Genomic DNA, 468,422 nt, shown 5'->3' on the forward strand with positions numbered 1-468,422 from the left:
TGATGTAGTCATTCATTCATCCACTTTTGTTTAGTAAGTTTATTTTCAGTTGTCATATTTACTTTTCACCCCTTTTAGTAAAAAGTGTGTAGATTTTTTTTTTAGTAGCAAATTTTGTTTTTTTGAATTTTTGGTAGTGTTTAGCTTTTTTTACTTTATTTATATCTATTTTTCTTAAAGGAGTTGTTTTACAATTGTTAGTGATTATTTAATATATTTCAGAGCTTTTTATATGAGTGTGTGAATTAAAGATTGTATTGATTGAGCTTTCAAAACTTTATCAGTATAAGCAGATGTAGCATAATTAAAATTTAGTAACTGTTTGAAGAAAAAAAAAAGCTGTGTATTTAATCTTTAGGTTTGCAGAAAATTTAAATTAATTTTAGTTTTGTTTTATACTTAATTTTTTTTTAATTTTTATTATTTTTGTGCTTAACAAAATTTATCTAGCACTTGTATTTTATTTGTATTTCTTTTGGAAAATATTGAGTATTAATGTGTAAAAATTAACTAGTTTGTAACAAAATATATATTTAGCTTAATGTAAAATCCAAATAAACTATCTTGTTGTCTTAAAATTTAATAGTTAAAATAGTTTAATTCATGAAAAAGGTGCAAGTTAGATATTCCTGTGATACAAATAAATTTCTAGGGAGGTATACTCTAATTATAGTATTAATGAATTATTGAAGGAGATATTCAGAGTTTACAAAAACATACACACACAAAAAAAAATATGTTAGAATATATTTAAATTTGAGGGAATTTCTTTCCTAATAATGAAGTTAAATTTTCTTGCATTTGTATGTAAAAAAAAAATTTAAGCAGTTTTGTTTTTACTAATAAAAAAACAAAAGAGAGATTGTAATATATAATATTACTGATGATAAAAGCATTGAGGGTTTTGTGAAGTTCGTAAATATAAAAGTGTAGAGAATGTGCTTCAAAAAATGAAGAAAATTATGCCTATCTAATGAAGCTGACTAAAAGATATTCTATTGGAACAAAAAAATACCTATTGTGTAAATTTTAAAATATATTCAACGTTTTTATTCTTTTTGCCATGAGAACCAGTATTTTAATTATTTAACAATGTAAAATTTTGTTTCCTAATTCTTTTTAAATCAATGATCGACAATCTTTCTCTGTTTTTTTAATATTGTATAAATAACATAAGTTTCTTAAACCCTTTAAACATTAAGCATCTTTGTAAGTTTAATTGAAATTTTCTCCTCTGTACATCATTTCCCATTGAAAAACATGGGATTTGCGATGCAATACTGAGAAACAACAGAAGTTAGGAAGTAGCTGATCCTCTCAGAGGATTAAATAACATAATTTTGTTCTGCAATGTAAAACAGCTAATTGCTAATTTACATTTTAAGAAGAAGCATAGAATTTTTTTAAAACTTATCTTGTGTTAGGTGGTAAATAAATAACTATATCTGATTCTTGCACTTAGAGCTTTCGATTAACTGGCTAACCTTAGGTGATTATTCTGTGCAAAGTTAATTAAATTTTTGGGACAAGTTTTGGTTAATATTTAGCCAGTCCCGCTTAAGTAGATTATTTTTATGAGTTAATTCAATGTTAAATTTAGTTCTATTTATTTAATTATTGTAACTAAAATTAATATTTTATTTATTGTTATGTTTATTAATTCAATAGAATTTTTTTTTGACTGAATTTCATTTTTTTCTTATTGGTCTTTTATTTTTATAATTTATTTTGTTTTATTACTTTATTATGCGTTTTATCTTAAAAGGTTTAAATGACTATGATCCGCCCAAAGCTAGTATGTACATCAAGTAGAGACCTATGTGAAGTTAGGTAATTATGAAACCAGACGTCTATTCGAAGCGAAGCACACAGTTGAGTTCATACTATTTTGGACATATTGAATTATATGTTTCGTATTTTTTAAGTGAAAGGTTATTTTTTTACACAATTCTGTGATTCTCTCTAAATGAGTGAATCATTGTTTATTTAAATTTTCTAACTGTATTTTTATAATTTTTGTAATCAACATAAAAGTTATGGACATTCCATCTCTGTTTCGATATGTTTTGTTTTATTAATGGAGTGACTTTTTTTCATTGTTACGTTTTACAAATATTTATGTGCTGTGCGGAAGTTGGATCCATTTGATGTTTAGTGATTCTTTAGAAGATCATTGAATTATTTATAAGTGTGATTTCGAGAGATATTATTGTAGTATACGTAGATAAATGTTAATTTATTACTGTCCTGTGTATGTTATTAATTTATCGGTGATATTTAATTAAAATATATTTGTAAATATGCTTTTTTTTAAAAAAAAATTAACCTGCTTACTAGCATGTTATTTGGATTTAACTAAATTTAGTCTAGTCATTTTAAAGTAAAATTACTATTTTATTTTAAATTGATACATCTAGTTAAAATGAATTACCAAAGAAGTTTTAGTGGTGCATTCTCACTTTTTACCTTCATTCTGTTAGTATTTATTTTGAGTTTTACACTTAAGATAAATTAGTTTTTAAATGAAAGAAGAAAACATGTTAAGCCACATTTTTAAGATTGTCTAATATCAGACTGCAATTCTTGAATTAGGCAGTTTTAAAAGATTTTGTAAACGGGTTCAAAAAAAAAAAATAATATCTGGACTTCATTTAAAAAAGAAAAAGCTTAAGCTCTGTTGGTTTCTTCTAGTTTTGAGTTTAAAATTAACTTTTTTACTAAAAACAAATTTATCTAAGAAGTTTTATTTATAAATTAAAATGTGGGATTTCTTTCAATCGAAACAGAAAAACTTATCATACCCCATGCCTCATTATACTAATACAAAAATATACAATCATAGTTTAACGTGTAAATCTACAATCTTTGTTTTTGGTGATTTAGGAGGGTACTAAAAAAGTGGCACATTATTTGTGAATTAACTTTAACACAAGTTCTAGTTTTAAAAAAAAATTAAGTTATCCAAATCAGAATAAGGAATAATCAAATGAACAATAAATAAAGGAAATGTAAAATTGTACTGAATTTTGATGGGTTTAATCAATTAAGTTTATCAGTCATTAAATCTCATCATTCTAAACTATAGTTAGCATGAAAATACTATATATTATATCAGTATTATAGAAAGTTCGGACACTTAGATTTTATAATTATTCATTTGTATAATCATTTTTAATTCATTTGCATTATTTAGCATAATCAAACTTTTTTTAATTTTTCTACATTTATAGGTTTTTGATAAATTTTCGATTTGCCCAATGAATTTGTCGAAACAGGTAGCCATTTAAAATCTCTTGTTTTTTTTTTTGTTTTTTTTGGAGGGATGTGTTAGCTTGGATATTTTGGTTACCAGATAGTGAACCCTATTTTGTTATAAGCTCCTAGGTATTTCTATACTCTCTAGCACTAATTTATTCAAATACATTTTATGTGACTTAACATGTTGATTCACTTAAGTACTCAACGATTTGCTATATATTTCTGTTGGTTACACAGATTGTTTTTAAATTAAGTATTTAAAAAAAAATATTATGTATGTTAAAAAATCTCTATTAGTTTAATTTTTATTTTATATCATAATTGAAAATTTCTTTTGTCTACTTATCAGTTGTGAATACTTTGTGTCTATAATAATATTATTCAGTCTAGATGTAGAATTCAGCTTCTAGATCTAGTGACATTAAAATAGGAAATCTTTATTTGTATTTCAAATTATCATATAATACATAACAAAAAAAAGTGGATTTCTGTTTTCACTGTAAATAGCATTACTTTCTATTTATTTTATTTATTAAGATTAAATGAAATATAGACACCCTTAAAATATTAACAAGTATTGCTGCTAATTTGTTTTTAAATACTTAATGCAGCTAGTAATTAATATTTTTATTACTAGTACGGGTATTTATTAAGGATAATGCTGATCTTAGTGATAATTATGGGAGTGTAAACAATTATATTTCTAATTTTTGAATTAATGCTCGTTTATATATTTAAAAAAATATTAATTATAAGTGTAACATTATGTCTGTTCTGTATCAAAAAAAAAAGTCTAGCTTTCAGCAGAGAATTTGTTTGATTTAAAAAAAAAAAAAAAAGGATGATATAAGTTATCTAGATTTAAAAAGTGTTTAGTGATGTGTTTGTTATTAATGTGATTTATTTATTTTAATTTATATATTTTTACAGCTTGTTTTTTTTTTAATTTTTCTATTTCTATGGTGGAAATTGTTCCTTTGTATGTAAAGAATTAAGTCCTGATATATTTTATTATATATTTATCTTTTTTTCAAATGAAAAATTAAATTAGGAATAAGATTATGGGAAATTCAACTATTTCAGTTTCAGGAAAAATCTTTTAGATAAAATGCTTTTATGGTTATATTTTGCTTGTTGTTTAAGCCTTTTTTTCTCTTTTTGTATGTATAAGTTATATTACAGATTTGATTACAAAAGTCAAAAGAAGCAAAATGTTCTTTTGTTTAAAAATAAATTTGTTGAAAAATGAAATTATGTATGAATACTTTTTTTTTTTTTTGCATACGAATATTACAAAAGTAAAATGCTTGCATTTGGTTGGTGTATATATAAAAATTGTTACTGTGTAATTATCTTAGTTGTTATGTGAATAACTAAATTCTTTTAAAATTTGTTAAAATATTTATTCCAGTAATTTTATCTACTTATTAAATGTATATCGCATGCGAACAATATCTTAGCATGCTAACAGAAATTTCAATTTATAACTGGGATTATTAATCTTTCTGATTAATACTCCTTTGTAAAATGTTCGACATCTTTAGACCTTTCAACAAATTTGTTTTGGGACACTACATTTAAGATCTTAATATTGTAAATTTATTGTAAACTGTTATTATTGTAAACTGTTATTATTGTAATTAATATTGTAAACTGTTAAACAGTAGTTTCCTTATTTCCAACATTTGCAACTTAATTTTCATGCTAACAATTCCGGTATCAATTACAAAACCCTCTCATAAAATTAATTATTAATCTTATGCTATTATTACTTTCCAAACAATTTTTTAACGAAAAACTTTGATAGAATTTTATTTATTTTCAACAAAAAAAAAAAAATAATTATTAACAATAATTTATATTGAAACTAAATTTTTTACTCATGATATTACCTCTTATTAAAGTTGAATTTATTCAAGTATTCCATTTTTAAGTAGTAAAAAATTTTTAAAGTTTGAGCTAAATGTTTTAAATTATTCCTTGCAGCATTTTTTATTGTATGTAAAGTAAAAACTTCTCTTAACAAGAGTTTACTGTTATTTTATTATTTATCATCTATTGCAAAGTAATTTGAAACTTATATTACTAATTTTTAAGTAACAAATGCAGCTGGTATTCTTTGTAAATCATTCAAACTGTGTTTATTTAACACTTAATCACTTATTAAATTTAATTAAATAACTAATATTGTTATGCAAGGTCGTGCAGATCACCCGTAAAGTTGTAATAATGTGGTTTTTGTAATTTATTATTTTGTTATTCTATATCTCTATAGTGAGAAGATCTTATACTGTGATTCGTTTTCTGCATGTGTATGTTTAGTAGTTCCATTTTATTTGAAAGAATTCTCCTTTTATAATAAAGTGATAAATTATTCGAGTGATCTGCGTTTTTTGTTTTAGTAAATGTATGTGTGTAAATTTTATTATAAAGATGATAGTCTTTCTAAGAAAATATTTAATTGTTGAGAGTTATAAATTAGTAGATTGTGAGTAAAACTGCTATCAGTGACTTAATACACAATCGTAAATAGTGCAAATAAAAATATCTTTATATACTTGCGGTGTGCTAACCGAACGCATTTGAACGAAATATATTTATAAAAATTTTAGAATATGATATTTATCATTCATTTAAAGGTTTAAATATTATTTATTGATCAAATTTTTAAGTAATTAATTTTAAATAAAAATTTTATTGATTAATTATCTAAATATTTGATATTTTGTATATTTTAGGTATTTACTGTAAAATAAAATTTTTAATTGAATCCTATTTGCTTATTATTATTATTATTTATTTCAATAAAAAATTTCCTTTTAATCTAAAGTTTATAAATGATATGAAGATATTTTTTTACTTTAAAAAAACGTTTAGCTTTTTTTTAAATATGTTATAATCCCCAAAATACCTAATTTAGCTATATTTTCTAAAATAGCTCCATGTTTGACCTCTTTCTAATAAAAGGCAGCAAAACATCTCTCAAGATGTGTTAGACGAATGTTCCAATGTAAATCTTTTTTTTTAATGTCATGCCTAGACTTGTAAAATAATGCCTCAGTTTAAAATATTAACATTTGTTTAGTTTTCATCAAGGAATATCATTTCACGCTCGTGGTAAGAAGCACTTTACACTAAATATTTACTACATTAACAGTGTTTATTGAAGCTACTGTATACAAAAAAAATATGTGTTGTAGTTGGAGTTGTAGCCTATTTTAAACCGAACTGTTTAATCTAACCGTACTGCCATATTCATTATTTAAATAAATAAAAAGCATGCTTTAACTACTTTTTAACACATTCACTGTATTAAGCTACATGTGTGAAGGAGCAGATTTATAATCAAGTAAGTTCGACAAGCAATTGGTGAAAAGTTTTTACTAAAAATGTGTAAACTATGCCATATCAGACCATCCTAATTTTTTAAAGAAAAGAGTATTTTAGTTCCACTTAACACGAAAAAAGAAATAACATGTGGATTCAATACATGGGTACTATTCACTTTTTGATTAAAAAACTAACATTTTTGAAAATTGAATAGAATAAAAGCATAAATATTTATTAGTTAATAAAAAAAAATTATGTTTAGTAAGTTGTGTAGGTTAATGAAGAGGAAGTGGACCACAGAAAAAAAAATTTGCTTCACCTGGGTTACTTGAAATATTTATTTATATTTTTAGCTTTGCAGTGAATTTGTTAAATTGTGTAAAACATATTTATTTTTCTACTATTAGTTCTTATTTTACGTGAAAATGTAATATTTTAACTCCATGCATTCCTATTTTTCATATTGTGCTCTAATTATCAGTCTTTAAACCTTTTAAAATGGTCTTTTTAGTTTTTTCTTGACTATGTGAATGTGTCAGAAACAAAAAAATATATATTATATTATAAAAATAGAAAATTTAACTTATTATAAAATGAAATTATTTTTCAAAATTGTTAGACAATTATAAGTAAATAAAATGTGTTTTAAGTTGACTCTGTTTTGTTTCTCCCAATTAAATTTTCATACAAAAAATATTATTTTTTAATTGTGTATCACTATGTTGTTTCTATTTTAACTACATACTACCCCAGTAGAAGTCCCAAAAATTTCCGCCAATTTTCAAAAGGTAGAAGAGAAAGAGATAGAAATTTCAGATTTTCTGTGTTTTTTCGCAAGAGACAATTTTTATTAGACAATTTGAACTTGACAATTAACTAAATTTATTCTTGGCAAGTTTCAAAATTCGTTACAAAGCTCTTCAAATGATTCCATGTAAATATTTTCCTTTAATTGTATGATGTTGTTGCAGCAAATAATGGTTGTTTTTAATTTAATGGTTATTTTTATGAATGGAAGACCTCGTTTTATAGTTTTTCTCAATGTCTGTCGACGAATTTTGTAGCAAATATTAAAATTTGGTGAGAATAAATCTTGGTTTCTAAAATAGAACGCAGCACACCGTGCATTTATCTTTTCTTTTTTTTTCTTCTTCTTTTTTTTTTTTTTTTTTTGGTTTAATTAGTTTTTCAAATCGTCACTTATTTTTGGCTCATTCAGTAACTTGGAAATATTTTTTATGGATTTGTTTAAGTCAGAACATTAATAGACTTATTCAAAATGAGAAACTCAAAAAGTTTATTTATTGCAAATGCGGGATTATTTTAAGTTATTAAAACGTAGCTTACGTTACAGATTACCGAAGTCCAAACTCTATCATTAGATGAGATTTTAAATTTTTACGATAGTTTAATTTTTTAGGACTTTTAATGTTTTTTTTTAAATTTTTTTATATTTATCACTAAATAAACCATTAAATATTTAAAGCTAAATGAAATGAATTATCTACGGATTTTTTAACTTTTTTCCGCAAATCAAAAATTTAAATAATTTTAATCGAACTAATATAAATAATTGTATTAATTGATATAATAATATTAATTGAATATAAATTAATAGTACTAAATAAAGTACTATTTTATAAGTAGTTCTAGGAGAATATAAATTAAATTTATAATATTTAAGTGATTTCCTTTCGTTGGTGGTCATCTATGCGTCTGGAACTATTGAGATATTGACTTCTGCCGTCAAATCTTCGATAGTCAGCACGAAATAAAATTTTTGGTTAGAAATGTATTTCATACTTAAAAATGAAAATAATTAGTTCGAGGGGGAAAATACGATAACTTTGAATATTTCTGCGGGGGAAAGAAACGTCGCCATTAATATTATGTGTTCATTTTTATCCAAATGAATTCTGTAAACCGGCGTGAAATTGTTTTTCACCATTCTTCAAGCGATGGTTTTTGGAGCTAATTATTTCACTGCTAGTTTTTCCGAAATGCTAAAAGTACTTACACTTCGAATATTAGAAGATGAGATTGATGATTATGAGCGGAAAAATAATCTCTACCACGAGAATTCCTCTCGATTGAAAGTCTAAAGTAATCTGTTGCTAAGGAAACTAGAGTAAATACGTAACTAATGGGGATGAATCAATTAAAAAATTTATTTATTGGTACAACACTACAGGCTTGTGTGCTTAGTTACATAAAGTACGGCTTATAAGCCCTTGCCAAGTAAGAAGACAGGTCAATTCAGAAAAGGGCAGTACTCCTGGGATTCAAATACGCTACCACCACTCTACGGAGCATTCGGAGGGCGTTTCCGTTCTGTCGGGGAAGGCTAAATTTAAAGAAGGCTTCAACCTAAAGCACTGCGAAATTGTTAACCCCATAGCCCGATTCAAAAGTGATATACTTTGTAAAATTGGTAACCGTCTGAACCAGTCTTGAGTTTTTTTAATGCGGTGAAATAAAATTATATTTTAATTTACTGTCACATATTTTTTAAAAATTAAGCTTTTAAGATATTTAAAGTGAAATGGAAGTTTCGTACCACAGGGTTGTATAAACCTTGTAGTCTCTCTAACGAGTTATTCTTTATCATTTCTGTCTCGAAACAATGGCTCTGATGAAAATAAAAATAATGCTTTCTGCTGCATGATGACAGATCATTCCAAAACTTCTTTTTGTAGTTTTCCTAAGTGAGCAACGTCATCTGTTGCTGAACAATTAATTTTTAAACTTGGCTAAAAGAAATAATATTATTTCTTAAGCAGAACGCAAAAAGCAGTACACTTCTACCTCCTTCCATATTTCTTTTGCACTCCGATGTCGCCTTTGAGGCTCCATTGACTCTCGCCACTCTAAAATAAAAAAAATTTTTATGCCTTAATAATTAGCAACCACATTATTCTAAAAAATGTATAAAAATACTGCTTTATGTATTTTAAAATATTTATATTAGTTCAAACAGAATTTTCAAGTACTCGGAGTGCAAAGGGTTAATTGATTTTTTTTATCGACACGTCATTTTTGGAACTCCTGTTGAAAAGAAGTAGGGGATAATTACTTTTTTTTTAAATCATTTGTTCTCTTTTTGGTCTTAATTTCGAAAAATTACACTATTCGCGATCGCAACGCTCGAATACACCTTCTAGGGAGTAGACCGGTTACAATTGACCCTTCCCTCTCCTCATCAGTTGCATAGAAACGTACTGTTTTCCCCTTTCTTAATATTTTTCGTATTTACTGTTCAAAAATATTCTTTTTTAATTTCCTCGAAGATTTCTTGTGGAACAATGTTCAATGCAGCTTTCAGTTCCATATAGTTTATAGTTCTCCTATGACTATCCACACGCTAATGGTGAAAGCATGCGAAATGTTGCCCATTTCAATCACCAATACGCACACACAACACCCAGTTACGGTATACAATTTTTGATTTTGTGGAGATGGAGTAGTATTGTTGATTTAAGTAAAAATTAAAGTAGTGGTATTTAGTATTTATTATTTTTATAAAATGAAAATTTTAGAAATATCTCTTAATATTTTAAATAATCTTTTATTGTTATACAGTTTTAGATTAATACTTACCGCCTTTGGTGACCCGATTGTTTACCTTTCAAAATTATTTTGTACAACGTACAAACTTAAATAGTAACCAAACCGAATGGACAACCACAACTCCAATTAAATATTCTAATTCTTTAACCCCTCCTCCAATCATGACATATTAATTAATTATAAACAATAAATTAGCCAAATTTTTTTCATAGCCTAAAAAACTGCATTCGCTTTTAACTATTTTCAAAAGATGTCCGCGATATTGTCAAAGTTCTTAATGTATTAAATTTTAGTTATATTTTAAAATCTTACGTGCTATGCTACTTCTTCCAGCACCTCCCAAGCCATAACTTTCTCTATAAAAGCTATTTGCCCGAAAAAGGCAAAATTCGTCACCAATAATTGGTATGACAGTATTCGGCACCATAGCACCGTTTTTGTTTAAAATTTCTACAGCCATTTCAGAAAGAATCAAAATTAGATCTGAATAATTACTTCATAACTATGTTTTTGCTTCGATAAAAATACAAAATTATCTTTAAAAAAATACTTAACGTGTAACTTATTTTTTGACACTACTTAAATTATTACTTAAGACAGCCTAACAAAACGAATAATAATTATATGGTGTTGCTAATAGATGGAAAAATAACCGAGTTTATGGAGCAACATAAGAGAAATATATATATAATTACACTCAAGAAATATGAAATCGTGTTTTTGAATCGTATGAAATTTTATTTTTCAAATTTATAAACATAACTTACTTTTTTTAATCCACAGAAATAGTATGTTTATTTTTCCGATTTCTGAATTAAATTTCTTGAATTATCTCCATTCATATATTATATGTGTATATATACTATATGTATATATACTATATGTGTGTGTATATATATATATGAGCAATTCTACAAATAAACGCCAGTTAGGCAGCCAAAAAAAAATAAAAAAAATTTTGGGGGGCACACTATTTCTACATGAATTTTCTTCTTCTTTACACCCTAGAAAGGCAAGAAAAAATCGTGAACATGAAATTTTTTCTTTGTGACATACTTTAAATGCGACATACTCTTTCTGACATACTCAGATAAATCTGAGCCATTTATTCAGATAAAACGATTTTTACATAAATATAATATTATTATAATGTTTTTCTAAAATGTATTTATAGAAATTTCATACTATAAGATTATATTTTAGTATAAAAATTGGCGTTTATTTGTAGAATTGCTCATATCGTCGCCTTGAAACTAAACCGTGGTAACTCAAAAAAGCAAATTTTTCAGGAGAGCAATTTCTAACTTTCTGCGTTAATGCTGATCGCGCCAATGCTTTAACGATTTATCTGCTCTCTAAATTAATTTTATTGAACTATGAAGATAATACTTTGTTTCTCTAAAAGGGTGATTTTTTTTTTTACACAAAGTGACCCAAATATCTCATTTTTCGATTTTTTTTTTGAGTTTTACGGTTTTGTTTCAAAGCGACGATATGAGCAATTCTACAAATCAACGCGAATTAGGCGGCCAAACAAAAATAAATTTTTTTTTTTTGGGGGGGGGGGGTGGGCACGCTATTTCTACATGAATTTTCTTCTTTTTTATACCCTAAAAAAGCAAGAAAAAATATTAAACATGAAATTTTTTCTTTGTGACATACTTTAAATGACAAAATACCAATTTTGAATTTTTCCCGATTTTTTCAATTTACGAACTTTGATTAAATTTTTTTATTTTTGTTTTTTATACTAAAATATAATCTTATAGTATGAAATCTCTATAAATACATATTAGAGAGACATCATAATAATATTATATTTATGTAAAAATCGTTTTATCTGAATAAACGGCTCAGATTTATCTGAGTATGTCAGAAAGAGTATGTCGCATTTAAAGTATGTCACAAAGAAAAAATTTAATGTTCACGATTTTTTCTCGCCTTTTTAGGATGTAAAGAAGAAGAAAATTCATGTAGAAATAGTGTGCCTCCCCAAATTTTTTTTATTTTTTTTTGGCCGCCTAACTGGCGTTTATTTGTAGAATTGCTCATATATATATATATATATATATATATATATATATATATATATATATATATATATATATATATAAATAAATGTTATTGCTTGAAAAATACAAGCTGCATCGCCTACAATTGGCATGACAGTATGCGGCACCATAGCACAGTTTATGTTTAAAATTTCTACAGCCATTTTACAAAAAAAAAAATGAATTTAAATAATTATTTCGAACTAAGATTTTATTTCTATAGAAATAAAAAATTATTCTATAATTTAATACTTAACATATAACTAACTATTCGACACTACTTAAATTAAAGGCAACTCAACAAAATGAATCTTATTAAACATTGATGTATAATTATTCTTTTGACACTACGTAAATTATTACTAACAACAACCTAACAAAATGAATAATAACCTTAGTGTTGCCAATGGATAGCGAAATATCCGAGTTTATGGTGCCACATAAGAGAAATATCAATTAAATTGAATATTAAAGTAACGATACTTTTAAATAAGCTTAAAATAGAGATTATTTCTGTGTTCATGCAAAAAATTGAATCGCATTTTCCACTCCTAACGATTTTTTTCGAAGCGGAAGTAAAGTTCTGAAAATGTGCTAAAAACGTGAATAGACCACACAAACGGCAACTAAGTATTAAAGAAAAGCACTTACAACACGTTTCTATTTTCCCGTGTTTTATTTATTTACATTTATACGGGAAATACATTTAACCTGTCATCTTTTCATAATAATTAAGAAACCTAACAGTTTATTACGGAAGTGATTTTCACTTTCAGTGGCTTAGCTATTTTTGGTTTTACTTCACTTATTGAAATTATGTCAGGGCCCTGTTTGCAACGGTAGGATGCCTCCGCGGGGGAGGAAGAAAACTGAAATCTGCAACTGTCACTCATTTGAAACATCTTTCATACCAATCTCCCACTGATTTAATGAAGGATTACAAACACCATCTTGCAACAACCATTTGATTTTAAGCACTTTTGGTGGTACTATCGCCATATTTGTCCACAAACCACTCGATATTTAATGGAGGGAGGATATATAGCTAGTGAAATACAATGAGAAAAATATTTAGTATTTTGTGATATAATTAGAAAACAAAATGTTGAATAAAAACAACTTAAAAGTTACAAGTATTTTATGAAAAAACTGGACATGTTCCAATATAGCAAGTTGGTTTTTCATCAAGAGGCTATACTTACCTAATGTTAAAGATGCACCAAAACGTATCGAGGGTGTTTTTCTTTTTTTTTCCCTACGTGGTTTTAGAGTTATTTTTAATCAAAATTTTAATTTATAGCTGTGCGAAATCGAGGATATTAAAACCTTACTATTTTAAAAAAAAAAATCTTTGCGTTTAAGTCGAAAATTTGTTGTTAGTTTTTGGTGTTTATTTAATATTTATTGAGAAAGTTTCAACTTGAAACGTATAAAAATTTTTAAATCCTCAACTACCTAATTTTTTATTGATGAATTCAGAAATGTGAGAAATATCATCTAAATAGTTTCCCAAGATACAAAAATTAAAAATAAAAGTCATATTTTTCAATTCTCAAGAACTATTCAAAAATTGACTTTGTTTACAGAATGTGAAAATTAGTGAAATCACAATAAATAAAAACAGCAGTCAAGAATTCGAAAATTTACTGCAATTTTGTATTTTTAGCTTAAGACATGGTGATAAAATTTTTCCATATGACAGAAAACAAAGAAAAGCTATAACATACTATTTTTACGATCTGTATATTTAAAAGCTAAATATTTTACCGAAAACTTTTGATGTTCAACTCCTATGAGGAAAATATGTTGTTTTTGTGATGATAAAAAATAAAAATTAAGTTATAAAAGAGAACCATATAAGTTAGCGCAATAATCTTTGGGGGCTGGGGAATATGTTAACGATTTATTAAAAAAGTATTGTTTTTTCTTAGAAATTTTGCATTGTCAAATATCATATTATTCGTATTTACCTCTTCCCCAAGATTAATTTTGACTAGCCTGATACGATTGTACAAATTCAAATAGATCGCAAAGAATCGTGATCTAGCTCTCTGGACTAGAATTAGCTTTTGCCCATTCTCGTCATAGTATTAAAGCAAATAATGCAGTAGTTTAGTATTATATTGCAGTATTTAGTATCTAAAACACTAATGCGTATAATATCTCAAAACTGATAAAATTTCATTCAATGCGTTGGCAATGAAAAGCTGAAACAAACTGGGTCAATCAGTATAGGTAGGTAGGTATTTTATTTACGTCGAATTAAAGCTGCAGAATGGGCTATTGGCGACTGTCTGGGAAATATCCCCGAGGATTATCCGAAGACATACCATTGCAATTTCGATCCTCTGCAGAGGGGATTTTTCCCCTGCTTTGGTAGCCGGACAACCTGCTCGCGAAGTTGAGCACTTTACGGTAGAACAGTTTAACGAGGACCAATACCGCACACCCTTGGTCCCTGCTCAGGCTGATCAAACTGCTCACCCACCAGCTTACTGACAGCAGCCAGTGATGCTTGACTTCGGTGCTCCACTGGGAATCCAATCAGTATAACAGAAATAACTATAGTCAAGCTGTTCTATATCTAAATTATGCTTATTGATATGCGTAAATAACATAGTTTGGAACTGTATTTTAGCTTAATAATTATTTTTAGTTTCGTAATAAATACCGGAAAGTGTTTTTCATTTGTTTTGCGAGTTTATGTTAGAATAAAGAATTTAAAACTGTTCTTAGAACTAAAAAACTGAATTTAGAACTAAGACTGGAATATTCTAATTGTGCAAATAGGGAAATTCTATGAATTATTTATTTTAAAAGTAAATGAATCAAATTGTAACATATGTTACTGTAAAAACTCGAAGCTTGGTAAATCTTAGGTTTTACAGATAAACTTAGGATTTACCAAAGTGACTGGGCAAAAGTTCGAAGTATGCTTTAATGTGATTTCATGATGTCATAAATATTGCATTTTTTAAAAATAACTTGTAACTCTTAGAAAAATTATTGTAAGAAAGTTCCATTGACATAATTTGAAATCATACTATATTTTGATCACTTTTATTATTTCAATTACAAAACTAGAGTGTACTTTAAACTTTTTCAGATACACAGTATACTTTATATAGTAATGGTACTCTTTGATAAAAGGAGCCGTTAGTAATGGTTACATTTTTTCCCGCCAAATCAAAAGCCAAGTAATCTTATAATCAATTAATAATCGCTCTTAGTTATTGTTACATATCTGTTTAATCGAGGTATATGAGTGCCATTGTCCGGTTAACCCTACGATTTTTTGAGGTTGACTGACACGGCCCGGTATACTCTAAACTAAAGTTTTTTAAAGATTAATGCCACTACCTGGTATACCCTACACTGATACTTTTGAGGTTAGTTGCTATTGTGCTCCCGATATTCCCAATACTGATCGTTTCCGTGAAGGGCTGCCTTTGTGGTCTCGAATTTGCTCACTACCATTTGGCGATTTTTTTCCGGTTCCCGTTAACACAACAGTACCCAATCTATCCGTGAATGGAAAACTTTATGATAAGTGAACCCTCGTTTCGGGTTTCTACCAAAGCTAGATTAAAATATGCAAGTATACTATGAGTGAGAGAAGAAATCCGTAAAGAACTGCGAAAGCAGGTTAGCAAGTGCTGTGAGCTTGGTGTGAGTAATTTAATATGATAGAATCTACTTAATTTCAAAAGTAATTTTCAAAATAAGAAAGAAAGAGTAATTTTCAAAATAAATAATTCAAGAGTTATTGTCAAAATAATTTCAAACAAAAAATGCGAGAACTTCTGAAAAAACACAGAACCTACGCTTCAAAAAATAATTATAAATTTACTACAAACACGATAGGAAACGAATAAATCTCTTTTCAACTCTATAATTAAATATTTGTGGTCAAACATGGCGAAGTTTGTTTGATAACAAACAAAACAGCAATCTGAGTATTTATAAGTGGGTCAGCAGCAGCATATTTCCCTTCTTCCGAATCTTGCTGACTTTTTATTATTTTCTATCTTCCAGATCTTCATTCATCCAAAAGCCGGTTGCTTGTAGAATATTTCACTCTCCCTTTCTAATAGGTGTCCTTAGTCGGTTGTTTCTCACAATAGATATCAATAGAGCGACTAATCTCATTCCTGCCTGTAATTAATATTCTCAAAGTAGCGAAATATTCGAGGAGATATTTTAGAAGTTTCGTGAGTTTCAGAGCTCATTAGTTTCACTTAGTATCGATTGTTTTGCTCATAGTTTGCTGTTTAATATATTTTCATAGACTGACTGAAGATGTGTATGTTATTTCTATATATCAATCCGAATCCAGGGCCTGATGGTTTTTATATTATCTTAGCAAACACAAGAGATGAGTTTTTTTACAGACCGGCCCGCATATGTCATTTTTGGGATCAAAATCCTGGTATTATAGGAGGTAAGTTAAAGATGTACTTGTCATAAATTCGAATTTTTGTTAACACAATTTTGTTATAGCAATATTAAATTTTACAGTTGTATTGATTATAAATTCTATATCAAAACTCTTCATTCTATATATATATATATATATATATATATATATATATATATATATATATATATATATATATATATATATATATATATATATATATATATATATATATATATATATATATATATATATATATATATATATATATATGCAAAAAGAATAAACCAAAGGAAGAATAGTTTAACTTAAAAAAATAGAAATTTAAAAAAACATGTTTTTCAGCTCTTTTCAAAATGTGTCGGGTAGCCCCGCCCAGTTACAAAAATTATGTTTTTTGACTGTTTTTTTTTCAGATGTAAATGAAAATGACCAATGTATTGACAATAGGTAAACCTCGTTTATCATTTTTATCACAAAATTATTTTATTTTTTACTTATTTATATACTTTTAGTGAATTCTATCATTTAATAACAATAATTTAATAACAACAATATTTGTTGTTAAAAATGCATATAGCATTCAAATTTGAAGCTTTAAAATAATAATCTTTGCAACCGTACATTTATCGACAAAATAAAATTGGTCGTTGATACCCAACATTCATATGAGCGAGGCTACCCGAAATCCAATTTTTTTTGTAAATTTGTAATTACTCGAACAATTTTTCACATATAGACTTCTTTTTTGTGCAAATTAAACTTAAGACTACGTACTTTAATGCTGTATGTATAGAAAAAATTATTTTTTTAGTATTAAAATGAAGTTTAATCGAAACATTCAACCAATTTTTCTTAATTTCATGACTACCGTATTCAACATATTTTCAAAACTATTGTTTACCATGTTAACAGCTGCATAAATACTTGAATGAAGAATAAAACAAAGAAAAATAATAGACAAATGAAGAAAAAAAGGGGGGGGGGATAATAAGTAAAAAAAATAACAAACAACAGTTTTTTAAAAAAAAGGATTAAATTTTATTTAAAAAACCGGGGGAAAAAAAGATATAGTCTTTTCTTCAGCCCACACGACTATATCCGACTATATATATATATATATATATATATATAAACTATTCTTGGGGTTTTTATCGTTAAATATCTATAACAAGATAAGTTTTCCTTTAAAAGGATATTAAAATGATTAGCTAAACTTAATTAAAAAGTTCTAAATTGAAAAGTACTTAATGAAAAAATAATCTTCCTCCCTCAAAAAAACTTAAAGAAAAAGTAATATATTATAACCAAAGCATGTTATGAGCAGTAATTCGAAATTATCAGAGCCAACAACAAAAAATTTAATAGGTTGTTTTATAAGGCTATTATTTTAAGACAATTATATTAATTATTATATTACGCATCTGTATTATGATAGGTTTTCACTTAAAAGATATTAAAATGATTAGCTAAACTTGATTAAAAAGTTCTAAGTTAAAAAGTACTTAATGAAAAAGTAACCTCACTCCTATAAACTTAAAGAAAATGTGAAATGTTATCATAACCAAAACATATTCTACTCATGAACAGTACTCCGAAGATATCAGAGCCATTTTTAAAAAAATATTGAGTAGGTTGTTTTATAAAGTTATTTTAAAAATATCTGTGTTGACACTTTTATTGAATTAACTATATTACATTTTAAATATTGTTTCAAAAATCATATCACATTAGATAAATCAATGAGCTTTGTAGAAAAAACAAAAGCCGTCGAAACTTTTCTGAAACAGAAAACTGGGTACTCATAAAGGACAAAGAACATTTTTCAATTTTTTTTATAAAGAAAGAAAAAACAGAACAATTTTATGTTTTTATTCCGGAGATTATTTTTTAATTATATTGGATTATAAAGGGTGCATACTGAAGTTCGTATCTATCCCCTTAAACTTGGAATGGTTACCGCTATAATTATAAAAGTGGTATCTAGGTATAGTAAAATGGCAATGCACCACAAAATGAGAACGCTTATACCGTCTTACTCGCAAAAAATTGCGCTATTTGCGTTGGGAAATAGGAAAAAAGTAAATTTCAAAATTACTGAGCATCATCAATCGAGTACGAATTGGAATGTGTAAGTATTAATTATAAGGGGGGGGGGGGGGGGTAAAGCTTAAGATGCGCATTATTTACCTTGCGCGTGATTTCATATACGCTGACGAGACAAAACGATCAATAATGAAAAATGAATGCTATAACAAGATAAAATATCTCTGTTTCGAAATAAAGAATTTCAAAGCCAAAAAAACAAATTTTTTTTTTCCCCAAGACAAATTGGTCTTGTTTAAATGTAGGAAATCTCGTATATCTAAGAGCAATGTAGGAAACGAATGCTCGTTTTAAGCATTTTTTCTCTTAGTATTAATATCTACAAAGTGTCTAGTTGTACCATGTCGATATACCTCTATAACTATCACTTTGTCATTTTCTTTCCTATAATTCAAATCATAAATCAAATCACCATTTTCCACCAGGTAATTCTTCATTTTTCCATGCATTACGAATTAACTATACTTACTCACCACTTTTATAATTATATCTGCAGTTCTTCGAAAATTAAGATAATGCATATTTTTTGTTGGCTATTGGATTCAAGTCTGGTGAGTAAGGTGGCCACTCTTGTGGTGTAAGAAAGTACAATAAAATCTGTCTCTTATCATTGAGTTTTTTTAGTTTTAGGTGTTGGAGCGACATTTTGTTGGTATGTTAATTTTTTGCTTCCAGAGCGATTTTGTTATCGAAAATTAATAACAGCTTACAAAATTAAACTGCGATAAAATAATTAGGTTTTAAGGTCTGTCCAAGACATCTATTGTTTGCTTGAGCTAAATTCAGGACACAAAAAATGAAACATAACGTAATTGAGTAAGTACATTTTAATTGCGTTACGTAAACTTCTACATTTTTGTACAAATATAGAAAAGAGTATGCCGAATAAATCTACTTAAAAATATTTTTCCTAAATTTTGGAATTCTTTTTTTCTTCTTTTTTTTAAAAAAAAAAATAATAATATAGCGTTAGGCTGTTTCATTTTTTTTAATAAAACCTTTTTACCATGGTTGCACTTGTTAGAGGATTGGGAGAGTATTTTTAACTTTCCATTTCTCCTTGTTATTTCAATAGAAGAAAGTCGATGTTGAAATTTTAAAGCCGAAAATTTTAAAGTATGGTGGTTTATTGTGCTGCATTTGATAAGACATTAAAAATTGTCAAAGGAAGACCTTATGCACTTCACAAAAAATTTTATTTATCCCTTTTTAAAATTACAATTGTTTTATTAGAATATTTAGAATTGCAATTGGTATAACATACATTTGTTCACACAAAAAATGCGTTATGAAAGATCAATATAATACGATTCAATAAATAGATCATATATATATATATATATATAATACTAAATTATAAGCTCTTTAATAATATCATCAGGTCATTTTCAATTGAAATCGTCAGATCTTTTTAAATACTATGACGCGTGGAAGAAAAATCGAGTATGTTATCAGAGGAATTAAAATGGTTTAACCCTATTAGGTGTATAGTAAAAATAAAATTATAAAATTGAAAAGAACATAGAGGATTCTTTAAGGTGATACTTAATTTTTTTCCTAATTTCTATTTTATTTTTCGACTTCTTAATACGCCTGAAATCCTTTCTTGTAAATATTTTGAAAAAATCTCCATGATTGAAAAGATATCTATGATTTTACAAGATATGTTATACTGTTGTGTTCTATATTAGATTAATATTTAAAAGCGTTTTTTTTTTAAATAATTAAAAAACACCTTTAGATGAATTCTGAAATGTGATATATACTTTGTAATTATGAACTACAGGAATATGTTATTAAAATAAACAAACTTTAACAAAATTGAAGGAAGAAAAAAAAGGAATAATTGTAGTTTCTTTTTTTGACACATAACATTATTAAGTGTGAATTTTTTTTCGATAAGTAAGTTTAATAAAAGGCTGATATTGGACCGGGATGAGGATAATCAGGTTGGTAGGGAGCTTGACGGACGTTTGAGAGAGCGGAAGTTCGCCTCACTGTGTAGTAAATGCTGACTGGTGCACGTTAAATCCATCGGGACACAAAAGCCTCCATGTTCCCATAACGCAGTATACCTGGAGGCATTGGATTGGATATTTATCGTTCTCTGGTTCAGGTCAAAATTAGAATCTTTAGATCAATGAATGGATCTGAAAGGGTTCACCATTTAAACGGGTGGGACATATAGGTGTGTCAGCCCTGGATGGCGCTACTAGAAAACTAGAACAATCCCACTACCAGTGCTGTAATGGCCAATAACAAAAGTTTGAAACTAATAATAAGCTTCTTTTAAAATTATTAATTAATTGAAAAGTAGATATTTCATTTTAAAATTTTGAAGTTCAAAAAGAAAAAATAATAATTTTAAACTTCAATTATAAATATGGACATTTGTTTTGCTAGTGTAAATTATGCGAAATATTTTAAAATTTCGAACCATTTTTAAGACTTGAAAAGCATGGATAAGTTTTTATCACAAGGTTTTAACCGTTTTTAATGGAATTCAAAAAATTTAAATTATCGAAATTTTGTTAAAATGTAAACAATTTGGTAAAGCTTATATATATATATCGTATTTGGTAAAGTTTATATCTATAGTTTATATGTATAAAAATTGGAATTCTAAAATAATTTAATAAAAAAATAAATAAATAAAAAATCCTCTTAACTCTTAACAGTCGCCTTTCCTTCTCCGCTAAAATCACCGAATTAGACAAGTACGTGACTGTTGGAACTCAGATGTTTTATTTCATATTTTATAACTAGCGTTGAACAGCCAAACCAATTCTGAGTTTATGACTATCAATGTTCAGCTCCATAGCCTTGCAATTTTGAATCCAACCCAGAAGACAAGAAAACTACGCCTGAATCAAGCTTTCATGGAAGACTTTTTGATGGAACTAAACTTCATTTGCGTTGCACGGAGAGGAAAACCTCCCATGGTTAGCCCGACTGCAAGGGTATTCTCATCCATGATCCATGGATATTTTACGTCAGCACTGCCGTCGGGATGAGCTGGGAATAGAATTCGTATGAGCCAGCCACAACTGGGATTCGAACCCGGTTCTCCTCATTGGGAAGCGAAAGCTCTATCCCCTGTGTCACCACGGCTTTGGACTCTGGTGTTTATTTATTTTTTAACCGTCTTTATACAGCCCAATTTTGGGTTTAAGACTACTATTTTCTACTCCGTAGCCTTGTAATTGTAGCCTTGCCTGAAGACAAGGGAACTTCTGGATCAAGTATTGGGAGACATTTTGCCGTCGTTGAGAACTTTTTGATGCAACAAACCTGCGTTTGCTTTACATGGAGAGGAAACTACGCAAACCTCTCACGGTAAGCCTGGCGGTAAGGGAACTCTAACCCATGATCCATCTACACTGAGCATAAAGCGTCAGCATAACAAAATTGAACACATTTTTTTTTATAATTTTGTAATAAATCGTATTTGTCAACTAATAAAAAAAGTCCGATTTGAATATCGCAAAAATTTAAAAAGTTTTAAGCAAATTTTAAGTAGCTTCTGTACTTTTTAAAAGGAACTCAAAATGATAAGGGGTTTTCTATAAATATTTTGTCTCAAAGACAAAATTTAATACCAAATTAATACCTTACAATAAACGTTCATACACCGAAATATTATTGTGTAAGGAAAGACAACATGAGAAAGTTAAGATACTTTTAGAGGAGATAATCCTCAACAATGCCCATATCATTTTTAATAAATCTTGTTTGTTAGTAAAAAATTAAAACCCCTTATCATGTTAGCTTTTCTTTAAAAAAGTACAAAAACTATTTAAAAAATTGCTTGAAACTTTTAAAATTTTCGAGATATTCATATAGAACTTTTTAATTAGTTGCCAAACACGATTCACTATAAAATAAATTAAAATATTTTTTCCCGTGTATGCGTAAAATAAAATAACTACTTTAATTACTCACATCTTGTGCTGTTTTAAGCAAATTTCTCTCAAATTTTAAAGCAACAATTTTTTAATTAATTTTAAATTGCTCTAAAAGTTTTGTTTAATTTTATCGAATATTTTTAAAGTTATCGCAAAAAAAAGTAAGACCAAAAAAATTTGTTTTTTATAAATATATCCATATCTTCATAAACGTTCAATCTAGGTTTACGAAATTTTGCGTAGTTATTGAATATAACAACCAAAATAATTATTAAAAATTACAAATTTATTGCTACATTTTTGGCATGGATCAAAAACAATATTTTCAGCTTGTAATATATTGTTGGTCCCTCAAAGCTTTAAGCTTTATGGATAAGTATGAGAAATCGCCTAACCTAAACGTTTCGATATTTGTAAAATGATTCTCTTAGTATTTTTGGGAAAGATCAAAAAATGTGTTAGTATAAAAGTGTTTCAATTCTATTGGCAATACTATTATTCAATTTTTTGGTTGTCTTAAGTAATAATGTAAATAGTATTGAATAGTTAATTATATGTTAAGTAAATGTTTAGATTAATTTCGTATTTTTATAGAAATAAAACTTTAGTTACGAAGTAATTATTCAGATTTATTTTTGATCCTTTGTAAAATAGGTGAAAAAATTTAAACATCAACATACTGCGGCATACTGTCATATACGATACTCTACTTATGGCACGAGGGGTGTGTGAGGAAATAGTACATACAGCACGTAATGAAACATTAGGAGAATTTTTTACCTCTGCTTACTATGCTGAAGTTTCCCGAGCTTATATTTACTGTGATTTGTGTGATCTAATGGCGGATTTTAAATTATTGTTAAAATTCAATGCATAAAGAACTTTATAAATGTCTTTGAACAGACCCAATTTTGAGTTTACGACTACCAATGATTACCTCCGTAGTCTGGTAACTTTGAACAAAATCCAGAAGACAAGGGAACTCTTGGATCAAGTATTGGGAGAAATTAGCCTTCGTGTAGGACTTTCATAAAGAACTTCGGCGATATCGTGAACATATCTTGAAAGTTGTTACAATTGAAAAATAAAATAAAAGAACTTCCAAAGCTGCAGGCAACAGCTGGATGCTGCAAATATTTATTTAATACATTATTTAAAACTAATTAAGGTGCTTGGATTGAAAGAAGGGTTGAAGAATTTGAATATTTAAATACAGTTCTGCAAAATTCGGCTTCGTTACCACTGAAATTTATATGTTGTACAACATAAGTTCGAAACGTGACCAAGCTGGTTACCAAAGGAGGTTAGTGTTAGATATATTATTCCATAATAATTCTCTACATAATATTAATATTCCATACATAAAATTAGGTATTAATATTAGAGAACACATTGGTTATATTAAAGACAACATTACTAGATACACATTGATTATATTAAAGCCTACATTACTACTCATACATTGGTTATATTAGAGACAACAATACTAGAAATTCGAAAACGTAATATTTAGTTTACTTATAATTTCAGCTAGGAAGAAATAACGCAAATAAAATAGTTTAATTAAAGTCTTGCAAGTTAATTTTAATTTGACGGATGATATAAATTACTCTCCTACAAATTAAAATTATTAGTTACAATAAGATAACCTAATACTACCCTTGAACTTCAAATTAATTAATTAATTAAAATTAATCAAATTAATTCATTAACTAACTCTGCAAAGCAAATGTATCTCGAAATCTAGACAAGATACTGGATTAGATTTCGTGGAACAGATAACGTTTCGGAGTCTTTTTAATGATATCGCAGTGTTGAAAGAAAGATAACCATCTTATGTCAAATAACAATAGCAACTGAACTACAAAACCCCTAATTTCTTTGTGTGTCTTCAGAGCTATTTTGTAGATCCTAAAGTTATTTATGCATTAAAAAATATTACTTTAGTTCAATAATGTTAATAATTAGGCAAGAAATGGAATATGCAAAGTTGTATTGATTTGCGTTACAAGGTCATATGAAATTATTGACGTTGGATTTAAAAATTATAGAGATTGAAAGGAAGTAAGGACAAAGAAGATCCGACTGAATTATATAACCACGAGCTATTTCTGTAATCTAATCTGTGCTCATTCATTTAGATTTTTTACTCTATTTTTCTAGTTTGCGCATCGAATAAGACTTATTGTATCTCGAGGATTCTGTCTCTCTCATTAACTTATTACGTCTTATTTTTTTATCAAAAAAATTTTACAGAAATTTATTCAACTTTATCTAATTCTTAATTTTATTTTATAATCACTCGATCCTAAACAGGACATTTTAATATCCACTTTTTTACTGTTAAATAATTTTGAAATATTTAAGTTTATTCATTAGGAATTTTACTGAATTTATAAAAGTAGATATTGCCAACTGATATAGTTTTAAAAATTTTTTTTTTGTAATCAAAGTGTATTGAAGGAAAAAAAAACTGTCAACTAGATACAAGATTTATATCTACAGGCAATTGGACAGTATTCGCCAAAAATTTGAGTTAATGGATGTTGCATGTTTTAAAAGACTTTAAGATACCCAACCACGGGAGAAACTTCTAATGGAAAATTTTATTTTACCTTCATTGGTATTTTAAAATTTAATGGAAAATGTGCTCAGGTAAATCTAGATCACGAGGTTTCAAATGTTGAAAAAGAAACTTCAAAATATCAAAATGCAAAATTTTTTTTACAGGATAACTAAGCCACTATGTAATCCTAAATATCCCTGCTATAATTTGTTTGCATTTTGATGTTTTGAAAAAAATATTTCAGTTTTTGAAACTTCATTCTTTATTCTAGGTATACCTGAACTCTCTTATTCTATACTTTAAATTTTGAATTTCATCGGTTGGAAGAAGAAAATTTGATTTTAATAATTTCTCCTTCGGTATAACATCCTCTGCTCTTCGCCGAAAAAAATGTCGACATTTTAGAAAAAAACAGCTGAACCGCGTAACTCTGTTTTTGGACATAACTACATTATTAGTCTCAGTTATTTTGGATATTATTTGAATCAAGAGAATGAGTTCTCCAGGTCTTTGCTGGTACATCGGTAACAGCCAATTTAAGTCATTTGTTCTTCATTTGATCACGCAAATCCACTAAGTTACGGGGTGCTAACTTCGCCTTTTTACCCGTTGTTGATTTTCTATGGAGTTGAAGTTAGGTGATTTTGCAGGCCAATCGAGTTGTAATAAGGTGTATGAGTGTTCATAAAAAAAAGTTGCATACAGTCTGTCTATATAAAAAAAGCTCCTCTCGCCACTAAGTCTAAAGCCGTCTGCTGCTACAGAAACAAAAAATAGCCTATTTAAAAGATGAAAGCTTCGAAATGGATCGATGAAAAATGATTTCTTTTCTCTAACCGACTCGAGCCCAAACCCGTCTTAAATATTAACCCAACAGCTTTACTTGAAATAGTTAAATCTCGTAACCATACAAACAAAATAGGGGCGATTCGACCCCTATTTTGTTTATTTAACTTTACAGTAGCTATAATTTGAGCAAATCATATGAGCAAAAATATATGAGTAAAAACTAATTGTAATTTTTCTTATTGTAACGTTTTTATAGAACAGTGGTTATTTCTTCCAAAATATATGTTGCTGATTTTATTGTTTAAATTGTTTAAATGACTTAAATTTTTATACAAATTAGCCTCTTTTAGCTGATTTATTTATTTGCATCATAATAAGGTATGTTTAAGTTGGTAATAAATGTAGAGTGATAATTTTTGTTTTCAATTTTGCGCAGCATTGCAATTTACACAATAATTTTTTGACCTGTTCGCCTTTGATTTTAATTGCCGACAACTTTATGTTTCATTTTAAGATAGAGTGAAAATGTTTGCTATTATAGTAACACTTCCATACTAATACATTTTTTCATATTTCTCCCGAAATACTTAACGAACTTCAAAAGTGTTTAGATCATGCGATTTCTCTTACATATCATTGAAGTTTAAAGCTTCTAGAGATTTGAGCACCGACAATAAATTACAAACAGAAAAAAATGTTATTGAACACCCCATGCCAAAAAATTTTGCATTAGATTTGTAAATTGTGAAATTTATTTTGGTGATTAGTAATTAGCTGAGTTAGTCATTGGTAATAAGTTGAAGCAATATTTACACTAAATTTCGTAAACCTAGCTTAAATATTTATGAAGATACAGACATTTTTATAAAAAATAAGATTTTTAGAGCAATTTAAAATTAATTATAAAATTTTTGCTTTAGAGCTTGATAAAAATAATTAAAGTATTCTTTTGTTCTGCACATGCGCGGACATTTTCTGTGTATATATATATATATATATATATATATATATATCTGCCGGATCTGCCGGAACCATCCGGAGTTTTATCCACCCCCCCCCCTGTGGAGTGGGGATGTGAACTGTTATAACCACCAGCCTACTTTTAAAACATATATATATATATATATATATATATATATATATATATATATACATATATATATATATATATATATATATATATATATATATATATATATATATATATATATATATATATATATATATATATATATATATATATATATATATATATATATATATATATGGTAACGGAGCTATACACAAGACGAAAAAAAAAAAGATAACGATTATTTACTATAAAATCATAAACTAAAATTTAACGGGTACAGGTGGGCCTGGGGCCCTCCTATTCTTTGGCGACTTCTAAGTACTACATGCGAAGTTTACAATCTGAATTGGGGTCATCACTGGCTAATAATTATTAATTTTGGATAGCTGAGAATGTAATTCTGACCGACAGACACCCGAGAGAAGGAACTGAAGCAGTTGCTGAATTAAATTTGATATTTTCCCTTTGTAATTCTAATATTATATCTGTCATTAAATTTTCTGGCTTCGCTATTCTAGGCATCTTTATAAAATGTGGCATTTAGTTTTGTTTTGTGTTGTCGTTTACGCCGTCGATATTTAATCCTTTGATCTTTTTATTTTTGACAGCTCCAGGCGTTCCAAGCGTTAAGATAATTTTGCTTAAGTTGTAATATGTTGAAATATTGTAGCGTGTAGAACCAGAATATCATTCAACATCTAAGAAACCAGCGTAAAAATAATGGCCAGAAAATTTTTTGTTTGTTGCCCTTGAAAGTAATTGCTCTTCCATGAAGATAATAGGCTATAAATAATAATGGGCCTGACCTTCTACTGATTTTGTGTTCGTATTTACATATAACTGTTCTTCCAGTACGAGTAAATTATTAATTTCAATATAGTCCACTTTTTACACATTAAGGATAAAAATAAGTACGGACTCACTTTTAGATGACTTAAAGAGACACACAGAACATTTCTTGTTCAGTCCCAGCACAATTTTACTTAATGTACAGTGCGCAAAAAAGAAAAGAAAAAAACTTTTGCATGAACTAGCTTCGGATAAAAGAATTTTAAAATCGTGTGCAAAATTTTTTCAATTCGCATAAAAAATTTCTCACGATATAGCCAAATATGCAAATAGGTAAAAGGTAAAATTAGCATTAAGGAGTCCAAACTTTGGAGCTCTCTCCTAGCCAAGCTATTGGGGCAATATTTCCCAGATTGCCTTCTATATTTCGGGGGTCAGAAATCTGAATTAGTCAAAAAAGATATGTATTTATTCAAAGAAAGTACGTTTTCGTAGCTGATTTCGTACCTTAAAATATCGTCTGCACTAATTGATTCGCTTGAGGTCTACCCCTCGAACCATTAAGATTGAGTCCTAGAACGCGGAGATTCGATCATTAGATCAAAAGTTATTAAGTTTGCTCCGTTTTTTTTAAATTTATTTATTTATTTATTTTTGGATTACTTTACAGTTGCATTATCTAAGTACAGTACGAGTTAGCTTAAGGGGGGAATAGATCATGATGAAATAAAGTTTTTTTTGCAAATGCGAAGAATGTGGTGCTTCTTTTTTCTGTAAATCAAATAAAAGAAAATGCTACCATTAGTGTGCTATTGTCAATGTAGTGTACTCTTAGTAAATCAAACTCAAATGATAAAGTAAAAAAGTTCGAATTATGAAAAGTTCGTAAAGGAATTATGAAACATTGAAAACAGGAGAAAAAGTATGAGTTTGAATTGTATTTTACAAAGATTTAATACGAAAATAAACTTTTCCATTTTTATTGCGATCTACGTGTTGGACAACAATTTAATGTTAGGAAAATTCATCAGAAATAGATTAAAAGCGTTTAGGGCAGCATAATAATAAGCCGCATTTTCAAATAGTTCAGGAAAACATTTTCGTTTCTTTCTTTTCTTTTTTTTGCGTACAACATGATTTTTATGCTGGCAATACGAAGTTTCAGTTATAAAAGAAGAAATTGCAGGAAAAAAAATGTACCGAACGGAAAACAAGATTAGGGAAAAATACAAATGTCACCTTTGGAAAAGTGTGGCTTATCACTATATATATCACCCAAAGCCATTTGTATATTTTTATTTGCAAAAGAAGAACCACCACGCAAAAGAAGAACCACCACCACTAATTCTGTGATATCAATTTCTGAAATTGGCTTCAGTTCACGTTGTTTATAAATATTTTGATTTTGAAATTAGTTTATTGTCAGAAAAAAAGAGAAAAAAAGTGATAAACAAATATAGAAAATAGTGAAATTTTCTGATGACTTTGAATTGTACGTATTTGAGTAGAAAAGAGTTCATTGTAATGAAATTTTTAAAAATTTTTATAGATGAGACTTTTTGTCTTAAAACTTAAATTTCTGAAAGCAACTAAACAACTTAAGTAACTCTTTTTTTTAAATTTCTATATTCATTTGACAATAATCTTTCTTGTGATTAAAGCCAGTTGTGGTTTCCAAGTTTGTGTGTGATCAAGCTTTCTTGTGGTTCCAGTTTAAAAATCAGTTGTTTAAATCTAAACACATGAAACGCTTGTATGTAATAACGTAAATTGATTAAGTTAAAGATATTTAAAAATGGATCAAATGACGGTATAAAATACCGAAAGTTTGGGTGCATTATCCGTAAAATCCATTTTTACCGTGAAATATACTGCAATTTTTACCGTAATATTTATTTAATTAGAGTGATTCACAGTAATTTTACAATTATTATTACTGTAAAAATTACGGTTTATCAAATTTCTTTTCCGTAACATATTCAGGTAAAAAGGAACTTTCCGGTAAAAGGTACCGGTGTCCTGAGTGCAAGTACTTTTTGAGAAACACTCTTTATGTGCATCAAGTTCTTTTTCGTCCATCTTTGTTTCATACCCTCAGTTCTAATTACCTTTTACAACGAAGAAACCCATAAATCACAGATCATTATTTTTTCCTAATTAGTTTTTCCGCTTATTTGAAAGCAGGTTGTCCACATTTTTATTCACCTCCATATTTTTCCTTAAGCCACTTTCACCTTCGTTTTAACAACAAAGTAAGAGGAGGTTTGAACTTGAATACAAACTTTAATCGGTCACTTGGATCATGACCTTAACTTTTCCAATGGACCTTGTTGAGAAGTTTATTGTGACTGTTTGTGAGACATTGTTTTGACTGCCTCGTCTGAATGAACTACAAAAACTTTTCACGAATTCGGTTTTTTTTTTCTTCCTTTGAATGAAATCTTAAAATTTCTCCCCAAACCTTTATTAAAAACACAGCAATATTTTACTTGGGTGGAAGGCAAATAAAAAATATTTCAAATTTAAAACGCAATTGTGCCACTTTTTAAATTTTCAAATGATATCTCTAATAGGAGATAACTTTTTCAACTTTCTGGGGAATTTTATACTTTTACATTGTATGGACATGTTATGACTAATATAGACGCCTAACTTTTTTACAATAAAAGTCTAATTTAATTTCGAAAGATTTTTGTTGAACATAACCTATTTGCGGAAAACATTAAAAGATTCGATTCCCAACGGCAGAAGACCACGGCAGTGTAATAAATGGCGACTGGTCACATAAATCCGTAAAACAAAGTCCTCCATGTTCTTATAACAAACCGTACCTTTGCGGCTACTGAATTAGAGATTGATCGTTCTCTGATTCAAGTCAAAGTTACGATCTGAGGAAAAAGGAATTAATGTATGAATGGGCCCGCTCTATAAGTGGACTGTAAGGTGTGTGTGGCTGAAGTCGTATTTTTGGTCATAGATGGCGCCACTGAAAAAACAAGAAACGCACCCTCTACCTTAAAATTGCATGGTTCCACCAAGCAGGATTGCTAGTATTGGCAAGTAGCATTAAAAATAACAACAACTCTAAAAGAATTGAATTTTTATTCTATTTATTATGCATACCTGCTAGTAATTATGTCCATTCTATTTTATTGTTGCTTAAGCTAAAATTTATTTACTTTAGGTATGGACTTTGAAGAGGGAAAGCAAGGTGGAACATGGCTAGCAATGAACACAAGTGGGCAAATGGCATCCCTTCTAAATCTTATGCAGCCCTTGTCACACTTGGATGGTACGAAGAGAGACAGGGGTATGACATCAGAGCTCATTCATTTTGTTAAAAAAGGAAAAGAAATATACTGTCTAACTTGTTATCGAATTACCTGATTTTCACGTTATGAAATGTAATACCAGTGGCTAGTAGAGACACCCTTTGAGCATCCTAGTTAATTAATAGTATTCATGAAATGATACTCAAAAATATACTTTCTCTGAAAAAGCGTAACTTTTTATATGAATGAATTATATATGAGGTTATTAGCAAATGGTCCAGTTAGTTTGAGTCGGCAAGAAACATATTTCGTGCAGCAGGAGTATTTTACGATGACCACAATGTTTGCTGAATTCAATTGTAAAACTCGCTAATTCGAAAAAAAATTCAGTCGTAATTTTTAATTAATTTTTTTTATTAAGGACTAAAACGTTTTTCAAATACAAGGTATACAAACTATTGTTCTATAAGACAAAATTATTTAAATGACAAAATTCAAAATTTCGAAAAAAAATTGGTTGAATATTTCCCGTGAAATAAACATTTCAATAAATAACATTTGCCGTTATGTAATTTCAAATTTACTACGTATTTCATTTCCGATTATTAGATTAAATTATTCAAGCAGGATAATAACTTTTACTACACATCGTAATTTTACATAATGAAAAAGTTTCATGACCTGATAAAAATGGATAACTGACAAATTATTTTAATTGCTTGAAACTTTTCACGAATCAATAAGTGCTTCAAAAACTTTTTTTTTCTAATAGTCTTGATTTTTAAATAATTAACCGATTTCCTCACTGGTTTTTTATTTCAACTACTGCTTTGCAGAAAATAAAAAGTAAAATAGCTTCTATCAAATCGTTTGAAAATCAAATTCAGTAGTTCGAGATTTGTTTATGATATTAATATTGTCAAAATCATATTATCAAACCAATGTTATCGTATTTATTTCCGCCTAAAGGTGCTTGCAGTTCTTTTAGTATACAACTCATATACCGCAATTACTTCCTATCTGAGCTCTGCGTGACTAACATGAAGTATTAAGCTGGAATTTATTTTTAGTTATTCTTCATTGTCTGTCATTTGTACATTTTCCTTATTTTTATTTCAATGGATTTTCTCGAAAGTTCCGGAGAAGACTTTATTCGAATAGAGCTTGTAAATCAGTTACAATATAGACTTTATCTAAGTCAGTACGCTTCCATCACTATTCATGGTGATGTTGTGAAAGAAAGAATTATGTATAAAAAGATAGAATAATTTTAGCTTCGATATTTTAGGATAAAAACCCATGCACATACCACACAGAGCTGAAGTTTTTGGTTTGTGATATGTAAATCAAACCTTTTAAATTATTATTTGGTGGTAAGCAATGTTTTCTATTTGAAATGTAGATTCAAACACATAGAATCATCGTTAAAAAAATAAGCAAGTTTTGGAAATTAAGCAAAAACTACTTCTTTTTTTTGCAATCAGTTTAAATGTACAAAAATTTGTTTTCTTTTAATAAATTTTTTTACGATCCACTTAATACAAGGCGCGGCTAAAAAAACAGGGACAAACTATTTTTAATATAACTTTATTAAAAATAAATAAATTAACAAAATATATAGCGAATAATAATAAGATGACTTTTTAATAATAAGACGACTTTTATTAAAAAATAAATTTTTTTGGTTTCATGGTTTTATTGCAGCGATGCTTACTGAATTTTTCAGCAATAAGCCACAAGTCTTATTATACCTTTAATCTATTCCATTCCAGCCGGAGCGATTGCATAGGGAGTTCAAACTTTTACGTGGTTTAGTGCAGACCCTAGACTCTAAAATGGACCATATGCTGTAATTCTTGGGATTGAGATCTGGTGAGTAATTTGGCGGTTTCTCAGATGACATCATGTTTGGAAAATGCTCCCTGCACCACTCTTGTATCGTTTTGGCCTTCTTGTGATCTGGCGTGAAGTTTTGTTGAAACGTTCAGTTTATATTGCGCTTTTTGGCCCCCAGGAAGTATAACACCTTCCAGAGTTTTCTGGTAAACTTTTTGATTTATTTTAACGCCCTCATCCATAAAAAACCAGAGGTGCTTTGCAGGTTGCGCAAATTCTATCCTAGAACATGACTGACTTATTTTTTGGCGATGATCAACAAATGCCGAGGTGCTTGGGGCGTCTACAGACCTATCCTAGAATCTCTACGAGCGTAGCTGAAAATTTCAATAAGCATTTGCTCCTCTGCAAAAGGCGGCCACTATGAAACCAATTAAAAAAATTTAGTAAAAAGTCTACTCTTATTATTAGTTATATTTTGTTAACTAATTTTTCAAATAATTAAAAATTGTTCGTCCGGTTTTCGGCACACTCTGTAGATTGTGATTATTTATTAAATACCGTTTTCTTTTATTTTTATGCTTTATTTTTTTAGAAGTGTAGGAAGTTTCCGGTTTACAAGAGATTCCGCAATCACTGGTCCTAATAAAATACCGGCGAATTCTTTTTGTAATTAGTTTAAGGATAAAGTTTTCTCTTTAAATTAAATGGTAAGATCCAGCAATAAATGGTCATTATCTATTAACAATTAGAATATTTTTCTTACGTATCCTTTACTTTCTATGCACATACAGTTTTTGATGTTCAAGGAATTCCTCAATCACTGCTCTTAATAATACATTGTTTATTATTATTTTCTTCTTTAATTAACGATTATCTATTACCCATTATAAATTTTTTCTCATGTTAAGCATTCTTTTGCATTCATAAGCAGTCTCTTGTATAGTATACAAGGTTTTCCACAATTATTACTCTTAAAATACATTTTGAGAATCCTTGACAAAAATAAAGTAAAAACCTGCACATATTAGGGGTAGCTACTAAGTATTTAAGCGTGACCAAAACGAAACTATTATTGTATTCTAATAAATATTTCTTGAAGTATCCAGGGCAGAAAACATCAAAACCTATTTTATTACCTGAAAATATTTAGAGGAGTTGAAAGAACAATTGTTAGAAGCGTTTTTAAGTTTCATCCGATATTCAAATAGGTCTTATTTTAAAATCTGTCTCCTTTGATGGTGGATACATTTTATTCCAAAAACGTCTTTATTCCTCTCTTAAAATTTAACTTATACTCCCTAATATGTATATTCTTTCGACTAAAGTTTCGTTAATGATATTGTGTCATAAGAAAATGTAATTAAGGGTAATAAATTATTTATAAAAATTATTAATTGATTAGTAGAATTGTAGATATTTCACAATTTAATAGAAAAGGCTTACTTCGTGAAATTATATTATTACAGTGACATTTTAGTCAAATGAAAAGTGTTGAATATATATTCATTAGGCCGAAAAAAAAATTTATGTGTTGGAAGTACAATTGAAAATGTTGTTCTCGCATAAACCTTCAGCAAGTGTTGTCCAAATTTTGTATTTCGCCATGTAAAATTATATTCTTTGAAACGAGGCATTTTTTTTTAAATTTTGAATTGTATGCCTTACAATTCAAAATTTGGCTATTATTTTATAAAATAATAAAAAATTATAAATATTTAGTAAAGCTTATCGTTTGCTTGGGATTATCTTTGGCTAAACAAATTTTATAATTGTGTGCAAATTTTTTTAATTTGCTTAAAAAGTTCTGAAGATGTAATGAAATACGCAAAAACATTAAATTAACATTAAGGGGTCCAAACTTTGGACTCCTAATCAAATTATTGGGACCATATTTTCGAGTATGCGGCTACCCCCGATATTTTGAGGGTCAGAAATCTGAATCCGTCAATAAAAGGAATGTTTATTCATGTAAAGTACGTTTATGTGCCTGATTTAGTATCTTAAAATATCGTCTGCCCTTATATATTTACATATTTGAGGTCACCACCTCGAGCCATTAAGATTGAGTCTTAGAACGTGAAGATCCGATGATTAAATCAAAAGGTATATAAGTAATTCCCTTTTTTTCTTCTTTTTTGTACACTGTACGAAAAAGCACAATTAATGGAGAAATAGTTACGAATTCTCTTAGGTCCTAAGCCTTAGGAGAAACGTGAAAAGTCGTCATTGACGTCATTGTTGAAAGAATTGAAAACCTTTGCATGATTGATGAAATGCATTCTTAGATATGTCAATCATCTCTTTTGTATTTGCTAGTCTCAATGCCGTTTCATTATGTTTCACCAAGTAACAATTTAAGTTATCTGCCTTTATCATCGTTAAGAGAATTACCATTAATTAATTGAATTATAATTGGATTAATGATTGATGAACCGTAAATGAATAATTAATTCCAACTCGCTATATTTGCATTGTTTATGAGTTGAATGGTATAAAATAAATGCAGTGTTTAGAAAAAAACAAGAAAAAACAAAACGTGTAATAGTTTTTGATATGCTTTTGATTGTCGCTAACGATGCTATCTTTATAGTTCGAGGATCTTTTCGTAAATATGCCAAATAATTAGATCCGAACGGTATTTCAAGTTAAGAATCAGACACAAAATCGAACTATCTTGAAATAAAAAAAAAATTTCCCTGGTGGATTCGGATTTTTGAAGTTTAAAATAAAAAAGAATGACACAATTGGTTGATTAATTAGACTTTAAAAAATGGTAAAATAACCTGAAAAATTTCAACTTTATTAATTTTTTTTCTCTTTTTGCGTATTTCGCTATATCTCTAAAACTAATTTAGCAATTAAATTTTTTTTATTTTGCACGAGGATTCTTTTTAAGAAATAAATCCATTTATTAAATGCTTATAACTAATATGAAATTAATGAAAAATACAAATAATCCCAATAAATTATATTTAGCATGGAATAATTCTTGTACAAAGGGGCTTTACAATTTTGTTTCTAAAATTGTTTTAGTTCGTTTAAATAGTTTCAAAGAGAAATACTTAAAAACTGAAATTAATATGAAAGATCTTAATGTTTCAACCACTTTACATTGTAAAAAATTCGGATAAAATTATGGTAAAAAGTACAAGCATTGAGGGTGCTGGCACTTTTTACTGTAAAATCCATTTTTTTCGGAACATGTAAGGAGCAAAAAATCTGATACACCGTAATTTTTACAGTAAGAATTGCCGTAAAATCAATGAATCGTTCTAATTCTATTAAAGGAATATTTCTGTAAAAGTTAAGACATAATATTTTACTGTAAAAATGGAATTTACGATTAAAAAGGATTTTACGGAAAAGTGCCCGTACTTTATAACTTAATTTGATACGGATTTTTTTTAATGCACAGACTAAACGATTGAACCTTATATTCAAGGTTACGTCTTCCAACCTTCCATATTATTAGAATCAAGAACCCAATCGGAGATTTTGAGAATGGGCTTATGTATGAATTTGTTACATAAAATACAGTCCGCATAAATTGAATAGCTTATGTCAACTTAGACACTGTAACTATTAAGATTGTATTTTAGTGCATAAAAATCCAATCACTGGACTATAAGTTATTACGGTGTTCCGTTTTTTCATTTTGAGTATTGAGTAATAATGATAAGCTCGAAAAATAAAATCATTAAAATTTTTATTTTTTGAACTGAGAATCTGATCACTTTTTATTAGTGTCTAAAAGTTATATAATAACAAAAATAATTCATAAATGAAAAAAAAAATTATGTGGATGTTTTGCTCTATCTCTTGAGCTATTGCTATTTTTTTAATACTTCGTATGTCATATTAAAATTAGCTACTCTATATTTTTTGCTTCAAAAAGAATTCATAGAATATTTTTATTTGGAAAATTTGTAGTGCAGCTAAAAATTTAAGGAAAATTAAGTTACAATCTCATTTAATAAAACATTTCTTGAATGTACACAGATGTATATACAAACTAACGAGAAACAACTGCATTGAGAAAAAAACACTCTTTAACGAGAAACAACAAAACAATTCTTTAAAATCGCGAATACATGTTTATAAAAATTTATTTACGTAAAATTTACAATTTAAAAATAATATTAATGTGTTTATAATGCATTTTGGAACCATGCCTAAGCATTAATAAGATGATAATTCATAGCAAAAAGCTATCTTGCTGTGTCGTTAATTAATTTTAAATGTTCATTCATTTAAAATGTTTCATTAAATAAATGTTTCATGGGTTATCTACGAATTTTTTTTATGTTAGTATGAAAATATATCTATATTTTGTCAAGAAAATTTCAAGATTAGAAATTACAACAATTTTCGCATGAATTTTAATGTCCGACGTTGTTTGAAATGCCATTGGGTCTCAATTATCTCATTGAATTTTTGAAATTGCTTTGTACAACCCCTTTTCCGAGTTCAGAATTGTCGGAACAATAATGTCTGCACAATCTCTTATAAGAAGAAAAAAATGGCTTGTTTTACCTACATTTAATTAGTTTAACTACATCAGATTTACACTAATTTCAATTAGTTATTATTATTATTGATGTGGATTTCATATTTGTAAAAACTTTATTTTGTATGAATAATTTCTGTAGCAATTCTTTTAACCCCTTCCTTCTCGCTCCCGTGAAAATGCAAGAGTGAGGTTTCACCCTCTATTTCTGGCTCCCGTGATATTTCTGGACTGGAGTGCTCAGTAGTAACGCACCAATAAGAATAAAACTAATTCATTTCGCTTTCCTGGAAAAAATTTTATTTCTCATTTTACACACCAGATGGCAGTACCAGGATATTTTTAAGGTAGTTGCAGGTAGTTCGTTTATTTTAAACTAGATGTCAGCACTAGGACTGGGCGATGTTAAGATTTCAGCATCGTGATGCATCGCCACTCAAACATCGTGATGTTTCGATACATCGCGATGTCACATTACTATTTCACATTTGGTTTTGCCAAATTTTGCATTCTTGCACACCTTTACTTTTTATTTATTTGATGCTACTGTAAAGTAAGACTAAAACTAAAATTTTAAATATATATATTAGATTTTTAGAATTTAAACTTCGTGTGTTTGGGGATTTCAAGAGGGATAATCAGAAAAATTTATAAAAGTGAAAATCTGCCAAAATGCATCAAATTTACATTATACGAACTATATTCATTTTATAGGTATTTAATTTCAATAAAGTTATATAATCAATAAGAGAAAAAAGTAAAGATAGGAGTAAATTAAATGTATGACTTTATATCCTGGTATATCAATGTTTTGTAAACTGATTATTTTCTTCTTTTGGATTAAAATAATTCGATAGACTGTCTTTTTCAATTTAAATAAAACACATCTTTTCAAACTTTTCTGAAAACAATCGGAAGTTTTTAAATTAAAGAAAGAGGATATTGAATAAATAGTTAACTGGTGAAACGAATAATTCATTAAAATTTTACACGCAGCTTAAAAAAATGAGAAATTATCTTTAAGGATGAATTTAAAAAAAAGAATAGTATTTTAACCTTAGCCAACAAAAATTATCGTTAATTTTCAACATTCTTAAAGATGGTTAGGTATCATAGACAAAAACACATTAAAAATTATTACATTAAGAAATAATTTTTCTAGAAAATAAAATTAGAAGAAATTGGTGCATTTTTTCATTTCTCATATTGTAATAAATTTATCTTAACATGGATATTTCAGCAATTAATATTTGATATTTGTGGATAGAGTGCAGTGCATGAAAAAAAAATTAACTGTTGACTTCATAATTGGATTCCAAAAAGTCTGATTTTTTTAAATTTATTTTTCAGAAACTATTCAACTAATTTCTTTTAACTTTTTTATTTTAAAATAAAAAGTTATATTTTTTAAAAAAATTGTATACCTTACAATTCAAACTTTTTTCGACTATTACTAATAAAAAAATTAATTAAAATCATTTTTACATAAAATTATCTTTGGATAAACGAATTATGTCAGCCAATTGTAAAAATAAAATAGATACAATTATAAAATTTTAAATGTGCTTTGAGCCAACAATTTAAAAATCTTTATAAACAGAAAAATAAAAAACGTAATAGAAAAAGATTATAAAAAAAAATAAAAAAAATATGGATTGAGAAAGCTAGAAAACTTAGAACAGCCGATGCGCATAACCTCTTGACCTTTCATTCTCCAGAATTTCTTGAAGAATATCTTTCAATAATTTATTGAAGGCAGTAGATATATTGAAGGTAGTAACCTTTGAACTAATTGAGGAAATTGAGAAAAACCAGTATAAAAACAAAATTTCCTGAAAAAGGATATGATGGAAATTATTATGGCTTCAATGTTGTAAAAATCAATTATTTGAAAATTTCTTTTCAAAATTATTGCTGACCTAATGTATTATTATGTTGCTAAACTATATTTCGTGGAAATAAAATTTAACTGCACACTCTTATTAAAATTGTTATAAATAAGAAAGATCGAAAAGCAGTCAAGTCGAAAAAGAAAATGCTAAAGAGATAAAAACGAAACGACTGTCTTAAAAAGAAAATTTGCGTTTGAGAAGTTGTCGGTTCAAAACCTCGTTTGCAAAAGTTTTTTGCAAAAATAATAGATTTTTTTTTAATATTTTCTAACAATAATAATAATCATTTTTTAATAATTGAAAACGTGGTCATTACGCAAAATTGCAGCTATATAAAATTATTAATGAAAACATTTTATCCATATTTAAGGAATGCAATTCTTCAGATTTAACAAAGAAAAATAAATAGGTAAAAAAGTGAATAAATAAAAAGTCTTATCGAAACAGACGATCGTTTCTTCAACAAGACAAAAATGATCTCAAAGTATTGTCAAATAACAAAACATAAATAATCCTCCGAGAATCACTTTCCTTTCTTGGACTTGCACGAAATGAAGAAAGCACCTTTTCATCTTTCATTGGCGATGAGTTATAGTCACATCGGAAATCATCGTGTGAGAACATCGTTACTTGATAATTCGCGAAGAAAGAAACACTGGGAAAAGATCGTCTAGTCACATCGGAAATCATCGTGTGAGCACATCGTTACTTGATACTTCGCGAAGGAAGAAACATAGGGGAAAAGATTGTCACGACAATCGATGTCGCCGCATGATCGGGGGAAAATGCTCATCGCGCGTGCTTGCGAACATCGATGTTGGAGAGGGAGAATCATGCTTCGCGACATCGGGAAACATCGATGTCTACCTGGCATCGGAAAACATCGTGCTCACATCGGAATTCACAATTCTTCGAAAAAGAAGCCAGTCTAAGCATCGGATCGGCGATGATTGCACAACATCGATGTTTTCCGATGCATCGATGTATCGCCCAGTCCTAGTCAGCACTAATCAAATACTTGTATTTGTGATATGTGAAAAAACTAGGCACTTTTAAGACCGTTTTCTTAAAAATTAACCGATCGTTAAGGGGTTAACTTGAAATTATTTCGAAAATTTCGTGAAATGAGTGCATGCTAATCAAAGAAAAAGAAACCGAGATATTTAAGCTTAACTTTTTTATGCAATGATGCATTATCAATGTGAAATTCAGAATAATTCTTATAATAGGCTTTCTTGTGGTCAATTACCTGGACAGTGGAATGGACAACATTAATTACATGCAAAGATTAAGGAGAGAAGCATTCATGTATCATGGCTTTTTACTTGTTACCATTGAAGTTAAGTAAGTGATATTAGAATTTGTTTTTATTTTGTCACTATGATTGACGCTATATAAATTATCGGGACCAACAGGTATTTTTTTTGTTGATGTTGGTTGGTTTGGGTTATATTGCACACGACGAACACGCAGTTTCGCCCTTTCAAACCAAAACCTCCTAGATAAGAGAAGGCCTTCGCACTAATCAATTTAGTAGTCCGATTTAGTGAACATAAAGTGCGCAGTAGGGAGTAAATCAGAACGATGTCACAACGTCTGGACTACTAACTGCGCAGTGGAGGCAACCAAGAAAGATGTTACAACATTCGGACTACTATAAGATCGGATTTCTCGTTTATGGTAACCCGTGAGAAGGTTTTCTCCCTTCTAGGACGTTTGACAAACTCAGCATTAAAAACGAACGATACTATCTATCCGAGATAGCAAAATTAAAGTGATTTATAAACTGTATATGATACGAAAACAAAAGAAGAAAGGAAAAAGATCAGTAAGGATGAAAGCAAGATATCTCAAAATCGAAGATCCCGCTTTTACAAAATGTGATAAAAGAAAGATACCGTAAATGTATTTTTACAGTAGCAACTACTGATACTGAATCCACTTAAAATGCTAATTCCGATACCCTGATCCGCTGAAATAGTCCCACTTAAATAAACTGTGATGTGTCGATAGGCTTCGAAACTTTATCTTGCCGTATCTGCCGCTCATCAAGATTTCGAACAACGTGTTATACGACACAAAAGCAAAAGAAGAGCTAGAAAAAATAATTTGTAAGATCAGTAAGATATTTCAGGGTAAATGATCCCGCATTTACAAGGTGCGATAAAAGAAAAGTAACATAAATGTATTTTTACAGCTGTAATTGTTGACACTACATCCCTTAAAAAGATAATTCAGATAGTCTGATCCGTTTAAGTAATCACGTTTCATAATCATGCTGCGATTTGCCAATCTGATTCCAGAGACGGAGCAGTGTTTAATATCGTATCTGCTGTGCATCAAGACTTTAGACAACGTCTCACCAATTTATTTTAGTTATTAATTTATTTATTTGTCACAAAAAGTAACAAGAAAGTTTGCACACTGTTAAACTCAATGTATGACAACAATGTACTGACTCTGTAATCACTTTAGAAGCCGTTTAAGGGACTCAAAACCGGAAATGAGTCAGTTGCAACTGTTGCACGCTTGGAACAATATCTTTCCTTTTTGCCGATTCTCTTTTGTCGTTTACTATGTCGTTTGTCTACTCGTCTCTTTTTGTGCCTTACTCTCCTTATTTAGCTTCATGCGCCTTCTGCCTTAAACTTTTGACGCCATTTTCGATGTTGAAAAGGTCACGACGTAACTGACGAAAAACTCCTTCCGAAAATGCCACAACAATCGAATCTTATTCATTGGTCCGTAATAAACATATTCGCCGTACTTTTTTAAACGCGCCCTCTATTTGACTTTTTCTTTGAAAGTAAATAATGGGTCAGTACCATTCATGGACATAAATTTCTGCCACTAATGCTAACCCTATAAGAAATATAAATTTTTGACGCAAATGCCTAAGATAATTAATAATTTATTTAAATGCATCTGTGAATATTATTTTAACGCTTCCCGATCTGATGAATTATGAATATCTTGTAGTAAACCATCAAAGTATTAAACAATTATTTTACTCTATTTAAATCAATTTTAGTATATCATAGGGTGAGGTTTTGAAATTGCATCAGTAGTTAGGTAGGTATTTTACTTACATCTCACTAAAGCCTTACAATGGGCTATTGGTGGTCGGGGAAACATCTCTAATGATGATCCAAAGACTTGTCATCACAATTTTGATCCTATGCAGAGGAGATGGCTCTCCCATTTTGGTAGTCCGACGACCTGCGTGAAGGCGACTCCTTACAGGGGATCAGTTTAATGAGGGCCGATACCGCGCACGCTCGGTCCCTAAGCAGGTTGATCAAAGTGGTCATTCACCGGCTTGTTGGTCACAGCCACTGATCTGCTGGGAACTGTGTCTTTACAATTTGTACAATAATTTGTCTCAACTATTTTTTATTTTTATTTTGCTTATGCTATCTTTGAGTAAATCATGAGTAAATTTATAAGATTTTTCAGTGGAATATGAAATACACTCATAAATATAAACAGTCTTATTCTATAGGAAATTGATTCACGAACAACAGTTTTGAAACGCTGAATGATTGCAAACAATCATTAAAAATCAGTTTATTTGTTGTATGAAACTAAAAGCCGCTTTCAATATTTATTCGGCTTTAAGGAAATTATTTAGATTTTATTTAGTTTCATTCAACAGATAAACAGTTTCTATATCACTTTTGCTTAAATTGACCCCGATAACAATTCATATTTACCTTGATGAAACTTTTTTTTCTTTCATTTGAATATAATTTTCCGATTAATTGGAAATATTTAATAACCTTGTTGGTAAGATTAATTGGAAATATTTAATAATTAATAATAATTATTCTGCTTGAAAAATATTATTTGAAATACCTTTAGTTTTCTTCAACAGATTAATAAGTTTTTGTAATCTTTAAACTCATCTTTCCATTAATTAATCTCGATAATAAATCGTGTCTGCTATTTTTTCACTTGAAAGCTTTTTTTTCCACTTGAATATAAATTTTCGACTCTCAATATATTATTGTTATTGTTATTCGAATGTTTCATTTTTCAACATTAAAAATATCACAAATTTAATTGTTTTAAAGATGAGAGTTGTTGAAATCCTATGTTTTACGTTAATTTTATATCTGTGATATAAAAAATCACAAAAATATGTTGTCCGAAACTGCATTTGTTTTATTATATAACAATATTTTGTTGAATGGTTGCTGTTATCTTTGAGCGAAAGTCTGATGATTTGATGGCTGATGGTTCGAATGTGATAATAAGTGAAAAATTCATGGATGGCCAACAAATAGTTATTCATTGCTATGCAATATTTTTATACTTAAACTGATAGGCCTATACTGGGTGACGTCACAGCTCTATATTACACCAACGACAGTGAAAAAGGACCAGTCGTTATGCAGCCAGGTAATTATCTTATTTCTTAATTTTTAAAATATTTCTTATAAAACAAAAGATAGTAAAATGTTAAGCAATTATACGCGTAGTTCAGTGTCAAATAGTTAAATTTGACATTATTAAAGGCCTAGCTATATTACAACTGGATATAGCTATATTACAAGTGGAGAGTTTAGTGGATCAACATGTTTCGCTAAGTTTTTCAATATAATAAAATGGGCCATTAAGCCCATGTCCAAGAGGTCGTGAGTTTGATCCCGCTGGTCGAGGAATGTCAATATTTTCACCCCGAATAGTAAATGGTGACTGGTGTACGTTAAATCTGTTGAGTCAAAAAGTCCTCCATGCTCCCATTACAAATTATACATCTGAGGGTACTGAATTGGAGATTGATTGTTCTCTGATTCAAGTCAAAATTACGATCTGTGGATGAATGAATGGATGTATGAATGGGTCCGCTCTATAAACGAGCTGTGACGTGTTTGTGAAGTCTTATTCTTGGCCATAGATGGCGCCACCGCGAAACAAGAAACGCATCCCTTTGCCTTAAATTCGCTTGGTTTCGCCAATCAGACTTGCTGATATAGGTAAGTAGCATTAGAAACAACAACAATATAATAAAATAGAGTTTGTCAAACATGAAGTGACATTTTAAAATCACTCAATTTTACTAAACATACTCATACAGGGTGTTCCTCTACCACACTCCTTTATGTGTATTTTTAGAAAGCTTGTTAAGAATGAAGTTGGGAAAGGTAAGCACATCGAGGATCATAAATTATTATTTAAACGAAGACGAAGGAAAAAGGAGTATGTGAGGAATCTCTTTTGAAGAAGACGGAATTAAAGACGCAAAACTGTTGAACTATGCATTGAATTACAGTGCATGTATTTATTAAGCAATATTTGATTGCCAGATAAAAGAACCTTCTACTCCTCTCTTTATTTGAACAGTGAAACAAGAGAGGGGTTCCAACTCAGGCACTGTCCACGTCGTCTGTCTGGGGTCAAAATTACGTGATATTCCTGTCGTGGTTGTTAATAGTCCTAAAAATGGGACTAAGTGCTTGGCTATGGTTGGGCGATTTGTGGACAATGAAATAAGCTTTGATGTGTTTTATTCCCGCCATTTTCAATAGTACTTTTCCTGATTTCTATGGTGTTTTCTTTCTTTCCCCCTTAAATATCCAATTCCGTGACATTTGATGTGTAGAATTATTTTACTTCATTACTGACAAGGACTCTTAAAGTACACAGTAAGGTCGAACATTAGAGAGCACCGTGTGAGTGATTAAATGTATTTAAGATTTATGCCAACAAGAAATTAGATACAGAAAGATTATTTACTGTTCTAAACCTTCAAATGATTTTATTTTCAATAGTACACCTCTATATACTATGGAGTTAATTTTTTCAAAAAATTCCTTTACATCACATGTTCTACTTAAATATTCAATTGCTTTCTAGTCCCTAAATCTTACATTGCTTCAATCCTCAATTGCTTCCGAGACATTTTTAGAAATGCAACAAGAAGTTCGGACTGATGTTTGTATTATTTTCATTCATAAACTAACGTTTTACAAATGATTGGTTACTTTTCTTTCTTTGGTAGAATTATTCTTGTAAACGAGAGTTTATATTTTAATACAGGGTGATTATTAATAAATTTTGCCTACTGTATGAGTCCCTTTGAGAGCACATTATTCGAGAAAATAGAATAAAGTTTTATATTAATATATCATAAGGTATATTCAAGAGTGGTGGTAAAAGCTATACTATCCAGCTCTCACGGTTATGGAGACAGAATTTTAAAACTTTCGAATGCAGCTCGTAATTTGAGAAATGTGGTCCTTACAGTACAAAATCGATTATGAAGTTGAAACGACTATTTAACTCGATTGGTGACAACGTTATATAAAGATGAAGAAAATAGTATTTAACAAGTTTTCGCCTAGATCAGATATTCAGCACTATATTGAACCTTCTCTACAACAGCGGTAACGAAGAAAAAGGCACAGCGATTTGTATACTGAATCTTTTTTTCTTCATCTCTGCCAACCGCTGGCGGTTTTCATGCTGAAAATATTGTTCAAAGTTTCATATTGTGAGAAGAAAATGACCATTGCCTTTAGAAAACGTCGAAATTTCATCCATGTAACCATATGCGTGAAAGCTGGATAATCGTTTTTAACAATATTCATTAAGGGGTGGAGTGTTTTATAATGCATGGGGAAATTTCATTCAAAGTTTTATTCCATTACCTCACATGGTATATACAAATGATATGTTGACAAAATAATTTATTATCACCCTGGATATTGGTTGATGCATAACATTATCTTTTGTTATAGTTTTTGCCTCTGAATGGCAGTAAACAAAGACGCAAATTAATTCCCCTTTTATTTGTTGCTAACTTATTTACAGGAGTGCACGTGTTTGGAAATAGTTCTCCCTCTCATCCCTGGAAGAAAGTGAACGCTGCCAAAAGGAAGTTTGAAGATGTAACAGCTCATCATCCTCGTACATCTCATAAGGAAGAACTAATAACAGACATCTTTCAAGTTCTTCGAGATGACACTCTGTAAGCTAATTATTTTACATTATGAAATACAGCTATTTCGACACTGTTAACAAAATATATATAAATTTAGTACACCCACAATTTAAATGTGTGAACTTTTGAAGATATTTTTTTCACTTATTAACCTTGATAATGAGCCATCGGAATTTGATAGTTTTTTTCTCTTATTGAATTGTCTCTTATCTTCTAATGTGAGCATCATTTAGTTTATTTTACAAACATTCTAAATATCTGCAAAAAAGGATGATCAGCACGGAATATGTTGTATGTTTGGTTAGCATGTTTTAAGAAAATCCAATTATTATAAAACTTTCATTGATGGGGTGTTGTCAATCATAAGTCATAACTTTTACTTAAAACTTTTTTTAAAATTTTCATTTTTTCCTTTTTTTGACACTTTTGATACTGAAATATTCGAAAATTTTTGAATATCCTCAGAAATATAAAAGAACACTTATTTTTTAAAAGACATAGTAATACCTCGTTAGTGAATTACTCTCAAACTAATTTCCCAAAAGTTCTGCACGATGCATTTATCAGTTATAACTTTTAAGCTCATGTGTTTAAATGATATTTCTTTCTTGGCGTTTCCTCCACTGAGACTTCGCGTTATTCTGAATTTTAGAGAAATGCAATGTTGTACAGTGAGCAAAATAAAAAACTGACCACCCTGAATAACCTTTAATTTAATGATCGGATCTTCATGTTCTGGGAGTCAATCTTAATGGAACGTGGGGGTGACCACAAATATGCGAATCAATTAGTACAGGCGATATTTTAAGGTGAAAAATCAGACACAAAAACATACTGTCTCTGAATGAATACACCTTTTTTGAGGGATTTGGATTTCTGATCCCCAAAATATAGGGGGTAGCGCGCAATCTGGAAAATATGGTGGTCCTAGTTTGATCAGCAGAGCAGTTCGAAGTTTGAACCCTTTAATGTTTATTTTGCTTTTTGCATATTTCACCATACCTCGAGAACTTTTTGAAGCGAATATGAAAAATTTTGTCCTCAATTATGAAATTCGTTTAGTCACAGGTTATTCAATGCAAAGAATAAATTTTAGTGAGTATTTATTATTTTTTATTATTTTATTTAATGATATGTGGAAACCTTTAATTTATGAGGTATATAGCTTTTCACATCATTTTAAAGAATATATTTTTAAATGACAAAATACAAAATTTGAGCGAATAGATCGAAAAGTTTCTGAGAAATCACAATTTGAAAGAGTCATATTTTTAAAATTCGATTTCTCAGGAATTAATCGATTGATTTTGATAATAATTTGTATTATTCCATGTAAAAATTCATTCTTTAAAACAATGTAAAAAATCGTATGGCTTAAAATTAAAAATGTTTTCGACTATTATTAAATAAAATAGTAAAACAATAATAAATGTAATAAAAACTCACTAAAATTTATTTTTTGTGCGGAATTATTTGTGGCTGAACGAATTTTATAAATGTGTGCAAAAAATGTTTAATTAGCTTAAATATTTCTTGAGATATAGCGAAATGCACAAAAAAATAAAGTTTACATTAAGGGGTCCAAACCATGAACCCCTCACTTGCGGAAACTATTTTCATCCTATTACCCAGATTGCGGCCACCTCCTATATTTTGGGGGACGTAAATCCAAATCTGTCGGGAAAAAAGTTATGTTTATTCAAAGAAGGTGCGTTTTTGTGTCTAATTTCGTTACATAAAATATGATCTGAGCTAATTATTTAGCATATTTGAAGTCATCCCCTCGAACCATTAAAATTGAGTGTCAGAACGTTAAGATTCGATCATTAGATCAAAAGTTATTCAGGGTAGTTCATTTTTCTTTTTTTTGCGCTGTACAATGTGAAATATATACAACAGATACAAGTTTCTTTTTATGCATTTACAGCAAAATCTTTTCTGTTGTTTCTTTAAAACTCCTCTTATTTTCTTAATCATCAGCCATTATCCTGACGAGCAACTAGACAAAGATGCTGAAGGTAGACCTAAAGAATACGTCAAAGAGTTGAGTGCCATATTTATAAAGCCAGAACTAGGAGTATACGGTTCCAGGTAAGAAGGACGAAAATCCTGCTATAAATTTTAAAATATGTATTCACCATCTTTAAATAGTTAGAAGAGTTGAATATTTACTCTTCATTTATTTCAAAGATTATCCTTATCATTTCTTTATCATACGTTATTTTTTATTTCATTATTCCCCTTATCATATTTCATATCACATGTTTTCTTATCATTTCTATTCTCCATTTTGGAGTCATGTGTTTACCCTTATTAAATTTGGTATCACTTTTAACCCTTATTTTCCTTATCATATTTAGTATTATATTTATACCTTTATAACTTCCCTTATCATATCTGATATCACTTTTTACCTTATGAATTCTCTTATCATATTTAGTATCACATTTATACGGTTATTACTTCACTTATCATATTTGGTATAATTTTTTACCCTCATGATTTTTCTTATCACGTTTAGTAGCATATTTATACCGATATTACTTCCCTTATCATATTTGATAACACTTTTCACCTTATGAATTCTCTTATCATATTTATATTATTACTTCACTTATCATATTGGGTAAAACTTTTTACTCTCATGATCTTTCTTATCACGTTTAGTAACACATTTATACTGATATTACTTCCCTTATCATATTTGATAACACTTTTTGCCTTATGAATTCTCTTATCATATTTATATTATTACTTCACTTATCATATTTGGTGTAACTTTTTATTCTCAAGATTTCTCTTATCCCGTTTAATAACACATTTATATCGATATTACTTCCCTTATCATATTTGATAACACTTTTTACCTTATGAATTCTCTTATCATATTTTTATTATTACTTCACTCATCATATTTGGTATAACTTTTTACCCTCAAGATTTCTCTTATCACGTTTAGTAACAAATTTATACCGATATTACTTCCCTTATCATATTTTATATCACTTTCTACCTTATGAATTCTCTTATCATATTTATATTATTACTTCACTCATCATATTTGGTGTATTTTTTTCAATTCAATATTTCTCTTATCATGTTTAGTAGCACATTTATACTGATATTACTTCCCTTATCATATTTGATAGCACTTTTTACCTTATGAATTCTCTTATCATATTTCTATTATTACTTCCTTTATCATATTTGATAACACTTTTTACCTTATGAATTATCTTATTATATTTATATTATTACTTCACTCATCATATTTGGTAAAACTTTTTACCCTCAAGATTTCTCTTATCACGTTTAGTAACACATTTATACCGATAATACTTTCCTTTTCATGCTTTAACCCTTATGATTTCTCTTATTATATTTTTGCTTCTCATTTATACAGTTACCACTTCTCTTATAAGAGAAGTGGTAGCAATATGGTAAGCAAATATGATAAATCATAATTGCTGTCCCTTTTTTACTTTATGATTTCTCATATCACATTGAGTGTCACATGTATAACATTATCAATACCCTTATATTTGATATCTCAAGTTTACCTTTATTATTTTCCTTAACACATTATTTTTTGTATTACTCTTTAAGTGTTAAAAGATAAGAGTTTCATTCTCATACTTTATATTTCAAACTCTGTATGTCTTATGGATTTTAAACAAATCACTTAAAAATCAAAATTGAGAAATTTTTTTAAGCAAGTTTCTTGGGGTAATCGGGTATATTTTAAACAAAATATTAAGGGAAATTTCTCCCAAATCCATTTCCCATCAGTTCTTTATGGTGCACTATCGGTTGTATTTTTATGTTGCACAGCAGAAATAAAAACTTATTTTAAGTTAAATATATTTAAGTATTTTGAAAATTTGCAGTCACAAAATATATCATTATAATGAGAGTAAAACATAAAACTTAAAAGACGAATAATACAGTTAAATGCGAAAGACGACAGTTTCGGTACTGTAACAAGTATCTTCATCAATACTGAGATTCTCGACAGTAAAGTTATCATGTTTGAGGGAACGAACAACCTTTTCTGAAAACAAGATCCTACTTTTTAGTAAACGAAAGTTTATTTCATTCATATTTGAGTAAATGCAAACATTTCTGTATCCTCCTCATTTCATCTTATTATTTTTTTAACAAAATGTTTTGACTTGTCAACTTTTTCCGTTTAATCTTACAAGTAAAACATAAAAGTTTGATAGTGAATAAAACATTTTTTTAAAAATTTTGAAATGTTGATTTCGAATACGATATTCCTTTTGAGGCCACTTCAATAGTTTCATAGTTCCCCCCCCCTCCCAGAAAAAACAACAACATTTAAGCCGCGTAATAAAAACAAAAAAATTTTAAATGCAATTTTCCGGTGGCATAGTAAAAAAAACTCTAGTATCTTTCTATAGGGTCATAAATTCAAACCCCGTATCAGAAAGAATTTTTCTATCGCAGTCTTTTTCTAGTCAATTTTTCTATGCTTCTCCGATTTAATACTCGCAGCTATTGAGAATTTTATTAGTTCTATCTAATTAATGAGAATTGGATACTTTTACTTCAAGAAAAAGATCACGGATACAAGCACATGTGACGTTAGCTAATCGTTCATAAGCAAAATGGCGTGTTAAAGTTTAGCTAAGTTTCTCCATATAGGTTAGAATGCTAATTAACGTGAAGTTAATTAAATACAGCTCCGTATCACAGGTCGAATTTGCTGAAATATAATTCCTTCTCGTCGACATATTTTACTTTACTTAGATTTATTAATTGTTTACATATTACAGTGCTATATTTTTGCTTTGTATACCTGACATCCTCGATGCGTAATTAGTTTGTTTATGTTCTACATAGCTCCGTGCCTCTCTTTGCGTTAAGTAAAAAATACATAGTGAGGAAAGTTTTCGCTCAATTTAAGAAACAGGAAATGGTCACTGGGTACCAAGTTTGGGCTGTATGGTGGTAGCTTTAAACTTTCCACTTGAAGTTTTGCAGCAATGCTTGCGTTTTTCGATCAGGATGAGATCTATTATTAACCAGCAAGAGATTAACACCCTCACTAAGCATGACAAGGCGTTTGCTTTGGATGAAAATCCTTGTTCATAAAAACAAAATACTGCTCGCACTACGATATGAGACCACTTTTCTAGGCTTCTGTTGTTGTTGTTGTTGTGGCTTATCCTCCAATGCTGAACGAAGTCAGACAAGGTCCATCAGACCGTTGACCCTAAGAAAATCGAGGACCAGAAGGGTGTCATTTGAATGACTTCAACAAATCGTCTTTCGAACTGGGATAAGCTATCCTTATAACCACTGCTAGGCAACTATAGTATGCTGTCTCCACTTTGGAGGAATGTATTAATGTTCCACAATAATTGTTTTTTAATTGCCATTGCTTATAAACTTTTTTTAATCTATCCTCGTCTTATAATTGTTAACATACAATCATCTGTGAATTTAATATTTATTTTGAATGTTATTTATGTTCCACAGGACTCACACAGTGATATTAATTGACGGACATGGTCGTGTCGACTACTTGGAAAGGACAATGAAGGAGCCAATCGATGTCACCTCCGATATCAACTGGATAACGACCCGCATGCAATTCAACATAGAAGACTCGACGAGAATTTCATCCCATCTCTAAGGCCAATTCTTCTTAGACTTCAGAATTATTTATCGAAATAATCATTCTGTTGTTAACAATTGAGAAGTTTTTCTGAATGATTAATTTATATAACTATGCATACAGTATTCGTAATTAATCAGTGTAAATAACTGAATCATTAGTAAGATGACATTTTAGAACATAGTGACTTAAATTCCATAAAATTGACCCTCGGACTCAGAATTTTTATTTAACTTATTTTTCGTGCTTCTTTCTTTATTTCATATTAATTTAAATCAAAATAAGTGAAAATATTATGCTTAGCATTTTAATAATCTATGGTTATCAAATACATCATGAAACATTTGTATCTTTTTCTGCATTAAAGGTAAAAATGTTCCAAACATCCAAACAATGATTTTTTTTAATATTGCACTTATTTGCAGTTATTCAGTTGTAAAAGAAGCAATTATTTATCATTGAAATTTCTTTAATTTACAACATCAACCATTAATAAATTTTTGAATCTGAATGAAGAAATAATTTCATACTACTTTTTTGGGGGGATTTCATATTTTAGTACAGATATATTTCCGATAATCTAACAGATTATCTTAGTAATTATTAGACTGTTTTTTATAATTGAAAAATATCAAAATATATTTTTGCTTGTAATTAGAAAGTCAGAAAAATTATATATAAAAGAGACACCGGTGTCAAAGGGTTAACTTTGTAGTTACCTTTGCACAGTTGGTATAATGTTTTGGTGAATATTTTGTTCAATGAATTGGGTTAAATGGAAACTTTATAACCACAGTGACTTTTTCCAATCCATGCAGGATTTTCAAACTGAACCACTTTTTTCACTAATTCATTTTTTCTTTTATTTAACTGCGTAATACTGTGATTTAATTTAGCTTATAATATAGTTCAATTTTGTACCATATTAAAGTTAATTCAAATTGGCTCGATATGATGGTTTAACCTCAATCGTTTTTTCTGAGAAGGTAGTTGAATTTTTTTTATTACTCATGCATTGTCATAAGCCAATAGAAACTGTCACTGATTGTACTCTATTTGTGGCTATTTCGTAATTTTGAAGCAATTCACGTGGCTAAATTACGCCTAAGTCAAATATTGGAACATTATCACTATTAAGGAGAAATTCTTAAATGAAACAAGCCATTACATATGTTATATGGAGAAAAGAATGTAAAAACTCCCCGTGGTTAGCTCGATGACCATTAAACTTTAACCCATTATTTATTTGTCACTAGAAATAATTTATATCAGCACCAGGTCAGCGTGGAATCAACAATAATCGGTATTTGGATCTTTACATTATATTTATAATGAAATCAAATACCCGGATATGATATATGGTCGTTATTTATAATTTTTTTTCTCTTCTGAAAAATTTCTTTCAATTTTTGTAGACTTTGATACCAGTATGTATTAAATTCCGGCTCTTTTTATGTGCCTATTAGTAATATGACTACATTTAGAAGTTGTTCAAATAATAATCGATTCAAACTTGAAAAAGAAATAAATTGACAAAAAACAGATTGTTAAATTAATTAAAAATAAAAATAACTGCAGGCTAATTTCTCTTTTTTTCTTCTAATGATGAAAACATTTTTCACGATAATATAATTTCGTCAATCACGAAAATTATTTTTTTCTGTATTATTACCTATTGTCTTCTTGTATTATAACCTAGTAGAAAGTAACGTTGTATTTAAAGAAAAATGTTTCAAAAAGGCAGATAACGTTTCAGTTCTTCAACAATGACGAAACATAGAATATTCTTGTAACGATATTGTGCATAAACGATTTATCCTAACGAAACACTCTTTGTTTATGATATATTTATCCTGAATGATATACGTTATTTACCAACCAAGAAGAAATCTCAGAAAGTTCGAATGGTCTAAGAGGTGCTATCAACAAGAGGAGAGTCTAGTCTGCTATGTCTTCTAAGCAACTGATTGATTGAGGAAATTTTTTCTTCTTCCCTAAACACCTTGTAATGTTCTCTTATTTATTATAATTCTACCTAGCTCGAGTTGATTGAATAATCCACTAAATTTGTGTAATATTTGTATAACACAGAATGATTTATACCCTATTTTTTATCATTGTATTCTATGAATATTTTTATTTTATATATTATGATGTAAAAATGAATGTGTATGTATTTTTTTGCATAATTCGTGCCAATTTATGTTTTATTAATAAAAAAAAAGTTGTTTCTAGATTTAGTAAAAAACTTTACAAGACATTAAAAATAGCTTTGGGGAGATTTTAAAAATAAGTAAAATTCAAAATTTTAAATTTGTTTTGCGCCATTCCTTAAGTGTAAGTTTGAAGCTTAAATAACCCTTACCTTATATGTTTACCTTAGAAAGTCGAGTCTGAAAATTTTCTGTTTTGTGAATTTTATCCGAAACATAAGAAAATGATGTCTTAAGCATTGATTGAATTTGTTACAATTATATTTGACTTTATATACGGAAACATTGGATTTTTGCTGTTAAAATTTTGTATAGATTCGCAAATTTCTGCTGTAGTTTCATTCTTCTTTTGTAGCAGTCATTGAAATTTACTTATTCTTTCTTTGAATTCAACGGTCTAATTAATCAGTAAGTCTTTTTTTTTTCCTTTTATTTTCCTAAGCCATCAATTGATCCCTTACCTTAAGCCATCATATGACCATTACTTTACCGTCATATGACCCCTACCTTTAAGTGAAGGAAATAAAATTTCGTACCTAGGCATAGTGATCTATTCACTTCAGAAAGATGTTAAAAACTTCGGTGTAGCTTTCACAGTTATAGCTACAGTGAAAAAATTTCGAAATTTTCAAATGGCAACATGAACTTTTTTGGATCAATACGTAATCTTTACAGTAAAAAGTGGACTAAAAGGGAGTTAAAACGATAGTTAGAACATTAGGCTTTTGTCAAAAGTCGTCATTTTTAGTGACTACTTACCAGAAGAGAGTTAGATGGGGGGAAAAACTTTTAAAAAAAGAGATATGATAACAAATAAACCGTTTAAATGTTAATAATTTTTGACCTGTTCGTTCTCACATGCCCCCTAACATGTTTATAGTTCCGTTTCTAATTTTTATGACTTTTATTACACTCACTTCACATGTCAGTGGTCACGAAAAGTGGTGCCGTTTGGCAAAAGCGTAGTGTTACAATTTCCTGGCCTGAAAAAATTGCTCCAACTCCATTTTAGGTTTTTACTGCAAGGATTATGCTTCGATAAAATAAAAAAAATGGGTGTGTTTTCTTTTGCAATGCCCACCTGGGTTGACGTTCGTCAATTCAGGCGTATTTGGGCAGATTTGTTGGCCCCTCTCTCAGGAGCACCATATTAGGGGGAACAGCGCTCCTCCTACAGTTAGGACAGATAGTACAGCGAGTGAAAGAACATCCATGCCTTGTTCGAGATTCAAAATCAAAACACCTTTCTGATACAAAATCAGTTCCCTGAATCCTGCACAGTCCTCTCGGCGAAGAAAATGGGGTGTTGATTTTTGAAAATTTCGAAATTTTGTAATTGTAACCGTGAAAGCTACATAACCGTTTTGTACATCATTCTTTAGCGCTTATATCATAACACAGGGAGTCACGTGATTATACACGAACTGAAATCACTCGTGTCCATCTGCCGTTCCCGCGTATGTGCTGTGAAAGTCATTATAATCCGTTTGTCATCTTCCGTTTGAATTTTCCGAATTAAATTCTACAATTCCTGATGGTAAATAGCTATGCGAGAACAAAGATAAGCATAATAAATTGTGCCCTAATGTAGCTTAATAAAAATGTGGCTTAAAATAATGCATTTTTGTGCCATTTTCTAACAATAGTAACTTATAATACTTTATACGCTACTCACTGAAGCATTGTTAATAGTTGATGGTTCTGAATATTAAAGATTTTTTTAGTTCAGTAAAAAAGTGGTTAGAGTGAGTTATGGAAGCCTGATATTATTTAGTAAAATGATGGGTTATAAATACAAAATAGTTTTGTTCTTTCCCTTTTTTAACAATGTTAATCTTAGTTCTTTTGTTAGTTCAGTCCCAATCCTGAAGATATTAATGACACCAAGCTAAATTTTTTCTCTACACAAATTAATCCCCAAATATAAAATGAGAGACAATTTTTGCATTTTAAGATAAAACAAGAAATAATTAATTATTAACAATAAATATTAATATAACAATAAACAATAAATTATTAATATGATTAATCAATAATTTTAAAGGCAATTTTTTTTTTTTTTTTGCATTTTGTTCAGAAATGGTGTGGCAATTAACAATATGAAAATGGGGTTACAAATTGTATAATTTAGAGGTATCGTAATAAATACACATAAGATCGAAAAAAATAAAAATTATCTTGTCTTAATTAAAATGTCTCTGGTAATCTGATAAGACAAGTCTAATTACACCAAGATAGAACCCCAACCTCTGGAGAGGATTCGGGGGTCAACTTCAAAATTTTAAACGAATCTTCATTTTTTTTTTTTTTTTTTTTTTTTTTTTTTTTTTTTTTTGCAGAATTATTTTTCGTGTAATTTACGAGTTTTAGATTCAAAAAACTACCCAATTATTCTACATTTTTAGATCCAAGGGTTTTAAGATTTTAATGATCTCTTTACTATCCTCTGGGAGGGAGATTAGGGGCAGATTCTGGTATTATTTAATAGATCGTTTGACCATATTTAAATGAAATATTTTCAGATTTTTATCCGATGCAGATTTCTGAAAATTATTGATCGTTTCCATACTAACTCGGATAATTCATCGCAAACTTGAATCATAGTACCTAAAAGAATCTGAACATGATAAGATAATATTTATCGCTGAATGATAAAAAGAGCACTCATATGTTTATTTTTTTCTTAATTTCCAGTCGAGAAGAAAGTATTGAGATAAAACGTTACATTATTACATCTGTCAAGTGCGTCTAATTTTCTTGCGATAAAATTATTTGATATACTCCAATACATTTACATTTAAAGAAAATATGATTACCTTATTTTTTTAGTTTTATGTTCTTTAACTTGTTCGAAGCATATCACGCGATGCATCGCAATCTTTAATTTTATTTTCAAGAGAAGAAAACTAATTTAAAAACAACGCGCAGAAGAATGCAATCTAATAAGTTAAAATACCGTTCTTCAAACATTAATAATAAATATTAAATAAAAAATAAATAAATATTTTCAGAAAATAAGTAAATTTTATAAATAAATAAGTATTTTCATACTCAGTAAAACGTTTTTTTTTTTTTTTTTTTTTTTTTTTGGACTAGCTGCATTTTTTTTAAAAAAAAGAAATAACTTCAAATGTACGTTAGAAGTAATGGATCTATCTCAAAATTACCTACGTCATTCTAAGTCGAAAAAGGCGCACTCCAAATTAAAACTCTTTTGTTTGTTTTTTCCTCCATATAATTATTGTTCGTTATTGCTTTGCTCAAAATGGAATAGTCATTAAAGTTGATATTCAATAGGTGCTAAGTCAATTTTTCTAAGTAGCTTTGATCAATTATTTTAATGCTCATTTTTAAACAAGCACATAAATTAATATATCAGTTTTTGAAACCCACATTTCAAGTTATTTTCCTTGATAAGAAGTTTGAGTAAGGTTTATTGATTTATTTTCCAAATGCGAAAGTCAAGCATGCCCATTTTTTTAACTGCACGTTTTTTAATCTCTATGTCCATGAGAAAAGTTCACTGACAAGAAGTTCTACAAATATTAAATTTTTTTTTTAGATATACAGCTAGTCTCTCATAACAATTGGATCACATTACATACTGTGCCAGTTGTCAATACAAATATCAATTGTTTCCTGAATAACGCAATCAAAATATATCTCTATAATTTATCAAAATGTAAACCATTTTCCGACATAAACAAACTAATAGATGGGAAATAAAAAATAATGAAATAAAATAAAAAATATAGAAATGACTTAAGTAGAAAAAAAAATTTTGGTCAGATCTAAAGCGAAAAATATAAGGAGCATGACTTTTGTAATAAACTTATCTCACAACGTCTCTTCTTTTGAATTTGTAACTCTAATGTTTCAGGTCAGTCAAAAATAGAATTGTTTTCTCCTCTTTCATGTACAGTAAAACCTGTTTTTGTGCTGTCCTTTTTTATGCGATTTTGTTTTTGTGCGATTGGTTTTGTACGATTTTATTTTTGTGGGATTTTTTTTTGTGCGATTTATTTTTATGCGGTATATGAATCTTAGCGACGTTAGCACCAGTTTAATGTTTCCTATCAATGTGCATATACGTGTTGTGAACGAACTCTGATTACGTGGTCTCCTTGACCAGTCGACCGTCGTCACAAAAACTGATCACTGACTTTATGGTACCAAAAAGCAAATCAACTGAAATCAGGACCGGATTTAAGCTTGGCGGGGCTCTAAGCTACTGAAAATGAAACCAGGAGGAAAACAGAAACTATTTTTAAGAACATCATAAGTACAGAGTAAAGATTTGGCATGGCTAGAAGAACCATTATATGTTTAACAGAGTTTTTTTTTCTTCTTGAAATTCTGAATACATGTTATTTGGCATTTTAAGAATTTTAAATGATATTTTTTTTCTTTTGCGAATTTTTTTTCTAAATTGTTTTTTTTTTCTTGACGTTACATTTCGCTTTGCTGCTCTATGACTTAGAAACATGAAGTTATGAAGGTGTGTCAAAAATAAGCAAGGAGTTAGAAAGAACATAAGAAAATACAATTTGATCATTAGTTTTATTTTTTTTATAACCGCCGTTGAACAATCGACTTAATTTTGAGTTTACGACTACAAATGTTTAACTCCGTATAATATTGAATAATCACCTTATACTTTTGAACTCAATCCAGAAGACAAGAGAACTGGATCAGTACCCAGAGGTATTGATTTGTTGTGAGGACTTTGCGACCACGGCAGATTTAACATGCACCAGTCACCATTTTATACATGGGTATTCTTCGGCTGGCTGGATTTGAAATCCCATTCTCACGAACACGAATTCAACGCCCTACCAACCAGGCTATCCCGGCCAAATTATTAGTTTATTTTATAATAGTCATTGAACAGCCAACCTAATTTCGAGTTTACGACTACTAACGTTCAACTTATTAGACTTCTAATTTTAAACTCAATTCAGAACACAAGGGAACTCCAGGATCAAGTATTGGAAGAAATTTTTGTCTTGGAGGGGGATGTTTTGATGGAACTGACCAGTATTTAAGTTACATGATGAGGAAAACCACAAAAGCTTTCCACTGTCAGTCTGACAACAAGGGGACTCTAACCTATGATCCGTCTACCACTGAGGATATTTTACTTCGGCACAGTGGCTGCTGTAAGCCGGATGTAGAATTCGTATCGACCAGTCAACACTGGGATTCGAGCTTAGTGCCCTTGAGTCCATCTTCACTGGATAATAACTCTGCAGGAGGTACCAATTTTATTGATTTGCCAAATTTTAGTCATCTTCAAAATGTAAATAGAAATTCAATCGTAATTTTTGTAGAATAAAATGATGGAAATAAGCCGTTTTTCCTCTTAAGCTACAATGATTAATCAGAAGCAACCATGAGGGTTAGTGCGCAAAATGAACAGGGGGTGTAGCTTTCTAGTTTTTTAAATACTTGTTCAATTATTAGTTTTTAACATGCATACTTTAAAAAAAATAAGAAATATATTTTTCAGTATTAAGAAATAATAATTAAAAACTGTCATCATCTGGAATAGAACCCGAGATCTCACAGTTTTGTGTTAGATTTCATAATCATCAGCCCCAAATATACGCACCTGCCTTGCGGATATTTATTTATTATTATTTTTTATTTTTTTAAATTTAATAAATGAAGTCATTTGGATACTTGACATTCTTGAACTGGATACTTTAATTGCTTGACATTCGTTATTACAGAATGAAAAGCTTTGAAAGACAAATATTAGTTAATGTTTAATAATATTTAATTAAAGAAAAAACATAACCCGTATTGAAATCTAACGAATTGTCCCTGATAAATTTTGTGACAGAAAAAAAAATTGAAGCCTGATACATCTCCAGATTTTTTAAACACTTTCTAATTTTACTATTTAATCAAATTGGTTTCGATGTCTTTCATCCCGCCTGTCTCATTAGTGATTCAGAATATTTCGATATCATTTTTGATTCGTTCTTACTTAATATTAATCTGTTTGCGACATTTAATTTGTATAACTTTTTTACTACATTTTTGCGAGGAGTTTAAAAATATAATATCGAGGCATTAACTGAAGTTAAATTGGCTTTTTTTGTATGCCTCTTTTACTTACATCATCCACACACCCACACGCGACCGACTGCTTCTTAGAAACAAATATTAAATATTCTCTTGATCAAATGATGGGACAAAATTCGCCTTTTAAACAAATCAGAAAACTTTTCTACCTTTTAAAATTGTTTATTTTTAAATAATTTATTAATACTCAAATTGTTTAAAAGATATGTTCCTTTTCATTGACAACACAGTTTTATATTTTATCTAGTCATTTATTTATATTTTTTTAAATTATTGACTTGTTTTTATTTTATTAAATTAATTGCGCAGATTTAAAATAAAAACAAATCTGCCAAAATTTTATAAATAGTTTCAATTTGCAATTTTAAGAGGTTATTTCGACTTTACTTTAAAAATTTGAAATCCTTATAAATTTAAAAATTTAGATGCCTTATTAACTTTAAACACATAATAACAACAAAAATCAGTGAGTTAAAAATAGAAACATGTATGATCAATAAACAATAAAATCATAAGCTGACTAAATAAATGAATTTTATGTACGAAATATCATATTTTTCAAATTAAACATAATTCATATTTCGGGGATACATGGAAAATTTGGTCAGACAGGAGGTTTGAACAATATTTTCTACATATATATTTAAACATTTGCTTAGCTGATGATCACTTGATTTCAATGCTCTATCAAGCAATATCACATGTTGCTTCTGTCTATTAGAAGTAAGTAAAATTAAAGTAAAATCACATCTGTTATCTCAATTTCATCCAAAATAAACCAAATCAGGAATTTTGGCAGGTAGGCCTGTCAAAGAGGGAATTGAATAGTGGCCCACCATTTAAATAAATAAAGAAAGGAGTTCACGGATTCATGTACGATAAATTTGGAAAATAACAAATTAAAATTAATTACAATAATTAAGTAAATTAAACAATTAAGCTAGTTAAAACATTTAGGATAATTAAAAGGAAAAAAACCTTTTATAATAAATTGAAAAAAATATATTTTGCAAAAAAGAAAAGTTAAAATTAAACGAGAAGCTCTTTAACGACAATGAAACACTACGGAAATCTCGAAACAGAGTGACCCTAAACAAGATTCTCCCACAGCCCTACAAATTTTTTGCCCAGAAATCAGACAAATGGGTGTTTCTGTGGACAAAAGAGCTCACAGCAATTTAAAGAAGCTGAAAACATTTTCCACAGTGTAAATTGAGGCGGCTATTTGACTGCTCCATGGAGTACCGCTTTTTAGGATCCATGAACTACTCTCAACACTGGTAGCTACGAAAGCTACAGGATATTTTCATCAGTCAAAAGGCCTTTTTATTGCTCTTTTGGTTAAAAAAGTGAAGAGTAACAATTATTTTATATTTGTAAACACTTCTATTAGATTTTGAAAAGCGTTCGCCAATGTGAAAAAGAAAAAAAATGTATTTTAGGCTTCAGAGGGCTCCAGCTCCGAATAAAACTTTAAAAAAAGAGGGAAAAAGTTGGATCTGGGGGCCCTTGCCATCTCGGGGCCCCAAGCAACAGCTTATTTAGCTTATACGTAAATCCGGCCCTGACTGAAATCCTATCTTCAAGCGACGAAATTGATTTTCAACCAATTCATCACAAGAAATGCGCGTTTTGGATTACGACGAGTAGCAGCAAACTATTTAATGTATAATTTGAAAACTTCTCCATGTATATGTACAATGAAGAATTAAATATTCTTACAATTTCTTTAGGTCTAATTTAATTATTTAATTTAATTGAACGCATTGTCTATTTCATAAATCATTGATGTATTTTCTTAGTCCGATTTTTTTTATGCGGTCCCTATCCACCGCATAAAAAAATTTTTAAGTAGTATATCGTACAAAGTTGTTTATTATGTGTAAGAATTAATAAAATTTTCGAATATTTTTTTTGTACGATTTCTTTTATGCGGTCCCTATCCACCGCACAAAAACAGGTTTTACTGTACTATAAAAACGTAATTTCAAAAATTTTTGTGTCATTTTATTACTGACCTTTGCATTTCAGCTTATCAATTGAAAAGAGGCTAGAATTCGATAAAAAAAAAAAAAATCCCAGTCAGATAAATTGTAACATAACAAAATAAACACAATATCACTTCTAATATTTCTTTTTAAGATTTACATAAACACTTTTATAACCACATATCTTATTAGAAGGATTGTCGATCACTTATATCCACCATACACGCGTAGGTAGTGTATAGAGAAGTCTATCCTGACGTCACTTTACTCATCTGTCCACAGACAATCCACCAATGTGATCAATGCTTTACAGATCATAACCAATAGGAATACGTTTCTATTGAGATGTTAACATGAATCGTCCAATAGGAATGGTGCAAACGCCAGATTGATTTATTTCGCTCAGTGATATACACTGATTATAAATGAAAGAAAAATTACAAAAATAGCAGTGACTCTTTCAAAAATAAGCCAATCCCGATGAAATTTGAACCGCATAATTGAAATCATCACATTGTATGTGCTGCATCGATGCCAGAAGTGGTCATACTACATAATGAGGGTATTTTTTCGATTCAAAACTGACACATCTCATTTATTCATTTCATACATTTGTTAATTTCTGTTAAACCATAATTGTCTGGTTAATACTTTTTATGTTATTTTATACTTTATTATGTGCACTATAATATGTGCCAGCTTCATTAAATTCTATACTTAACTTTTTGAGCTATGGTCATTTTCGTGATTGTTCCTTAATGCATGACAATCAGCCGCGATGGTTTAGGCTATAGAGCGTTTACCTTCCAATGAGGTGAACCGGGTTCGAATCGCAGAGATGGCTGGCTGGTTGATACGAATTTTGCACTAGGATCACACCGACAGCAGTCTGACATAAAATTTCCTCAGTGGTATCCACAGTGGTAGACGGATCATGGGTTACAGTCCCCTTGCTGTCAGGCTAACCGTGGGAGGTTTCCGTTGCTTTCCTCTCCATGTAAAGCAAATGCGGGTTAGTTCCATCAAAAAGTCTTCCACGGAGGCAAATTTCTCCCAATCCTTGATCCAGGAATTCTGGATTGATCCAGGAATTCTTGTCTTCTGGATTAGGCTCAAAATTACAAGGTTATGGAGTTGAATATCAGTAATCGTAATTCTAAAATTGGGTAGGTTGTTCAATGACGATTATAAAATAAAATAAAAAAACAATATAGTTCAGCTTCTAGCTTGGACATTTCAATAATTGCAAGACTTTCACTAATCTTATATAGAAAGTGAAGAGACTTCCCGTGTAGTAAATGGTGACTGATACACGTTAAATCTGTCGAGTCTCAAAGTCCTCCATTTTCCCAAATCAATACCTCTGGGGGTACTGGATTGGAGATCAATCGTTCTCTGATTCAGGTCAAAATTGCGATATGTGGATGAATGAATGGATGTGTGAATGCATACCTGCCAACTTTCACTGTTTCCGAGAATGGATTTTCAGAGTGGTTGTAAAACATTAAATGAAAAACAATCTGACTCAAAAATATATTTATATTTTGATCCCGTTGAAAGTCGCTTGCGCAAGGATTGTTATGCTTACATATATTTATTATAATTATTTATATGTAGTGGTGGTCAAACTCATTTATAATTATCATTATAATTCAAAAAGTTAATTGGAATAACCTGAGTATTGCTACCACTTTAAATATGAAAATAAGATCTTCCGGAAAATCCGGAAGAGTTGGCAGGTATGTGAATGGGTTCGTCCTATAAAACGGGCTGTGACGTGTGTGTGGCTGAAGACGAATTCTTGGCCATAGGATGGCGCCACTGAAAGAAAAGAAACGCACACTCTGCCTTAAATTTGCTCGGTTTCACCAAGCAGGCTTGCCCATATGGAAAGTAGCATTAGAAACAACAACAATAAACAACAGAAAGTGAAGATATTTGTCATTCCTTGTCCATTCCTATTGTCAGCAAACTTCTTTTCAATTCAAGTGTAATTTCTATCGACGAATTGAGGGCTTAGCCATGGGTAATCCACTATCTCTCATTCTTTTTGACATTTTCATCTATCACTTCGAAGAAAAAGTTTTTAAATTGTTCAAATTCTCATGAAGGAAAAGATATGTTGACGATACGTTTGTCTTAGTAGACAGAGGGTTTGATTTTCAAGAGTTACTTTCTGCTGTCAACTCAGTTGACCCCAACATTGAGTTCACTTTAGAGATGGAAATTAATTGACTTTTACTTTTTCAGATGTTCTTGTAACTAAGTACCTTTATCATTTTCCACCTCTGTTTATCGAAAACATTTTGCTGTCTCTTTGTCTCCTCATGTTAATTCTAATCACCCTAATTGGCAGAAAATGCCTGCATTTCACACTTGCACTTGACTTTTGCTATGAATCTTCTTCTTTGAACTCCGAACTTAACTTCCTCCTCTTGTTTGCTGATAACTGCGGATTTAATTCTTCTATAGAGGATTTACCTCTTGCTATAGTCATTAAACCCAAGCGCCCCTCTTGTTGTTGTTGTCGTCGGTCATTAAGTAGACGGGGTGTGATTGCTCTTGTTTTCCAGTGGCGCCATCTATGGTCAAGAATTTGACTTTTGCCACACCCGTTTTTAAAGCGGGCCCATTCATTCATCCACAGATCGTCATTTTTAGCTGAACCAGAGAATAGTCAATCTCCAATTTAGTCTACCCAGAGTTACTGATTTGTTATGGAAACATGGAATGCTTTGTGTTCCGACAGATTCAACGTGCAGCAGTCACCATTTACTACACGGGGAGTCTCCGGCCGGCTGGATTTGAGCTCCCTTTCTCACAAACGTGAGTTCAGCTCCCTGCCATCGCCCCACTTCTTTTAATATTTTCAGAAAGCTTGTTCCTTTACCGTTTTTTTCTCCCATTAGTTACGAAATTGCTAATATCCTCTCTTATTTTGGTTTTAAAGTCCTTTTCAGGACAGTTTACAAAACCAAATTTAAGTCTCTTAGAGGTCTATTAGCTTCAATAATCGCTAAGGCATTTACCTCATTCCTTGGCTACATCGGGCAAACTAAACGAGATTTAAAATTTAGACGAAAGGAATGCGATAGATATGTCCGTTATCAAGAATTCAAAATATCATCAATTGCTGCTCATCGTTAGAATCTTGGGCAAACATTTAATTTCGACAATACCAAATTTATTGAACCGTGAAGGATCAGAAGATAGAGCTTTTGCCTTCGAATGAGGTGAGCCAGGGATCGAACCCGGCGATGGCTGGTCGATACGAATTCCGCATCCAGCATGCGCCGATCACAGTGCTGACTTGAAATATCCTCAGTGGTAGACGGATCAAGAGTCCCCTTGCCGTCAGGCTAACCGTGGGAGGTTCCCGTGGTGTTCGTCTCCATGTAACGCAAATGCGGGTTAGTTCCATCAAAAAGACCTCCACGAAGGCAACTTTCTCCCAATACTTAATCCAGAAGTTCCCTTGTCTTCTGGATTGGGTTCAAAAATACAAGGATATGGCTTTGAACATTAGTAGTCGTAAGCATGAAGGGTCGGCTGTTCTACGACGGTTATAAAATGAAAGAAATACCAAATTTATTTCCACTCCGGTCACATCAGTTCATCTTGATGCCCTGGAATCTTGTTTTATTCAAATGAATGCTGATTCCTTTGTTAGCTGTTTTCTTTGTTGTCTGTTTTTCTTCGTTTTCCTCTCTCGGCTATTGTGGTTTTTCTAGGATTGTTTTTTCACCTTTATTTTTCTATTTTTTGCTGAAAATTTTACGTTTTTTCATTAATTTCAAATCATTTTTGTTTCTTAACATTCATATCTGACAAGTCTTGAAAACGGGAGCCTATTTTTGAAGCTCTTGAAACATGTCGGCTGTTATTTCCTGATTTTATTTTTATTTTTGAGGTGAAGGAACTTTTTATCAGGTAATATCTCTATGATGGTTTAAGATATTTTTGCTTAGTAACTACTAATACTTTGTCAGTAAAGAAAAGAAATAAATAATCAACGAACTGCATAAATGTGTTATTTATTTAAAAAAACAGAGAGCAATGAAACATTTTTACAAATCATGAAATGACAGATATCACAATATTTGATACACAATGAAGAAGACAAAAATATTTCATGAAGTAAAAATATATTCAAGTTTTAATACTATCTCTGTCAATTGACCTAATATTTCTTTGTTAGTGTTTTTCAAACTGAAATGATTAATTCATTTTGCATTATAGAGATATTTAACCCTTTTCTTTTTCTTAAAAAAATAATATTTACACTTACTTTTGACAAATCAAAAATGAAACAATTTTCACTAAAATTACCCTTTTGAGCACAATGATAACAACCAAATCGTTGCCTAATTATGAACATATCAAAATCTTTCAAATGATAACAAGAAACAAAACAATTTTACATTATTATGCATCGCCTGATTAGACTTTCAAGCTTTATTTTGACACTTTAAAAAAGTAAAAACGAATTTCTTCAATAAAATTAAGTATCTAAATTCTCTTAAGCAAAAAGAAAAATTATTATGAGCATGTCAAAATGTTTTAAATGATATTGTATGATCAAGGGAAAATGTGACCATGGAGATCAAATTCATTTTGCACTTAAAAATAAGTAAGAATCAAATATTTCGATAAAATCAAGTATCCAAATTTTTCAAGGAGTTGTACCCTCATTATTTTTTTTTTGTTTGAAACGAAAATAAATGATTCGTGAATACTTCACGTGCCTACCCAAAATCAAAATTCTTGACGGTCCCATCAAAACAGTTTGATGGTTTATGCTGGTTTAATAGCGATTTGTGATGGTCCAACATTTTTGATGATCACCATCATCCAACATTTTCCATTGCGTGTTCAAGGTGTTTGATATGCCAACAAACTTCCATCATTCCGTGATGGAAAATGCTACTTAAATACTATGATAGTTAACCATCAAGAGAAGTTTGATTCTTATGGACCAACGATTCATGATGATTCGTGATGAGTCATGATGGTTCCAACTATACATTTTCACGATGGATCAATAGGAATTCTTGTTGGTTCTCAGGAATATACCATCAGAACATTTTTTTTATTTTTTTAAGTTGGACCATCATAAAGAATTAGAAGATAGAAATATTGATGATACCATCAAGATTATGTTTGCCCATCAATGGAAAACCATCAATAATTTTGAGTTGGGTATGAAATTGGTAATAAATAATTATTTTTTTTAAATAGAAACATTGTCAAATATTACAAAATTTGAAAATATTTTGTAATTTTAAATTAACACTTTTTTTATTTCTGCATATTTTTTTAAAGTTTTTTTTCTTAATTATTTACGTGATTAGTATTACCTATCTAAGAATTCATTATCTTAAATATCAATTTGAACATTTTTCATGGTCAGTTATAACCAAAAAATTAAGATTGTAAATTCTAAAAGCATCGGTCATAGTGTAAAAATTTTAATACGATATAAAAAGCTTATTAATGAAGCATATTATGTTATTAATTGAGTAGATTAATTAAGCAGATTAATTCATTAAGTAGATTAATGTATTAATTAAGTATATTATGCTGGTTGTAAAGAATAAAAAATATTTGTAAGCTTTATTCTCAATAGAAATAAATCTGAAGAGATTTAAGCCTGTAATGACTAAGTATTACAGAAAGATCAAATAAAATCATCAATGTGAAGAAAAAAAACTTTATTTCATTTTTGCTTAGAATTTTTTAGCCTTTTTGCCTAAAATCATTCAAAACTTTTTAAATAAATCTAAATATTAAAAAAATTTTCAGTGTGCTTTAAATCGTTTGAAAAATGCGAATCGAATTAGAAATAAAAATATCTTATTGATTTTTAATTTACTATGACCAAGACAAAAAGAAAACATGAAAAATCAGTGCCTTAATATAAACATGTAAAAATATTACAAAAATAAAAATGTTTAAAATTATCTTGTATATGCATGAATAATCACAATAAATTTATGTTCACAAATTGTCCAATTAAGTTTTCAAATTTTATTTTGCCCCTTAACAAAGTAAAAGTCGAATATTTAAATATATCCAATTGTCCAAACCCTTTAAGCAAAAAAAAGGGAAAAACAAAACTTCAATGATTTAATATGAACATGTTAAAATATTGCATAAATAAGTACGTTTGAATGATATTGTATTTTACAGGAGCATTGACTTTAATATTCATGCATTGATTATTTAAACTCTGTTTTGGCACTTAGAAAAAATCAAAAATTCTAGAGTTCAATAAATCAAGTGTAAAAAACTTTTAAGCAAAACATAACAGACATAAAGCAAAACCTTACTTAAAAAATCCAAAATAGTGTATGCATTGAGGATTTTAAATGACTATTTAAACAAAGATAAAACAATAACGCTGTCGAAATATGACAAATAACTATTGAGGAAGACGGATTTATAAAACACTAAAACCTGTTTGATTGCTAAAAATATATATATATAGAGAGAGAGAGCAATTGAAAGAAATTTAAGAGAAACACGTTTATGTTGACTTGCAATAACACAATTCTAATGCTTTTTGTATATCTGCCACCCTCGATAAATGATTTGTTAGATTTCAATAGCGTTTTTGTTTTTTCTTCGCTTAAACCATCAATGCCGAGCAGTTAAAAGTGGCTTCATATGAAAAATTTCTATATAAAATTGCAGTATCTCTTTTTGTTACCTACTAATTTAGCCTTAAAACAGCACCATGCTTTGACTTCAGATAAAAATATACAAATCTATATTATTAATATATATTAATATATTATGGTAAACAAAATTATTTTGATTTTGAAAAATAAATCCCAATAAACAAGCACATTTGTTACCACTTTTTTCATTTTTGGAAAAAGGAATCGTCTTTTGGAAAGGATGCTAGGCACAAATAGATAAAATATTAATTTGTGATCCTAAATTAAAAAAGATATATATACATATTGAGAATGGAACTTTTGGTACATCCTAAAGATAAGCATCAAAAGCTGACATCATAATTATTTTCATTTCATGTAATATTTTTACTTCTTAAACAAATGTCACACTTCATATGGACATCCAACCTTCCTATCAGATCTTTCAGAATTCGTACTTCAGAGTTATCGTCTCTACCAATCCGTTTTTTATTATAATAATATTCCAAAACTGCCTCAATTTTGCTTTTGACTTGGTCAAAGTTATCGGCGTATTTATAGACCATTGGTCCAAGATGTTTCTTTCTTCGAACATGAGTTGAGAACAATTGAAATTTGAATTTGTCCATAATACTGGAAGTCTTGTTGTTCGCTGCCCATAAACCAGGGGTCCATTTCTTTGAAAATCCAGTGCTTTTGAGTACCACTGGACTCTTAGTTTTATACTTAAAATTCAACTGTTTTGGAATTTTGTTTTGTTTGTAGCAATTCTTTGACTGAAATCGCTGATCTGTGGAAACACCTGAAAAGAAATGACAAAAGATATAATATATATATATTTTTTATTTTCAATGAGCTGCACAATCGGTCTTGCCGATGAGCAGACCTAGTACGTTCTCCAGAGGTGGTATCCACTCTTTCAGGACCACCACAATGGGTGAGATACCGTTGGTCATGTTAATTTGGACGTCTAGTTTCTGCCACACTAGATGGCAGCACCGAGACTCTATTTGGATGCTAAAGTGCACTAGGAATTTAATTTTGCCGGAAATGCCAAGAGCCAATACGGCACTCCAAGGATCTTTTACATGCCGCATAATCATACGACATGGCCGCTGAGGATTTTCTGCATCCCGAAAATCCGGTGTCTGGGCCGGGGATCGAACCCGCAGACTTGGGCTCAGAAGGCCGACGAAAAACCAACTGCGCCATCCAGCCACTCTCTCTCTCTCTCTCTCTCTCTCTATCTATATATATATATATATATATATATATATATATATATATATATATATATATATATATATATATATATATATATATATATATATATATATATATATATATATATATATATATATATATATATATATATATATATATATATATATATATATATATATATATATATATATATATATATATATATATATATATATATATATATATATATATATATATATATATATATATCGCAATCGCAATCGCAATCATTTCAGGGACAATCACTTCATCTACAGACCATCATCGACTAGGCCATTTGGTCGACAGGCCATTTCCTTGACAAGGTTATTTCATCGAGAGGCCATTTCGTCGAAAGAGTCATTTCATCGGCAGGGTCATTTCGTCAATAGGGTCATTTCGTCAATAGGGTCATTTCGTCAACAGGGTCACTTCATCGACAGGGTCACTTCATCGACAGGGTCTTTCGTTGACAGGGTTATTTTCGTCGACAATTTGTAGAAAAGGTTATTTCGTAGACAAAGTCATGCCCAATTTTGAAACTAATTTTATACTTCTTTAGATTTTTTTCTTGTCATATTTAACACATTTATTTCTAAGATTAATTTTTAATGTGCATTATTGTTGATTAGTATCGCAAAAGCCATTGCAATAACTATTGTGAATAATTCTTGATGCAGCGAGTGAATGAGAAATTAGCAAGGAAAAAAAGACGATATATAATGAATCTGTGAGATAATGAAACCACTTCGTCGATAGGTCATTTCATTGACAAGTTCATTTCGTTAACAGGCCATACCAGAGGCAAAAATTCTCTTTCGATAAAAAGAAAATTATACTTATATAATGTTTCCCCACAATGAGTAATTCGCATTAATACAGTTTTAAATCTTGTCAAAAAAAAAAAGGAGACAAACTTCTACAATGGTAGCAAAAAATTTAATCAGTAAAACACAAATCTTTTAGATAGTTAGCTAGTAAAATTACTTCTTGTTTTATCAAAAATTATACATTTCTTATGTTTATATATTTATTCTTTCAAGCTCAGTTGATTTTTTTTCTTTCGAAAAAGTGAACCAGACCCTATTATTTGAGCATATCCTAAGTCGGACCCCGATCTAACGAATAAATCAAGACTGAAAATTTACTTCGTTAAATAGGGTTTAAAAAACTTTCTTTACTGTTCAAATATTGCTTTTTGATATGATTGCAGAACTTCCTCCTTCTAAAAATCGCACTGTTAGAAATTTCTCGGAAAAAAATGGTTAAATAACAATTTATTTAAATGTTATTTTACCATATTTAAACAAAACAGTCAGATAATCATCAGTAAGGTTGTATTTAAACTGTTAACTGTGAGAAAAGCCATTTCTTGACTGCCTTCATCAAATACGGTTAAGCAAGTAGAATTTTATAGCATCAAACTAGGCCCAGTTAATAAAGCCGCTTTGATACTTTCAACTGGGAACATATTATAGCCTAGAGGGCCAATCGGCCAATCTCATGACCGACAGAACGGGGTGTGAGTCCTAATGTTGACACCACAAGCTTTCCTCCTTTCCCTTCAACACATAAAGAGTGCCCATTATCTAACGAAAAGCCTAGCTCCAAAGCCTAGTTAATTTTTTTTTACACTCTTGAAACCATGCTAGTTATAAATGGTTTAAAAACCGTACAGTTTTGTATTAATAGTTTTTTAACTATATTAGTTGTAAACGGTTTGAAAACAGTAAGGGTATAAAATGTTCTTTACAGTAAACTTTACAATTAATTTGATGGACAGATTACTGCTGCTTATTTCACCGTAATTTTGGAATGAAAATTCTAACAGTGCATCTTTTTAAGGTATTCAACTGGTTTCAACACATTTTTTTAAGAAAAGATTCAATGAAAATTTTAATTTTATGTTTGCCAGGGATTCTAAAATTATGAATTTACTATAAATTTTAACAACTTATGAAATATTTTTCAGCATAAGGGCAAATTTGAGCTTAAAATTTATAAGTTTCTCATGTCTCGCTAACAGCTCTACAACGAATTGTAATGCAAAAATTTCAAAATAATATTTTTCTAGATCAATAATGTGATTAGTGTTTTGAATTGATATCTTAAAAAACATTTAAAAAAAACAATGAAATACAACTTATTGTATCGTTTGATATCAGGTTTTTAAGGAAATATTTTAAATTTTCTTATTTAAAGATTGATAAAAATGGCAAATTCAAATTTAGCAAAGTGTATTAGCATAAAGAATTTACACGAAATCAACGTTCTTCAGGAAATGGAATTTAAAATGAAATAAAATTCTGAAATGTAAGAAAATTCTGTCTAAAAAAATTAATAATTCAAAAATTAATGTCTGAATATTAATTTTATTTGTCTTAAAAATGTAATTTATTTTAAATAAATAGGTTCAAAAGCACAAAAAATAACTAGTTTCGTTTACATACAGTATCGTCTGTCAGTATACGAAAAAAAGAGCTGTTACTTTTTCTAAAAATTAGAGATAAAATTTTTTAAGGGATATTGAAAGTTTAAAGATGAATAATAAAAAAAAATCGAAATTTTCTTTGAAATTGCTGGTTTTCACCTCTTCGAATATCTTAATTAAGTTTGTGAACTGTTTTATTTTCTTGGTATTTTTCCTATTTACCATTACTTCTTATTTACCAATAAGTTGAATGGTGTGTATTTTTGAGAAATTTGTAGGAAAAGGTTGGATTTCAGTTTAGCATTCTAAGTTCCGAATTAATAAATTGCATTCAAAATTAGATAAGTTTAAAAACCGTCAGTTATCACCATTATTTTAACTCACTATTTTGTCTAAAAAGGTACATAAATTGACATAAAGAAATACCACATTAGTAAATATATACTGTTTTACCTTTGATGAAAGTTTGACTAGAGGAGAATTTCTTTGGCGAATTCTTTTTAACTGTTTGAAATTTTATATCATATGCTGCACTGAACTTCGTAGCACTTGATGTTGATGGTAATTCTTCTTTCAAATATGCTGATGGTAAGCCTTTTTTTAAATATGTTGATGGTAACTCTTCTTTAGAATATGCTGATGTTGATGGTAAGTCTTCTTCTTCAACATATGTTGATGATAATGCACTATTAGAAGACGCTGATGATTTTCCTTTAAGGAAGAATGGTGACGATGCTTCTCCAACTAATATCCCTGATGATGTAGGCAAATGTTCAGTGTCGGAGTCCTTATTTATGGTTGATGGTTTATACTTTAACTTAGAAAATGGTTCTGATTTGCATGTTGCTGGTTGGGATATACTTCTTTTGTATTTGGCCGTTTTCTTTTTCAAGGGACTTGAATTCCTTCGATGTGGCAAAGTCCTGTCGCTTGTACTTTTATTAAGATTTCTTCTGTGAGAATTACTGTGAGTATTAAGCTGTTCTATTTTATGGCATTGAGATTTACGACTTAATCTATCACCAGCGTTAGAAGTGTCAGGAATTGTATTGTCGAAGCTGCTTTGTGTGGAGTGTCTTCTGACAGCAAAAACCGTTTCAGAGGATTTTCTAATTCTTTCTATTGGCTTTTTAGAAATACGATTATGAACTGAGTGCTGAGATTTTGAGACGATTGTACTCGATTTATTGGGTTTTGATTGCTTTGATGCTCTGTTAAGATTCCCAAGTCCTGGAACACTATCATCGGAAGAGTTATGGGAAGAATTATCGTTTTTGGTGCTGTTACCTATAAAGTGATCTTCAGCTTTTATTATCTTTTCTAAACCATTCAGTTTCTTCAAACAGAGTTCCAAGTTTTCAATAAATCTTCTCTGATGAGGAACTAATCTAACATTTCTTTTATTATTAATAATAGCTTTGACTGCTGCGACTTCAATGTCACTTAATTCAGGAGCCGTCTCCTTGTCGATGGCCATAACTTTACGGATTACATTTTTAATTTCCTTAACTTTATTTTTTAAACTAGGGGGCAGTAAAGCAGTTAAATTGAGCTTATTTTCCGAACTAGTTTTATCCTCTGCTTTAACTTCATCACACTTTTGTGACATCTCATTCTCAAAATTGGAATCGCTATCGGATTGGCTTTCTCTGGTATTAAGTTCACTGATATCTTCATGTTCAATACTTGCACCTAAGGAAGAAAAAAAAAGCCAATTTTGTTATGCACAAATATCTTTTCGGTAAAATATAGAAATCAGTTATTCTACAAATTATCTAGCTATTATATACCTCAATTAGTTTGATCCGTTAAAGTAAAGTACTAAAAACTTGTTTATTTCTAAAATTACCTAGGTTATTTGCAAAAGTAGTTATTCAACAAATTATCTAGCTATTATATATCTTAACTAGGTAGATCCACTAAAAAGCTAAAAATTTTAATTTCTCAAATTACCTTATCTGCAAACTACTTAGATAATCTGCACAATTCCAACTAGACACTCAAACAAATAAGATCTTTGCTGATCTGCGTTTCTGCTTGCTTAAATTGACAAAAGTTTTTTTTTTCTTTTTGCTATTTAAACAATCAAGTTTCTAGAATCAAACAGCTTATATGTTAGTTGATAGAATCAATCAACAATCCCTTTAGAAACTTATATACATAGAGTTAAATTATTTCAAATATTTTTACACTTCGGTAAATTAAGATAATGCCATTTATTTATTTTTTCAATACCTATTGTGAAGAATATTCAAAGTAAAGAGTAATCTATTAGTACTTATTGTAGTAAAAACGTCTAATACTAATCGCGGAATGAAATATCTAGCTATTTTAGGAGGTACTTTTTAAAATACCTGATAAATATCTTTTTTAATCAAGAATGCATTACTTTAATAACGTTAAAAAATAAAATGAAGTCAACATTTAGGTGAGTGTTTAAGTTACATAAGTTAAGGGGAAAAAGTTTTAAAATGAAGCCCAAAACTTTTTTTCCATGTCATTCCGTGTGTAGTCATTTTTTTAAACCAACAAGATTAACGTATTTAATTCAACAAAATTAATTATTATGTTTAATACAGCAAAACTATAAATTAAACTAAATTATATAGATACATAACAAATCAGGTGAATTTTTAACTCTATATGTTTAAGTTTTGCATATTTCAATTATGCCTCCAAAATTCTGTGAGTATAACAATGAGACTCATTGACCAAAAACTTATTTTACACATTCTTTTTTAAATTTATTAATCATAGGAAAAATTTTCATCTTACTAATTTCAAAATGAACTTAAGTTTAAAACTTTTTAAATTACTATTATTTCAGTCCTGAAAAAAAGCTTCAGTAATGGGAATATTCAGTTAAATCATTTTTAATAAAAATTCACAAATTTTAATTGTTTTTTTACTGGAAGCAATAAAAATTAAGTAATATTTGTAATATTTTGCATAATTCTGCTAATGTTAAGAATAGTTGAGCTGAAAAGAGCCATTTATTTTTTGTTAGAAACCACATTTAAGCTTCATCTTCACATAACCAGATTTCATACTATTTTAATCCCTTCGTTTTTATTGACCTAAATAATGATTGATTAGCATTTGGTACATTATGATTCATTAAGAGGATTTCACACTTTTACGTTACATTCCACGCGCTCCAGTAAGTAAGTAATTGCACATGAGCTCCAGTACGTAAGTAATTGCGCATGCGCGCTAGCAATTCTGGTGAAATATCGAGCTTGAGTGAATGAAAATAAGTGATGCAAAATCCTAAGTTAAAAACTCTAAAGTTGTGCAATATCATCTTAACTTCAACCAAAAACTCAAAACAATAATTTACAATGGAGGTTGATTTTAAGGAAGCTTAACTTCTCCTAAATAAATTGTATAATTAAAATTAAAATTTTCTGTAATTTCAAATAACGAAAAAAAATTGAGTTTTTTATGGAATTAATGCAATAAGGCAGCCATTATTTCAAACTGAAACCAATGTTTAATTTTTTATTAAATCAAGAAACTGTTGTAAAATCACTAAATTCACGTCACATTTTAGAATAACGAATCTTCCATCTTTATTTTGGATTGGCGTTCTTCTTGATCTATCTGTAACATGTCCATGTTGTTGATACGAAGGTAGGCGTAAGCGGAAAACAGCATTCAACAACTGTAAATAGCATGCTTGTAGCTGTGTAAAACCAAGCCAACAAAACATTTGAGATGGAAAAAGTTTTAAATTAAAGAAATAAATAAATAAACAAAATTTTAAAAAATACGCTATTGGGTATAATATGAAAAAAACACAACTACTTCGATTTAGTAGGAACAACATATGACGCAATGCTAAACGAATGGAATTTAGTTGTTGTTTATTTAGTTATTGTTATTAGTAGTTGTTGTTATTTGTTTTAGTTGTTGTTGTTTATTTAGTTGTATTTAGTTTCAATAACTTTTCTTTATAATGCAATAAAATCTGGCAAGCAGCTATTTAAGCGATCGAACACTTCGTTTGTTTATTTGTGGCTTGAAGTTAGGCTCGCAGAAAATGCCGTTCATGGGTTAAATTTAGTAGGAACAACACAACCTGTGACGTAGGCTATATTATACCCAATTATGCGCATCAAATCTTAAGTGCGTAATCTAACGCAAATTTGTGAAATCTCCCTATTCTTTTTAAGTAATAATTTATGAGCTCTTACTACCATATTTTTTTTATTTCATGTTCTTAGAGGATTTTTACAAATATGTATCAAGAGCAATTTTTACGAAACACCATGCAAAACGAATTATGTCATGTAACTTTGTAGGCAAATCTCATCCATATTTAAAACTTGAATCACACATTACTAAGTTTGCCACAGACTTAAAAGTCATTATAATGAAACTCTTTTAACAAAGGCACAGGGATAACAAATAACATATGGAAAGTGTTTTAGGTGATCACCCGTTAAATAAATTTCGAGAATTCTTTTTAAAAATGAATTTGATAAAGTGTACAAAAAAAGATTAGCAGATTCAAGCGAAGAAGAAACAAAAGCGCTATCGAAATTTTTTGGAATCGAGTGAGAAAAACTTTTTACCCCAACTTTTAACATGTCTGAAATTCCTTTACTTAAATTAAATGTTTATTTTGTGTCAAATTTGATTGGTAAATAGTATTAAAGATCTTGCATGATTTTATTTCCTTTAGGATTCTATTAAGATATATTAGTGTAGTACATAAATGATTTTGATTAGTAATCATTTTTTAATAACATATAAAATTAAAGGTGTGTTCATAACCGTAATTTAAAATTTTTGCATACTAAAGAAGCTGATATATCATATACAAAAATTTACCGACAACAATAAAAAACTGCTACACCAACATTAGATTTTAATATATAAATATGCATATTAAGGGTATTTATGATGGAAAACCTTATATTAATACTTACAAAGGTTATGGAAGATGTTTTGATTTGCCGTTGATGTTGCATATGTATGTGCGTTGGACAAGCTCATTTCAGTTGAAGAAGATGAACTTTCTTGCTTGGAGCTCCTACTGGATTTGAAGTTAAGACAGCTTGAACAGCAAAATACTTGCACATTATTACATTCTGATTTGGGATTAGATTCTGGTTTGATATATGTGCTTTCGATCTTGAAAGGGTTTGTGTGATGATTATTAGAATGATCTCTATTAGAATTTTGGGAATCTCTTGATTTTCTGTGAGAACTTATATTAGTTTCAGATAAAGTTATAGAAGCATTGGGTAAACTCTCAGTGCTCTGAAGAGTTGAATATTCTGGTATGCAACTTTTGGAACTATCAATAAAGCGTAATGTATTTGTTTTCGTTTGGTGATCAGATTTTTGATTGGTAAAAGCACTCTGATTTGCACTCTCATAAAATTGCACTCTGTCAGAATTTTGGAAATCGCATGATGCTCTGCGTGAACTTTTATAAGTTTCAGAGGAAGCTAAAGACACATCGGATAAACTATTAGTAAGTTGAGACGTTGAGCAGTCATGTCTGCAGCTGCTGGAACTGCCAGTTGCAAAAGATGAAGAATGGCGCTTGCGATTCCGATCGGAGTTTTGATTGGAGTGAGAGGTCAATATGATGTTGTTTGAACTTGCGTTCGATTCATGTTTATTGCTTTTCATTGAGCAATTATTGGTATAATTAGAAGTAATTGTTCTTATATTATATTCTTCCGCATCTCTAGGGGGAAAATATTCATCATGTTCATCGTAATAGTCAATTCGGTTCAATGGTTTAGTTTCAATTGCTTGTGGAGGAGAATTTATAGTCAATTCAGCATGTTGCTTTGGTACATAGTCTTTATTTTGATCAAGAGAATAAAATGACTGTTCATCATGTACTACAACTTCTCTTAAAGAAGAGTTTGAAAATGAAATATCATAATGTTCGTTGGAATGGTTATATTCAGTTTTAAATGAATGCCTAGAAAACGGCTCAATGGAGTTTCCTGAAGAATTGAAAGCAAATGATGTGTCCTCGTCTTTTCCCTCTGTAATAAAAAAAAGTATTTCTTGTGTTATTATTATCTATAATGTTAATAAAATTAGTGAAAGAAAAAAAAATTTTGTTGGTACCCAAACATTTTATTATGTGCTACTTTTCTTTTTAGAATTTCAAAGTTCTAAATATTAAAAAGGGAGCAAGAAACATTATTCTCGTAGTTTTGACTCCAGGAACGATAAAGTTTGAACAAATATCAATCATTAATAATTAACTTAAATTATCAATTAGAGTTGGTAACGTTGAAATAAAAAATAGTTCCAAAACATCTCGAGTAGCACTGGGGAACAAATTTTTTGTTGCATTTATACAGATACTTGATTTTGCTTAATTTGAGTGTGGGAATTTCAAATCTGAAATTATTAGCTTCTATAGCTACAGTGTTTTTTCAAAGGATATTTTTAGTCTTTTTTTTGTCGAAGTTTAAAAACGTTCTATAACAGGGTTACATAAACGTCATAGAACAGATTTAAAAACTTTGCACATTAATTTTTAACAGTGTCCAATAACCAGAATTAGCTATAATAGTACAAACGTTAAATTCTTTTGGTAAGAAATTAAATATATTTATAAACAAAGTTTTGGGTAAAGAAAAAATAGTTTATGTTTTCATAGTTTAGTTTCCCTCCCTAGTTTTGTAAAAGTATATTTATAAATTAAGTATTAAAATGTAAATTGTTTTTTTTTTCCTAATTTGTATGCAATTATAGACACAGCATTAGCTATATTTGGTTTAGGTATTATAGTTAAAAAGGAGAAAAATTGAAAACTACAAACTGTACCAACTAGTCCCGTTTTACCAAAGAATATAGAAAGGGGAAGTCTAGCTCTTCTTATACGTAACTAATGCGGGAAACTGCTTGGTGCGGTATGCTATAACAGAAAAACAAATTACAGGGTGAGCAACATACTCAGATTTAGCAGAGTATCATATGTACTGAGATCCAGCTCATGCGCATTTTATTTTATTTTATAACCGTCGTTAAACAACCGATCAATTTATTAGGTTTACGACAGCTAATGTTCAACTCCGTAGCCTTGTAGTTTTGAACTCAATCCAGAAGACAGCGGAAATCCTGGATCAAGTATTGGGAGAAATTGACTTTTTGATGGAACTAACCCGCATTTGTATTACATGGAGAAGAAAACCATGAAAACCTTCCACGGTTAGCCTGACCGCAAGGAGACTCTAACCCCTGATCAGTCTACCACTGAGGATAATTATGTCAGCAATGTGGTCAGTGCAAGCCGGATGCGGAATTCGTATCGACCAGCCATAGCTGGGATTCGAACCCGGTTCACCTCATTGGAAGGCTCTATCCCCTGAGCCATGATGGCTCAAAAGTAAAGGGCAGGCACCGGCGAGATTCGAGCAAACTGCTCATGCGCATTTTATATCCGTCGTTGAACAGCTGACCCAATTTTTGGGTTTACGACTACTAATGTTCAACTCCGTAGCCTTGTAATTTTGAACTCTAAATGTGTGAGCAGTTTTAATCAATGTGGATGATAATATAAATGTATTTTCAAAGAATTATCTTAATTCATAGTCCAGTATTTATCAAAAGCGTAAAAATGCAAAACAAAATAAAAATAAAGTATTTTCCTTCCCCTCCCAATCTTTCCTCAATTTCAGTTGTGGTTGAAAGAAGAGTTAGTGCTAAATCGTTTCAAAAACCTCTGCTGTTGTGTCTCTAAAAGCTGTTTTTTCCCTTTATATATAAGGGCCGCTCCAAACCTTGGGGTACTGGTTTACATTATGTCTATGGAAGCTAGCCTTCTTCACCTCTGTATATTCATTGGTTTTATCACCCACAATACACTTGCTGTATAGAATGGCTGCAATACGAGTGTTAGTTAAAATGAATTGCTAATTTTAACTATAATATTACCTTTCATGTTATGCAAAGTATCCAATTGTGTTTTTGGAATATTCGATGACAAACGTTCAACCGAAGTAGATATTGTTTGTTGAACTCCATTGTTCTCATTTCTACTGATCGTTGGAAATGATGAAACAGTGGATTCTTTTACGTCTGGTCTATCATTTTTTGCTCTAATTGACAACCAATCTTGACCACTCTGTGCTCCAGTCCAATAACAAGGATCATCTCTATAAGTAACATTGTTTTGACTACTACTGTTGATATTACACACTTCATCCCACTCCTGTTTTTGTTTCATTTTTGTATAAAGTAAGTTTGTTCCATCCACTCCAGAAGTGTGGCCTCCTGAAATATTAAATGATTGTCAGAATTGATATTCAATATTTATTAAACGCAACCGGTATTCAGGCTTATTCGATACATAAGAGACATTAACAATTACAATAAGTTAATACTTTTGACATAAATATTTCAATTAATGAAGGCATAAATTTGTGTGGTTAATTATTTTACCAATTGTTGTCCAAGAAAAAAATTATTTCAGGCATTACAAATTTAGCCGAATTAAATACAATCGAACACAGATATGGTAAGTTTAAGTTAATTAAAGACGTTTGTTTCTGAAGTAAGAAACACTTTTTAATTTAATAGAACGGCTTAATAAAAACTAATTATTTGAACAAAACAAAATATTTGAGTAGTTAAAATTGCATGCAAGTTTCAGTGCTACATTGGAGGATCATATCCAACCAAAATACAGAAAAATGGCGAAGAAGAACATTACTCGTGTACTGTAACATGATGTAACAAACAATGTTTTTTCTTAATCATTTTTGATCCAATGGAGGTCATGCTCCAATGTAGCATCGAGACTTGTATGCGATTTTAATTACTGAAACATGTTGATTTAGAAACTTTGACATTGACTTTCATCTTTAATAACAAGTAAGTTTACAAAAAGATTTTAAAAGATTCATAATTTGGAACTGATATTCACCGTTGTGGTGGAAGTTAGACAAATATTTTAATAGAAAGAGGATGAGATTTAAACAGTAAGTATGTTAACCCCGAAATTGAAGAAGTATAGAAAAGCTTAGCTTTGACTCGATATGCCTTATAAAAAAAGATCAATAACAGGGGTCTGTTTAGAAGAAATTTGAGTCCGTTAACGGACCCTTCACAAAATATGTTTTCATAAAAACAGACACTTCACAAAATATTTTAACTTAAAAACGGACCCTTCACAAATTTGTTTATCTTCATTATTGTTTTGTTAATTGAATATACCCTTCCCAGAGCAGAAAGCAAGAAAGATGGATGTAAACGAATTAAGTTTTGTCTTCGGCAGACCATTCTTCCATTATTCGTCCGAAATGAATATTCTGCGTTCAGCAGTATAGGCTAAATACCAAATATTTGTATGTTGCATCTCTAATTTAGAATTTTTGTTTATTTTTGAAAATTTAAATTTTTTTTATTATAATTTTACAGTGCTGAGCATAATCTTGTATCTATTTACAATTTAAAAACTTCTTGAAAAAGTCTTTTGCAATAACCGGACCCTATTTGCACAAGTTCATAAAAGCAGGACCCTGGTTGAAAGAATGAGAGTAATTTTTTCACAATTTCACAAAAACCGGATCTTTCACAAAATGTCTGGACAGACCCCTGGATAATATTTCTCAAACAAACTATTCATAAAGGAAAAAAAATTATATAAAAATTGTTTCAATATATGTTATTTAAACAAAAACAAAACAAAAAAAAGGAATACTATAAAATAGCTCAGAAAATTCGCCTGCGAAATAAATTTTCCGGTTTTTCAGATATTTTTCTCAATTTTCTGAGTCTAAGAAAATAAGACCTATTAAGACACTTTTATAGAATAACATTTTATTTTACTGCAAGAACTTGTGTCAGCTCATCAAGATTCGAAAGAAAGTTTTACCATAAGTCTTTTAGGAAATAGCCTTTAGGCGTAAAACATTGTTTGAATTTCCCATCAACTTAAAATATTAATCAATTTGTAAAGATAAGAAAGTGATAAATACTTTGGTAAAGAATATCTGAGGAATAACCTTGACATTTCCCGGTATTGATAAGAAAGCTAAACTAAATTTGTATCTGAACAATTGTTTAGTATGAAATGCAAAATGCAAAATAACTTGTGTAATCCAGAGACGAAAATGTTTCTGATAAGTAAAAAGTAATCAGGTATTCATAATAAACAATTTTTTAGTACAAATCACTATCACTGGCACGAACTGTTTTTAATCTGACAAACTAGCCTTATTTTTTAGATAAAATTTTTTTAATAAATTTTCTTATGCTTCTAGTTCAAAGTTAAAAGGCAGAGCAGCTTACCGTTAGAGGTATTGTTGATAGTGGCAATTATTTAGGGACACGGAGTGCCCGAAAAGTATGGAAACAGTGAAATGTTCCGCGTATTGAAAAAAAAATCAAATCAAAAATCAAAAAATACGCGTGTAAAATATTTTCAAAAGATGCATTCAAAGATATGAAACTCTAACCCCAAAATCTCCACCTGGCAATCGAGCGGGAGTAACTTCAAAATCTCAAATAGGAACCGCCATTTTCTGATTGAAGATTTGGATTCTCCAGAAGAAAAAAAAGCATCCCAATTAGACCTTCGAGATTTCTTATTACGGTTCACAGGTAATACTCTAACTGCGAATGAAAATGATAGGGGTCGAATTTGAAAACATTCGCTTCCTTCGAAAACATTTTCCGTTAATATTTTTAGATTTTTGATCTGGTGATTATTTACAGAGATATTTCCCCGTTTTTACACATTTCGCTATATGTTAATATAACTATATTTCTCTCCAGCTCCGATTTGCTGGAAATGGTAACGAAAAGTGAACAGTTGGAATTGTGGACTGAAAATGGAAAACACTGCAATTCTTACAGAGGGAACAAGAATTTCGGAGTTAACAAAGGTTTCCGTTTAACTCTGTTTTGTACATTTAAGCCAACAGTTCCCAAATGATGTTTCGCTAAACCCGTGGGTTCCATAGAACAGTTAAAAAAATGTTACTTTCATAACCAGTGGTGAGTTTCGAAACCTCGGAATATATTGCTGGTTCAAAACTAAAGCGACACATCTGTAAGCATAATTCGTTTGCAGATGCGTCGTTTTAGTTTTGAACCAGTGATATTTAGATCCAAACTTCAATTAATAATTTATTTAATCTTGAAAGAAATAAATAGAGTGACCAATTCAATGAAATAGAAATGGCATATTTCTTAAAGGAAAATATAATATTTCTTATAACAATATATTGAACAAACTATTAAAAAAAATCAAGCATTTATAAAATATTCCATTAGTATACAGAGCTTTTCAAATCAAATTAACTAAATTCTTTAATTAAAAAATAATAACCATTATCATTCCATAATAACCATTTTCAAGCAGTTCTTATAGTTTTCTTTTCGAAGTGAACCATAATTGGGCTTACTTTAATCATTTTCAGCTTATGTATATACACCAAAACAAATTAATAACTACACCGGATATAGCACAAGAACTGTAAATTTAACAGTCGAACATGAAATGTAAGTAATTTAAAATTATTAATTCTAAACCAATGAGAGATTTTCCTTCCTCTAATTAAATACTTTAAAAATAGTATTTTTCTCTATATTATAACGTTCACAATTACCTTAATAAACTTTTATTTATCAAGTTAGGGTTCTGAAAAAAAAGTTTGATTATTTAACGTACCGAAAGAAATAAAAATTAGCAACCACTGTCCTAGGCAATACTTTAACCCTTTAATGGGCAATTTATTTCTAGTAAGGGTACATTAAAATACTTTTTGAATTTAGAGGAAAAAATTAATTTAGATCAGTTGATAAAATTAATTTTAATTTTGACAACATTTTTTTGTGGTAAGCATGCTTACTACTACCCAACAGATATTATAAAAAAGTAAGAAATTTAAATACTTTAATATTTTTTTCATTTGTAAAATAAATTTTGTAATTACTCCAAACTGAAAAATGAATTATATATTATAACTTATTTTAAATTAATTAAAAACGGGTAATTAATGGGTAAAACTGGGTAAAAACTGGGTTAGGCATATTGTAACCAATTTTATTCAATATTACTTCATCAGAGGTTATAGTGGTGGTAAATATACTTACCACGGCCTTAAAAAGGGTTCTAAAATATCGTATTAACTTTAAAATATATTCTTTGAACATGGTAGCCAAAACCCAGAAAATCTAACAAGGGGTGACAAAAATTTCATGGAAATTTTAAAGGTTTTAATTTCATTTTTATATTATGATCTAAGTTGAGCAGTTTTAACATCTGGTTATATTTCCCATAATTTACAAATATATTTTGGTTGACAGGAATAAGTAAAAATAATCGTTTCTTCAAATTTCATTAACTCTTCAAATTTCATAAATTTCATTAACTGACTATGTTGTTTCATCTACTATGCAGTGTCAGACATTCTCAAAAATAAATTCTAGTAAAATTTATAAATTTAGAAAGAAAAAAAAGCTATTTTTTAAACATTGAAGTTATTTTCTAAATAGAGAACTTAATTTTTCCTCAAAATAAAAGAGAGGGGGTGAAAGATCTGCTTTGAATCTTGTGAGATTTAGACATTAACAGAATAAAATCAAGTAAAATTAGTAATTTTTTTAAAGCAAAAAAAAAGGGGGGGCTTCTTTTACTTTTTTTCACAGTTTTTTTTTTAGGCGTTCGCAACAATAAAGTCAAGTAAAATTGGTTATTTTTTTTAACAAAGAAAAAAAAACTTTGAGAATATTTTCCAAATAGAAAATTTTATTTTCCTCTTAAATTAAAGTGAGGGGGCGAAGAAAATACTTTACCGCTTCTGATATTCAGACATTCACGAAAATAAAGTAAAATTAGTATTTTATTCCTCCTTTTTTTCAACCTTAAAGCTATTTTTTTTAAGCAGAAAATTTTATTTTCCTCTGAAATTTAATTGATAAAAAAGATAACATGCGTTATCCCTTCTGAAACTTTGGCATGCACTACAATAAAGTAAAATAGAATTGGTAAAAAAAAATTAGAAAAAAAAAAAAATTTTTTTTTTTACTTTTTTTAGCTATTTTTCAAATAATAATATTAACCCCCCCCCAGAGACAAATACGTCTGCATTGTTCAAATTTTCTTCTACATATGACAACTTCGAATTTATTAAGAAAAAATTTTAAAATTAAAATGCACCCAAAAGAAGGGCTCCGCATGAAAAAATAAAACGAGTGTTTAGGAAACTAAGAATTGGAATGGTTCAAATTTGGATAGAGTAATAATAAAATGCATCCTTCACTGACAAATAAATACCTTCAGACCACCAACCCAGACAACTCATAGTTATCTGACCCCTGAAAAAATAACCATCTCCTTTTACAAAATGGGAAAATGTCCTTTTGCTTCTTTAAATTGCCTTATCATTTTTATGCCCCTGGGCTTTTTGTCCTTTTATAAAATGTCATATATTTTACAGAACCATCTATACGTCGTATAATCAGTTGTCTTAAGCAAGATGTAAGCTTTTTAGCGATTTTAAGGGAGTGACTCTTGTTGACATTTACTTTGGTCATTTTATCAAAATGTCATATATTTTACAGAACCATCTATACGTCGTATAATCAGTTGTCTTAAGCAAGATGTAAGCTTTTAAGGGGGTGACTCTTGTTGACATTTACTTTGGTCATTTTGACATTTTATCAAAATGTCATATATTTTACACAAAATGTCATATATTTTACAGAACCATCTATACGTCGTATAATCAGTTGTCTTCAGCAAGATGTAAGCTTTTAAGGGGGTGACTCTTGTTGACATTTACTTTGGTCATTTTATCAAAATGTCATATATTTTACAGAACCATCTATACGTCGTATAATCAGTTGTCTTAAGCAAGATGTAAGCTTTTAAGGGATTTAAGGGGGTGACTCTTGTTGACATTTACTTTGGTCATTTTATCAAAATGTCATATATTTTACAGAACCATCTATACGTCGTATAATCAGTTGTCTTAAGCAAGATGTAAGCTTTTAAGGGATTTTAAGGGGGTGACTCTTGTTGACATTTACTTTGGTCATTTTGACATTTTATCAAAATGTCATATATTTTACACAAAATGTCATATATTTTACAGAACCATCTATACGTCGTATAATCAGTTGTCTTCAGCAAGATGTAAGCTTTTAAGGGATTTAAGGGGGTGACTCTTGTTGACATTTACTTTGGTCATTTTATCAAAATGTCATATATTTTACAGAACCATCTATACGTCGTATAATCAGTTGTCTTAGCAAGATGTAAGCTTTTAAGGGATTTTAAGGGGGTGACTCTTGTTGACATTTACTTTGGTCATTTTGACATTTTATCAAAATGTCATATATTTTACAGAACCATCTATACGTCGTATAGTCAGTTGTCTTAAGCAAGATGTAAGCTTTTAAGGGATTTAAGGGGGTGACTCTTATTGGCATTTACTTTGGTCATTTTGACATTTTATCAAGAGACATTTTCTGAGACAAGCGTTCTAATCACTCTCTGTTAAATTACAGCTTTTAGCTCATTTAATTGCATCATTTAAATGAACTATTTTTAATTCAGATATAAATTTTGCGTTAACTGCTAATATAAATATTCTGTAATATAAATGTATTTTCTGTTAATATAAATATTCTGTATTTTGTTCAATTTTTGAAATTTAACTTTATTTGAGATTAATTAAAATTATTTGCAACTGTCTTTTTTTTAAACATAAATTGTGATATCAATAATTCCCATTCTTAATAAAAATTTTCTTTGGACAACAAGAAAACCAAAAGTCAATTTATTTCTAAGGAGGCAAGCAAATAATTGCATTAGCTCATTTAATAAATTTAAAATTGTGTATTTATGTACTGTTAGAATTGTTTTATATGAGCGGTCACATAAAAATTGCTGTTTTTATGTTCGTATATCAAATTTCATTTATATAGTACTTTAGTTCACGATTTTAATGTTTATTGTGTGCATGGATTTTGTTCTTATTTTATATCTTTTAAATTATTAAAACCTTTAAATATTTAAAATAGGAACTTCGAATTTTTTATGCTTTTTAACAACTTTGTTTTCTTTCAAAAATGAAATGCAACCTTTAATTTAATAAAAAAGCTATGAACATTGTTTCGTTGAGAATAACTGAAAAGATGTCATCATTTTAAGTAGTTTAGTTTAAATAAAAAAATCACTGTTTTTCAGTCAATAAAAAATAAAGTTATTCGAAAAAAATATTTTATTTCGTTGTTTCGATAATTCTTTCTACCTTTACGACAGACTTTCTTATATTGCTTCTTTAAGGTCAGCATTAACTTTATTTTATTGAAATTAAACTATATTCAAGTCCTCTGCTTTCATTAACAAAAAAATTTTACATATTGCAGTTTTACATATTTAAGAAGAAAAAAAAGAAAAACTGTCACTTAAAAAAACAGGGAAATAACACGATTGGATTGAGTAATTAATCTTCTTTTAAATTTACTAATTAAAATACTTAATTAAAATTTAATTTCTCAGGATTTACCGATTTCACTCAAATTTTGCATTTTGCCATGTGGAAAACTTACAATATTTTGTAATCCATTTTATATGTGAAGAAGTAACTTGTTTTCATAAATATATTAGCCAACATGATACATAAATAGCTAAAATGACGGTCAGAAATGGAGAACAGAAAGCTTTTGAAAGGGCCCCTGCCAAAAATTTTTACCCCAGGGTCCCGAGAGGCGAAATTAAGGCACTGATTGTAACTTAGTGAAGCATAATGAAGCTGCATTGAAACTAGCAAATACAAAAGAAATGATTGATATATCTAAGAATGCATTGCATCAATCATGCAAAGGTTTTCAATTCTTTCAACATCAGGGGTCTGTCCAGACATTTTGTGAAAGGTCCGGTTTTTGTGAAATTGTGAAAAAATTACTCACATTCTTTCAACCAGGGTCCAGTTTTTATGAATTTGTGCAAATAGGGTCCGGTTATTGCAAAAAACTTTTTCAAGGAGTTTTTAAATTGTAAATAGATACAAGATTATGCTCAGCACTGTAAAATTAAAATTAAAAAAACTAAATTTTCAAAAATAAACAGCAATTGCTGCTTCTAAATTAGAGATGCAATATACAAATATTTGGTATTTCGCCTATACTGCTAAACGCAGAATATTCATTTTGGACGAATAAAGGAAGAAGCGTCTGCCGTAGACAAAACTAAATTCGTTTACATCCATCTTTCTTGTTTTCTGTCCTGGGAAGGGTTTATTCAATTAACAAAACAATAATGAAGATAAACAAATTTGTGAAGGGTTCTATTAAAAGGAAAATTATTTTGTGAATGGTCCGTTTTTAGGTTAAAATATTTTGTGAAGGGTCCTTTTTCATGAAAATATATTTTGTGAAGGGTCCGTTAGCGGACCCAAATTTCTTCTAAACAGACCCTTGAACATTGACGTCAATGACGACTTTAGATTACTCTACACCCCCCCCCCCATTCATATTTAATTTCAACTCTTACTCTTCCATTACCCTAAGAAGAAGAATCCACATCTTTAACTTTGTACTTCGTGCGGGGGGCTGGATTAAATTTATTATTTATATGATACTTATCTTTCAAAATTTGAGAAAACGGAAAACTCTAATAACTCAGTTCTGGAAAGGCTGAGTGTCTCATTTATAAAGCATATGTCAAACAAATATTTGATTTGACAAAACGGGGATGAAGATTTTATTAAACGATGATTTTTAGGGTGTTTTGCTACTGTAATGATGCAGATTTAATTTTTAAAAAAATGGCTGACATAGTCCAGTGTTTTAATTAGTGAAAGTTATTGTACTGGCGTATGAGGAAAAATTGTGTTACTAATCACCCGGCGTACACGCCACGCTCCACAACAACCGAACTGAACTATGCATTTATAATAATGAAAAAGCGTCAATAAATATTACAGTCAGCTACAGTATAATGTTTTACGTAACATATAAAAGTTTATTAAAACATTTTATTTTACGCAAAATGGGGAAGATTTCCGTACCGACCGTGATCTGCGGAAGAATAATCACTGTCTTGGCACCTTCTGGGTAGTGACCCACAAGAAACTTACGAAAATAATAATAAAAAAATAAATAGAAGCCAAAAAACTCGGAGTCACCCTCAAAAAAAACCTCTAACTTGCTTGGTTCTATTTCTTTCTTTCTTTTCCTTCCTTTTTTTTCTTCTCTTTTTTGAAATGAAAGTTTAAAATCCAGTGGGCACCTTGGCGATTATAGTTGACGAGATAGATCATAAGGTTACATCCCCGCAAAATGAAAGAAGAGATTTTATACCAGGTTTTGAACTCATCAACGTGCGTCACCGGTTTTAACTATTCGGAGCGCCTTCAATTGGTTTCTGTTTACATTGGTTTCATTTATTTGCGTCACTCTAGAGCTGCACAAAAGGCTATTGGCGACGGTCTGGAAAACATCCCTAAGTTTGATCCGAAGACATCATAGATACGTCACATCCCGTCTCACAGAGAGGACACATTTATATCCATCCATCCACAGATCGAAATTTTGACCTGAACCAGAGCACTATTACTATCCGATCCAGTACCACCAGTGGTATTCTGTTTACAAAAAATACTCATAGAGTTTTTAACAGCAATTTTAATGATCAAAACAATGTGAAAAAATGCAAGTGATGTCTGTTATGTTCGATGTTATTTATTCAATTTCGCTGTTAATTTTTTTTAATTTAAAACTTAAACCATTTGGTTTGGACAAAAAAAAACAATCAATTGATATAAAACTAAATTGGCTTACCTCTACTAGAAATATCTGTTTGTGCTTCATGTTTATTTGTTGAAGTTTCTCCAAGTGTAGGAATATTGACATTTTTTTCGCATTGGTACTGTCTATGACCATTTTCCATGCATCGTCGACAATATAAAGTCACCTCGAATCTCATATTAATATCTGGGTCTCGCAAAAATTTAGGAAATTCGACATTTTCAGCATCAGAAATCAACAACACAACTCTATAGTTACCTGTAGGTTTAAGTTGATCATTAACAGGTCTCGTTTCTGGATATAAAAGCCAACTCCCAATTTCCCAAGCTTCAATCAATTTTCTCAGTTTGGATTCATTTATTAGTGAATTAATGTTGTGAATTGTTAGGGGTGTCACAAGTAAACGAATAGGGTAATCCACCCCCTTGATGGTCAGACGTCGTTTAGCCAGAACTTTCCTAACGGGATCATATTCAGAGAAAAATATTTTCAGCCCATGCCTACCAAATTCTCGATTCAAAATTTTTTGTGAGGGAATGAATTGATAAATTTCGTAAATTGCGTCTTTTTCTAGACTAATTGGAAGATCCAATATCAAAACACCGTTATCACGATCTAATAACGACATGATATTAGAAAGTAATTGAATTGCTTCTAAAAAATTTCTTACTACAGGCTCAAGCGAGAAAAATATAATATAAATAAATCATCGATTCAACAATTACACTATCACATCTTGAAAAACACATAGTCAAATGAGTCCTAAGGCAGTTCGTGATTTCTTCAAGAAAAAAGTTTATAAGTCTATAGTTTTAATTATAAATAGTGCATAATTATAAAATAAATATCCACCACATTGTTGATGTTGAATCAAAAACATGTTGATACATGTTCAAACGGGTTGTTGATACATGTTTCAAATCGTATAACTTCTTCTTATGGAATTGAATTAATGGCACACTAAATAATTTCAAAAATAACTGAATTAAGGCTTCATTTTTTTTATTTATTATTTGTTTTATATAAATCAATAGGCATCACTGTTTTATTGTAAAAAAATAATGTAGACAGCTCGTTAAGCTTCTATTCGGAATTCACAATACTTTTGTGATGAAGAAATTTATCGGAAGAAATCTTTCCTTAAGTAGCACAAAACATTTATCTTTTACATTCATTCAAAAGACCTGATTGTTTCGGTGAACTAACACATTATAGAAACACAATAAGTGTATGCATAAATCTATACTATATTTTACAATTCGATCAAAAAAAGGTTGCATATTTCAAATCGTACGATTTCGAATCTTAGAGCTGAACTAATGGCACTCTAAATGATTCCATAGATGTTTGAATTCTCCTTTCCAAAATCTAAATCTGCACTGCTTTATTGTCAAATAAAATATAGACAACTCGTTAATCGAAACTGAATATCTTTTTGTGACAAAGAAATTCAGAAGAAATCTTTTCTTGGAAGGCACAAATAAGCTTTTATTCTTCCCACTAATTCAGAAGACATTATACTTAACACATAACACAATAAGTGTAGGTAGTCTAGAATTTATCACAATACACAATGATCCATCCTTTGCTGAGTTAAGTCAATTTGGCGATGATCCAATTCGTAGTAAACACAACATCTTGTTAAAGGAATTTTAAAAATCGTACCCTTCAAATTTCTATACAATAAATCAAATATTCAACTGAATATTTAATTTTACTCATAAACACTTTCAAAACACAAACGCATGATTTCATCCACAATCCACGCCTTCATTTGAAAACAATCTAATGTTCTCCCACTCGTAACTAACAAGCTCCATCTAACGTGAGGAGACGAAAATAACTATTTTCACTTTCTCCTGGAACTTGACGCTTTTCAGTTTTAGTTCGTATTTCGTCGAGGAACGCGGTGTTACGTAATCGTAATTATTAAATAAATTATATATGGCGATTCCTTGATGTGAAACAAAATTCCATATTATTAAAACATAAAATTTACATACGAATAAGCTAAATAAGAGAACACCGCAAGCATGTAACATTCTAATTGGATGATAAGTTTTATCAAAAAAAGATAACTAAAAAACTCATTGCGCATGCTTCACACCAGAGACGATAATTTATTTTTTTATTATCAGACGCTATTTACCCTCTTCTCTTTTGTAAACCGGTTACGGAAGGAACGTAAAAGTGAGCGATTTGAGAAATGAGGCAGACATTGTATTTAAAAGATTATAGGACTTTCTGGTGAAACTAATACCTTTTGTTTTTACTTTACGATTTAATGGGCGATGACAGAAGTGCTTTAATGATTATGATTAACTCTGGTATTAAACTATGCATAATAAAAAAAAATTTTAAGTCTTTCTTATTTGTTTCAAATTTCTATCTCGCTTTTTTTAAACATTATCATGTGTCGCCCAACAAATAAATATACTAATAATAAATATATATATAAATAATATACTAATAATAATATAAATATATAAATATAATAAATATATATTTATATAATAATATAAATATATTCTGATAATAAATATATATCGACTAATCTTTCGAGGGATTTAAAAGCAAAATAACGAAAGAAACGATACATGTTTATAAAAATCTACTCCACATATTTTCGAAGGAGTTAAAAACAAAATAAAAGAAGGAACGATACATGTTTTCAAAAATCTACACCACATATTTTCGAAGAAGTTAAAAACAAAATGAAAAACGAAACGATGCATGTTTTTAAAAATCTACTACAAATATTTCAGAAGGAATTAAAAACAAAATAAAAGAAGGAACGATACATGTTTTTAAAAATCTACACCACATATTTTCGAAGAAGTTAAAAACAAAATGAAAGACGAAACGATGCATGTTTTTAAAAACCTACCACAAATATTTCAGAAGGAATTAAAAACAAAATAAAAGACGAAACGATACATGTTTATAAAAATCTACACCACATATTTTCGCGGGATTTCAAATCAAAATAAAGAACGAAACGATATTATGAGATTTTCTTGAAAATCATGTTATTTTTATTAAACGTTTTACTAGAATCAAAAATAAATTCATTAAAAAATTTAAATGCAAAATAAAGTAAAGGTAAATAGATTTTAAGTTCTAGTCATTCTTTGGATACACTCCCTTTGATTAGATGGAGTTCACCTTCTTGGGACCCCTCCCTCCAAGCCACTATGTCAACGGCACCCAAATGGTGTTCCGCGCATATCTAGGGCTCAGTTGAAGGGTCACAGGGGTTCCGAGATTTGGGAAATTCTTTAACCAATTAAGATTTTCGAAACATATCATTAGATTTATATTCGATTCAATTAATAATTGATTTGTTGTTTAATATTCTCGTTATATTTATGGAATTAAATTGAAATGCTTGTGAAGAAAGAAATCTTAAAACAACGTTTTTTTTTAACAATTTTAAATTGAAGGTATTATGAAAAGGATGTATGCAATTATATAAAATTTTAGTAGTATTTCGCATGGAATAAAAATATCCGAATTCAACAATGAAGAAGTGTGCTTCTCTGATGACCATTCTCAACATTTATTTTTATTTATTTATTTATCATTATTATTATTTATTTATTTACTTTTTTTTTTTTTTTTTTGGAAATCTAACTATCTGACATAAAACCCAATTTAAAGGTTAATATTGAAAAAAATTATATAATAAAAAAATTTCATTCTTCATTCATATTCTAAATCATATCAATTAATAGTTTCATTAATAGTCTTCCTTCAATGTTCGCAATTGCTCATAAAGTTCATTCGCTAATTCTCGGGGTTCTGCCAAAAGAAGTTCGACGGAAGAAAAATAACTGGAAACCACTGCACTATGCTGCACGTCTTACGTGTAATTTATTGATAAAACATTAATGATCAATAAATTACATAAAATAACAAGAACACTTCACTTCATACAAGAACACTTCATACAAAACAATTTTATTATAATAATAAAATAAAAACAGTCATGGGCTGATGCATTTGACTAAACGACTCACTTCAGTGACAATTTTCAGAAATATAATTTAAATGTGACAAAGAAATTTTAGGTAAGGCATTTTCAGTATTGAAAATGAAAAACTGTTAAATATGTTATATTTTTCAGTCATCTAGTAAGGTGTGAAATGTATAAAAAAGGAAAAGTAAATATGGTTGCAATAGCAAATTTTACATGAGTAACGTAAAAAAAAAAAAAAAAAGAAGCAATGAAGTAATAAATAACATCTAAAAAATTATATGTCGCAACGGAATTGTATACAGTGCTGTAAAAATGCATCATCCCTAAAATATCAGACATTTATTTTCAATTTAATTATTTAAAAAAATTGAAACGCTCATGTTTTCTTCCCAAAAGAGCGCAAGGATTTAAAAAAAAAAATAATCCTAAAATCCATAACTATCAAAAATTGAAACGAGCATACAAAACTAAATAAACGCTTTTTAATTAGTTTCGCAGAAAATATTTTTTAAGTTAAAAATTAAAATTGACTTTTACTTCATTTTACGCAGTGCTAATACGAAGATCATACTAATAATTGCCTCCTCTGATCTCATCAATAGCCAAACTTATGAGCTTGTTTAACAGCATATTATGATTGTTATGAGCATATTTGTGAGTATTGTGATTTATAATAACAAAATATTACATATTAAATATATTAAAAAAATAAAAAAAGTTTCTCAGAAAGGCATTTTTTAAAAAAACACAATAATTTTGGCAGAAAATAAAAATGATCTTGTCGTCGAAATGATTGTGTCAGCAAAATGATTGTTTTGACGAAATAAGAATTGAGTTGTCGGTCAAATAATCACGTCGGCGAAGTAATTGCGTAGGGGAAGTGATCATTTTGGTCAAATGAGGCGGTCAGTTAGCTTTAACTTCATATCCAAAGATAAATATTTATGTCAATAACATTTTGTGATAGAACTGTCTTGTTTCTGCTTTATAAATCCAAATAATGATAAACTTGTTCTACCATTTTTTTCTTCTTTGTAAAAAGGAACCGTCCCTTTAAAAGAACGCTGGACACCAGCGGGTTTTTAAAAAAATAGTTGCTGAAGAAGAATCTGTTTCAGAAATGTTTTTGGACATTCTTTGTTCTTATTACGCAAAAACATTAAAGTTTTGCACATTTTTTGAGAAATGTCTAGGAATATTCTGAGATAAAAAACGTTTATGAGTTATATGTTATTTTGTTTATAGTTTATGAGTTATTTAATATTAACATTGAAGTTATTTTTCTTCTTCATTTTGCAGCGTGTAATTCAGTTTTGCGAAAATCATAACGAGAGTGATAATTTTTTGCAAGCACGTACTGTTGCGTCTTTCCGTCTGGCTAGAGAAATTAAATCTAAACTTTAGCTCCTCGCATACTGATACTGACACTACAAGTTACAATTATTTCTTGTCGCAACTAGCATAAAGTATACCTCTATAGATTTCATCAACAACATATAAAAAAATGAATCTTAGAAACAATAAATTTCAAAAAAATCCCCAACTAAAATAACGCATTAACTAGGAATTTCTCAAGTTTTGAAAAAAAAAAAAAAAAAAAAAAAAAAAAAATTCTGAATGTGTTTGAAAGGAATATGCACAAGTCATGAAAATTTTAGTAGAAACTGAAAGGGAATATCTAATTGTGATAAATTGATGAATTAAACGGGTATAAAAAACAGTCCTCAATTATATAATTCTTCGGATGGGATAAAATAATATTTTAGTTCCTACATGATACATTTCACTAACATTGATTTATTTTTATGTAACCTTAAATGACATTATTTATGATACTAAGACAGAAAGTTTTAATTATAATCACTTACTAATCATAAAACTGAGTTTATTTAATCAAAACACTATACTATGCATTAAATACCATTAAAAAGTAAAATTCCGCAAAAATTCAGAATTTAAGATTGAATATTGCACTACCCTTTTAATCGAATAACCCGCTTAATAGCTTAAATTTGGCTGGTACCGATGGTATTCCTTTAAGCGGGGTTGACTGTATTTATAATGCCTTGTTTTCACAGTGCACTCTTCGACTTTTAACAATTAACAATGGTCAATCGTATTTTGACCACTTTTTGACTTAAACAAAGTTAGCTAAAGAAAAGAAAATTAAAAATTTCAAAAACTTGGCTTTTTAAGTGAGTAAAAAAAGAAAAAATAATTCTTCTTAATGTTGAGCTCATCACTTTTGTAATAGGCTTCTATGATTCACACCAAATTTTACCCTCAACTTAGCTATCAACTTATCTTCAACTTAGCTAAAGATAATAGCTTCCTGGCGCGTAATTGATTATCCTATGGTTACCCACCTAAGGAGAATTTTGCTTCATTTTCTCTTCTTGGAGATTCATATCTCTTCATGGAGCATTTTGTTGTACTAGTGCATTTTGTGAAAAAAACATTAAATAAAAACACACACACACGCATAAAAATTATATGGAGATACCAGATACATTCAACTCATTTTAAACTGTTCTATATGAGCGTGCAACACATTTATGGCTTTTTCGAACAACTCTATTTAATTGAGTAATATTTCTGTTTTTAAAATTTCTTAGAATTTTTCTCATGCTGTTCAATAGATTCAGTTTTATTGTCAGAGTTACTTCAGTAATTTAATTTCAAAACATTTTGTAAAGGACCCGGAAAATTTTTAGGGTCTTGAGCCTGAATTTGTCTTGATCAGTCCCTGGTTACAGTCCCCTTGCCATCTGGCCAACCGTGTGAGGTTTTCGTAGTTTTCCTCTCCATGTAAGGCACATGCGGGTTATTTCCATCAAAAAGTCCTCCACGAAGGCAAATTTGTCCAAATACTTGATCCCTTGTCTTCTGGATTGAGTTCTGATGAGTTGAACATTAGTAGTCGTAAAGCCAAAACAATTGGGTCATCTGTTCAAAGACGATTATAAAATTATATATATATATATATATATATATATATATATATATATATATATATATATATATATATATATATATATATATATATATATATATATATATATATATATATATATATATATATATATATATATATATATATATATATATATATATATATATATATATATATATATATATATATATATATATATATATATATATATATATAATTAAGTAGTAGTTTAATTACGTCGCTCTAGAGCTGCACAATGTGATGTTGGGGACGGTCTGGGAAACATCCATGAGGTTGAAACGAAGACATACCATTAAAATTTTTATCCTCTATCGGCACCCCCGATTTAAGGATGAAATCGAGAAATTCAGGATAGAACAGTTTAACGAGAACTGATACCGCTCACCCTCAGTCTTTCCGCTATCTGATAAAAGTGGTGAAACACACACCACTGCCAGTGTTGCTTGACTTTGGTGACCTACTAGGAACCGTGTCTTACTATTGAAATATAAATAGTGTTAATTAAATTTGAATGGACAAAAATATAAAGTTTATTAAATTTTAAATAAGAGCTCAGAAGTAAGGCTGTATTGATTCTCTCAACTAAAGTAACTTTATAACTAAATTTAAACAAACGTAATTCGCTAAATAAATAGTAAATACCTTAAAGATAAAGAACTTAAAGTGTAAAAATTTACCCATATTCAAGGATGGTGTTGTATTACTTGATAATGCAGGCATATTAAAGTTGAAAATAGTTGTATCCAAATAAAGCGGAGAGCTATGTATACCATACACTGTAATACATTCTATAGAATTCAACGCTGACTAAAATCCGACACACAAAAAATCCTAGAGAGTTTTGATCATTGTAAAAGAGTTGAGGATTATATAGAAGAGCGTACAGCTGGCACGAAATAGGGGAGGCTTACCTCACGCTGTTCATCACACGTAGCTTATCACACGCGGCTTCCACCACGCGGATCTTCACACGTGGTGTAGCAGCTGTCAGATCAGAGAAAATTTGCGGGAAGAATTATTGAATCGCATAAGATGTCATTTATAAAACGTGTCACATGCGTACCATAAAAAACAATTGCTTACAAATTTTAAATGTTAAGAGCGATTAAGGAGAAGTTTTATTAGTTTTTATTTGAATAATTATAAAAATTATAATTATTAAATTATAATTATTAAATTATAATTATTAAAAATAATGACAAATACAATTAAGGATAAACTTTAGTAATTTTCAATTGAATAGTGTCGCAACACGGTACACTTTTAATTATTAAGAACAATAATATAAGCAATAAAGGAGAAACTTCATTAGTTTCCATTTAAATAATATTGTATCCCAGGTATATACCTTAATTCAAGAGAATCAAGATAAAATTCCACAAGTATAAAGAGGTGTTGAGGAACCCGTCATTAACGAAGAAATCGTAATTCATATGAATGAAACAAGATTCCAAGGTATCAAGATGAGCTTCTGTGACAGGGGTAGAAAAAAGTTTGGCATTTGACAAAAATTAAATTTGAACCCAAGATTCTAACAATGGGCGGCAATAAGTGATTTATCGCATGTGTTTGTTTTGCCTAATGTTACGACTTTAGCTACATAGTACAAATTAGAAGCGCTTGAAAATTTAGATTCAAGGAACATTGGTTACTCGCCATCTAACAATAGCGCGTGAAAATGCATTTTACCCTGGTTTGCCTCGCTATTTGCAGTTTTTATGGTTGTGTTTTTTCACGTTTACAAGTTTTTCATCTTCTCTTTCACTATCGGCTGCAGCGGTTTTTTTTTTTTTTTTTTTTTTTTTTTAAATTTTTGGTGGCAACTTCACATTTTCTGTTTCAAGTCGTTTATGTTTCTGTTTGTTGCAAAGTTATTCGTTACTTGCTTGCAAAGAAATTCACGCTATCAATATTTTAATCACTTTAAGACTAATTAGAGTTCAAAATAAGCCTTCAATCAAAATTGTGTATGCAATTTCTGATAGAAACGAATTAGCTGACACAAAACTATAGAAGGATGAAAATAATAAAATAAACAAATTTTAAAAAGCTTTATTTCAAAAATCAAATCTTGCAGATAAAACTATCTTATAATACATAAAACAGAAATATATTTTTCTTAACAAATAATTCGTATTTTAGATTATTATAATAGCAGTAAGTAAAGGTCAAAATCTGACTTCAAATTTTGGAAACGATAACATTATTCTATTACTCAAAAAGTTAACAAATAAACTAGTCAGCAGTGAAAAATTTTCTTAACCTAGCCATTTTTTTCTTTTTACTAAATCTTAAAGTGATAGTGAAATTGTTGATTAAGCAACAATTTCACAATTAAAGCAATGAGTTGAAAATTTTAACACGCAATGCAGTCCATTTTTACCAAAAGTTTATGAGGGAAAATTGCTTAGAAATTAAGTTTTAAAGATAAAAAAATAACATTTACAAGATAAAAATGATATATCATTTATATGATATTTCATTTTAAAGATAAAATGTTATATACTCATACATTATTTTCGTAAAATTTTAAGACTTGCTCATAATATCTTCTAAGCAATTAGATCTTCCCAAGTACTATTTCTAATAGATATTTCGATTTTAAAAACAGGCCATGATTTACATATAATTAATTTATAATTAATTTAAATTCTAACTTAATTTATAATTAATTTGAATTCTGACTTAATTTACAATTGATTTTAATTCTAACTTCATTTATAGTTAATTTGAATTCTAATTTAATTTATAATTAAATTGAATTCTGACTTAATTTATAATTAATTTTAATTATAACTTAATTTATAATTAATTTGAATTCCACCAATTCAAGTTCACAGCAGCAGACATGTCAACAATACTTGCCCTAGTCACAATTTAAATATTTCACTGTAACGTAGCTTCGTAGTGGGTCAAAGGAACACTAGCAGCAAAATAACTTGGGCTTTCATTTTACCAATATTCCCGAATCTCGGCACAATAAAGATTTAAAGGGCAAATATTTTCCAATGTTGGCTCACTAAAAAATTGTCAAATTCACCCGATATTTTATAGTCATTATTCAGCCAATATAAGCCCTATTTTGGTTGTATATAGACTAATATTGGCCCTACATAGAACCAATATTAAAAAATCTAGACATCCTAATATTGGTCCCTCGGTGCATGTTCACATAGAATCCATATTGAGCTAATTTTGAGACCAACTGGAGCCAAAGTAAAATTGTTGCTAGGGAAAATTCAGAAATTTTTTTTTTAAAAAATTAGAATATTTTTTAAGAAATTCAGGGCATTTTATGGAATGTATCAAACATATATATATACAGATATCAAACTACTTTTGCAAATGGCAAAATTGTGGCAAAACTGAAAAAAAAATCATTTGCTCTACTTTAAAGAAAATTTTATTACAAGAATAATTAAATTTAATTAGTTTAATTTTAGAATTTATTTATATAGAACAAGAAATTTTAACAGTTTTGAGAATAATTTTAACAATACTGAACAAAATGCTCAAATCAATGCATTGAAAAATTTTATAGTACTGTTGCATTAAAAAAATAACCAGTATCAATTAGTTAATATTTCTTCATACTAATATTTAATTAAAATTTGTAGTTGAGTTCAATATTTCTTTAATCAAATCATTTTAAACCTAAGTTTCAAAAATCTCGAGATGAGAGAACTATATATATGTCTCTTAGCATTTTTGTAAAAAAAGTAATTTAGTAGATTATTCTTCAATTCATCATTTAAAAATTCTATGATATGCTTATTGCATTGTTGATTGGAATTGATCATTTTCAAATCATATGAGAGAGAAGAATCAATAATTGGGAAACAAGACATTTTTTACTGCATTTGCTTAAATAATAAATAAGCATATGACCCCTGAATTCAAAATATTATTGATTTAATTCCATACAAATTTTAAAATATAAAATTGTTAATTGATTTTTTTTCATAGAATGATTCAATTCCCTAGAAAGTTTAAACAACGAAACCTGTGTGTAAGGCTATGTCATAGTGTCACGAGATGAGAAAGAGGGTTAAATCATTTGAAGATGCAAATTACAGCTGATGCTTCGTATCTTGAGATAAGAAAAAGGGTAAAATCATCTGAAGATGCAAGTTACATCTGATGCTTAGAGACATGAGATAAGAAAAAGGGTAAAATCATCTGAAGTTACACATTATCTCTGATTCTTCATATCATGAGATGAGAAAGAGGATAAAATCACCAAACATCACATTTTCTGATGGTTTTTCAGGATATTAAAAATAAAATTTTAGAAAATGTTAAGTCTGATATTTCCTTTAACGAGTTTAGAAAGATAAAAGCCTAGCCAATTTTGCGATTTTTTTTAAAAAATTAAATAGTTTATGTATCTAATTTATTTGTGTATAATGAACTCCATACAATTCTTTCCGACAAGATAATATAAAATTATAATTTAGAAAATATTTGTTCAAAAAAATCAAGCCACTAAGTTCCTGATAAGTTTAGGATACAAAGTTTTGGGTGCACTATTTTAATAATTTTTTAAATATCTGAAAGGTATATGTATGAATGCTAAGATTTTCATACTCAATTATTTTTAATTCAATATTGGTACTAACGTAGTTGACACTTTTTACAGTATTCATGGTTTTTCAACCTTTCCCTCAGATCTTTTAGAAGTTTAGCTTCATAATTATCCTTCTTGCGTACTACTTTGCGCTCATAAAAGAGCTTCAAGACACCGTTTATTTTCTTAATGACTGCATCAAAACCTGTAGTGTATTGGTAGACCATTTCTCCAGGATGGTGCATTCCGCGCACGTGAGTTACGAACGCATCAAATGTATCAATGTCCATTATATGATCAGTCTCTTCATTTTCTTTCCACAAACCAGGCGTTCGTCTCGGCGAAATAGTGGTACTCTTTCCTGTCGTTTTACCACGCTGACTTTTCAGTTCTTTTGGATTTTTAGTACCCTTGATGAAAGTCTTCGGTTGTAATCGTTGAGCATCATTTGGCAAACCTGAGAAGAAAAATGCTTGCATTTATATTTCCACTAATAGACACTCCACTAGCAATAAAGTCATTTTTCTTAACTAATTAAGAACAATTCAGAGTCTTTCGCTAGAAAACAGAACTAATTAAATAGTAGTGGGGTAAAAACCTTAATTTTACTCCATTCTCCTCTATGTGTTATTTTTTCTGACTTTAAAAATAATTTTAACTTTTCGAAGTATCTACCCTTCATAAAAATAATGTTATAAAGCAGAACTATTTCCATTTAGCAATAATTTATCAGTTTGAAAATAATTAAATTATAAAGTGAATGTTAAATAACCTGCTGAAGTATCATTTCTAGTAGGACAATGTTGTTGTTTCTAATGCCACTTGCCGGTACCAGCCAGTCTGCTTGTGAAATCAAACGAATTTGAGGCAGAGGGTGCGTTTCTTGTTTTTCAATGGCCAAGAATACGACTTCAGACAAACACACGTCACAACCCTTTTATGGAACTGATTCATTCATACACAGATGGTGATTTTGACTTGAACCAGAGAACAATCAATCTCCAATTAAGTACCCCCCCCCACAGGTAAGACTTGTAATGGGAACATGGGGGATTTTGTAACCCGACAGATTTTAAGTGCACCATTCACCATTTACTACAAGGGTAGTCTTCAGCCGGTGGGAATCAAACTCACGACCTCTTAGTAATTGGCCGAATGCCCTATTAACTAAGCTATCCCGGCCCTGTAGGGCAATGTATTTCCATAATAAATTAGGGTTATTTTGTCCACTACTCAGTAACTTTCTTTCGCAGAGTGTCATAAGGACTATGGTATACGATACAGATGCAAGTAATGAGGAAAACGTTCACATTACTAATCATGACCCCAGTAACAGAATTCAAGGAGTTAATTTGCAACTCAATCTTCATCAATCCAAGTTTTCCTATGACCTCAACTCAATCAGAAACTATTACTTTAAAAAATCTATCTCAATCTAACATACAGGTAGCAAAATTTTCAAATGTAAGATCCTGACATATAAAACTTTATGTTGTTTTAAATTTAAATTGAGTTTATTATTTACATCGCACTAGAGCTGCACAATGGGCTGTTGGCGACGATCTGGGAAACATCCCAGAGTACATGCCATCAGAAATTTGATCCTCTGCAGAGCTCTCCTCTCCAGTTTTGCTAGTCTGGAGACCTGGGCCCAGTGTCGAGCACTTTACGGTAGAGCAGTTTCAAAGAACGCATCACCGCAGGAGAAAATTTTCGTCGCAAATTTTCTTTTCCCTACATAACTAATTTAAAGCAAAGATAATTTGAGTTTAGATAAACCTAGATTAAATCATGAAGTTTCAATGGCTTAAAAAATTTTCAAAATACCAAACGGCAAACAAATTTTTGGAATATAACTTCTCCATTGCGCAATCCTAAGTTATCTTCTCTTATTTTATTTTCATATTGATATTTTAAAATTTTATTTTCAGTACTTTGAACTTCATGGCATACTCTAGGTTTGCCCAAACTCACTTTTTCTCTTCTTTAAATTTTAAACTTGTTATAAAGGTGAAAGAGAATTGGCGACCAAAAGTTTCTCCCGATGTATGGCGTCCTCTTTATACCTCATACATTAGGTCTCTTCGAAAGCCTCACCTTCTCTCTCACAGGCCCCAGCTTGTGAGGCTGGCTTGATTTTAATAATCTACTGGGAATAATACCTCATGATCAGTCCATTGTGGGACTAATTTTATATGATAAGACAAAAAAAAAGTCGAATAAATCCCTGCACAGTTAAGATAGTAATCGAGTAGAAGAAAAAAAATTCTTTATTTTTTTGCTGTTTGTGATGACTCGCGATTCACCTTTTTAGAAAGAAGTTTAGAGATAGTTTAAAAAGAAATCTCAGCAATTTCTTCCCATTAGATTACTTTCTTTTTTAATTAAGATGAAAAATAATCTGCAGATCCTAAAATAAAATCTACAGCACCGATGCCATGCTGGAAGATTTCTGCTGACGTGCTGACAGACTCATATGACTAAATTATGTCTGACGATAAAAGAGCGGCGGAAATGAAACGAGACATTAAAAGTTTGAAAAATTCGCGAACTTGAAAGCAAAAAATTCTATAATTGCAATATTCCTCGAGTTGTAATATTTAAAGTAATGCTTCGCAAACTTTTTTTTAACATATTGTGCTCCATCAAAGAAACAAAGACAAAGAAAAGAAGAAATATATAGCGACACATAATAACATATATTATGTCTAACAATAATGAGCCCAGAACTGATTAAAGAAATTAATTACTCTAACTAATTGAGAAATAAATAAAATTTAGCTAGAAACTAAAATCTGGCAGCAGTTGACGGTACAAATTAAAAAAACTACATGAGCAAAAAGAGATATTTTACCTTGCGATGTAGATCGATTAGGAGAGCTTCCATTTGAAGAAATTGTTGTAATTTCTTGATTTCTCCCATAATATGAGATCTCGCTAGGTGCGGATGTGGATGGTAAATCTTTATCAAAATACTCAAGCGTTGCTGTTGTTGAATTTTTATTTGAAGGCGTAATCGACGATTCTTTTCTACGAAGTGATGCTGTTGCTGTGTCTTTATTAGTTAAAGATTGCCTGTTGCCAGTGTTCGAAGATTTTTTAAAATTTTTCGGATGTGATGCCTGGCCAATACCATCTTCAGTAAGATTCCTTCTTTGTATATTGCTCCCAGAACTACTTGGCTTTCTTATAAATGTTCTATTGGCGCTACTTTTTGCATTGCTACTTTTTGCAACGCAATTGGTTCCGAACGATTTATTTCTTCTCGCGGGTTTCGGCACTGTAGGTGGAGAGGGTGGAATATAAATATTTTTGATTTCCACAGTACAGTTTTTGATTTTACAATTCATTTTATGCTCTTGTGACTGTTTCGAGAGACTTTTGGAGTCTTTTTTTCCAGGAAGATTTCTGCTTGAGGAATGAGTTCTAGAAGAATTGGGTGAATCCTTATTTATCCTGAAGTTACGTATTTCTGGAAGAAAAAAAGACAATTTATAAATGTATAACCGGAAGAATCAAACGAAAATCTGGTTAACATTTAACTAAATCAGTATTGACATTTACTATATTTCGTTTTGTGTGAAGAGAAAATTTAAATCCAACAATGCTTTAAAGCTTTAAAATAAAAGCTGTTATTGCTTTAGATACGAGGGTTGCTATTTATATTTCTGGCCTAATAATGAAAAAACAAGCATGTAGGATCGAAATTGGTTTCATTGTTTTTCAAAATATTCTCCATGATGATCAATAAATTATTTGCATGCGTTTGAACCAATTTTCAAAGCACTTTTTCCAGTCCGATTGAGGTAACTCCAAAACATGCGTTTTGAATGCATCAACCGCTTCTTCGGGGGTCGAAAATCGTTGTCCACATAATTTATTTTTTATGTGTGTGAATAAGAAGAAGTCATTGGGTGCCAAATCAGGGCTGTACGGTGGATGACAAATCAGTTCGATCTTTCGCTCCGTCAGAAATGCCTTTGTTTGAGTCGATCTGTGAGAGCTCGCAATGTCATGATGAAAAATGATTCGCCTGTTCTTCTGCTTTTTTCGAATTTCTCCGATGACTTCTGGCAAACAAATGGTCGTGTACCATTCAGAATTGACCGTCCTGCGTTGCTCTAACGCCACTGTTGCCTCATGACCGTTAATGCCGAAGAAACAGGCAATCATTTGTTTCGATGTGCTTCTTCCTCGAACAACTTTTGTTGGTTTTGCCTCGTCTTGGAAGACCCATACAGTTGATTGCTGTTTTGTTTCCGGCTCATATGCATAGATCCATGATTCGTCACCTGTGTAGATGTTATACACAGCCTTTGATGTACCTTGAAAGTATTTTTCCAACATTTCCTTGCACCAATCGACACGAGCCTTTTTTTGAGCGTTTGTCAGATTATGCGGGATCCAACACGAAAAAAAAATTTTTACGCTCAAATGTTCATGCAATATTTTATTGATGCTAGTCATACTAATGTCCAAAGACGCCTCTATCTCACGGTATGTCACATGACGATCTTGCTTTATCAGTTCACGCACAGTATCGATCTTTTCTGGCACAACAACGGATTTTGGACGACCTGCACGGGATTCCTCCTGGATCGAACATCGACCACGATTAAATTCGTTATACCAATTTTTTACAGTGCTGTAGGATGGCGCTTTATCGGTGAATTAAGAATTAAGTTCATCGAAGCACTCTTGTCTTGACAATATACGTCGAAAGTTATGAAAAATAATGACACGAAAATTTTCACGATTCAATTCCATTTTTTGAAAGAGAAGAACTTTTCAATTTACTGTCAACAACACAAATGAAGCTATAATGGTAAATCGTCTGCTGAATTTATGTTTCAAAATATCAAACTTTCGATTAAAATCGTCTGCGGTCGCCTAGCAACCCTTACTGTTGCCAAGGCCAGAAATATAAATAGCAACCCTCGTATAGTTACTGAAAGTTCTAGTTAGTTCACGGAAGATGTTTGAAGTGCGTAAACAAAGGATAGAGTGTTAAAAAAGGAGACATGGCCATACTTGTGCAATGAGGGTATAGAGTTGTACTTTTGCTAAAACGCTATACAGTAAGAAAAAAGCTTCATGGCAAATTCTGTTTTACACACTTAAACAATTTAAAGAATGAGTTCAAGTAAACCATAAAGTTTAAATGCTGAAAGAAAATTTTCATAACAGCGAAATAAAAGCAAATTATGGTTATTTTAATACAAAGTAATACTGTCAGAATTTGCATTTTGATATTTTGAAAAAATAAATTTCCGCATTTTAAATTTCATGGTTTATTTGTATTATTTCCGCATTTTAAACTCTTGGTTTATTTGAACTTTTATACTTCTTTACTTTTTTCTACACTTCAAAATTTACTTATTAATCTAGATAAAACAGAATTTTACATGAAACGTTTTCCCCCCGGTATAGTGACCTCTTAAGGAACCATATGTATCAGTAGGCCTTTTTATAAAAATACAGATACGCGGTGTTGTGTGTTGTTTCGAGAAATAAAGGATGGGCCCAATAGAATTTTATCAGCTGATAAGTTTTAAACCTAGCTAACGTAATGAAATTATATGTATAAACGTGCTCCCCCAAAATAAACCCTTTCTCCACCAAAAGATTTGTACGGTACACAAAAAGAAGCCTGGATAAAAATGAAAATTTCGCATGAATTGGAAATCCTCGTTGCTACAGCAGATGCAAATTTTCTAACGATACAATACAATATTAACAGATATTTTAAGAAATATTTACAGAACTCACTTGATTCTTCAGAGGTGGTTTGATGTGGTCTTGCAGACAATTGTGTGTTTTTGGATGTTTTACTCGAACTAGTTCTCGGAGCAGTTGCTGATGCAGTGAACAAAGCTCCATTAATTTCATCAGGACGTTCAAAAATACGAAAGACGTTTGCCATTCTACAAGAACTTTTATTTTTTATGCTAAAGCTAGAACTCTTCGTAGGCCGAGAAGTTGAACTTTCTCTATAATTATCAGAACACTTTCTTTGACTGCCAATTGTTGAGGATGAAAACTGACTTTAGTGGTCTTTGTCTAATTCTCGATGGGAGCTTATAGTTGATAAAATGTCATAAGTCGATCAGCTCATTTCTCTTTATTGAATAACTCTGATTTGGGGAGTAAGAAAAGTTTATAGTGTTCTTTTCTCTTTAAAGGCGAAAGACTTACAAATGTCGATTCTTACAAATGTTGATTTTGAGTTTTTCCCAATGATTTGAATCATGGAGGTGAAATGATTGCTTTTATAATTATTCTCCAGAAATTGTCCAGCATAGTGTATTCAACTGTAATAGAAATATATGTATATAATAGAAATATACGTATGTAATAGAAATATATGTATGAAATAGAAATATATGCGTACAATAGAAATGCAGTCAAAACCCGTTATAGTGAAGCTTCAAGGGACCGAAATTTCGGTTCACTATATCCGTACTGCAAACAATTTTAACTAATTTTCCGAACTGCTTCCTTTTATTACACATTGTTTAAACAAATGACTCATAAAAAGAAATGCAAAAATGATTAAACAATTTGTAGTAACAAAAAATTTGCTAACTTTTATTTTTTATTACTCTTCGTCTTGCGGGCCGGAAATTTAGGGATGGCCTTTATTCAGGGATGGGAAACTGAGATAGAAGAATCAAACAAGAAAACATGTCAATGGTTACGTTCCACTTTATAGATGATTTTAAAAATCGGTATATGTATTTTATGTAAAAATTTCAAAATTACCCAAAAAATGAAGAAGAAAAAATCAGTCGAAGACAGAAAAAAGTTCATAATATCCAATTTTCCCTCTCTCTTTTGGTTCACTGTATCCACAAAAAATATTTTAAGTGTATAGCAAGGCACGGGAGAGAACATTTCGGTCACTATATCCGGAAGTAAACTATAGACCATGTTCACTATAGCGGGGTATATGTATGTAATAAAAACTATGTATGTATAAATAAAATTCTTTAAGCAGAAGTAAATGTGAAGTGCTTAAAACTTACTGCTACTATGTTAAATTTAATTTGTTTGAACTTCAGTTATTCTTAAATACTTATTGTTAAGCAATTGTATTGGTCATTTTTATCTTCTTCCTTTTTGTCCATTTTCTTCCACTGTCTTGGAAAAAATAGGCTTCTTTCGGAAGAAATGCCAACCCTGTTTAACCCCTTAACGATCGGTTAATTTTCAAGAAAACGATCATAAATGTGCAAAATAGGTCATAAAAGTAAAAAAATATTTTTTTTAAAATATGTATAACTGTTAGCTGCAACCGTGGCAAAATAAACTTATTTTGGCTTAAATACAGCCTTTTTTCTGAAGAAAGAAACATTTTATGCATCCAAATTCGGAATTACTACGCCCAAAATAAGGGGTAGATGAAAATTTAATTAACCAGTTTTTATAGTTAAACCATTATAACAAGTCAAATATTTGTTACTCTTGTGTCATTTAAATGTGCGAGGTTTCTTTTCATATCTTTTAACTGATTAGTAAAACTAAAGCAATTCTTATACAAAACATTATAAGACTTCGTCCCAAAGGAAAATATATAGTATAATGGGAAATATAAATGAACTAAATAATTTTTATTTATTAATTTGTTATTAATGAAAAAAAATTGCAAGGTACAAAAATGTTTATACAGGAGCTGCATTGCGTCGTAGCATTCCTTGGAAACAACTTTGCTCAGTTATTGCTGCGTAGGTAACCTTTAATAGTCAGTTCTGTGTCTTAAAAGTGTCCAAATATAACAAATTACCCCTCCGCGTATGAGATACCGTCAGTGATGAGTTTTTAGTCGGGGAAACACCCGTTTGTTGCATACATTAACCGGTAGATTTGTGAAGTTTACAAAGCTTCCTACTGGTACTGTTTATCGGTTTTTTTTTTTTTTTTCTTTTTTTTTGACAGGGAAGTTTTGGACCACCCCTCAATACAGCCCAGATCTTGCACTAAGTGATTTTCCGAAGTTTCAAATATCATTTTGGCGGCAACCAATACAACGATGATGAAGATGTGAAAACGGTCGTGATCTCTTGGTTATCTAAGCAGGTAGCAAGTTACTATGAAGAGGGTATTCTACTTATAGTTGTAAGGTACGATAAGTGTTTAAGCAAACTTGGGGGCAACTATTTGGGGGGAAAAAGAGAAACATATGTAGAATCAAAAAATGAAAATTTTCGTTCGTTTGGTTTTTATTTTTGAACTGCCCTTACTTGAATGACAGCTCTCGTATATTCAGAATTTTCACTTTTTTTCTTTGAAAAAAAAAAACCAAATGCCATCTCAAGTAACACCAAATATTAGATAACATTAGAAAATGAGTTAAACCTAAGTTTATCTTGCACAACTTCTAATATTAGAAAGACACAAAAGGTCGCTGTTTGCTCTGCATTATACAATATTAGATTCTATGCAAATTAGTATTATCTAGCGTTCGCGTTCGCCGTCAACTGATCAATAAGAACTGATAACAATATTGCATTGAACAATAAACTTATCAAAAACAATCTCCATCTTGCTTAATAATTCGTATTCTCACAAGTAAACAGGTACACTGGCAAAACAACTCGAAAAAAATCAAAGAAAAATAAACCATTAGAGAAAAGCACACACGAATCAAAATTGAGCCTTAATTCATTAAATATTATTTTAGTTTATTAAATATTGATGAGAGTTAATTAATTATTATTTTAAAATTAACTAAATGTTAATGTGTTGATTAAATATTGTGTAAAAAGTGCTTAAAATACAACTATTAAATTTGAAGTAAATGAATAGGAATTTTTCAAATTTCATATTTTTTCAATGCTTTTATTTTTTACACTTCATATATTATTATTATATTTTCATTCACATATTATATTTTCATCATTTTATAAATTGAAAAATTTTTAATACCAGTAAATGCACTGATCGTAATGAGATATGATAGTCATATAAAAATGAAACCTTTTAAACAATTCATTTTTTAAACGATTAATTTTTTTAAACAATTAATTTTTTCAAAGAGTTCATTCAAAAAAACTGCAAATTAAAATAAAATGTTTCAGAATTTTTTAAAAATATTTTTAGCTCAAAGAATAGCACCCAGAGAGAATATTACAATTGGTTGCAATATAGGAGAACTAACTATCAAAGGACATATATGAAGAGCTTAAGGGAAGAACCAGATAAGTGACATTCAAAAAAAAATTGAGGTTGCTCGGGGAAAGTACTTATTTTAATATATATATATATATATATATATATATAAGCTGCTAAGTGACTTGGTACCAAATAGTTAACGAAAACTACCCTAGAAAATCACCTTGGTGGACATTGAATGCTAAGGAGTGGAGAGAAAAAAAATTGATGAAAATGACAAACTTGAAACAACTTCAATACTTTAAAAAGAAATTTATACTTTTTTACGAATGAATAACTAAAAATGACAACAACAAATAACCCTTAAATAACTTCATACAGTTTTTTTTTTTTTTTTTGTTTGTTTCTGGTTCACATTAGTTTCTGTTTCAGACATACTACCAAAGTAATAAATTTTTTTCTAAATCTCGTTGAAAATAAATATTATTTTGGGTCAATCTTACTGGTTTCTCTACCTTTCATAACATAAAAAAGCTTGACTTTTTTAATCAATTAATCAAAATTATTAAAATTAATTAGTATAATAAGTTTACCAACAATAAAAAATTCCCATAGTTAACAGTAAGTCGGTTATTTATTTAAGTTAAAAACTTAATGTTATAAGGAATTTAAAATTAATCAGTAAAGAATAGTCAATTGCATCAGTCAATTGCGACGATCAAAATTTTATCAAATATTTTATTTTAAGTAAAGATTTAGGTAGTATAAAAGAATGATTTTATAAAATTGGTTATCTTTATTACTTATTATTATACATGACAAAACTCTTAAACATACAAACAACGATCAATCAAGTCAAAGATTATAATTGACACAAATTAAATCATTATTACATTATACTAAATTATTATTAAACAAATATATTTAAATCAAAGTGTGAAACTGGTAAATATACTAATAAAGGTATTACCTGATATGGGGTACCCTACCTAATACATTCATACACCATGATATCTTGTATCAGTCAGTATCAGGAAACTTTCTTCCTTATTTTTCCACCAGCTCCTGTATTTTATGCTTTACCTTTTTTAACTTTTTTTCTTACGCCAAATTAAAAAGGTCCTCACACAGGCCTTTCCTACCTGCTCTGTATTCATCCACCCCAATGATGTCAATCTCAAACAACCAATTAACTTCTAACTGTATGACATCACTAGCATGTCTTGGATGATATCAGTACTTTAATGTCCGTTCCATATGGTTTTTTCTTTGCCACATTAATTATTTTACTGTACATACAAATGTGATACTTACAAACTTTAAAATTTTGGGGCAACTTTTTTCAATTTATTATTATTGTTACTAGCAGAATATTTTTTTTCTTGCGAGTTGAAATTATCTAAGTTCTAAGTAATCAATAAATCGGTAATGATCAACATTTCGAAGTGATGCACAAAATTTAAAAAGATTAGCGTACACAATTGATTTACTTTTAAAAAAATGTATTGTTACTTGTTGCATTTTTAAAAATTAATAATATATATTGCTGTTAATTAGAGAATTATTTATTAAGATAATGGATTGAATGAATTGTATTGATGATTGATTGACGATATGATGGTTTCGGAACTATGTAAATATGATACATCACAATAATAATAGTTATATCTTGGAATAGGACGAAAATTGTCTTTTGTACTTGTGTTTCAATATAGTCATTGAGTTAGAAAAAATATTTACTTTATGAGTTTTAAAAGTATATATCAAGCAAACAAATTAATTAAGGCCGAAAATGAAATCGAGATAAATTAAATTAAGGGGAACGTGATCTAATTATGATCTTAAGAAAAAGTGGTGGTACAATGCTATAGTGGGATAACAATAACCCAATAGGTTCAAATGGTCACAAAGTGTGCGGTTTAAACAAATCGGATGAATTGCTATCACCAAATTTGGAATAAAATGAAATCTAAAATTAATCAAGGTCATAAAATAAAAGATAAAAACACAATGACTTGCTGTATCTATATATAAATATACCATTTAACTCAATTTAGAGGTGTTACGAAAAAGAAATAAAACAAATAACTAAAGCAATAGCAAAAAATACTCACTGTATACAAAAATATTCCAAAAGAACATGCGCAATCAAAATGACGAGACTATGATTTTCAAACATCTTTTAATTGAGCACAACTTTGTAATCACAATTTACACCAGAAAAACATATCTTCTGACACAACTTTAACAAAAGAATTAAAAATGAAATGGGTGACAAGAGAATTTAATAATATTGCGTCATGCATGAAAATAAGATATAAGAGAAAGATAAATTTAAATGGTGATAATTAGATAAATACAGAAGGAACGCTTGAATTTGTAAAGGTTTTTTAAAGTTAAAGACAATTAAAGGCATAAAAAGTAGATATTCAATTTACGGAAATTAATTACGGTTTGAGGATTTCATTAAAATTAAAAGCAAAAAAACAAACAGGATGTAAATAGAAAAAAAATAGTGCGTGGAGTCCCTCCGCGCGGAAGAAGTTAATCTTCGCAACCGGCGACGTTAATTGTAGAAGAATCGGCAGTTGTAGAAGGATCACTAGTTCTATTCAACGACTCTTTTTCCTGCTCCGCTCGCTTCCGTGCTCTGTAATCACTTTAGTATTGTGCATTTTTCCCTCGTGGACCTCTTGAACCAGTGGAAGTGCTTGTGGTTACCTCATCGTCTCGCCCTGGAAAATGTATTTGTATTAATAATGTATGTGAATGCGTCATAATGTAATTTCAGAAGAGAAAACCTGACAATCAATTGATATTCACAAGAGAGGCACCTTGACATAACCTTAAATCCGTCACGTTGTCCGTGGGATTGTTTTCCCTCATTTTTTACAATTGTTATCCACTAAATTTGAAAATAAAAAATACTACCCTATTAAATTATATGTGTATCAAAACAAACTAAAAAAATATTTATAGAAAAACAATACTTTTATGACTTTTATTATTTTTATGCTAGTGAGAACCAAAACAATATGAAAATGAATGACGGAAAACTGGATCCTACCACGTGATTTCCCGACCAATAAAAATGTAGCGTTAAACGTTTAACGCAACCTTGTTGGAAGTCGCATAAGAAGTATAACTTCAATAAATAAATAAAAATTCCCTCGCTAAGTCCGCATCCCGGAAAAAAACAGAGAACGCATCACTCGATGCAACCAGCAATAAAATCAACAAGAAAAATAATGTCTCAGTAGTTAAAAATACTTCGTTAACACGTTGAATGCCATGGGGGTTACAGGTGAACCGCACTGAGTTTGTTCGTATCAAAACGGGGGTCACCGGTGACCGGCGAAGCCAAGATTAATATGAAAACACGAAATTTGAGTAAATTTTCAATCATTTTTCTTATATTATTATCGTTACGTTACTAAAATGGTTTGATGAAATTAATGCAATATAGAACACACAAAAATAGTTTTATTTATATACACAGAATTCTTGATTTAATAAATTAAATTTAATAGATTTTTATCCACCACCATTTCTAAACAATATTTACAAATTTAGTTTGGAGTTATTTATCGTTTGGCCAGACGGGCAAGCCATGTAAAATTAGCGTGGCATTCACCGTGTTAACTGGTATAGATCCAAAAAAGCGACAGCCAAATAAATTTAGAGAGCGGAGAGTTTGAAAATCGGACGATTGCGGAGGTTAAGTAAACCCCCTTAAAAAATAAATGCAGAAAAGGAAAAAGCTGGAAGAGAGGAATATCTCTCTCGAAAGAAAAGTGAAATTTCGCCAGACAAGATATTTTAAAAATAATTATATATATTTAAATTGAGAAAGCAAAACACTAATTTAAGAAAATCACTTAGAAAATTTCGCAGAAAGCAAATTTAAACTGTTATATAAAAAAAGGAAATAAAGGTTTATGACATATAAATATTAAATAAAAGAGTACATTTTTACATTACGAAGTGTAAATGTGATAGTTGCTCTTTCTGGTGGCTTTATATTTTTAGATTAAGCAAAGTATGTTTTTAGAAGTTAGTCCTCTCAAAATGACTATTAACAATGTTCAGAATCATATGACATTATTCTATTGCTCGAGATCAACTCCTGATAGTAAAAAATTTCCATAATCTGCAATTTTCTCCGTTACTTATCCAATTCGTCCATAAATACAGTCGAACCTCTATTTAACGAAGTAGCTAAATCCTGATAGTAAGTTAGTTATATGGAAAATTCGTTAAATAGAAAATCACCTTTTGAAATACTTAAACAACACAAAACGGATTTTAAATTCATAAACACGAGGCATAATAAAATAGCAATGCATACGCCTTTATCTTGTAAACTAGTACCTACTATTAATTTTATAAGTCTTAACCACAAGAGAAATCTTCATTGAAAGCAAGAATCGGGCAAAACATTATCCAGTGTTACACTATCACGCTACATACACTTTCTATTTTTAAGAAAAACGATAAATTTATGTATAAAATTAGAGCTGCATTTATTATGAAGGTAATTTTTAGTATTCATTACCACATGCTTTCTTAAGTTTATTTGTTACTGATAAAATCAGTTAATTTTGTCTGAGTTACTCGCTTGAAATGTAAACAAAAAGAAAAAGAGTTCTCTAAAAGTTAAGTGGCTTTAAAAATCAATTCAAGGCCATTTTCCCCATAAAATGCGTCTGAAATGTACTGAAATATTTTGGGAAATCGGGAAAGTTGATCTCAAGGAAAAGTCCGTTAAGTAGAAAATTCACTTCTCAATTTGGAAGTTATTTTACGAAGGAATTTCCAAAATGCTCTTGGTTCATTTTCATAAAAATCGGCATCGGAGACAGATTAAGTGTATACAGTGAAAAAAGATATCCCCCTGAATAACTTTCGTTCTAATGATCGGATTTTCCCATACTAATTGGACTTTACACATTTGGATTTTTGGATTCTCAACCTTTAAAATATGGGAGGTAGCCGCAATCTGAGAAATATGGTCGCCATAGTTTAGTCCAGAGAGCGATCGAACCTTTAATTAATTAATTTCACTTTTTTTTTATGTTTCAGTCATATTTTTAAAGCTAACCAAGCAATTAAAAAAAATTGCGCCCACTCATAAAACCCGTTTACCCAACGATAATTTCATGCAAAAATAATATTTAATAATTATTTATTATTACTTAATTTAATTGTGAAGTAAGAAATTTTGAATTATGATGTATAATTTTTTGTACCATATTAATCTATATATTTTTCAAAGTTCGAGCTTGTGTTTTTATTTAGTGGATGACGAGAAGATTTAAAATTAATTATTTTTAAAAATTCTTTCGTAAATTTTTTTATTATTTTTGATTGTAAAACACGATGTTTTTCGTTAGTCGTCTGAAAATTTAATCGTAATTTAGTAAAGAAATTTGTATAAAACACTTTATTGAATAAAAAACACTTTATTCAACGAAAGTCGAGTTTTATGAAAGCATATTCCTGATAGAATGTAATTATACACCAGATTGTGAGTATATTTAATGTGATTATCTTTAATTTTTTAGTTTGTTTTTATGATAATTGCACAGTTTCTATAATATGCACACTTATGCATAGAGTTGGAAAAATATATTTATCAATTTCTTCAATACATATAGATTTTATAATTGTTAATACGAATACGTAATCGACATTTATTGGCATCTTAAAATTTCTCAATTTCTTATATATCATCATATTCTTAAAATAAAAGTTTTAACTACCTGTCAGCGCGTGTTTCGAAGAACTATTTTAACAACTATTTAATTGAATTCTAACATTTATAAAAACCTCATTCTTTGCGCGACCACGTTTATTATTTTTCATCAATGTACTTTTCATTTTTTAATACTTTAATTTAGGTTTTCTATTAAAGTAAAATTCTTTTTTAAATTATTGTCAAGTTTTTATAAAAAGAAAACTATTCGAATTATTGCCGACTAGCTGAGAATTAAATCTTGTTAATAAATGAAAAACATTCTACTGTTTAAAAGTTTTCGATTCAAAACAGCTGACTATCTACTAAGCATAATATGTTTTCGAAAAATGAAGATAAATTATTGATTATCTTCTTTCAATGTTTCTTGTGACTTCAATTTGGATTGTATAAAATGGCGTTGATATTTTATAAGTCACTACACACAAAGAGCTGTCGAACTCGTAGACAAAATTTTTAAGCGTCTTAAAATATCTTAATGTCGTCATAACATCTTAATTTTTAAATTAAATTTTTAATTACTTAGCCACTTAGGATTCACAGAATTATTCTACTAATTATTTCATTATATTTTTTACTCTTTCTTTATGCTACCTCATAGATTTTTTTTCGGTAGTATACTAAACTATTTTGTTTAATTTTTATCAGTGCTTAATGTTTTTCATTGAATTAACACTCGTTTTAAGTAATAGTTGCTTTTTTTTTCGAGACTCAGAACTATATAGCCAGTTAGTTGATAAAAATTGAAGAATTTCTGAAGAATTAAGAATTTCTATGTGAAAATCACTCAGTGCAAAATGAACTGATCGTAGTAAATAAGTGTACTCCTTTCTCTAAGATGAAACAAGTATATTATTTATTTACTTTTAATACTTATTTGTTTGGTTTGTGAAGAGTGAATACATATTAGTGCAACTCAAACCACAATTGTTTGCTTTGTTTTTTACTAATTAGAAACACAATTTTATTTTGACGTTTAAACTTATATATTACACCGTTAACTTTAAGAAAGCTGTTCTTTTAAAAAAAATATTGAAGAAGTTTTTTTTTTTTTTTTTTTTTTGTGAAAATTATTTTTCAACTTCAGCACAATTATCAAGATATTATTTTAGCATAATTTTTTATTAAGAAAATGTCTTATTTTGTTAAACAGCAAATATAAAAAATTGAAATTTGTAAAAAGATTCCTAAGCTCTGCCAATTTTAGAATTATCATCTCATTTGAAAATGTAATAAAAATAGTGATTTTCGAACTTATTTTGACTTAAAAAATGCGTAGCGATAAGGTTACACTTTTTACAGAAACCATGAATACCAATTTATCTTATATTTCGTCATAAGAAGATAAGAATGATATTGCTGCAGGGAACATACTCAATAATTTCGTTATTTCCAGAATTGAAATCTGCTTTGACGAAACATATTGAAAGCTGAAATGAGAAAAAATTTGAATCTCAGCTTATTCCAGTAATTTACTAATAGCGTCGTCAGGGTTAAGGATATGAGATGGAAGCCCCGTTTACTATTCGCTACTATATACTCCCTTTTGACATTCGACTTTTGAAATGTCAATTGTAAATGAATTGTTCTTATGTCATTAAAGAATATTATTAACGCTAGCAGTGAAAAAAAATTGTACTGTATTGACATTTCGTAGAAAGTAGTGACCAATTATTATTTTTTCAATCTAAGAACCCATACCTATATCTTAAGTAAAAGTTATTTAAAAATAGCGAAAAGTAATTTAATATACTGTGTTACTTAATGAATTATCCCAAGAAACAGAATAGAAAACATAAAAACTTCTTTGATTTAAAAATTAATAGATGATAATAAAAGTAGACATGTTTTGAACTTCCAATAATTAACGTCAAGTCATTCATTCACACCTGACGAGTTTTGAGAATGGGAGCCTACTTTTGAACTCTCGAAACATGTCGACTTTTATTTCCCTTTTCACATTGTTTGAATCCAATGATGTTATTATCATCAATTAATTATACTGTTTTACATTTGGTCCTTGGTCATTATTTCAATAAGGATTTTACGCTCGTAAAAATAAACATATGCGTTTTTATATTTTCACAGGATTCATATGGTCCTTAAAAAAGTAAAAGAACTGTAGCATCAATATTGTAACTGAAGTTATTCTTAATTTTGAAATTAAAATTTTGTTACCAGATATTTTGAGTAAATGAAACTGAATATTTTATCTTTTAAGTTTTTGTGCCCCCATTTCAGTATATTAAGGACCTTACGAGTTCTGTTTAAAAAGAGAATATCGTATCATATATATGCAAAGAAAACAAAGAAATCACAGTAGCGGTATCAATTGATAAACAAGCTTATCGCAATTGAAGAACATGTTGTGAGGCTTTTCTTGGTGAATTTGCGAAAAATAAGTTTTAGAATGTATCGAAGCATCAAGAATCTATTTGTAACATCAGGAATCTATCGTTTACAAATTATTTCAATTTGTTACTCTTAAACGCAGCATATTTTAATGTTTTAAAATGTCACTTAACATGTAGTAATTCCTTCGATTATAGAAAAAAGAAACATCGTAAATTATATAAAACCTTGTAAATGTGCATCAGAACTACAATAAAATCTACATTTTTTTCAGACACTTTTTTTCTTTCTTTAAAATTTCTTGCCTAAAAGACTCAATCAGAGATGAAAAAATGATCAACCCTAAAATTTTGTCTATTACCTAGAAACTTCGAGATATTTTCTATTAACTATTAATAAATAAAACTCTTCGAGCAATCATCGAACATGATTTAAATTTTTTTTTATTGTCTGAACTTGGTTGATTAGCAGTGGAGTAAAATTAGGTATTCCTTTCTTGAACTAACCTGTGAGTTATCTCTTAAAATATGGTTATCTTAAAATATTCATTTGCCGGTGGTGACTTTTCTTGGCTGTTTTGGAGGACTATCGCCAAATTCAAATATATATAACTTATTTGCCCCAACTTATGATCCAATCTTTTCGAAATTTTGTCTACTCCCTCAATTTTGAGGATCAGGAATCCACACACACACACACACACACACACACACATATATATATATATATATATATATATATATATATATATATATATATATATATATATATATATATATATATATATATATATATATATATATATATATATATATATATATATATATATATATATATATATATATATATATATATAAATACATATATATATACTAGAGGCTCCACCCCCTGCTCACTACCGCTCACCAACTCCCGATAATTGCTACGCAATTACATTTTCGTTAGCTTCGCGAACAAACTTAAAGTCGTTTTCCTGGAGATTAGCTGGCAATTTTTCTGCACCAACATCACATAGAGAGAATATAATAGGATTGTAAAATGTCAGAGGAACTTATTATCAACATTATAAACTTATATAAAGCAATTTCAATACAAACAATATTATAAACTTATATAAAACGAGGAAGCAATATTATTTAACATATTACTACAGGGCATTAGCCGGAGATTAATCTCCGTATCCGAAGCACGCGTGATAGAGCCTAACTGAAATCATTGTTGATCTTATAGGATGGCGGACACTCCCTATATGGTGCTTTATCTCCTCCCCCTCCCCGTAATTTAAATTTTTAACTAAAAACAATTAAAACCTGATGGAAAAAAAATTTGCAAAAATTACAAACAAATTAAAACATGTAATATTAATAAGTTGATTCTAAGTAATATTTCAAAAGCAAATACCATTGCAAGTAATTGCTCAATTAACTTCAATACTGTCAACTGACAAAACATTTTAGTTTCAATCAGAAGTATTCGTCAGTACACCAAGATGTTCGTTTTCATTTAGTCATGACTTTCATTCCGTCTTGACTTTTCAACGTTTCTTCGCCGCGCATTCCGCCGTCGCGTATTGATAGCACTACGATTATTTTCCAGTTAATTTTGGGCAGCTAAATCATGTTCAGCTCTATGCCGCTGTTGATATCGCCTAAGATATTCACGGCGATCCATTTTTTATAAAAGATATAAGTATTTTAACGTAAACTCTGTTCAATATATTTTGATAATTTGGAATGTAAATAGTTTTTTGAGAGAGTGTTGATTCGTACTTCCAATAACTCTACCCGATTTATCAAAGCTATTAAAATATATTGGAATCTATACCATAATAATAAACGCTGCTGTGTGTGTGTCTGTAATCACAATATATCGCCCCAGTAACCTCGCCCAGGCACGAAACTCGGCACATAATTGGGTTTTGACATAATGAAGAAGAATTTTTTTTCTTTCTCAAAAATTTCGATTAGTTTTTAAGTTATCAGTCATTTTGTAAGAAAATCTATGCTTTTTCGTCTTCAAAGAGCCATATTCAAAAAACTATTAAAAAATGCATATACTTTTCTCCACTCTTATAAATGTATGCTAATGCGAACCTTACAATTGAAATATTAATTTTCGACAACTTAAACCAATAATATACGAAGGAATTAATAATTTAATTGTAAGGTTCACATTAGTTTACATTTATCAAAGTGGCGAAAAGTTTAACTTTTATATTAAAAATGTGGCAACATATTCGATACGTAAATAGAACGCTTCGCTTTGATATATTTGTCATATACATTGAAACGCAGAGCTATAAGCGATAAGCAGAGAGCTCGCCGCACTTAACTATACTCAATATTCAGATTTCCTGCTATGTTTTAAAAAACTTTATTTGTGAAAACCTTTAGCGTGGCGGACTGCTGGCCGCCTTAGGCGGCTAGTTCTAAAATAAATAACTGCGTTCTATCAAAACAAACATTTTATTATCAGACTTCAGAACAACTATCTTTTTACATTGCCACTCAAAATTATTAATAAACACTGGATAATATTGCGTTAATGACACTTTTATCTAATGACGTCATAAACAATCGTTTGCATAAATAATCGTTCGGTCTTTTGATAGCGTAACAAGTGTGATTTCTTTTTTGGAATGGCGATGTTATAACTTTGTTGTTGAGTTAATAAATCTTCCTTTTTATAAACGTAATAGTAGTTTTCTTAATTATTTGATTCGAAGTCCTATGAGCTATGAGTTTTATTTGAGGTCAGTTTGTATTTTGTATTTTTTGACAGCATTATTAAAAATTATTACCTTTTCACATACATGCGTTCTCAATTTTGATTGGCTGCTTTGGGCGTTACTAACCAGAAGTCTTCTGTAATTGGCTATGTGTTATCATTCCACTCTCTTCTTATATATATATATATATATATATATATATATATATATATATATATATATATATATATATATATATATGTAATACAAAAATTAAATACATTTGTATTAATAAAAGCATTAAAACTTCATTCGTTTTCATAAAATATCTTTAGTAAAGGATAAGGGTAGAAATTCTATTTTGGGACTTCAAGGCTAAAAACATACCAATCAATAATAATTAGATTTATACTTCAAAAGAGAAGTTATTTTAAGATCTTTCACTTCCATATAAGGAAAGATTAAACAATTTGCTATGAGTAATAAATAAATTGATGAGGCGTAGGAATACAGAAAAAGGCAATAATGACTGACCTCTTCACAACTGGTAATCATCCTATAAAACGCAGGACCGAATGTTTTTGCGTGGCTTTTGGTTGTTTATCATGCTTAAATAAAATCCGTCAGCTTAGACGGGACATGGGTCTCCCCCCATCTCCAGCGGGAGGAGGCTAAGATGTGTATGCTTTCACCATCGCTTCTAAATAAAAAGGATTATGCACAACATGGATTCGTTAATCATGCTGCTTTGACTACTAATTAACTAAAAAATAACGGTGTGGATACACCGTTATTTCAAGACGGCAGGACTTTTGCTTTGTGCAGGAAACCCCTTAAAAGAAAATTTTTGTGCAATACTATCTCTTGGGACTTAGGCCTAACGTGACCGCTACCTCGTCGAGAAGGATGAGTTTTTCACCCCCTTGGTTTGAAGAGAAAAAACTTCATTGGACTCCTGAGATTAAAAAGTTTTCGATTGTGGGGGAAAAATGAAAGGACTTCCCATCCTAGACACCGGAAGAAATCGCCTAACGCCGTTCTGAAGGATTCCTCATCCCTTCCTAAAAAATCTGTTCCTTATCGCTTCTGGAATGCTGATGCTTGGAGTCAGACCGTTCGCTTTTGTCTGAGCTCTCATAAAGTTTTGTGCCTGTTAGTGCCCAAGAAACACAATGGAAGTGTGCGATTTATGCGGATTAGTGTTTTAGAAAAGTCCTAATCATGATGTTGTGAAAAAAAATGCTTAGTGAGTCAGCACCGAATGATAAAGAAAGTGTTATTGTGAAAGCAATTATGTGCGCGATTTATAGTAGAGGAACTTGTTGCTCCTATGGAAAATTCCTTTATAGGAAAAAGATTTTTTTTTTCTCCCTCGAAGTGTGATAAAAAGTGTTTTTTTCTTATTACAATAGAGAAATCCCTTGCATATCCTTGCATATCCGCACATAATTTTTTTTCTTTTTCTCCTTCATAATGAATAATTTTTATTGTTTATTTTAGTAATATAAAATTTTATTATTACGTATCTTTGAATAATCGTAAAATATGAAGTGCATTTTTGTGTTTATATTGTTTATGTTTTATGATAGAATAGTGCATTTATACTGCTTTTAAAATGTTTTTAAAAGAAATAGATGTGGTTCAAACGTCAATTAAAGTAGCGAAGGCAAACAAAATTAAGATATTATTTAAACTTTTGTTTCCAAATGATTTGTCTAGATTAAACCGTAACAAAATTCTAAATTTTTCAGAATTTGCTTTTGAACTTAACGATGATGAATTTTCAAACAAACTGAAAGAAATTTGTGATAATTTTAAATTTTCGGAATTAGTAAAAATTTTTGACATTCTTAATATTTCCAGTGAAGGAAATAAGGAGGAAATTGCCAAGCATATATTAAATTGTTTATGTGATTTTAATTACTTACAAAATTCTATTGTAATTGAAAATCCCTCCGAAGATGAGGAGGAAACTACTCAGTTTGAAAGCAAACACACCCAAACTGATTTTGAACCACATTTACCAACTAAAACTTATGTAAATCAATTTACACAAGTTAGTTTAAATTCTATATGTACAAAAAGTAGTGTTGATGAAGATATGGTATCCTATAGTCAAAGTTCTAGTAATAATATAAATAGGGAAAACGAAACAAAATTAATAGTTAGTTTTTCAGATATTGAAGCAGTTACCTCTATGTTTAATGGAACGCGTTTTGAAAACATTAATTCTTGGTTTGAAAGTTTTGAAACTCATGCTAATTTATTTAAATTATCTGATATGCAAAAATTTTTATTTGCAAAAAGATGTATGAAAAATAACGCATTAACTTTAATTAGAAGTGAAACTCAGTTAAATTCGTATGAAAAATTAAAAAATCTTTTGCTTGAAGAATTTGGACTTAGTTGCAATAGTGCAGAAGTACATGCAATGTTGCAAAAAAGAAAACAAAGGTATAATGAAACTCTTCAAGAATATTTCCTAAAAATGAGAGAAATAGCCACTCAAAGTGATATTGATGACTTAGCTCTAATCACTTACATAATTCAAGGAATACCAGACCAAATAATAATAAAACAGTTCTTTATGGAGCCAGTAATCTTTTTGAATTTAAACAGAAACTTAAACTTTATGAAAAAATTAAAAGTGATTTAGATAAAAATAAATTTCAAACTAATAAGGGACCATATGTTAAGAAGTTAGAAAACCCGAAATATGACATTAAGTGCTTTAAGTGTAATGCACCAAGACATAAAGCCCCGGCTTGTCCTAAAAATAAAAATGTAACCCCGAATGTGACAAAACCCAAAATACATCATACTACACAGGAGAACCCATTGAATCAATGTAAATATTGCTCAAAGAAAGGACTTTTGAATCAATTTCACATGGGCTCCTCGTGTGTAAACAACCCTAATAATGTGGTTGATGTGAACGTTCAAAATATGACAAGTAATCAATAGCAATTACTAATATCCGGATATAAAGTTGAAAATGAATACCTAAATGGAGGTAAAGTGGAAAATAAAAACCTAAAGGGACGTCCAAAACCAAAACAAAATAAAAAGGTAAACAAAGAGACATTATTGAATGTTGATACCGGGTCAACATTAAATGTAATACCAAAAGATTTGGTGTTAAAATTGAATATTCCTATTAAAAAATGTGAGGAATTAAAAGTTACCCAAACGAAAGGATACACCGTTATTTCAAGCCTGTTATTTTAAGATCTTTCACTTCCATATAAGGAAAGATTAAACGATTTGCTATGAGTAATAAATAAATTGATGAGGCGTAGGAATACAGAAAAAGGCAATAAGGACTGACCTCTTCACAACTGGTAATCATCCTATAAAACGCAGGACCGAATGTCTTTGCGTGGCTTTTGGTTGTTTATCATGCTTAAATAAAATCCGTCAGCTTAGACGGGACATGGGTCTCCCCCCATCTCCAGCGGGAGGAGGCTAATATGTGTATGCTTTCACCATCGCTTCTAAATAAAAAGGATTATGCACAACATGGACTCGTTAATCATGCTGCTTTGACTACTAATTAACTAAAAAATAACGGTGTGGATACACCGTTATTTCATATATATATATATATATATATATATATATATATATATATATATATATATATATATATATATATATATATATATATATATATATATATATATATATATATATATATATATATATATATATATATATATATATATATATATATATATATATATATTCAGAAAAAGAATACTTTTGTGTCTGATTTTGTAACTAAAGTAGTAGTTAGCACAAATTAGAGTTATTGCACCAAACGCTCCGTTATTGAAGAAAAAGTTCAAGCTTTGCGCGGAGGTAAAAATCGGAAGTTTGGGGCGGCGAGAGTTTCTTCAAACGAATGAACCAGCCTTTCTTTAACCCTGCCAACCTACGAGCACATATAATCGTATTATTACAATTTAATACATATTAAGAAAGTCACAGCAATTTGACTCCTTTTTTCACTCTGAATCATAAATTTTTTGCTTATTTATTTTTATTTTCACATCCTTGACAGTATCATGTTTTGTCTTAAGGGAAAATTCGATGAAGTTTAGGGGAAACTTTTTTCTTTTCAAATAAGTCCGTTACCATAGGAAAGAATCTGGCATCGAAAAGGAAGGCAGCGAATTTAATTGTCAATTACCTAGTAGCAAAGAAAAATTTAATAAAATTTCCCTACGAGTGAATTGTTTGACAAAAGTTCCCTGTAACGCCTCAGAGTGCTAAGCATTGTAACTGTAAAAAAACTTTTGAAACATTCCTCGAAAAATGCAAATAAATTCCTTATTTATAACGTCTTTGAAACAGAAAACATTCATTTAATAATTTTATATGGAGTAAATTGTTATTTACTCCATCTTATCTAATGTATCTTACGTACCTGGTATTAATGCATTAAAGGTGGTTTCTAAATTTAATATATTTATATGGATTATAGATGAAACTATAAAACTATAAGCGCAATTTTCTCGAATTTTTGCTTCTCTTACTTGCTGCATCTCTTACTAGTACAATTTTAAACTAATTTACTTCAAATTGTGACACAATATTCGTAATAAATACAGCTTTCGTTCCAAGCAGAGATTTTTTAATTGAGTTGACTGGTTTTGAGTAATCTACGAAAATGCAACTAATTTCATGCCATTTTTATTGTTTTTTTCAAAACAGCGTCATTTTTTGAAAAATAATTTATTTTCGAAAAACCCTACGTGCAACAAGAACTATATTCATGTATTTCAGAAGAATCAAATTCGGATGTTTTTTTCCCCTTCAACTTATGAGTACAGCAAATTATGGATTTTTTACAATAAAATAAGTTACAAACATTAGATTATGTATGTTCTAGCCTAAATTTTTGCATTTTTAATATGATAAAGATATAAAGATTTAAATATATGTAATGAGATAAAAATGTATTGTGTTAAGTTTATCACTATCATTGCAAAATCCATTTAAAAAAATTCTTTTTTTTTTACAACCTCCTACAGTGTTGCTTCCCCTTAAGCACCATCGACGTCAAGTATAATAATTTTTTTCAGCTTAAGCAAAATGAATTTATACTATTTCTTCATTAATTTAGCTTTTTAGTACATGGTTTATTTTTCTATTTCAATTATTACCCATTACCAAAATTAATTAAGCATCATTAGCGAGAACAATAGTTTGGCAAATTTTAACACCACTTCTGTCTTAATTTCTCTTTTTATTGTACAGCTGATTCCTTTTCTTCAGATTGCTAATGTTACCAAAACTAAATAAGCATCATTGGCGTCAATGCTAGTACAGGAATTTCGAAAAAACAAACTGCAGACTCTTTCCTTTTACAATCGTTTGTTTTGGAATGCTAAATTATGTATCAATAGCTTTTCGAACAAAGTAATTTACATTTTACGGATTGTATCCTTGTAAAGCTACAAACATTACGTTTCACATTTGTGTTTGTAAACACATACATCTTCATTTTTAGTTTATTGTTCATGGCAAAGTATGTCGAAAGTGTATTACATGGAATGAAAATTTTCTAGGTTCATTATTCTTCATTATTCATTATAATTCAAACTTAGGTATAGTATATTCTTGTTGTTTAATATCGATAAAAGAAGCAATCCCTTTTTTATAAGAAATGTTTTGTTTGTTTGTTTAAAAATATAAACAAGTGAATATTTGATAACTGGCAGGAATCAAGAGGTGTTTTAGATTATTTCGTTTTTTTTTTTTTTAGTTTTGGTAATACTGCAATCTTCATGGACTAACTTTTATCTCTAAAAATCAGTAGGCCAAAACGCAAACGATTTTAAAACTAAGAGAATATAAATAAAAACTTACGTAATGTAATAAGGATAAAATGAGCCGTGATAATCGGTCGCAATAATCGAGGGCAACATCGGGTTATATTCGGAGAAGAAGTAGAATGACAAGAAAAGTTTAAACTGTGAAACAGATCGCTCCTACGCTAAACAGATATTTTCTTTCTGAAGTCTATTACCAAACATTTTTTTATACAATACTGGCATTCATTTAGAAAAAAAATATGCATATCTCACAATGTGCTGCTTTTATTATTTGAGAAAAAACTGCTTCTGTAAAAAGACTTTCTCTGCACGATGAGTTAAGTTGCAGGAAAGCCATATTTACGAGTGCATTATGAAGAACAGACCTAGGGGGAAACAGCACGTGCTGTTCAAATATTACGGGATGTGAATCATTGCCAACAACTGGGGGGGGGGGGTTATTTAATATTCTCAAGCACATGCATTATTTATGTTTTGATATAAAATAAGATATAAAATAAAAACTTTTAAGATATAAAATAAAAACTAAACGCAGAAGCGTTAAGAGTAGCAAATTAGTATATAATGTCCGTAATTTCCGTCATTTATTTATTCTTTTCCCCCTTTCTCCTTTTATTTATTATTTAATTTATATTTATTGCTTATTTATTATTTATTTATGTTTTGTGAAAATGAATGTATCTATGTATGTATCCATTAATGTATCTATGAATGTATAATTAATGTAAATATGAAATGAATGTATCCATTAATGTATCTATGCGACATTAAGAGTGGAGATAAGGCTCCACAATTTCATGACCAACGGCATGACTTAGACAATATGATCAGCATCGTGCTCAGGCCGCCTTTACTTCTTAGACAAGCTGGTACTCATCGATCTGAAGCTGGGTGGGCTTTAAGCCGCCGTTGGGGACCTTTTGCAATGACAGTATAAATAAATGTACTTAAAAAAGACTCCTTTAACAAAGTGGTCAAATCTTTTAACAGAAAATATTAAAATATTAATTAATATTTGAAGCTTAAAAAAGAATTTTGCTTACTTCATATTTTTTCAACTTGATGATTAAAATTCTTAAGAAACTCTAAGAAGTTTCTAATCTTAATAAATGCACCTAAGAATTTTGCGATATAATATTTGTATACCAATAATACTTTTTTAACGACTGAATATTTCTTTACTGTATTAAATACTTAATAACTTTCGTAAATTTTCTTCTTTTACTCATCACAAGATAAACTCCATGAAAGGTTATAGACAAATGATTCATTTTTTTAGATAATACTATTAAAGATGACATACATATTCCAAAATATAAACATGAAAATTTCCTTTCTGCTAACTTAGAATAAATTCTTGTAAAACAATCGATTGTTTGCTCGTTAAGAAAAAACATCTATTTATATTAGAAAAATTCAAACACATTAAATTAGGGAGCACAGGTTCGAATTTAACCGATAACAATCTTCTTATTTTTATTAACAAGTTCTTATTTTTAGACATTTTTCCCGCGATTGTTCATATCTAGTATTTTTGGTGAATGAAGATTTTCATGGAAACTTTATACGGATCTTTTTTTTTTACGAGATTTCTTTAATTTAGATTTCAATAATTTTTTACATTTTGCAATTTGATTCAAAATGTAACTTAGCATAAGTAGAACTTAGTGGAAGAACCGGCTAAGTGACATTTTTAAAAAAAAATAAAACTGAGATTTCTAGGGGAAAGTACTTATTTTAGTCATATTTAAATATATGAAATTCATTTATATTGTTAAATCTATTTATTTCGAAAATACTCAGGGGAAGAACCAGCTAAGTGTCATTATTTGAGTATTCTTTGGATGGAAGAACCGACTAAGTCACTTGGCGTCATATAGTGAATGAAAACAACCCTAGAAAATCACTTTGCTTGGCATTGAACGCTAAGACAACGGGAGATAAAAAATTGGTGAAAATGAAAAACTTAAAACAATAACTTCGATACATTAAAAAGGAATTTATGTTCTTATTGCGAATGAATAACTAAAAAAGACAAGAAAAACAATAACTCTTAAATAACTTCACCGCACATTTTTTTTTCCTGCTTCTACTTCACATAAGTTTGTGCTTCAGACACTACCCAGGTAATCAATTAATTTATTTTTCTAAGCAAAGTCACGCTGAAAATAAATGTTATTTTGTGCTTATGCAACTTTTTTAGTTTATTATTACTGTTACTAGCTGAATGCTCTTTTTTCCTGGGGGTTGAAAGCAATCATTGTTGTTGTTGTTGTTGTAGTTCTTACGTCGCAAGAGCTGCACAATGGGTTATTGGCGACGGTCTGGGAACATCCCTGAGGATGATCCGAAGACATGCCATCACAATCTTGATCTTCTGCAGAGGGGATGGCACCCCCGCTTCGGTAGCCCGCCGACCTGAGCGTGAAGTCGAGCACTTTACTGTAGAACAGTTTAACGAGGACCTATACCGCACACTGTCGGTCCCTACGCAGACTAATCCACGTGGTCACACACCCGCACACTTACCGCAGCTAATGATGCTTGACTTCGGTGTTCGGCTGGGAACCGTGTCTTAACGATCAGTTCACTGCGGGCCTGAAAGTAATCTCAATAAATCGGTAACATTACGAATTCTTGCACAAAATTAAAAGAGAACACAATTAATTTACTTAAAAAAATTTATTGTTACTTGTTGCTCTTCCTGATAGTTTCATATTTTCAGAATAAGGAAAAATTTATTTTTTAGAAGTTAGTCATCTGAAAATAAAGATTAATTATGTTCAGTATAATATGACATTATTCTATTACTCGAGATCAACTTCTGATATAATACACTAATGGCCAATAAAATTGCTTCACCAGGAAGGAATGCAAATAATAGAATGAAATTTAATCGGCACATACATTATAGTTGGAAAAACAAGTGATTAAATTTTCAGGATATTTGGATGCATAGATCCTGAGGAATCAGTACTCAGAGTAGCCTCCCCTGGCAGCAATAGCAGCAGTTATTCTTCTGGGCATCGAGTCGGACTGAGATTGGATAGCATGAACGGATAAAGCATTCCATACAATTTCAATATCATGCCACAATTCATCGACCGTAGAGACTGACGAGTGGTGGCGTGCCAATCGTTCGGCAACCATTGACCAGACGTTTTCAATTGGTGAGAAATCAGGAAAACGTGCTAGCCAGGGCAACAGGCGAACATGTTCTGTGTCAAGGAAGGTCAGGACAGTGCGTGCATTGTCCTACTGAAACGTAGCGTAATGGAGGCCTCGAAGATTAGGCAGAGCAACTGGCTCTAACACATCAGAAATGTAAAGGCTGCTGTTCAAATTGCCGGCAATGCGAACAAGAGGTGATTGAGACGGCACTCCATACAATTACTCCAGATGATGGGCTAGTATGATGATGTCGAATGTAGGCAACACGGAGGCGGCCATCATGATGCTGTATACAGAACCTGAATTCGTCTAAAAAGACGACGTCATGCCATTCTTGCATCCAGGTTCGTTGTTGATCACACCATTGGAGGCGCTCCTACCTGTGATGCAGCATCAGGGGTAGCCGAAGCCATGGTCGCCGTGCTGACAGTCCGTGCTGATTCAAACGTCGTCAAACTGTTCGTGCAGACACTTGTTGTCCTGCAAATGACCCCATTTGTTGACTCAGTGTTCGTGACGTAGCTGCACGATCCCTTAAGGCCATGTGGATAACATGTCTGTCTTCTCGGCTGTTAGTGATGGGGGGGGGCAGCTAAGATCCTGCAAGGCGTTCCATATGACTGTCATGAACACATCGATTCCATATTCTGCTAACAGTCGTGGGATCTTGATTAACGCGAGCAGCATTACTTCGGTATGATAGACTGCAATCCCGGTAAGCCAAAATTCGACCTCGATCAAACTTAGACACTTGCTGGTGAGTATTTCTCCTACTTATACGAGGCATAGCGAAAAAAAATCTACCCAAGAACGATGCTTAAATTCAATTTCTGTATGAGAAAGTTACTGTTAAAAATCTCTTCTTTCATACACATTGTGGGTGTCGCCACCGTTACATGCTTTGTATGAATGTGCTTATAAGCTAATCATTTGCATACCACAACATGCTTTATGTGTCCTGCAAATTTCTCGTTTGTGTTGTGTCGCCTTCTTGGTGTAGCAATTTTAATAGCCAGCAGTGTAAAAAATTGCCATAATCAGCAATTTTTTCTCGTACTTATCCCATTCTGCTGTAAAAAACTTATTTCCCCAGTTTTTATAATAGGTATCGTGATATGTATATTAGCATATATACAGTGCATATTAAAATAGCACCAATTAACATAATATCAGTAATATCTTTTAGCAAAGATTTTTCTCTTTTACGGATAATAATTTTTAAATTGAAGGTAAGAAGAGGCTCATTAACAATCATTAAGATGTATCCGTACACTTAAAAATTAAATCTTCAATCAGAAATGATAAACGTACTTACATATTTGGCAAAACTAATCGGAGTTTTTTCATAAAAACCGGAAGCGGCGACAGATTAAGTGCACATGTGAACAAATCACAGAGATGGATAGCTAAGTTTTATTTTCCTCCCTGCCAGCAGAAATTGTCGTGTTGATATTAATTATACTTTGGTAAAAACATATGAGACCTCCATTGACATCATGCTGACCACGAGAGGTTTTCTTGGTTTGTGCCTCCATTTTGCACAAATGCTGATTAATTTTGCTTAAAGGAATTCTTGAAGGTGAATGAGACCTTATTCTTCAAACAGGTGTCATTTTGTATTCTAGATTTGAGGCTAAGAAACTGAAAATGAAAAAAACTGCATATTCACTGAGTGTGTTAGTGTTCAACAGAGGAAATTTGCGAAGTGTAACCTAAATTATGAAGGGAAAAAGTGGGAGCCAGGTAAGTTTACCATAATAATAAAAAAACTGTTTAATAAACATTTTTATAAATTAAAATGGGTCATTTTTGCATGAAACTGTGCAAATTTTTAATGAAAATTTATATGTTTAAACAACTCTACCTGGATATTTTTTTTGCATTAAAAGTAATAAAAATACTTTTATTTAATTTCAGAAATACCCTTAGATCTAACAAAATGACATAACATTTTGACCACAATTAGAGCTATTTAGAGAATACTTCTTTTATAAATCAAAAATTACCGAATTCTCGCCGATTAAGGCGATACATACTGGTAAAACAACGATTCCACGAAAGTTGAGCTCACTCTGCATCTCAATCGTTGTTGATCGGTTTTCAGACTGACAAGGCTAGAAAAAATTTGATACCAGTTTGTTTCTAATTAAAGTTGCTAAAATTTTATACTATGAACATAAGTCTAAATATATATATAGATTTATTTTCAAACAAAATGAAACAAAAACTTTTCAAATTATATTCTATGAGAGATATTAAAAATTTTCCGTAAGAGAAAGCAAATGCTGCTCACAAAAATCCTTCAAATCTTCTTTTAGGAATCAAATAGATAGAACCCCAAAATCTTTATGAGTTATGTCTTCACAAACATACAAAAGACATGAAGATGGAGCTAAAAAAACAGGAAGGAGGAAAGTGTAAACTTTAACGCTAATTCACAGAAATTCTCTACAATGTCACTTCATGTGATCTCATTATTAAATAGTTTCCAAACTCTATAAGTTAATTCAGTTTTTATAACGTAAAACCTGAGACTTCACGAATGAAAAACATTGAAAAATCTCCATCTTAATTTTATTTTTTCAACTTAGGATTGTTTCAATTCGACTTCAAAGCCGTCTATCTTGGCCTCCTGCCTTCATTTTCCAATTTCTTATTGGCACAATTATTGAGGTCTTTCTCAAATTCGACAGTCAATCTCTTCCTCGGTATTTCCCGTTTTCGGCAATCCCTAGATGGTAGGTCTTGTCCTAGGCCTATATTAAATACAATTACACCATGATCTCACTTTAGAAAATTGCATAGTTAAGTGTCTTATAATGAAAATCACTGTATCAAACGAGATAAAAATTATTCTAAATGTTTTCTTCAATCTAAAAATATTAAGCATTAACATCTTGGAGTGTTAGCTATTACAATAAGTAACATTTTTGATACTCCACCATTTTGAATGTCGAATAAATTTGCCGTGTTTTTTACTTGATGATTATGATTCTAAATGATTCTAATGAATCATTAGAATCATTATAATGATCATTATAATGAATCATTATAATGAATCATTATAATGAATCATTATGATGAATCATTATAATGAATCATTATAATGATCTAAATGATTCTATATGATTCTAAATATTTTGATTAATTCTCCTATATTTAAATATGATTAAATTTTTTCTCTAAATTAAACAGGAAAAAAAATTTTCACTGTTGTTCAACTTATTGACGTGTTGGAATATGACGCGCTGAATAGGCCATATTTAATTATAAACTTATTACAAGTTCTTTTTTTTTTTGTCTTTTTGAATTTACAATTTATTCGGATGTAGTTGCAATTTTAAGTGCTTTTTTCGTTATTTTTTTTTTTTATGTTACAATTTATTTTGCTGTTAAAGAACTGTAAGATTTAATAACTTGAAATACTAACAAGGTGTAGAAAACTGTACAAGGAGTACGACGGAGCAAAAAAAAATTTTAAAAAAAATTCAATAATATACCGAAAATTATTATCTCTTAAAATTTTTGTAAAAAAATATTGTGGTTCGATTTGTAGCCCGATGAAATGTAGCAACGGAGTTGAAATTTTGCATGTTGAAAGAGCCATTTTTATTTGTTAACTCACCACGAATTTTTTAAATTTTTTTTATTTTAAAATTGATTATTTATTCATAGTTCAGGAGAACTTTGTTTAATTTCTCCCTAGATCTTTATTTTATAAGCTCGCTCTTCAGTTGATGCCAATCAAAAGTTACAAACAAATAAAAAAGAAAGAATGAACGAAAGAAAGGGATTAGATGTTGCTAGATATACGCTTATCTTAGCAATTATTGTGATATTTTTAAAAATTAAGGAAATTCAATAAAAGAGAGATAAAAGTCGTTCATAATTTGAATTGCTTAAAAATCTCTCTAATAACAAGTAAAATTACTTCGTATTTATTTCTTCTTACTGAGTAGTTGAGTAGTACAATTTGTATTCCTTAGTGAAATTATGAACGAAAATTTTTTAAACTGATTTTTGTAAATATCTAATTACGTTATTTATGTATATATATGCAATTAAAAATTTTCTTCTTTGAGATTTTATAATGAAAAACTTCCACGAAATTTTTTTTCATTAAAATGACCATTTATTTTATAGTTTTATATTAGCAATCAAAATTTTTTTCTTCTGTTAAGCGTTTCTTTTTTTTTGGAATATATAAATATTTAATAAATTTTCAACTTTTTCTCTTTTTCTAAAGAACGAAGAGCTTTCAAGGAGGGTTTCAAACAGTAATGAAAGTGCTTGCTTAAAATTAAATTTAAAAGAGCTTAATGGAAAACAATCCCTATGTAAAAGATAAACTTTTGAAGAAAAAAAATTAAAAGAAAAAGTGAAACAATCAATGCTGAGAGTTTCCCTTTTATTTTATTTTTCTTTAGAAGTGACATATGCAGAGTGTTCGGTAATGACCGCCATTAATTCATATTTTTAGAATCCTTATCAAAAGTATTATAAAAATATACTCAGCAAAAATTACAAAAAAATTTCAATGTTTGTTTATTTGTGAAGTGTCAAGTTTTATGTTTGAAATATAGATAGATTTTGGAAGCTATAATATATGATGTAGGATATAATATATTTCACGTTTACCCTGTATTTAAACTGTACTATGCAAAAACATCGAAAAAGAGTGCTGCGTAATGACTACCTTTAGTATATATCTGAGAATCTTCGTTAAAAATGAAGTAAAAAAATTAAACTAGGAATCTTAAATTAATATTAAAGAGAGGATATTTCTCGTTTATTATGAATTTAAACTGTGCTGTGTAAAAACCTTTATAAAGAGTATTCCGTAATATAGTATATATTTTAGAATATTTGATAAAAATGAAGTAAAACATATAACTAGGGATCGTAAATTTATGTAGTATTTAAGATCCTTCTCGCTTATCATGCATTTAAACTATACTATGTAAAAACATTTATAAAGAATGTTCTGTAATGACTGCTATTATTTATATTTTAAAATCCTTAAAAATATGTAGCAAATTAATAGGAAATTTATCATGCATTTAAACTAAGTTAAAAACATTTATAAACAATGTCTCGTAACGACTGTCCTTAGTACATATTTTAGAATCATTGTTAAGGATGGAGTTAAATATTATAATTAGGGATCACAAATTAATATATAACGAAGATAATTATAGTTTTCGTTTACTATGCATTTAAACTGAACTGTGTAAAAATATTTATAAATAATTTTCCTTAATGATTGGTCTTAATATGTATTTTCATAGTCTAAATATGTATTTTAGAATCTTTGTTAAAGATGGGGAAAAGAAATACAACTAGGGAGCAAATAGATAAGTAATTTATCATTCATTTAAGCTGTACTATGTGAAACATTTATAAAGAATAATCCTTAATGACTGTCCTTAGAATATACTTTAAAATCTTAGTTAAAAACTAAGTATAATATGTGACTTGGAATCGAAAATTAACGTATAAACAAGGATATATGTTTCCCGTTTACCATTTAGGTTAACTGTGTGCTGTGTGCAAAATTTTAATTCGAAGAATAGCATAATGCTCACCCTTAATGCATATAAGGAATTATTTATCTCTAGAATCTTTCTAAAAATTAGGTCAAGGAAGTGTGCACATTAGTTGTCAGAAATTTGTATTAGAGTAAGCGAATTTGCATTAGAGAAATCTTCAAAACATGTTTGATTGCTGAAAGAAACACGTAAAGGAAGTTAATTTGTCATTATTAGAAAAGTCCTTAAGTTTCTTCCGTCAGTCATTCAAACTTGTTGTAGAGTTTTCATTTCCCTTTCCTTTGTTGTGACTTGAGAGATGTCGATAGCGTCTTGTTTTTTTTCTTTCTTTTTTTTCTTGCTGAAATATTAGTATGCGACTTTGTGTAAAATTTTTGAGTTCATGTTCGGCAAATCTAAAAATTTACATTGAAAGTGATCAGTGAGTGAGCATCTTGTTTACATAGTTTTGGTAATATTTTTAACTTTGACATTGGTAGATATAGTTTTAGTTCTGATATTTAATGAAGGGTGTATATAGGAAGTAAATATTATTTTTGTTTACCAGATATAACTTTGCAAAAAGAGAAATATCACGATGAAAAAAATAATGGAAGCTAATGTAGCTTTTTAATTTAATTTCTCAATGATTGTTTAAAACTATAAATTAATTCTAGTATTGACTGAAACTCAGAATTATCATGAACAGAAAATTATGTTATAGGTTATTAAAATAAACATTTTATTCCATAAAATGTTTCATCTGAGTTAAATTATTTGATTAAATAAATTTGTATTATAATCAGTCATTTTATGCTTTAGATAACGAAGTATTAAATGTTAATACAAACACTCATTTATGGGAAGGAAAAAGTTATTATTATTGTAGGACTGTAATTCCAAATGTTTATATCGTTAAAAAAAATACTAGCTAATAAGAATAACTCATCAAAATTAGTAATACATGAAATATAGAGGTGCACTTCTATATTCTTTCGATTAATACTCAAATTCTACTGTGATGTAGTTCACTATGTTATTTCGCCATAGTAACAATTGGTGACCTCTACTAGCCAAGTGTATAACCTTGGAAGAAAGGTCAAGGCCGCCCCCCATTAAAAATAGGGAGAAGGGTAAGAGTGTTACTCCTCAGCTCTCATAGAAGAGAATGGGGAGAGAATTGTATTTTGAAAGGGTCAAAGGTCGGCGTAAACTTGCTGGAATTGGACATCGGGTCCGCTTCTCCTCTGAAATCAACATCCCAGCTTTTGAAGCAGAGCAAGTCCAATAATTTGTGATTGAAAGTAAGTCGAAATAACATATAAATATTTTGTAAAATAAATTATCAAATTTGGTTATATTTCCTACTAAAAACGTTGCAAAATATAAAATTACTTTACACTGTTAAATCTATCAGGAATTCTAACAATCAAACCAGTTTTGCAGACATTCTCTACTAATTCACGAACATTTTCAGCCAACCAATATCACTTTCGTATTGTTTTCGATTACGCAATAAAAGTCTTTACAAATTTTCTTAAGATTGAAACAGGCAGAATTTCTAAGTATACAGCTCCAGAAATTCCATATATAATGAAGGATACATGCAAAATAACGTCGCGAAATGTCATGCTACGCAAGGGACATTGGTTGTTGTTGATTTGCGTCGCAATGGAGCATTGTAGCCGAGCGTTACATAATATATTGTCCTACATTATATATTATCTATAATTTGTTATTACATTATATATTGTCAATAATTTAGACTTGGATTTGTGAAACTAACCATTTGGCTAATTATTAGTTTTGGGACTTGAACCCATGATACAACATTCTAGTTGTATCAAACGATTTTTTTTATAATCTAATGTCAAAAGTTGGCTGTTTCTTGTTTATCCTTGTGGCTTCGACTTCCCCTGGCAACTGAAACATCTGCGGGATTCGTCGATGAGGAAGATACTTCTGAAATCAGCTGTTTCATAACAAAGTTCTTTATTTGTAAACATAAATAATGTAAAACGCATTATTTTTAATGCATAAATATGGAGATAGTAAAGCATTTAGTTAAGGAAAAACTGGGTGTAAAGGTGAGCATATAGCAGGCTTACTGATATTGTTTATAGGTAAACAGGTAGAATTATTCTAACAAATTTTTAAGCACATTTTGGAATTAAATTTCTTTTCAGTTTTTCACAATTATTAATAAGATATTGCATTTAATTCTTATTTTTCTTCTGAAATCATTTACTTTTTAATTGCTTTTGTTTATTCCCCTACCCGTACTTGCATATTTTTAACTTTTTTTTTCAGACTTAAAAATTAATTAGAATTATGACATGAATATGCCATTCCGTTTATTTAAAGTTTGTATTTATCATTCCTTATATTTTCTTGTTTCACTGATATTTATTGTGGGTTTTTTTTTCCCTTCCTTTTTTAGTAGTTGTTGTCAATTCGTTAAAAAATATAATTTTGATCCTTGCTGTAAAAATTCTTCGAAATTAATTCTTTTTTTGTTTTGTGCTTTTTTTTATCAAAATATCTGCCCTTTATTCTTATTAACATGTGTGGAAAATTGTAATATTTAGTTTCTGGAAGAGTTGTATGTGTTTAAACTAAACATAACAGTAGATTGCTGTAACACCAATGATATTGTTCTAATTCAGTTACTGGTAAAGTATTGAAGACAGCTGAAGTGGCATAACAGATATATAGTTACAACAATGGCATTATGCTTCAGTTTCTAAAAGTATTAAAGCTGTTGGAAGTAACACAATATAGTAGATTGTAATAATAACAATTTAATTGCTATGGGTTAGTTACTGGAAAAATATTAAAAACATTTGACATGACATAGCAATGTAGATTATTATAACAATGTTATTTGATAAATTTAAAGTAATAAATAGTAAAACAAAGTTCTCATTATGCAAGATAACAATAGGATCCTTTCTTAAACTTAATTTTCAATTGAATTATTTTTATCAATAATTTAATAATATTTTATTTATTGTTTAGTATTACCAATGACAGAAGCTGGCTAAAGAAGCATGTCTGAAGCACCCGTAATTTGCACTTTGCCAGTGTTTACTTCCCCTGCTCAGCAAATAACTTTTTATGCTGATGACCCAACTTCTTATCAACAGGTGCTCACAATACTAAATCCATGTGAGTTTCCTGTAAGGTTCCAAAGTAAGTAATTGTTTTATATATTATCTGCATATTTTTTAAAAAAAGAAGAAAAAAACATTTTTTTTAAGGAACTGTTAAGGCTATGGGGATATTTCCGTATCCTGATCTATTGCTCCGACTGTAACCAAAGTGCCAAATAGTTTTAACTTCACATTTTAAAAAAAAAATGTATATGTTTGCTTGGGGGTGGTTACGAGTTGGTCCTTTTGTGTGATGTTTTTTAGTTTCTTGCAGGCCACTGCCCAAAAGTTGCCAAGACTTGGCGATTTTTCTGCCGCAGATCACGATACGGAATCTCCCATAGGCCGCTGCTTAAATTTTCAATTTTAACGTTTTCGTTATACTGAACGAAGTTAGCAGTCCCACAGTGGACTGATCGTTAAGAAACGGTTCCAGCAGATCACCGAAGTCAAACATCACTGACTGAGGTGAGAGTGCGGGTGGGTGACCACTTGGATCAGTCTGCGTAGGGACCGTTGGTGTGCGGTATTGGTCCTCTTTAAACTGTTCTATCGTAAAGTGCTCGACTTTGCGTGCTGTTCGTCGGGCTACTGAAGCGGGGGTGCCATGCCCTCTGCAGAGGATCAAAATTGTGATGGCATGTGTTCGGATCATCCTCAGGGATGTTTTCCAGACCGTCGCCAATAGCCCATAGTGCAGCTCTAGTGCGACGTAAATGAACAACAACAACGAATGAAGTTAGCAAGAATACTCTACACTTTTTTTATAGTGGATCATCGCAAAAACAAAAAATAATCTTGCAATTGTTAAGATTTGAGATAATTAAGTTGTACAGTCAACTAAAATTTTCTGAATAAACTTTGCAGCTTTTAGATGCCCAAAGATGTTAAGATTCTCCTGCTAAAACACACAAATTAGAATTTTCTTTGGTACTCAGAACTACCACTACTCAGAAGCAGTGGTCAGAACTAACACACTATAAGTAAATAAACTACTTTTTGTTGTAGTTTGTAGTGTGATATGCTACTTTTCTTAAAGAGTAGTGAAATGAGTAGTGCCATGCAATCAACAGTAATTAGTAGCGATTTCTTGCAACTACTTTTAATTTTAGTTTAGTTAAGTAAGAAGCATCAAAGGCAACAAGTTTTTTCAATGATTTTAATGGACACAGTGAGCCTTTTAGCATAACAAATAGTTCTGGTATAAATATACACTCATAAAAAATTAAAAGGATTATGTGCATATCATTTAAATGCAAAGAAACATGTTTTGTTTTATAGGTTTTGATTTACAGTGCCAAAAAAAACACCCTGTATAACTTTTGATCTAATGATCGGATCTTTACGATTTAGCATTCAATCTTAATATTTTGGGGGGGGGTGACCTCAGATATGCTGATTAATGAGAGCAGACGATATTTCAGGTTACGAAATCAGACACAAAAACGTACTATCTCAGAATAAACATACTTTCAAAAAAAACGGATTCATATTTCTTACCACTAAAATATAAGGGGTAGCCACAATCTGGGAAACGTGGTCCCTATAGTTTGGTAAAAAGAGCAATCCTAAGTTAAGATCCCATAATGTTAATTTTATTTTTTGCGTATTTCACCATATCTTGAGAACTTTTTAAGTGAATTGAAAAAAATTTTGCATGCAATTATAAAATTTGTTTATCCAAAGATAATTCCATACAAAAAAATCATTAAATATTTATTATTTTATTTAATGATAGTCAAGAAAAAATTTTATGTAAGGTATTTAACTTTTTACATAATTTTGAAGTATAATAATTAACATTGCAAAATACAAAATTTGAGCTTAATCTGTTGAATAATTTTTGAAAATTTAGTTTTAAAATAATCATATATCTGTAACTTTTTTCAGTTTCTAACTGATTTAAACTGAAATAATTTGTTATGAAAATATCGAAAATTCAGAATTTTTATATTGCAGTTAATAATTGACATTTGATCAATCAAAAAGTGTTGATCAATGATGGGCGTGAGTAATACTGAATGAATGTGAATTAATATTTTTTAGCAAGCTCATTGTTTGTTTTACAAAACTTAAAGAATGTGAACTTGTTACTTTTTTTACATGTGTTTTTAATGTTTAATTTTAGTTCTGGTTCAGTCTTCTGACCTCACTAGATATTCCTTGAATGTCCCGCATGGTTTTATCAAAGCGCAGCATAGAGTGCTGGTGTAAGTAAAATTTCAATTTCTCGTGTTATGGTTTAAAATAATAATCTTTTAAATTAAACAGCATCTCAGAGTGGATGAAAAAAAAACAAAAGCTTGTATTACCTTCGAATAATAATTTGTTTATTTTTGGAAATTTGAAAAACTTGACTATTGTTGATTTAATTTAAATTTTATTTGTATTACTATTTTTTTTACCATTTGCTTAAAATAGCAAGTTTTGTTAAAAAGATTTTTTTAAACTTTATTTTTACTGATTAATTGATAAAGTTCCATTTTTTTATGATTATTGTTCTTTATATTCCTTTTGACCATTTACTTTCCATAGAAAACATCTGATTATATAATGCTTATTCAGACTTAAGTTATTTGTTATTCTTGAATTTAATACATTGTCAACTATGTTATTTTTATTTCATCATTTATATTTTTGTGTATTTTTATTTACAACATATATTCTCTAGTACGTTAAGTTATTTTCCTTTGTAACCTGTGCTTCCTTAATTAAATTATATTTTGAATAAGTAACACATTTTTTACAAAATGAAATAACTCTGTAATTGAAAAAAATTATTCTGTAACAGGTAGAATGCTAAGTACATTATAAGTTTTCAAATTTTTTTCTATAATTTCAAGAAGCATCGAAGATAACCAAAGAAAATTAACTACTTAAAATTTTTGTGCAATTTTTATCCTTTCAACTGCAGTTAATCATGTCTGCAGATTATTTTTCATCTCAGATTTGAAACGGAAAGAAAAAGAAACAACTAAAATATTGCCGAAGGGAGAAAAAAAGTTTTTTTTTTTTTTTTTTTTTTTTTTTTTTTTTACAATAAAATTTTTTCTTTTTAAAATTATGATGCAGAAAAAAAAAGTTTTCTTAAAAGCTTTGAATTGTGATTGATTTTCTGAACTATCCGAAAATTTTCTGATCTGTTACTAAAAAAGTAGCCTGTAGATATTGATTATTAAAAAGAATTTAATTATAAATTTTTTTTTCCCTAGACTAATTTCAAATTTTGGGAAAATGTTTTTTTTTTTAATGTGATTTCAGACTGTATTAGGATTTATTCCAATTTTTTCCTTCCCAAGTATTATTTTATAAAATTCTAATTAGCGTTGTATAAGATTTTAACCACACTATTTTTTGCTTAATTTTTATTAATCTTAAACAAGTACATTTTACTCTTTACATGGTAGATTAAACCCAATTCTAGTCTTTTAAGGACTGCATTGGAATAACAAGTAAATTTGAATTAATAAAGATAGTACTACTGATTAACTCAGTAGATTCTGCTTGCAGGAATGTAATTACTTAACTGTACTTTCATAATTAATTAAATACGTATTAGAAAAATTTTAATTTTATTTGTGCTAGTACTGTTATAAATATAATTATATCTATCATTTAAAATTAGTTAAATTAGTTTTCTTCTAAAAACCTAAATCTTTATGGGAACAAAATTTAAATTTGTATGGAAGTAAGTTTGCTGAGTAGTCTTGTAATTTATTAACATAAAAGAGGAAATCCAGTTTCCTGTGTAGTAAAGCCGTATGATCCACTACGATCTCAATTCAAGGTCAACAATTGAAATTTTAAGTTACGTGTTTTAAGTTTAGTATGACATTTTCAAAAATAAAATAAAATTTATCTATTATTGAACATTTTATAGTTCGTTAGAAATAATCCTTTCTTTCTTTTCAGAATAATCCAACACAACTCTATAACATCTTCCAGTATTGGTGTTATGGATAAGCTTAAGATATCCATGTCATGTAAAAAACCTGGGATAAGCTTCAATAAAAAGGAGCTTCCCATGATTTTGTTTGCTTCGCGGGGACAATCGACTGAGCCAATTTTATCACTAGATTCAGCTGATTATATTTCTCATCAGTCAGCAGAAACAAAAAGTTTACATAGCTCAAGGCAGCATGCAGTTGTACCAGAAAGTGAGTAAAAAAATTTTTTGTTTTCTCAAAATTGATGCAAATTTTATAAAACATATAAAATTTCATATATTGTTGTATTTTACCTAAAAATTTATACATGTCACAAATCAGAATATAAACTTAGAGTTCAAATCAAGTTGTAAGTAGTTTAATGCTATTAAACAAAAATAAGTTTGAAAAAATATTGAAAACTAGCCATAACAAAAAGAAAAATTGTATTGTGCATAAATTAAACTGCTGACTACTATTATTAACTATCGTTGAGTTGTAATTGTTCAATATACCACTTTAATAAAAGTGATTATCAGTATCTAAAATTAAAAAATTTTTGTTTTAAAATTTTTTTTTGGTTTAAAAAAAAAGATAAGTTTTAAAAAATTCTGAAGGTTTAAAAATTATTGCGGGGACGCATACACCCTGACACGCCTCTAATGCATTCCAATTATAATTTGTACACCTTTAACAGAGTCAATTTTAATAAATAAAAAAATTCTGGGCATTAGTCTTCCTCCTAATCATTTTTGGCTAAAGATGCTTATAGAGTTTTAGAAAACTTTAATGGATATAAGCTTTAAGGTTCTCAATAAATGAAAGTTTAAAAGGTTTCTAGGTGAAAGTTTAAAGATACAATCCATATTTATCCATTTATAATGCTTAAACTTATTGTAACTTTATACTTAATATGCTATTGGGATGGAATTTGAAGAAAACCAATTGGGTTGCAGCAGAGATTAAAACTTTTTTAATTCACATCCAACCATCCAAATGCCCACAGTATATTACCCTTTTATTGTCCCTAATTTGCAATACCATAATTCTAAGGTTCCATTTGTAATTATTTTACTATTCTTTCCTATATACTTTGCAGCTTTACGATTAATTTAATTTGAGTTTTTTATTTTGCAGCTAGACATGGCTCAGATACAGATATTGTCAAGAAATTTCAAGGATACCTTATTGCATTTATTTTAGGTAAATAAGTTCTCAATTTGTATCCATCAATGTTCTTACTGTTTTACATGTAGGATAAACTACTCATGGGTTCAGGGGTTTTCATCTCCTTGTAATGCAAATGTGGGTTAGTTCCATCAAAAAGTCCTCCTGTGAGGCAAATTTCTCTCAATATATGTAATCAATTTTCATTCCCTGTCATAACTCCTATCCCTAAAGCATGCAATTACCAAAATAAAATGAAAAAGCATTTTTGATGCCCTCTGTATTTAAAGTTCATTTTTCAGTTTTGTATGAATAAGATCGAAATTGGAAAATATTATTTCAATTGATGCTGAGCTGCATAGACCAGAATGAAGACATGCTAAAGCTATTATAACATAATAAAATAATATGTAACAGGAAAATTTATTCTAATAACTGTTAATTTAATTAAACCCTTGAATTGATTGATTGAAAAAATTAATAACTCATTTAAACACACAATTATACTTTTTGTATATTATCAGGGGTCTGTCCAAGCCGAATTTACTACCGTTTAGCGGTACCTTCACAAATTCAACTTTAGGAAAAACGGTAGTTTCACAAATTCAATTTTAGGATAAACGGTAGTTTCACAAAATACTTTTTCTTAAAATTTTATTTTTGTATCCCTTAAGAAACGATAAATCCATATTTTTGTGTTGATTTTTTAATATAATTTTTAATTTTTCACAAATTATGTCTAAATTTTCACAAAATAGGTACCTCTCAGAAAAACCTAGACAGACCCCTGATTATAATTATAATTAATTTTGTATATATTATGTATAATCAACATTAGTTCACTAATATTGGAAATATTCATGCACTTATAAATAGGAATGCAGAAAATTCTCAGAGCCTAATATTCCCTATGTTCAAAATTTCTTTTTGGATCAATTTTTTAAGTACAATATCATTTTGAAAATATTTCTGGAAAAAAAAAAAAAATTTCAGAATTTTTTTTTTTTTTTTTTTTGATTTTACACAATTCTTGAATAAATGAGTATATGTGTTATAAAATAATAGAAATCAAAATATAATGAAATCGTAATAATTTCATGAATTAAATTTAAGGTCCCACTTATAAACTTAAGGAATTCAAACTAATAAATACACAAATTGGCATTTTTTTAGACCAAAAATTTTACCATGGCTGTCAGAATTCTGTTCCCCTGAATATAATTAATAACAACAAATATTGAGAATCAATGAAAAAAATTATTGGTATAGATCAGACAATTATTGGCGAACACTTAAATTTTACGTAATATAAAAAGTCATGTCAAATTGTAGCATAAAAGAATTAAAATCAATATTTAAATTGATAGTACAGGGCTTAATCCAGGGCGATTTTGGTACCGTTTTTCGGTACCTTCACAAAATTTAAAAAAAAAGAACGGTACCTTCACAAAATAAAAATAAAAAAAATCGGTACCTTCACAAAAAAAAATCAGTACTTCAACAAACTTTGAAAAAAAAACGCATCTTCACGAAAATAAAAAAGAAAGTTAGAAGGAATTAAAGTGCTGAATAGTTTTCCGAGCGGTTCACGGAAAAGTGGATTCACAGTGAACGCCGTATGGTACGCCATCGGACGGCGTTCCGCGCAACCGCACTAGCTCGAAAACAGGCTTGATATGCTGACGTCACTTCTCCTAAATACGCCATTCAATCGGAGTGAGTGGTGAAGTTTTTATACTAGGCAACCGGCTAAATTGAGCCAGCGTGTAAACAACTCAACTCATTTTCCCAGACAAGTGTTTTTGTTATGATTTAGCGTAAAACGTGTTCTATTTGTATTTTTTAACAAGATTTATGAAAAGTTTTTATTATGAAGCGAGGAAGAAATTTAAGTGGAGCGGGTGGCTCACGGAATAGCGATTATTATATGAAGCGTTTACGCACGATCGATAGTATAGGAACGAAATCAATTAAAACATTTTTTCAGTCTGAAAAAACTGAGGAGAAACCGTCACAACAGTCGCCGTCTGAAAAAACCATCACAGTTGATAACGAGGCACAGTGTATTAAAAATGCTACGGAACCAATGATTGAAGAGCAAAACAATTCAAGTTTTGTTAAAAAAAAAAAAAAAAATTTTTTTTTTTTTTTTAAATCAATACTTAATTTTCACAAAAATAAAAAAAAATTTCACAAAAATAATTTTTTTTCACAAAAATAGGTACTAGGATTGAAAACCTGGATTAAGCCCTGTAGTAATTAACAACCTATAGTTATTACCTGCAGTATAAACAAAAAAGTTATAATATGGGTCTCAAAGTATTAAGAATACTATTTGAAAAACCAATTAATAGTTTCAATAATTTTGGCTAAATTTTTTATTTATCATACATAATATAAATCATAATTATAGTAGTATATAATTCAAGTATTCTGCATGATTTATGTATCTAATGAAATATCTTCAATGTCGAAAAGGAAACTTGCCCCAGGTTTTTGGCGTGTCATGTCAAAAACTAGTTTTAGCATCAAAAATCCAACCCTGATAGTCGCACTTTCAGATACCGGTTTTTCACCGAAATTGCTACAATTTTTGCTCAGTTAAGGGGTTTCATGCTCCTTTTCCCCGGTTATACAGCTGTTTTTAAAAGGCCTTGTAATAAGGAGATGAAGATGTTTGGTGGCTTTGACTTTTAGCATAGGGTGTTGGAAAAGAAAATAGAGATTTGTCTGGAGGTAAACATTCAAAGATTTAGAGAGAAAAAAAATGTTTTTTAATTAAAATTTGTAAAAAAATAATAAAAAAAAGAAGTAACAATTTCTGCGACATAAGTAAAAGTACTAAATTTAAAAAGTAGTAAAACTATTACCTTGTATGAATATTATAAAGGTATGGTTATATTATAAAGGCCTTCATTTATTTAATATTTGTTAAACCAATTTAGTAAAACATTTTGTATGATTGTCATTTCTTAAAAATTTTATTCATTTGGCGAAGTTATTTTGAGCCTATTTCTCATATTACGAGATACTCATGTTTTTGAGAACAGTAGAAAAATGTCTTTATTCTGGAAAAGTATGTTCCTGCATAAGATATGTAATTTACCTAATAGCTCACACAGGGTCTCAACTAATTAACTAAAAAATAAGTAATAAAATTTATGTCACGAAAATTCAATAAAATTAATCTTAAGAAATGGGCAGATTTTTTTTCTGTATGTCTGGGGCTACCCTGTCACAATAAATTTGCTTTACAAGAAAATTTGCCCAGTCACCATTCCTGTTAATTCCTATCTAAAATAAGCTCTTGAATTAGACTATCTTTATTACCTGTCACCTACCATTTTTAGTGATATCCCTCCCTCTATGATTTTATGGCTATAAATTTAATTTAGATGATGGTAAAATTTATTTTATCTCTTAAATATCTTCTGAAGAAATAGAAAAGTGGCTTTAAAGCATGAGCATTAGTTGTAAAGAGGGTGATTTGCCATCTTAAATGGTGATTAAAAATTATAATTTTTAGGAAGTATTCACTTTTCTACACTATCTATTTCTTCCTCCAAATTATAAAAATTTCAATTATAGCAAAGAGCCGGTGATAGAAGAGAGCATAGCTGCCAACTCTTGCATTTTGCTGAAACTTTCTGTATTAGTAACCCATTTTCTGCCTTTCTGTGCTGAGACTGAAATCTTATGTATTTTGAAAATGTGCAGTGTGGCAAAAAAAAAAAAAAAAACGAACCATCCTGAATCACTTTAGATCTAATGATCGGATCTTCACGTTTTAGGACTCAGTGTTAATGGTTCGAGGGGGTGACCTCAAATATGCTAATTAATTAGTGCAGACATTTTTTTAAGTTACAAAATCAGTCACAAAAATGTACTTTCTCTGAATAAACATAACTTTTTTTTCAATGGATTCTTATTTCTGGCCCCAAAATATATTGGGTAGCCGCAATCTGGGAAATATGGTCCCCATAGATTGATCAAGATAGCGATCCAAAGTTTACACCCCTTAATGTTAACTTTACTTTTTGCATATTTCGCTATGTCTCGAGAACTTTTTATGCGAATTTAAAAAAAATTGCAAATTTGTTTTCTAAATATAATTTCATGCAAAAATAACTGTTTGTAAATATTTATTATTTTCATTTGTTAGATATACAATTTTTGCATCATTATAAGAAATGTAATTTTATATCGCAAAATACAAAATTGGTCGAATAGATCTTAAGAAATCGAATTTTAAGACTTTTTTTAAATTCAATTTCTCAAGAACTATTCGACCAATTTTGCTAAAATTTTGTATTTTGCTATATAAAATTACATTATTTAATAAAATGATGCAAAAAATTTTATATCTAACAATTCGAAATTTTTTGCAACCATTCTTAAATAAAATTAGAAAATATATTTACTAAAAGTTATTTTTTGCATGGAATTATCTTTGGATAAACAAATTTTATAATTCTGTGTAAAAAAAATTTCGATTCCCATAAAAAGTTCTCAAGATATATTGGATTACGCAAAAAGTAAAATTAACATTAAGGGGTCCAAACTTTGAAGCGCTCTCTTGACCAAGCTATGGGGACCCCATTTCCCAGATTGCAGCTACCCTCCTATATTTTGGAGGTACGAAATACGAATCTGTGGAAAAAATATATATATATTCTGAGATAGTGCGTTTTTGTGTCTGATTTACAATATAGCAGATTACTTCTCTTATGCCATCAAACTCCACTTTTCATTCAGTTATTCCTGATCTTACTTGTTTCTTTGCATTTGATTCACTAGTTTTCTAGCTACATGATACCAAGTATACCTCTTTTTTTGGTGTATAAAATATTTGTTTTTGCCTTTATTAAGCTTAAATTGTAAAGAGCTATTTTCTTTTTATAGGTTTTCTTGTTTGCATGTGGTGGAAGTCATGACAGCTGTTTTTATTTTATTCAAAGTTAATCTTCAAAAGGAAAGATATATATAGTGTGCCTACAATTTAATTTTCTATTATTTTGCCTCTTTTAAATGTTAAATCATTTTTGAATTCCTTCATTTCTATCTTCAAGAAAAGTGAAAATATATATATAATGCTTACTTATATATATATAAATATGTGAAAATATATATAATACCTATCTGTATTTGCCTATGATGAGTATTCTCCTGGACTCTTAAAAGAAACTGTGTGTGGCTATTTTTTATCCTTGTACATAAAATCATTTAATGAAATGCTCTTACTATTTTATATATTGTGTGAATATTTTAATTTTCCTGTTTTATGTGAGTGTATATGTGTCAGTGAGTGATGTAAATAAGAGGCTTGTAAATTTGATGTATATTGCATTATGCACATCTTTAGTTATAGTGTTTTATTTAAAGAAACTTTGTGATAAATATAGGGCTTCAATTGATACAAATCAATTTTTAATTTAATAATTATTGTCTGATAATGATTGTTTTGTGATAATTAAAGCAAGTTTCATATTGTATCCCAACTTTATTGCCTCTATTCTCAACTGCGATAAATATTCCTAATACTTACGTCTTTTTCTTTTTGGTTGTGTGAAGTAATTAAAAAGATGATCTTGTTCATACTGGCCTTGTCTTTTTAAGATTGCTGTAAAATAATTACTTTTTTAGATTTCTTTTGTGTGTTGTTAATGAAAGTTGGAGCATGTGTTCAAATCCTATTTAATAGTAAAAATGCTTTTTAAAAAAAAAAAAATTCTGTTATTTTTTATTGGTGAAAGTATTTTATGTATCTCCGGGTCTTTTTAACACTAACTTTTAACTTAAAATTATGGCATCAATTTGACCTTCAGCTTAACTATTTCTTAAAAACATTTTACTTTGGGAGAAAATTTGTTAAAAAATGGTTATTTAATTATACTAAACAAAAGATATTCCTCGAATTGAATACCTGCTAGCAACATCCCATGTGGGTAAATTATGGCATTTGTTTATGCCACGATTCAGCAACCAATCAGGTTTGACAGGGACTCCTGACATCGCTTGCAGGTATCCAATTAAATCTGATCCAAAAGTTGATTTAGTGTGATAATAAACAAAGCTTTAATAGCTGTCACCAGTGCCATCATTAGGCCTGAGAGGTCAGGCCTAGGGCCCCCATTACTCTTGCGGCCCCTTGATGTTACAAATAATACCTTTTTGTGTTTTTCTATAAGAATTGTCTATTGGAGTTGTGATTTTATGAAAGTTGAAGCAAATATCAGCTCAAATTTATTAATATATCATAATTTCCTTGTAATGTAAACAAAACAAAAATTCAAAAACACTTCAAATAAACAAATGTAAATTTAGTTTAAAGTAACAACCAGGAGGCCCTGACATTTCTAGATGACGCCCTGGCTGTAACCTTAACACGCCAAGCACAACCCTGTGATTTCGGTGATATTCTTCTTAGGTTGCAAGTAACCAATTAAAATGCCATTTTAATCGAGTTCTTTTTATCAAATTTTTATTTTCTCATTTTTCTAAAAAAAAATTTATCACTGTCATCTAATCCTAGACATCTTTTAGAAGGTAAGCATTGAAATATGTATAATGCATTAATTTGGAAACCTAATTTATCTTTAAAAATGTCAACTCGATTTCTAACTATCAGAAAAACATACCTGATTTGATTTTGATGGTTCAATGTAAATATTATTTGATAAGTAATACAAAAAAAAAATTGTGTCTTTCAAATAAATAAATTATGCAACCAAAATAAAGATATAATTATGTACTTATTATTTTCTTTTTAAAAAATGAATTCTGAAAAAATTAATTTTATAAAGATTATTATTTATTTTTTTTATAATTTTATATCGTTAATGGCATGAAATTTGCTGGAACATCTGCCCAATTGACCAATCTTCTTTAATAAGCAGAACCACACTTTAAACCGATAGGAAGATGAAGCAGAATCATGCCCAGACTAGATTGGGTTAACTGCAGTAATGGGGATATCCAAGCACACCCTGACGAGGAAGAGCAGAATGAATAAAGATCGTTTAAAAGGCCTTGTCCTCCTAGGGGCTATCAAGTCATTAAAGAATTTTTGATTAAAAAAAAATCTTTTTTATAAAAGATCTTCCTTTTTTTCTTAAATTCTTTTTAAAAAAATTTTGCCCCAGAAAAATAAAACTGAAATGAAAGGAAATTTTTATAGTTTATCCATACAGCATTGACCTTAGCAATGTTAATATCAAATAATTAATTACCATGGTATATGGGTTTTATTGATAAGTAGATGTAAATGGCGAAAATAATTGTACAAACAAAGCATCTTTTTCTCTTACAGAAGTTGGATTTAGTTTATTGTGGTTTCGTGCAAGCCAAATTTTCTTTATTTAATAATAAAAGAATTTTCACAACAAACTATTTATTTAAGCAAATCGTGATAATGTATAAACTTGCCCTAAATTCATTCAGCAAGACAAAACTGTTGTCTGACTATTAATGCTTTCCCGACGATCAATGAAATTTGTAAACTACAAATCGATTGTGGTTGCAACCCCCCCCCCTTATTTTTTTTAGACGGTGGACGCTACAAGATGAGAGCTCAGACATAAGATCATCATAGAGGGAGATGAGACTGCAAAAAGCCTTATATTTCTTTTTTTTTTTTTTATTCATAAAGTCTTTCAAATTTTTTTTTTTTTTTTTTGTGTTTTATAGTTTCATAACATGAGTGAGGGTGAGCAAAAAAGTAATTAGGGTAGTACTTAGCAGCGTTACCATAATACATTTACCAGGCAATGAGAATACCCTGATTAATGAATTGCTGCTTTTATGACTGTATTTGCCATTGAAGATATTTATTGCTTTCTCACAGTTTTCCAGCATTACTACTAAGCAGTTTCATTACATCAGAGATTACATGGCCTATAAAATTAATGTCAAATTCCTTAAATTTAGCTTGAGAAAGCGTTCTTTTCTTATTTATCTGTTCTTAAAATTCTGATTGTTAGATAGCATCTTACTCAGGATGATTTGTCGTAGGTATTATGTGAATTTGTAAATGACTGCAGTGGCACAGCCTTCTGAAATCATTAAAAATTAAACCAGTTGCCAATCGATCACCAGACTTTTGATTCTTAAGAAACTATTACATGGTTATGAGAATAATATAACTATTTGCTAATTCAAAAGTTTTCCTAAAATAAAAAATAGGTTTTTCGATTCTAGTTATTCTGCAGATCATTCATAGATGTCTGTCTATGCATGAGGTATTTAATTTTTTTAAATATAGAAATCTGATTACTTAATCAGAAGTTATTGAGGTAATTTTTTTTCACTGTATTAATTTACAAATATTATTTAATTATATTTTAGATTAGCTTCTTATTTAGAAAAATTTCCCATGTAAAATGTATTAAAAATTTAGAGAAATGAAAAATATCAATTTTAAAACATCCCTCTGAAGAAGTTTCTGGCTGCGGCACTATATGACTGTAAACAAAATATAACTCAAATTAAAAATTGTGGTCTCGATTAAATTATTGAAATTGATGTGGAATAATAATTTTTATTTTAAAATAATTAATCTAAAATTTGATGCATAAAGCACAGCTTGAATCATTACATTTAACCTTACCATATTCATCTATAACCTCTAGAATTTTGGATCAGTGTATGATTTCTGAGTCCAAGAATTTTACTGTTTGTTTCCTCTGAAGATTTACTCTTTAAGTAACTAGAGAACCTTACCGGCATCACATTTACAGTTTGTCTTTAATCTGAAAAAGAATTAAAAAAAAAAAAAAAAAAACATGCTCATGATATGTGGAGAATTTATGTCAATACTAGATTTAATTTTTTATAAATTTCATTGCAATTTTAGATTTATCAAAATTCACTGCTTTAAATTTGAAAAATAGTAGCTATCTATTAAAATAATTTAATGCTACTACTTGAAGGTTTTCTTGTGTACTGCGATAGGCGGTACACAAGTGATTAGTGGTTCTAAAAACAGATCTTCAATACTCTAATTACTCAAGGCTAACTATAAGTTATGAAATCAGACCCATAAGCAGAATTTTATTGGCGGTGTGTGATACATGGGGATATGTCGTTCTCCCACTAGTTTTTCGATAAAATTCCCTTTTTTCTTCTATATAGAATTTTTTTTAATTTGTAAATTTTTATTTATTTATTGTAAAATTTGTTTATTTCTGCAATTTATCTACAGTGAAAGTTTTCTTTGCAGTAGTACTGTTGCAAGTATATTGATATGCACTTCTTTTGATCATTTGTGACTTTCAAAACACGGGGAAGGGCAACGGCGAAATCTGCAAAAAAATGGTCTAAGTAGTTAATTCAGGTGAGCTGTCAAAAGGTTGAACCACTTATTGTTTTGGTGTGTGCATTTCGCTAAGTTTCTATAATTATTTATATTCCACCAAAATACATAAAACTTGAGAGGTATTTTAGCTTTATTGTTTTTTCCTTCTACAATACATGCACTGTATGTCTTTTTTTCTTGCCGAAATCAGTTTCGGGTCTTGATAAGCAGCACGATAAGTCGTTTCGTAGCTGTTGTTCAAGTTTGGCTGGTGACCAGGAAACGCCTTTGGTAGAGAAAAGTTGAACATCTTGGCGTTGATGTCGCTATTTTCATCTGTCCAATTACTAACTCGGACTTTTGGATTATAACGATTCTTCAAGGGATTTTCTTGCCACTCACTTCTTCCTGAACTAATATAGTTCTGTTTCCAATATAAAAATTGTTCGCGGCTTGACATGTCTTTTGTTGGGGAAAAAAAAGTGAAGCTCCTTTTTTAAATTCCTCGCATATTATATTAATTCAACCGGTTTGCAATATTAGGCTTTAATTTCATTTGCGTACCTCCGACTCTATTATGATTATTAGAATTGCAATATAAGATAAATATTAATCCATTATTTCTTTAATTAGTTTTTCAAGAAAACCGTAATTAGAACAATCTCAATATTTATGTAAATGCTTTAATTAAAATAGTTTTAAAAAAATTATTTCAGTTTATTTCAACTGCTTGATTTTGCGTTATTACATTTTGCTATAATTTTAAATTTTATGCTTTTGCGATTGCATTTACAGTCTAGTTTCACCAATGGTAAGGCTGAACTAGATGAATATCGAGTTTAGCCTTGCCTGGGGAAGTTATAAGTTCCCGAGCTTTAATGCTTCGTATCAGAACCAAAATAGAAACTGATTACCTGTCCATTCGAAATCCATCAATGATTAATTAGTTACAGATGCGACCAATAGGAATAGTACAAACTGAAATTGATTGAATGATAGTTGAACACTGATCTAGTTCAGCCGCTGACATCTCTATACAAAGTAATATTATTTGGTTGATAAATGCAAACGTGTAACAGTGGAGAAAATGCTATTTAATTTAGATTTTACTAAAAAAGCTGAAGAAAACTTATATAAATGAAGCTTTGAACTTCTTTTAAACAATAAACTATTTTAATATCAGCTTACAACTTTTTCGATATTTATCCGTTTGGGGGGATTCTAAAAAAAAATTACAGCAGTATTTATAGGTACCGATTTTCCCAGAATACTAGTAGTACTAAATCATTATGGAGTCAATGACTGTGGGGGCGAATCTCTCACGGACACCAAAAAGGATAAGTACTTACTTTTCAAAAAAATATAAATTATTTTAATTGGTTTATCAAATATTATCTTCATTATCGGGATAAGAGATCAACTGGATGACTTTCGATTACCTATGAAAGAAAACGCCACACTTAATTGGTATATAAATTTTTTAAAAGAAAAATCGGTATTAGGACATTTAAGTTTAACTATGCAGTCTTCGTAAACTCAACCGATGCGAAAAGTTCTCTCTTCCAAAGTTAATATCTGTTGTTTGGTATGGTATAAACCCCCAAATTGATTAAAAATTTTGTCACTGTAACTGTTTTTAACACCATCTTGAGTGCATAAATCACAATACCCATGAACAAAATGTTATTCTGTTAGTATGCTCTCCAGGGGGTCATATGTAGGCAAAGTTATTTAATAATCACCCTGTATTTCAAGCCTTAAATTACAATTAACCACATCACAACTTTAGCAGTAATGAAGAAGCTATTTTGGTACTTCATAACAATAACAGATATGCATATTTAGGAGATATGAAATAAATCCAGAAGACAAAATCGAATTAAGTCAGAAATAATTTATTGAAAACAGCAGATGATACATATAAAATCCACCGATCTGGTATTTCATTTATTAATCCAGACAAAAATTTATACAGTGAAAATAAAATCAAGCACATGTTCATAAAAAGGCACAGAGTAAGGAAGCTTTATTTTAATTAAGCAAGAAAACATAAATCACAGAAAATTAATGAATTCTTTGGTCACATTAAAATCCACCACAAAGTAAACATGGAGAAATTTTACTTTTCCAAAACAAAGCTGCACAACAGTTTCCCATGTGTTTCACAAATTGAAATAATCTCGATTGCACACACTCTAATCAACATGTTTTATTTCAGCTTTCAGGTATGGGGAAATCAAATTTTGCAGCCAATTTAAATGATTTTCTAATAAATAAATGAAGGGCTTAAATATAAAAACGGTCAAATGTATGTCAGGATTTTTTCTTAATGACATTCCAGTTAAATTTTTAAAAAAAAAGATTATGAAGAAAAATTGCAAACACATTTTGGACTTGGCCAATTTTAAAACTTATTAATTTAAAACAATTTTAAAAATAAACAGTTAGAATATCCACCATTTTTAAATTTAGAAAGCCAAGTTTGATGAAACTAAGCAGAACAGTAATTCTAAATCGAGCCTGGTTAGTTTTGAAGCTATGAAAACATTTTAAAAAATGCACCCTAGACTGTTAAAAAAATGACAAAGGCTTTTTTCTCTTTTTCTGATTTGGTCACATTTAAATATTAACCCTTCATATGATTCTATTAATACTGATGAAAAATTAGTTCAGATGACTAATAAAATAATAAAAAAAATTTCTTTTTTTTTTTTTTAAAACTTGCAATGTTGATGTTGCTTTTTAATAAGGTGGCAATAAAAATCTCTTTTATAAAAATATTTTTTTTTTTGTCATCTAAAACTTGATAAACGCGTGAATGAATCCTTCAAAGCGCAAAGTAGTTTCACTACAAGCAATAAAAATAATGTACACTCTCGCAACTACAATAACATTTCATTTTACCTCTTTAACAGCATTTACAGCGGTGTATACAGACATAACTCATTAGCTATAAAAAAAAATTCTTAAAACTACAATGGGTCAACTGACCACTTTAACACAAATTATGAAGAAAAAAAAAATCTAAGAATGTTAAAGTGTTATCAATTGGACACTAAAGTGTGAGGGGGAAAAACATTGAATGCATCACAAAGAAATAAATAACAAAAAAGAACTTTACATAATTTTCCAACTAATGACCCGTTTCTCCCTTTCACTAAAAATACATTAAATAATTTCAATTCAAATTTTAAATAGATTATGTCTAGATTGGATACATAATGAAAAATTTAAATTAGACACAAGTTATTCGTTAACACTCTTGGCTCGACAATCTATTAAACCAAATCATATTGCACTATTAACATATATATATAAATAAAAATACAACAGTTTTTATAAACTACAAGCTGATATTAGTCAAAATTTTTATAGCTTTTAAATAACAAAAAAATTGTCAAATAACAATTTGAATGAACTAATATTAACAAATATTAATATTATAATATACTAAGTGAAAATATGTTTCTAATTGTAACTTTAACATCGTTTATTTAAATTTATCTAGTAGTTAGAAACAGATTACATAGTTGGCTTTAAATATACTCAAAAATCAAAATAAAACCTTAATTTTAACTTACTAAGGCAACCTCAAAAATTTACAATTTTTATAGAAAAAAAAATTATTTTTTCTTCCTTATAATATTTACATCATTATAAAAATTGAACATCCGACTACTTTTCTACATAGTCCGAAAATTAGATAATGTATTTTTGCAGACAGTGTGACAACCTTTGCATGTCCGAATCATACTAGCTCTCAGCCATGCCCTTGAAAATTAACCAAATTTCATTTTTTACTTCGTTGTCAAAGTCAATTTGTTTGAAGTGGGAGTAAATGCCAGCTGGAACCATAATAAATACCAATAAAACTTAAACGAGCATTTCAGAACTGAAGAAGTGGAATGTTGAACATACATGCAACATCCACATGTCAGTTATAAATTGTTTCTCTCTTGCAATAGTTTCAAAGGAACATTGCACACTATAGACTGGACTTGGCACCCAATAACTATCACTTTCACCTTAATTTAAAAAAAAAAAAAAAACATTACATCATGAGGTAATTCATAGATTTGGCAAAGGTAAATGTGAGGTTTAACTCTTTCTCAAAGACATGCAGGTAGCTAGTTCACCACAGGTATAAAAGTTAGTGTCCACAAAATTCCACCAACCGATTTCACTATTATGTAGAAAAATAGAGGTGTGTTCAGTTTTTAAAACTATCTAAATATTATAGTAAATATTATTTGAATAGTACAAGAGCACAACAATGAAGGCACACTTCACAATCATGTTCGTATGGAAAACCATACATTTCAACATGAAAGAAGTAAGCACCATAGCCAGTTTAATTTCGCATAACACATATTATTAGGTAACACATTTTACTTAAGATAAATTCAAGAATCACATAAATAAAATTTAACCAATAATCGGCGAAAATGTCACAATTATATCGCCTTATAATATACTGTTAGAATCTTTGATGAGGGATAACTAATGAGCAATGATAACAATTAATCATATTTAAAGCATTACAACCATTTTTATTAATAATAATTTATCATAAAAGCAAATGTTATATAAATAATTTACTGTACATAAACCAATAATCATATTAACGATAAGCATTAATAGGCAAATCCAACACTAAAAAAAAAGTTTAGCATTAAAAAAGAGAAATACATTAAAATAAGTAAAAATTTAAATCTTATAAACGGATACTTGATGCGACATTTTGAAAAAACAGTACTGATCAACAATGATTATATCAAATTTCCAGCCTAAATAAAGTCCTTAACATTTCACCACTTAGCTGGTAAATAATAAACAAAAATTATTTGCTGGTTTAAACAAGTTTTTTTTTAATTAAATTCTTCGATAACATGATTGAAATAAATATCCAATATTAAAATTCATCTTCGTCAGATAACCCTTTGATTAAAAAATAATAATAATAAAATAAATAACGCTTAAAAGCATGTTAATTTTTTTTTTCTTCTTTTCAACAAATGTCTGCCCTTGTCCCAATTTTTGAGCACACAGAGAAGGGGGGGGGGTTGAAAGACATCACAGCCCTGAATGTCAGGACATGACTATTTAGCAAACACAATTGCAAGTATAAATTATAAGCTTTGTTGCGAATCATCTCTGGAGAAGTCCTCAGTGTCCAAAAGATTTTAAAAAGTTCATGAAAGGAGAACTTCGGCAAAGCCCAAACTGGAGTATATACATTAACTTTCTTCTGCAAAAATAAACAAATATCAGATATTTGATGCAAATTAGAACTAAATATATGTTCAGTTTGATTCAGAATTATTGTTCAAAAATCTTCATACAGGTTAAGAACATAAGCACGATTGTCACTCAAATCTGTAAAAAAATTCCATGCGTTTTCCCTGTACATATTATACACAATATATTAAGAGGAAACACACAATCATTGAGCTCTTGTCTGAGCTATAGTGGGCTAACTATACTAGTTTTATTCGGCTTTAGATTGGGCTAATTATACTAATTGCTGGAAAAACTTAAAGAAATAAGGAACAGCTTAACCTACTTAAAACAAATAACGCTGTAATAAATTAAATAGTTTAGTTTAGCAGAAATATCGTCCTTACAGATCCTATAGAATGCGCTTTGAGAGGTCAGCACTTTTTAAAAGACGAAAATAAGAAATAACAGGGTTCCTACACTATTTTGAGAAAACAATATCCTGACTTTTGCAGGTTTTTCCTGACCTTTTACAATAAAATTCCTGACCCGCCGTTTCCCACCTACTCCAACAAAACTTTTAACATTGCAGTTTCAATTAGTAATAATATGCTACTTAGTCATTATCATATATTGAATAGGATAAACACTTATATATTAAAGTGGAATTGCATAATAGCACTTTATCCCAAATTATATTTTCAGAAAACTTGTGAAACATATTTTTAATTATCATGATTAGATTAAACTTTTAGTGCGTTTTTGTAGTTAGATACGAAAACTATTTAAATAAAAAGATCAAGAAAATCTGTTGGATTATGGAAATATTATTTTATTTAATGTTAAGTGGAACCAAATGCATGAGTGTCGTCAGGATATAAAGGGTTAATCAAATCTGCAAGATATGTATCAGTATCCTCAAATAATATTTACGCTTAAAACATACTAGAACATTTGCTACATTAAGTTATTAGTTTTTAAAAATCACCAATTCACTTCAAACTGACTTTTCTTTTAAAAGATAATATTGAAATATAAAAGCGAAAAAAGTCAAGAAAAGTTAATTATATATAAAAAAAAATTCAGATAGAAAAATTATGCACTTGTGAGAAAAATAAAATCAAAAATATCTTCTTTTTTTTCAGTATTTTTAAATTTATTTCTGTAATACTGTAAGCTTCCGGAGAAACTTAGGGGCTCCTATGTTATATAATATTTCTCAACATATTTTGTTGTTTGACAATTTCTGAATCAAGAACATCCAGTTCTGTGGCAGCAGTTTTCGTCAATTTAGATTTTCTTAATTTCAAATCATCTATCTTTTCTTTTATTTGTTTTCCAGAAGTTTCAGCTTTTTTACTCTCTTCGTTTTTCTTTCTTTCTTTTTTTTTTTTCTTTTTGGCTTCTAATGCATGTCTCTATCTTGTTCTAGATCCTTTTTGAGCATCTAGCATTTTTTTCATTAATGTCTATGTTTTTTATTCCATTTATAAATGAAACATAATCATACACACGCCTTTGTGAAATAATTTAGTCTTCATTGAGGTTTTCAACCAATAAGCTTTTATTGATTGAAAATCCCCCTTCGACTGCTGCATTACCATGAGAGAGGATAAGAACAATTTTTATAATCTCCCACAAATCTTCAAATTTTTTTTCTCCGTGCAAATATTTCGAAAACAATTTATCTAATCTCTTTTGCTGTGGATTAAACTCTACGAAACTCCTTTGTTCTTCTTTTTTTTTTTCACAAAACAGTAAAAATTCCTTTTTTGCTTTTGTTTCAGCTACTGTTGTCTGTAAACCAGTTATTCACACAAAGAGCAATAAACCTAGCAACCCTATCAAAAATTCCTTATTGGATAAACAGGAGGAAATTTGCTAACAGGACAGGTTCTACCAGGGAAAGAGGAATGTTATTATGAGGAAATTACATATTTTGAATTAAAGAATTTTTCTTTGAAACTTTATTTTTGCCTGTCAGTCTTTGAATGAACTATAGTTTTTTTTTTTTTTTTCCTAACTTTATGAATATGTAAGAAAAATCCTGACTTTTTAGCTTAATATTAGAATATCCTGACTTTTGCAGGTTTTCCTGACCATATAGGAACCCTGAATAAAATTCCCTGTTGTAAGAAAAACTCTAAATTCCCTGTTATTTCAGGTGATTTTGCAGGTTTTTCCTGTGGAGTGGCAACCCTGATTTGAAGCAAGATCATATTGGTATATACAGGGTATCCGCTACATTTTAGATTTTCTAATCCATGACTAATTCCAAGAATTTTTCATGACTTCACAAAGTACTATTTCCTCCACAAAAACACAACAATAAATTTAAAAAAGCATTATAATAACATTAATCGAAATGATAGGTATAACCAAAATTGTTATACTCTGCATCTTCATACCTAGAGATTTTAAATTTAAAAAAAACAGAGTAAAGAAATAGTGGAAGTAATTAATTGAAAAAAATACAAAAGCAAATAATTTTTTTCTTCTTTTTTTCGGCAGAATTATATTCTAAAGATACTTTCCTTGTCCATCGGAAAGGAAAGAAATACTCCAGATTTTTCTGTTCTCATTTCGGAATAAAAAAAATTTGCCAATGACTGGCTTGTTACAGTTGGAATTTTAAATTGATAAAATAAAAATAATAAATAACAAAAACTCTGAAATCAGAGAAGTTTAAAAGATAATTCGCTCCAGAAAAGAGGTTTTTTCCTTCATTTTTTTTAAAGAACACGATAAAAATATTATACATTTTAATAAAATATGACTGTGGGGGAGGATTTTGTTACAAATTCAGATATTTGGAACACCGTGTAATTGGGGGGGGGGGTTAAATTCCATTTTTAAAATTAGATTTTTAGGCGACCTAAATCCATGATTTTATTTTTAAAAATAGTTAGAATCATGACAAATTTTGTTCAGTACTGAAATTCATGACTTTCCAGCTGCCCTGGAAATCAGGCGATCATATATACCCTGTATATATGATCGCAGGCGCAATGTAGAAGCACTACAATGTCATAAAGTCAAAGATCGAAACATGTGACAAATAGTATTTATTACACAAAAACTTGTTAATAATAATGAATCATTTTCAAAATTTAAATCTTGTATGGATAAGCGAATTTTATAACTACCAACAAAAATTTCACATTTGTTTAAAAAGTCACCACATACTGGCAAGATATATAGAAAGTGAAATTAAGATTAAGTAATCCAAAACTTTGATCATTCTCCTGCCTAAACTATTAGAGCCATATTTTTCAGATTGTGGTTGCCCTCATATTTTAATGGTCAAAGCTTCGAACTTGTTGGAAAAAATTACTTTGTTAGTTAACACTAATTACTTAGTATATATGAGATACATCGAACCATTAAGATTTACACTTAGATTGTGAAAATACAGTCATTAAAAACAAAGAAAGCTAAATTCAGAGTAATCTCTCTTTTTTTTACTTATTTACAGCACAAGATGGAACGCTTATCATTTCTTAGGATAGACACCTGTGAAATTTCATGACACCGAATTAAATATGCTATTAAACATGTTGCAAAACTACAGCACTTTTTACTGTAAATGCGTGGATAAAAAGCGTTCAGTTCATATTTATTTATTGCATCAGAAAATCTTTCAGAATTTATGCAAATGTTTTGGAAAATTTATTCCTTATTTTAAGGTACCTCAAACTTAAATTCAATTCCTGCGTTTTTTGGGGGTATTTTAATCTAATTTTTCTACAGCTAATAATTTTTATAAAAAAAAAAAAATTCCGATTTTTCTGTGCTCTTGCCATGCTAATTTTATCAAGGCCTAGGCCAATGATTTCTGAGGGGCAGAAAATTAATGAAAAGTCACCAAAAGGATTACTATTATCAAATCTATAAGAGCTTTATATTTAGATTTATTATGTAAACTTTAACTGAGAAAAATATTCTTTCAAGTATTCCAAATTTCTGTGATTTTTTCTCTTAGTAAATAAAAAAATTATTAAAAACTATTTAATGGAATAAATTTAAGGGAAAGCATTCAGGTTATTATACGGGTATGTAGACATTTTTATCTTCCATGCAATCATCAGTATTGGTTAATAGCAAAATAGTAAGGGGTCTCGAAAACAAATGCTTTCGTCTTATCAGTCTATATTTATTTTTTTAGTTCTGTCTTACCTATGCACATAAATTATATTATTAGAATAAACTTAAACATATTATGTGAAAGAATTCAGGTAGGTAGTAATCAAGAGATATAATGAGCAACACACACTTTTTCTTCTTTTTCTACCATTTATGACACATTAAAGGTAACTTATTGTAAGCAAAACTGGTAGCTCACTGTGGTAAACATTCAAGATATAGAGATAATATTGAAATACTGTTTCCTATTGAGGATAAAGATTTTTGGTGGAGCATTATTTTGTACATGATAAATATTCAATATATTTTGTACATAATAAATGTAAAATCATTATTATGATTAAAAATATTATTAAAAATTGATTAAATATTTCAATAATTATAAATTTATTAAATAAAAATATGAAGGCATTAAAATTTTTAAGTGATATAAAAAACCAAAATCAAGAATAACAAAAATCTCTTTCAGAAATTGAAATAGGCCTTAATTTAGAAAACAAATCAAAGTCTCTTTGGTGGTTCTTTTATTTATTTTTTTAGTTAGAATAAAATTCCTTGCTTTTTTTTAGATTGATGAAATTCCCTACTTTCTTGGCTCTAAAGCCGCCACACATTGCTTTTCCTACCTTTATATGCAGAAAAAAAAAATTATAAAAAATTTGTAAAGAAACTAGATTTAGCAGGCATTTAATATGACTAGTAAAATTAATGCAAACCTTTTTTAGGAGACATCACTTTTCGACCGCCTTTGATAGCTGTGGAATCTAAAATAGATGGATCATAAGTATAACAAATCTTTGCAACGATACATAGGAATTACAACTGACATTCTAATAGTTTATACAATAGTCAATTAAATATGCACAATTCATAATAACAGAATGAAGATAAAATACATTTTATCTCACCAAAGTCACTCACCTCCACTATTCCTAAAAAAAGGAAGGAAAAAAAAACATATTAATCACTTTTATTAAAACTCAAACAAAATAATTCATATTATCAATAAAAAAATGTGATAAAGACATTCACTAAGTTAATGAAAATATATCCAGCGACCATATACTAAAAACGACTATATGCTAAATAAATATGCACATTTTAAATTTCTGCAGCTTCCTTGGAAATAAAGAAACTTTTGTGTCAAATCAATTTCAAGACAAAGAAGCTTAACTTATGTACTATCTCAATTAAAAGAGTTTAAAGTGGACTTGTTGATAAGTCTAAGCATCGTTGTTGTATAGTCATAAAAAACAGACCAAGTCATTAATTTGCATTCAAACAAAGCAAAAAACTAAAACGGTGAATAAAAAAGGGTTGAGGAAATAATAGCAAGATGGAAGTTGGTATGTTATTTATACAAGAAAGCTTGCAGATTGGGTAAGAGTTCCAAAAAATCCAAAAATCCAAAAGTGTTAAAATTATTTAGTGAGTTACCATTTTATATAAGTAAGAAACAAAGGATTTATTTTGTCTCTAACTACTTCAATGTCAATTAGTATCCATCCACATTGTTCAAAATCCTAAAAATTCAAATAATGCTCAGAGAGTTTAAAATTACTTTTAAATGTCAATTGTTCAGTTTTTCTAAAAAAAAAATTAAACTGTTCAGTAATAAAAAGATTCGATTTTAGCATTATTTGAGAGTTAAAGTTTAACATCATGATATTTATATATGGAAAAAAAATAATGATAATTACATGTTAGATCCTGAACCCTGGAATTGATTAGGCCTGATGCCCTGATTTGCACTGCCAGAGTGAGGCTGTCCTGCCCTGATGGGTTTAGCTAGAAATAAAATTTAGCATTTAAAATAAACAGTATAAAACTATACTCGCAAATTTATTCAAGCAAATTAATTAGCACTTACCAATATGAGCCATATTTCCACGCCTAGCAATTTGCTTTTGTCTCACAGCTTCTTTTATTCTATCAACCTCATGTTGATATCTAAATTTACAAATTAAAAAAATTCTTTAATTTCCACATTTGAAAAATAAACATTTTATTTTATCGATTGAATAATTATGAAGAACACTAAGAAGTTGTATTTGAGAAACAACTTTATTCCAGATGATTTATAAATAACAAAAACTGATTGTTTTCTTAAATAAAATCTGCTAAATAAAAATGTATAAATCTCTTTAAAGTGAAAGATAAAATTCAATTAAAAGATTTATTATACAACATAGTTACAGTTGATACTTGAACATGTAAACTTGTTTAAATTAAAAAAAAGAAAAGAAAAATACTTAATTCTACTATTGAAGTTGATTTTGCCACAGTATACTCATATTAATTACAACACCTACTTAAGTGAGAGTAACTAATGAGAGGATTTCATGGCAATACAAATCCAAGTTAATATCTTTTGTGTTAGACTTAAACTGGCAACATCAATATATTAAAACTAAATACTGCATTACTTAAAATAATATCATTAACTCAGTGTTTAAACTAACGGTTCAGATATCATTTAACAATTCAAAGAGTAGTAATGAGATCAAAAAGATGAAGATACAATAGAACTCTGATTATCAAACCTTTTATACCTAAATATTTCTGCTAACTGAATTTGATAATATTTTTTTGCCTATTTTCTTTTTTACTTTTTCATTTTCAATAATGCTGTCATATTTAAACTTAACATGAGACCTTTCAGGTCTCTATGTTGTTGCTTTCAAGTGACAGATCTGACGAATAGTTTTCAAAGCCCGTTTAATTACTCAAATTCAAAGCCACATTTAATTACTTGCTATATCATATTTTGCAATTATTTGATTTGCAACAATCATCTTAACATTAACTATTAGAAGCTAAGTTTAGTTATATCATCATGGCTTCCCTTTCGCTAGAAGGAACAGGTCATATTAGTCTGAGCAAGAAAAAAATATATTTGTATCAGCAGCATTGAGAACATGTTAAATGCTGCTAGTTAAGGAATATAAATCAATGTAATCAATTTAATAAAACAATAAATATAGCTAATGATTCAAAATTAGATGCTGCTTTTAAAAATAGGTTATAAAAATGGGGGGTGAAGAAACATGGCTATCTAAAACAATAGTGTAAGTGTATTTAAAATATCTTTATACTCATTATCATGTAGCTGGTATCATAATAAAATTAAATTTGTATACTGTTAAGCAAAAATTATTGTTGAAAATAAAAAAAACACAATGTCAACACCATAATTGAAATACTACTTTATAAATAAACCTCAAACTTTTGAAAGAAATCAGATTTCCAGAAAAGACATAATTAAAACAATTTTAAGATACATTAAAAAAAAAAGTTATGTAGAGAAAAAATCACCTTTTTCTATCACGCATAGCACTTTCTTTAGCATCTTTCAGAGCCTGCTCCAAAGCTTTTACTCTTTCCATTGTTGCACGCAGCCTTTTCTCTAGTTTAGGAAGTTCACAGCGCAAATCAGCATTATCTCTAACCAGCTACAATCATTCCGAATTCGGCCAATTAGTAAAAATGAATTTATAATAATAAATGCATAAATTTTATTTAATATTTACTTAAAATAAAGTGCATGAGAGGATTTTAATTATTATTAACACATTCACATAATTAAAATAGTAAAAAAAAATTTTAATAAATTATGATGAAACTTGAATAATAAAAAAGAAACAAATATAGATTTTTAAATTAAAACTTTCAGAAGGACATACCTGTTTATGGACTTTGGTTAGTTGATCTAGATTGTTTTCGAGGAATGAGATCTTTTGCTTCTGGGCTAAACTACCGCCATTATCATCACTGTCATCTCCAACAGACGATTTCTTTACCCTACTCTGAAGGTCTTGTACAAAAAGTTTTCTTAGATTATGTAAAGTCTGAAGTTCTTTAGCCTAAAAAAGTAGATGAAAGTAATATGAAAAATTTTTTAAGTATAATTCAATTACTACTTTAAGAATATAGTGAGAGCTCATTTAAGGAAACATATACCAATTCAAAATACTTTTATAGTACTCAAATGGGTCTTCATATAAGTATCACTATTTTCTGTTACCCTATTGATTCTTGTTTATTAAGGATGTTTTTCTTACACACACTGTATTTTGCAAGTAAACTTGAATATGACTTTACAGTAACAGTATTTCTAACATTAAAAAGTTAAGCTCACTTCACAATAGATGTGCTCACCAACAAAAATAATTTGGAATTCATGAATATTTTATTTTTAGCTTTTTTTTCATGAAAAAGGCATTGTTTTCATCCCTTTGTTCAGTATAAAGAATTTATGACCCACCTTCTATTAAGACATAATTCTGAAACAATTAAAAAATTGTTTCCAAACATTTTTAAAAAATGTAAAAAATTATAATTTTTTAATGAAATTTTTTTTCAAATAAAAAGTGTTTGATACTCATAAGTGTTTAATTGCTTACATCTAAGATATTTGTTCAAATCAATAGGATTCAATGTGGAGTTTAAAAACACAAAATCTGTAATAGTTTATGCTGCCTACTAGTTTATGGGTATTACCTATCAAAACAGCAAATCATTCAGCACTGTAAATTATGTCTGAAGCAAAAATAGATCACTGGAATACCTCAATGAATATGAAACATATTCAAATCATTGTTTCAATTGGCAATTCTGAATATAAAATTGTATGAATATTCATATAATTTTATATTCAGAATTGCTCTAATTCTGTTATGCACTGCCAATTCTGGTTTTCTATAGGCGCACTACTACCTCTATTGCAAAAAAAAAATTTTAAATTTTAAAAATAACAATTAGAAATACATAGTGCAATTAAAAGAGTAATCGAAATACAAATGATTTGAATGTAACAGTCCTAAAACACTGACTGGTCCAATATAAGTATAATACTATGGTACTAATGGGTGTGAAAAATGTTTTCTTAGTTACAGGATATAATTTGTTAATGCATTTCCAAAACCTATAACTTGGTATGGTAAGAAAATGAGTCCTTTTAAACTATACCAATTAATTCAAGATAACTCAATTATTCTTGCTACTATTAGGTCTATATGGGTACGGCTTAGAAAATCGGATATTTTAGCCATCTTAAATCCCACCAATTTTTAAGCTTCATATGCTCAACAAAATATTAGTGTCTTTACAACAAAGTCAAACACTAAGAGTCAACTGCAAAGGTATAGATTTCTGATAGTACTGAGTGATATCAATGGCAGAAATACCATCTTAGCCAATCATAGAAAATATGGTCCTCAAGATATACTTTGATAAATAATTTCATTACATTTTTGTGTAGATTATTTCTATTTTCATATCACATTAAAATAAAATTATAACATTTTGTAATAATGATAAAAAGAAAATAAGTAGTAAACAAGAAAAAAAAATTTTATTTGTGAAAGGCAACATACCACAGTCTCTTCCAAGCCTTTGAGATCCTGACGAGCTTGCTCTCTTCTCTCACTCATTAATCTGAAATAGGTGTAGAAGATTTAATTTACATAGTTGGTTGTTAATATAAGGCATGCATAAAAAGATCAGTGAAAGGATACATAAAATAAATGATGAAAACAAGATACCAATATTCTCATTTAAGTATTACCAGAAAGCTAGGCAAAATTTTTGGGTAAAATGTTTGCATTGGAAGGGAGCTATAGGAAGGAGTCAGTGAAAGAATAGTTCTTGGTTGATTGAAAAACAGATGTCACATGCCATCAAAAAATGTAGAACAAAATGAGAACAGGTTTTGAATTAACCCAAATCAATGCAAATAATTATCATAGATAATTTTTTATTTCCTATATATCTAATGGAATCCTGTAACAAAACTGGTCTAAACTGCTTGAAATTGTCAGTTATCTTAATTTGAGCATGGTTCATCGTGTTTTTTTTTCTTTCTCGAAAACATTTAAATCAGTTGTAAACACATTTTGTACTCACATCATTTGTTCTGCATGCCAAGACCAACATCAAACACATTTAGTAAATTTGTAACAAAACTTAATGCTTATCTATATGGATCACACCAGTAATAAAAATTTAGTGGTCCAATAGGAACATGTAGATAGTTATTTAGTAGTCAAAAAACTTAATGTGGAAGACAAAATTGAGAAGGAAAAAAAATCTAATTTTGCAATTACTAAGTCCATGTTATGCAACACATCAAAAATTATTCATTGCCATCTATAACACTTAAAAACCAATTAGGTTATTTATTCCATTATAATAACATTTAATGAAATTAAGTAAAAAAGGGCTAAATTAATATTCGGAAATAGACTCAACATAGATTTTAAACTGCTGAGACCAATAAATAAATGACGAAAACAGAGAAAAAAGAACTAACAAAATATTGCCTTAAAAGTAAATTATCTAAAATTATAAATTTTATGAAAAACTACATGAATGCAAAGCCTAGTGCAACATGTAAATTTGAAGTTTCAAGATATTGAATGAAACACGTTAGAATTTAATATCAATTAAATTGAATAAAAAATTAGTACAGAAATTTTTTTTAATGCACGGAATTCAACGTAAATACCTATTCTTTGGTGGTATTATCTTAAAAATTAAAAACATATTTCAAGGCGACAAATTTGTCGTCCATGCATATGATTTTAGCGAGATTTGTAGAATTGTCGCTTTACTGGCCGTAAACCCTATTTATCTGTACCGCTATCGTATCGCTTGCAAATGGACGGACATCATTTGCAAGCTTATAGAAAGCTAATCCGCATCTTTGCACCATGCCAATTCCTGATAGTATTCACCCTGGATAACTGCATTTCTGATTCACATTACTTTTGAAATAATCAGGCATTCACCAAATTTTTAGACACACCTTGCATTAAAATATTTCTACTTACATAAACTCTTGAAGTTTCTGAGTTTTATCGGATTCATCCTGCTTCAGCTTGTTATAATCAAGTTGTAGTTGTTCTTGGGCCAGAGAAAGCTTCTGATTGACACTGAAAAGGTCAAGTTGTTATTAAACATTGAATACAATAAATAGGATTTTAAAAAAATAAGTGAATAATACTATAAGTAAATTATAAAATTGACAATTTTTTTTAAAAAAAATTGACAATTTTTTTAAAGAAAATATTCAATACTAAATATGATTTCTAGCTTTACAATTCAGAATGAAACATACTCTTTTAGCTGATCAATCTGTGAATTTTTCTCTGCAATTTCATCTCTTAGTTGGGCTAGTTGTTTTTGATGAGCTTCCCTGTGTTTTTCTATCTGCTGTTCCAAAGCCTCTTTCATCTTTTCAGCACTGTCTTTTTCCTTCTGCTTTTCTTTTGATGCCATAATATGCATCTCCTCTGCAACATTTATAAAATTTTAAGCACAAATTTTTAAGAGCATTATGTTCAGTAAAGTTTTGAATAAAGTAAATATTAATATGAATAAATAATAATTCTCCCTCTTACTTGCTGATTTCAGTTTAGCACACTCTTCATTAAGGGCATCTACTTCTTCTTCTAAACTTCTTTTTTTATTTTCGTTATCACGAATGGTTTCTTGCAATGATTTCATTTTCGCTTCATACTGTCAACATAAAAATAAAATCTAAGTAAGCATTAATGAAATAACTACTTATTATTTGTAATGTAATACACATTTAGATATTTTTAAGTAGAAAATTTCATATAAGATAAATGATATCTATATGATGTTTATTCATTACAATATTTTATATGGCTTCTCCATAAATTATAATTTTTCTACCAATGCTGCTGTACATAATTATATTTTTCCCTTTCATTTGTTATTTAGCTCTGCGTAATAATACTAATAAATATTTTTAAAATCTATGCAACATTGTCCAAAAAATTTCTGAAGAAAATACATTTGCTTACAAATTTATTCAACAGATACAACATTTTTACTTTAAAAAATTTGAAACACAGTTTCGAAATAATTTATTCTTAGATTATGGAAAACTACTAACTGACTTCTAACTAAAACTGGATTTTAAATAATGATTTTATCTTTTTCCAGGCTACATATTTTAAATAATTGAAAAATAAATAGTATTTGTTTACAGATTCCTTGCCTAAAAAATGCATTGTAAATTCCCAACCTCTATTTAATTATTCATAATTTCTGACATTCTATTTGAAGTTATTATTAAAGAATTATTGGAAAAAAAAAAGATTGATAATGATTTCCTGAATATGGTTAAACACAACATTAATATGCTTTTTTGGCAAAATCTAGCCCTTACTGTTTAATAGAGAAGAAATAGACAAAGATAAGCTACTGTACAAAAATTAGTTAAGTATATATATATACAGTCACTCATATTAACACAACTTTTTGAACAATACCTTGAAACATTTTTACCTGATTTATAAGAAGTCTACATTCTGCAAGATCCTTTTCATAAGTTTCAACTTTTTTATTGCTGTCAACCTGAGAACTTTCCAATTGACTGCATCTCTAAATTAGATAAAGTAATTTATAATTAGCTGATAACATATTCAATGGTATTAAAACAGATAATACTTATATTTGTAAGAAAATTATCTAGTTCAATAATAAAACAAAAATATAAATTAAACTAAAAAATGAAATGATTTTGACAAAACCAAATCCAACTATAGTTGAGACTTGATTATTCGAAGCTTGGTTATTAAAGTTTTCTATATAAATCGGTAGAGAAAACTTCATTTAAGCATTTAAACAATAACCAGCTTGTTTGCCTAAAAACTTAGAGGAACTAAATTGGGATGGGATCGGTACAATGTTTTGACTATTGGACATCACAAGTTGAATTCAACCAATGGATCAAAGTACTAGAGAGCTTTAAAAAAAAATTGCAGATTTCTAAAAGTCATGGAAATTAAGAAAACCATTGCAGGAGCTTTGAAACATTTTCCGTGCCAGATATCTAACCTCTATCACCACAGCACCTTAGCTGACATCCAATATTTTAATATGATTCAATAAAAAATGAAAACTTACTTTTATGCTACTTCCCATTTCATAATATGCTAGTTCTTAAAAATTGGTCCTGGCTACTAAACATTTTTATGTTCATCAAAAAATTTTGAGTTTTGAAACTGATACGAAATACAAATGGAACATTTTCAATCCTTCCCATGGTGTCAAACACATAATAATAACCAACATAGCTGCCAACATGGATAGGAAAAAAAACCAGCAGACTTTACGAAATAATATAAATGTCATGATAATTATTGCTTAATGTATTAAATATTATACACATAGGGAATTTTAGGAATTTTTATAATCATCAAAATAGAAAAACGGAAATATTTTCCAATTATGATTGACATCAAATGAACCTGAAATGTTACGTATTATGCTTACTCATAATTTCAAATAGTAGGCATTTAATTCATAAAAGATAGTTAAAAGATTTTTTAATTAATTTAAGAAGAAAGTTCTGAATTTAAAAAAAGGGAACATTTTTGAACAATAAGAGTTTTAAACTGATTACTATAAATGACGCTCTTTGCATTATGAAGAAGTAATACTTATTTAAATATTCAAGCAAGCAATAATCTGTGCAAAATTTCTATTCTAATAGGTATTCTGTTAGGAAACTACTCAATTTTAGGAAATTTTCTAAAATGTATAAAAACTAGAAGAATTTTTATTAAACCAATGAAAAACTGGCAAAATCAAGTAGTTTACTGGAAAATCCAGTAGAGTTGGCAGCTATGAACCAATAAATATTGGTTAAAATTTGTAAATTTTTGGTTAAATAAGGTTCCATTTAGAATCCTCCTGTAAACAGGCACCATTCAATTTGCACTAAGAGAAACAAATAAACTCATTGTCCTTCAAACAAGAAATTAATTCACATGAATTAATTTTATACCAAAAAAAAAAATGACTACTATATTTCTACAATTAAAAATGTTACTAAGTTTGGTACTTATTTAGAAAAATATTTATGTGCAAATTTTTTCAATTGCAAAATAAAACACATTGAACCTTTGCTTAAAATTGGAATATTATAAACAAAAAATAAATAGCTTACAGATGAAAGAGCTTTCACTTCTGATTTCATTTTGCTGATATAAAGGCGAACAACCGTAAATTCTTCATCAACTTTTCCTGACAATTCTCCAGCCGCCTAGAAAATATAAATGTGTTTGAGAATAAATATGCTATTAAAGAAAAAAAATTCTTTCTGAAATCATTTTTGAAAACTACCACCACAATCTGTTCTCTAAGCTTAAAGCTTAATCATTACTTTATTTAACTTTGCAAACTTTTTTATGCACTCTTGTTTAGTTGCATGAAACATCTTGCACTTGAGTAGTGCACTAGTGCCTATTTTATTTTAGGATCTAATCTAAAGATGCTTCCAAACCATTAGTACAACATTAACAATAAAATAAAACAAAAATGATATAAAAAATAAAAATTTTAATAAATATCAGTTAAAACTAGATCTTAGGAGAGATGGAGTAAGAAATTACTTAAACCATATTTAAAAAGTATAAAATCACTTTCACAATAGAACTTACCCTTGTATCAGACACATTCCCACCTAAAACAACACCTATTTCACCCAAATCTTTCAGCAAATTCGTCAGCATCTCCGTCATTCTTTTCTTTTGATGCATAGTGTTATCCTTCAGTTGTTGCAATTCATTCATGGTATTGTTAAGATTTGACTAAAAGAGAAAATTCAATGACTTCATTAATAAATCTCAAATAATATTTAAACACTAAAAATTATACATCAGATTTACTCTTAAAGGATAATTATAGTCAAATAAAACTTTAACTTGCTTATTACAAGCATTGATCTGTCGAGAATAAATGAGGAAATTTTTAATTATAGTAGCTTGTTTATTTGGTGATAAAAATCACTTATTAAATAAGCTTTGTTATAACAAGCCAAGGATGAAAAATTTCTAAAACAGTGGGAAAAAATCACTAAGGAGAAATAGGTTTCTTTCAAGCCAAACTTTTTGAGAAGAAAAATAGAATATTAACATAATTTTTTAAACAATTTATAATTGTAATCTTGTTTGAATGATAGTAATAATTTTTAAGCTAATTAATAATTTCAAAGGCAGAAATTAAAATAAAAAGCAAAGTAGAAAAAAAAAGTGATACATTCTTATGAAATTAAACAATTGTGATTTGGTTCAATACTTTACAAAGGAGTATAGAAAAATCTCTTTTTATAATTATTTATAGAACTGTTAAAATATATAAAAAAGTTTATTACTACAATTAAATTAACAAATCCCATATTATACATACACTATTTATATTATACACACACTATATATAATCAAATGATTTTACTGAGTCTCAATGATATGTAGATTTTAAAATACTGATCTATCATAAAAATTTGATAATGTAAAATTGTTAATTTAGTTTATTTTTCATAAAATGACTGAATTCTCAAAATAGTAATATGCCATGTAGTAATATTTTCTATGATGATGAACCTCTGAATTATTGTGTCATTTTATCAATAATTTGATTTTCTCTGATAATTCTCCTAATTCCCCACCTGTGACAACCTAATATACTAAAATAAAACTATAAATTTGAGATTTGGATAACAAAACTGACTATAGAAAACTCAGTTTAATAATAAAAACTTATTATTACAAATATTACTTTGAATAATCTCTAAAAAAAGATACAATCAAAAATTTAAATTGCCAGCACATTACCTCACTCTTTATCAATCTCTGTATTTTCTGATGTTTTTAGTTTTTATGCATTTTGAAAAAAGTGTCAGATAGAAAATTTTTGGCAATGTGGTTATTTTTCAACAAAAAATTACTTTACTTGAGAAAAAAGAAAAAAACTTAGAAAAAGAGAGAAAATAGTAAGAAAAAGAAAATTTGCTCACAAGCAATTTTGATAAAACTTTAAAGAAATTTCAGAAATAAAAATTGCACCAATTTTAAAAAATAAAATGCTTAAGTGACTTACCAATTTCTGGCTATGGTCTTCGCTAAGCTGCTCAAACTCGCGACTCTTGCTGTCGACTTCTTGACACTTCTGATCATAATTGACAGCAAGTTCTTCCAATGCTTGAAGAACCTCTTTGACTTCTTCTTTAGCAGACTCATTTTCTTGCTGAAGTCTATTCATCTCGTGTTGTAAAAGCTCATAATCTTTGCGATTTGCAGTAATCAACTGTAAAAAATACAATTAAATTAAAGAGTTCATTAAATAAAAAAGACATTTATTGAGCTCTGTTGGACAAGAAAATCATTCAATCAAACATTTTCTTGATTTGCATTTTCAGTCATCATTGTTTATCTTGGCTACCGTGGTTTTTCTTGTTTTGTTTTTCACTCTAATTTTATGAGGGAACATTTACATAGGCAACTTTGTGTTTTATTTTCCTCATTTGTGTTTCACGATTCTTAAGAATGGATGTCTGTTGAGTATTCGAAGCATTCAGAATTTTCCCACCTTTATAATTTTTCAAACTAATCAAGTTTTTCCATTATGAAGTATAGTTTTCTCTATCACTTTCACAAAGTAACAAGAAATGGATAAAGAAAAGTGACTTAAGGTTGAATAAATCTAACCTCATTAACATTAAAATTGAATATAAATACTTTTACTGACAATAATTTAGATTTCTAGTTTAAAAAATAAACTACATGTAAATTTGTTTTAATGAATTCTATTGTGTATTTCGTGATCGTGTAATAATGTGAAAAACTGAGGAAACACTTTCTTTTTTTCAATGCAGAGTAGAATTTTGGTTAACGGAATCAGCTTTATAGAATGAAAACCTACAACTGATACAATCATATTAAATAGCAGGCACTATATAATCTAATTTTGTATATAAACTTGATTTCCCTCCCCCATGTGATCACAATTATAAACTAGGTTTATAAGACTTGTATATGAAAAATTAAATGAAAATATTGTTAGGATAAGTAAAGTTTAAGTCATTATATGATAGACAATTACTGCATATTTGTGGTTTTGAGAAATGATTTTATTTTCAAAGATATTTTTAATAAAATTTGGTTATAATCAAACAGCATAATTTTTTATCTGACAAAAATGACATACTCGAATATATATTTGATTATTTTAGAAGCTACAAGCTAGCAAAAATCTCAAAGAGTTAAAAAAATTCTCAGAATTAAAAATTTGTTAATAGTTTGAAATTTTTTGAAACTGAATTTGCATGAACATATTCAAAATTTAATTCTTTAAAAATATAGATATTTCAAAAATTATCTATCTGTAAGCCAATTAAAAAAAACTACTACTGGTGCAGAATAGCTTAAGAGCAAACTTATTTAAATTTGAAATGTAATTAAAGTTAGCGACATAATCTTTCAAAAATATATAAATGTCTTCTAAATTAAACTCCAGTTAATACAAGCACAGTATAGGACTTCTAAATCCAGAATGCTCAGAACTGCTAATATTTCTGATTTCTTAAATTTCTGGACTTCAGAGTCAAGACTCAAATTCATTCAATCACGTCAATAACAGAATAATTGAATGTAACTATTTTCTGGATTTTGTGTATGAACTCAACTTTATTCAATAACATCAAAAGCAGAATTATTCCTACTATTGTTTTTTAGTTCAATAACAAAATTATTATTAAATATATCTACAGCTAGCAATTAAATTTCAAGGCGTCTAAATTTGGGATTCAATATTGCAACATTTTAAAAGAAATGCTACCTCTTCTTGTTCAGCTAATTGCTCTTTTAGTTTTTCTACTTCTTGACTCTGCCTAGCTATTTCATCATCTTTTTCATCCATTTGACTGTAAAGACGTATACGTTCCTCTTCAAACTTAGCCCTTTCAGCATTGCCAACTGGCTCAGCAGACACTTGTTGAGGGATGTTAGTCACCGATGAAGTATCACTCAATGATAAGGTACTAACATCAAGATCTTTAGAAAGCAGCTGCTCATCTTGTGGCACAGATTCACCTAAAAAGAAATAAAGACATTTCAGCATTTTTTTTTACTTTTAATAAGTTTCTAAATACAATATATACACAGTAAGACTTGTAGGTTGTGAGAACTCATTTAACAAGATTCTGGGTGTAATGAGAAATTTAAAAAATTTATTAACAGAGTTTGTTGCGATAATAAGTGGTTTTATTGTGAAGAAAATGCACTTAACAGCATGTTCAGACCCGTTGGAATTGTTGTGCTTCAGATGTATCCGAACATCTGAAGAGTAAGGAAAGGCATTTCCTGGATACTCATTTTTGTCACAGATACAAAACATTGTTCCATAAAACAAAATGGATGTTTTGAGTGAAACTCTGGCAACTACAGAATAGAAACTATTCTTATGATAAACAGCCTATGGTTATTGTTTACTGGATTAATTTTTAAAAAGGTCAAGTACAGGAAGAGAGAAGGCGATGAACAGACATCACTGATGAGATTGTGACTTCTGTGACCATGGATTGACAAATCCTGGATGCCAGCCTGGTCGTCTAAGGGGCTAGAAAAATCTCCTTGGCGACTAACTTTTCTAACATTATTCTGCTACTTATGTTTGAACTATTTAAATAGAATTCATTAGGAAAAAAAAGTCTAAACTGATCATTCCTTTGCCACAAAATTATATCAATTGATAAAAATAGTATTTTAATAATAGTATTTTAACTCAAAGGCAATGTTAATGTATACATTAAAAGAAACATTAATTTATATACAGCGTTAGTGCTTTTTTTCATAATTAGCTTTATTAAATTTGTTTAATTTAATATTTAACTTTTTTACATCAAAAAGACATAGATATGACTCGTAAAACTAAAAAAGGGTCAAGTATGTCCATAAGAAGATATTTTTTTACTTTGCAGTAAAATAATAACCTTACAATAATTCGAAATGATGGCTCCTAAGAATTTTTCCGGCTCTTAAAATATTACATATTTTGTCAGTCCCTGCCAGTGACTGAACTCTTGAACTCAAATTGTTGTTAGAGTATTCATTCAATGGCATTGATATGCATTCCAAAACGTCCGAAATCATGGAAAATGGCAACTTCACCTTGGCAACACGCCATTACACCACCTGCATATTGACCACTTTATTAGCAGATTTACAAACGCCAACAGTTTTTATAGCCATCTAGCAGTTTTGGCCTGTTCTCCCCAACCTTGTTTCTGTGCTTAAAAACTCTATATACATAACATTAAACTAAGATTTTTGAGAAGAAAAAAATTATGCAATAAGCACCAGTTCTGAAATTAAAAAACTGACATTCTGGAGTTACTAATTTAAAAACCTAATAATTTTGCTAATTTTCACAATAACAGTTACTTATTGAAGATTAAATTTTATAAAAGATACTTGGTTTATAAAGTTAGTCACCTATTTTGAGCCACAATTAAAAATAGGCTTAATAAACCTAAGTATAATGCTTACTACTGATTACAATTAACTTTTTTTTTTTTAAAAAAGAAAGTGTAAATATACAACGATCAAAGATATTTTTAATTAAATATAAATTAAATAACATACCATTTCGCCACCTGTTAAGTTCTGCTTCAGCTTGGGACAACTGAGCTTTGAGTTTAGTAACTTTTTCTTTTTCTTTCTCCCACCTTCTTTTCCACTCCTCTGCAGTTAATTCTTCGTTGACTATGACAGTGTTCTTTATAGTTTTCGCTCTACAAAAAACACAATAATTCAAAAACAGATTCAGATTTTTGAAAAATTTTATTTAGACAATCAGCCTTATCAGTTAACTACCTCGTATCTAGTTTAGAGTTTGCCTTATCATAAAAATAATTTAATTCAAAAATTATTTTAATGATACTATTTCACCGATTTGGAAGAGGAAGATTTGATTGCATAGTAAAAAGTGGTAGCTGAATTTCCCAACAACCTAAGGTATAAATAAATAATAAAGTATCAAAATACAAAAGTTTCAGAGCACTGGTGAAAATTTTTTTTATAAACCTTTCCTGATTATGCATCACTAAATAATTTATTTTCCAATGAACCTCTTATAAATTAAAGACTTAATATACATATATTATTTGAAATTTTATAACACAGTAATTTGTTATTTGAAACAGTAATATATTATTTGAAATTTTAATACAGCCTTTAATCTACAAGGAAGTAAAATATAGAAAAGCTATTTCTTGTGTGGGGTTGGGGTCACTACATAAGTTTAGCTGAATGGTAGAAAAACCAGTTCAAATATTATAAGTTTATAGCATTTTATTAAGTTCTAGTTACCTTTTGTTCAAAACAGGTATATATACAAAATCATGGCATAAATATTGCAAATTATCAGTTGCAAATAGTACTGACAAGCAAATGTGCCAATTTAAAACAGTCAAAAGAATACTAATTCATGTCAAATCATGTAATAATCTAATAAGCATTCACGACAATATTGAATACGAAAAAGTGTGAATGAAGCTGAACAATATAAAAAGAGAACATATAATGCTACATTAACAGACATAGAATAGTTTCATTTCTTTAATGATGAGTGCTCCTTCAGTATTGAAACACAGAATGAAAGAAAAAATAGGAAATAAAACCCTCTGTCTTTCTACACCAAAGAAGGTTCTTTATTTGAGAACAGAAACTATAGCATGTCTATCTATGTTACCTTAGTTGTGCTGTTTTCACACTCATATATATAGCACAAAGTCACACCATTCTTTACTAAAATAAATTAGTGTTAATAATCATAAAATTAAAAAATTATAGTCAACAATCTACAACAATTACAAGAATGTTGAAAAAAATATATAATTTAAATAAAGAGTATTAAAAATGTTTTATATAGTTCATTAAATTTTTTGAAAGTTTAAAAAAAGAAAAAAAAATTTTAATATTTTTTTAACAAAGTTCAAAATAAATTCTTACCTGCGACCAAATTCCAATGTAGATTTAGTTTCAGATTCATTATAGGAGGCTGGAGAACAGCAAATGATAATGGTAGTTCTAGAGTTACCACCCAAACTCTCTTGTAATATTCGGGTAAGTTTACTATCTCGATATGGTATATGAGATTTCTACAAAGCAAAAAAGTATGTTTAGAATATGTATAGTTAAAGAAAATGTTACTTCATAGATATATTGCATTTGCCAAATCTTTATAATTTAAATATTTTACTAGTTTTTTAATGCCTATGGTAATACACAACAATCATCTTATTAATGATTTCTGTGAAGCATTTATAAAAGAAATATGTTACCTAATACTAAAACATAAAATAAACATTAAGTTTCCTTCAGATAATTTTGTTTAGATATAAATTAAATATATTTTAAAAGAAGGAAAAGAAATGAAATCTGAAGGGGGGAAAAAGGAAGGTTCACAGAGTTTGCAATTACTCAAAGTATTTTCTACATACATTTTTAAACTTGTTTCAATGTAAGAATAAAATATTTATAAGTGTAACTATTTCATTAATTGGTTGAATTGCATATATGAGGGAAGTGATTGCACTGCACTAAACACAAACATTATAGAAAAAAAATGATGTTAAAAATTTAGCCTGATGCATGTAACAGGAAGAAAGAAAATCCCTAGAATATCTCAAACATGGTACTAGGAATACAATGAATTGTATTGCTGATGGACAAATTCCAAAGGTGTAGATTTTTTGTCGCCAAATTTAGTCCCAAGGCAAAATACAATATACACTTAATACATAGTTTGTAATTAAATTGCTATATTTCCAAAAAAATTACCTTGAAATATAATTTTAAGTTTTTTAAAGTCATAAATTCCACATGAAGTAAATCTTAAGGTATGAACTATCATAATAATACTTAAGCCTTCTATTTCATTTAGTTTCTGAATACATTATAAAATTTTTATTTTAAAATGAATAAAATCTGAATAGTTGTTACATGCTATATACACCTTAACAATAAACATTACAGGTTTCACTTTCGTACACATTTAAGCATAATTTTAAGAAAAATTTAATTCAAAGGAATGCCTACAACTTCACCTTTAATTTTTAAAAAGATTTTCTTTGCTATGCTGGCTTAGGAAATGTTGTATGAAGAAAGTATTTTAAGATAAATGAAAGTAATACAAATTTTAAATAATTTTATAAGTAGAATCTTAATAACTGCATTGTTACATTATACAGATTTAATGGTAATACAGGATAAAATTTGTAAAAATGACAATTTCTCAAACACTTTAAAAACACTATAGAACTTAAATTTAAAGATCCAAATAAAAAAATATATAGACTTGATAATGAAAACACAAATAATTGCCCAATATTGATTAAGTTAAAATTGAAAAATTAAAATTTTTTGGATACATTGACTTGGGCTGAGTAGTTGTCAAAATTACATCTCTAATTTTTATTAATAAAAAACATTCAAATAAACTAACATTGCCATCTGCAAGTGCTGATATCACATTTCCCAGAGCTGACAATGATTTGTTTATGTTTTTTGCTTCATCAAGCACCATGCCTTCAGCTCCAGTTTTGCTGACCTAAAAAAAGTAATTATTTAATAAATAGAATAACAAACATTTCACTCTTTCAATAAAAAAAAATAAAAAAATACATATCGCTCATAGAATAAATACACATGTAGAGAATGAAATCTGGGACATTTATAAAGAGAAAGATGAGTCACCTTTTCACTACCAGCTAAATCTACTAAGTACAATTTGCCACTGAGTTTCTTTTGATTTTCAAGATTTTCTTGTTTTACATTAATGAGGAAGACACTGTGGCTACGAGAACTGTGCTCATTCATGTCTATAAAGAAATACATTTATAATATTAAAAGCTTATAGTTTTTTAAAAGTAAATGTTTTCATAGGACCAAGAACTTATAGTACTAACAATATTATATAAAATTATCAATTTATATAATATTGATTAACTTACTTGTTACAGCAATATGCCTGTTTGATTTTCCTTCATCAATTACTTCCATTACTTCTTCAGGGCTAGTGACGAATCTTTCTGTTGCTCCCTAAAGGAATGAAGAGTTTATAAGAACTTGAACGAATATTTTTTATGAAACAATTTGCGCTAAAATTTACCCAAATTCATTAAGCAATTAAAAATATTAAATAAATTTAAAATACAAAGTTTGAGTTTAAAAAGAGGCACAAATTGATAGGAATAAAAAAATTTCCAGTATTTCTCATTTTTGCCTATAAGTACAGAATCATTTTTCAGCACTATTTTTTAATCATTAATCCTCTCCATGCATATCAATTAAATAAAGATTTTATCCTTTCTTCCTCCCTGTAAAGCTTACATTTTATCAAAACAAGTACATTAAAACTGCCCAAAAGTTATTTTTCTTTTTCTTTACCACACCAATAATTTAAATTGAAAGACAAGTTGGCTCTTAAAATAACTATCTTTTTAGTTATTTGGATTGCCTGGTATTTGAAAGGTGAAGCAGCTCATAGTTTGAAAAATAACTCATTAGCATAAAAATTAAACTGCATAATCCCAAATTTCTTTCATCAAAAGTGAAATTCTGCAGAAATATTTCTGATTGCTAAAAATAAAATTATTTTTAATATTTTTAATGAGTTAGAATCAATGCAGAAAAGAATATATAAACAAAATATCGAAAAATTTAACTAATCACTTTTATTCTTGTGAAAAATGAAAATTATCACCAAATACGAAAGTTTGAAGACATTACAAATCTACAAAGTACTCAATGTAGAAAAAAAATTTCAGTATATTTGTAAATAAAGACCTTAAATCTTAAGATAAGCAACAAAAAATTAATTAAAAAAATCATTAAATAGTTAATGGTTAAGGCTAAGTGAGGTAAGGTTCTGATGTTTTCAATAATGAATCAATTACTTAAAAAATAATTATAATAATAATAACTAATTAGAAAGAAACTCAGATGATACTGACTATTTTATTAAAACATGTTAAAATTTGATAATTAATAAAAAAATATTACAGATAAGGGAAAAATATATCTAATACAATTAAAAATTAAAAACTCACCTTAACATAAGGTACTCTGTTTTTGTCTTCATGTACAGACAAATTAGTTTTTGAAACTAGAGAAAAAAAACAACTAATTAAAACATTGAAATAAGTATGTAAAATATGCCCACAATAATTTTATAAATATCTTACCATCTAAGAGATCTCTGATTTTGTCCAGGTAAATTTCAAAATATGATACCTGTAATAAATAATTCCAAAGGTATTAAAGCATTTAAAAATGAACAATTTAAATTTAATTATAATTGAAATACACATACAATCTAACCTCATCAACTTGTGCAATATTGGTATCACAAATTTTTAATATGTCTAACAAAAAAATTTCTTTTTCAATACTTAAGTCAGTTATTCTATTTTTATTTTTAATATTTTCCTCATTATTATAATAGAGTATTTTTTACTTAAGACTCAAGGAGGCAAAATAAAATTAAAAAAACTTTGTGAGGATGTTACATTCTTTTCCTCAGCGAGAATATAATACATCGGAACCAGTTTATCTCAAAATTTCTAAAAATTTTCTGCATTAACAAATCACATTCCATATTTATTTCAAAAAAATTTTTTCCAATAAACCGTGAAATTTTGAAAAACAGTGTATACTACAGAAATCAATGCCTTGGACAAATTTATTTGAAAGAAAAAGAATATTATCATTTTATAGATAGTAGTGCATACATAACAACTAGCAGGGTCTGAAAAATATCTAAATTGAATTCTTGCCTGCAAACATCACCTCAAAATTGCAATCAATGGATTAAAGAACATTAAGTTGATATGTAAGATATTAAATTGATAAGATAAGATATTATAAGTTAAGAGATATAAGATATTAAGTTGATAAGATAAGCTACAATAAGTTAAGAGATATTATAAGATATTAAATTGAGAGCAAATAACATAAGGCCCACCCAAGCTTGCAGATGCTGTCAATGAAAGAAAGATGACTCTCCCCAAGATAAATGTGTCATTAAAATGAGGGATTACACAGGATGAAATGTGACACAGAAGATTGTTTAAAATTGTTATAGATTTTTAATTGGATGCAAAGCGGTCCAGCTGAGAGGATGTTTTAAGATAATCAACAAAATAGGTAATAATAATAGCTATTGATTATCATTAATATTTTGAACTTAGTAGAATATAACTATGATTTTTTATATTTTTAAAAATTTCAATTTTTTTTATTTCAATTTACATTTATTATCTGATTCAACGTGCACGCGGCTGCACTTCAAGCAATTCATACACCCAGCAGCTCTAGAACTTTAACCAGTGATAATTGCTTTAATCTTCTCCACTGGTTTGCCAGCAAAAATAAGACTGCAGTTTTCCAATGGATTCCAGCCAGCTGTGGAAAAAAGGGTCTCCTGGTAAAAAAGGGATCTCTGTCCTCCAGAGATCTAAATCCAGACTTCCTTTTAATAATGTCTAATAAAGAACATCTTCAGGGACTCTTTCGAAAATCGCAATTCCAATAAGATGAACAGATTCTCTATGTCCCTCAGTGGCCTGGGATGAAATCTGTCACCATGTTTCATCTGATATCTCGACACAATTGCCTGAATAAACATCCAACTCATTTATTTAGTCCTCGGACATCAATCTGGAAAGACTACAGGACTGCTCGCTTTCATCTATAAATTTATTGTTATCTTCTCCATTTTTTATTGTCTTTTGATGTGCCATTGGAAATACATTTTTAACTTTATAGATATTTGTTATATATTTAATTGTTGAACCTAATACAAATTATGAAAAAATGTTCAACTTTTGCCACTTCTAAAACATAAATTCTTTGCAGTCATATGGTAGCTCTCAACCACAAATTTCAATTGAGTAGACAACAAAATATGATCAAGTAAGTTTAATTAAAGCCACTTATTTCTTTCTAAGACTGCACTTTGAGTGAAAAACTTAGGAGAAACTGGTCAGTTATACAAGCAGCCAAGTTAAATACAAAACTGTAGGACAAATAAATATTTTTGAAAAGGTTGATAGTAACTTTAACTAAGACATATAAATTATATACATATTTTTATTTCCTTATCAATTTTAATTAAATTATAAATATAGAATAAAATAACAAATATATAATTAATAATTATCGCATACATTGCAATCAAAAAAAATTTTTAATTGACTTACTTTTATATGGAATTCTATATTTTCATCCATAGAATATATATGATTGAAAATGTCATTAACAATCCTTGGAATAATACCTTGATTTACAGAATCGGTAAGATCCCCCTAAAAATATACACATTATTTAAAATAGTTTAAAACAATGAAAAGAGTTAATGTCTAATTGAAAAAAATTTCTAAAACTACTTACTTCCATAGTATGAGTTTTACCACTGGATGTCTGACCATAGGCAAAAATAGTACCATTGTATCCCATGAGTACATCTAAAGATAAAAACAGATAATAAAAGATATAAAACTTTTTTTGCAACCAGAAACTATAATAAAAGTAAAATAAAAAATTAAAAGAAAGGATTTTTAATGAAAACTATTTTGGGTGCAGCAAATTTCAGAAAGTAAAAATATTTTTGTTTAAATGCTAATTTGCAGAGCGAAAAGCAGCAATTTTATTATTATATAATTTAATACAACTTTCTTAAACAATAGGATTGACATATCACATTGCTGATAGACCAACAAGTCAACAAAAAAAAATTTATATCTTGGAATAATGTAATGTTCATAACCTTACTAAAACTAATCAGTGATAACCAGAGACATTTAAAGATTCAAATGACTAATACTTGACCTCAATCTTTATTAACCCAAATATTTAAAGTTTTATATGCCTACTTTTATGTAATTTTGAAAGTGAACAAGCATCTTTTTTTCAGTAACAGTCTTAGAAATATTATAAAATAATCATCTAAAAAAGGATTTGAAAAAAAAAAGAAAAAATAAAAGATAGAAGATATGAGTAAGAATATCAGGACAGTTTTATGATACAAAAATGATTTTACTATTACTTATGAGATTCAATAAATTGGCTTTGAGAAAGTTTTATAAACTGGTACCTATTTTTTTTTTTATTTTTTTTTTTTTTTTTTAGAAATCTTCTCATTTAGGCTAAGTCTAGTGCTACTGCTAGACCTTGGAAACTATGAGTCCTTAGGACCCAAGAATTCTGAAATTCTGAGACCTTTCTTAAAAGTTTCTTAGTCCTTATTTAAAATAATTCAAATCTTTACAATAAAAATATATATACAAAATAAATACTTTATGATTAGGAAAAAAATTGTGATTATTAAATGATGCAGTATTATCTACAAAGAATTAAAATCAAAATTTCTCTACATCAATTCAACACAAAATTATTTTCATTTACTTCTTTTAACTACTTTTAATAAAAATAAAAATTTACAGAGAAGTTTATGTATACAGTGAAGTTGACCAGTTATGGTGCATTGTTGTGGTCAACTTATATAGATGGATAAGTCATTTTTTTAAAATCATTCCTATATCATTGAAATGTATTCATGTGACCATTAAAAATATCGATGAATGTAATTCAATGTTTTTAAGAAGACAAAATTTAATACAGCATTAAAATTAAATTAAATACCAGAATAAAAAATTTTTATGCAAACATAATATTAAATTGATTTGTTAAAAAAATACACATACATATCTAATTTTTCAGCATGCCAGTCATTTATTATAAAGAATTTCTTAGTACACAAGAACCAAATACAAATAGGAAACTTAATTTTAAATTCATTTTGTCATACAAATCAGAGTAATTTGTTGTCCTTTTCAAAACACACACAAGTTCTTTACATTTTCCCTATGTGGTCAACTCACAAAGGAGTTTCTAAAGGTTTAGATAAATTTTTAATTATTTTACTGAATCAGAGAAACTCTAATACTTTAACCTAATAGCATATAAATATTTCTAAAAAGTTTTTTTTTTTTTTTTTTTTTTTTGTCAACTTACGATTTAGAATAGCATTCTATAACAAATAGACAAATTTGATTTGTTTTGCTAGTTAGATATATTGTCAAGTTGCAAAGGCCTTACTACCTTTCATTAAATGGAATAAATTTGATTATTGACAATAGAAGTGAACTCAGACAAGTGGTCAAGAAGAATAAGGGATATTAGTCATCAATAAGAGAAATAAATGAGGCTCACCTTTGACAATAGCTTTAGCTGCTTCATTATATACTTTTTCTTGTGTAGCATTAGGTTTGAAAATTTTATCAAACATATAAAGTTTGCCCTAAAATAAAACAAAGAGAAATAAACTATCATCATCAGTACAGTTATATCAAGTAGGTATTGTACATTTAAGAGAAAATAAATAGTTGCATTTATGACTGAAAAAAAAGTAAAAAATTGACCATGAATACTCCAATTCTGTGGTTTTAAATTTTTCCAGCTGTGCAACACTTAAATAATAAACCTTCTTTCAGCAGAACCACAACTTTATAAATAAAGTTTAAGGTAATTAATTGTGAGTGCTTTAACATTTCAAAGACTATATTTAAAATATTTAATTAAAGGAATGAAAATTTTTGATCGTTTTATCATTAATAATCTTAAATTTCTAGGTTTTATGTCGTAAAGTTAAATTTGCAGTCCTTGTGCTATATCTAGTTTAGTAATGAATTAGTTTCTGTGTATAGATATAAGTTTAAAAGGATTAAACTATGATGAATTATGGTTTACTTCAAAATTAAAAATACAGCTATAAATATTGTAAATGGTTATTCTTTATTAAAGAGTTTAGTTATTTTGATTCGAAAAGCATAATAAGAAATATAAATGGAATATTAAATGCTTTTTTTTCTTTTCTTGTTTTTTCATAATTTGTTCAATATATTATTAGCAGAAATTTTATATTTTCTTTTAAAAATACCATTTCTATTTCATTGAATAAATTATGAATTATAGGTTTGACCTAAATATAATTAGAGGTTTCAAAACTTATCGCTAATCATAAAAATTGCTAATTCGCAGAACTCTACTAACTATTCCAGGAACTATAGGTATGGTTTCACGGAACACCATTTGGGTACTGCTGCTTTACTGTAACTCAGTGGGACCCAGGGGTTTGAAAAAACCAGATTCAACCCAGTCGGGGGGGGGGGGGGGAGTTAAGATATTACCTAGTTTAATACTTTTCAAGTTTAAATTTTAATTCAAAAGAGAATAATTCTAGCTAATGAGAAAACTTTCATGGGAAAATAACTAAGTAATGAATTGAAATAGAAAATAGCTTAATTTTAATGTTGTATCATCTTTTCATGCTGTTATTAATAAAAGGCTCTCAAGTTAATTCCTTCTTTGGCTAGAAATAAAAGCATAATATTGAGAGCAAAAAAAATATGCTGTTTTCTGTTTTATTTATTTGTTTTTAAATACTTAAGCTATTAGTTAAGTATTTAAAATTAGTTTTGCTGTGAATTCAATAATTAATAACGTGAATACATAAATTGATTTATTAAATAAAAGTCGTATTAAATAAAATTTAACTTTTATTAATTAAAAATATATACTGTAAACCGGGGCGAGTCTACCCATCCAGGGGCGAGACTACCCATTTTAGTTTTATTTAATTTTAACTATTTTAAATTGCAAATAAAAAAATTTTTACCGACGGAGGACTTAGTTCAGACTCTAAGGAAGATGGCGCTGTAGTAGTTTGATCCGTTTTTATTTATTTAGTGTCTTTTTAACCGACCTGTTCAAACGTCTTAAACTTATCTAAGACTAAGATTACATTAATTTTATATGAAAAAAAAAAAACAAAAAGAATGTAAGTTTTGCTGTTGTAAACAAAAAGCCAGAATTCGCGGGGCGAGTCTACCCATTCGTATTTAGTTTTAATAAAGCATAATAATATAATTTAGAACTTTGTTTATATTAAAATTAAGTCATTTTAAATGAATTTGAGTATATTATTTTAATTCTGCATTGATAAATTTATCATTAATAAGAAAATTTATAGGTTAAATATAAATGTAAATATAAAATATGTTTATTTTACCTATTTTTTCAATTTTTATATTACAAAATTAACTTTTTTTTATTTAATGCAAGTTAAATGAATTATTATTTATTATTACAGATGGTTCGAAATTATATTCATACGAAATTTTTCATGATTCCCAATGTTTGAATTTCGATTTTGTTAATAATCTTTAATTATTATTATTTATTAATTATTTAATTGTAAATTTATATTAATTTTAATTTATTTTTATCAACAATAATCAGAAAAAAATGTTATTTTATAATGTTAATGATTATAAAAACAAAACTGTGATCAAAATGTGATAATCGATCAAATACTCAATTTGTGTTATTTCAAGAATAAAAAAATGGAATATATAATAAAGTTATGAATTTTACTTCATAAATATCCTATATAGTGACTAAAATAACAATTTAATAGTAAAATTTGATTATTTACAATGTTAACATTCATTTTAGTAGAATGGGTAGACTCGCCCCATACGAGAGATTTGTCAGCAGTTCTATAAAAATATACAGTAACAGCGTAACTGTTAATATTTTCTAAAATCGATTTAACAGCTTTAAAGAGGGATAAATAGCGATTCCGAAACACCTATTAAAAGCTTTTTTTCTTTAATATTTACAAAAGTTTGACCACTTGAAAGTTGACAAACTGAAAAAATGGGTAGACTCGCCCCGGTTTACGGTAATGCAAAATAATTTAATGTTAATTTCATATTATTCAGTATTTTATCATGGTTTGAAATGTAATGAATTTTTACATTTAAATCATTATTTTGTAGTATGTATTAAATTATAACTACTAACAAAAAATTTTAATCCATCCATTTGTATATTTTATAAAACAAAAATATTCTTTCTAAAAGAATAAAAAAAATTATATTTTTAATATTTTGTTATAATACTTAATATATGCTTATTTTATTTGTATTTGAAAACTTATTTATTAAGAAATTAAAAGAAAGACAAAGTTATTCCAGCCTGTTCTCTGCACCTGTTCTTAAACAAATAAACATTAAGGCTCAAATTATTGCTTAAAAAAGGTGATTTTTCTTCATGTTGAATCAAGTTAAATCATTATATTAATCCCAAGTTAATACATTAAGTTTTGAAAGTGGGGTTATGTATATTTGTGCATTATGTATTAATATTTATAAGTCAAATAAAAAATAATTGTTATAAGGGCAGATTTTGACTATGTTTATAAAAAAAAATCCAAAAAAACTCATTTGAGCCCAGAATATATTGGGTTTTATTTAGTGAGTTTTTTTTTTTTAAATAGACCACCAGGTTGAGTGGGTGGGTTAAAAATCTTGGGGACCATGATAAAAAGCTTTGTGAAAATCACTGGAGGGCTTTAAACCTCCCCACGATCGCTATCGCTCACCAATTTTAAGTTCATTTCATATTAAATTATATTAGAGACCATGTCCCTTGCTTGCCAACAGTAAATGAACGGTATCAGTGGATGATAATCCACCTATATCGTAAATTCAGCTCAGACCACGATGCGATCTGGCATGGATTACCGATTAAGCGGCAGAAAATAAAGATATAGAATAGAACAAAAATTCATTCATTAAAGCAAAACGCGAGTTTGCAATTTAATTGTGCTCGAAAACCAATTAGAAATTTAAACAAAGTAAGACGTATTTCATCTTCTGTTAAAATAGGCGTCTTGTTATTTGAAACGAAAGCCCAGCGGCGAAAGTTAAAGATGGGAAAATCATTTCAATATTTTAAGCACTTGATTGCAATCATATTTAAGATAAATTTAATTACAATTGATTCAATAATAATAATTTTAAATATCAAAATTTATTACTTTAATAATATCTGGTGAAGAGTTAACTTGAAACAATTACAAACCATTAAGAATTAATTGATAAATTTTCTAATTTTTTCCCCTTATTTAAATGAAGGCAGAGTGTTAAAAAACCGTAGAAGGAAAAAAGAATGTTATTTTTTAATTAAAAATTAAAAGAATTGGTTTTTTTAATACACCTGCAAGTGACGTCATCGTATATAAATCGTTGCATTCGTCGATTCAAAAGCCAATCAGATTCGACACACACGCTTGACATCGCATGCAGGTATCCAATTAAACAATTAAATCTGATTTAAATCACATAGTTAGGCATAATCATTTATTCAAATTGTAAGAACCCAATATTCCAGGATTGTACACAAATTACAAAAACAAAAACTTATGTTTAAAAAAAAAGGCCATTTATCTTTCTCCTAAGAGTACGTAGCCACAACAAATTAGAATTTCACCGAGAATGGTACTTCCTTTACATCGAAAACTCGCCAATAAACTATTTAATTACGCCAAAACATGAGAAGTTTGTTTATTTTTAAAGTAAAGAGGACGAGGCTGCAAAAAGTCACCGTCCTTCTGCCGTCTACTCATACTAGTTTTTGTTTAACAAAAAATAATCTTTATTTTTGACATATAAAAACTCAAAAAGTAATAATTAAATAACCAGGAACCCTTACTGTATTTCCACCACCCCAAATTGTCGGGTATTGCGCAAAGGGGGGGGGGGGGGAGACTACAAAAATAAAATTTTGGCCAACGTGAATTAGAATCAAACACCTTTCAAATAAAAGCTACACGTGTTGCACATCACGGTTGTTGTAATTTTTTACTTTCTCTTATTCAGCATCGAACGTTTTTTTGAAAATAACTCAGGAACCAACGAAGTGTTCTCAAAATAAACATATCGGCTAAAAAGTCAATAAAAAAGTTTTATTCAAAATCGAAATTCTACTTAGAAATATTCTTTGTGAGACTAGCCTACAACAAGTTTTATACAAGTCTATTCTAACAAGTTTTAAAGAATTAAAAATTTTGTGTCACGATGGTATCAAAAAATTATATAAATTCACAAAATGATTTATTCAACTTTACTTACAAGTCCAGGGATGCCACGGGCGATTAAAAATTTAAGCAGTGGTAGAGACAATTAATTTTTGTTTAATTCATCAATTTAATTATTGAATCAAAACATAGATCAAAGCTGCCACCATGACTTACATTTAAAATTATTCATATTTAAAGCGAAAACATTCTTCGCATTCACTTTCAATAAGATTGCAAAAATAAATGCTAATTTTAAAATATTTTAATAGATTTTTGTTATTTAGTTGTCTCCACTTTTTACATTTTGAGTCTGCCGTGGCACCCTTGCAAGTCGGAAACTAAAGTTATGACCGAAACTAAACTCTCCTATCGATCTAACGCGTTTTATAAGAAAATTAAAATGGGGAAAAAATAGTATAAAACCAAAACCGAAAAAATATTTTTTAAAGTGATTTATTCAATTGAAAAATTAGATTTTAATAGTAAAATACACTAGTTCCTCAAGAGTGAACAAACTAACCCTACGTGGCGATTAATCGGGAATGCGAGTATAGATTACTATGCTGCTTAAACGTCCAATAACTGAAGAAGGAAAAAAAAAAAAAGCAGTCTCCTTTTATGTCAAATAAATTTTAATTTCGTAAAATAAAGCCAAGTTAAATGTTACTAGTTTTTATTGTACTTGGCATTACCCAGAGAGGCAGGTGTTACGGGAACACGCCCAAAAATCTTTGACATTTTTTTTAAAGTACTTTATTACATGATAAAAAGATCAACAAAAAAAAAATCATCTTTTAAAATTAAATTTCGAACTACATAAATTATGCTATTAAAAGACATATTTCTCATTGATAAAGAAAAAAATCGCACTACTTTGTTGTAATTTGGGAGTCATTGGGCAGTTCATATAAACTAAAAAAGCCTTTTACCTCTTTTTTTTTTTTTCTTAAAATAGAAAAAGAGAAGTTGGCGACAAAGGTTATAAAAATAGTTGTCTGTATGTAAAATAAACACTAAGTCTGATAATGAAACAGGTCAGTGCTCAATGAGTAGAAAGGCTCATGTAAAAAAAAGTGACGTGTCCGCCTACATTAGTCAAAGAAGCTTAGTTTTGTTGTCAGACTAATTTTCTTATCTTATAGAATTCTATTATAAGACTGTTTGAAACTGATGCTGGTAACATTTCGAATGAAATTAAAACATGTAAAACTTCTATTTCATAATAATTTCCATAATCTTTAAGACTCAAATTTTTTATTTTTTATGTCATTCAACTAAAATTTTTTTCATTCATTTATTTATTTAAATTAGGGCTTTAAACCTAAATACAATTTAAAAGTATTTCAGACGTCTTATCGTCCAGTCTATTTCAATGGCTTGGAAAAGTTTTCAATAATTAATCTATACCCATTCTTATTTTGATTCAATTTGGGATGAATATGCTTTTCTATTGAAAAGTTTTTTTAAAAAACATAACAAAAAAAAATAAATTGTATTGTAAATTTTAAACATATTTTTTAGAAAATAATCAGGTGTTAATTATATTCGTAGAAAATAATAATTAAAAGAAATAAACTGTTTGCCTTGAAAAATGCATTTAAAAGCACAAAAAAATTATAAATTCAAATAAAATTACTTAATTTTTTTCACTTAATCTTATTTGATTCAAAACTTTAAAAAAAAAAAGAAAAAGGACATTATCTTGCCATGGCAAATTATTATTATCATCATTGAAATCTGAGATAAAAAAAAAATATATATATATAATTATATAATCTGCAGATGGTGTGACAATCTGCAGCCCCTGTTGCAGTGCTGGAGGGTTTCTGCTACCGAAGTTATCGAAATAACTTGGTTACAATTATTTGGCTAATAATAGCATGACCAAAAACATAGGATGTGAAGCTACCGCAATTTCAAAAAAGGAGATCGTTCAAATGTAAAATACATAACGCAATTCAGAAATTGAATAGAGTTAAATTGTAATATTGCATGGACCACTATTACAAGTGGTGAAAATTTGAGGTAGAGACACAGCCTCAAAAATTAAATCAATCAAAATCATAATTCGAAATTTAAAAGCGAATCTACGAAGCAGCATCAATTTCGTCAAATATAAAACGATTTCAATTTAAAATAAGTCTTAAGTTTGTTAAAAATTTAGAAATAGTTGGTTTACATCTACTACTTGAATGAAACTAAAGATTTAACTAAATGCACCTTTAAAAACAAACTTAAATTTCATACTAAAGCAATAATATTTTTTAACACAACTTGTTATATTTAACAACAGAAATAAGTTTTTAAACCACAATCTTCTTCTGAATATCGTTTATTTTTAAACTCATAAATGCGTAATCTCGTTCAACTATATTAAATGTAAATTATCAAATAAAAAAAATTCACTAAAAGTTTACACAAAGATTAACACGTTTAAAAGGATCGTATTCAATAGTGAATAACAATTCAGAATTATACAGTTTGTGAAAAGCACGAAGACTGAATTGATTTCCTTCATTCTTATTTAAGTTTTAAAAAAAAATTTTTTTAAAGGAATGTCCGCGAAGTGAATTGTGGCTGCCGATCCGTGGAAAAAGTCAAAATAGAACAAACTTAAGAAAAAGAGATTATTTGAGTAGGAAGCAAAAGACGCGTGAAAGAAGAACTGAAGCGCGTCTATTCAACAATAAACCACGTCCGCTAAGCGTTATCATCATTTTAGATTAGGACACCACCCTAAAACGCCGAAAAAGATTATACATCAAGAATGTGCTCCGGGTATAAATATCTAAGAAACTTTTGCCGTAGTTCTAAGAATATAAAACATTTAAGGATAGGTAATCGTCTGCGGGAAATATAATTTGTTCTCCAGTTTCCATTCTTTCAAGCCACAAAGAAATTCTAACGAAAATAAAAATAAAAAAAAAGGGAGAAAGAAAAAATATGTTCTAAAATTGTACACCAAGGAATAAAAAATCTTAATGTTTATAAATAAAAATATAAAAAAACTTAAAAATTTGGTCGAAAGCGTTTAAAATTAAATAGTAGGGTCATTCTCAGAAAAGTAAAACTTAAGTTCTTGAATTAAGTATATTTTTAAGAGAGTTTATATTTTATAACATAATAGGAGTTATATAAGAAGAAATCTGGGTCTATTAGCGAAACCTTCATAAATTTTTTATCGTTAAAACAGACCCAGACCCTGTGTTTTTAAAAACGTAATCAATAATAACTTAAATTTACATTAAAACACTGAAGTTTTAAATATTGAAGTTTTGGAGAGGTTTGTTAATCTTAATACAGTTGCTTGAAATTTTCAGGACAATTTTCGAATGTCATTTGACACAATACTAGCATCATTTGTATGCGTAAAACTTTAAAACAATTATTTTTTTTCTGAAATATTTTAAAATTTTTAAATTAAATTATTTTCAAATTTTTAAAAAAATAATTTTAAAAAAAACTATTAACAGTTTTTTTTTAACTGTCTTAAGTATTTAAAGTAGAGTTCGTGATTTTTTTTTTTAATAAGTACTGTAAAAAAATTTAATTTATAACTACACAAATTTTATAAATATAATTGTTAGGAAAATATTATTAAAAATAATTAATTAAAACACATTTCTCCTTATACTACTATCTTAAAAAAAAAAAAAAAATTATAGTAATAATGTACACGGAAGATGCATCATCATTAACAACTGGAAAACTGGCTAAAAAATAATAAAGCATAATTTTAGTTTTTTTTTAAATAAATAAAATAAAAACCTTGGAAATGACAAAATAAATTGTATTATCTGCTACCTTTCCAAAAATTTCATTTTAATATTGAACTACCTTAATGTTCAGAAAAATATTTGAAATCTTAAAATAAAATGTATTTTGTTTTTGAATATTGTGTTTTAAAGCTTGGAATTTGCAGAAGTTTTATTAAATTCATGTTCTTCTTCAAAATTAAATAAATAAATAATAATAATAACAAAAATTATAAATATAACTATTTTCTTTAGAAATATAAATAAATTTTATATATATATACACACACAAAATTTCTAAAAGTCATCTTAGCATGATCATTCTTCTGATCATCAAACAATTTAAAATGTTTAGTTAATGGTTGCTGAGAGACAGATTTGTTACCACTCACCAAAAACTACTATTAACTATGGCAGAGTCTTAAAGTTGTTTTGACAAAGGCCCCCCAAAATGCCAGACTATCTCTTTTTAACTCTTGGTCCAGGTTATTTCTGACAAGGATGGAAATTTTTGGTGCTTATTTTCACAAGATCTAGACGCTTAATTTCTTGTAAATTTAATCACTTACTCTTTCCATTATGTGTCAAATAAATGCCATTCTGCTCTTTGCATTATTTCTTGGTGTAGCATTTTAACGCCGTTAGCACCGTTGCCAGCTTCAATCTATGTCTCAATATTATTCCATAAAAGTTATATTACTTTTTTCAATTATTTACAGCCCAACAGCTTTTTGTTTTATATAACTGAACAGATCGCATTCGAACTGATCTACCTGACGCAACAAGTTATATTTTTAATTCTATTAATAATTTTTAAAACAAATTGTGATTGCGTTTTTAGGGTAATTTTTATATCTTTATGAAGTTACTTCTTAAGCTACATTCAAAAACTTTTCTTCTTCTTTTAATTTACATAACTTTTTTTCTTTTTGCATTAATATGGAAATATATAAAAGGAAATATTGTTAAAAAATGTTTTTTTTTTTTTTTTCCAGAGATAAGAAGAAAAAAAAATTTGCCTTGAAATTGTTCTTCAATTCCTTGCTTTGACCATAGGTAGCGCTACGTAGAAATAACTGAACCATGAATAGGGGAGCACCAGTGATGTTCTATGCTTAACATAAATAAACAAATGATTCCTTTTGTTAATGTTGGGTTTCAGTAATCCCCAAAGAAGAGATCACACATAGGAAGTCATCAAGCATCATTTACTGTACGAACTGAATAAGATCCTACTTTCTTTCACAATTTAAGAATGTCCTTAAGACCTGAGTAATGATTAACTACTTTTAGTGAGAGCTTAAATAAATTGAATATTAAAGCCATTATTTAACTAGTATGAAAAAAACTATTTTTAAAATTTCTTGATAATCAGCAGTTACAGTAAAGTTGGGTTATTCTAGAAAACTTTTTTTTAATATTTTCTTTGAACATCATATATATATTGAATAGACAATCAAACTATGCCTTAAAATTTTCAATAAGTTATCTTTTTGAAAATATATTCAGGGGAAAAGAAAAAAAAAACTGAAATAAAAGCATTAAATTTATTTATAGTTATGAGTAATTTTATTATTATTATTATTCCCATCATTATTATTAATTCTATCCAGGGCTCCTGATTTTATTGATTTTTTTTTCTTCATTTTTATTCAAATGCATTGTAAGAACTTTAATTTAAAATTAAAAAAACTTTATAAATGTTTAATCAAAATTAAATTAGTACTAAAACTATATTACAACAATATTTTAGAAGCTCTAACTTACTAAAATAATTTTTCATTACAATACATAGCTTTGAATACATAGCAACCATTTTGAAACAAATGCATGATGAAATTAAAGAATCTTTAACTATTAAAACAAAGTTTCAATTAGTAAACCATAATTTTTATTTAGAATTGTTTTTTTCTTTTTGCTCTTGATTTTGAAAATGACAAAATAAATGCAACAGATTGTGTTTATAAATGTAGTCAATGACAAAATAAATGCAACAGATTGTGTTTATAAATGTAGTCAATCAAAAAAAAATAAAAAATTTATTTAATTTATATATTTTGATATTAAAATATTCATTTTATGCTAAAAAAAGCTAATGAAAATTTTAAAAAAATCTATGTACTCATTGGAATTTTTTCTCACAAAATTTCATTATAGAAAATCTGATGATGTCAAAGATACTGTAAACAAATTATGAGGAAAAAAAATCATAAAACAAATATTTCTGTTAATGTAGTATTTAAACAAGTGCTTAAATACTACAAAAAAATTTTTTAAAAATAATAATAGTTGTTTAAGATTCAATTTAGAGAAACAATCAGCAACAGATATTGGAATAGTATTTTCCAATAAAAAGTTACTAAAAATTACTTTTGTACAATAATCACAGGAAGCGTGCTTGCAGCGAACAGAAGAAGGGATTAATTTAAAAGCAAAAATACTGCAATTTTACGAAAATTCGGATTTTTTTATAAAAATATCAGATTTTCAGTTTTGATTTAAAAATTAGGGTCAAATCCGAAAAATTCCGAACAGTTGGTACCTATGAAATACCAGTTAATAACCCTACTGCTTCAAAAAGAGTTTGAAAGAGTGAAAGGGAAGAATGACACTATATAAGAAAAAAAATATCTGAATTCATCAGCACTTTTTTCTTCTATTTTTGGCATATTAGGGTAATTTCTTTATATTATAACCTCAAGCTTAAGAAATATACATTTTCCACCAATAAAATATAACGTAGATTCTAATTCATGCTCTTTCAATCAAAAGGTAGAATTTTAATTAACATTTGCATTTTCTTTTTTTGGAAAAACATTCATGTTTATTAATCACTTTCTACAGCTATGCAAGCCTATATAAAGACAGCACTAAATGTTTATGTTAATCTGTACTTACAATCTCAAGAACCAAAAATTCTTAAATATGCAATTTCAAATGAGTTAGAATTTAACACACACCCAGAAAGAAAGTAATTTCGTTAACTAAAATTAATTAATGCAGCAATTTATTTAAAATAAATTTTAAAACTAAGAAAAGAAAATAATAAAAATATCAATAATTTAAAACACTGTCTTTTAAATTTTAAAATCAATATTTATAAATAATATAAACACAAAAAAAAATTGATTTAAATTATGATTTAAATCAACAAATCCTAATTTTATCAATAATATGAATTTTGTTATTAATAATAATAAAATTAGGAATAAACATATTGCTGTTATTTAAAACTAAACTTGAAATACAATGAATAAAATCTAAATAAATGCCAAACTAATTATTAGAAATTTTGCTTGAAAGTAGGATCATTTTTTGTTTGATTTCTTTTGTACTAGGCATTAGGTAGTTCTGTGGTGTACAATATAATGCCCTTTTTATCGTTAACAAGCGGTGTACCTAATCCTAACAGTTTGCCTGACCTGGGTTCCACGCAAAAATTTACTTGTTACCCGGCCAGTTCCAGATACCCAGAAAAATTTAGTTTTACCAACCAGCGGGTTATAAGTACCTAGCCAAGAATTATAACATTAAAGCAAAAAAAATATAAGAATTTCATAATTTTCTATGTAACAAATATTTTATAATATATAATTATTTCTCACGAAAATTATAGTGCTACTATACTATAAATTAGAGTACTTATTTTTAGACTTTTTTAAACTAAATTTAAAAAAGAAATTTTGGATGACTATTCAGATGTAGAATGATTGTGTAAAACTATGCTATGAAGTAAAGACTTTGCTAATAGTGAACTTTACAATTAATATATTTTACTTACATTTTCAATAGCATTTGTTATTGTACCTTTTGTTAAACGTGTGATACTTTAAAAATAGTTAATAAAACAACAGTATATTAAATGAAAAATCTTTTAACTATTAGGTTTTAATTTTTAAACATCCTAAAACTATAAATATAATTTAATGAGCTAATAACTACCTTAGCATAATCGCTACAACTTTACGATACTGGATGGAAATTTTTATCGTATTACCAATATAGAAGAGAAGGTTAAAACAAAAAGCGGTTTTGATGTTCTTAATGTTATGAATTTTTTAATAATGTCTATTGTTATCTCCGTATTCTATTCACTTTGAATCTCTAAAAGATTAAATAATTCCTAGATAAAGCAACAAACAAGGGGCAAATATGCTATCAAGAAACCCTTATTCTGTAAAGTTAACGTGTAAGTGCATTACATGAAGAATAAAATCAAGAAAACCGCTCATGTTTAGCACAATCCTAAGAAATCTGAACCAGATTGGTTGGAATTGAATTTTTTTAATAAAGTAAAAATTTAATTTAAAGTGAAGTTACTTTCCAGTAAAAATTAAGATTTAAGTTACCGATGGCAATAATATCTAATTATGCTTTGTTTCAATGTAAACGTAAATCAATTTATACTTGAAAAATAATGAAATGCAACTGAAGGAGATTTTTGTTGAGTTACATAAAAATAAAGTTTTTTTTTCTTACCTTTAGAAAATTTAACAATTTTTGTTAAAGCAATTAGCTTGGTTTTAATGTGAGCTTTTATTTAATATCCTTTACTGAATTATTATTACTTATTATTAGCAGCTGGTGCATGCTCTCTCCTCAGGAACAAATCATTGCTTTACACAAACGCCTCCCTTTTCTTTTGCAAAAATGAGTAGAGATGTTTGGTTAATTAGAAAAATGGGTAAAGAAAGGTTCCAATTAAAAATGCTCTTTCAATGCAAAACACAAAATCTAGTTTCTAAAATTTACTTTTAAAAAGTACCTAAGGGTATTTGGAGGGAAAAAAAATATTAAATATTTTTTTCTTCCTGGAAACTTTATTAGACACTTGCAATATTTCTGAATTCAATGTCATAAACTTTTTTAAGTTTCACAACCCATTTTTAATAGTGTTTATTTATTTTTGGAATGTTTTTTATGTTTTTTTCACCATTCATCGATTGTCTCATTCATTGTTTTTATATTTATATTGTAATAAAAGTATAAGTTTTTTCTAAAAAAAAACATGCAAAATTCTGAAGCAATACTGGCAGAAAAGCAATCAAGAAACACAGATTTACAATAGAAACTATCTAAATTAGCTAGCTCATCAATACGCAAGGACTCAAATGTGCGGTTCAAAATTTGTGCAATTTTTTTTTCTTTCTAATTATGTCCAACAGATCAACAGTCCACAAGCTCCAGGTAGTGCAGCCCTACCCTACAGTATATCACAAAAGGGATAAAAGGAAATTCAAATACAGTACAGAACCCGTTATCCGGAAATCAGAAAACCAAAAAACCGGAACGAAATTCGATTAGTTTCCCCCCCCCCCCAAAAAAAATTTTTCCTCATAAGATTTTAGGATTTTTCGTTCTTTTTTGAAAGATGTTTACCTTACCATCATTTTGGAAATAATCATTAGTGTATTACTTCTTTTAAGATTATTTTTAAATTTTTTTAGTTGGGTTTAACTATATAAAAACGGCTTTTTGTAGCGATTCAGAAAACCGGAAAAACCAGTTATCCGGAATAGCGTCCCGATCGTTCTGGATAATCGGTTCCCTACTGTATATAGCAAGAGAACAGGGTTTTTTTTTTTAAAAAAAAATTTCATACCTACTTTTTATAATTGGGTGACATAAAATATTGTAAAACTTTAAACTAGAGCATAGTATTAAAATACATTGAAGTGGATAATGAGCCACAATTTACTTTATAGAATTGTAGAAAAAAGAATATGGCGTGTACAACATAATTTTGAAATATTTCTCATTAGATAAGCTGAATGTTAGTACCGTTAATAGTTTAGTTTGATGCAAAAAAAAAAAAAAACATTTTTTTTTAAATGACAAGTATCAAATACTAGTTTCGGAAAAGATTTCAGTGTCAAACATGGAGACATGAGAAATTTTAAAAAAAAAAAAAAATCTTTATGGGGTCAAATACATTAAGTGCAATTCAAAGCAACTTTAGTGCAAACAACTATATGTAAGTATTCTGTATAGGTATCATCTCCAAAAAATCCACCAAATCATGACAACATCTAGTCAGATTTACAGGAAGGGACCGACCTGTGGCCACCTTCAGACAAACCACTACAGATTTTTTATAAAAACTTTGCATGCATAAAAATCCTTTGGTGCTCGGGCTGTGATGATTGGTGCAAACAGATAAGCCATGGACAGAGATATAACTGAGATTTTTTTTCATCAAGTAAAAGTACTCTGACATTTTTTTGATGAAGTGAAATTCATTTTGGAAGTATGAAATACAATAATACTGAAAACATAAATTACAGAAACCAATTTTATGTAAAAAAAAAAAAAAAAAAGATAATAATAAACCTTTATGGATGAAATATAAGATTGCAAAAAAGAATTTTGTACAATTGTAATTTTTCACATTTAGCATATTTGACATATTTTGTATAAAGAATAAAACTATTAAATAAAACATTTTCATTAAAATTACTATATAGCATCTTACTTTTTGTTCACTTTCCATAATTTTACAACAATATCAAATTTGAAATTTATAAACACTTACAATTTATTCTTTAAATTCAAGTCTATTCTAATATTTAAGTTAATGTTTCTAACAGTTTTTCTATCTATTTCTCTTAGTTTTTATCCTATTTAGAAAAAAATTCATATTAATTTCAAAAGTAAAAAAATGCCTGACTACTTTGCTTAGGAGCATATCTAATTTTCAAAGCTAAAGTACACTTGTAAAAGAGTTAAAAATATCCCTGGGCACAGAAATCTCCCCCAACTATATATACATATTTTAGATTTACAGTAGTCTCAATTGTTCAATCTTGGTCTCAAACAATGAGCACAGAATACGTGGATAGATTACAACGATCGGTTTTACTACAATTACTATGACTGAATTTTGAAAATCAAATTTGTATATTGAACAATGAAACATGCGAACAGTGCATTTAAACAAAAATCATTAGACAACTATTTTAAAGTACAATTAACCTGATGCAGTAATATAATGAATATTTTAACACTTGGTGTAATTCAGTAAATGCACCCTGATCTAGTAAAAGTAAATTTTCTTTAAATATAATATATTTGTCAATTAAATAAAGAAATTTAAAAATTGCCTTGTTTCCAAAGATTTAAATTTTCGGAAGTTCAAAAATTTAAAAATTGCCTTCTTTCCATTTATTTAAATTTTTGGAAGTTGGAAGTTCGAATAAGGTTTAGTCCTGTCCCCCTCAAATTATTGAGTTGTATATTAAATGTAATAACGAAGAAGCAACATTTTGGTCATTGCAGTTGGCCCAAAATTTTTCTTATATTTACTATTTTTTCAACTTCACTTGAGTTTATTAATTAATATTATTATATTAATAGTTTAAAGTTAATTACAATTCCAAATAATATAAAATAATATTTTGAAATGAAAATAAATCTTAGATTCTTCATAAACACTAGGTATAAAATAAAAGTTGGGTGAACTGAAGAGCTAACACATAAAAATGATTCATTGTTAACTTACGAATTTCAATCAAGATATTGTTTAAAAAATAAAACGATTCATAGAATGAAATAAAGCTGGTTTAAGCTAAACAAATATGTACATCTAAAAATAAGAACGGTCCAATTTTTTTTTGTATTACTAATAGTTATCACTTGTAAAGATTATTTTTTTAAAAAAAAGCAAATTTACTATATAATAATGAAAGTAGAATTTTTAACTTCTTGAAAAATATCAGAAATGTAAATGTTTAACTTTAATTATGCAAGAGAAAGAAAATTAATAACAACAGTTGATACAATTACTACTACAAAAACACTAGGAGCTATACTACTTTTAAGATGTTTACATAATTAATAAAATGTTATATCTGAGTTCTAAGGCTGTAGATACTTTACATGATGGTCTTATCAATGTTTAAAACCATCAAAAAATGCCACACGACAAAAGCCTGTGAGTTTGATCAACTGAAATGGAATGGTATTAACGGCAATGACATAACCTATGGGCGAATGAATAATTCACAACATTTTCAAAACAGTAATTAAAAGCTTATTTAAATTACTCACTGGAAGTGAAAGACATTCTTCAGTTCCTGGGGGGAATTTTGCAATAAATTTACTACCAGCTTTTTCTTCGGCATCATTTAAAGGTCGAAATCGGCAGACAACTTTGATGCTGTCTTCAGCAGGAGGTTCGTGGGGCGAGTTCATTCTTTACTTTGAAAAGTGCTACTTTTTCTGGACAATATGCACAGTAGGTAGTTGTCAAAAAGGCAAATTCATTAACACTTTAGTCGATCATATGTAAACATGAAAAACAACAAAAACGAGTTAACTTTTGTCGATTTAAAAACCTTTCTTTTATCGGCAGAGTATCCCAGTTACAAAAATTTATGAGTCATAGAGATCTATTATAGAAAATTGAAGTTTCAATCAGTATTAGTTATTTTCAAAGTTAAATTAAAAGTCACTATGTAAGATGTAGATGTTTCATAAGGTTAAAAGTAACAATTTGTACATTTAATCAACAATACTATTTAACACCTGATGTCAGCCATTTTCCTGGCCCCGAAAAGTGGACGGTCGCAGTCACGAGATCACTGAGGCTAAAAACGTTTTTTTTTTTTTTTTTTTTTTTCTTTTTTTTTTTACTTTATTTTTCATGACGTAATATCTTTTAATGAAATGGCATCACTTTTGACAAACTGTTTGTTTTCTGTTTTGTTTACAAAACATTTTAAATGGCTGTTAAGAGATTTACGACGGAATTTAAATTATCTTTAAGATTTACTTTTAAAAATTAGAAAAAATTCAACAAGTTTTGTAAAATGGTTTCGACAGTGTCTACTAGAGGCATAAAATTTAAATTTAGTGAAGGAGAGCGTGTTTTGTGTTTTGAACCTGATCCGACAAAAGCAAGAGTTTTATATGAATCAAAAGTAAATGATATTGTTTTATACCTACATTAAAATGTTTAATTTTTTTTTGAATAAAATTACTCCTAAATTTTTGTATTTAATTTTAACTTGTTATTTTGGTAACTGGTATTTTGGTTTGGTTGATGTTAATCGTAGTAATAAAGATTTTCTGACACTCTTAACATCAAGCTGTCAAATAATCAAATTTTTTAAACAACATTTTCTACTATGCATGCTAACACCTCGAAGGTGAAAAAAAATTATAAGATTAACCTTATTTTAGTTTCTAACATATTTCAAATTTTATTAGAGTAATAAAACATGACAGTACTAGTATAATGCATGTTTTATTAATCTTAATAAAATGTGCTTAATGATAGAAACTAGATCGTAAATGCAGGTTAACAAAATCAGCATTTATATTAGTGTTCTCTACCAACTTTTTTTAAAAGTAAAATTCTTAAAAATGGGCAGAATTTTTTACATATATTAATCAACCAAGATTAATTAAATTTAACTTTTATATTGAATTTCCTATTTTTTATAAATAAAATTTTTTAATTACTGCTTATTGAAAGGCAAGATATTCTTATTTTTGTGCCTCGCTGTTTGTTGACAATTTATGCTAAATTAATTAGGGGAACAAAATTAAAAATTATGATTTTATGCATGCTTCTTTTTCGTGATAAAATTATTGGGAAAATTTTGGTATCAGAGCCTGTGCCTAAGTAATTGAAAAGAAACTTTGAGTATGAAATTTTGAGTAACTGAAAGAAAAAAATATCCGGACCAGCCCCCAAAGAGATCATAGATCGGCCCCCGAAGAGATATTTTCATATTAGAGCCTGTTCACTCTAACTACTTTCGTAAAAGCCTCAAAGGATTTTTGAACTTCAGAAATTTTAAAAATAAAATAAGTTTGCCTGAGGATGTCTAGGGGCTATATTTAAGTCTCTTTCTTCAACTACTTTTTTAATCCTCTTCTGTGATATACAGTACAGAACCCGTTATCCGGAAATCGGAAAACCAAAAAACTTAAACAAAATTCGATAAATTTTCCCACCATTTTTAAAAAAAAAAAATTTTTATCCTCATGAGATTTTAGGATTTTTCTTTCTATTTTGAAAGATGTTTACCTTACCATCGTTTGGAAATAATCATTAGTGTATTCCTTCATCGTTTTTTCTTCTTTTTAAGTTTATTTCAAAAAAAAAAATTTTTTTAGTTGGATTTAACAATAATAAAAAACGGCTTTTTGTAGCGATTCAGAAAACCGGAAAAATCAGTTATTCGGAATAGCAATGGTCCTGATCGTTCCGGATATTCGGTTCCCTACTGTATTTGTTTTTCATGCACCTCTGCACGAAATTTGCAAATTATTATTTCAGCACAAGGCAAATATGGAAGTCTTCCATTCTCAACTTGAAAGGTAGCCACCACTGGACAAATTACTGCATTTTCTCTCTCTCTCTCTCTCTCTTTTTTTTAATTTTTTTTTTTTTTAGTGTCTGTCTGTGCATTTACAAAAACCCTTTGTCGTCTTGTTGATGGTAGGTATTGAAACAGAACTATTCCCAGCAAGTTATTTGTATGCATTTATATTTGATTCTAAGATATTGTTGGCAAAGATACATCTTTACAAAATATATTTTTCACAAACATATTAATTGATTTCTCTAGTGTATCTCTAGTGTAAAACAATAATATCTATTTATTCCTGATTATCTTAAACATATGTTATGTTAAATTTATGTTAAACATATGTTTTCAATATTTCAATGGGATGTTTTGACCTGAAATTTAGTAAATTGATGTCTTCAAACAACTCATGTGAGCTTTAATCTAAATTCATAAAAAAAAATAATAATAATAAAATTCTGACTAGATATTAATGAATTTTTTTTATTTTTAAAAATGATGAAAATACTAGAGCTTTTAATTTTTTTTCTTTTTTACCATAAGAGAAAAAAATTAAACCCTGTCCTAGAAAGAGAATTAAAAGAAATCATAATAAACCAAGATTTGAGTCTCTTTGAAAACTTGCATCAGCCCCCAGGTAACCGAGCCATCAGCATGCCTGATTGCATAGTCAATGGTTGCAGGTTCGAACCTCGTTCAGAGCATGGATGTTACCCTCTGTGTGTTCAATGAATAAAACTTTCGGCATCTTCCAAAGCAAAGAACGAGAAATTTAGTACCTGCCATTAAAAAAAATTTAGTAGTTTGACAAAGAAGCAAATTATGATTTTCATGATGACAATTAATTTATGTTATTTGTGTATTAACATGATTTTTATTTTGTAAATTTATCATAGTCAAAATTTTTACTCTCTTGAGAAAGATAGCCACTGTACAAAAAGCAAAAATAACAAAAAGTAATTTATGAAAATGTTATATTTAAAATTCAGTCCCAAGACTAGTCCCTTTAATAGGCCTACTTCATTTTCTTTTCACTGATCCACTTATTCTGCTTTTTATTTTTAAGGTACTTGAACTTGTTGTTAGTAGGGATGAAAGAGGAAGGAAAGTTCCAGAATATCTTATCCACTTCCTTGGTTGGAATAGCAGGTGAGAATTCTTTTTGTTAAAAGTCGAGCAGAACCTCTTTTAATGATTATATCGATTATTTTAAAAAAATTTGTAGTCAAGAGTACAGTGATTAATTAAAAATTGGAACCTTTACATCTACATAGTCACTATTTTATATTATAATAAAACTAAATTAAAGGTTAACCTTAAAATCATAATATAACTTTTCGTGTATCGAAATCTATGTAAAATTTCCAAAGTTTTGCAGGGGCCTGTGCAGGCCGAATTTACTACCGTTTAGCGGTACCTTCACAAATTCAACTTTAGGAAAAACGGCAGTTTCACAAATTCAACTTTAGGAAAAATGGTAGTTTCACAAAATACTTTTTCTTAAAATTTTATTTCTGTATCCCTTAAGAAACGATAAATTCATATTTTTGTGTTGATTTTTTAATATAATTTTTAATTTTTCTCAAATTATGTCTAAATTTTCACAAAATAGGTACCTTTTAGAAAAACCTAGACAGATCCCTGTTTTGATATGTTTACGTTTTAAATTTTAACATTAAATGTGTTTAATTTGAAAGAAAAAATTAAGAAAAATCTTCTACATTTTCTGTTATTTTAGTTTTATTTATTAATTATGTGTTTTTCTTTTAGGATAATGTGTACTTGACATTGTTTTATCTGTCAGATATGTAATAAAATAATTTTTCCCCCTTTAGTTGGGATCGATGTGTAAGAGAAGAATTTATCTTGCCATTTACAGAAGAAAACATTGAACTTCAAGCTAATTTAGCTACTGAAGCTGCTCTTACTATGTGAGTACAAAATATCAAATTAGAAATGGCTCAAAAAATTTAAAACCTTTTGTTTTTTTACATGCTGTAAAGCTTATAAGTAAGTATTAGTATTAGAGTTGAAAAAATGTACTTTTTCTTAGATAACATAATCCACTTTTTTTTTTTAATGTTTTAGCATTGTAGCTTAATTATTTTGTATGTTCAGTAAAATCTCCTATTGCTATTCTCAATACCTTTGATTTTATACTTCAGTTAAAAGAATTTTCACTCAAAACGATCTCTCACATTTCAATTATTCATTTACAAAAGTTCTCATTCCTGCATCTTTACCATTGTCTTGAATTTAAAGCAACAGAAAATGAAATGGGTTAACAAATATTGGTCAAATGTATGCTCAAATTACTTCATTCATGCATGCATAATTTCTCTGAATTGCATAACATAAAAATTAATAATAAAGATGCATCAAAAATTGACATATATTGTGAATGCTGAAACAAGATTCATGTAAATCAGGAAGACCGCCCATGAAAGATGCAGGATATCTGTAAAAAGCAGAGTTAAATTGTCAAATCATATATATTATTGACTGTATGAATACTAAAATTATATTTTACAATGACTTGAATGGGATGACTATTGAGGGAAAATATGTTTATTAAAGATCAATTTAAATTGTTCCAAGCAAGAGAAGAAGTATGTTAAAAACTGACTATTTAAAAGAAAATTCATGTTAGCAACTGGTGGCAGTTATTTGGTAATTGCTGTAACTTTTACATAAATTATGTAAAATATTTTAAAACAGCTGTTCAAATTGAAGGATTGAATGTAATTATTCATGTTCACTTTTAAAATCTTGATTTAAATACTCAATTTTTATGTTAGTTGCATTTTAATGGAACTTAAAGATGTAAATTTGATAAAAACGCAGTTTGTTTTCTGAACGAAATTTTTTTGTGATTGGATATTCTTGGAAGAGTGATTTGTGGGTGGTGCCAATAGTATGTTTCCTTATATAAAGAAGGTAATTTTGTAATAATTTAACTATTTTTTTTTCAGTAAAGGAAAACGCAAAATGAAATTACCTCCTCTTATCAAAGAAACTCTTGCCAAAAAGCAATGTGCAGAAGAAGAAAAACAAAAACCTGAAAAACATGAGAATTCTGCAGATTCAAGTTCTGAAACAAATTCTTCAGATGTATGTTGTAAAATTTTAAATAAATTATCTTTGGTTAATATTATTGTGTATGCAGTTCATGATAATAAATAAGTATTATTGATAATTATTTCTTTTTTGATGCATTAGATCTAAAAAACATAAAATTGAATTGACCATTAGGTAGTCAAGACTTAGTATGAACCAAGCAGACGTTTACTATTTTAAAAGAAACAACTATTTTAAGAAAAATTTAATGTAGCAAATGCAGCCTGAACATGTAGCTCCTTGTTTATATATATGTATTAAATAAAAATAAAAATATTGAGTTTAAAATTAAATACAATTCAATTTAAAGTTTGTGCTTTACAATTACAAAGAGTAAAAAAATCATAAAATAAGTAGTTCAATTAATGATTAAAAACTAATTGTAATTCAATTAGTAAAATTCATATTATTTCTCTTTTGATTAAAAAAAAAAATTACTTATGACAATATCGAATAAGCTTAAAGTCTATTCATACTACAAAAAAAAAATTCATATTTTTATAAAAGAAAAGCATTAAGCACTTATAATTTAATTTTAATAAATTATTATTTATTAAGTGCCAGGTTTCATTATTTCTTATGTTTAATTCCATTAAACTAGCTAAAGTACTGAGAATTAATAAATAATTTAGTAAAGTTTAAAATTTTATGTGAATACATTTTAGAGCTCTTTGCAGGTACTCTAGCTGCACATGCAATAAATAATCAGGCCTTGACTAAGGGTTAAGAACTGGACTGAGAGGAATGCAGGACAAAGTCCTTGGCTCACCCTGGGCTGTTGTGCACTGGTGTTAATATTATTTTATGATTTTAATGTTATTTTATCCTTAAACCTGAATGAAGATTGAGATTAATAGTCTTTATATTGTTCTATTAACTAAAAAATCTACTTATCATATAAAGTTGATATAAAGTCTACTTATCATATAAAGTTGAAGTTCTTTTTTTTTTTAACTGTTTATTCCTTGTATATTTTTTTTTTAATCGCTTCCTTTTCCTTTGATGTTAAAAATTTTCTTAATTCTTTGCAGGAAGAATATGAAAAAGAAGTCATAATTAACATTCCAGATGTATTGAAACGACTGCTAGATGAAGATTTTGTATATATAACTCAAAAAGATAAGGTAAAAGGCAGTTTAATTCAATACCTGATTGTATCAATTTATCCTTTGTGAATAATCTTAAACGTTTGTATAACTTTTCTTTCTTCCTTTTTAATGTTAGAATTTTTTTCCTTTTTTTATTCAAAACCAAAAAAAAAATAATAATAATAAATCTATTGCTGCATAGCTTATCATGTTTAAAAACTAAAAAATTCATTTGTAGATATGGTTTGGATAGGATGATGTGACCTGATGTTAGTAATAATTTTGCTGCATAGCTTATCATGTTTAAAAACTAAAAAATTCATTTGTAGATATGGTTTGGATGGGATGATGTGACCTGATGTTAATAATAATTTTAAATTGTTTTTCTTAAATTAGTTTAATATTGTTACACATTAATTGTATCAATTAATATTCTTTGAACAAGTTATGTATAATGCAGAACTGTTTACATCCCCCAACAATTTATGTCAAATCTTGAAGAAGAAAAAATCTATACTGTAAATAATAAATTTTTTTTTTCAAATTAAATGTTAAAAACAAAATTATTCATTATTAAAAAGAAAAGTTGTAAATTAACATGTGAGGGTTGTTTTTTTATCTTTGGCTTATATCCGCAAAACATTTGCGATTATCAAAATGATCATTACAGAAAATTAAGTAAATTTTTGATCTTTTTCATCTGTGTTTTATAAAAAATCTATTTAATATATAACAATTTTCTCAATCCTGAGATTAACTATTATATTTAAGTTTTATTACATCTTCTATTCTAATAATGTAGTGATATCTTATATTATTCATTTCTCACAAAACAACAAAAGCACTCAGAAAAAGTTTTTCAATAAGGTTTGGAAGTTCTTTCTATTAGGTTTGATGGCTTCAAGCGAAAATAGAATTTTCTTGAAACACTATTCCTTCTTCTTCTTTCCTTTTATTTTTTTTTCTAAATTTAATGATGCAATTTCTTAAAAACTAATGTGCTTAACTTATAAAAATTTTTTCACTTCTTCAGATCAAATTGATTATTTGACATTGAGTTGAAGATATTATTTTAAATTTAGCACATTTATTTATTAAAGGCATATATGGTCTAAATTTTTCCAAAAATTTTATTTTTTACCTATTAATTCTTTAATACTATCAAATTTCATTGTTCAATACTTCATCCTATGTCTAATTCTGTCTAGATGAAGCAGGAAGAATTTAAAAACTGTCAGAGCATGAGTTTTCGACTAAATTTCGAGCTAAATTTTCAAAATGTTTTTAAATACTCTTCAAAGTTGTTCTTTCTAAGGCTTAAGGTTATAACCATAAAATAATTATCTTATTAAATTGAAAACAGATTAAAGATAATGGATTAACGATGAAACAAATTAGATTAAAGATTAATTTTTACTCTTCAAAACTCATGTAACCTCTAAAGTTGCAAAAAATCTCTACATACCATAAAATCTAAACAAGGGTTCGATATTTCTTTGGAACACTCCCTTATGTGCATTGAAAGTTGACGCTAATAACATTGCTTTTTTGCAGGTGTTGAAATATAAGGATAATTACTTTTTGTCATTTTTATTTTTGAAAAATATAATGTATATTTTTGGAATTTGAAATTATTTTCATTTTTTCTAGCCTTTAAATACATAAATGAAATTTTTGTTCTCTGGAAAATATGATATTACAATTGGGTTGTATTATATAAATTACAATTCTTAAGTCTAACTAAATTTATTTATGTTTTATGTATATCGAAAAATGAAAACTCATTACTTTCTCAAATTAAAAACACATATATTTTACAAGACTTGAAGTATGTATTTCAATATTATTTCGTTTTTTTTTTTTAGTTGGTGAAATTACCCTGTAGACCAAATATTATTGCTATTTTAGAAGCATATGTCAAGCATTTAGCAGCCAAATTAATCTGTGCCTCACCACCTAAAAACTCAAAGAATGGCACAAAAGCAATGCCATTAGATGTAAATAATAAGTAAGTACCTATTATTATTATAAAGAACTTTTCTTTCTATATATCTCCTGTTAGGCACCACTTGATGTCAATTAGTAAAAATATTTAATTTTTATTAAGGGAAAAAAACATTTTATTCAAGATGATGCCTAAAACATTTGTATATAAATAACAGTTGAATTCTCTAAACATGTTTTAATAAGTTGTATTATATATAAGTGTTACTGAAAGTAAGATTTGTTTTGTAAAATACATTTCTGCCTAAACAAATTTTCATTGAAAATTTTGAAGTTCCTTAGAAAAAATTGTTTTTTTCATTGAAAAATATTCTGTTGAGAGAAATTTTTCACTGAGATTTGCAAGAAAAAAAAAACTTACCATGCTACACATATTTTTTATATTTGTATGATATTATATATATCTATATATGCACACACATAATTGCTATAGTAATATAATATATAATTATTGAAAATGTGTTCTGAAAAATCTTGTTTACATAATTCTTTTTCTTCCTAACATGTTACTGTCACTAATGTAAAAAAATTTTATCTTTTTTACTTTGAAGTGTTGGCAGTTACGGTTTCAATATTGTATGTTGTTATTTATTCATAAAAGAAGTTTTCCTCTGATATTTTGTTTGCAAAATTATAGCAACTTTAGAAGGAAGTATTTTGTTAAAGTTGCTACAATTTAATAAAATTTTGCAACTATATTATCGATTGATAATGCTATTCATGCATTCTTGAAAATATTTAATTTTGTTAAATGGTAATCTTTGAAAAATATTTATTTATTTTTTAGATTAAGTCTTTGTAAAGAAGCCATGGATGGTATCCGCATTTACTTTGACTTTACTTTGCCTCATATTCTTTTGTACAGACAAGAAAAGAAGCAACACTATACAACAGCAACAACCTGTTCCCCAATGACATCAATGTTCAAATGGTTAAGTGTTTTATATTTTTTTAATATCGTGAATGCATTTATCTACTTAATATAAAATTTTTATCAACCTTGCTAAATATATTAAACAAAAACCTATTTTTAAAAAATAGTTAGGCAAAGATTTTTTTTCTTAATATTATTGTAATTCAAACAAATTATTGTATCAAGAACATGTTATGCAAACTACAGATAAAATATAATGTGTTTTTAATTATTTCTTAAATCAGATATTGATTTCTGATTCATATTCTTGATTCATGATTTTTTTAAATTTATATGTAAAGAAAATACTTTTTTAATAGGTACATTAAATTAAGTGCATTGCTCTTCACTGACTGTAACAAAGTTATAAAGTAAAAACAAAATTTGTAAATAAAATCAAAAACAATTGTTTAAAAAAAATGGTGTTTTACAAGTATGTTGTACTTCTAAAATTATTATACTTGTTAATTTCTTTTTCTTAAATCCAAGCATGTTAAGTGTTCAGAATAATTTCTTTGTCATTTAGTTTACTTTTTCTGATATTTTAACTTCTAAAAAAATTTTCTCTTTTTTTTCTGTATGTATGCTCTTATAAATTTTTTTTATTATTATTTTACAGGGAGCCTCGTGAAAATATGGAAAATGTTGTTGTAAAAGTTGAAAAGTTAGAAAATGAAGTAAATAAAGACAATTTTAAAAATATTAGTAACACCCCTGTTATCAAAGCAGAACTTGAACATGTTTTAGCAAGCTCTAGAAGCAGAAAAAGCCTTCGAAGTCAGTCCACTAAGACTGAATCTCCGAGTAAAAAGGAGAGTTCCACAAATGGTGACATGAACAAGAAATCTGAAAGTTTAGAAAAATCTCATAAAGCTAAAAAAACACCTAAAAGAAAACAGAGTAAGTTTTTTATTTAATTAATTTGCCAATTCGATACAAATCTGTAAATATTAATAAGATGTTTTACAATTTATATTTATTTATTTAAAAAACTTTTAAATAATTGGCATTAATTTCTTTCTTTGTAAAAAAAAAAAATGCTATATAAGTAGTAAGTTGAAATATAAATTAAATAATTTTATTATAAATTTTTTATTATACAGTTATGTATTCGTCAAAAGTATTCTAAAAAGTTATTTGTTCATATTTTAGCATCTTTTAATGAACAGAAATTTTTTTTTAAGCTGACCTTAAAAATGCAAAATTTTTAAACACAATATTGTAAGTTATAAAATTAGACAAAAAAAAAAAGTAAAAACATTTTTTTTTTCAGAATTTAATTTTAATTTCCTAGTTTTTTAGGTGTGTTTAGGAGAATTTTTTTCACAAAATAGTGAAAAAAATTCTCTTGTACAAAATAAGCCTCTCAAATGAGTGGCTGTAAATTAATATTTCAGCACAAAAAAAAATTTGTATAGTTTTTGCAACATAACATAGCAATATTAAACAAATATTACATACTATTGAGATAGGCTAGACTAATAACGTCAAAACTTGTTTGTTTACTTGAGAAAACGTTGAAAAATGATTTAACAGGTAATTAAACTGGTTTTGGTGTTTTTAAAACTGACTTTCTCTTTAGCGATTCATCAATTTTTATTGCTTCCTCGCTTAATTGCTAATTCGAGACTTCTAATTTGCAGTGCATATTTTTTGACAAATATTTTATAAATATATAAAGGGCAGTTATTAAGAAACATCCTATATTTCTATTGTCCGTGAAAGCACTCATTTATGTATATTTTTATTTATGTATAGAAAAAGCAAATATTACTCCTACAAGAATCTTAAGGTCAACAGAAAAACAAAAACTTCAACCGCCCAAAGAAGAACCTCCACCAAAGAGCCCTGTCGGCACACCTCCACCCGACATCAAGCGCCTCAGATCTGCAAGCCCCAATCCTACTACTACAGTCGAAACACCAACCCAACCTCGAATAACACGGAAGTGTAGGCAACAAAGTATGTCTCCACCACCCTTGCCTAGCCCAAGTCACCATGCCCATTCATCCCATACTGTAGAAGAAAAACCAGTGCCTACAGCTTCTACTTCAAATATACAATCTAGCAAAGTGTTACAGACTTTTCCTCTTGTACCTAATTGCATCAGTTCATCCAATTCATCGAGTCATTCCACATTTTCAGACCGAAACATGTCTCATCAGTTTCATCTTAAAAAGAATGAAGCACTCTTACAAGAGACTCTCACATGGCGATTAGTACCTCAGCATTTGTATGAAAGCATTCCCGCTGCACCTTCTCTCATTTATGGTCCCCAACATCTGCTCAGACTTTTTGGTAATGACAAATTTCTTGTCTGTTATTATATGTGGATATATTAAATGTTTTTACCTACACTATTTTCCAAAAGTTACCGAAAACCATTATTACCATCTTAAGAGTAATAAGCTGCACCTTCTCTCATTTATGCTCCCCAACATCTGCTCAGACTGTTTGGTAATGACAAATTTCTTGTCTGTTATTATATGTGGATATATTAAATGTTTTTACCTACACTATTTTCCAAAAGTTACCGAAAACCATTATTACCATCTTAAGAGTAATAAGCTGCACCTTCTCTCATTTATGCTCCCCAACATCTGCTCAGACTGTTTGGTAATGACAAATTTCTTGTCTGTTATTATATGTGGATATATTAAATGTTTTTACCTACACTATTTTCCAAAAGTTACCGAAAACCATTATTACCATCTTAAGAGTAATAAGCTGCACCTTCTCTCATTTATGCTCCCCAACATCTGCTCAGACTGTTTGGTAATGACAAATTTCTTGTCTGTTATTATATGTGGATATATTAAATGTTTTTACCTACACTATTTTCCAAAAGTTACCGAAAACCATTATTACCATCTTAAGAGTAATAAGCTGCACCTTCTCTCATTTATGCTCCCCAACATCTGCTCAGACTGTTTGGTAATGACAAATTTCTTGTCTGTTATTATATGTGGATATATTAAATGTTTTTACCTACACTATTTTCCAAAAGTTACCGAAAACCATTATTACCATCTTAAGAGTAATAAGCTGCACCTTCTCTCATTTATGCTCCCCAACATCTGCTCAGACTGTTTGGTAATGACAAATTTCTTGTCTGTTATTATATGTGGATATATTAAATGTTTTTACCTACACTATTTTCCAAAAGTTACCGAAAACCATTATTACCATCTTAAGAGTAATAAGCTGCACCTTCTCTCATTTATGCTCCCCAACATCTGCTCAGACTGTTTGGTAATGACAAATTTCTTGTCTGTTATTATATGTGGATATATTAAATGTTTTTACCTACACTATTTTCCAAAAGTTACCGAAAACCATTATTACCATCTTAAGAGTAATATTTCGTATGCTAACATTTTTATTATCTATAATTAGAATTGCATGTTTGTCACAAAGAAAAAACCTTGCAAGAAATTGCAAAATTTTTACTGCATATGCAGTGTATATTTTGAAAGACATGGACATAATACATATAATAAAATTTATGTGTATTTAAAAGTTGAAAGATTTTTTTTATTTTAATTTAAACAATGTATAATTTTATTCAAATAAGCAAAAATTCAGCACAAAATATTTTGTTCAGTTAAACAATTCTCGATAATGTTTTGTTTCCTCATTCATCAAATATTTATTTTCTAGCATTTCCACATGTTTTTAGTGGCTAACTGAATTTAACTTTTGTATTTAGGGAGAAAAGCATGCTATTCTTATTAATTTATAATCATTTGGATAGAGAGACCTTCTGACTTTGGGGCTTCATTGAACTAATTTCATGTCATTTGATTGTCTTTTATATTTTATCAGATATACATTATTAATTTTGAAGTTTCTGTTGAAATGTAATTTAAAAAATTGAAAAAAATCTGACATTTTACATAATATTCGCGCATTTTGTAGTATTTTGAGAAATTTGCTGATCTTATTAAAATAAAATAATAAAAAACATCAATGATATCTGTATAAAAATTCATGCCACAACAAACTTCTAACTCTGCCTGTAATTATTAAATTTAAATTATATTTTTTAATTAATATTTCCAAACATATTTGCTTTATGAACTGAATTGTATTATTTTGAAAATAAAAAATTCTGAGTAAATTGTGCATATTTGCCCTTGTGAGAGGAAGGCTCTATAGTGAAACTGTTATTCTGCAAAATAGCCCTGTTTGTATCAGCAACATTGAACTATAGTAAAGTGGTGAACGATAGGTGGTGCTATAACAATTAAAGGAAAATAAATTGTTTATCTTTTGCAGTATAATATTACATTAATTAAATTTCTCAGTTATTGCATAAAATTTCATTTAGTATTTATGGAGGAAAAAAAATTTGCAATCAAGTAGTAATTTTTGTAATAAACTAAAAATTTCTTCACCAAATGCAAAATAATATACTTTTTTTTATTAGTCATATATGTTAAAAAATTTTAAAAATGTGTGTTAAAAGTATTAAAAGAAATTTTACAACTTAAAATACTATATATTTATACTCCATTACCCAAAATGTATAATTTTTTTTATTAGGAGTTTTTTTTTTTTTCTTTTTGTACTCATTGAAAACAAGCTATCTCCTGTTTTTTACCATTTTTTTTTTAATGTTTAAAATTATCTGAACCTAGTTTTTTTTTTAATCTTTTTTCACTGCCTGTAATTTTATTTTTTTATTTATTTTTTTTTTTTTGCAATTAAAAATATTTGTATTTGCTGATTGAAATTTTTGATGCTTGAAAAATTGTTTTAGCAAATCTATTTAAGAATTGTTTTGTTTTTTTTATTATTATTTATTTATTTATTTTCTGTCAAACACATTGCATTTTATTGAATCTCAATTTTAAAAAAAATTTATGCTAACTTTTTTTTTTTAGTTAAACTGCCTGAATTACTGTCTAAGATGAATGTGTCTAAAAAGAAGATGATTATATTATTAGACATCCTTGAAAGTTTTCTGTTGTAAGCATTCCCATTTTCATACTTTGCTTTGTGAAATATTTTAGCTATTTTCTTTCATTAAATTGTCTTGATTAAAGAATAATATCAGTATATAGATTAGTAAGTTTAAATTAATGGGTTATAATTATTTGTGTGCTAAATTTGTTTGAGTTATAAACTTTGATTTCTGAGTGAATAGTACTGTATCAAAATAGTTTAATGCATATGTTCTAAGACAATGTTTGTTTTCAACTGTTGGTTCGATTTCAAATAATAAGCCAAAAAAGCTTCACCTCTAAATAAAACCATTCATTTCTAGCAAAAAATTAAATATTAATACTTATCTATTTTATTTAATAATTTGAATATGTTTTTTTTAATCTTATTAATCCTGGTGATTTTTGGAGTTTAAATAATAGATGTATAGTGAGCTAAAAAATCTTTTATTACGTTTTTTCTAAATATGAGATTTTTCCCTTTTGATTCAATTTTAATGGTTTGAAAGGTTTTTAAAATGCTAACTAATTGACATTAAATATAGGTCACAAAAAAGGTACCATATTTGAATAAACCTATTTTTTCTAAACCTATTGGAATTTTTAATTATCAAAATGAGACATAGCAATCTGAAAAATATAGTCAGATCTGTTTAGGCATTTAAGCAATCAAAAGTTTGACCCGTTAATGTCAATTTGACTTTTTGCATATTTTGCTCTCTCTCATGAACATTTTATGTCAATCAAAAGCTTTTTGCATATAATTCTAAAGCTTATTTATCCAACGATGGAAAAAATACTTTTTATAAATATTTATTATTATTTCTGTAATATTTGTTAAAAACTTATGAATTGTACTGTATATAAATTTTTATTACGTTATTTTAAACTTTATGTTGAAATTATACTAATGATAAATTTTATCTACCGAATAAGAAAATTTGAAGAAAGTCAGTGGTGTAGTTCTGGAGAAATAAAAATTTTAATTTAATTCTAGCTTTTTTAAAATTTTGTAACTCTCAAACTACCAATTTATTCAAATTTTGGATTTTGTGATTTAAAATTGTGTAATTGAAAATGTAAAAATGACTATGTCTAAAAAGTCAATTTTTTGCTATCGTTATTAAATAAAATAATAATTTTTTAAAGTTATATTAGTTTTATTTTTGAATACTAAAATTTTCCTGTTTACTTAAAAAAATCTCTTAAAAATTAACATTTGGTGCTGTATTTTAAAAGAGGGTAAAGTGAAGTGAAATTTCATTTTTTGTGTCTGATTTTGTAACTTAATTAATAGTTAGCTTTAGTTAATAAACTCATTGATTCCCTACTAATTTTGACCCATTCCCCATTTTTAATATTGTTAAAAACTCATTCAACTTTTCCAAAACTTTGAATATATACAGTTGTGCCGCAATCCATCATTTTCCTGTTTCATTTTGTGTTAATGGTCCCATCACAAATGCTATTCCTGAAATGTTAATAATACCTTTTAGATCACTTTTTTAAGCCAGCTCATTCCTGCATCTATTATTTAGAATTTCAACTATCATTTAAAAATATCAAAATTTCATTTGAGGAGAAAAAACCACAATGGACAATTACAGCATATCATAATTTTTTTTATTTTCATACCTAACTTATTGGAAATTCTCCCCTGAAACCGAAAATCTGATTGTTTTTTTCGGAAAATGTTAATTTATTTAGTTATTAAACATTTAAATTGCCCCAAAAGGCCTCCGTAAGTGATGCAATCAAAAACGACCCCTGATTGGTTATGACGTCAAATGTGCCGAAGGGAAACGTGCCGTCTCCATCCGCTAAGGCTATTTCAATGCTCTTTTAGTTTTGATATCACGTATACCATATGAACATCCTTTGTAAATTATCAGTAGAAATTTTGTGAATTAAATTTACGGTTCTGTGAGTGTGTGCAAAATGAAAGAAATATTTTAAAACTTCAAACGTTGTTATTTATCATTAAAATATCTGAAGAAATGATTATGTAGCTCTTTACAGCGAATCAACATTTCTTTTCGGTTGAAATCAGTAGTGTTAAAGTTCATAGAAAATACTATTTCATTCCACTTACTTTTAAATTAAATTAATGCTTCATTACAACCTAATTACTTAATTAAAATAAGTCGCAGATTGGATAGAAATTTTATACATTTTGATATAAGATGGATGATTTTATAATTCGTTATTGCATTGAAACAAATCAGTATTTTCATAAATCTAGTCCATTGAAAAATATCAGTCCATCATCGTTACAATCTATGTGCTAATGATCAAAAATTCAAATAATGTAATTTAATGTTGCTTCTTTGATTTATTTATTTATTACTAGAGTTGAAGGATTTTCTTTTTAGGTAAATACTTACTAATGCAGTTTATGTCATCTTTTTTTGTCTGTTTCACTATGTATTAAATATTTAAATGCACATTAACGCTTATATTTATTATTCCTAGCTTAAATAGGAATTCCGTTACAGTTCGAAATTACTTTTATTTTTAAATTTGTAAATTTTAATTCCTTTTTCTGCAAAATAGTATTAATAAAGTATGGTTAATGTTAATTTCTCTCCTTATTTTTGAAAAGCTATTTGTCAGTGCTTGCAATGAAGAATTCTAAAATAGTAAAATTAATACATTATACATTTTTAATTAAAAATAATTTAATAAAAAATAATTTTAAAAAATCTCAGGTTATGCATACGGCATAGCCGAAAACGTATCAACACTTTCAAGAATCTAGTCCATTGAAATATATCTGACCATCATCATCACCATTATCTAGTTATACTTAAAATTTCACTTAATTTCTCATTTATCCATATCTAATTAACTTATTTATCCATAAAATTTCAGCGAATATCATTAAGCTGGAAGTTTTTGTTTCACTAAAGCTAGAGAACAAAAATAAAAAATTAACTTATACAAAATGGAAAGAAATTCTAATGCACATTCTTTATTATTTATTAAATAATTAAAAAATAAACAGTAATGTTGATATTTTTTCTCAATATTTTTATTCTTTGAGTAAATAGGAACTTTGCTATAGCGAAAAATTATTTTTATATGCATTTATAAAATTTTATTCTTATTTCTGCAATAAAGAACTAAATAAATGCATATGCTTGATTTCAAATACTCTTATAACATAGATTAAGGCAATTAAAGTAAAGTTAATAAAATCTGCAGGAATATATATATATATATATATATATATATATATATATATATATATATATATATATATATATATATATATATATATATATATATATATATATATACAATATATATGAATTTAAAGTTTTGCTGGGATCACAAGTTTTTTAAGAGGCTACTGCTATGAATACAATTACATGTGCTTTGAATTCACGCTAGAATAAATAGATAAAAATTATCAATAACTTAAGCTGTCCTACATTTTAAAATCTAAAACTATTTATACTACATAAGAAATTGATCCAACATTTCTTTCACTTAAGATGAAAATAAATCTTCCAAATGAACTTGAAGTATACATTAAAATTAAGATTATAGTTTGAAAATGAAAGAACGAAGTTATTTTGTATTTATAACGCATCATTTATAAGCAATACCATGCACTTTTTTTATTGAACTAAAAAATCTTAAATATTCCGAGCTACAAAATTTCGTCAAGTATTAACAATGTTTCAGTGGGTACCACTGAAATTTAACATTATAAAAATACGTTATATCAAATCCACATTTTTATTAAGCGATATTAAGGCGCAATTTTTTATACAGATGGCTTTAGACCATCTAAAATGGTTGGATTTATTTAGAAAATTTAAACGAAAGCAAGAACGTATTGGTTTTCACAGCACGGCTATTGTAAGTGAACGGCATATGGACACGTGTGACGTCAGTTCGTGAATAATCACGTGACTCCCCGTTTCAGGCGAAAACGAAAGTAAGCGTTTTTTGATTGAAAATAACTAAATAAATAGCCTTCTTAGAAAAGTAATAAAATGTTTTCTGGGGGTTTTGAGGGATTCTGAATGCATTAAAATGGAAAAAAAATTTGACTGTAATTGTCCATTCCCAGTGAAGAAGACAATGAGGATTTATTACAGTTTACAACAGTTTAAGGTAAATGCCTCAAACAACACGTTTGATCTTTATGTATCAGTTGATGAAAATGTTGAAACTTGTGGTGTTGTTGGCTGATTGCAAAAGCTGGAATGTAAAGTAATAATGATAACGGGGGTGAAACGCGACCACAATCAGTGCCATTTTCTAAAGGCTTTGAAACAACGAGCAATATTCGTACTTACAGAAAATAAACAACAATTTATTAGTAATGCCAAAAACTTAATGTTTGCAGTGAGAAAAAAAGTATTCACATCAAAATTTTCAAATATTTTAAATAAATTTGTGTAATCTTATTTCTTTTGCTTCGTAAATAATTTTGCATTCTGTAAATAATGTTTTCAGTTAAAATTTTTTGCACTGATTGTATACTAATAAATTTTCATGTCATTACTTAATATTTTGCATTGACCCGCATACATTGTTTTCCCTTATCTATTTTACACAATGAATGATCCCATGAGAAACAGTCAAATGAGGTTCTACTATACCCTATTTATTCAAATTATTTCTAACATGTTTTTAAAATTAGACGAAAACAACGTGGAAAATGGTGATATGCATCAGTGCGTTAATATTTTTTTATGTTATATAATGGTTATGTTTCTTATGTTATGTAAACAGTACCTTAGGTAGGAAAGAAGAGCTTCACTTGGAATTTAATAAATTTGTCCGTTTTTAGATATTTTTAATTTTACTTTCACTGTTTTTTTATCAAGCATGTTACAGGTTAAAGAAAATGTCAATTCCATTTAGAATTTAATGATAATTTTTATGTTTAATTAAATAATTCTACTTTATATTTTTGGTAGTATTTGTTCATTATTTTTTTAAAACATTTTAATTTTATTTCAGGTTTCTGGTAGAAAAAAAGAATGAACTGTTTTTGCCATCTGCATATATTGATTCCTGTGATGAAGATCTTGATAAAAGTGCTTAGTCTAAACTATGGCATCAAAAACATTTGTTTATATGTCATGTATGTAATTAATCAGTTATGTGATATATTTTGTTTCTATTCAATTTTCACTTTTAACTCATCTTAAAAACATCCACCATAAATCCATGTTTAAATTCTGTCTTAAATTTTGTAAATTAATATTAAGCTAATAAATTGTAAAAAAAAAAAAATTAAAAAAAATACTTGTTGAATAAATAGATATACAATCATATAAAAGCTTCCATGTTATTAAACCGTTAATTTTCTCATAATTTTGAAAAAACGGACGTAAATAATAACTATTTTTTTATTCAAGAAAATTGTACTAAGTGTGTGTACAATTTATGTATTCATTTTTAATTTTTGGGTTAATTTTAAACTTCTAAGTTTGATGATTGCTTAAAATAAACTAACTTTCATATCTAAATACATTACAAATAGTATTTTACTGCCATGTGGTATATAGATTAGGAAATAAACATGACTCCAGGAGTAAGAAACAGATTGTTTTAATCTTTTTTGGCTCCTCACCTTTGAACATTTCAGCTCAGAAATATCACAGGCACAAGAAATATAAGGCAAAGCTTCAACTGGTCTTTCTGATGGGAACAAGCTGCTTGATGTATACATTAACCTAACGCATTTGTGATACAATTTATTTTGTTTAATGTAAGCATTAAGTTAAACATGTTTCTGATTAATATCCATTTTTTAAAATTCATTCTAAAAAGATTCATTCTTAAAGTCTACCTCCAACCTGTAATTAATAAATTCCTATCTAAAAATCTTAAATTTTAATGAACATAATATTTGTAACTCTTTATTTATTTATTTTTTTATTAAAAATAATTCATTACATTTTGGCAAATACTTTTATGATAAACATTTTCATGCATTTTAATATAAAATTTCTATATCACATTTTATTTAATATTAACATAAATTGCTTTTACTCAAGTTTGCATACAATTTTCTCTTCTATACACCACTTTTCAACTGAATAACAAGAGAAAAATAAACTTTTCTTTTCATCAGGAAAAACATCAGCCGTTGCAAGCACTCAGTTGCGTAACTTATTAATCATTAAAACATGATTTCTTAGAAATGTAGTACATCTTCACAGACTTGTATGATTTGATCAATTATTAAAAAAATGATAAATGCAAATATGTTAGATTCTCATACATCAAAAAGTTTATCAAAGATCTTTTGTAGGCAAATCTGAAAGAGAAAAAAAAATTACATTTAAGAAAATTATAAAATATATTTAGGAAATTGTTGTTGCATCTGCAAAGTTTGCATATGTAATTGAAATTTACATTTGGGAAGTTATTGAAATGCTGCCTGTTTGCTTAAAAAAATTTATGTCACAGAAACAGATGTTACAGATTTAAAATTTAATTTTCAGTGATAGATTCATTATATGAAATAACTTGTTTTTGATTTTTTTTCAGTCAATACAATAAAAAAAAATTTATTCTTATTACTTAGTTTTTACTTAACCTAGTTGTTGAAAATATAATGTGATCTTAGTACCAGCAATGGTTTATGATCAGATGAAATATCAACAAATATATTTTACCTGAAAACTATTCAGCTTTTCTAATTCAATTTCATTTTGCGAAGTATCCTGTAAAAAATAAATAAATGAACATAATCTTCAAGTTTACGAAATGTTTTAATATTCATATATTGTTGGAAATAATTATTTCAGTACTGAATAATACTTAAATTGAATGAACAAAATTTTCAGTTGAATAAAATGTTATCATTATTTAACTGCTACTGAAATTAATGTTTCAGTGCTAAATGATATTTAAATTAAATGAATTTTAAAGTGTCCAAAAATTTTAGATAATGCTTGAAATTATTTTAGTTCTGAATGATATTATAATCAAATGACTCTTAAAGACAAATGTATTCAGTGTAATCTATCAATACATAACTGGATATTCTGAAATTAATTTAAATATTAATTTCAGAATGTTATTCTGTATATCATATTCAGTTTTGTAATTGAGAGTCAAAATAATATAATTTATTGCTGTTTAATTAAAAACTGAAAAAATAAACAAACACATTAAAAGGTAAACATAGTTTTTAAATTAAATAAATGATTAAGATCATTTCATATTTATAAAAATCATTTTATTTTTAAAGAAACTTTAGTGATATTTATTGTATTTTGAGAAAAGTACATAATTAAAAGGATATGGGTATTATGTAATACTTACATAAAGATGAGCTAAGTCTTTCTCCCAGCATAAAAACAACTGAAAGACATGAATTCTAAATTACTTCTAAATACATAAATTGAGTTTAAATTAAAATATATCTATATATTCCTTTAATTAAGGAGGAATATTGCTGTAAAGTTTTCACCAAACTTATTTTTAAATTCTACACAACTGAAAAATAGGAATAGCAGAAAAAATTATCCTAAAGGTATTTATTGTAAATTGAATAAACTATACTTTGCAAACTTAAAACAGTATATTTCCAACTAGAATATTTAATAATTCCTACAATTTGCATCTGATTTACCTAAATATTTGACAGTATGTGCAAATGTCGTTACTCAAATATAGTTTCTCTTGGACATAAAAGTTATTTAATCTTGTTTATAGTTCTTGATTAATCAAATGTTAAAACCTGACTTTTCGAAAAAATATTTGTTCAAAATAAAAAATTAAAACCAAATATTTTTATCGAAGTTTATTTTGGAAGTTATTTTGAAGTTGTCATAGTTCTTTCGAAACAAAACAAAAAATACAATATTTGAACTGGATTCGGCTCCAGAGTGGTGAAAGACACTCAACAACGTTTCAAGAGTCATTTTTCTGTCGGTTTTATAGCTACCTTATTCTCCAGACTTAAACAGATTTATTTTTCTATTTAGTCTATCTTGGAGACAAGGTTGTGCCAAACCTCTTACTGACTTCAACAGCATTAAAGAAATGCTTATACAAGAAATAGGACAAAATATCAGTAGGTTACTGGCAAGCTATATGACAGAAAATTACAAACTCAAGCTCTGCATCATTTTGAAAATTTGTAAATAGGTTAGAATTAGTAATGTTTCCACATTCATTTGAAACTCTGGTTGTGATATTTTAATAAACATTAAAGTTTCATATTATTTGTGCCCACCTAATTTTTTACTACATTTGTGCAAACTCAAATAAATCAGAAAGAAGTAATTAATTTCGTACTAATAATTCCTGCGGCATTCTGGTTTAAAATGCAATCTTAAGGCTCGAACTTCCAGAAGGGAATCTCAATTCCTCTATTGTATTTAAAGGTCAAGTCTCAGCCTTAAAATAGATAATTAAGCATCTTTTACTTCTTTTATATTATTATATATGTAATAGCATACTTCAAAACTCAAAAATAACTTTACAACAATAAAAATTTGTTGGAGCTAATAGCTTATTACTCTTACCTATGCTATATTGCTATTATCCGAGTTAAATTTTCGGAGTTACGAATTACAGCGTTATTCATAATTCCCTCCTCCTGTAAACGCCATTTTACTACTGGCTACAACTGTACAACTGGCTTCAGTGGTACACGTTACTGCCATCTACCGGCAACTGCTTAAATTAAAATTTGGAATAAAGAATACTTATGGAATAATTTCACATGTTCTTTTTTGCCATATTCGTCTTCGTTTTTTTACTATAACGCTTCGTAACCCCGGAGAGAATTATGAATAACCCTGTACTTTAAAAAATTTTAAAAGTGATACACATATTGAATTGCAATATAATTTTAAAAACATAAGTTTAGAATTTTTTATATTATCGTGATTACTGATTTTAAGCGCTTTAAAGCATTTCTATATTTCTAAGCAAATTCATATATGCGTGAATTACGACTGGGCACTTTTTTAAACAAAATAACTTTCTTTGGACTTAATTGTTTGAAAATCGGCGAATTTTTGAGATGCGATGTACTTTTAAATATACAAAAAATTATTGAGTTTATTATAATTTTTTTAACTGTAAATAGGTATAAATTTTTAATCTTAATAAATCCACTTACTGAATCTCTAATATCGTCTCTGTCACAAAACATTTCAGCTGCTCCCATCATGTTTTCTCTAAAGTTGTCTGTTGCATTTCTGCAACAGCCATAAACGATTTCTTGTCCCTGGAGGTAAAAATTTTGTGTTTTGTATTTAAAAAGAAAAAACAAAGCGTCATTGCAATTATTCATGATAATGATTATTTCTACATTCGTGTGTGTGTGAAAGAGGATGCAATTGAAATTCCGAAATTTTTGCAACTATCCATAGTACTCTAATCTCGTCTGCAGCTACTACTATGTGTCTGATGACAATATACAAGTTTCAATCGTTTTCTAACTGCTACTAGCATGATTTATCATCAATCGAAATTTTAATCATTACCCGACTAGCTAGAGTACTCAAATTTCAATCGAAGTTTTGTGTCTGGAGTCACAACAAGATTCCATCATTCCTTGACATTAACTGGCAGAATTTATGTCCAAATAGTAACTAACTAAAGGGCTGAAATTTCAACTGGAACTTTTTGCCACATGAAAGGACAAATCACAAATTTTTCCTAAATATTGGAATTAAAATTTCTTCTCAACTTCTGACTTAATCTAACTAACTGCCGTAAAATTAAAAAGAAGAAAATAATAAAATGAAATTTTAAAAACTACATTTTTCAAGCCGACTAGATAGAAGAATTAGCGTCAATAACAACTCTGAAACAACTTTTTCTTTTTTAACTAAGAGATTTAATTATTTTTAAATTGTTCAAGAGATTTTGATTTGCTTTATTGCTGATGTCTTTCACGGCCTGGAATGAACTTTAACTGCGAAGGAGTACTTTTTAGTTTTTGCTGAGAAAGAGTGTTCTAGGAAATTCTTTCCATTCGATAGGTTTTGTTTAAAAATTCGCTGATTCGCCAATTACTTAAAATAATTGTAATGGACTAGATTTGTAAACACACACACAATCGCTAAATTTTAGAACCTGGATTTCAGAGTATGGTAGCATATGTCTATAGTATTTCACAAAAATCGCCGTAATGCTGGATTTAATAAATAAATAAATAAAAAACATGAGATACAATTTTAATATTTATTTTTTCAAAAAATGTCTTCTTTTAAATTCATATTTGCTATTATTTCTAAAAAATGTAAAATCAAATCGATATTGCAATGCATTCGTTTTTGATGTAAAAATTATGTAAGGTTTAAAATGCTTTTTTAAGACATGGAACCATGTTATACTCTCATTATACTTACTGCTACCGGTAGAAGGCTTCCACACTGTGAAACATCACTTATGGTTTTCTCTGCTAAAATGATAGAATATAATTAGACAATTTTAAAAGGTTTTCCAAAATCTACAATGGTAAATCAAAATATCAAATGCAATCTTTTAAATGTGTCAGTAACTACAACCTTAGTGATAATGTTGTTGTTACTGTCAAAGTGATTTTCAGTGCATTAAAATGATCCCCCTCCTATTTTTTTCAACCATTTTCATTTATTTTTCTTTCTTTGTGCAATTTCTGTAATGCGGAGCTAGTGGAGCTTGCTTTGGTTCGTCGTTGGCGTACGCACCAAGTTGAAAAAGTTGAATTTCTTATACCCTTATTTCTTCCAAGAACTTTATAAAATGGGTTTATCTCCGACACGGGGCTTCTGGAGCCTGCTTCAAACTGTTCTATCATTATTCGAGAACAAACTGAAAAGTTGAATTGATTTTCATCTTAAGAGGAGATATTCTTTCCTTCTCTTTTTGTTATAATTAAACGATTTAGTGTAGAATTAATGATGACAATAAACTTGTGATGTTTTTAAAATAAACTCATTTTAATACAAAATACTTTCAAACGCTACATCGACAATATTTTGTCACTTTTTCATCAAAATAGAAATTCATATTAAATACATTTTAAGAATTTGACTGGTGTAATTTAAGTTGAACGATCATTCAGTTGGAGTGTTCCCTAAGTAAAATGTATTATTCTTTAAGAATTTTATTGTAGTTTCAATTTTCTGAAAGGAATATTTAAAGTATTGATAAAATAATTAATACTAACTGTTAAATGACAAACTTCTCAAAACTGCAATAAGAAATATATTACAGCAGTGTGACTTTTCTATTGCAAATAAAATTCATATGAAATATGAATCGGAAAATTGAGTCGCTCGACTGAATTGATCGAAGCATTAAAAGTGGTGATGATGCAATTAACCCTTTTGAAGGCAGTGGTAAGTATACTTACCACCACGTTTTACCACTTTTAATTAGGGCTTCCATTTTTCAATAACTTCAACATTCTTGAAGTGAGTTTGAATAAAATTGGTAACCATTTGTCACTTTTAAAAAACGTATAAAAGTTATAAAATACATAATTCCTTTTGAAGTGTGTAGCATTTAAGGAATTTATTTTATAAATAAAGAAAAATAAAAGTCAGTAAGTTCCTAATAGGTCATGTTAAATATATTTACCACCAAAAAAATGGCATTTTTATAAACTAAATGAGTTTTTTTTTATATCAATTACTGCTCTTAAAACAATTTCAATTCCAAAATTACTTAAATTTACCTATAATAGAAATAAAGGGCCCATTAAAGGGTTAAATAAAATATTCACTGCACATCATTCATAGTGTTAAAAATATTTAATCAGTGAGCACACACAATTGTACGAAACTGATGTTCTTTAAATTTGAATTCAACATTTTCATTCAATCAAAAATGCAAGAATTTCTCTACATACTTAAAAGTCAAATTATTTCAGAATTACAATTAAGCTACGATTCAATTTTTTGATTACTTTTAATTTATTTGTAGTTTGAATTACGAATTTCTAAACGATTTGTATTGAAACATTAGGATGAGAAATGAATGAAATATACATCTATACATTAAATATTTATTTATTTTTAAGGAAGTAAATGCTACATTTTATAGGATTATATTTCGGGAAATGATTCTCCAGAAAAGGATAACAAAAAAAAATGTAAGAATATTATTGTTTAAAAATAACGATAATTAATAACGATTTAATTAAATTACAATTTAACTTCTTTTTTTTTTAATTGTTAAGATATCCTTGAAAGCTAAAATTTTACGATAATAAAGCAGGATTACAGAGGATAACTATATATATATATTTTTTAAATTCATCTTAAAATGTCTACAATTTTCAAAAAAAAAAATTATTATTTTAAAATATATATATTTATATATGTATGTTTAATATTATATGGATGCTAATCTTCTCATATCAATTTTCAAATTTTATTATTTAAATATAAATTAGATCTCTTTTCTTCATAAATTTTATATTTATTCATGAATAAGGAAATCATTGAAACCATGCAGTTCCTTATTGACATTACAATCCGGCCCCATAGCAGTAATGCAGATGTAAGGCCGGAATAACGCTGTTATTTTGCAGGCGCAAGGAGTTACCTCGCCCCTTCCTGAAGTGCTACAAAATTAACGATAGCGGATCTTCTATTACTATCTATTTACCGTTACTGTACCTAAAATTCATTCTTATCCATTCAAAATCTTAAATATTCATGAGTTAGAAATTTTTTATTTGAGGTCAAAAATGAACTAATTCAGTAACATAATTTCTAACATAACTTAATATTTCTTGGTATTTTTATTTTATTTTTTACAAGCTTCAGAACTTCTAATTTACGTTAAAAAAATACTTTTTATGTTTATAAAAAGAAATTCAAAAATAGATTTATATATATATATAAAAAAAACTTTTATTTCACTTTTAAAAATTCGATTCAAAATTATATAATATAACAAACTGTAAATCGCGTTTATTGTTCTTGAAGAGAAAATGTGAAAAGCATGATTTCTTAGAAAACGCCATGATAGTTCGAAGAAAGGAAACCCCAAGAAGTTCGAAGATTCCTATGCGCTGTACATTGCTCAACTCTGACTTTGCTACATACAGCAAATGGGAAGATATTTTACATTTTTGCGAGGAAAAATTATTTGATAGATGTAAGTTTTCAAAAAAAGGAAAACATAAATTTTCTCAAAAAAAAGAAGAAAAAAAAAAAAACTTTTATTATTAAAAATTATTCTGAAACTGAATGGAAGACTTTCAATTTCTTCTCTAAATAACAATTGATGCATATAACTATTATTAATAAAATTTTAAAAATAAGAATAAAAAAATATCACCACATAAAGCTGTTATAAGCTCATCTTCTTCAACTTCATCTTCGTACCCTTTCCCCTTCATAAACCACAAACAAATTATAAGAAACATGAAGTTATTCATAACTGTAACCAGTAACAATCGCGGACACAAGATTAACGATGTGTGTTCGAAAATAGAAAAGATTTAAATGGGCTCACAAATCTATTTCGCATTTGCTCTTATAAGCACTCAACCATTGGGATGGTAATTTTATTTAGAACGACACTTTTTATTACATTTGGACTGTCGTAAAACAAATCTATGTCACCGAACCATTTCACCATAGAATTTTCAACAATGCTTTTCTATTTCATTATGTTCGGAGAACAAAAAGTTTCCGACACTGACGGTCCTTTCCAAAGTGCCGTTAATTAATATTTTGGAAAGTTTAAAAAGTAAGTCCGATGAACCTGAAAAATTTCGGTTAACCTGTGAAATGAATAAAAAAATAAAAGTATTCTACCATGATCCATAAGTCCTGTAAATTGGAATTTTCGATGCGAACTTTTTTAATTTACTGGTTCATACAGCTACTTTGCCACTCAAATTGCAAATTAGTTTTTTTTAAAAAATTCTTTAATTCTCATATCTATGATCAAAACGGAATAATCTTTTAAAATTTTATTTGGTTATTCAGCAGCAGTAGTTGAAAAAAATATTCTCATTTTTCCCAAAGTTTTAATTTAGAACAATAGCGTTATTGAACCTTTTTGTTACGATTCCTAATTTGTTAAACTAATGGGCACTTTAACCTCATTTTCTTTTTATATTTAAAGTGGTAAAGTTAAATTACACACTTTAGAAAATATTTTCTTATTTGGTTTAAAGAAGTTTTTTAAAATCATTTTACCACTACTGTGTATACATAATTTTAAAAAGAAGTCATGACATCAATTCAGAAGGGAAAAAAACCTCAATGAGTTCTTTCTGCTTTAGTTTGCTTTTATATGATTAAGTCATTGAAAATAAGATTTGTTCTTCGTATTGTAGAAGCAGTTGCACTGTACTGCGAAGTACATGCCCCGTCAGGAAGGAACTCTGATCTCACTTTTACATAGACCTAGGCAGGCCCGGACTGGGAACTAAAATCGGCCCGGGCATTTTAGAGATATCGGCCCTCTACTTCACATAAACACCGCGTGCGCGAAGCGTACGCGTTTCCTAATGTATCATTTTTAGGCATTTTTTACTTATAAATTCTCATGAACGTAAGTTAATTTATTGAGGTTAGAAAGTAGATAAAAATTGCTTAATAATCCTTTATAGAATATATTTCAGTTTGAAATACATGGCTCTTATGAGGAAACATAGGTTGATAAAATCAAAAAGAAGGTGAAAGATGTAGAGTAAGTAAAAATATTTATTATACTACACATACATGAATGATTTACATAAAAATTTTTTAAAAATAGATTTTATGCTTCTTCAAAAGTCATTAAATTAAAATTAAATCGAAAAGAAGGTGAAAGATGAAGAGTTAATAAAAATATTTATTATACTACACATACATGAATGATTTATCTAAACATTTTTTAAAAAAATAGATTTAATGCTTCTTCAAAAGAAATTAAATTAAAATTTAATTGAATGACTTTTGAAGAAGCTCACTATTTTCTGCCACTTAATCAATTGTGTCGTCGCTATCTAATTTCATTGAGAGCATTCAAATTATCTGAAGATAAAGTACACCTCATTCGATTTTTTATTGCTTTTAATGTGGAGAATGATCTTTTACAAGCCGCCTGACTTATTGACAATGTTAGTAAATATTTTAATGCTAGACCAATTAAATTGTAAGAATTGGTCAACAAATTGAATCTCTGTAACATTTTGAAGCAACAAATAACACAATTTTTGTACGCATTGCGTGTCTCACTTTTTAGACTTACTTCTTCTTCTTTTTCCTAAGTAAAGTCGTTATTATCTTCGTATGAATGATCTTCTCTGATTATTTTATAATCTTCTAAGTCTGAATTTTTCAGTTTTTCCCAATGTAAAGCTAAATTTCTTAGTTCAATCCGCAAATTTTCACCTATAGCTGTTTCGTCAAAGTTTAGCAAGAGTTTGTTAAAATTTGACGTTATTATTGAGTATTCGGGTTATTATTGATTATATTGGCATTAAAATTGAGTTTGTTAAATTTTGACTTGTTTTTATCCATTACTCGGCCACCAAACTCAAGACCAAGGGGAACTTTAACTTTGATTTAAAAGCTGCTCAGAGTTTTGATCAAATTTGACGCCTTCTTTTCTTATATAGAAATCCAAAAGGCTAAAAAATGGAATCTATTGGAAAAGGACAAATGGAATTTAAAAAACACACAAAAACAAATAATACATTATATTAAAAGTCTAGTGAAGAGACATACAGTGTAGAAAATTCTACTGGATAAAATAAAAGTTCACGTTTGTGCAATACTGGAAATAATAAAGAAAGAGAATCTTACACAGCACTAAAGACTTACAGTCGGACAGAGATTATTTGATTTAATCATGTGTCAACAACGACATCTAACAGTATCTCCAGGAACTAATTTAATATTAAGTTATAAAACACAGGGTGATTCAGACCAAACGTGCCACCCATTTTTTTCGAGAATGGAGCGAATAATCGATTTAAAATAAAAAAATCTAATAACTAAATAGACCCCAAGGAATTCAATAGGGATACTGTTAATTCCCGCAAGTAGCCGGAAGTACCGGAATTTGAACACAGCTTTGATTTTTTTAAATAGAAACCTATATCTTATTTGGCGTCATTGGAGTGAGTTTTTGAAAAGAAATAACTTTTACCTGAAATATTTTTTAACATCTCATTTTCAATAATAGATAAGAAAAAATACATATTAAATAGATTTTGACATATTCATTAAAAAAAAATTTTCGTCATAATGTCTTATACCTTCATTAAAACACATTTGTGCTTTTCTTTCCATGTTTTATAAAAATTGAAGCGATTTTGATAATTTAAGTTATTTATTTTTGGTAAAAATGATAAATTGAAGTAAATAATCAGAATTTTTTTTTCGTATCTATTATCTTGAGAGCAGTAAGAGATATAGAAAATAATTTCAAGTAAAAGTTACTGTTTTTCGATTACCCTCTACAATAATGCCAAATAAGATACAGGTTTCCATTTAAAAAATCAAAATTTGTTCAAATTCCGGTACTTCCGGCTACTTCCGGGAATTAACAATATCACTATTGAATTCCTTGGGGTCAATTTAGTTATTAGATTTTTTTATATCAAATCAATTATTTGCTCCATTCTCTAAAAAAATGAATGGCACGTATGGTCTGAATCACCCTGTATATTAAAACAATATTATTACTACACATATCATAGTACAGTAGGGAACCGATTATCCGGAACGATCTGGACCATCGCTATTCCGGATAACTGATTTTTCCGGTTTTCTGAATCGCTACAAAAAACAGTTTTTTTTTATTGTTAAACCCAACTAAAAAAAAAAAATTAGGGAATAATCTTAAAAGGAAGAAAAAACGATGAAGTAATACAGTAATGATCATTTCTAAAATGATGGTATGGTAAACATCTTTCAAAAAAAGAAAAATCCTAAAATCTTATGAGGAAAAAAATTTTTTTTAAGAAAATGGCGGGAAAATTTATCGAATTTCGTTCCGGTTTTTTGGTTTTCCGGTTTTCTGATTTCCGGATAACGGGTTCTGTACTGTATATGTTACTTAATATTATTATTATTATTTGCGCAATATTATTTGAAATTCATGCAATGTATAAAAAATTTTTTTGCCCTGCTGGATCGGCTCAACCGGTCCTCGGGCCAGACTGGCCCACCGGGCATTTGCACGGTCTGCATATTGGCCAGTCCGGGTCTGGACCTAGGAGGTAATCTTAAAAGAAAAAAACATATTAAATATTTTTAAGGCTAAAATAATTCTTGCTTACAACTGTAGATTCTAACGTTATCGCGATACCACAACAAAGATACTTAATCAGAAATCGAAAAATCGTCAGATATGCTATAGGTATACCCTTTTTTCCTTTTCTTCATAAAAATTAATACTTGTGCTTTAAAATGAGAAAAGAAAACTCAATTTTTCAAGAAACGGGTAAAAAGAATTCAATTCGAAAAGAGGAATACGTAATTAGCTCCAAGCGCCCTACCATGTGCTTTAAACCAAATTTCATTGGATACCTGTAAGCGAACATCATTGGCTTCTAAATCCACGAAAGCCATGATTTACCCACAATGATGTCACTTGCAGGCATTAAATTATTTTTATAATATTTGATTAATTAAATATTTAAAAAGCAGAGATCTATGAGGACATAATCGTAGCTATCAATTTTGTATTACTAAACCACTGATATAAGATTTTAGATTGACATGTATATCAGGGCAGCCAACTTTCTACGCTTTTTGTAAAAATTTACTCTAGTAGTAGCTGTTTATGTTTTAATGTATCATTTTTTATTAATTTAAACTTATTTCCCACACCACTGCTTATAAATGATTTAAAAGTTCATATGCAATGCCTCTTTGTTCTAGCTCCTTCATGAGTAGGTGGGGGGGGGGGCTCTACTATAGTAACTAGTCAAAAATAATTTCAGCAGCAGTGCCGGATTAAGCATACACGGGGCCCTAGGCCATTGAAATTTTTGGGGCCCTTAGATTAAATTTTTTTTCTCGTATATTTTTTATTTATTCAAATATAAAAGTATTTATGCATCTTTTCATTTAAGAAATCGTATTTAAAATAAAAATAAATAATAATAAATTAAATGTCACTTTATTTTGTTAAATTAGAACAAAAAATAAGTATAACATTCTGGAAAAATTTGAAACTTATTAACACTTAACAAAATCAACGCTACTATAAAATTGGTATTCAAAAATAATTTTTTTCTGCTCCTGCGATCAATAAACTCATCTATAATGTTATCAAAATTAATTTCACGGAGAACATCTGATCGATAAACATCAAACTTAGCATGTCTAATCGTTTCTGAAACATGACGCTTCTCTGCATGGCTTATTTTCTTAAATTTTTAAAATTTATTTTCAAAAAATCCATTTTAAGGGGGCCCCCGGTCATGTCTTAGTTTGGCTTAATGGGTAATCCAGCACTGCTCAGCAGCTCATCACTAACGAATAAAGCAGCATAACAACAGACGGATACGAACAAATTTCCATTCTCTTAATTTATGACAATAAAACCATAAAAAAAACGGGCCTATAGAATATCGCAAGACATCCACTAACAGGAAACAGGAAATAAGCTACTCTTCCCTGCCAGTTATGACTCAATAGTAATAGGAGACTTCAAGACAAAGCAAGTGTACAGTATATACTGTACAGTATATGGGGTGTAATAGGAGTACTCATAATGGTAAACATCTTAAAAATCTTATGAATAAATTTGTCCTTGGTCTTGTGAATTAATAGCACCCTCTCGAACCAATTTACTTTCCCACACATGATAACTGTATACCAGACATTCTAGACCTAACAATAACCAATCTCAAGATACCGATTGTAGCAAGCGAAATTCATGACCTATCTTTAGACCATCATCCTGTATACAATATCGTTGGAATCAACGTAGAAAGGATCTATGACGAAATCAATAAAACTAATTGGGTGCTTTATGAAAACATCTAAGCCATTAAAAAATTCAGAAGAGAATACTGAATACTACCTTCCGAATCATCAAGAAATTTTAAAGATGCAAGAAGACGTCAACAAAGCTCAGCTCATTCAGAATCCACTAGCACAAAAACTCACCTAACGAAATACCTTAAATTTCCACCAAAAATAAAGGAATTAATTAAACAGTGAAACTGGTGCAGGAAGATATATCATAGAACCTGGGATCCCGAATTTAAAACTAAGATGAAAAACCTCAATAGATGAATTAAAAAATGTTGTCGATATTACAGTCATAAATAATGGACAAAAAATATAAACTGTTATGTCTGTATATCAACAGATGGCGTTAACTCGCTGTTGAGACACTCGAAGAATAAGTTTCACTTTTGTTTTTTAAAAGCGGTTACGTTTTTATTTTTTATTGACTTTTTCCATTCATGTATTGTTGCAGCATTCCGGCACGAGAATTTTTTCTGGGATAATGTAGGTTTTTTTCATGAGAAATGATGGTATGTTAGTACATTTTGCTGACTGCACTGAACTGCAGGTAAGAAAATCTTTCTCTAACCAATTTATTATTGTCTTTAAGTACAGATTATCATTTTTTTTAAAAATTTGGGAAAAACCCGTTTCGATGATTAGTTGATACTTTCGTTTTCTAATTATAGTTGTTTTTTTAACAAGTGGCAAGCTTTCCAGGAAACTTTTATTGATAGTCTAGTGTGATATATTTATATTATAATTTTTTTGTTTTCTTGTTATATGGATATATTAAAAGCTTAGCGTACAGTTTGCCGATGCCGAACGTCATTTATGAAAATATTAAATCAGATTAAGGAGGTTTTAGATAAAGGTGTTAGTGGTGAAATTATTTAAACTGATTAGGAAAAATTAAATATAAGCTATTGCTTATATTTAATATTAGCTTAACTATAATTAAGCTTGAGAGTTTGGCCCAAGATATAAAACTAGTTGAATAGATACTAATGCTAAGGAAATAGATATTAATAAGGAAGTTGAATCCGATACCGATTAATTTATTACGATAAAGTAGAGAGTAAATGAGTGTATTAATAAACCTATTCTCAAGAATATTTCAAGTAATGAATCTGAAAGTAATAAATATGATTCGAAAAAGAAACAGTACAGCTACCTGAGATCGATATTAAACCATCTGAAGGACAGTTAATTATCAATCGTTTTGGTCACAGAAAATACGTGACAAGTTTCAATATTAAAAAGAAAAAATAAAGATTGAAAACTGCTTTCTTAAATTATCTATTCGTGCTCTGCTCAATCAACCTCATATTAAAAAGTTAGTCAAATTCGCCACACAAGCAGAAAGCAATCATACTATTGAAAATGGGTCTGTTTGAGCGCCTGCATGACAGCGGACCAACAAACATAATAACTGTTGTTTTAATTTATATACTCACTTATTTAAATAACATTTATAAAGTGGTAGATATGTTCTTTTGTCAAAGATTCAAAGATATTTATTTAAAAGTTCAATGCTTTAGGAAGCACTAAATGAGTGAGTACAGAACCTGCGTAGTAAGTATTATCCAATTGATAGATGGATTTTGTTTTGTTTTTATACATATGAAAATTTTTAGAATATATAGGCGTTACTCTATGTTTTTACCCTTCATTAACTAGGATTTAAAGGCGTTAAATATGTTTGTTCCAATATTTAGTGTTTTAAGTTAAGTTTGCATTTAACATTGATAGTTATTTAAAATGCTATAAGATATTGTTTTATTTTTTGCAAATAACCATGAATTTTCTTCCCAACTGATATATTAGGCTTTGCATAATATAAGAAGTGTGAGCAGTGCAATTGAAAATTGTCTTAAAGCAAAATTTTGGTAGGGTGAGCAAAAAATTTGAAAATAAAACTATATAATAAAATATTTATATAAACATACAGAAATTAACTTAACTGAGCTGATCCATGATACAAAACATGATACATATCTGCAAAGCTACCAAATTGCGTTGCCAAAGAGGCAAAAAAACTGTATTCTATCATAAACTATAACTATATTATTGTTGTTCTTTGAAAAGTAACGCCTACTGTGGTCTTTCCTTGAAGAGCGTTATTCGGAATGGAATAGGGCTTGCGAAGTGTATAAAATTTCCTTTTCCTGAAATTTAACAAATTCTAGGTTGCTAAAATTCTGAAAATTGGATTAATTTAAGAAAAACGTTCCTTTGTGACTTCTTTAAGAAAAGGATATTATGAAATGATATGATTTTCTAGAGGGTTCGGGTCCGACAGCCTTGACGATAAATACCGTGTTCCTGTTCGTCAATCGGTGATAGACGAATCGGTAATTCAGTGCCCCTTGACTCCTGCTGCTCGGTAAACAGATTTATGAAGTTGTGCACATTTCTCCAGTGTTTCGTTTCTAAAATTTTTAAAAACTGTATATATGGGAGTGTTACCTAAGCTCGAAGCAAATTTGTCTGTCGATAGCACTGGGCAATTAATTTTTGTTGCATTTATACAAATATTTGCATTTAACTAATTCGGGTGCATGGATTTTAAATCTAAAATTAGTTGTGTTCTTAAAACTACAGAATTTTTTAATTTAGTTTATTTTTTGTCTGAATGTGCAACTTTGTACAGAACGTTGAGGTTTTTACTTATGCTTTGATTTTGTAACGAAAGCTATCACCAAAATTTATGAAGCATAACAGCTTAACGTTAGTAGCTAAATTGCTTCTACTAAAATTACGATTATTAAATTGTATTCAAAACTCCCATTTCCCAAAACTGTATAGCGCGTTGAGTTCTTTCTGTTTCTTCATATCACCTCTTCTGTTCTTGTTTTACAGAATGAACGTATTATTCCATCATCTGCATAATGTTATAATCGATGAGACGTATGGTTGAACTAGTTTTTTCTTCTAATATTTCATCTCTCTCTCTCTCTTTTTTTTTTCTTTCTTTTTTAACAAATTAGTTAGATAAAAAAAAATTTAAATTTCTTATTGAGACTTTTGACTTTTCGGGGGCCCTTAAAAACGACTGACTGTGACAACAAGAAAACAACTAAGTAGTAAGTAGTTTAGTAAGTTTCATCAAACATACAAATCTAAAGTAAATAAGTATCCAATGAGTGAGCGCAGCGAGTAGGGAATGAGGCTCTCTAAAACAATATTGAAAATATTAAAACAAACAAATACTTGAAAAATTGATTGAAATCACCTCCTATAAAATTTATTTCCACCAAAAAGTGATAATTAGTAACAAAAGATATCCATTATTAAATGATATTAGCTGAAATAAAATTTTATTTCAATTTATTTAGATTAATTAATTTTAAAATAACATTAGTTACCAGCAAATCTTTTGATAATATTTTATCATTATTATTCAAAATCTTGGAATTGCATACTTACTTGGCGTCGGAGTAGCTCTGATCAAGGAGGGAGCTCTCCTGGTTGGAGGCCTACCATTGCACTACGGTAGGCTGACGACTGCCACTTCCGCAAATTGCGGTTGGTTGGGGCGCACAATTTTTGGTAGTCGGGGACTGCGTTCGCGCTGATCCCTGGTAAACTAAGATTAGAATAATTCTGATACTAGAATAATGGTTCTAAGTAGTCGCTATTTTAGGTTCTTTTAAATTCGATCGTAACTTTACTTTAATAAGCGAGGTATAAGAAGAAAAGGTCTGTTTTATACTTGTAAGCAATTTTAAAAAAAGTATGATTGTGAAATTACGCATAAAGTAATGATCGAATCATAAGGTAATAGATAATACAAAATTAAAATTCTTCTTGAAATGCAAATTGCATGATGAAGATGAAAGCTATCTATATGTTACTGATGTTTAGAGTATGTTGCGTGGCTGCAGAAGTATGCAGCTACTGTCCTTATTTCGTTGAAATTAATTGCTGAGATGGTGATGGCTTTTTCGTCACTGTTTTTACTATTTCAGAACAAAGAAAAATTTGTAACAGCTCTTGAATCATACTTGGAATTCAAGAATATCCTTCCTAAGTGGGGTAAAATTGCAAAAATTTTCCTCTCAATGTTCACTAGTAGATAATATAAGTAGAAAAATCTTGTTCTATTATACACGATATCTTATTACTATGTAAGTAAAATATTTAACGATAAATAGTGTAAAAAATAGCAAAGTTGCTTGATTCATTACATGGAGAAACAATTAAACTTACCCAGGTAGCAAAATGATATTATCTAACGTTAGAAAGATACAATATAGTACTGCCGTGCTAGACTCCTGAATCCTATCTTCTATTATTAGAGCTAATATTATATAACATTAAATAGTGTTCAATCTAACATTCGAACTTTTAAAATTATCACCTATTTCATTACTTTATGCCCAGCACCACTTTTTTTTATGTAAGAGTATATTATTAATAAATAAACATTTATTAAAAAAGAAAGCAATAAATTAAACATTATTCAAAATATCATTATTAGCCAATGCAATTTTATGCAAGAAAACGCAATAAAATATTTGTGGAAGTAAATTCTGTTCGTGAATGATAGAACACGAAAATCTTTTTCAACTGTTGAGTAGTAACTTCGTCACGCTTGTATACGACCCCATATTGTTCGAGCTTGGCAGCTTTCTTTTCAACTACTTAAGGTATTTATAATTTAGTAATTATTTGTAAACTTTATAAATTTCAATGATAGTTACATGAAACGTTAAAGAAGTATTGTAAGTAATGTTTTTGCTTTTGTTAAAAATCGTGTACCGAATAAAGTCAGTAAATATTAGGAATTAAGATCATATTTGACATTCTTGTTCTCACGTAGTAGTTGACTTCTCTGTTAACTTATTGTCTAGCAGCTCAGAATATGCCTGTAAAACAATGTTTGTTAAGTAATTCGACTGTGACAAAGTTTTTCTGCCACAATGAAAGGATATAAAAATAATTGTCTGTAAACAAATTAGCCAAGTTAAAACAATTAGCAAATTAATGATCTGCTACTCTTAGCTCAGTTAAAACCATTACATTCTTGAATGTTAAACGTTCAATACAAACAATATTGTTACCGTATTAAAATTGCATGTCTAAAATATTCTAAAACATTACATTAAACATTTTTATTTAAATTTCTTGGGGATATTTCAGTATCGTAATCTGTCGCGCCAACTACAATTGCCAGAGTGCCAAATAGATTTTAAACTTGCAATTTTTTAAAAAAAAAAATATGTAGATGTTTGCCCGGAGTTATACCTTTCGAGTTTGTCCCTTTCTGTGATGTTTCTTTTAGTTTAATAAATCTTTATTAAATAATTATTATAATAATAATAATTAGTCTAATAAGTAATTATTGTTTAATGAAGTTTTTAAATAAATTTCTATTAGAAATAATCTGAGACTAATAATCTAATTTAATTAAACAATAAAAAAATAAATGTGACAAAATTTAGTTATGCATACTGACTTTTAAAGAACGTTATGTAAAAATATTTTGGGGGAGGGGCAAAATATATATAATATATATATTACAACTTAGAAATATGTGAATTGTTAAAGAACTCTCCTTCTGCATGATTTTTTTCAACTATAAATTGATGATTTTGAATTCTCATAGTATTTTTTTACATTGATGTACTTATATACATTAAAGATTTTGAAAATAAGCAATTGTTTATTTAATACTTTTCGGCACTCTTTTTATTGACTTGCCTCATAGCAAGTAGTTATTTTCAGGTTAGTTATTTCAAGTAGTTATTTAAATTTGCAATTTAAATTTTTTTTTTTTTTAAATATGTGATAGCTTGCTTGGGAGAGCTTATGAGCTAAATTCTTTTAGTTAATCTCCTTCCCACTGTGTTATTTTTTGTGTGACACTAAAGAAATTTTTTTGTCGCTGGTATCGATACCAGAATTTAACCATTGAATTTCGTTGTGAAGGAATATACAATTTCTAAAAAACATTTTCAAATTAGATAATTAAAGTTTCAAATAAATGTTCATTGTTTAATAGTTCTAATTTTTTTCATTGTAAAATCTAATTTATTTTCCTTTTAAATTTCAATATAGCTTTTCATCTTCAAGGAAATCTACTATCAAGAAACTGTTGGACACTACAAATGGAAATTGCACACTCTGATGGAATTCTAAGCTCGATCCTTACTGCGAATGACTTAACGAGTGTGATATTCAGCAAGGACCACTTTAAATCTACTGTGGCGGAGAGTCTTCATGTTGAAGAAAGATGTTGTCATGCTGAAGTTTGAAGAAAGAGGGAAACTTGTGAAGTTCATCCCTGTTTTTTGTGGTGCATACATTATTATCTGTTGCTGAATTTTTCATAAAAGCATTTAATGATAACTTGGAAATATATTTTCAAGTAAATAAAGACTAACAATCGGAAAAGTGAACTCAAACTGTATCAAACAGTTTAAAGTCATGAAGAAAAATTATTTTATTTAATAATTAAGTATTTTTAACTTTTGTTTTACCAAAAGGTTATCGACGTTACTTTTAAAGAATGAAGGTAATGTATGGCATTTACAATTGGATGAAATCAGTGTGTTTTGTTTTTAAATAGAATTATTATGCTGCGAAATAGTTATGTTTATTATGAATTTTTTTCTTAATTTCTGTAGCCTGTAATTTCTTTTACAACGTTGTCAACAACAACAAACTTCAGCATTTTAAAAAATTTGATTTGTCAGGTATAATCTTTACATTGATAAAATTTTATAAAATATGACGTTAAAAAATATTTTCAGTCGATAGTGCTTAAGTATCATGAAAACAGTTGAATATATTTAAAATTTGATTATTTTTAATCTTTCGGTATGATATCGGAAGCAATTTTTTTTTAACGCTGATTTTAATGTATAACTCAAACTCGTGATGATTTTCATTATCAACATTGTGCTTATTTTAATTTTGGAAATTTTCACATGATTATTCATTTGAAATTTGAGACAAAAAGTTTATGCTTTTTTTTAATCATGTTTAAAATAACATAATTGTAAAATAAATATAATCGTAAAAAGTTCTTTTGACTGAATAACATTTATGATAAAAATACCTAATCAATTTAGAAAAGAATATTGCTTAAACTTTCATCTTAAAGGTCCTGTATATTCTTTGTGAAAACATGCACAATTGCATCAGTCCCATTCAAGACGTTTACCTATAATGTTATGTTTGTTTTTACTATATTCATAATGCATAAACTCTTATCAGCGAAATACAAACGATGATTGATTTTAAGTAAAAATTTTGTGATAATAAGGTTTTTAAAAAGTAACTGATGGTAATCAAATTTGGATCAATACAAAAGGCAACTTATAGAAAAAAACTATGCTAAGTTTTTTCGTCTTATTCTTGTATGCAATTAAATGTTTGTGCAAATTTAATTCTGATAAAATTCAATATTTACTACTTTTTTTTGGTTTTGACATTTAAATGTTATCTAAATTTTAAGTAAATAAAAGTACATAGTACCTTTAACTAATTATTGAATCGTTAAAAATTTCTTATATCCCAATGTAAAATTATTTTTACATTGCAAAAAATAATTGCAATTTTTTTTAATTAAAATTCATAAAGGCTTTTTTTGTTTCCCCTCCCTGAAAATATTTCTACAGGTGCCTTTAGGTTTTGTTTCTAGTGTTTTGTAAGTAAAATTTCAGATTCTGAAAGGATAAATGTAAGTATTTCTCAATTTAATTTCAGTGATAGAAGTGAAATAATTTATGTAAGTAAGTAATTTGAATATTTTTAATTTTCTTTATTGTCTCAGTTATTACAAAAAATAACAATTAAAAAATTCGAGATATAATTTTATTTTAATATTTTTGGAAATGAAAGACTTAGTTATATAGTAGAAAAAAAAGTTAATGTAAATTTTCAACTCAATTCAAATGTAAAATTTAACTTAGCAAATATGTAGTGTGGTTTTCTTAAATTGCAATTTCAGAATATAAATAATGAATGATAGTTATGAAATTACAAATGGCTTAAGGCTGATTGCTAATATATATGTATTACAAACTAACAAATTCAATTGAAATTTTGATAAAATATGCTCATTTAAAAAGAAAATTTTTTTTAAAAAATTAAAGACTTGAAAATTATTAATGATATAAAATTCGTCAGAAAACCCATTGTGTGAAGAAAAGAAAAAAATATCAATAAAAGTTGTGATATAGTATTATTTCTTATATAAATTTGAAATATTAAAAAAAATCAGCTGAACATAAGATATACTTTGGAGTAAGAGGGAGGAAAATGGATGGTAGCAGAAATCTCTAAATTAATTTTGTTTAGTATTTCTGTATTGCTAAGTAAATAATGCATGGAATGACATTATGAAACTATTGAATCCTCTCGTTTATTCCAAAAATAAAGAGCAACGAAAGATAATATCAGAAAATACAAAATCTAATATTATATAGCGTTAAAACTAATGCAAAGTAATATTACGGCGTACGCTCGATAATATTAGTTTGCATGGAATCGAATATTATACAATGCAGAGCAAACAGCGACCTCTTGTATCTTTCTAATATTAGAAGTTGTGCAATATAACGTTACATTTTACCGACTTTCTGATGTTAGCTAACATTAGGTGCTACTTGGGTAAGTCATTTAAAATGAACACTATGTGAAGATATGAAGTCCTTAGTTTGTTACTGTTGAAAATGTAAAGAGAATTGGGAGAAATTTACTTTCATGGATTACTTTTTGATAGAACTAACCCGCATTTCCTTTGCATGAAGAGGAAACCCTCCCATGGTTAGCCTGACGCTTAGGGGACTCTTACTTATGATCCGTCTACCAATGAGTCACGTCTACCATTTACTTCCCGGCCTCAAGATATCAATTAATTTGAATTCTGTAATCCTGGTCTTTTTCGACTTGGAAAAACTTTACTGAAACTGTTATCTCATCAGTAAAGACTAGTTATATTTTTAGCCTCTTATATTTAATTTTCTTTGTTTTAAATATTACAACACTTTTAATAAATTTAAAGTAGTTTGCCAACGTAATAGTTCCCAATATTTATAATAAATATATAAATTTGTTTATCTACCAGTCATATATTAAGTTAATTGTTATCTAGTTTTCATGAATTTCGTAACAATCATACTTACCTGGCACTGGGGATGCCTTGATCAACAAGGAGGCTCCCCCGAGCAGAGACCTCTCATTGCACTGCGAGGGGTTGACGCTCGCCACATTCACAAATTGTGATTGCTTGGGGTGCATAATTTTTGGTAGTTGGGACTGCGTTCGCGCTGTCCCTATATTGTAGAAAAAAGGAGAACTTCACATTATCCAAGGTTGAATATTTATTCAGTTCACTCACCGCTCCGTGAAAAATTTCTTAACTCTAAATCTGTTAGTTACCTCGAATATTGAATATACTAATGAAAAGTAACACCTACAAATTTTTTTTTTAATCGTGAGCAGCATAATTTCGATTCGATTAATATTGTGCTTGAAACGATCAGAATTTCTTTTTTCTACAAGAGGTACAAATTTTTGTCATTTTAATAAATAAACAAAAGAACTTAGAAAGGGCCAGATGCCTATGAAAGAGATTAAGCATTCTCGAACATGATGAAATATTTTTCTAATAAATTTCGAATACGGTCGAACTGGGGGTGTAAACTGAGAATTTAAAATCAAAAGTGATTGAATTTTTCCTAATGTGCAGTTAGGATCATAGGAGGAGATCCATAATTGGCGGTTTATCGAAAAGTGAAATAGTAAAAAATAAAGCCACCCCCGAGTAATTAATATTAAATTCGAAATAATTTGGCTATAGCTTAATTGAAAAAAAGACCGTGATAATTAATATAACACTGTAACTGAAGCATTGTTGTGGTCAGGTAGGTAAAGAAACTGGAATAAAGAGTTAAGTATTTGGAAGACTTTGGTACTGTTTGTCTACGTTAGGTACTCTGACAGACATTCGTCTGGAGGGGTGGCGGGGACTATGGTAACGAGGTATGATTATTTCAAGTAGGAGTGTGGGTCCCTCTTTAAGACTGGTTTTGGCTCGAGAAAATGAGACCTCTTTCTTCGGTCTATTGTGTTGGCTGTTGCTTGGCTGACCGCCTTTTTAATAAATAGAGGCATTTGATTGGTCGATTACATCATCGTTTTCATCGTTATCTCTTCATCGTTTTGTCAGGTTTACTAGAATGGCGTTTTTAGCATTTTTGTTTGGCGCAATTTTAATAACGCGCATGCTCAGTTTGATAATTTATTCAAACCAATCTAAGTACTTCGTAGACAAAGAATATAGACGCTTGTATCCCCTCCTTTGCTCGTGTAACTCAAACAAAGACATAAAGATGGAAAGATCAATCACTGTACCAAACAGATGTCAGGGTGAACTTTGACACTGGACACATCACTGGTCTCTATTTTTTTTTTATTTGATTTTCATAAATTGTTATGATAAATAATAACATTCTGTTACTGTGCCAGAAAAATCTGATCACATTTTTTTTAAAGATTTATAATTTGTAAATTTTAAATGAAAAAATTAATGTATTTTAAAAAAATGATTTTTATATTGTTCTGAAATTCAAATACTTGAAATAAATAAAAAAAAAAAAACAATTTAAGTGCTTATTAAAAATATATAAAAAATATAAAATAACTAAAAAAATTAATAAAATGATTAAAATAAAATAGAACAGTTTTATAAGCAATCTAAGCTGCCCAAAGCATTTAATTTCATGATGAACAATAAATTGGAAAATGTTAATAATTGCTGAGATAGAGTCTCATAATTGCCTGTTAGCGTTCAGTTAGTTAGTTATTAAAACTTATTCATGATATTCATTTGTGCGTAATCTAAATTCTAATTATTTTCATTCAAAAAATCTTTCAAAATATAATTTTATTCCTGTTTTTAAATTACAAGTAACTTTGATATCTGGGTTGCCTACAAAAATTCAAAAAAGTACAAAAAAAATTTAGAGCATTTCACAGCATTTACTATTTATCAATGTGCGTAATTATTATTGTGCGTAATCTAAATTCTAATTATTTTCATTCAAAAAGTCTTTCAAAATATAATTTTATTCCTGTATTTAAATTACAAGTAACTTTGATATCTGGGTTGCCTACAAAAATTCAAAAAAGTACAAAAAAAATTTAGAGCATTTCACAGCATTTACTATTTATCAAAGATGATAAAAAAAATTATTGATTATTAAAAAATAATTTTATTGCGATAATCAACATTAAGCTGGAAACCTATTACTATTAAGCAATTTAAAAGACTTTTTCGTGGTTTTCCTTCGCATGTAACACAAATTTGATTACTTTAACTTAATCTTCATTAAAATAAATTATTCTTATAACTTTCATGAATTTGATTGTATTCTGATACTTAAATTGTTAATTACTTTGATTTCTGAATTGGATTAAGCATAATAAGGGTGTTTCATTACATTCACAAAATAAAAAAGCTCACACTTTGATTTCTGGGTTGAGTTAATAAGAAGAGCTTTTCGTTCTGTTCAGAAAGATGGTACCCTATCTATTAAGGATAATAATAATGAAAAAATGTTTATTTATAATTTTACTCCTATACTTAAATTGCAAATTATTTTATTTTATATACCAATAGCAGCAATCTGAAAAACATTTTTGTCTGTTTTTCATAGCGTATAACGCGAAATTTGATAATTTTAATTTCAATTTAATCTTGATTATAATTAATTATTTTTACAACTTAATTGTTTATTAACTTAATTATTTATTAACTTAATTATTTTAACTTAATTATTTAAAATTAATTTATTAATTAATTTATTAATTAATTTATTAATTAATTTATCAATTAATTAAAATAATTAATTAACTTAATTATTTTAACTTAACTATAATTTATTTATAACTTAATTATTTTTATAAACATAATTATTTTTATAACGTAAATATGGTTTTATTCCGATACTAAAATAGCGAGTTACTTTGATTTTCGGTTAAAAACTACAAAAATTTGAAGAACATCTCGTTATAGTCACAAAGAAGTCTCTCAAAGATGCTGAAAAATGATTCATTATAAAAAAAATTCATTGCGATTACTGAACTTCTAAATGGAATCAAGCCATCTGAAAGATATTTTCGTGGTTTCCCTTCACGTATAATGCAAAATATGATTGTTTTCTCAAATTTTTATTCAAGCAAGGAAGAAAAATATTTATACCATTATTAACCACTCCAAAAACCAGAGTAAATGCTTTATTATAAAACTGATGCGTCCAGAATTTGGAATTATGATGAACTTGCCTGTATATTTTGATTCAATAAATTGATTTATTTTCTGCTTCCCTTCTTACCATTATTTTTTTTTTTTTTAAAGTGAAAAATGATTCTTCTACATTACTGTTAGAAAATTTGACGGTTCATCAGGTTGTCTTTTGTCAACATCTGAAAATAAAATTCGAGCAAATAGTATTGTATTTGTAATGGCGAAAATATCCAAATGATAAAATAAACATGAACTTTTTTTACATTGTTAAAATTAAAAAACTTAAGTACTCGGGTTCCTATGATTTTATTATTTTACTAATAACTTATTCTAGTATGTTATATTGAAATATCTGATATATGTATTATGATTTTATTATTTTACTAATAACTTATTCTAGTATGTTATATTGAAATATCTGATATATGTTATATTGAAATATCTGATATATGTATTTTGAAATATCTGATATATGTATATTGAAATATCTGGAGAAAAAAAAATTTCTAACCAAATGTTCTTTGAGTCAGGAAGAGACAAAAAATACCTGTTGATTTTTTTGAAATATACTTTCTATCACAAACGCCTTAAAACTTTGTTATCGATAAAAATAATTTCAGATGATTTTAATCCTTCATCTCTTATTAACCTCGTTATATCATGCTTTTGATCAAAGTTCAGCAGCGTGTCTGCGTTCTTTCTCTCCTAAATATTAATTTGATCCCTACACACGTTTTTTATTCCATTACTTATAAGGATTCGTAAAATATATATTAACGGCCCGGATTAGAGAACAACTGAATTATCTTCTTCAAAAATGGCAGTTATTTAATTTAAATTTGATACTTTTGTGTGTGATCATATCTCAGTGTCAACCATATTGGTGTCACGTATCAATGACATCCAATAAAAATCTAACTGTCAATGAACTTATTAACTGAGGTGAAGGGATTAATTGAATGCTTAATAAAATAAGAGCTTTCTTTGATGATATGTTTTTTAAATTAGTGGTGAAATCGTCTAATAATTATTTTGAAAAATCGTTGCAAAAAAGGTTTGCAAGGGTATTTTTTTTTTCAGACTCATGCGAGTTAATTCAAATCAAATAAATATACTATATGTACTCTCTTTTTCTTTCTTCCGGATTCTAACGAATTAAAGAGTATTCATACTTATCAAGGTATTTTACAACAAAGTGCTAACATAGTACAAAGGTACATATAGTATTGATTTCTGTGCATAGATTTTTTTTCCTTCTATATTTGCTTTCGGAAATTTAGCTGTATAATATTTTATACCCAGTTATGTAATTCTGTTGCGATCGTAATTTTTCTTAGAAAATTATTATTTAGATGATTAGTTGAATATTCATAAAGTACGTTAAGAAGAGGTTTGAAAAAAAAAGTAATCAATATCATGCGTAAATACTTTGGTTTTTTTTCCTTCTTTTTTTAATAATGTGTTACGTTTTCTTTTTTTAAATCATTCATTGCCACTTATTTAATTTAATTACATATAATTTCAAGATAAAAACATATCTCAGTTTTTACATAAGCATGTGAAAATCTAATATTTCATGCAGTCTTTCTGGTGGTTTGTGTTAGAGTGATAAATATTTGTTTCAAAACTATAATGTATGTTTCCGCAACTCTATCTCAGTACTATGACCCTTAGCAGTGAGTTCATTAACTAACATTATATTCAAATGTTCTGTAAATGAAATGAATATAATAATTTTAAAATCTAATATTTCATGCAGTCTTTCTGGTGGTTTGTGTCAGAGTGATAAATATTTGTTTCAAAACTATAATGTATGTTTCCGCAACTTTATCTCAGTACTATGACACTTAACAGTGAGTTCATTAACTAATATTATATTCAAATGATCTGTAAATGAAATGAATATACGTATATTGATTATCACTAAATGTCAAGTTTACTACTATGGATTGCAAATTCATTCAATTTCTTCTATTCTTTATGTAAGTCAATTTCATGAAATTTTGAGAAATTTTTTGTACTATTTAGAGATAAAAGAATTCTTTGCATGCATTCTGAGATGTATAAAGCAAGATTTTAGAAATGTTTAATTAATTTTTTTTAAGTACTTTGAAAACTCTGGTATTTGATAACTCCTTTAATATTTACGCGATTTCGTTATAAATTTGTTATATAGATAACTATTAATCTAACTAAGTAATAACTATTGTTATTTTAATTAAGTAAAGTTAATAAACTGTATACGATTGGAACAATCATTTGAGCAAAGCACAAAACGGGAATAAATTTAACTATTATAGGTTATATTCTCTAAAGAATAACTACCTCGTTTTTTTCCCACAAAAAATTTACTGAATTTAAAAAAAAAAAAATTTTTTTTTAAGAAAATAAGATCAATGCAGAAAAGATTATATAGACAATATATAATTGATTTTATTTTGAACTAATATTTATCTAACAGATAAATTTTATTTAGATATAAAAAAAAAGTTATAAGGATAGAATATCTCTTTCTAAAATTAGATATTCATGTAAATAAACTATTTCAGCTTAAAAATTGGCGTTTAACTTCTAAATTGAGTTAATATAAATGAACACATTAAGTTATATTTTTTAATCAAAGTAAAATAATATGTTTCTTAAAATTCAAGCAAATCTTTTTCGTGTATTATATGACCAAGTTTAATCATAATGCAAAACTGAAAATGTGTTTCTCTCATTATAAATATGTAAAGTCACACTTTAGGGAAAAATTAAATACTAAATAAAGAAATTAAAATCATTTTTTCTTTTTTAATTGTGTTGTTATGTCTTTCTGTTTTGTGCATATTCCATATAAATAAGAAAAGATTGGTTGCAGATAAGACATTAATGTATAATTTATTCAAAATAATTCATAAAGTAATCAAGAAGGATAAAATAAAATTATCAAGATCTCTGGAGAAGTTTAATTTTTATTACAGCATTGATTGTTATACCATGTGTTCATTTATTAGTTCAATAATGGATCAGTAAAAACTTATTGCAACATTTCACATATTTCAATAGCAGTTTTGACAACTGTAGAGATTTCTTTCCTCTACTATGTTAAATATAAGTTTAATCTGCGTAATTTAATCTACACAAATAATCAAATGAAGGCTATTAAATCAATTAACCAGTATGTTTTGGAAAGCTAATTATATTGCTTTAAATTCTGATTTTAATTATAAAATCAGAATGTGAGATATATAACTTGCAACATTTTAATATTTCAACAGATTTTTTCTGACAAAATTGTTATAAGTCGGAACAAATTAGATTTGACAATAAAATTCAGTATCATCCTCTTACATGTCATATTTTGCTGGCATTTCAGTATTTCTTTTTCTCTTTGAAAGATAGAACAAGTTTATGTTATATTGGAAGTAAGATAATTTTCAATTTTTTATAGGTTCGAAGTATATTAAAAACGAAAAATAGGTAATGGTTGTAAATAAGTTTTTGCTAATTTGGTTGGCTATAGTAATGGAGATAAACTATCCTGTTCAGTTCTTGCTAAATAGCCATCTAAGTCCTTAAGAAGTTAAACATGTGGCAGCAAAACTAAAAAGAAGTATTTTAATATGTGTATATTCACCACAACATTCAATATTTAATTTCAAAAACTTGTAAATTCGTGGTAACGAAATGTGTGATTTTTCAAATTGTAATTTTAACTTTATAATTACGACACTAATGCTACAGTTTTCTTAATTTATTAAGGACAATATAAGTCCTGTTAAAATATTAAGATACAGACTACTACAAGCATAAAAACTTAATTTTTCTAAATGAAATTTCAAATTTAAGAAAATAAATAAAAAGAGTTTCAAATCTTTGAAAAAATTAAAATTCGCCAAAAATTGACGTCTATGTCCTGAAGGTTCTAGTAAATTGCAGAGTAAATTTTACTTAGAGTTTTTCGTTGAGTTTTGCCGTTGTAGATTATTTAGAGATTTGCAAGTTTTTATTGGAGTTTTACTAATTTTAATTGAATTTAATTTTAGTAGAGAAAATAATGTTCCACTGCTCATACATTCTAAAAGAAAAAATAGTGGCACTATATAAAAATGGAAAATCCATCACAGAAATTAGTTGGGTATTGAATATGTCGTATTATACAGCTAGAACATGGCATTTGAGGCAAATAAATTGTATTTTTAAGTTGAAAATTCGTAATTTAAAGATATATATTTCGAAATAAATTCCTTATTACTTAAGTGTATTAAATTGTAATCAGCATCTGATTTTATTTTTAAATTTTTCATGTATTGTTGCAAAAAAAAAATTAGTTTCTCAAAACTATTTGCATTATTAACTCTTTAAACGAACCCTCTATTTTTTTGTAAATTTATGTTAAACTACATTTCAGATTTTTTTGTAAAATAAAAGTTCATGGAGCCTATTATTTTTTATAGTTTGCCTAAAAGTAATTTGGTTTTTAAGACCTATGATGAGTTGTAAAATTTTACCTACAGTAAAGTATTGACCATTCAGTACTTATAAAAAACCGAATTAAAATTATGAATAATTTATAAACAAACGGATAAATATCCAAATATGCAAAAAAAAAATTTTTTTATTCAGAGAAAGTACGTTTCTGTGTCCGATTTCGAAACTTAATAGTTAGCACTAAATAATTTTCATATATGAGGTCACCCTCAGGAACTATTAAGATTGACACTTAGTATGTGAAAATTAGATCATTAGAACGAAAGTTATTGAGGGTGGTTATGAGGGAAAGTTATTATTATTATAATTATTTTTTTTTTTTGGTCCACTGTACAATGCTAACATGAATTCGCAGATATTCAATTGTTAATAGTTTTAGTAGTTCCTGTACTTAAGTGAAAAAAGAAATATTTCTTAAAAATGTGTTTTCTTTCTCACAAAAGAGAGAATAAAATTGCCTAAATATAGAAAATCGTTAAGTTGTAGCAAAATACGAGGATTTTCTTTTGAGAAACAGTAGAGTATGATGGGAGTAGTGAGGTAAGAGATTTTTCTATATTCCTCTCACACATCGAATATGCTATCAATTTAAGAGTAATTGTCTCTAATACTGGAAGTAGATTAATATCGTACTTGAGAGCTATGAAGACTTCGTAGTTCATTTTGTTATTTATTTTGTTTCATGAAATTTCTTCAATATTTTTTTAGATAAATAGTAATTTTTCTCCCTATTAATTTCAACAAAATTTTAAAATCACAAAAATTTCGGGACATCTATGGAAATGTTTAATAATTAAGAATACTTTCTTTATCTTATTTTTTTAAAGGAAATTAAGGATTACTTTGAGCCCTGATTATGTACTACTATAAAGCAGTTACATGTTTTGGTGCATGAAATGTTCTGTTATAATTTAATTTTCATAGTGTATTTCAATTATGATTACTTTTATAAAACTTAATTTAATTAGTTATGAAGTTAAGCTTTTAAGTATATTTAGAAAAATTCAATTTATGTTTAAAAGTAGTATTCCTCTTCATTTTATAAATTTTTTTTTAGTAAACACAAAGAGAAAAAAAAAAGGAAGAGAGAGAGACTAAGTAAGTAGAAAAATCATTTATTTATTATAAAATGAAAACAATTTAGACATACATTTGGATCAAAAATACCACAGCTACCTACATTATAAGAAAAATCCAGTACATTTTACAAATTAAATAAATAAAATTTTTAGTCTATGAACAAAATGTAAAATCCTTCTTTTACAGGAGCTCTTTAAAAGCAGTTAAGATAAATAAAATACCAAAAGTAATACTTTTCGATGTGAGTGACAGTCATACATTTCATTCATAATTCTAAATATTTATTAGGCGCCTATTTAACTTTTGAAAGTTTTAGATTACAAGATATAAATATGATAGGCATGCTACAAAAATTTGAAAACAAAATGACAAAAATTTGACAACAGTTTAGAACAATCATGTTTGAAATTACAAAAGTGCTGGTATTTCTTTTTAATGTTAAGACACTTTATGTAATAAAATGAAACAAAACATTCTAAAATACTATTTATATTGCAATACCAGAGCCATTATAGGGGTAGAGGAAAACAGAGCCATATGACTAGATCTCAATGATTTTACACTGAGATCAGGGTAAACCCGAAAAAAAAATTGTTTTTTTTTCATTGCTTTTTATAACAAATCAACTCTAGTTATTAAGTTTATAATAGAATAATATTTATATTTCCATCACTTCTATATTCTGCGCTTTAAAATTTTTTAATTAACTTTTTTAAAAACATTTATTATTAGAAGAGAGAGATAATGTACTAAGGTGTTGAGTTAATCAATCACAATATAAAAAAAAGGATGATATAAAAAAATGCTACTATATACTTTATTAACTCAAATTTACCCAAGTACTATTAACTATATCATTAAAACAAATTAAAATGTTCAAAACATTATTTTAATCAACATTACTTTCAAGTAGTCAAAATGTATACTAGTCCAATCAGCTTTCTTCATAACATTCATTTGGGTCACCTAGAAATATCTATTTCTGTACTGAGGGACCAAAACTGGATTTTCAACAAGACTGACCTGGCAGTCGTAACAATACTCAGGTCAGAACTGTGAAAAATTCAGTCAATGCAGGAGCCTTATTTCCACATGTAACTGATGATGATGACAACCTAGAACAAAACTAAAAGCATTGCAACTGAATATACATAACACGAAGCACAATTTGTGTTACAATACAACTTGTGCTTTTCAATATTATTCTAAATTTTAAAAATATCACTTATAGTAGTAATGTTATCATAGCAGCATCAAACAAATAATAAAATATGTAAACAGAGAACTTTAACACATGTAAACTAAGTTTTAAAACCAACAATATAATAAAATGGGAATCAATATTTTTATTTGAATACCATTTAAGCATATTCATGCAAAAAAAGTTGATAATTTTATTGGGTATTTTAAAATCACGGTGCAAAATATTATTAATTTAACCTTTTCCTCATACGAAATTTAAAAGTGGTTTCCTTCCAACCTTGTATTATTAAAGTTATAACTCATTTGTCACTCCTTTTTCCTTTCAAATAACATTCAAGAAAATTCAATACACAGAAGTAATTTAACAAATTACACATAACTCCCACTTCAGACATACAGGCACACTGAGGTTGTTGAAGGAGCTTTAAAATAATGCGTTTTATGAGTTGATAAGAAAGTCAACCTATAACAAAACAACACATCATTACATTACAAGTGTTACATATTTGTGCTTCCTATCAACCATCAAAATTTTATTCTACTCCTTTCGTATTATTCCAAACAAATAATAAGAAATGTAAACTATATATAATATATTAACTCTAATTTACCTTAGTACTATTAACTACATCATTAAAACAAATTAAAATGTATACTAATCCAATCAGTTTTCTTCATAACATTCATTTGGTTCACCTAGATTTCTATTTCTGTAGGTACTGAAGGATCAAAACTGGATTTTCAACAAGACTGACCTGGTAGTCGTGACAATACTCAGGTCAGAACTGTGAGAAATTCAGTAAATGCAGGAGCCTTACTTCCATATGTAACTGATGATGATAACAACCTAGAACTAAACTAGAAGCATTGCAACTGAATATACAAATCACGAAGCACAATTTGTGTTACAATACAACTTGTGCTTTTCAATATTATTCTAAATTTTAAAAAAATCATTTATAGTAGTAATGTAATCATAGAAGCATCAAACAAATAATAAAATATGTAAACAGAGAACTTTAACACATGTAAACTAATTTTTAAAACCAACAATGAAAAAAATGTGAATCAATATTTTTATTTTAATACCACTCAAGCATATTCATACAAGAAAAGTTGATAATTTTAATGCGTACCTTAAAATCACGGTGCAAAATATTATTAATTTAACCTTTTACTCATAAGAAACAAAAAAGTGGTTTCCATCCAACCTTGTTTTATTACAGTTATAACTTATTTGTCATTCATATTTCCTTTCAAATAATATTCAATACACACACACACAAAAATAATCTTTATAATTAACAACAAAAATTCTTGCTTTAAATAAAAACACAGATCCGACAATAATGCTAAGAAAAGTGATGAAAATGATACCTGCAATATGCAATGCTAGCCAGTAAAAATGTCGACACCAAGAGCTATTTTATATTAATTCAGCAAGCGCTGCAATACTAATGTCCAGTATCTAGAAATCACTTTGCATGAATAAAAATATTGTAGTAAAAAATATGTATTTCCTAGCGTATTCGTTACATCTTTCCAGCTCAAACATTTTCGCCATTTTCAATCACGTTCAAAAAGCGGGCATCCAAGCAGTTGGCGATAGATTTCGTTTGGCAATCACCCATTTCACCAGATCGCCAAAGTTTAGGGTTATAAGAGGGCGGTCAGCCAAGACAGTGCGTATTGTGTTAGCTCTAGAGTGAAGAGAAATAAGTATTCGCACCTTAAATCCTGAAACATCGTTTAGATCGTTCGATTTTCTCTTTCTTAAAAGAGTCAAAATTTTAATAGCGGTAGCACCTAAAATTTGATATCATAATTTTTACATTTTTTGTTGTTTTTTAAAAAGCATATATTATACAAAACAATAGTCCAAAACGATTTTTTTTATTTAATTTATTTTACAAGATATTAACAATTAAATTTCAAAACTTTTTCTAATTAAAAAATAAATATCTAAGGATAGAATGAATGGATTTTAAAGAAATGTTTCTCATTTTACGCGGAAATAATTGAAGTTTTTGATAAAATAATTATAATAAAACAAATGTTTAAAAAGCTTAATTTTTATTGCAAAATTAAGTTGTAAAATGAAAAACAAATATGTTGTTAATGTCGTACAAAGTTCAAACAAAACCCATTTTAAAGTAAATTTGATTCTGAACAAAATGGCTTTAAAAAAAAAAATGGATCGCAATTCCATAAAAGGTTATAGTTTTTTTCGCTAAACGCTGCACCGCGGCGTGCTCTGCTACTCCACTCCGCTGATCGCTCAATCGCGCTGTATCAGTTGATTTGAAGAGAATTTAAAAACCTCAACTAAAGTTTCACAAAATAACAAACATTATATTAAATAATAAATTTATAATTTTAGGTGAATAATATTTGAATAATTTATAATTTATTAATAAAATGTTTTGAGTTCAAACTTGGAACTAGAAGAATATATTTTATTTACAACTATTTTATCAAAAACTTCAAGAACTTCCGCGTAAAATGAGATACAATTTTTCAAAATCCATTTATTCTACCCTTAGATATTTATTTTTCAATTAAAAAGAGCTTTAAAATTTAATTGTAAACATCTTGTAAAATAAATTAAATAAAAAAAAATCGTTTTGGGCTATTGTTTTGTGTAATATATACTTTTCAAAAAATGTAAAAATTATGATATCAAATTTTGGGTGTAACCGCGATTAAAATTTTGACTCAATGACTAATTAAAATTGTTATTTCAATGTAATGATTGATAAATAGGATATGTATGGAAACTGTATAAAATTGTTTAAAGCAAGCTCAATGTTTTATTAATAAATAACTCTATAAATTAACTTTATAAAATCTATAAAATAACTCTATAAATTTATCATACATAATAAATTGGTTATTAAGAAAAAAAATTAAAAAAATTAATTTGCTAATAAAAAACTGTTAGAATTATTTTTTTTAATAATTAGTGAGAAAAACTATACATGCTACATTAAAATACAAGTAAGAAAACGTAAATTAAGCAACAAAAAAAACTTAATAATTTCAGATGGTTTGATGGGTGCAGATAAAAATCATCGTTGATAGTTTTAGATTTCATCCTATATGCGGTAACTTGCTTTCAGTTTAAAAAAATAGGTAATAAAAAGAAAGATATTTTGTAATTTTTCGGCACAGATAACGTGAACTATTTCTATTTTCATCAAAAGTTTTATCTCCTTTTAAAATCAGAGTTAATAAGTTTAAACACTTCACTTTTTCCAGAAAACTCAAATAATAAAAGAAATTAACTGCTTTAAAAAATGTGCAAGTTTAGAAATTAAACCATCTAACAATCAATGAGCATTCATAGTAAATATCGTGAAATTAAGAAAACCTGTACTTCCCTTAATGTCAGAATTTGTACACTTTTTTTCCTTTGTATTTAAAAAATAACAACCGATTGAGTAGAGAGAATCATTTTGAAGTAAGAAAGAAATACCCATGCGAATCTTAAAAAAGTTATTGAATCAGATTAAATAAGTCTCCTACTTGTGGTGGCTTAGTCAGCCAATCTGGTATACTTCCCATACAAGCTATCATCGAAGCTACCCTCCCTAAAATGCCCTTTTCTTGTTTCCATAGGACCAGACTGTCGCAGACTTTGTGGCGGTCAGAATACCTATCGTAGACAAAATAAAGAGTTAAATAGAGTTTGATTTTCCTTTTAGTCGTGACAGTGAATTAAAGAGTTATAACATTTGTATTGAATTAAAAGTTAACCGTTATTGATTGTTAAGATTACAATACAATATTTATATTTACTTTTTACAAAATGCAATAAAAATTAAATAATTGGTTAAATTTATTTAAATTAGATTAAGAATGATTAAAAAGAATTAACTGAGATTAAAATTATTTTAAAGGATAGGTAATATGTAATACCTATTATGGCATACAATACCTTATGGATGCCTTCAAACAATAGCATTTTAACATGGTAATGTAATTTAAGGCAAATTTTTGAAGTTTTACTTCTTATGCGACTTCCAACAAGGTTGCGTTAAACGTTTAACGCTACATTTTTATTGGACGGGAAATCACGTGGTAGGATCCAGTTTTCCCTCATTCATTTCCATATTGTTTTGGTTCTCACTAACACAAAAATAATAAAAGTCATAAAAGTATTGTTTTTCTATAAATATTTTTTTAGTTTGTTTTGATACACATATAATTTAATAGGGTAGTATTTTTGAAGTTATACTTCTTATGCGACTTCCAACATGGTTGCGTTAACCGTTTAACGCTGCATCTTTATTGGCCGGGAAATCACGTGGTAGGATCCAGTTTTCCCTCATTCATTTCCATATTGTTTTGGTTCTCACTAGCATAAAAATTATAAAAGTCATAAAAGTATTGTTTTTCTATAAATATTTTTTTTAGTTTGTTTTGATACGCATGTAATTTAATAGGGTAGTATTTTTTATTTTCAAATTTAGTGGATAACAGTTGTAAAAAATGAGTGAAAACAATCCCACGGACAATGCGACGGATTTAAGGTTATGTCGAGGTACGTCTCTTGTGAATATCAATTGATTGTTAGGTTTTCTCTTCTGAAATTAGATTATGACGCATTCACATATATTATTAATACAAATACATTTTCCAGGGCGAGACGATGAGGCAACCACAAGCACTTCCACTGGTTCAAGAGGGAAAAATGCACAATATTACCGGAAATTACCGGGAACGGGGAACGAGTGGAGCAGGAAAAAGAGTCGTTGAATAGAACTAGTGATCCTTCTACGACTGCTGATTCTTCTACAATTAACGTCGCAGGTTGCGAAGTTTAACTTCTTCCACGCGGAGGGACTCCACGCACTATTTTTTTATTTTCAAATTTAGTGGATAACAATTGTCAAAAATGAGTGGAAACAATCCCACGGACAATGCGACGGATTTAAGGTTATGTCAAGGCTTGTGAATATCAATTGATTGTTTCACTTCTGAAATTACATTATGATGCATTCACATACATTATTAATATAAATACATTTTCCAGGGCGAGACGATGAGGCAACCACAAGCAGAGTCGTTGAATAGAACTAGTGATCCTTCAACGTCAACGACTGCTGATTCTTCTACAATTAACGTTGCAGGTTGCGAAGTTTAACTTCTTCCACGCACTATTTTTTTTAATTATATCGAACAGTTTTTGGAAGAATGGTACTCATGTTTAAGAGTCAAGGGGAAGGATAACGACTATATTAATTTTATAAAGCTTTGGCAGTCTTAGAGACAGATTAATTTCTTCATGTCCCTGCTTCCCCATGTTAACCTGCTCAATTAATCTTCATGAAAAGATTTCGTGATGTAGGCTATGGTATAAGCAAATATTCGAGATGTTTGGTGACTTATAGTTAGTATAAAAGAATTAATTTCAAAGGACCTCCGTTAATTATACCAATAGCAGAACTATCAATCAACACAGCTTCTGCATGTGTCTGGCAACCTAGTAGCCAACTTCATACTTCACTTGTTTATTTAATTTATAAAGGCCTGAACGGTTTTACAGGTTCAAAAGTAACGCCTACTTTCCGTAACGTATAATAATGATAAACCTTGCTAAATGTGATGTGATCTACCGAAAATTCAATTTTAAGTTTCCAAAAATTTAATAAGTTTTCAACAGCATAAAAACTGTGTCAAAGAATAATCAGAGTAAACGTTGAGTGAATTGATTATTCAATCTTCGATAATGTGATGTTCGCCTTTTTTCTACAATATAGGGACAGCGCGAACGCAGTCCCAACTACCAAAAATTATGCACCCCAAGCAATCACAATTTGTGAATGTGGCGAGCGTCAACCCCTCGCAGTGCAATGAGAGGTCTCTGCTCGGGGGAGCCTCCTTGTTGATCAAGGCATCCCCAGTGCCAGGTAAGTATGCTTGCATCGAAATTCATGAAAACTAGATAACAATTAACTTAATATATGACTGGTAGATAAACAAATTTATATATTTATTATAAATATTGGGAACTATTACGTTGGCAAACTACTTTAAATTTATATTTAATTTAATTTATATTTAATAATAATTACTTAATTTTAACTTAAATTTTTATTTAAAACAAAGAAAATTAAACATAAGAGGCTAAAAATATAACCTGTATAACTACTCTTTACTGATGAGATAACAGTTTCAGTAAAGTTTTTCCAAGGCGAAAAGGACCAGGCTAACAGAATTCATAATAATTTGGTCTCCTGATGCCTGAGGGCGGGGAGCAATTAAAAATTTATTCATCTTGAAGTTGGGCATTGGAAAAAAAAATTACGATTTATATTCTGTCTTGTATATACAGTACAAAGCAAAAAAAGAAAACACTTTCAAAGTTTCGCATTTTTGTTATTTTTATCACTTTTTTATTTTGCTTATAAAATACACTCCTCAAAAGTGAAATTGCAACACCAAGAAATAATGCACGTAGCGTCATGCAAATTTCAGGAGCGATAGTAGTGAGATGGATATGCAAATGATCAAATTTGCGCACGCATCTGATCACGTGGTACACATATTCGGGCTATAAAGGCCAGCAACTTTCCCTTCTCATCTAATAAACGTCATCTGAAGTTTTGCGTAGCATTTGCGACCTTCGAAAAAGCGTAGAAAATGCCTCTGAGACGTCGGCGAGCTCAATCTTCCTCCTTCTTTCGAGGCGGCCCTGGCTCAATACCATCAGTTAACGACCGGGGAACGTGACCGTATTATCGAACTCCATGAACTTGGTTTGTCGCTGCGCGCAATAGCAACTCGTGTTGGGCACAACGTGAGTACCATCCAACGTTGCGTCACACGATGAATTCAGGAAGGTGCACGCCGAAGAGGAAATGGTGCGCACAGGTGCACGTCAGAGCGCACAGACCGGCGTATTCGCCAGTTGACTATTTGAGACCCTTTCTCCACGGCACGTGCCATCCGAAGCCGGTTGCCTTCAGGAGCAGGTGGATCTGTGTCCACCCAAACCATACGCAACAGATTGCATGAAGTACAGTTACGTACACGGGTACCAGCAACAAGGGTACCGTTGACCGCTTTACACAGGGCTAGATGCCTGGCGTGGTGTCATCGTACCTGGACCATCCAATGGCATCGGGTATTGTTCACGGATGAATCTCGTTTCTGTCTGTGGAGAAATGACGGCCGTCGACGGGTACGGCGGCGACCCGGAGAACGCTACGAACCAGCCCATTACGCCGAGCGTCACAACGGTCCTACACCGGGCATCATGGTTTGGGGTGGCATAATGTTTGATCGCAGAACGCCTCTGGTACACATTCACGGCAGTTTGACAGCGGACCGCTACGTCACACAAGTTGTGTATCCCGTTGTTCTGCCCTTGTTGCATGGCGCACCCAACACGGTATTCCAGCAAGCGATGCCAGGCCGCATGTCGCACGGCGAAGTCTTAACAGCCTGACTGGGTTTGACTTTTTTTCTTTAAAAATGTATTTCATTTTAAAAACTAGACTTAAGTGAAGAATTATGTCCTGTGAGGAAAGAGATAGATAATCGTGGGTATTAATCATGGCGATCGAAAACTGGTGGAAATGTATGGAATGAACAGAGTTACAATTTTCGTGTGGAAAAATGTTTAAAAAGAACTTAAACCCGAATCAGAACGATGTGTCATTTTTTCAGTAAATGATAAGCATAGATTATCATGCTTAGAAAAATGGTGATAGGTGTGAAAAGTTAACAAGATTTCTTTCCCACGGTTGAAACAGTTTACCCTGACGGCTGTTTCAAGACAAATCACAAAATGGCTGGATGATCATGGAGCAAAAATTTTGAAGGAGTCTGCGCTCCATCACCTGATTTCAGTCCCATAGAAAGTTTGTCAGGAATACTAAAAAACAAAGTTAAAAAATATTTCAACTTTAGACCCTTGCAAGTCTCTTGTAGATTCTGTGCCAAGAAGTCTTCATAAACTTATTAATTCGTTGACTCTTAAAACTGAAAAAGTGGTCGTAAAATTTCTAAACGGATATTTGCAAACTCACTGTTTTACTCTTCCAATTAAGTTCTCTGAGAACAGAAATTCCTCACATAGATTATCTAACAGAATTTTTTTTTTTTTTTCAAATAATTGGAAGGGTAAAACAGTGAGTTTTCAAAAATCTGATTAGAAATTTTGCTGCCAGTTTTTTAGTTTTGGAAGGGCGTTCGTTAACTTATTTAGCTAAAGGAGAAAGATTTTGTCACTGATTTATCTGTATAATGTATAAAGTGCATTTCAATTTCTGAGTATTATTATTATTATTTTCTTCCTAAAGCATTTTTTAGTCACATTTTTTTTGTTGCACTATGTACCGTACTGTATGTACGTATGAAAATTCATCAATGGCTATCATTCAATCTCATGTAGTTAAATTTATCAACTAAATATAAAGACACTGAACTGTAACTGAATCAAATCAACCCGTAACTAGAAATTTTCGTTACAATAATGCTATTCAATAGCGTTATTGTAACGAAAATTGTTTACTGAGCTGTTGTTTCACTGAGGCAAAATGAGAATTACCAGCTATTTTACCCGAGGCGAAATGTACTTGCTGAAATTTTTTCTGTTTTTACTTTTGCTGTTTTGCAGTGTAAAATAAATTGATCAGTAATAAATAAAATGTTAGCTTTTAAAATCTTTTATCTTGAAGATTTTGCTGACTTCAGGAAAATGAAATATTATATTTCTTCGGATTATTACTTACATACACTGTAACGTGGACATGTTAACATTGGAATATTTTAACATAAGCAAATAAAAGCAAAGCATTTATTTGTTGATACTTATGATACTTACATACACTGTAAAGTAGACATGTTAACATTGGAATATTGCACTAATAATTGCAATAATAAAAACAAAGCATTTATTTGTTAATGTTATGATATTCCAAAGTTACATTAAATGAAAGTAAAAAGTAGACGTTATTTTTCTTAACAAGTGTGAAAGTAGGCGTTATTTTATTAGCATAAGTAAGAGTACGCGATATTTTTCTCAAACTAAGTTTTCAAAATTTCATCCTATCTGTCCAATATTTAAATATTGTAATCAGTCTGGTAATTTTGGAATAAGTATGAATGCATGCAGTGGTCTTTTCGTTCTATAGAAATTAAAATTGTGTTAGGAAAGTTGTTTGAAAACTTATTTGTAAGGAAAATTATCTTATTTTTCGCTTAATTGTTAGATGAAAATGACAAAATTTCATTAACAATGTTTTAAAATTAAAAAGAAATTTTAACTCTAAATGTTTAGTTTTCTTTAAAAATTTTTTTTTGCTTCTTTGTGATTTTAAAGTTAATTAGCTACATTAAAATTTTTTATAGAACACTACGACCACTGTGAATGTGATATCGGATAGTAATCCTTATTGAAAATGCCTATTTCAAGACGATACATGAAATTCTCTAGTTAAACTTATATTGTCAATCGTTTGTAATCTGGGGAACAATTTTATTTTTTGAAAAGGTAGTGGTTTCTTTTAGTTCATTAACTTTAGTAATTTAAAATTAAGGAATGAAAGTTTAATATTCTACTTAAAAAATTACAGAATATCAACTAAAAAAAAAATCGCCATTCATATATTTTTGAGGTGGAGAATTAATAAATTATGACCTTAATTCGACTTAACGGATTTTTTTTTACTGAAATTACATACATTTGCTGACTTGTGTGCTCAATATAGGCTTATAAATCATTGTCAAGTAAGAAATACGGATAGAACAATTCAGAGAAAGACATCACAAAGAATACATCCAGGGTTACGGCGGGATTCGAACCCGCTACCTCCACGCTTAACAGAGCGTTTGGACCGGTGATACCGCTCGGCCAGGGAGGCCCCACTTAACGGATTCAGTATGGTAAAAAAAGAAATAAACAAACTATTTATCAGATCAGTTAATGAGATAATTTCAGAACTTTCTAAATCAAGGATTCAAATTACTGTTCACTGCGCGAACGAAAAAAAGCATAAACTGCCGTTCATCAATTGATTAAACTATGGCATACGCCTGGAGCTCGGTGTCACGAATCGTGCAGATTGAAATTCAATGAAGCCTAACTAGAAGAATTGTGATGGTAGTAGTGGCCCCCATCCCCCCCAAGCTCTTGGGCACATTCATCCCCCCCAAAAAAAATTTGCTAACTTCCCCCTTCCATGGCTACTTTGCTTACATTGCCAGTTGCTTCTTTTATTTATGTACTTAAAAAAGAATTCTCTCGTCTAAATTCCCCCCCCAAAACTAATTGTTTTATTTAGTGTAATCCCCCTCCCCCAAGCTTTAAGTGGGCGCATCGTGCGTCCACCTTCTCACCTGATGGGGGCCTCTAGATGGTAGTTGGTGAGCGAAGGGCAGGATATATGTAGATTAAAATAGAAACCTGCATGCACAATATAACAAATTCTCGTCATTGCTTTATATGATATGATTCAAAATCAACAAAAGACATTGAAAAAGAGTGTGTCAAAAATTTTCAGAGACCTTTGTTTTGTTAGTCTACCATTATTTTATTGTCTAAATCTCAGATAGCCTCATTTCAAAATGAAAGCTTTATACATGTTGTGTGATGTATATCAAGTCGTATTCTTCTATCATTAAAAGCAAGATTGTTTCACCTACCTGCAGTAGTATTATAAATTTAATCTAAACGTTTAGCTGGAATAAAAGCAATAAAGTTTTATTGATTAATTTTCACCTTCTCTTTTATTTAAGATCTAAATTAAGATAATTATCTGATTCTTAAAGTAAAAAACTCTTCTAATTGATTAGTTGTTTCAGTATCAGTTTTGTAAACTGATCCCCAAAAATTTGGTATTTATCCATCTCTTGTCAAATTTAACCCGGTGAAGTCATTTATTTAATTATGATTATTATTGGTTAATTAAAGGTAAACCAAACTTAACTATTGAAATATGTGTTAAGCATTGTCATTCATAATAATTTTTATTATTAAAAACGAACAAAAATAATTTAAAATGACAGAAAAAAGTTAATAATATACTTTCTCACCATTAAAACCTTGTTTTTTAATGTATTAATTAACAATCAAGTGTTTTGCCATGCAACTACGTATAAAAGTGTAACACACTTTTCCAATTTGGCAAAATTTAAAAAGGAACTTTGAATGAAGATTACAGAAATATCACATTTGTCTACACTAGCACTCCTTTCCCTATACACTATTAGAAATGCTGATATCAAAATTATCTTCAGGTCGTGGAGAAGAAAAAAATAACACTTCTTTAAACACATCTTCATTAAACTTCATAAAGAACACAAGTAAATAAGACTCAAATGGTATGAAATAATTCAAAACTCTCTTAACTTCATCTTAATTTTTATGTGAATAAAACAGAAAATGCACTTTAAAAAGAAATAATTATGGCGAACTTCACTTTTAAAAATTTAATTCTATAAAAAAGCAAAATACAATAGATCAGTAATTAATGACTTTTAGTAAGTACGAAAACATTTCTGTACTATGAATTACATTAGTCTCTCTTTTTTTTTTATATATAAAATAAGTTTTAGCTATAAAACCTTTTTTTAAGTAATACATAATGAAAGCAAGCCAAAATTAATAATTAAAAGATTAGTACTTATCTTAATAAAAGTTATGAGAAATAAAATTTGTAATATAAGTGTAAAGAAATCTATGTTCCTTGACAACAAGTTTATGATCAACAAAAGTATCTAAAATATAATAGATGTATGCATTTAAATAAAACAAATAGTATAATTCTATGAGAAAACAGAAAATAAACATAATGCAAACACAAAGAGTGATCAATAACTTTTCATACAAATTTTATGTACGAGTAAAGCTTTGATTTTCATATCACATTTTATGAAAAGGTTAAGGAAAATAAAATTCTAGTTAAACCAACAAGTTTTATATTCGTGGGATAGTCTATTGGCCCTCTTTTCTTTTACATAATCACATAAGTATAGTGTTAAACCATCTACCATAAAAGCAATTTATGTTTTTATGAAATATATTATTTAACATCAATGCAAAATATTCAATTTTTGCAGAGAAATTTCAGAACAATGGACGGATTGATGCTATACATTTTACAAAATATATCTCAAAATGTAAAAAAATTATTAAGTTTACATGAAGACAGTTTTAGACGTATGTATGTGTCAATTTTGATTTGTTAAACTAAAAACAGCACAGAATTTATTTCCATGATTAAATACATTTTTTTGTCAATAATGTAAAATTGATGCTTTTAAAGTTTTAAGTAAATAAATATATAAAACAGTTCAATTATTATACATTATACAAATGTATGATAAATCCTGTAACTAAAATCTTTTTAAGTGTCACACTTTTAAGAAATTGAACTTTTCAAAATTAGATTTAGGTAAATAATATAATTTTTTAATAAATTTTTTTTTGGATATGTTGCATTCAATATGAATATACTAGATCTGCATATTGTGTGTGCACACGAAGCGAAAAAAGAATTCCACTCAAAGCTAACCTAGGTGTATAAAATACTAGAGTTAAAGATTTAGCAAGTGTGCAATACCTTGTTATATAAAAATATACCAAAATATAAAATAACAATGTTACATATACATTATGACTAGTATGTTAATGCATATAAACACACATAACATATAATATTTAAATAAAGCACTAATATGAAAAATATTTTTAAAATGAACACTCCACACTTAATAAAATTAAAAACTTGCTGTTAACACATAATCTGAATTAAAAAACATTCTGCAAGCAATTTATTGTGTTTAGTAAGTAGTTTCAACCTTTCTGTTTGCACCTAATTTTGATAAGATTTGTTTAAAAATTACTATTTTTTAAAAAGTGTTTTAATTATTATTAAATTTTACAGCGATTATTATATATATCAGCATATATTTCTTTAAATATAAGAGTTTTAAGGGTATAAAATTAGTTGTTGACATAATTTTCCGTTGTTGTATCCAAATTTTTTAAAATTGACAATGGAGTAGAAAATGGAAATTTTGTCTGTTTTTTTACATTTTTATAATGAGTAATATTAAAAAACTTTGCAGGATAAAGGGAAATTTTCTACATACAAGGTTTGTATATATCCTGCATATCTGGAACACTGAAACTTAAAACTAAGTATTGTGGCAAAGAAAATTAAATAATCTGATATGTGTTTGATAAATTCAATTCAATTATTATTTTTTGTATTAATAAAAACATGTAGTTTTAAATATAAAGACTTTATTTAAAAGAACAATATCCAATTTTGAATTGAAGAATCTTTAAACATCTAAACTCTGCATAACAGAAAACACACTGTCGTGAAATTGTGACATATTTATAGTTATTTTTAATTACCATGTCATGTTTAAGAGTAAATTGGAAAAAAATGTGTTCTTCAAAAGCAGTGCCATCTGTTTGCACCAAAAGATAAATTGGTAAAAAGTTAAAAAAGTATAACAGATTACAGTAAATAAATTATGCTTAAAAGTTGAAAAAAAATTATACACACCCTTAGCACCATTTTTTAGAGTATTTCTATTGTTTTATAAATTAAGATAATTAAAGTTTCATTATTTTATCTGAAGACATCAGAAACTCAAATTGATTTAAATAAAGTAACAGATAATTCAAGCTAAACTTAGAAACAACCACTGATCTTTTATTATTAAATACATAATGAAGAACAAATTAAAATATAGCAAATAGATATTTGAAAATTTAATGTTCTTCAATATATATAAAAAGAACACAAAATTAATTTAGTAAAAAAAACTGTGCCTTTATTTTTAAGATAAAATAAAATTCTTCATTTTATCCTATAAAGTATGAAATGTTATTTGTAGGTATTAACTTGAATATGGGAATATGAACTATAAGATAATTCAAATCATCATGGGAGTCGACAGGTCAACAATGATCCTTTTTTAGCTGCTCTCTTCAACTAAAAAACTATTCTTTGGAGTTAAATAAAAATATTATTTATCAGGATTGATTTGTAATTTTTGTGATGAATTATGATAACAAAAGAAAAATAAATGTTTCTAATCAAGATTTTTCCACAAAAGAAAAAATTAATATAAATAAAACAATTTATGCATAACTATATTACATCAACAACATAACATTTTTATTTAGTGATAAGTTTTTTAAGTAGTTAGTTAAATTTATATTTAAGTATCTCACAAACAAAAGACAATGCTTTAGATATAGTTTAAATTGTGTTTTTACAAAACAGGATTTATATAAATTGCTTTTAGTACATTAAATAAATAATATTATGTAAAATAAATATAAAATGAATATAGATAAATACAAATATAGATCACGACACTCAAATGGTAAAAATTAAAATAAATTTAAATGCTACTTAATTTTTACTAAAACATTTTACTGATTTAATATTTAATTCTACTTAAGCTTACTGACCAATTAAAAGAAAAATAATGCTCAGAAAATAGAAAAAAAAAGTAATATTTTTTACAAAGTATTTTACTATAAATCAACAATGACTAAATCTAATTACTCCGAACAGTAACTGATTACAACATGAAAATTGCACTTTCTTATGACTAGACAATCACATAAATTTGAAAATAATACTTTGGTTTTTAAGAAATAAGTATCACTGAAAATACATAACAATTATTAGCAACTCCATTTAAAATTATAATATGAATTCTAAATCATAAAATTAAGTATTTTTCATCCTCATAAAAATCAGTTTAATGCTCAAATTTATTTAGAACAAAGAATTCTAACTATAAGTTAATTAAAATGAATTGACTCATAAATATATAATTGGTTATTCTTATCAAAAAAATTTCTCAAAATCCTGAACTGGACAATCACACTAATTTTAAGATAAGATTTCAGCACTTAATAAATAAGTCACAAAAAATATATCACCATAAAGAATTCTTGTTATAAGTTCATTAATTGGTAAAATATGAAACAAAAATAATTTATTATTTTGTCAATTAAAATATATTTTAAAGCTGATGATTATTTGGCAAAAAATGTTATAAATTATTTTTTGCCTTAGACCAAGTAGCAGATAGAGTTGGGAAAAAAAATCCTACTATATTTCACAATTATAATTATTTTTAATCAAAATTATAAAATAAATTTCAAATAGTTTAGTATTCATATCATCACAAAAATAATTACAATGTCACCAAAAACTAATTTATTCAGAATACAAGGAATTTTTAAAATATTTTTTTTATTGTGATATGTATTAAATAAAGCAAAATAATTTCATTTGGTATTTAGGCACTGAGAAAGGTTTTTGTTTACGGAAATGAAACTACTATAATATGTCCATTTCTGGGCATTCATTTGTGTTTCATTCATGATGCTTTTTTTTTTTTTTTTTTTTTTTTTTACTTTATTCTACATAGCACAAAGTACAGCCTATCTCTTAAGGTGTAAAATAGTCTTAACTTTCTTAGAAAATAAGGCCATTTTATAGTTATGCAAACATAAGTACATATTTTAAGCTACAATTATAAAAAGCATGCTCTAACTATAAATGTAATCGGTTATTTTTATCTCGCAAATTCATTATAATGATTATTTTTATCACATCAAAATAAGATAAATAATCATCATTGCTGAAATAAACTATTTTAAATAGTATATTTCTTAAAATTGATGCTAAGTAGCGCTGATTGTGGGTGTTTTTAAAAAATATAGGCAAGTTGGATGGAAACATTATCATTTAGTTTTTTACAACAAAGCTGATTAACATTAGTGTGGTAAATAGTTAACATATTATAACACTGATGCAATCAGTTTTTATTTTGAACTAAGGTGCGAAGTTGATCACTAAGCCATTCCACTCCTTCTGACAATCCTTCACCAGTAAGTGCATTGCTAGCACATATGTGCCAAGGTTTATTTTTCAAGCGATCTAGTCCCAATGCTTGGCTGACTTTAACACTTGACAATGCCTCACGAAGATCCATTTTGTTTGCAAAAAATAAAATCGGCGTGGTTTTATTTTTAATATCCTTGTGTTCCAGCATCATTTCTAGTTCATCTTTGGCTACAACCATTCTAAGAGCATCACTGCTATCAATAACGAAGATTATACCTTGTGCGTCTGGATAATAGTGTTCCCAAAGGTTTCTGTATCGGCCTTGCCCAGACATATCAAAAGCTGTGAAACTTAAATTTTTCATTCGAAAACGATCAACGTTAAATCCAACAGTTGGAACGATTTCCATTGATTTCTGCTCTTCGGGTTTAAAATGATTTATAATCGTCGTTTTGCCGCTGTTGTCCAATCCAACAATAAGTACGTTGGCTTCTCGACGTTTGATGCCCAAAAAGTATGCCAACTTATCAAATAATCCCATTTCAATAATTATTCAAATGTATAATAAACGTGTCTCCCTTACTTTACTTAGTACTGATGTTAAATTATGAGAATCTTAATAACTGACACGAACCAAAACTTGTTAGCAAAGTAAATATAAACAAACCAGACAGCTTTGCAGAGTTTAGAGGCATATTTTTAAAATTTTAATTTTTCCTAATTTCGTTTGCTTTTTATAAAAGACGCGTTAAATAATAGTATTCTACTCAGATAATCTAATAATAGTATTCTAACCCAAGATATTATGTCTATTGATTTAACTATAGATAAAATTTTATTAGTTTTAAATTACATTTAGGTAGTTGGCAACAATTTTTATTTGTCGTCATCACAACTTTGGGAGTTCGGTTCTTGTCTCATGTCAAGACGACGCGTGGTTGTAAAACCCTTTTAATTTTCGAAATCATGTATTTTTCACTTATTTTAGTTGTTTGTTCAAGCTTTGTTAGTAGTGGATATGGAGAACTAGTCAATGCAAAATTAGATCGTAATATAGATATTGCATCTCAATTAGTGAAGGTACTGATGAAATTAACGATTGAAAACACCGGAAAGTCGCCGGTATCTACATTTTTATATGCTCTAGAACCAGATACAAAACCCCATTTAGCATTTTTTGGAGCATCTGTAAGTCATTAGATATCTTTAATTTATATCATATAATAGAATTTATTGTCTTGATCAGTTTTTATTCTAAATATAATACATTTATGTGAACAGTGGGAATGACTTTGTTTACGTGTAAACGCTAAGTTTATCTTTTATTATCAGTTTTATTTACTTTGTGATGTCTACGTATAGCCCTAGAATAATTAAAATAAAATAAGGTTTTGATTTATAATATATTATCAATAAGTTTCTTTAACTATAGATTATTGTCGTAAATTAATGCAAAAAAGTGAATCTGTTGCAGAAAGAAAAAAGATTCAGATATGTTTTTTTGTGTAAGATAAGAATTTCAACCATACAATCAATGCACTAGTTTATTGCTTCTTTGGTTTAAATTCAGAGGGATATTTCCGTATGCGGAATAATTAAGTTTTAACTGTTTATTCTGTAAATTAATATTAATCTTATACTACAGAGTTTGTTAGAAATATGCTTCTCATGTTAAATAATTTTGAATTGTGTTATTTATTTTTTGTTAACTATTATAATTTTCTAATAAACTTTTGAAATTTTTTTTTAAAAAAATTCCTACCTTTTTTGTTTTAGTTTATTTACTCAGAAAAAGTAAATTTTTACTTAGAACTTCTGTAATCAACTAACTTTATTGTTTATTTTTCTAAACTAAATATTTTTTTAAAAATAAATAAGGATTAAATCTTTAAGATTTTGTACTGTAGGAAATGTATGCTTTTAGTATTCTGATAATTTAAGAAGAATTAAAACTCTAAAATTAGTGATGCATTATTTAAGAAGTTTTTCAGAATGCTATGCTAAGTGTTAAATATATTTTCCTTTCAGTAAGTTTGCTCTATTAAATTTAAGTGCTGTGATAGTCTGAATTTTTAGAAAATGTATGTATATACAGTGCCTATATAACACATTTATATATACTACAATACTCCATAAATGACGTAAAATTTGCACATGTAAGCAATGAACTGAGCAAGAACCATTATCACAGGTAACATTACAGATATTTTTTTATAGTCTTGTCTCTTGCTTTCAGTTAATACAACAGACTCTTCTTAATTTTTTAATCTTTTTTTCAAAATATTTTCTTTTAATAAATTGAAAAACCCAGTTTTATGTATAATAAAAAAATTATAAAAAATTGAATCATGATATTCAAATAACATATTTAGGAAATTAGTAGCAATTATTAAGCAATTACAAGAACTTATTCATTTTTACTAGAATTTCTTATTTTTCTGTTCAATGGTCATTAATAACTAAGTACAACTTTTTACATAAAATTTCAGTTCCGCTATATAATATTTCTTGTTGCTTATTTTAGCAAATCCACGAAGAAGGTAAAGTTCTCTTGAAGACGGAAGAAGTATCTCGTCAACAGAGGTAAATTAAATTGTACAGTCCTTAAAATTCATTAAAAACTTCTTTATTTTGTAAAGAAAAATTAAGTGTCATTGCAGCTCCTCCAGGGTGCATAGCGTTTTTAAAAGGTGCTTAAAGATCCTTATTTCGGTTTTTAAAAGCCCTTAAAGATGCTTTTTTCATTGCGTGTTTTTAAAAAGTGCTTAATTTCCCCTTTTTCGAAATGAGATTTTTCCTTTACAATGTTGATTTTCGCTACGAATTATGCAAAAAGACATGGTTCACATTGTTCTATTCAACGTTTTCACAATTAATTCTATTTCGGCGTATTGTCAGTCTATAAAACGTATGAAAACGTCATTCGTTTTACATGATTCAAAATCTCATGATTTTTGACAATTGTCAAAACGAAAAAGAAAAGGCACAGTTTTGAAAATTAAGCATATTAAAGAAATCAGATGGTAAAAAAAAAAAAAAATTATAAAAAGGCTTAACTTGCAGATGACCCCCGTGGCAGAAACACGGCGACACGGCGACATTGTCGCAGAAAGCGACTGAGTTCTTGCAGAAAGATTTTTTATTTGGGAAAAAAAAAAAAATTTGTTTGGCAGAAACAAAAGTTCTTAAAAAAAATTCTGCAGAAACAGAAGCTGTTTTACAAAAAAATCATTTCTACGGAAACAGAAAATGTCTGCAGAAGCAATAATGGTTCTGCAAAATTTTTTTCTTACAGAATTGTTTTTCTAGCGTACCGCCGAAGGGGAAAGCGCTCGTGATCCCCCGTTAATCTCAACACAAACAGTTACTGGATAAAAAGGGGAGAAATTTTTTCCCCTTTATTAAGCTATTTTTGGAAATTTGCCAACTTCAGCCTCTATCGCTGGCAAGTAATTTGTTTTGTGTTTTCTTATGAGAACAGAGCTTTATATATTTTTTGCACTTGTGTGGAAAATTTCATGCTTCGATTAAAAAGATTCGTTTCTTTTTTAAAAAAATGTCTAGCGAAAAGGTTATTTGTTGCTCTTGTGAAGCAACAATAATCAAAAAAAATTTGAAAACTCATTTTTCAAGGCGGCATTCCGAAGAAGAAATAAGATGGAAGTCAACATCATCTAGCGATGTCAGAGATTTTTTTTCTGGAAAGCGACCGGAAAAGAGGAAGGAAGTTTCACAGGCTACTAATATTGAACAAAAACGCTCTAGATTTGAACCAAATATTCCTACTACTAGTAGCGATGTCGATAAAGATGAAACAGCAAATCAAGAAATTTTAGAAGCAATCAAAGGTAAAAAATAACTATATATATTTTTTTTTCAAGATAAAATGTCTATATCCTTTGAATTAAGTCGTCGATATAAAAAAAAAAAAAAGCACTCGCGATCTAACGATAAATTAAATAAAGCCTGAAAGATATCGCACTATCTACGATTTTTTGACATGCGAATAAAAACCAGATTGGTGGAAAATATTTACTGGCGAAAAACTTTCACAGGTTTCCATACGCATGCGAAAAAAATCGCATTTAGTGCGTATGGCTCTAATACCGATGTTTCAGATGTTGATTCTGGTAGAAGACTATTTCGTTTCGAGATGTTGAATTTAGCGCATTGAGTCGGAAACCGCGGCTGCGTACTTTCGTTCTGAACTTAATCTGATCACGAAAAAAGTTTTATTTACCTTCTTTTTTTAAAAAAAAAATTCTTTCATTAAGCCAGTACAATATTAATCGAATCTAATTAATTTAACCACTCAATCTATAATTGTTTTCATATAGAAAAAATTGAAACAAAGATTGTGTTAATTTTTTTGCTTTTAGAATTCAGTTTTAGTCGATCTTATTTTATTATCATATTGATTAAATAAAAAGCGATATTGTGGCGTTGTGAAAGCTTTTTCTTACATTTAATATTTAACAAGTGCAAAGGATTTTGTTTAGTTCTTGGCACTGTAAAACTATGTTGTATGTACTGTTCATCATAATTTTTTCTTTTAAAATTCGCCAGTTCATCTTTAGTTTTAAAAAAATAAGCATCGAAATTATTTTTAAATTAACGTTTTCTTTTATTTAAGGTGGATTTCAAAGTTCTGATTCTATAGTTTTGGTTCAAAAAACTTTGAACGTATATTATAAGGTGATACTTTGCTAAATCGCGATGTTTTAAGCACGATTTAAAGTTTTTCACGTCGTCTATATTTGTCGAATTAATTATTTTTTTGCCAGAGTCTCCTGATTTTTAAACAAAAATTGTTCCAGGAACTTAAATATAGGAGCTATTTAACCTTTTAGTTGCGGCTAGTCAGGTGAAAAAATTCTCCTCTCATTACGGCGCCTTTTTGCAAAAATTCTTCCCCCACTCAGTCAGTGGGTGGTAACTACTTTAACCAGCTATGAATAGGAAACGTTTTGTTGTAATTTGTGTGTTACTTTTCGAGGAGGCAAAAGTAGTAGGGTTGTTATGTATATCGTTATCGTAGACGTTTTGGCATAGTTATGCAAACTTTGGCATTTTTTTATTTGTGACGTTTAACGCATTATGAGAATAAATTGAAATATAGCTTTAAATTAATTTTACTTAATAAAGTGATGTTTTTTCTAATGCAAAGAAAGCATTCATTTAAAAATGATTTAAATATGTTGCTAATTTAATATAAAATATGAATTTTTTTTTGCACCTGAAAGATTGTTAATAATCTATTATGAACAAATCTCTTTTAATTTTTTAAAAGAGAATAAAAAAAATATTTTAATAAAATGTGCATGTGCTCTTATAAAACGTGCGTTTTATTGCATCTGAAAGATTGTTATTAATCTGTTATAAACAAATCTCTTTTAATTTTTTCGAATATATAAAGCATTATTTGAAGTTCTATTCTTATCCTAAAATCTTAAACACACTAATTAGCTTTTATAATTTTGTAAAGCAAATTATTAGAATTTTAAACGATGAACGTTGTATCTCTTATACATTTCCGAAAGTACTTTTATCTGTGAAAAAGAATAGCAAATGCAGATTTTGTTTTGTGAAACATTTTTTACTCATTTAACTTGTTAGTTTCCCCTTACAGTAGCGTCTATAACATTCAAACAAAATTAAAATATAAATATTCTTTGATTAAAAATTTTCCGAGAACGTTTCGCCTTCATTTCTGTTTTGAAAACAGAAATGTTACACGCGTATATTAAATAGAAATTCATTAAGATCTTGCAAGAATATTTTATAGAAACCTTATTAGAAATATAAAAGATAATTATAAAGACACTGAAAATAAAGAATATGTTTGAAGTAAGTTCAAAGAATAAAAAAACTCCATTGTTAAATCTTTTTACAGCAAAAATATTGAGGAATAAAAAATTTGCCACGTTTCCATTTACCTTACATTTGACCCACATATTGAAAGAGTAAAGATATTATTCAATTTTGAAATTTTGCAATTATAGATTGATTGGTTTTCTTTATACTTTCCTTATTCCCTTCTTTTTCTAATACAAAAAGGAATATTCCTCTTAATTTCTTATTTATTTTTATCTTTAGTAGGAAAGGTTTTGTTCAAAAAAAGTATCCCCTGAGTTATTTCACTTCGTCATTACTCTGAGAAGTATTTCACGATTTCCATGTCCATATGAAATTTTTAAGTCAGCAATTGTTATAAGACACATCTATACAAGTTCTATTGACACAATGATGGTAAGACATGCATTTCCTTTAGTCATGGTGTGGTCTTTCTGCAGGTGTTTGAAATAACTATTGTCAAGAATTTTAAAAATGACAGTAACCAAAATAAATAATAAGAGCCCTCCCAAAACGCATTCTGACCGATAACGCTACAATAAGCAGGAAATGCCACCTCGCCTGTGGAAGAGGCAGGAATGATTTCGTTTTCCTTTATCTTTTAGAGAAGGAGTAACAATTTATTTTGTGCCCAGCAAGTTAAATTATGACAAACTGTAAAACTCTCAATAGAAAAACTTCGTCGGAACTTGAAAGAATAATTTGTCCTTGAGAACTTCAGCAAGAGGCGAGAAAGATACCTTTTTAAAATGGTTCAGTAGTTAATCACATATAAATGTTTGAAAAGCAGAGATAGTTTCATTGTGACTAAACTTCCTGTTCAAGGTCACGTATTGAAAACCTTTCCATAGATGCTCCATCATCTTTCCACAAATATTTAATTTTTTTTCTTTTCGGTTTTTAACAGTATTTTTTCACAATAAATTAATATTATAAATGTGTTTTTTTTCTTCCTTTGTTTTAAAAAAGAAAGAAATCTGAAACATTTTCTAAGCGGTTTCAAAAGTTAGATTCCATAAAATTACCAATGAAAAAATTTACACATGCATTAATTTTTTTGTGCACGTTAAATTCAGAGTTTCAAACGGTTGATTAGACTTCCCTTTAACCCTATGAAACAGCATATTACTCATGTAAAAAATATACAATACTTTGTTTTCATACTAATCTTGTGCTATAGACTGGAATACAAAAAATAATTGAACTTCATTTACTCAATCATACTAGGCAAAATTCAATATTTCGTTTAATAATTAATTATCTTTCTTTTATCTTTTTAATAATTATTACTTTCATCTTTTTGTGCACGTTAGATTCAGAGTTCCAAACGGTTGATTAGATTTTCCCTTTAACCCTATGAAACAGCATATTACTCATGTAAAAAAATATACAGTACTTTGTTTCCATAATAATTTTGTGCTATTTTAGTACAAACATAATTTAAATGCTTAGAAGATAATTATTGAACAATTTATCACTAAAAAAAAGTTCAAAGAATTCGACTTCTCTTTTCAAATCTTTATGTTTTTCATTTAATCCAACGTTTCCAGTAAACGGCAAAACATTTACTTTATCATCAAAAGATGGTTCCTTCCAATGAAATACTCTTTCTACTGCTTTTAAATTGGAAGTTGCAGAATTTGATTGACAATTATCCATAGATTCATCCTCACTATCAATTTCATCCACTTCATTTTTTTCTTCTTCCTCCTCACACTCAGATTCTGAATCAGCGTATGTTTCATCATCAAAATCATTCATTATCTTATGGATTTCATCTTGAGTGAGTGGTCTCCCTCTACGTGGCATCTTAAAGATGCGAAAAATTCTTTTAATGTAAAAAGAATAAAAAAATGCAAAACGAAAGTAACAAATTAAAAAATAAAACGTAAATAAAAATTTTCTTAAAGATGCGAAAAATTCTTTTAATGTAAAAAGAATAAAAAAATGCAAAACGAAAGTAACAAATTAAAAAAATAAAACGTAAATAAAAATTTAATTAGAACATTAAAGCAAAAGCTTAAAAAAATTAACAAAAACGCAAACAAAAAATAAACGTAACTAACAAAGAAATTAATCGAAAAACAATAAACAAGGATTCGCTAAATGTCGCTGAAAAGATCACGAATAAAATGATACTAAACTTTCAAAGGGAATGAAAGAAATTCTCATAGCTCGAAACTCGCCAACTGATAATAACAGAGAAAAATATTTCAGCCAATTCGAATCGAAAGTGAGCACACGTGAAGTCTTTTTTCAACAATAGGAGCAAATTACAGGGGGTTCTTGAAGAAATGACAGGAGCGATGACGGTCTAGTAGAAAAGGGGGAAGAGAACCACCGGTACAACTGTTGATCCAGCGCCGCAATAAAAGAAGTTTTTTCTACCGGTACATATGCTGTACCAGCCGCAACCAAAGGGTTAAACAACTTCCCTTTAAAAACATACCGTTGCCGGAGCACGCGATATCGCGTGACAATTCTTCCTTCTGTTTGTATCAATAAAACGGATTAAGTGGTACCAATATGCATTCTATCATGCAAATATTTTTGCGAAAAATATCATGCTTCGGTTTAGCAATGACATAGAGTATGAGATAAACGTTGTAAAATTTAAAGTAGCTGCTAAAATAAGGTAATTTGAGAATAGTTAAAATAAGATTTTATCTTTGTAAATTACACCCTTCACTGTTAGATGCAGAGTAACCCCCCTGCACTTGGATAGCAATAAACATGTTAAAATATTTTTTTCATTAAAAATACTGACAAAAATTAAATTTTTCCCTTTCGGTACTTTACAGATTTGCGCAAAGTTATTGTACATTCCACAGGTTATCGTATAAAATGATTCTGCTGCTATTGTACTCTGCAAGTTATTGTATAATTTTTCTGCAGCATGAATACTTAATTGTATATTAATTCTGCAGGTTTGGCAAATCAAATTCAAGAATTGAAAAATGAGAGATACAATAAATCACACGATAAAGTGAACGAAATACAATCAACAGCAAATTTCACAGCTGAAGAAAAGGAAATACTTTTAAAATCTGCTAGATCCGTTGACACACTGATAAAATGGGGCGAAACCCTTGAACGATGTGATGAAGGTCTGAAATGCACCGCATGTCATATAATTCTTAAATTTAACTTTGAAATCGGTGACAATTATGAAGAAGATAATATGCCAATAACGTTCAGGCACCTAAAGTATGATCTATGCCGGCATTTGAATAGTATTACGCATATTGAAAACCTGAAACTAGCAAAGAAAATTAGCAAGCAAACTAAAGAATCCCTAAAAATAGGAAAATTAGCAGCAATTAACTGTGCTTCCGCAGCTTACTTGTCATTCAAACTTCAATGTTCATACAGAGATTTTGAAACAATACTAACAGAATTTTATAACAGCGGAGCTGAAGTTGGGTTGAAAAATCATTCAAAAGAATTTGCTCGAACATTTCTTCCACATATATATGACATTTTTCGTAAAGAAATTTGTAACTTTATTATAAGCAATGAACTTCCAATCGGAGTTATTGCTGATAAAATGACATCTAATAGACGTAGTCGTCACATTATTGGTATTAGGATACCTATATTCGACATAAATCACGATTCCTTCTATAAGTCAATTTATCTGGAACATAATGCTGTCACTGATTTTACCGGTGATGGTCTATCGAGCAGTATTTTAAACACGCTTGAAAAATTCGGTCTTGAAACCACATATATTCGCAAGCATTTAACTGGCCTTGCAGTTGATGGTCAATACATAAATCTTGATGTTGGAAAACATCTGCAAAATAAATTGGCAAAAAAATAGTTGTATCATGGGATCCCATGCACCGAATTGAATTAGTAAAGAAACATGCCGAAACACCCAAGATAGTTCAAGATGCTTTCGAATTAATACACGATACCATGAAAAATTTTTCCACGGGTAAAAGTTATGAATTATTATTGAAATATGCAGAAAAGGTTGGCCATTTTTATAAACCAAAATTATTTAAAACGATGAAATTTTCTTCTTATTGTGAAGACATCTTTAAAACATTTATCTGCGATTACAAAATATTGGTGTCTGCTTGTGAAGAAGATCCAGATGGTTACATTTTAAGAGATACACTTATGAGTAGGGAAAGAATTTTCAATATTTTAGCTCTGTCAGATGTTTGTGGTTGTCTTGGGTATGCGTCAAGAAAAGTCCAAAATTCTGATTTGTTTCCTTGGCAGTACACATCAGTCATCGAAAGTACATTTTCTTCCTTGACTATAATAAAAAATTATCTTGAAGAACTGTCAAAGACTGTTTCTAACGCCAAAGAGTTTGTTGATTTACTAAATAATTTGCCAAAAAGTTAATTTCCCAACTTGAGATCTGCAACAGAAATGTTTCCACTTGACCTTAAGATGACTGGCACTTTTCATGATGTGCCACTGCACTGCCAGAAAAACCAGTCAGTTCAAAAATTTTACGAGCTCGTAATTCCAATCAAGACTCAGCCTCATTATTGAAAAACAACTTAATTGATTTGTCAAAGTATGTTGGATGTCTAATTAGTCAGGCAGATTCATATTTTTCAGAAAATAAATCTAAAAATAGAGAAACTATAAGTGCTTTTGCAATCACAAAACATTTGAACTTTTTATTTAATAATGAATTTTTGCTGTATCCAAGTACCAAAGCAAGCATAGATCAGGGAGGAGAAACCAAAGGGTTGAATAAAGAGCATTTTAACTCTATATTGGATGAAATTCCTTTTGTTTCAAAAGATACAGTTATGAGGGAAACTCTTTGGTTTGAATTTTCTATATTTAATAAATGGATGTATTCCAAATTACATTGCTACTTATGTGATGACAATATTTGTTCTCAAAATTTATTATTCAAAACCGCATTCCAAGAATTAAACAGTAGGATACCTACTTTTATTTATTTTTTTGCTTCTTCACTTAACATACCAATTTCAGAAGCTATTTGTGAAACATGGGGCTCAATTATTGACCGTGTAAATAAACAGAGATTAAGATCTAAAGAAGGAAATGAAGAAGATGTTGGAACAAATGACAAGAGAACATTTATTCAAATAAATGGACCACCAGCTGGATACAAAAATAATCGAAAGTTTATAAAAGCAGGCTTAATTGATATGTATGGACCCAATTACGCTGTACATTTTACGAATTTTCACAGTAATAAGATTATGAAAAATTTTGTCACTTCCAAAGTAATTAACAAAGTGAATACAGAAGCCAATTGTTTACCATGCTTTAAATAATTAAAAAAATATTTTATATTATGTATTACTCAACTTTAATATTTTTTCACCTGATTTGTTTCTGTACCTGATATAACTACTATAATAAAACATTAAATCATATTGTTTTAAACTGATACTTCAAATTCAGTTATTTTGTTTAATAAATTTAATCTTTTTGTCCATTCTTAGCTATTTTTATTCTATCTTTTTACACGTTCTGGGTAATCTTTATTTATGCTCTAGTAAGCATTTTTGTTTGCACATCTAAATATTTATAATTTTTCTTTATTATAAGATTATACAAATTTAAACTTAAACAAATTTAAACTTATGTTATGAAATTAAGAAAAAAAAATCTACACAGTTTTATTCTATGCATGTAGGCCTTTTTATAACCACGAAGTGCATCTATTATTATAAATTCATTACACATATATTTATAACGATAAAAATATCTTGCAGAAAGATATTGGTTCTAGTTAGGTTTGTCGCAGAAAGCCAGAAAAAATTCTGCCACAGGGCAGATGACTATTGAAATAAAATCTTTCCATAATCTGCAGCTCATGCTGCGAAACTGCAGAGTTTCTGCTACCAGGAATTTCGTTAAAAGAAAATTTTATTTAATAATAAAATTTTATCTGTATTTAATGTTTCTGTAGCTTTTACAGAGCTCATTCTAGGCAGGGTAAACAGGGCGCAGCACCCTGCTGCCCTTTTAGTCAAAAGAATTCACCCTGTTGCCCCTGAAGTAAATTAGTGCCCTGATGTAATAGACTCCATACCCTTTTTGCCCTTTCTTTCCTGAACCTTCTTTACTTTTTCCTCCAACCCTTCTTTACTTTTTCCCCAAACTCTACAATGGATTTCATGAACTGTTATTTTTAACTCTTTTTATTTAGCTTGTCATTGCTGTCAATACATAGATTTATATGGGAAAGAAAAAATAGCCATCACAACCCATTGTTGCACTTGTCTTTGAAAATTTGCAGTTACTTCTATCATTAAATCATAATTATTATTAATCATTTTAATTATTTAATCATAACTACAGACACTTAAAAACATACATTTATTATTTTATTAATATATGCATGCATTTTAAATAAATTACTCAGCTAATTAGCTCATTAACTCGATATATATGTTAATTTATTAATGAAAATAAGTAATTAATGATTGCTTTGCTACTCTCAGTTAAGTTAAAAAAAAAAATTCTTTTACTGATTGACAATGCTTTTTAATAGAACGTAAAATTATTGCCTTTTTAGAATAATAATGCCCTTTTTTTAAACTTTTGCTCCCTGCCCTTTTTTCTGCCTAGAATAAGCTCTGCTTTTTGGCTTAGAGCTTTTGTAACATATTGTTTCTTTAACTTTAGTTATCTGTTATTTTGCTGTTAATGATTTTAAATAATAGTACAATTTCATTCTTAGATAATGTTTTTTTGTCGACAACTATAATTTTATTTGTATATCCTGTTAAAATGTCTTCCAAATTATTGTTTTTCAAAGTTACTTTTTTTTAAAATTAAATTTGTTATTCTTTTAGCCCTCATAAGGACAAAGATCTCATCAAGATTCATTTCAAGAACCCTCTGCAGCCAGGAAAGTCTACTGTAGTTCGCCTTGAGAAAGTTCTCACCCATTACTTAGTTCCTTACCCTTCTAGCATTTCCCAGTCTGATAAGCAGCTGATTATGTATCATGGTAGCCATTATTATTACAGTCCTTACCTCACTAAAACTCAAACAACTGTTGTGACTCTTCCATCAAGTTCTGTTGAATCTTTCACAAAATTGAAGCCTTTAGCTCACAGTGATAATCTCATCACTTTTGGTTCTTATGATAATATTGCTCCATTTAGTGTAGTAAGTGTTTGTGCCTTATACTTTTGATAATTTTTCTTATTAAAAGCGAATTTTTTTTAACGTCTTTCCTTACTAATGTCTTACATGTTGATATATTTTGTTTATGTCAAGCTTCAAACTCGTTCTTATTATTAGCGTTTCTTGTAATTGTTTATTAATTTTTAACAAATACTTTAATGCGCTGTAAAACTTAAGGATTTTTTTTAAAGTCAGGTAAGATCTATCTTGAGAATTTACCGATTAGTGAGTTTTGTATATAAGTGACTTTAATATCATTTTTAGGTATGTCATGTATTGTATCAAAATGTTCAAAATTATATTTTCTTAAAACTAAATATAAACTTTCTGTATTTTATATTTTAAGGTATGCTTGAATAATACTTCAGTAAACAAAGTTAAGTCGGGACCATTTTTTTCTGAAAGCAAAATGTAGCAAAATAGTTGAAAGTTTTAAAAAAAGACAAAATACTTAGTTATTATGATAGTAACAGCATTTTCTGTGTTGAGCTGCGGCATCATCATTGTCATCACGATTTAAAATATATCTAAGGTGTAAAGCTGCACTAATTTTTTTTATAAAATTAAGCTTGATGGAATAAAAATATGTGTTTGCAAAAAGCAAATGAATGCGAAAATATACAGAGAAAAAATTTCTTTTATTGTAATATGAATTTTATGTATTGCATAAAAAGCTACATACTAGTAGAAATCCACATGAATAAGTTATAGTTGGTTATAATGTAGAGAATTGTCAATTTAGCCTTACTCTCTTATATGTAATACTGTGACTCAAAAAAAAAAAAAAAAATTCAGCTCGGCACTATTTGCAACGCTTGCTCCCAAGCTGCTTAATTTTTGTTACTGGGAATTTTGACAAATTTTTAGGTTTCTGGGTCTTACCTTGCTTGATTCTTCTTAAATTAGTTAAATTTCTCATTCTTTCAGTTTCATATCCTTCATGTAATATTTTATTGCAAATGCCAGACCCTTCACAAAATGTTTATTCCAAAAACTAGGCATTTCACAAGACTTTTCTTTTATGAGAATAAAGTCAATGATTTTTCATTCATAATTTTACATCTTAAACTTAAGACATAGTTTTTTTTTTCCTGCGGAAGACCTTATTTTCTCATATTCACATAACAATGAGTAGATTTTTTGCAATTTCCCCAAAATGGACCTTTTACAAAAAGCCTGGATTAACTCCTGTTATAACTCTTTAGCTATGTTGAACAACAGTTAAAAGTAAAGTAATATTTTAAAAACTCAACTTATAAAATGTTATTTTGTATTAAAATTTCTAAAAATTTTTAAACCATTATTTTAGTAGATTTCTTCTTTTTTTTTTTAAATTTATTATTTCCTTATTGAAAAGTGTGTATGCAGTTATATGTCAGATAAAAATGTTGCCATTGTCAGATTTCATGTAATTCTTCTAAAAGAAATGCTTTAAATGAATGTTTGTATGATCAAATTTTACAAACTTTTTCATAATCCAATAAAAGAAGAAAAAATCAGATTTTTACTTTAAAAACATGTATATAAAAAAAGTTATTATAAACCATTCTTTTAAACAGCACTGCTAAAATATAAGTTTTTTTATTTCTATTTAAGACTGCCTTGTTAACTATATTTTTAAAAGCATATCTATTTTATTTTATTTATGAATTTATGTGCAATACATATTTTAAATGGAAATGCATAAAATAAAAAAGTGTTTGTTGTAGTGTTTTTGACGTAAAAATAATGAAATTACCTGTCTGAAGTGAATATAACATTTATCATAATGCTTATTTCATTGTATAAAGCTTTATGTAGTTTAAAGACCATTCATTATTTTTTAGAGCAAATTGACTATTCATTGTGAAAATAACAGTCCTTTCCTGTCAGTAAGTAATTTAAATAGAGCTATCGAAGTTTCACATTGGGGTGTTATATCAGTGGAAGAAACAATAGATATTACTCACACTGGAGCAACTCTAAAAGGACCCTTTTCTCGTTATGAATTTCAACGTGACCAAAGTGGAATTGCCTCTGTTAAGTCCTTCAAGGTAAACATATCAAAACTCAATTCAACTCTCATTTTCTCTTCTTGTTTGCATTTGTATTTTTATTGTTTTTAAATTATTTTTAATGGATATTTTATTGGTCTAATTGTGATTTTAAAGATCATATGTTAATCCTTTGACACAGTTAGTACATCAGTGTCCCTTACATCGCCTGCACTAAGGATTTCAAATTATTGGCCAGTAAATTAGCCAAATATCAAAAGTATTCACCATTTTTCAAAAGTCCTCGCCAAATGCAAATTTTGTTTCAGGATTATATTATTTTAATCCAATTCTAATTAGGTGTGCGGCACATCTACCGAAAATTACTGTAATCGAATAAAAAATACTGATTTGCTTAGAAAAATTCATTTTGAGAATAGTTAAATACATATTTTTCTTTCCACAGCGTAAAAAATCATTCGCCAAAGCAAAATTTTATTTGATAAATTTACGATTTTATTGCATTTGTCGAGGTGGCGAATGCTGAGCATGGGCCCTGCTTTTATCTAAAATTTTTTCTGGTGCACTAATTACAAACAGAAATATGCTATGGTATTTTTTTAATTATTTAAAAACACTCAAACAGTTATTAAAAACAATCTCTTAGGTTATCAGAATTATATGTGTACTTATCTAAAAAAAACTTATAACTGTACTTGTCATGTCATTTGTTTAATATAAATATAGCTCTAGAGAAGGCAGTTAGAGACTCTGGTATACAAACACAGAGCATAATTTTTGTTAAATCTGTACAACTGCTAGCATTTGCAGAGGATATTGATATCACGGGATGAAGTAGAGCAGCTATAGTAGAGGCTTTTTGTGTACTGGAAACTGCAGCTAACAGCATAGGATTGTCAGTCAATAATGAAAAAATTTAATTCATGGCAATAATGAACAGAATCACAAATTTGCAACCACTGAAAATTCCAAAGTATGAGTTTGAAGAAGTAGCTTAATTTAAATACTTAGGCTCAGTAGTAAATAATAATGACATAAAAATTTAAATCAGGAATAAAATCAACATGGCTAACAAATGTTATTATGGATTGAGAAACTAGTTCAAATCTAAATACATAAGTTGTGAAACGAATGTACAGTTGTACAAGACATTAGTGAGACCAATAGTTTTATACGGCAGATAATGCTGGACAATCAATAAAGCAAACGAAGAGAAACTGATGACTTTCGAGAGAAAAATATTAAGGAAACTTTTTGGTGTAGTAAGAGAAAACAGAACCTGGAGAATTCTTTACAACCCTCAATTACAATCTAAATACAAAGAACCACCTTACATAGAAAAAATGATCAAGGTTTTGCAAATAATGTGGCTAGGACATGTATTCTAATATAGCAATGAAAATCCTGCGATCTAATATAGTGATGAACTAGTTTTTATTTTATATCCGTTGTTGAACAGCCAACCCAATTTTATGGGTTTACGACTACTAATGTTCAACTTGCCCTCGTGGAGGACTTTTTGATGGAGCTAACCCCCATTTGCGTTGCATGGAGAGGAAGACCATGAGAACTTCCCACAGTTAACCTTACGGCAAGGGGACTCTAACCCATGATCTGTCTACCACTGAGGCTATTTCGCGTCAGAACTGTGGTCGGTGCAAGCCGGATGCGGAATTTATATCGACTGGGATTCGAACCCGGTTTGCCTCATTGGAAGGTGAACGCTCTATACCCTGAGCCATCGCGGCTCTGATGAACTAGTTTGTAATAATTATAAATATGCTGAAAATTATAACAATTTTAGTTAAAAATTCTAAATATTTTAGTTGTAATATTGTTTTTAAATCAACCACAATTAATAAATTTTATCAATTTGCTTGATTGGTAATTAATCAATGCTTTGATTGGTAATTAAAAAAAATATATATAAATGGTTCTGATTTAAATAAAAAAAATCTAATTAACATTTTTTTCATAAAAAAAATTCTTAATTTTTGCCTACTTTTCTTGCATTACCCCCCTCCCCCGTCTTCACTGTTTTTTTATATTTGTTTTCGTTTTAAGATTTGTATATTTTTTTGTTCTGTTTACAGACTGTTCTGCCAGCATCTGCTAGTGATGTTTATTATCGTGATGAGATTGGGAACATTTCTACTAGTCATCTTAAAGTCTTAGAAGATTCAACGGAAGTGGAATTACGTCCACGATTTCCATTGTTTGGTGGCTGGAAAACTCATTATGTTCTAGGCTACTATGTACCTACTTATGAATATTTATTTAATAGTGGTGAGTGTCTGTACTGTCGTAGAAAGTATTTCCTAAATGTCTTACCCCATATGAATTTTGGATTAAATTTTTATGTATATATATATATATATATATATATATATATATATATATATATATATATATATATATATATATATATATGTATATATATATATATATATATATATATATATATATATATATATATATATATATATATATATATATCTGTTTTCAGTTCATTTGAACATTTTTCAATTCTTCTAAATCTTTGTCCCTGTTTCGATTTATTTTTGGAAACATGAGTTTTAAAGCATTTATGTTATTTACAAAATGCGAATGTTATTTACAGAATAAAATATTTAATAGAAGCATTAATTCTAACATATTTAATATTGAAACTATATTAATGATCACACAAGTTTCTTTATAATTCTTTAACAAAAATTAATGTATTATAGTTTGGAGACGCACACACACACACAAGAAAAAACCTATATGTATATATTTATATTTTTAGTGGTAGTAAAATTTTGTTGAATATTTTGAATAAAAAGAAGGAATGAATAAATGAGTATGGTTTCAAAACCTAGACACTGAATGACAAAAATCTCTTGTCCCAACATTTCAATAAAGATAAATGTTTTTGTTACTTCTATAATGTCAAAATAGTTATAATTGTTTTATAATAACAGTCATAAAAACATGGTTCTGTAGTAAATTTGATTTTTGTTCATTTTTGTTGGAAAAAGAAAGTAAATATTTCTTGAATAAAATCTGTAGAAACAGAAAAAATCCTTTTTCCTTTTATTTTTTTTTCTTAGTTTATCGTAGTAGGGTGATTGTGCCTCAGAAAAAGTTTGTAATTATTTTTTTTCTCAATCTGCAATCAATGATCTTGGAGTTTCTGGAAATTTATGATATTTCAACAGTTAATATCCAGATAATTCATTTTTGGAATTTTATCCTTTTCTCCAAATATAAATATATAACTTAAGAGCAATAGAGCAACTTTTGTTTCCTTTTTTTTATCAGTGTCGAAAAGATGTAAATAGGGAGATGAGTGTTTTCTTTTTGTTGGGTTCTTTAGAAAAAGCCCAACTGGGCTTAAAGCAATTTTTTTTAAAATTAAGTAATTTTATAATGAAGATCTAGGTACTTTCACATGTCCGTACTTAAGTCAATGTGATTTATATTACTTATACCTTTTTATCTGAAAATTACTTTGCTGATGTAGTTATCATCTGGTTAAAGGACCTATTTGTTTTTCCAAGCTTTCTCCTAGGTATGTTTAAAAATCCAAATATTTCTTTTCAGAAAATATGTCTATGAATGCAAAGGAAACTTTGTTTCAGGTGTTCTTTTACTTTTCAATTTTTCTGTTTTAAGTTTAACTTAAAATAATTGACACTGAATTTTTAAATTATACTATACATTGTTTATGATGAAATATCAATAATTTCGAATGATAAAAAACAAAACACGGCACTACGATATTAAAATTTGACTTGAAATTTTCAAGACTTTTGAATGGGGATCATAGTTACAAGCATGTAAAATTAAATACCAATTTCCTTGTGATTTTTATTTAGTACTTGGCAATCAAATGACTTATGTGTGCTTTGTCCACCGGTTATTAGATATTTCATTGCCTAATAGACCAGTTAATTATAAGAGTATGAAGAATGCGTTAAATTACTATTGAGAATTTGCAACATACTAAGAATTGTTGCTAGAGAGACAAACACAAAAATATAAACTAGAAAATCTGCTTTTTAACTCTGAAAGGGAAGTATTGCAGTGGTGTTATGTGAATATAAACAAATCACTGTAAAAATTAGAAAATCAGGTTTTGATGGGCATACATAAGTTCAAGTTCATATCTACCATTCTTGTCCAATTAATAGCTTTTACTGCTGCTGTTGTTAAATCAACATGTAGACTGAAAATTAGACTTTAGGAGTGCTATAATTATACCCCTCTCTTCCCACTGGACTTAACAACCACCTGTACTTTTGTCAGCAATCTTCAATTTGGTTACTGTGATTGATTAATCCTCCTCCTTCCCCCCCCACTCATTGCTCATTTATGGTATAAAATTAATCCTCTACCTTAAACATCAGGATAACTATTTTTTAGAAGCAAATTCATAAACAATTTCTGATAATAAGAACTTTTAAAGTGGAAGGGAGCGTTTTTTTTGTTGTACTGATTGGCAATCAGTATTTATGTGAAACTACAGGAGGACTTTCTTTCTTTTTGAAATAAAAGCAAAATCATACATTACTAGATTTTTGTCTGTAGTATCAACTTTATGAAGTTAAAAAAAAATTTATGTCAAAATTTATTCTCAACATTCTGAGATATAGTTTAGAAATTTTAATTTTGTCATGCACAATGCGCCAAAAACTAGGACTACCCAGAATAACTTTTTATCTAATCGTCAGATCTTCACGTTCTAGGACTCAATGGCTTAAAGGGGTGATCTCAAATATGTTAATTAATAAGTGTAGATATTATTTTAAGTTGCGAAATCAGGCACAAAAACGTACTTTCTGTGAACCTTATTTTTGACAGATTTGGAATTCTGACCTCCAAAATGTAGGGTACAGCCGCGATCTGCGAAATATGGTCCCACTAGTTTGCTTTGGAGAAGCGCTCCAAAAATTAAATTTCTTAATGTTAATTTTACTTTTTGCGTGGTTCGCTATATCTTGAGAACTTTTTAAGCGAATTGAACATTTTTTACACACAATTATAAAATTTGTTTATCAAAATATAATTCCATGCAGAAATTAACTTTTAGTAAATATTTATTTAATTTAATAGTGGTCAAAAATTTTTTTTGAATTGTAAGGTATACAATTTTTTGCATCATTTTAAGGAATATAATTTTGCCTTGTAAAATTATATTCTTTTAAATGGTATAAAAATTTTTATACCTTACACTTCCACCATTATTAAATAAAATAATAAGCATTTACTGAAAGTTATTTTTTGCATGAAATTATCTTTGGCTGAACTAATTTCATAATTGTGTCCAAAAATGTTTCAATTTGCTTAAAAAGTTCTCGAGATATAGTGAAATACGCAAAAGAAAAATTAGCAGTAAGGGATCCAAATTTTGTACCCCTCTCCTGACCAAACTATTGGGATCATATTTCCCAGATTGTGGCTATCCCCTATATTTTGATAGTCAGAAATTCGAATCCGTTAAAAAAAGGTATGTTTATTCAGAGAAATTATATTTTTGTGCCTGATTTTGTAACTTAAAATATAGTCTGCACTTATTAGTTAGCATATTTGAGATAACCCCCTTGAGTCATTGAGTCCTAGAACGTAAAGATCCAACGTTTATATCAGAAGTTATTCTGGGTGGTCCATTGTTTTTTACCACACTGTACTTCGATTTAACATTGGTGGTTAAAAATCAAATGTATGAATCTTTGCATTGTTACTCATGGAATCTAACTACAGTATGGAACCGATTATCCGGAACGGTCGAGACCATCGCTATTCCGGATAACTGATTTTTCCGGTTTTCTGAATCGCTTCAAAAAGCCGTTTTTTATTGTTAAACCCAACTAAAAAAAAAAAAAATTGGAAATAATCTTACAAATAAGAAAAAACGATGAAGTAATACACTAATGATTATTTCCAAAATGATGGTAAGGTAAACATCTTTAAGAAAAGAAAGAAAAATCGTAAAATCTTATGAGGAAAAATTTTTTTTTTTTAAAAAAAAATTTTTTTTAAAATTAATTTATCGAATTTCGATCCGGTTTTTTGGTTTTCCGGTTTTCTGATTTCCGGATAACGGGTTCTGTACTGTACTTTTATTTTTCAGCAACTACAAATTAAATTGTATGAAGATATAATTGCTTTCACCTAATTTAATTTTGAAATTATTGTTAAAATTTTTATTAATTAATATAATTTATTTTGATTATATTACTTATACCTTACTTGAGATTTTCTATTTAAATTAAAACAAATGTTTAAAGTTATATAAAAATATATATACTAGAATTGTAATTTTACCAACTGTTTATTCAGTGATGTTGATTGAATATAGTTTTATGAATATGGTTTTAGCTTAGAATAATTATTGGATTATATTAAGACTATTTAAGTATATATCACTCCTATTTTGATCTTAATAATTTTTTCTTTAGGTGATCAGTATGTTTTGAAGCTGCGTTTTGTTGATCATGTGTTTGATGACAGTATAGTCGATAAATCTACTGTTCGTGTGATTTTACCTGAAGGAAGCAAGTAAGTTGGTTTAGAAATTTTAAGTCTCTTTTAATACTTTTCTTAAAATACAGTTTAAGACTAGTTGAAATTTATTTATTGAATGAGCTTTGAAATAATGCTTATAAGTCGTTTTTTTAAAATTAATAATTATAATTTTGAGGTAAGGATATAGAATTCAATTAAAAGGCACTTATTGCTTTATTTGAAAACATGATTGTTTTCAAATAAAAGTGTTATTTGGCTTTTAGAGATGCTAAAAAAGAAAAGTGTTATGACAGCAGAAACTTTCTTGGTACTTAACGTAAGAAAAAACTGGTTTTTATTTCATTGAAGCAATCAGTTTGAAGTTTAGATAAAGCTGGAACTAATGTTGGGAGGTTTCAAAAATGTTTTCCCATGAACTAATCTTACGAGATTTTTGTAGTTAGCTCTCTGATAAATTTTACCAGGCTTCATAAAATGTGCTTGTAAATTTGCTGAAAATCATTTCTGTACCAATAGTAGTTTAGAAATACCTTTTGACATTTTACTTTTATATTTGCTTTGGAACAGTGAAGGATGATATTATCTTGTAATATCCAATGCAAGATAAATTAAAGTTCCATCACATCTTGTGAAATAAAAAATAAAAAAATATTTTTTTCTCATTTTGACTCCGAATCTATCATTTTTAAAGTTGGTACCAGTAAAGTAGAATAAATATGTTTCAGAAACTATTTTTCATATTTCGAGCAATTCTGAATTAACTTGATCATTAACTCATGATCACGTTAATGTTATTAACTAATAGAATTGTTAGAATTATTATATAGTTTATAATAACTCTGACAAGTAAATAAAGCTAATAGGTCAAACTTATTTAATTTTTTAACTAGAGTAAAATTTTTTGATAAAGAACAATAGTTTTCTCAATAAGATGACATTCTTCTTTTTGATGAAAGAGCTAATTTTTATTTAATAACAATAAAAGTAATGGAAAAGTCTCCAAAAAGTTTTGAGTTAAAATATTTAAGGGCTAACTCTTGATTCTATTTAAGGTTAGTGAAAAGCTTATTAAGTATATTAAGCTGTAAGTTTTAGTTTCATTCATCCAAATGCTATTTTCAAAATCCCATGAAAAGTGATATTTATAAAGTGACTAAAGGTAATAAAACCAGTACTCATTTAGGATTATAGTTTTCTTTCCTATCTTAAGTGTCTTTAATTGAGCTTCTTTGTTTCTAAAATTTGACAATCTATGTTTCATTTTAAATTGCAGAAAATGTGCCTAATGTTTAATGCGCCTCACATTGAATTACTACACTTAACACTGAAAATGATTTAATAAATATATATTCACGTGCACAATTTAAATATCTTTTTAAAATATTTTATTAGATAAATCAAAATTTTGAGATATATTATAATTCATCAAATTAAAAGAATTTTGAAATAAATAACAACTTTCTAAATAGAAATATCATAATTGCAATTTATCATTGTTGCATTCCAATATTAACTAACTACTAAGGGTTTTAGTTTTGAGTGTGGAATTGTAAAAAGCTTAAAATAAAAAGCTCAATTTATTGTTTTTTTAGTTCACTTATTTGCTGATATATATATATTATTTTATGAATTTCCCCTTTATTTATAATATCTTTTAATCCATATTTAACCCATATTTTTTTCAAGTGCAAATGTTTTCATTTTTTTACCTGGCATATAAATTGAAATTAATCTTCCTGATATTTTTGTAAATTTTGTTTTGTAATCTTAATACAATTAAAAACTAAATTTATAATTTTGAATGAAATTGTAACTTGGGGAAGTTGTGGAGAATATCAATTGTTTCATATTACATATTAAATTACTACTGAAAGTATGAAAAATTGCTAAATAACTGCAGAAAAGTTTAACTATAACTTATTATTATCATTCCAATATTTTTTTTTAAAGTATTTTTTTTGAATCAATTTATTTGGCTCATGACCGATAATTTTAATGCAAGTTTTTGAATAAAATTTGTAGCAAAAGCGCGATGCAACAATTGTACTGTAACTAATTTTTGATTTTTTTTTATTCTTTTTTCTTAAACGCAACATCTTAAGATTATATTTTATTTTTTAAATTAGAGATAGAATTTAAGCAATTAACACTACTTAGAAAAACATTTTTCTTTATACATTAGTCATAGTTTGTATCTTAATGGAATTATCTCACAACTGTATTTTTAAAAATCAATGATTCTGATGTCCCAATCTTAGAATTTTACTTGAAATGATGTTGGTTGCTGTCTAAAAATAATTTAGTGCATTTATTTTATTTGTAGAAATATTCAGCTAAAGATGCCTTATAATGTGAAACGTCTATCAGATGAATTACATTTCACCTATTTAGACACTGTAGGGAGACCAGTAATTGTGTTGCAAAAAGATAATTTAGTTGAACATCACATTCAAGACTTTGAAGTAAGAACTGAATATATTTTTTATTTTATGATTAAATTTATTTCCTTTGTATCACTAGGGTTGATTGATTAAAGTCTTGATATATATATCAATATTCTTTACTTAAAATTCGTATTAAAATGACTAGATATCTGGTCAGATATTGATGTTTTTCTTTTATTTAAAAAAAAAAAAAAGTTTAATAATCTATTAGTAGCTTATTTTATTCTTCAATTTTAGTTTTTAATTTTCCTTTTAACATTAACTTTTCGTTATTATTTTCAGTTTCTATGTTCAATATTTAATTTGATAATTAATAAAATAATTTTTTAAATAATAATTTTTTTTCTCAAAAAATAAATTTTTTTGTTTTGTTGTGTCTATGACATAGCCGAATCAAATGTTTCCATGCGTCTTGATTACTGCTTCTGCGATTAGCAAAATATTTAATAATGATTATGATAAGGTGTAGAATATATAGTTATTCAAGAAATAATGCTGCAAGTTTTTACATCAATTATTTAAAAATTTTGATTAAAATGTTGACAAAATTCATATTTTATTTATGAAGGTTTAATTGGTTCGTAAGCATAGTCAATATACCATTTTTTCCCTTCATGCTTTATTATTTTTCTATGTTTAAAAAGAAATACATATACATAAAGAAAAATATTGTTCTTAATTTTTTTGTCTCCAAATTTCCAAGATCTTAGGTTTTAATGTAAGAGCAAATTTCATTGTTCTAAATTTTTTTGTCTCCAAATTTCCAAGATCTTAGGTTTTAATGTAAGAGCAAATTTCATTGTTCTCAATATCATTTGACAAATATTTCACTCAGAACATTGCAGACACACTTCAAATAATTTATCACTAAGTTAGCAAGAATAAATTTTTTTTATTGGCTCTTGCAGTCATGATTTTAAATTTTATTTAAAATGTTTAGTCATTTACATGTTTTATATAAGGAATATAAAAAAAAATCGGAAATTTTTTTTCACTTTTCTTGAATTATATTCCAGGTTTACTAACAAGGAAAACTAGGGAAGTGTGACTCGCTAATTTTGAAATTAACTAGTAGGATGTATGCCTTATGAAGAATAATTTTAGGCGGCAACATTCGTTTCGGCCCATAGAAGGTCCTGTGAGAGATAAAAAATAATTCGATGTATAGAAAAATCGGTATTTTATTACTTCAATGCAGACTATTAGTTATTGTAATTGTTTCATACTCCAATTAATTTGTAACTAATTGGTTAAATAATTAATTTTCTAATTAATAAAGTAATTAGCAAATTAATTAATTAATTATTAGTTAATTATTATTTATTTATTTATTAATTAATTAGTTGATTTACGATTACATACTCCAATAATTTGGAAAATTTTTTGAAAAAAAAATTTAAAAAATTTGATGTCAATTTTTTTTAAAATTTACCTAACAGGTTTTTCTGAAAAACTACAGATATATAAAATTTTCGAAATCAATTTTGTCAATAAATATGCAATAAATATGCATGTACGTGAAAGTACCACAAAATTAATTGGAGTATGAGATAATTACAATAACTAATAGTCTGCATTGTAGTAATAAAACACCGATTTCCTATTTTTTGAATTATTTTTTATCTCTCACAGGACCTTCTATGGGCCGAAACGAATGTTGCCCCATAAAATTATTCCTCATAAGGCATGCATCCCACTAGTTTATTTCAAAATTGGAGAATCACACTTCCCTAGTTTCCCTTGTAAGAGTAAGTTTTATTATTCTAAAATTTTTTATTTAAGGTCCCAAATTATTTTAAAGCATCAATTTTTAATTAAGCTCTTGTTCCTAAAATATTTTTAAAGAAACTACTATGGACTTCTGAATATTTTCCCTATTCTAAATTTTATTGAAGAGTTTCATTGGTAATATGAGATTCATTTTATGGAATACTATGATAAGACAATATTTTTAAAATCTGCCTATCTTCATTATTCCCTACTACTTTTCTGCAAATTTTACTAAATGAAGTTTGTAATTCTGTCTCTCTGTCCACTACTGACTAATTACCATTTTTCTTTTCTAAACAAATGGATTTGTTTTTAAAGATTTAACACTTTTCTATTAAAGAAGCCGTCAAAATAGACTTGAATATATTGATTATATATCTTAGTGTTAGCAACATTTTATAATTACTGACAGAAAAATAGCAATGTAAAAAAGTGTATTTTTGATTTAATATTTTTTAAAAATTATTTTGTTGAAGTTTTTAAAATTGTGTATGCATTTTTTGCTATCAGTATTATGTATCATCATGCTAACTTATTTTTATGTAGGTTCATTATGAATATCAGAAAATTTTGATGCTTCAAGAGCCATTTTTAGTCGTTAGTGCTTTGTATTTGTTGTTTATTGTTGTCATTATCTATGTCAGATTGGATTTCAGCATCACAAGGGTAAGAAGTCTTATATAATTTTATTTTATTTTGGATTTTCTATTTTACAAATGGTTCACACTTAATATTAATTATTTTCTTTCTTAAAGTTGTCAACCATTTTATTTTCTGCTTCTTTTCCTGTCTATTCTACTATTTTGTCAGCTTATTAAATTTAAGAAATATTGAAACAAATATTGTAATAAGCCCAAATAAACAATTTAGAAAGACAGGTATCTATTACAGTTCTATATGCAATTACCATTATCAGTTAAAAGATGCAGGTACTGTGTCTTGTGATATCTATTTTCTAATTTGTTGAACTGAACGCAGATCCTACTTTTGAATATTATAAATTGTTTTGCTTTTGTTTCCTCCTTTGTTTATTTAAGTACTACTTTCTTTTTAGTATATTTTATTCTGAATTATTTTGCTCTAGTATATAAAGTTTTTTTTTATTTTTTATCTTCTGCATACATTCCAATATTTTTCTTTTGAACTTATTCACTTACCTAGCATGATAACAGTTTAAATTTAATGATAAGTTTTTTTTTTTAAGTTTTTCTTTTCAAGCAGTAAAACACTTAATTTTACTGTACATTTTTATTTCTAATTTATTATTTGGTCAGTATTTATTCATTAAATCATTCTATTTTTATTTCATTAAAGTTTTATTTTCTTTTTATTCATAACAAAAGTTAAGTTTTTTTCCTTTAAGCCATAAAGTTTTTTCTTTCCTTAAGTTCCTTAATATAATAAATAGTAATGTATTATAAGCAGTGAGATATGAATAACTCTATCAATTCAAATTATAAACTATATTTAATTTGTTATATATAGTTTATAATTTGAATTGATAGAGTTAAACTGAAACTATATTTAATTTGTTATACGTAATTTATTTTGTATTTTTCTCATATTATTGCTATTTTCTTTATAAATAAAGTTTTTTTTTTAAAAAAACAATATTAAAAGTTTTGTTAAAAATTATGTATTCAAGAGCATTTAAAAAATCTAACACAATGAAAACTTTTAAAATCATACTATAAAATTACAAATTTAAAGATTCTAGAATATCATTCGTTTTGGATTCATTAACATTTGCAGCGTTGTTGTGCGGCTCGATAGGCTTTACCCCCATCAAATAAATTCAAAATTCCTTATTTAAAATATTTTACAAAAGCATTTGAATCCAGATTTTGCCACGCGTCTAGTATTATTTGATGCATAATGTATATAGAAATAATTATTAACTAACCAACAGCAGTCGGTTTATATTTCCTACTTAACAGAAATTAGTTTCTCGTAATCAAAAATAAGAGTTAAACTTATACATTGGGTTGACTTTTACACCAAGGTATACATTAAATTTCTTTCCTCTTTTAAGTACTTAAATGATTTTTAATTTTGTTTGCTTTATGTTTGTTATGGCTTTGTTTATTATCTGTAACTATTTACTTATAAAATTAAGCAATAATTTTTTAATATATTAGCATATTTTTTTTTACCAAATTTATTACTTGGCCAGTGTATTTGAAATAGTTTTTTTATTATCAGAACTTCGTTTCTTTCACATTTATTATTTTTTTAAAAAATAGGATCCATCAAAGGAAAGCAAACTGCGAGTGTCTGGCTTTATTGAAGCTGTTCATCACCACTGTGACAATAGAATGAAAATTTATAGCAAGTTTGATGAAGCACTCTCTAAATTCAAACACAGTAAAGATCTTAACAACTACCAGAATGTTGTTAAAAAGTTGAACAATGACCATAAAACAGAGACTCAGGGCATTAATGACCTTAACACAAGACTTAAGCAGGAAGGATCTGATGTCACAGATAAGGTAATTTTTTTTCTTCAAATACAGCAACTGTCAGCATTTAGTTGCATTTTAAGTTAAACATTTTTAAAATCAGTTTTTCCAAAGTGGGATCAAATTTAAATTTTTGAGACATTGCATCTAAAACAAAGGGCATGGATTCGGCAGTGATCGGAAGATTTTTTCAAAGGTGATGTGCTTGCAGGTTTTTCAATTTGTTGGATGTAACAAAAATTTTAATTCCCTTTCTCTTTTCTAGTCTGCTTAAAAAAATATAACTATTAAAACTTTTATTCTACTATTTTCTTGATTTGAATTTTTTTTGTCTGTTGGTTAATATTAAGAAGTAGTTGAGGATTCTATAAGTGATAATTCGCAATTTAGTTGTACAGGGTTCCCACTTTTTCAACAGAGCAAAAAGTAAGCACTTTTAAGGACTTTTTTTGAAGAAATGAAGGACTTTAAAAAATAGTGTGATTGTTTATCATTGAACATATTATATACATATGGCACTAGTGACAGTGCAAATTATTTACCTTCCTAAAAAAAGCAATAAAAAAAAAAAAAAAAACTAAAACAATTTTATTATAATGTAAGCTCTGATATAACTGCATTAATTAACAGGCTCGCCAAAGAATTACCAGGCAAATTTGCTTATCCTTAAGAAATAAAAATAATAGTGTAACAATCTAGAACTTAAAAAAAAAAATTTACAATGCAAGAAAACAAATTATAAATAGTTACCTAATATTTAACTTTTTTGTTAGAAGCAAATCATGCTTTCTTATTTAGTAGCCAGGAAAAAAAAAAATTTAAGTATTTTTGAAAAAAACACTTGGTTTTTACCAATAAACCCCAGGTTCTTAATGAAAAATCTAGGTGGGCTGGGATTTTTCAAACACTGTTTCTCACAAATCTGTTTAATTTTTAGTACAATCATGAATTTTAAAAAATGTTATGCTTTCTATAAATTTACATTTACTTATTACACATTGAAATATTATACAAATTTATTTAATTTGAGATTTTAGGAAATAGTTTTCGTTATGGATTCTTGTTAAAAAAAAATTTTTCTTCTGATACTTCTTTTCTTAGCGTTTTACTTAATCCAGGGGTGATTGTGAGCCCAAGTCAAAATTCCGGAAAATTTCTCAAGAAATAAAAAAAAAAAAAAAAATGTAAACAAGGTTTTCTTCTTTTTTTCAATATTTCTTAGTTTACTTAAAATATATTTAAAATTTTACATATATCTATACCATTTACACATACCAATAATGACTTGGAAAAGTAATTGAAATTTACAAATATGTCTTTCTTTGTTGACTTTATGATTATAATAACTATTTACAGATAAAAAAAATTAATATTAATCTTGAATATAAGCTTATAAAGTGTCTGGCTCTCCCTTACAAACAAATAAAATAAACTGAGTTTTTAAGTTCCACCTTTGAAAATTTGACTTTCGGACACCTTTGTGATCAATGATTTTTTTAAACGTCTTAACCTTCGATCTCCGGAAACTTCCGGATCACGGTTAGCGAAAAATCCGGAGCACAATCAGCCCTGTTAATCCCTAAAAGCAGATGCATTACCAGTAGAGCTTAATTTCTTGAATTCTGTCAACTTTGAAGGTTAGTGTGGGTTTTCTGCTTAGGTACCTTGAAAAAAAAAAAAAAAAAAGAAGAGTACTATCTCTTTTATGTGCAGTATTCCCCTTGTTCACACTATTTTCTTCTCTTTTAGAATGCTTCACTCTCCTCATAAAGTATTATTCTAGGCAAAGGACAGAATATATTAATGAAAGGGCATGTTTTCTTCTCCTTGACTGTTGCCCCCCCCCCCCTTTACACACATTAATTTTTGTCTCTCTAAAATGCTTTACCTTCCATGCTTGGTCTAATTCTAAGTGATAAGAGAACTCCATTTTATTTTAAAAAATTGTTCCTATCAACCGTAGTGATGCTAAAAAATTAAGGACTTTTAAAAACCTTGAACCAAAATTAAGTACTTTTAAGGGCCCTTATTTTCCAAAATAAAAATTAAGCAGTTTTTAAGGACCGTGGGAACCCTGTATTAAAATGAAGTAAAATTTTTCTTGTAGGAGTCAGCAAGTGATTGTGACTTATATTGTCATTTGGTACAGAACTTCAGTTTAAATCTGAACATTTTAGTCAGTTGGAAAGCAGTTAAAATTTTGGTTGCAAGATTTCCCTCCCACAAAAAAGATTTAAATATTTTATATGTAATTCGTTTAAACATTCTGATGCGTCGTTTAAAATTAACACTTCCATTTGAAATCTCGATTCATTTGACTTCAATATACTAAGAATTTTTCAACATGAAAGTTGAATGCTGTAATTTTATGCAATAGTATATTTTTATCTGTGTTCAGTATTCTAGTTTGTTTAATTGATTTGTTAACTTGAAAAGAAAAGTATCGCTCTTTTAAGAAAAAGTGAGATATGAACTAAAATGTAAATTTTTATGTAAAGAACTGTTACTAGGTTGCTATTTATATTTCTGGCCTAATAATGAAAAAACAAACATGTAGGATCGAAATTGGTTTTATTGTTTTTCAAAATATTCTCAATGACGATCAATACACTTTTGCATGCGTTTGAACCAATTTTCAAAGCACTTTTTCCAGTCCGATTGAGGTAACTCCAAAACATGCGTTTTGAATGCATCAACCGCTTCTTCGGGGGTCGAAAATCGTTGTCCACGTAATTTATTTTTGATGTGTGGGAATAAGAAGAAGTCATTGGGTGCCAAATCAGGGCTGTACGGCAGATGACCCATCAGTTCGATCTTTCGCTCCGTCAGAAATGCCCTTGTTTGAGTCGATGTGTGAGAGCTCGCATTGTCACGATGAAAAATGATTCACCTGTTCTGCTTTTTTCGAATTTCTCCGATGACTTCTGGCAAACAAATGGTCGTGTACCATTCAGAATTGTACGTCCTGCGCTGCTCTAACGCCACTGTTGCCACATGACCGTTAATGCCGAAGAAACAGGCAATCATTTGTTTAGATGTGATTCTTCCTCGAACAACTTTTGTTGGTTTTGCCTCGTCTTGGAAGACCCATACAGTTGATTGCTGTTTTGTTTCCGGCTCATATGCATAGATCCATGATTCGTCACCTGTGTAGATGTTATACACAGCCTTTGATGTACCTTGAACGTATTTTTCCAACATTTCCTTGCACCAATCGACACGAGCCTTTTTTTGAGCGTTTGTCAGATTATGCGGGATCCTATGCGAAAAATTTTTTTTACGCTCAAATGTTCATGCAATATTTTATTGATGCTAGTCATACTAATGTCCAAAGACGCCTCTATCTCACGGTATGTCACATGACGATCTTGCTTTATCAGTTCACGCAGAGCATCGATCTTTTCTGGCACAACAACGGATTTTGGACGACCTGCACAGGATTCGTCCTGGATCGAACATCGACCACGATTAAGTTCGTTATACCAATTTTTTACAGTGCTGTAAGGAAGGCGCTTTATCGCTGAATAAAGAATTAAGTTAATCGAAGCACTCTTGTCTTGACAATCCACGTCGAAAGTTATGTAAAATATTGGCACGAAAATGTTCACGATTCAATTCCATTTTTTGAAAGAGAAGAACTTTTCAATTTACTGTCAACAACACAAATGAAGCTGTAATGGTAAATCGTCTGCTGAATTCATGTTTATAAATATCACACTTTCGATTAAAATCTTCTGCGGTCGCCTAGCAACACTTACTGTTGCCAAGGCCCGAAATTTAAATAGCAACCCTCGTACTTTCAAATTTAGAAGTCTAGTGCTTGAATAATGCTTTCCAAATTTTGATTAATTTTTCAAATTTAATTTGACAGAATACCATTTAATTAAAATTTCAAGGGTGTATACGTGTATAGCTCTTTTCACGATTGTAATTTTTTGAATGACCTTTATCCCACCTCTGGGCAACAAATTTTTTATTTATACATTTGTTGCTGTAAAAAAAATATGGTTCTGAACAAATATTTTTTAAAAATTATATTGAGTTTTATGAGAATTCTAAGAATACAAAAGTACCTGTTTATGACTATGTTATAATTGAAAATAAAAAATGATAACTATATATTTTTTAGATTGGTGAGCTCCAACGCTGTGACAAAGCTTTCAAAGACCAGCTTCAGCAACAATCTGTATTGGTAGAAAAATTAGTTGCTAACAAAGTCAGCAAACAGCAGTACCTCGATTCTGATGCTGCTATCATTAAAAAGAAAGAAGAAACTATTGAGAAGATGAATGCCATCTTGTGTACATTGTAAACAAATGCCTCACATGAACATTTTCATTTGGTTGCTTCTTTATCCTTACTTAAATTCATTCCATGTTGATCAAAATGAGAAGAAATGTGTTTGAGTCATTATCTTTGTAAGGGTGCAAAAACTAAATAAATAAAGTTTTTTTGTTTCTTTGTAATTCATATTCTTATAATTCCTATTGTTCATAAATGCATACAGTTGCTAAAAATCATCTGAGAGCTTAGTGAAAGGCGATTCAAAAAAATATTTTTGAAGGTAAAAAAAATTTGTGGCAAAAGATGTTAACTATTTGTCATATTTAAATATGCCAGTGATTTATTTAGCCAAGTCACTATATTTCGAAGATCTCAGTTAATGAAGGTAATTGACAGTTTTGGAGTGCTGGAAGTTATTTGCAAGGTATCTGCTACAATTTAGATTTTCAAATTCATGACTTAACGAAGTTACTATTTTCTCAGACAAAAACACAACAATAAATTTAAAGAAACAGAATAACATTTACTAGTTGAAATGATAGGTATAACCATAACTGTTATACTCTGCATCTTCATAATTATAGATTTTAAATTTAAACAGAGCAAGGAAGAGTTAAGCAATAAAATAGCTGAAAAAAATACAAAAGCAAATATTTTTTCTGCAGAATTACATTCTGAAGATACTTTTCTTGTTCATCAGGAAATAAAGAAATACTCCATATTTGTCTGTTCTCGTTTCGGAATAAAAAAATTTGCCAATGACTGGCTTGCTTCTGCTAGAATTTTAAATTGATAATAATAATAAAAAAAAAAAACAATACAGAAATCACAGAAGTTTAAAAGGTAATTTGCTCTAGAAATTGTTTTTTCTTTCATTTTTTGAAAGAACACCATAATTTTTAAAGAACATGATAAAAACATTTTATATTTTAATCAAATATGACTGTGAGTGGGGATTTTGTTACAAATTCAGATATTTGGAACATCATGAAATAGGAAGGAGGTGATAAATTCCATTTTAAAAATTAGATTTTTCGGCAACCTAAATCCATGACTTTTCATGATTTTTTTTAAAAAAATAGTTAAAATCATGACAAATTTTATTCAATACCAAAATCCATGACTTAAAACACTCAGAGTGAGAACTCTATGTTGTTCAGAACCTTCATCCACTTAATTTATTTCTAGGCACACTTCAACTGCATGTTAATGGATTTTTAAAAAAAAATATTTCTTTACATTAAGCAGAGATGGCAAATACTTTTTGGTAAGTGTGCCAATTAGATTAGGATTTATTATTTTCAGGAGTGTGCCACTTGTTCATTTTCTTCCCAAAAAATAATCTTTAAACCATCGTACTTTGGTTTTAAACTGTAGAATTACACTGTGTAACTGTTCTGTTAAATTAACTTTCTACAAATGGAAATCTAATAAATAGAATTTTAATTTTAAAGGTAAAATACCTTAAAACAAGCACCTTTTGTACTGAGCAATAATTAATAAATTTAAGCATTTAATGCCAGATATTTTTATAGATATCCACCAATAATGGCTGCTAGCTTTGTATTTTTTTTTCAATGAATGGGTGTTAAAATAACATTTTAAAGTATTTAATTAGTTTGAAGTTAGTAAAAAAAGTATATGAAATATTTACTAAGAGTCTGAAAACTTCCATCAGAAAGTGAACCAATCTCATCACTAATCCACAATACAAAAAATAGTACTGTTAAATGGGTCCTCAATTTTTTTTTGTTTCGTTAAGTAAATGCAACATTAAAGTAAGTAAATATTTATTTTTCTCACTTCAAGAAAGAATGGTAAAACTACAATTCAAGAGCAGCTGCAAACCTGTCTTGATTTAACATAAAAATATAATACATTCAAATAAAAGAAGCTTTTAAATATTTGATAGAATTTTCCAAATTCAAAATTGAAATACATCTTATCAGTTGACACTTTTTGTTTTCCTCATTTCTTTACATTTGGGATAAAAATCTGTACATGATTATAAAAAGATCCATTTTTTCATTAATATTAAATATACATTATATATTTACAGGAGTTTCTTTTATTTTATTCTACACAGTTCAGACTAGTTTCAATCTTAAAGTGGAGTAAAATAAAATTTGTTTTCAAAAATTATAGGGCTAACTGACGGCGTTATGTCGTGACCTGAGACGTTGTGAAGACCGAGTATTCACTTTTGAGTTTTGGATGCTGGAGGAGTTTCTTGTTTTCAAGCTGCTTTTATTTTTAATAGTATTAATATGCACTTTAGGCACACGACACTTTTTAGGTACCCGCGAGTCCACACAGCAAGGGCAAACTCGTTTAACCGAAGTTTTGGGTGTATCACGAAGCCGTAATCTACTGGATGAAATTGTAGCATCATCATGTTTTGTATCACTAGAGTTGGAGTCTTCATTTTGAGTATCCTTTTGAATAATTTTATCTTCTTTTTGATAAAAATCACCAGCTGTGCAAATTGTCCCATTTAAATTTTTATCTTTAATAAGTACCTTTTCTATATTAGAATTAATATCTAGTTTAAGATCACAATTCTCATTTTGGTCATCTTCATCTACAGAGATAGTTAAATTTTCATCTGGAGTATTTTTCTTCAACAAATCTTTAGTTTTTTTGCTTTTGATAATTACATTTTCTGCTTTATTTTGTTTAGTAGATTCACTTTCTTCAATATCTATACTATCTTGTAATTTGCTGTTTGTTTTTCCATTTTGTTTAGCAGATTTGTCAATACTTTCAACATTTACATTATGTATTTCAGATGGGAACTTTTCACCTTTAACAGAAATTTTTTCTTGACTAGAGTCCTTTTCACTATCTTCAAACTTTGGCAGCAAGATACTTTTATCACAATTTTTATAAACAGCCTTAGTGTGATCTAAGGCAGCTGTAGGTAAGGACAAAGACAAATTTTCTTTGTTATCAATTTTTTTTGCACAAACATTACTTACCAGATCTGGACTAGACTCATTGTCTAAAATTCTGCTAACACTAAAGCCATTAAAACTTTGTTTAGCAGAATTTAAATTTTTTGACACATTAAATTCCCCACATTCCAAAGGGTAAATTTTTTCTTTTAATATGGGTTTATTGTTTAGACCAATGGCTTCTTTTAAACCCAATTCTTGCATTTGCTCTGTATTTATTGTCGAATTTATGATAGATGTTTCAGGTGTTGTAGTAATTAAATTTTCATATGATAATAGTTTAGATTTATTTTCTTTACCAGTGTCTATATTCCTGTTTTCATGAGTTATGCTGAAGTTTTCCTGACTTTTATCTTCTGCATTTTCATAAGGATCTAAATTGTTATCAGGAATTTGAGATACATTATCTTTTATTTCAGAAATTACTTCAGTATTATCATTTTTTTCTGCTTTGTCTTTTAAATTATCTGAATTTTGTTTGAAATTACTGGCAAAATCAGTAACATCATCTGTTGAAGTTTGTTTAAAAGTAGTGACACAATCAGCATTATCATCATTTTTGTTAACTGAATGTTTTGTGTCACCAGTTCGTCCACCTAAAAAAGGATCAGCTTGGACAACAGTTGAATGATTTTGGTCTTTCACTAAATTATTTTCAGTTTTCTCAAAGCAATGAGGATTAATAACATTTATTTCACTAGAAACAGAGTTTTGTTTTTCTGCACAACTTGACGATTCTCCTATTTCACTATTTCGCTGTCCTAAAAAAATATCTTGACCAGTTTCAGCTCGTTTGGTAACTATAGATGTACATACACTGGGACAAAAATTTGCAGCAGGATTAAAAGATGAACCTTTTTCAACATGGGAATATCCTGAATTAGAAGGATTTATTTCACAAGGGTTAATTACACTTTTATTTTGACATAAGTTTGGAGAGTTTTTATTCACTAAATTGCCATGCTCTAAAAAAGGAGTCTTACTCTGTACACCAAATAATCTTGAATTAGCTAGATCAACACTATATGAAGGAGTAATACTTTTATCAGTAATAATGCCAGATGATGTTGGAACAAAAGTATTGAAGTTAATACCTACAGACACATTTTTTGAAGGAGCATGATGACCCACATTTATACACTGAACACTATCAGAACTATCAGTTTCATTTATATTGGTAGTTTTACATACCTGCTTTACATCACTAGAAGTTCCCTTATCACAGTGCATTTGAATTAAATCTAAGCCATGGGATTGTTGGTTTTTAACACAATTTTGAGTAAAAATTGCTGCCTTTGAAGTAGGACAGTTGATTTCAACATGTTTCTGAGCCTTTTTAGGAGTGGATTTTTTCTTAACACCACGGCTTAGATTTCCTAACAAGTTTTTTGAACATGAAGCAACAACAGGTTTACGAGGTTTAGGTCTAGATATTGGTGTCTTACTTTTCCCCTGAGAACTGACAGGAGTGGGTATTGATAAGGTAAGAGAATCAGCACTAGATGGACGATTTCCAGATTGTTGAGACATGCCATGGGAAGCTGACTGATCACTACTCCAAGGCATATTTTCCATTAAAAATTGCTCCAGATCTTCTAAGCCATCATTAGCCTCAGATGATAAGCGAATTGTAGGATATGATGGAGCATTAGCACTATATTCTACAAGATTTTGGGCAGTAAAAGAGGCATGAGTGCAGCTACTTTGTTCAGGGGAAGGTTGTATTGAAGGAGTAAAAAACTGATGACCTGTAGAATCATGTGAAGCTAATGCAAAACTTGCTGCCTGGCCACGCTGAGTAACTGAAAGTTGCGCAACAGCAGCGGCTTGACGAGCTACAGCTAATTGAGATTGAAAACATTGAGCAGCAGCAGCTGCTTTCACATTAGAAGACTGAGCACCAGGAACACCAGTTCCAAGAGATAATTGAGTTGCCACACCACTTGCAGCAATCGCATTTTGTCTAATTTGCATTATCTTTTGCATTTGTTGATTAGCAAGAATTTGTTGAGTTTGTGCAAGCTGAGCATTTTGTTGAATTTGTTCAGTCTCTGTCAATTTAGATGACTGAAGAGAGGCTCCACACTTTTTATATTGTTGAACCTGTGTTTGTTTCTGAATTCCATGTGCAGTGTGCTGTAATGCTGGAATTTGAGTTGCATGATGCATTAACTGAAGTTGCCCAATTCTTTGCTGAGCAATTTGCTTTGGCTGAAAATGAGGGCATTGTGCTGCTTGTAACTGCTGTGCTTGACAAGCAACACTTGGCACAGGCTGAATTAATCCAGATGACTGGATTTGACTAAGCTGTCTTTGTTGCTGTAATGTTGATTGTTGTCCACAGACAGATATCTGAGAAACAGCAGCAGTTGAACACGAAGTCGGCAATCGTTGAAATTTTGGTGCACCAGCAGTCTTGGTTGCACTTGGCATCTTATTTGAAGTAATATGAGAACTAGATACTGTTGTAGGTGTTGGGAGCTGAAAATCAGATTGAACTGATTTTGCTGCTGCTGTTGGAGAAATATGAGATGAAGTAGACTGCCCTGTAATACGAGCAGCAGTTTGTAGTTGAAAATCAGTCTGCATGGGAGATGAATGTTGACTAGTTGCTACTACTTTAGCTGCAAATTCATGAGTCTTGGTATCACGAGTAGGCGACTGTAACATATAATCTGGACCTTTTGGACTAACACAAGAGGACTGAGATGATCCATATGGCAGCCTTGGTGGAGAAGCAATCTCAGAAGATGAGCTTTCTCCTTGCTGCATATGCTGATGAGCATGTGAATTTGGACCAAATGGAAGATCAGAGGTACCTTTAGGTAAAGCCATTTTATGAACATTTCTACAATGGCGCCTCAAGTTATAAGCAGAAAAGAAGCCCTTATGACATATTTCACACCAAAACTTATGAGCAGCTTCAGGATCACACCTGTCTTTCCTTTTCTTCTTCTTTTTAGGTTTTTCTTCCTCCTTACCTTCACAGGATGAATCAATATCAGGTGATTTCTGAAGATTAATATTTTGTGAAGTATCATTAATAGCCGAGTCCTCAAGAATCCAAGATGTGGTTCGAGATACTGCACTCTGACAATCTACAAACTTTTCTGTCTGTGAGCTATGTACAGAAGCTTCAAATCTCTGTGATACTTGGCTTACATTTAAGTCAGTTGTAGTAGATGATTGAGGGGTAGTCAAAATTACAGCAGAAGGTGAAGATGGTTGTTCATTGCCATCATTAGTAGAACTATTTTCATATCTAGGAGGGGAACTTTGTGATGTCTCATGAGTTACTTGGAAGGCCTGAAGGACCTAAAAGTAAAAAAGAAAATTCTAGAAACAATTTTCATAGTTAAAAGTTACTAACTAAACTAGAAATAATCTTTTCTAGTGCAATGTAAATTTCTACGACCATTATTGGAGACATTTAAAGCTAGTTTCCCATTTATAGATTCCTATTATTACTACTGAACAAAATTTTCAAAAAGAAAATCTATTAACTTTTAGAGGGTTGAGACATTCATGGATGACTAATAGAAACATACTAGGCATCCAAAATGGTTAATGTGTCAAAAATCTTGAGAAGTACAGATGAGATAAAAAATCTAAAAACGTGCTTAAAATATTTAAAAAAGATGCACTCAATGGTAAACTCGACCTCCCAATCTCAGCCCCTGGGATTGGGTAGGGTTAATTGATAAATTAAAAAAAAAAAAAAAATATTAATATTTTTTTTTTTTTGGATTTTCCAAAAAAAATAAAATAAAAGTATTCTGATTTGACATACAGATTGTTGCATTAGATTCATAGGTAACAAATAATATAATCATAATGAAAGAGGTTGCAAAATAAAGATAGGATGAAAATTGTTTAAAATAGAGTTTTAAGAAATGTATGTTAGATCAGAAAAATACAAATAGATTTGTTTAATATTCTGAAAAATCTTTCAACTTCTAGATTTTTACAGATGAATAGATATTTCATTTCTGGTTTTGGAAACCAAATTGTTAAATGCAGTGTAAAGTAAAAAGTGACACCATACATTAAAAATCTTGGTAATTTGAAGTTACAGTGATCAACAAGTTTGAACAGTATCAATGAAAGAAAAATTAAACATAAAAGCATAATTTCTTTTTTACAACAGAAAATTAACAGATATTAATTTTATCAAATTGTTAATTACAATGCCCAACACCCACTATACTTTTTTTTTTTGTACATGCTCATAATTTTTTCACTAATTACAAATAAACAGAGCTGAGGAGGTAATATTTAAAAGTTTGCTTCATAGACAAATATGAGATATTTTAAACAATTTAATTGTGTTTAGCGAGATTTAGTCCTCCATCTCTTTTTGGTAGTTACTGCTAAGAATTTGTACGATGATTTACAAAATACGAAAAAATAAATAATTAGTGCTTTCTCCCCCCATCAAAATGCGAGAATGTCGCCCATAATATTTAAATAAAAAATATTACAATATATATAGTTTAATATATTACTAACTATATATAAAATAAAAGTTTCTTATAGTACTATTTATAAATATAATTTAATAAAAACTGTATATATAAAAAATATATAGTTTTTTTTTTCTTTTTGTAAGCATAGCACTTTTGTTACTTTAAAATTCATTACATATATATTTGTTATTATTAAAAGTTATTTTGCAGAGAGAGTTTTGATGCAGAAAGCCTGAAAAATTCTAACACAGGGAAGAACATTGATATACACAAAAGCAAATAAAATAGATATGTTTTAAAACTAAAAAAATTTTAAGGTCTATGGAAAACATAAGATTATTCCTAAAAGGAATAGCTGTGATTGTTTCCAGTTATTAAAACAAGTACAAGAATATTATTATTTATAAGTATGTTAAATTGAATGGCTGAATTTTTTTACAATAGAAAATTTCATTTATAAAGCATTTTTGAAAGGGTGCATTTTAAACAAAATGTTTAATTGACAAAGTAAAAAATTTATATACAGTCATGGCTATAGCCATAAGGCAGTTTTTGTGATTTGAAGAAAGAATTTGAAACTATTTTATCTTTTCATGGAATAAGTTAAAGAAGTTTAGATGTAGTGATAAGAAAGCTAAATTTGAGAATCTTAACAGATTATTTGCAGAAAATTTGTTAATTTCAAAATTAAATAATAATTTTTTAAAATTATTTTCAAACAAAATTTCTAATTAATGACGCAAAACATTACTGTAATTATATTTACAGGAGAGACTCATACAGCTTCATGAAAGAACTTGAAAACTGTTCTATCTTTTCATAAAATAGTTAAAGATGACATGTTGTGAAAAAAAGAGGCCGTTTTGAGAATCTTTCATTAGTGAAAAATTTATTAACCCCAATTATTAAATTATCACATATTTTTCAATGGATTATTTTTAAATAAAATAGCTTATTTTTAATACACAACGAGAATGAGGTGGAGCCTCTTAACCGTTCGAATTTTAATGTTTGACTCATAAGTAAGATGATTTCCGAAGCAGTAAAGATATTCAACCGGAATACGTAACAAGTTCTACTTTGTGTATGAAGGGAAAGCATCTCTGAACACTTCAAAACCAGTTTTTGTATATAGAGCAAAAGATAAGATCGTTATGAGGAAAATATTTAAGCTTTGGTTTAAGCTCATTTAATACTTAACTAGGTTACAAAATGAAAATTTGACTAGCTGTCCATTGAGATATGTAAGTCATGGTTATAATCACATGACAGCACCAGTAGCTTGAAAGAAGAATTTGAAACTGCTCTACCTTTTCACAGAATAGTTATAGGTGGTGAGAAGTAGTGAGAAGAAAGCTTGATTTGAGAATCTTGACAGGTTATCAGGTAATAATTCTTAACTCCAAAAATTAAATCTTAACTTACAATTGGGAAAAGCGGCGTCTTGTAACTGCATAAGTTGCTTTTTTCTTTCCTCTTTTTGCATTAGTCTAAATTAAAAATTTATAAAATAAAAATTAAACTATTATTCAACTATAAGTTACGAATTGCTATCCAAAAGGAAAGCAAAAAGCTCATTACTTATAAAAATAACAAGTGTGGCTGGAAATATCTTTATTAAGAAAATTATTTTTTTTCAAATAAATTTTGCTTCTTATTTCAGAAGAAAGAACAATGCAGGATGAACAAAGATATACTTGAATTGGAGATAAACCCTTCATAGAAAAGGAGTTGAATCTTAAAATGACAGAAATGTTGAAATTGAGAAACTAAGATATTGTGAAACATGACCCATGCTGCCAATATTATCAATAAATCAAAAGAGCAAAAGAATGAAGAGACTAAGAGATTTGAATTTTTCACAACTGTGAAATTGCATTTATGATGCTTGAACCAAGGGAAAATATATTAAAATTCATCTGAATGCATGCAAATTTGACAGTAACCTATATCATATTTGACTCATTAATAGTTAGTTTTCGGAAGACAGAAGAAGAAAAGGTGTTAAAAAGTAAAACAATATTTTATTCTGTAAAATAATATTAGTTAGAGAATACAAACACAGAAAACTGCCGAAAGACAAAATGAAATTACAATACAAATTTTAGTAAGAATAAAATTAATAATTTGCACTAAAATCATAATAATTTTAAAATATGACTAACCTTTTTCTCCAGTAAGGAACATACCATAATCTTAAAATCTACCAAAAGTTTTGTTAAGACATAAATTACCTATATCAATTTTAACACTTTGATGCAGATTGGACTTCTCTGTCTCTTTTATAAATTTTTCTGGCGCTCTAATTACAAGTAATAATATATTTTGCTTTTTTTAATAATAAAAAGAATCTAATAGTTACTAAAAAAATCTGTTAGATTATTGGAATTATATTTGTACTAAAATATATACAGTCAAACCCCGCTATAGTGAACCTTCAAGGGACCGAAATTTTGGTTCACTATAACTGGGAGTTCACTATATCCGTTACGCAGGCAATTTAACTAATGGTTCCCAATCTCCTCCTTTTATTATACACTATTCAAATAAATTACTGAAAAATATTATGTAGTAGCAAAACATTTATTTTTCATTACTCTTCGTCTTGTGAACACTTCCCAATTCTCAAATAATTTTTCCTGAATTTCTGTTATTCCGCTTTTTAAACCTGCCTAACTTGCTATTCGAGAACATAAAAGTATTCTCATAAAATCGCTTAGCAAATTCATCGGCATTTGTCCAGATATTGGAAGGTTGCTGCTTCTTCGAATGGTGAACCACTTCAGTAATGTTTCTTCAACATTCTTGTGATCTGCTTTTCTGAACTTTTTTTCTGCCATCTAAATTTTTTCATGAGCAGAAATTATTAATAGTCTATTTTTCCACATGTTACAAACTGCAGATTTGTATAGTTTATATTCCCTGCAAATATCAGCTTGATTGCATTCATTTTTTCTGATTCTGCCCATTTTATCATCAATCGAGAACGTTTTACGTTTACTGCTAGCCATAGTTAAATTTGAGACACTTGTTTGCAGGAGATTTTTTGTCTGAACTGAAAGCAAAAAGGAGTTGAAATGAGGGCCTTAACAACACATATTAGTGTCCAACCCTTTGACCAATAATGAATAATTACTCATTCCCTCTGACAAAAAGTGCATATTAATCCCACTGACACCTTACAGGTGCATCATTTGCCTGGGTTGGAAACATCTGCTAGGTTTGTTTAGGGATAGGTGAGTGAGATAAAAGAAGCAAACAAGAAAAAATGCTTATCGCTCAATTCCCCTCTATAGATGGTTTTAAAAATCGGTATATGTATTTATTTTGAAGTAGAAATTTGAAAATTATTACAAAAAAATGAAGAAAAAAAATCAGTCGAAAACATAAAAATGTTCATTATATCCAACTTCCTCACTTTTTTGGTTCACTATATCCACAAAAAATAACATTGTACGTGTATAGCAAGGCACGGGACCGAAAATTTCGTTCACTATAAACCGTGTTCACTATAGCGGGGTTTGACTGTATATATAAATATAAAAAAGTACCTAGTTTGGAAATTTTTTTTTCATCATTCATAATCAAAAATTTATCAATTAATAGATTAATATAATCAATCAATTATATTATACATCAATAAGATCAATTAATATAATTATTGATTTTGTAAAGCAAAGAAATTTCAATGATGAGTAACAGTTTTTCTTAGATATAAATAACTGCAAATTAGAAAAATTATTGTTTGGAAGTGAGCCGTGTTTGGAAGATTTAAACTTTTATGCAGAAAAAGGCACCAGTGGTCTCACTCATGCTCTAATTCATAACCATAAACTATTAGAATGCTAAACATATTTCCCCTTTATTTTGTCCTAAATTAATACAAAATAGTGAAAAATGCATGAAAAATATGTTTAATAAAAATTCTGTGACAAAGGTTTAGCATGTTAACTAATATTCTTCGTACCTATTTCTTTCAATTACACTTAAGTTTTTTTAGAGTTGTTTGTTACAGCAAAATTTAAAAATTCATATTGATTATATATTGCAAAATGTGTACTATTATAAATTTGAGTACCAATTTAAATAAATTCGTCAGAATTGGTAATTCTAAGATATGTACCATTAACAGAGCAGCATATAACTATTTTAAAGCTTTAATTATTATTTTAACATTTTTATTTTACTTTATGTGGTTAAATATCAAAATCATAGAGTTTCTTTTTCAGTTTTGATTCTGATTGTAATTAGAAAATACACATGACTAGATATAAAAAGAGTGAAGTTTTACTGAAAGAATATAAAATCAATACAGTACCTGGTTTTCAACTGAATCTGTTGCATCGTCCATATCCATTAAACTGAATCGCACAGCATCACTGATTGATGTAAAAGATCTTGTTTGCACTTCTGAGACAACCATACCCTCAGCTTTGCACTGGGAATGAGCTTTTCCAGGTGTCTTCATGCTAGCCATGATGCTAACAGAATTGATAGGCTGCAGCTGTTTTTGTTGGTTGTTTTGATTTAGGACAGATTTTGAAGAAGAGTTACTTTCTTTAGAGTCAGGAGAATGTTCTACCAATGCTTCTTGATCTACTGTGATTGGAGAAGGTTTGGGACTTATTGGCTCAGCAACTGGAGTTGATTTGTTCTCGCTAGATTTAAAGTCTCTTACAAGAGAACATTCAGCAGTAGAATCAGATGGTTTAATTTCTGCATTATTATCTACAGCAACTGTGGCAGCTTCTGTATGTAACGGTATAGACTTGGAAACATCAATATCATCAGATTTTACGGAAAGTTCTTCAGTTTTAGTATCTGCTTTTGATGAAATCTTTACGTCTTTATCAATAAATCTTTCTTCTTTTAATGCTTCATCCGACTTATCAGTTACAGATTTTACTTGAGGAGGCACTGAATCTTTTTCAGCGTCTTCAATTGAACTTAGTTTTTGAACATCAGGTGGAAAACTATTTGTAATGGAAGGTTCCTCTGCAACTGAGAGCAAATCTAAACCAGTATTATTTTCAGTCATTTGCTTCTCTTCAGAAATTATTTGTTTAGTTTTCTCAACTGGTTCAGACACAATTGAGTTGTTAGTTTCGGCAATCAATGCAACTTCATTTGGTTTGCTTGAACTGGCTGCATCAGAGGATGCTGGAACATGAATGTCAAGTTTTAAGATTCCACAGTCTGTTTTATTACTTTCTGAGTGTGGAGGTATTTCCATTTCAGGCTTTTCTTCAATTGCTTTTGTAGAAAGTGTCGGCAAGGGTAAAGGTAAGGGCACTTTTAGAGAATTTTGCATTTCAGCCTCAGGTAAAGAAACAGAACTAATAACAGCATCAGATACCTTTGTTGTAAGAACTGGGGAGGAAGGAGCGGTCAAAGCAATTACTTTAGGGATGGGTTTAGCTACACTTGAAACTTTGGGTGCAGTGAGTGGTTTTATTGGTGCAGGATTTTTGATAAGTTGTCTTTTAGCTACCGATTGAAATGATTTTTTTGGTACTGCTGGTTTAATCATTTTTAGATTTGTTTGGCATACAGTTGGGCTGATTTTAGTTGTAGTAGTCAATGATGCATTAGCTTTTGCAATATGAGGAATAATGTTATATTGATTTTGAGGATTTGGAATGATTTGTGTTTGGTTACCATTTTTAATAACTATAAAACTAGAATGTGATGATGTTCCTGATGTTGTGGCAAATGAAGTGTCAGGTTGAATAACACTCAGATTAGATGAGACAGTTCCACTATGCAACTGACCACTAGAGGGTAGAGGTATTATGATTTTACTAGTAACAAGTTTACTGCCAGAAGGATGATTATGAGAAACTGGAATACTGAGAGCTGTTACTTGTGGGGATATTTGCGAGGTTGGACATCTGATATTAGAATTAAGCATGGATCCAATTAAATTTTGAGCATCAGAATAAGAATTTCCTGAAATATTTATAGGTATAATACTACTACTGACTGTTGTTGAAACATTAGAATTTGGAAACTTGTATGGTGTTTTATTTGTTTCAATCACAAAATGCTTAATGTTAGCAGATATTTTTTGCGGATGGTCTCGAGATTGAGAAGGTCCTGCTTTAGAATTGTTGTCAACAAAGTGAGGTGTTGGAGATTTGCTGGTATCGGAATCTGAACCTACAATACATTTTGATGACTGAGAAACAGAAAGAAGCTGAGAAGTCATTTTAGAACATACATATTTCCGTAATGCCTGATTGGTTGACATAGTACTGTTGCCAGCAGTAACTTCTGCCTGTTGCCTTGCCATTAGTATTTGCATTTTCATTAATTCTTCTGGAGAACAGTTTTCGAATTTTTGTTGAACGTACTGTTTAATACGAGGATTTGTATCACATGTGGTTATTGGAGAAGTGTCGTTAGTAGAATCATCAACTACTGACACAGATCTCTGCTGAATTTGTACAGACTCCATTTTCTTTACTCTAGAAATTTGAACGAAATGAGGATATTCTTTTACACCCTCCATATTGTTCGGTATTGGATTATCATGGATGACATTTGTCACACTAGTTTTGCAACTTTCCAGAGTTATTTTCTTTTTATGTTTGTTGGATTTTTCATGTTTATGTTTTTCTCTATACTTCTCAACCTTACCCCTCTTTTTATCAAAGCTAACTTTTCGTTTCTTCCTAACAGGCTCCGACTCTGAGGAACTAGCAGTTTCAACTATATGAGGATGTTTTGAGGTAGATGCTGGAATTTTTGAATAACTGTTGGAATGTTCTTTAACTATTCTCATAAGTTCTTCAGAGCTAAAGTCACTACAGTAATCTCCAGATATGAAACCAGAATTACCTTCTTTCTTTTTCTTCAGCTTATGCTTCTTCCTCTTATTCTTAGAATGTATTTTGTTAACCTTTCCGTGGGTAGAATGATGTTTTTTCACATGTCCCTTACCTCTCTTTGCTTTACGTTTCTTTCTTTTCTTTCGCTTTACAAGATCATGTTCAGTTCTGCTTCCATGTCGAAGTTTGTGGAGAACTTGCTTTTTGGGATTTTTGTCATGGTTCCGATGTTTCTTGTGTCTTTTTTTATGTCCTACATGAGATGAAGAATATTCAGTGTAAAAAAGTTTTTCAAGAGGTATTTGAGGAAAATGTATGTCAGATAAAGTTACATATGTTGCCATTTCCGCCATTTTGTCAGAGTTGAAGAAACGTCTGAAAACATGACTTTTATCTACAACACGATCTTCTTTGACACTGTCGCTGCTTTGATAATGTTCGAAATCAAAACCATTTGCCGTTAATTCTGAGGTAGAATCCGCTTCACTATCAACACTGCCATTGGCGTGAAAATTAAACATCATACACCTCTGCTCATTAACAGTTTCCATGTAATCTTCACATAAATGCTTAATTTGACTCCATTTGCTGGAACTCTTCAACTGCTTATTTCTCAAACTTTCGAGGACAGTAACAAAATCTGATAACAGATCAGAGGATAAGCCGGGCACATCACAATCTAGTATTACATGAGAGAAAGAACGAACAGAGCTTTGACTTTTTAATAATTCTGACCTTCTAGTTACTCTGTTTTCATTAATACAATTATTGGCAGTTTTCTGAACTAAATTATTAATAACTGCTATTTGAGAATTATAAGGAGTATTTAACCCATCAGCACAGTCTGATTTATTAGGAATTAAATTTTGATCTGGTTCTTGATTTACTGTATCATTGATTAAATTTAATTCTTTACAATTAGTTATTTTTGCATCATTGTTTATGGAAGGAGTTTCAGCCTCATTAAAACCATTTGTACAATGTGTATCATTAGAAATTTTTTCCTGGTGAGAATTAGGTTTTTCATTTTCCTGTTGAATATTAATATTTGTTTTTAGCTGCACTTTATTTTCCACAACCACAATGTCCTTCGGTGAACTATTTTTAATTTTTTCTTTATCCGGAGAAGAGCATTCAACCTCTTCTTTGCAATTTATTACATCACTTTCGTTACTCAAGCCATTAGTGAGATGTTCATTTGTTGAATGATTAACCAATGAGAGAGGTTGGACAGAGGAGATTACATCTTGATTTTCAGCCACTTTGCGACAATCACTTTCGATCTCACACTTCGCAGTTGTTTCAGAAGTCATTTCATTACAGTTTGTAGGAGCATTTGCACTACCTGAGATATTTTCATTAGAATTTGGCAACACCTCTTTATTTAATGTAGTCCCATCTTTATTAGAATTTTCTTTACTAGTTACTTCATTCTGGATATTACAAATTTTGGACTTTCTAGAAGATTTAAGGGTCTGTTTTTTGTTTTCAAAAATTTTTATTGGTGTTTTTTCTTTGGTCACAGATGAGGAATTTTCTAGTGCTGAGTTAGGCTCTGTACTATTATTTGGTAACTGTGACTGGCTTGCCAGTACCTCTTCTGAATTTTTGTTCTTTATACTAGGACTTAAAACTGTGATTTCAGTGGCTAACTTTTTTCTTTCGTGCCTAATGTTTTCAAGAACAATAGGATCATTCTGGGTTGGATTATTCGCTACTTTCAGAGCATTATCACATTCCACAAAGAAATCATCTCCAACTTGTATAGCTTGATCACACGTCTCTACAGCCTTTCGTTTTGTGGGAGGAGGAAATGCACAATTTCGACTATGGGTATGTTTGATATCAGCTGGATTCCTGGAACTTCTTATAGCTCTTTCTTTGGTAACTTGTAAGGTAGTTTTCTTAATGCAATTTAAAACCTCAGGACTTGGATTAAGAGAAAAAGAACTAAGAAGACATTCAAGTGACACCTCCTTGTTGATGGAATTGAATAGGGAGGATAGTTTAAAATACACAGTTGCCATGTGTTTCTCAAGATCCATCACATATTCCTTTTTATCAGTCTGCCGAGCTGCTTCCAGAAAATTCAAATCTGATGTCAAACCTCTCACGTACAGCTCAAGATATAATGGTAGTAGAGATATTCCAAACTGTAAGAAATGATAATACTTATAAACAATGAAATATGTAGGGAAAAAATAAGTAAGATTTAAGAATAAAAAATAAGAAATGTTTCAAAACAAACATTTTGCTTTATTTCTAAAAATGAATTATCAGCTTTTTAAAAGAGTCATATTTCTTTAAGTATTCTCTGTCAAAATCTTTGAATTTAATAGTTTATTTCTTAAAAATAATAATAAAAACCATACGAATAAAAATTCTGGATAAACAGAACTTAATATGAGCAACCAATATATCGACCGTACTGCTGAAACAAAAGGGTGATTTAATTATTTAATTTTGTATGGTGACAATGTCGAGAATGGAACTTTAATTTAATACAGTGGAATCTCGGTTTTGAGTAGTCCATTTCGTACGTTATTCCGCTTCCTACATCATTTTCCGCTGGCCTGTGAAAATCGCTTATATCGATAATATTAAATTCTCCCGGATTCATCTTGTCAGAATGAATGTAAATTTCGCGAGGGTGAATTTTTCAAATATATATATGCATGCATGCATATATATATTCACACATTTATTTTAACATCATCCCACTTTGTGCGTTATTCAACACTAGTCTGACGGAAAATGCAAATTCGGGGTTTCACCGTATATTGAAAGCTATAATTGTGAAATCATTTGATTTGGGAAAAGATTAAATTTTAATTTTCAACACGCAAAAAACTAAACTTGATTACCTAATTATAATGAGCAAGTGGCCCACACATTTTTTTACACACTTGGGCAAGTGTCCAATAAAAAATATACGTCATCTCCACTCCTCCTTTTTGCGATCAGAATTTCTTTATTTTTATCACAACTCTGTTAAGATGAAATTTAAAAATTGCCTCACAAGATAATAACATCTAAACAGAAAGGGTGAAATAGGGAAGGAAAAAGATTTTGGGAGAATAAATAGTAGAAAATAGAGTAAGAGCTTTGCTTTCGAAGAATTATTTAAGTTTATTATTAACTAGTTTAACAAGAAGGTGTGTACTTTTAAAAAAAACAAACAAAGATGACTTTTATTCCAGGTTAATTACACAAGAGACAAGGACAGGAAATAAAAGGATAGGCGAAGAAACAGTAGAAAGGACTTGTTTGCTTTTCCAGAATTATTCAAGGAGATGAGAAAAAACTGGTTTATCGTAAAGTTTCATAGTTTTACTTCCGTTTTAGGGAAAGCGAAGATAACTTCTTAAACTCCCGGCTTGTGACAAAAATGGCACAAACCAGAAAACCGACGATCTTGTTGATCAGTGTTTAAGACATTATTTTTTACATTCATTCCAATTAAATTTTGTAGTGAATTTGTAATCAATTTGGGGTGTTTGATACTAAATTTTCGTCTATTTTAATTTATTATTACTCATAGATTGTACAAGTTACGATCATGCCGGCATTTTTCTTGAAACAAATAGATAAAATATGTGGTTATTAAAAGTAGAAGTAAAATGTATTTTAGAAAACAATTGTTGTAGTTACATTTATAGATATTTAATTATTTTGTTTTATACATTGTTTACACTTTGTATTATTAAGTTTCCTAATATTTTTGACATACATCATATCATACATACATTTTAAAGAGTAGAGTCTGTACTTTACAATCGGTACCATTTAACCACTTGCTCACAAAAATGCATGTTTTTTGTCAAAATTTCAGGGGGCGATATTTAGTATTTTATGGTATCTAATTTTCTAAAAATTTTGAACAACTTTTTAAAAGGTACTAATATAAAAGTAAAAACAAGTTTTGTACAAGTCATAAATTGATTGTTTAAGTTAGGGTTTGTTGAGCAATAAGCAATAAATCAGACAAAAAAAAAAGATTAAACTAATTAAAACAAACAAGCTAAAATAAAAGAAATGTCACTTAATTAATAACACTGATATGATAAAATGTTTAAAGCAATAAGATCGGCATATCAAAAATTTCATCAAAATAAAAAATGTCAGTGATCAAAGTTTGCTTGATTCGAAAATAAACTGTCTTTTATAGTAAAGAAACATATTTCTAAGAAAGATGATAGTATAAATTTTGATTTGATAGTTATGATTAGGACTATTTAGTAAGTTGAATTTATTTTAATTAAAACAACATTTTCCACTACAATGAGAAAATAAAAATTAAAAACATTACACAGTTTTCATATAGTGTTTAAAAGCTTTACAAATACCTTATATAGTTATGATCAACATTAAGGACTATTTAGTAAGTTGAATTTGTTTTAATTAAAACAACATTTTCCACTACAATGAGAAAATAAAAATTAAAAACATTACACAGTTTTCATATAGTGTTTGAAAGCTTTACAAATACCTTTGCATTGTGCATTGCTAAAGATATAGAGTTCAGGAGATATAAAGTCATTTACAGTAGGCTTAATTTTTTTTTTTTTTTTCAGTTGCTGTTTATAGATTTTGCTTGTGAATCATTTAAAACAAAATAAATATCTGTTTAGCTGCCAAATATACACATAAATAATACCTTTGACCAAAGAATGTCGACAAATAGATAAAACTGTGCACTAGATGATGCATGACCAACCAAAAGCTTGCGTGCAGCTTCTTGAATTTCTAACAAAGGCTTTTGTTTCTTAGCTTGTAACTCACACCACAAATTCATCAATTCCTGCAAAAAAGCAATAAATTATTAACTAGTTGGTAATTAGGTACTTTATTTACGACATGCTAGTTATAAATTATTTAAATAAGCAAATATATAAACAAAATAGAATTAGCAGACAACATAGGAGCAGAATTTTATTTATGTTCTGCAACATGGCTTTAGAAAATTACAAATGTTTAGTAGGCATGGTCAAAACTAAACAATTCTCAACAGTTAAAAAAAAAAAGATAAATAATTTTGTTTTATGGAGAAATTTTTTTTTTTTCAAAAAAGGAATCATTATTAGTTAAATAAATCATTTTTATAAAAATGCTACATAATGAAACAAAAACAATCAATCATATATAAAATTTTTACAGCTACTTGGACATGAATTGTTCTGCAGGGAAGTGAATGTAAATTGTTCTGTGAAGTATGTCACAGTATTGAACACTTTTTGCTGTAGGAACTGACATTGACAATTAACTTAGGACCCAGAACTTCCACATTTCCGGGTCTTTTTTAACTAAAAGTGGGGCCCTATTTAAAAAATGAATTTTCAACTTCTTTTTCCATCTATTAATATGCATAATTATTCTATCGATTGATAAACAAAACAAAGAATTTTCAACAAGCATATTTGAACAAGATGGCTTTTAATTTAAGACAGATCTGCATCAAGGAAAAGCAATAATGTAATTTGATACACATTTTAAGATCAATAATTAATACAGTCAACAAATAGGAAAGGGAACCCTGAATTCCAAATAATTCTTTTGGAGTATGGATTAGCATTTTCAGTAAAATGAGGCTCTGAGTAATACAGTGGAACCCCGATTTTACGTTGTCCGTTTCGTATGTTATCCCGCTTCTTACGTAATTTTCTGCTGATCCGTGATAATAGCCTATACCGATAATGTTAAAAAATTCCGGATTTTGCATTACCCCTTTTATAAAAATCCCGCTTGATGCGTTTTTCTACAAACAGATCAAAATTTTTTTAAAAATTCTATTCGAAATGGTTTTACTCATTTTTCTGTGCTAGCATACCAAATGAGATTTTCAGTCGGTTTTGTTTGAGTTTGAAAGCTATAGCATTTTTTCTCATTTTCGAAACCTCAGTCATCATGTTCTTTTCTCGAAAAAAGATGTCGAAACGAAAATGCTTTTCTCTGGCCGGAAAGGCTGAAATCATCGAAAAAGCTAAAGAATTTCATGGCACTAAATTTGATCTTGCTAAATCTTTGGGTATTGCTTATTCAACTTTGCAAATGATTTTAAAGCAGAAGCTTCAGTAAAACTAAACTCTGAAAAACTCAGAAAATATGCCAAGAAGAGAAAAACCCTTAAAACATCTCCGTATGATGAGTTAGAAAACGTTTTAATGAACTGGTTCGAGGAAGCCAGAGCAGCAAAGATTCCTATAAATGGATCCATCCTGAGAGAAAAGGCACTTGAAATTGCTGAAAGGCTTAAACTCCAAGGCTTCAGTGCATCAAATGGCTGGATCGATAGATTAAAAAAAAAAGGAACAATTTATGCTTCAAATCTATCTGTTGCGAATCCGATAGTGTGTATATGACAATTGTGTAACAGTGGAAAGAAGAAACTCTGCCAAATTTATTAAAGGGCTATAATCCAAGAGATATACTTAATGCGGACGAAACGGGATTGATTTTCAAACTATTGCCAAACAAGACATTGACAATTAAAGGTGAAAATTGCCATGGAGGAAAGCTTTCAAAAATGCGCTTTACTGTTTTGCTCTGTGCAAATGTTGATGGAAGCTAAAAGTTAACGCCTCTTGTGATCGGTAGAGCAGAGAAACCACGGTGTTTGAAAAATATCAAACGTTTTCCCACCGATTACACTTCAAACAAAAAAGCATGGATGACGCAAGCATTATTTAAAAATTTTCTTCGAAAACTGGATAAGAAAATGAATTTTCAAAAGCGCAACATAATTTTATTCCTAGACCAATGCACTGCTCATTTAAACCTTAAGTTGAAAAACGTGCGCATAGAGTTTTTTCCAGCTAACTGTACGAGCAAACTTCAACCACTGGATTTAGGAATTATACGATCATTTAAAAAGAGTTGCCGGAAGCAACTGGTTAGAAAATCTCCAATGTTTCCTGATTCTGGTGACTTTCAGGATGCTTCTAAGGCAAAAATTAATGTTCTTGAGGCTCTTAATTTGATATCTTCAGCTTGGGACAGTGTCGACCGAAAGTGCATTATCACTGGATTCAATAAAGCAGGATTTTTAATATCGGAGGAGGAGAGCGCTGTTGTTTTGGAAGAAGAAGAAGGTAGTGTGTCTGAAGTTGAGGACTTTCCGGAAGTCGATGATGCATACATCGACTGTGACACAGATATCTTTACTTTGGAGTGATTCCGACGATAGTGCTGATGACTATGAAATAGCAGAAGACGTGCCAACAGCTAGCTGATCAAGCGATACAAAGCATAAAAACTCTAAAACAAATTTTACTTGCAAATGTAAATCAAGAATCAAATTTGCAAAAAATTGTTAATATTGAACTAGCTGTATATGAAATTGTAGCTAGAGATGAAAATCAAGTAAAGATTACTTATTTTTTCCATTAATTTAACTGGTAGGTGTCAATTTTTAAAAATATGCATAAATTTTTCTTAACCCCGATTTAACATTATTCCGCTTTGAGCGTTTTTTATAGCTAGTCCGACAGAAAAAGTAAAATAGGGGTTTCACTGTATTAAAGCAATTTATCGACAATAATTGTTCATCTAATTTTATTAAAATACTAATTTTGTGCTTTGTCAGAGCAAAATTTGTTTTGTGAATTTGAACTTTGCTTTCCTACTTTTTTGAAACACTAATTCTGAAAGAAGTTGGATCTTTTGTTAAATTTTATTTATTTATTACAATAATGCATAAAACATGTTTGACCCACAAAATCTATGAAATTTTTGCAAGTTAAAAAAAAAGATGAATGTTTAATTTTATGCCTTGTCTGTACCAAATTTGTTTTGTGAATTAGGATGAACTTTGCTTTCCTACATTTTTAAAACACTAATTTTGAAAGAAGTTAGATCTTTTTTTATTTTTACTTATTTATCACAATAATGTATAAAACATGTTTGACCCACAAGACCTATGAAATTATTTAATTAAGTTAAAAAAGATAATTGTTTATTTAAAACAAAGATTTAAGTAAATAATCATTGAATTTATAAGAACCTAAATATTACTATTTTATACAAAAGGGAAAAATAATTTTAAAAGAAAAAATGGGATTAATAAATCAAATGTGCCTAATTTTTTTCTCTTTTTAAATATTGAAAATATGTGGCAAAGATTTTTTGATTAGCTCTAAAAGGATTTGACAGATAATTGTTAATTTAAAAGAAAGTTATTTGAAACAAATATTTTTAAGTAATTAATCATTGGTAGGAATCCATGATATCCATGTATTTTAACCTAAGTGAAAAATAATTTTAAAGGAAAAAAATTCATAAAAAAAGCAAATGTGCTGATTTTATTAGATTAAAAGAAAGTGGTATTGAAAATGTCTTAAATTTCATTTAGTTAAAATAGATAATTGTTAATTTAAAAATAATTTATTTAAAACAAAGATGCTTTAAGCAAATGTAGAGTGCAGCAAAAAATCATACCCGCAATTTTTAATACAACTTTATTAAAAATAAATAAATTAAAAAAATATAATATCAAGAGTAGATTTTTACTAATAAATAATACTCGAAGTGGCAGTATTTTGCAGAAATGCAGATGCACAAACGTGATTTCAAATTTTCAGCAATAGGCTGAAAGTTTTACACTTTTAATCTTTCTCAATCTTGCCAAAGTGATTGTTTTAGAGAGTCCAAATTCGAGTGTACAGTGCACCAAAAAAAGAGCCACCTGGAACAACTTTTGATCTAATAATCAGATCTTCATGTTCTGGGACTCAATCTCAGTGGTTCGAGGGGGTGACCTAAAATATGCTAATTAACTAGTGCAGACGATATTTTAAGTTATGAAATCAGACACAAAAACTTACTTTCTCTGTATACCTCTTTTTTAGCGGATTTGGATTTTTGACTTCCAAATTATAGGGGAGAACCCAAATCTGGGAAATATGGTCTCCACAGTTTGGTTAGGAGAGCGATCTGAAGTTTGGACCCCTTAATGTTTCGTTAGTTTAACTTTATGTGTCCCCCATATATCGAGAGCTTTTTAAGCGAATTGAAACATTTTTGCACACAATTATAAAATTCATTTATCCAAAGATAACTCCATGCAAAAAATAAATTTTAGTAAATATTTATTATTTTAATTAATATTAGTCAAAAAATGTTGAATTATAGGGTATACAATTTTTTACATACTTCTAAAGCATATAATTTTGCATGGCAGAATATACAGAATTTTAGCAATATCAGTTGAATAATTATCGAGAAATCGAATTTGAAAGAATTCAAATATTTAAAATTCAATTTCTCAGGAACTATTTGTACAATTTCGCACAAATTTTATAATTTGCCATGTAAAACTACATATTTTAAAATGACATAAAAAATTTAATACCTTACAATTCAAAAAGTTTTTGCCTGTTATTAAATAAAATATTTAAAAATTAATAAATACTTACTAAAATTTACTTTCTGCATGGAATTAAGTTCATATAAAAAATTTTTATAATAGTACTTCAAATTTAATAAAAAATTTTATCGATTCACTTAAAAAAAATCTCGAAATATGGCAAAATATGCAAAGATATGGCGAAATGAAATTAACATTAAGGGGTTCCAACTTTGAATCGCCCCCCCCCCCCCAGAACAAACTATAGGGACCATATTTCGCAGATTGTTGCTAACCTGTATATTTTTGGGGTCAGAAATCTGAATCCGTCGAAAAAATGGCATGTTTAATCAGAGAATGTACGCTTTTGAGTCTGATTTTTCTAACTTAGAATGTTGCCTGTACGTAATTTTTAGCATATTTGAGGTCACCTCCTCAAACCATTAAGATTGAATCCTAGAACATGAAGATTCGATCATTAGATCAAAAGTTATTCAGAGTGGACCTTTTTCGGCGCATTGTACAATGACTGCGTACAGAGGAAATGAACAATTTGACACCATTGTTTTCCTGGCTTAAACAACATTAAAATAGCATATTTTTTTTGTTTGACTCGGTAAAAAACAAAAACCATATGTAGACTAAGAGATTAATATTTTATAATTAAAGTAGTAGACAAAAAAGAATGAACACACAAAAGAAATTAGTTAACTTCTATTCTATGATGTAATAACCTTATTCGAATTTTTTTTGCCGCACCTTGTAATCAATGACTTCATATGAATCTAAATCTTGGTATGTTATACAGAAAAGAAAAAAAAAAGACTTAAGGAAAAAAAATTAATAACAAATGAAATGTATTTATTTTTGATTAAAAAAAACGGAGGTATTGAAAAAGAACTCACACTAGTGCAGCAATAATTTGATTGGAAAAGAAGATCACGAACAAGGAACAAATTTATCAAACTTTCAGTCAGCGCCTCAGAATCTTCACTGTTAGAATTGAGGGTGCGATAAATAATCCTTACTCCCTCATGACAATTGCAAGATGATATCTAAAAGAAAAGAACTCATGAAAAATTGAAACAATATCAACAGCTTTCAGTACATTTAGAGTAAGATTTTATAAGCTTAAAAATTTGTGCAATGATAAGTATTTCAGGATAGATCCTGAAAAAAGCGTCTTTCCAACTAATATAATCAACGTTGGAATAAAATTACAGAAAGTGAATAATAATATTATATTTTCGTGTTGCTATAAGTAGCTTTTAGTTTCAAAAATGCAAAGATATAAAAATATTAATCTTGAATTTTTTGTAACTTACACACAGTTTTCTGTTCCATAGTCAGAATATTAGTTTTAATGTGATTTTAGAGGCCCTTTTTAGCATCATAGTCAATAGAAAATAAATAAATAAAAAATTTAAAAAGTAAATAGTTCCATACTATTTAAGACACTAAGAATGCAATGCTACTAACTGCATTTTGTTAAAAATTTATAGCCCATAAAATATATTCTTAATTGGATGTGCACAGTTATAACTTAAAAATATTAATTAATAGAATTAATAATAAAATAAAATATCTACTATAGTTTTTTATTCAAATTAAAAAACACATATTTGCAGTAATTTCATATTATATTCCATTTCCATTGACATATTTTTTTTCTTCAAAAACTTATTAGCTGATTTATATTGGCTATATCAAGGTACTGTTATATTACAAAATAGCAGAAGATAATTCAGTTTAAACAAAGAGACACATGTCCCTAATTTGAGTAATAAATTAATATAGTCTTGCAATAATATTGATATGATTACACATAGGTTTTCATATCTGTATAGCAATTCCCTTCCCTTTTCTGATAAAAAACTTTCCTTCTCAAAAATTATTGAATTAAATCAATCAAAATCAAATTCAACATCATAAACTTTATTTAAAACTTAGCATTGAAATATAAAAGCTAGAAAACAACTTTCATTCCTGGTTCTATACAGTGATGTTTTATACCATCTTAATTTTTTTTTTTTTTTCAATCTCAGTATAACTTAGTATATAAAAAATATCAATACAATTGTTTTTATATGTACTTAGAGAAAAAAATTAATTAAGAATTTTTCAGAAAATCAAAGTAACAATATAATTATTCTCTTAGCAAATTTTTCAAATAAATTTTAGTAACCACTAAAATTTTTGAAATATACATATGGTGATAAAAAAGATTATAATTGAAAAACAAAACAAAATATATATTCACACATTATAATAATAATTGTATTGAGATAATAATTGAAAAACAAAACAAAAAAACTAACAACTTTGTAGGAAATTTATGGAACCTTTAATTTTTTTTCTGAGGACAGATTATAAGGCCCTATTTGATAATAATAATAATAGATCATCATCATAATAAGTTTCAAATAAGTATCAAAAATTTATTAATTTTTAAACTTAAACAATTAGAGAATAAAAATTATGCATTTATAGAGATAACATTCTAAAAAAATCTTACTTCTTGAACTAAATCATTTAATCTTCTTTTTCTAAACAATAAACGAAGCAGCCATTCCATGAAGGATAGTTTCCAGTTTTCTCTATCACATTCTAAGTAGGTTTCATTATTTAAAGTCTCATAACAATGTAAACAACTGCGACAAAGTCTTATGGCAGCTTCTTCACAACGAGAATTGACTAGACATTCGACTCTAATAAGTAGTAGTTCATATGGCTCAGATTTTACAAAATCTTTAACTGTAAGCAAAAAGAACAGGATTTCAAAATAAAGCTATTAAAAAATATGTCATTCTCATTCTGAGTATAGTTGCACTGAATATTTTGCTTGCCAAATAATCTTTTTCTTATCTATTTAGTTACCAAATAATTTGTACAGCATGACATGAGTTAGTCAACAACTGCAGAATATTTTATACAAGACTATCAAAATTTAATATAATACAGTCAAAATTTAATATAATATAGTGAATAAAATGTTTGTGAATAAAATTCCCGTGTCATTCTACACACGTATAAAGTAATTTTTTGTGGATATAGTGAACCAAAAAAGTGAGGATGTTGGATATTTGGAACTTTTTTCTGTCTTCGGCTGATTATTTTCTTAATTTTTTTTTGTAATAATTTTGAAATTTCTACTTCAAAATAAATACATATGCCGATTTTTAAAATCATCTATATAGAGTGGAATGTAGCGATAAGCATTTTTTCCCACCATGATGGACGCCAGCCAAAACAGCAATTAAAGTACTAAACAAATTCTTGTGCACGCAAAATATAGTGCCGAAAGTGATGGAAACATTTTGGTCCTTCGACAGAAGTATGGACAAATTTTTCCTTGAATCAGCTTCTCATCAGCTAAAGATTTCTAAATTTTTTTTGTACGCAAGACAAAGTGTAATAAAAATTAAAAATAAGTCAACACACTTTTTTTTTACTACATATTATTTTTCAGTCATTTTTGTATTTCTTTCTATTGGTCATTTATTTAAATGATGTGTAATAAAAGGGAGGGGTTTGGACCCATTAGTTAAAATTGTTTACGGAACGGATATAATGAACTCCCGGTTACGTGAACCTTAATTTCGGTCCCTTGAAATTTTAACTATATTGGGGTTTGACTGTATAATGTTTTTTTTTTTATTATCATTAATAAATCTCTTTTTTCTTCTTTCTTTTTTTTAAATTTTTTCTTACAACGTGCAATGATAGTAGCAAGAAAACAGAAGAAAAAAGAATTTTCCATAAAAAATATAGCATATATTAGTTATATCTATATTAAATACATTTATTTTACTTAAATAATCTCATGTTTAGATAAATTATTAATTAAATTATGTCAAGTTCTGATTATTCATAAGCTTGATTTAATTACAATATCAGGATTAGTTCTTACTAATTTAAAAGAAAAAAATTTCTCAAACAACAAGATTACTATTATAAACTGAATTATTTTAGCTTCAGTCAATTATTATTCATTCAGTGCATTCCTAATTATGAGACAGCAGTATGTATAGAAATATTTTACCTCTGTTAAAGTCAACATCTTGCTTATTAAGTAATTGGCGCATGACAGAATCTCCCCATGGGTCGTACGTTGCCATGACTAGAGCTGAACAAAGGCCTTCTGAGCCTTTCACATAACTGCCCATAGTATGAGAATACTGTATCAAAGACCGAGAGAGACCTCTCTTGAATAGAATATCTACTTTTGGCCAATGTCGACTGAAAATCATCAAAGCACTTTCCCTAGAAATAAATAAATAGGTTAAAGGAATATTATAATGTATTAATTGTTATAGCAAGAAGGAGAATTTTTATTTTGTTTACAATAAACTACAAGCAATTTGTACAATACTCTTGCCATTCTTGAAGTTTTGAAGCTAAAACATGCTCAGGCAATGCATACTGATATATTATGGTTTGCAGTGCACCGTGCATATGTTAGTGTTAGGGCATAGTCAGAATAGCAAACTCTAAACCAAATGGCCTCAAAATACACTGGATACAGTAAACCGGAAATGTGAGCCTACAGTACTCCCTAGTGTTGAAAATGATATCGATAACACCAAATTAAAAATTAAATCATGGTGCATAGCCAAATTATTCAAAAAAAGATAAGCACCTTTTAAGCACTCAAAAATATTTTTAAGCACTTTAAAAAATTATCATAATTAGGCAGGGTTTGAAAGTTTTTGACAATTAACGGTTTTATCTTGTTTTAACATTTTGTCCAAAAAAAAAAAAAAAAAACTCTTTCGGTATTGTTTATGACAATTGTCAAATGTTGTTGAATTAATTGTGAAAACGTTAGAACAATGTGAACGGTGAATGTGATAGAACAATGTGAACGGTGTCTTTTGCATAATTCGAAGCGAAAATCAGCATAGTAAAGGAAAAATCTCATTTTGAAAAAGGGGAAATTAAGCACTTTTTAAAAACATTCAATGAAAAAAGCACCTTTAAGCACTTTTTAAAAACGTTACGCACCCTGTAAATATATTGGGAATTGAATTTAATTACACAAAAGTCAATTTTTGAAGAAATCTTAAAACAAAATAAAATAACTTACCTGTACATCATATTGAACACTTTTTCTATGCACCGAAAATAACCTATCTGTCCACCAAGACATGTCCATGCTGCTATCAATAAAGATGCTCTATGCTCAATAGAATTGTACAGGTGATTTTCTATTTGAATTAAAAGCTGCAAAAGAAAACAAAATGTGAATTTTTAGAAAAATTGAGCTCATTATCACTAAATATTAGACAAATATTTAGTTTGATAAACACATTTAAATTATTATAAACAATAGTGTTGTGGAAGCATAATTCAAATGTACAGAGCAGGGCTCGAAAAACCGCCCGTCCTCGGCGGTCAAAAATTCCCCCGGACAACAAATTTCTCGAATCCGCCGTCCGCGCAGACAGCTATTTTACCGTTAATGTTCGTGATACATTTTCAATTTTTGTTACCTTACTAGAGTCTAGCACCTCACTTCTAAAATGACCCTCTAATCTAGAAATACAGCAACATACTGCGCATGATGGAATCGATGTTTTCTCTGGTAGTACTGCACCGGTTGAAAGAGGCTTTTCAGCAATGAACTTACAAAAAAACACATTACGTACTGGTCTTAAATAAGAAGCGTTAAATGCAATTATGAACCATCTACCTAAATGGAAAACCCCTTTTAGATTTCTGCGCAGAAACCTCTGTGAATCATTGGCTTGATTGTGGAACTGGTAAACGTCGTCATATTTGATTCATTTAAAAAACGCAGTACCCTCGGATAAATTGACATTCCAGATAACTTGATCTTTGTCATTTAAATTATTTTATAAAAGAAATACTAGGTTTTACTATTAGTAACCTAGTATTTCTTTTATTACTGTATAATGCAATCCTAGCAACTACTAATTCATTGTGCAATTTATATAAATGTTAATAATAAATAAGAGAAAATTATATTTTTATTTATTTAGAAGCTAAGGGTTAGTTTCAAAGGAGGACGGGTACATTGTTGGACAAGCCGTTCTCGGGGACGGGTAAAATTTCTGAGTTTTTTCGAGCCCTGGTACAGAGTGCAAAATAACACAGAATGCTTTAATGAATTTTAATTAAAAAAAATATTTTTGCTTTTAAAAAGGTTTTGTTCAAATTTTCGATTTTGTTATTTAAAAATAAATAGTTTAAAATTAAGTAAAAATTTGTACAAGTTATACAGATTAAAATTTTTTAGAACATATTAAAATGAATAAAATAATAAATAATTTTTCACATTCATCTTAGGATGAACTCGTTCTATAATTAAGAGCAAAAATTCTTTGATTCGAAAAATGAATTTCAAAGATATGACGAATTACTCAAAATAAAACTTTGAGTGACGTAAAAGTTTCAACTATTGAATTCTTGGGATCATATTTTCCAGATTGCGACTGCCAGTCTTTGCAGTGATTCAAAATAAAAATCAGGGAAACATTTTGCAAAAAAATTAAGGCAAAATAAGGACCCTATTTTTGGTACAATATACACATACCAGATTACTTTTTAAAAAGGGAAATGAAGAAGTAAGAACTAAACAAAATTGTAACATGGTACTTTGGGGAAAGAAAAAAAAAAGTCAATGTTTTTAAATAAAAAATTAAGATAGAAATAAGTTGATCAGAAATGAATTTAAAAAACGGTGGGATTTGGAGTTTGCATGCTTACAGTGAGATATCTCGGATTCAGAAATTCCTTACCTCCAGAAATTAATTAAGAACTCCAGAATTAAGTATTATTCTTAGTTATAGATATTTTAATGCAGTAATAAATTATTTAAAAACTAATTCGTATATATTCTACATACTAAATAAATGAATAAAAATAAACAAATGATAAGAAAACGTAATGCATCGAGATCATCAATATATATATATATATATACACAGTGAATCCTTCTGTTAGGACACTCCTGCAAAATGGACGTCTCTCAATACGGTCATATTTTTAGTTCCCATGGGAATCTTTTATGAATAAACCATTATGTACATTCTCCACAAAGTGGACATTCCTGTAACCGGACACAGACAGTCATTTTGGCCCTGAAAAGGTATTTTCTATCTCTTCAAACAGGACACTTCTTTATCTAAATTTGAAAAAAGAAAAAATATTTCTGCTTTAAATTGCAAGGGGAAAAAATGCAACTTTTCGCCATTTTTAAAACTTGTAAATTTTTTGCCTTATCCATAACTAAAAATATGGTTAAGCTATTTCTCTACTGAATAATCGATCTTTCTCCTTTCACCTTGCCTTATCCTTGTAAAGAAAGGAGGAGAGAAAATTATACTGCTCTCCTGAAATAATTCGTCTCCTGAAATTAAGTGGCATCTTTTGATCTTTTCCTCTGAACTACACAGATTATGAGACCCCTCAAGTTGAAATGACATCTTGAAAGTTCTCAATGCTTCTTCCCCATTGAAAATTTCTTACATTTTCTTATCAATTTGAAGACTGTATTTAACAGAAATATAATCTTTGATGTGTTCATATAAATTAAACACTTATTCAGACACTTGATAGATGATCAATTGTGAATAATAAACTCCATAGGTCCTCATGACTTAGCTGTGAATCGTGGGAGGTTAGCTTTCAAGAAGGTATTAACCATGTTCCCTATCAAATGATAGGTAGATCTAAGGGGATGTAAACCTAATAATTGAAACCTACTGAGGATTGAAAGCTCCTATTCGGTATCATATGTCAGACTTGAGTAACTATGCTAATAGGAAAATTATATTCATTTATCTGTAGCTACATCTAGAATTATGTATTCTTTTTTATCTTTCTTAAAGTTTAAATAAATATCCTTGCAGATAGTTACTGTAAATTATTTAATTATTTCTACATCTTTGAAAATATTCTAAAAACAATTAACAGTGCTAAACTTCGTTATTAGAGTACCCTTCCCATAAGTGGACAACTCTCATAAACGGACAATTTTTCCGGTCCCAAGAATGTCCGCTTAACGGAGGTTTTACTGTATATAAAAACTAAAAAATTAAACTTTTATTTAAAGTAAATGACCATTTATAAGTATTTTTCGATTTAGCAATAAATAAAATGAGAAGATGAGAAATTGGAAAACGATGTTTTCACTATAATTTGACAGACAAGGGGAAAAAAATTTTTTTACTCAAAAATATTAATCACTTTATCATTAACGCAACTTTCTAATTAATAATCAGACAGAATGAAAAAAAAAATACGATTACAAAAATGTCGCTAAAAAAGTTTTATTTTCTTAAGATGACTAAAAGTTTGAAACAAGATTAATATTTTGAACAATTGAATTAAAGATGTTTACTAACATTATTAATTGAGATTTTAAAAAAAATTATAACAAAAGATAAAAATCAGGACAAATAATTACAGCATATTTTGTATCAGGAAAATCAGAACAACTATGAGCATTTAAAGGGTTAAAAATTCGAATCCAAGGAAAAAAAGGTTTTATTCACAGAAAGTACGTTTTTTAAGTCTGATTTCACAACTTGAATTGTCTGCACAGCACTTGCACCTAAAACTTTTAAGATTCCAGTTAAGTAACGTCAAGATCTGACGTTAGATCAAAAGTTATTCAAGTGTTCCATTTCTAAATTCAATGCTGAAGTATTAGAGGAGCATCAAATGGTTAAAAAGGAACAAGTAAAAAAGGTATTTAAAGGTTTTCTTTTGTTCAGAAAAAAAAAACATTTTAATTTTGTGATTTTCCCCCCTTTAAGTGCTAAGGCTTGTTTTAATTATAACAATTTGCACCAAAATACAATTCGAAATTACTTAAAATTTATAAATAAATGGTAATTTTATAATAATCTTATAAATAAAATAATTTATATGGAGAAGAAGAAGCTTACGTTTTTAAAAATATGATCAGAAAGTTGAATTTTTATACATTAAAAAAAATTTGCCAAATATTAATAAGGGGAAATTTTTTTTTTGAAAATTATTAATAATTTAATTATGATTTATCACATAAAAGGAGTACTATCCTTTTAGTTATTTAATGATTGTCGTATTTATTAACGTTTTTCCCTCCGTTCAATGAGTCTTTCTCCAACAGGAGAAAAATGAAGGAATTTGAGAGAATTTTGAACAAATAAGCAGAAAGGAAGTAAGAACCGGGAGAGAATGGGAGAAGCAAACTATCAGGAAATGAAAATCCCGGATAAAATTCACCCCGGAGCATCACCCCCGTACACCCACTCCCGTTATGTATTTGCTGCTTTATAATCCGATGACTAAAACTCGGCGAAATAAAACGAGGTTCGCGCTCTATTCACAAAAAAATCGATAGCACTGCTGTAAAAGGTAGAGGCATGCGGCGTAGAAGGCGGAGCTTCAAACGAACCAATAAACCAAAGCGGGGAAGACATTTTTAAGAGCTAAATAAAAGATGACAAGCTTCTTTCAGGAGAAGCCAAGGGGACTAGGCCTAATACCTAGAAAACAATGGAAATGAAGCTACAAGTTAAATGGTTTCAAACGATCTTCAAGACTCTAACTCGAAAGAAAAAGAGAAGCAAACGATTCGGTCGTTATCAAAAAATTCACTTACTCGAACTCAATGGGACGTTACGTAAATCGATCTAAATTGGGTCGATTTTATAAGTTTCATCAATCAGATAATTCAAGGTTAGTTCACAAGAAATAAATCGGTTGAACTACAAATATGATTCAAAGGAATTAATTTATTTTTAAAATAATTATAAGTAACATATAAACTCTTGTTACTTTCATAGTTTACATATAAAATATTTAACCAATTAAAAATATTTACCATTAACAATACAAGTAAAGTAAATAAATATTGAGTTAATTCATGTCAACGTAATGTTTAGGAGGAATACAAAAATGCACAATTTCGTTACAAAATCTCTTAAATTGTTTTAAGAGAGGGTTGGTATTTCATCCTGGACAGTGGGGAAAAAACTGGAAGGAACTGAATAAGAAACTAAAAATGACCAATACAATTGTTTGGCAATAATTATTTAAAATAAGCTTAAATAAAAACATATTAAATTTTATATAGTATTACAAAGTTAAAAGTTTTCATATTATTCATTTTAATTTTATACAGAGTTTTAAATTTATATATATTACTTTTACGATTATTCAGTTCAGACTTTAAAGTATTTGACTAAAAAAATTGAATTAATTGTAGATCCCTTTTGTGACTTGAGATAGCTAATATGTTTAGTATGTGATTTGTTAATTTAGCATTAATAAATTTTGATTATAATATTTTAACAGTTCTTTAGAAAAAGTAAGATTTAACTGCACTCTCTACGTAAAATATAGAAAAATTACAACTATTTTAATTTTAGAAATCCATTAAATTTATTTTTCTTTCTAATTGTTACTTTTTAGTTTACACTTAAATTAAAAATGATTTATAGCTTGGAAACTATAATATTTTTTTAGATTGCGATGGAATGTACACGATTTACATCTAAATAGTCTTATAAAGTATAATTTTTCTGTAGATTGAAATAAATATTAAAGTATGGGAAAACTCTACTGTCAGATTTACAACAAAATATTGATTTTTTTCCATTTCGTTTTTTCTTGTCTTAAGCTTAAATAATAGTTATAAAAAAAAAAGCACAGTTAAGCGAATTCTTTTTTAAATCTACTACTACTAAAAAAAAAAAAAAAAAAAAAAAAAAAAAAAAAAAAAAAAAAAAACGGTTCACAAAATCATGACAATTTTTGAAGGATGCAAACAATTTAAAATATGTTATCGGTAGCTATAGCAACCGCTGGTCTTAAAAATAGAAAACGATTTTCTTTCAAGTTTAATATTATATTGCAAACTAAAAGTTACAACTAATTATTGGAACAGATAAAATATTCTTCCAGTTAGAAATAAAAAAGAATTCTTTTATTTGGGTAATAAGTCTTCTGAGATAACAGTTCGACTATAATTCAACCCCATAAGTGGACAACTATAGTAGAGAACAGTGGTCACTTGAGTATTCACTGAGTAATGAGTGAGGATGAGATGTCAGTGTCATCTAAGCATTTGGAGTGAGTGATAAATACTTTTCTATCTTTTAACCAGTTTTGTGTTTTCTAATGTTTGAGCAGTATGCGATTGCCTTTAAAATATTAAAACGCGGGTTAGATTAGATGTTAAATTTTCTTGCAATGGGGGCAAAATGGCCAAGGAAAGCAAAGAAATATTATGGCCGGCCAGCCATAACTATTAATTTGATGACCTACTGTTGATAAAAGTAAAGAATTTCATTAACCACTTTAGACAATTTTCGGCCAAGGGGCTCACAGAGGTTAAGGTTCTACAAGTCTAAAATATGGTCTGATTTGGGCAGCGGCCGCGCTTAATTTCCCAAACAACCTTGCATCCGTCGATCTGAAGCTGGTTTGCTTCAACTGCTACCTGATATTGAACTCGATCCTTAAACTAAATGCACGCAAAAGATCATTATTAACTTATTACGCAAAGAAAATTTTAAATAGTTAATAAATTTACTTAAAATGGCAATAGCTTACTTTTAATGTGCATTGTTTTAGGTTGTGTTGATAAAATACGCATTTTTACTAAATGTTATTAGTTTATTTATTTGATGCGTTAATTAAGAAATTAAAATATTTTTTCTTCTACATAAGCTTTTTCTTACGAATAAACTAACATCGTCTTTAAACTAGCCTTCAAATCAAAGCTTTCTTTCTATCGGAGTAGATTTTTTTTTTAAAAATTTTATTCGTTTACTAGCAGTTGGGGAAAGGTCTTAAAAAAATGCAAGCATACATTTTCTATTTCCGAGTTTGAAAACTAAAGAATCCACTCTTCTAAGGATTGATCTTGTAATTGAAGGGTTAGAAGAAAAAACAGTGCGAGATTCTGGGAAATGTATTAAAAAAAAAAAAAATAGCCAGCAAAATATTGAATAAAAATATTCGATTACAAATATTTTATGCTTGCGGTGTTTGACTTATGACGATCTTAAGAGTTATTTAGAGTGCCAATTTTGATAAATAGATAAGATTGTTTTTCTAAAGCATTTTTTTTTTCTTCATATAACGTGACGGACTTTTTTTTAAAAAAAAAAAAAATTAAAGACTAATATGCCATTTTTATAACAGTTGGAATTCGTTAAGGTTATTCATAACTCTTAAGTTGGTTTCTTTTTTAGCCAGTGTCAATGCTGATTATAAGAAGGGCACAAATCATCAATAGGTAGAAAAACTAGATTCTTGAAAATGTAATTAATAATCCTAATTTGTAATTAATTGCGATCAAAGTTTTTTAATATTTGAAAGTTGCTCCATAACTGCAATGTTTGGGCTCATAGATATATTGCGATTTTTATTTTTATTATACAAGGCGAAAAATCTGGAAAACACCCATAAGCAAATGAGGTAGGAAAAAAAAAATAATGAAAAAATTAGTAAATAATGCTGCGACGTTATTGACATACTTTTTTGCTCAGTTTGTCAGCTTTTCAAGTAATAGAAATAAATGGTCTGCCATTACCAGAGTTGGCCAAAAATGTAATCGATTACATTTTTTGATTACAGTAATCAATTACTTGTAATCATGATTACAATTTTCAAAAATTTTGATTACAGCTGTAATCATGATTACAATATTGATTACAGTAATCAATTACTTGTAATCGTGATTACAAAGTTTGATTACAGCTGTAATCATGATTACATAGTCGATTACAGTAATCAATTACTTGTAATCATGATTACAATTTTCAAAAAATTTTGATTACAGCTGTAATCATGATTACAATTTTGATTACAGTAATCAATTACTTGTAATCATGATTCCAAGTAATTGCGATTACAAGTAATCACAACAAAAACGATTACAAGTAATTATGATTACAAGTAATCAAAATATATGATTACATGTAATTTGATTACATGTAATTTGATTACATGTAATCATGATTACATGTAATCTAATTACACGATTACAAGACTATTGTATTCTTATAAATGATTATATTTTACAGTAGATAGTAGAATGTATTTTATAATGATACATTTTGCACGTATTAACATGTACTGCATTTTGTACGTATTTGTATACGTACAAATGAATGTAACTGAAATGTATGTACATATGATTTTATCTAGTGCTTATGTTCAGACATTTTAGTATCACACACACGTACATACACTTATATTGTAGGTATAAAATATATGTACGTATGTATATAGATAATAATTACTTATGCATGTGCAAACAATGTAGGCATGTACATTTATACACAATGAATATATGCATTTTATGCAAATATTTGTGTATGTAAAATGTATATCTATGTTCATGTACGCATGTATATACAAGTACTTGTGTTTGTACGAACATACATACATTGTCTGTACAATGTATGTCCCATGCATGTATGTGCAATTTATTTATGAACTGTACAATATATGTATGCATGTACAATATAGGTATATCTGTTGGATGTACAATATATGTATGTATACATGTACATGACATGCATGTCCAGTGTATTTATGTACATGTACATAATATGTTCATGCTCAATGTAAGTATCCAAATATGCATAATACATTTGTGAATTATTGTACGTACATTGGGCGTATTTATATTTCACATATATTCATACATGCATTCGACATGCATAACGTACGTACATACACTCATTTGAGATGCATATATTGTACAGATGTATATACATATAGTGTACAGATGTATATTCATATAATGTACATATGATGAAATGAACATATAATGCTCATATAATGTACATATGTGTGTACATATACAGTACATAAGTGCATAAATATATTGAGCATAATTCCTTCGTACAAATTTTACATGTGTACATGCATGCTATCCCTATCTATGCATATGGTGCAATGTATAGATGTACAATGAATGTATCCACACATGTACAATACACGTATGTTCCATGTATGCATATCCATATGTACTATATATGCACGTACAATACATGAATGTATGTACATACATTGTACATGCGTACATACATTACACGTATACATATGTACATTACATTTATGTCTAAATATGTGTACAATGCAATAAATAAAATGCATGTAAGTTAACTTTTAATGACTCAAGCAAGTTAAATGACAAAATCAAACGATATTTAAATTTAGTTTTCAGCTTTAATTGTTCTAAATCATTTTGAAATTCTCTGAATAAAAAATTATTTTCAGGTATTTTCATGAAATGTTTGACAATACAGATTTATTTTTTTAATAACATAATGCATGATTCATAGAAATTTTTTAAATGGTAAGAAAAACGGTAAATTTTATGTGTGGAATTAATATTTAGAAATTCCAAATAAAATTATCGTTTGCTTTCTAAAAAATATGAGGTCGAGTTTCATATACCTTAGAATAATTTTAAAACAAATTTTAATAACTTTACTCATATAATTTTTTTTAATGTATGCACAATGTATGTGTATATTGTAATTACATAAATGTACGCACGTATTTGTACATTACTTGTAATTATGTACATATATACGTTGTATGCACATGCATACACTGTGCATATAACTATTTTTTTGTACATCCATGCATTACATGCGCATAAGTATTAACAAAGTATGTAGTTATACAAGTACATACGTAAGTTGTACATAAGTACATACTTTGCTTGCACATATATCGATGTACATATAAATATGCATGTATACATGTACGCATTTTATTTACGCAACTATGTGCATATATTATACCTTTAAATAACATTTTTACATATTGTACGCAAATACGTACAATTTTATATACAAACGTACATTGTATATACGTGCTATTATCGGAAATTTATACAATATATGCACTTAAGTACATAAAAGCATGCAAACGCATAAACATTATTTTCATATACGTTCATACATACATTGTCTATGTATACAAAGATACAAAACATTGCCTTTTTGTACAAACTAACATACATGCGTACATGTATCATAAATGCATAATTATATGTACTAAGCATATGCGCATTGCATTAAGTATATTACAATATAATTATGAATATTGTACGTACAAACAACGTTTGTGCATACATTGTATGAATAGGAATCGCAAATTGTACGTTCATGCGTGCGTACATTCTATGTACATAAAAATATGTAAACACATGAATACTTACATAAAAAATTTGACTATAGTATACAATCGTAATAACTTGTAATCGTATACTTTGATTACAAGTAATCACAATTACATGTAATCAAATTACATGTAATCATGATTACATGTAATCATATATTTTGATTACTTGTAATCATAATTACTTGTAATCGTTTTTTTTGTGATTACTTGTAATCGCAATTACTTGTAATCATGATTACAAGTAATTGATTACTGTAATCAAAATTGTAATCATGATTACAGCTGTAATCAAAATTTTTTGAAAGTTGTAATCACGATTACAAGTAATTGATTACTTGTAATCGTGATTACAAGTAATTGATTACTGTAATCAAAATTGTAATCATGATTACAGCTGTAATCAAAATTTTTTGAAAGTTGTAATCACGATTACAAGTAATTGATTACTTGTAATCGTGATTACAAGTAATTGATTACATAGCTGTAATTATCTGTAATCAATTACAGTTGTAATCGATTACTGTAATCAACGGCCAACTCTGGCCATTACGAATTCAAAAAAGCCCGTGAATATAATGTAAACAAAAGTCACGTGCTTTATTAACGCAATAGAGTCAGCAAGATTAAACATATATATGTCAGCCATGCTATAAAGGAGAGTTAAACACAAGAAAAAAGAGTTGAAAACTAAGGATGGGCTCTTTCATTGTTATCGTTTCCATCTCCAGGGAGAGAGGGAGAGAAAGCATTGACACGGCGGTGATGCCACCAATACATCCACGAAAATCCAACTAATGATTCAAGCAAGTTGCAACGACGTCTAGCCGGCTGCTCTCCACTGTCAGGGGTTGAGGTGATGGAGAGAGGGATTGTTTATAAACACAGCTGTCCGGAATAGAGAAAGGGAGAGGAGAGCTTTGAAAGTGAGCAACTGGTACCAAGATAGAACGATCAGGTAATAGGAAATTCGTGGAGGGAGGAAAAGGACAGGATGCCGCCCTTGAAAAGACAGACACGTGACCAAAAGATGCACGTGGATGCTGTCTTCCCCACCTCCATAAGGGAAGCAATGTTTAAGGTTATCTATCTCTTTTGCCTCCGACCATCCCTGTTCTCTTCTCTCCTAGCTCTCTTCATCTCCTAGACATCGAAATGGAGAAGAGGGGCGCGCCTTAGCGCTTTCTTCCCCTGCGCCTTTCGTTCTCTTTCCGCCTTGCTTTGGCGCTCTCCTAACCATTCGGAAAAAGGAGAGAAAAAAAAAATTTCTGAGATTTCTCTTCTCCATACGGAGGGTTTCCCCAGAACTTTTCCTGTCTTATTTATTTTTTTTCTTCTTTTATCTCTTTAGTCGGGATGCGATATTGTTCTTTGTAGCGGAGTATTATTTCGCCCCGCGGGAGCGCAAGTGAAAGAGTCAAATATCATGAAACAACACCAAAAGATTTTTTTAAAAAAAAATTACGTTACTTGGATTTCAAGCACGTGCTCGCTATGTTTTAAATCTTTAAGCTATTTTTTCTTTAAAATATATTTTTAATCTTAATTAACTTAATAATTTTAATAAACTAAAATAGTAAAGTAAAAAAAAAGTTCTTTTAATATCTTTTGAAAAAGAATTAATAAAAAAAAATTCAGACGATAATCGAATTTTTAAAAGAATTAAGAAATTTAAGACGATAACCTGAATTTTACTAAGTCACGTAATTTTATATTTTGTTAAAACCTTAGCTTAGAACAAAAGCTAGTTGAAATTAATGATAGTCAGCAGACGGATAAGTTAAGAAAATGGAGACTGCTTTTCATTTTTTATTTTTTTCATTATCCTCGTTCTTCATCTCCCTTCATCTTGGTACTATCATGTTTCACAGCGACTGCTGCATCTGCGCAGGGGAAAAGGCTGCAGATTTTCAAGGGAAGGAATATTGCCATGGTAACCGCACATCTACCTCAAACTACTCGAAGAACCCATTGAGTAAAAGAAAAAAGGAAAAATAAATGCCAGATGCGCAAGCTTCAGACAAAATTTCAAATTAAAAAATGGCATACACAGGAAATCATTTCGTTTCTCCGGAGTAGTTTTTAAAAAAACCTTACAAGTCTAAAAAGAGTTCGCCTATTAAGAAAACTCAAACTGATTACTTTTTTTCAGTAAAAAAGTCTACTTCAAAAAACAAATTTCTCCTAAAATTGTACCATCATAATTAAAATTTTCTAAAAAAATTAAAATCACATTAAATTTTAATTTAAAGACAATATGAACTTGTTTGTGAACATCAGCAAAAGTTTATTATGAGGGAATAATAGTTGAACTTTTGATGTATGAATACATTAACTTTCTTTAAATTTAAATGCATAGCTTCCAACATAGAGAGAAAAAAATCCAGTAGATTTTACGAAATAATATAAATTTCACGATAATTGTTGCATAATGTACTAAATATTTCAGAAGTAGGAAATTCTAGGGATTTTCTTAGTCATCAAAGTAGAAAAACTGCAATATTCTATAGTTATGATTGGCATTAAACATACTTGAAATGTTATGTATTGCGTTTACTCATAATTTTGAACATTAATAGGCATTTAATTCACCAAACATAGTTCAAAGATTTTTTAAAAGTAATTTAAAAAGATTACTGTGAGTAAAAATAAACTGAACATTTTAGAACAAAAAAAGTTTTCGACTGATTTCTATAAATGAAGTTCACTTCATTATGTATTAGTAATACTTTTTAATTATTCAAGCAATAATCTGCACAAAAAATTAATTTTAAAAGGGATTTTTTAAGGAAACTTACTCAATTTTTGGAATTTTCTAAATTGTACAAAAACCAGGAGAATTTCAAATAAACCAGTAGACCAGGAGAAACTGGCAAAATCCAGTAGTCTACTGGAAAATCCAGTAGAGTTGGCAGCTATGTAAATGGTTTGAATGTACAACATAGAACAAACGAACCCATTAAAATTTTTATAAATAATTTAATTTTAAAATTTCGCCCCAATAATGTAACATTACTGTTCCCATATTAAGCGATTTATTTAGAAAAAAATACAGCATAATGAAACCGTCTACTATGAACAAATTATACAAAATGTAATCGAAGTTCTCCAAGTAATATTAAAGTATCAAAATAAAACAAGTCATAAAACACTACAGAAACCAATGTTGCAATGCTATTAGTAGACATACATTTTTCCAATGGAATGTATTCATTTCATTGAAACTGATTTAAAATTGGTCATTTTGAGAGAAAACCAGAAAATTTAGATAAAAAAATAATAAGAAATAAATAAAAATATTAACTAGTGTATTCTTGTTCTCAAATTGATTTTTGAGGTACATTTTTTTAAAAGAATTCATTAGTTAAAAATAATCTGATTAGTTAGAAACAATCTGAACGCTGAAACAAACAGCGATAATTATATACAATTACTTCCTTTGTTTTTAATTTAAGACGTGGATGGCATTGACAGTGTTTTGTCTGTTCGTCTTCGTATTTACACACAAGTCTTACTGTTCCATAAAAGGGCATACAATGAAAGCATAACGCTGTTGAGTCATTCTTTAATATTTGTATCAAGAAACAATTTGCCTATTTCACAAAGTTGACTATTCTTACATTTTCCATACGAGTAATAAATAAAAATGAGTTTTGAAATTTTATGCCACTAACAAACTTAACGTTGCGCAATAGCTATTTACAAATAAATAAATAAAACATATTTAAAAAAACATTTTGATAGATTTTATATTTTATTTTATTTTATAACCGTCGTTGAACAACCGACCCAATTTCATGGGTTTACGACTACTTACGTTCAACTCCGTAGCCTTGTAATTTTGAACCAATCCAGAAGACAAGGAAACTCCTGGATCAGTACCCTCAGAGGTATTGATTTGTTGTGGGAACATGGAGGACTTTGAGACTCGACAGATTTAACGTGCATCAGTCACCATTTACTACACGGGGAGTCTTCGGCCGGCGAGGATCGAACCCACGACCTCTTGGATATGGCCCCAGCGCCCTACCGACCAGGCTATCCCGCCCCCCCCCCCAAAAAAAAATTTATAATATTAATAAATTTTTTGAAACGAGAAAAAGAACACATTCTTTGAACTAATTGTGGAATAATGTTCTATAAATGGAAAATTTTAGGAAATGCTAATTTAATTTTAAAATTCTAGTCAAATAATCAGTCAACTAAAATTCTGAATCAAACAATGGGTTTTCGTTTTTTCAACGAGTGCATTAACTACGGGATGATGAAGATGTATTTATTCCCCTCCCCTGGAACTTTGTGAACTTAATTTAAAAAAAAAAAAAAAAAAAAATTCATTGGAAAATTTAGAAATGAATAACCATACACTATTTTTCTTAAATTCTCAAAACTTAATATTGGAATCTCATTCCCGGGAGTAAAAACCACTAGAAAATACGAAGAGAGAAAAAAAAAATTTCTCTAAGAGGAAGCTATACCGCGTGAGAAAACCTTCAGGGCTAATTCTCTATCAATTACATTATTTTATCTTATAAACGTCGTTGAACAATCAACCCAATTTTGGGTTTACGACTACTAATGTTAAACTCCGTAGCCTTGTAATTTTGAACTCAATCCAGAAGACAAAGAAATTCCTGGATCAAGTATTGGGAGAAGTTTGTCTTCGCGGAAGACTTCTTGATGGAACTAACCCACATTTGCGTTAAATGGCGAGGAAAACCTCCTACGATTAGCCTGAGGGCAAAGGGACTTACCCCATGATCCGTCAACCACTGATGATATTTTACGTCAGCACTGTGGTCGGTGCGAGCTGTGTGAGGAATTCGTATCAACCAGCTATCGTTGGGATTCGAACCCAGTTCACCTCATTGGGAGGCGAACGCTCTATCCCCGGAGCCACCACGGCTTTAGCGATTGCATTAGCCTAGTAGCAAAATTTACGGTGTAAATCTGTAGTTTTATTATAAGCATGAAATTTGTCTTTGAAACCAAGGTAGTCAGGCAGAGATCATTAATGTAAGTCAGTTAATTTATCATATGTATGAAACAAAATTTATCAAATATAAGGCATGCAAAAACTATGCTGCTTAAATTAACCTTAAATTTTATAAAATGAAGCTTAAAAAAATAAAATAAATTTCTATACTATAAAAATCAGTAATCAAACATTTCCTTTAAACTTTTAGTCCAAGTCCTTCAGCGTTATAAGTTTGATAAGAAAGAAGTCTAGAGATAAGGAGGACAGTGATTAAAAATAAACACCTCTTTTAAAGAAGAGAAAGTATAAATCATAAAAAAGAAGTGGAAAAAAATATAAGAAGGATGAACTAACTAGTAATAATATAGAAGTAAAATCGTATTTTTTTTAAAGGCAAAAATTAGCACGTGCTTTGAATATCAGCAGCTGCCGGGTTGATGGGTTTCTGTTAACCGGTACAATTCAAATTATAGGAAAAATGAAATCTAAGAAGTCAAGAGCAAAGAGTTTCAAATGGTGATTTATTTTTGCTTTAAAACCAAATTATAAATTATGGTAGGATCAGTTGTTGTTACGGTGACATGAAGTAACACAGACATAATTTTTTTGCAATACGATACTTTGGAAGAAAAAAAAAATCTTTAGTCTGGGTATTTGCAGCTAATCACATGGTTGTATCTAATCACGTGGTTGTGCACGGCGTGTTAACGTAACATCTTTAATACTATGGTCTACAGCAGTGTTTCCCAAACTTATGACTTTTGTGTACCCTTTATAAATTTTTCGTAAAGCTGTGTACCACTAATAAAAATTTGAAATAATTTTTTTCCTTAAAAAAATTGCACAAAAGTTAAAAACAACTGGCTGTAGACACCACTAATTATTAACTGATAACTCGGCAAAAAATAGCCAATAGAAAAATATGTAATCGTAAATTATATGGCAAGCTTTGTTTTTTGAAATTTTCGTTTGTTGCAAGATATTATGCATAAGAACGCGTACCCCTGCTAAACGTTTTCCATACTTCTGGGGCTACGCGTACCACACTTTGGGAAACGCTGGTTTACAGAGTTCTCCCAAGGAATAAAAAAGGGCAGGGCGCTTTCTCTTTGGAAAAGGACACTTTGAGGTTTGGAAGGGCACTCACTGAACAGTGTAAAAGTTTGTCAAAATGGTTAATACTTTGAAATAACTGAATTTTATGCTGAACAATTTTTAAATTACACACTTACAGCATTTTATGTGTATATTTCAAAACAGGGAAATAGGAAGTTCATAAAAATAATGAAAGGCATGTTAAAATGCATTCTGTGTGAATTTTTTTCCAGGGAAAGTAAACTAACAAAAAACCAGTGTTTTTAAAGGATGCGAATTATTTTTACAAAAAAGGCAAAGAGGTCGCATTTATTGGGATCAGAGAGCAAATAGGGCGGACCGCCTTTCAAAAAATACTTACGGAGAACACTAAATTAATTTTCTGATCAGATTTAATTGGATACCTGCAAGCGACATCACGCGTGTGCGTAAAGCCCGATTGGCTGACTCACGCAGGTTTATCTTAATTTTAAATTACTAAAATGTAGTCGAAAGAGAATTCGCCACGAAGGATTTCTCCAGCGGTATAAAGTGCTCTTAAGTATAAAAAGTTTTTGCCTCTCATTCAGTAAAAAAGCTTTTTGCTTTTAATTTTTCCCCTTCTTCTCATAAGCCTCACTTATTACATAAAATAATAGACCAGGCATTTTGGATCTAACCCAACCCACAAAACTCATATAATGTAACAATAGACTCAATTTGGAATTTGTAAAAGTACTTTTGCTGTCAAGCGAGTTCTCAAGCAGTAAAAACACATTTACAGAACAGTCATGTCAGGCGGACTAAGGAACTTTTTTTTCCCTCAATGAACGGTTTATACACTGCCGTTCCCTAACTTTTTAGTATTTTGCAAATTGTTCTTACAAATTTCGATTGTTCAACTGTCTCTTCTTAGGAAATGATTAACGTGTTAGATTTATACTTGTAAGTGTTATACCATTTGTATCGTTCCGCAAACATTTTTAAGGTCAGTTGACAGGTTAAAAAGAAATAATAAATAAAATAAATCTATAAGTCGCCCGGGATTTAAAAATATTTTCCGACAATAAAACCGAAATTAGGAAACTGAACATGTAAAATTATTTTGAGATCAATATAATTATGATATAATAAATAAATATAGCGAGAAAGTTGACGTTTAGATTTTTTTTGATCAATCAAATTTCCTATGATGATAATGCGTAACTATGGGAACAAAACAAGTTTTCATGTGGTAAGATCGATGCAGAATTTACATTATAAAACATTTTAATTTTGTTTTTCTATAACTAAAATTACAAAGATCAAATAAATTTATTAAAACTTCTCTTTTTGCTTATTAGCAATAAGGAAATATTTCAAGAGAATTCCGACATTTTATAGTCTATGTGTTTATCAAAATTTGAGGAGAAAATTTTTCTCTTTAAAAAAATATTCTAATTTTAAATGTTTTATACTCTAGATCAACAGAAATATAAAAAATAGTTTATTAGACATAAAACAATACATAATGAATAAAAAATAAGGCAACACTTAAACGTGTATAAAACTAACATATTTAGGTTTCCAGTATTGTGAGTTTAATATTGAGCCAGAAGTTTTTATAAAGAACAAAAAATATGACGTAACAGCAGTTTTAAACTATTGTCATCTAAGATGTAAGAAGATGATTTTCACGAATAAAAATTGCACAAAAACAATGCCATCGAACTTGCAAAAGTTCTTTTGGTATTGTTATTTTTATCTACTTTTTAAAAAAACAATAGAGGCTACAACCCCAGCTCGCTATCGTTCGCTAATCATTGAAACTACTGACGTAATTGATTTCAGATAGCTTAGTTAGCCCATTCTTTTCGCTTCAGTCTTCCAGTTTCGATACATTTTATAATTTATTTCTATTATATTAATGGCAACGCTCCCTGCTCATTATGGCTCATCAAACTTTGGAATTGCGTGCTTAGTTCATTCAGATTGTTTCACTTACTCCATACACCGGTCAAAACTGCAGAGGAACGGATTACTAATAAAACTAATCAATGTCCTCCAATTTTTTTCCCTTAAAAAAAAAAAAAAGGAATAAAAAGATTTTGCGCAAATCAAAGGGAAAATAACTCTCCGTCAAATTGGCTCAAAATTTATCATGTTGTAGTTCTAAGCATCCTGATCAAAAGTTCTCATTGACACAAAGACCAAAAATTGGAAGATTCTGAGATACGAAACCTTAAATAGTAATTTTCAATTCTTTAAATCCGTCACGTCAAAAGCATTAACTGAGGAAATTGGAAGAAAAAAAAAGTTAATAGAGAATTTTTAATTAGGCAGGGAAATTTTGATGAAATAATAAAATAGATAGTAGCACGCTAGAACGTCCAACGCTAAATAAGTAGCAAGCATAACTTCTTCACATTCTCCCGAGCAAGCCAATGATGCGAGCTTTCTGCTCTGTTCACCACAGAGACCGTTCCCGATATCTCTTATGTCTGAAGCTCCATAACTCAGAAACTATTCTTTTTGGACTTTCTGACAATGAGAACTTTTGCTCAGAATGTTTTCGAACTACTACATATTAAATTTTCAGCCAATTTGACAGAGAATTAATTTCCATAAGATCCTTTCTACACGGATACTTAAAAACTCACTGTTTTACCCTTTTCCAATTTAATATACTAAGAACAGAAACCCCTAGCAGAGAATTTTCTATAACAGAAATATATATATATATATATATATATATATATATATATATATATATATATATATATATATATATATATATATATATATATATATATATATATATATATATATACATATATATATATATATATATATATATATATATATATATATATATATATATATATATACATATACATATATATATATATATATATATATATATATATATATATATATATATCAGGGTTCGCCAAGTGGGCCCACTTTGAAAAAACCCGCCCGGGTTTTATTGGGCGGGCCCACCTTGAAAAAACCCACTTGGAACGATAAGTGGGTTTTTTCAAAAAAAAAAATTTTTTTTTACTGAAACTTATTGTTTTACATTTATTTTTATATAATTTATAGTGCAGCATAAATTTGTCAAATAGAGTTGCATGATTTATATGATTAAGTTTTTAATATTAGTAAAGTAAAAGAAACTCGAATCTTCATATAATTTTATAGTAGGTATCTACTATTGAAAACTTCAAGTGGGTTTTTTCAAAAAGTAATTTTTTAATGATATTAAATCAAATAAAAATTTAAATAATATACTCTGAAAAGATCAATTTTTCAAATATAGTTGCATGCTTTATATATTAATAAACAGGTTATTATTATTAATTCATATGTTTAAAAAAATTGAAAAGAAACAATTTTTTTCTTTTTTTACCAAGTTATACATTAACAAATTTAAACAGTTTTATTTTCTGGCTTTAAGAAAAAAAAAGCTAAAACTTTTTATAAGAGAACTTTTTACAATTATTTATCTAAAAATGAAATCATTTTCCTAGGGTTAATTATTTGAAAACAAATAGGACAAGTAACTGATACTCTTTATAATTATACGTAGTTTTAATTTCACTTTCTATTAACCTTATTATAAAAACATGTAAGACCATTAAATATTTATTTCAGTTTTTAATTTAACTCAAGTCAGATGAAATTTTAGTTTTTACTGATTATAAATATTTACAGATTATAATTTTATAATAGGTAATATCCATATGTTTAATAAATATAGTAAATAAATGTGTGTGAAAACAAAAAGATTAATAAACTTGTTCCTTTTATATTACTGCATTTATATTTTATAATTCCTAATTTAAAAAATTATGAAACGTAATGCACTTAACAATAAAGAAGATTCAAATAGGTAGTGATAATGCGTTATTTAAACTTAATATAAAATACATATAACCAGGGTTCCCCAAGTGGGCCCACTTTGAAAAAACCTACTTGGTGTTTTTTTTCATAAATTGTTTTTTTTAAAATTTGGTTCAAAAAGAAGTATCTCCTAATACCATCATTGGACACATCGTTGAAGTTAACAAATATTTTAGAAATGTGCATCAAGCACATGGATGGGCAAATGAAAAAAACTGCTTGATGACCCAATGACACTAGGTGGAATTCATATTGTGAGCACATAAAAACTTTTGCCAATAATTACCATAAATATGAAGAGATTGTTCTTGAACATCAAAATGAATCTAATAATAATATGTCAAAAATATTAAATAATGTTGGGCTTTACTAATAAACTATCAATTGGGAAAAACAGATATCAATTGTTTCTTAAGCTTTAAGAAAGCTTCAATCAGAAAACATTTCAATTTCAGAAGCTGTTGAAATGTGAATTAACTTACTATCGTGTGATGAATTAGAACCCCATAAACATTTTGTAAAAAGATTCAATCAGGCTGTTCAGCCACATCATTTATTAGCATATGCATCCTGGATCCCGAAACAAGGGGACAATTTTTAAATGATGAACAAGACCAATTAGTAGAAAACTGTCTTTCTAAGCATCATCCAGAATTTCTGCCACATGTTATGGCATTTAAAATTTCCGATCCTGAATACTTTCCAAAATCAATGATGCTTGACACTGTTATTCAACAGTTTTCATCAAAAAATAGTGGAAAATTATGGCAAAAAAATTCAGTAAATAAATAAATAAAATTCCTAACTTCCACAAAATTTCTGTCAATTCTCTTTTATTTGCACTCAGCACCAGCATCCTCTGTCTCTATCGAAAGACACTTTTCAAGTTTCGTTTGGTGCACAGTAAACTTCGAAATAGAATAGGAATATATAAAGCTACAAAACTCGTAAAAGTGTATCACCATCTAAGAGAGAAATGTAGACACTTTGAATCTGTTGTATGATAATAATAATAAAGAAAAAATGGGACCTTTTTTTTAAAGTTAACTCTTAACATCTGCTGACAATTTTTAACTATTTGGAGAAAGTTTATCACAAATAAAAAACAGTTAAAAATTAAAATATTACTTTTAAGATTTTTTAAATATTATTTTTAAGATTTCATTTGAATAAAATTTATTTTGTTTCTTTTAATCATGTTTAAAAATATTGAAAGCAAACAAAAAAAATTTCTATTAAGTGATACATTAAACAACAATAAACAAATTTAAAGTTTTATTTTCTGATTTTAAAAAAATAAGCTATAACTTTTTATATATGCTTTTTTTTATCATTTTAGGATTAATTTGTCTTTTGAAACTATAAAGTTAAAATGTATCTAAAAATGCATATATTTATCTAAATATTTGAAAAAAGGGGCAAATAACTGATACTCTTTATAATTATACGTAATTTTAATTTCACTTTCTGTTAATCGTATTATAAAAACATGGAAGACCATTAAATATTTATTCCAGTTTAATTTTATTACAGGTAAAAGTCAGATGAAATTTTAGTGTTTACTTATACAACTCTATTTAATAAATAAAAATATTTTCACAGTAAAATTTATGAGCACTAAATGAAAAAACCCAATTTTCCCCGTCCCCGGGTTTTTTCAAATAAAACCCAATTTTCCCCGGGTTTTTTCAATAAAACCCAGGTGGGTTGAGTTTTTTCAAAAATCCCCGGGTTTTTTCAAACCCTGATATATATATATATATATATATATATATATATACGCATAACTGGCAACATGGATAGGAAAAAAATCCAATAGATCTTACGAAATTCATAATATAAATTTGATATTAACTATAGCATAATATTCCAAATAATCTACACAGGGAATTTCAGGAACTTTTTTAAAATCATTAAAATACAATAACTATGTTACACTAATAAACTATAAATGGTCTGCAATGTTTTCCATTTATGATTACTCATAATTTTGAATTGTAATAGAGCATTTAATTAATTTAAGAAGGAAGTTCTGAATATAAATATACTAAAAATTAAAAAAAAAAAAAAAAAAAAAAAAGCTTTAAACTGATAACGATTCATTACGTATACTGATTTAAACATTCAAACAATCAATAAAATGCATGAAAATTTTTTTAAGTAGGGATTTTTTTAGGAAATTGACTAAATTTTTTAATTTCCAAAATGTACAAAAATCAGGAGAAATTTTATTAAACCGGTAGACCAGAAGAAACTGGTCCAGTAGAGTTGGCAACTGTGAAGATAACTTTTAAAAATGACACGCGAAAAACTGAAAAATAAATAAAACGTACAATTTTATCAACTGTAAGTACACCAAAGGAAATTTATCTTGCACAATAATAATAATAAAAAAAAACTATTTTTAATTTAAATTTTTATTAACATAACTTCTTTAACAGCATAACTTTTTTAGAGCATTAAACAACCCATAATATCTTGAGGTATAATGTATGAGAATGTATAATGTATGTAACTTGAGATATATTATATGAGACGTAATTTTTATAATTGGAATAAGTTTATTTGGAGCTAAAACGTAGTTTACTTATTTATTTTTGCGATCTTAATACTCTTTGACGCATTTTGATGTTTCATAAAATTATCATGTTAAAAACATAACCTAAATTGATTAACCTTTGCCAATGTTTTTAAATTCATTGAACACTAATCTTTAAAAGCCTTAAAAAATAAAAAATTGACTAATTCTACTTTCCAAAAAAATAAATAAATAAATAAATAGAAGAAAAAAAACAATACATGGAAATTTTTTTATTGCATTGTTACATTAAAAAAACATTTACATTAATTAGTTAACATTCCCCCTTACTATTATTTTTTAAAATTTGCTATCCAATTCAAGACTTCTTTTAATCAAATAACTTTTAAGAAGTGTTTCTCAATTATCTCCAAACGAAAACGTAGTCAACACGCTGCTAAACATTTCTGAACAAAATTTAGTGAAATATCCTTCAATTCACCATTTCAAAATTTTAAGATAACTATAATGTTTGTTGACTGAAAACGATCCTTTATAAAATCAGATGAAAGATACAAATCAATAATTGTGAAATTACGTAAGTCCACCCTAGAATATTTGTTAAAAATAATAAATAAGCGAATGACTGAATTAATTAACGTAAAAATTTTACATGCATTTTTTGTTGTTGAAAGACTGTTACCATTTGTTGTATGTACCAGTTTAATGTTTTTAAAATAAATTTATTGCCATAGAAACTTCATTTTTTAAAATTTGTTTTGTTGAAAGATACAATGATATTTTGCGACAATCTCGGATGTTAAAAGGGAAGATTTCCGTATTATGACTTGAGGCAGGATATGCCACGTCTCGGCGACTAACGTGCAACTGCCCATAAAAAAAAAAAAAAAAAAAAAAAAAAAATTAAAAAAAACATCACCAAACGGGACCAACTTGAAGGGTGTAACTCCTGACTACCTTTGGTCAAAGTTCCACACGTTTTTTTAAGCAATTAGCTTGAGTCATCTAGCAAAATGATCCGAGTGGTTTTTGTTGAGGGAAATCAACCATTAATCATATATTTTGTCTGAGTGGAATTCATTGAAAGACCTTGAAATTTGGTATTGATATTAGTTTATTGATTTTTCGAGAAGATTTTGTAACGCACACAATAAAAAAAAAATTAAAAAAACATTATAAAAAGTATGTAAAATTGAAGAGAAATACTAGGAATTTAATTTTCGCTTTTGGGCAAAAAACATACACCGAGTTTTTACTGCGTCCAAAAATTTATTAAGAATTAAAAAGAAAGTTAGTGGAATGGTTACCGCTCAATGACTAGGCTTAAATTTTATTCAATAAAAATCAAGAATTACATTTGCAGAATCTCCGATAATACAACAAAAAACGTAAGGATGCTTTAATTAATTATTTTTTGATGTAAAGAAAAAATATTTACTAAGCAAATCATGCAGGTTTCACCAACCGGCGAAGTGAAGAGAGGTTTTGACCTCTTAGTTTACAACAAATTGTCCCGATATCCCCCTTACAATTACGACACAATACACTTTTTTTTGCAAGACATTTAGGTTTCAAAAAGGTCAACAAATATTTTACATTAACACTGTCGAGGGTAAAAAAAAAGAAACATATTGATCTTTGAATAACTAAAAGTGTTATGGCTATTTATTTTGAGACTACTAGTTTGAGAGAATAATTTTGCATTGTTAAAAAGCCCCTTGCAGAATCGTGGCGACACGGCGATTAAGAAAAATAAAGAACAATAAAGTAAAAAATTTGTTTGTTTTTTTCTGCAAAAAATTTCGTTTTAATATTTTTTTAAGCAGTCATTGTATTATTGTATAAGTACTATTGATTTCCACATAGTTTTTAAAATGCGATATATATTATTTATACGATATTATTTATTACAATAACCGAGTTTTTAAAATGCGATATTTTTTATACGATATTATTTATTACAATAACCGAATCTCAGGCCGGGATAGCCTGGTCGGTAGGGCGCTGGGCCCATATCCAAGAGGTCGTGGGTTCGATCCTCGCCGGCCGAAGACTCCCCGTGTAGTAAATGGTGACTGATGCACGTTAAATCGGTCGAGTCTCAAAGTCCTCCATGTTCCCACAACAAATCAATACCTCTGGGGGTACTGATCCAGGAGTTTCCTTGTCTTCTGGATTGGTTCAAAATTACAAGGCTACGGAGTTGAACGTTAGTAGTCGTAAACCCATGAACTTGGGTCGGCTGTTCAACGACGGTTATAAAATAAAATAAAATAACCGAATCTCGAAATGGAAACACGCATTTAATAACCCTTTTCATCACCCGGATTCGCGCGATTTCGTTGTCGATCTTTTTTTTCGGTAGGTACTGCTACGGATTTCACGATTTTTTAATGATTTTTTTAATCGTATGATGATTTACAAATACGAAAAAGGGAATGAATAATCAGTGTGTTTTCCCACTGCAATATTGCGAGAATATCGCCCATAATATTAGAATTAAAAAATATTAAATATTTTTTAAAAAAAACTTTTATTTGATCCAATTTTTTTTATTTTTACGCTTCTGTTACTTTGAATTAGTAATACGTATATTTATGTTTAAAAGTATCTTGCAGAAAGATATTAGTATTAGAAAGGTACGTCGCAGAAAGCTCGAAAAAATTCTGCCATAGGGGTTTTTTAAAAAAAAAAATGACCAACACTAAAGTTACAATCATGTACCAAATTACATCTTTTAATAGTACACATTTAAGAGTATTGCAATATTTTGGGCGCACCCTTTGTACTCAAATACTTACATTTCTATTTAATAACTAAAGTATAGATACAACATCATCGCTTAACCCTTTGCGATCGTATGTCTACAATCAGCCACCAACGCTTTTTTACAGTTCCAGTCGTATGTCTGCTTTCAGCCGCCACAGCAAAGAACCATACTGCTTTTTATCTATACATCTATACATAATAATAAACGAGGCTGTGTGTGTGTGTCTGTAATCACAATATATCGCCCCAGAAGCCTCGCCCGGGCACGAAACTCGGCCCATAATTGTGTTTTGACATAATGAAGAAGTATTTTTTTTCTTTTTCAAAAATTTTGATTAGTTATTTAGTTATCAGTCATTTTGTAAGTCTATGCTTTTCGTCTGCTTTTTCGTCTTCAAAGAGCCATATTCAAAAAACTATTAAAAAATGCATATACTTTTCCCCACTCTTATAAATGTATGCTAATGCGAACCTCACAATTGAAATATTAATTTTCGACAACTTAAACCAATAATATACGAAGGAATTAATAATTTAATTATAAAGTTCGCATTAGTTTACATTTATTAAAGTGGAGAAAAGTTTAACTTTTGTATTAAAAATGTGGCAACATATTCGATACGTAAATAGAACGCTTCGCTTTGATATATTTGTCGCTGTTCATAATTGTTATAATAAGTTTTTCTTCTTCTTTCCACGCTCTATTTTTTTTTTTCTTAAGCGAAGACGATAATTTTTATAGCGATATTGTAGTACTTTGTACAACTAAAAATTCTTTTCACAACACTTTAAAAATATTTACTTTATTTTCTTTATATATACAGAGAACAGTCGGCAAAGAATTCGATTAGGTTGAAAAACATTTCGCTAAAAAGGAACGAATTCCAAAAGAAAAAATAAACAACTTAAAGAATAAAAATGCTGATGCCAGCCAATTTTTTGAAAGTTAACTTAGAAATAACAAATCAAACGATGTTAAATAACAAACCAAACGATGTTAACAAAATGACGTAGAAAGCGCAACTAGATCAAAATTATACAAGCACAACTAGATCAAATTATAATACCTGACTGCTTGACGTAACAGATATAGAAATAGAAATTGATACCATAAAAAATTTATTCGTTTTCGTGTTCTTTTCATGTATTTAGCATTTTAGTTTTTTTTTTCTTAAGCGTTGTAGCTATATAATTTCAAACATCCTCAAGAGCTATAACACATCTGCAGCAGAACTGGATATGAAGACAAAATTGCTGGACAGGAACACTTTAATTGTCCACTAATCTTCAGATTTCCTGCTATGTTTTAAAAAACTTTATTTGTGAAAACCTTCAGAGTGGCGGACAGCTGGCCGCCTTAGGTGGCTAGTATTAAATAAAGTTGACAAGCTTCGTAGATACGTAGAATTCGAAGTAATATTTTATTAATTGTGTTTAAGTGAATTAATTCCGACCAGCAGGACACCCATGTACAAACATACGACCGCAAAGAGTTAATACACAGAAAAATGCTTTAAAAAAATTATATTCAAATGCTCAAACTTGCGAAAAAGCGATGGGTTTCTTTTTTTCTTTTCCTCAAAGCGAAGGAAAAAAATAACCATTTAATCTTACCGTATTTAATCTCCCTTTAAGGCAAGTAGTGTGACTATTCACTAGTAAATAATTTTATCGCTTTCTTCCCCATTACTTATAATAAAATATATGAAATAAGCTGTAATCGTATGACTGTCCTTAAAAGACAATAGTATATTTTTCTTGAAATTTTTTTTTTTGTGTGAAGTAAATAACGATTTAATTTAAATAACCTCCATAACGTGTACTCCATTTGGTACTTAAATAGACAGCATATATCTCTTATATCTTCTTTTAAAGTAAAATGAGATTTAATTTAAATATTTCAACTGAAGTTTTTCAAGTTCTTAAATTTAATTTTATATCATATGCTTAACACAATCATTATTTAGTGCCATATCTTATGTAACATAAATGCTTATATTTTTTTTTATATAAATACCTTTACATTTTTCTTTCTTATGTTCGTAAATAATTTATTATGTAACATAATGAAATAAAATGGGAACAAACAAAAGTGAATAAAAATGTGTCAGACATCAAATTGAATAAATAAATAAATATGTATTCTTAAAGTTAAATAAAAAGACAATATTTCTATTGTGAAAGTGACTTTTATAATTAAACTTGATATTTTTGAAGAGAATTTTTTTAAAAATTCAGTCAGAAAAATCATTTAAAATTGATTTAAAAAAAAAACTACCTTTATATTAAATAATTAATTATAAACAGAGTAATTACGATTTTAATTGCGGTTCATTTTTTCTTAATAAATAATTTATTCCAAACATAAGAGAGAAAGAATTAAAAAATAAAGGTAATCTTCCATGCTTTTAAATAAATTTAAAAAGAAATAAATAAAAGATATTTACTAAATATGAAATTTAGTTCTTATTTACTTCTTTTTTACTTAATACTTGGAAATTACAGACTGAACAAAAACTGAAAATTACTAATGCTATAAATTTAGAAATGTATTATTTGGCACCTGCTATATAACTAATTAATAATTATCTTTTTGAGCAATTTACATAATCTTTGATGGAATAACTTGATATTGAAAAGGCACAAAAACTACATTTTTAACAAAAATAAGAAATTCTCAATCAAATGAGCATTAAAATGTTGGTAAATAAGTAATAGCTTCGTAGTTTTCAAATCAAGAAATATTTCATATATTTTAAATTTTGATAATTTATGTGCGAATTTGAATGATAAGATATAATTAAAAAGCATTGAGAATTGCATTGAATTTATTAACTTCAATAAATTAATTCAAATACAAGGTAAATTTTTAAATACAAAAATGCATTAAGTATATACACCTTTGGCAATTTTTTAGTGAGAGTGAGGTTAAACTAATTTGCCAATAAACCAAAAGGCTATTATTTTTTTACTTTAAAGATAAAGGAAAATGACAGAATTATTCAATGCTTATTTGTTAATTTTTTAAAGATACTTGTTGAGAAAAATTTGTTCGCAAAATATTCATTATTTTTTTTTACCTATGTGATGAAACTGTTACAGGAATTAAAGTGATGAATAAAAAAACAAACATTAAATTTAAATGTTTGTGTGTATTAGTGCTGAATTTTATAACTAAAAACGTTTCAATAGTTAATAAATATTTCAGTTAATTTGAAAATTGCTATGAAATAAATAAGTCACATTACATTATTTGTTACATTACTTTATAAGTTACATTATATTATAAGTTACATTACTTTGGTTGTTTCAAAATGCAGATGAAAATATTGCATGAAACGTTCTTTAAACATGACAAGCTCTGTAACTTATGAAACAATAATGTAATTTTTTATCATTTACTAGGACAGATATGCCAGTTACAGGCACCCTAAAGGAAATTTCTTCAACCACAATGTAAACTGTTTGCAAAACCAAATGGTTACTATCTGATACTCTAATGAACTAGCAGTTAAACCTCCGTATCAGGATTGGCATGATTTAAATCATGATTAAAATTGAGATTGAAATCACCTGATTTTTTTTAAAAAAAAATTAATTTAAATATAAAATATTTTTTTGTTCAATATAATTAACATTAATAAATAATGAAAGAGATATGCATGTAAATTATTATATTTACTTGCTAATTGCTATCATTACAAAAAAAATTAATAAAACATAACATACTTTTTTTTTTAAAATATGAATTTAAATATAAAATATTTTTCATACAATATAATTAAAAAATACATTATTTTGAGGGGGATTTTTTATTTAAGTCGTTATTTCATTGATATTGAACATTTCATACTAGATATGATGCAAAGGATATGCATATAAATTATTATATTTCAAAATAGACTTTAAAAAAAAAAAGGAAACTAAATGTGGATTAGAGTGCCATGAAGAATTTTAATTATAATAATTCATAACTTTAATTTGCAAAATGATAAATAATGCAAGATTAAAATTAAACTTTTATTTTTTTTTTTAAATGTGACATAATTTGAATTAAAAGGGCTTTGGACAGGATGGTTTAAACCATGGATTGATTAATCCTGTCCTAAACCCTTGCCAACTCAGGTTTAGTTTCATGCTTATTTAAAAACTTGTTAAAAAGGTATTTTGGGTGCATCAAAATTTATTCTACCCAGAGTAACTTAAAATAATTTTTTCCAGTTATGTTTTCTGATCTAAATTAATTTATTATTATTATTAATTAATTAACTTTTCATTAAATTTTTTAATTGAAAAGTAGTTTTTAACAATCATTAGCAAGTAAAGCTTCAAAAACATAACCGTATTTTATCTACTAAATGATTAGTTTTTAATAACTAAATAACAATTTTTAACCATTTTAATAAGAAATTTTAAATATATACTTATTTTCAGAAAATATTAGGTATTATTAATACATTCTATAAGATGTTTTGGATGGCAAATGTAATCGAAATCAAAAAATTTAATTTAAATAATAATTAAAAAAATCCAATTAAAATTAAAAATAAATTAAATTTTTTGATTTTTTTTAAAACAAAAATCTGGATTTTCATTAACCCTATTACTAATACAGAGCAAATTGAAAGCAAGATTTTTCTCTTATTTTTTTCTTTATATTTTATTAATATATAATATAAAAACTTTTTCTGCATACCATTCACTGATTTAAACAAAATTCTCAGTTTGGAAATTCACTATTAATTGCATACAGACACAAAAATTAATATATATTTTCTCCAAAATATAGTAGAGCAAATTGAAAGCAAGATTTTTCTCTTATTTTTTTCTTTATATTTTATTAATATATAATATAAAAACTTTTTCTGCATACCATTCACCGATTTAAACAAAATAATTCTCAGTTTGGAAATTCACTATTAATTGCATACAGACACAAAAATTAATATATATTTTCTCTAAAATATAGTAGTAAAAATTTGTCAAAATCCTTTGGTTATAAAACTAAGGCAATAATTTAATTATTTGAAAAATTACATGTATGAAATAAATTTGTATGAACAAATAGAACAAAATTAGATACTGACAATTATTGAGTAGAACAATTAACATTGATTATTCTCGGCTAGCTAAATGTAGGGGTGCACAATCTTTTTCAGAGATGGGCCACTTTCTAAGCTGGTTGACTAACGAAGAGCTGCATGTATATTTATTCATGTTGGTGGCAAATATGATAATTTTTATCTTAAAATTGTTAAACACTAAATAATTTTCTCATTAAACTTGGTAACATATTTTCAGAAAATTAAATACTTTTAATTATTAGAACTTATACAAAAATAAAAAAACCCTGATAACATTTTTTTGTTTTGTTGCCTTCTTATAAATAATTGATTTATTAATATATATATATGGGGAAAAGAGATACTATACTCAATCAGAAAAAAAAACTATAATGCTCACAGAATAAAGGTGAAAAAATTATATACTTATTTTAATGAGTAATATAAATTTGAACTAAATATTTTAATCAAAAAAAATTTATAGGGTTTCGGCAAATACCCAAAATTTAAGACAAAACTAAACACATATTAAGATTCATTATTTATTTGGTATTATTCTACATTATTGCTATTTCGTGAATAATTAGATGTTTTGTGAATTTCAAATAGAAAAGGTTTTTTTCCATATAAATCATATAAGCTACAAGAAATTTAAAACAAAATTACAAACAGCGAGAAGCTAAAAAATTCGCGTTTTCCTCCACTTTTCTTTTACATTGCAATAACATAATATTATCAGAATACTAAATACCATCAGAGATGCCAACTTGCTCAGGACAGCAAATATATATTTTAAAGTGGTAGTTTATCAATTGTGATTCTTGGTTTAATAAATTCAATTTAGTAGATTTTTATCCGCTATTTCTAAATAATTCGTAGGCTTATCAGGGGTCTGTTTAGAAGAAATTTGGGTCCGTTAATGGACCCTTCACAAAATATCTTTTCATAAAAACGGACCCTTCACAAAATATTTTAACTTAAAAACGGACCCTTCACAAAATGATTTTTCTTTTAATCGGACCCTTCACAAATTTGTTTATTTTCATTATTATTTTGTTAATCGAATAAACCCTTTCCAGGGCAGAAAACAAAAAAGATGGATGTAAACGAATTAAGTTTTGACTTCGGCAGACGATTATTCCATTATTCGTCGGAAATGAATATTCTGCATTCAGCAGCAGGTATAGGCTAAATACCAAATATTTGTATGTTGCATCTCTAATTTAGGAGCAGCAATTGTAGTTTATTTTTTAAAATTTAATTTTTTTAATTATAATTTTACAGTGTTGAGCATAATCTTGTATCATTACAATTTAAAAACTCCTTGAAAAAGTTTTGTTTGCAATAACGGACCCTATTTGCACAAATTCATAAAAGCGGACCCTGGTTAAAAGAATGTAATTTTTTCACAATTTCACGAAAAACGGACCTTTCACAAAATGTCTGGACAGACCCCTGCTTATATAATTCACCACTTTATAGTACTTATGTCATGCTGTACCTCTTAAAAAGCTAGCAAAAATAGTCAAATATTTGCAAAATTTACTTTGCAGTTATTTACTGTTTTTTTAATCATTTTGGCGTGTCCGGAGCAGTTGGCATCTCTGTACCATGTACAAATACATGGCGTTAACGGCTGAAAACGATGTCATAACTTATATTAAACATGAAATATGCAAAAATAAATAGTATCAAAAAGTGATTATTTAAATGCGCAATTAGAAACTCTCGTTTCGTAATAACATCAGAATTAAAATAACAAATCGACTTATGATGAAATTGGCAAAACTGATACACGCCTAAAAGTGATAAATTAAATGTGCAATTTATAACTCACAATTCGTAATATTGTAATAAATGTATCAGGATTTTAAAAACCGCAAGTAAATTGGTAGTTATAAAATTCCAAAAAAACACTAGAAACATCACTTGAATTTAAAATAAAATCGACAAAAATGAGAGTAAAAAAATTATGAATCAAATTCGAAACTCGCTTATAGTAATATTGTATTAAAAATATTGGGTTTTTTAAAACTGTACGGAATTTCATAGCAATAAACGAAAAAGCGATTGAGAAACACCATAGATTTACAATAAATCTGTGTAGATTGGGTGCATCAACTCAATTTGGCTATTATACATCTTAAAATTTTTTTTTTATTCTCAAAAAAAAAAAAAATTTTTTTTGCATTGTTCAGCAGCTCTCACGGGTCGCTGGTTTCCCACCTCTAGCTAAAGGTGTTAGATAAATAAATGCTAAAAGAGTTTGTTCCATTTTGATTAAATAACATAAAAATAAGAGGTATACGTTCGATCTTCGTCAGTCGTTTCAGATGATGATCTCAAGCATTCAACTTACGTCGGTAACGTCATGGTCTGCAGGGATAGGTCAATTTCTTTTCATTTGCTGTTGGTCATTCTCGCATGGATCATGACGTCATTCATTATCCGTTTAAAGAGTATTTAAGCTTCTGTTGAATCCAATTATTTTACATTCTTCCTTTTCGTTACTCATTTGTCACTCTGTTTGTGAGAGTATCTCTACCAGCTTAATATATTTTCTAAAATAAATTTATTGCCATCGATGTTTTTTTTTTTTAAATTTTTTTCTTTGACTAACTGATACAATGATATTCTGCAACAATCTCGGATATTAATGTGGAAGATTTCCGCATTATGACTTGTGGCACAATAATTGCCAAGTCTTCGTGACTTTCGGACAACTGCCCATGAGAAATTTAAAAAAAAACATCACCAAAAGGGACCAACTTGAAGGGTATAACTCCTAACCACCTTCGGTCAAAGTTCCACATGTTTTTTTAAAAAATTCTGTAAAATCTATTTAGCGCCTTGGCAATCGTAGTAGGTAGGACAGATCACGATACAGAAATATCCCATAGCTAAAATTTACATTTTAATTATACTTTAAACCCCAGATTAAAATAAAATTGGATGGAGTGCTCACTCTATTGGAACTTTTTCATAGAGAAAATATTAAAAACTTATTTTGATATATATTTTGTTCTAAACAAAATTTTGTTTTTATTTTATAATAAAAAGTACAGAAATTGCATTAATTCCTATTAAAACCTTAAATTTACTAGAACACTATTTAAAAAAAACATCTACACACTCATAAAATTAAAATTTAATGCATTAAATCAATGGTTAATAGCATAATACTATTTGCAATACACTCAAAATACCTATAAACAATAATATAATGTAGAGTTTTATTTAAAACACACACAATAAAAAAAAAAACAATAGATTTATTCAAGTCCTAAAATTGCTTGTCTTTTTTAAAAATAATTACTTCATTTAACAAATTATAAATCTCACAGAGAAAAATAAATAAAAACAACATAATTTTAATAAACAACTTTATTAATTAAGTATGTTGCGAATTACGATCAGTTGCACAATGTGTATAACGATCACAAGCATAATCCTCATAATCCATATGTAATTAAAAAATATCGATTTAAGATCGTAAAACTCATTACGTTTTAGACAGCGAAATGAAATTTTAAACTATTCAAGAGATTGAAAGCCTATAGAAATAGTTTTCTAATCAAGACTAACAGCGACAACGCAACAATATAAAATAAATATTGTGCATACAATAGCTGTAAAAAATATCATGTAAGCAACTTTTATTATGAATATGAGGTCATTTAATGACAATGATGGGTACCTATACATAATTTTTAAAAATAATGAATCAACTCAAATTAGGATTACGCATACAATTTAAATATTATTCCCCTTGTTCTAAAGAAAAATTTTATTAATAAATTAACCGGCGATGTTGAATTCTTCCGCATTTAAGCATAAACAGTTATATACGGGCGCTGTTTACGACCGTGAAATATTAGGATCTTGTTTTGATCCTATCATGGATTAAAGGAGTTAAACATTGTTATCAACAATATAAGTAAGAATTCTACAATACCTCTTCAACAGTTGGAGGCCGAGATTTGTCATCTTGATAATTTTTGGTCTGATTTTGTTTTATCCCTGATGTTGTTGGGCTTGAAGCAGCGGCCATTTTAATTTCACTTGTCAGTTATGTCAGAGGAAGTCTCGTACGCTGATTGGCTGCTTAGAGCTTTTACCCTTCTCTTCATTATTGACCAAACCGCTTGTAAAAAGGAGCAGACGTTAGCATGGAACAGATAATTTTTTTTTTGTTCAAAAATTTATAATAAAAATTTCGCTTTAATCCCAATTTTCTCTTAAATGAATAAAAGAAGAAATTTATTTTTACCTGCACATGACTCGAAATGAAATAAATCCTTTATATGTGCTTTAGAAACAAATAAATACACATGTTGCTATGCTGTATCAATGAAATAAAAAATTAACTAGCGGCTTTCTTGACTAAAAATTAAAAAATTCCCTTAAAATTGAGGTTTTATTGCATATTACCAAAACATATTTGTAAGTAAATTTTTCATAACTATGGGATTAATGATAAATGATTAAAAGAAAAAAATATTGTAATATTAGATTATTGCTTTTAAGTAAAGTAATGTCCAACAGTTTTTAAAGCTTAGTTTAATAACATTAATTTTATATGATTGGCAGAAAAGATGTTTTTCTAGAATGTTATGTAAAAAGAACAGTATTATATTATAGTTTTAATCAAAAGATGGCGCCACAAGTCAATATATTTTTTATAACTTAAGGGGCTTTTATTTTTTTTAGAATTCACAACTGAATGATACATTAGCTATGAATACAGTGGCATCTTTTCGTACTAGTGAGAATAAGAGGAAAAATAAATAGAAGGGACGGAGCGCACGGGCATGGTCAACTGAATAAATATTCTGTATTCTAATACACATTAATAAGGTATCTTATCTTAGAAATTTTTTCTCAGAATTTTAAAACACAAAATTTATGACAAATTTTAACAAGAAAAAATACATTTGTCTCATTCTAAATAACATGGAATTACATTCTTTAAAGTTTGCACTGCAATAGGTCTAGATAATTTTTTTAAATAATTCGAAGAAAAGAAAAGGAAGGATTCTTTTTAAGCTTGACTTGATTATTTCGAGACCAAACTTTTTTTTAACCGAATACATAATGCAATTGTCCCTAATTTCTTATTTTTATTTCTCCCCCCTCCCAAGCAAAACGCCCTTTAAGATACCCAGGTGGGACTTGAGATCTAAAATCCACGCAAAATTAAAAAAAAAAAAAAAAAAAATTAAATTAACTATTATTAAATTATCTCAATTAGCGAAACATGATCGATTTCACCGATTTCTTCCACCTTACATTTATTTTTCTTACAGTTTTTATATTGTAGAAAGATTTTAAAAAAGGAACCTTCCCATCCAATTTTGACTCATTTGTATTTGAGTTTACATTGAAAAAAAAAGTTAGCTTCAATAATTTAAATTAATCATGAAAACATAAACTGAAACATATATATGCTTGCAGTTTTTTGTTTCTTTTTCTGAAAAAATTGTTTTAATTCTGAAATGTGAGCAGCGATCAGAAAGTACATTTTGAGTCCCCAATTTAAAAAAAAAGTTTAAAAATATTGAATTAGTACGTTTGGGAGAGATGGGACCATATGGAAAATTAATTTTTCCATATTGGTTTAGTATTAACCATTGTAAAAAATTAAACTTTAGTCAACTTCCTCCCTTCCCCCCGAAAAAAATACTTATTAACTCTAATTTTCTTTCAACAAAAATAAAAAATTTAACTACTAAAATAATACTAACAGCGTTAGCATTTACTACCTTACAGCTCTATTTAAAAAAAAAAAGTTTATCGCACGTTCTTTAACTATTTCTTACAAGTTCAGAGTGGATATCTCTAAGGGATATGTCATCAAATTAATATTTATTTACAGTCATTTGAAACCGTTTTGCTTTTAAAACGTGTTTCTATGAAACCATGGGTGTACTTAACGAAGGTGAGTATATATACCCATCCCACCTCCAACGATTAAAAATCAATGAAAGTCCCCCTGAGTATTTCCAACAGTAAAATAAAATTTTCATGAATCACTATCGAATTAAATTCAAAGTTTAAAAACAAAAAGGAGATAAAAATAATTAATCATTTTATACAAAATTAACAGATATAATTTTTTTTTTGTATATATTAGAAAAATAGTTTAACTGCATATTTTAATTTCATCCTCCTTTAAAATTAGACTCATGTGACAGCCATGTATGAATTAAATAATTTAAAATCAACGATAATTAAATAAAGAAATATAAGTTATGAAGTAAAACGCTAAGTTAATTGAGAAAATGTACTGAAATCGTTTTGGAAAACCGTAAAAAACACACTGAAGTCAATGATCTTTAATTTATTTTGTTAATTACTATTACTGGTATTATGGCAATTGGTGAGGAGCTGTTTTTAATAGGTGTCAAATATACTAAAATAGGTACGGCTGTAAATGCTGTAGTAATAGTTCTTCTACAGTCCAGAGTAGGGTAGGGGATAAGAACTGAAGAAAATTGTTTGATTGTAGTAAATTTAGACTATCACGAGTTGGCTTCGAGGAATAGCATCATGCCAAATGATACTGATTACAGTTAGTCTTCATTTATTAATTTTTGGGATGAACTTCTATTAAAGCGCTTTGCTTAATCTTGCATTATCCCATCAGGAATGGCTATAAATAATAACAAGAAAAAAAAGTGGAAATATTTTAGTTTTATTAATTATATTTTTCAGACTTGTGCATGATGGTAGTTGAAACAATTTGATTCCAACCCATCGACATCGAAAGAAAAAAATCTGCAGAAAAATCTTTAGGTATTTGGAGTCAATCTTTAAAATTTTCTGCAGAAAATCTACAAAAACTATGCTCCAAATTTTCAGCAGAAAAAAAAATTCAGGAAAATGTAATAAACTAACTAACTTTGGAATTCTTTAAGACTTTCTGCAGATTATTTTATTCAAAAAGAAAAATTTCGAGGAATTTCGATTTTTTTTCCTGCAAATTACCTCGATTAAACAATTAAAAAAAAATTCACATGGATCTAGATACGATTTTATTTCAAAGCAAGATTACAATTAAAAGAGGAAAGAAAAAAAAAGCTCGAAAACATAGATTCTTGGGTAGATTCTTTTAACGATAGGTGGACAGTTTGAAGAAGAAATTAAATAGCGATGAAAATTTAGTAAAAAAGAAAGAGATTTTTTACACATATCATTTAAATATAAAGCATCAACTAATTTTCAGGCTATGATTACTTGTTTGCATAAAATCTAACGGAATTCTAAATCTCTTTAAAAATCCTGTACAAAAGTAACTGTACTATCTAAACATTTTCATTACAGTAAAATCATAAAATTAAAAATTCTATTTTAAAATAAAAATTTAATAACTAGAAAAAAAAGGGAAGCTTCGGTAGATTTTTAAATAGATAGATATATAATTGTGAAAAAAAAAAAATAGTAAATACTGAGAACGAAAAAAAAAAACTATTTTATCTTTGAATTTGTACTCATACGATTTAAGAAACATTCAAGTATAAAATAGTATGGATTGTATTTATACTCAAGCAATTAATTGTTTAAATAAAAGCGATTGACTTTTTTAAAAAATTGTACGTTGTTCTGTTGTTGTTGTTACTTTACGTCGCACTAGAGCTGCACAATGGGCTATTGGCGACGGTACGTTGTTCTGAATCAACTAAATATTTTCTACATAACAAAAAATAAAACATTGTATAACATAAGACTCACATATATATATATTTTTAAATTCAAGCCAATTGGTGATATGGTTTAGACAGGCTAGGCAAAAAAATTTTTGTTTTAGAGAAGCGGTTCATTGTTTATAAATAGTATCCGTCGAGAACAACTTCCTTAAAGAATGGATTCTTTAATTGTAGTCCTTAGTTAATCACACAAGATATTTTCGTGGAATATTCATGAAATACGTCTTGGAAATTACGGTTCAACAATGCTGAATTTTTTAAAATTTCGGATACTTTACAGATCCTTATACCAGGCACCTACAAATAACAACAAATTCAGCATAAAAACCTTCCGCTATAGAGTTCCAATATTGCAGTTCTAGTTTCATGAAAATATAAAAGCACCCTTCAAAAAATATTTTCCGAAAACATAAAATTTATTTAAACCTTTAAATTCTTTTTATTAATAGTTTAATTCACTTTCCATTCATTATTCTATAACTTTTACTCCTTATAAATGGGCAAGGAAATTTAAAATAAATAAAGTGATAAATTTTTACTAATATTAATTATAACATAGTGTTTATGAGTATGAAGGAAGTTGATAATATCTTGAAGTTTGTTATAGACATAAAAAACTAGATTGTGCAGTTTTTGTAAAACATGTGTAGCTCCTCTTAAACATCACAATAAAAACAAATCATATATCTCGAAATGCTACTGGTATTTTCGAATCTTCAGGTTCCTTTCACTGTATAATTTTAGTTGACATCTTAAAAATGTATTGCTGCAATATTCCAAATTTAATTACATACATATGCTTCGAAATACAATTAAAGATCCATTGTTGATAATAACTTAATAATATTCATTATGGTAATATCTTGAAGTTTATTATAGAATTTGTAACTCAAAACTAGACTGCAGTTTTTGTAAGACATGCATAGCTCCTCTCAAACAACCGAATAAAATAAAAAATCATATATCTGTAAGTACTTATGTTGACATCTTAAAAATGCATTGCTGTGATACACCCCATTCAATTACATATGCTTGGGAATAAAGGGAGATATCCATTGGGAATAAAGGGAGATATCTATTGGGAATAAAGGGAGATATCTATTTGGAATAGAGGGAGATATCTATTTGGAATAAAGGGAGATATCTATTGGGAATAAAGGGGGATATCTATTGGGAGGATAACACAACTTTAAAAATAGCCACCTTAAACCAAATTCCAAAAGGTAAAGGCAATTTATCAAATAAACGCTATTGTAAAATGTTATAACTTATACATAAATTTTAAAATAAAACTTATGTGTTTTCAATGATGAAGTAGTCATTTTAAAGCTTCAATAATTTTTTTTCTAAATGAATTTACAAAAAGAAACAGTTATAGATCAATGCAACAATTTATTAATATCAACAATAACATTTGTATACATATATAACAATTACAAAAAGCGAAGTCAAATAATTACTATAGTTTATATCAAAATTAAATTTTTAAGCAATAAATACTACTTCGTGAGCACCATTATTTCTTATTCTACTATATAATTATGAAAAAATTTACATTATACTCCAGCAATTAAAATAGCATGGTAAATAACCGAGTACATCCATAATGTGCATTTTCAATCATGTAATCTGCTTTTGTCATGTCCTATTATCAACTAACATATTTAATATAATTAACTTTTAACCCAAGAGAGTTCAATAGCAAAACTTTTTAAAATTTGTTTAAAATCTGAAATCTTTGCACTTGAAGCTTTCTCATTTGTATTATCAGTAGCTTGAAAAATCTATTCAATAATAAGGCTAAGAAAAGATATAAACCTCAAGGTGAAGTGTTCATTTATTTAAACTTAAATAACTTCTTTTTCAATAAAATAATAGAAAACAAAAAAATTTGAGAAAATGTAAAACATAATTGCAAATTAATTGTAATGATTCCTTTTCAATTGGCAAAAACAGTACATGATTATAAAAATGGGTAACTGGTTATAAAACTCAAAAATAAAATATTCACTTCAATACTGTCTCTGACAAGGTAATGAATGTTAAGTATGACTTAAATTCTTTTTAAATTTATGTTTAAGCATGTAAACGCTAAAAAATTTTTTTCAATCACAAATTTTAAGAATGAAGAAAGGGATCCACTACAATTTTTTTTTCAATCACAAATGTCAAGAATAAAGAAAGGTATCAAACTAACATAGAGAAAAATTAAGTAAACAAAAACAATAATGAAATGGGCTAAATAACAGGCTCATTCAAAAGAAAGAAAAACAAAAACTTCAGGGTGAAAGCTTTCCAAAATTCTCTAAGATTTCCAGAGTAAAACTTTGCAGACTTTTACAATTTAAATGAAAGATATTTTTTAATAGTAATTAAAAATGTTATGTAGAAATTAAACATAAATTACAAATAAATTTTTTAATTAAGTATTTTGACTTGAATTTTTTATTTAAAAAATGAAAAAATTTTAAAATAATTTTTTTTTTCTTTAAATTTAAAATTTACTCATTATTTTATTTGTTCATAATTTTGTCTAAAAATTCCTGAGAAACAAAAAATATGCATTATCAAAATTTGTTACTTTATGAAAACCAACTTTCGTAAAAATTTATTATTTTATTAAAACCAACTTTTGTAAATTTATATATTATGAGATTTTTCTATTAATTTGTATGGTAAAAGGTTTTTGATAAATTTCTTATTTATTTTTATAAATTATTATAACCTTAATATTTTAAGAAATTTAATTTAAATAAAATAAATATTTGTTAAATAGAAAGTGAACATAACAAATTATCTAATCAAAACTATTATTTTTTTTTAAATAACACTAATGAAAAGAAAAATAAATTATTGTACACGGTGTTTGCCAGTCATGAAAAGTTTTGTGACTTTCAAATTCGATGATTTCAAACCTAATTTCAAAAATATAATATCATAAACGAATCCAAAATTGTTAAATGGGAATTAGTTTTAAAAAAGAACAGTTAATTAACAGAACCACTAAGAGAGAGATTTTTGTTTCAGTATCTCATCAATCTTAAACACTCTGTTGTAATAATGGATAACTTTTAACGAGATGGTTGGTTATCCAAAATATTCTTAAGGCCTGACAATAGATTGAAACATATTGGTAGTTAGGTTATGCGTGACCATTATAATGCTACGAAAATGTTTTGAGTTTATTGTCATTTTCTCCGAGAGTATTGCATTGTATTTTAATTTCATCAGAAATCCAGTTTTAAGTAAATTTCAAATCTCTGAGAATTCCAAATTTTCCCTGTCTTCATAGATTGGCCCACAATTCAAAAGAAAAAAAATCACATAGTAGAGAGATTCAAAAGTTACAAACATGGTAAGTGACTTAATCGGTTAAAACTACATGGCTCAACTTCATTCAATAAAATATTATAGCTCGCTCAATGACTTTTAAATTAACAAATCATTTTTTATGAATGCATAATTAAATAAATAAATTTTAAATAGTATAAAAAATAAAAAATTTCACTACACAGACTTACAAATATACAATGAAATCGTTTGATTTTTCAAAAACATACCAAAACAAGGAATATTTAAGATAGCCAAATATCTTAAAACCTTGGTTGATCCTTATTTTAAGCTGCCTTAAATGTCAAACAAACATATAGGATTATTTTCAGAATAAAAAAATGTTTTGAGTACATATAGTATTAAATCTCTTTGAAATAAATTAAATATAAATACACTCAAATAAATTGATACAAAAGGCAAACACAATTTGTGAAATACAACTGCACAGGAAAAATTTTACAATTGTAAGTTTAAAAAAAATTATTACAATATTAAGCATATTTTATCACTGTACGCTTAAGATATAAATAAAGCAATTTTATCATTGCACTGTACACATAAAAAACTAAATCAAGCATTATCATAAACATTATAATCTCAAACAGCAAGTAAAAGTACAAAAAGTAGTTATAAAGAACAATATTGTTTTGTGAATTAATATAATTCAATAAGTTGTTATTTGATAAGGAACATAGTACATCCACATTGCAGTGTTATATTTGAGGAAGACACATTTAAAAATTTTGATGATTTCAGCTATTAAAGATCATTTTTCAACAAATAATAGGTATTTTAGAAAAGCAAAGTTCTTAAAATATATAAAATTTAAATTAAGGTTTTTGATATTAGCAACAACTTAGCACAAAGAAAACTATCAGAATGCCTATCAAAGCACTAAATGAAATTTATTTAACCATTCCAGGTTTTCTAGACTTTGAAAATACATTTTTCAAAATCACACTATTAATATTTTCTTACATATATTTAGTAAAACATTAAATTAAATAAAATTAATCCCAGGAGTTTAAACTAAACTATAAGAGCATATGTTAAAAAAATATAAAATTTTTCTTTAAAATATTAGACTTTTTTTTATTAGGCTAAAATAAATTTATAATATAAACTCACGTTAGAAACATAACATACACTTACATAACATTTACATATATGCAATTAAGTATGATATATCTATCATGAATTAATAATGAAAAATTTTAAAAATGAAAAAAAGCATGTTGTAGACTATTTTATTTCATTTGTTTAAACAATTTTTCTATTAATTACTTTCTGATCTTTATCACATACACTTGATAACATGTATAATACCGAATTTTTTTTTTATTAATCACATACAGTTAAACTTAAATAAAAATTTTTTTGTTGATATCACAGAAATTTTTTTAATCCCTGTTTCTTTGATATATTGCAAATTTCAGGGACCTTTGACAAAATATTTTTGATCATTAAAATTTCTAGGAACGAGGAATTTTTTTGAGCTTTCTAGATTATACAGATTGCTAGGCATCCTGAAATCTCTTCCAACCTTCATGCTTTATATATATATATATATATATATATTGGAAATTAGTCTGATGATAAGTCTGAATATGAGAAATGAAAAAAAAAAACAATCCTAAATCCTTTTGTTAGTTAGAGGATCAATTTGATTTTTTTTCATGCTTACGGTATTCAAATTACAAATAAAAAAATTTGAAATATTTATAAGATGACAGCATACCATTTCACAAGACGTCAAAACTTTTTATTTTATTAATAATTGTTAAAATATATTCATGTCGCTTACTTAAAAAGAAATTTTATTTTAATAATGTTTTTTTAAAAAAATTATGACTAAAATTATTATATTTTTAATTACTCAATTTATGGTCTTGGAAAATTGAAATTTTGCTAGCCTTTTAGTAACTTTTACTGGAAACAAAATTAACTTAGTTATCTAATGTTAAAGTTCAAGCTACCTAAAATTTTTGAATATCAATATTGTTATATTTCAGCTTTAAAGGGAAACATGTAATAAATAAGATCTTTTTTAGAATAGTTAGAAACATGTCACACAGCTAATGAACACTGCTTTTAAAATATCAATTGATTAAGGTATAAAATAAAATGTTCTATAACAAAACAACTAAAAGCAAATTTTAAAAAATAATATACATATTTTTTTTTCAAATCACAATTTCCAAAATATCAGACAAGACATATGAACTAAAATGACTCTGTAACAATAATAACATATATTTTTAAAGAAAAAATAATAATATAGCTGTCAAGATTGCAATATAGTATAGCACTAATTTAAAAAATATGTAATTTTATAATACAAAAAGTAACACAATGACTAAAGATTAAGGCAGGCCCATCATATCTAGCAGAGAATTGATTTTAGAATTTAAATATTCTTTATTTTTAGGCTTCAAACCATCAATCCAGAGTTTTGGAAGTCGAGAATAGCCATATTTGCAGCCAAGTAATGAACCACTAATGCAGCCAGTCATGCTACTGTAACCCCCAAGCATCAACAAACTGCTCAGAGCACTTCTGTGAAAGTTAAAAAGAAAACAATTGAAATAATAAACAAATATAATAAAATACAAATTATATAATATTATATGTTTTCTTTATAAATTATATAATATGAAGGGGGTGGTTGGAACTAGTTTGAACTTAAACTAGTTTGAACTTTTTGCAACTTAAATGCTTTTATTGTTTCAAATTTTACCAGAGGTTTATTTTTGTTTCAAATTGAAAAGCGAGCAATATCACCATTTCTTTAACCCCTTATATCAGTATCAATCTACTTTTACCACATAGACAAAAAAATAATAATAATAAAAAGAAAATAAGTAAAAAAAACATTAAATAAATAATAAAAAAATAATTTGGAAATAGTCTATTTAACAGTTTCAACTTGACTGACATAAAATAATGAATAAATATAAAATAATGAATAATATATTATTAATAATGAATAATACATTATTACTAATGAATAATATAATATAATGAATAATATAAAATAATGATTAAGTAATGAAAAAAGGTATGAAGAGACTTTTTAAAAATGTCAAATTTTGAGTTTAAAATTTTTTCAGCAATATATCTAGTATTTAATTTTTTTTCTTACAGATCATTAAATAAAATTGATTTCAAAGTGAAAAAGTGTTGTATGTTTTATACACATCTTTCTCCTCTTACCATAATTTCTAAAACTAATGGTTTTAAATTAAAAGACATTAAGAATTTTTCTTTTCAATTCCCGTTTCCTATAAAGAAAGTAATTTTATTAAAATACAAATAAAAATAATTTTAATGAAACCATAATTCATACACTTTAAATCCAATATTTATACCATAAAAAAATATAAAATTACATATTATGGATAGACATTATCAATGCACAACAATTATGTTTTTAGAATTTCACTGTGCATAGTAGCCAAGCCGAGGATATTCTTAGATATCTTTAATAAGTACATTCTTCACTTGAGAAATACTGCTTTTAGCATAAACTAAATGGTTTAAGATATTTTTTTATTTATTTTGTAAATAGTTTTGATGAAAACTTATTTGAGTCAAAATTATTTTAATTGTTATTTAGAATTAATGCAAATAATTCTAAATAACAATCAAACAACACAACAGGCCCTAACAATACAATAATCTGAAAATTTATAAATCTCAAAAGTTAGTCAAAGTATTTTTTCGTAAATCAAGCTCTTTTCGGAAGGTTTGACACTTTTTTTTGATAAGATTGCATCCATAATATTTCAGACCATTAGGTGAGTAAAAGAAACAAAGTTCCTAAACTTTCTGCTTACTAATAATTTGTACAGTTTTACAATGTAAAATTCAGATGCTATAAAAATACAAAATAGGGAAAAATACAGTTTCATTTAATTATATTAATATACTCTTATCACTTTAAATTTAAGATTCTCAAAACACTTTGATAATAAAGTAAGAAAACTAAAATGTTATCAAACATTTGAACAAAAATTAAATTAACAAAATAGAAAAGGATTTTAATTCAACATACTTAAAATCTGCCCCAGACCGAAGACCTGTAAAAGCAGCTGCGCATGCTTTAAAAGGATGACATGCTTTTCCAACTTCAGAAATTCCAATACTAAGAAAAAAAGGAAAATAAAATCTGAGCATCCAGTTTACATTAACAGGTAAATCAATTTACACTGGTACAAAATTTTACTGTGTACCGTTCATACCTTTTAGGGGAATAAAATATTAAAAAAAAACTACAAATAAAAAACTTATAGTAAATAAATATGAAATTTTCTTATGAGGACTGACTCTCAATCATGACTTCTGCAAATGGTAATTAAATTAAGCAAATTTGCAAGGACAAACGCAGATAAAAATTAAATATAAGTAGTGGCATGTAAGTACCTTCTAGTGTAAAAAGATTTTTAAGTAACATAATGCGTAGTTGCTACTAAGACTAACTAATGCTTAAAAATTGCAATTTGATTCACGTGATGAAATTTTTTCTTTAAGTACAACACAAATATATTTTAGACAGCTTGAAGGGGAGAGTTTATCTATTATGTCAACCTTCATCTATCAATAGGTACCTCATGATAGAATCAAGTTAACATGTCTTATATACTAGTGATTTGGTACTTAATATTTGTAGTGGTAGTTACACCACATTTTATCTGTGATAGAATTTGATGAACGGATATCACTAGTCGATTTATGCTGTTTATTTGTTTATTGTATTAATTTGGATATTATATTTTCTTATTTTGTTTTGTTTATAGCATTTTGCTCATTACTTTTTTTCCCTTCAATATTGTTTATTGACTGGGAGACGTTATTTACTTCACCGGATTTCTTTTCTTTGAGCAGTGTTTGAGTTAGAAGCAAATCAATTATTGAATGTGGACCATCCATCAATGTTGACAGGTTCATATCACGTCCGCAGATCATAATGTGTGGAATTAATTGACCATGTCAACCTTCATCCATCAAAAGGTACCTTTGATAGAATCAAGTTAACATGTCTTATATACTAGGGATTTGGTAATTAATATTTCGCTCATGGGCTGCAATAGTGACACAACTCAAAAAATCATGTTTTGAGATAAGTGAGTTTAAAGTATTCATTGCTAAGGAAAATGCATAAGAAATGCTTTAGTGTTCTTAAACCAAGATTACCTTCAAGTTGAATTATGAGTTGTGCTAGTTTTGTTGCTGAAAAGAATGTGTATTTTTATATTTACACCTGTTTTCAGTCCAAAACGCGTGTTTTTTTAAGTTGTGCCACTATTGCAGTCCATGAGCGATTTGTAGTGGTAGTTACGCTACAAGCCTAGTGTTAGGTTTATAAAAACCTTTAATTCTTCAAAATTTTTAAATTTGCTAAAAACGAGAGCAGATTGCAATAATAAAGTAGAATATATGTGTGCTATTGTGTTACCACAGAAATGTATACATATGTTTACTAAACAACACTGAGGCACACATTTAGCACTGAAATACCCATCTTTAAGTTTAATGAATTTCTAGAAATGGCACAAACTTTTTTTTCACAGAGCTCAGTTCAGTATGCTATAGCAGAAAAACAACTTATAAAGCGAGCAATATAAGCAGAATTAACAGAGCATCATATACAATAAGATCCAGAGCATGCACATAAAAAGCAAAGTGACTTTCAGAAGGTACGGAACCTGTGAACCGGTTGTTGGGCAACTCTACATGTATCGTTGGGTATGCTACCACTCGCGCTGCCACTTTATTCTTTCTTTGTCAAAATGAGTTAGCAAATGCAATCAACGTGGATGATAAATGTATTTTCAAAGGAATATATTTATTAACAGTACAGTACCATTTAACAAATAGTGTAAGAATGCAGAACAAAACAATAATAAATAAAAAGAGAAACTTTTCTTCTTCTTCCCAACCCCAGTAGTGAGTGGGTGAAGAGGAGGGTAGAAATCTGTTTCAAGAACTTTTACTGTATGCCCTTTAATGTTTTTTTCCTTTATACACCGGTACTAAACCTTCGGGGACTGGTTTACATTATGCCTATGGAAGCTAGCCTTCTTCTCCTATGTATATTCTTTGATGATAGTTGGTGTGAACAGGTGGTAATATTACAGAAATATATCCATATTTTCAAATTATGAAATAAACAAAAGGACTACTCACTTTTTATAATCACTACAACAACAATAATAGTTGAATTCTTTTTGTATAGCTTCATCTTTGCTATAGTTTAAACCATATTGAGTTGCCCTCTTTAACAACTCTTCCATTGAAGAGTCTTCTTCCAAAGAATATTTGCCCTGAAAGATTTATAAATTAATTAAAATATTTTAAAACTAATCTTACAGAACTGAGAAAATAAATTTAAACTCTAACTACTGAGTTATTTTATTTTACTAATTATTATAAGTTCCTTTGGTTTTTACCATGATGTTTCTTATGAATAGAGGTTAGTTTGAAAAATTCCAGAGTAGAAAGTTTTCAAAATATAATCTTACATTTGGTTGACAAATGTGGGAAAAGTTTTTTTTAATTTGTTTAATTTTTAAAAAAAAAACGATTGTTGCTTTTTCACTAGGTTTAAGATGCATTAAATTTTTTTGATAAACAACATTATGATATAAAACGAAATGAACAATTCTTTGAAAGCACTTTAAGAATTGTGTCAGGTAATTTTCATCAGTATAGTTTCAGGCTGGTTAAGTTTTAAGCCAAATATATCATAAAAATCTAATTTTTTTAAAAAAGTAGATTTTCAAATTTCAATTTTTATCACATTTAAGCAAAGAGTTTATTTAGCATAATTTCTAACATTTTTAATTTATGGAAAAGTGTGGGGAAAAGATTCAAGAATTTAAGATAATAGATATTAAGTTATTATACAAATGTTTTATATATGTAGTACAAACAGTATAAAAACTAAATATAAATCCAAGGGAATAAAATATGTAAAATTGATAAAAAGATATAAACCATTTTGATTTTAGCAAAAATGCTTTTGTTTACTTTACATAGTAATGAAGTAAATTTCCGATTTAGATTTTAGTAAGAATGATTCTTAGCTTCATACATAGAATACATTTAATAAAAATTTTTTTAAACGTACTTAGTTAAAAATTACAGAGAAATATTTGAAAAAATATACAATATATTTATACTAGTCTAAAATTATTCCTGACAGAAATATATCCTTTTTCTCTATAAAATCTTTAATTTAAAATAACAAAGCTCAAAATTATTTCCTAAAATCCTTACAAAATTTATATCATATCTTTCTAGCAAAGATATTCTTTATAAACATACTTTTAAAATGGTCAAATTCTATTAAAAAATGTATAATAATTTATCTATAGCATTTAAATAAAAGTGTGATTTTAAAATAACAAGCTTTTTTTCTGAACTTTTGTCAAAATAATTTAACAGTATTTTTTCTGCTAACTGGTTCTAAAAATTACCCCTAAGATTATTATTATATATATAATTCAATTATTGAAAACAAACAAACCAGATAAATAAAAATTTACCTACAACATCTAGATAAAAGTATAATAATGATTTAAAAAAAAAAGCATATTTTCGGAACTTTTGCCAAAGACTTTTTTACAGTATTTGTTATGTAAATTTTAATTGGTCCGAAACTAAATTTTAAGTTGTCCTTAAGATTTTTTTTTGAAAAAATGTAAATTAATTTTTTTGTAAAATCGTCAATTTTAAATAATAAAATAGGAAAGCTTTTTCTTTTTAAAACATATCATAGATTGAAGCCTATAGACTTAAATAAGAAATTAAGAAATGTTCAACAATTTTAAGATAACAAAATTTTATAAATTTAATATAAATGTAATTTTTTTTTTCAAAAACTACATAAAGGAAATTTCTTTTATTAAAAAAAGTGAAACATGCCAAACTTAAGCATAGAATTCACATCAACAGGTCATTTAAAAATCGCTTACTTGCAACATTAAAGCAACTGCCACACTTAAAGTTACACATGTCATGACACATCTTTCATCAAAGTGTGTAGCTAAACATATTCTGACAGAATTTGAAATAACTTCACTCAAGTCATGAAAACGAGGTATACCTGAAAATAAAAAGAAGCATTAATTTGAGATAATTATAAAACTAAACGTTTTACATTAATTAAAATAATAAGTTGCATCACTTTCACAATCTTCACTTTATTTCAACATTTTTCTGAATATTATTCAAAAATATGAATAAATAATTAAATATTTATCATCATAACAAGTAACAGATGAACAAGCAATAACAAGTAATTATTATCATAATAAAGATATTTTCAAACATAAAATTTTCTACCACAAAAAGAAAGGTATCAATGTTGAATTAATATAGAATTAGTGAAGTTAGAAATGGTAAGAACCAATACAAAGTAATTTCATAATTTTGATATTTACCACAATCAAAATTTATAAAATAAAAATGAGTTTTTTTGTCATTTTATTTCATTGCATTTCGGTTTATTGACCTATTAATAAGATGAAAGACAGTGAATAATAATATTGATTATAATATTATGAATGATAAAATAATAATTCAGTAATGTTAACTAAAAATGTGTAACAAAAGGCCATTTTTCTCTCTCTTTATTTAAGAGTAAACTTTTATAGCATGCATGATTAACTTAATCAATGTTAACATTAAATAAAACTTTTTAAAAATTTATCCAACTGCAAAAATTAGTTTTTATTCAGCAAAATAATTTTAAAACTTCAAAGACTTAGCCTTTGATTGTATTTCTTTGAAGAAAACTACTTAAAAAATTAAAATAAAATAGACATAAGAATTTGTTTGTGAAAAATTTTTTTACACACTAAAATAATACCACCAATTCATTAATAGTTTTAACCACAATGATGCATTTAAAAATAAGATTCAAGATTTTTTCAAATTCTATAAATATATTTCAAGGGAATTTTTGAAATCAAATGGAATAAAAAATTTATTTGATATAATTTACAATCAATATAACTTAAAAATTACATTAAAATTTTTTTAACACAAGAGTTAGAATATATTTACCAAGTACTAATGCTCGTGAGAGAGAACCACTATCAACGAATAAGGATGATTTTTGGGGACTACTTGAACTATTTCCGTTTGTAAGGTTAAATCCATCATGTTTATGAGTATCTTCAGCAACCTGATGTGGATTTTCATCATACTTGGGAGATTGCAACACCTGAAGTTATCAATGAAGTAAGAATGCATAAATAAAACCCTACACACTCTTTGTAACTTTTTCTATTCATCGTTTAAATAGTTAGAGAAAATAAGTAGTCTTATTCTACTAATGGTGGGAAAAACATATAGCTAGTGTTGAATAAAATTAATAATCTTTTACTAAGTGCTTTATTTTTCAACAATTATAATTCTTTCTAGTTTTTTCTATATCTTGTTTATAACAAAAATCTAGAATTTTTTTAAAAAATAAATAATTATAAAAGGTAAATATACAATAACTGAACTGTTTTGAAACAGAAAAAGAAAAAAAATTATAATAACAAACCCTGCTTAAAGTTTAGAGAGAGACAGATGGAAAAAAACACTTTATGACTCAAAGCAACATTTTAAGACAGATATTTTTTTTTAACAATTTCCGAAAATGAAGATTGAGAATAATAACAAAAATAAATTTACAAATAAAACAAAAAGCTAGAATAATTAAATTTTTTAGAATTTGAATTATCCCACAAGAAATGTAATTGGTTGCAATCAATTTTATGAAAATCCATTAAGGTAGATTTTGCATAGAACTTAAAAAAAAAAAAAATTTTAAAGTAATATTTTACACTCAACAAATGAATTCAATTTTAATATTTACAAAAAATCTCATACCTTTCAAAAATCCAGAAAACTATTTTTAATATCTTATCTTATTAAGAGCTTATAGAAATAGATATCTTTAAAACTCAATACAACATTTCATAATACTTTTCAATTTGCTGGTTGAAGTAAATTCGATAATTTTTTTTTCCACATTCAAAAAATTTTTTTAAACACAAAATAAAATGGCCATCACAAAAAATTTAAAAATAAGTAAATAAAATAAGATAATGTGATAATTAAATTTACTTGCCCCTGATTAACTGAAAAATTCATTTTCAATGATTACTTAAACCTAATAAATTTCAAAATAAATAAAAATATTTGTGATCCTAAATTTTCCCACAATAAGCACTTGAATACACACACAATTTTCTTCAAGCAGTCAAACAGTGAATGATGAAAATCATAATAGTAATAAACAATTTACAACTTAGTAACCACATTTTGTAATAATCAAATTCAAAAGTTTTGAAATTCAAGTTATCTTACAAGATTGATTGTAGTTGAATGCATGTAACTTTCTCGTCCCTCTAATTCTGGAATTCCACTTTTCTTCCAGGTAATAAGATGTTTGGCAAACTCTAACTCATCAACCACACCAGCCCATTGCAGCAAGGAATCAAGGACAAGAAGCTGAAATTAAGTAAATGTAAACATTAAACATTGTAGTGAAATATAAGAAGTTTAAAGCAAATTAAGGAAATGTAAACATTAAATATTGTAGTGAAATATAAGAAGTTTAAAGCAAATTAAGGAAAGACATTTTTTTTCAAACAAGTCTACAAAGATGCATCAGAAAAAAAAAATATTCCTAGCATGTTAAACTAATTGTAAGTAATAGAAATTGTATTTAATAGTTGGCTGTTAAACTCCCTACTATTCATTCTGTAAAGAAGCATGCTGAATAACTTTTGATCCAATGGTCAGATTTCTATACTTAGGGTCAAAGGGAACATCTGACATCTGAGTAAGGGCAGATGTTGATTTTGTTGTAAAAATAATGATTATTTTTTTTATTAACCCTAAAAAATATTTTAATGGAAAAGTTTGCTGTGATACATGTGACTTAAAATTAAATGTTGTCTTAAGGAAGTTGATACCGTCCGGCATAATTGCTTTTGAAAACTACCTTAATTAAATTTTATTTTTGGTAAGCAAGGTAGATAGATCAAAAGTAAAATTTAAAAGTTCCATATAATAATTTTTCAAAATAATGGCAAATTTGATAATAAGAAACAATTTTTTTAATGTTACGTTAATAACTTTACAACAAATTGTAAAACATAAATATCACAACAATTATTTTTCTCCTTCAATAACATTGTTACCTGTGTATAGAACTAATATCTTTAAAAAATACAACGAATTAGCACTAAATACGTGGTTCAATATAGATTTTTTTTTTTAAAAAGAAAAATTCGAAAAAATCTTACTTAAAGCATGATAAAAGTAATTAATTCCCACCTAAGCCTTAGCTTTTAATTAAAAATATTTAGGTATTAAACAAAATCTACGTACAAAAGAATTTTATACAAAACTGTTTTCATAATGTGTATTAACAGAACGAAATAGTCTCAAAGCCAACATTTTTCTAAAAATGCATTTAAAGAATGCAATTGCCAACAAATACTAAAACAATTTATTTTATACGAATTAAATAATTAGAAATCATAACATTCATTCTCAATTTAAAAAGATTTAGAAAACTAAAGAACAAATTTCAAATATAGACAATAAAAATTTTCTTCGAAATTGCTGATTGTCACTCAGTTTGTTACTTTTAATATTTTATGAAAGTAATTAATTTAAGTAAAAGTTTAGAATGTAATTGCCAACAAATACTAAAACATTTTATTTTATACGAATTAAATAATTAGAAATCATAACATTCATTCTCAATTTAAAAAGATTTAGAAAACTAAAGAACAAAATTTCAAATACAGACAAGGAAAATTTTCTTCGAAATTGATGATTTTCACTCAGTTGGTTACTTTTAATATTTTATGAAAGTAAAAACAGTAAAAACTTTAAATAAAATTTACTCTGCGTAATTTGTTCATAGTAAATGTTTTTTTTGAACTAAGAAAAGGGAAATTTATTTGTACTAAAATCACTTCATTGAAGAAATTCAAGTTGCAAAAACATATTCGTTAAATATGCTTTTTAGAGAAATTCAGTTTTTTGATTTTCAAAATGATAATCAACCAAATGGTTTAAATAGTTTAATAAGAAAAGCTATGGAGAGTGGTTTGCTTAATGATATTAACATATTTTTCTGTTATATCTTTGAAACTAATAATGTAATCCTAAAACTTGTTGCACTCATTTATAACACTAATTTGCACAACAAAAAATTTATGTGAAAAATTATTCTTTGTTATTAAATTTAACAATAATTTTAAAAGAATTTAAATAAAAAAAGCACACATTTTTAACTTTCAAAATTTTAACTACCAAAAATTTGGAAAAAAAAATCAGTTCTGTTCATTAGTTCTTGAAAAATAAAAAAGAACATAAAAGGGCATATTTTTAAAATTTTATTTCACTGAATGAGAAAAGTTTTATGCTTGAGAAAGCAAAACTAAAGATATCTAATTTAGAACAAACTGATGATCAGTATGCTTAAATCTAATAAGACTTAAACATTTCTTTCTTTTTAATTGTTAACAGGGCAAAATTGTTTTGTTGTCAAAATTGTCACAAGTATAAATTTCTCAATTACAACTAACTAGTCCAATATTTACATGGCCATTTTATAAAGTTTTGGACAAAATTATAGCATTTTTATTCAGCATACTGATTAGTTACTAGTCTTTTGCACCAGTAACTAAACTTTCTCAATGTTTACCCATTAAAAGTTATAATTCTAAACTATTATTTACCTAATTTCAGAGTTAGAAAATAATTTCACAAGCAATAGAAATAATAAAAGCTAAAGCAAACCATTTGATCAGAATTGGACGTCCAGTCCCCTCTACTCCAATGAACTCTATGCTCATCTCGAATGATATCGTTATAAGTTAATGTCTCTTCATTGTAATAAAAATGGCATTCATCCAAAGACAAGAATTCTGTTGCAATTCCTAGGGCATCTCCAATCACAGCACCGTAAAGCAAACCTGTCAAAGTTTTATTTCAGTCATGTAATTAGAAGTTAAAATAAAAAAATTTGAATCTAATTACTTATTTGTACAATGTCTGGTTTGAATTATCAAAGCAAATTCCTAAAGAAATATTCTTTTTTTAATTTGTGTAAAATATGGAATTGGATGAATTATTCAGAATATTTATCATGAGAAAAAATCTTAAACACTAATTGGCAGAGGGGAAAATATTTCGCACAGAAATACAATCACTGCTCTATAGATATATATGACTGTTGTTTTACATATGGCTGAAGGAAAAAAACATTAAGTGGAAGTTTTTCAAGGAAAAAAATAAAAACACAAACAAAATACAAACTCATTATCAATGTTAACATCCAGCACTCATGCACTTACAATTTGTTTCATATAGCGCTTATAGGCAAAACAAGCTGGAATTTTGTGAAGAAATGAATTGCCAGAAATTTATTCCAAAGAATATCTGGATTATGCTCGCAAATTCAAATCTTAATAGGCACAACTAAAGCCAACTTAGTTTTGTCAAAAGTCATACAATTTATTGCAACGCTTTAATACATTTCTAAAAGAATTGTTTTACAAGCACCCAAAGTTGTAAATTAGAAAATATACATAGGGAACAATTAAATGACAATAGAATATATTTACAAAGTTCTAAACAGTACATAATAAGTTGATAAGTAAACACATGAAAAAGTATTATAAAGAGAATTGTATAATAAGGCACCCAATAAATCTTAAGTACATATAATATAAACAAACTTACAATATCAGAAGGTGTTAAATTCAAAATACAGAACAATATTTATTTGAATGTATTGAGAGAAAAAAAGAAAGAAAGAAAATGTGAAGCTATGCTCACCGATTATTCTATCTTTTAGTTCATCAGGATGCAGTTGAGTAGCATCATAAGGTGGAAGCAAAGGTGTTCTAATTCTACTTGCAGTGTTCATAGTTGCTGTTTGTATTTGAACATATAGAGCTTTAGCAGAATCAGGATTAGCAGCTGCTGTTTGAATGACATTACCTCTAACTCTGGGAAACACATTAATTTCTCGTTCCACTTTTGATAGGATTTTCCCTGATGCAAGTTGTTTTAAAAACCTAATAGTTTGAACAGATCCACTATCACAGATATGTTGAGGCGGTTGTGATTCACAAGCATTAGACACAGCAAGAAGAACTTCAATAGTTTCACTGTAACCGAGAGATTTAGGAAGACAAGTCAGTTTATTGCAGCTGACATTGAGTTTTTTGAGTGACTCCATTTCACCAATATTTTCTGGCAAGGAGATCAGGTTGTTGTGAGACAAATCGATCTTCTGAAGTTTTACCAATCGGGAGAGAGTAAATGGAATTTGTTCTAGTTGGTTATGAGATAAAAGCAGTTCTTTTAAATGAAAAAATAAACCTATACTATCTGGTAAAGTAGTAATTTTATTAAAGCTAAGGTCCAAAAAGGATATGTGAGGTATTCGTAAAGGAAGTTCTTCTGGCAAAGTTGATAAGCAATTGAATGATAAGTTTATTCTCTCATGTAATGATATTGAGTCTGTTATAGCTGACGGAATTTCAGTCAGGCACTTATGTGAATATTCACCCTTGATGTGCTGAAAAGGATAAGTGTTTAGGCATGTTCTTTTAGGATATACTTAGATTTTACAAAAAAAAAAGAAAAAAAAAACTTGTAAGATATTTTCTTTAAAACATCATAAATATGTAACAAATGATCACTATTTTTTTTTGTTGCTAAATTAATTCATTTGAAATAATAATGATAGCTATAAATAGTTGACAAGTTTGGATTATCTAGATCTAAGTATGCTGATACCATTACACTTTCTCTCTTAAAAATATTTTTTAATATTTTTCATTTTGGGGGAACACAGAATATTTTTTCCATGAATGTTGCAGACTTAATTTTTGAGAAGGACAAAATTAAATTACACAGTCACATAAGTTCTCCAAATTTCATATATACAAAAGAAACTTCCATAATCTATATAAAAGATTAATTATTTTTATCACTTTTTTACTTTGAATTTAAATTCATGATGATTCATGAATTTTTTTGAAATTTGTCTGTAATATAGAGGAGGATTATTAGAAATTTGTAATTATTGAGCAGGACATATACTCACATTTATCCTGCAAACTATGCCCATGATTTTTTCCCCTTCTAAGTTGACCAAAGAAAGTCAAACTTTTCTTATGCATTATTTTTTTTTGAATGAAAATTTGAACTTATTAATTTTATAGGATCAGATTACACTCTTAATAAAAATCAATTTGTTACTTATTTCAGTTTTTATGATAATGTTATCTGATGTGTATAATCAATTTGCATACTTCAAGGGCAGTAAAAATTAAAGTTAAAAATAAAAATTAAGAAAAGTAAGGTTTAGGATACACCATTATAATATTCTATAAACTTTAATAGGGTAATACTTACAAAGATGTCATGGAACAGTTCGTTTATTTTAAAACCAGAAACATAAAATTGTTTCACATAATTAACTTTATCAAATAAAAAATAGAGATAATAAAATCTTGTTTGCATAAAATGGTACAGATTATTCCATTAAAAGACATTTTATTACAAAATATAATATGAATCAACAAATAAAGAATAAATTTTATTAGAAAGTTCGATCATACTTTGCAGAATGTTTTGTAATCAACAGGAGTGCTCAAGTCTAATTCTTCTCTTTCATCAGCTCTTACAGGTTCCAGCTTATGCATTTCAACGTTTCCCATTTTTGAACGAATTTGACAGTTCAAAATTAAACTTTAGTTAGAACGCTGCAACAAAAATTTGCTTATTAAATTCAGTTAAAAGGGCAAGCGGAAAAATTAACAAAAATACAATCTAACATAATTTCTATTTAACAATTAAATATTTTTAAAAAATGTATCTCATTAACATATTAATCAGATCAGCTGAGAATAAGATATATGATGATCTGTTAGGAGTGGTACCATGAAGTAATTGTGAAAGTAAAATAATTTATTCCAGAAAAAATAAAAAACAATAAGAGATTTTTTTAATTAAATTGATGAAGGGGAAAAATGACATAGCAATTATACTAAGAAAGATAGGAATTTATCAAATATACTTTTGAAAAAATGTTATATACTTTTTTATTTAATGACAACATGAAAATATCTAAATCATGGTTTTGTTGACATCCGCCTGTTGATGTTTCGATTTCGAAGTCGTGGCGTACGTTGACATCAGTTCAGTTTGTCTTAACATTTATTAGTAAATAGGAATTCATAAGCACTACAGAACCTAAAAATGTTTTTTCGTTAGGACCATTTATGGATTCATAAAAAAATTAGCATCATCATTTAAATTTTATCCCATTTTAAATTTTCGAGTGTATATACGATCACACTTAAATTCGATCCCTAAATTTAAAGGGCTACTCTCACTGCATATGGTAGCACCGAAACTCACCAATCAAACTCCTCTTTTTTCTAGATAGCAAACGAGAGTACGTAAATCGCATATAGTGTAAACGATCCTTAAATATTCGATCATGCATCTAGAGCAGTCAGATGAAATGTGAATCTCCCCAGCAGATTAGGGAGTAAAAAGAGTTTCTTTATCCTAATTCAAAATCAGATTCATGGAAAACAGTGAAACTATTTGATTTTTATAGCTGAAAAATGTTATTCGCAAGCATCAATTAAAATAAGCTTTTTACTTGAATTCAAAGTTTCAATATTAAGGAGATAATTTCAAATGCACTACGCAGATTATGTTATTGACGGTAGAGCCCTAAATTAGAGTATAGGAGCCTTAATTGGAGGTTTCTTGATTTTAACATCGACGATGGTTATATTTTACTGAATATCAAGCACGTAATAACTAAAATATCTAATTAGAATATGTGACAGAAACAGAGTTTATATTAATTTTTTACTGGAAAAATGTAGTTTAATAATTAATATTCATTTTTAAAGAATTGATATTCATTTTAAACTTAATATAAACTATTAATTTTTCTTAGTATAAAATCAAAAAAGTATTTCTGAATGAATTTTTTTATCTAAAAAAGAAAATATAAACAGGAAACTCGTGCGAAATTTGCTACATTTCTCGGAATGATTTAAGAAGATTTCAAAACAAGACAGTTTTTTTTCCCGATAATAAATGTATTATGCATCAAGTCAAATAAAAATCCTTTCATTGCTTTAGGATTCGTATTAGTTTAGAAAGGAACATGTTAACGTTTTTCAATGCTATGTGATAATTAATAAAATTAGTTTTATTACCGAAAGTAAAAAGCTTAATTTATTTTTAAAAAAAATTAGTTTAAACAAATAATTTTACTAATGATGCATTTTTCTAAATTATTCATATGTTACGATGAAGTAGTGTGTAGAATTAATAGAAATAACAAAAAAATGTGAACATATTTTTAAATACATGCATATTGTGGTTTTAATTCCACATTTATTGTAATTGAACTGGATAAAGGTAACTCAGAGATAACTAACTGTAGTGTCCTCTCTCTTAAATATTAGTTGGCTCTTAATGAGTAGTGGTTTGATTTTATAATTTTTTTACTAAGATTCTGAAATTATATATGAATGTAGGTATTTACGAAACACTGTTTGTATTGTTGCGCTGCGCTTTAGTTGTATTGTATGTTTACTATTCAAAATATATGTAATTTTTTTAAGGCTTCTGCATTTTTTTTGTTACTTTTATTCTTTTATAATTCTCGGCTAAGAAATTAAAATAGGACTTTTTAACTTACAAATTTCAGCTGATTATTTTTTTTATTAAAAAATCTTATATCTTAAACTAATCTTATACCAATCTTAAAATATTTAGCGTTTTTAAAGCATGATAAGGGTCATTCTCACTGAAAAGGTATAAATAGACTAAAAAAATTTCTTAAATTAAAGTAATTAAGAAAGTGATAAAAATTACATAAATGCCTTTATTTATTTTTGTTATATGTCCTTATAATAATGGTCAAGTTTTCTATTTTATTTTTTACAAGATTTAAAATATTTTAAATTCTGCCTTGTCCACGGAGGAGATGTAATAGTCAACGGAGGAGACATTTTATGTTATAAAATATAAAATGTCAATGAAGACTAATTCATTAATTATTGGGCACAACTGATATGAGTTTAACATTAATAAGTAAATAATAAAATATTTCATTATTAGAGATAGAGCTACTTCCGATTAATCATGCTGCTATGAAAGGAAACATCCATTTTTAACCTAGGTGTACAATTTCTGAAGTAACTCTTACTGAATATTAATAAATTAAAATGTAAAGACTATTGAAATAAAAATTAAGACTCCACATGAAAGTTGAGTGTTGAGGGTACTCTTTTGTGACCATTTTATGCAAGTTAAACATACTGTCATCCAAATAACGTTTTTGTTTTTTCTCTTTTCTTCTTGTTATTGTTTCTTTTTTCCCTGGGCACAAACGGCTATCTCTATCAATTTCTAGAAATTTAAGTACATTTAATAACGATTTTTCTGTTAAATCTTTTTCTGATACAAATTTTAAAGTTTCTTGCTCTTTTTTTTTCACTTTCTTCAAACAATATAGGGTTTTCTTTTAATTTCTGTCCAGCTTATCTCATACTGAGTTTTTTCTGTTCCCTTCTCCTTTGCATTTGATTGCTTTCTTTTCTTAAATTTTGGTTTTACAATTTTTTTCCTAAAATGTGAAGAGAAAAAAAAATGTTAAACATCACAGAAATTATTCAGAAAAATTGCCAATATTTACTTCTCCGATATAAAAAGGTAAACTTAATTGATTTTCTTTTAAAATGGAAACAAATTAACACATTTGTTCCATTTTAAAAAATATCAATTAAAAGAAAATAGTTTTTTAATTATTAAAATTGTATTATGGTTATCTAACACATTGTCTCTTACATTGACTGTGTCTTCTCCTCCGTGGATTTGTTATGTCCACGGAGGAGACAAAAACTAGTTCTTGAATTTTTCTGATTTTTAATTTTAAAGTTACAAAAATGGGGCAGTTCTTTTTGTTAAATATACTATTTTTGCAATCTGAAATTCATCTATCAAAAATAAAATAATTTTCTCTTACCTTCTTTATGATGTCCACGGAGTATACGGTGAGAACTTTGCCAAACCCCAGTTGAACACAACAATCCAAAACTGACACCAAAGAGAACAAAAACAACTGATATTTAACATTAGAAAATGGAATGGTTTCCCCTCCCAGCAGCTGTCTTATAGGGATTTCGCATATGCTGCCTTTTAATGCATATTTACAGAACTATATTAATTGTCCACGAAGGGAGACATCATTTTTGATGGACAAAGTTTACTAGTCATTTATTTTATAAAAATAATTTTTTTCTTAAAATACTAAATATAAAAAGTTACTATAAACATTTAACTAGGTAAAACTACAAAAATCATTAAAATAACATTTAAATTGTTTAACAGGCATTAAAAATTATTTCGTGCCACAGACGTAGGGACGTCCACGGAGGGGATTTTGAAGTCATGTTTATTAAAAAATAAGAATGAAATATTAAATACATTTAGCAGAAATGCATATGATTTGTTAGTTAAGAGCTTCACGAAAAATGATAAAGAAAAATATTAAGAAATCTGCTGTATTTCCTAATATTTATTACTCAGGGACTTAAAAAATCACCTTTTTGTAAGAATGACCCATAACTAAACTTAAATCAAAGTTACTTTAGCCAACTATTCAACCCACAGGCTATGAATTAAATATAAGTCAATTACTTAAAATTTCTTTAATTTATGTCAAAATAAAGGTAACTGAGAGAAATGCTGTGAAGTTTTTACTCAATTATAGATGAATAATAAAATTTATCATTAACTTTTGTAGGCGTTAAAGTGTTACGATAGCATCTCGAATTTTCAATGTTATCAAAATTCTTGGGAGGCACTGCCCGATATTATAAAATTTATGTGAAATGCTATAAGAATTGCATAATTTTTCATTGAACAAATTTTTACAAGTGATAGTCTTAAGGAAATTTATTGTCCACTTACATAGTAAATAAAAATACACAATGAATATATTGGAAAATAAATATAAAAAAAAGTGTCTAAGTTAAGTTTTGGATGGCAGTTCGGATGTAGACAGTTCGGATTAACGTAAAACTTTGCTATGAAATGATGACGGGGAGACATCATAGCTAATTAATTTTTCATTTGATTTGTTTAAATTTTCAAAAGCATTCACAAATGTAGGATCTGTTAAGTGCAGGATATTTTAAAAATATTTGATAAAATAACGGCACATTGTAGGTAAGATGTTCTGATTATCATTGTTTAAGTTTTAAGCATCAAATCTTATAACCAATGTTGAATTGAAAATGTAGTTTTGATGTTACGATTCTATTACTGTATCTTGGTAATTTTGAACAACCAAAAGATAAAGTATCTCTCTTAGATCAAGAAAACAATGAACAAATGTGCTTTTACGAAAAACTTTTCTCTGGAACTAACGTGTATTTGCGTTACATGGAAGGAAAAAAAACCTATTGGAACCATTCAGGGCTATCCCGAAGGTAAAAGAACTTTAATTTGACTGGTTGGAAATTTAATTTATTGAGGTAATGAGACTCGCTTATTGGTATAGTTTAAAACTCCTGAAAGCCATTTTTATTCAAACAAGCTTCTTGTCAATGTAAACATGAATCCAAATCTACTGAAAATATAATAAAATATTTCCACTAGAGTTTTTCGTCGAGTTTTTCTCGATTTATGTTGTGTTTCTTGATTTGTGAAGAAATTAGTAGCATGTAAGTTTAATCCTATTTTAAATTTTCGAGTGTTTATTCGATCACACCTAATTTCGATCCGCAAATTTAAAGAGCCACTCTTGGCAGCATACGAAAATACGTAAGTAAATCGCTTTTTCTTTATTTTCTTAAATAAAAACTGTTTTAAAAAATTTATCAATTTCTGTTAAAACAATTGTTCTGGCTTAAAGATGGGCTTTTATTTCCTCTACAATTATTTTCAATGACATTTAAATTAGTAATAGCATTAGAATAATTAATGTGTCATTTTTAAGAAAATACTTATGCTATCAGTATTATACAACTCTTAAAGTAGACACTTTTTTTAAATTTCATTTTTGATTAGGATTCTAAAAATAGATATCTATTTTTAACTAATTAAAGCACACAGTAGCGTAATATGTTCTCTTTGCGTTGAAGTTTACGCCATACTGTCCATCGAATGTCTTTTTACAGACAAACTTCTATTTCATGACGGCATTTATCGATGTGAATAAAGTTTTTCTATGCAGGTGACATGTATTTTAAGGAGGACATGGAAAAGCAAAAACTCCAGAAATTTTCTTATATAAACAGATAGGAAATGTCTCTGAAAATTATGTAAATTGCTTGATTTTTTTTAAATATATGACAATTTTAAAAGGAATTTATTTAGATAAATCCGAGAAAATCAAATAAAAGTTTTGCTTAACAATGAAAAATTGCAAATTCATCGCTTGTGTTTCAAATATCAATAGGAAATATTATTTTTTTTTACCGATGCATAGAAGGACTATAAATCTACATAAAGATTAGTTTTTGTTTAATTTCAGTTGCTTTTGACGAAAATATATAGTGATGCATTTCCCCGAATTTATAAATTAGGCGTTTCCTTAAACTTAATGGAACATTATATGAAATTCATTTTAAATTATTGTGAATCCAATTAAATTAACTTATAATGAATATTTTTTGCTTCATTTTATTCATTGAATTGTGTTTTATTGAACCTAGTTATGAAACTGGCTATAATAATTTAAAATGATTTTTCCAAAATTTAAAAATGCAACCTAAAAGTTAAAAATTTGCTAATTAGGTTATATGGAACACATTTCAAGGAATAAAATGAAGCTAAAAATATATCAAAAATATTAGAAAGTTCAAACTCACGATCACTTGGACATGGGCCCAACGCCCTACCAACCAGGCTATCCTGACAGCCGTGGAAATGTTTTATAACCCTTAGAAAGGTATCTGTACCGGAGAAAATTACTTGATAGTGATACATTTTGACTATCATGACTTGGCCGTGAGCGTTGTTGTCCAGTGAGCGTTGATGCCAAGTGATGTTGAATAAAGTTAATCTCTATTCTGATTCAATGAATTACAAAAAACGTGTTTTGGTTAATCTAATAACTTAATACCACTAGGAGGGACAATAATTAAACCAAATTAAAATTATTTTAGCTTCATTAATTGGGTCGGTTGGCCTTCCAGTTTTGTGCATGATTTCGTAGCATTGTTCAAAAATGATTTTTTAATTATTTTTTTTAATTCACCCCGTACAAAGAACGGGTATTCAGTTAGTTTTCAATAAATTTCTGTTGGTGATACTAATTTTATTTTCAACGCTCTTTATTGCATTTTCCTTTCTATTAATTAAATTAATCACTATTAAAAATTTGCACAAATGTAAAAACAATTGTACCTAAACTTAAACGGTCAAGAAACAGAAGAATAAGATTAAGAAACAAAACAAATTGAAGAAGAGATATGGTTCAAAAGACTATTTTTATGAATAGTTTTAAGTTTATCATAAATCAATATGGTTGCATCGAGATTAAAAGAGTGTTACCTGGCATTGAGTAATGAGAACTCATAATAGGATCCTAGTATGAAATATCTTAACCGAGTACCCAGTTCATCCCTAATTGGCAGCATTGTTTGGTCACAAACATAAGATTTAGACATACCATTTCTATAGCAGCAGCGATGGCGGTCATTCCACCCATACCATGACCTACTAAAACAGCCTTCTTAATTTTCATTTGATCCATAAAACTGAAGAGGTCATAAGCATTAAAGTGAAAACTGACTGCGATTGTGTAATCCCTGTCACCATGGTTTCTGGCGTCGTGCGTATAAACCTAGAAAGTTTAAATAAAACAATTAAAGTTCAAGAAGACCTTAATTTCAGACGCATAGTTCGCTGAATTTGCTCTAATAGAATGGAAGTTTCATAAGAGACATTTCAGTGAATCTGAGTAAATTAACTTTAAAGTTCATACATTAACAATAGAAAATAGAGAATTTATCTGCCGTTATTTTCAATGCGAAAACTTCCAATTGGTGAAATCTATAAATTCTTCGTTATCATTTCAATTGATTACATAATAGCGTTTGCACTCATGGCGTTTTATTTGCGCCGGAAAGGCAGATTTTCTTGAGTCGTCGACTGTTTGTCGCCAAATTTACATCTAACTCGTTTTCCTGTCTGAAAATACTCGAAGATTTTGATTTAGTTTATTCATCCATTAAGCTCTTTAACTCTTCACTTTGCATGAAAAATTATTTAAGTTTTTCAGCTGCTGAGTCATTCATTATTAAGAGTTATTAGTTGAAACTCATATCGGGAGTTATGAAGCTTTCGATACATGCCGTCTTTAATATATATATATATATATATATATATATATATATATATATATATATATATATATATATATATATATATATATATATATATATATATATATATATATATATATATATATATATATATATATATATATATATATATATTTTTTTTTTTTTTTTTTCTTTTTCCTTTTTTTTTCTTTTTTTTATTTCTTTTATTAAATTTTTTTTTCCATCTAACAATATGTTAGGACTGCAGAATCGTATAATATTAAGGGCTCTATCGATTAGGTTATAGGGTTTAATCAGATAATATGTTTCGTCTGTAGAGTCGGAAAAAATGTAGAGCTCTATCGAGTAGGTTACAGAGCTTTCAAAATTACTCTAGTCTAATTCTCTTAAAAGAGTTTTTCATTTTTAAAAGCTTTTCCGCATGTGCATCGCTATTGATGTGAAGCAGTTTTACAGGGCGAAATTTCGAACTGAGCTTTCAAAATTACTCATGTCTAATTCTCATGAAAGAGTTTTTCATCTTTAAAAACTTTTCCGCTTGTGCATCGCTATTGAGGTGAAGCAGTTTTACAGGTCGAAATTTCAAACTGAGCTTTCAAAATTACTCATGTCTAATTCTCTTGAAAGAGTTTTTCATCTTTAAAAACTTTTCCGCATGTGCATCGCTATTGAGGTGAAGCAGTTTTACAGGGCGAAATTTCAAACTGATCTTTCAAAATTACTCATGTCTAAGTCTCTTGAAAGAGTTTTTCATCTTTAAAAACTTTTCCGCATGTGTATCGCTATGGAGGTGAAGCAGTTTCACAGGGCGAAATTTTAAACTGAGCTTTCAAAATTACTCATGTCTAATTCTCCTGAAAAAGTTCTTCATCTTTAAAAATTCATCTGCATGTGGATCACTATTGAAATGAAGCAGTTTTCCGGGAAATGATTGCAAATTTTGATTTCAAATTTACCCTTATGTAATTTTTTAAAATTTTTAAAGTATTTTTTTTCTTTACAACCATTTAAATTTCTTGCATTCACAAATGTACATCACTCCCTACGCAGTAGTTATAAAGTTTACATTGCAGCTGGCGGAAGATCTTTTTAGCAATTTCTTTGAGCCTCTCTTCGAGCAATTCTTTGTGTATAAATTAAATCTTTTACTTTTGAGCAATTTCTTTGAACATCAATCATATTTCCGTAAAATAAAAAGTTTTCTGAATCATTTTTTTCCTTCACATTCTTGCATTAATACTTTCAGATCAAGTTAACCAAAATATTATTTGATACATGAAAATAAATAAATTAATAAACAAACAAATAAATAAATAAATAAATAAATAAATAAATAAATAAATAAGTAAGTAAATAAATAAATAAATAAATAAATAGATATTGCCATCAGATAAAAAAGCTGTTGTGAAATGCGTTTATACCATAATTGATTGACAATTTGAAAATTAAAGAAACATTGATGGAGATAGAAATCTACACTTTGCTTCTTTTTGCTAGAAAACTAGAAATATTCATAACAAATTTCAAAATAAGTTACAAAGTTTGTCAACTGGTGGCACTTCTTATTGAGAAAACTATAAAACATACGCAAAATTATGTGACCAAACATAGTTGGAGTGGTTTAATATGAAATAGAGAAAAGTGCTATAAAGTTTTATCAATCCTCAGAGCTATCTGTTGTTTGAAATTAATATTAAAATTTACTTAGATGCAGCAAACTTAAAATTTTTAACTCTGTGTTTAATTTTAATAAAAATATATTTTTTCTCCAAATATTAGGCCATTTTGTGACAACTAGTGGAAGCAACTAGATTTACCCTTTTTTTACCTATATTCCAAAGCTAAAGCTATTAGAATATTCCTTTCTCACATTGTATGTCGAGAGAATGTGGGTTTGAGAAAAATATTTCACGAAAAGATAAAAGTAAAAGAAAAATGTTTCGAAAAATGTTTAGAAAGAGAGTAGCCGGAGGAAGGATTTCAGAAGTGACGCAAGATACAAATCTTAGTCAACAATCATCAATCAAATGACTTTAAAAGGATTTTGAAAGTCAGCTAGAATATTTTTTTCGAGAGAAACATGACGTAAATAGCAAATTTTTAAAAAAGAAATTAGGAATAAATTTTTGTCTTATTCTTTTTGTATCATACATAATTTAAATGATATTTTTTTGTTAATAGTAATTTCAACATAGGATTTCTTTTTACAAAAATACGGCATTTAGTTTAGAATCAGTATAGCAAAGATATGAAAAAAAAAGACAACTCTTATTTTGATTTTCTTTGTGTATTTGAAAATTTAAATATTTGTATCATTAGACATGAATGAAACAAGTTAAGAAATCTGTCAGCTATACTGTGAAATTCATCGGCTTACTTATGCTTAGAAATATTCTCTCATGAATAAAATAATAAATACTTTCAAGAAATCAAGAATTTTTTTCTTTGATTTAAATGTTTGACAGTCTTTTCTTTTTTATAGAATAAGGAAAAAAATTTGAGAGGAAAACTATACAGGGCATTTTGCTATTATCACCTTCAATCTATATTTTTATGAATGCTTGTCAGAAATGAGAAGTCAAAACTATATTTAAATTAAGGATTGCCCATTAATATTTGGGGGAAAAAAGGAACATTATCAAATAATGATGAATCACTATTAAAGAAGATGAGATGAAAAAGCATCAAAAATTATTTGAACGCTTGAAGAATTTGAAAGGAAGTACAAGCGAACGATGAATTTTAAAGTCCTTATAACGAACATGACATAACCAATTATATCAAAATTCGAACGATGAAATGGGCTGGTCATCTAATGCAGTCACCGGATGGATTTTTATGGCTTGACCAACTGGGAATGGACCAGATGGTCAGATTCTATAAAAAAAAGGAAAAAAAAACTTCCTTGCACTGAACAGTAAAACAGGTCAAGATGAAAAAGAATCTACGAGAAGGCGAAGTGTTGTCACACGATTGTCAAATGACTTCCGGAAATCTAACTGGTAAACGTATTCTAAACCTTCTTAAACGAGTTAACACTAATTAAAGTACTCCATTCATAATAAAAAAAAACTTTGCATATTTTCAAAGTTGGGGATTCTAAATAGCTTATCCGTTACCCTATTAAGTACTACAAAAAACTTATTTTTTATATAAACGTCTTTTAGTATGTTAAAACTCTGAAACGTTTTTTCTTTTAAACTATTAAAGACTCTGAAACGCTTGTTCTTCTCAATGATAAGTACTCCGAAGCGTTTGTTATTTTCACCGTTTTAAATGCACTTAAAGCGCTTGTACTTTCCACTATCAAGTACTCTTAAACACTTGCTCTGTTTATCCTTAAGAAATCGGAAGCGCTTTTCACCGTTTAGTGTAACAAAACGTTACGTGTTTTGCATTCCAGAAATCATTACAGAAATTCTAATGCAGTTGTAATAATAGAAAATCTAAAGGTAGTAATAATAATGGCCGAAGTTTTCAAACATTAATAGTAAAGGCGGTTTTAAAACTATTGAGTTGCTCCTAACGCAATTTCGATTTTTTTTCTTCAATAGTACTTTTAATTATGTTTTTTTCACAGCCAACTTCAGACTTAGGTGGCATAACCATTACATATTTTGACAGTTTATATAGCAAGGTTTGCTTGTGAAAAGTTCGATTCATTCTATGTACCAGATTTTGGTTGGCGCCCTTTCAAATATAGAAAATGAAATGAAAATTGTTCGGCATATTTTACTTTTTATTATTGTAAAGAGAAAAAATACTGTTCAAGGAAAAGAAAAGAAATGTTTTTGCGCGTGGAATTATGAATATGGTAAAAGGTATTGGGATCAGAATAAGCAATATATGATTGAATAAAATATTTATTCACTCACTACACTATTGGAAATTTTTCGTTAAAAATTGTTAAATAGCTGTTTATTTAATTGTTATTTTACCATTTTCAACCAAAACAGTCAAATAACCGTATAATAGATGATATTCAAACTGTCAAGTGTGAGAAAAAACGTTTATTGATTGTTTTTACCTAATATGGTTTAACAACCAGAATTTTATTCGCGCCAGCTAGGTCCACTTATGAAACTATTTAGTTCATGGGTAGATGGGTACATACTGAGAAGGCTAATCGGTCAATCTCATGACTGACTGAACAGGGGTTCAAATCCCAGCGTTGACAACGCACAAATTTTTAAATTTCTTCAATACATGAAAATTTTTCAGTGTCTTGCACTCTTCAGTCGGTGACCCTGGACTATTTTAATAAGAAACTATTATTCACGCATAAATGAAGCAGCATCTACAGCGCGTTTAAGCGTTCGTTAAAGTTTTATTTTTATGGTTTAGAAACTATGCCAGTTATAAAAGGTTACAAAATAGTAGAGTTTTCTATTCACAGTTTTTCTTACCGTACTTGTTGTAAACGGTTTAAAAATCGTAAAGGTGAAAAATGTTCCTAACCATAAACTTTATGCAAATCGGATGAACAGACTGCTACTGGTTATTTTACCGTAATTTCAGCATGGAAATTCTAAAACTGTTTAAGAAAATTACCTTTCATTTTCATTAAAAAAAACTAAAATACTTTAAGAACAACCCATAAATAGTTTCTTAGACTGTTTCTAAATACAATCAATTTACAATAAACAATGGAAAAACCCATTTGCATATAATACGATCTTGAGTAACCATTTTATTTCTCATTAGCTATTTCCTATGTGAGACAAAATGTAAAACAAACTGAAGAAAAACATCACGTAACGCGTTAATTGAATAAAATTTGAATAGGAAATGAACATTTTCCATTTTATTATGCAAATTATATAATCCCTAAGCTTTTCAAAAATAATGGAATTTTGAATATAGCACTGGGCTTTTTTTCCACACATATTGTTTGAATAAAAATAAACGAATTTTCTGTAAAATGAAATCAATTATCAAGTGTTGTTGAATATTAATTCGAGCGTTTAAAACTCCTAAATCGCACATATCACGAATAAATACAACTTCTACGAAAAAAATTAAATGAACTGAATCTAAAATGATAAAATTATACAATTTCTCATGCGCACGCTATACCTTTGTCCCTTATGTTACAACTTTTATTTAATGAAAGCAAATTGAATATTAATAACACTGGGGAACAAATTTTTTTGTTGCATTTATACAAATATTTGATCTTGCTTAATTCGGGAGTAGGGATTTCAAAAATGAAATTAATTTTGCTTCTAAAGCTATAGATACTTTTTTAAAAATGACATTTATTGCCTATTTTTTTTATCGAAGTGCACAAGCGTAAAAACGTGTTATATATAAGGGGTCACACGACTATTTTATTTTACTTTATAACCGTCATTAAACAACCTACCCAATTTTGGGTTTACGACAACTAATGTTCAACTCCGCAGCCTTGTAATTTTGAACTTAATCCAGAAGACAAGGAAACTCTTATATCAATACCCCCAGGGGTATGATTTGGTATGGGAACATGGAGGAGTTTATGACTTGACAGATTTAACTTGCATCAGTCGCCATTTACTACACGAGGAATCTTCGGCCGGCGGGGATCGAACCCACGACCATTTGGACGGGCCCTGTGCCCTACCAACCAGACTATCTGAGACCAGTTTCTAAAGGACCTCATCTACCTCACCAGGATTAAAATGGCATAGGAACCTATGCCCGTAAATGTCATGGTATGCAGCTAAAGGTACCTTCTTATTATAACCTGATTAGAAGAACACGATGAAATTGTTCAAAATTGGGAAGCACCCCTAGCAGTGTATGACGAAATATTAAGGCATGGTTTCCAATGCTATTTTAATCCTGATGATGTGCCCTAACTCCTCTAGAAGTTTGTCACGATGTTTGTATGACCTTCTTATTTATAAAGCGTTTTTAAACTAAACACATGTCGACAGAAATAGATTTGAAATTTTATTTAAAAATGGTAAAAAAAACTGTTGCTCAGAGGGAGAAGACGATTGCAGTTTTGAAATCAGCAATACGAAGGTATCTAAGATCTGTTAAATTGTTTCCCAGTTTAATTCTTCGAAAATGTTGTTAAAATGTCAAATGCTCTTAAATGATATGTTAGTTTAACTTGCATGGAAGGAATCTATGTTTGCTTGATTCAGGACTACAGAACAAGGAAATATCTTTCAACCAAATCTGCTCTCAGAATTAGAAATGATGATGATTATGATTCCTTCTTTTAATCTAGTTTCGTTAAAAATTTTACAAAAAGTGCAAATTTCCAAAAGGAAGTTCTTTTTCAAAGAAGTTATTCATAATTAAGAACGCTTTAATTAACTGAATTGGATACTTAGTTATGAGAAAATTTTGACGCTCAGTTTATTTATTGAAACTAGCCTTTTTGACTCTTCAAAAGCCAAAAAACTACAATGGCGAAAATACGAACATATTGTTCCTAAATTATATATTTATAGAATTGCATCAAAGATAGAGTAAAAAAATCTAAGTATTGGAAATCGTACTTAAAACGCGCTTACTTGAAAGAGAAGAGGGGTGGGCAGAGTGTACAAAATTGCTATCAGGGGTCATTAGCCTAATTGGCAGTAATGCTAAATAACACGTTTTTATGCAGATAGAAGTCTCAAACTTAAACCACGAGTACTTGAACAGATAAAAAGAAAAACTAAAAGGCTTAATTTCATTACTTTTAATTATAGGGGGTAATTAGACATAATTGTCAGTAATGATAAATGATTATCTTTTACCAAGGTAGAAGCCTTAAAACTGGACCCATTTGCTTTTTATAAGATAATTAGAAAAAACTTAACAAGTGTCATTTCGCTGTTTTGCAGTTATCGAGATAACTTAATTGATAGTAATGCTAAGTAATACGATTTTACTAAGGTAAAAGTTTTAAATTTTGAGCTTGTGTTATCTGTGAAAAGAGGGAACAACTAAAAGGAATAACTAAAATAGATTCATTTCAATATTTGCAGTTATCGGAATAAATATGTAGCGACTGGACCCGAGATGTTCAGCCAGTATGTTGATAGAGCGTGTCAACAAGGCCATAAGTTTCTATCAGGACAGAAGTCACCAATTTTAATAAACGTGTTCCTGATCAATTTATGTATATAAAAATTAATAAATAAACAGCTTTATTATGAAATTTTTAATTATCGGGGTAATGAGAGAAAATGACCCAAATTGAATGTGAAATAATTCTTTCCAACTAAAATAGAAGTCTCAAACTTGAACCATACATTTCTTATTAAATTGTGGCGTAACTACCACTACAAAAAGTTTAATATCATTCACAAGTATATAAAGCATGCTAACTTGATTCTATCAAGAGGTACCTTTTGATAGATGACGGTTGGCTTTGTCGATAACTCCGCCCCCCACATTGGTGACCTTCGAACGTGATTTGATCACGCAAGTAACGCCCACTTCGCAATCTCTTAACGGTTACGCCTACTTCGATGGATAGTCCACATTGAACAGTTGACTTGCTATTTGTGAATGCACTATTCACCTCCTGCGCTGTTGCTTCTCAGTCTCGTCTCGAACATTCACACATCGCCTACACTCTCAACTCCTGCATACTCTCGACTGCTAATGGCAACACAGGAGCGACTTCGACTGTGATGTTAATACACCTCTCACATTCAGCACTCAAAATATCCGGTGACTCTCTCCCGGTCATTCACAAGTACATCAACTAGTGAGATCTGTTCATCGAATTATATCCCAGATAAAATTCTGGTGGGGGAGTACTGTGGCGTAACTACCACTACAAAAAGTTTAACATCATTCACAAGTATATAAAGCATGCTAACTTGATTCTATCAAGAGGTACCTTTTGATAGATGACGGTTGGCTTGGTCGATAACTCCGCCCCCCACAAAATTATATAGATAAAATGGAAAAAAAATCAATATTCAGAAATTTACGTAGCAATTTTTTAAAGGCATTTAGTACTTTTCTTTCGAAATCTAAAACAGTACTTAACTTTCAGAAATTACTTTTAGTACCGAATACATAATAAAACTTGAATCCTGTAAAATTAAAACTATTTCAATAAAAAATAGAAGCTATAATGTTACATATAATAAATTCATCAGCATCTTGGAATATCGGGATACCATATCAGATTTGTATTACTTTTATGGGGCTGAATGTTTATCCCATTTTAAAAACGGTAGTAGTTCGTTGCTAATATATTTTTGCCTATCATTGGATGTCAACTCTCGATAGGGGTATACTGTATGATCTGGATGTTAATAACTTCGCAAATTTGATTGCACAATTACATGTTTGAACATGAACAGAAGCACGATTAGATCCAGCACCTAATTAAGGTTGTAGGAAAACTTGAACGGTAATATTTTTCAAACTTAAACTAATTTTTTTTAAGAATGCTGGCTCCTAATTCCTAAATATCTAATGGAACAATCAGCGATTGCATATTTCTGAGAGTGCGGGCACATAATTATTATTTAAGTATTTGATCTAAACAACTGCATAAAATACTTCTTTGGGTTGAGTGTAAAAGGGCCAATGGAGTCAATATTTAAATCACAGTGAAATATATAAAAAGTAACCTTTCCTTTGTTTAAACATGTAAAACGATTACGATTTATTTTGAATATTTTTTTTTCTTACCCTTTTTCTTGTTCTTAAATTAATTTCAATGCTGACTAAAATTTATATTTATATGAATAACGCAGGCTATTACTCCTTTAACATTAATCAAAAAATAAATACGGAAAATCATTATTAAAGTAAAATTTTTGTTTTCTCCATTTATAGTAGAATTTATTATATGGTAGAATAAAATAACTCAGACTAAATGAAAATATGACACAAACATTGTTATGAATAGCCGAATTATAAGATAATAAATTTGGAATTGATTTGAAAGTCTTGTGTTTTTACATAAATGGGCGAGATAAAAAAACAACTTCAAATCTTTAACACAAATTTAAGCAATATTAATTTTATTCAAATTTTTTTATTGGAATAAAGCAAGAAAAACACAACTTTAAAAACTATATCTACACAATGACACACAGAGAAGTATTTCATATATTCTTTCTATAAATATTGTTCACAAAAAACAAAAAAGATGACAAAGACACTTATGATAAATAATATAGTGTCGACTATTCAAATTTATCCCATCATGTGAATGTCAGAAGATGAACTAGATCAGTGTTCCACTATCATTCAGTCAGTTTTCGTTTGCACTATTCCTATTGGATGATTCTTATTTCTATTCCAATAGAAACATATTCCTATTGGTTGCAGCTGTAACTGGATTTACAGTGGACGGGAAAGTGAAGTGACATCAGCTTAGACATCTTAATTGAGTATAATATGAAAAAAGCACAACTACTTCCACTTACTAGGAATAACATTTACCTTTTAGTTTAATTAATAAACTGAGTTTTAAATATGCTTACTAAATTCATAAACTTCGGTAAAACAACAATATAAATTATTTCCAAAGGAACTAGACTAATACAATTCCAATCTGGCGAGTAGCGACTTATAACAAGATACTTCGTTTGATGCTTTTACTTGTTGCTAGAAATCAGGTTCGCAGAAAATGCTGTTTAGTAGTTAAATTTAGTAGGAATAACACGATCTGTGACGTAGGCTATAGTATACCTAATTGGAGTCCGTTTTTAAAATAGCAAATGAGAACAATGCATGAAAATCTATAAACCACTGCATCGCACTCAGAAGCAACATATTCCTAAGTTAAAATTATGTAAAAGTAATTAATCTAAACTTGCTCTATGCTAATATCAAACCACACAGACCAACATATAGAAGTTGTTTCGTTTAAATGGTTAGTCCGAAGCATTCAAGTGCAAAGATTATTTTTTGAAACTTGAAAAATTTGTCCCCTCGTGGAAAGTCGTTTAGAAATTATAAACAGTAATTATAGTACAAATTTTTAAAATCAAAAAGATTCTTTACTTGTTTACATAGATTAATAGTAGATATTAAATATAAATTAATTAAAAAAATTTTTGATAAAAATTGAAAGCTGTCTCTAATGGTAAGCTTCGCAAAAACTTATAGTTTTTTAAAATAATTATTCAATCATTTATTAAATAATACGGAATATGTTACGTAAGCTAATTCTTATATATTTTGAAATGGATGAACGAAACGTAGTTGTTGTGATTTATATTAATTTTCAATATTAATAAATGTTCTAATATGCTGATAATGTCATTTTATTTTTAAATATCATAACTTTCTATCCATCATTTTGTAATTAGAAAAATCTTGTTTACTATTGCCACTTTTAAGTACAATAAAATATTAACAAATTATAGTTTTCAAAGTATGATCAGTGATTCGAAATTTTTTCAGCATATTATTCTGATACGTTTATGAAATCAATAAATATTGTCTAAACTGTTTTTTAAATTACATTGTCAAATAAAAGTTTGTTTAGCTAATAGTGAATAATGTAATATTCTTATAAACGCACCTGTCTTTTTGTGTGAGTTGTGCTGAAATTGTTAAGTCTACATTCGATTTCATATATTTTAATCATGAATCTTAAAAAAATATTTTAATTTAAATATTCAAAATAAAAAAAATCTGTTTTAAGTGGGCAAATTAGATTTATAGTAGTATTTTGATATTATATGACACATTTAATGATTATTGATGATAATTTGATGATTTGTTAAAAAGTAGTTCCCCAAGAAAGAAAAATATTCATTTTTCTGAATTTTTTAAAATGATACATATATACATATATTAATACAGATATTTTTAGAATCCTAAAAAAAATAATGCTCAAGAAATATAAGCATTGCAGATTAAACTAATTTGCAGTAATAACAGAGTGATTCAAATTTTATTTCAAACAAATAGGGAAATCTTTGTTTGTAGATAAAACTTTAGACCTTTCAACCAAACAAATTTAACCTTTGATTAATAAATCTGCTTAATATCTTGTAATCTGTTAATTTATTTGATATCAATCAGAGAAATTGGTAAAAGACAGCAAGAAGGGGGAAACTCCCTAATAATTTATTAAAATAACAAATGTTTTCTTTTTTGTTTTGTTATTTTAAAAATTTGAATGTAAAGTTTGAAGAGTTGTGTGTCAAAAATGGTAGATGGAATGAATAAAATGATTTGAATTAATATAACTTAATGCTAACGTTTAATGTTATGTTTGCGCATTGACGATACAACAATCTCGTGTTAGAACTCCCTTTTTTTGTATCTGAATAGTAATAATAATAATAACAACAACAATAATAATAATAATAATAATAATAATAATAATAATAATAAAAATAATATTAATAATAATGATGATGATGATGATAATAATAATAATAATAATAATAATAACATAATAATAATAATAATTCCTGCATCATTGCATTGTAGGATTAGTTACATGGAGAGTCAACTTCAGTTGCCAAGAAAATGATAACAAAGCGAGAAAAAGCTGGCATGCATGCCATTCTTAAACAGATTGAAAAAAGTAGGCTTCTTAATCTGTATCGTACTTCGACTCTGAAAAATGAGCCAGAGCATGGTAAAGTTATATAAATTTATAATTTTTTATTTAATTTAAATTGAAGTGTTAGTAAGTAAGGCTTTTGTTTTTCAGATTTAATTGAAAGTATTTTGGACAGTGTCACCGAGACATGTGAAGTGCTAGACAGAAAAGAAATCTTTAAGGAAGACATAGTAACTTATTTACAGAATCAAAGCATTCCTGCTTCGCTATACCAAAGCAAATATGCCTTAATAAGGAAATGTAGAAGATTATGGTCCATACCGGAAAAGGTTATAATTAAATTACCAATTTTTATTTAATTTTTAATAAGTTAATTAACTGAATGGTGGATAAAAATGTGTTGATTAATGCAACTGACTGCAATTCAAGTTTTGTTTTTTATGTTACGTAAATAATTAAAGAATTATGAATTATTCATAGCTTAAGTGCATCTATAATAACAATAATAATGATGATGAGGAGGATAATAATAAATGTTTTTGAAAACAAAGTTTTCCTATTGGAGAAAAAGGAGAGCCGTATTTTATTTTTGTTATACCTAAAAGGCGAAATGCGATTACTTTAAACTCGTTACTCTTTAAATACATTATTTTCGAAAAACACAAGGAGAATTTTAGGTGGTGATAAAATAAAATCAGTAAGCGCCCCACGTTTTTCTCTTTTGTGCGACAAAAATACAAGTATTTTCTCCTTTTAGCCTCATAGAAAAGTTTGTTTCTTTTTATTTTATTTTATTTTTTAAATCATTTCATTATTTTCCTAATTTTAGTTTTGAGTCTGCTAGCTTTTTAGTGTCGGAAAGTTGCGATTTCGATTGATTTCATATCAAGATAAAAATCTGAAGTGGTTAAGAAACGATTGAAACTGTTATTTTATTTCTTCCTAGAGCTCTAATAGCCTAGAGCTCTATTAGCAATTTAAGCACATTAATTTCTTTTAAATGTAACATACATAATACACTTGAAGGGCTTGAGGCAATTTAGTGATATACCTTACTTTAGATTAGGCTACTTTTTATATAAACTGTTCTTTAATAATGTTTCCATGTAGGTATGTTAACAGCCGTTAAAACTTTCATTAGATATCAGCACAATATACAGTCATAGTATACATGTAAGTAATACATACTAGTGTGTAAGTAATACATACTAGTGTAGTACAGGCGAAATGTGTTTTTTTTAACATAAACACTTTCCTGAGAAATTTCAAAATGCAATTCAGTCTAATATAGCACAATCTTATGAATTGAAATAGGCACAGAGGCTTAATAGCTCCCTAGATACTCCGAAAATGATAAGTTAATATGTTTGGCTATCATTCTATTTGGCAAAAAAAATAGGCCATGACAGTAAAACTGTAAAAACACATTATTGCTGCTGTAACGGAAATTGATATAAATATGATCAATGAAGCACATGAACGGAACTTGATTACCATAGGATTGTGCTAAGTGACTAAGTGTGCCCACATCGAACACAGTAAACACCAGTAAATACCGAAATTTGATGAGTACCAGCTGTCTTTGTAATAGTATAATGGTAAATAAACGGACTTTTTAAACTAGCTGAATCCTTAATTGTTTGTCGATCGAAAGAACTCCCCTCGTCACAAAATTTAAGACTGTTTACTGATAAACAAGAAATCGCGGCTTTCAAAGAGGAGAGCTTCTCTCTTTTCCCTAATTCCTTTTCTCTCACCAACAAGAGCCAAAACTTGCCAAATATTAACCCAACATCCCTACTTGAAATAGCCAACCCTCGTAACCATAACAACCGCCACTGCTCCAGATGAATGGCGAGGGGAGTTATTTCCATGGACCATATAGATAGACTATACCATATAGATAGACTGTAGGCCAACTCTGTATATCAAACTGGAAGTCAACATTTGCATTATTTTTATATGGTCATGGCCATAATTACACATTTTAATTCATTTTTTTTTGAACAATAGGAGTGGTCAAATAGAGTATCAATCGTAGAATCAAAGAAACTGATAACATTAATGGAAAGGAAAGGACTTCTTTTCATTCTTAATCAGCTGGAAAAAACCAGGCTTCATGACCTGTATTTTACCTCAACCAAGCAGGAAGATAAAGCTGTTAACAAAGGTATGTAAACACAGTGGCCAAATGAATTTTTATCTACCTTTTCTTAATCTCTTTTTTCCTTATATTGTAATTAAAAAAACATTCACTATTATCTTTCAAAAAGTTCATGTCAAAATAAAAGATCCAATTAATCGGATTTAAGATTGTTTGAATTTTGTAAATCTGCCCAAGTGAAAATGGGGTTTGGGCAGCATTTGCTTTGTAAAATCCCCATAAACCTGCTTCGCACCTTCCTTCTCTCATTATATTGTTGACACGCTCTACTTTTTCCCAATATATATATATATATATATATATATATATATATATATATATATATATATATATATATATATATATATATATATATATATATATATATATATATAGCTTTAACATAAAGGGGAAAAGGACAAATGTGATAACAGATATTTAATGTGGACTGTGAATAAAAATAGAAAAAGCAGTTGATTAAAATTTCAGCAAATTACAATAGAATTCAAGTAATACTTAAAAACAAAGATCTGTCCTAGAACAATTAAAAGAGAATCTAAACTTTATGAACTTGAAACTTGGCAAAGCACTGTATATTAAATGAAATAACTAGTCATTTGGCCAGCGTGCTTAGGATACAAGCCATTTTGAAAGCTCGCTAAAATTTAAATACTGTTTAATCTTTCAGAAAAGCTTGAAGATATATTACTTAGCCATGAAGAAGCCTATGAAGTACTTGACAGAAAGGATGTCCTGAAGGAAGCTATAGTAGCATTTTTACAAAGTGAAGGCGTTTCCGCATCCGAAGAGGAAACCAAGTTTAGTGTCATGAGAAAATGTGAACGATTATGGAAGGAATTTTAATGAGGCAAATTTTTTTTAGTGTGTTTATTGTTGAATATCATTACATCATTTTATATTTGTAATTTCATTAAAGAGAAAAGTGAAATGATTATTAAGTTGGTACTGTTATGCTTTAAACACACTCAGCTTAAAATTTGAATTTTGTGCTAATTTTTATTGGCAATATGTCACTAAAGAAAACAATAAGGCAACAAGGCATCTGTCTGTTCAAGGTTATTAAAACTAGAGTGCTACACGGAGACTGCATTTTCATTGTTAGGAAATATTTTGATAATTGTTGAAGCTAGAGCCTTAGTTGAAGCAACACCTTCTAGAAGTAGAAAGGCCTCAGCACAGATCAATTTAGTAGTCCGATGTGACGAAGTTAACTGCGCAGTAGACGAAAAATAAGACAGATGTCATTACGTTAGGGGTACTAAGCTGCGCAGTGGTTGAAAATACAAAATATGTCATTGAAGCTCTGTTACCAGCTTCACGGAATTTAATTTCGGTTGAAATGACGCTCTTGTGACGTCATAATTACGTACATGTCAGTTTGGCATATTACGAAATCTTGATTCCGTTCGGAAAGAAATTCCGAACAAAATACTAATTGCTATTTCCATTCCGGCAGGTTGATGTGTAGGTAAAATCTAAATTCCGATAAGAGTTTTGATGTAAGCATGGCGTTATTTTAGATAATTGTCTTCTTACCATTTCGTACCATCATGCTGGCTGTCGCCCCATTACCATTTCAAATGGTATGGTTGCTTAAAAACAGTGAAGACCTAGATATCTTTGTCATCAGCATTAATTTAACCATAGTTATAAAGGTATCTTTACATCGGAGGTTAAATTAATGTAAAGGTATTAATCTTTAAGCTATATATTTATCCTTTAAGCTATATATTTATCCTTAAGTTATATAATGTATTGTATTAAATTATTTTTAATGTTATGTTCTCGAAATAGTGTAAGGACTACTGTATGACGAACAAATGCAGATAAGAATAAACGAATGAATAAAGGTATGACTTGAGTGACTGAAGGAAAATTTTATGAATTTTAAAGAATGAAAATACTGTCACTTACACAGTGTTCTATAATCTTCCCATTTGATACATATTTTTAGGAACCTTGTAAAAATAAATTAAACAAGTATTTATATTAGGGGTTGCAAATCAGCATTTCAGCAAGGAAAAATACATTAAAGACATCTAAATAATCACGGAGGAAAAAGAGACAGCAAACTCGAAACCTGTTTGATTGCAGTAGATAACAGAGACGACTTGAAAGGTGATTATATGAAACCCCTTGAGGTTTCGCAAGGCAATCTAACTAGTTTTGATATATTTTGTTCCACCCTCTTTCATTAATGATGCAACAGTTTCCAAAATTATTTTTGTCTCTTTTTTCAATCCTTACAAAGAAACGAAAAATATATATTAAAGGTAATGATTACGTATAAGGTAGTTCTAACTTAATTTTAGTCCACGCTTTTTCTTCTTTTTAAGATTCTGCAACTAGTTCAAATTTTTAGAATACAAGAAGGTTTTTTTTTTAAATGAAAAAATAAAACAGCAAAAAATTCTGACAGTTAAAGAGTTTACAGAAATTATTCGTGTATTTAATTTTAGCATACCATTATTTATTACTTTTGGTTCGTCAATGTACTGTCCGATTTTTTGTCAGTATAGTATAATTTATGATTTCTTAATTTGAACTTTTTAAACTCAAAATATTGTATCCTATAATATTAATTTTATTTAAATTGATTATCATCGAGTTACAGATTGTTATCAACAATAATATCATTTCTAATTAGGTCGGAAAAAGCGAAACAAACATTAAAATAATCAGAAACAGTTTAGTATTACAACACAACTTTTGGGTAACAAATTGTACAGCAATAATCTATTATTTCTACTAAAATTGAAAGCCTAAAACTACTTAACTCTGCAATAATAATTCTTAAGAAAAGATGATTTCAAAATTATTCTATATTTTAAACACTTAAATAACCTTATGATAGTACAACTCTTCATTTATAAATTCGAAAAAAAAAACTGCGAAATTTTGTTTGGAAATTTTTAATTTTATTTACAACAAAATGTGATACATTATAAAGTTCAATAGTATAGTATATTCAATAAAATACAAGAAAATTATTAAGAGAAGCAGTCCTGAAAATCAATAATCCAATTATTTTTTTTAAACAGATACGTCGTGTGAAATTTTGACAGAAAAAAAAGACAAAATAAATGTAGCAAGAGAAAAAGCTGCAATGACTATTTTTGGCACAATTGAGTTCACTGACAATCGCTTGAAAATCGTCTCTGATGCTTAATATTTTTATCTTCTCTTTTATTGTCTGATGACCACAATGATTCTTCTATTTCTTGAAAATGGCTGCAAAACAAAATTAAACTGTCAATATTCCATAACATAGTTTTCAGAGTACAATGCAAATATGTAAACTAATTTGCCTCTTTTTATTTAATATATTAGTTTTAATTCCTATTGTGTAAAAAGTTATATTCTTTTAATATTTATTACAGATAGAAAGAAGATTACAGTTTTTGTCATCTAATTTTAAATAAAATTTATTAATTGTAAGCTATACTTCCATCTGACCGCAAAAAACCTGTTACCTTAGTGCATGTTAAATACCTATTTGCACAATACCAGCTGAAAATATTATTACAATCAATAAATAATCACTGGCATGAATAATAGTTTAAGCAATTTTTTACGGCCCTCGTAGAAAAAAGAATTTTCTAAACTCACTGTAAGTATTCTATTTCGTTACCATTTCATCCTGAAACAAAACAGTGTTAAGAAAGTTATCGTTGTTCACATCGCTAAACAAATTTCTAAATCTATCTGATATTTCCTATTTTACAGACTTAGGCATGTACGCCATGTTACAAACCTAAATTAACGAAACATACAAGCAAATAATAACGAAAATAGGTAAAACTAGCTTTTTAATCGAGACTAGATATTAATACTTAGAAAATTGTCATGTCGTTAAAAAATTGTTAATTTTGCTTGATGCAGAATTTTTCTCATCTGCGAAAATAAAAGATTTTTTCGTAAAATTTTTTGTTAAATTTCTTAATTAATTATTAACAAAAATGTATTAAAGGAAATGTAAAAGGGAACATTAATTTTTTAAAAAAAGATTGTATCACGTCTCTTTACTTATGGCTTAGTGCACAAAACTGCGGGTTAACTAGTTTAAACATTTTCAATTGGTTGTTAAAGAAAGCTCTTTTTTAAAATTTTAGTCTCTTATAAAATTTAAATTTAAAAATAATTGTTTAATGCAAAATTCTTTCTGTTTGAAATTAAAAAAATAATCAATAGTTTATTTAAAATTTAAATCGTAATAGTCTATAAAATAAATTAATTTTACGTATTACAAATTAATGAATTGGAGATGCATATTTATCTGGTTCAGGTCAAAATTACGATCTGTGGATGAATGAATGGATGTACGAATGGGCCCAGCCTTTGAAACGGACTGTGACGTGTGTGTGGCTGAAGACGTATTCTTGGCCATAGATGGCCCCACTGAACAACAAGAAACGTACCTTCAGCCTTAAATTTGCTTTGTTTCTCCAAGCATGCTCGCTGGTAATTGGCAAGTGGCATTAGAAACAGCAACACAAAATAATGTTTATTCACTTGCATTTATACAAAAACGTATTTCATATTTTAAAATTTTTCAGTTTATCTCTTTTTAAAAAATTCTGCTTGCAAGAAATTGTTAATAAAATTTGTTAATATGTTGTTCAGTATAGCATTTTCTGAGAAAAAAACAGCGTTTATCTGTCTGAAGCAATAAAATAAAAATATTCTTACAAAATATTTAATTACGACGACCAAATTTTCCGTGCTACATTTTACTAACTATTAAAACATCAATAAAATATATAAATATCTCGTGAGGAATTATTAATTTTAAATTATAAATTTTGAAAATCAATAATGGCAATCATTAAGATAAGATTATTTTAAAATGGCATCACTTTCTGATGGATTCTATTTTCTTCGATGATCAAATAACGATTCCAGAAGAGTTTCCTTCTATATTAAAAAATTACGCAAAAGCTGCAATTAAAACCAACCCACCTGATTTGCTTGCTTGGTCTAGAAAGTATTTTACAGCATTAAGTAAAGGTGAACGCCCTCCAGCAAGAGAGAGATTAAAATTTGATAAATCTCAATATCCCTTCTTAACCGTCGTTTCAAAAGAAGCAAAAATGGCGGAGAAGAGTTTGGAACAGAGACTGATCGAAAATATGTCTTTGAATGCTATTGATCACGCATGCGCCTACACTGTTTATGAAAAAACTCATCATCCAAGACTTAGTAAAATAGTGTGCACTATAGGACCGGCTACGCAGTCAGTAGAAAAGTTAGTGGAACTCATGGAAGCCGGTATGAATGTGGCTAGACTTAATTTTTCTCACGGAGAGTATGATTATCATGGCCAAACTGCGGCTAATGTAAGAGAGGCAGCGAAGATAGTCGCAAAAAATAAAGGTTTGGATTCGTATCCTGTAGCTATTGCACTGGACACCAAAGGGCCAGAAATCAGAACTGGTCTTGTAGAAGGGGATAAGTTTGGAGAAATAGAACTGAAGAAAGGAAGTACAGTGAAACTTACGACTGATGACAGCTATTTTGATAAGTGTAATTCTGAAACAGTGTATATTGATTATAAAAATATAACTAAAGTGATTAAGGAGGGGAATAAAATATACATGGATGATGGACAAATTACTCTCATCGTCAAAAAAGTGGGCGGTGATTGGGTGGAGTGCGAAGTGGGGAATGAGAGCAAACTTGGAAGTGAAAAAGGATGCAATTTACCAGGGATTGATACTGATTTACCTGCAGTTTCTGAAAAAGATAAAGAGGATTTTGCATTTGGACTTGAACTGGAAGTTGATTATATTTTTGCCTCTTTTATCAGAAATGCTGACGGCGTAAAACAAATCCGCAAATTATTAGGAGACAAAGGCAAACATATTTGGATCATTCCAAAAATTGAAAATGATGAAGGAATACAGAATTTCGATGAAATTCTAGAAGTTTCAGAAGCAATTATGGTAGCCAGAGGAGATCTTGGGATTAATATTCCAACAGAAAAGATATTCTTGGCGCAGAAAATGATGATATCTAAATGTAACGTTGCTGGAAAACCCGCCCTTTGTGCTACACAGATGTTAGATAGCATGGTCCAAAAGCCAAGACCCACAAGAGCTGAAGCATGTGACGTCGCCAATGCTATTTTGGATGGCGCGGATGGCGTTATGCTTTCTGCAGAATCAGCCAAAGGACAGTATGCTGTTGAATGTGTCACAGTTCAGCATAAAATAACACATGAAGCAGAAACAGTTTTAAATCAACGTGTTATATTTTCTGATCTCTTATTTCGAGAAGTTATTCCATCTCATTTTGATACGTGTATGGCGATTGCTGCAGTTGCTGCATCATTAAAATGCTTGGCAAGTGCCATTATAGTTTTGACCAAAGCAGGGAGAGCAGCTTATGCCATCGCCAAATTCCGGCCTAGGTGTCCAATCATTATGGTTACAAGATCTGGTACGGCTTTTCGTCAAAGCCAAATGTGGCGAGCGATTTATGCTTTCCATTATACGGAGGAAATGCTACCTGATTATAACGAAGATGTCGATGCTCGTGTTCAGTATGGTATTAAAAACGGCATGCAACTTAATATTTTAAAAAAAGACGATCCTGTTATTATTGTTAGTGAGTCGACTGACACTATGCGTATTATTAATATTGAGTAACAATTTTTTAAAAAAAATCATCAGGAATATTTTCATTTCTAAATTTAACGACACTGTTCATTATATTGTTTAAGGCTGTCTTTATCATTTTTTAGAAGTAACTGCACCTGTAAATTTAACAGAAGGTGAAACTATTCTATCTTACACGAAAGGAACTTAGAAAATTACGAAACTTGTTGTAGTTATCATTGAAAAAATTCAATATTTCATTTTAATAAGATAAAATTTGACAATAAGTTATATGTTTTAAATATAAATACATTATTAAAATGAGACATTTTATGAGATATTATTTTTATTAGCTTAAGAAAAAATTTGAGAAAAGTATCGATATTTTTCCCGTTTATTTCTTAAACCCCAATAGATATTTTTTTAAACTCTATTCGCTCAAATACGATTAATCATGTGGAATCTATAGACTAAATATAATATTCTAATGTTAATAAAATTACACAACAGGCATGAAAATGTAAATTTCTTTTACAGTTAAAAATAACAGAGTTTTTCGATTAGTTTATTTTAAATTTTTTTAAAAAATTAATTTAATTTTCATGTTTGTTAAAAAAAATATAAAAAATGAAATTAGTTGGTCGACGTCCATATTCTTTGGCGACTTTCCCGGCTAACCTAAAAGTACCAAAATAGCTAACCCTTTTTACTAAAAAAATTTTAGTTTTTAATACTTTAAAAACTAGGAGTCGAATTTGACACAGAGACTTTCTAGTGCTCATCTATCGGATAAGTACCAAACTTTTATTGATTGATAAATGTAGTAATAAAAACTTGCATTTTTTTTCCTTTAAAATTTATTATTATTTTTTTTGGACTTTAAGCAAAACAGAAATAAAATGTTACGTAAATTATATGTTTAGTTAGTAGTTTTTTAAATAATTTTACCTTATCAGTGAAGCCAAAAACATTACTAAGCTACTCAAAAATTGTTTCACTTAATAATTAAACTTTTCATAGCAATGACACTCAGATACTATTATACACATTGGTCAACTATTAAACACTGAAACGGTTTTTTTTTTAAATTTTACTCATGCATTTAGCAGGAAATAAAATGCGAGTTCATTTCTGATAAGAATATGGCAGTCATTTTAATTCGACTTATTATTATATGGATAATTAACGAAATAGAGCGTTAATTAGATTTATTTTTTGTAATAATTTTCGGTGTTTTTGGTTAGCCAAGCACAAGCGAAAAGTTGCCGTAAAATGTTGACCTCCGCCAATTTCATATTTAATTTTTTCTTTTCTTGATTTTTTATACACATAAAAATTTAACAAAATGAAGAAAAAAAAGATTGAATTTTCTGGCATCCGGCTTGCCGAAAAGTACCGATTTTTCTGCTTGCATTCTGAAACAGTGTATATTGATTATAAAAATATAACTAAAGTAATTAAGGAAGGGAATAAAATATGCTATAAGCGATATAAGCCATAAAGAGCTATAAGCGATAAGCAGAGAGCTCGCCGCACTTAACTATACTCAATACTAAATGAATATTTGTCACGTGGTTTCTTCACTAATTTTTTTTAAAAAAATATTTCACTGTAATACATCTTTCTAAAAGCATGTCACTCATGAACGAAAGAAATATTGTTATTAAATAATAACAAATATTTCTTATAATTTCCTACTTTTTTTAAAATTTTTTATGAGGTATGAAGAATCAGTTTCATTTTTACTTGCATCACAATTCGCGATCGCAACGCTCGAGTACGCCATCTAGCGGGAGCCTGTAAATATCAGACATTAATTTATCACGTTTTCATTTAGTTCCATCAAAATCATTGACTGAATCAGACGCCATTTTTTAGCAGCAAATAAGAAACAAAATTTCCCTAAGGAAAAGGCCGAAGAACTTGAAAAAAATCTCCAGAATATTAGTAAATCTTTCAGGAACAGAACACGCCAAACATTTGAAGAAAAATTCCTCAATAATTTTTAATTTCTATTATCAACAAACTTGCAACTGAGGACTTCCGATTTCGGATACTGTTACAGATGTGTGTATTAAGGTAAAATGCATTTCTTCTGTCTTCAATTCATTACGAATTAAAGTGAAGTCAACATTGCTTTCGTCATTCCAGTGAATAAATATGAATTCAGAACATACAGAATTGTAATAGTTATAGCATATTCTTCTTCGTTATAGAATAGTATATATTTCTGTATCCATATAATTCGGAAAACAACAATAAAACATTATCCAAGATACTTGAAATAGTGCCATTTGTGCTGATTCTTAATTAATTTGTATCGTTTTCTTGGTAAGTATTTTTTAGTTTTGAAAGAATATGTTCAACTAGAATTCAGCTATTCTGTTTTTAGCTACATATTCAAATTCATATCAATTATAAAATTTTGCTGTGTAGTATGTTATCTAAAAGTAATGAAGGGATAAACTAGGTATCTTTTATTTGAGAATAAAGTTTTCAAACAAGGAACTTATCATTTTGGAATTCTCCGGGAATTATAAATCAGGTAAGTGCAATGATTTTTACAATAAAAAATTTGCTTGTAAATATTTTTTTTTCATTTGATGATGGTTCTCTACAGAATGGTTTTTTACGTCTGATTAAGAACTATAAGAATAATAAAAAAAGAAACAATATGAAAGTTTTTATTTCAATGTAAAGAATTCTTAAAATCGTTTTTTTATCCTAAGAATTCTTTATATTCCGTTTTTTAGTTTATAATTTTTTGATAAAAATTGTTCTCAAAATACTTTTTTTGAGAAATTAAATGGTATAACATTATGTGTTTATGTATACTTCTTGTATATTCCAATGTTTGAAGTAATATGATTCAGAAAAGTATGGAATAAAAATTCGGTACTTACGTATTAACGCCACCGCCGCTACAGATTTGGCGGTTTTTAAGTGCCGCCAATCTACACTTAAAATTTTTGCGACAATTCATAAAATAAAACACTTTAATCAAAATAGTCAATCGGATTTCGGTGGAAAATGAGCCGATATAGAGTTTAGCATAGATTCAAAACAATCATATCGCCATATGAACTCTGATAAACAAGATTCCAAATGAAATAACATTTCCAAAACGTACGTTTACCAAGATAAAGTTTTATGTTGTGGGAATTGGTACATTTTCGTTTTTTCGGTAAAATATTTCCCTCCTAAAAAAATACAATTGCATCTTGTTTTGTTTTTGGCAAATCCCAAAGACGAACTTTTGTAGCACTAAAAATGGCGACAAAAAAGAATTGTTTTTTTGTTTTTGTTTCGTCAGCATTCTTTATTTTACGTTTCTTAGTTTCTAAATAAAGATTTTTATTGAAACTTGAAATTGTTTGATAAAAATTGTTGTCAAAAAACTTTGTTTACAAAATTAAATTTCATAAAATTATAAGGCTATGTATACTTTTTGTTAATTTTAATTTTTGAAGTAATATGATTCTTAGAACTATGGAATGTAAAGTTTAAATATGCCTTTCATGTTATATCATTAAATTTAGTACAACTATTTCTCGGGCATTAGGTTTTAACTCTTATAAGAATATACATATTTTTTTCTGTTAATGTACAAATATTTTTTCGATGTGTTTTGGATATTCCTTCTCTAATAAAAAGAGATACCATTTTGTTTTCGTTTGCATAAGAAAGAATATCACGCATTTTTCTTTTTTAAATTTAATTAGCCACAATAAAGAAGGAACGTTGCAATGCTACGTGCTACATTAACGACTTCTCTAGAGTAACTGAATGACTGTTCATATAGAAATCGCAGGTATTAGTCTCATACAACAACGCCCCCTATAGTTCGTTGCGATCGCGAATAGTCAAGAGCAGTCAAAAGTTTGAACTCTATAATGCTAAGTACACTACTTTTGTATTACGTCATGTCTCTGGAATTACTTAATCTAGAGCCCCTGAATTAGACAGGCCGACTCATCATCTATTTTTGCTCCAAAGAGCTAACATAAGCACAATACTAACATAACGTTAACTTGTGAGCTTTTTTGCTCCAATATTGCTTGATAGGTCAGCTCTGATAGTATAGGAGCCTTAACTTAATCAAATCAAAACATCTTAGTACATATTTTTTAAATTTGTTTTATCTAAAGTTTGTTCCAGGTTACAAATATTTATTTTTAAAATCATGTATTATTTCAGTATTTTTACATTTCGCCGGCTCAACTAAATTTGGGTATTTTAATTTCATTATTCATTTATTTAAAAAAAAATAGCCATCATATAAATTAAATAAAAAATAATGCATCGGATTGGCGACTTTATTGCTTGCGCATGCGAAATGTAAAAGTACTAATATTTTAAGGGGAGTCGGTATGCCTTATACCAACAATGTTAAAATGGCAAACTTTATGTACCTTTTTCTTAAAAAGTATTCAACATAGAGATTTGAAATTTTTAATGGAGCTCAATTAGTCTTTTTTACATATTCGAAAATTTTACTTAAGTTTAAACTACGTAGAATTAAGCTATTCTATTTTCAGATAAAAAGTCCTAAATTTGAATGGAATACGCAGTGTCTGGAGAAAAGAAAATTTAAAAATATTATTTATTAAAAACTCACGCTGTAAAAAATTTCTAGATTAAATTACGATAAAACGTTCCGGCACTCAGGGTACGATCGTTACGTTTCACTGCAAAATCAATTTTTAGCGGAACATGCTACGGAACAAAAAATCTGAAACACCTCAAATTTTACAGTAATAATCACCACAAAATGAGTGAATCACTCTAGTTAAATTAATATTACTGTTAAAATTACGGTGTAATATTTTACGATTGAAAAGGATTTTACGAGCGATGCACTCAAAGTATTGGCACTTTATACCGTAATTTTATCCGGCATTTTTTGCAGTTTAATTTGTCAAGAATTACTTGGCCGATACCGTTTGAATTTTGGATTTTGACAAGAAAATTTACAAAGTTTAAAATAATACAACTATTCGTACATCTTGTAATTCAAAAGTATTTAACATATTATTACAACAAAAGCCATTAAGTCCTGTACCATTCATTATTACAACGTATCAGAATGATACCAGCTTTCAGGATTCGCACTTACCTTGTAAAACTTAAAATGGGGCATTCATTTTGTTCTAACGAAGTCAAAATTTCTTTGAATTATATTTCACTTTTGAATTTAAAGTAAAATCCTCTGATAGATTTGTTTAAAGTTTTATTACAATATTCTAATAGTGAAAAACATAATATATATTTTTCCATCTCAATATTATTGCCAATTTTTAGTTTTTCTAGATATGCAAGTGCCTTGGGTCCTCCGTGGTCGGTCAATAATTTAAATTGATTAGCGAAATATGCAAAAAGTGAAATTAACATTAAGTGGTGTTAAAACTTTCAACAACCTGACTGAAATAGTAGGCTTAAATTTTCTGGACTGCTACCAGCTTAACTAGCTATTCTAAAAGTTAAGAAACCATTATTTTATAAATATTTTATAAATAACGATGATAACCTCATTGAGCTAATTAAGCTAATTTTAATTTTCCAATATTTACTTAACATGGTCTAACTGTTACGTTTACTACTAGACTCACGTAGTATGAAAGTGTAATGGTATAAAGATGTACAAAGTTTTTAAATTGATGGTTTTAAACATTTTGTTTAAGTGGCCCTATCTTTTTCGTTATTCAGAGACAGTAGGTTTTTGTGCTCGAAATCATACTTCAAATTATCATGTGCAGAAGAAAAATAGCAAATTTTGTCTTGGCACTTTAAGCCGATTAAGATTATCAGTATTTGGCAATCTGATCAGTAGATCAAAAGTTATTAAAGTGGCCATTAAAAGTTATTAAAGATATCACGATTAAATAATTTTGAAAATAACTAGATGAATAAAAACTCTTTTTTTTCAAACTCAAAAAGGCATATTGTTTTAAAAGCATGCCCACCTTTGTTTTCCGATTCCTATAAGTAATTTGATGGTTCCATTAAAATGTCATAAGGTAAACGTAGAAGAAAGTTTATTTAATGAAAGAATAATACCACTGCGTCAAAACTCATAGCTTATTGAGAAATGAATCTGTCAGGAAAAGGGTTTACCCGTATCTTGAGCAGTCAATATATTTTTGTAGCTAAAACGTAAAATTTTTATAGATTAAATCAATCAAAATTTAATGAAAAGTAGAATTTATATGTATTTTTTAAAGCGGATTTGTAAAAGTTTATATGTTGAATGAATTCGATTTATTCCAACACTTAAAATTTCAGAAACACTCAACATAATATTAATGCAAAAGAAGAGTGATTGAATTAAATAGAAGACTTTTGTTATGATTAAAAATATTTTTTTGCTATAAGGTAAAGAAAAAATACGCGGATTTTTATTTTAAGTGAATATAAAATATTTTTAAAATTAAACAATATCAAATGTTTGAAAAATAAAAATGAAGGATAGTTTTAATTACTATTTATTTACTTTCAAATTAGCATTTAAAATGTATAAATTGTTCAAATATTTGACAAAACCTATTTTTAAAAAATTAATGAACAATATCTAGATGAAAGAAACATAAAATAAATAATATTGAAAATAGCTTTGATTTACTTTAAAATAACATTTAAAATGCTCAACTAAACTGAACTGAACGAAAAAAGTACACAAATTGAAAAATTATGAAATATTTGAATAAAGAAAAAAATATTATTGAATAAAAATGCTTTTTTATTTCTCATTTTAAAGTCAAATGCTTATTAGAAAAGAAGGAAAGACAATATTAAAGTGACAGATGAAATTATTTTTAGTTTTAATTTCAATATTTTTTAGATTTTGATGTAATTTAAAAACCAACTTCTCAATTTTAGTAGTAAATCGTAACACTGCTTTTTAAGATTAAATTGTGTAAATTAGTTATACTAAAATTTCGCACATTCTTTCCAAAAATGTCAAAAAATTATGCTAAAAAAGCTGATGGATATTTTTTTTCAAAGTATTAGAAGTTTGAAATATTATTTCGAGGAACATGAAAATAATTCATAAATAGACTAATTTCCTCAGTTATTGACATAAGCAGATCGATGCAACAAATAGTTCCAAAGCCGGATCCATTCTTAACGAATAGCCTATATTACATTTTCAATTGATCATAATTAAGCATCGAATAACAAACATAGATTTATGAATGTATTGCATAATCTCAATCAAATAAAGTGACCCTTGCATTTCAAATAATAATATAATATTAATAGACAGAAACCATAAAGATGACAATGATGGTGAAAGTTAGTAAGAGGGTAAGAGTTCAAACATTCAATTTAGCTTGGATTAATATCAGTTTTGGTAGAAGGAATTCCGTAATAACGATCTTGTGTATGGGGACTGCAAGCAATCACAGCTCCACTCTTGAGCATTTAGTCAGTCGAAATTACTCAGAGCCTTGAGTTAATTACAGTTTGTGCTTTTGTAAAGCATTTCAATGTTGATACACTCAATGATGTTTTCATGCCAAGAAATATTCTAGAAATTGCTATGGGTGGGATGTTCAGATATTACACATTATCCTCACGTTTCGATAAGTGCTTCAGGCTTTCATAATTTTTTTTTTCAAAATTGTCCCCGAGTTATTACCAATTAGTTATTTCAATTGATACGATATATCGATATAACACATCTAATATATTATAGATCAATATAATCCATCTTATATAAATTATAAAGGATCAATATGATCTTTTGGATTGATAAGATTTATTATTATATCTTATAGACCTATATGATTAATTATTATATTATTTTCCCTAATATGATTTATGATGTTTTATTTGAATTAATATATTATACATAAGAGATTCAAAACCAAAATTTAAAATTTATAAATGTAATTGGGCACTTGCACTTGAAGAAGAAGAAGATCACAAATACCAACACATGTGACCTACGACGTCAGAGCTAGCTGATCGTTTATAAGCAAAATGACGTGTTTGAGCTAAGTTTCTCCTTATAAGTTCGAATGTTAATTAACGTGAAGTTAATAAAATACAGAATTGTATCGCACATCAAATTTGTTAAAATATGATTCCTTCTCGTTTACTTCTTTTACTTAACATAGATTTATTATTTGTTTATGTCTTTTATTGTAACCGTGATACATTTTTGATTTGTGTACCTGGCAACTTTGATACATAATTAGTGTGTTTGTGTTCTACGTGACTCCGGGCCTACCTTTGTGTTAAGTAAGAAATATATAGTGAAAGAATTGAAAAAATCTTTGTAAAAGAATATAGAATGAGTCACTTAAGAGAATTGATACTTGACGGGTTTGGTTTACACGAAATGGAATGGAAAGGACAGTTGCTAACGTAAACAAATGCCACGTTTCACCAATCGATCAGGATCAAGATACCCACACTACGTTACTTGCAGGTATCCCATTATAGCATAACTGTTCATGCCTTTTTGCATTCTTCAGTGTATTGATACTTCAATAAATCTGTTTAAATATAAATTTTTGATTTTTCTCCACAAATAAATGAAATAATAATATCTTTCTTCATGTTGTTGTTGTTGTTGTTAATTTACGTCGCACTAGAGCTGCACAATGGGCTATTGGCGACGGTCTGGGAAACATCCCGGAGGATGATCCGAAGACATGCCATCACAATTTTGATCCTCTGTGGAGGGGATGGCACCCCCGCTTCGGTAGCCCGACGACCTGCGCGCGAAGTCGAGCACTTTACGGTAGCACAGTTTAACGAGGACCAATACCGCACACTCTCGGTCCCTACGCAGACTGATCCAAGTGGTCACCCACCCGCACACTGACCGTAGCCAGTGATGCTTGACTTCGGTGATCTGCTGGGAACCGTGTCTTACACGGTTCCCAGCACTGCGGGACTCTTTCTTCATGCCAAAAAGGTTTTAAGTCAATGGACAAACAATTATTTCTTTTAATTAATTGCCATGAATTCTTGCAAGCTTTTACAAGCAGATAATTAAAATTATAAAATTTTTACACAATATTAAAATATTTTGAAAGAATTTTTACAAGCAGTGAACAGATTCATTTCAAGTACAAAAAGATGAAATAATAATTTGTTTTTGAAAAATCTCCCTTCTAATACTTATATTCCCTTTAATCTCTTGATAACTTAATTCCCTACTAACTCATGCAAATAACGTTTATATTTAAGGATGCATAAAATAAACAGTGATATAGCGTGTCATAAAAATTCCCCATACCATTAAATTCAAGAGACGAATAAATTCGCTTCCATTTAAAATAAATTCATGTCGAAAAATGTGGCTGCTAGGAGTCCGTAGTAACAGATGTTGGCGACACTTGAATTACTGAAATCTCAAAAGGTTTTACAACACAACTAGTTTCATTTGAGTTGTAATCCTAGAGGAATCCACGTCTATTAAGAGAAGAATGTAAGATATTCAGGATGGATTTTTAACAATAGCATATTGAAAGGATGGCTGAGTTGTTGACTGTAAAAATAGTGCATCCATTTTTATTATGTGAGTTTTGACGTTGATATGTCTTTAAATATTTCGTTAAAAATGCTTTTTTATTATTCGTGCTTCAACAAATTTAATGCAATATATAAGCGATTTTAATATTTTTAAGCTTGGGGAATATTGTAATTTTTAAAAAAAATAATTTTATATTTAGCTCGTCATCGACTTTAGTGTGTAGATTTCTTAATAGAATAATTTTTTAATGTGGAAAGGAAACAGTACAGTTAAGGTTTGGACAATTTATAGGATATAAAAAACCCAAGCATGTAAAAGATAATTTGCTAGAAAGTGACTTTTTAATAAGTTGAGAAAGCCATTTGATTTTAATTGGTATTTTAGTACAAAAACACAGAGTTAGCATAAATGAATGACTGTATTTTGCATATTTATAGTTTTGAAGCAATTACGTGCATAATATGCGAAATTCAAGTAAAATATACCCGTTTTTTAGTTATATGAGTTTGATATGAGAACCCTTTTGTTGCACGACAAGCATTGAACTGTAGACTAGATCGATTTCTGATTCGCAAATAAACAAAACAATTGAAAAAATTGTTCAAAGGGATGAAATTCAAAACTTGTGAAGTATTTCTTCGGATATTTCTGGTCCCACATTTCAAGAATAAACTCACCAAATCTCAACGCATAATGAATTTAATGAAGAAAGAGAATTCTAAGGCGCATTTTTTGCTCCTGGACAAGCATCTAATTTCTAATCTAATTCGTTCCAAACATAAAGTCCAGTTTCACACTGCTAATAGTTCTAAATGCTGCGTTTTTACTCTTTAAGTTCAATGTTTTCGGTATCGGTACTTCATAAATACTGTCTTGGGCGTGTGGGTGGTATGGAATTCACATTTAATAATATGGTCATTAAGACCTTACACCATGCGAATTTTTTTATAGTCTTGTGTCGAAGGTATTTTTTATAAACCACTGTTTCGAAAAACACGGTAAAAATTTTGTTGTAAGAGAAGCAAATAATTCCTGAAGTGAGAAATAAATTTTAAAATTTAACTCTTAATTAAGTCGTTTTAACTATATTCATCAAAATAAAACCAACAAATTTTTTCCCCTTAAATGAAACTGAAAGACTAAATTGCAGTAATTGGATAAAACACCGAATTTCTGTTGGTCATAATATTAGAAAATAATTGGACAATATTTATTGTTCGCAAGTCAAAGACCTCATGAACTATTTTTATTTATTTATATCTAACTTCAGTTTCCGAAGACATCATTTTATCAGATGCTTTTCTTATCTAAAAATAATTTTTTCCCCTTTTTTAATCTATGAGAACGTTGCGTAAGGAAAAGAAATTTAAGGGATTAGCGCAATAACAAGGTAAATCCAGACTCAGATTTTGTTTTATTAATTTGCAATAGCTTTACATAGTTTTCCTTCGCACTAATTGATTCACAAAAAGGGCTTATTTCGCATTCGTACTCGTTTCCTACTCTAATCAGCGAAGCTATATTGTGTACAGAAGCTATTTCTGACATAAAAACGTTTTGTTGTTATTTTATTGCATTTATCCTTTTCAATTTCTATAAGACTTGTTCTGATATTGTACGCTTAGTTGGTCGAATACTCGTTTGCAGATGATATGCAAGTCCTCTTCTTTTGTGATTATTAATTTATTTTCAGCAAAAAATAGTGTAATTAAATTCTGAAATAAATATTTCTAAAAAAAATAGTGTAATTATTAGTAGGGTTACAAGCTTAGGCTTAAATTTTTAATTACGAATTTTAAAGATTCAAAACTAATAATTACTCTTACCTCCTATAATTTTTTTAAGAAAAGATGCAAAGAAATAAAGTTAGCTTACCAAAATATTTATTCTTTTCTATCCCTCTTCTCAAACGTTTCAAAACCCGCTCGGTCGATTTCATCGAAGTTCCTCTTGTTGTAGGTCTCAAATCCAGCTCGATCTATTTCATCGAAATTCTTTTTAGCCAAGGCCAAACTGTTATGTCTGTAGGGTCCCCTCTTGGCGAATCCAGTGAATCCTACGTTGTCGATTTCATCGAAATCCCTCTTGCTCATGCCAAAGGTAGAGCCACTCAGGGAATCGAATCTCTTGCTCATTCCAAATGCCATTCCGTTGAGTGTGTCCAAGGTTTGGGTACGTTTAGGAGATGGTGGGTGTCTGAGTTTAGACTGGCGAGCTCTGTCCAGAGCACCAAGGACTGACCCTCCTTCGACTGCATCCAGAGAGCTAATGAAATCGCCACCAGTCATTCGGTCCAGGACGTTCAAGACTTCTCCGCCTCTATAATTGTCTAGAGAATTGAGGTACTGTCCACTAGACAGCTGGTCTAAAGATCTTAGCATTTGGCCACCGCTCAGAGGGTCTAGTATTCGAATGAGTTCTCCGCCACCCAAGCTGTTGAGACTCCTGGAGTTTAGAAGACTTCGGATAACATCTGCACCACTAAACTCAAGGTGACCTCTCATAGATTTATCTTCTCTGGCTAACCTCATGATGTTATTTCTGGGTCCACCCTGCAGTAGAAGAAATTCGACATATTAGGAAAAATATGATATGACTTGTGAGGATACTGGTGATGTGATATAATATGTCATTGACATTAATCATGTCTGTTACTAAACTCGTAGGGGTTAAAATACTCCAAAAATATCGGTTATTTTTACCTAAAATTGGCTATATCTCTGCTTAAAGAAAAATAGAATACATTGCTTAGGAAGCATCGGTTGTTATTGAAAATTTACCCAAATTTATGAGAGACTTTATTACCTTTCTGACCTGTACTAACTACAGTTATAACATAAAATATTCTTAATATAAGATAGATCACGAGTTTGTCTTTCCTAGCCATTAAAGCGACTGAAATAAACAGGTACAGTACGCAAATAAAAAAAAGTTACACCTTTAACGTTCAACTAAAAGTACATTTGCTCATTGTACGCAATTTAAATAGTTCTGAACTTAGAACAGCAGGGACAAAAACAGGATTTCTTTGACATTCCATTTTTCTGAACTGTCTCTACTTTTTGACCTTTTGTCCATGAAGGTTAAAGGGAAGCTGCACTCTGGCGATGGATCTGACAGTTTCAGACGGCCAAAACTTTGGGTCCTTCAATTTTTACTCGTCGTATCTCTGAAAGTGATTCCCTAAATCAAAACCTGGATGCATCAATTTAAATAACTCCTTTATCTGATGATGATGACCTGCAAATTTTTCCCTTTATAAGAATTACTTCTTATTTTACCTCTGGAGGGTTCCTCCTCCGCATAGTTGGTATTTCAGAAAACGACCTGGAAGTGCCTTGCTTTTTGAGGGACCTAGAAGCCAGCAGACTTGTTTATCTCGCTTTGCAAGTGGACACTTGAGGTGTCTCTCGTATGTTCAGGGGCAAAAGACTTTTGGACTTTGCACTAAATGTAGGACTGCTCAGGCTTCGCCCGAGCATATTCTAAACTGTATCGATTTTAAGATCGACGAGGTTTTTTCAAAACCTCATCTGTTTTTAGACTTCCTGGACATTTTTGGACTTATGGAATTGGTCTAATTGGGATGGACCTCTTGGGGATTAGAAACAACAACACTTCTTATTTTCTTCAATTATGATGTAAAATTGTTGAAATTAATTTTTACATAATCTTAAACTACGTGAAAGTTAATGACCAAGTTTAAAATTTGAAAGATACTGTGCGAATACAGGGTACCTGTAAATAAAGTTGGCGCATGTAAGCGGTCTATATAATCAACTAGAAGAATTCCACGTCGATGTAATGAAATTGTATAAGCCGCAGGATGTGTACGGATTTGATTAGATATCAGTACATCTAGTCACAGATCTAAAAGAATCTAAGACTAGTGGTTCAAAAATGTGTCACCTAGTGGAACAAGATATTTTTTACTGGATAAGATACCTAACATTTTATTATGTCACTATCCAAGTTTCATAAAGATTTTTTTAATGTAGATTGCTCAGAAATGCTAACCGGACATCGTGTAGGAGACTAATCAAACCGAGTTACTTCATATTTTAGACTTTTATATTTTAAACTACCTAAATTAACTCGATGTACTATTACTTAATTTTATTTTATTACTTATCTTATTATTTATTTATTATTTTATTATTTATTATGATGTATTTTTTTATACCTGGTAAGTCAAATCGTTCCTTATTGAGTGAAATAATAATAAATAATTATTAAAATTAAATTTTTGCGTGACATTATTTTTACATAAACATGTACTACATACGTGTGCAGAAAACGTTTGATTCCTGCAATTAGGTCTAAGAGCATAATAAAAGAAGCTCGTAGTCAAAAACAACGAAGGGGAACTGAAAGTTATGACAACTGGACTAAAATGCTGAAGCCGCATTGTGGCTGCCTTTAATATCTAAAAAATCAAAAACCGGAAACAGATGAAACAAAGTATGCTTATTCGGAAAAAGTACGTTTTTCACTCTGTTCCTTAATTTAAGGTGTCTTTCTAGTACAAAAACACGATTTCGGCAAAATTTTCGAAATTGAGTTTATTATAAATTTATAATCACTGTACTTTTAGTTTTCTAAAAACACTCTACATTTCTTTGTATTCCAATTATTTATAAAGTTATAGCAGTTTTTGTGCAAGGCGATAACAGTGAATAAATTAATGATTTTAAGTCTCTAAATGCGTTTTCAAATTTTTTCACATTTTTTACCACTTTAAACATAATATCTTCTGTTGTTTTTAAAATAATTATCTACAATTTTTTATGAGTGTTTATGATTATAGCACACATGTTTTGAATTACAGATTGGTGAAAAAAGTATAATTTCTTTTTTTATGCATGTTTTTCCACAAAGACAAGTGCGGAAATTTTTAAAAATTTGCTTTATTAACTACATTGATCCCTGACTGAGAAGTATATGCACTTGTTTTTAAGATAATAGTTCAAAATGTTGTTGATAGCTTTCTAAATAAAATCCGAATTGGAATTTTTGTTTCAGGTGACAAAATTTTTTCTATAGTGTTTAGTTTATATGCAAAAAATGCTTTATCTAAAAATGGCCATTTAAAATAATAATAATAATATATTTTGCTCGTTTTATAAGTTTTTACGCATAATAAAACAAATAAACTAGTTTTTCTGTTAAAAATTATATTAATATGGAACTAGTCGGATAATTTCAAAAGTTTTTCCTACTTAGTGTATAAACAGAATGTTTCGAAAAGACGATTTTTAATTTGAGAATATTTTAAGAATCTATTTTAAAAAGGAATTAAAATGTATGCACATTAGAGGTTGTAAACTAATATTTAAGCGAGAAAAAGAGCAAACGTTATCGAAATGTGTAGCCAAGTAATCATATCACTAGTGAGTAAAGCGGAATGAAAAGTTCATCATAAAATTTGGAGATGTTCCAAACAATCACTTCCAAATCCTCTCTGTTTTTACCTTCAATCAAATAAGTTTTGATTTTTTTAGAGTCATTTTCCTTAGTTGTGATTAATTTGATTTAGATAGTGATTTTACTTTTTTCTCGCTTTCGTAATAATTTACAAAAGCAAAAGAGTTAATTTTCTTATTTAATTATTGACGAGGGCTCAAAACATATCTATTAAGGGTGACTTTTACGGAACACCATATATTGCTAATACATTACAATACCTTGCTATATTACAATACGTCTAAATAATTTATTATAACTGTGTTCAGAAACAAATTTTCATTTGAAAATTTAATACATAATTTTTTTCTTCTTCCTGTTCTGACTTTTAACTTTTTGAAATATTTTTCAGATTCTTTTTCATATTTGTGATTCTAGAAAAAATCTCTATCTCAAGAACATGCAAGCAAGAAATGTAGATACTTCCACTTTGGAATTCAAATCTCGACTATCAAGTGAAATATTTCAAAACTTACATTTATATATTTATCTTAGAAAGAGACGAGGTACGCTCAAAGTGTGAAAATTTTGTGATTAATTTAGATTCTCAAAAGAGGTTTATTTATAAATTTAAATAATGACATGAAATAAATATTATTAGATAGTTCAACAACTCCGAAAAAGTTTTGAGTTTAAGTCTCAGGAACGTAAAAATAAAATAATATTCAAATCAGCAACGAAAAAAAAATGTATTCTTAGTTCAATAAATCAGTTGCTTCAAATAACATTTGCATTGAATTTTTAAAAGAATATTTTAAAGTTTCGAAACAGAAATATCATATCTAAAAAAAATCATTCCCAGCTTAAGCAAATCTAAACTGAAATTCAAAATAAATTCGTCTGATTGGACATCATGTGCAAAATATGCAAAAGATGTTATATATTCACAGAAACTGAATTTTTAATAAAAATGAAACAAAGTTATTTATATTAAATCTGTTCAAAGCAATAAGGAGACTAAAATCTTTGAAATTTGCTTTGGAATAGAAATATTGTTTAGGTAGGTGGGCGTATCATTTGCAACAAATAATAAATATCATTCGTTCATGAGAATACGCGTTAAGGCATAAAAACATGCAACAATTGGAAGAATTTGATGTTAATGCGAGAAAAATTTCATTCAAGAATTGCTTTTTTTTTAAGTTAATGATTACTAGTAGTTTAAGGTATAGGTGCTTCATAAAATAACACTAATACAAAAATTTAATTAGTTACTGCAAGTGATAATAAATGTTCAACCCTATCGTGGTCTAAAATTATTTACGTTTTTACCCTTTGAAGCAGATGGGGCACCGGTGTCTCTATCATATATTTCTTTCTGACGCTCCAATTGCATGCAAAAATATACTTTGGTATTTTTTAATTTTTAAAAGCATTCTAATAATTTATAAAAAAAATCTATTACATTAAAGGATATATACCGAAGAGCCATTACATAATGACTACCCTCCATCTATAACAATGGGCTCACCCAGGTTTTCATGGTTTCTCGCCCAGGAACAATGTTTTCATGGGGCACATTAGGACCCATAATCCTCATAGAATAATCCCTGACGTCTGTAAGCTACTTGAACATAGTTGCTGACCAGGTTCCCCTATTCGTGGCAACAGTTTTTCCTGCGGTGGATGGTGTTTACCAACAGGATAATGCAATATGTCATAAGGGTCGAATCGTCATGGATTGGTTCGAGGAACATTCCAGTGACTTTCAAGTCATGTCTTGACTCCCAAATTCACCTGACCTAAATCCAATAGAGTATTTGTGGTCCTACTTGGAAAACCAAATTCGTGCTGCCACGCTACCCCCTCGCAATATGAGGGAATTGCAGGACCAGTTAGTGAGCGCTTGGTACCAGATACCTCAGACTACCTATCAGCACCTTGTGGAATCAATGCCACGGCGGGTGCTGGCAGTTTTGAGGGCTAAAGGTGGTCCCACTTGTTATTAGCAGGGTGGTCATAATGTAATGGCTCTTCAGTGTAGTACAAAAATATAAAAACTCAAAAAATAGCTTAATTTCTTTTTCATACGCATTCAAAATTTATCAATAGTGGATTTGGTAAATTAAAGAAATTTCAATGATGAATGATTGTTTCTCTTAGATATAAATAACTGCAAATAAGTGCAAATAGGAAAAATAGTTTTTTTGGAAGTGAGCCGTGTTTGGAAGATTTATACCTTTGATACTGAAAAAAAAACACCAATGTTTAATGCTGTATTTCATAACCATGAATTATTAAAATGCTAAATATAATATTTCTCTCTTATTTTGACCTATATTAATACAAAATAATGAAAAAAGTATGAAAAATATGTTTGAAAAATCAGGACTCAAAGGGTTAATAAACAAAAATAATTAAAAAATAATTGATAAATTATAAAGTAATTTATAAAATAATTAATTAATTATAAATAATTAATTATAAATAATTAATAAGAAGAATAACTTATACGTTAATTAATAAGATAACTAATAAATTATCAAATAATTAATAAAATAATTAATTAATTACAAATAATTAATAATTGATAATAAAATATTTAAAAAGGAAAAATAATTAATAAACTGTAATATAGGGTTTTCATGAGTCTTAATTGCTAATCGTGGTAGCAAAATTGATTTTATAGTAAAAGGAAAATTAAATTTGAATTTTCGAAACAAAATTGTCGATGAAGTTATGATAATCAAGCAAAATAATTAGATTTGGATTCCATCGCGATAAGATTGGTAACTAAATTTGTCACACCAAACCTGAGTTGATACAATAAAGCAAATTGAGGTCTTTCAATTGAACATTTTTCTCATTAGATAATTAGGGCCGTGGTGGTTGAGGGGATAGAGCGTTCGCTTCCCAATGAGGTGACCCGGGATAGAATCCAAACTGGTTGATACGAATTCCGCAGACAGTTCGCACCGACCACAGTGCTGACGTAAAATATACTCAGTGGTAGACGGATCATTGGTTAGAATTCCCTTGCTGTCAGGCTAACCGTCACAGGTTATTGGGTTTTTTCTCTCTCCATGTAAGGCAGATGCTGGTTAGTCACAGATGCTGGCAGATGCTGACAGATGCTGGCTAGTTAGAAAATATCTTCCACTAAGGCTAGTTTCCCCCAATGTTTGATCCAGGAATTACCCTTGTCTTTAGGGTCGGGTGCCAAATTAAAAGAATCTGGAGTTCAACATTGGTAATCTTAAATTAAATATTGGATCGGTTGTTCAACGACGGTTATAAAATGAAATAAAATTAGATCGTTAAGAAACATAAAATGATTGTAGAAAGCGTTATGTTTGGGGAGCAAGAGAATCTTAATCTTGAATTAAATATTGGGTCTGTTGTTCAGAGACGGTTATAAAATAAAATAAAATTGGATCGTTAAGAAACATAAAATGATTGTAGAAAGCGTTATGTTTGGGGAGCAAGAGAATCTTAATTTTGAATTAAATATTGGGTCTGTTGTTCAGAGACGGTTATAAAATAAAATAAAATTGGATCGTTAAGAAACATAAAATGATTGTAGAAAGCGTTATGTTTGGGGAGCAAGAGAATCTTAATCTTGAATTAAATATTGGGTCTGTTGTTCAGAGACGGTTATAAAATAAAATAAAATTGGATCGTTAAGAAACATAAAATGATTGTAGAAAGCGTTATGTTTGGGGAGCAAGAGAATCTTAATTTTGAATTAAATATTGGGTCTGTTGTTCAGAGACGGTTATAAAATAAAATAAAATTGGATCGTTAAGAAACATAAAATGATTGTAGAAAGCGTTATGTTTGGGGAGCAAGAGAATCTTAATCTTGAATTAAATATTGGGTCTGTTGTTCAGAGACGGTTATAAAATAAAATAAAATTGGATCGTTAAGAAACATAAAATGATTGTAGAAAGCGTTATGTTTGGGGAGCAAGAGAATCTTAATTTTGAATTAAATATTGGGTCTGTTGTTCAGAGACGGTTATAAAATAAAATAAAATTGGATCGTTAAGAAACATAAAATGATTGTAGAAAGCGTTATGTTTGGGGAGCAAGAGAATCTTAATCTTGAATTAAATATTGGGTCTGTTGTTCAGAGACGGTTATAAAATAAAATAAAATTGGATCGTTAAGAAACATAAAATGATTGTAGAAAGCGTTATGTTTGGGGAGCAAGAGAATCTTAATTTTGAATTAAATATTGGGTCTGTTGTTCAGAGACGGTTATAAAATAAAATAAAATTGGATCGTTAAGAAACATAAAATGATTGTAGAAAGCGTTATGTTTGGGGAGCAAGAGAATCGTAATCTTGAATTAAATATTGGGTCGGTTGTTTAGAGACGGTTATAAAATAAAATAAAATTAGATCGTTAAGAAACATAAAATGATTGTAGAAAGCGTTATGTTTGGGGAGCAAGAGAAGTAGGCAGCTGAGCAGGGCCGCCTCGAAAGAAGGAGGAGGCCCTGAGTTGAGTCAAGATAGGAAAACTTCGTAGTAGTAAAAGAATGAAACAGCGAGGAACTTTTTTGGCTTAAAATTGACTTTTGTTTAGTAAAATTGCGCCAAAATTGAATTACGCATTTCCTTTAACCTCCCGTAGCTCGGAGAAAGAAAAAAAAGATATGATTTTATCATTAAGACCAATTTTATCTCACAACGATGTGGGTCTGAACCCAAAAACTGCCTAGAAATACAACTGGTACAGCTCAATGTTTAAGTTTAAAAAAAAGTACTCGGATTTGGACTAGTTTCTCCATAGCCACTGATATGAGAACTTATGTCTATAATAAAACAAAATGATCTTTAAATCTAAGTTTCATCTATTGCATTTCTTTTATTTCTAGAAAAATGTAACATATTTTTTTAATAAAACTATAACACAATAATATTGTAATATTTCTTAAATTGCATATCCAAGCATTAATCTTAAATATTTTATATTTAAATAAAGTTATTTGAAAAAATAAAACAAAACAATTGCTGCAAACATCCCACGTGCTTACCCTTATCATTCGAATCTTTACACAAGTGCCTATAAAATAAGTGAGAAACGCAATTTCTTATCGAGAAGTGTTGAATATCTCGAAAAGATTTAGATTGCAGCGTAGAAAGGACATTTTATTTGTCAATAAATTCATTTAAAGCCGTTGAAGCTACCTACATATCGACTAACGTTTCTAAGCAGCGATTGGTCGGATAATGCTGAATATTCAACCTATCTTGCGGAAGGTGCACTTTTATTTTCTATGGAATTTATCAAATTGGTTGATAAATTAGAAAATCTTCATTTGTAGTCGAGGTAACCGAATTTGAGCCGATCTAAATAATCTTTGGAAAGGGTGTATATACGGGAAGGATGTATATACTTTGGAAAGGGTGTATTTAATTTCGAAATAATTGAAATACTGTATTTAGAAAACTTTAAAAATCATACTGAATTATAAAAAAATGCTTGGAATTTCTGTGCTACAAATTATGGATTTATTAAATTTGTTTAGTCATTTGCAATCTAATTTGTAGTTTTACTGACGAAGTGATTCTCGGATTTACTGATTCAGCTCTTTATGCGTTTCAATTGATTGTATTGATTTTTTATGATATTGAGTGTTATAAAAACTTTTAATAGCATTCATAAGAAATAAAACAAATTCTCTTTGAAAGCAATTTATAGATTCATTTTATTTAATTTCAATATTATCCACAAATGCATTTTCTCTGTAATTATCTGATTCGTCAATAAAATGATTCATGGAATCAGGGATACACCGGTTTACAAATTCCTTTTTTTTTTGCAATATCACGCAACTTTGCAAGATCTTGTCAAGAAAATAAAAGGGATTAAAAAATACACTCGATATGGTAAATATTCAATTAAATTTGTCACAATTTCTTTCAAATATTTCACAGTTTAGTTTTTAATAATAGTTTCCAAGCAAACAATTTTTTTATAAAAAAATAAAGATGGAGCGTTTAATTTCCAGTCGTATTTAAATATGTTTAATCTTTATTCGATACTCATAAACAAAATTTTTCCGCAATAATCCTTTCATAAAATGTTAAACATATGAAATATTACGAACTTTAATAGCCATCACATTTTAAATTTTGTATTGACTACTTTTCTTTACATCTTCGATAATAAACCTCTGTATAATGAGAGAAACTTTTGATTACAAACGACTTAAAGCTGTGCGCGTTTGTAAATTGTGATAAGTTGTAGTTTAATCCTACTTCTTGAAGTAATGATGATATATTAATGTTCGATAAAATATTTAGAAATGCACTGTTAACGCCACAGAGACAGCTTTACAAAATAATGATTCTAACACGATCATTTGCTTTTAAGAAAAATAACGTTAAATGTAAATTATATTTAAATAAGATTAGATGTTGAAGAAATATGTTTTTGAAGGATTGAATGAAATTTTGTAAACATAGTCTTTACTCAAGAATAGCATATTCTTATTTTAATCATAGCTGATCAAAGGCAAAAACAAAGATTGCTTTAATAAAATTGCATTACATATGTACTAAAGTATTACTATTTCTTTTCAATAATCAAATTTCAAAACAAAAATTCATAATTTTTTAAACAGATTTTATTAAAATTTCTTTGTTATGTGACCATTTTATTATTTGGTTGCACTCTTCTGTTGCCTGCATTAAGGATTTGATACGTATTACTTAAAATCATTTTAATTTATTTGGTCTCATTTGTTTATTTATGCCGAGACTTATTACAAAAATTAATATTCTATCATTGCTTGCTTTTTTCAAACAAAATTATGCTTAAAGCACCTTCTTCAGTACACAACCAACTAACTAGGAATTTTGTCTAAGCCTTAATTTATATAAACACTAATATAATTGGTACTAGTGTAATTGGTAAATTTTAGTACAAATTTTGCAAGTAGTTCATCTGTAAAAAAAAACTTAAATAAGTTTTGATTTAATGATTAGATTTTCACGATTTCTGATCCTCAAAATATGTCACATGCCTCAAAAAAATGTCATATGCATCGTTTCAATCTAGAAAAATATGATTTCAATAGTTTGGCGAGGAGAGTGGTTGAAAGTTCTAACTCCTTAATGATAATTTTATTTTTTGCGTATTTCGCTATATCTAGAGAAAATTTAAAGCGAATTGAAAACTTTTCGTACAAAATTATACAATTTGTTTATCGAAACATGCAAAACATAAATTTTTAGTAATTATTTAAGAATTATCGAAGAAGTATTGAAAATTTTTCACATCATTTTAATGAATATAATTTTGTATGGCGAAATACAAAGTTTGAACGATATCGGATGAACAGTTTCTGGGAAATCAAATTTTAAAGAAGTCGTATTATTTAAAATTCAACTTCTCAGGGACTATTAGATCGATTTGGTTCAAATTTAATTTTTTTTTCAGATAAAATTACAATCTTTAAAATGATGTAAAAAATTTTATCCCTTACAATTCAAAAAAGTTTCAACTATTATTAAATAAAATGATAAAAAAAAATAATAAACAATTATTGAAAATTATTTTTATTAGGGACTCATCTTTGTATAAACGAATTTCATAATTATGTGCAAAATTGTTTCAATTAGCTTAAAAAATTCCAGAGATATGGCAAAATACGCAAATAGTATAATTAACAATAGAGTTCAAACTTTAGACCACAATCTGACCAAACTTTTGGGACATTATCTCCTAAAATGCAGCTACCCCCCATATTTTGAGAGCCAGAAATTACCTGCTTATTTACCTCGATATATCCAGTTTGCATAGAGTCGCGATGGCACTGTAGTTAAGGCAATGATCTTTGTGAAAGACTGGGGTTCGATCACTGGCGGTGACTTGAAGCTCACCCAATTTCAGATCGATGGATATCAGCTTGCCAGGGAAGTAAATGGCGGTCGGTACACAGCGTTGACCACATTGTCACCATCATGACCTTTGATCTCTTAAGTTATGGAGTCTTAACATCTATGGCCCTTGGCCCTCAACGGGCTGTCGCAGAAATATTTAACTTTTCACATCCATTTAATTTCTTTTTGTATTAAATATTCGATAAAAATGAGCTCCATTTTATAGGTACTTTTTCTTCGTGGCTTAACGTTTAATCTTGGTAATCTTTTACGGATACCTTGTAGAAAAGCAACATTTATAGTAAAGCAACATTAATGTTGTAGTAAAGCAGTTCAAGTGGATAAAACATTTTTCGAATATCTTTGAGTTTTATCTCTCGAAATGAAATTTAAAGCTTAAATTTTGATGAAATCTGGTAAAAGCTTAAATTCAAAAATGAGTAAAAAAAACTCATGAGAAATTCTTCACAATCAATATCGCTGAAGACAATAAACACACTAGACAATATAAAAGTTTAAACGCTTACGAAGCACTAGAGTTAGAAACGGCGATAAATTCCAATTTAGTGATGTTCGTAAAGTATTTATTCAAATTCCTAAAAGGAATGATTTATCCTATCCATTTACTAAATCTTTCAAACTTAATAAGTTCGAAATTCTTGAGTCTAATTGAATCTGATGTTTCTCCTGGGAAATCATTATTTTGAATAATATTTATATAAGGAAATGATTTCGTTGATATCATGAAAAATTATAACATTCAAATACATTTAAACTAGTTAAGGAAATGAAATTTAAACTAAACAAGTATTTGAATCCTAATCTGTCGTAATATTTGAGGACTTGATAACTTCTTTAAATTAAATTCCATTTAGATATTAAAAATAATTTGAAAATAAAATTTTTGCATGCAATACGTAGCACATTTTGTCATCTGTTATCCGTTTCAATTTCTTAGTAAAACAAATACCGTTGAGTTACTTTCCAACAACTCAACACAATATAACTTAATTCAATCATTGCTTACGTGTTGAAGTCTATTATTCTGGTCCACTTGTGGTACCAACCGTAAGCAAAAGATTTATATGCGTTTCAATTTGTTTAGTAAGACTAATACCGTTGAGACATTCTCCAACAACTCAACACTATATAACTTAATTTAACGTATGCCAACGGCGCTTGCGTGAAGTCTATTATTCTGGTCCACTTGTGGTACCAACCGTAAGCAAAAGATTTATATGCGTTTCAATTTTTTTAGTAAGACGAATACCGTTGAGACATTCTCCAACAACTCAACCCTATATAACTTAATTTAACGTATGCCTACGGCACTTACATGGTGAAGTCTATTATTCTGATCCACTTGTGGTACCAACCGTAAGCAAAAGATTTATATGCGTTTCAATTTTTTTAGCCAGATGAATACCGTTGAGACATTTTCCAACAACTCAACTCTCTGTAACTTAATTTAACGTATGCCAACGGCTCTTGCGTGAAGTCTATTATTCTAGTCCACTTGTGGTACCAACCGTAAGCAAAAGATTTATATGCGTTTCAGTTTTTTTAGTTAGACAAATACCGCTGAGACATTTTCTAACAACTCAACCCTATATAACTTAATTTAACGTATGCCAACGGCGCTTGCGTGAAGTCTATTATTCTGGTCCACTTGTGGTACCAACCGTAAGCAAAAGATTTATATGCGTTTCAGTTTTTTTAGTAAGACGAATACCGTTGAGACATTTTCCAACAACTCAACACTATATAACTTAATTTAACGTATGCCAACGGCGCTTGCGTGAAGTCTATTATTCTGGTCCACTTGTGGTACCAACCGTAAGCAAAAGATTTATATTCGTTTCAATTTTTTATTCAGAGAAATACCGTTGAGACATTTTCCAACAACTCAACACTGTTATAACTATAACATAATTAAACCTTTGCCCACGGCGTATTCTGTTCCATTTGTGGTGCCACCCGCAATAACAACTGAAATGCGTTTCAAGTTTTTTAGTCAGACGAATTTCGTTGAGACGCTTTCCAACAACTCAACTCTATATAACTTAACCTTACTTTACGGAATTTGCGTGAAGTCTATCATTCTTGTTGTATCAGCCGTAAGCAAAAGGTTAATATGCATTTAAAATTTTTTTCGTTGAGATATTTCCTATGAAGCAAGTTTGAAAAACAAACAATATTAAAACAAACATCACTAAAGCAAACATTACTTGTTTATTAAGAAGGAAAATGAGAAAGAACTGTAACGAGATTAAATAAAGCAGAGGGCTTGATGTTTAAGACTTTTTGCTATTCTCAAGCGACATGCAACTAAGTAATTTAATGAGCAATAAATAAATAAATAAAAAATCTTAGTAATCGTAAGTAAACGCTGAGTTTCGTATTTTATTATTAAAAGTAACTAATTAATAAGCAAACACTTCTGAAGAACTTTCCCGAATACTTATGTCTAATTTATATTTATTTATAGGTTCTTAAAATTCCCGAATATGTTTTTTTCCAGCATAAGCTTGTATTTATCGTTTGATGGCAATTCAAAAGTCTTCAGTTTAAAACTAATCGATAAATGGAATTTTACAACTTGCTTACTTGCGAGGAAACGTGTTCGAAATTAATAATTCAGCGCTTTATATCATTAAGTTTATGTCATCAGTATTGTGAAAATATGATAAAAAATTTATAACTTTCACATTTTTTGGAATATTTATATACAATAGTTATTTTTTTAACTCGATGTCTCATAAAATTTTAATATAAATAAATTAATTTGTTATCAGATTTTAAATTGTGATGAAACACTTGGTTTATTTTATTATTAAATAGTATTCAGTTTTTAAAAAAAAAACTTTGAGGATTATTTCATTTTCTTATTCTTATTTTTATTGCAATGTAATCCGTAAAGGCTCTTGTTATATTTTAACCAATTTTTAACTATAGATTCTAGTATAATAAACACACCAAATTTTTAAAATTTACTTACAACAAATTTTAGAATAAGAATTAATATATAAACTTTTCAAGTTAAGGCAATCTCAATGTATTTTTTCATGTTTTGGAACATTACACAGTTGAATTTAATTCTTTCGAACATATAACAAATAAAATAATCAAAATCTAATACAAATAACCATTTGGACAATTTCATTTAAGATAATATATAATATATAGTGAGTTATAAATCGTATCAGCCATATTTGTTTCATTACATTTACATTCGCACGCATACTTATGAAGACAATATCTAAGCACATTTTCAAAAAGGGTTCAGTTTTAAAATACTTATTTAAAACACGAATAAGAAATTTGTATAATTTATAAAACAATGAAATATACGGAAATTTAAATAACGAAATTAAGCCTAAAACAATAAAATGTAAATAATATTTTATCAGATAATCATGTGTATTTTCAACTATAGACATAACAAATATACCCTTGAAATAAAATCTTCTATAATTTTTGAAGAACGCCCAGACATTTAATTTGAATATTTTATTGCTCAAACAATTTAAAAGATTATTTTTATAGCTATCAAATTTCTAAATTCTGAAAATTATGATTACCAAACTGTCATAGAAATTTGTAAAATTAGATACAGAAACATTTATTTTATGATCTCACAAAAATAAAGTGCACTTTATTTTTAGAATAATTTATTTTTCTGTTATTCAAATGAAAAATATATATTATTTTCTGAACGAAAATTTGTTAAATAAATTGGCTTTAATGAGCATGTAGTTAAAATGCAGAAAATAGTTGCAGTTTGCATGGTTTTAAGAAAGAATTTGTTTTTTCTTTTGGAAATAAAACAACTGTTATTAAATCATTTCTGGCTGTGTTTTATATATAGCTATGAAACAAACAGGTAAAGATTATGCAAACAAATTATTATACTTGAATTGTTCAATGTAGCAAGCGTATTTCAACATAAAATGCGAGTATCATTTTCTTTAAACTATGTAAAATATTTTCAGATAGTTTTGGGGAACAATTTTTTTTCCTGCTGCATGAGATTTTTTTAACAGATCTTAAATACTTTCGCATCGCTGATTTCAAATATGTAACCATCTTTTCTCCCCAAGCTGCAACTTTTTTTAAATGACATTTTTTTGTCAAAATGCACATGTTTGAAAACTTTGTAAAGAACAGGGGATCGTATAAATTTTGTGACAAACTTCTTGGGGAGTTAAGGGAACACCATCCGATTTATTCTTGCATTAGCACCCATGCCCGAAATTGTCGCCATACTCCACAAGATGCGCTTAGTGGCTGTAACTTTATTTGTGTGCTTTTGAATAGGTCATATTGTGGTAGCTCCTCTAGAATCGTATGACGACATTTCTGGACATAGATTCCCATGCAGTTTCAATCCTGATGATGTGCCCTAACTCCCCCTGAGGTTACTCGCCACATTTACGCGACCCTCTGTCATATACATAGTTTTTGAACTTGTACATTTCGAAAAAAAAATAGAATAAAAATGTCATTTAAAAAATTATGTAGCATTAAGGGCTACATTAGTTTCAGATTTGGAATCCCCTCTCCTAAATTAGGCAAGATCAAGTATTTGTATAAATACAACAGAAAATTTAGTCACTAGTGTATTTCAAAAGTATAAGAATGATAAAGATTATGTAAAAAAAATTTATACTTGATTCCCTCACTATAGGTAGTGTACTTACTATAGGTATCACTATATGTAGTGTACTTACTATAGGTTTCTCTCTAAACAGTGTATACAAAATGGGTATCATTTTCCTCTTACTAAATAAAATATTTTTTATTCAATTTTGGTTTGAAGAATGGATAGATGATTCTTTTGAAGGTACAGTGATAAAAAAAAATGGACCACCCTGAATTACTTTTGATCTAATGACCAGATCGTTACGTTCTGGGACTCATTCGTAATGGTTCAAAGGGGTGACCTCAAATATGCTAATTAATTAATGCAGACGATATTTTAAGTTACGAAACCAGACACAAAACTATACTTTTACTGAATAAACACACATTTTTTCAAGAGATTCGGATTTTTCACCCCCAAAATATAGGGGGTAGTCGCAATCTGGGGAACATGGTCCCCATAGTTTAGCCAGGAGAGTGATCCAAAGTTTGGATCCCGTAATGTTAATCTTACTTTTTTCGTATTTCGCCATACCTCAAGAAATTTTAAAGCTAAATGAAAAATTTTTGCACACAATTATAAAAATAGTTTACCCATAGATAATTCCATGCAAAAATTATATTTTAGTAAATATTTATCATTTTTTTATTATTTTATAAACTAATAGTCAAAAACATTTTGAGCTGTAAAGTATACAATTTTTTTAATCTTTTTTAAAGAATATAATTTTATGCAGCAAAATACAAAATTTGAGCAATATCGGTCAAACAGTTCTTGAGAAATTGAATTTCAAAAAAGTCAGATTTCTCAGGAACTATTCTACCGAATTTGCTTAAAATAGGATTTTTTTTTATATAAAATTACATTCTTTAAAATGATGCAAAAATTGAATCGCTTATAATTCATTTCTTTTGACCATTCTAAGATAAAATAATAGAAAATAAGGCCTAGTACATTCTCAGAGAAACAACGCTTAACCTTGTACTTGTGGCCATAATGCAATGTTTCTGTAAACTTAATAACGCATTAATTTAACACATGGCACCGTTAAAATTAAGCCATGACACACTGTAGTCAAATTTAAAAATTATCGTAATAAGAGTGAAATAAAACAGTGTGAATAAAGTACAAACAAAGGTGCAAAGATGGAAATACTGAAAGTGTGGTTCCATAAACAAGAAAATTCTTCAATGTCGAAACATAAAATGACAGAAAGAAATACGTAACAAACACATCTAACCAATGGGAACAAGTTTGATCAAGATAATGAAAAGAAGGAAGATAAAAAAAAAGAACATAAAAAAACTGGTGTGTGAGGATGAGCAGCTGAGAAACCCAGGTGTGAAAATATAGAAATTAAATTGAAAAAGATTTCTAAACACTATGAAGATCATTAATTAAATTATTAAAATTTTTGTAAACAAAAAGAGATTGCCAGAAGTCAAGATCAGAAGCTGAAGTTCAGCATTGCATACTTTTAGCAGAAGAAATACTATAATATGGTAAAATTCTTCTTATATTATGGTATTTAATATAGTAGTATTTATTTGCAGTCAGTTTGAACAATATTCTGGCTTTTTTGAACGATGTACAAACCTGATACAAACTAGATCTTTAGTTTATTTAATTTAATCACACTGCAAAGATTTCTAACGATGTATTTTATTTCTTCTTTTATTCTTCCTAGTTATTTTTTAAAAACCGCATATTTTTAAAATATCTTTTAAACCCATTGCAGACAGGTTTTTATCGGTTACAATAAATTTTAATAAGAGTATCACCAAATAAAAATTCAGATAATTTTTACTATGTGATTGAAGGATTTAGTTTGTGACTTTTTCATCGGATTTATATTTAAATGCTTACTTTAGCTCATGCATTATTTGAAGTTTTGGATTTTATTGTACCGTGTATCGTTTACATTTCTTTCAATATTAATAAATTACATACATTATGATACTTCTTAAAATTGATAACGCTGTAATATGATTCAACTTAAGATGATTGCACAAAATTTTGAGCACATTATAGTTCCAAGTGATGTAACAATATTTTAGTTCTAAGTTAAATTAGTTTTCTGAGAGTTTAAGAAGAAACTGCAATATACGAGATCTTTGCAGTTTCTAAGTATTCTAAGTATTTTCTAAGTATCTTCTAAGTATTTTAAATATTCACAGTTATAGAGTATTTTATTTAACACTATAACTGTATTTTATTTAATTATGTGAGTTAAAATATTTAATTTTTTATATTCTTTTCTTTTTACTTGAACAAAAAGGTTTTACTAATTTACATTTCCTTTAAAACGATAAACAATTTCTTCTCGTTTTTATCGCCAGTTTTTATTATAGCTTTTATCTGTGCTATCTGAAATTTAACATGCTGAATTTGATGGGTTTTTTTATTAAATTACGATAAAGATTAACACTTTTACATTTCCAAAAACTCGTCAAATATTAATTTTAAAAAGTATAACTTAATGAAGATTTCTTACAGAATTTAATATCTTTTAGAGTTTTAAGAATATTCAAAAGTAAATAAATGATTTTACGCATCCAAATTATTTTTTTGATTTAAATTCTTTTATGTGAAATATGATGAATTATTTCCTAGAATATTTTTATTGCTTTTTAATTCCCTCGCTTTAAAAGTTTCAAAGTTTTTTTTAGTTTTTTTTATAAAGATTTAAGAATTTTTTTCCTTAATTATAACAAATACCTGAGTAAAAAAATGTCCCTTTTTTATCTAAGAACTGAAATCAGTCAAGCAAATACTAATAATTGGATTGAAAAACGAATAAGCTTTTTGAAAATCTGGCGATTACGTTAAAAAACTTCTCGAACTAAACAACTAATTAAAACGGTGGTAAAATATTAATTTTAAAAACTACTCATGTATGATTATATTTAATGAATGCGTTTTTTTAGTTTAAAAACAAGATTTAAAATTATAAAAACGAAATATTTCCATGTTATTAAAAATCATAATATGTGCATTTTTAGTTTAGTGGAAGATAATATTCACTTAACCAATTAAAAGCGACTTAAACTGCTAAATACTCATTTTTTACCTAAAGCAATATTTGTTTTTACACTTCGTGATTAAAATCTTTTCACACGGCTTTTTTGTAGCTAAACCTACTTTTTAGCATGGAAAATATGCTGTAAATAATTTTTTCTTTAAATATCAAAATAATTAATTTAATTCAAAATTAAATAAATAGAAATTTATTGCATGCAATAAAATTAAATGTAATTAAATTATTTTTTGGAGTAATAGTTATGGTAAAGAAATACTTAACTTAGTTCGTTTTCTAACAGAGAGTGACTTGTGTAACTTAAGTGCGACCGTTTAAATATATTACAGCAACGTTAAGATGAAACTTTTTTTAAAGTTTCTTTTTACTCAAATTTGCCTCAATGCCTTCTTGAAACATTAAAAGGAAATGGTTAGTTTATACAGTATGTTTAAATAGTTAACACTGTAATATTTATAATGTCTCTGTCTTACTTTTGCTTACTTCCGTAGGAATATATTTCTAGCATGGACGAAATATACTTCTTTATGATTTTTAGTTTTAAAGTTTTTTTTGTCATCTTATTTCAATAAATATTGGATTTAGAAGAATTTCTGTGAGTGTTTTGAATTTAATTTTTCATGCAGTGCTTTGTGTAGAAACATAAAAGTTTCTAATGAATTCCAAATCTTTTATCTTCGATTTTAGTTCTATTACCTAAAAGAACTAAAATCGAAGATTTTTTAGTTCTATTACAACGGGTTTGTGGTTGTGTGACGTGGGCGACGCTGCTCCACCACCGTGGCTTCGCCACAGGTGCCCACTGGGTAACGAGAAGAGAGTAGCAGTTCCGGTATTCCTGTGGCCAATGGGACAACCCCCAAGTTGCCACCATTAAAAAAATAAAATAATAAAAAGTTTTATTACCTACAAAAAGTGTTTTTATCATATTATTTGCTATTATTTATTTAATTCTGACATATGATTAATTCTACTACAAACAGAAAATAAAGAAATTATGGAAAATTATTGATGCAGTAATTATAAACAATATGTCAATGCAATTAGTTTAATAATAGAATTAATGGTGATCTATAGTTATAAAATTAGTCCCTTATTATTATTTTTTTCCTGTTTTTCAATAAAAAAACGAATTAAAGATTAGATTGTGTGAATATATGTTCATTTTTTTAAAAAAAATTTATGTTGAGGAAAAAATTCTGTAATTTTCAAAACAATTCAAAATATTTATTCCTAAAATTTAGTCACATTATTCGTGAATATTTTTTCTGTCATGTTTTCATTTACTACTGTCTAATTCTAATTTATTCGGTTCTATGATAAATTATATTATAAATAAATAACAGGATTTGATTTATGTATTAATTATTAAGCTTACGTTTTTATTCTCTTAATATTTTAAAAAGATTAATAGCGCATATCAATCACAAAAATATGTATTTTATTCAAAATATAAATGAAGTTAAGAAAAAGAAAAACTGCAAAAAAATTAAATTTTTAAAATAAATTGTCTCATTTTTACTAGCGTTAGAGTGGAAACTTTTTATGTATTTGTTCGTGCTTAATACTTAAATTTGATCCAATCAAACGTTTCCAATCTAATGTCTCAAGGGTTATTATTTAAAACAAATGAATTGTTTGTGCAAGTTAATATTGTAGAGAAATATATAGAGTTTTTTCACTCTAATGCTGGAGCATTCAAAGAGGCGACATGTCTTTTTTTTTTAAAGCACGGCAAAATGGCAACACTCTCCGACCAAATGCATTCAGTGAACCACAGTGAACCTCGCTGTGAAAAGCTGAACTACTTGTTAAGTGATGAATTTATTGCTTTATTTCATTATTTTTAATTAAATTTATAAAAATCTTTCTTTTCATGGATACTTAGTTGCTTAGCTATAGCTAGCTATAAATGCTTGGATGCTTTTTCTTTGCAAAAACGAATTACTTTATGCCTTAACTCCCAAAGTAAATTAATTTCTTTTAATTAAATATTTTAATTTCTCTTTATTTTTCCAGTCCTTATTTTTATTTCTATGTTGAATAAAATACATTTTCACGTGATTAATGTATAGGTCATTATTTTTTGAATCTAATAGAAGAATAACTACTTAGTTCTCATAATGACTACATAAATAATTTTCGATTAACTATGATTGATAATTCTTCTCTTTTCTTTATTTATAGCAGAACAGAATGAAAAACATAAGAGTAAATTAAAATATGATTGAAACTCTAATTGCGAATTATAGAAATAAAAACTAAGATAAAATATTTAGAATCGTTTATAAGGTTTTGTGATTCTACGCTACAAAAATACAATACAGGAAAAAAATAATAAATAAATAAAAGCAAAAGCAGATTGATTCAAACAATTTAATCTCGATTGAACTATTTTTATTTAAATGAAGTAAAAAAAAATCGCTGAAAAATTATTCATCTAGTCTATAAGTATAATCTTACAGAAGTAAACTAAAATACTATGATGGAGACATTAAATTATAGCTTGTAGAATTTTAACTATTCTAATCTACAATATCAATTAAATGTTTCAGTGTTTTAGTGTTTTAATAGTGTGCTATGACCCGCTGTAGGAAAAAAAAACCTTAACAAAAGCGTTAAAATGACGTTACGTTGGCATTTGTAGTATTTATTTTAATTCGTATTATTGTTTAGGATTAGATTCTGCCGGCCAGGTGGCCGAGCGGTCAGCGTGCCTGACTGTGAGGCCAATGGTTGTGGGTTCGGATCCCGCTCAGGGCATGGATGTTTCTCTCTGTGTGTGTTCTCTATTGTGTGATGTGTGAATGTGGCCCACCCTATAAACGGGTATGTGGCAGTGTGACGTGGGTAATGTTGCTCGCCTCCGTGACATAGGTTCACAGGTGCCCACTGGGTAACGTTAAATGAGTAACACTTTCAGCATCTTCCTAGGCGAAGAACGAAAGTTCAGTGCCTGCCGTTAAAAAAAAAAGAAGAAAAAAAAAAAGGATTAGATTCGACATTGAGCAAAATTGCTGCTCTAATTGCCTTGATAATGATGGGATAAAAGAAATATTTTGGTAATTATTTTAATCGATATTTTTTTGTTGTAAATGGAGGTGCAATTGTTGTATGATTGCGATATTTTTTGCGATTGCGATTTCATGCAATTTTTTGCATGAACGATGTACTAGATACTATTATCAGCTTTAAAATGGCATATTACTATACCCTATACTGTACATATTAGTACTTGGAGTGGAAATGGAGGAAAATATTCTTCATATGTATTAAGAATTTTCCAATAATGTATTTCTTCGAAAAAGTTGGCTGAAAGTAATATAGAATATAAGTTTCGCAATAAACTGAGAATTATGTATGCAAAGTTTGATAGTTAGGGTTTGACGATTAGGGTTGAATATGCTATACGATTTAGTAACTTTGGTTAAATTAGTTTTATTATGATTCCTTAGAACAAGACAAATAAACTATATATTCAGTTAACTTTACTTTTCAGTTTTGTATTTTTTACTGAATGTGTGTTTATAAGAATTATAATTTTGAAGATGAACAAAATATCTGAAGAAAAAATTACCAAATGAATGTGTTTTAATAATGTGCATTTCGATTTAATTAACCAATATGTTTTTTTTCTATCTAAAATGTCGTACGGTAATTTTACCAGAGTTTTTTTCTCAGTGGAAGTAAATTTACTTCTATGGTTATCATTTTGTTGAACATTTGTCACTATTTGTGAGGAAGGAGGTAACATAAGAACTTCACATGGTCAGCCCAACCACATTGGTACAAAAGTATAGAATCTCTACGTCATCTGTAGAGGAAAAGAAGAAATTATGTTATGTCACTGGATCTCTAAATCATTATCAGTCTAGAAACGTCAAAGACAACTTAAAAATACTGAATGTTATCGATAAGACCGGACTGACCTAAAGCAGATCGCAAACATAACAGTTTGTTTAAAAACAAAAATTTCGAAGCACAGCACAGCAAGTCCTCATTGAATCATTTTACTCTAGTACATAAAAAAGTAAACCTTTATTGAGCAAATCTGATAGTATGTCTTTCATTTGCAATCCTTTTTTCATTTCAATATTCATATGTCCGAAAGTTTATCAGATTAAAAGTAATTTTAATCATAAATATAGTAAAGAATTAGAACTTCCTTTTCCATGTGAAAATATGCTCTTCCTGAATTTTCATAATCTTTATTGGCAATATTTTATGTACGAGAGAATTGAAAGTCAATGAAGAAATGATCAATGAAGAAAAAGAAATTGAATTGAATGAAGAAAAGAATTTCCCTCTATAGCCAAAAATTTATAGTCACACACTGAGAAAACAATCATGGTCAGAAATACCAGAATATGGTAAAATTTACCGTGCTTCTGGCCCCAAAAAGCTCGATAATTTTTATCGAAGTGCTTTGGTTATGATTCTGCAAAATTAACAACAAAAAACGATGGATTTCGTTAAAATTTGGTAATTTTATCAGGATTCCTTTGAGCAGAGCTATAAACTATTTATTTGGTTTAACTTATTTTTCAGTCTTGTATTTTTATAAAATGGGTGGTAATAAGAACTATAACTCTGAAAATTATAATTTCTGGTACACCATTACCATATGAAAGGAAAAATTACCAAATGAATGATTTGAACTACCGTACATTTTGGTTTTTATTATTAAAAGTTTTATTTTTTAATAGAAATGCTATTAACTTTCAGTATGGTAATTTTACTAGGTGTTATTTCCCCAAAGGTAATTTTCATAATAAATATTTATAAAGTGTATAATAGAATATAATAGAATACAGAAAACAAATGGATGTTAACATAATTGGTTCGTATTTTTTGCTGCAACTTTTATAGCAAAAAGTATTATTTATTGTAAAGAAGTTTGAAAACTTATTTCAAAAACGAATATTATATTCGGTTGGAAGAAAAATTATCTTGTCACGTTAAATTCTTCATGTATTTAGTGAAAAGTTAAAACACTTTATTATAAACGAAGGAACATTTTAATGAAAAACTAAAAAAATATTTCACAATTTAAAAAAGAAAAAAATATTCTATTCCAACTTAGTAAAAAGAAATATTTTCCCGTAGGCTTTAAATTAAAGTGCCTTTTTATTCAAATATTCATCTCAAAATTAGAAAAAATATTTATGTTGATTTCTCAGTAACTAGGGAAGCTTCAGAGAATCAATATAATACTCTCAGTTCTTTTTTTTAATTGAAATCTGGTTTGAATAGAATAATAGAATAACATAATGAACTACCGATTTCTTTTCAAAAATATGTAATTTAATAATAAAAGTAACTTAATAACTTTATTCAATCCGTCTTTCTTTGCATGGCTAAATTAAAAAAAAAAAAAAAAAAAGAACAACATTGAATATCATTATTCAACTTTTCCGAAAAAATAGCTTCTCTATTTTGATAAAAAAAAATGCTGCAATTTCAGGGGAAAAAGGAACTTTCAAATAAAAAAGAATATGCAATGCTGTATTTATAGAATCAATTGATATTTCACTTTTAAATTTTTAAAAATAAAGTCCTTTACGGACAAAATTTTTTTGTAAGTCACAGTTAATTTGCAAAAAACTATATTATTGCTATGTAAAACCTTTATTTTGCCCTATACCTCTAAGTTATGGAAATTGCCGTGATCCAAAGAAACCCATTTTGGTATATCAAATCAAAATATTTTTAGCTATTTTAGGTGAAGTAAGAGAAAATAATTGCTGGCAAATGCGATATAATGCATAAAAATGTTTTAAGGATGCAGATATTATAAATTTTATCAAGATCAATAAATTTATCTGAGCTACTCATATATCATATTTAATATGAAATAAAAAAATACCACAGAATATTTTTTTATTAAATAGTGACTTAATAAAACATTTAAACAATTTAAAATTTTCTTAAGGACATGAATTTTAATTTTTTGAATCATTTTTCATTTGTAGATTAAAAAATAAATTTTACGGTATTTTGATCTGAAATCGCTTTCTTCTAAAGTCAAGAATAAATTTCTGTGTTTCTTTGCACTATTTGGTTTAAAAGCTTTCCAACAAAATAAATAACTTACGAAAAATGCAATCTCTTGGGATTCAGAGCAAAATTATATAGTACAAAACTCATGCTTTGAAACTTAGTTTAATTAAAATACTTAATTTCTAACATTTTAATTAAAAATTCAATTTCGAGGACATTAAAATCTTAATGTATATCTTAAAAGTGATATTCTAACCTGTAGCTTTATTTCATTTATCAATAAATTATTTATCTGAAAAACAATATTCCTCAGTGTTTTATATTTAAAAAAGAAACACTTTTCTTTTTTGCTTTAATCCTTATTTAATTTAATTTATCATTATATAATGTCATATCTCTGAAATAATCTCCCAAGTTTGTATGTTATTTATATTTTTTGCAATTATCTTTTTTTAAAAAAACTATTTTCTTTCCAAGTGTGTTTTTAATTATTTCTGTAATCCTTGATTGTAAATTTTAAATTTAGAAAATATTAAGCCCCCATCTTTAAATTAAACTGATGAGGAATAATTTCATAAAAAAAAAACCTGTTTTGCTGCTACAATTGAGTATAAGTTTTTCATATAGGAGGGTTGCAAATTCAATATAGGACCTGCTTAAATCAAGCCAAGACCCGTACTTATCAACAGATTGTAATGAAACATTTTTTAAATGTTATATAGGTTCTAGGAAGGGGATTCTGATCGGCTTCTATGGTGATCAAGAACCTGAGTGGGAGGAGTTAAGAAAGGTCCCGGGTTCAAAATGGGCACGGATGTCATTTCTCCTTCTCTCTGCCTTTCGTCTGTTGTTGGGGGTGACGTTGATTCTCCTATATGGTGCTCTCAAAAAACGATAGCATCCGTTAAGTACCACGAAGGCATATAGTTGCCATATGTGGTAGACATTGGAAATTGGAAATATATATATGTTTAGTTTTTAAGAAATAAATAAAATAATATAAAATAATAGTCGAATAAATGAATAAATAAGCCGAATAAATAATAGTCGAAATAAATAAATAAAATAATAGCCGAAATTACTTGCGCGGACGAATAGGAAAAGTACCCAAAGTAGAATTAACGCACATATAAACATATTTAACCTAAGTTTTTCGAAACATTTTTTGGGCATCTTTTTCTTGGGTCGAAATTTAAACTTGTTTTTGTTGAACTGGTAGCCTTATTTTTTTATTGCATCATCAGCTTTCATACCCGCTATTCATTATTTTTCTAACTAACAAAGTTTCGATTTAATAGCTTATGATACGTTGTTTATTGTCAGTGTATATTTTACTTGTTTCGACGAATATGTTTCAAACTAATATTCATGCTGTGTTCAACGAAAATTTGCTCATTAAAGGATGTTTTTGTTATAGTTGTAAAGATTGACAACTTGCCTTACTTGTAAATAAACAAGTTGATCGCATTTTAATTTTCGATATTACATATTTTCAATGTTTTTTTTTTAATTAGCCGAAAAATCGCTAATTTTATTTTTGATTTTGATTGTCTTCTAAATTAAGAGTATAAAATTATAAAAATTTATTTAAAATTTATTTTAAGCATATTAAATTAAAAGTATTTAACATTTGAATTTTTATATTTACCTCAAGGTTTGAAAAATAAGTTTATTTTTGATGACTAACTTCTGTTTTTTAAAAACATTAATTAAGAATATTTTTTTAGGCAAAAATGCTAATCTGAAACAATGGTGGAGAAATAATTACTCTCAAAATCACTCAAATATCGATATTAAAACTTAGATAGTCATTTATAAAACTTTCAAAGAACAGAAATTAATTATAAAAAATAAAATCAGAATAGATATTCATTATTTAATTAAAATTAATAAAAACAAATATTCAAACAATCTTAGTTTACTGTTTTTGTATATCTAACAATAATTTAAAGCCATGCTTTTCAGTACTTTTATTTTGGTTATAAAAATAAAATTTAACGTCTCTTTTGAAAAAAAAAGAAGTAAAAATATACTTTGTTAAATAAAGCAGTTCCCTAAAGTCTTGACAAAATATCACCAAGAACTACTCGGAAAAATTAAATAACCAAAAAGGGAAGCTTCAAGAAATCTTTGCTAAACTTCAGTTAAGTGTCTTTTTAACACCTTATGCGTTGCAAAAGAAAAAGAAAAATATACCATTTTAAGACAGTAATTTCCATCTACATGAAAGTGCTCTTACAAATCTTTTGCATATTCTATTAACTTGAATGCTCCAAATGAATTTATTTCTCTTGCTGAGTTTGTTTTACTAAATTTTGTATTGTGTGAAAATAACTTAAAATACATTAGTTACAAATCAACAATGATAGTTTTTCCCAGTGTTCCATGTTGAAATATAATGCTATATATTATAAGTAATTTTGTTATATACGAACCGTCCTTTCACATTTTCTGCAAGAAGTTTCTTGAAATCAATTTTATATTTAAATTATAAAAGATTACTTAGTAATCAAAACTGTTCCATTGAAGTAGTTGACAATTTTTGTTATCTTGGATCAATTATAAATAATCGATGAGGTACAGATCAAGGTATCGTTAACAGGTTGAACTAAGCACACAGTAATAGCGCCATTCTAAAAACATTTCGGGTATGCAGGAATGTCTAAAATAAAATGAAAGCAAAAATAGGAATAATTATCTCAAATTTTAAATAAGTACTTATTAAAAACTTAGTACAACTTTAAAACAAATACAAATAAGTTAATTAAGGCCTTTTTTTTTAACAGATGTATCAAAGGAATTCTAAACATAAAATAGTTTCACAAAATATCGACAATGAATTATACGAAATCAATAAACAAAAATCAAGAAAATTAGAAATCAGAGAACTGAAGTGAGGATGGATAGCACAAACTATTATAAAATATTATTAGTTCATTAGTTCAAAGTAACACAAGTTATGGACTGGACACCTAAGGGAAAACGAAAGAGGGATGGACCTTAAAAAAGAAAGATCCGGAATTATTAAGAATGAAATAAAGACGATAAATAAAACATGGAAAGAGATAATGTGCTTGGCCACCAATAATGTCAGATGGAGAGCCATTACCAAGGCCCTATGCTCCCTACCCAGTAAAGAGATCGAAATAAATACTTAGTATTTGGAAAAAGGAAATTATTAGATCATATTTTCAAATATACGAGAAACGTTCTTTTTACTGAATGAAGAAAATTACTTTCTCTCATCAGCTTCTTAAACATGAACACATAAATTCACAAAATTTGGAAAATATTCCGTAAACAGTTTAGTTAAGAGAATAGAAAAAAAGTTAGTGATTATTTTTATTTTGTAATTTTTGCCATACTTCTAAAGTAATTTGTGAAAGATCTAAAAATATTGCATATAATATAATCAAAGTTATTTGAAAAATAAAGAAAGATTTTTTTTTTGTTAAAATAGTTTCCTTCATAACAAATTTTATAACAAAACAAAGAAATTCTACATGAGTGTTCAGGCATCACCATCTATTGATGAACTTTGAAATTGTTCGGATAATTTAGCGAGAGTAATAACTGGTTCTTTAAGCAATAAGATTTCCAGCTTCTTCCAATAATCATCAGTGATTTTTTTCAAATTGTCGGTCATTCTTAGCTCGCCTATATCTGATATGATTTATCTGGACATTTTTTGTAATTAAATCTTATAAAAGGGTCTAAACACATTAGCTTGCATTAACACTGGAAAGACTGAAACTTAGTATATACCTATATTGTCCAAAAGCAGTCAAAATGACTGCATTATGAAATAATAACGAATGTGCGAGGAAATTTATTTAATTAGTTTTTAATATTTTTTATATTATTTACAGTTATAACAAGTTATTAGTAAATATTAACAATAAAAAAATTTACTTCACTTGGAAAGAAAATATTAATTTATGCATTATTATTTGTAAATTTTTTGAAAATGAAAAAGCAGTTAGAAAGTAGTCAAAATGATTTCCTTTAGGCCACCTAATGTTAACTAATTCCAAGGATATGGCAATAAGCAAAAATGAAAGCATGTCATAAAAATAATAATGGCGCTCGTTTCGGTGTTTTTTTTTTTCAGTTTTAAGCTGCAGGCCTTCTTGTGTCAAAAAATAAGTTTTTCTGATTTTAAATGATGCGAAAGAATGCGAAGCAAGAAAATTACAATACAAGTAATGTTCAATTTTACCAATGGGTTCCAAGCTTAATAAGAATAATACTAGCAAGGGAAACTAGGAAAGTGTGACTCGCCAATTTTGAAGTAAACTAGTGGGATGTATGCCTTATGAGGAATAATTTTAGGGGGCAACAATCGTTTCGGCCCATAGAAGGTCCTATGAGAGATACAAAGTAATTCAATATATAGAAAAATCGGTATTTTATTACTTCAATGCAGACTATTAGTTATTGTAGTTATCTCATACTCCAATTAATTTTGTGGTACTTTCACGTACTATGTAATGCATATTTATTGTCAAAATGGATTTCGAAAATTTTATATCTCTGTAGTTTTTCAGAAAAACCTGTTAGATTAATTTTAAAAAAAAATTGTACAGTAATTTAAAAAAACAAATGTTGTGAATTTTTTTCTAGAAAAATTTTTTCCAAATTAATCGGAGTAACAAATCAATTAATAACAAATCAATTAATAATTAATTAATTAGTAATTAATTAATTAATGATCAAATAATTAATTTGCTAATTAATTTGTTAATAAGCAAATCAATTAATTAGCCAATTAATTAATTGGAGTATGAAACACTTACAATAACTAATAGTCTGCATTGAAGTGATAAAAGACCGATTTTTCTATATATTGAATTATTTTTCATGTCTCATAGGACCCTCTATGGGCCGAAACGAATGTTGCCCCCTAAAACTATTCCTCATAAGGCATACATCCCACTAGTTTATTTCAAAATTGGCGAGCTACACTTCCCTAGTTTCCCTTGTAAGTTTAAACCGCTCTTCACAAGTCAAAATTCTTGATGGTTCTATCAAAATTTTTTGATGACTTATGTTGGTTTCCGTGTGATTCATGAGGGATCAACATCATTTGATGGTCACCATCATCCAACATTTCTGAAGGAACTAAAGCCTACCCCCTCAACTCTAAATGCTATCTACACCGAGCTTCCGCCGATCATATTCTGGACTGTCTTGATCTTCTCTGGGAAGATATCTACTCTACTCCTCTTTTGGTCTTCGATTTCATTCAGGTCAACGGGTTTATAGATCTGGTCTGACTGCGTCAGGCCAGATGAGGGTATGCAACAACAACATCATCCAACATTTTCCATTATGAGTTTATGTTTCTTGAAATGCCAACAAACTTCCATCATTCCATGATTCTACTCTAATACTATGATGGTTAACCATCAATAGAAGTTTGATTCCCATGGACCAACAATCCGTGATGATCCATGATGGTTCCAATATTTCCATGATGGTTTAATTGGAATTCTTGTTGGTTTTCAGGAATATACCATGAAAACAACCTGGTTTTTTTTTTATGTTGGACCATCATAAATCAGTCCGAATTCCTCGTCGGAGTGATGATTGTTCAGGATCGTTTCAGCATTTGATTTCCAAGAAGCTATGATGGAAATTTCAGATGGTTCAGCATGAACAAACCATCACAATAAGTTGCTATTCTTATGATGGACCATCATAAATCATTCAGAATTCCTACATTGTGGTGATGGTTGGTTACTATCAAGAAATAAAATGGTTCATGATGGAATTATTGATCCTTACCATCAAAAAATAAAATGGTTCATGCTGGAATTATTGATCCTTACCATCAAAAAATAAAATGGTTCATGATGGAATTATTGATCCTTACCATCAAAAAATAAAATGGTTCATGATGGAATTATTGATCCTTACCATCAAAAAATAAAATGGTTCATGCTGGAATTATTGATCCTTATCATCAAAAAATAAAATGGTTCATGATGGAATTATTGATCCTTACCATCAAAAAATAAAATGGTTCATGATGGAATTATTGATCCTTACCATCAAAAAATAAAATGGTTCATGATGGAATTATTGATCCTTACCATCAAAAAATAAAATGGTTCATGATGGAATTATTGATCCTTACCATCAAAAAATAAAATGGTTCATGATGGAATTATTGATCCTTACCATCAAAAAATAAAATGGTTCATGATGGAATTATTGATGGTTATCACAAAAATTATGTTGGTCCATCAATGGAAAACCATCAAAAATTTTGACTTGGACTGACTACTGTTTCAAATCATCAAAAAAAATATTTGATGTTTATTCTGCTTTGTGAATGTGTCTACTCTCGTATGCCCTAAAGTAGGGCGGGGCAAGATACAAATAAACTCATTTGATGTTTATTCGGGAAAGTAATTTGCGTCTAATTTCATAACCTAAACTGTGGTCTTCACTAACTAATTAGCAAGGGCCGGGATAGCCTGGTCGGTAGGGCGCTGGGCCCATATGCAAGAGGTCGTGGGTTCGATCCTCGCCGGCCGAAGACTCCCCGTGTAGTAAATGGTGACTGATGCACGTTAAATCTGTCGAGTCTCAAAGTCCTCCATGTTCCCACAACAAATCAATACCTCTGGGGGTACTGATCCAGGAGTTTCCTTGTCTTCTGGATTGGTTCAAAATTACAAGGCTACGGAGTTGAACGTAAGTAGTCGTAAACCCATGAAATTGGGTCGGCTGTTCAACGACGGTTATAAAATAAAATAACTAATTAGCATATTTTAGGAGAACCCCTTGTAATAGAATCATTGTATTTTGCAGAGAATGAAAATGCGATCATTAAAAAGCTATGCAGTTGCATTTGTTTTCAATATGCTTCAATTTCGCATACTTCACTTTCGCATACCCGTAGAAAAACAATTCAGGTAAAATTACCGTTTCGTATTTTAAACATATTTCTAGTAAAAAAGAAACATATTTCCAGTTAATAAATTTAAAATATACGGTATTTAAACCTTTCATTTGGTAATATTTGAGTTCATATGGTAACGGTTTACCAGGAAATTTTTGTTTTTAAAATTATAGTTCTTATTATCACACATTTGTAAAAAATACATCACTGAAATGTAAATTCAACTGAATAAATGGTTTTTATACCAACTCTAAGGTATCATGATAAAATTATCAAATTTTATCACATATTATGAAATCACATTTCATTGTTCATTTTACCACAACCATTACCAAAGTACTTCGGTAAAAATTTACCGATCTTTTTATTGTTCCCAAAGAGTACAAACATAAGTAAATAATACCACATTTTGGTAGTTTTGACTATATTTTTTTTCCTCAGTGCAATATTTGATTCGATAAAAAGAATACAAGTTTTTTTTAAATCACTATAAGTCCTGAAATATCATCATTCATTGAACTAAATATTTATTGAACATTTGAAACTTAAATCAAAATTGCTACATTTATTCTATGAATTCGTTTTATAAATAAGAATAATCTAAAATGTTTTAAGTTTTGTTTTATTTTTAACTATTTCCTGAAATCTATTGTTTAGTAGAAATCTTCAATCAGCAAAATGGAGGCATTTAAAAAAAACATAGCAAAACTGCATAATAAAGGTCATAAATAAAAGATTTAAAACAAAGATTCAATTTCCAGTTTGATTGTTTTTTCTAAAAAAAGTTAATTAAACTTCGATTGTAGTTGCAAGTTAAAATCAGAAGTTAGGTTATTGTAACTGATTGCGTGCATGTAGCGGATTTCTTCCATCAAAACTTATGTTATTTAGACATTTAATTTGTTTTAAATATTTTATCTGAACACAATAGTTTCATTGAACAACATTTACAAATGCAAATTTAATTCAAAAGCGTCAAAATATATTTCCGTAATTATGTATTTAATGTATTATTTAGAGAAATGATAAAATAATATTGAGTTTTAAAAATTAGGGAATTATCTAATGAAATTTAAATTTCTCCCATTATTTAACAAATACGAGAATATGACGTTTTGTAAGATTCATATCCTCAATATTTTAACTGCAAAGCTCGATTAAAAGGTTGCCCATCAAAATTCTTAGAAATGAAATAATGAATTTTATTATTCAAAGCTATAATGTGTGTTATATTTTATTTTATTTGCCTTTCATGGTCGCATTTTTTTGGTACTTTAAGTAAGTTTGTCACTTTAAGTAAGTTTGGCACTTTAAGTAAGTTTGATACTTTAAGCAAGTTTGGCACTTTAAGATGGTAGCTCAGATCAGACGAACAGTTTCAAAGGGTTAAGAGTAGTACACAAATACGTTCCATCTTCAGTTTTCATTTGTATCGAAATGTTTAAGTTTACAAATATTTTGCTTGTTACATTATTTATTACATTTGAGCAAATATTATAAAGTCAATTTTTTTAAATCTAACTTTAATTTCAGGGTTTATTGTTCATAAACTTTTGTAAAAGTAAAGTAACGTAGCGTAACAATAAACCTTGAAAAAAAAAGAATGTGTTTAAAAATACTGGGAATTAACGATAAAAAATTGGAAAATAAAATTGCAATTATAAATATAAAAATTCTAGCGAAAAATGACTAAAAGTTTGAAATAAAAAAGTTTATTGTAATATTAATTTTAAGCATTGATGAAAGATTCTTAGGTAAAATAACTTAAAATATGAAAAAAATCGTACTTATTAGTATTTATTTTAGTGAATAGTGATACATTTTCAAATAAAACAGACAATAACAGGCTGTATGAAAAAAAAAATGTTTCAAATTATTTATGGCCATAGCTAATTCACAGAAAATGCATATTAAAAGAAACTTACCGAGACATATGATAGCGAGTAATTATTTTGACAAATGCATAAAATGCGGGTTGCTAGGGAGAAGTGTTTAAGATACTGTGCTATCCCTGCGAAAGACTGGGGTGCGCGATTTTCCAATCCAGAGGCCTTTAACGACCCGATCTTTTGTTTGACATTTTCTTAATTTTAAAAATTGTTATTTTTTTTTTAGCTCTGGTCACAAATTTTAAAGGAAATATAAGCTTGCATTATAGTTGTGACCAACTACAGCCAAGAGGAAAGTCTTTCAAAAAAAAAAAAAAAAAAAAAGAGTTAGTCGTTTAAGTCTGCTGGATTGTAAATTAGCGACCGGGGTTTTATCTCCGATAACGGCTTGCAGTAAGTTTAACTTCAGATCAATGGTGTCAAGCTGAAATATTAATGATTTTTATTTATTGAAAAAGTATTAAATAAGATTATAATTTGGTTTTTAAATGTTCAGAAATATATTAAGCATATTTCAGCATGACAGATGGGTAAAAGCTTGTTTTAGAAGTAAAGGTGGTAGGTGAACAATGCTGACATTATTGTTACCATCATGACGTTGGTCGAACCTTAACCTAGACGACACCCATGATTTATTACCGGTGCTGTAGCTTTACTTTATTTAAAACGCAATTATTAAAAAAAAAACATTTTCTAATGAAGTAAACAATGCACTTATCACATGTGTATTCTGAATGTAGTTCTTTTAATTGAAAATTAAAATATTTCCCATAGCTTAAGCATTAATTTTTATTAATTGATTTCAGCCGAAAATGCATTACTTATTTCTTTAAAAAAAATACAGTTGATTGCTTGAAACTTTTTAATTAAAAAAATTTATCCCTTTTTGTATTTAGGGACTTTTCAAATTTGTTAAATAAATTTATCTTTAAAAATTCTCTCTAGTTGGTTCTTTCAGTTGGTTTCACAACATTTAACACAAGTAAATGGAATACAGTGTAAAAATAAATTGAACTTTTGGATTACTAAAATTAATATGATTTTGAAATTATTAAGTAGGAATTCATAAAAAAACAATGCCATGCTAATTATTTATTTTAAAATAAGTTATAAAATATGCACAAATTTGCTTTTAAAATATGTTTTAATTATTCAAACAAAATAATTTGCAATACAGATTTGCTACTATTAAGAAGTTTAAAGTTTGCGAATGTAATATTTTTAGTTTACTTTTACAATCGTTAAAATTAAATAATATGCATCACTAGTATACCAATGATTATATTTGAAAAAAATAAAGAATTTATAAATGTATTTTCTGCTTAAAAATTGATTTATTTTTTAAATAGGCTAAGCAACTCTGCTATATAAATAATTGTATTTAAAACTTATAATATGTGCACAAAGATTTTTTGCAATTTATTTAAATATCGATTTAAAAATATTTCGATTAACCAAAAACTTTGGTGTCTTGCTACTCTAATTGAAGAGCTTAGTGGAAGAACCGGGTAAGTGACATTTTTAAAAGAAATTTGAGATTTCTAGGCGAAAGTCCTTATTTTAGTTTTATTTAAACATTCATTTGTTTTATTAAATCTATTCATTTCGAAGATATTCAGTGGAAGAACCGCCTAAGTGACATTGTTTGAGTATTCATTGGATGGAAAAACCGGCAAGCAAAAGTAAAGTATTTTTAGAAAGCTAAAAGTACAGCGATTCTAAATTTATAATAAACTCAATTTCGAAAAATTTGCCGAAAATCATGTTTTTGTACATGTCAGAAAGAATACTATTTTAAAATCAAAAATTATCGAATCCTCGCCAATTAAAGCTATACATAGCTGTGAAACATCTACTCCGCGAAAGTTGAGCTCACGCTGCCTCTGAATCTCTTCTGATCTGCTTTTTGACTAACAAGTCTAGATGAAATTTGATACCAGTTTGTTCCAAATTATGATTGCTAAAATTTTATTCTATGAATATAAGTCTAAATATATGTATATTTATTTTATCTATTTAAACAAAATTATATTCGATGAGAACATTTAAAATAGTCCGTAAAAACAAGCACAAAAATCATCAAAATCTTCCTTTATAAAAGAGTTGGAATCAAATAACTGGAACAGCAAAAATTTTCAGAGTTATACCTTCACAAAACATACTAAAAAGATAAAAATTGAATGAAAAAAAAAGGAGGAACGTATAAACTTTAGCTCTCATTTACTCAAATTGACCAAAATCTCAGTTAACCGGTTCTTCCACTAAGTCCTTCAATTATGCAATGAATTTAACAATAGCTTAAAAAGAAAATTTGAAAAAAAAATATAATAATCATTTCTGTAAAAAATTATATCCAGACTTGGATAAAATGAAACACTTTCTGCTTTCACAGAATCTCAATTAAAAAACTTACTGCACGCAATTGATTAATTCTCGTGAGTATTTTCAACCGTTTCGTCGCCAAGTCACTTTATTATTTATATTGTGTGAATGTGAACCTCAATGTGAGATTTTTAAATTACGTGAATGCGAATCTCGTTATTTAATTTTAAAATCGCGTGGTACTGATCTCGATGTTTGATTTTAAAATAGCGTTAGGACGAATCTCGATGTTTGATTTCAAAATCGGGTGAATACGAGAAGCGATATTTGATTATAACGGTAAAAATACGATGCACGATCTTAAATCGCCTAATATCGAAATCGCCTAATACGAATCGCGATGTGTTATTTAAAAACATATGAACACGAATTGCGATGTGCGATTTTAAACTACTTGAATCAAATATTAAATCTCGAATGCGTAAAAAATTCTTGTGGGAAATAGAGTAAAAAAATAATATTTTTATTTTGGGAATTCGAAAATGATGTACTTCTTTGAGAAGAAAGTTTTCTTTTCTAGCAATGCAAAAAAATTACCGCGATGGTGGCAAATTTTCAGCTAGCGGAATTAGCGCGTTCATGTTTATAATACACATCTGATTAAATCATTCGTTTTTCAATTGAAATAAATATTTTCAAAGAAAATAAAGATAAAAAAAAAAATTCAGGGAAAAAAATTTTACACCTCCTTTACATAAAATAAAGCGCATTAATTTATTTCTCAGCCTAGAATCTATGTACCACCAATAAAATATAAGTAAAACATATTTGGATGACAAAGTTTTACAGATTTTTTCTTCGCTTAAGAGAAAACATCATTAAATGAATAGATGATATTTAGATTAAAGTTGCAGAATTATATATTTACAAACGGACATAAAATTTTTTTTTGCATGCTTTTGGTGAAATTTCACATAAAAGTTCTACACCTGTACATATAAATGCAAAAACCATTTAATCATACCTGAGCAGTAAGCGCTGAATTGATCAACATCATCAAGAAACAACTGACGTGAATCAGCATGTTGAAATGAAAATTAAAATTAGGACTGCTTTTTAATTTAAAAAAAAATTATTTTCTTTGCGCTTTAATTCGTTTGGTAAATGAGGGGAATTGTTGGAAGTAAATCGAGTGAGTTTTGAAGTGGAAGAAAAATGAAGATGTTCTCGAATTTTATATGCTTTCAAATACCTGTCAATTCCATTTCGCCCACGCGCCTTTTGGGTTCCCGGCTTCTCTACCCAATCAGAGATCACAGCGCTCTTCCTCTCCGAACCGCCTTTCGTGACGTCTAAATATGACGTTTGATACCTTAACTTTTTTACGGGTTATTTAGCGTAGAATTGGGGATTTGTTAAGGGTGTTATTTTTCTGGGTCATAAAAGTCTTCTGGAATATTGTGTTTCGTGTTTGTTCTTTGCAATTATACGAAACGCATACAAATTAAGAATAATTTAGCATAGAAAAGTCTCAAACTTCTCGACAGTTTATTTTAAAATTAGTAATAAAACGCATTTTATCTGTTAAGAAAATTACTGATAAAATTTCATTTCGACTATTTGTTAATCTCCCCTATTATTTGCTTTCGTTAAGGATTATGCCAATAATTGTGTTTTTTAAATTTTGTTGATTATGATTTAAATATTCTTCGAATAATTGTGGTTTCTGAATTATGCTGATTCTTATTTAAAATTAAAAACAACATTGATTAAATTTTCCTGCTAAGAAATTAGCCAGGCTTAAGTATTTATTTTTAACATAAATTTCAGCTTTTGACACATTTTTTATATTTTTGTCCACAACGGATTCTCTTAAAATTTCTGTGTTTTTTTTTTAATTAAGAAATTTTTTGCTCATTATTTTAATATTCTCCTAATAATTGCGGTTTGAATTTTTTTATCATAATTTAAAAATAATAACAAACTTAGTTAACTTTTCATGTTACAAAATCATTAACGTTTTAAATAAAACAGATTTAAAAAGTCTCCATTTTTAACACATTTTCCAAAATGTGTTTATTTTTTCATTCTTAATGGATTCTGCTAATAGTTGTGTCATTAAAATTGTGGTGATCATAATTTATACTCAACAACTAAATTGGTTAACTTTTCTAGTTATAAAATTATCCACGTTTAAAATGAAACATAAGTTTAAACAATTTTAAAAATGTGTTTCTCTTTTTCCTTCTTAACATATTCTCTTAATAATTGTGGTACTTAAATTGCATTGATTATAATTTATAAGCAACAACTAAATAGGTTAACTTTTCAAGCTTCAAAATTATTCGCGTTTAAAATGAAACATGAGTCTAAACATTTTTCGAAATGAGTTTCGTGTTTTAATTTTCATTAACATATTCTCTTAATACTTGTGGCATTTAGATCGTATTGGTTATAATTTATAAGCAACAACTAACTTTTCTAGTTAGAAAATTATCCACGTTTAAAGTGAAACATATGTTTAAACATTTTTGAAAATGCGTTTCTTTTTTTCCTTCTTAACATATTTTATTAATAATTGTGGTATTTAAATTGCATTGATTATAATTTATAAGCAACAACTAAATAGGTTAACTTTTCAAGCTTCAAAATTATTCGCGTTTAAAATGAAACATGTGTCTAAACATTTTTCGAAATGAGTTTCGTGTTTTAAT

At 28.4% G+C, this 468,422-nt stretch overlaps 13 protein-coding genes, 3 long non-coding RNA genes, 3 other non-coding genes and 1 pseudogene across 25 annotated transcripts; 10 read left to right on the forward strand and 10 right to left on the reverse strand.

Annotated features, from left to right (window-relative positions):
* The first annotated feature begins 16,132 nt into the window (after positions 1 to 16,132).
* On the forward strand, positions 16,133 to 54,181 carry LOC107445956 (transport and Golgi organization protein 2 homolog). Its single transcript, XM_087169016.1, has 7 exons — positions 16,133 to 16,647; positions 31,035 to 31,160; positions 40,590 to 40,704; positions 43,688 to 43,761; positions 46,177 to 46,333; positions 48,287 to 48,397; positions 51,809 to 54,181. The coding sequence occupies exons 1-7, from the start codon at positions 16,506 to 16,508 to the stop codon at positions 51,963 to 51,965; spliced, it is 882 nt and encodes a 293-aa protein (XP_087025142.1). The 5' UTR covers positions 16,133 to 16,505; the 3' UTR covers positions 51,966 to 54,181.
* A 12,072-nt stretch (positions 54,182 to 66,253) lies between these two features.
* Positions 66,254 to 92,404, reverse strand: LOC107445344 (uncharacterized). Its single transcript, XM_016059713.4, has 5 exons — positions 90,352 to 92,404; positions 80,488 to 80,826; positions 77,505 to 78,584; positions 73,024 to 74,262; positions 66,254 to 69,699 (listed from the first exon to the last, which is right to left on the reverse strand). The coding sequence occupies exons 1-5, from the start codon at positions 90,944 to 90,946 to the stop codon at positions 69,272 to 69,274; spliced, it is 3,681 nt and encodes a 1,226-aa protein (XP_015915199.3). The 5' UTR covers positions 90,947 to 92,404; the 3' UTR covers positions 66,254 to 69,271.
* A 6,903-nt stretch (positions 92,405 to 99,307) lies between these two features.
* On the reverse strand, positions 99,308 to 113,215 carry LOC107445342 (uncharacterized). Of its 3 annotated transcripts, none has more exons than XM_016059711.4 (4): positions 113,064 to 113,215; positions 107,608 to 108,149; positions 104,693 to 105,310; positions 99,308 to 102,295 (listed from the first exon to the last, which is right to left on the reverse strand). In XM_016059711.4, exons 2-4 carry the CDS (start codon positions 107,759 to 107,761, stop codon positions 101,886 to 101,888), a joined length of 1,182 nt encoding a protein of 393 aa, XP_015915197.2. In that variant the 5' UTR covers positions 107,762 to 108,149; positions 113,064 to 113,215; the 3' UTR covers positions 99,308 to 101,885. The 3 variants fall into 3 exon arrangements, with proteins under 3 accessions (XP_015915197.2, XP_015915196.2, XP_042898687.1); XM_016059710.4 differs by lacking the exon at positions 113,064 to 113,215 and adding an exon at positions 111,920 to 112,113; XM_043042753.3 differs by lacking the exons at positions 107,608 to 108,149; positions 113,064 to 113,215 and adding an exon at positions 111,939 to 112,124.
* A 24,211-nt stretch (positions 113,216 to 137,426) lies between these two features.
* LOC107444186 (motile sperm domain-containing protein 1) lies at positions 137,427 to 150,139 on the forward strand. 3 transcript variants are annotated; one of them, XM_087169017.1, is made up of 6 exons: positions 137,427 to 137,606; positions 139,321 to 139,494; positions 141,583 to 141,664; positions 143,367 to 143,611; positions 144,518 to 144,583; positions 149,450 to 150,139. In XM_087169017.1, the coding sequence occupies exons 2-6, from the start codon at positions 139,353 to 139,355 to the stop codon at positions 149,479 to 149,481; spliced, it is 567 nt and encodes a 188-aa protein (XP_087025143.1). In that variant the 5' UTR covers positions 137,427 to 137,606; positions 139,321 to 139,352; the 3' UTR covers positions 149,482 to 150,139. The 3 variants fall into 3 exon arrangements, with proteins under 3 accessions (XP_087025143.1, XP_021002068.3, XP_042898686.2); XM_021146409.4 differs by lacking the exon at positions 137,427 to 137,606 and adding an exon at positions 137,889 to 138,389; XM_043042752.3 differs by lacking the exon at positions 137,427 to 137,606 and adding an exon at positions 138,229 to 138,425.
* Positions 150,140 to 156,515: 6,376 nt separating this feature from the next.
* Positions 156,516 to 204,347, reverse strand: LOC147806232 (kinesin heavy chain-like). Of its 2 annotated transcripts, XM_087169018.1 has the most exons (26): positions 203,801 to 204,347; positions 187,286 to 187,373; positions 185,465 to 185,538; positions 185,275 to 185,379; positions 183,259 to 183,307; positions 183,124 to 183,179; positions 182,026 to 182,113; positions 181,769 to 181,893; positions 181,518 to 181,622; positions 180,023 to 180,171; positions 178,655 to 178,803; positions 176,850 to 177,103; positions 175,113 to 175,319; positions 173,675 to 173,824; positions 173,182 to 173,277; positions 171,516 to 171,611; positions 170,600 to 170,717; positions 170,317 to 170,491; positions 170,030 to 170,131; positions 168,575 to 168,635; positions 166,883 to 167,062; positions 166,515 to 166,651; positions 165,070 to 165,149; positions 164,900 to 164,987; positions 163,916 to 163,963; positions 156,516 to 159,087 (listed from the first exon to the last, which is right to left on the reverse strand). In XM_087169018.1, the coding sequence occupies exons 1-25, from the start codon at positions 203,942 to 203,944 to the stop codon at positions 163,921 to 163,923; spliced, it is 2,919 nt and encodes a 972-aa protein (XP_087025144.1). In that variant the 5' UTR covers positions 203,945 to 204,347; the 3' UTR covers positions 156,516 to 159,087; positions 163,916 to 163,920. The 2 variants fall into 2 exon arrangements, with proteins under 2 accessions (XP_087025144.1, XP_087025145.1); XM_087169019.1 differs by lacking the exons at positions 156,516 to 159,087; positions 163,916 to 163,963 and adding an exon at positions 164,108 to 164,131.
* Positions 204,348 to 204,415: 68 nt separating this feature from the next.
* Positions 204,416 to 223,440, forward strand: LOC147806233 (MSL complex subunit 3-like). The gene is made up of 11 exons (XM_087169020.1): positions 204,416 to 204,672; positions 207,137 to 207,219; positions 207,906 to 208,001; positions 209,043 to 209,181; positions 210,219 to 210,311; positions 212,141 to 212,283; positions 213,067 to 213,210; positions 213,812 to 214,092; positions 214,951 to 215,490; positions 218,079 to 218,163; positions 223,119 to 223,440. Exons 1-11 carry the CDS (start codon positions 204,562 to 204,564, stop codon positions 223,201 to 223,203), a joined length of 1,800 nt encoding a protein of 599 aa, XP_087025146.1. The 5' UTR covers positions 204,416 to 204,561; the 3' UTR covers positions 223,204 to 223,440.
* An 805-nt stretch (positions 223,441 to 224,245) lies between these two features.
* On the reverse strand, positions 224,246 to 231,613 carry LOC147806234 (uncharacterized). Its single transcript, XM_087169021.1, has 6 exons — positions 231,411 to 231,613; positions 228,485 to 228,537; positions 227,248 to 227,355; positions 225,438 to 225,476; positions 224,786 to 224,833; positions 224,246 to 224,424 (listed from the first exon to the last, which is right to left on the reverse strand). The coding sequence occupies exons 1-6, from the start codon at positions 231,508 to 231,510 to the stop codon at positions 224,383 to 224,385; spliced, it is 390 nt and encodes a 129-aa protein (XP_087025147.1). The 5' UTR covers positions 231,511 to 231,613; the 3' UTR covers positions 224,246 to 224,382.
* An 8,848-nt stretch (positions 231,614 to 240,461) lies between these two features.
* On the forward strand, positions 240,462 to 240,624 carry LOC122269473 (U1 spliceosomal RNA). The gene has a single exon (XR_006225205.1). It is a non-coding gene; the product is annotated as a U1 spliceosomal RNA (small nuclear RNA).
* A 5,545-nt stretch (positions 240,625 to 246,169) lies between these two features.
* LOC122269470 (U1 spliceosomal RNA) lies at positions 246,170 to 246,331 on the forward strand. Its single transcript, XR_006225202.2, has one exon. It is a non-coding gene; the product is annotated as a U1 spliceosomal RNA (small nuclear RNA).
* An 801-nt stretch (positions 246,332 to 247,132) lies between these two features.
* Positions 247,133 to 250,104, forward strand: LOC147806235 (uncharacterized). Its single transcript, XR_015435873.1, has 2 exons — positions 247,133 to 247,451; positions 249,414 to 250,104. It is a non-coding gene; the product is annotated as an uncharacterized LOC147806235 (long non-coding RNA).
* A 3,954-nt stretch (positions 250,105 to 254,058) lies between these two features.
* On the forward strand, positions 254,059 to 257,081 carry LOC147806236 (uncharacterized). The gene is made up of 2 exons (XR_015435875.1): positions 254,059 to 254,315; positions 256,775 to 257,081. It is a non-coding gene; the product is annotated as an uncharacterized LOC147806236 (long non-coding RNA).
* Positions 255,919 to 257,747, reverse strand: LOC147806237 (uncharacterized). Its single transcript, XR_015435874.1, has 2 exons — positions 257,436 to 257,747; positions 255,919 to 256,521 (listed from the first exon to the last, which is right to left on the reverse strand). It is a non-coding gene; the product is annotated as an uncharacterized LOC147806237 (long non-coding RNA).
* Positions 257,748 to 261,816: 4,069 nt separating this feature from the next.
* Positions 261,817 to 261,978, reverse strand: LOC147806238 (U1 spliceosomal RNA). The gene has a single exon (XR_015428774.1). It is a non-coding gene; the product is annotated as a U1 spliceosomal RNA (small nuclear RNA).
* Positions 261,979 to 271,338: 9,360 nt separating this feature from the next.
* On the reverse strand, positions 271,339 to 272,569 carry LOC147806239 (ADP-ribosylation factor-like protein 6). Its single transcript, XM_087169024.1, has one exon. The coding sequence runs from the start codon at positions 272,436 to 272,438 to the stop codon at positions 271,869 to 271,871; it is 570 nt and encodes a 189-aa protein (XP_087025150.1). The 5' UTR covers positions 272,439 to 272,569; the 3' UTR covers positions 271,339 to 271,868.
* A 207-nt stretch (positions 272,570 to 272,776) lies between these two features.
* On the forward strand, positions 272,777 to 304,539 carry LOC147806240 (dolichyl-diphosphooligosaccharide--protein glycosyltransferase subunit 1-like). Its single transcript, XM_087169023.1, has 10 exons — positions 272,777 to 273,085; positions 274,422 to 274,480; positions 284,560 to 284,878; positions 286,723 to 286,929; positions 288,984 to 289,176; positions 293,334 to 293,433; positions 295,724 to 295,862; positions 298,161 to 298,280; positions 299,858 to 300,103; positions 304,203 to 304,539. The coding sequence occupies exons 1-10, from the start codon at positions 272,864 to 272,866 to the stop codon at positions 304,383 to 304,385; spliced, it is 1,788 nt and encodes a 595-aa protein (XP_087025149.1). The 5' UTR covers positions 272,777 to 272,863; the 3' UTR covers positions 304,386 to 304,539.
* A 1,591-nt stretch (positions 304,540 to 306,130) lies between these two features.
* On the reverse strand, positions 306,131 to 367,568 carry LOC107444178 (uncharacterized). The gene is made up of 8 exons (XM_016058260.4): positions 367,376 to 367,568; positions 333,034 to 333,170; positions 331,990 to 332,210; positions 330,463 to 330,701; positions 328,853 to 329,002; positions 323,265 to 323,408; positions 316,096 to 320,760; positions 306,131 to 310,626 (listed from the first exon to the last, which is right to left on the reverse strand). The coding sequence occupies exons 1-8, from the start codon at positions 367,469 to 367,471 to the stop codon at positions 306,505 to 306,507; spliced, it is 9,774 nt and encodes a 3,257-aa protein (XP_015913746.3). The 5' UTR covers positions 367,472 to 367,568; the 3' UTR covers positions 306,131 to 306,504.
* Positions 367,569 to 376,673: 9,105 nt separating this feature from the next.
* Positions 376,674 to 390,702, reverse strand: LOC147806241 (uncharacterized). Its single transcript, XM_087169022.1, has 10 exons — positions 390,595 to 390,702; positions 390,116 to 390,259; positions 388,320 to 389,067; positions 387,279 to 387,454; positions 384,825 to 384,968; positions 383,529 to 383,688; positions 382,436 to 382,566; positions 380,646 to 380,782; positions 378,514 to 378,603; positions 376,674 to 377,015 (listed from the first exon to the last, which is right to left on the reverse strand). Exons 2-10 carry the CDS (start codon positions 390,212 to 390,214, stop codon positions 376,823 to 376,825), a joined length of 1,878 nt encoding a protein of 625 aa, XP_087025148.1. The 5' UTR covers positions 390,215 to 390,259; positions 390,595 to 390,702; the 3' UTR covers positions 376,674 to 376,822.
* Positions 390,703 to 407,786: 17,084 nt separating this feature from the next.
* On the forward strand, positions 407,787 to 412,462 carry LOC107444176 (uncharacterized). Its single transcript, XM_016058259.4, has 5 exons — positions 407,787 to 407,927; positions 409,289 to 409,439; positions 409,515 to 409,693; positions 411,378 to 411,534; positions 412,196 to 412,462. Exons 2-5 carry the CDS (start codon positions 409,328 to 409,330, stop codon positions 412,369 to 412,371), a joined length of 624 nt encoding a protein of 207 aa, XP_015913745.2. The 5' UTR covers positions 407,787 to 407,927; positions 409,289 to 409,327; the 3' UTR covers positions 412,372 to 412,462.
* A 1,962-nt stretch (positions 412,463 to 414,424) lies between these two features.
* LOC107444189 (uncharacterized) lies at positions 414,425 to 466,928 on the reverse strand. Its single transcript, XM_016058274.5, has 3 exons — positions 466,733 to 466,928; positions 429,487 to 430,163; positions 414,425 to 414,759 (listed from the first exon to the last, which is right to left on the reverse strand). Exons 1-2 carry the CDS (start codon positions 466,790 to 466,792, stop codon positions 429,495 to 429,497), a joined length of 729 nt encoding a protein of 242 aa, XP_015913760.1. The 5' UTR covers positions 466,793 to 466,928; the 3' UTR covers positions 414,425 to 414,759; positions 429,487 to 429,494.
* LOC147806242 (pyruvate kinase pseudogene) lies at positions 416,384 to 418,321 on the forward strand (annotated as a pseudogene). Its single transcript, XR_015435876.1, has one exon. The product of XR_015435876.1 is annotated as a pyruvate kinase pseudogene (transcript).
* Positions 466,929 to 468,422: the final 1,494 nt, after the last annotated feature.

The sequence above is a fragment of the Parasteatoda tepidariorum genome, chromosome 8 (genome assembly GCF_982258835.1).
Source record: "Parasteatoda tepidariorum strain Cologne lab strain chromosome 8, Ptep-v5.0, whole genome shotgun sequence".
NCBI classification, from domain to species: domain Eukaryota; kingdom Metazoa; phylum Arthropoda; class Arachnida; order Araneae; family Theridiidae; genus Parasteatoda; species Parasteatoda tepidariorum.

Bases quoted from the DNA above. Each gene is read 5' to 3' on its own strand.
- LOC147806239 (XM_087169024.1), bottom strand. From the start codon at position 272,438: ATGGGATTATTTGATAAGTTGGCATACTTTTTGGGCATCAAACGTCGA.
- LOC147806240 (XM_087169023.1), top strand. From the start codon at position 272,864: ATGTATTTTTCACTTATTTTAGTTGTTTGTTCAAGCTTTGTTAGTAGT. The intron at 273,086-274,421 runs GTAAGTCATTAG...TGCTTATTTTAG, and splicing joins TAGCATTTTTTGGAGCATCT to CAAATCCACGAAGAAGGTAA. The intron at 286,930-288,983 runs GTAAACATATCA...TTCTGTTTACAG, and splicing joins CCTCTGTTAAGTCCTTCAAG to ACTGTTCTGCCAGCATCTGC.
- LOC107444178 (XM_016058260.4), bottom strand. From the start codon at position 367,471: ATGGCCGCTGCTTCAAGCCCAACAACATCAGGGATAAAACAAAATCAG. The intron at 333,171-367,375 runs GTATTGTAGAAT...TTTCTTTTGCAG, and splicing joins GGCCTCCAACTGTTGAAGAG to CTTTTAATTCAAATAGAAAA. The intron at 323,409-328,852 runs GTGAGTTCTTTT...GCTTTTTTGCAG, and splicing joins CAAATTATTGCTGCACTAGT to GAATTGATGAATTTGTGGTG.
- LOC147806233 (XM_087169020.1), top strand. From the start codon at position 204,562: ATGGTTTCGACAGTGTCTACTAGAGGCATAAAATTTAAATTTAGTGAA. The intron at 214,093-214,950 runs GTAAGTTTTTTA...ATTTATGTATAG, and splicing joins AACACCTAAAAGAAAACAGA to AAAAAGCAAATATTACTCCT. The intron at 218,164-223,118 runs GTAAGCATTCCC...ATTTTATTTCAG, and splicing joins ATCCTTGAAAGTTTTCTGTT to GTTTCTGGTAGAAAAAAAGA.
- LOC107445956 (XM_087169016.1), top strand. From the start codon at position 16,506: ATGTGTATGTTATTTCTATATATCAATCCGAATCCAGGGCCTGATGGT. The intron at 43,762-46,176 runs GTAATTATCTTA...ACTTATTTACAG, and splicing joins ACCAGTCGTTATGCAGCCAG to GAGTGCACGTGTTTGGAAAT. The intron at 48,398-51,808 runs GTAAGAAGGACG...TATGTTCCACAG, and splicing joins CTAGGAGTATACGGTTCCAG to GACTCACACAGTGATATTAA.
- LOC147806241 (XM_087169022.1), bottom strand. From the start codon at position 390,214: ATGGGAAACGTTGAAATGCATAAGCTGGAACCTGTAAGAGCTGATGAA. The intron at 387,455-388,319 runs GTGAGCATAGCT...AAACTTTGACAG, and splicing joins ACTAAAAGATAGAATAATCG to GTTTGCTTTACGGTGCTGTG. The intron at 377,016-378,513 runs GTATGTTGAATT...TAACTTTCACAG, and splicing joins CGGTCTGGGGCAGATTTTAA to AAGTGCTCTGAGCAGTTTGT.
- LOC107444189 (XM_016058274.5), bottom strand. From the start codon at position 466,792: ATGCTGATTCACGTCAGTTGTTTCTTGATGATGTTGATCAATTCAGCG. The intron at 430,164-466,732 runs GTATGATTAAAT...CTTCTACTGCAG, and splicing joins ATTCAGCGCTTACTGCTCAG to GGTGGACCCAGAAATAACAT.
- LOC107445342 (XM_016059711.4), bottom strand. From the start codon at position 107,761: ATGGCAAACGTCTTTCGTATTTTTGAACGTCCTGATGAAATTAATGGA. The intron at 105,311-107,607 runs GTGAGTTCTGTA...TTTTTCTTCCAG, and splicing joins AACCACCTCTGAAGAATCAA to AAATACGTAACTTCAGGATA. The intron at 102,296-104,692 runs GTAAAATATCTC...TTTTCTTCTCAG, and splicing joins TAATCGATCTACATCGCAAG to GTTTGCCAAATGATGCTCAA.
- LOC107445344 (XM_016059713.4), bottom strand. From the start codon at position 90,946: ATGTCGTTATTAGATCGTGATAACGGTGTTTTGATATTGGATCTTCCA. The intron at 74,263-77,504 runs GTAAGTATTAAT...TTTCTTCCTTAG, and splicing joins AAACATCTTCCATAACCTTT to GTGCAAGTATTGAACATGAA. The intron at 69,700-73,023 runs GTAAAACAGTAT...ATTTCTTTTCAG, and splicing joins TAGTCAAACTTTCATCAAAG to GTGTTTCCACAGATCAGCGA.
- LOC107444176 (XM_016058259.4), top strand. From the start codon at position 409,328: ATGATAACAAAGCGAGAAAAAGCTGGCATGCATGCCATTCTTAAACAG. The intron at 409,440-409,514 runs GTAAAGTTATAT...TTTGTTTTTCAG, and splicing joins GAAAAATGAGCCAGAGCATG to ATTTAATTGAAAGTATTTTG. The intron at 411,535-412,195 runs GTATGTAAACAC...TTAATCTTTCAG, and splicing joins AGATAAAGCTGTTAACAAAG to AAAAGCTTGAAGATATATTA.
- LOC107444186 (XM_087169017.1), top strand. From the start codon at position 139,353: ATGTCTGAAGCACCCGTAATTTGCACTTTGCCAGTGTTTACTTCCCCT. The intron at 139,495-141,582 runs GTAAGTAATTGT...GTTTAATTTTAG, and splicing joins GTTTCCTGTAAGGTTCCAAA to TTCTGGTTCAGTCTTCTGAC. The intron at 141,665-143,366 runs GTAAGTAAAATT...CTTTCTTTTCAG, and splicing joins GCGCAGCATAGAGTGCTGGT to AATAATCCAACACAACTCTA.
- LOC147806234 (XM_087169021.1), bottom strand. From the start codon at position 231,510: ATGAATAACTTCATGTTTCTTATAATTTGTTTGTGGTTTATGAAGGGG. The intron at 227,356-228,484 runs GTAAGTATAATG...TTTTACCTCCAG, and splicing joins GAAGCCTTCTACCGGTAGCA to GGACAAGAAATCGTTTATGG. The intron at 224,425-224,785 runs GTAAAATATATT...TTTCTCTTTCAG, and splicing joins AAAAGCTGAATAGTTTTCAG to ATTTGCCTACAAAAGATCTT.
- LOC147806232 (XM_087169018.1), bottom strand. From the start codon at position 203,944: ATGAACTCGCCCCACGAACCTCCTGCTGAAGACAGCATCAAAGTTGTC. The intron at 185,539-187,285 runs GTGAGCCTCATT...TTTTATCTTTAG, and splicing joins AGCTAAAGCTATTGTCAAAG to ATGTACTCATGGGATACAAT. The intron at 168,636-170,029 runs GTAAGTAGAAAT...CACCTATTTCAG, and splicing joins CAGAAACTTCAAGAGTTTAT to ATTAATGAGTGAGAGAAGAG.